Here is a 576,716-nt window from a genome sequence, read left to right as displayed (position 1 = left end):
AAGTACCAGGATAATCCGATCGGATCTGGGAGGCAACCACTTGACCAGAGCTGTGAACAGAGGCACGCCCCAGGGTGGCACCATCTCACCGGTGCCCTCGTTAATAGTGATGGAGAAAATTTTACGTACATTGGACAGCAGCGGGGTGAAGGTGGTGGCAGTCCTGTCCGGTAGATGCTCTCCATGTACTCCTGCATCTCCTCCTCCTAGACCTCCACATTAGATATGTTGCAGCGTGCAGTGCCGTCAGACTAAGTAAGTCCGGATGCTGGGCAGAGAAGTCCTACGGCCACAGCAACATCCTAGATGAAGTACCTCGGGAAATCTGGGTATTTCCCAGGAACTATGCCACACGCAAGCTGATCTTCAAGAGAAACTTTGCTGTGGATCTTCCAACCAGGACAAGGTGGAAGACCGGCGGCGTGTTGCAAGGTTATGACACAGTATTCTATTCGGACGGATCAAAGATGGCCTGTGAAGCCGGCGCGGGGATTTTCGCGAATACACATAGTGTATCTAAGTCGTATGGTCCCCAAGGTTTTGCCAGTGTATTCCAGGCGGAAGTACTGGGGATATTGGAAGTCTGTCGATGGTTGGAGTGAGATTTGAGCCCCAAGCGTAAAACAGCCATTCTGACCGACCGGGGCATGGAAGCCTCACACGTCGTCGTTATCAGATTCATCACTGAATTTACGACGGTGTCAGCTGCGACACCACCACCCCCCGAAGTGCCCCCGCGCGGCCCTACATGCTCCAAGAGCTTCGACGAACTTTCCGATGTTCACCCTCGCGATATTCCACACGCAGGGGGAAAGTCGTGTTGGTGCTCGCCGGCAAGTAGCGTCAAACACTTCGAACGCAATATACTGATGATCACTTGCCGAGAAGTCTTCTAGGACTCGCCACCCGTCCACCGATGATGCCAGAAATTCCGACGCAAAAGTGATGTCAGGAATGCTTCCTTCACAACCTGGGCACCGAAACGTTGGCGTGGATCCGGTGTTTAAAACTACGAGCCCGGTTCTCGCCGCCATTTCCAGAATCCGTTTCCCTCTGGAGTCTGATTGAGGCATGCCCCCATTCAAGAGCCCTGGCATTAAAATCACCGCCAACCAGGATTCGTCCCTCCGTGCTCGAAACGGTGTCCTCCAGAGCATCAAGCCGGCGCTGAAAGTCCGGAATCGACTCATTCGGCGTCAGGTAAACGCTAAAAAACGTTATCCCTAAACACCGGATGCAGACAAATCCGTCCCCCCGGCCTTCGGAAAGAACATGAAGTCGAACGTCGTCCCGAACCCAGATGGCAGCGGTGCCCGATAAGTCGAAATACCATGAGGACGGGTCCTTGTTTCGGTATTGCTCGCTAATCAGCACTAGATCAGCATTTACTTCCGCAGCGAACTGTGCTAGCAACTGGTGAGCGGTTGCACTCCGGAGCATGTTAATTTGCAAAATGCGGATCATGGCGTTCGCACCCTAGCCCTGAAGATGCGACACCGTCCCGAGCCCGCAGTATGTGCGACGCTTTCGCCAGACGCGCCACGATCCCTGCAGAGAACACAACTCTCGCCTTCCTTGCAAGTCTTCGCTTGATGACCCGTTTGGCCGCATCTCCGGCATGCTGTCCTCCTGTCCGGACCCTTGCAAGCTGCTGACGTGTGTCCATAGTCTAGACACCTGTAGCACTTGGTGGGGACTATCCGCATTCGTACCCTGCATACTACCCATCCGATTTTGATTCTCCCGCTGTTAAGGAGTCGGCGAGCTTTTGGCCTCGAGCATTTACAGAGGTAATACCTACCCGGGCATTGGTTACCTCTGGACATTCACGCTTTAGCGCCTCCTCTACTTCGGCCTTTTCTGTAAGGCAGTCAAGATCCCGTATTTCTAAAGAGCACATGGGTTCTAGGCTGGAAAGAAGAGCCTTCTCCCCCAATAGCCCCTTGACCGCTTTGCAGAACGTGCTCTTGTTGGTCGTCTTTGGGCCCAGTTCGACGAGAACTCCACCACTCCTCGTTTTCCGTATCGAAGACACCTCTGCTCCGTTCTCCTCGGGTTTCATCCTGTAGCGGATTTCACTAAGGACTTCCGCAAATGTCTTGCCTTGGGTCGGCTTAATGAGCAGAGCCGATGGTCTAGTCCTTCTTCGTTTCCTCGTTTTTTCCGCTACTGGATTTTGGTTGGCAGCTTCCTTGTTTTTGGACAGACGTGCCTCTGGCGACGGAGTCCGTTGTTTCTTTTTATCCTTTTTCGCCTTCTTTTTTTGGACCTTGGAGACTACTTCGGTAAAGAGTCCTTCAGGCACGTCGTCCTCTTTCCGCTTTTTCCCCAGTTCACTTTGCAGAGGACTATCTGCGGTCCGTTTGACGCAAGCAGCATTCTCAGCGAGGAGTGCGACTGTTTCTGCTCTACAATCGTCTTCCGCTGCTCTTCACGTGCGTGTATAAAAGGAAATGCGGTCCAGTAATTCCTCCAGTTCCATCAGCCCGTTTTTGACGCCTTTGCTGACGTTCCTCTGAAGGAACGTTGCCGACCGCATACGTTTCACCACTGCTGCGCACTTTCTGATGAGCCTTTCCTCTTCGGCTCTAGCGAGTACGGTCGAATGCAATTCCACTCGATTTGTGTCCAAATCCATCTGTTCAGGACTAGCTTTTCTCACTGAGCTTACTTCCAGAACAGGGGCACTGCAAGGTAATGGAGTTGCCAGCTCCGCACGGTCAGTCGCGCCACTTGGTGAGGCTTCCTCTTTAATTGAGCGCCCCGGTGCCTCATCGGGTATGTCAGCCCTAGTTGCCTCTTTCACTGATCGCTGCGGTGAACGACGCATTTTTGTGCTCCGCCCAAACGCACTCAGCTCTTCCTCCTTGTCTGTTGTTTCGTCGACTTTTTTTATAAGTTTATGAATATTCTCCATGAAAGAGGTAACCAACGCATCGTTTGCAAGGGAGCGGGCCGCAATAGTCAGCAACGGGTATACACTCGGGGACACAGCCCCTACCCCAGTTCCCTGAGGCCTGACCTACGCTTAGCTGATCCCGGAATTCACGGACGGATCAGCGCTCGCTCGGGGCAACGCGGTCTGCTAACACCGGTTCAATGCACACTTCCCGACCAGGGCCCCGAAAGGGCTGGCTCCTGATACACGCCGCAACTACCACCTTGGCAGAGCTACGCTCAAATCACCCCGTCGACGCCGACAGAGAGTTGTCGACGGCTCCGGAGACTCCCAGTGTGTCCCGATGTGTACCGGTCATTCGCGGTTCGTTATTTACCGAGAAGCTTTCTCGAGGCTACTACCTAGGACGCAGGTATGCTGCCAGCTAGGGGGCAGAACTACTTACTCGGGCACCTCGGGGACGTCACATCCCGTATCGTAAGCGATCCGTTAAAAGTCGCTAACGACCCCTAAGGGGACTGGTACCTACTTACCTACCCATGAAAGGATATCTTGTATTGAAATTATGGGGGATAGGCTCCCTCCTTCTTCCACGTAGCCTGTAAATATAGGACCCCACATGAATTCTCAATTCCATAAGAATGTTAGTTTGGTGCACATAAATATTACTTGATATTTTATGAGACGCATGTGATGTTTCATAACTGCCCCTATTTATCTGTTCCTCCTTTTCAAGCCAGATACCATGAATTATCTTTAATAACCAAAGTAATCCAGTTGCGTGAGTTTACTGTAGCGAAAGTGCTTTCATTGCGTTTATGTCTGAATACAGGCGCAACACAATACCAAGGATTTATTATGTCTGGCCGATCGTTTTATGGAATCGTAATAGCATTGCACATGCTTGAAACAAAGGTAATTCATACTCGAATGGAGATACCTGTTCGGTCCGATATACAAGGAATTTCACTTGCAGCGATCAGCTTGACCGTAACTGCGCTAAATCTTTACTTGCTTCATTCATATTATGTAATCATACGTAAGACTGGATCGGAATCCGAATAGCCTACATTTATGGAGTTTACAACTCTCACTGTTTCTGAAGAATTTCTCCTCACCTGTTCCATTAACCTCTTCTCAGTCAGATGTGGACAAGTTGTGCGCTTATATCATACCTGTACGGAGTACGAGTACGAGTACTTCTAATATGTGGAAGCATTAGCATGTCGATGGCAAAAAATTTAAGATAAAACATTACAAGATGTAATTTGGTATATATGCATGTATGCATATATAAATGCTTCGCGTTTGTATTGGAGTATCTAGAGACCGCGGCGGATACGGGTGGCAGTTTAGGTTTATTCTACATGGTGTAACTCAGTTTCGTTAGCTGGCGGAGATTCGTCGATCATACAACTTTCAATGTTAGATATTCTGTTTATATTTACATGTCCGATCCCTGGTTAGGCCATGATGGACGGCTTACCAAGGTGCTAGCCAGGTAAACAGGTATTTCGTAAAGCATACAGTGTTCCACTTTGCGAAAATTAATTTATGATAAAAACAATAATACACAAATTTTATGAATCATAACACGCACGGTTTTTTGTGGAAGACTGAATAAAAAATATTGAGTAATATAAAAACTGGAGCAGAGACACTGGATAAGCTTTTGATATGTTACACAATCCATTTAGTAGTAGAAAGGAGTGTCATATAGATATTCAGAATAAAAGATATTCAGAAAGCTTTCAAGAGATCAAAGTTTTCATGTTGATATCACCTGCCTCCTGCATAATAACTAACAGTCATTAAAGCTTTCAATCTCCGAATTCTTTCAGTCAAGACTGATTGACATAATGCACACATTTTTTTTCGAAACTACGCTCTCCAAATTTTCAGAATTTATTGTAGAGGGTTAAATACAGTAGATTCTTAAAGGATTCCACTTACTTTCAATTTATATTAGAAAACCAGGTTTTGTTTTTATTGATTTTTATATAAAAATTCAGGTAATGACATTATTTTGATCATAGCTCCGTTATTATTGCCAAACCCGGGAGGCACTATATAACTTTTGCTTCTTCTCCCATCCTCTACCCCGACTCCAAATGTTATGTCATTCGGTCTTGACTGAAAGAATTCGAAGGTCGCATCTGATTTTCGGGTTTAATGACTGGACTATAAAGACTACGATCGCTCCACTGGGAGGCTGATTGAAAAAAACAGAGGACGTTGTTGGGGTAGTACGCTAGTAATCTTTTGAGGAAATCTGCTGAGAATCTCATCCACCCCGCAACATCTAGCATGTATTCAGAATGGTATTCTTCTTTACGGCTTAAACCAGACTGTGAAGAGTTCCTTTGTTGAGTTTGGGGCACTCACATGCAGCGGGCAAGCAGAACCACGGGTATGTTTCCATTATCAGCTCGTGTTTATATGTAAGCTTTTAACGAGTCAGCTTACATACATCAATATGTCATCAGGTACCTAGAGGGAAGAGCTATCTCAATAAGTCAAAAAGTTGGCGAACTCCTTTAAAAGTTACGATCTCTCACCTGGCATTATAAAAATTTCACGGGTTTATACCAGTGCATGGGGCCGCACCGGATCTTGAAAATAACTGCATAGACATAGGGATTCACGTAAGCCTAATGAATTAAACCAAAACGTGAGCTAAAACCTGAAAAATGAAAATAAAAAACAAAAAAACAACAGCTCGACTGTAAATCTCCGGACCCGAGTGCCGTGATCGAAGGGGGAAGATCCACGACGGATCGCAGTCTCGATCCCTGTTTCTTCTGCCTCATATGCTTATTAAGGATGTCCCTAAAATGTAGTAATTTTGCGGGGTTAAGGAGGAAGAGAGACGAAGGGAGTCCTCAAATAACAAAAAATTAATTAGACTTCGTAACGCAGAAGTATATTTCCATGCAGAAACGATAAACGGGTAAATATGCATATATTATATTATGTGAAAAGTGATATTGACATTCAAAATCTTGAATTTACAAAGAAGTGACAATTTTGACCTATTATGACTTTGTAAGTTATAGTGCGATTTCTACCAAACTTGGTAGGATCATGCTATATATTATTGATTTTTCGGTTAGGTAGTTCCTGCGAATGGGTCCGTTAAAGAAATTATCACTTTCAGCCTTCCGCACTCCACACCTTTTAAAGAAATGTCAAAACTAACTTTCATTTGATACCCTACATGACATCGCTTGACTTTTTGAAAAGTTTGGGTGCAAGCCTTAAGCGAGGGGTCCGCGGACCAGGAAAGAGGGAGTAAGTTGCTCCCCATTTGGTCCGGTCCAGCATTAAGTTGATGTGGACTTAGGACCCCATCATTGTCAAAACGAATATTTTCAGCTCTGGCCAAGCTCTGGTCAATAAGGCGGATTTGCGCTCAATATAATTCGTAGGCATGTCGTGTTCTACGAATTATATAAAGGAGCACTCAACATGTGCGAGCCGCTACGGTCACGCTGCTCTCAGGGCAGAGGTGAGACAGCGTCTGACGATTTGCCTCTGCCCTGGTAAGAAACCGTAAAGCCGTCATCGCTTGACTTTTTATGACTATATATGTTGGAAAAAAATTTGCACACCTCTTTGTATGTATTGGAACCCCCCTCCTCCCCCCTCTGAAAATCAACGTAGAATTTTGCAACTCACTGCATGTGTGAGCGTTCACAATTCCCACCTTTTCACCAAATTTAAAGTCAATCGGTACAACCGTCTCTGAGACAAATTCGTGTGACAGACAGACAGACAAACAAACAGACACACGAACAGAGAGACATTTCAAGTTGGAGGAACTTACGAGTTTGCGGAAAACCAATGACAATAATCAAATGACATCGTTCCGATCGATGCCGAAGGTGTGGGGAGAAAGACCATATTGTCCAAAAGTGCAATAGGGACCCCAAATGCTTATTGTGCGAAGGAAGAGAGGGACGGGATTACTGGCATATTGCCGGAAGTGCTAAATGCTCGGAATTTAGAAAGGTGCCTCAATCATTGCAGGGTCGCTCAGGATTTACTCTAGCAAACCACCTACGAATGCGAGGAGAAAATCGCCATCATTAACAAACCCTATAGAAACTGTCACGGTGGCGTAGGGGTTACAAATTCAACTGGTGGAGCGGCGATATGAGCATGCGGTCGACAAACCATGCAATGTACTGGAAGTCAGACATCCCGCGGTTTTGTGTGGGCGAAAATAAACGGAGTATTTGTGTACAGCTGTTACGCCCGCTAAGTCTGACACTGTCCGAATTCGAGGAAATGCTTGACATTTTTGTTCTCAACGCAAGGGGTTGTAGCCCAAGGGTGGTTGCTGGTTACTCCAATGCTTAGGCCCGTAAGTGAGGTAGCAGGTAGCCAAATGTAAGGGGCCGCAGTCTACTAGACGCTTTTGCTAGTAGGGTAGCATGTGATGCATCCATGCCTAGGAGGTGCTCATTCCCCAGCAGAAGACTAAACTACTGGTGAAATTCTGAAATTGCCAGCCTTTGATCAGCTAGTCACCGAGCCAGAAGAGCGGCTCAGAGAGCGGTAGGCAGAATTGACCCAGTGCACGTATTCTTTTGCTATCTAAGATTTGTGGAAGAAAGGAAGAACCTAGGAGAAACTCTAGGAGAGGTGCTCGTGCCAGAAAATCACCAGAAGAGCACCAAGACGTCAGGAAGACTGTGATGCGATAAACTCCATAGTCGCATCTATCCAAAACAAACTGCGAAAGGCAGAGGAGATTAGAAAAGAGGGGTTACGTACGCCGCGTAGAGACGAAAGGTGACTAAGCTAAAGTAAGCTGACTCCGCTCCGCGATGTAATGCCTTGTGGTGGTTCCTTGTGGTGGTTGCGGGGAGTCGGGGTTATTTTTTAATGGGTAAGAATCCCATACACTGGCGTGTCCAGGTCAGTGTCTTTTGAAGATTTCCACCTCCTCAAAACAAAAAAGGCAGACGGACAGACAGTAAACCGATTTGAATAACGTTATGTTTACGCAAAGCCTTAAAAATGGTCTGGGGTGGAAAATATTGTGAACGTTTTTTATTCCGGCTTCTCGAAAGAATGTCGGGTGTGAGACGATATCCCCTTTTTCTCCCTTTCCCCTCCCCCACCACCCTTATACGGGCCTGCTTAGATGCTTCACCTGTTGTCTTGTTGAAAGACTTCCTGGTTAAAACTATATGCCAAAAAGTTTCCGATATTCTAGCGCTAACGATTGTTGCTTTGAAACTGAAACCGACCAGTTGCATAATCGGATTTTCTAAAAGCAGAATCTATTTTGCATGACTGCCTCATCGGTGATGTTCTGCCAGGTGTTACTTATCGTAGTCCTAGAGCACCACAGTAACCCGCAGGATTTTGGATATGATGCTTTCACGTTAGCTTGGAGCTGATTTCTAGCGAACCTAACGAACGTTATTTGTGAACGTGGATTGTCCACTCACCCTAGCATTCAGCGATAATGTACACTTTCGCTAACTTACCTATAATTATCATGGCTAGATTGTCCGCAAATGCTTGCGCGAAATGCTTTATACCCTTCCGGGACCATAGCAAGGTATCTCTTATGAGGGGCAAGAGAGAGACAGCCCCTCCCTGCGGTTAGTCCCTAAAATATCTCGTCTTCATACACTTCCGCCCGACCATAATGTGAACCTGAAACCTCGTGCTTTTTTTCAGCTTCTTTTTCTTTCCTTTTCGCTGGGTCTTATGCCACCATGAGTTTTTGCTTAGGGTTGACAGCACCACCAAGAGAAGCCTGTGCACGAGTTAAGAGGTAGTAGCCATAATTTTCGTATGAGTACCAGTCACATTACAACGGTGTAACATCCGGTATCTGGTCTAAGCTTGCTTAGTAAAGAACTCTAGATAGATCGGCTAGCTGCTTGAGAGCTTCTTTTATGTACAAAAAGCACACGTTTCATGAGAAAATGTGGGGCGGGGGGTGGAAAGGGGGGATTTCCCCCGGAGTTTTTTCGGGCGCCCGAAAAAGAAATATGAATGGAAAAAAAGGGATAGTAAGGGGGTCGGCAAGATTTTTTTCCAGACAGGAATCATTTTCATCCCGGTCCTAAATTTTCTCTCACTGGCCCTGGTGGTTAGTGTTGATTGAGTGGGCGTTTCCTAGATTTTATACCGTGTGTGTATCGTGTGTACCAATTCACGTTTCGCTCTGGGACCTATACTATTCCTATTCTTCGAATTTCTATTCTATTTAGAATAATAATAAATAATAATAATAAAAATAAATAAAACGTCCAGCGGCGGATACGGACAACTATGTCTAAATTCCGAATGCATCATCCAAAATCTGCCGTGGAGCGGATGAACCTGCCTCGTGACATCGGAAGTAGAGGCGTGGTTGACGTGGCGGCATAACATCATCGCCAAGTCAAGTCGCTGCGTACTTATTTTTACAGCCAAGAGCAGGCGAGTCCCTTGCATGCGGCTGTCTGTAAGGCAGACTGTGGACTGACTCCACTTAACTTGAAGGATCGATCTTTCAATCCTCTGAGTGGGGTAAAGTCGGACCAAGAGCGGATCGATGAATGGAAGTCGAAGGCAATGCACGGTAAACACGTCAATTGCCTTTAGCAGCCATTAGTCGATTTGCATTTGTCGAACAGATGGCTGTGTGCTGGGGAGCTCTTTGCTGAGACGGAGGGGTTAATTTGTGCTGTTCAGGACGGCGTAGTCGCCACCCGAGCTTATAAAAAGCTCATCATGAAAGAACGGATGGAGAACGACCAGTGCAAAATGTGTGGTTCGGCGTTAGAGGCGTTGGACCATCTTACATCTGGCTGTACTATTATGGCACCGGTGCAATACATCACCAGGCATAATGCTGTATGTAAGGTTGTCCATCAAAACCTTGCATACAGGCATGGGCTGATCACGGGAACATGTCCAGTTTACCGATAAGAGCCGCAAGCTGTACTTGATAGTTCTGCTTACAGCATGTATTGGGACCGGCAAGTTCCGACTGATCGCCATACTCCACACAACATGCCTGACGTACTGTTAGTTGACAAGACAGGTCGTTCCGTGTATATTATTAATGTTGCTATCCCCCATAGTAGCAACATTGAACGGAATTACTTGGAGAAGAAGGTGAACTATGAGCCATTGGCTCGGGAAATCAAAGAAATTTGGCGTCTCGAGCGGGTGGTTGTAGTTCCCATAATATTGTCAGCTACAGGTATTGTACCTAAATCCCTCACGGCTTCCCTTGATGTCCTGGGACTTTCGCACAGTCTGGTTCAAACCATGCAGAAGTACACCATTGCGATGCTGCGGGGAGTTTTCGACGGATTCTCCCATTAACCAACCACCGGCCACCACCACCATCGCCCCTTTAGTTTTTAAGTAGGTAGGATCGTCCGAGCCTAAATGCTTGGCACTTAGTGCTAGTATTGGGTAAAATCCGGCATCTACCGAGATTGTGATATCTGGGGGTTGAATGGGTGATATACAAAGTAAAGCTCCTGGACGCCTTTAGCTTGACAAAAGCCAGTGATGATCCTTTCCCATGTTTGGATCAAGTCGACTCACACCTCCCTGGTAGACCTGGGTAATCAATCATTAGTCAACCGTCATGTGGTGAACAAACTCTGCGACATCCCGAGTGCACTCTAATACAGAGGCCGCTGAACCTGGTAAGGAATATAAATTGCACCCATCCGTATGCAATGTAATAAAACAAAGCAATATATGCTTCAGTTGGCAGACCAGTTGTACTAGAAAATCCACCCTCTCAGGATTCTTAGATGGACTTTTATTGCATTTGATCGACTCTTTTAGTAGAAGTTCGAGGGATACAAGATCACCACTGTCGATCAAAAACATAACCCAAATAATAAGAAAAATACCACTAACACCAAGAAACTATTAATGTAGCGAAAACACTTCAGGAAGTGGAAAATGAGGAACTGCGCGAGAAGCTCAAGGTAGAGAAATTTACATTACAGCTTAGCCGGCAAATTAAAGAACTACGGCAGGAAAACGAAGTCTTTAAGAGAACATCTCAGGCTAGTACACTCCCAGCGAAGTGTCGCAGCCCTGTGTGTGTGTGTGTGTATGGTAGGGGAGAAGCTACATCTTCTGAGCACTCAGGCCGTGTTGGCCTCCCCCGTCTAACGGAATATTTCGGATTCGTTAACCTATCGCAGGATTTCCGTTAGTGGATGTGATGCTACCCGTCTCAATTGGAGAACATCGGCACCAAAGATCTGATGCCTGATGCGTCCATAGGCGGGGCATTCACATAGGAAATGCTCCGTGGATTCCGCTTCCTCATTACAGGAGGGACACGTATCCTCTTCGGTAATTCCTATTCTGACCATATGCTCAGCTAGTGAATTATCGCCTGTCAGAATGCCCACAATACACCTGCAAGTCCTCCTGCTTTTCGACAGGATAAACTTTGCGGTACGTATTTTCGGTTTTGGCAGGAAAAGTTTGGTGTGTCGAGCAGCATTCAGGCTCTGCCACCTGTCATTATGGGAAACTTGTTCCCAGTTTTTGAAAACAGATTTAGCCAATGCTACTGATACCCCAATTGCTGGCTCCGGTCCCGGCATAGGGGAGATTGCCCCTCTTTCGCTAAGCGTCCGAGATTTCATTTCCCTCTATGCCACAGTGACCAGGTACCCAGAGTAGTTCCACCGTATTGAATCTAGACATAGAGTTCAAACGGTTCCTGCATTCCTGAACGATTTTCGAGGTGATCAAAGGACTGCTCAATGCCCTCAGTGCAGCTTGACTGTCACTGCAGATTGCGATGTGCCTGCCCTTCAACCGCTCGTCAATCACCCAGTTTGCCACCCTTAGGATCGCATAAACTTCGGCTTGAAAAACCGTTGCATATTGTCCCAAAGGAAAAGCCCACTTCTCGTTTTTATTTGAGAGGTAGACTCCGGCTCCAGAACCCTCTTCTGTTTTTGAGCCATCGGTGTAGAAGACTTCCGTATATCCCGCCACGCATTCCTCTGGGTCTTCCCAGTCCTCTCTACGCTTGAGGGTAACTACATATCTTCTACCAAACAGATGTATGGGAACACGAGAATCGGAAGGCATTGTAAGAACTGGATTCAGTCCTCCCAGTAACTCTTCCAATGCTCTGTGCCCCCCACATCCGTTGTTTTCCCATTGATCTAATCGAATTAGCCTATGAGCTGCTCTCATTGCAGTGCTTTGAATAAATATATCCAGGAGCTGCAAATTGAGTAGTGCATTCAGAGCTGCGCCGGATGTCGTGCTCATGGCACCAGTGATACCCAGACAAACAGTTCTTTGCAGTGCATCTAGTTTACGGTGAAAAACTTTTTGTCTCACCTTAACCCACCACACTACGGATGCATATACGAGCATCGGCCTAATGATGGCAACGTATATCCACATTACCACATCAGGCCTGAGTCCCCATGTCGAGGCAAAGGTCCGTCTGCACAGCCCATAAGCTGTGAGAGCTCGTTTCATTTTTACCTCTACATGTTTGTTCCAAAGAAGTTTTTTATCTAGAGTGACCCCCAGATATTTCACTTCTTCGGAGAGTTGAAGGGTAGTACCCCTCATCTCAGGGAGACAAAGTCCATCCAGTTTTCTCCTTTTTGTGAATAAAACCATTGTGGTTTTATTTGGATTAACTGACAAACCATGTCTAAGGCACCAGCTGTCTATCAAATCAACGGCACTTTGTATATTCCTGCACACCGTTCCAAGATCCCGATCAACAGCAAGTACAGCCACGTCATTAGCATAAGCTTGAGCGTGTATTGGCAAATTTTGCAGTTCGCAAAGCAGTGAGTCGATCAGCATACTCCACAGAAGCGGCGAAAGCACACCTCCTCGGGGGCAGCCCTTCGTTGCTTCCGTAATCAGGTAGCGATCGACCCTTACCTCAGCGTACAGCAATTTTTGCATGAGCATAGCATGGATCCACTTAATTAAAGAATCATCAACACCATGCGCTCTGGCGGCATTACAAAGTTTTTGAAAAGGCGCACAGTCAAAAGCCCCTTCAATGTCCACGAACACCTCCATCGCGTACTCACCATTCAAAGTTGCATCCTCTATCTTTGTGACCAAAGAATGAAGAGAAGACTCACAGGACTTTCCACGTTGGTAAGCATGTTGGCTTTCACTAAGTGGGTGTGACCTAAGTGCGTTTCCACGAATGTGACGCTCCACCAGTCTCTCCAAATCTTTCAGCAAGAATGAAGTCAAGCTGATCTGTCTGAAGTTCTTTGGATTAGAATAGTCATCTTTCCCAGGTTTCGGTATGAAAACTACCTTAACCTATTGCCAAGAAGAAGGCACGTAGCCCAGAGCAAGACATCCTCGAAAAATATTTCTTAGAGGTCGCTCTAAATGTTCCATACCCTCCTTTAGCATTGCCGGATCGATGCCATCCATGCCAGGTGCTTTGAAATGTTCAAAGGACAGTATGGCAGCTCTCACCTTTTCATGGGTAACAACCGCTTTCGCAGTGTTCCAGTTCCCCTTGCAACGCTTGCGTGTTGAAGGGGTTGCAAGAACTGTCAACTGAAGAAGAATTGGGCAGAGAAACTGACTGGATTTTGCAAACACGAAGAACGTCTAAGAAAAGAATGGCAGACTTTTCATCGAAAATCATTAAACAAAGAAGACCACAAGGTCCTCTGGCAGTAAACGCGAAACACAAATATGCGGATGGATGGGGTAACCTCAGTCGTAGTTCCGCTCTCGGAGGGAGCGTGAACCCTGAGGTTAGTATTTTGAAGATTTCCATTTCTTAAAGAAAAATCTTTCTGACATGTGTAGTGAAAACCGTTTCATTGAAACTCACCGTACGAAATCATCTTGCATAATTAAATGTGCAAGTAACGCTCGTGCAAACGCGATTTTGTTTTAATTTCTTCACTCATAACCGGAAGACTACTCCCCAACTATATTTACTTGTTTCGTTATCCTACAAAAAATAGGTTCGCTAATAAACACTTGGCCATCTTTTATAACATCACATATTCATAAAAGTTGTAAGTTTCACAAAGTGATCATACCACCGAAATGAAACCAGCTTTCTTCTCATTACGTGGAATGGCTATTTCAATCCGGAAATATATTCCATTCAGTCGTATGTACACTTTCCTATCTGTGCCTATGTATCTTCACAAAGTACGCAAGTACGCTTGAATGTATTTTCCATCACCAGATACGATCATTATTCGATTTTTTCCAAAGGAATATTTCACGTTGATATGTTGATATATAAACAACAATGGAAATAATTTAGTAATTTATAGCCAGGTTTTTGTTGCAAGTCGTACGATAAATGTTTTAATTGCAATAAAAACTTTACGAATATCTTTTTGGCACTTTTGATTTCTAAGATTTATGAGATTTGTAAGATACTTACGACTACGATGGAATCTATTCACGGGAATTAGCAGGCCGGAAATAATAATGTGCAATAAAGTTAATTGGCTGGGCTTGTTGGTGGAAACATTTAGTTCACCACTAATGTAATTTTTAATTTCTAATTGGGCACTCATGAATTAATAAGTGCCGACAGAACAGACATCTGTGGGAGTACTATTGCTAGTTGGGACGGGGAGGAGGAGGAATTAAAAAAACGCGTCTATATATAAAGAAAGCTTGTCATGTTTGGGTGTCCTTCGGGGCGTGGAAATTCCGCAGGTCGTTATTTTACAGGTTCATCACTAAATTTACGACAGTGTCAGATGTAACGCCACTACCCGCCGAAGTGCCCTCCACCGCTACTCTTTCTCTTCTAACAGTTTCGCTGAATCGCACGATATTCACATTTCCACGCGTAGAGGGAGCACTGGGGTATTGCACGCCGATAAATAGCGCCAACTATTTCGAACGTGATGTATTGAGAATTTTTCTAGAATTCGCTACCCGTCCACCGACGGCTTCAATGATTCCGTTCCAAAGGTTACTTCAGGGATGCTTCCTTCGCGGCTTGGGCGTCGCGACGTTTGCATAAATGCGATGTTTAAAATCACAAGCCCGGTTCTTGCCGCCATATCTAGGATCCACTCCTGTTTCGAATCTGTGTTGAGGGATGCCCCATTCTTTAAGCGCTATTACTTGAAAGTTCGGTATAGTCTCATTCCGTGTTAGAAAAAAGGCTATACTTTATCCCCAAATACGGGGTCAAGCAGTGTACTGCAGGATAGACTGATGCGGAACATAGCTCCCTGAGGCCAACCTATCTTTCTCTAAGGATGAGTTGTCTCTCCTCTGGGACGGTGTGTGCCTTTTCAGGGGCCAAGCCTCTCGTCTACCAAGAGCGTTAGTGAGTGGTGATAGCCACACCCTGTACGAGGTGACCCTACTATTAACAAAACGCTACGGATCTAGACTGGGGAGTCGAAAAACACCTCCCCCAATCCAGGGTGTCATGCGAACCGTGCCCATTGGATAGTTTGCAGTCGGGGGTAACTGACTGTATTCGAACGGAGCGTCACTGATACCTGGTCGCCACAGTGAGTAAGTTAGATCTTACCGTGCTACGGGGGCTATGGCACGGCGGACCTCTTAACCCCCATACTCGTGGGAATCAAATGAGTACAAAACTGGAAAAAAACAAAAACCAAAAAAGCGGGGCCCCGTACCGCACCAAAACTGGTTAATCAGGCGGAGGCACGTCTCCGAATTACTGAAAGCCAGGTGACTACACCCAAGAAGGGAGAAGTTGGGACGTCAAGCAGTGGATCCAAGGTGAGCATTGGTATACTGCATGGAGTACAGCCAACGAACACCACTGCTCAAAGAGCAGGGACCAGCAAAAGCACGTCTGAGATAAATATAACAGACGTCAGGAAGGAGACAGGTCTCAGTGGCGCCGGGGTTAAATGGTACCTGCGCTATCTGAAGGAAGGCCTGAAACCAGAAGAGGCCCTTAAGAAGGCTCAGGACAGACCTAAGCCATCTCTACCGGAGCCGAGAAAGCGGGGAGCAGCAGAAATCAGCCCGCATGAAGGGAATGCTCCCAAAAAACCCAGACCTGAACCCACGGGAGGAGAAAACCCGGGCAGGTCAGGAGTGAAGGCAGGACCCAGGAAGCCCGGCATTAGCTATGCTAGTGCGGTTATGGGCATTCGACTGGCCATACTGCCAAAAAGGTTTCCCGAGCAAATACTCACTCGGGAGGAACAGGAAATCATTGAAGAACTTGTCGTCAAGCAGATGATCAAGGGTTGGACGTCGAAACTGGTGTTCACCGGGATACGCTTTCGACCAGGCCTTATACTGGTGGACTGCGCGACGGATGGTACCGCAGAATGGGTCAGAACCATAATTCCTAGATTGCCAGGCTGGGAAGGGGTGGAACTGTCAACATGTGCTGGAGATGATATACCAGGAGCCCACATGGTGACAATTTTTCTCCCAAAGGCCGCGGCAATAGTAACAGAAGACCTCATGAGACTCCTAATTGCTCAGAACGAAGATCTCCATACTCGACTATGGAGAGTCTTCAGAAGCAAGGTGGAGGGAAAGAGTAAACTCCTCACGATCGGGGTAGATGACCGATCCCTAGAGGCAATTAAACGTCGGAGTTGTCATATCAACTACCGATTTGGCAACATACCCGTGCATGTGCACAAGGAAAAGCCAAGGAAAGAGACCTCGGAGGAGGCATCGGGTGGAAAACTTACCGAGGTCCCTGAAGAAGTCGCGGAAGCCATAGAGGCGGAAAGAACTGGATCAACCAGGGAAATAGACCTGCTGCCCAGTGAAGAGCAGAAGCTGGACGACCTAGACCTAGGACTGCTAGGGATCGGGGTGGACAGCGACGAGCAGGAAAGCGCCATGTCGGAGGAGGAGGGTGACACTCCGACAGTGGAGAAGAGCTCCAAACAATAACGGAGCCAATGGCCAGCACTAGGATAGCCCAGATAAACCTCCACCATGCGAGAGCTGCATCTGAAGTGATTGTAAGGGCAAATTCCAAGGAGAACATTGGAATAGTGCTGGCTCAGGAGCCCTGGGTGTACCGGGGGCAGATTCGCGGTCTGCAAGGAGGAGACATGCAGGTAATTTGGGACTCCTCTTGTGAAAAACCAAGAGCTTGCATAATTCTCAAACGTAATCTAAAATACATATGTCTTTCAGAGTTCTTAACCGGGGACCTTGTGGCTATCCAAGTCTCATTGGAAGCCGGGAGGAGCACTCGAAAGGTAGTGGTAGCATCGGGATACTTCCCAGCGGACGAGAGCCGGGCTCCACCGGAACAAGTCGCAAAGCTGACGGAGTATTGCGAGGAGAGGGCGTTACCACTTCTTCTCGGCTGCGATGCCAACGCCCACCACGAAGTGTGGGGAAGCAGTGACACTAATCGTAGAGGGTAGTACCTTCTCGAATTTATTCTTAGTAATAAGTTAGAAATATACAACGTAGGGAACACTCCAACATTTGTGACTAGCACCAGACAAGAGGTACTAGATATAACTCTAGGAAATACCCTAATGAACGGGATGGTCAGGAATTGGAGGGTGTCGGATGAACCCTCAATGTCTGATCACAGGATAATCAGATTCGACATTGAGGGTAACTCCGAAATAAAAAGAATAATAAGGAATCCCAAGAGAACGGATTGGGAATCCTACACAATGCACCTGAGCAACAACATTGCCCACCTTCAAGGGAGCGGTGACATCAGGAGCGAATTAGAATTAGAAACGGTGGTGGAAGACCTCAACACAATCGTCATTGACGCATACGAGGCCAGCTGTCCGGCCAAGACAGTCAAGTCATCAAGGGATGTACCATGGTGGAACAGAAACTTAGCCAGAATGAGAACGGAGGTACGAAAACTCTTTAACCGGGCAAAACGCACCGGGGACTGGCGGAGGTATAAAAATGCACTGACTGCGTATAGCAACGCCATCAGGGAAGCGAAACGGAACAGCTTTAGGGAATTCTGTGAAGGGATTGAACAGATCACAGAAGCAACCAGGCTGTACAAGGCTGTAGCCAAAGACGGGAGAATATCCTCTGTCTGCTTGAAAAAGGAAGATGGGACATTCACCGAGAATGAGGAGGACAGGGTACACCTGCTTCTCAGAACTCATTTCCCGGGGTCCTACCCCTCGGCGGCAGGCGACAATAATCTGGCTGACACCCCAACAACGAATAAAAGGGGAAGGAAAGAGAGCTGGAAACTAGCAAAAGAGGTATGCTCAGAAGCTAGGCTAAGATGGGCAGTGGGAACCTTTCAACCAATGAAATCTCCCGGAGCAGATGGCATTTTTCCAGCACTTATCCAGAGAGGCCTAGGAATTATCTTAGAGTCTCTTCTGAGGGTGGTAAGGGGGAGCATAGCACTGGGTTACATACCAAGGGCATGGAGACGGGCAAAAGTGGTCTTTAGTCCGAAGGCGGGTAAAAAGGATCCTTTTCACCCTTAATCTTTCAGACCAATCTGCCTAACATCGTTCGTACTCAAAACGGTGGAGAAGGTCATAGACAACTATATTAGAACTAACGTTCTAAAGCGTAATCCCTTACATCACTGTCAATACGCCTACCGGGCAGGAAGGTCAACTGAAACTGCTCTGTATCAGCTGACAGAGGTACTACGGGACGCCATAGAAACAAAAGAAATTGCACTGTGCGCGTTTTTGGATATCGAAGGAGCATTCGACAACACATCGCACACAGAGATACAGGATGCCCTGAGCCGCAAAGGAGTGGGAAACACACTGGCACTCTGGATGGGCAAAATGCTAGAAAGCAGACAAATAGAGGTACAAACAGGTACAAATTCTATTATCATGAACACCACTCAAGGCTGTCCACAGGGCGGAGTACTATCGCCGCTGATGTGGAGTATGGTAGTGGATGAACTCCTGGACGTGTTAACTAATACTGGAATACAAGTCCAGGGCTACGCGGACGACATTGTTCTAATCTGTAGGGGCAAATATGAAGATACCCTATGTGATAGAATCCAAACTGGATTAAGGGTTACTAATGCCTGGTGTAGGAAGGTGGGACTGCGGATCAACCCAACCAAAACCACCATAGTACCATTCACTAGGAGGCGTAAGCTGGATCACCTGAAAGCCATAACATTACATGATATGGAGGTGAAACGAGAAACAGAGGTCAAATACTTGGGAATCACGCTAGACCAAAAATTACTCTGGAAGACACATGTCGGAAACACTTGTCGAAAAGCCACGAGGGCTCTGATGACTTGCAGATCCATAGCAGGAAAAAAAATGAGGTTGTAGCCCGAAGATACTACTTTGGATATATACTGCAATAGTAAGACCAATGATTACCTATGGAGCGGTAATCTGGGCAGAAAGAACCCAACTCAGCACACAAGCCAGGGAATTACATAAGCTCCAAAGGCTGGCTTGCGTGTGTATCAATGGGGCAATGAGGACATGCCCAACGGCATCCCTGGAGATCCTTCTGGGATTAACTCCTCTCCATCTGCACATACAGATGCAGGCAAGGAGATCAACATTCAGGATGGCCGGTAGTATGAGTAAAGGCGGGGAGCTGCCTAAATCGAAGGAAGATTGATATCCTTTCTAGGCGGTATCCCGAATTACTGATACCGAGGGACAACATGACAACGAGGTTTCACTTCGATAAGAAGTTTGAAACACGTTGGAGTAACAAGGCAAACTGGGAGAGCGTGGCTGCGACATATGGCTTAAACCAGCAACTGATTACTTGGTACACTGACGGATCCCTCACAGCAGAGGGAGCGGGTGCTGGTGTCATTGGTCCAAGGAAAATGTACTTTGAGCCAATGGGCAGGTACACTCGCATATTCCAGGCGGAAATTTACGCCATAGACAAATGTGCCTCCTTTAATCTGCAAAGGAACTACAGGGGCCAGAACATAGCAATTCTCACCGATAGCCAAGCAGCGATCAAGGCACTTAGGTCCAACCAGGTGAATTCTAAACTGGTATGGGAATGCCTTGAGAGACTGAATACACTCGGCTCGTCCAACAAGGTCTGGATACTTTGGGTTCCAGGCCATGTTGGGTTAGAAGGCAATGAGGCAGCGGATTAACTAGCCAAGAAAGGAGCAGGGATGCCTTTATACGGGCCAGAACCCTTCTGTGGAATCGGAAACGGTTTCATGGCTATGAATCTAAGAAACGAAGAAAAACGGTTGAGGGAACTATATTGGGCGGGCCTACCAGGGATGGAGCAGTCCAGGGTGCTTATTGGGGGATACGAACCCATGCGCACAAAGGATTGCTTAAACCTCACCAAAAAGAACCTCCGAATCATAGTGGGAATTCTCACTGGTCATTGTCGGCTGAACTACCACCTAGGGAAGCTAGGGATATCTACGGACACTGCCTGCAGGTTCTGTGAGGAGGAGGACGAAACCTCTATGCACGTCCTGGGACAGTGTCCAGCACTTGTGCAAAGTAGGTCGATACATCTGGGAGAACACTTAATACCAGATGCAAAGCTGAAACTTCTGGAAGTGGGGAACATACTAAAGTTCCTAACGGTTACTGGCCTGCTTGAGATACTATGATCAACAGGTACACTATAACCAGTAAAAGGAGCACAATAGTTCTTCAAGGACGCGGTGCGACTTTCCCTTAACAGAATAATAATAATCACCAAATACCGAATATAGACAAAGCCATTCCTTCGGCCTTGAGCAAGAATCCGTAGTTGGGTGCGATATCCGATAAGTTGAGATGCCATGAAGCTGAAGACTGGACATCACCACGAGCCTGCAGCGTGTACAATGCTCTTACCAGACTTGCCAGGATCCCCCCAGAGAACGCAATTGTCCTTGTCGTTACGCATCTACGGCATAGTGTCTTACTATTAGATCCCAAGCAGGTTGTAGACGTGTAGAGATTTACGCCTGGTAACCTTCTCCGCCTCGATCTTTTCTATGCGGCAGCCAACATCTTGGATTCCAAGAGAGCAAGTAGACTCCAGACTAGAAACTATGCTCAACACTCTTTCCATCGTTTCTGAAGACATGTTGGAAACCCACAATAATATGCCGTCAAACTACCAACTAAACACCTCGCTGTTATGCAAGAGCTAGCCTGGAACCATGTGAAATGTTACTTCGGCCTAGCTCTCCCACTCTCCCGGCTTAGGGAGCCTTCACGTCGGGGAATTTTTTTCATTCATGAGTGGTTGTTACTTCAGGGAACCCCTTTCCACCCGGTCCTTTCACTGGTCGAGCTCCATTTTCTTCACAACAAGAAGAGCCCGAACATAATGCGCAATGCGACTCCATGTGCTAGCGCTCCTCAGTACCTCTCTGGCAATGTGGCCTGGATAGAGTTCTCCTGTGTCTGAATAAAGCTGCTGACGAAAGCTGTGTTCTTTTCACAAGAGAAAAACGTGCGTCCATTACAGAGCATACAATCAGGAGATCGTGCCTTCTCGAGCGGGTAAGACTCAGAACCTTCATGCCTACTTAGAAGTTGGGTAAAGAAGTAATCAATCTCACCCTGCTCTGGCCCTCTAGTCTCATAGAGCAGGAAGCGGTCTTTCAGATAATCCCTCAATATCCGCAAGAGATAGCTCGGGATGCGGAATGAATTTTCTAATGTGCCTAGTATATCTGCCCACCTTAATTGAAGGTGTTTCTGACATCAAGGAGCACTATCCGTCGAGATCGGCGGCGGAGTCTCCTTTTTGCTGTTCCATTCGTATATACTGTCTTGATGGTTCATGTCTTTTCGCGGGCATGTAAACGTTGTTCCAAACCTCACTCCTTCTGTAGGTCGGCAATTTCTGCCGTCCATCCCTCTGACTCATGGAAGCCTTACATGCTGTCGCTATCAGGTTCATCACTGAATATACAACAATGTCGGTTGCAATACTATCACTCCCCGAAGCGCCCTCCAGCGCGACTCTGCTTGTTCCAAGGACTTCGACGAACTTCCCAATATTCACCCTCGCGACGTTCCTTCTTGCGTGTGGAACGTCGCGAGGGTGAATATCGACGTTCCACACGCAGGAAGAACGTCGGGTTGGTGCACGCCCGCAAGTTGCGTCAATAACTTCGAAGGCGAGAAGTCTTCTAGGACTCGTCACCAGTCCACCGCCGGTGCCAAAGATTCCGATGCAAAAGTTAGATCAGGGATGCTTCCTTCGAAGCCTGTAGGCCGGAACGTTGGCGTAGATTTGCTGTTTAAAATTAGGAGCCTGCTTCTCGCCGCCATTTCCGGGATCCGTTTCCCTTTCGAGTCTGGTTGAGGCATGCGCCATTCAAGCGCCCTAACATTAAAATAAACTCCTACCAGGATTTGCCCTAAAGGTTAGTCACCGCCTCGAACCCCCAGTTTGTGCAACGCATTGACTAGACCTATCACGATCCCCTTCATTGCAGGTCTTCGCTTGGTGACCTGCCTGGCCGAATCTGCGTGAACACAGTCCATACACTTGTAGCACTTGGCATTCGTACCCTGCATACTACCAATCCAATTTTGATTTTGCCGCTATTAAGGAGTTTCCTCGCATATTGGTCGGGGACTTCCACCAAAGCGAGTTTTTTTGTCTCGCGCATTCACAGAAGTCATACCTACATACATAGGCTCTACTAGAAACAGGAGCCTTTGAGCGTCTTGCAGAATTACTTTTTTTAGGGGTTTTCGGGCTTTCGCTACCTTCCGTTTTCCGTAAGGAATACACTTCTGCTCCATTGCCTTCCGGTTTTATCTTGTAGCGAATTTCACTGTAGACTTCTGCAAATGTCTTGTCTTCCGTCGGTTTAACGAGCAGAGCCTACCGTCTAGTCCTTCTTAGCTTCTTTATCTTTTCTGTTATTATTTTTCGGTGTGCAGCCCCCTTGTCTTTGGACAGACGGGTCTCAGGTGGCGTAGTGAGTTCTTTTCTTTTGTTCTTCTTTGCTTTCTTTTTTCGGGCCCTGGAAACTACTTGGATAAAGTCTTCAGGCACGTCTTCCTTGGCGCCACTAAGCAATAAGTCATGTTTACCTCCTCCGATTGCTCTCACACGCTAGTGCTTCCTCTCGAATTGGTGTCGCATGTAATAGTGTAGAGCGAACCGGTGCGGCTGAACCATATCCAGCTGCACTTTTATGGCTAATGGTTTCGTTAGCGTAAACTTCAACTTCCTCAGGTTGTTTCGCGACGACAACCACGATTAGATTATCTGGCCTCCTTTGGCACGGGAAGGACAAGGATCCCATTGTACACAACTTCCACAAGAGAGGATCCAACACTGAGCTCCATGGAACTCCTGCTGTGACGGTGTACTGCTTGGATCCCTCATCCATATCATACCCAAGTTTCCTTTCCGAGAGGTAACTTCCAAGGAGCTTAGTTAAATAATTAAGGACATCCGTTTTAGCCAATGAGCTTTGTATCTACTACCAGCTGGCTGACTTGACTGCTTTTTTGAAATCCAACGTCACCACGGGGCAGCATTTATTAGACGAGTCTCGAGCAAGCTTGAAAATTACGTCTACGGTGTCGATCGTTGAGTGGGCTTGTCGAGATCCAAATTGTCGCTCCGATAGCCCACCCTTTTATTCTATGATAAGGAGAAGTCTACTGTAGGTACCCTTTCGTGCATCTTTCCTACCGGGTGGATAAGACAAATCGGGCGTATTGGGGTTCGAGAACAAAACTAGTTTTTGCTTTTTCCACAGAGCGGGGAAAACTCCTTCTATCATGCATGTTTCAAATATGCTGATAAATCAGTTAAGTCTGGCCCTAACAGTGAGCTTTTATTGGCAACAGTATCCAAACCGGGATTAGCTCGTGTGAATTCGTCTTCTGGCCTATTGCTAGTATTTTCGATCGTTCGGTTTCCGCAAGTCCAGATTGCCGCTTCTGACTGATACAAAGACACCACTGTGGGAGTCTGTCCATCTGTCCGCCTGTAAGTTTGCCCGCACAGATGGACAGTGCGTCTGTCCGTCTTTTTCTTGGAAGGTGGAAATTTCAAAGAGTAGCGTAGGTTCCTGCCAGACAGTTAAGTGGGAACTCTACTCACCAAAACCACTTTCTTCTCCTTTCACTCTCTCCGCGGGACTGCCGTGTATTACGTCGCGGGACTGTATCAGAATTTATACTGCACTTGTGTTCGCACTCGTGCTCGTCGTTCGTTCCTTCTTCTGGCTGATTTCTTCCTGCTTAAGCTCCTGTAGGTAGCTTCGATCATTTTTTTGACCACAATCCATATCTCCATTGATTTCAACATATGATTCAACGGGTTTCTCGGAGTGCTTCTAATGCGGATCTTTTAACCGTGAACCTCGGGGATTCAAATAATAGTTGTTTTACGTCCTCTGCGCTGTCTGGGCACATTGGATAATATGGCGACTCTTCATGCCAAATTGATAGAGGTATGCACGATAACCTCCGTGTCGGCACAAAATTTGTCTTAGGTCGTACTTCACCGTGGAGTGGCTCGATCTACCTCTGAATATCCCATATGATTCTCCGTGTCCATCAGCCTTTCTCTGTCTAGTCTACTTCGTTGGATATTGTTCGATAGGCTCAGCTTGTTTGGAGTGTAGCAGTTAAGCGATATAGATCGTCTGTCCGTCTGTCTGACTGGTGCACGCATTTTTTTCTGAAACGGTTATACCAATTGACACCAAATTTGGTGGGAAGGTGTGAACTGTGAACGCGCACGCATACAGTGAGTTACATCGTTCAACATTGTTAAGGGTATCTATACATGGCTCCCCCTCGGACACCACCTTGTCGTGGTGGGGGAGCCTGTAGTAGTTTACTACTACACTAAGGGTGTCCAAAAATATGAATATGAAAACTCCCCAAGTGGTAAGAAGTCACAGACTTCGAATCGCGGCGCGGATTTTGGAGGCCTCACCACATTCATACTCGCCTACAGATCAATCTGCAGAAGGCATGCTTTCCGACTCAGTGGAAAGTTTGCACTTGGTGCCTACGGCGAAGTTAGCCAGAAAGGAAAGTACGGAAACTCTCAAATTGAGAGAAACTGGAAATCCGACTACGGCCGGCTCCTCCGCGGTACTACAACCCAAATCTACCCGCAAGCGGAAGAGGAAGGCCCGGCGCAAGGGAACTTCGGCCACTAAGGAGGGGGGACTACAGGCTGAATCCTGCCTGTCAGAACCTTCTCCTTCATCCTTACCGGGAAGAGCGGAAGAAGCGGTCCGGACACCGTCAACCTGGAAAGGTCCTAAGCTGACGGCAGAAGAGAGCACTGCGAAGGAAGATGAAGCACCTTGGGAATGAGGGCATGGACGTGACTGTATCACTAGGCGCGGTAACGCCCAGAGAAATCGGACGCAAGAAAGCGGAATCTCCGGCGGAAGGTGGGGATAAACTGGAAACCCCGGTAAGATCCACACTGGACGCACCAGACTCTTCTGTCAGCGGTAATGCGCGCAAGAAGCGTAAGACCAACACATCTGCTGTGCCAACGCTTTATTGTGCTCCGCACCAGGGCTTATATCCACTCGTCTCGCGGGGATTAGGACCGGTGTGCCTCCCGTATGGGGGCTCGCTCTCGGGAAGGGACTACAGGGTGAATCCTATCTGCTAGTAACTGCTCCTACACCTTCCAAGGAACAGGCGGAAATAAGGGAAACCAGAAACGTGAACGGAACTGACTTGATGCCAGTTCGAGTGATCGAATCTATGCAACCCGGACACCGCAAACCAATTAAGGTGCTAAGTGGAAAACAGACGAATGCTCTGCGGGATGAGATGAGATCTTTCGTGGATGAGAACATGAGAATTGCGGTACTTCCAAGTACGGCTTTTCTCAGAGAAATCAATCACGAGGGGATCGAGTCTCTGGCGGTATGGTGTGGGGGAAACCCCGTCATACGCGGACTGCCGCATACGCTTCTAACTGTTTTCCATAAGACAATAGACTAAGTTTATGTCGAAAAACATAAAAATTGGTCAAATCAACCTGCAGCTCGCTCCTACCTGTTGGCAGCGAGAATGACAAAGCTACAGGATTTCCCCTATATGTTTCTGGTGCAAGAACCGTGGGTTCGATTTAACAGAATCTGTGGCATTGGATCAGTAAAGGGGGCTAGGATCTTCTACGACGAAAGATCCATAAGACCGAGAGCTTGCGTCCTGATGTCAAGACGGTTAGAGGCAACCATGCTGAGACAATATTGTTCCCAGGACTTAGCTACGGTCATCATACAATGCCAGATAAATGGCGAGAGGAAAAACATCATAGTTGCCTCCGCTTATTTACCCTATGATTCTTGGTACCCTCCACCGACGCAAGAACTTAGTGATCTGGTGGCGTATGCAGAATCAAGTGGTCTCGAACTCTTAATAGGTTGCGATGCGAATGCTCAACATATTTGTTGGGGCAGTAGCAAATGCAATCCAAGAGGAGAGATCACTTCAACTGGTCTTATGACTGCAAACGTAGGGTGCGCCCCTACGTTCGTGGGGCCGAGAAGAAGCGAAGTAATTGACCTAACAATCTGTACCCCAAAATTGTTAGAGCTGATTACACACTGGCGAGTGTTAGACGAGGTCTCACTGTCAGATCACCGATATCTAGAATTCAATCTGACTATTGCGGGCGAACAGTCTGCAGTACAAAGACGGAACCCTAGGAAAACGGATTGGGCAAAGTTCAATGAACTTCTTGACAATAAAGTACAGTTCCCTAGGCGACTAAGGACTCTTTTGGTGCTGGAAGATGAATTGAAAACTCTGAACTGCACACTTTTAGAGTGCTATGAACAGGCTTGTCATATTTCCCGAGGCCAAAGCGGTAAAACGGTTCCTTGATGGAACCGAGAACTGCGAAAACTCAGGAAATCAACCAGGCGACTTCTAAATCGTGCTTGCAAAAGTAACAAGGACGAAGACTGGTTAAATTTAAGGAACTCACAACGTGAATATAAGAGGCTCGTGAGGTGCTCGAAACGAGACTCCTTTAGAGCGTACTGTGAGGAACTGGAAGGCGAAAGGGAGACTTCAAGGCTGTGCAGAGTCCTCAAAAGGGATGAGTCGGCCAAGTTGGATTCTCTTAGAAAACTCGACGGTACTTTCACGAGCTCCAGACTGGATTCAGTACAGACCCTCCTGGAAGTACACCACCCAGGAGAACGGGTGAGAGAAATGGTAAGGGAAGAGTTGACGGTTCTTGCCACCCCTTCAACACGCAAGCGTTGCAAGGGGAACTGGAACACTGCGAAAGCGGTTGTTACCCATGAAAAGGTGACAGCTGTCATAGCTGGCATCTATCCGGCAATGCTAAAGGAGGGTATGGAGCATTTAGAGCGACCCCTAAGAAATATTTTTCGAGGATGTCTTGCTCTGGGCTAGGTACCTTCTTCTTGGCAACAGGTTAAGGTAGTTTTCATACCGAAACCTGGGAAAGATGACTATTCTAATCCAAAGAACTTCAGACAGATCAGCTTGACTTCATTCTTGCTGGATGATTTGGAGAGACTGGTGGAGCGTCACATTCGTGGAAACGCACTTAGGTCACACCCACTTAGTGGAAATCAACATGCTTACCACCGTGGAAAGTCCTGTGAGTCTGCTCTTCATTCTTTGATCACAAAGATAGAGGATGCAACTTTGAATGGTAAGTATGCGATGGGGGTGTTCGTGAACATTGAAGGGACTTTTGACTGTGCGCCTTTTCAAAAACTTTGTGATGCCGCCAGAGCGCATGGTGTTGATGATGCTTTAATTAAGTGGATCCATGCTATGCTAACGCAAAGATTGTTGTGCGTTGAGGTAGGGGTCGATCGCTACCTGATTACGGAAGCGACGAAGGGCTGCCCCCAAGGAGGCGTGCTTTCGCCGCTTCTGTGGAGTATGCTGATCGACTCACTACTATGCGAACTGCAAAATTTGCCAATACACGCTCAAGCTTATGCTGATGACGGGATGCGGATGCGGGATCTTGGAACGGTGTGTAGGAATATACAGCGTGCCGTTGATTTGATAGACAGCTGGTGCCTTAGACATGGTTTGTCAGTTAATCCAAATAAAACCGCAATGGTTTTATTCACAAAAAGGAGAAAACTGGATGGACTTCGTCTCCCTGAGATGAGGGGTACTACCCTTCAACTCTCCGAAGAAGTGAAATACCTTGGGGTTACTCTAGATAAAAAACTTCTTTGGAACAAACATGTAGAGGTAAAGATGAAACGAGCTCTCACAGCTTATGGGCTGTGCAGACGGACCTTTGCCTCGACATGGGGACTCAGGCCTCATGTGGTAATGTGGTTATAAGTTGCCACCATTAGGCCGATGTTCGTATATGCATCCGTAGTGTGGTGGGTTAAGGTGAGACAAAAAGGTTTTCACCGTAAACTAGCCGCACTGCAAAGAACTGTTTGTCTGGCTATCACTGGTGCCATGAGCACGACATCCGGCGCAGCTCTGAATGCACTACTCAATTTGCAGCCCCTGGATATATTTATTCAAAGCACTGCAATGAGAGCAGCTCATAGGCTAATTCGATTAGATCTATGGGAAAACAACGGATGTGCGGAGCACAGAGCATTGGAAGAGTTACTGGGAGGACTGAATCCAGTTCTTACAATGCCTTCCGATTCTCGTGTCCCCATACATCTGTTTGGTAGAAGATATGTAGCTACCCTGAAGCGTAGAGAGGACTAGGAAGACCCTGAGGAATGCGTGGCGGGATATACGGAAGTCTTCTACACCGATGGCTCGAAAACAGAAGAGGGTTCTGGAGCCGGAGTCTACCTCTCGAATAAAAACGAGAATTGGGCTTCTCCTTTGGGACAATATGCAACGGTTTTTCAAGCCGAAGTTTATGCGATCCTAAGGGTGGCAAACTGGGTGATTGACGAGCGGTTGAAGGGCAAGCGCATCGCAATCTGCAGTGACAGTCAGGCTGCATTGAGGGCATTGAGCAGTCCTTTGATCACCTCGAAAATCGTTCAGGAATGCAGAAACCGTTTGAACTCTATTTCTAGATTCAATACGGTGGAACTCCTCTGGGTACCTGGTCACTGTGGCGTAGAGGGAAATGAAATCTCGGACGCTTTAGCGAAAGAGGGGTCAATCTCCCCTATGCCGGGACCGGAGCTAGCAATTGGGGTATCCGTGGCATTGGCTAAATCTGTTTTCAAAAACTGGGAACAAGTTTCCCATAATGACAGGTGGCAGAGCCTAAATGCTGCTCGACACACCAAACTTTTCCCGCCAGAACCCAACATACGTACCGCAAAGTTTATCCTGTCGAAAAGCAGGAGGACTTGCAGGTATACGGTGGGCATTCTGACAGGCCATAATTCACTAGCTGGGCATATGTTCAGAATAGGAATTACCGAAGATGATACGTGTCCCTCCTGTAATGAGGAAGCGGAATCCACGGAGCATTTCCTATGTGAATGCCCCGCCTATGGACGCATCAGGCATCAGATCTTTGGTGCAGATGTCCTCCAATTGCGACGGGTAGTATCACATCCACTAACGGAAATCCTGCGATACGTTAACGAATCCGGAATATTCCGTTAGACGGGGGAGGCAAGTACAATGGGCCAACACGGCCTGAGTGCTCAGAAGCTGTAGCTTCTCCCCCACCATACACACACACACACATCTATACATGGAAAAGGGGAATGTAAAATCTTTTTTCACCGAACATAGTGGTGTATCAAATGAAAGATCTCGATTAGTACTTTTCAATGCTGGTCTCAGCTCTGACATCTAATACACTAGGGTTGAGGTCGAGAGTTATAATAGGTCCTTGAGGGAGGCTCACACTATTTCAACCTCGACGTCTGAGGTATTCCCAAGAGGGTCTCCATGGTTCGACTTAAAGCTTTCATTTTCTTCTTCCCGGAAGAAAAGCTAGGAAGAAGGGTGAGCAACGCGTTCATTTTGACTAACAGTAGTCAAGCTGAGTAACCCAGGCGTCTGGTTCCTCACTTGAATTGGTTTCAGTTTGGGAAGTAGTGCTGTGCCAGATCGAGCAACTTGCAAAATTAGGGGACCCTTTTCCTTGAAAGAAGGCTGGAAAAATGAAGACAGTTTATGAATTAAAAATACAAAAAGTAACGTTTTTTACAACAGCACAAAGTAAGTATCCCAACCCTGGCCAAGTCAGTTACATTGCTTACAGATACTTATCGGTTACGTATTAATTCACGTGATTGGCAGTCCGACTAGTTCTTCAATGAGCTAAATTGTATGTGCATTGCAGCTATGTGCGTAGATACTTCCCAACTTATTATAGTAGCATGGAGACGTCTATGTACAAATCGACTCAAGGATCAGTTTCGCCATGTTTTGAGGGTGTTTACAGAAGAATTCACTGAGCGAATCGAAAGAGGCATTACTTGGAGGCAATACTGTATCAATGTGCTTGCGATCCATGAAGCAAACTCACTGATATGTTCATAGTATATCGCTTGGTTACAATCCGTCTGTTACTGCCATTCGCTTTATGCATCATTTCACAGATACAAATTTAGCCAAAATGCAAAGAGAGAAAACTGCTACTTGGCTTTGTCTTTCCAGCTGTACCGATCAGGCAACCAGTCAGGTGGAGAAAAAGCCAAGTCACCTGTTGCCTGCTATGCAGGTATGCGGCAGAAATACCGACATACATTCCGACAATTTGCAAAAAAGAGAGTTATAGCAGCGGCGATCTAAAAGCGAACCTGTTTCGATCTATCTTCAAAGTTAGTAACTGTTTGCAACCTAAATAAAAATTTGTGTTTGCTAATGCTCTTTTGGAAAAGTGCTGTGGTATCAAAATGGAAGCACGGAGCTGCTGATATTTTTGGCGAGGCAGCCTACGTGGGATGAGTGTATGGTTCATGCTCGATTCCCAGCGCGAAATCGGAATGCTCGCGTACTCTCACTTTCGGTGGTGGAGCGTATGAAAGCAAAATCTAGGCTGGTGGGTCTCCGATAGAACAGCTCCGTTTGAAACCTCTGATATAAACTAAATTGCTGAATTTTATCTTTTCCTACGTACATAGCAGTGGTTTCGAACAGATACTGGAGGAGCAGCGCCTAGCCAGTGACTTGGTTAGTTCGGAATTGGCGTGCACGGAGAACGTAGTAAGCGGGTTTTGCGGTCCGTAACCGCGTATTATAAACAATCTTAGTTAATTTGCCCGCAGTGTGCATTTTTTGGTAACGTGGTCATAACTTCCATAAGAAACATGCTACTTTCTTTATTTTTGTTGAAACTTCTTCTGTTCGTGTGAGGTCCTAGTGCATTCCTGCAACGTTCAGCGCATTTTATGCAGATAATGTGAGTGAATATGTGCTTTTGAAATTGAGTGTGGTACCTCAATTCGGAGTATCAGAGTACAATAATCAATGATTCGTTTGAAAACACAGTGAATTTTCGTTTACAAAATAGATAAACCATCTCCAGGGAAATAATTACGAGCCTTTGAAAAAAAAAATTAGAAAGTTTTCTAAGAGACATGCGCTTGGTTTCTAGTAGGCTTTGGATTAAATTCGAACAAGATCGTTAAGATTGGAGGTAATTCAGCTTTTCATAGGTGTACATATGCAACTTGTTAAATTTTCAGATACAAAGTAAGAGTAGTTAGCGATATTGGACGAAATTAGTCAAGAATGACGGTGTATCTTCTTGGAACATAAATTTAGTATAGACTTTTTCGATGTTGATGATGATGAATTGATGCATTACATTTCTATCTTTTTGTTCAGCTGGTTTGTGGCCGAAAAATCCTTCCAAAGAAAAATTTGGTAGTCCGGGCGCGAAATTATTATTTTCTAATTCCCCTCATCCAAATTAGAAAGCCGTATCTAAAATTGTTTTCCATAGATATTCGCTAGAAGTTCGTGGTTAGAAATTATTTCTTTCAGTGCGGTGTGCCTACATACATATATATTTCATAATGCCTAAATCCTTGCTTCCGTATAAACTGGATTGATGCATTTCTACTTACCTAAATTTTGATGCTGATTGTGCAACAAAACAGTTGCTTGAACCCATTTTCTCGATATTAGCTTTGAGTGAAGCCTATTGTAGATACTCAATTCTTCTTAATTATAGTTTTATACATTTGATTGGTTACTTTTTAAGGTTTTGTGTAAACACAAAACCTTATTAAAATCGGTTTACTGTCTGTCTGTCTGTCTGTCCGTCTGTCTGTCTGTCTGTCTGTCTGTCTGTCTGTCCGTCACACGCATTTTTCTCGGAGACGGTTATAGCGATTCACACCAAATTTGGTACAAAGGTGGGAACTGTGAACGCTCACGCATACAGTGAATTACATCCTTTTACGTCGAATTTAAGGGGGGGGTCCCCATACATGCAAAAGGGGGGTGTAAAATTTTTTTTCATCAAATATAGCCATGTGGGGTATTAAATTAAAGGTCTCGATTAGTACTTTTCAAAGCCGATCATAGTTTTGACATTCGTTGGAAGGGTGGGGAGCGCGGGGGGTTGAAAGTGATCACTTCTTTAAGGGGGCCATTCTCAGAAACTACCAAACCGAAAAATCTGAAAAAATCAGGAGGCTCCCACTACATGGTGCCTGGGCTCCGAAATACCTTCCATGCTGATATCTGTTTAAATAAAGTTAATAATAGTATATTACTACAATTTTTTGTAATTGGTTAGAAACCCGCCTTAAGTTCATCCTTGTACCATGAAATTTAGCAGTGATATAGGCTATAATATAGAGCATGATCCTACCAAGTTTGGTGGAAATCGCACTATTACTAACAAAGTTATAATACCTCAAAATTGTTGCTTCTTGGAAAATTGAAGACTATGAATGTCAATATCACCCGAAAGTGGATACTCTCACATAATATATGAATATATTGCGTGCTACGTACTAAGAAATACACAAAACCTTTCGTACCTGAAGCGTCCAGCTTCCGGTTTCCCGACTTGTTGTAATTGTTGGAGAAAATGCTGGCCAGAAACCAGTCAACTGGGCTAATAAAATCTTCTATAGATTGCTGATTAGAAAAGTGGAAAATGATTAAATAGTAATTTAAGTGTTGAGCAGAAATTCGTTTCGTTCGTTCGTTTAATGTGAAGATAATTGACAAACAAGTCGGAATACCGGAAGCTCGCGTTTCGGGTATAAAGGTTTTGTGTTCACCTTATCTAAGAAATTTCAACGCACATTTTTCTATCCGTATATGGCTACAAATCCAACATACTCCTTCATATTTTTCCAAACTGCGAGACATACGTACATATTGCAGCCATAGATATTACGCTCACCCTAAACGAACAAACTCCCTATTTCCGAATACTGTACACATATATGCACGTATATAAATTGATGAGGGGAGGTCTTAACACAAGATGGAAGCTGGTTTCGCAAATCAAGGAAGAATTCTGGAAACGGTGGTCCCAAGAATACTTAAGCGAACTTCAGCACCGGAACAAATGGAAAACAACGTCACGAAATATTGAAGAAGAGACAGTAGTTATCATCAAAGAAGACAACTCTCCCGTCATGGAATGGCCACTTGGGAGAATCATCAAGGTCTATTATGGCGAAGATGGTTTAGCGAGAGTAGCCGACGTACACACAAAGTCTGGCATCCTAAAACGTCCGATTCACAAGTTAGCACCCCTAATTAAGCCGCCAACACAGAATATCGAGGAAGCAACGGAATTTCGTGAGGAAGCTAAGCATGGCAAAAAACCTAATCATAATGAAGGCGAATCGGCACAAGGAGCCTCTGAATGTGAGCTCACAAAGACACCATCTCGACAAAGGATGAGGCGAACGGTGGGGAATGTATTTATGGCAGTTCTGTTGACGTCCCTGTTAGTCCCACTCGTCAAGGGCACTCAACCAGGACTTCACTTCGAAAACCAAGGAAAATTAAACTTGATATCCGATTACTGGAAGTTGGTAGTTTATTTCAATCTGCAGCCATACAAGTCCGAATTACGAGCCTTAAAAAAGAGCACAGTAACTTTACAACAGCTTTGCCAGCAGCTCCTCTTCAACGGCCCATGAGAACAAGTGGTTCATCAAATTCGACACCGCTGCTTACACCTCACGGAAGAAAACGAGCTACTTGCTACGAAACAAACGCCCGGGAGAATGAAACGAGGCGCCTTCAACATTATAGGAACAGTCGCCAACTCGTTATTTGGAGTTCTGGATTCGAATTACGCCACAGAAATGTCGGAAAAAATTAGTGATATTCACCAAAACGAAAACTGGTTCATGTCACTGCTCAAAAACCACACTTCTATCTTGGACGCGACGAGCAATATCATGAAAGAGAACCAGGAAACAATTGACCAACGATACAAGACCCTAGAAGAAAAACTGGAGAAGTGGTAAATCAAGGGAATAATGTCACTGATGCCCTCCATCAATTCCAGCTTCAACAACTATTTCTTTCCTGGTCTATCTACAGCATGGTCCTTATGGGTAGTATAGAAAGGACCCAAACAGCGATACTAGACATGATGTCGGAAACTTACCAAGGACAAATAGGTTACCTCGTACTATCGCCGCACCAATTCAACCAGGAGGCAACAAAAATAAGGACTCATCTCCCGGCTGGTCTTTATCTGCCTGTGGAACCAGAAGATACCCTTCAGTTATATAGGCTCAAGTCGGTGGAAGGCCGCCTGCCCGTCAAGCACGCTATTTTCCAAATTAAAATACCATTAATCGGCTTGGAGGAGTTCGCATTATTTAGAGTATTCCCGATTTGGACGTGCTATAACAAAACACTCATAAAGGTTCGGCAATCATGCAACTACCTTGCCGTTACCGCTCATCTCGATCGATATTACCCGGTGGCCGATTTCAAACTATCGAATTGCGTAATGGTACACAATTTATCTTGTTTATGTACCCAGTCGCATTCCATTTATTATCACGGAGCAAGTGAGAACAGGTGCGAGATCGACCTCTTAAACAACATCTCGATGCCAGAATCCTGTCAACTGGAACCAATTATGACAACCGCCGCCTGGATAGAAATTTCGAAAACGAATAAATGGATTTATGCTGTTACTGAGGAATCATCTTTAAGCATAGTCTGTCCTCATTCTACTAGTATCCAGCACATTGAAGGATCAGTCTGTGTCACAAAGCAAAACCACATAATTCTGCAGGCACATCAGACTCACTCCAGCGATTTGACCACCTCCCACCCAGTTGTCCAAAATCAAATTGAACATAAGTGGGGCCAATCCGCATGCAAACGAAATACAACAGTTAGCGAAGGAAATCAGACAGCAGCAACTTGAACTTCCCAGCAAAATACATCGCCATCAACTTCACAACATTGTTCTGAGTTAATTCGGGCTTGGCCTAGCAGTTCTCATCACCCTCAGCTTAGCGGTTGGATAGGTTCTGGGAACGAGACCTGTTACACTTTTTGATGGTCATATTTTGCGCCCTCACTCCCCTATGTTTCACCCAATATCAAATATTGAACCAGTTTCGAAAAGAACTAATTGAGACCTTTCGTTTGATACCCCACATGGCTACATTCTGTGAAAAAAAATTTTGCAGCCTCCTTTCACTTGTATGGGGAGCCCCCTTAAACTTAACACAAAATGACGCCAGTTGCTGCATGTAAAGGGAACACTAGATTACATACTCTTACCAATTTTCGTGACAATCGGTCCAGCCGTTTCCGAATAAATCGGGTGTGACAGACAGACAGACGGACAGACAGACAGACCGACAGACAGACAGACAAACAGACATCGAATCGATTCTAATAAGGTTTTGTTTCACACAAAACCTTAAAAAGCATGAGAGGGTTCTACTATTTTGAAAAGAAAAACAAGTCGGGAAACCGGAAACTGAACGCTTCAGGTATGAAATTTTTTTTGTGTAGATTTGAGTGTGCATTTGTCCCATTAGCAATATGCATTTATTATGCGAAAATTTCCACTTTCAAGTGATATTGACATTCAAAGTCTTGAATTTGCAGAGAAGCGACAGTTTTGACCTAGTATAACTTTGTTAGTAATAGTGCGATTTTCACCAAATTTGGCAGGATTATGCTTTATGTTGTAGTTTACATTGCTTTTTTTTGTGATTCTAGGGTGAACTTAAGGGAGGTTTTCCTATCAATTACTAAAAATTATAGTAATGTATTAACAATTATTAACTTTATTTGAAAAGGTATCAGTATGGAAAATATTTCGGAGCCTAGGCACCATATAGTGGCAGCCCCCTGATTTTTTTCAGATTTTTCGGTTGGGGAGTTTCTGAGAATGGGTTCGTTAACGAAATGATCACTTTCAACCCCCCGCACTCCCCACTTTTCCGGCAAATGTCAAAACTAAGATCGGCTTCGAAAAATACTAACCGATAACTATAATTTGACACCCCACATGACACATTTGATGGAAAAAAATTTACACCCATCTTTTGCATGTATGGGAACCCCCCTTAAATTTGATGTAAAAGGATGTATCATTATTCTGTTAAGGGAAAGTGGCACCGCGTTCTTGAAGAACTGTTGTGCCGCTTTTACTGGTTATAGTGTACCTATTGATCATAGTATCTCAAGCAGGCCTATAACCGTTAGGAACTTTAGTATGTTCCCTACTTCGAGATCTTTCAGCTTTGCATCTGGTATTAAGTTTCTCCCAGATGCCTCAACCTACTTTGCACAAGTGCCGGACACTGTCCCAGGACGTGAATAGAGGTTTTGTCCTCCTCCTTACAAAACCTACAGGCAGTGTCAAAGTAAAAGGATGTAACTCACTACATGCGTGAGCGTTCACAGTTCCCACTTTTCTACCAAATTTGGTGCCAATCGCTAAAACCGTCTCCGAGAAAAAGCGTGTGACGGACAGGCAGACAGCCAGACAGACAGACAGACGAACAGACAGACAGTAAACCGATTTTAATAAGGTTTTATGTTTACACAAAACCTTAAAAAGGGCGACAGTTTCATGCAGGGCCGAGGCAACTTATCAGACGCTACCTCACCTCTGTCCTAAGAGCAGCGTGACCGAAAGTAGTAACAGGTGGAAAACGCTCCTTTGCATAATCGTAAAAACACGACAAGGGTGAGAATTATATGCAAGTTTAAATCGTCGATAGCTTGAGCCTAAATTAGGTCAAAGCTAGATTTTTTGTTTCAGATATGAGGGATCCGAAGCCCACATCTACTTGATTTTCAACCGGACCAAATGGAGAGCAACTTACTCTCACGTTTCATGGTGCACGGACCCTTCGTTTCTTTTATGTTTCATTTACCTTTCCTTTTTTGGTCAGGGAAGTTGAGTATATCTAACCCAAGGGACTACCAAATAAACACTTCCCCCTTATCAGAGAACTAGTCTGGAACGGTTTCACGCATTACTTTCGGCAAGCCCTCTTACTCTTCCGCCTTAGGGAGCCTTCAAGTCAGGGAATTCCTTCCACTAAAGGGAAGGGAGAGGAGGAGGAAGTATAAAGTTGCTACCACATCTAACACCACTTTCCACAAGAAAAAAAGATGTTATCGGTGTCGTCCGTCACTCCCTTGTAGGGTCGGGAAATTGTGCCTTCTCATCTTGTAAAGGTAACCCGGCAAATCTCCGTGCCTGCTTAGTAGCTATATAAGGAAATAATTCATATCACCATGCTTTCGGATTTGCCACGGATCTAAGTTGCTGATGACCCGTGCTCTCCATCTGCCTCTTGACCTGTTTTTCGAAGCGAGTTCACACTCATTCAGTATATGTTGCTGCCATGGGTTCTGCGCTTGTGAATGGTTTTGTGTTCCTTAGCAAGAAGTAAAAGGGCGATCACTTTCGTAAAGGCCACCAGTACAGTTGCCCATCTCTGTGGTTACCCAAGGTGCTTGCGATACACCTTCTTGCCAAGGGCATCAGCTCAAACCCATACGAACACATTTTCTTCCAGAGGGAGAAACTCCTAAGGTTTGCCAGTAGCTGACTTAAGGCCGAAACTGCAGCTATGATTTTGTCTGCTTCAGCTTTGAAAAAGCTAGAAAAAGCTGATGATTAAGTTGAGCGTCGATCCATGCTATTTAACAGTCGGTTTTAGCGATCGTAACGATAATGGCGGGAGGTTCGTGGATTTCTGCAACTTCCACCCCCTCGTCATTGGTGGCACATTATGCGAGCACAGAACCTGCCGTAAGGTCAGTGACAGTCATCGAGCGGTAGATCTACTGTGCAACGCATCTGAGAATAACGGTGAGCATTGGGCCGCTATCAAAAATGTTCTTTTCCCGTGTGCTACATAGGTCGTCGGCCACGTCCCGAAGGGCGTCATTAAATCTGTCTCACTGCGGAGTCGTAGAAGCGAATTGGTGAACGCAAGGGGTTGGGGGCTCAACCGACTGCTGCATTTGATGGCGGACGTGACGCGCTCCAACTCCAATATCGAGCGAAATCTCGATAAGTTCAGCGTAGTGCACGCCGTAACAAGAGAGAATTTGCTATAGTACAGGTCAGGGTGCCATCCCCATGTATTCGAGGAGGGCAATCAGAGTGGAGTCTGGAAGGGACTCATCTGAAGTAGCTCTTGCCACGAAGCCTCAGCCATGGGAAACGGGATGGCTCTCTGAGAGGATAGGCTCGAGAAGAATTCCGAGTGCACATTCTCTAGGCCCGGTTATTTGCGGTTGGTCACCTTGCGGAAGTTTCATGGTGGTTGTGGTTAAGCCTACATCGCTGTGCAACTTGGGCGGCGTATCCCTAAGTTGTGGCAGAGGTGTTAGATAGGCCTCGCATCCAGTGGTATGAATGCTGAGCCTGATTGTGATCTCCGAATCGATCCTTGCCCGAAGAGGACCGTGGGATTATGCCTATAGAGGAGGAACTCACGTTAAACCTCCAGGACCTTCATTGCGCTGGTCAAGGAAACGGAAGATGCCGTAGATCCTAATGATTTCAGAAGTTTATACCACTCTACGAAAAAGTTTGCATGTGGTCGCAAATCTTTCGATAGTTCTGTGAAGGACGCCAACAACTGAAGTGGGGGAAATAACACTTCACTATCGTTCTTAACCGTATTACATCCGGTAAGGTTCCTCCTTTCGGTAGCAGATTAAGGAAGGGGATAATTGCATTGCGAGCTACGCCATGCAGTGCAATTCACTTTCCCAAGATAACCGACGAATGAGTCGCCCCAGGGACACTTGGCGTAGAGCAGTAGAGGACGAGTGCAAGCGTCTCAGAAAGTCGTGGCGGGAACTGAAGCGCATTTCAGGTAACTGCGAGCGATGGCGCTTAGGTGTGGGTAACGTGCCATACCCCACCAAGGGAAGGGTAACCATATTTGATTCTATAATCGATTCACTGATCAACATGGGACGTAAGATCGGGGTTCCCTTTTTTAGTCAAGATTATTACTTTGGTTCTTTTCAAGGCAAAGCTATATGAGCAACTATCGGCTTTCCTGTCGTATCAATATGCCAAGTCTGATCTATAATATTTAACAGTGCGTACAGAAAAATTGTCCCAATATCATTTGCTTAATCAACCAGACGCGACTCTTCTGGCATGTTGAATCTTAGCAGGTTATCTTTAGATACGTTTTAGACGGGCCCCTAGGATGGGCTCTTGTGTAACCCCGGACGTGATCACTATCCATCTCTGGTCTTCCAGCGTCTTATACGGTAAAGAGGAGCTCTTAGTCAATCTCTTAATATCCGCAAGAGGTAATTCAAACATTCGAGTGTGTCTAGCATATTCGGAATCTTATGGAATTGAAGGTATTTCTGACATTAAGCATTACAAGAGGCCTCACTCGTCCAGATGGGTGCCCCACTTCGATGAGCAGCTTTCAATGGATGCGGATGCGGATTTCCCTTCTCTCAAACCAAATTGGTTTGCGACAAGAAAAATTGCCCCCTTCAGGTAAGCGTTGAATGCACCGCCCAGTATGTAGATCGAGCAAATGGCGAAACACTAGTTTGTATATAAACTTCGTTCAAGATACTTCGGGTTTTTGCGTGTTCTTATTTTTCATAGAAAGGACTGTCTCTTCCAAGTCTTACATACGTGTTACAAAAATGGACAATCCTCGGTCCCATCTACGTTGGGAATACCTTCCGTACAATTCGGTTTATCGATTCTATTCACCTCGGGGATTGGCTTCTGCCAGCAGCGAGCTACTGCCCTGTCCCAATATAAGGCTGATGTAACAGTGTTGCAAGAGTTGCTTTTGGCAGGAAGGAAGTGCAGGTTTTATCAACAAGTCAGCAGGATGAAGCCTTATCCACCTCGAGACCATTTAACCTCAAAAACGATCTAAGGCAAGAGGATGTGCGATGCCGATTTGCATGCAAATGTGCATCCCCGTTTGCTTGTCTAGGGGCCCCTCTTTAAACTCAACATAAAGCCATATTCCTCACTGCATCCGAGGCGATTGGCATGTCCCGCCTTTCCACTACACTTCGTATCAGTAGGAGCCATTTCAGAAAAAAAAATGTGTGACAGGCAGATGGACTGATGGATAGACAGGCAGGCGTTTTATTTCACACAAACTTCAGGAATGAAAGGTTTTGTGAATTTCTTATAGACGTAGCTGGTAACATATATGCATTCAATATTCGGTTATAGTTTTCGGTTGCAATAAATTTGCATAGAAGGGACAACTTTGACCCACTATAACCTTGTCAGTAATAGTAGGATTTTCACCAAACTTGGCGAAATCTTTATTTATGACTCTAGGATAAAATTAGGGGGAATTTTCTCTCAATTTTCCAAAAAGCTAAATTTAAGTTAAGTTAGTAATACTTCATTTCTGTAGATATCAGTATGGGAGTATTCTAAGGTCTAGACAATGTATAAGAGCAGATTTTTAAGGATTTGTGTAAAATAAAACTTATTATAATCGATTCAATGTCTGTCTATCTGAACGTCTGTTTGTCCGTCTATCATATTCGATTTACTCGGAAACGGGTAAACCGATTGTCAAGAAATTTGGTGAGAGCGTGTGGACTGTGAATCCTTTGCATACAATGGGTTTGCGCTGGGTTTAAGGTGAGGTGGCTGTAAATTTTCTTTTCAACAATATGGTCATGTGGGGTATCAAAAGAAGGCGCTCGGCTAGTGCTTCTTGGAACTGTTCCTATTTTTGATGCTGGGTGAAACATAGGGAAGTGGGAGTTCAAAATGTGTGACCCAAACAGTATAACAGGTATATCGAAAACCCTCTTAAGTTCATCCTTGAAACACAAAATTCTTTTCATCTTGTTTGAAATTGTTATAAGCAATAATATAATTCACACTTTTGGAAAGTTTGGAAGTTTGAAAAAAAATCCGACTATTATTAACAAAGTTATAGAATGCGAATTGCCACTCTTTAGCATGTACGACATGTATGAACTCATATGAACGATGGAGTTGTTATATAAAGAAATATTTTCAATTTTTAGGTATGTACGAATTGGAAAAATGTGCCTAGGAAATTTCTTACACAAAATGAATCCAAAATTCTTATACCTGGAGCGTCCAGTTGCAGGTATTCTGACTTGCTTTTTCAGATTCTCGTTTCGGAGAATGAGTCTGTGTAAAAATGATACTTTTTAGCGTCCGCCCTGTCCCCTTTTAAGGTAGTAGTATAGTGTGACAATTTCAAAAAATCAATTTGTTTTTCTTTACATATTGCGGGAGAATAACATGTTGAAAATTTACAGCCAAAGTCTCAGATCAAAATCCAAAAGAATGGAGCGCCCCGCAAGGAGCACCCCAACGGGGGGCTGTAGACCTCCGATAGGATAAAGCCGGGTTGGATTTCTTCTACCCGCAGGAATTTGACTTCGTAAACGTGAAGCCTAAAAGCAAGATGGCTAGGAAGCCTCCGCCCGCTTCTTCTAAAGCCCTTTATTCCAAAAAAGTTCATTTTTCGCTTCGAAATTATGAAAAACGTCCTCTTGCTTTCACAGATGAAATCCTCAGGAATGCTCTCTTTGACGTAAAGCGTCACGCCTAGACAGGAGGTATTCTGTGAACGCAAAAGAATACATACCTTCCACCACCGGGAAACTAGCTTTGGACGGAACTGAGCTTCCGGAACACATTGCTTTCGGGTACTCCCGGATCTTCGGGGAATATTTCATCCCAAAGCCCATGCAGTTTTGTAAGTGTTGGCGTTCGGAACACACCATAAAAATCTGGAAGTCTGGTACAGCTAGCGGTTATTCAAAACAACACTATAGAGGCCAGTGAAGCTTTCTCCAACTCTTTTAAGGGCTTTAACCTGGATCCTTGGGCCCGCTGATCCGAAACATTTGAAGAACTTACAAGCTGATCCCCACCAAAGTTTGCGAGAAACAAACGCCTTTGCCCAAGTCGAACCGATGAAATTACCCAAACAAAAGCAACAGCCCATCCTAGGCTACAGAATCTATTTCTATCTTCAACAACCCCTTCGTTGCGTGCTCTCTTATGATCTGGGTGCCGGTTTCGGACATGATCTTGTTTGCGAGAGTCCAGCCGAGGTTGGAGCATCTGAATTTCGCAGTGCTATAAATCAACGGACTTCCTGTATGGAGGAGGAGGAAGGTTTCTATGAGCAAGTGAGTGCAATTTGGACTGGCTTACTAAAGGCAAAATTGTGATGGGTGATCTGAATTTCCAAGACAGGCTCTGACGACAACTATAGAAGTTTCCGCAAAATCAGTTGGATTTCAATTAATCGGTAACGGTCAAGCATATCGCGATCATTAGGAATTATCTTCTAGATGTGCCCTCGACAGTGGAAGAATTATATTTCTGGGAATATTGATGATCTTTTGAAGGCAATTAAAAGTACATTTTCTCAGGAGCCACTCACATCGTCGGCCTCGTTTCAATCTTTTTCGCAAGATTTGGCTGACTGACCCTATGATGGACATAGGGTATTGAAGGTTCTCCTGATTACATTGAGCTCGGAAGCGGTGAAAAATTTCGGGAAATTCGATGTAGCCCTTTCCAGTGAAGTGAAGGCTGCCGCAAGAAACCGTCCAAATCTAGCTGGATCTAACGTATGACTAGAAGTAGTGGCGAATCTGATGCAGATAAGCCGGGTCATATGAAAATGTAATCAAAAAGGCTTTCTATACAACGTCCAAATTATAATCCACTCTTTTCCGCATTAGCTACGGAGATGAAAATTTTAAACCTGTTCACAACAAAATTTTAGTAAAGTAACAGCAATATTTTGATGTATTTAGTAAAAGCATTATCAACAACGTAAATTTTTTGATTGATTGAAAAATTCAGAATTTTATCTGGGTGCAGTAGTGCAACTTATACGTAAGAAGGGACATTTACGAGAATCTTTGCTCAACATTTTCAAAAGATGGCGGGACTAATTGGATAGCATGCATTGGAATATAGTCTTTGTTGAATATATTAATTAATTCAACGCGTTATCATATTTCCTTGCAATAATTTCAACAGCTAAATAATTGCTATGTTGCGTATTTATAGTGATTGCGTGTATGCCAATTTACGGGTTATTATCTGGTCTCATCAGAATAAAATGTTGCTATCTAGCAGAAGGTGAATTATAATGAAAGGAGAATGATTTCAGTTTTGAACGAGAATAATCAGTTCTGATGTAAGTTTCAACAAAAAGGGGGGAAAACAGAGAACAAAGCAATAAAATGAATATATTGTCTTAATATTTAAGGAAGAAGAAACAGACGGTAAATACTGATGAGTTACTAATGGTCAAAATCATATCTAGCCAGAGAGGGTGGGTTAATGCTGCCTCTTTCAAAATTATACCACAGATCGTTGGGTGATCTTCATCAATTCTAGTTTGGAAGTTAATAAAGAACCTAGTTTGGTCCATTATTGGCACACTCACGCTGAGATACTCTGGTCATAATGGTCTTTTCGGATTCCGCAATGTACACTCTTTTGTGCGAGTCACACCAAACCTTTCGCTAAAGGCATTTAGTCTTTGACAGTAGTGTGAGTATCATAGGTCATTTTTCCTCTTTAATATTTTCGTACCCGGACCCATTCTGTGCAGTAACATAACCCAAACACTTAAACTGCCAAGTGGACCGGTTGCCAATCCATTCCCGGAAGGAATTAATTTTTGCAGTTTTGCAAAGAATCGCTTTCCACTTCGGGAGGATGATTGAGTTTCCAGTTTATGCTAAAACATAGTGTTTTGTCTTGTCTTGGAGTATGACGTTAAGGAACTCTCTTTGCGGCATTTGTTCAGATGGCTTAATGCTCATCCCAGTGTTATGTGGGAGGCTGTTTCTTCCCTCTCGTTAAAAAGTCTGCCAATAGTCTTCATTATGGATTTCCATCGTGTGCATTTTCGCAGAGAGCAGTGCTAAGTTATTAAACCGATCAGTATCAATCATCATGTTTTTGGCAATTTAGATGTGGTGATGCGGAGATTTTAATGTTTGCTGGCAGTTTGCAAGATTATCAACTTTAACACGTTGAAGATTCTTCTGGAGATTTTCCTGACACACATTGGTTTATCGCATATACATTTGGCTGAAAAACTGTGGTATTTTCGGATCACTGCATGTATCCCAGTCGTAGTGCCGCCTTCCTTTTTAGATCCATCTGTGTACTACATAATGTTACCCCTCAGCTGGTTACCAAAGGATCCCCACATTTAAAATTTCACACATATTTCACACAAACCCGAACAGGGAATTATGTTTCTATTAAGGGGAAGTCGCACCGCGTCCTTAAAAAACTATTGTGTCCCTTTTACTGGGTATAGTGTACTTATTAATCATAATATCTCAAGCAAGCCCATCACTGTTACGTATTTTCCCTACTTCCAGGTCTTTCAACTTTGCATCTGGTATTAAGTATTCTCCTAGATGCCTTGGCCTACTTTGTACAAGTGCCGGACATTGTCATAGAACATGTATAGAGATTTCATCACACTCCGCACAGAACTTGCAGGCAGTCTCTATAAATATCCCTAACTTCCCTAGGTGATAGTTTAGCCAGCAGTGACCAATGAGAATTCCCACTATGATTCGGAGGTTCTTTTTGGTAAGAGTTAAGCAATCCTTTGTGTGCTTGGGTTCGTATCCCCCAATAAGTACCCTGGGCTGCTTTATTCCTGGTAGGCCCGTCCAGTATAGTTCCCTCAACTGTTCTTCTTCATTTTTAAAGTCACAGCCATGAACCCGTTTCCGATTCCACAGAAGGGTTCTAGCTCGTGTAAAGGGGTCTTTGCTTCTTTCTTGGCTAGTTCGTCCGCTGCCTTATTGCCTTCCAACCCAACATGGCCCGGAAATCAGAGTATCCAGACCTTGTTGAACGAGCCGAGCGCATTCAGTCTCTCAATCATACCAGTTTAAAGTTTACCTGTTTAGACCTAAGTGCCTTGATCGTTGCTTGGCTGTCGGTGAGAATAGCAATGTTTTGTCCCCAATAATTCCTTTGAAGATTAAAGGAGGCAGATCGGTCTATGGAGTATATTTCCGCCTGGAATATGCTAGTGTGCTAATCCATTAGATCTAAGTACTCTTTCCTTGGACCAATGACTCCGGCAACCGCTCCCCCTGCTGTGAGGGATCCGTCAGTGTACCAAGTAATCAGTTGTTGATTTAATTCGAATGTCATAGCCATGTTCTCCTAGTTTGCCTTGTTACTCCAACGCGTTTCAAACTTCTTATCGAAGTGAAACGACGTTGTCATGTTATCTCTTGGTATCAATATGGCGGGGTACCGCCTAGAAAGAATATCAGTCTTCTTTCGATTTAGACAGCTTCCCGTCTCACTAATACTCCCCACAATTCCGAATATTGCCCTACTGGCGTGCATCTGTATGTGCAGATGGAGAGGCGTTAATCCCCGAAGAACCTCCAGGGATGCCGTTGGGCATGTCCTCATTGCCCCACTGATACACACGTAAGCCACTCTTTGGAGTTCGCGTAACGTCCTGGTTTGTGTGCTGAGTTCATTTCTTTTCGCCTGCCGGCGTGGGAGTGATATCACTGCCCCCTTGAAGGCCAGGTGTGTTGCATAGGAATCACATCCGTTTTTCTGGGATTCCTTACTATCCTTTTTATTTCGGAGTTGCCCTCAATGTCGAATCTGATTATTCTGTGATCAGATATTGAAGGCTCATCCGACACCCTCAGTCCGTTCATCAGAGTATTCTCTAGAGTTATGTCTAGTACCTCTTGTTTAGTGGTAGTCGCAAATGTTGGAGTGCTCGCTATGTCATATATTTCTAACTTAATGTTAAGAATAAATTCAAGAAGGCACTCACCTCTTCGATTGGGGTCACTGTTTCCCCAGACTTCGTGATGGGTGTTGGCATTGCGGGCGAGGAGAAGTGGTAACGCCCTCTTCTCACAGTACTTTACCAGTTTAGCGACTTACTCCGGTGGAACCCGGATGTCGTCTCCTGGGAAGTAGTCCGACGCCACGACTCCCTCTCGAGTGCTCCTCCCGGCTTCCAGTGAGACTTGGATAACCACAAGGTCGTCGGTTAAGAACTCTGAAAGACATATATATTTTAAATAACGTTTAAGAATTATACAAGCTCTTGGTTTTTTACAAGAGGAGTCCCAAATTACCTGCATGCTTCCTTCTCGCAGACCACGAATCTGCCCGCGATACACCCAGGGCCCCTGAGCCAGCACTATTCCAATGTTCTCCTTGGAACTTGCCCTTGCAATTACCGTAAATGCAGCTTTCGCATGGTGGAGGTTTATTTGGGCTATCTTATTGCTGACCATTGGCTCCGTTATTGTTTGGAGGTCTTCTCCACTATCGGAATGTCGCTTTCCTTCTCGAACATGGTGCTTTTGTGCGTGTCACTGTCCACCCTAAACCCTAGAAGCTCTAGGTCAAGATCGTTTAGCTTCTGCTCTTAACTGGTCTATTTCCCTAGCTGATCCAGTCCTTTTTGCCTCTATGGCTTTCGAGAGTTCTTCGGGAACCTCGGTATGACTTTCACCCGGTGTCTCCTCCGAGGTGTCTTTCCTCGGCTTTTCCTTGTGCATGTGCACAGGAATCTTGTCAAATCGATAGTTGATATGGCAACTCCGACGTATCATTGCTCCAAGGATCGGTTATCTACTCTGATCGTGAGGCGTCTGCCCTTGCCGTCAACTTTTCTTCTGAAGACTTTTCATAATCGTGTATGGAGATCCTCATTTTCAGAGATTAGGAGGTCCATGAGATCTTCCGTCTCTATTGTCGTGGCTTTTGGGAGAAAAACTGTCACCATGTGCGCTCCTGGTATATGATTCCTAGCACCTGTTGACAGTTCTGCTCCTTTCCAGTCAGCCAGTTGAATAACCTTAACCGCATAGCTAATGGCGGGCTCCTGATTCCTGTGTTTACCCCTAACCTGCCTGGATATTCTCCCCTCTTGCGTTCAGGTTTGAATTTTTTGGAAGCATTTCCTTCATGAGGTCTAATTTCCGCTACTCCCCGCTTTCTTGGTTCCGATAAAGATGGCTTTGGTTTCTCCTGAGCCTTCGTAAGGTTCTCTTCTGGTTTCAGGCCCACCTTCCGACAACGTAGGTACCATTTAGCATCTGCGCCGCTGAGACCTGTCTCCTTCCTAACTGATATATTTGTCTCAGTCAGTTACCCCCGATTGTAAACTATCCAATGGGCACGGTTCGGATAATACTTTGTATTGGGGGAGGTGTTTTTCGGCTCTCCAGTCTAGATCCGTAGTGTTTTGTTAATAGTAGGGTCACCTCGTACAGGGTGTGTATATCACCACTCACTAACGGTCTTGGTAGACGACGGGCTTAGGCCCTGGAAAGCCACACGTCACCCTTGAGGAGAGACAGTTCACCCTCAAAGAGAGATAGGTTGACCCCAGCAGCTATATTCCGCGTCAGTCTATCCTACTGTGCACCGCTTGAATCCGCACAGGGAATCATAATACTCGTAAATTTCCAAGCGATATTCCCTATCGGGTCGTCACTCGACTTTTACTACTAATAACGGTGATGTTTGCTTATGTGCTATCGGCATGGACATTACAAACCATTGTTTATTACAGGAGTAATATCATCATCAGCTCGTGATGCAGTGATGTTAAGTAATGTAGTGATGTGAAGTGATGTTGTAATTTGTGGATCGCTTTTGTGATGTGGGATGATGGGATATTACACTTGAAAGTTCTATAACTTTTGTGAAATATTAATTACATATCATTTTCGAGGTCAGCAATTGAACAATCTTTGTCGATCACAACAGCCGCGATCCTCATAAACGCTGGTTCGCCGTACAAAAAAATAATTTGCTTGTCGTTCAACAACCATTGAAAATATCCTTATTAACCTTAAATCAGTCAATACATGTAGAGACAGATCAATGAGCCTGAAAGGACCCAGACTGGAATAACTGCTTCAATGAATAGTTTTGAACTTCAAAGCTTTAGGAAAATTGTAAAACTATAGTGTTGCCTTGGCGAGTAGAAGTTGTTAGTGCTGAACTCGTAGGACTCAGACATATGGTTCCGCTTTCGTCCTTAGATGATGTAAGGAGTAGATGGAAACAGCAGGTTTGTAATTTTCTCATATAAGAAGTTGCCGAACCTGCGGCCTCCTTGCTTATGGGTGGACCCTCGTCCAGTTTCCTGAATGTGCGCAGGCATCTGATGTTGGATTATTATTTCAAAGCAGACTCTCTTCATCTGGGAGCCGGTTTCTGGCGGAGTTCTGATTACAAAATTCCGCTCCAGATTACAGAGCGTCAAAATGCAAATGGAAATTTTAGAAGTAATTAAAAAGGATGTACATTGTGATAGCAATGGGTGATCTAAATGCCAAGGTGGGCTTTGAGAGGTATGGTCTTGGTGACCGTAATGACAACAATGATGTGCTTGAAGACTTCTGCACCGTCGCCTCCCAAATTCACCCCAAATTCATTGACTTAATAATGCAACGAAGTTGGGGTTTAATCCTTGGAAGCAAAGAAATAACTGGGAACGTTTCAGATTAGATAGAAGCACTGTGTTCAACATGCAGGTTTTCAGTGGTTGATTACACTGCTCTGTAAGAGTTCTGAATTTGGTGGGGTGCCCTACTAACATCATAAGGACACATTAAATCCTCTTTATCAAACAATTGGTATAGTGGTCACAGGAATAAATATAGTCTTGTGGTATGTCAATATTATATGATAAAATACAATGAAACAATCAATCGTACCTCTTTCCAGATTGAACATTTATTAAGGTGAGGCACATACTCGTATTAAGAGTAGGCTACACATAGGTAAATACAGATGTATGCCTATAGATACTACGTAGGTGGTTGAAGGTGTTAAACTAGCAAAGTTCAATGTGAACCATACAAACTGCTTATGAATCAAGTTGTTCGTCGTTTGAATGCTCAAAGTGCAGTCATCACGTAGAAGGTTCACATGAACCGTCCATGAAATGTATGCTGCAACCATCTCATGATGGAGAATTGATGAAATAGTAATCCACAAACAATACCCCAGATCGCAAGACGTGATGAAGTGATTGATGCAACTTTCAATGATTATGTTTGAATGGGAATGGTAGATTCAAACGATCAAGTTTGATGACCTGTAGGCAGTGCTATAGGCATGCATTGACTGATATACATTTAATACACATATATATTGACACACAGGTAACCTGTTCAAATATGATGAATTAGACAATGAGGTAGCGCAGATAAGTATTTTACAAGATACTCTGTAACATTCATAATACTATGTCTTTCTACAATTCTGCTTAATTAGTTATTCAAAATTAACTCCTTTTCAAGCACATATGCACGAGTATGTGAATGTTCCAATGGTACACTATGTTTTATATATGGGGTTGGGGAAAAAGAAATGTCGTATTTGTCATCGAAATTTGACGCTTTATATAACATACTTAGAATTATCCGATTTAAGTCAAATATGCGCCGTTTTGTTCGCAAAATTGTTGCCATTTAGAAGGCAACTTCATTATCCCCCCGTTATAAAACCTTCCCTCCTTATTTGCAAAAAACTCAGACAGCCAGTTTTTGCAACCCTCTTTTGAGGCCAACTTAGTAGCACCAAGAGCGTTTTGCATGGACCGGAATAGATAGTAATCATTTGGTGCCAGCTCCGGACTATACGGTGCGATAGGACATCCCATCCGAGCTCCCGTAGCTTCTGGCCGGTGATCAAAGATGTGTGAAGCCGAGCGTTGTCCTGGTGGAACATAACACCATTCCTATTGACCAATTCTGGCCGCTTCTGGTCAATCGCTTGCTTCAAGCGGTTGAGTTGCTCACAATAGAGGACTGAATTGAGGGTTTGGCCATAGTTCAGCAGCTCATAGTTGATGGTTCCCTTCCAATCCCACGAAACACACAGCAAAACCTTCCTGGCCATCAATCCGGGCTTGGTGATGGTTTGGGCCGGCTCGCCGCGCTTCGACCATGATCTTTTTCGCTTGAGGTTGTCCTACGTGATCCACTTCACCAGTCATCATCAGCTTCGAAAATGGGTCGAATTCGTTCCGTTTCAGCAGTGCATCGCAAGCGTTGATTTGGTCCAAGAGATTTTTTCCGTCAATTCGTGTGAGGCCGAAACATCCAGCTTTTTTTGGAATGCAATCTTTTGCAAATGGTTCCAAACGGTTTTGTGGTACCCAGTTCCTGGTCAATCGAGCCGGTCTACTTGGACGATGTCGACGATTTTATCGGCTTCTACGATGATTGGCCTACCAGTACGGGGTGCATCTTCGACATTCACTACACCAGAACGAAATCAATCAAACCAATGCTGTGCTGTGCGAATCGTTACAGTATCAGTACCCATAAACTTCACAAATTTGTTCGGCCGCCTTCGTTGCATTTTACCTCTCAGGTAGTAAAAATGTAAAATATGACGAATTCCTTGCTTGGTGGACTCCTTTGGCCCGCTATAATTTGAGGCTGACACATATGATCACAACACTGTCAAAGAGACACTTGTAGCACAGATTGTCGTCTTCAAATCCCCGTATAGTATGACGTTTTTTGTTTTTTTTTTTTTGCATGTATTTACGCACACAGTGTTGGACTCCCGATTCGGTACGTCGTCGGACTACCAACTAAACACCTCCCCATCGTCAGAGAGCTAGCTTGGAACCGTTTGTCACATTACTTCGGGCCAGCCCCCGAACTCTCCCGCCTTGCGGAGCCTTCAAATCAGGGAATTCCTTTCACCAACGGGAGGGGAGAGGAGGAAGGGAATTGTCAGTTCAAGGAGCCCCCTGCCATCCGGCTCCTCCAATCTTGTGCAGGTAAGACTGAAAACTTTCATGCCCACTTAAAAATTGGGTAAAGAAATAGTCAGTCTCACCATGCTTCCGATTCAGCCACGAACCTAAGTTGCCGATGAGCCGATGAGTCCATCTGCCTCTAGTTTCATTTTGCCAAGAGAGCTGCCACTCGTCTAGAGTGTGCTGCCGTTCTTCGCGAGCAACCACCTCCCTTGGCTCATCTCCCTTGCGCTTGTATATGGCCTGACGCTCCCTAGCAAGAAGGGCAACGGGGATAACTCCCGCGATCACTATCACGGCCGGTTCAGATACTGTGCGGTACGCAGACGCCACCCGTAAAGCTTCCCGTCTCTGTACTTGCGCGAGGCGTCTACGATATACCTCCTTGTTAAGAGCGCCAGCCCATACCTCTGCGCCGTAGAGCAGGGCAGACTGCGTTGAGCTCATCAAGAGACGTCGCCTACTAGACGTAGGACCTCCAATGTTTGCCATTAGCCTACTTAACGCCGAAACTCCAGCCGCAGCCTTGTTCGCTGCTGCTTGGATTTACTCAGAAAAGCTCATCTTTGAGTCAAGAGTCAACCCGAGGTACTTTACCGCTGATTTTGACTCGATTATCGGCTCGCCGAACGATATGGGACGCAGGGTCGGAATTCTCTTTTTAGTCAGGATGACGACTTCGGTTTTTTCCAGTGCAAGGTTGAAACCATGAGTAGTCATCCATCCGCTTACCCGTCGCATCAATATGCCGAGTCTGCTTTGCGCCTGTTCGACAGTGCGTCCAGCAACAAGCGCTGCGACATCATCTGCGTAGCCGACCAGGCGCGACTCTTCTGGCATGTCGAGTTTAACCAGACTGTCATAGGTAGCGTTCCAGAGGTCCGGCCCTAGGATGGATCCCTGTGCTATCCCCGACGTGACCTCCATCCACCTTTGACCCTCTAGTGTTTCATAGGGCAGGGAGCGGTTCCTCAGATAGTCCCTCGAAATCCGTAAGAGATAGTTCGGCACGTTGAAGGTATTGTCTAGTGTGCCTAGAATGTCTTTCCATCTTACGGAATTGAAGGCGTTTCTGCCGTCAAGCGTTACGAGGAGCACCACCCGTCGAGTTCGGCGGCTATGTGCCTCTGGTCGTCGAACGGCGTCCACGACCTGCATGACAGCATAAATTGTCGATCTCCCTGCCCTAAAACCAAACTGCCGGGGACGTATGACGTATGACCCGATGCGATAAATACAACACAAGATATATTTAAATGTTGCCATCTATTAACAAAATAGGACATTTCTTTCTCACCAACCCAATATGTTTAGTACCTTCAAAACGAGGTAATAGCATATGATTTAATTAAGGAATTAAGGAATGTCGTTCTTCTTCTAATCCATGGATTTATGTATGGGTGTATATGCAAAAACAAATGGCTGATTTCAGAGTCAGTATGTAGAGTGCTATCCGTGCCAACTATCTCTGAATCATCTACGCTATTCGTCCAAGTTCGAGCTGTCCGTATTGAGAATAGTAAAATTTATTTTACAACCAAGGGTTAACAATAGTTCGGTCCAGTAGATATTGGAATTTGTGAACACTTCACGACGACCATATCGAGGTTCCCCAGAATGCCCGCTGGCTTTAACTTCACCGAGACTTTCAGCGATACAGGCTAGAGATAGTGGGGTTAAGCGGGGTAAGATCACCTGTCCTACCCTTGTGGCTATGCGTTTTTGTATTCTAAAAGCTCGCGGCCCTTGGACACCATTTTGTATTGGTGGGAGAGCTTATGGTACTACTACACTAAGGGTGTCCAAAAAGACATGAAGATGGAAATAAAGGATTGTAACTCTCTAAGTGGTAAGAAGTCACAGACATCGACTCCACCTGCGAGTTTGAGAAATCAGGTCGTGGTCGAGGCACGGATTTCGAAGGCCTCATGTTCCCTCATGGATAAATCTGATAAATCTGTGGAAAACAGGCTCTCCACTTCTGAGGAAAACCTACATCCGGTGGGATAGTACAGCAGCTCCCTTAATGAGAGGAACTGGAAACCTAACTACGACCGGCCTGGCGATGACATTGTTGCCTAAATCTGCCAAAATACGGGAGGGGAAGGCTCGATAGAATGAAACTTTAGCTACAAAGGAGAAAGGACTACAGGGTTGCCTGTCAGAAACTTTTTCTCCGCCTGTACCAGGAAAAACGGAAGAAAAGTAAGCTGGTGATGTGGACGCAACTGGTCTAAAACCGGTATGTAGAAACAGAGCCATGCAGCCCGGACACCGTGAACTCGAGATGACTCCCAGCCGACGACAACAGAAGGCACTGCGAAAGAAGGCTAAGTTTCTTGGGGAATGAGGACATGGGCGTTACTATACCACCAAGTGTGGCAATATCCAGAGAAATCAGACGCAAGGAACATTCGGCGGAAGGTGAGGACAAACTGATAATCCTGGTAAGTTAGCTGCCGTTTTCATATTAGGCTGCACTTACGGCAACAAACATAAGAGTTAGTCAAATTAACCTGCAGCATGCCAAAGCTGCTCCATATTTACTGGCGACAAAATTGGCAAGGCTGCAGGACTGTCCTTATATATTTCTGGTGTAAGAGCCATGGGTTTGTTTTAACAGAATCTGTGGTATTGGATCAGTGAAGGGGACTAGGATCTTTTTCGATGAAAAATCCTCGAGACCGAGGGCCTGCGTTCTGATATCAAAATTATTAGAGCTGACACAATTCTGTTCAAATCACCGTTAAATAGAATTTAATCTGACTACTGCAAGAGAACAGCCTGTAATTCAAAGACGGAATCCTAGGAAAACTTCTTGGAGACTAGGTTGAGCTCCCTAGACTACTTCGGACTCCTTTGGCGATGGAAGATCAATTGGAAACTCTGTATCGCATAATTTTAGAGTGCTTTGAAGAGGCTTGACCTATTTTCCAGGGAATCGACCTAAATTCTAACTCGTGCTTGCAAAAGCAATAAAAATGAAGACTTATTAAACTTCCCGAGCTCACAGCGTGCATATAATAGGCTCGTAAAACATTCGAAACGGGACTCTTTTAGAGCATACTGTGAGGAACTGGAAAATGAAAGGGAGACTGGTGGTGCAGAGTACTTAATAAGGATGAGTCAGCCAAGTTGGACTCTCTAAGAAAACCGGATGGTTTGGGGGGTTTGTTTGTGGATATTGAAGGAGCTTTTGACTGTGCGCCTTTCCAAAAGCTCTGTGATACCGCGAGAGAGCATGGTGTTGATGAAACGTTAATAAAGTGGATCTATGCTATCCTAACGCAGAGATTGCTGTGTCCTAAAGTGGGTGGTGATCACTACAGCGAAAGCGACGAAAGGCTGCCTTCAAGAAGGTGTGCTCCAACTGCAGCAGGTAACATCACAGTCACTAACGGAAATCGTGCGATACATAAACGAATCCGAGATATTGCGTTAGACGGGGGAATCGTGTATAATGGATCACTAAGGACTCAGTGCTCAGAGGCCAATCCTATGTCAGATGAATGCGTACTGCATCCGATAAACATGGTCTAGTATAAGGAATATCTCAACAGTGTAGTGCTATGAAGCAGTTGGATGATGAAAAAGACGGCATCAAGCTACTACCATTTTTATGACTACAGAGACTTCTGGGGCCTCTGGACACGGTCAGCGCATGCTAAAATGGCAGAGACAGTCGGTGCTTTGCGTTCGACAGCTAGATTACTTTCACCTGGCAAAAAGAGTGATTGGGTAGTAGGTCGTCAAGATCCTCCACAAGTATCGGAGCATGCTGGTATCCCCATAGGTTCGTCGAAAAGGCTACAAAATCTACTAGCCCCTGCACTTTCTTCGCAATGTACTAAATTTGCCGGGAGTTCGGGCGACGGCTAGCCGGAATACAGAACCACGTCGCCTGACAATCTACAACCCCTTGAGCCGGCGGCGTTACTTTCTCGACACGAGCACTGAAGCTTTGGTTCTTTCCACCGCCCAGAGTCATAAATTAACACCGCCATCGCTATAACTCAGCAGCAAATTCTTCGCCAATATGCACGTATGTTACATGCAGGTAGACATTAGCAGTTTTTTGGCAGTCCATTAACGCGGATATCACACATTTTAAGCGTAGATTTCCTGTGGGTGATCTACATAATAGACCCTGCACTGACCCTACAACCTCCCTTGAGCCATCGGTTCCGAAGGCGTTATATTCGGGCATTTCTTCAAAATCAACCGCAACATCACTGCCGGACGTAGTTTTTTTGAGCCTATTAAGCCTGATCTTTCGCACCATATCAGCAATACTGGTTCTCCTATCTTTTCTAAGGTGCATCTATTACTATTACAGAAGCTCGCAGTTGCGTAGAAAACTTTCGAAGAACCTCTTAAGCAGGGAATTCGGGAATTTGCAGAGCAGTTGTTGGTCTTCACCACTTCACATGTTTCCTACACGCAATGGCGAATGGAGACCTTGTGGCGACTACAGACGTCTAAATGACCTGGCAATTCCAAACCGATACTCCATTCATTCATCGACGATTTTGCGCACTGTATCGCAAACTGCCTTATTTTCTTGACCTTGGATTTAGTCAAGGAATATTATTAAATTCTTGTAGCACTCGTAAACACTCCGAAAACGGCAATATGCAGACTTTTGTGCTACGCAATGCCCGCAAACCTTTCAGAGGTTCATCTACTCTGTGCTACGAAACCTTCATTTTTAAGGTTTTGTTTGTAAAGCAAAACCTTATTAAAATCGGTTCAATGTCTGCCTGTCTGTCCGTCTGTCTGTCTGTCTGTCTGTCCGTCTGTCTGTCTGTCTGTCACAGGTACTTTTCGCAGAAACGGCTATATCGATATCGATTGACACGAAATTTGGTGAGAAGGTGGGAACTGTGGACCTCCAGACATGCAGTGAGTGATATCCTCCTAGGTTGAGATTTAGGGGGGGGGGGGGGGGTCCCCATACATGCAAAAGGGGGGTGTAACAATTTTTTTCACCAAATATAGTCATGTGGGGTTTCAAATGAAAGGTCTCGATTAGTACTTTTCGAAGCCGGTCTTAGTTTTGAGATTTGTTAAAAAGGCGGGGAGTGGGAGGGGTGGAAAGTGATGATTTCTTTAACGTAGCCATTCTCAGAAGCTACCCAACCGAAAAATCTGAAAACAAATCATGAAGCTGCCTCTATACGGTACCCAGGCCTCAAAATACTCTCCATATCGATATCTGTTCAAATTAAGTTAATAATAGTATATTACCATATTTTTGGGAAAATTGAGTATAACCCCCTTAAGTTTATGTCAGAGTTATAAAAGTTTGTAGTAGTATAGAATGTAATATGAAGCATATTATATCCAAGTTTGATCAAAATCATACTATTAGCAACAAAGTTACAGTAGCTCAAAGTTGCCTTACCGTGTAGATTTACAACCCGAAGTACTAAATCTGATATGCTAAATGCATATTCTTAACGGGCTACGTACAAACGGGATAGTTCTACACTCAAATATATTCACACAAGAAGCAAACAAAACCTTTCATACCTGAAGCGCCCAGCTTCCGGTTTCCCGACTTATTGTTTATTTGCATGGTTTTCTGGTCGCTTCTGCGAGTAAATATTTAGAACAGCTCAAATGTATTTTTCAATGTCTGCTTGAGACCGGTCTATACTCAACGTTGAGAACTGTTAATTCTTACAACCGCAGAGAGATTTCTCGGCGACCTGATTACCCCTAAAGGCGTGCTCTGAAAACAGTTAAGGATCTAAGAAGGTTCAACGGCATGATATATTTTTATCGTCATTTCTTGCCCTAAACCTCCCAACATCAATCCATCCTTAACGCTTATCTGTCTGCACCAAAACCAGAGCTTGATTGAATGGTTCCCAGAGGATGTCCGGGCGTTTGAGAGCACGAAGCAACAGCTAATGGAAGCTACACTTCTGACATTCATTTAGTATCAAGCTTCGTCTTAGGTGCTGCCTTTCACCAAAAGGTGAACAAAATCTGGCAATCGTTGAGTTTCTTTTCCAAGCCGCTGAACTCCGCTCAACGGAACGGTGTTCCCTTGATGTGTTTGCTATTAAACAGAAGCCCGACAAAGGTCCCCTTGCCAATTGTGATACCTGAGCTCAAACAGCTAGTTCACTTGTGAAATTTAACACGTGTCTGAAAAAGGTAACGTAGTTGCTGGCGTTCTGGTGATTTTCCGGTAATAAGAGAGGCATAGAAGGAGGACGCAGTTCCTCAGAGCCTCAGAACAAATTCTAAATACACATTTAGGGAGAAGAGAGAAATCCGTTCCAAGTTCAAACCTAGATCAGGCCGACGTGATTTTTTTTGTTGAGGATGCTGGGAGTCCTGAGTCCACATCCACTTGATGACGGACCAGATCACTTGAGAAGCAACATACTTCCTCTCTGGTGGCCCACGGACTCCTCTTCTTAGGTTAAACACCAAGTTTACGTCCAGGGCAGAAGCAACTCCTCAGATGCTGCCTCATTCATGTCGTGTTTGCGATTATATAATATTATATATAAAAGGAGCGATTACCACCTGCCGCCATTTTCGGTCACGTTGCTCCCAGGGCAAAGGTGACGCAGCGTTTGATGAATTGCCTCTGCCCGGGACGAAACCTTCAGACAAGATTTTTCCTTCTTCTTTTTGAGCTTGAGTGTTTAACCTAAAAGGGGGAGTTTGTGAACCACAAAAAAAAAAGTAGGCTACTTCTCAAGTGGTCCTGCCAATCATCAAGTGGATGCGGACTCAGGACTTCGCTTCTATTGCATTCATTGTATTTTATAATCAGCTAAGACTCAGAACCATAGAGGGTGACAGAGTGGATGGATCCTAGTTGCGCTGGTGCGTGAAGATATTTGATAAAGCAGTTGACCATTGGCTGATAGTATTGATCTGAGATATTTAAGTCTCTCTCAGTTCTGGGTAACTCATTGGCATTAATAGTAAGGGTGACTGTTTCATTGGGATCGGTCGACAAAAATTCTGTTTTATTTACATTTAGTCTGAGACCGATCATGGAATTTTCGAACAAGTTCCTCGAGATCAGCTTTGCTTTGAGACGTTAGCAAAATATCATCTGTATAAAGTAGTGTATAGAGCGTTGGATTTTGAGTGACCCGTGTGACAGTGCCCAAAGCCAGAACAAAGTGGCGAGAGGGCACTTTCTTGGTGCACACGACGCGGTTTTGATATACCTGTCACAATGCCTTTACTTTTGCTTACTTACCTTTCCAATCGTGGTAGAGCAATTTAACCCAGTCCACCAATTTTGTGTTTGTGTGATATTCAGTCAAACGCCTGTATATTGTATTAGCTTGGCTGCTCTGCAGTTATTCGAAAGATGTCACGAATATTGTTGTCAAGCATACCTTAAAAAACCTTCATGGGATGGGAGAGCATCTGGGTCAGACGGTAATTTGAAGAATTTGGTGGACTGTATTTCTTTTTTCATATGTGGTGTGTGGTGTTTTTTTGCTCGTTAGATTGTGTTCTACCTTCTTCTTCAATTACCCGAAAGAACCACTGGGTTGGTCCCAGCTCTTCGTTTTCCAGAGCTCAGACGTGATGTCGTAAGGTCCTGTTGCTTTTCCCGATTTCATTCATTGTGTTACTTCGACTGCAGTGACGTTACGTCACCGTCTTTTACGTGGTGGTCCTCTTCCAACACGGATTGATTTTGTGACCACAATCAGAGCCCTGCCGCAACAAGCTACGACGGGGCCAATCTCTACCGAGTGCATGGCTCAGCATTCATACTGGCGGATGCAAGACCTACCTAAATCTTTTTTGAAATAATAAAAACTTGTTGTTTCTTTTTCGTTGGTATGAATATTTATTCTTGCAAATACCGATATTTCGGGAACCATTTGTTCCCTTCATCAGTGCTAACAAGTTTGCTCATCTGTAGGTATTAAGGTTATATTTATACTAGTCTAAATCTATACTATATACTCTGATATTATAATTATTTACGACGTTTAATTGTCATCATATGTCACCATGTGGGCTCCTGGTATATCATCCCCAGCACATGTTAACAGTTTATTTATTTATTTATTTATTTATTTGTTTAATGAGGACAATACACAGAAAGTAAATTTCTTATTACATATTGTCCTCAGAGGGAGGAGCAAGTAAATGGCATATTTTGCGCTTAAAGCTAGAGAGAGACATAGAGTCAAAGGAACCAAGCTGTAGGGCATTGTAGGACCGGCAAAACCTCGGGATCGGAGAGTGAAAGTAAATCTCGAGCTCGGCGAAGGGTACATCAAAAATCTCCGCATTACGTGTGTCATGAGACGAGGCGATACGGAGAGTAATATCCGAGTTGGCGGAGCAGTCCATCAGACCATTGCAGAGTTTGAAAAGAGTACACATATCAAGGAAGATACGGCGTTGCTGTAGGGAGGGGAGATTGAGGGTGCGGAGTTGTGACGGATAATCAACCCGTGGAAGGTTCTTTTTGTAAAAGAGGGTCCGGGTGAATTTGCGTTGTACAGCTTCAAGAGCGCGGCCGTCACGGATGCGGTAGGGGGACCAGACTACACAGCAATATTCAAGGATGTTTTTGACAAGGGAATTGAAGAGTGTTAAGGAGGGCTGGATTGAGGTAAACTCGGACGAGGAACGTAGGATAAAACCAGACATTTTGGAAGCTCTATTGATGATGTCAACGAAGTGGGAATTGAAACGAAGTTTATCGTCGAATATTACACCCAGGTCTTTGAAGGAGGTCAGTAGTGAAAGGGGTTGACCACTGAGAGAATAGGAAAAGGATGATGGGGAGGGTTTCAGGGAATAGCGCATCCAGTGACATTTGTTGACATTCAGTGCTAGCTTGTTGACCGAACACCAACGGGCTAAATTATCAAGGTTGGACTGTAAGAGAGCATAGTTCAATGGAGACGAAACAGAGGCAAACAATTTAAGGTCGTCTGCGTAAAGCAAATACGGACAGGTGAGGATGGAGGCGAGGTCATTGATAAAAAACAGGAAGAGTAGGGGGCCAAGTGTAGAGCCTTGGGGAACACCAGAGGAAGGAGAGAAGGAACGAGATGAGTGACCATGAAAAGAAACTTTGCAGGAACGGTATGAGAGATAGGAGGAAAGCCAGGAGATGACTGAGGGAGGGAAGTCTAGCGAAGAAAGTTTAGAGAGGAGAATGTTATGGTCAACGGTGTCAAAGGCTTTGGAGAAATCAGTATAAACAGCATGTACCTCCTGTCGTGAATTCAAGCGTTTAGCAACAAAGTTGGTAAAGACCAGAAGATTTGAAGCCGTTGATCTATGTTTCACGAAACCATGCTGCTCTTTGACAATGAGGTGACCGAAGTGCACGGTCAACCAGTCGTTAAAGGATTTTGGAGCAAGAGGAGAGAAAGAAAATGGGGCGGTAGTTCACAGCAAGGGAAGGGTCTCCGCTCTTGAGGATGGGAATGATAAGGGCCTCTTTCCAGAGACGGGGAAAGGAGCATTCGTCTAGACTTTTGTTGTAGATTATACACAGGGGGAGGGAAATGTGTTTTCTACAGTTAAGGAGGAAGAGATTTGGAAGCCCATCGGGGCCAGGTCCGACATTGGGGTCAAGGTTACCAATGAGGAACTCAACCAAGGAAGGCGTAAGGAGAGGAATGGCTAGTGATTCGGAGGAGTCTGTGGTTATGAAAGGTGTAGAGGGTGAAGGGCTCGAGGGAGAAAACACTGAAGAGAAGTAGGTGCAGAGAAGGTCGTAGGATTGTTGTGGGGAGTTGGCAGTGGAGTCAGCGAAGCTGATAGAAGAAGGGACAGATTGAGTTGGATTACGAGAGTTGCGAGCGTGAGACCAAAAGGGTTTTAAGTTACCGCGGGCAAGGGCGGCTTCGACGCTAAATAGGTATCTTTTACGCGCTTTTCTGACCATTGACTTCACAGTAGATCGTATAGCTTTAAAGTGAGCAAGGTCGGCGTCATTTTTAGAAGCCCGAAACTTCTTCCTCAGTGTATGTTTCAAGCGAATGTTAATATGAAGTTCCGTTGTGAACCAAGTTGGGTAAGAACGTAGGCAGGGAGGGGAAGAAGGGACATAACAGGAGAGGAGATCAGAGAGGATATTGTAGAAGGTGTTAAGAGCTTGATCACACGATGAATTACTTAATATATGTACCCAGTTGAAAGACGCTAAAGCTGAGTTCAGACCGTCAAAATTGGCTTTGCGGAAGTTGAACTTAGTGGATTTACGCTTGGTTTTGGGTTTTGAACGAGGGAGCTCCGCTTCAAATTCAACCGCGGGATGGTGAGCGTCGGTCTTTACATACGGGGATGTGTCAGGAAATAAAGAGAGGTGGCGCTCGGGGAGGTTGGAAAGGAAGAGATCGAGAGTGCGGCCCAAGGAGTTTATGGTGGTATTGAAATTCAGGGCAGAGCAAGTATACATAAAGGAAGAAAGTGGGAGGGAAGAATGGGAGAGGTTGTTGGAAGGAATTGGAAGACTAGGATGATTAGGCCAGTAGAGCATGGGGAGGTTGAAATCTCCACAAAGGAAGAAAGGGAGGGAGGGGAATCTGACGGTAAGAAGTTCAGACAAACTGTCAAACAATTCTTCATACAGGTGAGAAGGGCTAGCACAGGGGACATATACACAAGAAACAATGAACGGGAGGAAGTTGGGCGGGGAGACACGAAGAGCAACACAATCAAAAGGAAAGCCAGAGGAGGAGAAGACGAGTTCAGCGGGGAGTGAATCTTTTATAGCAATTAGGACTCCACCGCCAGTGGACTTACGGGAAGCATCCCCGGAAAGTGGAGTACCCTTCGGGGAGCTCGGAGTATAATATGGCATCGTCTAGCTAGGTTTCAGAGATACAGATGGCATGGTGTTGCTGAGCCAGCGCGGATAAATCGAAGGCCCCCAGCTTGGTTCTTAAACCCCTGACGTTCTGATAAAACAGACGGACAGTGAACATGGATCCAGTTATATAGCTCGGCGAGGCAGGCGGGTTGCCCTGAAATTTACCCGCGAATTGGGGCGCTTATACGGCTTTATGAATACACCTTCAGGCCAGAAAGAAGGGTTGCCGAGGACATCAACTTCGTGCGGATAAGTAACCGTGAAAGATGCAATGACCCGGTCGGTGTTGTCGTCTTTTGTGAGTTTAATGCGGGACAGAGGAGAGAGTAAACCAACTTCCCAGCCTGGCAATCTAGGGACTATGGTTCTAACCCATTCTGCGGTGTTTTCCGTCGCGCAGTCCACCAGTATAAGGCCTGGTCGAAAGCGTATCCCGGTGAACAACAGTTTCGAAATCCAACCCTTGATCATCTGCTTGACGACAAGGTTCTCAATAATTTCCTGCTCCTCACGAGTGAGTATTTGCTCGGGAAACATTTTTGGCAGTGTAGCCAGTACAATGCCCTTGACCGCACTAGCATAGCTAATGGCGGGCCTCCTGGGTCCTGCCTTCACTCCTGATCTGCCCGGGTTTTCTCCCCCCTTGGGTTCAGGTTTGGATTTTTTGGGAGCATTCCCTTCATGCGGGCTGATCTCTGCTGCTCCCTGCTTCCTCGGCTCCGGTAGAAATGGCTTAGGTCTGTCCTGAACCTTGTTAAGGGCCTCTTCTGGTTTCAGACCTTCCTTCAGATAGCGCAGGTACCATTTAACACCGGCGCCACTGAGACCTCTCCTTCCTGATGTCTGTTATATTTATCTCAGACGTGCTTTTGCTAGTCCCTGCTCGTGGAGCAGTGGTGTTCGTTGGTTGTTGTCCACGCAGTATACCAATGTTAACCTTGGGTCCACTGCTTCACGTCCCAACTTCTCCCTTCTTGGGTGTAATCACCTGGCTTTCAGTAATTCGGAGACGTGCCTCCGCTTGATTAACCAGTTTTTGTACGGTACGGGGCCCCGCTTGTTTGGTTTTCATTTTCTTTTCTTTTTTTGTACTCATTTGATTCCCACGAGTATGGGGGTTAAGAGGTCCGCCGTGCCATAGCCCCCCGTAGCACGGTAAGGTCTAATTTACTCACTGAGGCGACCAGGTATCAGTGAGGCTCCGTTCGAATACAGTCAGTTACCCCCGACTGCAAACTATCCAATGGACACGGTTCGCATAATATCCTGGATTGGAGGAGGTGTTTTATCGACTCTCCAGTCTAGATCCGTAGTGTTTTGTTAATAGCAGGGTCACCTCGCACAGGGTGTGGCTATCACCACTCACTAACGGTCTTGGTAGACGAGAGGCTTGGCCCCTGAAAAGCCACGCACCGTCCCAGAGGAGAGAGAGCTCATCCTCAGAGAGAGATAGGTTGGCGTCAGGGAGCTATCTTCCGCGTCAGTCTATCCTGTAGTGCACTGCTTCACCCTTCAATACTGATGGAGTATAACTTCAAGGCAACTGCTGTAATATAAAGTTAAAGAAGACCGGCAAGATATCTCATGAAAGTTATCCGATTTGTGACCTCATCTCTACACTGTAAAATGCCTGAACATTTGTATATATCTCTGAAAGATAACCCTCATTATTTCAACTTCCATGTAAGATAGTTAGGAGAAAATAGAATATATGGCCGTGCTTTTACTGAATCCACTATCTTGTAAGATTAATTTCTGAAAAAATGCGGATTCAACTATTCATGGAATGAAGAGGTCCAGATGATACTTGCTGTCAAACTTATATATATTCCTTGTTTAAATTCTGCAGCATTTTCGAAAAAATAAATTTATAGAAAGTTTAAATTCACAAAAACAACATGATAATGAAATAAGTTTTGTGTCTGCGACAGATGCAATCTGAAACTTTTTGAAGTAGGTTAGTGCTTTTTCTATTCCGTGTCAGCCATTTCGTTAAAGTCGCCTTGCTCTGATTGATGATCATGGAATATCCACAGAATGTCAGGAGCACATCATGATGCTCTTGGGTAAATGTATATGAAACTGTCTTGCCAGGAAAATGTAGTTATTCTACCATAATTGGCCACTTAATCTGATAACATAATCAATCAAATATGATGGTTTATTAAAAATGTGCATTGGCTTTCCTTGTATCTTATATCCGCATAAAGTAGTACCGTCTACGCTGATATAAATTCTTCAGAGGTTATGCTATTGTTCAGAATTTAACTTTGCCATTGAAGATAACGTAGTTAAGAGGCTGGATTACGCCCTCCCTTAATTTGTTGTTGGTTTCGCTTCACTTTAGGCCATGTAATTTTGAAAACTGGTCCATATAAAGTGAAAAAAAGTTTGTTAATGAGTCTCAATGTCTGGCGGGAATAAAGGCCTCTGCTGCGAAAAGCTGTAGGTAATTAGCGGCATTGAGAGCTTCCCGATGGTAGGAACAGGTGCAGGTTGGTGGCAGTCTGTTTCTTTCTTCAAAACCTGAAAAAATTATCGGCTTTCTACGGCAGCCAAATGCAGAGTGATTAAGATTTTAACTATGGGCTATGAAATCCATCCATTCCAGATAAAACTCAAAAGAGGGACGAAGGCGGCTACACCTCTGCCCTGGGAGCAGCGTGACCGAAGCTGCTGGCAGATGTCGCAAATCACGACAAGGGTGCGAATTATATTCAACGTAAATCCACCCACAGTTTGGACCAAAGCTTACTAGAGCTAGATCATTTTTGTTTAGGGAGAGAGAAGTCCGCATACACTTGATGTCGGACGGGACCAAATTGAGAGTAACTTACTCCCACTCTTTATCTATTTATGGTCCACAGGCTCCTTTTTTAAGGTTTTGTTTGTAAAACAAAACCTTATTAAAATCGGTTTACTGTCTGTTTTTTTTTTTTTTTTTTCATCGTTGGAAGGTGGAAAGGTTCAAAACCTACTGCTGGCTCCTGCCAAACAATTATGTGAGACTTCTACTCACTAAAACCACCTCCTTCTTCTTCCACTCTCCCCACGGGACTGCTATAAGCATTGCATCGTGGGGCTGGATCAGTTCTTAACTGCGGCGGATTATTGTTCGCTCCCTCTCTTGCTTTCTTCGCAGTTCTGCATGCCTTAGCTGTTCATGAATCATTTTCAGCTTAATTATCACTTGATTCCAAGCCTCCGTTGATTCCAACATAAACTCCACTATATTTTCAGGTGTTAAGCGCCTGTCTGCGATCGCCTCCAGCCTAGTTCGGTGTGCTGTAAACCTTCGGCACTCAAACACAACATGCTCCGCATTCTCAGCCACGTTACCACATCTTAGGCACCATGGTGACTCGTCGTGTCCAAATCGATAAAGATAAGCCCGATAACCTCCATGTCCACTTAAAAACTGTGTTAGCTCGTAGCTTAGTTCCCCGTGATTCCTTTCCATCCATCTTCGAATGTGTGGAATGATGCGGTAGGTCCAACGGCCAGTTTGTGCCTCGTTCCATCTCTTTTGCCATTTTGCGATGGATTCTCGCCGTGCTAGTTGCCGTCGAAGTACAATAGACTCACCGATTGCGTACATATTGTCGTAGAGACGCCGACCTTCATCCGCCAAGATGTCTATGGGGATTGTCCCTGCCAGTACATATGCTGCTTCTCCTGATGTCGTTCGATAAGCACTGCATACCCGGAGTGCACTTAGTCGATACGCCATTCCTAGTTTTCCGCAGTTTGATTTGTTTTCCAGAACGGTTTCCCAAACTGGAGCTGCGTAGAGTAGCACGGAACTAACTACCCTTGACATAAGACGACGCCGACTTTGTCTTGGTCCACCAATGTTCAGTAGTATCCTCGAGATCGTTACAGAGATGGAAGATGCTTTAGTGGCAGCGCACTCAATGTGTTTTTTAAAGTTGAGTCTTTTGTCAATCATTACTCCAAAATATTTAAGCGACTCTTGGGAGTAAATTGTTTTTTCACCAACTTTAATTTTCACGGTCGTGTCTTTCCTTCTTTTGCTGATTAGCACTAGTTCCGTTTTATGTTCAGCAAGTGATAGACCGGACTTTTTCAACCAGGAATTGATCTCCCATATCGCTTCGTTTGCATAGATTTCGATCTCGTCTAAGCGTTTTGCCACTATTGTTACCCCGATATCGTCCGCAAAGCCAATAGTTGTCACGTCGTTAGGAAGGCGTAGCGTCAGCACTCCGTTGTACATAATTAACCACAGTAAGGGACCTAAGACAGACCCCTGTGGTATGCCGCACGTCATTGGGAATAATTTCTCTCCATCGTCCGAGTCGCAATATAATCTTCTTCCAAGAAGAAATGCAACAACGATGCGTACAATGTACTTTGGAACCTTTAGTTTGGTTAGAGCCTCTACGATTTTCGTCCACTTTGCAGTGTTAAAAGCATTTTTTACATCGAGGGTCACCACTGCGCAGCATTTGCCATCTTGTATTGCAGCGCAAGCCAGGCCAGCCACCATGCTGATTGCATCGATGGTTGATCTCCCCTTACGAAACCCGAATTGCTTGTCGGATAGGCCTCCTTCCTTTTCCGCAACAGCGAGCAGCCTGTTGTATAATACTCGTTCAAATAGTTTACCAATGGTATTGACCAAACATATCGGTCGATATGAGGAGGGGTCTCCCAATGGTTTACCTGGCTTCGGAATAAGTATCAACTTTTGCAGCTTCCATTGCTCGGGGAATTCTCCTTCTCTAAGGCATGCCGTAAAAACTTTGGCAAACATACCTGGTGCTGACCTGGCTGCCACTTTCAGGGCGATATTCGGGATTCCATCTGGCCCTGGGGTCTTATTTTCAGCGAATTTACTTGCTGCATCAAAAATTTCCTCTTCTACCACTTCAGGAATTTCGTCGGGGTTTACATGCACTTTAGGCAGATTTGTGTAGTTCACATCCTCTGGGAAGAGAGTGTCCACTATGTTTTCTAATAATTTTGGGCAGGTAATCGGTGGGGAGCGCTTGCTTTTCAGTGATGACATTACAGACCTGTAGGCGCCACCCCATGGATCAGAATCAGCTTCGGTACACATCCGCTTGAAATGTTCGGATTTGCTCTTCGTGATAGCTACTTGCAATTTTTTCCTCGCGTTCTTGTATTGCATGTGCAGCTCAACGAATTCAGGTTGATTTCTTCTGCGCTGGGAGCATCTCCTAGCTCTGAGGCAGTTTTTCGGACATTCCTCAATTTCTGAATTCCACCAGAACTTGGGATTTCGTTTTCGGAAAGCGCTACGCCGTGGCATAGAGGCATCGCATGCCCGCTGCAATTTTTCCGCGGCCTGTAAAGCTTTTTCTTGTGCGCTTCCCGATACTAATGTGTCATCTAGAAATACCTCCTTAAAAATTTCTTCATCGAATTTGTTAGTTACCCAACTCATCGTTATTCTTTTTGGTGGCTTCATATAATTCCTACGCGAGGTTTGGAAGACAATAGCCTGATGATCGCTGTGTGTGTACTCTTCGCTAACATGCCACTGCAAGTCTTTGATAAGGGTGTCACTGACGAAAGTGAGGTCTACTACCGATTGTAATTCTCCCGTCCGGTATGTGTTGGCTCCCCCAGAGTTCGCAAGTACGACATTTAGACGCGAGAATGTCTCTAGCAGTATTTGCCCCCTTGCATTTGTTTTTCTGCTTCCCCATTCTTCTGCCCATGAGTTGAAATCACCGGCAATTATTTCGGGATTATAGCGTCTGGCATCAAAGGATAGTTTATCAAGCAACAAGGTGAATTCTTCCAGCGTGAGACTCGGGGCTGCGTAACAACTATAGATGTATATACCTCCTATTTTGGCACGTGTAAATCCGTTCTCTGGATGTTTTTTTACATCTTCTATAGCACGACTTCCGCAGCTCCATATCGCGGCTTTGCTGTTTTTGTCAGCTACCCATGCTCCGCTATGAAGATTTTCATATTGTTCGCATACAATAGCTACGTCGATATTATTTTCAAACACGCTCTGGGAGAGCAGGTCTTGGGCCGCTCGACAGTGGTTCAAATTTAGTTGCATAAACTTCATTTGTGCTTATTTATGAACGCCTTTCTGAATACTGGGTAATTACTGCTTCCTGCAATGTGGGCGCTGTCGCTATTTTTCATTTCGACACAGAACACGCATTTGGGCTTCCCGTTGCAATCCTTCGCAAAATGGCCTTGCTCTCCGCACTTGCGACACAGACTAGATCTGTCTTGTGAGCTGGTACAGGCTTTCGCAATGTGGCCGAACTGCCAGCACTTAAAACATTTATGCACCTGACTTTGCTCTCGTATCCGGCAAACCACCCATCCAATACGAACTTTGCCTGCTGCTATCGCCTTTTTTGCTGCTTCGACAGGAAGACTTATCGACGCTATCTGTATATCCCCGTACGCCTTCCTAAGTCGTAGCACGTTGGCCTCGCTCAGTGACTGTAGTCCTAATTGAGATTGCAAGGCTTCACAGATCTCCGACTTCGTGGCGATTTCATCCAAGTCCTTACATTATATCACCACTGAATCTCTGCTCATTTTAATTGCTGCAGCCTCACCTAGTGCCACTTCGATTTTTTTTCGTAGGTTTTCGCCTACATCTTCACCCGCTTTAAGCTCCAGCAACAGATCACCTTTCTGCGTACGTCTGATACGCGTAACATTACTTAGTTCAGTCAGGGAGGTATCTGCTTTTACTTTACGCAAAATCTCCGCCTACGTCAGCTCGCTAGTTTTTGTTATGATTAGCGCGTCTGGCCTGGCTTTCCTTTGCAACCGTTTCTTACCTTCTACTTACAGACAGACTTACTGTCTGTCTATCTGTCCGTCTGTCTGTCTGTCTGTCCGTCACACGCATTTTTCTCGGAGACGGTTGTAGCGATTGACACCAAATTTGGTAAAAAGGTGGGAACTGTGAACCCTCACGCATATAGTGAGTTACATCCTCTTACGACGAATTTAAGGTGGGGTCCCCATACATGCAAAAGGGGAGTGTCAATTTTTTTTTTCATCAAATATAGTCATGTAGGGTATCAAATTAAAGGTCTCGGTTAGTACTTTTCGAAGCCAGTATTAGTTTTGACTTTTGCTGAAAAGGTGGGGAGTGCGGGGGGTTGAAAGTGGTCATTTTTTTAACGAACCCATTCTCAGGAAATACTCAACCGAAAAATCTGGAAAAAATCTGGAAAATCAAAAGAGGGACGGAGACGGCTACGGTTTCGTACCAGGGCAACGGGGTAACCGTCTTCGTCCCTCTTTTGATTTTTAAACTTTGGGAGTTAAATCCAAGAAGAGGAGTCCGTGAACCATAAAGAGTGGGGGTAAGCTGCTCTCCATTTGGTCCGGGCTTAGGACTCCTCAATCCCTAAACAAACAAAAGAAAGAGATAAAACGTTAACAACTAGATCAAAAAAGCGAAAAAATTAACGTCTAAATCCTCATTTGATATGCGAGGGAGAAATTAAGCATCATTTGGCTTTATCACAGCAAGTTCCGTGTAGGTTAGTGGGATAGTTTGCTAAGTTCTGTTAAGAAATTTCATCAAAATAGGTTGGTAGGTGAAATCATTTCAAAATTAAAGCCACCGCCAATATACACACCTGGAGCAAAAACCTTGGGTGAATATGTTGATAATCTCACAAGATTAATTGGTAAAAGCACCTGCCACATCGCCCAGCTCGTCAAAGGCTCTGTACATGAAACTGAGTTGCGAATATACCGCGAAAGCAATTATAAAACGTTATAGCCCTCTTTGAAATCGAAGGTAAAAAGTACTACACATACCAATTGAAAAGCGCCGAAAGCATTACCATAGTGAATTTTTTTGTTGAGGATGTTGGCAGTCCTGAGTCTGCGCCCACTTGATGGCGGACCGGACAACTTGGGAAGTAATTTGCTTCCCCTCTGGTGGTCCAAGGATTTCTCTTTTTTGGGCTAAACACGGAAGTATTTTGGGGCAGAGGCAGCGTCTGATGAGTTGCCTCCACTCTGGACGAAACCGTCTGTCAAGTTTATTACAAATAGTACTGAAAGAGGTCGAACAGGGGATGAATGAAAAACTCCTGGTGAGGTCGATATAGAATATTATAAACCGCGGTAGAATTCCGCAGTCGCTTTATCGAGTGGAACTCGAACCTGATGGAATAAAGTTTAAGAAAGGTGAAGCGCATCCAATATATAACCTACGCTATCCTGTTTCATTGAAGAATCGTCCTGGAAGAGCCACGTAAAAGATCTAACCCGATGCAGTGCCAGAGCTGTTAAGAATTTGACTAGACAAAGACATGCTGTAATCTACCTAGTGTTTGTGTCATTTGTGGAGGTCTGCACCCAACAGCTAATTCCAAGGAAAATAAGGAAAATGATAATGCTAAAAACTGTATCAATTGTGGTGAACTACACACGGCTAACTGCAAAAGTTGTCCACTTTATTCAGCAATAAATCAAAAATTCCAATTGAACCAACGAGAAGCCGAGACCAATACCAGTCCCGCCAGCATATTTTCGGTTGAAGGCTCTAACGACATTGCTTGACAAGGCGCGAGCTATTCTAGTATTTTGAAATCCGGACCTCAAAGTCAAGAAAATACAAGTGCTCCATCCTACAATCTAGAAGGGCTGATCCTTTCTCTGACTCAAAAGATAAACCCGTTTATGGTTTCAATACAAGAAATGATGCGTACTCAGACCTGTAAGGTCCCTTTCAGAAACAAATGAACCAGCTCAGAATATGTCATTGCGTCAGTCAGCATAAACTGGTAAGGCGACAATTCCTGTTTTCCTCCACTAATTTTGAAATTAATGGATATTGCTTCTATGACACTATTGCTAATAATAATATTTATCAAATCCCGCATTAAGCATTACCTTCGAGAAGATTACTGCAAAGACTAACCCTGAGTGGACTAGCGAGGTAACCACGACTGCAATCTACCGTCCTCCAAAGTTTAAACTGACTTCTCAAGTATTCGAAGAGTTTTTTTTTAACATACTGGGGAACAGATTTCTTGCTATTGGAGACTTTACTGCTAAGCAGACTTATTGGGGATTCGGAATAATCAATCCTAAAGGAAGACAGTTGTGGGGCGAGCTAGTCCGAGACATTAGACTTGCTGGCCTATAAGTGAGGCAGCCCACTTATAGACTAGCAGATCGACGAAAAATCCCGGGCCTGGTTGACTTAGGCGTTACTAAAAACGTGAGGCGTTAGCTAATAACCAGCGGACCGTGCTATATCCTGTTTTCAGACCACTTGCTTATCATTGCGACACTTGCGAGCATACCTCCTTTAACAAACAATGCAAGTAGGAAATTATCAACTAAATCAACGAACTAGTTGAATTTCCGTAAGCATATAGGCGCTCATCTGTAAATTAACACTCCTTTGAAAACCAGAGGTGGAGGAGACAATCCTTGTCGACATTCGAAGAAGTAATGACCGTGGCTGTACAACTACCCCACGCCCATGTATCGCCAATCTTCAAAAAGATAATACACCACATAGCTTACTACAGCCGGTCCAAGTAAAGTGCAAATTGAGAAGATGATGGTAGGCTCACAGATCTCCAGACCCTAAAAAACAATTATCCAGAACAAGTCGATCACTTCATGATGCTCTTAAGGATCAACGGGAACACGAATTAAAAAGGTACTTACGAGTTGTATCGGCCACTTCAACAACAGACGTTTCCCTGAAGTTCAAGAGATGTAATGACAATAATGCAACTGCGGTGGTCAAACGACCGTCATGAGTGGCCGGAGACGACCTAGAGGGAAAAGATATCTCAAAAATGAAAAAAAAAACCAAATTTCGCGAAATTGACCGTGAAAGTCTACCCGCAAATCGTGAAGCTTCATCGAAGTATTTCGTAGACAGGCGCTTGCTCGCCTCCACGCTAGGCAGGCTCGCGAATGTTGTGGGGGGGTTCTTCGAACACTTCGATCCCTTATGTGTCATTCTACAAAAATTCACGTGTCATTGCCAGTATGTGGGCAAGGTGTGAAAGCGACAAACTATTACTTTAAAAAATTTCATCGCACCTAGTGGAAAACAAAGTGATTCATCAGAATCAGTTTGACTTTTGAGACAAGTATGGTAGAATCGAGCAAGTCCACATCAACAACTCTGTCAAACTGCGTCTGTCTAAATGCGATGAGAAAGGAAAGGCGCTCCAATCCTCGAAAACAGAGTACTGTGGCCAAAATGGTGGCAACTTGATGGAGGTTATGCTTTGCACCTCGATTTCGCAGAAGTCTGGCTCGATGCTTCTTGCGCGTCCTCGAAGTTTCGATCAATTCTTTTTTGTTAACGGAGTCACCAATTTTCGGGGAGTAAAATGGATTAAAGGAAAACACTGGTTGTAAAATATGACTACCCTTTATTCAGTCTTCTTCTTCTCTATGCCATTTTCTTCGCTTTGCAAAATACGGTCTCAATCAATGATGTAGAGATCCCTGACCAGAATGGGGTAGAGTACCTTGGTTTACACCTGGGTAGACTTTGGCGTCGATTCAACTTGCAGTTTCAAAATCGCCGACAATTCTGCCCCCGCAAGCTGCTGCTTTATCGAGCACCAGCGTAGTCTCAGCTCCTGAGATGCCGCTGACTGGCTCTGCTTATACCTCACCGGCGACTGCAGCCAACAAAACTGGCACCATACCTAAGTCGCCCCGGTCGACTAATTCTAATTCTCTGCCTCTATCTGCCTCGCTCTATTCCAGTATGTCCACAAAAGATGGTATCAACCCGATGACGTCCGCTAGCCTACTGAAAAATCCTCCATCCGAGGGACAAGTTCCCTACGCAACATCGGATGCGCTACGAAGTTCTGACGTTTATACTACAGTCGCTACATTAGCACCACCGCACGCTTCCTCCTGTGTATCATCGACGCCCGCCACCGCTGAACCGCAGGTCCTTCCGACCCCATGTCGTCCGAGCGGCCCCCAATTGAACGCCGCCTCGCCACCGAAACAGCTGTTCGTGTCAAGGCTAGCGTACTCCACTACGCTCGACGAAATTCTGGCCTATATCAGAAGCAAAAGCAACTCAACTTTCTTACCTCTTTCCTGTGTGAAGCTGACGAAGGATGGCTCTCCTGACCGAGTAATAGCTTCCTTCAAAGTGACATATCCCCATGGCTTCGATGCTATCGTCCAATCCTCCTTTTGGCCACAGGGGGTCTTCGTTAAGCCTTATCAGAGGTCTAAAATTCGTGAAAATTTCCGGCCCGCCCGCCTGCCTCGCCGAACTTGAATGATTCCAATAACTATACGCTGTTTTATCAAAATGTAAGGGGTCTAAGGACCAAGCTGTCGGATTTCAAACTGTCTGCCTTAGCATTCCAACATCATGTCATCTGCATTTCTGAAACCTGGCTGGATGACAGGATTTTAGATTCTGAGCTCCTCGAAGGTTACTCTGTCTTTCGTTGTGACAGAGACTGCGTTGCGCTTGGCAAGACAATTGGCGGAGGTGCCCTAATAGCTGTTAAGTCCCCTCTCCGTGCCGAAATCATCTTTTCCTCCTCCTTCTACGATTCTGTTACCATACGTGTCCTTCCGCCAAACGTATGTCCCTTTATCATATCGTGTGTATATTTTCCCTGCCTAAGCCCGTCTTCTCTGTACGAGGATTTCTTCGACAGATTATCAGAGGCCCTAACCGTTTTGTTTCCCTCACTTCCTTTCATCTTCTGTGGTGACTTTAATCTTTCTATGCTTTCCTGGCCCGTTACTCCTGATCGCACTCTTGACCTTGTCCTCTCTAACCTTCCTGTACGTTATCTTTCCCAATCCCTTCATGCTCCGTCTTACGTTGCCCCTGACGCCCATCATCATGCTCTCGAGTTCGATGTTCAGATATCCCGACTCCACTCTCCTGTCGCTCGCAAACCTACCAAGTTCAACTTTCGTAAGGCGAACTTCGAAGGTCTGAACTAAGCCCTGGCGTCAATCAACTGGGTCCCCTGCTCTCTCCATTTACATGTGACCAAGCACTAAACACTTTCGATACCATTTTATCTGATCTTCTTCCTTGTTACGTTCCGTCCTCTCCTAAGTGCTTACGCTCTTACCCCGTCTGGTTCACCACTGAAATTCACAAAAAACTACGTCAAAAACAGACTGCGAGAAAGAAGTTCCTGTCTTCTAGAAACGTTGCTGACTTAGTTTTTTTCAAATCCCTTCGTTCCTCGGTCAAATCTTGAATACGTAAGTCCAGACACGAATATTTGTCCAGGGTGGAAGACTCATTAAAGCGCGGAAATCTGAAACCTCTCTGGTCCCACATTCGCAACTCCCGCTGCCCTGCCCAGTTATCCCCTCCGTCCATTAAATTCTCTGGCTTCTCAGCTAACTGCCCCCAATGATCTTGTGATTTACTCTGCCGCTACTTTTCGTCAGTCTATGTTTCTCCCCCTTCCTTCGAATTCCTCCCGATAGTAGATGTAGCCTGCCCCGCATCGCCTACCATTCCCCTTCTTACCCCTATCCTTGTCGAATACCTCATTGGCGAACTTGATGCCAAGGTCGGACCTGGCTACGATGGTCTTCCAAACCTCTTTTTGCTCAAAACTGGTAAGTCCATCTCCCTTCCCCTATCTCTTATTTTCAACAAAAGCCTTGAAGAGAATCATTTTCCCAGCTTGTGGAAAGAGGCTCTCATTATCCCCATTCACAAAAGTGGCGATCGTTCGCTTGCCGAGAATTACCGTCCCATTTCCCTCCTCTCCTCCTGTTCCAAAATCCTGGAAAGATATGTCAGCGACTGGTTGTCCGCCCACTTTGGCCATCACATAGTGAAAGAACAATACGGCTTCATTAAACGTAGGTCCACTGCCTCCAACCTGCTTGACTTTACCAACTTTGTCGCCAAATGTCTAAATTCACGGCAAGAAGTGCATACCATTTACACTGACTTCGCGAAAGCCTTCGACACTGTAAATCACAAGATACTTCTATCCAAACTCTCGTCCGTAATTGTTCCCATACCACTTGTTTTATGGCTTGCCTCTTACCTTTCCAACCGATCCTGCCGTGTCTCTTTTGACGGCTGTACTTCCCGCTCCTTCTCCCCCTCTTCTGGCGTCCCACAGGGGTCTATTCTGGGTCCTTTGCTATTTTTATTTTTTATTAACGACCTTCCTCCCCTCCTTACTTGTCCCCGTTTGCTCTATGCAGACGACCTTAAGCTGTTTTCCGCTATATCGTCGCCTATGGACTGTGTTTCCCTTCAGAATAGCCTGGACACTCTGATTCGTTGGTGCTCGACTAATGGTTTAGCGCTAAACGCCAGAAAGTGTCACTCTATGTGCTACTCCCTAAAATCCTCACCCACTTCTTTCTCCTACTCGCTTGACGGACATTCCTTATCCTGCTTAAATTCCACTCAAGACCTCGAAGTCACTTTCGACAATAAGCTCCGCTTTGACACCCATTGCCTCGATGTCATCAATCGAGCAGAAAAATTGTCAGGCTTTATTCTTCGCTCCTCCTCTGATTTTGACTCCATCCAACCCTCCTTAGCTCTCTTCAATTCCCTCGTGAGGAATACCCTAGAGTACTGCTCCGTGATCTGGTCACCCTTCCGTAACTGTGATTGTCTTGCCCTTGAAAATGTGCAACGTAAATTCCCTCTTGCCTCTTCTTTAAGAAAAGCTTCCCTCGTGTGGACTACCCCTCTCGCCTCCGCTTTCTGAACCTTCCCTTCCTACAACAGCGTAGATCCTATCTGGATCTATGTACATTCTTTAAACTTTCCTCGGGTCTGATGGACTGCTCCGCCGCTGACGAGATCACCTGCCGTCCTGCGTCTTATAATACACGTAACGTAACGTAACAGATATTTTCAACGTGCCCTTCGCGGAGCTCGAAATCTATTTTCATTCCCTGATTCCCAGGATTTGCCGAAATTATAATGTAAAACAGCTTGGTCCTTTTAACTTCCCTACTTTAAGTAGTTTTAAACGTAGGATAAGTTTTTTGCTTTCTCCTCCTCCTCCTGAGGACAATAATTAATTGGAATTCTCTCTGTTCGTTGTCCGTTAATTAAATAAATAAATAAAGAACATACATCGAGACGAAGGCATTGCAAATGGAGCTGAGAACAAAAAATATTTATTGGCACCTAAATAAAATCTCTAAGCTGGGACTCGAGTGCAAACGCCTGCTCTACAAAGCTGTCATAATGCCATACGGAATTCAGTTGTGAGATTCAGCGTCAAATCTAATATCCAGTAGCTACAGAGGTCTCAGTCCAGGATACTATGGATGATCACCAGTGCATCTTGGTATATGAAAAATGAAAATATTCAGGGAACCCTAAAAGTGGGACAGAAAGAGAGGAGATCTCATTTCAGGTGGCGATTGAAAGTTAGCTTTCTATCCTAACCCTTTAGCCAGGAGGCTGCTACAACAGCCTAGTGTCAGTTGATTAAGAAAAATAAACATTATAGAATGTAGATAACACACGAACGGAACGTTGCGTATGCAGATACAATTTAATCTTACTTTTTAAAATTTTGTGTAAAACAAAACCTTATTAAAATCGGTTTACTGTTTGTCTGTCTTTTTTGAGGAGGTGGAAATCTTCAAAAGACACTGGCCTGGACACGTCACCATGTGGGATTCTTACCTACTAAAACCACCGCCAACTTTCCCCAAGCCACGTGGGGCCACCATACATCGAGGGGCGGAGTCAACTCATTTTAGCTTGGTCCCATTTTCGTCTCTACGCGCTTTTCTAGCCTCCCCTGCTTTTCGCAGTTTGCTCTGGAAAGATGCTACCCTGGATTTGATCGCATCCCAGTCTCCCCAACATGCTAACATTCTTCGCACGAAATTTGTTGGTACGAGTACCTCCACTAGAGCCTCCTCTAGGTTCTTTCTTTCTTCCACAAACCTTGGACAGTGGAAGAATACATACTCCGGGGCCTCTGGGACTCCATTGCAGTTTGGACAGTCGGGTGAGGTATCTAGCTTAAACTCGAACAGGTACTGGTAATATCCTCCATGCCCTGTGAGAAACTGGGTAAGATTATCATCTCACCGTGCCGTCTCTCCAACCACTCCTTGATGGCAAGGATGAGCTTGTGTGTCCACCAACTCTTTCACAAGCGTTCCCAAGGATCTTGTCATCTATTTAAGGACTCTCTTTTTCGGCGTTCTTCGTCTGCGATAAAGGAAAGATAGACTTCACATTGTATGTATTCGTCATATCATCTGCCAAGATGTCAATGGGCATCATTCCAGGGATGAGGAATGCTGCATCATCTGAGACAGCCCTGAATGCCGAGCACACCTTGAGGGTTGCTTTTATGTAGACTGAACTCAGTTTGTTGCTGTTAAATGTAATCTGCAATACCTTTCCCCAAACTGGAGCTGCCTAGAGCAGGATTGAACTCCCTACTTCAGCTATAAGCAATCTGGAAGCATGCGATGACTCTACCGCGTTCGGTATCATCCTTGACAGGGCCATACTTGCGGTGGATGCTTTGTCATAAGCATACTGCACGTGTTGCTTATAGCTGAGCTTCCCGTCTATGATCATTTCCCAGTATTTGATGGCAGGCTTAGAAGTGATGATATGATTCCCAATTTGAATATGGGCAAAATTTCTCTAGCCAACACTTAACAGCACTGATCGCTTCGCATGCGTATAACTCAGCATCTTCAAGATGCTTTGCTACTACAACCAGCGCTATATCGTCGGCGTAGCCCACCACCGTGGCTTCCTCCGGAAGAGGAAGATTGAGAACATCGTTGTACATTATGTTCCACAGTAGTGGGCCCAGTACGGAGCCCTGTGGGACACCTGCAGAGAGAGCGTACTTCCGTTATCCGTCATTACTGCCATACTAAAGCCTCCGTTCTTGTAAATAGCTGTTGACAACAGCTGCAAGGAAAGCCGGAATACCAATCTTCGCCAGAGATTCCCGTATTAGGTTCCAATTGGGCGAATTAAATGCATTTCTCACATCCAAGGTCACCCCCAGGCAATATTGCCTGCTAGTACTGCCCTTTCCGTGGATTGCATCTCCGGCCAAGCTAGTGAACATTCTGATGGTATCAACGGTTGGTCTGCTTTACGGGACCCATACTGTAGATCTGAGAGGCCTCCCTGGCTCTCAACAACCGGGAGTAATTTATTGTAGACTACTCGCTCTAGCACTTTGCCCACAGTGTCCAAAAGACAAATAGGTGTGTAGGACATTGGCTCACCTGGAGGGTTACTAGTCTTAGGCAGTAGCACGAACTTCTGTCACTTGCATGGTGCAGGAAATATCCCCACGGTCTTGCACGATTCGAACAACTCAGCGAACATGTCTGGTCAGGATTTCACGGCAAGCTTAAGGGTCTTATTCGGTATGCTATCCAGACCCGGAACCCAGATCTACAGCAGCTCGTCACTGGTGGCTGGTGGTATTGCCGTCATATTCAGAGGTCGCTGGAAGCTGTCTGTGCCCTCCTCTTGCTGGGGAATAACCCATGGATAATATTTAACAAGAATGAAGGGCGCGTTATCTGCGGAGATGGTCGGACTTTGAATCGCCCCATCACGATTCTATAGGCGCTCCCCCACGGGTTTATGTCCGCTTCCGAACAGAGCTCTTTAAAGCATCCCCTCTTGCTTCGTTGGATGGCGAGCTTGAGAGTTTTGTGGGCTTCCTTATAGGCGCACTCTTTTTGCCCTTGGTGAATTCTGCCTACCGCCCTCTGAAACGCTCTTCTCTCGGTGACACGCTTATCGAAGGCTGGTCAGTTCAGTATTCCACCAGTAGTTTGATCTTCTAATGGGCTCCTCCTAGGCATGGACGCATCATACGCTTTGGCGATGCAGTGAGCCACATAGACCGCTATATCCGTAGAGGCGCTTTATTAGGTTGATCTAACCACACTTCCATGAAGGTCTGCTCATTCAGAGCTTTAACAGACCAGCCTGACATTTTTGTCGGTTTTGGGAATGATGGTCTTCTGCCCGGTGACTTCACCCATAGCCCAAAGAAGATTGCCTGGTGATCACTGTGGATGTAGTTCTTGCTGACCCACCAGGATCTATCACGCGCCAGTACAGGGCTACCAATAGACTGCGGCCCCTTGCATTTGTCTCTCTGCTACCCTACTCACGGGCCGAAGTATTGAAGTCACCAGCAATCACAGTTTCATTCAAAAATGAAGGGAAAAGGCCAAAGGGATTGAGTGGATGTCCTATATTCCACTAAGGAGTAAACTGGAAAAACTAAACCCAACAGGAGGAGTCTTCGGACAAAAAAAGTGACAGTAAATTGCTTTCCAATTGGCCAGGTCGGAGATGCGAATTTAAGTCCCCTAATTTTCCAGACAAAAACTTAGCTAGATGTTTGTTCCACTTTAATTGATTCGCAAACATGTTATGGCTGCGAATCACACTGATAATAAAACCGTTCACTCGGACTTAAGCTGGCCGGACCAATATGTCTTTTGTTTGAGGATTGAAGAAGCCTTGAGCTTCCATCTTGATTATGGACCCACCCTTTGGTGCAAAATATACAAATTTTTGAGGAAGTTGATTTTGGGTTCATCAAAGAGTAGACAAAACAATCAGACAGTTCGCTTAGTGCGGGCTATCATCAAGTCAGCGCTCGGAACTCAGGTTATATTTAACAGAACAACAGAAACAGAAAAAAATATAATGCAATGGGAAGAGGGAAGGAATATTACAAGAGGCTTTGCAACCCCAAGATGAATGTTAAAGGGTAGTATAGGTTCCAGGGCGAAATGTGGATTGATACCTACGATGGAGCATAAAACCTGGGAAACGTCTGCTGAAACAACACCACCAGTTTTACTATCAAACCCTATCTAAACCTTCACGTAGTGATCGCCGGGAGTTCTTTCTTACAGACGGAGAATGATGGAGGGGAGTCTCCCGTCCTTGAAAATGGGACAAATTGTACCAACTGGTCGTCCAGGTTGGGAGTTGTGTAGGGCTGAGCAGGGACCAGTTTTCTGGAGAAGAACCACTACACTGTATATTATAGTGGCTATCCAGTAAATCATGTGCTCAGAGTAGATTTCCTAGTCAGCCAAAAATGAAACTCACTGTTATCAATTTTGACAAAATAAATAAAATAAAATAAGTGTTGATTGAACACCGCCACTTTTCAACCAAGATGAATGTCAGAATATATAGGAGGGCCAATATAGCCTCAGATCACTATCTCATTGACGTAATGCTCCAGGCTCGAATTACAACACCTGAAGCCATTCACAATAAAGCCCTCTTTAACACATATTAAAAGGAACTGGATGCCGCAAAAACCGCAGCTAACAGATGTCCTGGAGATGAAGCAACAACAAATGATCTTCACAACCACCTGAAGAACGTTATCATTGATGCGGTCACAAATATATTTGAACCCAATCGCAAAAAAGGCGGAACGGCTGGTTCGACGATGGATGTTAGCTAGTAACTGAACGAAAGAATGTTGCATATCGGGCAATGCTGTGCTCCCAAAGAAAGCGGGCATGGGCAGATAGTCATCACGAACTTCGTCGAGTGGAGAAGCAACCCCACAGACAGAAAAAGGAAGCCTGGGAGAACCAACAAGTCTGTGTACTCGAGAAGTGTTACGAACAAGTCAGCAGGATGAATGCCTTATGCACCACGATACTCATCCTGCCGAGACACAATGGGCATATTGGAGTGTGGGTTGAGTATTTTAATGAACTGCCCAACAACCAAAATATCGGCGACCAACTGAAGAGGAGGTGGATCCACGACCAAGCATGGAAGAAACAATCCGTCAAATTCATCCGCGTGAAAACCGTAAGCCACCAGAAGTCGATGGTATCCTAGCCGAATTAGTTAAATATGGAGGCGATCAACTACACCAAGCGGTTCATCAGCTGATCTCATAATGTGGGACAGCGAATCAATGTCTGACGACTGGCAACGAGGCATTATCTGCCCCATACATAAGAAGGGAGGTATCGCGCAGTGTAGCAATTATAGGTATCATGTTGCTGAGAGTTATCTATAAGATATCCTCCGCTATCTTGTTAGGTCGGATAGCCCCCTACGTCCAAAACATCATCGACCCATACCAAAGAGGCTTCACTCCAGGCAAATCAGCAACAGATCAGATTTTGTCTCTGCAGCAAGCGATGGAAAAACTCTTGCAATGTGGCTATCAGTTGTATCATCTTTTCATCGACTTTAAGGCTGCCTATGAAAGCATAGTCAGGATAAGGACATACGACCATGAGAGAATTCCGTATTCTGACGAAATTGATAAGACTGACCCTGACCAATATGCCAGGGCAGATAAAAGCCGCAGGATCACTCTCTCACAATATCCACAATGGTCTAAGACAAGGGGATGCACTGTCAGGCGCCTTTTTTTTAACCTGGCCTCTGAAAAAATGATTCGCGATGCAGATGTTAATTTAAGAGATACCATCCTCTTCAAGTCCACCCAACTACTGGCCTATGCTGATGATATTGACATTATGGGAAGAACCCGAGGTGTACAGTCTAGCTTCATCCAAATTGAGCAGGCGGTGCGAGATCTTAGGCTGCACATTAATGAAGGCAAGACGAAATACATGGTGGCACACGTTAGCAAAAACCAAAACCAAAAACCAACAATATCGAATCGCACTAGTCAAACGAGAACAATAAAGATAGGAGATTACTATTTTGGGATCATTGATAACTTTTCCTATCTAGGGTCGAAAATGACAACCGATAAGAGCTATAACGATGAAATCCGCGCATGGTTATTGGCTGCCAACAGAGCCTATTTCAGCTTACAAAGACTGTTTCGATTGAAATGTCTTACCACAGAGTCAAAGCTCTTGCTGTACAAAACAATCATTTTGCCAGACTTTATGTATTCCTCGGAGAGGGGGACAACCGCCTAGTTCGGCTCAACAAGTTCCGGTGGGCGGATCACATTTGGGTCCCTATTGCACGCTTTGGCAATATGGCCTTTCTCCCTACACCTTCTACATCGATCGGACCGATCAATGCCGCTGATGCATGCCTTTGCGAAATAACCAAACGCGAGGCATTTGAAGCACCTCTTTAGAGAAAACTGCTCTCTCAGACGGAAAACAACCCATCCGATTCGAAACTTCAGGGCCGCCAATAGTTTATAGGCGCTCCCCCACGGGTTTATGTCCGCTTCCGAACAGAGCTCTTTAAAGCATTCCCTCTTGCTTCGTTGGATGGCGAGCTTGAGTGTGGGCTTCCTTACAGGCGTGCTCTTTTCGGCCTTGGTCGAATCTGCCTACCGCCCTCTGAGCCCTTGATCGGTGGCTTGCTAGTTCAGTATTCCACCAGTAGTTTGGTCTTCTACTGGGGAATGAACGGCTCCTAGGCATGGACGCGTCACACGCTTTGGCGATGCATTGGGCCGCATGAATTGCTATTTCCGTAGAGGCGCTTTATTGGGTTGGTCTAACCGCGCTGTGTCGACTGGAAATCGTAATGAGACTGTTTGAATATTGCCATAGGCTTTTCGCAAACTTACAATGGACTCTTCGGCAGGTTCCTCCAACTTGAACTGTTCAATCAAGGCAGTGCAAATTTCTCCTTTGGATGTCACTTCATCGAGATCCTTGCACTGTATATAGACCTCATGTGTTTGGGTCCATACTGTGACATGTAGGAACAATGATCCCTTTGTGAGCTCTTTCAGGATGCCTGTCTTCCAAGAATATTTCTGATAGTATGTGTCCACCATGATAGGATGAAGATGAGTCTCCCGCGCCTAAAAACGGGACAAATTGTATCAACTGGTCCTCCAGGTTGGGGGTTGGGTAGGGCTGACAACCCTACATGGAAAACAACTTGTTACGAAGCCACAGCAGGAGCCTCGGACTGGACGGATTATACAACGATGAACCCGCAACGACAACAGAATAACGATTTTCGCATTTTCTCATGGAACGTGCACTCCCTGTACAGAGATGAAGCTGATAAGCAGCTAGCCGATACCCTGTTCCAATATAGGGCTGATGTAACAGCGTTGCAGGAGATGCGTTGGACAGGGTCCGGTTTCCCTGAGAAGAGCCCCTACACCATACATTATAGTGGCCATCCAGTAAACCATGTGCTCGGAGTAGGTTTCTTAGTCAGCCAAAAAATAAAACCTGCTGTTATCGGCATAACCAAGCGAACACAAACGAACGGCTATGCACTCTGCGCTTGCGAGGCAAGATTTCTAAACTAAGCCTCATTAACGGTCACGCCCCTACAGAGGAGACTGCAGAGTCGGAGAAGGATACCTTTTACGAGGCAGTAGAACTAACCCTCGAAGCCTGTCCCAGATATGATATGAAAATCATACTTAGGGATTTGAACAGTCAAGTAGGGAAGTAGCCCGTATTCAGGCGATGCGTTGGCTCCCATAGCTTACACGAAAATACAAATGATAACGGACTGCGGATTATTCAATTAGCAGGGTCACACGAAATGGTTGTTGGAAGTACCTGGTTTGCGCGGAAAGCGGTCCACAAACATACGTGGGCCTCTCCAGACGGGACCACTTTCAACCAAATTGACCACGTGTTGATTGAACGCCGCCACCTCTCAGCCTTGATGAATGTAAGAACATATAGGGACGCCAATACAGACTTGGATCACTATCTCGTTGGCATGGTGCTCCGAGCTCGAATAACAATACAACCTATAATCCCCTCTGCCAATCAGGTGCGAGCTAACACTGAAGCCATCCACAACACACACTTATCACGCACTCCGTCGAGCGGAGAAGCGACTTCACAGACGGAAAAAGGAAGCCTGGGAGAACCAACAAGTCTGTGAACTAGAAAAGTACAAGGAGCAACTGTACAAGGCGCGGAAGTTTTACCAACAAGTCAGCAGGATGGAGCCTTATACACCTCGATGCTCATCCTGCCGAGACAAAGAGGGAAATCTGATTTCCGACAGAATGAGCCTATTGGAGCGATGGGTTGAGTACTTTGATGAGCTACTGAACAACCAGAACATCGGTGAGTTGGAGGTCCCACCATCTGAATACTGCCACCACCAAGTTTAGGGGAAACAGTCCGTGCAATTCATCGGCTTAAAAATCATAAGTCGCCTGGGGGACGATGGAATTACAGCCGAATTAGTTAAATATAGAGGCGACAAGTTACACCAAGGGGTTCATCAACTTGTGCTCAAGGTATGGGACAGCGAAGCAATGCCTGACGTTTGGCAACGAGGCATTATCTGTCTCATACATAAAAAGGGAGATATCACACAGTGCAGCAATTATAGAGCTATCACGTTGCTGAGTACCATCTATAAAATATTCTCCACTATCTTGCTAGGCCGGATAGCCCCATACGCCCAGAACATCATTGGCCCATACCAAAGAGGCTTCACTCCAGGCAAATCAGCAACAGATCAGATTTTCTCTCTGCGGCAGGCGATGGAAAAACTGTTGGAATATGGACAACGGTTGCATCATCTATTCATCGACATTAAAGCCGCCTATGATAGCATAGCCAGGGTAAAACTGTACACGGCCATGAGGGAATTCGGTATCCCAACGAAACTAATAAGACTGACTAGGTTGACCCTGACCAATGTGCGAGGCCAGATAAAAGCAGCAGGACCACTCTGAAGACCATTCGACATCAACAAGGGTCTACGACAAGGGGATGCCCTATCATGCGTCCTCTTTAACCTCGCCCTCGAGAAAGTGATCCGTGATGCTGAGGTAAATGCAAGAGGTACGATCCTCTTTAAGTCCACCCAACTACTGGCCTATGCTGATGGTATCGACATCATGGGAAGAACGACCCGAGACGTACAAACTGCCTTCATCCAGATCGAGCAGGCGACGATTGGCGCGAGATCTTGGGCTGCACATCAATGAAGGCAATATATGGTGGCAATGTCAGCACCGAAGACGAACCAACCAACAACATCAAACCGGGCTGGTCAAACAGGAAAAATAAGGATAGGAGAATACAACTTTGAGACCGTTGACAATTCCTCCTATCTAGGGTCGAAAATCACACTCTTGGGTGCGTTCGAGAGAAGAATTTTTGACCCTCTACATGAGGATGGACGATTCCGTAGCCTACATAACGACGAAATCTATGAGCGATACCATGACTGTCCGGTTGTGGATAAAATCCGGCTCAATAGGTTACGGTGGGCGGGTCACTGAATCTGATGGATGAGAATGATCTCATCCGGAAAGTCTATAAGGGCAATATCTACGGTAGAAAAAGAAGACGAGGCAGACCCTGCCTAAGATGGAGCGATGGCGTAGTCCAGGACGCCAGGCAGCTTTTAGGGATATCGAGTTGTTGGACCTCGGCCCAAAACCGGGATGTCTTCTTCTTTTTCTTCAGCCTTTGTCCCGTTCACAAGCGGGGTCAGCTCGTCGTGATCGGCTTCGCCATTTGGCTCTATCGAATGCTTGATCTGGGTGCAATCCGGGATGTCTGGAGTTCCTTATTAAGGCAGGCCTAGACCGGATACCGGTTGTTGCGCCGTCGATGATGATGATGAATTCCACAATGAAATATCTAAATGCAAAAAATAGTAGATACGGATAAGTGGATAGTGCTTGTTGCATTTGTGTACCCAACTGCTTTTTTTATTTCCATATATTTTTGTAAGTTGTAAACATCGTGGGTGTGTTGACATTAGCTTTTGCTACTACACAATTTAAAAAATGTTAATTAAAGAGGTTATTGCTTTTTTTTGTTTAAATGGATTCAGTAAACGATTGAATGTAAGATAGGAAATTAGCATCTTTCCAGGTTCAAGAAAAAAATGCTTTACATACATGTCTTATGAAAGCAACACATAAAGTCACTTTTAAATTTATTGTAGCAACATATTACATTGAAAAGATTGTTATATAAATTTTTTACATTCGCCATTACATATTTTTTATGGCCGCTGCTCAATGGAAACCTGAATCGTGTACCTTCCCGTAGTCGAGTCTTTCTTGTACTAAATGTTATAAAACATTTAATTGCCATCAATTAACTAAATTATTGTAATCTTGTTTGTTTTGATGATTTGAGTAATTCATTTTTCGTTCTTACAGATTAAACTCGTCCCAGCCCAATGATTCCTAACAAAACATATTCCAAAAATGGGATTCTGTGCGGAAGCATTTAGGATATCGTTCAGCAGACTAAATTGAACGTAGTATATTCAAAGGCAATGATAATCACATGATATTAGCAACCAACATAGGAAGTTACTTGCATTGACAGTGTCCAGCCGAATTTTGTAGATTAAGTGTTTTATTGGTGAATGTATCTTAAAAATAATTTATAAATCTGCAAAAATGACATCGTTACCACATCCTTTCATCAACCACCCGGAACTCATTGATATCCCGGCGGAGATGCTTCCGGCAGTGGAAGAAATTTCCAAGTGGTAAGTAACATTTGTTCGAAAAATCCTTTTATATATGAAGTTGACAAAGTGCATAGTTACGTGGATATTTCAGGGGTCGGATTCTCCTTTCCTCAATTCATTCTATACAGTCTTTCAAATTTGTTCCGAATTCCAATGGAGAGGCTTATTAGCTTAAGCCAAACTTAATTTCAATTTGAAAGGACTTTTAAGTTGATCTGATTGTCAGCGTTTTCAGTAGTTATGGACTTCCAAGCGGACTCCATAGTGGATTCCATTTCATTTTTTATTTTCTCGAGGTTTTACCAGGTGTACAAGCTTAAATCCGCTGTTTGCTCTCAAGTGGCGTTAGTGAGCGTATCAAACTGCTATGAGCACGCCATATTTTTTTTTATTACGACATTTGTCAACAATTGTCAGTCCATATCATCAGCAATTTCATGCAAAAACATATTTTTTCTCTTCAATAATCATGTCTCGTTTTGTTCCCGGAAAGAAGCATTTGCGGGAAGCTCTGCTTTTTTGCTTCAATTTGAAGAAATCAGCCTCTGAATCGCATCGAATGCTTGTGGAGGCCTACGGCGACAATATTCAACCGGAAAGAACGTGCCGAGACTGGATGCGTCGGTTCAAAGATAGCGATTTCGATCTGAGCGACAAGGAGCGTGAAAATCGCCCCAGGAAAGTTAAGGACCACGAATTGGAGGCTCTTTTAGATAAGGAAGATACTCAAACGCAGAAAATGTTCGCCAAGCAATTGGGTGTCTCTCAACAAGCCGTTTCCATGTGTCTACGTGCAATGGGTAAGGTTCAAAAGATCGGAAAATGGGTGTCGCATGAATCGAAAGATAGGCGGATGGAGCGGCGTCAAAACACATGCGAAATCTTTTGTGTCTGGCAACAAAAAAAAGATGTTTTTGCATCGGATTATGACTGGCGACAAAAAATGGATTTATTTCGTGAATCCTAAACGAAAAAAAAATCGTGGGTTGATGTAGGCCAACCAGCGACATCTTCTGCAAGACCAGATCGCTTCGGACGGAGGGCGATGCTGTGCGTGTGGTCGGATCAGTGGGGTATTGTCTACTATGAATTGGTGGTGCTCAGAGGTGGCGGTGAGGAAGACGGAGCGGCAACCCTGTCGGCCAAACCAAAACCAAGTGGTTGAGAAGAACCTCCATAGTGGTGACACCGGGAGACGCTGCACTCACTTTGGCTTGCCGGCCGTGATGCAGTAGGCTAGTGCTCCAAAGGCCTAATCAGGGCGATCAGACCCGAGTTTGCACGGGGACTCATCTGAAGTGGGAATTTGGTCACGAAACCTTACCAGCGGTATACTGGTACCATGGGAACCGGGATAGCCCCTTCACGTGAACTCCTGGTGTATGTGCGCTCAGCTCGGTTGTTTGCGGTTGGGCCCCTAGTGGGAACTTCTTGGGGGTTGTGGTTATGCTCAAGCGAGAAGAGACCTTTGGGTCTCGGCGTGGTGTTACGTTTCAACAAGGGTGCCGTACTCTTTAGTTCAGTGGAGATTTAGGTAGGTCTTGCATCCACCAGTATAAATGCTGAGCCATACCCTCGGTAGAGATTGGTACCTTCGTAGCTTGCTGCGGCGGGACTTTGATTGTGGTCACAAAATCAATCCATGTCCTAAGAAGAGCGTGGGATTAAGCCTTCCAGACAGGTGCTCACGTTAAACCCTCAAGAACTTAACTATGAATTGGTAAAACCTGGCGAACTTGTCGATGCACACCGTTATCACCAACAACTCATCAAATTGCGTCGTGCTCAGAACGAAAAACGGCCGGAGTATCAACAAAGACATGAAAAGCTGATTTTCCTTCATGATAATGCTCCGTCGGACACATCGAAAAAAGTTCGAAACTACTTAGAAACGCTCAACTGGGAGATACTACCCAACCCTGCTTATTCACCAGACCTGGCCCCATCCGACTATCATCTGTTTTCATCGACGGGCCATTCGCTTGCTGAGCAACACTCCGATTCTTATGCAGACGTCCGAAAATGGCTTGATGTCGTGGTTTGCCTCAAAAATTTTATTGGCATGGTATCCATAAATTACCCGAGAAATGGAAAAAACGGCAAGGGCCAGTAAAAAATGGGTTTTTCTTGAAAAAAAAAAACAGCGTATTTAAGCTTCTACACCTGGTAGATCTCGCAAGATTGAAGTCAGTTCATTAAGGATCCTTTGACAATTCGAGCCTGCCTCTCTATATACTGAAAAATATCTAGCGTCCAAGGTTTCTCGATGGTTGAAGAGGTCGACTTCCCAATCTCATTCCTCTGGGTCTGAGTTCCAGTCACCATGGTTGTACATGGAATCCAAGTGAATGTTTCAACGGCAAGCGTAATGGTTTCCACTAACCAAATGCGTCAATTTATTTAAGAAATCTGGATTGGGGAGTCATTTTTTGGTGTCTGATCAGAAAAGGTTCTCTGCTACTTATATGTATAAAAGAGGAGGTAATCTTTGTTGTCAAATTTGTTGGGGTATACCCATGTGAAATACGTCCTAAAATATTTTGGCAAAAATTATCAAGATCTGACTGAAATTTTATATTGATGATAACCCCTAGACAACGTAACATGAAGGACCTCAGAATATAGAAAACAAAAACAATCGTTGAAAAAATTTCACTCAGACTGACTTCGTTTTCGACTTCAAATGTCTCTTAGATTTTACCACAATAAAGTGCTGGTGCCAGAAATCTTCTCTAATGATAAAAATACAAAGAAGGGTGTAAATAGCTTCGGGAATACGAATAGAAACTGCGTGGTTATATCACTTTTTCGGGTTGTTACAATCTCAGCGCATGCCGAATTTTACCTCATACTAGCATTAAGTACCAGACAGCTAGGCTCGGACAATCATACCAACCTGAAAAGAACAGAGGACTTTACTGATGGTGGACGGTGGTAGATCATTTGGCAAATTACGTGTTTACCGGGCATTGCCTTTAACTTCAATTCATCGTTCCGCTCCTAGCCTGACTTCACCCCACTCAGAGGATTGAAAGATTGATCCCTCAAGTTAAGTAGAGCCAGCACCACAATCTGCTTCACAAACAGCATTCTAAGGAGTTGCCTAATCCTTGCTGTAAAAGTAAGGCCGTAGTGAGTCACGTTATCGGTCATGTTGTTCCCCAAAGTTAACCAAGTCCTGTCTGATGTCACGAAGAAGGTTCATCCACTCCACGGCAGAATTAGGGAGATGTATTCAAATTTTGTATATAGTAAATCGTATCCGCCATTTGGTGTTCGACCAGAGCAATATTCCGAATGCATATGTCAGTGAAGATTTTTTTTGTTTTTGTTTTGGCAGAGGGAAGGGGAGTTGGAGCGAATAGTGAGGTGAAATACGTTTACACACAGACTGAAACACCCCTTGGAGCGTTCAGGACTCGGAATCGTTTGAAACACTACCTCATACTCCTCAACATCCTTTGGCTCTTCTCCCTTGCGCTTGGATATGGCTTGACTATTACACCCGCGATCATCATCACGGCCAGTTCAGAAATAATGTGGTACGCGGACGCCATCCGCAAAGCTCCCCGTTTCTGTACTTGCGTGAGGCGCTTACCTCCTTGCCAAGGGCGTTAGCACATACCTCTGCACCGTTGAGCAGCACAAACTGCATTGAACTCATCAGCAGACGTCACCTGCTAGACGTAGGACTCCCAATATTTGTCATTAGCCTACTTGATGTCGAAACTCCAGCTACAGTCTTCTTCGATGCTTGTTTGATTTGCTCAAAAAAGCTCATTTTTGAGTCAAGAATCAGCCCAAGGTACTTTACCGCTGGTTTTGACTCGATTATTGACTCGCTGCACGATATAGGACGCAGGATCGGAATTCTGTTTTTAGTCAAGATGACTACTTCGGCTTTTTCCAATGGAAGGTTGAAACCATAGGCAGTAATCCATCGGCTTACCCGTCGCATCAATATACCAGGTCTGCGTTTCGCAACCGCCACGACATCATCTGCATAACCAACCATGCGCGACTCTTTTAACGTGTCGAGTTTAAGTAGACTATCATAGGAAGCGTTCTAGAGGTCCGGCTCTAGGGTGGATCCCTGCGCTAACCCCGATATGGCCTCAATCCTCCTCTGACCCTCTGACGTTTCATAGAGCAGGAGCGGTTCCTCAGATAATCCCTCTATAGATATAGTTCGCCACATGAAAAATATTGTCTAGTGTGCCTAGAATTTCTTTCTATCTTACGGAATTAGAGGCGTTTCTGACGTCAATCATTAGGAGGAGCACCACCCGCCGACCTCGACGCCTACGTGCCTGCGCTCGACGAACGGCTTCCACGACTTGCATGACAGCATCTACTATGGATCTCTCTACTCTAAAACCGAGCTGCCGTGGGGATAAGTCTCCAGTAGCACCTATCGCTTCAGTGAGTTTACTATTGATGAGCTTCCCGAGCACTTTCCCAGCAGTGCCAAGCATACAAATTGGCGGTATGACGACAGCAACTCAAGGTCGCCTTTCCCTTTAGTGATCAGTGCAAGCCTCGCCACTTTCCAGCGAGAAGGGGAAAATGCCCCTCTTTCTGGCAAGCGTTCAATGCGCCGAGCAGTAGATGTGGCCAATGTTGGAACACCAGTTTGTATACTTTTGCTGGGATACCATCGGGCTGGTGCTTTCTTTTTTATCATAGAGAGGACTGCCTATTCCAACTCTTTTACAGGGAAAAATTGGCCATACTCGGCGCTCTCCACGCCGTAGTTATCAGGTTCATAACTGAATTTACGACATTACCAATAGCAGCGCCATCACCATCTCCTCCCTCCACCTGTCCCAAGAGTTTTGACAAACTCCCCGGTATTTACTTGCGCGACGTTCCATGCACAAAAAGAGCGCCGGGGTGGCGCACAGCCAACTACTTTGAATGCAATGTATTGATGGTCGCTTGCCTAGAAATCTTCCAGAATTCGCCAGTTGTCCACCAGCGGCACTAGTGACTCCGACGCGGAGGTTACGTTTGGAATGCTTCTTTTGCAGCCTGGGCGACGGAATGTTGAGGTGGATCCGGTATTTAAAGCTACCAGTCTTGTTCTCACCGCTATTTCGAGAATTCAATTCCATTTTGAGTTTGGATGCGGCATGCCCCATTCAAGTGGCCTGGAGTTGAAGCCACCCACGATCAGAATTCGCCCTTCTGTTCCCAAGATAGCGTCCGTCCTCCAAAGCACCAAGCCTGCGTCGTTCCTTCCCCATTGTGGTTCAATATTAAAGCCATGAAGCTTTTTGGATTCCACAGAACGTTCCGGTCCATATAGTTGCATTTTTGTTGCATTCCATGCATGAATTCTTTTGTGAATTATTCCATTGCCTTAGAAAGTAATATGTCGTGGAATCCAGAGTATTCAGCCTTCATCGCATGAGCCAAGCATATTCAATTTATTAAACTATTCTCATACTAATTCAGAGTTCTCTTATTTGGACCTTGGTGCCTTTTAGTCGCTTGGTTGTAGTTTAGGAACCCAATTTTGTGTCACCTATGCTTCTTTTGATGGAAAAAGTAAGCACCACCCCCTCTCTTTACTGTGAGGTATTACTGACACCTTTACTGATCATTTCAGTATAGACTTCTGCGTGTCATGTGTTGTCGAAAGCACCTTCGTGTTCAAAACAAGGTTAGAAGACAAAGGACAGAGGACAGAGGACAGAGAACAGAGGACAGAGGACAGAGGACAGAGGACAGAGGACAGAGGACAGAGGACAGAGGACAGAGGACAGAGGACAGAGGACAGAGTACAGAGGACAGAGGACAAAGGACAGAGGACAGAGGACAGTGGACAGAGGACAGAGGACAGAGGACAGAGGACAGAGGACAGAGGACAGAGGACAGAGGACAGAGGACAGAGGACAGAGGACAGAGGACAGAGGACAGAGGACAGAGGACAGAGGACAGAGGACAGAGGACAGAGGACAGAGGACAGAGGACAGAGGACAGAGGACAGAGGACAGAGGACAGAGGACAGAGGACAGAGGGCAGAGGACAGAGGACAGAGGACAGAGGATAGAGAGCAGAAGACAGAAGACAGAGGACAGAGGGGAGAGGACAGAGGCCAGGGGCCCTGTGAGGAGTGGCCAGATCTCCCATCAGGCGCGACCCCAGCTGGCGGATTGGGGCATACCTATTGATGTGTAAATATGTGTTCATGCACTTTTCTTTTCTGACTGTGCATGGGCTAGTGTTTGCTCATCTCTGGTGCGTGGACCAAAATGGCTATGGGCAGGACACCCAGAAAATAAAACCAACATGGACGAATTGAGAAGGAGTAAAGTTACAGTGCAGGGGCTCGGAACCCCAGTACCAGCGGCTTTTGGGAGTGAGCAAGCGGGCTTCAGTGGCGGACAACTTGGCCACCGTTGCATCTAATACTACAAGGAGAAGCTCATCAATTTTACGATCTCCTCCAATATCAAAGCCGGCAAAAGAGAAAGCTCATGGGAGCTCAGCAACTGAAAAAGGTGAAGGAGTCAGTAAAAGGAGTAGTCTGGCCAGGACTCACCGAGAACAGAGCCTTGACCCAGAAGAACTACCTTTTATGCAGCTTGGGACTAAAATAGTTGAGCTGTCCTAATTCATCAAGGACAAGCACAACGTGCACCAAGCCATTAAGAACATGGTGAGAGCCATCAGGGTGCTTTATAATAGGTCACAGGAAGAAATAAGAAAGCCTAAGGAAAAGCCGCACATCCCAGCCTCAAAGGCGACCCAAATGACACCGAAGCACAAAGTCGCCGACCTTCGCTCAAGTAAAAGAGTGAGAGACAAGGAGGGGGAAGCTTTGGCGGATCAACAGGCCCCAAAAAGGAAAAAAGGGGTCTTGACTAGTCCAACAAAAGGAACTAAAAGTTCAGAAGGGCCCAAAGTACTAAAAGTAGGAAAGTCGGCTAGCGAACCGAAACTGAAAGAAAATAAGAACGATGGTTGGACTAAGGTCGTGAATAAAAAAAGAAATAAGAAACCAAAGGTGCAAATTCGCCCGGAGGCAATTGCAATCTCCAGCGGAGGACATCTAACATATGCGGAGATACTGAAGAAGGTGAAATCTGACCCCGACCTAAAAGACCTAGGCGGAAATGTTAGCAAAATCCGGAGGAACCAGAAAGGTGATCTCATGTTTGAGCTGAAAAAATCCAGAGTGGGTAAAACTGACGACTTTCGTAACCAAGTTTTAAACTCACTTGGGGAGAATGTCGCGGTTCGTTCCCAAAAACATGAGATCTATATTCAGTGCAAGGATCTCGATGGGGTAACATCAAGAGAAGAGATCTGCACTGCCTTGAAGGAACAATTCAAGTTGGAGGATTTCAGGGAAGAATCCATCGTGAGCCTAAGAAAGGCTTATGGCGGTACTCAAACGGCCACAATGCGACTACCAGTGGAGTCAACGCAGAAGTTGTTGGCCGTGGGGGAAGGATTGGATGGGTTGTTTGCCGACTAAGGGAACAGATCTCCTTAAAAAGTTGCTTCAAATGCCTAATGTTTGGACACTTCACGAAGGCATGCACTAGCGGCATCGATCGGTCCGATCGATGTCGAAGATGTGGGGAAAAAGGACATATTGCCAAGGAGTGCAATAGAGACCCCAAATGCATTTTGTGCGAAGAAAAGGAGGGAAGGGATAACCGGCATATTGCCGGAAGTGGGAAATGCCCAGAATTTAGGAAGGCGTTAACTGCAGTGAAAAAATGAGGTTAATACAAATAAACCTTAATCATTGCAGGGTCGCACAAGATTTGCTTGCGCAGACCACTTACGAATCCGCAATGGAGATTGCTATCATTAGTGAACCGTACAGAATTCTTGACGGTGCTGTATGGGTCACAGATTCGACTGGTGGAGCGGCGATATGGGCGTGCGGTCGTCAAGCCATACAATATAGCATGTGTCAGGTGGCTAGAGGCTTTGTGTGGGCAAAAATAAGCGGTATATTCATATATAGCTGATACGCCCCACCGAGCCTTACACTGCCCGAGTTTGAAGAACTGTTAGACGATCTTGTTCACGATGCAAAGGGACGGAGTACAAAGGTGATAGCCGGTGACTTTAATGCGTGGGCTATCGAGTGGGGCAGCAAAGAGACTAACGCAAGGGGGCGGTGCTTATTAGAAGCATTCGCCCGATTGGATGTGGTTCTGGCCAACGAAGGCGATATAAACACTTATCGGAAAGGGGGAACTGGGTCAATTGTAGATCTGACTTTTATCAGCCCTGCATTAGCACGTGACATGTCCTGGCAAGTTATTGAGGACTTCACGTACAGCGACCACCAGGCAATCACCTTTGAACTAAGGATGGAGCCACAAGGCAGGAGACCCGCACCCCGGAAGCCGAAATCCAGAGGAACACCAGTATGGTCTGCCAAAGCGATGGATGAGCAGACATTCATGGAGGTGTGGCTAGACTTGCCTAGCAAAGCAGGCACCTCCGCGGATAGAGCTCTCCATGTCACACAGAGCATCTCTAAAGCATGTGACGCGTCGATGCCTAGGAGATGTTCATTCCCCACTAGAAGACCCAATTATTGGTGGAATAGTGAACTTGCCAATCTTCGATCGATTTGCCACAGAGCCAGACGAACGGCTCAGAGGGCAATAGGTAGGATCGATCAGGGGCAAAAGGAGCATGCCTATAGGGAAGCTCGCAAGAACCTCAAGCTCGCCATCCAGCGGAGTAAGAGGGAATGTTTTAAGGGGCTCTGTTCGGAAGCGGACATAAATCCGTGGGGTAGCGCCTATAAAATCGTGACAGGACGATTCAGAGGTCGATCGTCTCCGCAGATCACGTGCCCTATGCTCTAGTTGAAAATAATCCAGGGGTTATTTCCCCAGCAAGAGGGGGGTGCTGACACCTTCCAGCGCCCCCTGAATGTGACGCCGATTCCACCAGTCACCAGGGACGAGCTGCTAGAGATCTGCAGTCGAATAGGCGACAGTAAAGCCCCGGGTCTTGACGGCATACCGAATAAGGCTCTCAAACTTGCCGTCAAAAGTAGACCGGATATGTTCGCGGAGCTGTTTGAAACGTGCATGTCGGAGGGTATTTTTCCTGCACCATGGAAGCGGCAGAAGCTGGTACTGTTGCCTAAGGCTGGCAAACCTCCAGTTGAACCGTCCTCCTATAGACCCATATGTCTTCTAGACACTATGGGGAAAATGTTGGAGCGGGCCATTGATAATAGATTACTTCCAGTCGTCGAGAGCCAAGGGGGCCTTTCAGATAGGCAGTATGGGTTCCGTAAAGCCAGATCAACCATTGATGCCATCAAAATGGTTACTGGCTTGGCCGAAAATGCAATTCACGGAAGGGGTTGTACCAGCAAATATTGCGTGGTGGTGACCCTGGATATGAGGAATGCATTTAACTCGGCCAATTGGAACCTTATACGAAAGTCTCTGACGACGATTGGTGTTCCCACCTACCTCGCCGCTATTATCGCCGCTACTTGAAAGAGCGGACACTCTGGTATGATACCGATGACGGATCCAAAGAGTACGTTGTCTCCGCGGGTGTCCCCCAGGGCTCTGTACTGGGCCCACTACTGTGGAACATCATGTATAATGATGTGCTCAACCTTCCGGTTCCAGAGGAGGCTACGGTGGTGGGTTACGCCGACTGGTTGTGGTTGCAAAGCATCTCGAGGATGCTGAGTTGTACTCAAGCGAAGCAATCAGTGTTATTAAGGCTTGGTTAGAGAGTGCTGGACTGGCACTCGCGGAGGAAAAGACGAAAGCGGTCCTCATCACTAAGCGCCGCAAAAGAAATTACGCCTGCATTAGAATCGGGAATCGTATCATCACTTCCAAGCTGGCCATCAAATACTTGGGGGTGTTAAGGACTTAATTTTAAGCAGCACATAGAGCATACTTGTAAACGAGCATCCACCAGGAGTATTTCTCTGGCAAGGATGATGCCGAACGTAGGAGGCCCGCGGCATACTTGCAGGCTGCTCATAGCCAGGGTGGTGAGCTCTATCATGCTGTATGCAGTCCCAGTTTGGGGAAAAGCACTGCAGGTTTTAGGCAATACACATAAACTGAGTGCGGTCTACAGAAGAACATCCCAAAGGGTGTGTTCTGCCTTCAGGACCGTCTCAGACGATGCAGCGTTCGTCATCTCGAGAATGATGCCGATTGACATCCTGGCAACCGAAATGATGAACATTTATAATACCAGGCCCATCTCTCCCATTTCTCAGATGAAAAAAGCCGAAAGGGAGAGATCCATAAGCAGGTGGCAACAGCGATGGGACCAGTCAGAAAAGGGTCGTTGGACTTACAGGTTGATCCCTTCCATCGGGGAGTGGCTGGAGAGAAAGCATGGGGAGATCAATTATAATCTCACCCAGTTTATCACCGGCCATGGAGGATGCCGTCAATACCTGTACAGGTTTAAATTGGACACCTCGCCTAATTGTCCAAACTGTGGGGTCCCAGAGGACCCGGCGCACGTTTTCTTCCAGTGTCCTAGGTTCGTGGAAGAAAGGAGGAACCTGGAGGAAACTCTAGGTGAAGTGCTATCACCGGAAAATTTTGTCCGAAGAATGGTAGCCTGTCAGGAAGACTGGGATGCGATCAATTCCATGATCGCTGTAATCCAGGAAAAACTGCGAAAAACAGAAGAAGTGAGGAAGACGCGGTTACGAACCCCGCGGGTAGACGGAAGGAGACCTAGCTAAAGTAAGCTAACTCCGCCCCGTGATGTAATACCTAAAGGTGGTTCCACGAGGTAGGGGGGTGGTTTTAGTGGGTAAAAATCCCACACTCTGGCGTGCCCAGGCCAGAGTCTTTTGAAGATTTCCACCTCCTCAAAAAAAAAAAAAAAAGAGGCCAGGGGCCAGGGGACAGAGGACAGAGGGCAGAGGACAAAGGACAGAGGACAGAGGATAGAGAGCAGAAGACAGAAGACAGAGGACAAAGGAGAGAGGACAGAGGCCAGGAGACAGAGGACAGAGCACAGAGGACAGAGAACAGAGGACAGAGGATAGAGATCAGAAGACAGAAGACAGAGGAGAGAGGCCAGAGGCCAGGGGACAGCGGACAGAGGGCAGAGGACAGAGAGCAGAAGACAGAAGACAGAGGACAGGGGCTAGGGGACAGAGGACAGAGGACAGGGGCTAGGGGACAGAGAACAGAGGACAGAGGACAGAGGACAATTTAACAAGCTGTTGACAAATGCCGCAAGATCTCACTGCACTGACGGTAACTGATTCCATGGTTACTCTTGGGACTGGAAGATCAAATTAGCGAAGATGTTTTCCTCATTTAGTCTTGATCATCATGAGAAGGTTGATGCTGTAGTTCCGTATTTAATATAAGCAGGTTTTGGTGACTACAAATCAACATTATAAAATCCATCACGCGAAGCACACATCTGTGATGAGGCAAAAGATTAATATTCAATATTCAAATCAATCTTTTCTAGAAGCTTCTTCATTTGAGTTGCTCTCAAGATGCATTCAATTTATGATTCGACATTTGTAAATTACATTCAAATTTCCTTATTTATTATACATTCGCATTGAATATTTGCAAGTTAATGAATTCGCACAGAAACACTTCGGAGTGGAATAAAGGTATGCGTAACCAAAGGTTAATTTTGCAAGTTTCATGGTCGAATTTGACTAATCAAGCCAGAGTGAAAAGATTATGTAATGGAACTAGGACGGTTGCATAATGTTTCTCTGTAGAATATTTTGATATATTTATTTAATAAAAATTTAAAGGTTTAGTAATTCCATATGTTCTTCCTATTCCAGGATTAAATCTCAACCTCGATTTCCAGTTTTTTCAAAAAATCACGCCTATTTGTTTCTGCATGCCTGCCATGGGGACATTCCAAGTGCGAAGAGGGCTCTATTGCGATACATACAAATACGCGCCATAGCGCCTGATATTTTCGATGGCCGAGACATTATGCTGGAGGAGATTCAATTTGTGTTTGACATGACGTAAGAAGTGTACTCAGAAAGTTTTCTTCGCAATGCTTGTCATCACTCACTTCCTTTTTATCCTCTCCTTCTCCAACAGGCATATGGTAGCATTACCTTTTAAGACACCAGAGGGATATAATATCCTTGTATATCGACTTTCCGATTCAGATCCATCTAAAATGCATTTTGGAAACGCTGTTAAAGCATTTTGCATGTTCAATGATGTTCGCATTAGTGAAGACGGTATGCTTGTATCTACTAGTCCTTTTTGCAGCTCTATGCTGATATCTGACATCCGTTAATATTTGGTTTTTTATTTCAGTCATAACCGAAGGATACGTGGTTGTTTTTGATATGAAAGGATTGCGATTTGGGCACTTGGCACGAGTTCAATTTGGTCCGTTGCGAATGTTCATGCAGTATATCCAGGAGGCACATCCTGTGCGACTTAAGCGAATCTACGTTGTGCACACATCGTTCTTTATTAATCAAATCATGACGTTGGTGAAGCCACTCATTCGTCACGAGCTTCTATCGTTACTGAAGTTCACGTCATCTGGACCCGCTGATGTCCTACCTGCAGAACTGTTACCAGTGGTAAGTTTAAATGGGGTAGCCTTTGAAACTCAAAAATTCAAAAAATTCATCAACGACATTTAAGATTGAGTGTGCAACAACCCACAGTCTCCGTGCATGTCAGAGACTGTGGGACTTTTATCCACTGTCTTACCACGCGACGGTAGGTATAATCCAACGGTCCTCTATGGACATGGATTGATTTAGAGGTCACAATCAGAGCGCCGTTGTAACTAGCACCGCAGTACTTGTTCATACTGAGTGTAGGTTCAGCATTCATGCCATGCAACTAAAGGGTACGGCGCCACAAGGAGCCCTGCCGCGATATAGGTACAACAACAAACACCATTAAACTCCCACAAGAGGGCCAAATACAAATAACCAGGCCAAGAACGCATCCTCCAGAAATTCACCTAGAGCATATACTTTTAACTAAAATAGTTCATTTCTTTGCAAACCATAATTTTTAGGTACACCGGAACATAGATAGATGTAATAATTAGAATTTATTAAATTTTAATGAATCAGTAAGAGCAAACGACTATTTACACGTTAGAGGCAGAAGAGAATGATCTCGCTTCATGTGTTTCTTTCTGCCCCTAACTCATGGCACACTTTTCTCGCCAGTCCTCCACTCCCGTGGCGAGCATCTGCAAAGTGGATAGTTCCGCGCCATCTATTTGTTCGCATTCGCAACATTCGAAATAAATTTCGAATGCTGCGAATCTTGCCGCGCCACATTACTCCGCCCCCCCGATGAAACCTAGGGGTTTCGGCGACTGATCCTGGAACTTCGTTCACCGTCAATCCACAAAGCGGACACGACGCTGCTTCGGGGCGGACACGGGTTTCAGCCTGGACAGAGAGACCGCCTTTTTGTGTCCACCGATCTCGTGCTGGAAGAAATGTTCTCCCCGCTCGAGAATGCGGTACGGGCCCTCATATGGAGGCTGCAGCGGCTTCCGGACGGCATCCGTCCTGACCAGAACGTGCGTGCACGTGTCCAGTTCCTTGGGCGAACAGGCAGGTGTGGACGAGTGTCGGGTGGGTGGTGTGGCTTTTATGCGTCGGAGATTGTCCCTCAGCAGACGCACCAACCCCGACTCTGTGAGACCCGAAATCTTGTCGAAGACCGGATCGCTTGGGAATCTCGGGTTCTCCCCGTATACTAGCTCCGCGGGGCTGGCAGCAAATTCCTCTCGGCGGGTTGTACGTAGGCCGAGTAGGACGAGAGGCAAGACTTGGGTCCAGGACGGATCGTCGCGTGCCATAATGGCGGCTTTCAGCGTCCGGTGCCAACGTTCTAGCATCCCATTGGATTGCGGGTGGTATGCAGTAGTCCGCTGGCGTTTAAAACCTGCCTAACTCCGAGAACAGGGTGCATTCAAATTGCATTCCCTGGTCAGTGATGATCACTGCAGGGACACCAAAGCGAGGTATCCACTCTCGACAGAGGGCTTCGGCACATGAGTGCGCCGTAATGTCTTTCAGAGGTATTGCCTCAGGCCACCGCGTGAACCTGTCGATGATTGTGAGACAATACCTATAACCGTGCGAGTCTCGCAAAGGCCCTACTATGTCGAGGTGTATTCTGTGGAACCGCTTTGTAGTGCGTGGGAATGAGCCCACTTGTTTCCTTACATGCCTGGAGACTTTACACTTCTGGCATGCGATGCACTCTCTGGCCCAGGAATTGACCTCCTTATTCATAGAGGGCCAGAAGTATTTCTCGGTGACTAGCCGACTCGTTGTCCTGATACCTGGATGCGCTAAGTCGTGAACTGTGTGGAACACTTCCTTGCGAAAGGTGGCCGGAATATATGGCCGAGTCTTCGCAGCAGAGAGAGAGGTTTGAGCCGAAGATGGGCAACTCCCGAAATTTGTATTTGGGGTTGGATTTGAGGCTCTGAAGTGCTGCGTCATCCTCCTGCGCCGTGGCAATAGCCGAGAAATCGAGTGAGGCGGGAATGTTAACCTCGGAGACACGAGACAAAGCGTCAGCAACTATGTTGTCCTTGTCGGACACGTGCTGGATGTCGGCCAATTGTTGACGGGATTTGTCAAACGCGCGGATAGCCTCTTCAGACCACACGATCTCTCGTGTGTCCTTAGTTTTGGGGCCAGACAAGTACGCGTTCAAAATGGACTGGTAATGGCTGGCCTTGGGCAGGAAACGAAGGTAGAAGTTTCGCATGCCCAAGAACCTCCTCAACTCCCTCACTGTCTTTGGTCGCGGGAAGCTTGTTATTGCTTGCACCTTGTCTGGGTCGGGCTGTATTCCTTCAGGGGAAATGAAATGGCCGAGGAATCTCACCTGTTTTTGAAGAAATTTGCATTTCTCAACGTTTAGGACTAAACCGGCCTCAAGGAGACGTTGAAAAATGCACTCGAGATGGGCTAAGTGTTCAGACTCAGTGGAAGAAGTGACCAAAGCATCATCCAAATATACGAAACAGAAGTCGAGGTTTCGCAGGACTGAGTGAATGAACCTTTGAAAGGTTTGCGCCGCATTGCACAATCCGAAAGTCATTCGGGTGAACTCGAAGAGTCCAAAGGGTGTACATATTGCCGTCTTTGGAATGTCTTGAGGAGCTACTGGGATTTGGTGATAAGCCTTGGTTAAGTCCAAGGTCGAAAAGATGCGGCAATTCGCGGGGTGATGCGCAAAGTCGTGGATGAGTGGAATTGGATATCGGTCAGGAACAGTCTGTGCATTTAGCCTTCTGTAATCCCCACATGGGCGCCATTCGCCGTTCGGCTTAGGGACCATATGCAGCGGGGAAGACCAACAGCTGTTTGAGGGCCTGCAGATACCCTGTTGAACGAGTTGTCCAAACTCTTTCCGTGCAATAGCCAGTTTCTGGGATGGTAGAGGACGCACTTTCGAGAAGATCGGGGAACCAGTAGTGATAATGTGGTGCTGCACATTGTGCTTCACTGGTTTGTAGAGACTACACTCGGTAGTAATCTGGCTGAACTTTTGGAGAAGTGCCCGAACACGAGAGTCGGTAATGTCTTCTAAAAGAACGGAAAGATTATTGCCTGGGTGAGATACCATTTGTCTCGACGAATTAAGGTTGGTCATGGGGTCTATAAGGGACTTATTTTGCAAGTCCATCAGCAATCCATAGTGATACAAGAAGTGTGCGCCTAATCTGCGCTGATATCCGCCAGGATGAAGCGCCACGAAAATGTCCTACGCAAGCCAAGACTCACGTCCACTTGCCTATACCCGTATGTGTTTATGTGGGAGGAATTTGCTGCCGCAAGTTTGAGCGGTTGTGGAAAATGTTGATGTTGCCGGGGTACGGGAAGAACCGAAACCTCCGCACCAGTATCGATGAGGTAGTTGCGCCTGCTGAGAGGGTCGTAAATTGTTAGGCGACGTGGCGCTGCGCTCTGGGTGGCTGTCGCCAGGACCCCTCGCGGACCTAGTTTTTTGCGGCAGGCGTGAATAAATTCGAAATAAATTTCGAATGCTGCGAATCCTGCCGCGCCACCTACTTTCAGATGGCCATCCCGGTTCCTATGGTGCAAAATTGTCCTTTTGCAGGTTCTGGTCTGATCGCCTTCTTCGTGGGAGCCGCTCAGATACATATGTTCTGAGTGTTGGCCGACTATAAAAGACAATGAACGACGTCTTGCGGTAATGGAGACGAAGATGTTACGTTGGACTAGTGACGTGACATGTTTTGATTACATCTGAAACGAGGATATCCGCGATCGTTTTGGGGTTGCACCGATCGTGGAAAAATAGCGAGAGAGGCGTCTTCATTGGTATGGTCACGCAATTCATGCTAACGAGAGTTCACTTGCCAAGATTAGTCTGAACATCGAAGTCGATGGTAAACGACCAAAAGGCAGGCCGAAACAACGGTGGTTTGATACGCTGAAGGGGGATTTAAAAGCCTTGAGATTGCATCCAGATCAGGCATTTGATAGAGCCAAATGACGAAACCGATCACAACGAGCCGGCCCCGCTTGTGAACGGGAAAAAGGCTGAAGAAAAAGAAGAAGAAAGCAGTTGAATTATACTGAGTTCCTTTCCTGGTTTAGGGATCATGTTCACTTTTGTCAGTTTATATTGTCGAGGAACGTATTTTAATCTGAATGCTGTGTATTTGTAACAGCTTGATTAGACCCTTTCCTGCACTGAAATTACCCGGAGTGGATTGTATATTTTCAGCACTGCTCCAGAGTGGCCTAAGGGCGTTGAGAGGCAGCTCACCGTTTCAGACCAATTTGCCTGACATCTTTTATACTGAAAACAATCGAGAAGTTTGGAAAGGTACATTAAAACTAACATTCTCACATGAAAACCCTCCCATTCATTCCAATAAGGTCTCTGAGAAATACGACCATGTCTCCCACGGATGTATTATATTATGTGATGCCAAATATACCAAGAAACCAGCCGCCTTCGACAATATATCGCATGAAGAAAAACAGAATACCTTAATCTAGTTGGGAGCACTTTAGCCTTCTGGATCAATTCCATTGTAATGAAAACAACCCAAGGTTGCCCACAGGATGCGGCACTTTCACCACTTATGAGGAATATAGTAGTTGACGGACTCCTGAGAGAGCTAACAATAACAACATAAATTGGAATAAAGGTCCATGGTTATGGCGACGATAGTACATTAATCTGTACGAGGATATGACGGAATTTACTAGAGATGAAGAATTACTAGTAACTAGTGTAGGAAAGTGGGGCTGCGCATCAATCCAGCCAAGACCATCATAGTACTATTCACTTGGAAACCCAGCTTGATCACTTAAAACCTATTAGACTGAATGGGGTGGATAACTTCAACTTCAATATCTTCAATATCTAATATAGCATTTGGGATTACACTAGACTAGAATGTACTCTGGAAACATATATATTAGTAGGAAAGTTACTAAAGGTTTGAAGCTTTGGTCCATATCAGAGAAGAAATGGGCGTCCGCCCTAAAAATATGGGGCGATAATTTGGACAGACAGAACCAAGCCGAATGCACCAATCCTGAAGTTACGCAGACTTCAAATATTGGCTCAAACGCATCCCTGCAGGCTCTTCATCTTCAGTTGCACACAAGGGGGCCAATCTTCGGAATGTGGTGGGTATCTGGAAAGCGGTAAGCTACGTAAACCAAAAGAAGGTAGGGAATCCCGAACTCTATGGACTTCTAGCGTGAACTTGGGGAGCGTGGCAGTGATCAATATCTTAAACCAGCAACTGTTCATTTGGAGTACTAAAGGGTTCTTCGCCAGCAGAGGGAGCGGACGCGGAGTCATTGGGCAAAGAACTCCTTTTTCAAATCAACAATTAAGTACTCCTATATATTTCAGGGAGAAATATATTCCACAGATGGGTATTTAGGTATCAGTGGCCCAATTTGCGTTGTGATGCACCGTTTGGATGTCATTAACTCCAAGTCCATGACTATTGTGGTAAGAACAACGAGGCGAAGTCTACCCGGCCCAGATCTTCAGAGTCAGCCTGTAAGTTTCACGAAGGAAAGCTGCTCTTCCACCCTATTAACTAGAAATTTCCCGGAGGCCCTCAAAGAATCGTTTAGCTACTGTCCGTAGCCTAGCTTTAACAAGAACTCAGCAATCGCAATGGAAGTGCCTGAGAATTCTTCCCTCTCCTCTGCAGCTTTGGCAATTCGAATTGTAAGATATGGCGAGTTTGGCAACAAGGCCTCCTATAGGCTAGCGCCCTCTACAGACAGCGTACGCGTCTGGTACGGGAGTTTTTCGGATCGGATCTTGTTACAGGCGAGTTAAATCCTCATTGACTTGGTGCATATGGTGATCCTTTGCCATCTGACTCCGCGGCTACTAAGTAGTGACAGTCGCTAGCGGGACACGAACTGTGGTCTTTTAGGGAACTGCCAAGAGTAGAGCCTCCTATGACCGCGAACCCAGAGAAGGGCGACCTTGATCGTGCCGCCAAGACTGTTCAGTGCATTCTTGAAGTGTCCCATCAGCCTATAGGATATCGTTTTTGAGTGCAGTTTGGGGCTCGGATCATGCCTCAGCCATCGACAGTGTTCCAGTATCTACTTGGAGTAAACTTGCGTATTCTGTGAGATCGTACTACTCGGCTGCACTGTGTATATCCGAGAAAACTCCTGCACCGGTCATCCACAGACCATATTTGGCCCGTAGGTGAAGCATAATGTGTCATAACCTCGCAACACATCTCCGGTCTTCTATTCAGCCCTGGTTGGAAAGTACACAGAAAATTTCCTCGTGAAGTTTGGCTTCCGTATGGTGTAGTCTGTAGGGAATGCCAGGAGTTCTCGAGGTACTTCCTCTAGGAAGTTACTGTGGCTGTTGGACTTCACTGTCTAACATCCGGACTGTCATGGTCTGTTAGCACTGAACGCTACAACATACTTAATATGGACGTGTAGGAGGAGAGGTCGGGCAGCGCCTGCCATCACATAGAACCGTACGTTAGGGTGGGACGAACCACGGCTGTCTACATTCAGAGAATCATCCTCGGGCGGAGACCCCATTGGCTCGCAAAGGTCCTCTTGCAGGCGTAGAAGGCTATACAGGTCCTCTTAACCTTCAGTTCTATGTTCGATTTCGTATTTAACTTAGGTCCCCGAAACACACCCAGAAACTTTACATTGGAGGGAAAACCAATCTTTGTTCATTTGGCCATGCGAAGTGGAACTCGATTACCCTTTTTTTGGTGGTGAATTGCATCAGCTTTGTTTTGGTCGGATATAAGTCGATTCTGCATCTTGCGGCCAACAAGCATACTTTGCTCAACTCTCCTTAAGTTAATGTTCAGGACGCACTCTAGGGCAGCAAGGTGGAAGTGCGGAAGATTCCATCCAGACACCTTCCGACTAGAAAGGATGGACTCTTATATTCTTACTTAGCCTCGCAGATTCGCTGGTGCTTTCAGTGTTCTGACAATAGTCCAACCGGAGTCGCCTCTAGGAAATCTTCATTATCGACTTGTACTTCTTCAGGGAGTCCATGTATGGTTGCCAATATTTGTACCTGTAGCAGATGTTGGAAACATCCCTGATAGGGTTGGAAAGCTTTGCAGTGAGATCTGGACTGAAAAGTATCCAACTGTGATCTGAGGAGGATCTCTAGTCAGACCTCTCCAGTTCTCCGCCCTGGAAGCCCAATTGTTGGGTAGTAGGGTGCTATCAAATACTTCTTCCAAACCGTCGGAGTTCACCTGGCTAAAGAAATGGAAGGTTGGTGTTCTCCGATAAATTTGTGTTAATAATAAAATTAAAGAGAGGTTTACCTCTTTTAAGAAATAACACCGTTTCCGCCGTTTAAAGTTTTCAGCATATATCGATATTTCGGGAACAGCTAGTGTATATACACTCGGCACTGAAGAAATTCCATCTAGCGACGGAGACGGTCTTGAGTTTTCATTTCATAAATCTTTTTGTTAGAATTACCGCGAACGCGCATTGATTGCCAACTGCTCGTTGGCGGCGCCGACTGGATCCAGGTCGTTGTTAGGTCTTGCGAAATCGGACACTTTCACTTTTGCGTTCCTGACTCCGAACTGCACTTTATAGTCCGCCTTTTCCAATGTCTCCAGGCACCCTCCATTTGCGCGTCGTCCATGGGAATCCTGGGACTTTGAAGCAGAGGCAAGCAACCTGTCTCCTGGGAACCTCGTCGTATGAGGCCCTGAGCCTTACCACCTTCCAGGCGCCGCTGATCTTAACGATGCACGAATGGAAAAAGTCCCTGGAGAATTGATCATTGCGCGCTAGGACATGGAACCACTTGAGGGTAATTAAAGCAGCGGAAGAATCCCCCCTGTTCCCCTTCGCCGTCCAAGAGTTGCTCGATGACTACTGTCTGATGTCAACATTGGTCCACAACTCTGTCACTGGTGGAATTATTATCCGCCAGTGCGATACGTTGGTGACTACCGGTCAGGCTGTTAAAAGGTTTCGCAGTTCATGGTTGTTCAGTACCAATTCTCTTATACTCTGGTTCGGTTCGGTTCGGCTTTATTCATGATCTTAACCTTCTATACAATAGCAGAACTTATGGCTGTAGATACCAGACTCATCTTTACTCTACAAAATTAAAATTTGCATCGCAAATAAATAAATTCGTTCTATGGTATGAATTACCCAAGGAAAAGTGCAAAAAACCTTGTTCAAAATTACTAAATCTACTTAACCTACTTAACTTAACTTGAACTAACTTAACCTAGAATTTATGACGAGCATAGGATATTTATTAGAGGGTTGCCAACAGTTCTACAGTTGTTCATAAATCTGACGGAGTTCGATAAGCATAAATCTTCAACATATTTGACTTTTGCCTCATTGTGCAGTTTTTCAGTTGAAAAGTCAAACGATTTGTTTAAAATTACTTTGAGGATTTTATTTTGCGCACGCTGAACTTTAAGTTTATGTGTTCTTGCACATTGAGACCAAACCGGAGCACAGTATGAAATAATTGGTTGGATAACCATTCTAAACATAATCAATTTATTGTCTACCGATAGTTTAGAATTTCTGTGTAGCAGCGAGTAAAGCGAGCAAAATGATTTAGATATCTTCGAACAAATTGAATCAGTATGATCTTTAAATGTAAGTTTTTTTATCCAAGACGACTCCTAAATATGTTAAGCTATTACACCACTTAATACTCTCCCCAAGAAAATTTATGTCTCTGCTTGGCAGCTTAGCTTTGCATCTCTTTTTCGTAAAGAACACAGCTTGTGTTTTAGAAGGGTTCACTTTAATCTTCCACCTAAAATAAAATTGATACAGAGAATCCAGCTGGTTCTCAAGAGATGACATAATTGTTGAAGGATCGTTAGAGGAAGAAATAATGCCAACATCATCGGCAACTGCAGCTAGTTTACACGCTGGGGCAGTTGGAATGTCCGAGGTGTAGATATTAAACAGTATAGGGCTTAGTGGAGAACCTTGAGGAACCCCCGCTGGAATCGATCGATCTGAAGATTGTTTGCTACCTGCTTTTACTGTAAACCTTCTTCCAGTTAAAAATGATAGTAAAAGCTTGACCAGATATATTGGAAACCTGAACAGTAATAGCTTGTATACCAACCCATAGTGCCAAACAGAGTCGAACGCTTTGTGAATATCTAAAGTAAGAAATCCTAAGGACTCTTTATCTTTGAAAATTTTTTGGATTTCGCTGGTCACCCGAAACACTTGATGTGAAGTTGAATGTTTAGGTCTGAAGCCAAACTGAAAATCAGGTAGTAAATTCGTTTGATTTAGAATCTTATTAACACGAGCTAGAATAACTCTCTCAAAAATTTTGCTGAGACTAGAAATTAAACTAACAGGCCTGTAACTGTCAGCCAGTTTTGGGTCTTTACCTGGTTTAACGATGGGTACTACCGTAGCCTCCTTCCAAACTTTTGGAAAATAAGAGAGCTTTAAGCAGCTGTTCACGATGAAATTATAGTATACAATCGCCTTTCTAGGAAAATTCTTAACCATTGAGTTCGTTACCCGATCTGGACCTGGAGCCTTTTTTACCTTTAAGTGCTTTATGATTGCCTTGATTTCTCTAGGGGAACAAAGTTCACGAGCATCGAAATCACAGAGAGAAGTACGCAGTTTTTCCACCCTCTCCTGAACGGTTTTGTTGAACAAAACCGATCCTAAGTGGTCTGACGCAAAATGGGCTTTTTGGAACTGATTTGCTAGAAGTTCCGCTTTAGACTCATCATCGTAAATAATATCACTGGCGTTCCGCATGGGCGGAATAATTTTCTTCTTCTTTAATAATTTATTTAATTTCCATAATTTATCACCGTTTTTAGGAATTTCTTGAAGCATTCTACCCCATCGCTTATTTTTAGCACCGAAGATTCGACTTTGAATGGCTTTAGTAAGCTTATTAACCACGGTTTTTGTGCTTCTGCGTCGAGTTTTCTGCCATTGACGCCGTAGGTAGGTTTCTTGAAGAAATTAGGAATTTGGTTCCCTCATCAATGACTTGGTTTGGAAATAAATCGGCTTGCTCAGGATAGGATGCGAATTTTATGGCACTATTAATATGGCAATAAAAGGTACTAATTAGAGAGTCAATTTGGTCGGTAGAGCTGATCTTTGCTAAATTTAAATTTTTAAGCTGTATAATATCATTCAAGTATTTCTTAAATTTCAACCAGTTTATTCTAATTCTATCCACTGATTCGTCTGAATTTGATAGTGAAGTCTCAGAAGTTAGTTGAAAGGCTACTGGTAAATGAGGCGAAGATAGTTTGTCCCCTGTTACAGGTTGGTCGATGCTGATTCGACCGTTTGAAATTACAAGATCTAATGTAGAGTCGTATCCCCTAGGGTTCAAAAAGGTGGGTCTTGTGGGAGTGTGAATAAAAAGGTTTCGTTCACAAACAAGATCAAAGATCAAGTATTTTGCCAGCCTTATTCGCTTTTACACAGTTCCAATGACGGTGTCGTGCATTTAAGTCACCACAAAGGAGTAATTTTTCATTTTTACTAATCAGTAATTTAAGGTCGTTTTCAAACGCTTTTAGTTTCTGCACATTAAGATTCGTGCCTGGAAAGTAAGCAACGACAATATTCAAATCCAACTCCTCTAGTCTTAAAGCAATAGTCTCAAGAATTTCAGTTTTGAACGCGGGTAGTATTTTATGCTTGATGTTATTTCTTAAACTTATGGTTATTTCTTAAACTTATGTGATAAGCTCGGCTGACAGTTCTATCATTTGCTCTGGAGAAAACAGGTTACTCGCATTATTAATTGTATTTCTACTATTGGTCGTAGGCAGTCCGTTCCTGACTGCATGACTAAACGATGTTCGTGAGGGTTCAAAGTTCGACTTCGAAGCACTCTGCTGCAAATTCGAATTACCATGTAACTTTAAAGGAGGAAAGCTTTCATTGTTGAAATGATTGACGGCTGCGGTTTTGGTCGGCTGACGGTAACTTGAATGATTTCGTCTAGATGCGGCTCCCCTGACAGCATTTAAATACTCTTGACGCTTTGGGCAAGTAGGATCACTTGCTAAATGCTGAAGATTATAGTTAGCACACTTTAGAAATGATCTAATTAGATCAGGTTGGAGTTTTGCATACTGGCAATCAGTTGTTTTGTGCGAAATGCTGCAAATTTGGCATTTAGTAGGCAGATTATAGTTAGAGCTACCGTAGCCGTACAGCTGGCAGTTGTGACATTGAGTGGGGCCTCTTCGTGCATTACTATAATAACTCCAAGTGATAATTGTACGCTGAATTGATTTTATTCGACGCAGATCCGCTAGCTTGATCGTACCTTTTTCAAAATATAAAATGTAAAACGTTTGCTCGGTGTAGCGGGATTTCGATGGTTCGAACTTTTTTACATCTAGACAGGTAATGCCATGTTCGGTTTTAAGCAGCTCAGCCAGTTTGTTATTATCCATGCTGTGCAGGCCCGATAACAAAATTTTGATCGGCCTTTTGTCTGGTCGACAATAAGTAAAGAATTCAGTCTTATTTACTTTGAAGTGGTTAATAACTCGGTCAAAGTCTTCGATAGTGTCAGTGAAAAGTTTCCGTCCGATGCCTGAATATTTGACATAGTATACAGTAACATTGAGTTTTTCCATCGCCTCGTCAATTTCAGCTTTCTGTAGTTTCGGAAAGACAATAGGTGGAATTTTTACCTTCTTTTGAGTGGCGGTGACCACATTAACTGTATCGCTATCCACTGCCATTTCATTTTCATCTACTTGTAAAATGCTAAACCGGTTGGATGCGTCCGCCATTTCAGATGGTAATGGTGGTGGTCTTCGCAGAACTCTCAGTTTACTTCGAAGATTATCATCCGGGGATTCATTCCCCCTTGTTCGCTTTTTGCCACTTTCAGACAACTTTACTATTTGAGCACAAAACTAATTAGGTATATTAGCAAAACCAATACTAGTTATAAAATTTATAAAGTTAAAAAATTCGTCTAAAACCTTGAAAACTTTAAACACTTCAGAGTAGGTCTGTACTGCTTGCACAGTCTCTCGATTTTCATACTCTGGTTCTGTTCTGCACTTGAAAAATGGCAAGTTGAATCCAGCTGCGAATGATAGGACCTACACAATTAGGAAGGAGGACTAGTCGCGATTTCCGAGCCAGAGTTAGGGCACATATTTAGTTGGGAATTTAAAGCGCACCGATTAGGTGTATTTAGCGTGTTATCCGACACTAAGGGATCTACAGAAATGAAAGGTAGCTCCAAGTTAAAGCAAACACATATGAAATGGAGAAGCAAATATCTATCTTTGCATATATTGTTGTCGTAAAGTCCTTATTTTGTATTCATGCATAATTTGTGCTCTTGGATATAAAGCGAAATCGAACGTTTTTGGGTAGAAAATTAATGACACCTAATAGTGCCTCCCTCAGTGTTGACTGCACGGGACAAAATTAATTATAACCATAAAGACGAGTCCTCATAAAAACGTGACTACTCCTTATTGTGTTTATTATGATAATTGCGTTTTGCTCCCAGTGTCTGTCCTTATGGTATTTCATCATGCCTTAGAAATTGTTATAACTTAAAGATTCAAAGGATACTGTCGCAGTGAACACAAGAATGTAGACTACTTGTAACTAGTGTTCACACATGAAGTGGATAAATCATTTGGAATCACCAAAAAGCATGTAACGTTTATGAAACACGCCCTGGCCCATTGAAAGAAAAGAAAAGACATTAAGTGGAGGAATGTGAAGTGGGCGCGCTGGGCTCTTCATTAGGAGACACACATATGCTGCTCAGCTGAAACTTACAAGGACACTTTTTCCGTACCGCTGCTGCACAAGCTGCAGTCAGAGCTTCTCTGCTGGCGGTGCATTCCTCTTTTTCCTTGTTCCCTGTCATACAATCCTTCTGCGGACCAGAGCGGTAAAATGAAAAACCATTGACCTCCTTTCCCACAGTCCCTTTTCGTCCTTTTCAACTATTTCACAGTTGTCGGGCCGTTCTCGAGTTGGGCACGAATGTGAACGGAATGCTGCCTCTATCGTGGCTATTGCCGTCAGCTCTGCGTGACAATATCACTGAATTCTTTGGCTCTGGAATAAGTGTCACATGATATTCCTCCAGGAAATAAAACTGACAATTAGTAGTTCGTTCTGAAGATGTTATCACATAATATACGAAGGTCACCACCCTCTGCACCGTCTGTTCAAGTTTCCTCTGGAGGACTGTTTTCTTTTCAGTTTATTCCATGGCAAACATAGGTTGGCATTTAATCGAATAGGATTTGTTGTGGACACCAGGGATAGTGATTCATAGGGAATTCCATATGACTTCCATGAGGCATTGAAATACACAAACGTATCTTGTAAAATATGTGGGATACTTTTGTAAGATTTGTAACCAGTTCTTTTTTAAAATCGGTTTACTGTCTGTCTGTCTGTCTTTTTTTTATGGATGGGGGTGGAAATCTTACAAAGACACTGCCGCACCAGGTTGCAGCAGCGTATGTGATTCTCACCCACTAAAACTGCCCCAATTTTCTCCTTTTTCCTTCCCCGCGGGACCGTCGCAAAGCATTACTTCGCGGAGTGGACTGCGCTTTAAGCGACCAAGCCTTCCGCTCTTCCAAGTTCCTCTTGTATTCTTTTGATTGCGGAGTTCACCGCACACCAGTTTCCCTCCGACTTAAACATTTCCTCGACAATGTTCTGCGGGCTTAGATTGGTTTTCAGGGAGTCTTCCAGACTCCTCCTTTCTGAGAAAAATCGTGGACAGTGGAACATAACATGCTCCGAGTCTTCAGGTGTGCAACCGCATTCAGGACACAGGCACTTCCTGTAACCATCATGTCCTGGCAGGAATTGCGTCAGATGGTAGTTAATCTCACCGTGTCGTCGCTGGATCCACTCCTCAATACGGGGAATCGGGGAATCAAAGTGTGGGTCCAGCGACCCCTCTGCGAGTCGTCCCACCGTTTCTGCCACTTCTCCAGCGACTCTCGCCTTGCCGCCTTTCGGTATTCTGCATCCTTTCCAGGAGGATTCATTTTCCTTGCCTCGTACAGGCAGCGTGTCTCACTTGCCAGAATGTCTATCGGGATCATTTCCGCAATAACACACGCTGCCTCGGCTGATATTGTTCTAAAGGCGCTGCACACCCTTAGCGCTACTAAGCGGTAAGTCATATTTACCCTCTGACGATTACTCTCACACGCTAGTGCTTCCTTCGAAACTTCGTGCCGCGTATAATAGTGTGGAGCGCACCACTCCGGCCACAAGTGATCTGCGACTGTATCTTGGGCCTCCAATGTTAGGCATCATCCGCGCTAATGATACGCTGGTATTTGCCGCTTTCTCACAGGCATAGTCCAGATGTCCCTTGAAATTGATTTTAGCGTCAATCATCACCCCTGGCATTTGATAATCGGTTTCAAAGTGATGTCAGGACCACCAAAACGAATATTAACCGTATTCCTCTTCCTACGATTGGTAATCAAGACCGCCTCCGTCTTTTGTTCCGCAAGGTCAAGCAGAACCATCTCCAGCCACGCTTTTACGGCGCTACTAGTTTCGTTAGCGTACATTTCAGCGTCTTCAGGTTGTTTCGCGACGACAAACACAGCTAGATCATCTGCGAAACCGATTATCGTGGCCTCCTTTGGCACGGGAAGGACAAGGAGCCCATTGTACATGACGTTCCCGTGGAGAGGACCCAACACTGAGCCCTGTAGCACTCCTGCGGTGAGGGTGTACTGCTTGGATCCCTCATCCGTGTCGTACCAAAGTGTCCTCTCCGAAAGGTAACTGCTGCAGAGTTTTGTCAAATAACTAGTCACACCCGCTTTAGCCAGTGAGCTTTTTATCCGGAATTTAATACATTTTAGATGTCCAACGTTACCTCGCCATAGCTTTTTTTGGACGACATCGCATCTCGAGCCAGCTTCAAAACAACCTCCACGGCGTCGATCGTTGAGTGGGCTTGACGAAATCCAAATTGTCACTTCGATCCTTATATTCGATGATAGGGACCAGTCTGTTGTAGATGACCCTTTCGAGCATCTTTCCTGCCATGTCGATAAGGCAAATCGGTCGGTATGATGATGGGTGTCCTGGGCGCTTATTCGGCTTCGGGAGCAAAACTAGTATTTGCTTCTTTCACCGGTCGGGGAGAACTCCTTCTATCATGCATGTTTCAAACACACTGATAAACCAGTCGGGTCTGGTCTTAACAGCGAGTTTAAGGGCTCTATTGGAAACAGCATCCAGACCGGGTGCTTTGTTATCACCAATTCTCCGGCAAATTTGCGTAAGTTCCTCCTCAGTTACCGCAGGTATGGTGTAGACATCCAATGCTTGCTTGCGTTGTTTGCGCTCCTCTTTATCCGGGGGGAAAAGCGCCGTCACGATATCGAGCAGAAGATGCGGGCAGGTCAGTTTTGTGGTGTTCGCCCTCTCATCTTCTTCATAACTATCCTGTATGCTGTCCCCCAGGGGCTTTGGTCTGCCTCTGCGCAAAGTTCCTTGAAGCATTCTCGCTTGCTGGTCCGTATAGCCTGCTTAAACCTACCTCGAAGGTTCACATATACTAGCCGTTTCTCGTCAAAGTTCGGTTTTCCTCTAGATCGTTGGTAGATCCTTTTAGCACGAAAACATGCATCCAGTAAAACCGCGATCTATTCATTCCACCAATAGTTTGAGCGCCTTTTTGCGAGTTATTCGTCCCATCATTTGCTCTACCTTTTCCGTAGCCGCAGGAATTTTGGCCTCCCAATAGCATCTCTATGAATGCATCTTCCTCAAGCCCTTTCACGGACCAGTCTCGATTTCCAGTCCCACGGGAACGCACATTGACGCATGGCCCATGTTCGATCTGGAGGAAAATCGCCTGGTGGTCGCTGTGAGTATAATGCTCACTGACAAGCCATGTCCATGAGGATGGACGATTCCGTAGCCTACACAATGACGAAATCTATGAGCGATACCATGACCGTCCGGTTGTGGATAAAATCCGGCTCAATAGGTTACGGTGGGCGGGTCACTTAATCCGTATGGATGAAGATGATCCCACCCGGAAAGTCTATAACTGCAATATCTATGGTAGGAAAAGAAGACGAGGCAGACCCTGCCTAAGATGGAGCGATGGCGTGGGCCAGGACGCCAGACAGCTTTTAGGGATATCGAATTGGTGGACCTCGGCGCAAAACCGGGATGTCTGGAGTTCCTTATTAAGGCAGGCCTAGACCGGATACCGGTTGTTGCGCCGTTGATGATGATGATGATGAAGCCATGTCATTCTCCTCGCCATTGCGGTACTCACATATGTCAGATCGACTATTGAGCCCGACCCTGTCCCACGAAAAGTGGAAACGTTTCCCGTGTTGGCAAGCACCAAGTCTAGCTCCGCGAAAGCCTCGAGCAGGATACAGCTCCTGGTGTTCGTAATACGACTGCCCCAATCCACGGCCCACGCGTTGAAATCACCAGCTATGATTTTTGGGTTTCGACTTCTTTCATTCGAGACTAGCATATCTAGCATTCCTTCGAATTCTGTTATCATCGCGCTTGGTGGAGCATAGCAACTACATACATAGATACCAGCTATTTTTGCCCTGACGAATCCAACTTCTGGAAACTCCATCACTTCTTGGATGGCTTGATTTCCACACACCCATATTGCCGGCTTGCCAGTTACATCTGCAGTCCAGGCACCGCTCTTATTGTTGCGATAAGGCTCACTGATTATGGCAGCTTCGATTCCCTTGTCATAGATGGTCTGCGAGAGAAGTGCTTGCTGGTTGAGGTTGATTTGTATCGACCTCATTTCTTTACTGCATTCAAGGCTCTCCTAAAGACTGGGCATCTGCTGCTGCCTGCAACGTGCCGACAGTCGACGCTCTTTTTTTCCTTGCAAAGCATGTATTCAGGCTCAGCCTTGCCTTCTCCACCACATTTTCTGCAATTTTTTTACCTGTCACAGTCACCGGTGCATTTCGCCGCTATGTGGCCAAATTCCAGGCATCTAAAGCAGCGCTTAAGGGATACCTGTCTGTCTGTTTGTCTGTCCGTCACACTCATTTTTCTCGGAGACGGTTGTAGCGATTAACACCAAATTTGGTAACAAGTTGGGAATTGTGAACGCTCACGCATATAGTGAGTTACATCATTTTACGTCGAATTTAAGGGGGGGGGGGGGGGGTCGCCATAGATGCAAAAGAGGCGTGTACATTTTTTTTTCATCAAATATAGTCATGTGGGGTATCAAATAAAAGGTCTCGATTAGTACTTTTCGAAGCCGGTGTTAGTTTTGACATTTGTTAAAAAGGTGGGGGGTGCGGAGGGTTGAAAGTGATCATTTCTTTAAGGGGGCCATTCTCAGAAACTACCCAACCAAAAAATGTGAAAAAAATTAGGAAGCTGCCACTATATGGTGCCTGGGCTCCGAAATACCTTTCATACCGATATCTCTTCAAATAAAGTTAATAATAGCGTATTACTATAATTTTCCTTATTCGAGATAATTTTTCTAATTAATATCCTTGCATTCTCCATTTCTAGGATTATGGTGGTCCCTTGGAGCGACTTGAGAAGATGCACAAGAAGCAACGTCGCATGCTCGAAACCAAATATCGTCAGTGGTTGATAGATTCCGCTCGTCTGAAGGAAATCCCCAAGGAAGAAAGGGGGAAGACAGCTACTACGACTAAAGTGAGTAACACAATTGGTGCATCGAACAAACTCGAATTCGACTGACTGACCTTGCATCAATGTGTGTAAAATTAAATAGTGACATGTTATAAGTGCAATTGTTAGAAGTTGTATGCAAATTCAATTTTATTTAAATGGAGCGGTTCAACTAGTAAATAAAATTTAAATTTTTTACACGAAGCATGAATTTTTATAATTTTTTAACCAATACTTTAAGGGGTTAGCCTCACTTGTTGCTCAAAAAATTGGTCATTTTCACGAAATTTTGCCAAGAAAGCTGCAAGCATTATAGCATCTTAAAGTGGATACATTGAACATTTTTTTATTGAAAAATATATGAAAAATAATAAATAATAATAAAAATAATGACCCCGGCCCCCGCTCCCTCTGCTATAAGGGATGCGTCAGTGTACCAAGTAATCAGTTGCTGGTTTAACCCATATGTCATAGCCATGCTCTCCCAGTTTGCCTTGCTACTCCAAAGTGTTTCAAACTTCTTATCGAAAACCTCGTTGTCATATTATGGTATGAATCGTTCAGTCAAAGGGTAGTATAGGTCCCAGGGCGAAAAGTGGATTGGTTCCCTTGATGGAGCATAAAACCTGCGAAACGCCTGATGAACCAACACCAATAGCTATCTCCACCTCTATGTGGTAATCGCTGGGAGTTTTTTCTTAATGAAAACCTGCAGACGGAGAGGGATGAAGGCGAGTCACCCGCTCCTAAAAACAGGACAAATTGTCTCAACTGGTCCTGCAGGTTGGGGATCGAGTGGTCCTGGCAACCCTACACGGAAAACCTACATTATGAAGTCGAAAAAGGAGCTTCGGACAGGATGTAATTTACAACGACAACGATATAACGATTTGTGCACCGAATGCTGCCCAGAAGCTAGAGGATACCCTGCCCTAATATAAGGCTGATGTAACAGCGTTGCAAAAGATACGGCAGACAGGTACCGCTCTCCTGGAGAAGAACTACTACACCATATATTATAGTGCCCCTCCAGTAAACCATGTGCTCGCGGTAGGTTTCTTAGTCAGCAAAAAAATGAAACTTACTGCTTTGAAAACATAAGCGCGTTTGCATTGCAAATTTAGAAATATAAGCCTCATTCACGCCCCCACAGAGGAGACTGCAAAGTCGGAGAAGGATACCTTCTACGAGGCAGTTGAGTCTGCCCCAAGTTTGATATAAAAATCATACTTTGAGATTTTAACAGTCAAGAAGGGACAGGCAAGGTAAATTTAGAAGTATAAGCCTCATAAACGTCTACAGGGGACTACAGACTCGGAGAAGGATACTTTCTACGAGGCAGTAGAACGAACGCTCAAAGCCTGTTCCAGATATTATATCAAAATCATACTTGGGGATTTTAACAGCCAAGTAGGGATGGAGCCCGTATTCAGGCGATACGTTGGCTCCGATAGCTTATATCAAAATACAATGTCACACGAAATGGTTGTTGCAAGTACCTGGTATGCGCGGAAAGCGGTCCACAAATAAACATGGGCCTCTCCATATGGAAGTTATCGGAGTTTTGGGGTAGGGTAGATGAATGCATTTACGCACACAGTGTTGGACTTCCGATTCGGTACGTCATCGGACTACCAACTAAACACCTCCCCATCGTCAGAGAGCTAGCCTGGAACCGTTTGTCACATTACTTCGGGCCAGCCCCCGAACTCTCCCGCCTTGCGGAGCCTTCAAATCAGGGAATTCCTTTCACCAACGGGAGAGGAGAGGAGGAAGGGAACTGTCAGTTCAAGGAACCCCCTGCCATCCGGCTCCTCCACCGGTCGAGTTCTATCTTCTTAGCAACGAGAAGGGCCCGAACGTAATGGGTAACACGGTTCCAGCTATCAGCAGTCCTCAGCATCTCTTCCACAATGCTGTCTGGAGAGAGACCCCCTGTGTTTAAATAGAGCTACTGACGAACCCCATCCCACCTTCCACAAGAAAAAAAAGTGTGGTGGTCATCGTCCACAACTCCATTGCTAAACACACAATCCGGAGAACGCGCCTTTCCAATCTTGTGCAGGTAAGACTGAAAATTTCCATGCCCACTTAAAAATTGGGTAAGGAAATAGTCAGTTAGTTGCCGATGAACCGCGCAGTCCATCTGCCTCTAGTTTCATTTTGCCACGAGAGCTGCCACTCCTTTGAGTCTAGAGTGTGTTGCCGTTCTTCGCGAGCAACCACCTCTCTTGGCTCATCTCCCTTGCGCTTGTATATGGCCTGACGCTCCCTAGCAAGAAGGGCAACGGGGATAACTCTCGCGATCACAATCACGGCCGGTTCAGAGACTGTGCGGTACGCAGACGCCACCCGTAAAGCTCCCCGTCTCTGTACTTGGGCGAGGCGTCTACGATATACCTCCTTGTTAAGAGCACCAGCCCATACCTCTGCGCCGTAGAGCAGGGCAGACTGCGTTGAGCTCATCAGGAGACGTCGCCTACTAGACGTAGGACCCCCAATGTTTGCCATTAGCCTACTTAACGCCGAAACTCCAGCTGCAGCCTTGTTCGCTGCTGCTTGGATTTGCTCAGAAAAGCTCATCTTTGAGTCAAGAGTCAACCCGAGGTACTTTACCGCCGATTTTGACTCGATTATCGACTCGCCGAACGATATGGGACGCAGGGTCGGAATTCTCTTCTTAGTCAGGATGACTACTTCGGTTTTTTCCAGTGCAAGGTTGAAACCATGAGTAGTCATCCATCCGCTTACCCGTCGCATCAATATGCCGAGTCTGCTTTGCACCTGTTCGACAGTGCGTCCAGCAACAAGCGCTGCGACATCATCTGCGTAGCCGACCAGGCGCGACTCTTCTGGCATGTCGAGTTTAAGCAGACTGTCATAGGTAGCGTTCCAGAGGTCCGGCCCTAGGATGGATCCCTGTGCTACCCCCGATGTGACCTCCATCCACCTTTGACCCTCTAGTGTTTCATAGAGCAGGGAGCGGTTCCTCAGATAGTCCCTCAAAATCCGTAAGAGATAGTTCGGCACGTTGAAGGTGTTGTCTAGTGTGCCTAGAATGTCTTTCCATCTTACGGAATTGAAGGCGTTTCTGACGTCAAGCGTTACGAGGAGCACCACCCGTCGAGTTCGGCGGCTATGTGCCTCTGCTTGTCGAACGGCGTCCACGACCTGCATGACAGCATCAATTGTCGATCTCCCTGCTCTAAAACCAAACTGCCGGGGAGATAAATCTCCGGCAGCGCGTATCGCTTCAGCGAATCTACTTCTGATGAGCTTTTCGAGCACTTTCCCAGCAGTATCAAGCATACATAGTGGGCGGTATGAAGACGGCAGTTCGGGATCGCCTTTCCCTTTAGGGATCAGCGCAAGCCTCGCAACTTTCCAACGAGCAGGGAAAATGCCCTCTTTCAGGCAAGCGTTGAATGCGCCGAGCAGTAGGTCTGGCCGGTGTTGGAATACCAGTTTGTACACCTCTGCTGGAATACCTTCGGGTCCTGGCGCCTTCGTGTTTTTCATAGAGAGGACTGCCTGTTCCAACTCTTTTACAGAGAAAAGTGGACAGCCCTCTGCGCTCTCCGCGCCGACGTCACCATCCCATACGGGGTGTGCAGGGAAGAGTGCCCTCACAATGCGGTCCATCTGTTCGGCCTTAAGATAACAGGGTTTCCGCAGAGCCCCGATTTTTCGGGTTACAAGTTTGTAACCGAGTCCCCACGGATCCCCATTCACCTCGTCGATCAGATCTTGCCAGCAGCGAGCTTTGCTCTTGTTTATTGCGCTGCGGAGTCTCCTTTTGGCTAATTTGTACTCCATCATTATGGTACATGCCTCCTCCCGGTCGCCTAGACGTTGTGTTAAGCGGCGGAGCCTGTGACATTCCTTCCGGAGCTCTGCGATTTCCACTGTCCACCAATACATGGAAGGTTTGCCGCGCCTCGATGTCTTCCTGGGCATGGAGGCTCCGCAGACCGTCGTTATCAGGTTCATAACTGAATTTACGACAGTGTCAGCAGCGGCGCCACCGCCCCCAGGAGTACCCATCAGCGTGGCCCCACCTGCTCCCAGAGTTTCGACAAACTTCCCGGTGTTCACTTTCGCGACGTTCCATACACAGAAAGATCGCTGGGGTGGCGCACACCGAGAGTTTGTGTCCACCACTTCGAAAGCAATGTATTGGTGGTCAATTGCCGAAAAGTCTTCCAGAACTCGCCACCCGCCCACCAGCGACACCAGTGATTCCGATGCGAAGGTTACGTCTGGAATGCTTCCTTCGCAGCCCGGGCGCCGGAACGTTGGGGTGGATCCGGTGTTTAGAGCTACCAGTCCTGTTCTCGCCGCCATTTCAAGAATTCGTTTCCCTCTGGAATCTGTGTCAGGCATGCCCCATTCCAGTGCCCTAGCATTGAAGTCACCTCCGACCAGGATCCGCCCATCCGTGCTTAAGATAGCGTCCTCCAAAGCCTCAAGCCTCCGACGAAAGTCCGGATCGTCTCATTCGGCGTAAGATAGACACAAAAAAACGTTATCCCTGAACACCGAATCCAGACAAAGCCGTCCCCTCGGCCTTGGGCAAGAACCCCCAGGAGGGTGCCGTCCCGAACCCAGATGGCAGCGGTACCTGATATGTCTGGGTGTCATGAAACTGGGCCCTTGTTTCGGTACTGCTCACTGATGAGTACTAAATCTACTAGTTCGAGTACTAGTTCGACTAAGACTCCACCACCCTTCGTTTTACGTATGGAAGACACCTCTGCTCCGTTGTTTTCGGGTTTGATTTTGTAACGGACTTCGCTGAGGACTTCCGCAAAAGTCTTGCCTTCAGTCGGCTTAATAAGCAAAGCTGGCGGTCTAGTCCTCCCTCGGCTCCCCACCTTTTCTTTTGGCACTCCATCCTTCTTGTCCGCCTTAGTTTTATTTTAGGCAGAGGTTTTTCTGATAGCGCGACGTGTTGTTGTCTTTTGATCCTCTTCGCCTTCTTCTTTTCAGCCTTGGAGAGTACCTGAGTGAAGTCTCCTTCAGACGTCCCTTCCTCCTTTCGTTTTTTACCAAGTTCGCTCTGCAATGGGCTGTCAGCGATCCGTTTGGGACTCGTGGTGTTCTCCTCGGGAAGCGCGGTTGTTTCTGCTTCCTGCGGATTTTGTCTTACTTTCCATGTTCGCCTATAGTATGAAATCCTGTCCAGGAGCTCTTCCAGTTCCATTAGCCCGTTTTTCACCCCCTTACCGACGTTTTTCTGAAGGAACGTCGAAGATCGCATATGCTTCACAACTGCCGTGCATTTTTTAAGTCTTTCCTCTTCCGCTTGCGCCAGAGTAATCGACAGTCCTCCCACTCGATTTATATTCGAAACCATTTTATTAGTTTCAGCAGTTTCGACTGTGCCTCTTTCCCCAATTACAGCACTGTGCTGTGTGGTCTGGGTTCCTATCTGTGTTGCAGGTGCTGCATCACTTTCCGAGTCTTTCTCTCCGTCTGCGTGTCCCGATGACTCGTCGGGTATTTCAGCCCTTGTTGCGTCTTTCGCTGGGCGCTGGGGCGAACGGCGCATTTTCGTGCTGTGAATAAACGCAGCCAGCTCACTCTCCATTTCCACTATCTCCTCGTTTCGTCGTTTCCACGTTTCGCCTTGATGAATATTAGAACATATAGGGAGGCCAACATAAACTCACTATCTCGTTGGTATAGTGCTGTGGGATCGAGTAATAACACCACCTAGAATCCCGTCTGACAATCAGGTGAGAGTTAACGCTGAAGCCATCTACAGCACACCCTTCCATAACACCACCAAGGAAGTCTGGGAGAACCAATAGATCTGTGAACTCGAAACGGACAGGGAGCAACCGCACCAGGTGCGCAGGTTTTACCAACAAATCAGCAGAATGAAGCCTTATACACCTCGATGCTCATCCTGCCGAGACAGAGAGGAAAATTTGATTTCCGCCGGAATGGGAATATTTGGACGACGAACAAATACTGCCACCATCAAGTTTAGGAGAAACAGTCCGTGCAATTCATCGGCTAAAAAAACATAAGTCGCCAGGAGCTGATGGAATTACAGCCGAATTGGTGAAATATGGGGGTGATCAATTACACCAAGTGGTTCATCAACTTGTGCTCAAGGTGTGGGACAGCGAATCACAGGTCTGGGCCTGCCTTAAAAAGGAACTCCAAACATCCCGTGCCCTCGTCTTCCTTTTCTTCCATAACTGCCCTTATAAAATTTTCGAGTCGGATCATCCTCATACGGAAGTGTTTCGCCCAGCGCAACCTATTGAGCCGGATTTTATCCACAACATCATGGTCATGGTATCGCTCATAGATTTCGTCGTTATGTAGGCTTCTCGTTTGACCAGTGCGGCTTTATGTTGTCGGTTGGTTGGTTTTTGGTGCTGACATTGCCACCATATATTCTGTCTTGCTTTCATTGATGTGCAGCCCAACATCTCGCGCCGCCTGGTCGATCTGGATGGAGGCAGTTTGTACGTCTCGGGTCGTTCTTCCTATGATGTCGATATCGTCAGCATAGGCCAGTAGTTGGGTGGACTTAAAGAGTGTCGTACCCCTTGCATTTACCTCAAAATCACGGATCACTTTCTCTAGGGCCAGGTTAAAGATTACTCATGATAGGGTATCCCCATGTCGTAGACCGTTGTTGATGTCGAATGGTCTTGAGAGTGATCCTGCTGCTTTTATCTGGCCTCGCACATTTGTCAGGGTCAGTCTAGTCAGTCTTATCAATTTCATCCGGATACCGAATTCTTCCATGGTCGTCAGTTTTACCCTGGCTATGCTATCATAGGTGGCTTTAAAGTCGATGAATAGATGGTGGAACTGTTGTCTATATTCCAACAGTTTTTCTATCGCTTGCCGCAGAGAGAAAATCTGATTTGTTGCTGATTTGCCTGGAGTGAAGCCTCTTTGGTATGGGCCAATGATGTTCTAGGCGTATGGGGCTATCCGGCCTAGCAAGATAGTGGAGAATATCTTATAGATGGTACTCAGCAACGTGATACCTCTATAATTGCTGCACTGCGTGATATCTCCCTTTTTATGTATGGGACGGATAATGCCTCTTTACCATACGTTGCCATAAGTTATAAGTTGATGAACCGGTTTGATGTAATTAGTCGCTTCCATATTTAACCAATTTGGCTGTAATTCCATCGACCCCTGGTGACTTATGATTTTTAACCGCCTTCGGGCAAACCACCTTCGGGCAAACCGCCTCCGGGCAAACCGCCTTCGGGCAAACCGCCTCCGGGCAACGCACAACCAAAGAGCTGTGCCAAGGTTGAGGGAAAAGGAGCGTTCGGGGCACCTGCGGCTAAGGGGAAACCGAAGCGGCAGCGGTCCTCGGACGATCCTAACCCTTCGACGCAAGGCAGGCAGTACTGCTCCTCCCTTAACGATGTGTGGGAGGGTGCGCGATTAACCTTGAAAAGGGTCTCTGAGCTTCCATTGATCAAAAAGTGCTTTCTCTGGCTTCCAGAGGAAGAGCGAAATGGTGTCGGGGTTCTGGAACAACTTGGTGTACAGAACAACCTTAACACTTCTACCTGGTTGCTGCTAGGCAGCAAAACAGGAGAGAGAACCGATAGGCCGGGAACTTTTCTCACTATCGGCGTTCCCGAACCTGATGTTAAGAAAGTTCGGGAAAAATCGGGTTGCCGGCTCTACTATGGGCTGGGGACCGTCACGTTACAAGTGTCGGCTCCTAAAACCATTGAAGGGGACATGCAGCCCTCGGCATCTACATCTGAAACGTAAATGAGGTGCCACATTTCCCAAGTAAATTTGCAGCATTGTAAAGCGTGTAAACTAACTAATGGAGGTATGTAAGGCTTCATTCGGCTGATTTGGGGAGATGATCCAGCCCGAAAAGTCTATAAGGGCAATATCTATGGTAGGTCAGGACGTCAGACAGCTTTTAGTTACACCGAATTGGAAAACGTCGGCGCAAAACCAGGATGTCTGGATACCAGTTGTTGCGCCGTTGATAACTATGTTGATATTTCGGGATACCGCCTAGAAAGAGTATCAATCTTCCCTCGATTTAGGCATTCCCCTGCCTCACTGGTACTCCCGGCAATTATGAATATCGTTCTCCCTGCCTTCATCTGTATATGAAGATGGAGAGGGGTTAATGCCGTTGTTTATATCTTTATCGCCCACTGATATGTGTTGAGTTCAGTTTTTTTCTAGCCAGATTACTGCCCCATAGGCCCAGTTTAGTAAAATATTTGGAGGACAACCCCATTTTTTCTTGCCATGAAGCTGCAAGTCATCAGAGCCCTCACAGCTTTCCTGCAAGTGTTTCTGACATGCATCCTCTAGAGTCACTTTTGGTCAAGTGTAATTCTCAACTAGTTCACCCCTGAGTCTCGTTTCACCTTCATGCCATATAGCCTTATGTCTCTCAGGTGATCAAAGCTCACGCTACCTAGTGAATGGTACTATGGGCGTTTTGGCTAGATTGACACGCAGCCCCGTCTTTCAATACCAGGCACTAGTAAATCTTATTCCAGTTTGGATTTAATCAGATAGAGTATCCCCATATTTGCCCCTACAGATTAAAGCCTCAGGAATGCTGGGTCTGCTGGTAAACTCAGGAATGCTGGGTTTCTCCAAACAGGTGCAATCACTGCCAGCGGCGGTGACCTGCCCAGAACTGACAGATTTAAATATCTCGGGTCAATGCTATGAGCCAATGGAGAGCTGCGTTATGAAAATGGGCCATCCATAAAGTGGCGGATGAAGTGGCGTTCCACAGTTAATGTCCTTTTTGATAGACGTATCAACGAAAGTCTAAAATCTAAAATTTTCGGCATCGGTGTCCGCCATGTCACCTTCTATGGTTCTGAGTATTGGCCGACTATAAAAGGCAATGAACAACGTCTTGCGGTAATGAAGACGAAGATGTTGCGTTGGACTAATGACATAACGCCTTGATCACATCTGAATTGAGGATGTCTGTGATCGATATTTGGTTGACAACAGTGGCTGGATACGCTGGATGGTGATTTGAAAGCCTCGCGACTGCATCGAGATCAGGCTTTTGATAAAACAAAATGACGCAACCGATTACCGAGAAGAGAAGAAGACTTGACAATTATTTGAAGCTTCCAAAATTTGGTTGGAATCAGATAGTAAATGTTTATTAAAAATATCTTTCGAGATTATGTATATCCTATGAAGATTTTGAGGCCCGCCACCACTACAGCTTTCTATTATAACTCCATTAAATTTAATTACATATTTTCTCGAAGCAAGTAGTGTTAGGAACTTTAAACAAGTCGGCAAACTGGAAGCTGGGCGCTTCAGGTATGAAAGGTTTTGTTTGCTTCTTGTGTGAGTATATTTGAGTGTACAACTATCCCATTTGTACGTAGCCCGTTAAGAATATGCATTTAGCATGTCAGATTTAGTACTTCGGGTTGTAAATTTACACGGTAAAGGCAACTTTGAGCTACTGTAACTTTGTTAATAATAGTATGATTTTGATCAAACTTGGAGATAATAGCTTCATATTATGTTTTATACTACTACCAACTTTTATAACTCTGAGGTAAACCTAAGGGGGGTTTTACATTTGCAAGTTTCGTCGTTTTCAAACATCCTGATGGAGGAATCGCAACTATATCTCCTTGCAAGCAAGCGAAAGGAGTTGGGGGATGAGTTCCAGCGCCTTGTTACAAACTATCGGAAGGACCCATCCATCCGGAAAACTCCCGACTACCTGAAGGCCAAACTCGAGAAGTTGGAGCAGTTGTGGACAACCTTCAACACCAACAACACAGAGCTGGAACTTCATGCCAGGACGTATTCGCATCACCCGTACTTAGAAAAACAGTATTTCGCCAAAGTCAGTGTGCAATACATAAAGGTGAAAAGGAACATCCAGCAACTTCTGCATAATTTGGAGGCATCGTCACCATCCGGATCAGCCGTATCAACAGAGGCGAAGGATGACGTTCAGCACTTCAAAACCTCAAATGCACCACTGGAGGAAATGGATTCCCTTACAACTAAACGCATCAAAAATCTCATCAGGCGGCAAAGTGTTATTATACAATCCATAGTACACCTCATCAATGGGATTGACAGCATAGAAGTCGGACAACCGAGTCAATTTTACGAGGTAAAATTGTCCACTCTCCATCGATTCTGGGACGATGCTCGGGGGCTGCATCAAGACATCTGTGAAAGTGCCGACGACGTGACAGCACTTGGCTACACGCCAAGTACATATCTCGATACTGAAGATGCAATTCAAAAGGCGATCATCTTTCTCAACCAGTGCCTAGACCAGAGGCCAGTCACAGTCGCGCACACTACACAGGCTGCAGTTAGCTTACTAAAGATCACCTTACCCAAATTCGATGGTGATTATTTGAAGTGGAAGCAGTTTCACGACTTGTTCAAACAAATGATCCACGATCAACCACTGGGCGATACTCAGAAGATGTGGTATCTAAAGAACAACGTTACTGGTGAAGCTGAACGCCTGATTCGTCATCTCCATCTCTCTGATGGCAACTACACAATTGCATGGGAAACCCTACAGTGATTGTTAATGAATCCGCCTTATCCACAAAGGGATTTCATGACACAACCAAAGAGTGCCTGCTAGGTCTAGCGAATTTGGAAATCCCAACAGAAGAGGATCTCTCCATCTCTTGCTCAAAAAACTCGACAGAGCAACACATACTTTGTACGAGCAATCACTCCGGCATCCACGCGAGGTATAGACTATCGATGCGTTTCTCACATTCATGGAAACAAGGTTTCAGTCATTGGAGGCATTAGGCAAGGAGAAGCACCCAAAGGCTAAGTCGGCATCTTAAGTGTCATCTACTTCTGGCGAGTGCTGCAGAGTATGCAAGGGGAACCACAAGGTCTTCTACTGCGAGCAACTTCTCCAACTAACACCATACGAACGCTTCACCACAATCAAAGGGCTCAAACTGTGCATCAATTGTTTGAAGGCCTGGCACGCTGTAAGCAACTATACATCGAGAAGCTGCTCCAAATGTCAAGATAGGCACAATACCTTGCTGCACCAGGAAAGGGTAGATACCAAGTCGAAGAGACCAGCGGTGCCCAACAATAACTTCCCGTCCATCAAACCCAGCGACACTGCGCTGGCAGCCCACACCAAGAGGCCATTTGGCAGTAACTACGTTTTGTTGGGAACTGCCCTCAGTAAATATTACCAATCATCTATGATCTCTCGAAACATGTACAGCCATTCTCGATTCCGGATCTCAGCTCAACTTCATCAGCGGTCGAATGCTCAAGAAGTTGAAACTATCCGGGCTAAATTCAAATACCAACCTTTGTAGAAAAGGAGCGACAGAAACACGCACTTGGAAAGGAGTGAGCATCACCGTTTCTTCAAGGCATTCCGGTTACTCGATTCGAGTGGAAGCATATGTTATACCAACAATTGCTTCTATCCACTCACTATCATTCATTGAGGTATCCTCGTGGCCAATTCCGCAGAATATTCATCTTGCTCGAGGTTTAATACTCCAAAGCCAATCGACCTACTATTGGGAGCAGAGTTTTATTGTGAGCTTCTGTCCATTGGCCAGATAAAGTTAGGCCCAAATCTTCCAACTTTACAGAATACCGTTTTCAGATGGGTTGTGCTAGGGCGCGTATCGACAAACGAATCAACTGAGGGTTTTTGTGGAGTGGGCATGATCGAACTTGACCGACACATGGAGAGGTTCTGGTCTATTGAAGAAGTACCATTGACAGTGAACTCCAACGCAGTAGAACCGGCAATTAATCTTCGCCGTAACGAAGAGGGACGATTTGAAGTACGTGGATTCAAGTCATTTAGCAATTAGGCGCCTCCTTGCTCTTGAAAGAAAGCTTCAAACATAACCAGACCTCAAGAAGCAGTACGCAGAATTCATCAGACAATACGCTTCTCTGGGTTACATGGAAGAAATCAAGTCTCCAATTCCAGAGGTTAACTTTTTTCTTCCCCACCATTGTGTCTTCAAGCCATCTAGCAGAGCACCAAACTCAGAGTTGTGTTCGATGCTTCAGCAAAGACATCTAATAGCATTTCACTCAACAACATCATGTTCAAGGGTCCTACAACACAAGATGACCTATTTTCAATCCTTCTACGATTCAGTAAACATAAGTTCGTCTTCTCATCAGATATTGAGAAGATGTACCGCCAGGTAAATGTCAGCACGGAGGACAGTTATCTACAACTCATTGTTTGGAGGGGCAACCCTAATGAAGACCTGAGGTACTATCGCTTGAAGACAGTCACTTATGGTACAACGTCCGCACCTTATCTAGCAACACCATGTTTGGTAGAATTGGCAAACACATCAAAGGAGTCACATCCACTTGCATCGGGCGCAATCAAGGATTTCTACGTGGATGACGTCATGACAGGAAGCAACAGCCTCAAAGAAGCTGTAAAAATTCAGGATGAGTTAAAAACACTGTTGCAGTCAGCTGGGTTCAACCTTCGTAAGTGGTGCGCAGACCATGAACGACTGCTTTCATCAATACCGAGCAAAGACAGAAAAGTGGAGCTTTTTGTCGACGACTCAACAGATGAAGGCGTGAAAAGGTTAGGGTTAACCTGGAACCCCAAGTTAGATCATTTTCGCATAACCACCATTTGGAACGAGCCAACCAAGGTAACAAAACGGAGGGTTTTGAGTGATACATCACGATTATTCGACCCATTAGGATTTGTCAATCCAGCAATTACACTGGCCCAAATATTTCTACAGGAATTGTGGTCACTAAAACTTGATTGGGATGAAGCCATACCACTGGGACTTCACACTCGGTGGCTTCAATTCCGCCAGGAACTTGCAGATCTTAACAGTATTCGAATACCCAGATATTTGGAAACAAAAAATGCCACAGTCAGTCTACACGCCTTCTCCGATGCTACTGAAAGGGCGTACGGTGTGGTAATATATTTACGCAGTGTAAATAACCATGAAGATATAAAGGTGACACTTCTCTGTTGCAAGTCCAGAGTGGCTCCAGTGAAAGCACTTTACCAAGGCTGGAATTATGTGCAGCAGCCCTTATGGCTGGTCTAACAGATCGCACGTATTCTTCCAATATCCTAGGTTCGTGGAAGAGAGAAGGAATGTAGAGGAAACTCTAGGTGAAGTGCTATCATCGGAAAATTTTGTCCGGAGAATGGTAGCTTGCCAGGAAGACTGGGTTGCGATCAATTCCATGATCGCAGTAATCCAGCAGAAACTGCGAAAAGCAGAAGAAGTGAGGAAGGTGCGTTTACGAACCCCGCGGGTAGACGGAAGTAGACCTAGCTAAGGTAAGCTAACTCCGCCCCGTCATATAATATCTAAAGGTACTTCCACGGGGGTGGGGGGTGAGGGGGAGTCTTTTGAAGATTTCCACCTCCTCAACAAAAGAAAAAGACAGACAGACAGACGGACAGACAGAAATTGAACCGATTTTTGTTTTGCAAACAAAACCTTAAAAACGATCTGCAGCTTTTTCATTGTTGGGTGGGATATCATTATTGTTGAGAATATATAGTACATTCTATGCGCTTAATCAAGATATTTAACTTATATTGACTGAAAGTGCAGGCAATAGTCTGGAACACCATTAAAAATAGCAATAACAGTTCGATTGCTCTCACTTTAATATGAGTTGCATTAACTTGAACTTTCATAGCATTCACTTCACTTGGCATTCGAACTGAAATCTGTCCTGCCCCTTTGAACTCTGGTACACTTGGGTCCTTAACGACTATTCCCTCATTTGCATTTACATTAGTTTCAGTCCCACCATTCTCGCATTGCTCATCTGGTAACTACCTTAGTACGAGTTTCCCATAACATTACAGAAGCAACAACTCATTAAGTTGGAAGTAATTACCAATTACGAACTAATAATCGACAAGAAAATGAGTTAATGCGAATATTCCGCTGCTTTTGCCGTAAAAGATGAAAGTTCAACAGAGAACAGAGTTTTTTATTAATCTGGTGGAAGCATGCGGTAGGAAGCGGAGAATTTCATTATCTGAATGTGCTATTCTGAAAGAGCTGGCTCCAGTCGTCAAAGTCCGGATTTCCGCTCAAACGATAGGTGATAAAACCGAACTTTTATTTTCTTTTTCCACTTTTCAACCCCTAAAAATAATCTAGTCTACCCAATAAACGGTTCGCCATATAAACTGGGGTGAAAAATTGCCAAATGACCCTTTAAACTGAGTTCAATTCTGGTTGTCGCCACGCTGCATTACAACTTCAAGGGCTCCTTTCCGGTATCTGTCGCTATGGCAGACATGCTATGCATCCTTCCATGGAACGTTTTATTGGAGATGTTTCTGCGTTCAAGCCATACAACACATTACCCTGGCGGCTGGTGCGGGAGTTCGCTATTGGCTGACTTCATCCCTTGTCAAGTGGGAATGGGTTGCCTCCACCTGCGAAAATGAAATATTATCGAACTCATGAATGTACTCTGACGTCATGTTTACGACATTAAAACCTCCGCAAATAGATTGCATGGTTTGCTCTCCACTTCGCAACCACCTCCAGCAACTTCCGCTGCTATCGTATTCCGCGGAGCATCCATTCTGTCTTAGTAAACGGATGGGGTGAAGAGGGGACATGCAACAAAAGTGAGGGGCCATCTTTCCTTTTTTGGAGTTTGGAGTTTGTCATGGGAAGATTCAGCTTTTCCGCTGCGCACAGACACATGGAGCGACCCCATTGTATAGGTATATAGATAGCGATATGTCCTCGTGGGCATAAAGCGTGTTTGGTCCAGGATTTAAAGATTTTGAACTAACTTGCGTTTGTAGTAGAGCAAACCAGATATTAGGATTTGGGGCGAACATTGATTTTCCTCAGTTCTCACAGTTCTCAACAGCCAGCAAATGTCTCATCCTTAGATGGTCCTTAGTTAACTTAAATTCACTTAGCTATCACCGCTGAGGTAATCCGGGCGGTAGCAGTCGTTTACGGGGACTGGAGCGTGACAACATTTAATCGTTTATGCAACAGGTAATTGGGGTTATAATGCAATTATGATGCAGAACCCATTAAATTACTTCTACCCTCCCGTTCGTTACAAATTCCTTGGCTATCATGCAGCAGGATGGAGTCTGCAGAGGAGGAACTGCTCTAAATAAAGAACTGCAGTGTTGATATTGCTCTCATCTGGCTTTCATTGTTCATGTGCTGAGTCTATAGAACTGCTATATGTAAAGATACTATTATATGTGATAGATATTATATGCATATGATGGTATATATTATGAACTACCAATATACATACATCCGTGGGCATATATATTTTTCAGCTGAGTGTTTCTAGGCCTATTCAGATACATATTTGTTTTGGTAGGCGATGATAACTAGAATCATCATCAAGAACAATGCTGCGAAACGGTGGCAAATTCAATCTATCTTTTATCAAGTGGTTATTTTGTAGTGTTTATTGAAGTAATTGACTAATAATTCTGGGGTATAAGCTTCGTTTGATAAGCGTTATCGGTTTGCATCTTCCTGATTCTGTTTTGATGAATGTGAGAAATTGTGTTCTTCTTCTTTTTCTTCAGCCTTTGTCCCGTTCACAAGCGGGGTCGGCTCGTCGTGATCGGTTTCGCCATTTGGCTCATTTGGCTCTATCGAATGCCTGATCTGGGTGCAATCTCGAGGCTTTCAAATACCCATCCAGCGTATCAAGCCACCGGTGTTTCGGCCTGCCTTTTGGTCGTTTACCATCGACTTCGATGTTCAGACGAATCATGGCAAGTGAATTGTCATTAGCACGAATTGCGTGACCATACCATTGAAGACGCCTCTCTCACAACTTTTCGGTGCAACTCCATAACGATCGCGGATATCCTCATTTCGGATGTGATCTAAACGTGTGACGCCACTAATCCAACGTAACATCTTCGTCTCCATTACCGCAAGACGCCGTTCATTGTCTTTTATAGTCGGCCAACACTCAGAACCATAGAGAGCGACAGCACGGATGACATTGCGGTAAATTTGAAATTTGAGACGTTCGTTGATACGTTGATCGCAAAGAACACCAGTTGTGAAACGCTACTTCATCCAGGTTGCGTTAATGCGTGAAGCAATTTCATAACGCAGTTCTCCATTGGCTGATAGCATTGACCCGAGATATTTAAATCGCTCAGTTCTGGACAGATCACTGCCGCTGACAGTGATTGTGCCTGTTTCATGGGGATTGGCCGTCAAAAACTTAGTTTTGTTTAAATTCAATCTGAGACCGTGTTGCATGAGGTGATCATTCCATTTTTGAACAAGTTGCTCGAGATCATTTTTGCTATCTGGATGCTAGGAAAACATCATCTGCATAAAGCAGTATGTAGGGCGCTGGACGTTGGATATCCCGTGTGACGGTGTCCATAACAAGGACAAAGAGGAGTGGTGAGAGGGCGCTTCCTTGATGAACACCAACAGAGACACGAAGCGGTTTTGATACACCCGCCATACTTCGAACTTTACTTTTCCGATCGTGGTAGAGCAATTGAACCCAGCGCAGGAGTTCTTCTGGCACGAAGTGTTGTCGTAAAGCATACCAGATGAGTTCGTGTGGTACACGGTCAAACGCTTTCTCTAGATCCAGAAAGGCAATGTAAAGAGGGCGATGCTTCTCACGGTGTTTCTCCATGAGTCACCGCGCAGCGTGTATTGTGTCAGTAGTTCCGCAGTTCTTGACAAATCCGGCTTGATTCACGGTTATTTCAACGATTTCGCGAATACGGTTGTCAAGAATGCGTTCAAAAATCTTCATGGTATGGGAAAGTAACCGGATCGGACGGTAATTTGAACATTCTGTTGGACTACTTTTCTTTTTCCATATTAGAACAGTGGTACTTTCTTGCGTCAGATGGTGTTCTACCTTCCTGAATAACCCGGTTATAAGCCACAGTGTTGGGTCCCAGCTCATCGCTTCCCAGAACTCAGACGTGATGTCGGCAGGTCCTGTGTCCCCGATTTCATTCGTTTTATTGCCACCTCGACTTCGGTTGCGCCGACATGAAAGTCCTGGGGTGGTTTAACGTGAGTACCTGCCGTAAGGGCATAATCCCACGGTCCTCTTCGGACACGGATTGATTTTGGGACCACAATCAGAGCCCTGCCATGCAAGCACAGCGGTCCTAGTTTATACTGAGTGCAGGCTCAGCATTCATACCAGTGGATGCGAGGCCTATCTAACACCTTTGCCTCAACTAAGGAGTACGGCACCCGAGTTGTACAGCGCAACTCCACGCTTGAGCTCCGAGGAGCTCTGCCCGCGATGTATGCGTAACCACAACCACCATGAAACTCCCACTAAGGGGCCAACCGAAAATAACCGGGCCAAGAACACATCCTTCAGGAATTCTCCTGGAGTATATGCTCTCAGAGGGCCATCCCGGTTCCCATGGTACCAGATAACCTCCGGTGAGGCTTCGTGGTAGAGCCACTTCAGATGAATCCCTTGCAGATTCGGGTCTGATCTCCTTCTTCGAGTGCGTGGGGACGGAAATCCCCAACGGGTTAACTGGCGGTTGCGCTGACAGTTAAGCCCTTTGGTGTTTAACGTAGGTACCGGTCGTGGAGACTTAATCCTACGGGCCTTTTTAGACACGGATTGATTTTGTGACCACAATCAGAGCCCCGCTGAGACAAGCCACCAGTCTACCAGTACCAGTCTATACCAAGTGTACGGCCTAGCATTCATACTGGTGGATGCAAAAATTACCTAAATCTCTATCGAACTAAGGAGTACGGCACCCGTGTAGAAACGCAACTCCACGGCGAGGCCCGAAGGTCTCTTCTCATTTGAGCATAACCAACAACCCCCATGAAACTCCTACTAGGGGGGCCAACCGCAAACAACCGAGCTGTACTCACATACAACGGGAGTTCACCCGAATTATGAGAGTCCAGGGGCTATCCTGGTTCCCATGGTACCAGTATACCCCTGGTAAGGTTTCGTGACCAATTTGCCACTTCAGATGTGTCCCCGTGCAGACTCGGGTCTGATCGCCCTAATTAGGTCTTTGGAGCATTCTCCTACTGAATCACGGCCGGCAGACCAAAGTGATTACAGCGTCTCCCGGTGCCACCACTATGGAGGTTCTCCTCGGCCACTTGGTTTTGCTTTGGCCGACAGGGTTGCCGCCCCATCTTCCGCCACCTCTGAGCACCAGTTGCGCTGACAGGTGGAACAGGTCCAAATGTCGGCAATGGTTGTGGAAGCAGAGGATGAGCAAATTCTTCAGTTGAAATCTGCTCGAAGTATTCTCGCTATCTATCCGTTGTGGCTCGGCAGTTGGTAAGCAAAGTTGGTAAGCATTTCAACATCATCATTCCAAAAGCCAAGTATCTGGGTTGATGTACCGCTTATCCGGCTTGGTGACCCCGAGGGTTGCAGAGGCCGCTTTGTGGATCGTGTCTTTAATTTGGTTCTACGATTCTTCCACATTCGGCAATCGTATGAGTGAGATCGTTTCTTCCACGCCACCATTTAATGCGCTGCGGGCCAGTGCGGGAACGGCTTTGCAATCAGTGGCAGTGGTAAAATGTTGGCGTCTTATGAGAATATAGTCGATTTGCGTTTTACTGTTCCCACTATAAAATGTAGGAAGATCAGACAATCGTTTGATGAACCATGTATTCATAAGTACAAGGTCATGAGTGTCCGCAAAATCGATTATACGCTCGCCACCGTCATTGCGCGCTCCGAACCCCTTCCCCCATGGCACCTGTTACCGTCTGCCTTTTCACCCACATGACCATTAAGGTCGCCGGCAATGATTATACCGTCTTAAGCAGGCACGTGATAAGTCTTTCCATCAAGAAGTTGCGAGAAGACATCTTTCTCGGCATCAGGTAGACCTGTCTGTGGTGCATACGCGGTGAAGAAGTGAATGGTGCGATTAGTTGATGTAATGGTAAGCTTCATCAGCCGATCATCAAATCGTTCGACTTCTTTAATGGCATCACGAAAACCCTCTGAGATGGCAATGCCAACACCATATTGATTGTGTGGGTTACCAAAATAGAGAAGTTTATAGCCATTTTTACCGCGTTCGCGTTCAATGTCGCAGCTTTTGGCACCAGACCATCGGGTTTCTAGCAGAGCGCAGATATCGATGCGCCTCTTCCGAAGGGCTCTTGCGAGTTCCTCGGTCTTTCCAGTTAGGGTAGTAACATTTAGCGTGCAGACACGTATTTGTTTTGTTCGTTGCATTTGGACTAACTTGCTTACGTCCTGACACCGTCTATGCGTCAAGAACCCTTGCCCATTTTTCGACAGGACCGGGGCCCGTCCTGCCGCGTCGACTGAGGTGGACGCCCTAGCATTTCTCCGAGACTTGTGACTCAATCCGATCATCATGTTTGTAACGACATTCTATGCATTTTCTTGGTCGACCTGTCGTGGGGCCTGTCACCAAGAGAGATCAAGTAGGATTTAGCATAGGAGAATAACTCCAACTATACTCTATTTATCTCTTTCCCTGATCTCAGCATTTTTTTTTTGTTTTACTGAGGATAGTACAGAGTACGTTGCCTCAAACCCTCCTCCTTTACCTGGGTTTGGGACCAGCATACTATGTTAATAGCATGGCGGAGTTAATGTGAGTAATTGTTGATTGGATTATTATAGAAATCAGTATTGATTCGGAAACTAGTTATTATTTAGTCGATTCGCATTTCTTCTCACGATTCAAGCTTGCAGATCCAGGAGCAGCAGGGGAAGCAAAACAGAAATTTTATAATATGGTAATTTTTTTTTTTAATACAAGGACGATCTTAGAAAGACACATCCATTTCAGTTCTCCCATGCGACGTGAAAGCTGGCGTGGATGTGGTGCGGGATTCGCACCCACTTAAAAAGCATCCCACCTCTCTCCTGCCTTTGACCCACGGGACCACCATTTAGACATTACTTCGCGGGGCGGGCTTGCTTTCCGTAGGCCTTCAAGTTTCCAACTCTGCAGTCATCTACTTCTTTGCTTCCTTCAGCAGCTCCAGTCTGTCTTTAGGGTACAGCCTCTCCATTTCTTCGCGCTCTTCTTACATGTGCTTCTCTCAGGAGTTGGGTTTGTGTTCGCACAATTGTGTGGATGATCGAAGTCCAGTTTGCCCCCTACCTGAGCATTTCCCGGATTAAGTTTTGGGGACTCACGCCGATTTCCAGGGCTTCACTCAAGCTTCTTCTCTCCTCCCGGTATCTCGGGCACTCAAACAGCAGATGTTCCGGGTCCTCTGGGATCCCACGATATCTGTAACAGTTCGGAGAATCAGCCACACCGATACGATGCAGTAGTAGCAACCACTGCGCCCAGTGAGAAACTGCGTGAGGTGATAGCTCACCTCCCCATGTCGTCGGTCAAGTCATTCTTTAATATCAGGAATAAGCTTGTATGCCCACCGACCCTTCGACGACTCGTCCCACCGTCGTTGCCAGAGTCTATGCGACTCCTCTCTTGCCGTTCGCCGGTGATCTGCTCCCGTTCCTAATGGACCCACTTGCCCCCGCCCGTACAGGCATCGCATCTCTCTCGCTAACAGGTCAATAGGGACCATCCCTGCGATTATGAACACCGCAACACCCGAACTAGTTCCAAATGCGCTGCATACCCTCAGCGCGATCAGACGATAGGCAGAATTTATCTTCCTCTAGTCCTGCACCTTGTCCAAAGCCTCCGCACACACAGGCGACGCGTACAGCAATATGGACTACACGACCCCAGCTATCAGCAGCCTGCTACACTGCTTGGCCCACTTACATTCGGCATCATCCTGGCAAGGGCCGTGGTGGCCATTGCAGCTTTTTCAGAGGCGTTCGATGTATGCCCTTTGAAACTCCGCCTGGCATCAAGAGTCACGCCAAGGTATTTAATGGTCGGCTTTGAGCTTCCAACCCGCAAACTGATTGTATTTCTTTTCCAGCGATTTGTCATGAGGATTGCCTCCGTCTTTTCCCATGCCAGGCTCAGTCCGGTCCTCCAAGCCAGTACCTTACAGACATGACCGTCTCGGTGGCGTAAACCTCCATATCCTCCGGTAGTTTTGCAACGATCACTATGGCCAGGAAATCTGTAAAACCGACCAATGTGTCCTCCTCTGCTACGGGAAGCAAGAGCACCCCGTTATAGATCACGTTCCAGATTGGTGTTCCTTGATGCATTCCAGGATTATTTTAGCTATTATCTTTTCAACGGAAGGGAGTACGGAGATACCTTAACTGCCGCACTTGAAACGGGTGCCTTTATTTGGAATCTTAACGATTATTCCACACTCTGGGAAAGTTCTCGGATTCCCAGGACTTCTTGCGACAGATTTGCAGAAACTTACTATACTTTACTTTGTTTGAGCGTTTTGATAGCCGAAATGATTTCTCTTTGGTTTGGAGGAAGAGTTCATATCGGCTGTTACGGCGACTAACCAGTTCATCATAAGAACCGGGATTTCACCGCGACTGACCCTGAAGAGGGTTTCCAATCTACCATCGTTTAAAAAGTGATTTTTCTGGCTTCCAGAAGAGAGGCGTAATGGCGCTGAGGTCCTGGAACCACTTGGAGTCCAGAATAAGATTAACACCCCCAAGTGAATGCTACTAGGTAGCAAAGCAGGGGGAAGGGCCGATAGGCCGGGAACTTTCCTCATAATCGGCGTTCCTGAACCGGATATTAAGAAGTTTCGAAAATAAACGAGCTACCGGCTTTACTACGGGCTTGGGATCGTTACATTACAAGTGTCGGCTCCTAAAACTTGTGAGGAGGACGTGCAGCCCACGGCATCTTCATGTCAACCGTAGATGAGATGCTATATCGCACAAATAATTTTGCAGCATTGTAAAACCGCGACTGCACTTATAAGTCATCATATCAATAGCTGTAAGATATGCATATTCCTCATACAAGAACCAAGGGTTGTTAGTGGGGAAACTAGGGGCTTAAACTTCCGACATGTTGGCTTGCTGTATGTCAATTGAAGTAGTAGATCCCACTCCTGTATGGTGGTTTCAAAAGACCTCCAAGCTATCTTAGTTAACGACCCATGTAATAAAAAGCCAACAGGAGATAAGGAGATCCTCGGTACTCTGCTTATTTTCCTTATGACGTAGACGAAGTGGAACATTCATCACAGCTAATCAATATGCCAAAAGAATGGGAACAATAGCATGATGTGATGTTAACGCCCACCATATATGCTGGAGAAGTTCCAACATCAACGCAAGAGGATCAAGACTACTAGAGTATCTGAAACTGAAACTGAATTGCAGATCCTCAATTCGGGTAATGAACCCACTTTCTTCAACGTGATCAGGTAAGATTTCATCGACATCACGGTGGCATCCCCTGGCATTGCGGCTCTTGTCGGAGAGTGGAGAGTATCAAACAATATCACGCGCTCGGGTCACAGGCGCATTGATTTCGTAATGCATGGATCCACCTCCACCTACTCCGTTTCGGAACCCACGTAAGACAGATTGGGCGACGTATAAAACACAAGTGAGCGCCCGAGTTACGATCCCTGGGAGATGCATTAAATCCATTGCCGGAATTGAGAAAACAACCTAGATGATCACTACCAGCACGAGAGAAGCTTTCGATGAGAGCTGTCCAGTCATGAAGCTAAAGAAGGGTAAAGTCTAATGGTGGAACTCGAATTTGGCGAAACAGAGGAGAACGATAAGGATGCTCCTCAACCGGCCTAATTCAGTCTCTTGCTGGATTTGGTACAAAGAATTTTAAAGAGCATAAGGTCGACCAAACGGTCATCATCTCAAAGCTAAAGCGGATCCTTGTCGAAGAACGAAGCCAGCAGTTTTTTTTTCTACGTTTACAGAGCGGGAGGTACACAGAAAGCAATGAGGAAACAACAAACCACTTGCTGGAAGTACTTTTTCCAGGCAGCATCCGAAATCTTGTCTCGGGGCCGACAGACACATACATGCCTCAACCGGAAGATTGGACTCTGAGATGCAAAGTAGTTTCACGGGAGCGAGAGAAATGGGCATTTAACTCGTTCCATAGATACAAGTCTGCAGGTCCAGATGGCACCTATTTCTGCTCTAGTAATATAGGGAATGGATGCCCTGGACCTACACATTCGTAATATGTACCGTGCATTCTTAGCATACGCTTATATTCCAACCACCTGGCGCGTTGTGACGGCAGTATTTATTGCCAAACCAGGGAAACCCACCTACACAAATGCAAAAAGGTTCCGATCGATCAGCCTGACTTCTTTTCTGCTAAAAGGACTGGAAAAACTAATAGATGGCTACTAGAGAGGCAAATCCCCGGAGACAGCACTCCATGAACTAACGACAAAAATTGAGAAGGCGAAGTTCGATAAAGAGGACATCGAAGGCACCTTCAATTATGCCTTATTCGAAGCGATTTGTAACGCTGCAAGACAGCATGGAATCGATCACATGCGAGAGTGGAGAAAGATCCATATATTGGTCAAACAGAAGTTATTAACGCAGGGTGTCTTAGGGGTTACCCACAGGGAGGGTCCTCTCTCCTCTCCTATGGCTCTTGGTAAGATGTCCAACCTTACTATGGCTCCCGGATGGCATAAAGGCCTTAACACAAGCATTTGGGGACGATCTAGCCGCAATAATTATCGGCAAGTTTGCGGACATATCCCCTATCCATTTGGAGGTAAAACGGAAAGCAGGTAATGACGCATATAGACTTGATACCATTGGCGCGTGGAATGGCGGCCCATTATACGGTCATGTGTCCATCTGGAAATTTCTTGGCAAACGTCAGGCGGCTCTGATGCCCGCCGGTCATATGGTTTCCAGATTCGTATTCAAAAAGACATATTCCGTTCTAATCACCAAAAGAGAAGAATGGCCGATAAATGGCCACGAGTCTTTTGGGACTGCGGACTTAATAATCCTCACCTACGGGTCAGTCATGGAAAACCGATCGGGAAATCCGATTATGGAACTGGCTTGGCCTCTCGGGAAAATGACGACCATATTCCAGGCGGAAATATATACCACTTTATTGGTAGCAGAAGAATGTTTGCGCCATAAATGGAGGGATCGCATCATTTGAATCTGTTCCGACAGCCGGGCATTATTATCAGCACTAAACAGTAACGACCTATCACCGGTGGAGGAGCCGGGTGGCAGGGGGTTCTTTGAACTGACAGTTCCCTTCCTCCTGTTCCCTCCCGTTGGTGAAAGGAATTCCCTGATTTGAAGGTACAGTTCGGGCATTAACCCAATGTAATGAGACAAATGATTCCAGGCTAGCTCTCTGACGATGGGGAGGTGTTTAGTTGGTAATTCCACGACATACCGAACGGCGACTCCAACACTGTGCGCGTAAATGTATTCACCTACCCTACTCCAAAAAAAAACAGTATCCAGCTGTTGTGGAGTTGTCATCAGATGGCGACCGAACGAAACATTTCCGATGTGGGTGCCTGGGCACTTAAATATCGCTGGTAATGAGGAAGCCGACAGACTGGTTCGTCAAGGTTCCGAATCTACAAGGGGGGGGGGGGGCAGAACCAGGTCTACTCTGAAGAGGGAAATGGGAAGGATTCACACAGTCGAATGGAGAAATTTGAACTTCTGCCGGCAGGTGAAAATCTTTGTGAAGGAACCCGAGATCGCTAGAGTGACATTTTGGTTGTCCACTAAGAAGTGGGATATGAAACCCCTAGTAGGGCTTTTAACAAGACGCTGCTCCATAAACTACCAAATGCAAAAAATCGGAGTGGTGGTTTCGGCATATGCAGCCAATGCTCCCTGCTCTATGAGACGCTAGAGGGCCAAAGGACGAGAGAAATCACGCCGGAAGTAGCACAGGGATCCATCCTAGGACCTAGACCTCTGGAACGCTTCCTTTCGATATGCCCGAAGAATCGCGCCTAGTCGATTATGCAGACGACGTTGCAGCACTTATTGCCGGACGCACTGTTGAACAGGTGCAAAGCAGACTTGCCATATTAATCGGAAGGGTATGCGGATAGATGACTTGTCACGGTTTCAGCCTTGCGCTGGAAAAAACCGAAGTAGTCATCTTGACCAGAAGGAGAATCCCGACCTTGCGCCCCATATCAATCGGCGAGTTGACTATAGAGTCAAAACCAGCGGTTAAATACCTTGGTTTAATGCTTGACTCGAAGATGAGCTTCTTCAAGCAAATCAGAGCAGGAACGGACAAGGCTGCAGCTGGAGTCGCGGCCTCGAGTCGGCTAATGGCGAATGTCGGGAGACCTATATCTACTAGGAGACGTCTCCTTATGGGAGCAACGCAGTCGGTTCTGTTCTATGACGCGGAGGTATGGGCTAATGCAATTGACAAGGAGGTGCATCGTAAGTGCCTTGCTCAAGTGCAGAGGTGAGGAACTTTGCGAGTGGCGTCTGCTTATCACACCGTCTCCGAACCGGCTGTGATGGTGATCGCGGGAGAGATCTCCGTTGCCCTCCTTGCCAGCGAGTGGCAACTTTCTTGGCAAAATGAGTCAAGGGGCGGATATACTGCGCGGCTCATCAACAATTTAGACTCTTGGGTGAACCGAACGCATGGTGAGATTGGTTATTTCCTTACCCAACTTCCAAACGGGCATGGAGGTTTTCAGTCTTACCTGTACAGGATTGGGAAGGCGCGATCTCTTGATTGTGTGTCCTGCAACGGAGTGAAGGATGACGCTGAACACACCTTTTTCTCTTGCGAGAGGTGGGACGGCTTTCGTCAGCAGCTTTATGCAGACACAGAGAAGATCTCCCCAGACAACATTGTCAGAGAGATGCTGAAGAGCGCTGGCAGCTGGAATCGTATTACGCATTATGTTCGGGCTCTTTTTATTGCGAACAAGATTGAACTCGACCGGCGGAGGGATCGGACGATAAGGGGTTCCCTGAACTGACAACTCCTTTCCTTCCCCCCCGTTGGTGAAACAAATTCCCTGACTTGAAGGTTCGAAGATACGGCCCGGCACTTTGTATGTAGCTGTTCTGCCTCCTCAGACCTCAGACGTAAGGTAAGGTTTTATTCAGCGAAGAGTCTGCGCATTCTCTATCTCTGAAGAATATTCTCAGATATGTGAAAGCCGATCTCCGGGGGTAGTATGTACAATGGGCATAGCAAAGGTCTGAGTGCTTGGAGCTGCGGCTCTTATATCGTTGACAATTTCCCTCGAGTGGGAGATAGCGAGTATTTTGGGGACCCTCGATCCCTTTGTCGAGGAGGGTGATGGTGAGATCAATCCCTATCCGAGGTGATGGTGACGTTTGGGTAGCAGTATAGTTTCGAAACCTATCGTGTGGGCAGGAAATTCTTAGAGATTATTCTTAAGCTCCAGTTCACAGCGCTCAAATTAATTTTCTTATTAATAGTAACAATTCCACAAAACTTTCCAATATCGTCCTGTATAATGTGGCCAATATGTACTACTTTTTTTCATTTAGGATAAACTAATAAAAGTACTAATATGCAATTATCATTTTAAGTCGAAATTGGGATGAGGGTCTAAATATTATACAAAGGCATTATCATGATTTGTAGCTTTGTGGGTTGGATAGTTTCTGGAAATAGATCCCATATTTAAGTCGGTATTTTTGGACTCTTCGCTGTTCTGATTCGTAACCAATGCCAAACATCCTCCAGTGAAATTGTTCGTGTTATTGTATTATCAACTTCTTTTACGTCAGCCTCTCCCTCAATAGTTCCCAAACTTCAACACGAGTTGTGTTTCGAAGTGCTTCCTACGGGGTTTCATCAACAACATCAGCAAAGATAATAAATTACCAGTCGACCTCCCCAGAAGCTATCATACGAGTATATCAATTTGTCTTGCTGTGCTAAGTATGAATGGTAATATATGAAAGTTGATATCATATATGTGCAAGTGCATGAATTAAATTTTAGTTTTCCCACCCTCCAGTGGTAGTTGAGGGTAACATTTGTTAGTTCTGATGTGTTAGTTCTAGCCGCCCACCTACCAAGCCAGGGATTTCAAGGGAAAGATGCACATATGTATTCGTATACTCGTGCTATCATCAAGTGGTGAAATTAACCTGCTATAAAGTCTCTGTAAATTTTGGTCCGTTCCCTCCCCATGAGGGGATGAAGCTCGGAGGAAGTAACCAAAGGAAAGTGCCATTAGAGTGAGGTGTAACTACCTGTTGGTGTCGTCCATCAAAACCATGACTGCTGTTGAAGCGAGTTGCTCGCATGTGTAGGCTACATGATGGTAACTTTGGGAGAAACACACAAAGCAGGTACTGCGTCGAAGATGGAGTTTTGTGACAGACGGAAAATTGGAATTGCATTCATCTGAAGCCATACCCCGTTCCCATTTCAGGCTTTTTATTGGGTTTACTTGGTCCTGTGGAGGATGCAGGATGCTATCAAATGTGATAACGAGATGTTGTTGAAGAGTTGAAATGAATAGCGTAGCCACTGAAGACCGTAAAATAGCTTGTTTGTGCTATTAAAAATTAATTTCAAATGTGAAAACGAGTTATTGAGGAGTTGAAATGAATACAGGAGTCACTGAAGACTATAAAGTTGTTTGGTTGCTGTAGGGAAATTGATTAATGCAATTTTTTTAGAGAAATCATTTGTATCCTGCATCGTTTCGAGAATGGTTTGTGAAGCACAATAGGTGCTGGGATATTAGAACTAAAACCGAGCTATATGCCCAACAAAAGATAAAGAATTCTCTGGAATGTGACATTATTTATTAATTTATAATTTCTATAAGATTCAATTAAGGTTCTTAGGATTCAATGGTTATTCGTTAATGCTTTCCACCACATTTAATTTTATTAGGATGGGATTGTCCACTTCATTGAGACGTCAAGGCTAGTGTAAGCTTCAAACTGATATATAGAGGGTGGTTGTGGTCGCCGATGGTAGGTTAGTGGGAGAACCCGTCGAGAACTCCCCGCAACATCGAGCACGTATGCAGAATGGTTATTTCTGTATGGTTAGAACCAGACTGTGTGAGAATCCCGGGACATCAATGGAAGCCGTGAGGGATTTAGGTACCATACATGTAGGTGACAATATTGTGGAAACTACAAACACTTTGCCGAGACGCTAAATTTCCCGAATCAGTGGCCCATAATTCACCTTATTTTCCACGTATTTTCGTACAATGTTGCTATTATGAGGGATAGCAACATCAATAATATACACGGAGCGACCCGTCTTGTCAACTAGATAAAAGCACGTCAGGCCTGTTGTGTGGAATGTGCCGATCAGTTAGAACTTGTCGGTCCCAATACATGCTGTAAGAAGAACTATCAAGTACTGTCGTCGATTCGTATCGGTAAATCGGACATGGCTCCGCGATGATGCAAGGTTTTGATGAGTCACGTTACATGCAGCATTATGCCTATTCATGTATTGCACCACTGTCATTACAGTGCAGTCAGAAATGAGATGGTCCAACGTCTCTAACGCCGAACCACACATTCTGCACTGGTCGTTCTCCACCTGCTCTTTCATTATGAGCTTTTTATAAGCACGGTTGGCGACCACGCCGTCCTGAATGGCACAAATGAATCCCTCGGTCTCAGCAAAAAGCTCCCCAGCACACAGCCATCTGTTCGACAAATGGCTGCCAAAGACAATTCACGTGTTTAACGTGCATTGCCTTCAACTTCCATTCATCGATCCGCTGTTTGTCTGACTTGACCTCACTCAGAGGATTGAATGATCGATCCTTCAAATTAAATAGAATCAGCCCATAATCTACTTTACAAACAGCCACACGCAAGAGACTCGTCTGCTCTTTACTTTAAAAATAAGCGTGCAGCGACTCGACTTGGCGATAATGTTGTCCCGCCACGTCAACCACGCCCTCCTCCGAGTTCAGGAGGCAGTTTCATTTGCTCTACGGTATAGTTTGGATGATACATACGCATTTTGGACATAGTAGTTCGTATACGCCGCTGGACGTTTTCCAGATCGATCTTCATGCACAGCAATATTCCGAGTGCATAAGCCAGTGAAGGGATAGCGAATATGTTTAGTGCGCCTATTTTATACTTCCCCAAGAGATGCGATTTCAGTACCAGCTCTACACGTCACAGGAATTCAAACAACAGAGCATCTTTCAGATCACCAACTCGAGCATGGATTCCTTGCAGAATTCCCAGATACATGAAGAGGTCTGTCTCGGTCATAGTTTGGATGTGGAAGTCACCAATGCTATGTCCGGTATTCGGCTCGTGATGATCTTTGCGGATGGCTTGGATTCGACATTTGTATAATTTGTCAACACATGTTGCAATTACTCATGGAGAATCGCCGTGAGATACATCGGCCTCTTTACATTGGATTTCTGAAGCTGGAGAATGTCCCACGAACTGGTCTGGTAGACTCTGCGACAACGCTTAGTGTCAAAAGAACTCGTGCACTGGGTTCATTTGCTCTATCACAATCCAAAAAGTAAATTTCGAAGTTTGGCGGGTGTATCAGGTCTACACAGATTGTGGGAAAAGAATGCCGCACACCGAGTAATGTTGTATTCTCAAAGGTCGCGGGCACGAGCAAACCACGAACTACGTTGAGCGGAGAAGTGACTTCAAAGACGGAAAAGGAGTATCTGGGAGAACCAACAAGTCTAAGAACTCGAAAAGTATAGGGAGGAAGTTTTACCAATAAGTCAGCAGGATGAAGCCTTATATACCTCGATCCTCATCGTACCGAGACAAAGAGGAAAAGAACTGGAAACTGAAAAGAACATCGGTGAATTGGAAATGACGCCAACTGAAGACGACGGATAAATATTCTTTACTATTTTGCTATATCGGATAACCTCGTACGCCCAGAACATCATTGGTCCATACCAAAGAGGCTTCACTCCAGGCAAATCAGCAACAGATCAGATTTTCTCCCTGCGGCCTCTGCTGCAACCGATGAAAAAACTGTTGGAATATGGACATAAGCCGGACCATCTTTTCATCGACTTTAAAGCCGCGTAGTAAGGGTACAACTGTACACGGCCATGATAGAATTGAGTATCCCAACGAAATTGATAAGACTGACTAGGCTGACCCTGACCAATGTGCGAAACCGGATAAAAGCATCAGGATTACGATAAAATTTATGAACGATACCATGACCGTCAGGTTGTGGATAAAATCCGGCTCAACAGGTTGCGGTGGGTGGTCATTCAATCCGTATGGATGGGGATGATACAGCTCGAAAAGTCTATAAGGCAATATCTATGGCAGAAAAAGAAGGTAGATGAACGATGGCGTAGGCGAGGACGGCAAACAGCTTGTAGGGATATTGAATTGGTGAACCTCGGCGCAAAACCGGGATGTCTGGAGTTTCTTACTAAGTCAGGCCTAGACGGGATACCGGTTGTTGCGCTGTTGATGATGATAATGAAACATCATATTGAACTTTCCATTTTGACGCCTTTCCTTTCGGGGATTGCACTTGCCAGAATTTGTTATATAGCCGAAACGTAAAGGTAAAGTAAATTCGGAGACCATCCAGTAGTACCGCTGTGATTGCAGACCTAGCGTAGTGTCGGACTATTTCTGCAAACGGTATCTCCGCGACAATTGATGCCGAAAGGGTGCTACCGTTCGACGCCGCTGACCCCTTCGTCCTTTGGGCCGATCTTGACGCCTGCTGCCTTGAGACCTTAACACTGCGTTCTGCAGGACATTCACGGTACGAAACTGGATGCCGTCCACTTCAGCAGTTGACACACAAGGTTTTCTCCTTGCCCTCTGCTTCTGCCAGCGGACATTCGGATGCGGCATGGCCTTTCCCGCACTTTACACATCACAAGGTCATTTGACAGTTGACTGCCGAGTGACCATAGCGCAGGTATCTTCGGCACTGGGGCTATTTCGCCCCTCAGGAAGCACTCAAAACGAATTGTTTCGTAATTAAACGACCTAATGCCGATCAGATCGCTTCCCCTGCATAAGGAAGTGCGGCAGAATTCGTTTTTTTCAAAACGGGCCTCCACGCACTAAAACGCGACACCGAGAGAAAGTTGACATCAATTCTCCACTTCCGGAGCATTTTGAGCACCGCATCGGGCTCTTCCTCCTCATCCAAGCTTTTCAGAAGGAAGGTTTGCACCTTCTCTTCCTTTGGGGTGTACAGTGAGCGCAATTTCTATATACGCAGTTACATTTTTCCTCTTTTTCTTAGAAAATGCATAGAATGCGAAAATTGTGTGAAACAATTGGAGGTAATATAAGTTCCTTGGTTTCCTGAAAGTTCGTTATGACAGCGACATTTAGATTAGCTGAAAAATGTTGTATGATATTTTGTTTCTGGTCGAAAGCAATCATTTGCAAGTGCGCAATTTCTGTAAACGCAGGTGGCTAAAACTTCTATAAAATTACTTTTGAAACATTTTTTTTTTAATTAAAAGGTGTGACGTGAAATTTTGTTGTGTTCTACGTGCTCAACTTTAACTTTTTTAGCTTAGATTATAGCAATGCCTCGTGGAAAAGTGTTAACTGAAGAAGAAAAAGGCCAACTTGCCATAATGGAAGATTCGGGCTGCATAATGAGAGGGATGTTGAGGGAAATCAGTAGATCCAACGGAGTTTTGCGGTTTTTTTTTAGATTAAAGGGAAAATACGGTACAAAAAAGCTTCCGCATGGAAATAAAAAAAATCGGGAAAAGAGAAAATGCCCTGATTAAGGAGGAAGCTACTAGAAATAAATTGTGGTTCGTTCCAGATCATGTCGAAATTACTTTTTCCTATTAAAAAGAGACGAGGGCAACAGATTTTTCATACTGATAACAGCATTAAATATAAAAAGCTTGCTAAAGCATCTCATTTAACACCGACACATAATAAGGCTCGTCTGAAATTTGCTAGATCCTGGATGAAATGGGAAGAAGAATGGAAGGCAGTAATTTTTTCGGATGAGAAGAAATTCAACATTTACAGCCCAGCTGAATTTAGCCCATTTTGGAACGATCTAAAAACAAGTCGGAATACCGGAAGCTCGCGCTTCGGGTATAAAGGTTTTGTGTTCATTTTATGTAAGAAACTTCAATGCACATTTTTCTATTCCTATATAGCTACAAATCCAACATATTCCTTCATTCATTCTCTTCCAAACTACACGTTATACGCACATATTACAACCATAGATATTATCCTCACCCTAAACAAACAAACTGCCTATTTCCGAATACTGTACATATATATGCACGTATATAAATTGATCATATCCACATTTTCGATTTACTTCTTGTACAAAAGCATACATATGTATGCATGTATTTTTTTTTTTTTGTTTTTATGGATGGAGGTGGAAATCTTAGAAAGATTTGTGTGGGATTCGCACCCACTAAAACCACCCCCACTCTTCCGCCCCTCCCCGCGGGACCACCGTGAAGTATTACTTCGCGGGGGAGGCTCTGGTTCGCTATACCAGCTCGTCCATGTCATCATTCCTGCGATGACACACACTGCCTCCGTTGACGCCGTCCTAAATGCGCTGCACACCCTTAGCGCAATTGGCCGGTATGCCGAACATATCTTATTCCGGTTGACAGCGTGGTTCAACGCTCCCGCTCAGACAGGGGCCGCGTATAGCAGGATCGACCTCACCACTCCCGCGATGAGTAGCCTGCAACTATACTTCGGCCCTCCCACGTTAGGCATCATCCTTGCAGGCATTTGCTGCCTTCTCTCGCGCATAATCCAAGTGTCCCTTGAAACTCAGCTTGGCATCGATCATCACCCCCAGGTATTTGACAATCGATTTTGAGACAGTTGGTAATGAGGACTGCCTCCGTCTTTTCACCCGCCAGGTCCAGCTTGGCCATTCGTAACCATGACTTGATGGTATGAATGGCTTCATTTGCATAAAGCTCTACGTCCTCGGGATGCTTTGCAATTGCAACTACCGCCAGGTCATCCGCAAAACCAACCAGCGTTGTCTCCTCCGGCACGCGAAGGCCAAGCACTCCGTCGTACATTATGTTCCACAGCAGCGGTACCAATACAGAACCTTGAGGCACACCTGCTGTCACAATGTACTCCTTCGGCCCGTCGTCCGTCTCGTACCAGAGAAGTCTGTCCGAAAAGTAACTCTCGATGAGCCGAACCAAGTAGCTAGGAACGCCCATTTTGGCCAAAGCGCCATTAATCCAGCCCTAGTTGGCTGGGTTAAAAGCATTTTTGACGTCCAGCGTCACCAGAGCACAGCATTTGCCCATGGCCATTGCATTTCGAGCCAATTCCACGACCTTTGCTGCTGCATCGACCGTAGAACGGGCTCGCCGAAACCCATATTACCGCTCTGAAAGACCACCCGCAAGCTCGATGAACGGGAGCAGCCTATTGTATATCACCTTCTCCAACATCTTCCCCATGGTGTCTAAGAGACAAATAGGGCGACATGAAGAGGGTACGCCGGATGGTTTTCGGGGCTTCGGTAGCAAGACCAGCTTCTGCCTCTTCCACTGGGCGGGAAACACTCCTTCCGCCATGCACGATTCGAATGTGCTTGCGAACCACCTTGGTCTGGCCTTGACCGCCACCTTCAGAGCCCTGTTCGGAATTCCGTCCAATCCCGGAGCCTTGCTGTCCCCAATACGTATGCAGATTTCCCAAAGATCCTCTTCGGTAACATCAGGGATCGAGAAGACGTGCTGTTGAGCTGCCAGTTGGGGTTCTCTTTCGTCCTGCTCCTGGTGCGGGAAAAGAGTTGTAATTATTTGCAACAAGAGCTGTGGGCATGTCACTTGAGGTGATTTTCGCCCGCGGATCTTCTTCATTACAACTTGGTAGGCTGTATCCCACGGATTCGTATTAGCCTCCATGCAGAGCTTCTGGTAGCATTCCCGCTTGCTTCTCCGAATGGCCTTCTTAAGGTTGCTTCGCAGACCCCTGTATTCCTCCTTACGCTCCTGGTGCTCCGGCCTTCCGCTTGTCCTGTGGGAAAGTCTCCTCGCTCGGAGACAAGAGGATCTCAAGGCAGCGATATCCGTGTTCGACCAGTAGTTTGGCCTCTTGCCGTGGTGCAAACGTCGTCGTGGCATCGTAGCGTCGCATGCTTCGGTTACACGCTGAGACAGCTGTGTGACCCTTTCCACCGTTGTTCCATCCGGATCATGAGCTCCCTCCAATGCGGCCAGGAATGTTTCCTCGTCGAAAGCTCCGATAGACCAGCCAACCGCCTTAGCCTTTCCACCTCCAGAGCGTCGTTGACTGGTTCCCCGGTTCTCAATGCGGAGGAAGATGGCCTGATGGTCACTGTGGGTGTAGTGCTCACTCATTTGCCAAGCCATCTCCCTCACCAGTGACGTGCTAACAAATGTCAGGTCAACGATCGAACCCGACCCTCTTCCTCGGAAGGTGGGCACGCATCCAACGTTGGCCAACACGATGTCCAGCTCCGCAAATGACTCCAACAGAATTTGACCTCTGGTGTTCGTCGATCGGCTTCCCCACTCCAAGGCCCACGCATTGAAATCGCCCGCAATGATTTTAGGGCTGCGGTCTCTAGCGTCCAACACCAGACTGTCTAACATCTCCTCATATTGTGCTAAGGTTGCACTAGGAGGAGCGTAGCAGCTGTAAATATGGATACCGTTGACCTTCGCCCTTATAAAACCAGCTGCGGGGGGGGGGGGGCATGACTTCCTGAATGGCCTGTCTTCCGCACGCCCAGATTGCGGCGTTGCCAGACGCATCTACCGCCCAAGTCGCACCGCCGTGGTTTCTGTACGGCTCGCAAATAACCGCGACATCCACATTCGACTCTCGAATGGTTTGCGAGAGCAGGTCCTGAGCTGCCCCACAGTGCCTCATTTGCCTGTGCGGTTCAGCTCCCTCCTATATACCGGACATCTGCTGCTTCCCGCAACATGCCGGTCGTCCACGCTCTCTTTCCCATTACATAGCATACACCGTGGATCTCCGGTGCAATCTTTGATGAGGTGGCCCTCTTCCTCACACTTCCTGCAACTCCTCGACCTATCATGCTGACTAGTGCATGCTGCCGCAAAATGGCCGAAATCGAGGCATCTGAAGCATTTCTTTAGAGATATTTGCTCCCTGAGCCTGCACACAACCCAACCTACTCTTACCTTGCCCGCGGTAATTAACTTAATAGCTGATTCCGCCGTCAAACAAATAATAGCATCTGTTTGGAGTAATTGATGTTCATATATAAATGACTAAAAAACTAAAACAAAATAATTCTTTGCGACCCCATTCATACTAACTCATTTCGTTATGCTATTGATGAATTAAAATGTGATGATGACGTCATACAGGTTTTACAAAAAATCGTAAAGTTTCACCCCCTATAACTTTGTTGGATTTTCTTCAAACTTGACCAACTTGTGGTGTGATTTCGAAAAGCGGAGATATCGCGGAGAATCGGAGGTCCCTCAGGGCTGAAGAAAATCCAAGAAAATTCAAAATTTCCATGACCCCCGGGCCGTAAAAATGACAAAAAAATGCCAAGTCCTCGGATTTCCACCAGCCATGCTTCATTTGAAAGGGGATAAACCCTAGATTCAGAAAATCCAAGAATGTTCACACTATGACTTCCAAGACGCGAGATGTCGCGGAAAATCGGGTACCCTTCCGCCCTGAAGAAAATCCAAGAAAATTGAAAATTTCCACGACGCCCGAGCCGTAAAAATGACAACAAATGCAAAGTCGTCGGATTTCGGCGGTTGATGCCTCATTTGAAAAGGGATAGGCCCCAGATTCAGAAAATTAAAGAATTTTCATGCTGTGACTTTGAAAACGCGAGATATCGCGGAAAATCGGGCGTCCCTCTGGCCTGAAGAAAATCCAAGAAAATTGAAAATTTCCACGATCCCCGGGTCGTAAAGATGACGAAAAATGCCAAGTCCTCCCTAGGCCTTATGGTGGCGGGGCCGATCTAGCCCGCCACCCGTCGGCGGCTTGCCGCTCATTCCCATCAACAACACACAATTCAAAAAACGAATTTTTTAACAAAATTTTTCGCGCAAAAAGTAACTTAATTAACAAATCAAAAGTAAGCCAGTTTAAATTAAGTTCTAAATTATGTATTTTGTGTTAATTAAGTAAAGGTGTTACTAATAATTAGTAGTGATAACCGTTGTCGCAACAATCCAATTGGACCAGGGCATTGAAGTGTGTTAGAGCACTCCTTTGGGCAATCTTCCCCCACTCGTAGTATTTCATTTCATCTTAAAACCATTTCCATGTTATCAAGGTTCTAGCTCTACGGGAAATTTTTAATTGAAGAAACTAATTTTATTTTTTTGCTAGCTGACCCGGCAGACTTCGTACTGCCTCAATTGATTTGTCAACTCGAATGATAATATTATATTATGGCTATCAGATGGCATCCGATCCAATGCTATTTTAAACATGTATACTAAATTGTTATTCTGATGAAGAAACATTTGTAATTCATGGACAATGGTTCTCTTCACTGTTGGATTGTGAGCACAACGATTATCAACTTCCGCATCTGAATTGCCCATAAAATAAATTTGTAAAAATTGATAATCTGCATCAGGTACTGGTAACAGTGTCCCCAATAAGTGATAAATTTGTCCTTGTCTCTGTAATTTTTAAAAATTTGTCGATTAATTATTTCCGATACATACATTTTAGTACATATTGAATATTATAAAGAAATATTATATACCAGAACCTTGAAAGTGGGCATGAAATTGTCCTGTATAATATGTGTAGCGCCAAATGATATCATCTGGAAACAGCTGTTATATTTCTGAATGTTGGCCAAGAAGTGCTCAGAATCATTTCCAATCCCAGAAACTAAAGATCGTAAAGGATCTGGTGGTGGGAGCAATTGTGGCAATTTTACTTTGCCTCCAGCACAACATAATCCAGTAGATTCATGTATGTGTGTATTTTAACGCCTTACAATATTTACAAATTATTTTCATTTCCCTAATTGTTACCGATTTGTCGGCACTATAATCAATTGCCAGATCATAGTCGAATGCAGCTCGCTCGAGAATCACAGGAGCATTCCGTCTGCAGATTCGATCAATTTCATTATGTCGTGATTGCTGTTGTTGTGTTTGATGTGCACGAACTCGTTGCATTCTAAGCCTATCTACTTCATTATCACTCACTAAATAACGCAATTCTGACATAGCAATACGACTATTTTCTTGATCTGTCTCTCTCTGGTCATCAGTGCGGTAAGCACGTGAGGTAGCTCTTCGCACATTTGATTGACTGCGAAGTCAGGTCGTCTTCTCCTCGGCATCGTAAATTGTAAATAATCAAAGTGAGGAAATTTTTCGCTCACTTAGCAGTAAAGTGTCACAATCGCAAAATATCAAAAACAAGTCGGAATACCGAAAGCTCGCGCTTCGGGTATAAAGGTTTTGTGTTCATCTTATGTAAGAAAGTTCAACTAACATTTTTCTATCCGTATACAGCTACAAAAATACGAGACATACGTACATATTACAGCCGTAAATGTTACGTTCACCCTAAACAAACAGTCTATTTTCGAATACTGTACACATATAGGCACGTATATAAATTGATCGTACCCATATTTCCGATTTACTTCTTATATCTATTATATTTGAATTAGGCTCTACCCGCAAAGTTCATTAGCACGCATATACTATATACCTACATACACACATGTCCCGTTGGAATAATTAATATTCGTATACAAATGATTAAAAAACTAAAACAAAATAATTCTTTTCCATCCAATTCATACGAACTTACTTCGTTGTGGTGTTGACGAATTGATATGTGATGATGACGTCATGCAGGTTGTAGAGTGCACGAAATTCACAAAAAAATTGTAAAGTTTTACCCCTTATAACTTTATTAATAATAGTTTGATTTTCTTCAAACTTCACCAAATTGTGCATTATGTTTTTCTTTATACGCGTGCCAAATTTTGTACTTCTGGGATGAACATAAGGAGGGTGCCGGGTAAATTTCTAAAATGTGGAAATACACTATTATTAACTTTATTTGAGCAGATATCGGAACCGGATATATTTTGAGGCCTAGATTTCGTAGAGATGCACTACTGCGATTTTTTTAGATTTTTCGGTTGGATAGGTTCTGAGAACGAGACCTGTTACACTTTTTGATAGACATATTTTTAGCCCTCACTCCCCTATGTTTCACCCAATATCAAATATTGATCCAGTTTCGAAAAGTACTAATTGAGACCTTTCATTTGATACTCCACATGGCTCCATTCTGTGAAAAAAAATGTTGCACCGGTTCAGCCGTTTCCGAATAAATCGGCTGTGACAGACAGACAGACAGATACACAGACAGACGGACAGACAGATCTTACCGACTTGGTAGACCTTACCGAGAACACCAGTAGCAAGAACAACCAAGGATGAACTGAAGATGGATCGTTGGACGACAAAAACTGTAACAACACCCACCGCATATGTTCAAGATGCGCGACAGCAAGAGGTGCCCCAGGAACAAGATAAGGATCCATTCAAAAGAAGCTCATCAACTTTGAGATCTCCACCAATGCTAAAGGCGATGAAGGATAAAGTACAGGCAAGATCAATAACTGGCAAAAGTGAAACATCGTATAAAAGGAGTAACCCTGTCGGGGCTTATAAGGAGCGGAGTCCCGATCCGGAGGAATTACCATTTATCCAGCTTGGGGCAAAAATAGTTGAGCTGTCCGAATTCATCAAGTATAAGCACAACGTGCACCAAGCCATAAAGAATATGGTGAGGGCCATTAGAGTCCTCTATAATAGATCGCAGATGGAGGAAAAGAATACTAAGGATACGCCGAACCCCGCTGCACCAACAGTATCACAAGCGACCCAAGTGACACCTAACCGTACTACCATCGAATTCCAGCGAAATAAGCGAGTACGTGAAAAAGAGGGGGATCCTTCAAATAATCAGCAGGCACCTAAGAGAAAAAAAGGCGGACAGGAAACTCTGAAAACCAGCACTAATAGCTCTGAAGGAGGAAAGCGTACAGCGAATGTAGAAAAGTCAACCAGCGTTGCGAAGCCCAAGACGAACGGAAACGATGGATGGACTAAGGTTACGAGCAAAAAAGCGAAAGGAAAAGCAAAATTGCGAACCCGTCCAGATGCGATTGTTATCTCCAGTAGGGGCAATCTGTCCTACGCGGAGATACTCAGAAAGGTCAAAGCTGATCCCGACCTAAAAGATCTGAGCGGAAATGTGAACAGAATCCGAAGAACCCAGAAAGGGGATCTCATGTTCGAGCTGAAAAGATCCAGCGTGGGCAAGGCTGATGACTTTCGCACTCGGGTGAAGGACTCACTTGGGGAGAATGCCGCAGTGCGTGCCCAAAAACATGAGATCTACATAGAATGTAAGGATCTCGATGAAATAACATCAAAAGCAGATATTTGTACTGCGCTGAAGGAGCAATTCAAGTTGGAAGAACTTACAGAGGAGTCTGTTGTAAGTTTACGAAAAGCCTATGGCGGTACTCAAACGGCCAAAATACGAGTACCAGCGGAGGCAGCGCAGATGTTGTTGGCTGCCGGAAAAGTTCGGATTGGATGGGTTGTCTGCCGTTTAAGAGAACAGACTTCACTAAAGAGGTGCTTTAAATGCCTCATGTTTGGGCACTTGGCCAAGGTATGCACCAGCAGCATTGATCGATCGGATCGATGCAGAAGGTGTGGGGAAAAAGGCCATATTGCCAGGGAGTGCAATAAGGACCCCAAATGCCTATTGTGCGAGGTGAAAGAGGGACAAGATAACCGGCATATTGCCGGAAGTAGTAAATGTCTTGAATTTAGGAAGAAAATGAGGTTTATTCAGATAAACCTCAATCATTGCAGGGTCGCTCAGGATTTACTTGAGCAGACCACGTGCGAATCAGAGATGGAAATCGCCATCATAAGTGAGCCGTACAGAAGCCGTCACGATGGCGTATGGGTCACAGATTCGACTGGTGGAGCGGCGATATAGGCTTGTGGTCGACAGGCCATACAATGTACTGCAAGTCAGGCAGCCAGTGGCTTTGTGTGGGCGAAAATAAGTGGTGTATATGTATACAGCTGCTACGCCCCACCAAGTTTGGCACTGTCTGAATTCGAGCAAATGCTTGATAATCTTGTGCTCGCCACAAGGGGACGAAGTCCAAAGGTGATTGCTGGTGATTTCAATGTTTGGGCCCTAGAGTGGGGTAGCAGAGAATCAAATGCTAGGGGGCGCAGTTTAATTGAAGCTTTCGCGCAGATGGACATGGTTTTGGCTAACGAAGGTGCCGTAAACACCTTCCAGAAAGGGGGGTCAGGCTCAGTTGTAGACCTAACCTTTGTCAGCCCTTGTCCTGGCGCGTCAGCGAACGCTACACCCACAGCGATCATCAGGCAGTTTTCTTTGAGACATGTGTCGAACCTCAGGGCGAAGAGCTATCATGTCCGAAACCGAAAAAGGTTTCACGATGGTCTGCAAAATCTTTGGATGAGCAGAGCTTCTTAGAGATGTGGTTAGATCAACCTGATATAGCAGGCGCCTCTACGGGAAGAGCCGTCCATCTGGCTCAATGCATCGCCAAAGCATGTGACGCGTCCATGCCTAGGAGGTGCGCATTCCCCCGTAGAAGACCAAACTACTGGTGGAATGATGAACTGACCGGCCTTCGATCAACCTGCCACCGAGCCAGAAGAGCGGCTCAGAGGGCGGTAGGTAGAGTCGATCAAGGGCAGAAAAAGTGCGTCTACAAGGCAGCCCGCAAAACCCTCAAGCTCGCCATCCAGCGAAGCAAGAGGTAATGCTTTAAGGAGCTCTGCTCGGAAGCGGACGTAAATCCGCGGGGGAGAGCTTATGGAATCGTGATGGGACGATTTAGAGGCCGTTCGTCTCCGCAGATCACGTGCCCCACCCTCTTGTTGAAAATCATCCAGGGGTTATTCCCCCAGCAAGAGGAGAACACCGACACATTCCAACCACCTCTGAATGTGACGGCAATCCCGCCAGTCACCAGAGACGAGCTCCTGGAGATCTGCGGCAGAATAGGAGACAATTAAGCACCGGGTCTGGACGGAGTACCGAATAAGGCCCTTAAGCTTGCCGTAAAATCCAGACCGGACATGTCGCTGAGTTGTTCGAAGCGTGCATGTCCGAGGGAATATTTCCAGCGGTATGGAAGCGGCAGAAGTTGGTGCTTCTGCCTAAGCCTGGTAAACCTCCAGGTGAACCATTCTCATACCGACCCATATGTCTTTTGGACACGGTGGGGAAAATGCTAGAGCGGGTAATCTATAATAGATTACTCCCAGTAGTTGAGAGCCAAGGCGGCCTTTCAGATCGGCAGTATGGGTTCCGTAAAGCCAGATCAACCATTGATGCCATCAAATTGGTTACTGGCTTGGCCGAAGATGCAATTCACGGAAAGGGTAGTACCAGCAAATATTGCGTGGTAGTAACCCTGGACGTGAAAAATGCATTCAATTCGGCCAATTGGAATCTAATCCGGAAATCTCTAGCGAAGGTTGGTATTCCCGCCTATCTCGCCGACACTGATGATGGACCGCAGGAGTACGTCGTTTCCGCGGGTGTCCCGAAGGGCTCCGTATTGGATCCACTACTGTGGAACATCATGTACAACGATGTACTTAATCTTCCCCTTCCGGAGGAAGCCACAGTGGTGGGTTACGCTGACGACATTGCACTGGTTGTTGTCGCAAAGCATCTCGAAGATGCTGAGTTATACTCAAGCGAGGCAATCAGTGCTGTCAAATGCTGGTTAGAGAGCTCTGGTCTGACGCTTGCAGAGAAAAGAACGGAAATGGTCCTCATCACGAAGCGTCGGAAGAGAAATTACGCCTGTGTTAGAGTCGGGAATCATATCATCACTTCCAAGCCGACCATCAAATACTTGGGGGTGGTGATAGACAGGAAGCTCAGCTATAAGCAACACGTACAGTATGTTTGTGATAAATCATCCACTGCTAGTATGGCCCTGGCCAGGATGACGCCGAACGTGGGAGGGCCACGGCATACCTCTAGGTTGCTTATAGCCAGGGTGGTGACCTCAATCATGCTCTATGCGATTAATTATAATCTCACCCAGTTTCTCACGGGACATGGAGGATATCTCCAATACCTTCACAGGTTTAAATTGGAGACCTCACCCGATTGTCCAAATTGCGATGGAGTCCCAGAGGACCCAGAGCATGTATTCTTCCATTGTCCGAGATTTGTGGAAGAAAGGAGGAACCTAGAGGAGACTCTAGGAGAGGTGCTGGTACCAGAAAATCTGGTGCCGAAGATGCTAGCACATCAAGAGAATTGGGATGCGGTCAACTCTATGATCGCATCAATTCAAGATAAATTGCGAAAGGAGAAAAACGCGGTCACGTGCGCGTATAGAAGAAATTGGATTAAGCTAGAGTGAGCTGACTCCGCCCCGTGATGTAATACCTTATGGTGGTTCCGCGGGGCAGGGAGGGAGTCGGGGGTGGTTTTAGTGGGTAAAAATCCCATACGCTGGTGTGTGCAGACCAGTGTCTTTTGAAGATTTCCACCTCCTCAAAAAAAAAACAAGTCGGGAAACCGGAAGCTGGACGCTTCAGGTACGAAAGGTTTTGTGTATTTCTTAGTACGCAGCACGTAATATATGCATATATTATGTGGGAATATCCACTTTCGGATGATATTGACATTTATAGTCTTGAATTTGCGAAGAAGCGACAACTTTGACGTATTATAACTTTATTAGTAATAGTGCGATTTCCACCAAACTTGGTAAGGTCATGTTCTATATTATACCCTATATTGTTGCGAAATTTCGTGGTCCTAGCATGAATTTAAGGGGGGTTCTGCAGCGAATTACTAAAAATTATAGTAATATAATTTGTGTAAACACAAAACCTTATTAAAATCGGTTTACTGTCTGTCTGTCTGTCTGTCTGTCTGTCCGTCTGTCTGTCTGTCTGTCTGTCTGTCTGTCTGTCTGTCTCTCTGTCTGTCCGTCACACGCATTTTTCTCGGAGACGGTTATAGCGATTGACACTAAATTTGGTAGAAAGGTGGGAACTGTGAACGCTCACGCATACAGTGAATTACATCCTTTTACGTCGAATTTAAGGGGGGGTCCCCATACATGCAAAAGGGGGGTGTAAAATTTTTTTTCATCAAATAGAGTCATGTGGGGTATCAAATTAAAGGTCTCGATTAGTACTTTTCAAAGCCGATCTTAGTTTTGACATTCGTTGGAAGGGTGGGGAGCGTGGGGAGTTGAAAGTTATCACTTCTTTAAGGGGGCCATTCTCAGAAACTACCAAACCGAAAAATCTGAAAAAAATCAGGAGGCTGCCACTATATGGTGCCTGGGCTCCGAAATACCTTCCATGCCGATATCTGTTTAAATAAAGTTAATAATAGTATATTACTACAATTTTTTGTAATTGGTTGGAAACCCCCCTTAAGTTCATCCTAGTACCATGAAATTTTGCAGTGATATAGGCTATAATATAGAGCATGATCTTACCAAGATTGGTGGAAATCGCACTATTACTAACAAAGTTATAATACCTAAAATTTGTTGCTTCTTTGAAAATTGAAGACTTTAATGTCAATATCACCCGAAAGTGGATACTCTCACATAATATATGGATATATTACGTGCTACGTACTAAGAATTACACAAAACCTTTCGTACCTGAAGCGTCCAGCTTCCGGTTTCCCGACTTGTTACATCTTCTATAGCACGACTTCCGCAGCTCCATATCGCGACTTTGCTGTTTTTGTCAGCTACCCATACTCCGCTATGAAGATTTTCATATTGTTCGCATACAATAGCTACGTCGATATTATTTTCAAACACGCTCTGGGAGAGCAGGTCTTGGGCCGCTCGACAGTGGTTCAAATTTAGTTGCATAAACTTCATTTGTGCTTATTTATGAACGCCTTTCTGAATACTGGGCAATTACTGCTTCCTGCAATGTGGGCGCTGTCGCTATTTTTCATTTCGACACAGAACACGCATTTGGGCTTTCCGTTGCAATCCTTCGCAAAATGGCCTTGCTCTCCGCACTTACGACACAGACTAGATCTGTCTTGTGAGCTGGTACAGGCTTTCGCAATGTGGCCGAACTGCCAGCACTTAAAACATTTATGCACCTGACTTTGCTCTCGTATCCGGCAAACCACCCATCCAATACGAACTTTGCCTGCTGCTATCGCCTTTTTTGCTGCTTCGACAGGAAGACTTATCGACGCTATCTGTGTATCCCCGTACGCCTTCCTAAGTCGTAGCACGTTGGCCTCGCTCAGTGACTGTAGTCCTAATTGAGATTGCAAGGCTTCACAGATCTCCGACTTCGTGGCGATTTCATCCAAGTCCTTACATTCTATCACCACTGAATCTCTGCTCATTTTGATTGCTGCAGCCTCACCTAGTGCCACTTCGATTTTTTTTCGTAGGTTTTCGCCTACATCTTCACCCGCTTTAAGCTCCAGCAACAGATCACCTTTCTGCGTACGTCTGATACGCGTAACATTACCACTTAGTTCAGTCAGGGAGGTATCTGCTTTTACTTTACGCAAAATCTCCGCGTACGTCAGCTCGCTAGTTTTTGTTATGATCAGCGCGTCTGGCCTGGCTCTCCTTTGCAACCGTTTCTTACCTTCTACTTTAGTCCAGGTAGGTTCTTCGGCGCGGTTAGTGGCCTTTTCCGGGTGGGCCGATAAGCTTCCGTCTCCTGTCTTCGTAGGTTGCGCCGGAATTGGTTTCTCCTTTTTGCGTTTCGCTGTCCGTTGGGGTGATTGTACCTCATCGTTGGGGTCTCTTTGTCGCTTATTGCGCATTGCTGGGATGTCTCTTTCACCTTGGATACCTTCTTTGTCAAAAAGCCTCTTAGGAAGAGATGTTTTCACCATAGTTTGTGTTGCTACAGTAACCATCACTTTCTGTTGGCTGTTCGGCAGTATACCTTCTTCGCGTGCTTTTACATCCTCTTTAGCCTTAAAGTACGTCGCCCTAATAGAACGCACTTGGTCTTTGATAGCGTGATGGACGTTATTTCGCTCACCAACGTACTCCATCAGATTTTGGATCATTCCTCCCAGCTGTGTGAACGCGTCAGCCTCATTTAAAGAATTGACTCCACCGCTGCTGCTCCTTTGATCCGACATCTGTTTCTCACTCGATTTCGCTGGAGGCGATCGCACTAATTTACCGCTCCGCCTAAAAGGATCATTAAGGCTTAAAACCATCAAAGGCGACTCCCCACTAGCCGTTTTGCTAGTGGGAAGCCCCCCGAAATTCTCGGCTTCCTCCACTGTTTGCAGTGAAATAATTTACAAACAAATTTGTCTGTTGATTCCTAAACGCTCTTGCTTTGGTTGCAGATCGAACTGAGGGCTATCCACCCGCAAATGGTTCTAAACTGGGGTTTGTTTATTAATGCTTAATGTTTCAAGAAAAAAAGGATCGTCCCGCGCTGCAGCCCGGGATTGAACCTCGATCCTGAGAAGCAGGGGCCAAACGTGCTCCCTCTAGGCTGCGCACTACTTGATCGGGCTTATCTTTATCGATTTGGACACGACGAGTCACCATGGTGCCCAAGATGTGGTAACGTCGCTGAGAATGCGGAGCATGTTGTGTTTGAGTGCCCAAGGTTCACAGCACACCGAACTAGGCTGGAGGCGATCGCAGACAGGCGCTTAACACCTGGAAATATAGTGGAGTTTATGTTGGAATCAACGGAGGCTTGGAATCAAGTGGTAATTGAGCTGAAAATGATTCATGAACAGCTAAGGCATGAAGAACTGCGAAGAAAGCAAGAAAGGGAGCGAACAATAATGCGCCGCAGTTAAGAACTGATCCAGCCCCACGATGCAATGCTTATAGCAGTCCCGTGGGGAGAGTGGAAGAGGAAGGAGGTGGTTTTAGTGAGTAGAAGTCTCACATAACTGTTTGGCAGGAGCCAGCAGTAGGTTTTGAACCTTTCCACCTTCCAACGATGAAAAAAAAAAAAAAAACGGACAGACAGACAGACAGACGAACAGACAGACATCGAATCGATTCTAATAAGGTTTTGTTTTACACAAATCCTTAAAAACGAGCACATTTCCTGGAATGTCACTATCACAAAGGATCGCCAAAGTAAAGAAAGTTCTCGCGCACTTATAAATATCGTAATACTTCTTTCCGTGTTCTAAAGTGCAACAGAATGGATTGACATATTAGTTGGTTGTCAAATCTAATGTCAAATATTATCGTTGCGTTCGGAAATTTAATTTGTAACAAAACTTAATATCTAGTCTAGATCTAGGTAGTCTAGTTTGGTCTTGAAATATTTATGGAAATTCATAGAAGGTTTAAACGGTGAGAAACAAAAATACTAAAAACAGAAATTCTATTTTCCAATACAACATGTTCTGAGCTGTGAAAGATTTGATGTCTTCTGTCTTTTTAGAAATAAAAGATTGTCACTTGGTTGTAATATGGGTCCGATGAACACAGTGAGTGATTGAACTCTGTTGAATATCAATAAAGTTCAAATTGACTCTAAATTTTATTTAAAAAGAAACGTTTATATGGGAAGAAGAAAAGTGCTGTTTTTAGAGTTTCACCGGCAATTATTCGAATTTTTCTCACCGTTAAACCTTTCCTAGACCTCCACGGACATTTTAAAATCAAGGTAAGATAAATCCGTTCAGCCGTTCTCGAGTTTTAGCGAGACTAACGAATAGCAATTGATTTTTATATATAAAATTGCATAAAATTTGTAAATTAAGGGAAAATGCTGGCCAAGTATCATAGTTACTGGCAAGAGTTACTTTGCAACCAAAAAGTTAGATTGCACTCGCCAACCCCAGATAGCTGCTAATCAGATCTTGGATTCCCCTAACTTTTTATGTAAGATTGATAAGAAATGGCTCCAAGTCACACATTGTTCCACACCTGCGTCGTATTGTTTCCTTTCCCGAGACGTTCTGTCAGAATGGAAGCTTTGAGCACCCCCTTCGAGTAGCCAGGCGAAGGAAGCATATGAGGGACCATGGCCGGAGCATGCGTCCTCCAATGCCACTGGAATCATTGAGTAACTTCTGTAGGCCAGTGAATAGAATGTGTGGAACCAAAGCGAGTGAGTGGTAGTCGCGGCAGATAATGGAAGCCGAAACTGGCAAGTTCGCCGGAGCACCCCACCTGCGTCCGTGTGGTGGTGCTGGGTACTAACTGAAAGTCACCCCAAAATCGATGTGCTTTCCAACAATCGTTGCTGGCTGTTGTCGTCCTCGTCGCCATCTCGTCATATAGTATTCCGTAACGGCAGCGGATAGTGACCCATTTTTGGGGCGGGCGGGCCGTTCTTGTGTCGTTTAGCTTTTTTCTATTAGCAAGTATAAAAATGAAGGATATTCGCAGTTTGCGATAAGTTTTCCGTTTTGTCGTTCCGCTGCGCGTTGCACGGGGTCGACCGCTTAGCTCGCTCGAAAATTCCTTGAAAGTCGAAAAACTTGGCAGACGGGGTGGCAATCTTGTGGATTTTCTCAAAAAACACAGCAGATTCCCAGTGTTTTCGGATCTCGTATATTGCGTGAGTTTGGAGTTACAGGACATTGCCTGGTTAGTTTTAGTCCGAGTGAAAAGCGCAGTGGCTACGGAAAGTATCTAATTGAATGGTTCGGGAGCGCGTCCTAGTTCCTCTGGGTTCCCATTGATCGGCAGAATTGATTTGTCGACGGAAAGGACGAGTGAAAAGCAGTTTGGCTCATTAGACTTTTTTCGTCCCATTCACTGCAACAAGCAATTAATCATTTTATCGAGTAAAAAAGCTGGAGCAAAATCGTCGGAAGTCCGTCTTGAAAAAGCTCCCCCGACACGTACGACTCAACTCGGGGAGCCTCTGGGCGGACAAGTGTGTGTGAAGTAGTCGCTCGTTGCTTCGCCCGAGCCCTGTCCGTCGCGTAAAAGTGCTCCCTATTCCGCGACTAGTGCAATCCTGGCCTCGAAAGACGGCGATTTTCAACGCTTCAATTTATGCAGGATCTCTCGGTTTCCTTGACTGCTGTGCGGGCGTTTGTGGTGCGAATCGACGGATTTTCAAGTGTCACGCAAAGAGGGTCAACAAGTTATGAGCAGGGCCTTCATCGGTCGCCCGGAGGTGGTGCGGAGCAAGTGAAAGCCTAGACGGAGCGCTACGAGCCGTAACAGCCCACTCTGGACCAAGGACGATTGGCGATAAGGACTGGCCGACGATAGAGTATGAAGTCCTGAATCGCGGTGGCGGCCATTAAAAGGATGCTGTGAGCTGACTCCTAAAATTTAACCAGTTTTTGAGGTTTGTTCAGGCAATACTAACCAATACGAATGCTTCAAGCTTTCACGTACACTAACACATACGTGCTGCTCGTTACTATAAGTATCTTTTTGTAAACTGTGCCTACGCTTCAGTATGCCTTGTAGCGAATTTTAGTTGAGATATCGGGAAACGAGGAACGAGTGCTGCCAGATGAAGGCGCCAGCCGTGCCAATTGTATAGGACGATGTTGCATGATTGTGTGCACCCACCTCTGCTTCCATGAATGTAAATGTATTAATGTAGCCCATTGGAATCCCATAATTCTGTATATACGGATATGTACGTGGTATTGATTTCAAGTGTTGGTTTGCACGCGATAAGTGCTTTCATCTATGGTTTCTAGTAAAATGTGTAAATTGTGCGTGAATTCCCAACAGTTCCTTTTCCGAAATGACTATCCTCGTTGACGTTCGCACGTGTGCCAGGAGCTGGCTCACTGTCCGCTTACAGTAGACCATTCCAGCGATAACTTGGCTGACTGGTACCCCTCGTCTAGTGTGTACTAACTTTGTATGCTTAAGCTAATGTGATTGTGTGTTTTGCCTTGCTTTGATGTTGTCCGATAGCATTTGACAAATGAAAGGATTCGAAAGTTGCCTGCGAGCCGAAGGGGGCAGTGAGTAGTGCTCCTACTGGAACGAAATCGAAGGAATATTGGTCAAGGAGACAATGGCGCCGCGAGAGGCACCCGTGGAGGAAGTGGAGAAGAGCGCAGTCTACCCCCAAGTGCGGGATGTTCCATTGAATTTCGTCTCAATGGGTTCCAAAGACAATATGATCGCTTTCTACTGCCGAGCATCCAAGTGAATGGAAAGGAAACCTGCGGCCTCTGTTCAGTGATTTTCCGATTTCCTCGGTGCGCCTCCTCCGTCGCGTTGATTCGCTGTAATAATGAATTGTCTTTGTTACACTGCGTTCACGCCGTAAAACTTACCAGGATAACAATGACATGACCCCTTTTGCAATCTACTATTTCCGCATGAAATTTTAATGTATTTTCTTTTCCTCCCAATGGGAATTGTGGTTGGAATTTAGTTCGATCTGCAAAAATGCCAGTAAATCAGTTCAACAGCGTAGTTGGTCACGTAGAATTGATGTAGATGTGCATGGACTGTACTTGTGCTTTTGGTACTGCAAGGACACTTTCTGCCTGACAGTTGGCTGTCTCACGAACTAGATTACCAAACAGTCAGGATATTTCCAAAGGTGAGTTCATTCAGCCAGCACTTTATTGACTTTTTGTTTTTCTGTTGTTGAATGAAAGCAAATATTGTGTATAAGCAAACAAGCATATTTCTGTACAATCCTAGCGAATGGTAGCAAGGTGATTCGGTAAATGCTGACACCTACGGGCATGCATGGTGGATGACGTCCGAGACTTGTTGTTGAATCCAGTGATATTTAGAGAGAATGTCGTGAAATCAGTGGGCCGAGAGTTATTGCACAAAATATCGCGCACAATACGTGAAACATTTGAATAATAGAAAATTTCCAGATTGGTAGCCCCTGGGGACATCAAAGTTCGTTCACAACCCAGACTCATTTTAGACGAGGGTGCAAAATATCTTCACGGTTTTTTTCCCAGAACACAGAACTTTATGATTTTTTTTTTACTTTCGGAGCCTGGAAAATATCTTCTATCGATGTCATGTCTGTCTATCGGATTGTTGGTTTGACGTAATTTACGGACGACTTAAATATGAGCTTTCAGTAATACCGCCTTAGGCCCTTCTTTCGTATAAAATTGGGTGTGAAGGAAAGTCCGACAAGTACTTTATGAGGTTAGTGTTAATTTCAACATTGGTTGAATACACGCGCAGCTGGTTATAGCAGATGTCACTGTCAGGAGCTATTCAACTGGTAATTAGAGTGCTCACATGGTCAACTACTCTTTTTCTTTATCAACATATTTGTTATGTTTGGACCCGACTTTTTAGTTGCTAAGAATCGAACCAAAAGTCTGTAAGGGTAATATCTATGGTAGAAAAAACAGACAAGGCAGAGCCTGCCTGAGATGTAGCGATGGCGTAGGTCAGGACGGCAGACAGCTTTTAGGAATATCGAATTGGTGGAACTCGTCGCAAAACCGGGGTGTCCGGAGTTCCTTACAAAGGCAGGCCTAGACCGGATACCGGTAGTTGCGCCGTTGATGTTTAGTTTAGTTTAGTTAAATGGGGGGAGCCGCAGCTCCGAGCACTCAGGCCATTATTAGGCCCATTGTACTATCCCCGTAAGTTGCCTATTCAATGGCTTCCCGCCTACGGTGTTCGCAGGCTTTAGCGAATCTGAGAACATTCTCAAGAGGCAGAGAGTGTGCAGATTCCTCTTTGAAGAAAACTTTGCCAAGGTGTCTTCGTCTGAGATCTGAGGATGCCGGGCAGCTGCATAAAATGTGCAGGGCTATCTCCTCCTCCTCCTCACATTGGCTACACACAGCCGAAACCATTACCCCAATCTTTTCCATATGGTAGTTTAAGGGGCAGTGTCCCGTCAAAAGCCCTACTAGGGTTTTCATGTCCCACTTCTTAAGGGACAACAAAAATGCCGCTCTAGTGGCCCTAGGCTCCTTCACAAGGATTTTCGCTTGCCGGCAAGAGTCCAAATTTCTCCACTCGGTTGCGTGAATCCTTGCAATTTCACCCTTCAGAGTAGACTTGACAGTAGATGGTCGGCGAGCCAGTCTATCAGCCCCCTCATTACCGGCGATGTTAGAATGCCCCGGCACCCACATCAGAAATGTTTCGTTCAGTCGGCCAAGTTTCAGCAGCACCTGATGACAACTCCATACCAACTGGCTTGATATGTTGTTGCCAATCTGTCGGAACAGATTCGAATGGTGCGACCCCTCCATTTTTGTCGCAGACATTCTTCTGCTGCCAGTGAAATGGCATATATCTCCGCCTGGAATATGGTCGTCATTTTTCCGAGGGGTCGGGCCAGTTCTATAATCGGATTCGCCGAGAACACATCTGCACCCGATCCATCCTCCGTGACTGTCCCGTCGGTGAAGATTATTAGGTCTGTAATCTGAAAAGACTCATGGCCACTTGTCGACCATTCTTCTCTTTCGGTGATTACGACAGTGTATGTCTTTTCAAAGACGAATCTGGAAACCATATGATCGGTCGGCATCAGGGCTACCGGATGTTTTCCAAGGAATTTCCAGATAGACGCATGCCCGTTGGATTGGCCGCCTTTCCACGCCCCAATGGTATCGAGCCTATATGCGTCGTTGGCTGCTTTCCGTTTCACCTCCAAGTGAATGGGGGGTAAATTTAGGATAGCTTCAAGTGCCGCAGTCGGCGTAGTACTCATTGCTCCAGTAATACTTAGACAACCAAGTCTCTGAATCTGCGTTAGCAGCTTCCTGCTGTTAGCAAAGTTCAGTCTTGGCCACCAGACGATGCATGCATACATCAAAATGGGTTTTATTATGGATGTATACATCCAATATATCCATTTAGGTGAAAGTCCCCAGGTCTTACCTATCGCATTCCTATAGCACCAGAGCAATCTGCAGGATTTCTGGTATTGTTCCCGGATATGATGCTTCCACGTTAACTTGGAGTCAAAATGTACTCCTAAGTACTTGACTGTTTGTGCCAGCTGGATTTCCGCCCCTGCTAAGGTGGGTAGCGTATAGCTGCCCCACCTGACGTTCCTAGTGAACATAACTAGTCCAGTCTTCCTAGCGTTAACCGTGAGTCCATTGCGGAGGCACCAGCTGTGGATTACATGCAGAGTTGCATTCAAGCGGTCACATACTGTGTTCGCAAACTTGCCGGTAATTATTACTGCTAGGTCGTCCGCAAATGCTTGCGCGAAGACTTTTTTGTCCTCCAGGAGCCACAGCAGGGTATCCATCACCAAGAGCCATAACAGTGGAGAGAGAACCCCTCCCTGTGGGCAGCCCCTGAGACATCCTGCTTCAATAGACTTCTGGCCGACCGATATGTGGATTTTTCTCCAGTCTAGCATGTGAAGGATCCAACTGATTAGCAGCGGTTCGATTCCATGCTGTCTTGCCGCATCACAAATTGCCGCAAATGAGGCATAATTGAAGGCACCTTCGATGTCCATGAACGCGCCTAAGGTGTATTCTTTATCGGACATCGCCTTTTCAATTTTTGCCGTAAGTTCATGGAGTGCTGTCTCCGTGGATTTGCCTTTCTGGTAGGCGTGTTGCCTATGGTGAAGTGGCCATTTAGGAATGTGTGTATCCTTTATGAACTGATCTACTAATCTTTCTAGTCCCTTTAGCAGAAAGGACGTTAGGCTGATTGGTCGAAAGCTCTTTGCGTCTGTGTAGGTGGGTTTTCCTGGTTTGGGAATGAACAAGACCTTCACATCCCGCCATTTAATTGGAATATAACCGTGTGCTAAGCATGCACGATATATATTCCGAATGTGTAGACCCAGGGCATCCATTCCTTCTATTACTAGCGCAGGAATGATGCCATCCGGACCTGCAGACTTGTATCTATGGAACGAGTTAAATGCCCATTTCACTCGCTCCAGTGATACTACTTTGCATGCCAGATTCCAGTCTCTCGGTTGAGGGCTGTATGTACCTGTTGGCCCCGAGATTAGATTTTGGATGCTGCCTGGGAAGTGTACTTCAAGCAAATGATTTGCCGTTTCTTCATCGCTTTCTGTGTACTTCCCATTCTGTAAACGTAAATAACCCAGTTTCTGGCTACGTTCTTTGACCAGAATCCGCTTCAGCTTTGAGGTTGTCTCAAGAGAGTTAATCTATTCTCAAAAGCGTCTCCAAGATGATCGTTTAGCCGATCTAATGCTCTTCTTTAGAGCCTTCTGTGCCTCTTTATAGCGATTCCAGCTAGTGCTTGATTCACCCTTCAGAGCACGATTAAGGAGCATCCTTGTCGTTCTCCTCTGTTTTGCCAAATCCGAGTTCCACCATGGTGTTTTACTCTTCTTTGGCATCTTGAGTGGACAGCTTTCTTCGAAAGCTTCTCTCATGCTAGTTGTGATCATCTGGGTTGTCTTCTCAATTCCAGCAATGGATTTGATGCGCCTCCCAGGGATCGTGACTCGGGCGCTCAATTCTGTTTGATACATTATCCAATCTGTTTTCCTCGGATTCCGAAATGGAGTGGGTGGAGGTAGATCCATGCCCATAACGAAGTCAATGCGTCTGTGATCCGAGAGTGTGATATCGTTTGATACTCTCCACTCTCCGATCAGAGCCGCGATGTCAGGAGATGCCACCGTGTTGTCGATGACCTCTCGCCTGACCACGTTGAAGAAAGTGGGTTCATTACCTAAATGTGGGTAATGAACCCACTTTCTTCAATCGCAAATCGGTTCCTACTAAATATTCCAGTAGTCTCGATCCTCTTGCATTGATGTTCGAACTTCCCCAGCATATGTGGTGAGCGTTGACATCACATCCTGCTATTACCCCCATGCCTCTACTTTTGGCATATTGGATAGCTCTGATGAATGTTTCACTGGGAACGTCTTCTGCGTCGTAGGGGAAATATGCAGAGCACCATAGTATCTCTTTATCTCCCTGTTAACTTTTTATGGTTAGCTTAGCCGTTGTGGTGTCGCCATCACATAGGTCGTTAACCAGGTTAGCTTGGAAGTCTTTGGAGACTACCATGCAGGTGCGGGGTCGATCACTTCCATTGGCACACAATAGGTCAGCATGTTGGAAGTTTAGGCCCCTGATTGCCCCACCAACAACCCACGGTTCTTGTATGAGGTATATAAATGTCTTGCAGCTATTGATCCGACGACTGATAAGTGCAGTCGCCGCTTTACAATGCTGCAAATTTACTTGGGAAATGTGGCACCTCATTTACGTTTCAGATGTAGATGCCGGGGGTTGCATGTCCCCTTCAATGGTTTTAGGAGCCGATACTTGTAACGTGACGGTCCCAGCCCATAGTAGAGCCGGCAACCCGATTTTTCCCGAACTTTCTTAACATCAGGTTCGGGAACGCCGATAGTGAGAAAAGTTCCCGGCCTATCGGCCTAGCAGCTACCAGGTAGAAGTGTTAAAGTTGTTCTGTACACCAAGTTGTTCCAGAACCCCGACACCGTTTCGCTCTTCTTCTGGAAGCCAGAGAAAGCACTTTTTGATCGATGGAAGCTCAGAGACCCTTTTCAAGGTTAGTCGCGCACCGTCCCACACATCGTTAAGGGAGGAGCAGTACTGCCTGAGCCACTCGTTCGTGTCTTCGTAAGCAAAGTTCAGCCGTAACATTTTACGGTATACACCTACCGACTCAAAGCAAAACTTAATGCCTTGCGTGGACGCAGTCCTTACAGCTAGGAGGAGTTTCCTCCTAAGCTGTTCGCACTGCTCAGTATCGTAGCCGGATGGATTAGAGTCGTCATACAGGACCCATCCATCGGCTTCGATAGCTTTGACTGCAAATGAAGGCCTAGCCGTTGCCGGCCGAGCCCTATTTGCCGCCTTTTGTGTCGAAGAGTTAGGATCGTCCGAGGACCGCTGCCGCTTCGGTTTCCCCTTAGCCGCAGATACCCCGAACTCTCCTTTCCCCTCAACCTTGGCACAGATCTTTGGTTGTGCGTTGCCCGGAGGCGGTTTGCCCGAAGACGGTTTGCCCGGAGGCGGTTTGCCCGAAGGCGGTTTGCCCGGAGGCGGTTTGCCCGAAGGCGGTTTGCCCGGAGGCTGTTTGCCCGAAGGCGGTTTGCTGTCCGTGGACAGGTGCTTACCCATGGGCAACTCTTTAGCCTCAGCAGGTGGCGCCGATTGGAGCCTGGGGTCAGGAGTACTGACAGAAGGGGCCTGCTTCGGCTCGTCCGTTAAGGACTGGGTCCCAATTGAATTGGTTCCCACTTGAATAAGTGGGGAATCTGAGTCTAGACTCAGGTTCTCCATCGATGAGCTCAGGGTTGCCCCTTCACCCGAGGTTGGATCGTCACGATCGAAGTTCAATTGTGTTTGCTTAGTAGGTTTATGTTTTTGTTTTTTTTTTTGTTTTTTCATAGTTGGCTGCCATGGCCTCAATTTTTCCGGAGAAAGTAAGTCGATCTCGGCAGAGCCCCTTTTTGCCGAGACAAGGCTAGTTGAAACTGGGGGTCGCCTGGTACCCAGAGTTCACCGTTTACGGCCACATCTTAACCCCTGTGACCATTCAGCCCTCGGCACGGTAGTCACACCTTGGCTTGGGGTTTTGATTACCGCTTGGCTTCAGGTGTCACCTCCCGTTTCTTGGAGGATCTTCCTTACTGAGCTCCCTCACCACGTCAAGGTAGGTAATCGTCGAGGGAGGCCGTTGATGTTAGGAAGAATCGAATCGATTCATTGAATGTGTTGCTTTTGTCTTATATGGTTTTTATGTTGCATCTTCGTAGTCCTCAAGTGTTCCAGACACTCCAATGATGCTTCTATTAATGTTCAGACTCAACGCAAAACTAATAAAAAGCAAAGCCCTAGCTCTTCCTTATAGTATCCATCTATCACAAAATGCACAAAGAATTTTCCTTATTTCGTGGGACTGCTCCGTGGTCGTCTGGCAAGTGCATTTTCGTCATCTTTCTGGTCTTCTCCCACGCACAGCATTTTTCCGATTTGCTCCATACTAAACCCTTTCCACCCTAGATGTTTTTAAAATTTATTTTTAACCCGGTTACTAACAACCGGGTACCCGGGTACCCACCGCGGTGTATTTGCATGGATACTCAAAGAAAATTCGATATTTTATTTTGAGTTCTCGAATCGTCGGTTTTTAACGTAAAAGAAAGCTAGTTGTGAGTGCATTTAATTTATTATTTTTTAAAAAAAGAGCTTAAACTTCAGCCATCGCCTCATTAGCAAAGGGGTACTTGGATAACCACAGTAGAAAGCATAGAAAATAAATTGAAGATGTTTTCTATAAATGGATGCAGCTAAATTTCATTAAAAAAACAAGTTGGGAAGCCGGAAGCTGGACGCTTCAGGTATGAAAGGTTTTGTGTATTTCTTGTATAAAAATATTTGAGTGGAAATTTGTCCCATTAGAACCTAGCACGAAATGTATGCATATGTTACCCACTTTCGCGTAATACTAACATTCAATGTGCACAGAAGCGAAAACTTTGACCTATTATAACTTTGTTAGTGATAGGGCAATTATGCGCCATCTTATAGTGTATATTTTTGCAAAATGGTGATTCTAGAATGAACTTAAGGGGGGTTTTGCAGCCAATTACTGAAACTTATAGTGTGTGTGTGTGAGTGTTTGAGGTGGGGGAGGAGGAAAGCCTCTGAGCACTCAGAACTTAGTTGTCCATGGTACTCGATTCTCCCGTCAAACGGAATATCCCGGATCCGTTTATGTATCGCAGGATTTCCGTTAGTGGATGTGATGCTACCCACTGTAGTTGGATCACATCAGCACCAAAACTGTGATGTCTGATGCGTCCTTAGGCGGGGCACTCACATAGAAAATGTTCCGTGGATTCCGCTTCCTCGTTACAGGATGGACACGTATCATCTTGGATAATTTCCATTCTGAACATATGCCCAGTTAGTGAATTATGGCGAGTCAGAATGCCCAAACTACTTCTACAAGTCTTCCTGCTTTTCGACAGGATAAACTTTGCAGTACGTTCATTTGGTTCTGACAGGAAGAGTTTGGTCTATCTAGCAGTTTTAAGGCTTCACCACCTGTCATTATGGGGAGTTTGTTCCCGGTTTTTGATAGAAGCATCAGCCAATGCTACCGACATCCCAATCGCTGATTTGGGTCCGGGCATGGGGAAAGTTAAAGTCTCTTTTGCTAAGGCATCTGAGATTTCATTTCTCTCTACACCACAACGACCAGGCACCCAGAGTAAATCCACCGTATTGAATCTATAATAGAAACAGAATTCAATCGGTTTCTACACTCCTGCACGATCTTTGAAGTGGTCAAAATACTACTTAACGCCCTCAATGCAGCCTCACTATCGCTACAGATTCCGATGCGCGTGCCCTTCAACCACTTGTCAACCATCCAGGTTGTCGCCCTTAGGATCGCATACAGCTCAGCCTGAAAGACCTGTATTGTCCCAAAGGAAAAACCCACTTCTCGTTTTTATTCGAGGGGTAGACTCCCGCTCCAGAAACATTTTCTGTCTTTGAGCCATCGGTCTAGAAGATGTCAGTATATCCTGACACGCATTCTTCTGGTTCGTCCCGATTTTCTCTCCGGTTCACGATAACATCATATCTTCTACCAAACAGATGTATGGAGATCTGAGAATCGGAAGGCATTGTGAAAACTAGATTCAGTTCTCCCAATAACTCTTCCAGTGCTTTGTCTAGTATAATCCCCAGATATTTCACTTCATCGGAAAATTGAAGGGTTGTACCCCTCATCTCTGGAAGGTAAAGACCATTCAGTGTCCTCCTTTTTGTAAATAATACCATTGTGGTTTCATTTGGATTTACTGAAAGTCCATGCCTGAGACACCAACTGTCAATCAAATCAACGGCGCGTTGTGTATTTCTACACACCATTCCGAGATCTCGACCAACAGCTAGCACAGCCACATCATCCGTATAAGCTTGCACGTGTATTGTCAGATTTTGTAGTTCGCATAGTAGTGAGTTCATCAGCATACTCCACAGAAGTGGCAATAGCACATCTCCTTGAGGGCAGTCTTTTAAGTAGCGATCAACACTCACTTCAGCACACAACAAACTCGGCGTTAGCATAGCGTAGATCCACTTTATTAGAGTTTCGTCAACACCATGCTCTCTGACGGCATCACAGAGCTTTTGGAAGGGCACATAGTCAAAAGCCCCTTTATTGTCCACGAATACCCACATCACGTACTCACCCTTCAGAGTTGGATTCTCTATCTTTGAAACCAAAGAATGAAGAGCAGACTCACAGGACTCTCCACGTTGGTAAGCATGTGGGTTTTCATTTAGGAGCTGCCACTTTAGCGTGTTCTCACGAATGTGACGGTTAACCTGTCTCTCTAGACATTTCAGCGAAAATGATGTTAGACTGGTTTACCTGAAGTTCCTTGGATTAGAATAGAAGACTACCTTCACCTTCTGTCAAGAGGAAGGCACGTAGTTTAGAGCAAGACATCCTCGAAAAATATTTCTTGAAAGTTGCTCTAAGTGCTCTATACCTTCCTATACAACCGCTCTGGCTCAGTGTCCTAATTCTCCTTGCAAAACCTTCGTCTTGAAGAATTCTCAAAAACCGCCAATTCAATTCCTCCCACTTCTGAGACCTGTTCTCCCGGGTAGTGTATTTCCAAGAGAGTCTGTGTAGACTCAACCCTGGAGTTCGTGAAAGTACCATTCGGTTTCGCCAACTAAAAACGACGGACAAATACTGTCACCACCAAGTATAGAAGAAATAGTCCGCGCAATTCATTGGCTTAAAAATCATAAGTCGCCAGGAACCGATGGAATTACAGCCGAATTGGTTAAATATGGAGGCGACCAATTACACCAAGGGGTTCATCAACTTGTGCTCAAGGTGTGGGACAGCGAATCAATGCCTGACGACTGGCAACGAGGCATTATCTGTCTCATACATAAAAAGGGAAATATCATGCAGTGGAGCAATTAAAGAGGTATCACGTTGCTGAGTACCATCTATAAAATATACGCCGCTGTCTTGCTAGGCCGGATAGCCCCATACGCCCAGAACATCATTGACCCATACGAAAGAGGCTTCACTCCAAGCAAATCAGCAACAGCAACGGCAAGCGATGGAAAAACTGTTGGAATATGGACATCAGTCGCACCATCTTTTCATCTTTTAAAGCCGCCTACGACAGTATAGCGAGGGTTAAACTGCACACAGCCATGAGAGAATTCGGAATCCCGACGAAATTAATAAGATTGACTAGGCTGACCCTGACCAATGTGCGAGGCTAGATAAAAGCAGCAGGATCACTCTCAAGACCATTCGACATCAACGACGGTCTACGACAAGGGGATGTCCTATCATGCGTCCTCTTTAACTTGGCCCTCGAGGAAGTGATCCGTGATGCTGAGGTAAATGCAAGAGGTATGATCCTCTTTAAGTCCACCCAACTACTGGCCTATGCTGACGGTATCGACATCATAGGAAGAACCACCCGAAACGTACAAACTGTCTTCATCCAGATCGAGCAGGCAGCGCGAGATCTTGGGCTGCACATCAATAAAGGCAAGACAAAGTATATGGTGGCAACGTCAGCACTGAAAACCAACTAACCAGCACTGGCGAAACAGGGAGAATAAAGATAGGGGACAACAACTTTGAGACCGTTGATAATTTCTCCTATCTAGGGTCGAAAATCACAACCGATAACAGCTACGATGATGAAATCCGCGCATGGTTGTTGGCAACCAACAAAGCCTGTTTCAGCTTACAAAGACTGTTCCGCTCGAAACGTCTCACCATAGGATCAAAACTCTTACTGTACAAGACAATGACCTTGCAGTCCTCATGTATTCCTCGGAAACCTGGATTCTTAGCAAGAAAAATTACGAACTCTTGGCCGTGTTCGAGAGAAGAATCCTCCGAAGAATTTTCGACCCCCTGCATGAAGATGGACGATTCCGTGGCCTACATAACAACGAAATCTATGAGCGATACCATGACCGTCAGGTTGTGGATAAAATCCGGCTCAATAGGTTACGGTGGGCGTTTCATTTAATCCGTATGGATAAGGATGATCCAGCCCGGAAAGTCTATAATGGCAATATCTCTGGTAGAAAAAGACGAGGCGGACCCTGTCTAAGATGGAGCGATGGCGTAGGTCAGGACGCCAGACAGCTTTTAGGAATATCGGATTGGTGAACCTCGGCGCAAAACCGGGATGTCTGAAGTTCCTTATTAAGGCAGGCCTAGACCGGATACCGGTTGTTGCGCCATTGATAATGATGAAACCGATTTAGATGAGAAAATTCTTGATTATTCAAGAATTAAATTTCTTTAATTAATATAGACGTATAGGGCCTACAAATAAGTTCTGTCGGTTTTTTCTTTAAATTTGAAGCTTTATTGTGAAAAATTGGTTATACATTCATTGTTCAAAGTATTGCCCATCGCTAGCCACAACTTTCTTCCATCTTTCAGACAATTCATAGATACCATCGCGCCAAATATTGGCCTGCTTGGCCGCTATCCACTCATCGAGCCATTTTTTGAGTTCGTCGTAATTGGAGAAGTGCTGGTCAGCCAAGCCATGCTGCATCGATCGGAACAAATGGTAATCAGAAGGAGCAATGTCTGGAGAGTACAGGGGGTGGGGTAGGACTTCCCATTTCAACGTTTCTATAATAGATATGTTTTAACAGGCTGTGCGACATGTGGACGAGCATTGTCATGTTGCAAAATAATTTTATCATGCCTTTGCTGGTATTGCGGCCGTTTTTTCTTGAGTTCGCGGCTCAAACGCATCATTTGAGGTCGGTAGAGTTTGCCCGTGACCATTTCGTTCGGTTTTAGCAGCTCATAGTATACCACACCCAGCTGGTCCCACCATATACACGGCATGATCTTCTCACCATGAATATTCGCTTTGGCCGTCGATGATGAGGCATGGCCGGGGTATCCCCACGTTGCCCGACGCTTGGGATTATCGTAATGGATCCACTTTTCATCGCCAGTAACTATTCGATGCAGAAAACCCTCCTTTCTTGTCGTTGGAGCAGATGTTCGCACGTGAAAAAACGGCGTTCGACGTCTCTTGGCTTCAGTTCATACGGAACCCAATTTCCGACCTTTCGGATCATTCCCGTTGCTTTTAAACGGTTGGAAATGGCTTGCTGAGTGACTCCAAGTGTTTTTCCAAGCTCTTCTTCCGTTTGCGATGGATCTTGGTCGAGCAATGCCTCTAATTCTTCATCTTCAAAAATTGTTGGCCGTCCGGCGCGCTCTTCGTCTTCCAAGTCAAAATTGCCACTTTTAAACCGTCCAAACCACCTCTGACACGTTCGTTCAGATAGAGCATGGTCACCATAAACTTCCACCAAAATGCGATGACTTTCGGTTGCTTTTTTCTTCATATTGAAATAATGAAGTAGAACTCTCCGCAAAAATACATTATTTGGTACAAAATTGGCCATTTTCGTTGATGAAAAAAATATTGTTGTTTACACTTCAATTAAATAATTTATACTGACGTTTGTGCCTATTGACAGTAGCTTTCTGATGAATGTTTGGAAATGTGGATCAATGGAATAAAAAACAAGATACGCCATCTATTGTGAAAACCGACAGATCTTATTTGTAGGCCTAATACTTTTTCCTTCTCGGTACCTAAATGCCAACTAAATATATTTTCCTAATTAGTCTCATTTCGAAAGACCCTTAACTGATTTTTAATAAATTTTTCTCGCTCGGTTTTTCCTGTAAATAATTTCCACAGTAGCGACAAAGTTTTGCTTGAACACATTTTGTCTTTGGCTTATGTGCTTCATAAATTGAAGAATAATACGGAAAATGAGAAAAAGGAACTGTAGAATAACGACCAGAATTGCAAATCAACCCCGAAAATAATATTATTCAGACATTTCCATTAGCTACTTTCTCCTTAAACTTTGGCACGCACTTTTACCGTCGCAATGGCCTCTGACCAAATATGAATAATTTTCACCTTCAAGATATTCTCTCTGTAAATAGAAATTTCAAATCTAAAGTGATTTCGAAAAAGTGTTCTAGAATTCTATAGGAACTGCCATGTGGTCTGCTGATTTGCTTGGACAGGTTCGGGTGTAGTGGGGGTAGAACAGCGCCGGTGCTTTTACGTCACTATATTGAAACAGACGGTTGATATATGTATCTGTGTTTAGGAACTAACTTCGAACGGTCATGCTGGAATTAGGTTGTGACCAAAGATTGATTACGGATAAGTTTTGGTGGCAATCAAAAAGAAATTACTCGCCATACCGTGGACATTTTGCTTTTGAGTGGAAGAGAAGTTTGGGCCAATGATTTAACTGGAAAAGTTTATGTTTTTTCTCATTTATTCACCCAAATACTCTATTTGCCCTTGTAAAACTTTGACCAGTAATGGTGGTGGTTTATAGACAGGCCTGGCGAGAGAGGATGCGAAGGAGGCGATTCCCTCAAGCCAGGAGTTTTTACGGGGGTCAGAATAGAGACTTTGAGGGATATCAGGGATAATTTTCCACAATTTATAAAAGGAAAACGGATTTATATTTTTTAGTGTTGTTTATATATATATCCTTGACTATAAATATTAGGCACTGTTTGGGAGAGGTAACCAATGCTGATCCAGCCCGTGAAACTCCAAGCTTCACGCCCTGAAATGGTGGATCCGCGTTGTTTTCCTGAGCTTCTCTTTCGAAGCTCTTGAATCTCCCTGGTTGCCGCTGCTGAAAGGGAATATGTGTGAATCGCTCGTCCATCTCGTTCTACGTTTAAGCTGCGACGACCCGTTCATTAAGCAGTATGATGGGCGGTCAGTCTCAGTTGGTTGCTTGGTGGACCAGGGAAGCCAGAGCAGTTATATAACTGAGTATCTGGTTCAGAAATTAAGGCTACCCAAAAAGAAAGCGAGTGTTGAAGTTTCAGGCATAGGAGGAATTTCTGCTTGTAAAGTATCTTCCGTTGTAGTTCTGACTCTGCATTTGGAGAACGGGTCGAAAGTAGAAACGAAGGCACTGTGTGTGAGACGAGTGACCAAAGGGGGCCTCCCCCGCTTACCACAAAAAATTAATAGTTTGTTCGCCGGTAAGAGGTTTTTTTTTTTTGGCGTAGGGTAGGTGAATGCATTTACGCAAACAGTGTTGGACTCCCGATTCGGTACGTCGTCGGACTACCAACTAAACACCTCCCCATCGTCAGAGAGCTAGCCTGGAACCGTTTGCCACGTTATTTCGGGCCAGCCCCCGAACTCCCCCGCCTTGCGGAGCCTTCAAATCAGGGAATTCCTTTCACCAACGCTAGGGGAGAGCAGGAATGGAACTGTCAGTTCAAGGAGCCCCCTGCCATCCGGCTCCTCCACCGGTCGAGTTCTATCTTCCTAGCAACGAGAAGGGCCCGAACATAATGGGCAACACGGTTCCACTTGCCAGCAGTCCTCAGCATCTCTTCCACAATTTTGTCTGGAGAGAGATCCCCTGTGTTTAAATAGAGCTGCTGACGAACCCCATCCCACCTTCCACAAGAAAGAAAAGTGTAGTGGGCATCGTCCACAACTCCATTGCAAAACACACAATCCGGAGAACGCGCCTTTCCAATCTTGTGCAGGTAAGACTGAAAACTTCCATGCCGACTTAAAAATTGGGTAAGGAAATAGTCAGTCTCACCATGCTTTCGATTCAGCCACACACCTAAGTTGCCGATGAGCCGCGCAGTCCATCTGCCTCTAGTTTCATTTTGCCAAGAGAGCTGCCACTCGTCTAGAGTGTGTTGCCGTTCTTCGCGAGCAACCACCTCCCTTGGCTCATCTCCCTTGCGCTTGTATATGGCCCGACGCTCCCTAGCAAGAAGGACAACGGGGATAACTCCCGCGATCACCATCACGGCCGGTTTAGAGACAGTGCGGTACGCAGACGCCACCCGTAAAGCTCACCGTCTCTGTATTTGCGCGAGGCGTCTACGATATACCTCCTTGTTAAGAGCGCCAGCCCATACCTCTGCGCCGTAGAGCAGGACAGACTGCGTTGAGCTCATTAGGAGACGTCGCCTACTAGACGTAGGACCCCCAATGTTTGCCATTAGCCTACTTAACGTCGAAACTCCAGCCGCAGCCTTGTTCGCTGCTGGTTGGATTTGCTCAGAAAAGCTCATCTTTGAGTCAAGAGTCAACCCGAGGTACTTTACCGCTGATTTTGACTCGATTATCGACTCGCCGAACGATATGGGACGCAGGGTCGGAATTCTCTTCTTAGTCAGGATGACTACTTCGGTTTTTTCCAGTGCAAGGTTGGAACCATGAGTAGTCATCCATCCGCTTACCCGTCGCATCAATATGCCGAATCTGCTTTACGCCTGTTCGACAGTGCGTCCAGCAACAAGCGCTGCGACATCATCTGCGTAGCCAACCAGGCGCGACTCTTCTGGTATGTCGAGTTTAAGCAGACTGTCATAGGTAGCGTTCCAGAGGTCCGGCCCTAGGATGGATCCCTGTGCTACCCTCGACGTGACCTTCATCCACCTTTGACCCTCTAGTGTTTCATAGAGCAGGGAGCGGTTCCTCAGATAGTCCCTCAAAATCCGTAAGAGATAGTTCGGCACGTTGAAGGTATTGTCTAGTGTGCCTAGAATGTCTTTCCATCTTACGGAATTGAAGGCGTTTCCGAAGTCAAGCGTTACGAGGAGCACCACCCGTCGATTTCGGCGGCTATGTGCCTCTGCTCGTCGAACGACGTCCACGACCTGCATGGCAGCATCAATTGTCGACCTCCCTGCCCTAAGACCAAACTGCCGGGGAGATAAATCTCCAGCAGCGCGTATCGCTTCAGCGAGTCTACTTCTGATGAGCTTTTCGAGCACTTTCCCAGCAGTATCAAGCATACATAGTGGGCGTTATGAAGACGGCAATTCGGGATCGCCTTTCCCTTTAGGGATCAGCGCAAGCCTCGCAACTTTCCAACGAGCCTCTTTCAGGCAAGCGTTGAATGCGCCGAGCAGTAGGTCTGGCCGGTGTTGGAATACCAGTTTGTATACCTCTGCTGGAATACCATCGGGTCCAGGCGCTCCGCAGACCGTCGTTATCAGGTTCATAACTGAATTTACGACAGTATCAGCCGCGGCGCCACCGCCCCCAGGAGTACCCTCCAGCGTTGGTCCACCTGTTCCCAGAGTTTCGACAAACTTCGCGGTGTTCACTTTCGCGACGTTCCATACACAGAAAGATCGCTGGGGTGGCGCACACCGAGAGTTTGTGTCCACCACTTCGAAAGCAATGTATTGGTGGTCACTTGCCGAAAAGTCTTCCAGAACTCGCCACCCGTCCACCAGCGAACTGCGCTAGCAACTCGTGAGCGGTTGCACTCCGGTGCATATTGATTTGTAGGATGCGAATCATGTTGACCGTATCCTAGCTCTTTCCAGTTCTGCTCTGAAAACTGGACACCGCCCCGATCCCGCAGTGTGCGCAATGCTCTCATCAGTCGCGCCACGGTCCTTGCATAGGACGCAGCTTTCCTTTTCATTGCAACTGCTCGCTTTATGGCCTGCCTGACCGCATTTACGGCATATTGCCCTTCTGTCAGGTCCCCGACAGTTTGCAGATGTGTGCCCATAATCCAAACATCTGTAACATTTGGTTGGGGCGGCCCGAATTCGTATCCCACACACTACCCAACCAATTCTTATTTTCCCGCTGTTTAGAAGCTTCCTCGCGATTGCTCGGCAACTGCCACCACAGCGAGTTTTTGGCCTCGGGAATTTGCGGGGGTGATACCAATCCGGACATTGGTTACCTCCGGGCATTCGCGTTTGACGGCCTCTTCTACCTCGTTCTTTTCCGTGAGACAGTCAAGGTCTCGGATTTCTAAAGCACACGCGGGTTCCAGGCTAGAAACCAAAGCTTTTTCGCCTAGAAGCCCCTTGACTACTTCACAGAACGTGACTTTATTTATAGTCTTCGGGGGTAGTTCGACTAAGACTCCACCACCCTTCGTTTTACATATGGAAGACATTTCCGCTCCGTTGTCTTCAGGTTTGAAGCCGGTAAGAGGTTGGCTGACTCGGTTACGGACTATGCCGCTCATGTTCCAGTGCTTCTGGGAACAAACATCCTCCCACAGTTGTTCTTGGAGGGAGTGGAAGTCGCTAACGGGCTCCTAGCTCAAAACACGCGTCTCGGTTGGGTGATTTCCGGTTCGGAAGAGATTTGTGGTTCCAAGATCACCACTACTCATGTGTCTATGGAGGAGTTTGAGCAAAGTTTAAGGAACTTTTGGGACATGCCCTTAGATAAGGGTGGAGAGAACAACCTGGCGAAGGAAATGTGCGAGCACCTGTTTCAAACTGAGCACTACCGGGAGGCCGATGGGCGATATGTAGTACCCACCCCTTGGCGACAAGAAGATATTAAGCTAGGAGATTCAAGAGCTTCGAAAGAGAAGCTCAGGAAAACAACGCGGATCCACCACTTCAGGGCGTGAAGCTTGGCGAGATTTTCTAACGCAAATCAGGAGTTTCACGGGCCGGATCAGCATTGGTTACTTCTCCCAAACAGGCACCCTATATTTTATGTCTTTTTCTTTTTTAGCGTAAAAAATGAAACTCTTTTAGTGATTTAATCGATTGCGTTGTATAATTCACACAATATCATTAACATTTTGCCAAAGATAGCATTTATTGCAGCAGCTGTCATTTACCTTATACTCCTAAATTAGCTTCACAAATTGCTGAGCGCAAGTGGCGTTCCATTCGCTGATTAGAACGTCTTTGAACACTGTTTTGATGTAATGCTATGTTCCCTCACTTTGTGCTTTATGGTGTCCCAATGATGTTCGATTGGGTTCACATCTGGACTGGCCCGGCCAAATCTAAAAAGACAATGCTATTCTCTCTAGACCAACCCCTTTCGGTAGCTGACTTGTAAATAGGCGAGTTAACTTGTTAGAATTTAACACCATTCAAGTCGGTATTACTGAAAATGTGCGTTTATGAAGGCATCAAGTCAGTTTCTTAAACGTTTATATATAGTTTTCACTATTTAGCCAACCTTCACCCGATGCCACTAACACCCATACATTTTAACACCATAAAACTGTTTCCTCTGTGCATAACAGTGACCCTCTCACAATCCAGATAATATGTTATTCTTCACCGAAACAACGTCTCAACGTTTTTTATGCCTCCGAAAAAAACAAAAATCTCCTATTTCGGAATTTGGTGAACCTTTTCCCAATTGCAGTTAAAACCGCAGTAGATCTACAATAGGCAGTACCCGTACTAAAATGACCTCACTTGCGAATGTGCTTGCAGAAGCTTATCTGTACACATCAGAGACGCTAAACAAGGAAAAGGCATAATCTTCGTCAAATCGTATTAGTAAGAGAGAGATCGGTGAGCTTTTGCTATTCTGATACTACGGCGTGCTCACCCATATAGCAAAAAGTTGTTTCACGTATTCACTTCTTTTTCTTCTTTTTCTTCAGCCTTTGTCCCGTTCACAAGCAGGGCCGGCTCATCGTGTTCGGCTTCGCCATTTGGCTCTATCGAATGCCTGATCTGGGTGCAATCTCGAGGCTTTCAAATCACCATCTAGCGTATCAAGCCACTCGATGTTCAGACCAATCTTAGCAAGTGAATTCTCGTTTGCACGAATTGCGTGACCATACCATCGAAGAGGCCTCTCTCGCATCTTTTCCACGATCGGTGCAACCCCATAACGATCGCGGATATCCTCATTTCGGATGAGATCTAAACGTGTGACGCCACTAATCCAACGTAGCATCTTCGTCTCCATTACCGCAAGACGCCGTTCATTATCTTTTATGGTCGGCCAACACTCAGAACCATAGAGAGCGACTGGACGGACAACATTGCGGTAAATTTTAAATTTGAGACGTTCGTTGATACGTCGATCACAAAGGACACCAATTGTGCAACGCCACTTCATCCAGGTTGCGTTAATGCGTGAAGCAATTTCATAACCCAGTTCTCCATTGGCTGATAACGTTGACCCGAGGTATTTAAATCGCTCAGTTCTGGGCAGATCACTGCCGCCGACAGTGATTGTGCCTGTTTCATGGGGATCGGTCGTCAAAAATTCAGTTTTGTTTAAATTCAATCTGAGACCGTGTTGCATGAGGCGATCATTCCATTTTTGAACAAGTTGCTCGAGATCATTTTTGCTATCAGATGCTAGGAAAACATCATCTGCATAAAGCAGTGTGTAGGGCGCTGGACGTTGGATATCCCGTGTGACGGTGTCCATAACAAGGACAAAGAGGAGTGGTGAGAGGGCACTTCCTTGATGAAATCCAACAGAGACACGAAGCAGTTTTGATACACCCGCCATACTTCGAACTTTACTTTTCGGATCGTGGTAGAGCAATTGAACCCAGCGCACGAGTTCTTCTGGCACCAAGTGTTGTCGTAAAGCATACCAGATGAGTTCGTGTGGTACACGGTCAAACGCTTTCTCTAGATCCAGAAATGCAATGTAAAGAGGGCGATGTTTCTCACGGTGTTTCTCCATGAGTAACCGTGCAGCGTGTATTCCGTCAGTAGTTCCGTAGTTTTTGACAAATCCGGCTTGATTCACGGTTATTTCAACGATTTCGCGAATACGGTTGTCAAGAATTCGTTCAAAAATCTTCATGGTATGGGAAAGTAACTGGATAGGACGATAATTTGAACATTCTGCTGGGCTACCTTTCTTTTTCCATATTGGAACAGTGGTACTTTCTTGCCAGTCAGATGGTGTTCTTCCTTCCTGAATAACCCGATTAAAGAATTCACTGAACCACAGTGTTGGGTCCCAGCTCTTCGCTTTCCAGAGCTCAGATGCTATGCCATCAGGTCCTGTAGTTTTCCCCGATTTCATTATTTTTATTGCCTCCTCGACTTCAGTTGCGCCGACAGTTAAGCCCGTGGTGTTTAACGTAGGTACCTGTCGTGGAGACTTAATCCTACGGTCCTCTTCAGACACGGATTGATTTTGTGACCACAATCAGAGCCCCGTTGAGACAAGCAACAACGGTACCAGTCTATACCAAGTGCATGGTTTAGCATTCATACTGATAGATGCAAGAATTACCTAAATCTCTACCGAACTAAGGAGTACGTCACCCGTGTTGAAACGCAACACCACGCCGAGGCGCGAAGGACTCTTCTCGCTTGAGCACAACCACAACCACCATGAAATTCCCACTAGGAGGCCAACCGCGTTCACCCGAAGTATGAGAGTCCAGGGGCTATCCCGGTTTCCATAGTACCAGTATACCCCTGGTAAGGTTTCGTGACCAATTTGCCACTTCAGATGAGTCCCCGTGCAGACTCGGGTCTCATCGCCCTAATTAGGCCTTTGGAGCATTCGCCTACTGCATCACGGCCGGCAAACCAAAGTGAGTACACCGTCTCCCGGTGCCACCACTATGGAAGTTCTCCTCGGCCACTTGGTTTTGGTTTGGCCGACAGGGTTGCCGCCCCGTCTTTCTCACCGCCACCTCTGAGCACCAGCTGCGCTGAAAAGTGCAGGATTAGCATTTGCGTTTTACTGATCCCACTATAAAATGTAGGAAGCTGAGACAATCGTTTGATGAACCATGTATTCATAAGTACAAGGTCATGGGTGTCCGCAAAACCGATTATACCCTCGCCATCTTCATTGCGCGCTCCGAACCCCTTTCCCCCATGGCACCTGTTACCGTCTGCCATTTCACCCAGATGACCATTAAGGTCACCGGCAATGATTATATAATCGTCAGGAGGCACGTGACAAGCCTTTTCATGGAGAAGTTGCCAGAAGGCATCTTTCTCGGCATCAGGTCGACCTGTCTGTGGTACGTACGCCGTGAAGAAGTGAATAGTGCGATCAGCTGATATAATGGTGAGCTTCATCAGCCGATCATCAGATCGTTCGACTTCTTTAATGGCATCACGGAAAGCCTCTGAGATGGCAATGCCAACACCATATTGAGTGTGTGGGTTACCAAAATAGAAAAGTTTGTAGCCATTTTCACCGCGTTCGCGTTCAATGTCGCAGCTTTTGGCACCAGACTATCGGGTTTCTTGCAGAGCGCAGATGTCAATGCACCTTTTGCGAAGGGCTCTTGCGAGTTCCTCCGTCTTTCCAGTTAGAGTACCAACATTTAGCGTGCAGACACGTATTTGTTTTGTTCGTTGTGTGCGGACTAACTTGCTTACGTCCTGACGCCGTCCATGCGTCAAGAACCCTTGCCCATTTCTCGACAGGACCGGGGTCCGTCCTGCCGCGTCGACTGAGGTGGACGTCCTAGCATTTCTCCGAGGCTTGTGACTCATTCTCCTCTCCAATGTTGTACTAATTAAAAGAATAGTCTCATGTTGTTTTTTAGATGTGACGGTATAGGCCTAGGTTGCATTCAAAGCGTTTGTGAAAGTCATTTGTACTTTTTAATGTATCAACATTTTCTAGGGGTGTCTAAAATTTTTGGCCAAGGTCGTATGTATATTAACATAAGGCTTATGAGATAAGAGAAAATTATTTGTAAATTCTTTTAAAACATAATTGCGGCGCAATAGCTGACAAAAAGAAGCTCTTCTCCTCCTTTGAATGGCCACCATGGGCGAACATCTGAAATTCGTAATTTTTCATCTAGAACAGAAAAACAAAAATCTAAAATAGATATAAAAATCAAAAATTTTTTTAAATATTGGTATTCAACTAAATGGTGTCAATTTGAACCAAAAAGTTGGTTTTTTTACGAAAAATAGTCTAATATTCGTAGTTTCCACGACTTTACGACTTGTGCAGCATTTCGTTGTCCGATGACAAAGTGAGAAGAGAATGCATTTACTAATATGAACCCTTGCTCGTTTTTCTCACTTGTTAGCATTTTTTAACTTCTCCAATGCATTCCGTCTAATTTCCGAATTGCCATCCAGATATGCATGCAAATGATGAATTTAATTCTCCTTTTCATAATTTTGTTTACCTTTCCCCAAAATTTATCTTTATAAATTTGCTTGTAAAACCGTATCACCTTTCGCTAAAACTCAATTTCAATATACTTAGCTTCTTCTTCTTCTTCAATAGTGCGACGGGCCAAATAAGCACTTGGCATCCAAGATCCTTTGACCGTGTTTTCCAGTTGAAAAATTTCAGCAGCTTCTTACTGGCTTCGTCCACCGATTCCTTCCACCATTTGCGTGGCTTTCCCACTTGGTGACGTCCTTCGGATGTGCCTTTGAATACCATGTTAGGTATTTGCTTGTCGTTCATCACTGCAATTTTCGTAGCTTTACCAACACCGATGGTGTTGGGTCGTCATAGAGCTGGTACAACTCATGGTTGGATCTAATTCGCCAGTCGGCGCAATTTTTAACCGATTCAAGAATTTGACCTAGAACTTCGCAGCCGTACAGTATTACAGGTCGTCTTTTTCCTGCGCACCCTTTTGCTTTTTATTATCCGTAGGACAGTGTAGTATGATTTGCTGCTGAGTGTTGGCCGACTATAAAAGACAATGAACGACGTCTTGCGGTAATGGAAACAAAGATGTTGCATTGGACTAGTGGCGTGATACGTTTTGATCACATCCTATATGAGGATATCCGCGACGAGACGATGGAATGGTCACGTAATTCACGCTAACGAGAATTCACTTGTCAAGATTGGTCTGAACATCGAAGTCGATGGTAAACGACCAAAAGGCTGGGCGTAACAACGGTGACTTGATACGTTGTATGAGGATTTGAAAGCCTTGACATTGCACCCAGATCAGGCATTTGATAGAGCCAAATGGTGAAACCGATCACGACGAGCTGACCCCGCTTTTGAGTGGGACAAAGGCTGAAGAAAAAGAAGAAGAGTAGTATAATTTGTTAGCCATCATTATTCGTCCTTTCCAACAGCATCCTTCAATATGTTTACTCCCAAGCACACAAAGGTGTGCATGTTTTAAAAATTAAATTCGCACATTGTCAGGTTTTGTCGCATTGGCTCCTGTCTTCTTGATTGGGTTATAAATTTTGTCTTCTTTTCATTAATTCTTAGGCCGACTTCTTGCGATGCTTTATTGAGTTGTAAGAATACTTCCTTGGTATCTGGAATTGAACGTGCCACGATGTTTATCTCGTCAGCGAATCCTACTATTTGCGAAGACGTGTAGAGCAATGTTCCTGTGGTACCTAACTCCAGTTTGTGGATAACATATTCAAGGGCTAGCGTAAATTCATATTTTGTTTTCGTTGCAAAGTTCGTCGTTGTGTTCTCAAACCAGTCCGACGCTCCTTTCGTGGCCCTGTAACTTTGGTTTCCTGTGTAGGGTTGTCAGCCCTACCTAAGCCCCAACCTGGAGGACCAGTTGGTGCAATTTGTCCGGTTTTTTAGGAGCGGGAAACTCGCCTATATCCTTCTGCGTCTATAGTTTTTCATTAAGAAGGAACTACCAGCGATCATCACGGTGAAATGAAGATAGGTTTTGGCAGTAGAGCTGTCGGTTGGTGTTGGTTCAACAGGCGTTTCGAAGGTTTTATGCTCCATCATGTGTACCAATCCACTTTTCGCCCTGGGACCCATACTACCCTTTGACCTCCCGGTAAGCTGTCAGCTTGCTTAATCTATTCCTCTTTTAACAGCTGGTGGTCGAATTCCGCTTCTAGTAATACATCACTTCTTTGTGGGCGATTGAAATCAGGGTCCATGATATTCAATAACTTCTTTCGCTGCATGAATAAAATAAGAGACGTGTCTGTGTGTGTGGTGGAGGAGAAGCTATAGTTTTTGAGCACTCAGGCCGTGGTGGCCCATTGTACTCAACATCCCATCTAACGGAATATCTCGATTTCGTTATCGTATCGCAGGATTTTTGTTAGTGAATATGATGCTACCCGTCGTAACTGGAGAACATCAGCACCGAAGATCGGATGCCTGATGCGTCCATAGGCGGGGCATTCACATAGGAAACGTTTCGTGGTTTTCGCCTCCTCATTACAGGAGGGGCAAGTATCATCTTGAATAATTCCTATTCTGAAAATATGTCCAGCTAGTGAATTATGGCCTGTCAGAAATCTTACAATACCTCTGCAAGTCCTCCCCCTTTTCGACAGCAAAACCTTCTCGGTATGCATATTCGGTTCTGACAGCAAAATTTGGTGTGTCCAGCAGCATTTGGACCCTGCCATCTGTCATTTTGGGAAGCTAGTTCCCAGTTTTTGAAGATAGCTTTAACCAATGCTACTGGTACTCCAATCGGTGGTTCCGACCCCGGCATGGGGGAAAATTGAAGCCGCTTTTGCTAGGGCATCCGAGATTTCATTTCCCTCTACGCTACAGTGACCAGGTACCCAGAGTAGTTCCACCATATTGAATCGAAAGATAGAATGCGCTTGCCCGTCAACTGCTCGTCAATCACCCAGTTTGCCGTCCTTAGGATGACATATACTTCGGATTGAAAAGTCCACTTTTCGTTTTTATTCAAGCGGTAGACTCCAGCTCTCGAGCCCTGTTCTGTTTTTGAGCCATCGGTGTAGAAAACTTCCGTATATCCCGCCACGCATTCCTCTGGGATTTCCCAGTTTCCCTACGTTTCAGGATAACGTCATATCTTCTACGAAACAGATGTATGTCAACGCGAAAATCAGAAGGCCTTGAAAGAACTGGATTCAGTACTCCCAGTAACTCTTCCAATGCTCTGTGCCTCGTACATCCGTCGTTTACCTAAAGCTTAAGTCCCCATATCGAGGCAAAGGTCCGTCTGCATAGCGCATAAGCTATAAGAGCTCATTTCAACTTTACCTCTACATGTTTGTTCCAAAAAAGCTTTTTGTCTTGAGCGACTCCCAGATATTTCACTTCTTCGCAGAGTTGAAGGCCCCTTCATCTTTGCGAGGCTAAGTGCATCCAGTTTTCTGCTTTTTGTGAATAATACCATCGTAGTTTCATTTGGATTAACTGGAACACCATGCCTGAGGCATCAACTGTCTATCAGATCAACGGCACGTTGTATATCTCGACACACCGTTCCAAGATCCCGGTTAACAGCAAGCATAGCCACGTCATCCGCATAAGCTTGAGCGTGTTTTGGGAAATTCTGCAGTTCGCATAGTAGTGAGTCGATTAGCATACAACACAGAAGTAGCGACAGTACAAAGTTTTTGAAAACACGTACAGTCAAACACCCCTTCAATGTCCATCGCGTATTCACCCATCAGAGCTGTATCCTCTATCTTTGAAACCAAACAATGAAGACCAGACTCACGGGACTTTCCAAGCTGGTAATCATGTTGTTTTTCGTTAAGTGAGTGTGACCTAAGTGTTTTCCTACGAATGTGACGCTCAACGAATCTTTCCAAACCATTCAGTAGTAATGAAGTCAAGCTGATTCGTCTGAAGTTCTTTGGATGAGAATAGTCATCTTTCCCAGGTTTTGGTATGAAGACTACCTTAATCTTTTGCCAAGGGGAAGACACGTAGCCCAGAGCAAGACAGCTTCGAAAAATATTTCTTGGAGGTTGCTCTAAGTGCTCCATACCCTTCTTCAGCATTGGTGGATATATGCCATCCATGCCAGGTGCTTTGAAATGTTCAAAGGGAGTATGGCAGCACTTGCGTTTTGAAGGGGTTGCAAGAACCTTCAACTCTCCCCCTATCACTTCTCTCACTCTCTCGTTCTGCCAGATGGTGTACTTGCAGGAGGGTCTGTACTGATTCCAGTCTAAAGCAGTGAAAGTACTATCGACTTTTCTAAAAGAGTCCAACTTATCCGACTCGTCGCCTCGAGCACCTAACGAGCTTCCAATATTCATGCTATGAGTTCCGAAAGTTTAACCAGTCTTCGTTCTTTCTGCTTTTGCAAGCACGGTTCAGAAGTCACCTGGTTGATATCCTGAGTTTTTGTAGTTCCCGGTTCCACCAAGAAACCGTTTTAGCGCTTTGGCCTCGAGAAAGAGGACTAGCCTCTTCATGGCACTCTTAGAATGTGCAGTTCAGAATTCCCAATTCATCTTCAAGTGCCAAAGGAACCCTTGGTCGGCTAGAAAGCTGTACTTTATTGCCAGGAAGTTCATTGAACTTTGTCCAAACCATTTTCCTAGGATTCCGTCTTTGTATTACTGACTGTTTTCCCGGAAAAGTCAGATTGAATTCTAGGTACTGCTGATCTGACAATAAGACTTCGTCTAGCGCCCGCCAGTGTGTAATCAACTCTAACACATTTGAGGTACAGATTGTTAGGACGATTACTTCGCTTCTTTTCTGTCCAAGAATGTTGGGGCGCATCCTACACTTATGGTGATGAGACCAGCTGGAATGATCAAAGCAAATAGCTGAGCGCTGAGCATTCATCTATTTTCCACTTAACAGCTTGACTGGTCTGCGGTGTCCAGTTTGAATAGATTCGATCACTTGAACTGGCATCAAATCAGTTCCGTTTACGTCTCTGGCTTCCTTTTCTTCCCCCTGTTCCGTAAAAGGTGTAGGAGAAATTACTAGCAGGTAGAATTAACTCTGTGGTCCTATCACCAGTGCCAGTTCCGCCATGTTTGTAGATTTGTCCTTGCGGGCATTCATGAACTTTACCTTCCTATGTCTGAAGTCGATGCCTGGGTTCTGCTCACCCAGCAATCGGATGATGTCTTTTGCCATCCTTCGGGGGCACGGTAACTAACATCCGTTGACAATAGTGAACTTGGGTCGACCGCCAGAACTCAAAGCCGGGATTTCGTGATGGAGCCACTTTAAGGCAGCATCAGCGCACTCCAAATGGAGAAACCGATCGCGAAAACCTTCATTGTTAAATCTTGGCTTCGTTCGAGGCTTCTACATTTTTTCCGCTGGCATTCCCGGAGAATGGTAAATTGTCACTTTGACATTTTGCCATCCTTGGAGGAAACTCCCACGGCAGCGGTCAGAACTAAGGCGTCTTCTTTCCCGCTTTGGGGTCCGTATTCCTATGGGAGGGACCAGTTTGATTGAGATATCTCTCGCTGATTTGATCAACTCCCGGCACACCGGTGCTAATCCACACGGAACACATGGAAGTAAGCCCTGGTGCGAAGCACAATAATGCGTAAGTCACCACAGATGTGTTGGTCTTACGCTTCTTGCGCGCATTTTCGCTGACAGAAGAGTCAGGTGTATTTCACCGAGGTTACCAGTTTATCCATACTTTCCGCCGAAGATTCTACTTCCTTGCTTCCGATTTCTCTGTACATTACCCTACCGAGTCCGAGGAGAAGTGGCTTGCGGTTGGCTCCGCAATCATCCAAATGCAGGAGGAGTTGCTGAAGGAACAAAGAAGGAGGAAAGCTGCAAATAGGAGAAGGATGAGTGCCTAAGAGCAAACCTACCCCGCGAAGTAATACCTCAATGGTGGTCCCGCGGGGCTGCGGCTGGAGAGACCGGGGGTAGTTTTTAGTGGGTGTGAATCCCACACGCGCCCGCTGTAGTTCCGCCGTTCGGGCGGCGGAGCTGCGGCGGAGGTGTCTTTCTAAGATTTTCCACCTCCGCGTACGCACAAAAAAAAAAAAAAACAAACAAAAACATTACCGTACCTAGTGATACAGACATGTCCATGACCTAATTCCCAAGGTGCTTCATCTTCCTTCGCAGTGCCTCCTTCTGCCTCAGACTGGGTTAGTTCCTCGCTAGCCTTTTTTTGACCGACTGATTAAGGTGATTTCGGCACTTATTGGCGAAAAAACACCTGCAACCTGTTTTGTTTAAAAAAAGGAGATGACTATGGTTTTGTCTAGGACGGAAACGCTGCCTCGCCTCTACCCTGAAAGCAGCATCACTCCAACGTTAAATCTGGGCTTCGCTACAGGCTTCTCACACGCCTTAGGGAGCCTTCAAGTCAGGGAAATATTTTCACCAACGGGAGTAGAGAGGAGGAAGGGAATTGCTGGTTTAAGGGACCCTCTGCTATCTAGCCTTTCAGCGGCTGAGCTCTCTCTCCCTCCCTTCCTTGAATCAACGGGAAGACGAACGTTATGCCCAACACGCCTCCACCTGTCAGCACTCCTTAGTATCTCCCCGACAATGTCATCTAGAGGGAGCTGCACTTTGTTAAAATAAACTTGTTGACGAATTCCATCGCATCTTTAAACAGAAATTATGTAAATATAGTAAATTTACGCGGAAAAGACAAGAAGGCAGCTGTACTTAGAACTCCGCCAGTTTTTGAACTCATTTAGATGAAATTGAAAAAGGAAGATATTTGTCAAGCTCCTCGGTTCCAACTAGGATTGTAGTCATTCCAGAACTGGGAAATTATACAGCTAAGACATGCAAGTACGATGGCGCGCAAATTACTGCGATAAGTTTAATATTTTAAACTTGAAATATTACCAAGCGGCCCAGGACTTTCTAAGGTGTATTCCCGTACAGAGATCAACACAGTGGGCCTGGCTTACGAATAATAATAATAATCGTTGGCGCAACAATCCATGTTGGATCAGGGTCTTGAAGTGTGTTAGAGCACTTCATTCAAGACCGTAACGGTACACTAGGAGGCAAAGTGGTCAGCATTGCGCTCGCCCGAGATTATTACCCTGATTTGACTCAGGTACTCATTCACAGCTGAGTCGACTGGTATCCGAATGAGCGCGTAAAATCTGTAAAAATCGAAAAGCGGCGAAAGTTACCGGTGTAGATTTGCCAGTGCCTAAAGGACTCCCCTTCATTCCCCAATGGAGCTGCACTTGGGTTCTAATGGATCTGCATAGTCAACTTTCGCCAATTTTCAGATTTTTCGGATAGCTCCAACCTCATGATTGACCATTGTTAAGCCTGAGGCTGTGAACAGAGGCACGCCCCAGGGTGGTGCCATCTCACCGGTGCTCTGGTTAATAGTAATGGACAAAATTTTACGTACATTGGCCGGCAGCGGGGTGAAGGTGGTGGCATATGCCGACGACTTGGTAATATTAGTATCAGGGATGTTTCTGTCCATTATGAGCGACATCATGGAAGGAGCGTTGCGAAAGATGTGCCTGTGGGCCGTAAGATGCGGACTCAGCATAAACACAACCAAAACGCGACTGATGCTATTCACCACCAAGACAAGGATACCTGAATTCCATCTACCACGGCTGAATGAACAAAGATTGGTTCTTTCCTCTAATGTAAAGTATCTGGGTGTAATCCTGGATCCTAAGCTAAATTGGAGGTTGAGCATAGAACTGAGTGTTAAGAATGCCTGTATAGCCTTCTATGCCTGTAAGAGAACCTTTGTAAAGAAATGGGGTCTCCGGCCGAGGATGGTTCTCTGGATGTACACCGCTGTAGTGCATCCGATCCTGACGTACGGCTCTATTGTATGGTGGCAGGCTTTGAAGAAGAAATACAATAGAACGAAGCTTAATAGGATTCAAAGAACCGCGTGTGCAGGTGCTACGGAGGCTCTGCAGTCCTGCCCGGCAGATGCTCTCAATGTACTCCTGCATCTCCTCCCCTTAGACCTCCACATCAAATATGTTGCAGCGTGCAGTGCCGTCAGACTACGGCCACAGCAACATTCTAGATGAAATACCTCGAGAAATCTGGGCATCCCCCACGGACTATGTCACACGCAAGCTGAACTTCACGAGAAACTTTGCTGTGGACCTTCCAACCAGGGCAAAGTGGAAGACCGGCGGCGTGTTGCAAGACTATGACATAGTATTCTTTACGGACGGATCTAAGATGGCCTATGGAGTCGGCGCGGGGGTTTTCTCGAATACACACGGTGTATCCAAGTCGTATGGTCTCCCAGGTTTCGCCAGTGTATTCCAGGCGGAAGTACTGGCGATATTGGAAGTCTGTCGATGGCTGGAGCGTGATTCGAGTCCCAAGCGTAACATAGCCATTCTTACCGACAGCCAAGCGGCCATCAAGGCCTTGTACTCAACCACGAAATCTTCCCGGTTGGTGGGGCAGTGCAGAGACACGCTCAACCATCTGGGCGGCACGCTCAAGATCACTCTCCTCTGGGTTCCCGGGCATAGGAACATAGAAGGGAATGAGCGGGCTGACGGATTGGCCAGGCAAGGCTCTGCTCTTGGCAGTCCCTCGGGGAACACAGTCGGTGTTCCGCTGGCGGCTGTCGGCGGCCGAGTCTACTCGCACTACCTTGCAGCCGCGGGCCTGAGATGGCGAAGGCTTACAAGCTGTGCCAAATCAAGGAGAATTTGGCCCGCTTATAACATAGCCCGATCACGAGAGCTCCTGTGCCAGACGCGTGCAAATGCATTCAAGATTACGGCGGTCTGCACGGGGCACTGGCCCATAGGGGACCATGCCGCTAGGCTCGGCTTGCCCTACAACTCGCATTGCCGAAGCTGCGGAGAAGGAAGGGAAACCCTCATGCACTTTCTCTGCGATTGCCCAGCTCTGGCTCGAGTCAGGCTACGGACACTGGGTAAACCATTCTTTGGGGACCTCAGCGAGATTTCTATCTGCAGGGTCGGAGAGCTGCTTTCCTTCGTGAATGCTACGGGCTGGCTCTGAAGATCCGAGCCGGCTGGACTCTGCTTCCCTGTTCCTATAACAACAGTCACGGTCTTAGGAGTTTGTGGCATCAAAACGGCGCACCAAAGCGCTAATTGGGCTCCTCGGAGCGGCCACTGATACCTACCTACCTACCTACCCTTCCCCACTTGTCGTAAGAGCCGTCTAAAAGGGATTGAGATTTATGAGTTGACATCCTGCAAATTTGTCATCGAAACGTCAACAACGGCTCGGATAGGGACTGACCTCATGATGAAGACCTTTGGGTGTCCAAAACCAACTATGATTGGTTTCCCGGAATTCTCGCTTTCTCCATTCTTGGCCTAAGTGAACTAGGATGGTAGGACCCTGCAGCGTACTCTTCCCCCCTTTGCGCCACAGCGCTTTTGTACTCTGGAAAATGAATAAGTGACAGACGCGAATCCGGTGTCAAATTGCTTCTAAATCTGGCTTCCTTCCAGGTCAACATTTTTTTTCGCAGGTATTCCCGGAGAATGGTAAATTGACCCTTTGACATTTTGCCATCCTTAGAGGAAACTCCCACGGCAGAGTCTGGTGTGTCCTGTGTGGATCTCACCGGAGTTACCAGTTTATCCCCACCTTCCGCCGAAGATTCCACTTCCTTAATTCCGATTTGTCTGTACATTACTGCACCTAATGATGCAGACACGTTCATATCCTCATTCTCAAGGTGCTTCATCTTCCTTCGCAATGCCTTCTTCTGCCGCCAACTGGGGCAGTTCCTCGCCCGCCTTTTTCACCGACTGATTAAGGTGATTTCAGCACTTATTGGCGGAAAAACATCTGGAACCTGGTTTGTTTAAAAAAAGCAGACGACTATGGTTTTGTCCAGGACAGAAACGCTGCCTCCCTTCTACCCTGAAAGCAACACGACCGAAGCGACTCAAGGGTGTTATTTGAATTATATCCAACTTAAAAACCGCATAGAGGATCAGGCTATTAACATAGTATGCTGGTCCCAAGTAAAAGAGGAGGGTTTGAGGCAACGTACTCTGTACTATCCTCAGTAAAACAAAAATAAAATGCTGAGATCAGGGAAAGAGATAAATAGAGTATAGTTGGAGTTATTTTACTATGCTAGATCCTACCTGATCTCTCTTGGTGGTAGGCCCCGCGACATGCCGACCAAGAAAATACATAGAATGTTGTTACAAACATGATGATCGGATTGAGTCACAAGCCTCGGAGAAATGCTAGGGCGTCCACCTCAGTCGACGCGGCAGGACGGGTCCCGGTCCTGTCGAGAAATGGGCAAGGATTCTTGACGCATGGACGGCGTCAGGACGTAAGCAAATTAGTCCGCACACAACGAACAAAACAAATACGTGTCTGCACGCTAAATGTTGGTACTCTAACTGGAAAGACGGAGGAACTCGCAAGAGCCCTTCGGAAAAGGTGTATTGATATCTGCGCTCTGCAAGAAACCCGATGGTCTGGTGCCAAAAGCTGCGACATTGAACGCGAACGCGGTAAACATGGCTACAAACTTCTCTATTTTGGTAACCCACACACTCAATATGGTGTTGACATTGCCATCTCAGAGGGTTTCCGTGATGCCATTAAAGAAGTCGAACGATTTGATGATCGGTTGATGAAGCTCACCATTATATCAGCTGATCGCACTATTCACTTCTTCACCGCGTATGCACCACAGGCAGGTTGACCTGATACCGAGAAAGATGCGTTCTGGCAACTTCTCGATGAAAAGACTTGTCACGTGCCTGCTGACGATTACATAATCATTGCCGGCGACCTTAATGGTCATATGGGTGAAAAGGCAGACGGTGCCATGGGGGAAAGGGGTTCGGAGCGCGCAATGAAGGTGGCGAGCGTATAATCGATTTTGCGGACACCCATGACCTTGTAGTGATGAATACATGGTTCATTAAACGATTGTCTCATTTTCCCACATTTTATAGTGGGAACAATAAAACGCAAATAGACTATATTCTCATAAGACGCAAACTTTTTCCACTGTCACTAATTGCAAAGTCGTTCCCTATGAGACCATCGCACCTTAGCATCGGCCGTTGATTGCCGTCCTGCGAATTAAGCCACCGATAAAACAGCGTGAGGAACGCACTGGCCCGCCGCGCATTAAATGGTGGCGATTTGGTGAGAAGAAAGAAGAAACGGTCTCACTCATACGATTGCCAACCATTACGAATGTGGAAGAATCATGGAACCAAATGAAAGACACGATCCACAAAGCGGCCCCTGCAACCCTCGGGGTCACCAAGCCGGGTAAGCGGTACATCAACCGAGATACTTCGCTTTGGAATGAAGATGTTGAAATGAAGGTCCGTGAAAAGAAACGCCTCTACCACAAATTTCTCGACGATAAAACGCCTGCTAATTGGCAAATTTATAAGAATGCCAACCGGGAAGCAAAGAAAGCGGTCGCTGTCACCCGAGCGAACCATTTCAAAAATCTTTACGATAAACTGGACACTCGGGATGGCGAGAGAGATCTGTATCGACTTGCTAAAAGCCGTGATGAACGCACACAGGATATCGAACACTTCTGTTGTGTTAATGACAAGAACGGTACTTTGCTTACCAACCGTCGAGCCGCAACGGATAGATGGCGAGAGTACTTCGAGCAGATTTCAACTGAAAAATTTGCTCATCCTCCACTTCCACAATCATTGCCGACATTTGGAGCAGTTCCACCAGTCAGCGCAACTGAAGTCGAGGAGGCAATAAAACAAATGAGATCGGGGAAAGCAACAGGACCTGACGACATCGCATCTGAGCTCTGGAAAGCGAAGAGCTGGGACCCAACACTGTGGCTCAGTGAATTCTTTAACCGGGTTATTCAGGAAGGAAGAACACCATCTGACTGGCAAGAAAGTACCACTGTTCCAATATGGAAAAAGAAAGGTAGTCCAGCAGAATGTTCAAATTACCGTCCGATCCGGTTACTTTCCCATACCATGAAGATTTTTGAACGCATTCTTGACAACCGTACTCGCGAAATCGTTGAAATAACCGTGAATCAAGCCGGATTTGTCAAGAACTGCGGAACTACTGACGCAATACACGCTGCGCGGTTACTCATGGAGAAATACCGTGAGAAGCATCGCCCTCTTTACATTGCCTTTCTGGATCTAGAGAAAGCGTTTGACCGTGTACCACACGAACTCATCTGGTATGCTTTACGACAACACTTCGTGCCAGAAGAACTCGTGCGCTGGGTTCAATTGCTCTACCACGATCCGAAAAGTAAAGTTCGAAGTATGGCGGGTGTATCAAACCGCTTCGTGTCTCTGTTGGAGTTCATCAAGGAAGTGCCCTCTAACCACTCCTCTTTGTCCTTGTTATGGACACCGTCACACGGGATATCCAACGTCCAGCGCCCTACACACTGCTTTATGCAGATGATGTTTTCCTAGCATCTGATCTCGAGCAACTTGTTCAAAAATAGAATGATCGCCTCATGCAACACGGTCTCAGATTGAATTTAAACAAAACTGAATTTTTGACGACCGATCCCCATGAAATAGGCACAATCACTGCCAGCGGCAGTGATCTGCCCAGAACTGAGCGATTTAAATACCTCGGGTCAACGTTATCAGCCAATGGAGAACTGCGTTATGAAATTGCTTCACGCATTAACGCAACCTGGATGAAGTGCCGTTCCACAACTGGTGTCCTTTGTGATCGACATATCAACGAACGTCTCAAATCTAAAATTTACCGCAATGTCGTCCGTCCAGTCGCTCTCTATGGTTCTTAGTGTTAGCCGACCATAAAAGACAATGAACGGCGTCTTGCGGTAATGGAGACGAAGATGCTACGTTGGACTAGTGGCGTCACACGTTTAGATCATATCCGAAATGAGGATATCCGCGATCGTTATGGGGTTGCACCGATCGTAGAAAAGTTGCGAGAGAGGCGTCTTCGATGGTATGGTCACGCAATTCGTGCAAACGAGAATTCACTTGCCAAGATTGGTCTGAACATCGTCGTCGATGGTAAACGACCAAAAGGCAGACCTAAGCAACGGTGGGTTGATACGCTAGATGGGGATTTGAAAGCCTCGAGATTGCACCCAGATCAGGCATTCGATAGAGCCAAATGGCGAAGCCGATCACGACGAGCCGACCCCGCTTGTGAACGGGACAAAGGCTGAAGAAAAAGAAGAAGATAGAGGATCAGGCCTAAGCCGCCCAAAGCTGAGCTAGTTATTCGTTTTAGAAATTGAGAGAGTCCTAGAGCCAATTCTACCAATTTGGGAGAAACTTTCTCCCTCTTTTCTGATACATGTGGTTTTTTCAACTTTGAGTGTTTGCCCATATAGTTAAAGGGGCCAGAAAAGGGGGAGAAAGTTACTCTCCAATTGGTTAGGACCCCATGTAATGATATTAGTAAATTTATACCAAAATGGAATAATGACCATTAGGTAAAGTACGTATGGACAAAATGAACGCATCTACAGTTGTACAAACAACTTTACACTTTGAATCTTGAAAGTAGGGCTGAGTGGATGAGGTAAACTCGTTACAAATGATATCTTCTTGCTACATAATATGAACCATATTTCGCCAATCACGGTTGATGATGTAACAATCAGCGAAAGCACTGTGCCGGAAAGAACCCAGCGAGCTTATTTATTTTCGGGGAGGTACGTAGCCTTCTGAACCTGCGATAACGAATATTTCTTGCGCTGACAGTAATACGTACCCTGCAGTAGACGTACTTACTAAGAGTTCGATTTTGTTTATTTATAGAAGTCAATAATTCCTAGAACTCTAAACACATTATTGCATGGAGGTGGAGCTGTTGGGGTGGTACGAGTTCGAGGGACGGTATTGTGTTCATTCCAATCCATCTAAATCGATATAAAAGAAACGAAGGCCTAACTTAACTAAAATATCTCCGGTTGTCAAGGACTATGATGAGTATTTCCTATGCCTGGTTTCCATATACGAAGAGCTCCCTCCACTCCATATCGTATCCTGCATTGGTCGTATGAGACTTTTGCAATAAATCGATATGACGGATACATATCTACATGTCTGCATGCTTGTGTACATATGAACATATAGTATTTTTGCTTTTGATATAATCGAGAAAATGGAGAACAGTTATCAGACTCTTTTATCGCATTATGGGGGGAGGGGGTAGAAGTTTAAGTTCCCATTATTTGATGTCGGAAATTATCACGAAAATATTCTATTTTCCCTTGCATTTGTATGTATGTGTGGTATTTATCAGGCTCGTTGATTTGGTAATATAGGGATGTATGTCGTATTGAGAATACTAATTAAGTGGTTTCCTGACTTAATGGGTGTATTAAATGTCGCCATTAAAATGGTTTATTTCACTGGAATATTCTTTTAATAGTATGAAGTGCTTAGTGTGGCAATTTATTCTTTTATTCTAGCAATTCTTATGTTAGTAAGAATTAAAAGGAACTGCAGGAGGCAGGCAAGTGATGCGACTCTGGACCACAATTTGGACTTATCTAGCTTCTTAGATTTACTCCATTAAAACCCGGGATTTCCTGATTCGGTGTCATTAGGCATATTTCCAAACACATAGATTCTTACGCATAGAGCGCTCTATAATCTTGGATTCGTCTCATAAAAATTCATTGTAGACCTATCATGCAACTGACATGACATCTCATTAAATGACATCAGCGTGTTTATAATCCGATGTGTATCACTTCGTTCCAGATACTAAACTAAACCTGGGGCCAGACCCTGATCCCTTTTAGCGCATGTAGTGCATACTAAAAGGAGGGAATGGCCAAAATGTCCATCCGGGTTGACCGAGTCAACCACGGCGGCAGAGCTATGCCAAAAACGAAAGCCATAATCCTCCAGGAGGATCAGTGGCTTCACTCCGTTAGAGTGCCGAAATGAAGGCCGAAATGATTTCTCATCAGTTTGGAGGAATAGTTCGTCTGCGTATGTTATGGTGACTAGCCATTTCATCCACAAGAGGCGGAACTTCCTCGGGTGTGATATAGTTAAGAACCGTGTTGAAGTATTCCTTCCATCTCTGCACCTGCTCGTCATCGCGAATGAGGAGTCAATCGTTAAAGCCTTTCACAGGACCGTCAAAAGATTTGCTACCACATGCAAGTTTTCTCGTGGTGCGAACACTTGCCTTCTGCTGCATCTTCTGTTTCCTTGACCATGCTGAACTTGACTTGAGTATCGACGCTGAGGCACGTCACACCGGCCATTATTTGCGGCGGTCAATAGAACTACCAATAATTCCATTCATAAATCCACATTAACGATTCAGAAGCCAGCCAGATCTTATGACGTCCCTTCGGCTACCTATGTAGCACCTGAGAACAGAGCAATTTTAATGGCGGTCAATGCTCATCCATATTGTCACGACGGTTACTCAGTGACAGCTGGATCATACAAGCGATCGGTGGGGGTCGCAGCGCTCCCACCCTGCGAGAAGTGGCGGACGCAACAAGTGGATGCAAGCTTCCATCAGATGGTAATCCATTTCGAGGCCGATGTCAGTGCCTCTTATGCTACGCACATCCAGGAGATAACTCCTAAATCTAGTGTTGATCGCGAAGTGCTCAAATTAGTTGCGCATATAGTATCAGTCAGATGAAACCCAATTGACTTTATGACAGGTTCTGTGCACGAACAATGTACCATTAATGATAAGGCAATGGTAACTACAGAAATTGGCAAAATCTATATTACCACCATTACCGTTACGATATCTAAGACCGTGGATCCCATAACATGTCCGAGCAAAGTGTTATCAGAGGCCACCTTGACATTCAGACCCCGCATCATAATTACGATATCACCTGCATGAAACCTCTTCTGAATTGCGTATTCTGATCCCAGATCAAGACACCTCCTCTTGTGATACCCTTTAGAAGCAATTTGACACCGGATTCGCGTCTGTCACTACTTCATTTTCCAGAGTACAAAAGCGCTGTGGCGCAAAGGGGGGAAGAGTACGCTGCAGGGTCCTACCATCCTAGTTCACTTAGGCCAAGAATGGAGAAAGCGAGAATTCCGGGAAACCAATCATAGTTGGTTTTGGACACCCAAAGGTCTTCATCATGAGGTCAGTCCCTATCCGAGCCGTTGTTGACGTTTCGGTGACAAATTTGCAGGATGTCAACTCACAAATTTCAATCCCTTTTAGACGGTTCTTATGACAAGTGGGGAAGACTCTCAGTGTATTCGTAAGCCACAATTTGAAGGAATAACCTAGGTAAAAAGTAAATGCAACTTGACATTGCGGTGAGGATGCCTCATTAGGGACGACCGGACTCAGCACCTATTCATTCTGTTCTTCCATTCAAAGAAAAAAGATGAAGACAAAAGTACGAATAACTCGTTCCAACCTGATCTTCACTGTTTGCAGTCAGACAGTTGATCAAAGGCCAAGTATTGGAAGTAGCCTACCTACCCTCGTTTCCGAAATTCCGAAAAACGAATGAAATTAACATAAATGGCAGGAAAAATAGTTGATGAGAGAACCTTTAGTCTCTCAAGGCTCCGAAAGGCACCTATTGCGAACACTTATGGAAAGCATTAACGAAACTAAAGGCAATACAATTTCCAGTACGTGGATGCATCTCGATAGGCATCTAGGATACTTTTTCCGAAAGTGCATGCTCGCACCCCTTACAAACATAAATATACTTGCAAGAATGACCAGATTTTTATGGTATGTTACACAGGATGATGAGGAGACCCTACCCTACAAGGTCCGATGGGAAGGGAGCAAAGGAACACCTACTTAAAAGTGAAAAAACGTTTACCAAAGGTTGAAGATAAGGTCAAAGTCTCGTGCCCTGCTAAGTACAGCAAAAAGACCTTGCCACCGTGGTGGAACGAAGATCTCTCTAGTCTCAGGAAGTTGACCAGAGAAATCTTCAACATCTGCTACAGGCAAAAATACTGGCAGCCATACAAGGACTGCCTAAAGAAGTACAAGTCGGCCATCAGGACCGCCAAGAGGCGGTCTTGGCTAGACTATTGTCAGAACATTGAAAGCACTAGTGAATCCGCGAGGCTCAATAAGATTCTGTCCAAGGAACATAAGAGTCCATCCTTCCTTAAAAAGTCGGAAGGCTCCTGGACGGAATCTTCTAGTGAAACCTTGGAGCTGCTGGTGTAAACGCATTTTCCCTCCAGCGAGGAGGACTGTGAGTCAGAATCTCGCTTGGAGGGTTTGCGGCAACCCCAGCTGTGCGAGACTATCAAATCGGTAATTACCGGGGATAGGATCGGCTGGGCTATAAACAGCTTCTCCGCATACAAATCTCCGGGCCCAGATGGCATAATGCCAGTCATGCTACAGAAGCAGCAGGAAAGGGTTGTGCCGTGGCTTGTTGAGATTTACCGGAGCTGCATCACTTTAGGATACGTACCGCAGTCCTGGAGGCGCGCACGGGTGGTTTTCATACCGAAAGCGGGCAGGCGCGGTCATGAGTCCGCGAAGGACTTTCGACCAATCAGCCTGACCTCATTCGTGCTGAAGACCCTAGAACGCGTCCTGGACATTCACTTAAGGACGATTATGGAGAGAACGCCTTTCTCTAAGTCCCAGCATGCCTACCTCAAAGGAAAATCCACAGAAACCGCCCTCCACGAGGTAATTGGCACGGTTGAGCGGTCGCTGCAGTACAAGCAGTATACCCTTGCTGCCTTCTTGGATATAGAAGGAGCCTTCAACAACGTCAGTACCAACGCCATCAAGGAAGCCTTGACCGGTATTGGATTGGAGGGGTATCTCACGCATTGGATTATATCCATGCTGAGTACCAGGATAATCCAATCCGATCTGGGAGGCAACCACTTGACCAGAGCTGTGAACAGAGGCACGCCCCAGGGTGGTGCTATCTCACCGGTGCTCTGGTTAATAGTAATGGACAAAATTTTACGTACATTAGACAGCAGCGGGGTGAAGGTGGTGGCGTATGCCGACGACTTGGTGATACTAGTATCTGGGATGTTTCTGTCCATTATGAGCGACATTATGGAAGGAGCGTTGCGAAAGGTGTGCCTGTGGGCCGCAAGATGCGGACTCAGCATAAACCCAACCAAAACGCAACTGATGCTATTCACCACCAAGACAAGGATACCTGAATTCCATCTACCACGGCTGAATGAACAAAGATTGGTTCTTTCCTCTAATGTGAAGTATTTGGGTGTAATCCTGGATCCTAAGCTAAATTGGAGGTTGAACATAGAACTGAGGGTTAAGAAGGCCTGTATAGCCTTCTATGCCTGTAAGAGAACCTTTGCCAGGAAATGGGGTCTCCAGCCGAGGATGGTTCTCTGGATGTACACCGCTGTAGTGCGTCCGATCCTGACGTACGGATCTATTGTATGGTGGCAGGCTTTGAAGAAGAAATACAATAGAACGAAGCTTAATAGGATTCAAAGAACCGCGTGTGCAGGTGCTACGGGGGCTCTGCAGTCTTGCCCGGCAGATGCTCTCAATGTACTCCTGCATCTCCTCCCCCTTGACCTCCACATCAAATATGTTGCAGCGTGCAGTGCCGTAAGACTGCGTGAGTCCGGATGCTGGGCAGCGAAGTCCTATGGCCACAGCAACATTCTAGATGAAATACCTCGAGAAATCTGGGCATCCCCCACGGACTATGTCACACGCAAGCTGAACTTCACGAGAAACTTTGCTGTGGACCTTCCAACCAGGGCAAAGTGGAAGCCCGGCGGCGTGTTGCAAGACTATGACACGGTATTCTTTACGGACGGATCAAAGATGGCCTATGGAGTCGGCGCGGGGGTTTTCTCGAATACACACGGTGTATCCAAGTCGTATGGTCTCCCAGGTTTCGCCAGTGTATTCCAGGCGGAAGTACTGGCGATATTGGAAGTCTGTCGATGGCTGGAGCGTGATTCGAGTCCCAAGCGTAACATAGCCATTCTTACCGACAGCCAAGCGGCCATCAAGGCCTTGTACTCAACCACGAAATCTTCCCGGTTGGTGGGGCAGTGCAGAGACACGCTCAACCATCTGGGCGGCACGCTCAAGATCACTCTCCTCTGGGTTCCCGGGCATAGGAACATAGAAGGGAATGAGCGGGCTGACGGATTGGCCAGGCAAGGCTCTGCTCTTGGCAGTCCCTCGGGGAACACAGTCGGTGTTCCGCTGGCGGCTGTCGGCGGCCGAGTCTACTCGCACTACCTTGCAGCCGCGGGCCTGAGATGGCGAAGGCTTACAAGCTGTGCCAAATCAAGGAGAATTTGGCCCGCTTATAACATAGCCCGATCACGAGAGCTCCTGTGCCAGACGCGTGCAAATGCATTCAAGATTACGGCGGTCTGCACGGGGCACTGGCCCATAGGGGACCATGCCGCTAGGCTCGGCTTACCCTACAACTCGCATTGCCGAAGCTGCGGAGAAGGAAGGGAAACCCTCATGCACTTTCTGTGCGATTGCCCGGCTCTGGCTCGAGTCAGGCTGCGGACACTGGGTAAACCATTCTTTGGGGACCTCAGTGAGATTTCTAGTTACAGGGTCGGAGAGCTGCTTTCCTTCGTGAATGCTACGGGCTGGCTCTGAGGATCCGAGCCAGCTGGACTCCGCTTCCCTGTTCCTATAACAACAGTCACGGTCTTAGGAGTTTGTGGCATCAAAACGGCGCACCAAAGCGCTAATTGGGCTCCTCGGAGCGGCCACTGATACCTACCTACCTACCTACATGTAAAGTCTGGCTGGCATCCAAATTTAAAGATCTCCATATGCGGCCAACCAGGAATCCAGTTTGGCTCCGAAATACGCTATACTTCACAGTTCAGCTTACTTGAACTGAACGGGTGAAGAAGCCTCGTTTGGCACTATTTGTAATAACTCTGAAATTTAGGGTGAACTGTATGGCTTAACAATGGTCAATCCTGAGGTTGGAGCTATCCCAAAAATCTGAAAATTGGCGATAGTTGACTATGCAGTTCCATTAGAACCCAAGTGCAGCTCCATTGGGAATGAAGAGGAGTCCTTTAGGAACTGGCAGATCTACACCGATAACGCTTTTCGATTTTTACAGATTTTACGCGCTCATTCGTAAGCCAGGCCCACTGTGTTGATCTCTGTACGGGAATACACCATGGAAAGTCCTGGGCCGCTTGGTAATAGTTCAAATTTAAAACATTAAACTTATCGCAGTAATTTGCGTGCCATCGTACTTTGCGTGACTTAGCTGTATAATTTCCGAGTTCTGCAATGACTACAATCCTATTTGGGACCATGAAGCTTGACAAATATCTTTGTTTTTCAATTTCATCTAAGTGCCTACAACAACCGCTCGATTTCTGCGAAATCGTACTGTTGTAGATTTCTGTTTGTCTCTTCCGCGTAAATTTATTATATATCATAATATTTACATAGCTTCTGTTACCATGTATTCTTTGAGTATGACAGGAGCGGCGTAGATGTCATGTGGTAAAATCTGTAAGTTCTGCCTTCTTTTCCTGATAGGACTGGTAGGACTTCCAACTGTGTCTCCAACTCAAAAGTGTGTCTGGTTTACCTTGGGTTGATGTTGGGGATGTTGAAGTTGCATTGGTCGTTGGCTAAAAATCCGGGGTGTTTTTTTTAAGGTTTTGTGTGAAACAAAACCTTATTAGAATCGATTCGATGTCTGTCTGTCTGTCTGTCCGTCTGTCTTTTTTTTTTTTTTTTTTTTTGAGGAGGTGGAAATCTTCAAAAGACACTGGTCTGGACACACCAGCGTGTGGGATTTTTACCCACTAAAACCACCCCCGACTCCCTCCCTGCCCCACGGAACCACCATAAGGTATTACATCACGGGGCGGAGTCACCTCACTCTAGCTTAATCCCATTTCTTCTATACGCGGCGCACGTGACCGCGTCTTTCTCCTTTCCTCTGCCTTTCGCTATTTATCTTGAATTGATGCGATCATGGAGTTGACCGCATCCCAATTCCTTTGATATGCTAGCATTTTCGGCACCAGATTTTCTGGTACCAGCACCTCTCCTAGAGTCTCCTCTAGGTTCCTCCTTTCTTCCACAAATCTCGGACAGTGGAAGAATACATGCTCTGGGTCCTCTGGGACTCCATCGCAATTTGGACAGTCGCGACAGTCGGGTGAGGTCTCCAATTTAAACCTGTGAAGGTATTGGAGATATCCTCCATGTCCCGTGAGAAACTGGGTGACATTATAATTAACCTCACCGTGTCGTCTCTCCAACCACTCCTTGATGGCAGGAATGAGCCTGTGAGTCTACCGACCCTTTCCCGAGCGTTCCCACTGCTCTTGCCATCTATTTATGGATCTCTCCCTCTCAGCCTTCTTCGTCTGCAATAAGGGAGAGATTGGCTTCGCATGGTATATATTCGCCATCTCATCTGCCAAGATGTCAATGGGCATCATTCCAGAGATGACGAATGCTGCATCATCTGAGACAGTCCTGAAGGCAGAGCATACCCTCAGAGCTGTCCTCCTGTAGACTGCATTCAGTTTGGTAGTGTAAACTGACATCCGCAACGCCTCGCTCCAAACTGGTGTCGCATAGAGCATGATTGAGGTCACCACCCTGGCTATAAGCAACCTAGAGGTATGCCGTGGCCCTCCCACGTTTGGCATCATCCTGGCCAGGGCCATACTGGCAGTGGATGATTTATCACAAACATACTGTAAGTGTTGCTTATAGCTGAGCTTCCTGTCTATCACCACCCCCAAGTATTTGATGGCCGGCTTGGAAGTGATGATATGATTCCCGACTCTAACACAGGCGTAATTTCTCTTCCGGCGCTTCGTGATGAGGACCGCTTCCGTTTTTTCCTCCGCAAGCGTCAGACCAGAGCTCTCCAACCAGCATTTGACAGCACTGATTGCCTCGCTTGAGTATAACTCAGCATCTTCGAGATGCTTTGCGACAACAACCAGTGCAATGTCGTCAGCGTAACCCACCACTGTGGCTTCCTCCGGAAGGAGAAGATTAAGTACATCGTTGTACATGATGTTCCACGGTAGTGGGCCCAATACGGAGCCCTGCGGGACACCCGCGGAAACGACGTACTCCTGCGGTCCGTCATCAGTGTCGTACCAGAGCCTCCTTTCAGTTAAATAACTATCGACAATTGCGGCGAGGTAGGCGGGAATACTAACCTTCGCTAGGGATTTCCGGATTAGATTCCAATTGGCCGAATTGAATGCATTTTTCACGTCCAGGGTTACAACCACGCAATATTTGCTGGTACTACCCTTTCCGTGGATTGCATCTTCGGCCAAGCCAGTAACCAATTTGATAGCATCAATGGTTGATCTGGCTTTACGGAATCCGTACTGCCGATCTGAAAGGCCGCCTTGGCTCTCAACTACTGGGAGTAATCTATTATAGATTACCCGCTCTAGCATTTTCCCCACCGTATCCAAAAGACATATGGGTCGGTATGGGGATGGTTCACCTGGAGGTTTACCAGGCTTAGGCAGAAGCACCAACTTCTGCCGCTTCCATACCGCTGGAAATATTCCCTCGGACATGCACGCTTCGAACAACTCAGCAAACATGTCCGGCCTGGATTTCACGGCAAGCTTAAGGGCCTTATTCGGTACTCCGTCCAGACCCGGTGCTTTATTGTCTCCTATTCTGCCGCAGATCTCCAGGAGCTCGTCTCTGGTGACTGGCGGGATTGCCGTCACATTCAGAGGTGGTTGGAATGTGTCGGTGTTCTCCTCTTGCTGGGGGAATAACCCCTGGATGATTTTCAACAAGAGGGCGGGGCACGTGATCTGCGGAGACGAACGGCCTCTAAATCGTCCCATCACGATTCCATAAGCTCTCCCCCACGGATTTACGTCCGCTTCTGAGCAGAGCTCCCTAAAGCATTTCCTCTTGCTTCGCTGGATGGCGAGCTTGAGGGTTTTGCGGGCTGCCTTGTAGGCGCACTCTTTCTGCCCTTGATCGACTCTCTGTCTGTCTGTCTGTCTGTCTGTCACAGCCGATTTATTCGGAAACGGCTGAACTGATTGTCACGAAAATTGGAAGGAGTATGTGATCTGTCGTTCCCTTTACATGCAGCAACTGACGCCATTTTGTGTTAAGTTGAAGGGGGAGCTCCCCATACATGTGAAAGGAGGGTGCAAAATTTTTTTTCATAAAATGTGGCCATGTGGGGTATCAAATGAAAGGTCTCAATTAGTACTTTTCGAAACTGGTTCAATATTTGATATTGGGTGAAACATAGGGGAGTGAGGGCTCAAAATATGACCCGCAAAAAGTGTAACAGGTCTCGTTCTCAGAACCTATCCAACCGAAAAATCTGAAGAAAATCTGAGTAGTGCATCTCTACGAAATCTAGGCCTCAAATTAATCAGTTAATAATAGTATATTTCCACATTTTAGAAATTTACCCGGCACCCCCCTTATGTTCATGCCAGAAGTACAAAATTTGGCATACGTATAACGAAAAACATAATGCACAATTTGGTCAAGTTTAAAGAAAATCCAACTATTATTAACAAAGTTATAGGGGGTAAAACTTCACCATTTTTTGTGAATGTCGTGGACTCTACAACCTGCATGACGTCATCATCACAATCAATTTGTCAATTCCACAACGAAATGGGTTCTTATGAATGGGGTCTCAAAGAATTATTTTGTTTTAGTTCTTTAATCATTTGTATATGAATATCAATTATTCCAACGAGACATGTGTGTGTGTAGGTATATAGTATATGCGTGCTAATGAACTTTGCGGGTAGAGCCTAATTCAGATAGATATAAGAAGTAAATCGGAAATATGGGTATGATCAATTTACATACGTGCCTATATGTGTACAGTATTCGAAAGTAGGCAGTTTGTTTGTTTAGGGTGAGCGTAACATCTACGGCTGTAATATGTACGTATGTCTCGTAATTTTGTAGCTGTATACGGATAGAAAAATGTGCGTTGAAATTTCTTAGATAAGATGAACACAAAACCTTTATACCCGAAGCACAAGCTTCCGGTATTCCGACTTGTTTTTAAAGTAAGGAGGTGAAATGCATTTATGCAAAAAGAGCCAGACTCCTGTCTCAGACAGACTAACACCCCGCTGAAGCGTCCAGAGCTATGACCCGGAACCGTTTGACACAATACCTCAGGGCAAGCCTGTTCAGTATAGGAGTAAAACCCCGTGGATTCAGTGTGTGGGTCTGACGTGTCACTCGGCTCCACGTGTCTTCGCTCTGCGGCATGGCCTCAATTATGGGGTCCGGGAACCCAAGACACACTTTCATCAAAAAGTGATAGCGGTGGTGCTCCCACCTTCTGCAGAAGAAACAGGTGTGGCAGGCATCACCCACCACAACATTGCACTAAATGCAGTCGGGCGACCGTTAATTCCTGATTGCATGCAGGTAAGATTGAAAATACCGGTGTCTGTTGAGCAGCTGGGTTAGGTAATAGTCAACCTACCGTTCGTTCGATTGAATCACGGCCGCAAGTCTTTTATAAGATGCACGATCCATCTACCTATTGATTTTCTTTTCCAAGATTGCTGCCATATGCAGAGAGTACGGGCTCTCTCTTCGCAAGCTACAGGTTTCTTATTTCCCTCGCCTTTTCTGAGGGATATAAGCCTTCATTCGGCAGCATGGAGACCGATCGGAATAACTCCCGCTATCACCATTATAGCTGGTGAGACTGTGCGATAGTTGGACGTAACTCACAGATTCCCTCGTCTTTGTACGGACTGAACCGCGCTCATCAGCAAGCAATACCCGCTGGATAAGGGACCTCCGACTTTGGACATCAACCGGCAAACCGCCAACATTCTAGCCGCAGCCTTATCTGCGGTGTTGCGAATCTGCTCGAAGAAGTTCATCTACGTGTCATGATGCTCAGATATTTCACCGCCGGGTTCGGCAAGACCATGGTCTCACCAACCTAAATAGGGAGGACTGTAGGGACCCTCTCCTTGGTTACGACAAATCCGGGATTGAAGTTAAAACCTCTAAGTGAATCGGAGCTAGACGGTTCAAATTCACAGATTCCTCTTTCTTGTTAATGTCGTACGCATTTGTTGCTAGGACGAGCGATGATGCAATAACCAACGTGTGGATGCTTTGATGAAGGTTTTTTTGAAAATGAAAGGGCGCTTTTGCCGTGGCGAGCTGTAGGGGTATACTGAATTGTGTGCTTTCTCTTCCGGTGTTTATTGGGGAAGGTAATCGAATCCGGAGTTTAGTAACCCTCGAAAATAATTCTCCAGGTACACGGAGAGTTGTTCAGCTGCGGAAGCTTCGACGTCATCCTTCAGTGCGGTTCATAATCTGAAACGTTCGTCTCGTTATACATAAGAAAACCGTGCCAACACTCAGCCATTTCATTTGCGCCATGTGTTAAGCTGTTATACGTGTCTGCTTAGAGCCGATGAGTTTGGCAAGCGAGACTGGAAATTGATACTCTCGAACTGTGAACCACAATTATGCGCCAAAGGCTGAAATCCATGTCGCCATGCAAGCGCCATAAATAGTACCTGCATCAATTCTTTAAAGACGAGTGGCTTCGGCTAGAAAGTGGAACGGTTAATGCAGGTAAGCAGATAAAAATATCCGCGCAACTTAGTAAGCGCTCCGACTATGTCGATGTGCGAATAGTTAAAACAAGAATCTGGAACATCAAAATTTCCTACTGGAAATGCCACGGTAACAAAGCTAGTAAGTTCGTTTTAGCCTGATGACGGTGTCCTGAGCTACATTCGGTTCGATTGGGATGATTGCAACTAGGACCTCATGATCTGTTTTGGTCATGAAGCTATTCAGAGACGGCTCCCATGGCGTAGTCCGAGGTATCAGTGCGAATGGTGACCTCTGCATTTTCCAAATGGATGTCTTAGGAGTGCTGCATTGCCGAATTGCTGCTTCGAAGCTACAAACACCTTCATTACTTCCGGTGTCGAGGGAACTGGTCGTTTGCCTCTTTTTTGGCTCTGAATATGCAAGTGGCGCTTGAATCTCGGCTGTTTTAGGGCAAGTGAGGCCTGAGGAGGAGGAAAATCTTAAACAGCATTGACTCGTTCCTCAAGAGGTTCGATCCCTTCTGGAATGACATGGTGTCCAAAACAGTCGATTTCACTATTTCAGGAACGACTAGGATGCACTACGCCGCGTTGATAGAAAGTCCGAAATTACATAAACGCTGAAATACAATTCTAAGGTGCTGTTTATTGGTTTCAAGTGTTCTCCAAAATATCAAGACCCCATCGATTAATTTGAAAACAAAGTCAAGTCCTCACAAGCATGTGTCAATGTAAAGCTAGAAGGTTATAAGAGCAGTGTTTCAAAGTCCAGACGTCATTCCCTTCAATTCGTAAAGCCCAGAGGGTGTGATTATTGCAGTTTTTGGAACGTCCTCCGGTGCAATTTGAATTTGGTGGAATGCACGATACAAGACAATCTTCGAAAAGCTACGAATCCTCGTGGTGAGGCTGAAAAATCCTGGAGTCATGGGCCATTGTAGTCTGTAAGGATCGAGACTGTATTGAGATCTCGGTAGTCACCAAATGATTGAAATTTTCCCTCACTCTAAGAAGCTAAGTGTAATACACTGGACCGAGGACTGCACGAAGGTTAGAGTAAACCGTTGGCAATGTAGTGCTGGAAGAATGTCCGAGATATCTTCAGCTTGTAAATATAGTAAAAAGCGACGGGTTGTGTGGCCTACTTTAAAACCTAGCCGGTATGATCAAGAGACGAGAATTTAGGTGAACTACTAGAATTGGAAATCCCTGTCAGTTTGCCGGTGCCCTTCCTTTCCTCTAGATAAAGAGGGGTGGGAAAGTGTAAAGGCGGAACCAGTCATACTTGTTTGAGCGTAGTGCTTCAATAAAACAGTAACCTCGTCACCAAAGTTACCTTAAAATAGCAGTCCTGTAATTGAGTCCTTGAAGTTCAAGCAATTCCGAAGTAGTATCTTCGGGGTGCAACCCCATTTTTTTCCTGCTATGGATCTGCAAGTCATCAGAGCCCTCGTTGCTTTCCGACATGTGTCTTCCAGGGTAATTTTTGATCTATCGTAATTCCCAAATATTTGACCTCGGTTTCTCGTTTCACCTTCATGTCATATACCCTTGTGGCTCTCATGTGATCAAGCTTACGTCTTAGTGAATGGTACTATGGTAGTTTTGGCTGGATTGATCCTTCCTGCACCAGGCGCTAGTAAGCCTCAGTCTAGTTTGTATTCTATCACATATGGTATCTTCATATTTGCCTCTACAGATTGAAACAATGTCGTCCGCGTAACCCTGGACTTGTATTCCAGTATTTGTTAGCACGTCCAGGAGTTCGTCCACTATTATACTCGACATAAGCGGCGATAGTACCCCGCCCTGTGGACAACTTTGAGTAGTATTCAATAGAATTTATACCTGTTGGTACTTCTACCTGCCAGCTTTTTCGCATTTTGCCCATCCAGAATGCCAGGGTGTTTCCCACTCCCTTGCGGCTCAGGGCATCTTGTATCTCTGTATGCGATGTGTAGTCGAATGCCTCTTCGATATCCAAAAACGCACAAAGTGCTATTTCTTTTGTTTCTATGGCATCCCGTATCCGTCAGCTGATACAGAGCAGTTTCAGTTGACTGTCCAGCCCGCTAAACGTGTTCACACTGATGTAGGGGATTACGCTTTAGAACGTTAGTTCTAATATAATTGTCTATGACCTTTTCCATCGTTTTGAGTATGAACGATGTTAGGCAAACTAGTCTGAAAGATTTAGGGTGAAAAGGATCCTTTTTACCCACTTTCGGAATAAAGACCACTTTTGCTGCGTAAATGACATCTAGTCCGGGTGATTTCAGTGGTTTAAAAGTTCCCACTTCTGAGCATACCTCTTTTGCTAGTTTCCAGTTCTCCTTTCTTCCTCTTTTATTCGTGGTTGGGGTGTCTGGCAGAATGTTGTCGCCTGCCACCGTGGGGTAGGACCCCGGAAAATGAGTTTTGATAAGCTGGTGTGCCCTGTCCTCCTCATTCTCGGTAAATGTCCCATCTTCCTCCTTCGAACAGACAGAGAATATTGCCCCGTCTTTGGCTACAGCCTTGTAAAGCCTGGTTGCTTCTGTGATCTGTTCGATTCCTTCACAGAATTCCCTGAAGCTGGTCCGTTTTGCTTCCCTAATCGCGTTGCTATATGAAGTCAGTGCATTTTTATACCTCTGCCAGTTCCCGGTTTGTTTTGCCTTGTGGAAGAGTTTTCGCTCATCTGTTCTCCAGATTCCTGTTCCATCATGGTACATCCCTTGATGACTTAACTTTCTTAGCCGGACAGCTGGCCTCATAAGCGTCAATATCGACTGTATTGAGGTTTTCCATCACCATTTCTAGTTCCAGTTCGCTCCTGATGCCACCGCCCCCTTAAACGTGGGTAATGTTGTTGCTTAAGTCCGTTGCATTGGATTCCTAATCCGTTCTACTTTGATTTCTTATTATTCTTTTTATTTCGGAGTTACCCTCAATATAAAATCTGATTATTCTGTGATCAGACATAGAGAGCTCATCCGACACCCTCCAATTTCTGACCACCTCGTTCATTAGAGTATTTCCTAGAGTTATGTCTAGGACCTCCTGTCTAATGCTGGTCACAAATGTCGGAGTGTTCCCTAAGTCATGTATTTCTAACTTATTGCTAAGAATAAATACAAGAAGATACTCACCTCTTCGATTAGTGTCGCTGTTTCCCCAGATTTCGTGATGGACGTTAGCATCGCAGCCGAGGAGAAGTGGTAACGCCTTCTTCTCACAGTACTTCAGCAGTTTAGCGACTTGTTCCGGTGGAGCTCGGATTTCGTCTCCTAGGAAGTATCCCGATGCCACGACTGCCTCTTGAGCGCTCCTCCTGGCTTCCAATGAGACTTGGATAGCCACAAGGTCCCCGGTCAGGAACTCTGAAAGACATATGTATTTTAAATTACGTTTAAGAATTATGTAAGCTCTTGGTTTTTCACAAGAGGAGTCCCAAATTAGCTGCATGCTTCCTCCTTGCAGACCGCGAATCTGACCCCGGTACACTCAGGGCTTCTGAGCTAGCACTATTCCAATGTTCTCTTTGGAACTTGCCCTTGCAATTACTGCAGATGCAGCTTTCGCATTGTGGAGGTTTATCTGGGCTATCTTAGTGCTGGCCATTGGCTCCGTTATTGTTTGGAGCTCTTCTCCACTGTCGGAGTATCGTCCTCCTCCTCCGACATTCACTTTCTTGCGCGTGGTTGTCCACCCTGAGCCCTAAAAGTCCTAGATCTAGGCCGTCCAGCTCCTACTTTTTCCTGGGCAGCAGGTCTACTTCCTTGGTTGATCCAGCCCATTCCGCCTCTATGGCTTGCGAGACTTCTTCGGGGCATCGATATGCTTTTCACCCGGTGTCTCCTCCGAGGTGTCTTTCCTCGGCTTTTCTCTGTGCACATGCACGGGTATGTTGCCAAATCAATAGTTGATATGACAGCTCCGACGTTTAATTTCCTCGAGGGTTCGCTCACCTAGCCCGATCATGAGGCGTTTACCCTTTCTCTCCACCTTGCTTCTAAAGACTCTCCATAATCGCGTATGGAGATCCTCATTCTCAGCGATTAGAAGACCCAGCAGCTCTTCCGTCTCTATTTTCGCGGCTTTTGTGAGAAAAAGTATTACCATGTGTGCTCCTGGTATATCATCCCCAGCACATGCTGACAGTTCTACCCCTTCTTAGCCTGTCAATTTAGGAACTACGCAGTGGAGATAATGCATTGAGTGTGTGCTCTTTCAGCATTCTTTATTTATCTCTAGTGGATTGTGAATGAGGTCCCTGCCCAGAGAGACAGATCGATTTCTACAATGCCAACACGCACCGGCATTGACACCTCTCGAAATCGAGGTTGTGGAATCTTTCCTGCCCGCCTGTGGATCCATGTTAGTTCAAGCGAACGCCCTTTTGCATGTCTGCTCACAATAGTTTCGTGCGTGTTGAAACGCACGAAATTCTAAATGGCGGCTAATGCACGTGACAACTGGTCCGCACTTCCGTTCGAAATGGATTATCTGGGTCACCAACTATCGCGGTACTTGTTGGGATGAAGTTCTAAGCATCCAATTTGCGATATAAATTTATTAAATAAAATGCCGGATGGCACTTATTTATTAAAGTGTTCTGGGTACCAGAGCTAAACAAGAAATCAGATTTTCACAATTTTTCTAACAGAGGCGCCGTAGACGCTGTGGGGGTAAATGGGTAAATTTGAATGCCATGGTCGCTACGCTTCCTTCGGAGAAGCGGAAACAACAACGGAAATAGGGAAAATTCGAAAAGGAATTTGTTTTGAGGAGGTCGGGATTGGATTTTGGATCGACGAAGAAGGAAGCATGGACATGGGAGCGCTCATGATTGTCAAGGGAGTATTTTAGTACGGAAGACAACTCAATTTAACAAAGAAGGAAATAGTAGTGAAAAAAAAATAAAATAGATAAAAAGAGTAATAAATAGTCAAGGAAAATTCTGTAGAAGCAAACCGACAGAATTGTCGAGAGAGAATCGACTAAGGGATTTTACCTGGATTTTATCGAGGTCTAGACGGTGCTGTAAGTTTCGTTTCCTCTGCAATAGTGGCACCTTCAGCGAGTCCTCAAGTTTAATTCACAATATCAGTATCATTGCAGATATCACCTCTAATCAAGCATAATCTCCTGAAGCTAAAAATAACATAAAACCAATAGCAATACGCGTTCGCTTCGTGTTCCACAAAGACAACGTTGTCCAAATGAATTTCTTATTCGTGACCTCAATCTGCCTTTAACTGATATTCCCAGATGTAAAGAATAGTGAACCCATTTCCAGCAGAAACTAAAGAGCAAACTCTCAAATTCTTCTCGTTAAATAGGTCAAACAAAAATAAACCAAGTACTTCATGCTTTGAAGGGTCATCACCGACCTGACTATTTTCTTTCCTCCACTAAAAGTGCTAGCATTACATTACATTACGTAAAGGTTTTATGGAAGGGAAGAAATTTGGAGCACAATGTCTTTATCCTTGAATGAGATTCGATGGAATTGGATGAAAAAGGGGTTGTGGAAGTTATTATTGGCGGACTTTAAAATACTTTGTATGCACACTAGTTGGACGAATTTCCTATTGTCCAAACACTTTAGACCTATTTTGACTTTTCTTGGGCAGACCTCAGTGTGTAATTTATGAACCATCCATTCATTTGCTTGATTTTGCTACAATTTATTTATACGACTCACTTTAGGGCCCATGCACTATGTATGATATAATGGCTCTCTTAAGCAGATGTCAGTGAAAAGCGTCAGGCAATTTACCGGAAAATTACCTACTTGAACTACAATTGGCTTACAAGCTGAACTTGTAGGAAGGAGCGCAAAAACGGAGAAGGAAAGGAGAAAAAAAGAGCAATCTTGACGGAATTTAGGTCTTGTAATTATCAAGCCTACATTTGAGCAATTATATGAAGTTACCTGGAATAGTTTCAAACACTTATCCCACAGCTAATTTTTGTCAAAGAATGTACAAAGGTAAAGCATATAATATCTTTGGTTAGACGAATATTGATTTTATTAATAACGTAAGATGTGGGAGTCTAGTCACTATCTAGTCCTATAATGGCAATAGCAAGTGTCGATATGGAGTCACGCGCTGTTACTGGTTTCTTCCCAACCCATAAGGAGCAGGATTGTAAAGTGAACTTCGTATCCCCTAGGAAGTACATTGAACGGTTACTTCCATTATAAAACGTTTGGGTTGGAATACCCGACATTCTGTACTTTGTAAACCCTCCCGCAACAGCACGCTGGCGGAGTACCAACTAAACACCTCTCTGTCATCAGAGAACTAGCCTGGAACCGTTTGACACATTACTTCGGGCCAGCCCTCCCGCTCTCCCGGCTTTGGGAACCGTCCAGTCAGGGAATTCCTTTCACGAACGGGAGGGGAGGGGAGGAAGGGAGTTGTTGTTAGTTCTGGGAACCCCTTACCGTCCGATCCCTTCGCCGGTCGAGTTCAATCTTCTTCGTAATAAGGTGAGCCCGAACATAATCCACAATACGATTCCAGCTGCAGCGCTCTTCTGCATGTCTCTGACAATGTTGTCTGGAGAGAGCTCCCTTGCGTCTGCATAAAGCTGCTGGCGGAGGCCGTCCCACCTCTCGCAAGAGAAAAAGGTGTGTTCAGCGTCGTCCGGCACTCTATTACAGAACACACAATCAGGAGATCGCGCCTTCCCAATCCTGTGCAAGTAAGACTGAAAACTTCCATGCCCACTTAGAAGTTGGGTAAGCAAGTAACCAATCTCATCGTGCGTTCTGTTCAACCATGGGTCTAATTTGTCGATGAGCCGGACAGTCCACTTGCCCCTTAGCTCTTTTTGCCAAGAAAGTTGCCACTCGCTAAGGGTGCGTTGACGTTCTTCACGGGCAATCACTTCTCTTAAGTTTTCGCCCTTATGGCGATAGATAGCTTTGCGCTCTTTGGCAAGGAGGGCAACGAGGATCACTCCCGCGATCACCATCCCAGCCGGTTCGGAGACGGTGCGATAAGCAGATGCCACTCACAAAGCTCCTCGCCTCTGCATTTGAGCAAGGCGTTTACGATGCACCTCCTTGTCAAGGGCATCAGCCCAAACCTCCGCGCCATAGAACAGAACCGACTGCGTTGCTTCCATGAGGAGACGTCTGCTAGTTGATATAGGGCCCACAACATTCGCCATTAGCGGACTCAAGGCCGCGACTCCAGCTGCAGCCCTGTCCGCTACAGCTTTAATTTGCTCGAAGAAGCTCATCTTCGAGTTGAGCATTAAACCAAGGTATTTAATCGCTGATTTAATCGCGGTCAACTCGCCGATCGATATGGGGCGCAGGGTCGGGATTCTCCTTCTGGTCAAGATGACTACTTCGGTTTTTTCCAGCGCAAGGTTGAAACCATGAGGAGTCATCCATCCACTTACCCGTCGCATCAATATGCCAAGTCTGCTTTGCGCCTGTTCAACAATGCGTCCGGCAACAAGTGTCGCAACGTTATCTGCATAACCGGCCAGGCGCGACTCTTCAGGCATATCGAGTCTCAGCAGACTATCATAGGAAGCAGTTCAGAGATCCGGCCCTATGATGGATCCCTGTGTTACTCCCGACGTGATTTCCATCCTCCTCTGGCTCTCTAGCGTCTCATAGAACAGGGAGCGGTCTTTCAGATAATCCCTCAATATCCGCAAGAGATACCTTGGCACGTGAAAGGAGTTCTCCAGTGTGCCTAGCATATCTGTCCATCTTACGGAATTGAAGGCATTTCTGACATCAAGCGTTATGAGGAGCACTATCCGTCGAGATCGGCGGCTGTGTGCCCCGGCTCGATTAACCGCATATACAACCTCCATAACAGCATCCACTGTAGATTTCCCTGTTCTAAACCCGAACTGTCTTGCGAATAAGTCCCCGGCAGCACGGATCGCTTCAGCGAGTCTACCTCTCGAGGTTTTCGAGCACTTTTCCGGCGGTGTCAAGCATACACAGCGGTCGGTATGCAGACAGGAGCTCCGGGTCTCCTTTACCCTTACTGATCAACGCGAGTCTGGCCACTTCCCAGCGACAAGGAAAAATGCCCTCCTTCAAGCACACGTTGAACACTTCAAGCAGCAATTCTGGCCGTTGGCGGAACACCAGTTTGTAAACTTCCGCCGGGATGCCATCAGGACCTGGCGCCTTCCTGTTGTTCATAGTGAGAACCGCTTCTTCGAGCTCTCTCATTGTGAAAAGGGGACAATCCACGACGCTTTCTGCGCTATTTACATCAACCCGTACAGGGTGTCTGGGGAACAATGCCCGCACAATGCGGTCCATCTGGTCGATGCTCAATACGCAGGGCTTCCCCAGAGCCCCGATTTTCCGGGTTACAAGCTTATAGCCAAGTCCCCACGGGTCGTCATTCACCTCAGTAACAAGATTTTGCCAGCCGCGAGCTTTGCTTTTATTTACAGCGCTGCGGACTCTCCTTTTTGCTGATCTATATTGTGCATTTATGGCACATGCCTCCTCGTTCGCGTGCAAACGTTGCGCCAAACGGCGGAGCTTATGACAATCCTTCCGTAGGTCAGCAATTTCTGCCGCTTGTCGCGCCTGGGGCCACTCCGGGGCATGGAAGCCTCACACGCCGTCGTTATCAGGTTCATCACTGAATTTACAACGGTGTCAGCTGCGATAGAGATTCCAGAGATTCTGACGCAAAAGTGATGTCAGAGATGCTTCCTTCACAACCTGGGCGCCGAAACGTTGGCGTGGATCCGGTGTTTGAAACTACGACCCCAGTTCTCGCCGCCATTTCCAGAATCCGTTTCCCTCTGGAGTCTGACTGAGGCATGCCCCTTTCAAGAGCAAACCTTAGAGCCCCAATACATGACCATTCTTGTATCAGTTGTGTGTGTGTTTGGGGTGGGGGGAGGCAAAACCTCTGAGCACTCAGACCTCAGAGGCCCATTGTACTCGATTCCCCTGTCTAACGAAATAGCCCAGATTCGTTCATGTATCGGAGGATTCCCGTTAGTGGATAGGCAGTTGGAGAACATCAGCACGAAAAATCGAATGTCTGATACGTCCATAAGTGGGGTATTCACATTGAAAATGTTTTGTGGATTCCGATTTCTCATTCCAGGATGGACATGTATCATATTGAAGAAATCCAATTCTGAACATATGTCCAGCTAGTGGCCTATCAGAATGCCCACAATACTTCTGCAAGTCCTGCTGCTTTTCAAGCTTCAAATCACTAACTCGAGCATGGGTTCCTTGCAGAATTTATAGGTACTTGTAGAAGTCTGTCTCGGTCATAGTTTCGATGTGGAGGTCACCAATTCTATGTCCGGAATGCGGCTCGTGATGACCTTTGCGGGCGGCTTGGATTCGACACTTGTCTAATCCAAACTCCATCCGGATATCACTTTATTAGTTTCGGATCAATGCGATACAGATGTAGGATATCGATTAGCTAAGTATGCGGAACGCTATCAAAAGCCTTGGCATAATCGATATAGCAACTAATGAAGTTTCTTTGGCCTCTAGTTGCTTGTCCTACAACTACCGAGTCAATAATGGGTTGCTCTTTGCAACCCTTTGACCCAACTCGGCAGCCCTTCTGCTCCTCGGACAGAATGTTGTTGATCTCAAGGTGCGCATTGATCCTTCCACTAATAATGGACGTGATGAATTTGTTGAGGCTTGATAAGCAAGCACAGAAGGCTCTAAAGAAGAGCATAAGATCGGCTAAACGATCATCTTGGAGACGCTTTTGCGAAGAGACTAACTCTCTTGAGGCAACCTCAAAGCTGAAGCGGATTCTGGTCAAAGAACGTAGCCAGAAACTGGGTTACTTACGTTTACAGAATGGGAAGTACACAGAAAGCGATGAAGAAACGGCAAATCATTTGCTTGAAGTACACTTCCCAGGCAGCATCCAAAATCTAATCTCGGGGCCAACAGGTGCATACAGCCCTCAACCGAGAGATTGGAATCTGGCATGCAAAGTAGTATCACTGGAGCGGGTGAAATGGGCATTTAACTCGTTCCACAGATATAAGTCTGCAGGTCCGGATGGCATCATTCCTGCGCTAGTAATAGAAGGAATGGATGCCCTGGGTCGACACATTCGGAATATATATCGGGCATGCCTAGCACATGCTTATATTCCAATTATATGGCGGGATCTGAAGGTGTTGTTCATTCCCAAACCAGGAAAACCCACCTACACAGACGCAAAAAGCTTTCGACCGATCAGCCTAACGTCCTTTCTGCTAAAAGGACTAGAAAGATTAGTAGATCGGTTCATAAGGGATACACACATTCCTAAATGGCCACTTCACCATAGGCAACACGCCTACCAGAAAGGCAAATTAACGGAGATAGCACTCCATGAACTTACGGCAAAAATTGAAAAGGCGATGTCCGATAAAGAATACGCTTTAGGCGCATTCATGGACATCGAAGGTGCCTTCAATTATGCCTCATTCGTGGCAATTTGTGATGCGGCAAGACAGCATGGAATCGAACCGCTGCTAATCAGTTGGATCCTTCACATGCTACAGTGGAGAAAAATCCACATATCGGTCGGCCAGAAGTCTATTGAAGCGGGATGTCTCAGGGGCTGCCCACAGGGAGGGGTTCTCTCTCCACTGTTATGGCTCTTGGTGATGGATACCCTGCTGTGGCTCCTGGAGGACAAAAAAGTCTTCGCGCAAGCATTTGCGGACGACCTAGCCGTAACAATTACCGGCAAGCTTGCGGACACAGTATGTGACCGCTTGAATGCAACTCTGCATGAAATTCACAGCTGGTGCCTCCGCAATGGACTCACGGTTAACGCTAGGAAGACTGGACTAGTTATGTTCACTAGGAACGTCAGGTGGGGCAGCTAAACGCTACCCATCTTAGCAGGGGTGGAAATCCAGCTGGCACAAACAGTCAAGTACTTAGGAATACATTTCGACTCCAAGTTAACGTGGAAGCATCATATCCAGGAACAATACCAGAAATCCTGCAGATTGCTCTGGTGCTGTAGGAATGCGATAGGTAAGACCTGGGGACTTTCATCTAAACGGATATATTGGATGTATACATCCATAATAAAACCCATTTTGATGTATGCATGCATCGTCTGGTGGCCAAGACTGAACTTTGCTAACAGCAGGAAGCTGCTAACGCAGATTCAGAGACTTGGTTGTCTAAGTATTACTGGAGCAATGAGTACTACGCCGACTGCGGCACTTGAAGCTATCCTAAATTTACCCCCCATCCACTTGGAGGTGAAACGGAAAGCAGCCAACGACGCATATAGGCTCGATACGATTGGGGCGTGGAAAGGCGGCCAATCCAACGGGCATGCGTCTATATGGGAATTCCTTGAAAAACATCCGGTAGCCCTGATGCCGACCGATCATATGGTTTCCAGATTCGTCTTTGAAAAGACATACACTGTCGTAATCACCGAAAGAGAAGAATGGTCGACAAGTGGCCATGAGTCTTTTCAGATTACAGACCTAATAATCTTCACCGACGGGTCAGTCACGGAGGATGGATCGGGTGCAGGCGTGTTCTCGGAGAATCCGATTATAGAACTGGCCCGACCCCTCGGAAAAATGACGACCATATTCCAGGCGGAGATATATGCCACATCATTGGCAGCAGAAGAATGTCTGCGACAAAAATGGAGGGGTCGCACCATTCGAATCTGTTCCGACAGTCGGGCGGCATTATCAGCACTAAATGGCAACAACATATCAAGCCAGTTGGTGTGGAGTTGTCATCAGGTGCTGATGAAACTTGGCCGACTGAACGAAACATTTCTGATGTGGGTGCCGAGGCACTCTAACATCGCCGGTAATGAGGGGGTTGATAGACTGGCTCGCCGAGGGTCTGGATCCACAATGGTGGGCCCAGAACCAGCTCTTGGAATCCGACCATCTACTGTCAAGTCTACTCTGAAGGGTGAAATTGCAAGGATTCACGCAACCGAGTGGAGAAATTTGGACTCTTGCCGGCAAGCGAAAATCCTTGTGAAGGAGCCTAGGGCCACCAGAGCGGCATTTTTGTTGTCCCTTAAGAAGGGGGACATGAAAACCCTAGTAGGGCTTTTGACGGGACACTGCCCCTTAAACTACCATATGGAAAAGATTGGGGTAGTGGTTTCGGCTGTGTGCAGCCAATGTGAGAAGGAGGAGGAAACTGCCCTGCACTTTTTATGCAGCTGCCCGGCATCCTCAGACCTCAGACGAAGACACCTTGGCAAGGTTTTCTTCAATGAAGAATCTGCACACACTCTGCCTCTTGAGAATGTTCTCAGATTCGCTAAAGCCTGCGAACACCGTAGGCGGGAAGCCATTGAATAGGCAACTTACGGGGATAGTACAATGGGCCTAATAATGGCCTGAGTGCTCGCAGCTGCGACTCCCCCCATTTAACTAAACTAACTAACTGATAAGCAAGTAATCGGTCTTGTGTCTGCGGGGTCCTGCACCGTGCCCTTCTTAGGGATAAGGTAGGTAATCCCCGCAGTGGGGAAAGGTGGAAATTCCTCCGGCCGACTCATGACCTTATTTATAATGTGAGCCAACCGACTGTGTACGCAGGTAAATTTCTTATACCAGAAATTCTGCACCCGATCTAGACCTGGGCCCCTCCAGTTCTTCGAGCCGTTTATGGCTCATCGAACTTCCTCTTCGATAACATCCGCAAAATTCATGCCAGGCGTATTGGTATGGCGGGTGCCTTCGGTGGTGGTCCACTCAGCACGCTGGGTGGGTAACCACCAAAATCCACCCCAATACTCTTTCGCTTCCGTCACCGAAAACTGTACTGTCTGGACGCTCTGTTGGGATTCGTTGAGAGATCTGAAAAAGCTTTCCTGGTTCCTCGCGTATGTTGTATTCTGGACACGTCTGGAATGACTTTCGCCATACCGTCTTAACCGACTACATATGGCAGAACGTTTCTGCTTTAATGTGTCCAGAATTTTAATGATGGGTGTTTCATTGGGGATGGCGTAGTTCCGGTAAACGCTCTGCACTTTATTGTTTACTCGTCTGTTGGCATTGCCAGAGCTGATCTGAATCAGCAATGTCCTGCCTTAGTGACTGCCGCCGACGTTCCAGACGAATTTTTCATGGTGGATCTCTTTGGTCACTCACACCAATAACACGAAAGCGGATCTTTTGTCTGTGCAATCTGAAAGCTGTAACTGCACCACAATACACAAGTGATTGTAGTTGTAGCAGCGACATATCAGCGCACAGTCGAGATGCAATCTTATCATTGATTTGAGATAGAATTCCCGGAGTCGCTGGAGATGCATGGAGCCTGGGAATACCTGGTCTATGCAAAGGATTCATATCCGAGTATTCTATATACGCTCTTTGAAACTCGTCCTGAACCTCAGCCGAAAACTCAGCTGGACGGTGGAGAAGAGTCCTTCGGCGAGTACTGAAACTGTTGCCTGCAGTGCGGCGTGGTGTTGTTAATGCCGCCACCTCTGCCCCCATCGACTCTCGGTTCCCCGATGACCTCGGGATTGTGTCGCTGCGAATAATAAAGTGGTACTGGTCTGCGACTCGCTGCACAGTCACGTGCGCGAATTGCGGGAAACGCTCGACGAATCTCTCTGGTGCAACAAGGAGCGGTAAGATGTTGTACCCGCCCCCCCCCCGTTATTTCGTAGTAGGAGCGGATGATGAAGAGGTTCATTTCTTCAGTCCATTTCATCCGCTGCCTACGCGAACCTGCTGAAGTGGTAGCCACAGATTATGGCGAAACAGCTGCTGCAGGCGGAACTATGCTCCTGGTCGTCGTGGCGCCTAAACGTCGAACCGCCCCGCGACTAGCGGTTTCGACGCCGTGCTGTCCATTACGAGAGCCCGACCCAGTCACCAAGTCAGAAGACTCCCGCCTCTTCTCATTTTTGGTGGTGCATTTTATCCCTAGCTGCCAGGTGTTGGGATAGCGTCCTTAGTGAGTAATCTGCAAGACTCGACAACTCGACAACTCCCTGTCGACGTCGATGGGGTGATGCGAGCCTAGCTCTGCCAAGGTGGTAGTTGTGGCGTGTATCAGGAGCCAGCTCCTTCGGGACCCTGGTCGGGTAGTGTGCATTGAACCGCTGTTAGTAGACCGCGTTGCCCCGAGCGAGCGCTGATCCGTCCGTGAATTCCGGGATCAGCTAAGCGTAGGTCAGGCCTCAGGGAACTGGGGTAGGGGGTGTGTCCCCGAGGGTATACCCGTTCCTGACTATTGCGGCCCGCTCCCTTGCACACGATGAGCTGGCAAACAACTCAAATGGAGAAAAAAAACGAACGAAACGAGGAGATAGTGGAAATGGAGAGTGAGCTGGCTGCGTTTATTCGCAGCACGATAATGCGCCGTTCGCCCCAGCGCCCAGCGAAGGACGCAACAAGGGCTGAAATACCCGACGAGACATCGGGACGCGCAGATGGAGAGAAAGACTCGGAAAGTGATGTAGCACCTGCAACACAGATAGGAACCCAGACCATACAGCACAGTGCTGTAATTGGAGAAAGAGGCACAGTGGAAACTGCCGAAACTAATAAAATGGTTTCGAATACAAACCGAGTGGGAGGACTGTCGATTACTCTGGCGCAAGCGGAAGAGGAAAGACTTATTAAAAAATGCACGGCAGTTGTGAAGCACGTGCGATCTTCGACGTTCCTTCAGAAAAACGTCGGTAAGGGGGTGAAAACCGGGCTAATGGAACTGGAAGAGCTCCTGGACAGGATTTCATACTATAGGCGAACATGGAAAGTAAGACAAAATCCGCAGGAAGCAGAAACAACCGCGCTTCCCGAGGAGAACACCACGAGTACCAAACGCATCGCTGACAGCACATTGCAGAGCGAGCTTGGTAAAAAACGAAAGGAGGAAGGGACATCTCAAGGAGACTTCACTCAGGTACTCTCCAGGGCTGAAAAAAAGAAGGCGAAGAGGATCAAAAGACAACAACACGTCGCGCTATCAGAAAAACCTCTGCCTAAAACTAAGGCGGACACGAAGGACGGAGTGCCAAAAGAAAAGGTGGGGAGACGAAGGAGGACTAGACCGCCAGCTTTGCTTATTAAGCCGACGGAAGGCAAGACTTTTGCGGAAGTCCTCAGCGAAATCCGTTACAAAATCAAACCCGAAGACAACGGAGCGGAGGTGTCTTCCATACGTAAAATGAAGGGTGGTGGAGTCTTAGTCGAACTAGGCCCGAAGACTATAAATAAAGTCACGTTCTGTGAAGCAGTCAAGGGGCTTCTAGGAGAAAAAGCTTTGGTTTCTAGCCTGGAACCCATGTGTGCTTTAGAAATCCGAGACCTTGACTGTCTCACGAAAAAGAACGAGGTAGAAGAGGCCATCAAACGCGAATGCCCGGAGGTAACCAATGTCCGGATTGGCGTCACCTCCGCAAACTACCGAGGCCAAAAACTCGCTGTGGTGGAAGTTGCCGAGCAATACGCGAGGAAGCTTCTAAACAGCGGGAAAATAAGAATTGGTTAGGTAGTGTGTAGGATACGAATTCGGGCCGCCCCAACTAAATGTTACAGATGTTTGGACTATGGGCACACATCTGCAAACTGTCGGGGACCTGACAGAAGGGCAACATGCCGTAAATGCGGTCAGGCTGGCCATAAAGCGAACAGCTGCAATGAAAAGGAAAGCTGCGTCCTATGCAGGGACCGTGGCGCGACTGATGAGAGCATTGCGCACACTGCGGGACCGGGGCGGTGTCCAGTTTTCAGAGCAGAACTGGAAAGAGCTAGGATACGGTCAACATGATTCGCATCCTACAAATCAATATGCACCGGAGGGCAACCGCTCACGAGTTGCTAGCGCAGTTCGCTGCGGAGACCAAAGCTGATTTAGTACTCATCAGTGAGCAGTACCGAAACAAGGGCCCAGTTTCATGGCACCCAGACATATCAGGTACCGCTGCCATCTGGGATCACGACGGCACCCTCCTTCTTGCCTAAGACCGAGGGGACGGCTTTGTCTGGATTCAGTGTTCAGGGATAACGTTTTTTAGTGTCTATCTTACGCCGAATGAGACGATGCCGGACTTTCGTCGGAGGCTTGAGGCTTTGGAGGACGCTATCTTAAGCACGGATGGGCGGATCCTGGTCGGAGGTGACTTCAATGCTAGGGCACTTGAATGAGGCATGCCTCACACAGACTCCAGAGGGAAACGAATTCTGGAAATGGCGGCGAGAACAGGACTGGTAGTTCTAAACACTGGATCCACACCAACGTTCCGGCGCCCGGGCTGCGAAGGAAGCATTCCAGACGTAACCTTCGCATCGGAATCACTGGTGTCGCTGGTGGACGGGTGGCGAGTTCTGGAAGACTTTTCGGCAAGTGACCACCAATACATTGCTTCCGAAGTGGTGGACACAAACTCTCGGTGTGCGCCACCCCAGCGATCTTTCTGTGTATAGAACGTCGCGAAAGTGAACACCGGGAAGTTTGTCGAAACTCTGGGAACAGGCGGGGCCACGCTGAAGGGTACCCCTGGGGGCGGTGGCGCCGCTGCTGACACTGTCGTAAATTCAGTTTTGAACCTGATAACGACGGTCTGCGGAGCCTCCATGCCCAGGAAGACATCGAGGCGCGGCAAACCTTCCATGTATTGGTGGACAGTGGAAATCGCAGAGCTCCGGAAGGAATGTCACAGGCTCCGCCGCTTAACACAACGTTTAGGCGACCGGGAGGAGGCATGTACCATAATGATGGAGTACAAATCAGCCAAAAGGAGAGTCCGCAGCGTAATAAACAAGAGCAAAGCTCGCTGCTAGCAAGATACGATCGACGAGGTGAACGGGGATCCGTGGGGACTCGGTTACAAACTTGTAACCCGAAAAATCGGGGCTCTGCGGAAACCCTGTTCACTTAAGGCCGAACAGATGGACCGCATTGTGAGGGCACTCTTCCCTGCACACCCCGTATGGGATGGTGACGTCGGCGCGGAGAGCGCAAAGGACTGTCCACTTTTCTCTGTAAAAGAGTTGGAACAGGCAGTTCTCTCTATGAAAAACAAGAAGGCGCCAGGACCCGATGGTATTCCAGCAGAGGTGTACAAACTGGTATTCCAACACCGGCCAGACCTACTGCTCGGCGCATTCAACGCTTGCCTGAAAGAGCTCCCTGCTCGTTGGAAAGTTTCGAGGCTTGCGCTGATCCCTAAAGGGAAAGGCGATCCCGAACTGCCGTCTTCATACCGCTTACTATGTATGCTTGACACCGCTGGGAAAGTGCCAAGCTCATGAGAAGTAGACTCGCTGAAGCGATACGCGCTGCTGTAAATTTATCTCCCCGGCAGTTTGGTTTTGGAGCAGGGAGATCGACAGTTGATGCTGTCATGCAGGTCGTGGACGCCGTTCGACGAGCAGAGGCACATAGTCGCCGAACTCGACGGGTGGTGCTCCTCGTAACGCTTGACGTCAGAAACGCCTTCAATTCCGTAAGATGGAAAGACATTCTAGGCACACTAGACAATACCTTCAACGTACCGAACTATCTCTTACAGATTTTGAGGGACTATCTGAGGAACCGCTCCCTGCTCTATGGAACACTAGAGGGTCAAAGGTGGATGGAGGTCACATCGGGGGTAGCACAGGGATCCATCCTAGGGCCGGACCTCTGGAACGCTACCTATGACAGTCTGCTTAAACTCGACATGCCAGAAGAGTCGCGCCTGGTCGGCTACGCAGATGATGTCGCAGCGCTTGTTGCTGGATGCACTGTCGAACAGGCGCAAAGCAGACTCGGCATATTGATGCGACGGGTAAGCGGATGGATGACTACTCATGGTTTCAACCTTGCACTGGAAAAAACCGAAGTAGTCATCCTGACTAAGAAGAGAATTCCGACCCTGCGTCCCATATCGTTCGGCGAGTCGATAATCGAGTCAAAATCAGTGGTAAAGTACCTCGGGTTGACTCTTGACTTAAAGATGAGCTTTTCTGAGCAAATCCAAGCAGCAGCGAACAAGGCTGCGACTGGAGTTTCGGCGTTAAGTAGGCTAATGGCAAACATTGGGGGTCCTACGTCTAGTAGGCGACGTCTCCTGATGAGCTCAACGCAGTCTGCCCTGCTCTACGGCGCAGAGGTATAGGCTGGCGCTCTTAACAAGGAGGCATATCGTAGACGCCTCGCGCAAGTACAGAGACGGGGAGCTTTACGGGTGGCGTCTGCCTACCGCACAGTCTCTGAACCGGCGTGATGGCGATCGCGGGAGTTATCCCCGTTGCCCTTCTTGCTAGGGAGCGTCAGGTCATATACAAGCGCAAGGGAGATGAGCCAAGGGACGTGGTTGCTCGCGAAGAACGGCAACACACTCTAGACAAGTGGCAGCTCTCTTGGCAAAATGAAACTAGAGGCAGATGGACTGCGCGGCTCATCGGAAACCTAGGTGCGTGGCTGAATCGGAAGCATGGTGAGACTGACTATTTCCTTACCCAATTTTTAAGTAGGCATGGAAATTTTCAGTCTTACCTGCACAAGATTGGAGAGGCGCGTTCTCCGGATTGTGTGTTTTGCAATGGAGTTGTGGACGATGCCCACCACACTTTTCTTTCTTGTGGAAGGTAGGATGGGGTTCGTCAGCAGCTCTATTTAAACACAGGGGATCTCTCTCCAGACAACATTGTGGAAGAGATGCTGAGGACTGCTGATAGCTGGAACCGTGTTGCCCATTACGTTCGGGCCCTTCTCGTTGCTAGGAAGATAGAATTCGACCGGTGGAGGAGCCGGATGGCAGGGGGTTACTTGAACTGACAGTTCCCTTCCTCCTCACCCCTCCCGTTGGTGAAAGGAATTCCCTGATTTGAAGGCTCCGCAAGGCGGGAGAGTTCGGGGGCTGGCCCGAAGTAATCTGACAAACGGTTCCAGGCTAGCTCTCTGACGATGGGGAGGTGTTTAGTTGGTAGTCCGACGACGTACCGAATCGGGAGTCCAACACTGTGTGCGTAAATGCATTCACCTACCCTACCCCAAAAAAAAAAAAATCTGCAAGACTGCAAAGTTCTAGCACCTTCGTCACCCACCCCCTGAGACGCTGCGGTGGCGTACAGCCTTTCAGAGTGAAGCTATCCATCCGTCCTCCTCCTTTCACAACATGGCTAGGGACCGGCTACGGCGGAATTTTATTATTATTAGTATTACATTATATTTATAAGTAGAAAAAGTTCCTTTTTGACGGAAAAGTATTATATTTTCAAGAACATTTGTTCTCTAGGTGAATGCAAAACCATCTCTTCTCTGTTACCCGTTCAAGGGAACAAATGGTCCCCGCAATACTACAGTATATGCGGTAATAAAATAAAAAAAATTTCAGCCAAAAAAGAAAACTTCGTACTTCGAACACTTTCTATTTGTGGAACTCCACACAATATCCTATGTTCAGGAAAATGGAAAAATCTCCTGAAGCAAGAAAAAAAACGAATGCAATGGGAAATATCAAGATTGCATCCTCGTCTATCTTATGAGAAATCTGCTAATTCATGAGCTGTATTTTTAGATAGCCTACTTCGAGTTCAGCCAATCCATGTGCAGTTCACTTCCGATAAAGGATATTGTGCATTAGTCGGTCGAGAGAAATTACAAAATCCCATCATATCTAAGAGGTTTTCTTCCAGGACATGTTTATTGGCTATTATTAGATGTCTTCAGACGTATCTGATTGGAACCCAACTATCTTACCCCATAATAACGCAGGAAATAATAAACCCTTTTATGGGAAGCTTTCAGGATAATAAAGTTCTCGATAATAAATTACACATTTCCGTTATTTATGCGTCTGCAGTGAATTCCACTCACTAGCGGTCTTTGTTCTACGACTCGATTACAGCAGCCACTAGAAGCCATCCCTTATATAAAGGGACATACCTATATAATATTTGCCTCAATTCATTTATCCTTTTTCCAGCGAGGCATCTTGAACCGAATCCAAGTTTTAGCTCAGCCAAGAACGAAGGATTCTATCTTGCAATGTGAACATGGAATCGGTTTAACGAAAAGTCTATCAGGAATTTGGTTGCATTCAATCTGGCAGACCAGAATCTCTCTTTTGCCCGATATCGATTTGCTCCTTTTAGTGTAAGAAAAACTGTGATAGATACGAGTACATAGTTACACAAATAATACTTTTAGGTCTATTCACAGTTTTGAAAAGAAGATGAAAAACTGGGGATTTATTCTAGAATAATAAACTTTGATTATATTGAGGGGATATATTGAAGCAATGTTGGAAAGGAAGGGTATGGAAAATACGCCGAGTTGGCACTGATAACAATCGAGTTGAAAACTTACATTATGGTGGTCAGGGCTGGAAACTGGAAGTTAGAAAATAAGATTAGAACATGTTCTGAAACACAAGAAGACTGAAAATCTATAAAAAGAATTTAAAAGTTTGCTTTAATGGATGAGTAGAAGAATAATCGTGAAAGCTAGCTAGTAACCAAGTGCAGTTTCTACAGAATGTGGCAATGTTGGAAGCGAGAGCCGCTATATTCATTGATAAAACGGATAGAACTCTATCCATTAATGCCTCACAGGCATTTCTCTTTCATCTGTATCGGCATCTTTATAAATTGAAACCGTCTGCAGACGTATGAAAATGATGCACATACGGACGAATAGCATGGAAGATAATGGGATGAGCAGTATTCTAATTGAAAGTTTTCGAATTTCACTGAGTAGAATGATCCACTACGGTCTCAATGCCTAGAGACTGTACCTCTCCCCTACCCTAAACACTCCCCTCCCTACTGTTAATTCATAGGAATCATGCCTGTTGTATTGGAATTCGAATGACCGCAAGATAGGTATAGTCATTCTTGGTCTGTTGAAAACCGACTGACCAATTACAGAACTACTATGTGACACGTAAGGAGTACGAAAGTTTAAACATCTCTCTCCTCTCAGTTTCATGGAACAGAATACTCCTATGTTGTTATATCTATGGTGCTATCATTAGATATTCACTGCCATATCGAGCTGTTGGAAATTTATGATTTGATTAGTAACAGTGCGGAGGAAATCAATAGGTTAACCCAACCTAATTTTGGGTCTTATGTGGGCCATAACTTAGAGCTAGATAGTAGTTAGAGGCGCCGGGAATTAACCTCAGTAGAGAATCCTTAAAATACGGAAAGCGGTCCTTTTAACAAATGTCGAACACACTGTAGTGGAGGTCACTCTCAGAACGTCAATTAATTCGTCCGGTTACAATTCCTAAATGAGAACTACCATCATTGCATTATCAAGCAAGAAGACAGAGAGAAGTTTGAAGGTAGATCTATTTCTGCTTGATATCCAAACGGAGAAGAACAGGAAACAAGGAATTTTCCTCGTCTCTTCAAAAGCACTCAACTTACTTTCTCCCCAGCCAGGCTTTTATTTCCATCAAACCTGGGTGGCTACAATAATTAAGAATGTAATTGGAAAAAGAGAGCCGGAATTGAACGAGGCTTTCCCGAACTTATTAACAAATCGGAAGAAGAGATGAGCTTAAATCCTAGTAGAACTTATCAATTTCTAGCAATCCATGGATATTTGGTTTGTAGCTTTGAGTCCGCACTTATCAATAGCCAACTTTTAAAGGCGTTCTGAGTTTGTCAGTCTCCTAATTTACAGCGAATCGTGGAATTTTTACGTATTTTTAAAGAGTTTGCAATGTTGTCCATGCACCCGAAATTTGTCTGGCCGTATCTTTTATTTTTGGAAAATGGAAAAATTCAAAGGTTCCTGCTATATGGCTATGTAAAAATTTTACACGTTCAAACCATCTCCTTGCCTAAAACGGATCGTTTGGGACACCACAGAATATTCAAAATGCGTTTGGTCCATTAGTGAATTGGAATCATAATATACGCAAAGTATTATATATATATATATATTTTTTTTTTTGTGCGTAAACGGAGGTGGAAAATCTTAGAAAGACACGTCCGCCACAGCTCCGCCGCCCGAACGGCGGAACTACAGCGGGCGCGTGTGGGATTCACACCCACTAAACACCACCCCTGGTCTCTCCAGCCCCAGCCCCGCGGGACCACCATTGAGGTATTACTTCGCGGGGTAGGTTTCCTCTTAGGCACTCATCCTTCTCCTATTTGCAGCTTTCCTCCTTCTTTGTTCCTTCAGCAACTCCTCCTGCATTTGGATGATTGCGGAGCCAACCGCAAGCCACTTCTCCTCGGACTCCAGCATCTCAGTAACCAAGCTCTCCGGGGTCCCGCTCCTGCCTAGCACCTGGTTTAAGCTCCTTCTCTCCATCGCAAATCGTGGGCAGTGAAACATCACATGCTCTGGATCCTCCGGTATGCCATCGCATCTAGGACAATTCGGAAAATCATCCAACCCAAAGCGGTGCAGATACTGCCTATAGCAACCACCGTGTCCCGTGAGAAACTGGGTAATGTGGTAGTTGGTCTCCCCATGTTTTCGCTCAAGCCACACCCTAATGTTGGGAAGGAGCCTGTGCGTCCACCGACCTTTCGCAGACTCGTCCCATCTGCGTTGCCAGAAATCAAGCGACACTGACCTTGCCGCATTTCTACGCTGTGCATGCCTCTCCATATGTCTTGCATTGTACAGGACACTCATTTCTTTGGCCAGAATGTCAACCGGGATCATGCCTGCCACCACCAATACTGCCTCATCTGATGTGGTTCTAAAAGCACTGCAAACCCTCAAAGCCATCCGCCGGTAAACCGAGTTCACCTGCTTCCGTCTCTGAGAGTTTGCAAGCGCCTCTGCCCACACAGGCGACGAGTAGAGCAGGATGGAGCGCACCACTCCGGCTAGCACCAACCTCCGGCAATGTTTTGGCCCACCAATATTTGGCAACATTTTTGCAACTGCCGTGGTGGCACTGGCTGCCTTTTGGCATGCATACTCTAGGTGTTCCCTAAAACTCAATTTGGTGTCAATTATTACCCCCAGGTATTTGATAGCCGGCTTTGATACCACCGTATGTCCACCGACCTCCACTTTTACAGTGTTATTTTTCCTGCGTTTCGTTATTAAGACCGCTTCCGTTTTCGCGTCTGCCAAGGTCAGCCCGGCCTTTTCTAGCCAGGACTTTACCGCTCTCACTGTTTCTGTTGCGTAAACCTCCACATCTTCTGGGTGTTTTGCTGCAACAACCACAGCTAGGTCATCAGCAAAGCCGACAATCGTAATCCCCTCTGGGACGGGAAGAGCAAGCACCCCATTATACATGATATTCCACAACAGGGGACCAAGTACCGATCCCTGTAGTACCCCGGCTGTGATAATGTACTCTTTGGGGCCCTCATTCGTCCCGTACCAGAGAGTTCTCTCTGAGAGGTAGTTTTCCACCAAATTCGCTAAGTATCCGGGGACACCTATGTCAGCCAACGCCCCTCTAATTCTATTCCAGTTGGCCGAGTTGAATGCGTTTTTGACATCCAACGCCACCACGGCACAGCAGCCGCCAGAAATCAGTGCACCTTTTGCCAGGTTTACCACGATGCCAATTGCGTCCACCGTAGAGTGGGCGCGTCGGAAACTAAACTGGCGTTCCGACAAACCATTGCTGGCTTCGACGATGGGCAGGAGTCTGTTGTAGATGACTCTCTCCATCATCTTTCCCATTGTATCCAACAGGCAGTTAGGACGGTACGACGCTGGGTTTCCAGGTGGCTTGCCAGGCTTCGGAAGCAACACCAACTTTTGCTTTTTCCACTGGGCAGGGAATATTCCTTCTTTTAGGCACGCCTCGAAGGTGTTAGCGAAAAGGTCGGGCCTAGTCTTCACTGCCAGTTTCAAAGCTCGGTTGGGGATGCCATCCAACCCTGGGGCCTTGTTGTCACCGAACCTACCACATATTTCCCGCAGCTCCTCCACAGTTACAGGCGGTATTATGCCGTCATTTAGCTGGACAAAAATTTGCCTTCCCCTATTTTCCTGGTGAGGGAACAGAGTGGTAACAATCTGTTTCAGGAGGCGCGGACAGGTCACCTGGGGTGATTTCCGCAGCCTTTTCATCACCACTCTGTAAGCCTCGCCCCAAGGGTTTATGTCGGCATGGTCGCACAGCTGTTTGAAGCAGTTCTTTTTGCTCCTCCGAAGGGCTTCCTTTAGGCGGCCACGCAATTGCTTGTGTGCCTCCTCTCGACCGTCGCCACCGGGTTTTCCCCTGAGCCTCTGGCAAAGCCTCCTTGCCCGAAAACATGCGGCTCGCAAACTTGCGATTTCGTTGTTCCACCAGTAGTTGGGTTGCCTACTGGGGAGCAATCGCCTTCTGGGCATAGTAGCATCGCATGCTTCCGTCACCCATCGAGTGATATGTCGGATTTGAGCACCACGGAAAACGTGTCCCCCTCGAAAGCTTTCACTGTCCAGCGAAGCATACCACCCGGCATTCTGCGAAAACTCTTTTTCGAGCTCGATCCGCTCTTGATCTCTATGCAGATTGCCTGGTGGTCGCTGTGAGTATAGTCCTCACTGATATGCCAAGCGTTTCTACTGGCTAAAGTGGCACTCACGTATGTCAGGTCCACTATAGACCCCAGGCCCCTTCCCCGGAAAGTGTACGAAGACCCAACATTCGCCAGTACCACATCCAGCTCCGCGAATGCTTCGAGGAGAACACGTCCTTTGACATTAGTTACCCGGCTGGCCCATTCAAGAGCCCACGCATTGAAATCGCCTCCTATTATGATCGGCCAACGTCCTCTTGCATCCAAAACAAGAGCAGCAAGCATCCGCTCATACTCGACGAGTGTAGCGCTGGGTGGAGCATAGCAGCTGTAGATGTGGATGCCCTTCACCTTAGCTCTGATGAAGCCCTCCTCCGGATGCTCCATTATTTCCTGGAAGGCTTGTTCTCCACAAGTCCACAGCGCTGCTTGGCCTGTTTGGTCTTTGACCCAAACGCTACCACCGCGGTTTCGGTATGGTTCAGTTAGTATGGCCACATCGATGTTTTTCTCGCGGATGGTTTGCGCGAGTAGATCCTGCGCCGCCTCGCAGTGGTTGAGATTTATTTGTATTAACCTCATCTGCGATTTGTGCTAAGGGCTCTCCTGTATTCCGGGCACCTGCTGCTGCCCGCAATGTGCCGATGGTCCACACCCTCCTTTCCTTTGCACAGTAGACAATTTGGGTCAGCTCCGCAGTCCTTGCTGATGTGGCCTTCCACTTCGCATCTCCTGCATTGCTTTGCCCTGTCATTTGGGTTAGTGCGTGACTTCGCAATGTGACCAAAGCCAAGGCATCTAAAGCACCGTTTTAACGCCACCTGTTCCCTAAGGCGACACATAACCCAGCCTATTCTCACTCCACCTGCTGCTAACAGTTTGAGTGCGTTCTTCACTGGTAGGCTGATGATGGCGGTTTGTGATTCCCCATAGGCTTTCCTTAGCGTTTTCACCACTGACTCTTGTAGTCCGGCAAGATCTGTTTCTCCAACGCTTCGCGAACCTCCTCCTTCGTCGTGATTTCATCTATATCTTTGCAGATTATGGTGATCTCCGGCCTGCTAGCTCTTATGTCGGCTTCCTGCCCTAAAGTCTTCCCGATTTGGCTTAAGAATTTGTCCGCGGTTACATCCTTGGATTTCTTAAGTTCCAACATAAGATCTCCCTTCTACGACCGTCTTATACGGCTGACGTTGTCTCCCAAATTGGTGAGTTCGGGGTCTGCCTTCACTTTCCTGAGAATGTCGGCGTATGACCCTTCGCCTCGTTTGGAAATGAAAATCACCTCCGGTCTAATCTTCCTCCGATAATTTCTTTTCCGCGTTTCTACCTTCCTCCAAGCTTCCGCATCCGCCTTTGAAGGTTCGATCCCTTTTCTCGAGGTAGCCACTGCAGTATTTTCACTGGTAGCTTCAGACATACTTTTCATGAACTCCGCCTTTTTGGGAGTTGAGTCCTTTCTTCTTTTCGGGGTTTGCTGGCCTGTTGAGTCATTCAGCTTCTCGCGCTGCCTCTTTCCCGGTTTCTCCCCTTTTGTGTTTTGAACCGGTGTTACTTGAGTTGCCTGGTTCACTTTTTCAATCGGCGACTTCCCTACTCGTTCATCCTGGGCCTTGCCGTACGTCAAACGGATGCCTCTTATCATGGCTCTTATATTTTGGTGAATGTTCCTGCGCTCCTTTATAAACTCACACAGCTCCATGATCTTTTTACCGAGGGCAGTAAAGGCAGCTCCAGACTGATCATTGCCCAAAACATCGCTCAGGTGAATCGGCGTCAGCGATTCTTCCTCATCGAACACTCCCGCTATACGCTTCCCACTGGGGGTGGTGATCGTGGGGGCTTGTGCCCGTGTGGGAGGGGATCTGCGTAAAATCGAGCTCCTTCTGAACGGATCCACCACTGGAGCCAGTTCAAGTTCCTCCCGTATGCTTGTAACATTAGATGCCACAGTAGCCAAGGTTCCCACTACTGAGGCACTGTTTTCGTTGGATATCGACGGCCGGGAGCCCGCTTGCTCACTCCCAAAAACCGCCGGCACTGGCTTTCCGAAGCCCTGCACCGTAACTTCATTCTTCTTCTGCTCCTCCATGTTTGGTTTTATTTCTGGGTATCCTTCCCATAGCCAATTTTTATCCACGGGTGGGCGTTTACTTCCCACCTACCCGGCCTGCGCATAAACATGCCCATACACGCACATCTCCGGATGCGTGCATGTGCATGGCCATGACACATTCGCCGAGCATTCCCTTATCCGCACGAAGAGACGCGCCTGATGGGAGATTTGGCAACTCCACTCAGGCCTATATATATATACAAAGTCTTTGAAGCCTCGACTGTTCAACCTTCCCATAAAAGTTATATGCCTCAATTCCAGCGCTTTACATATACATAGTAGACGCGGGTAGGTGATCCATGTAATGTTACAAAAGTGATATTACCTTAAAGTGTGATATCACATTGCCATCACCGAGCGCGATCTAAATATTATAATATCACCTAACATTACCTCATTACTAAAGCCGCGTTCCATTTAGTGGAACGCCCATAAGAGACGACTTCACATAGTTCGCAACGACCTAACAGTTCTCTTGAGAGTGAAATAAAAATGTTGAATAAAAATTGAGCGCTATACGGTTCTAGAAAAGACAGAATCATAGAATCAATTCTAATGTAAAAGAATCAGTTCAAAATTTCTTGTTGAAATTAATTGAGTGCCCTAAAAACGTTTGAATATGCCATGACAAATCAGGCCGCAGTGATATTTCGAATCAAAAAGCTCGAAATCAAATGTCTTCCATTTGATTATCGCAATCGCGGGGATGGACGCCACGAACCCCAAATGGTATGTAGTTTAAGCCTCACCGCATCATCTCACATTACCAGGCATCACCGCATTACCGCATTACAAAAGCGATACTGTACTATGACATCACATTTTAAAACAACCCCCACATTACCCCTTTGCGTAGCACAAGTCGCGGCGGCAGTTGTCAAGTTCGACACCGAGTATCGGGCAGGCATTAAACTGGCTAGCTTTTGGGCTGGCTTTGGCTTAGGAAATGATTCCAGGCTCATGTGAATGTGGGAAACAACGAACATTACGTTCGCATGTGAAAATATTGTGCGAAGGTTAATATTTGATTTTGATGACATAACATCATCTGTACGTATGAGTATTGAAAAGTGATGTTTCTGATGTTTACTTTGTAATATCATCATCATCATCAATCGCGGCACAACCGGTATCCAGTCTAGAGTTGCCTTAGTAAAGAACTCCAGACATCCCGGTCTTACGTATAGGTCCACTAATTTTATATGCCTAAAATCTGCCTGGCGTCCTGACCTATGCCATCGCCCCATCTGAGGCAGGGTCTGCCACCCAGACGGTCATGGTATCGCTCATAGATTTCATCGTTATGTAGGCTACGGAATTGTCCACCCTCATATAGGGAGCCAAAAATTCTTCGGATGATTTTTGGCTCGAACGCAGCCAAGAGTTCGCGATTTTTCTTGCTAAGAACCCAAGTCTCCGAGGAAGACTATAATAGTAGAACAAACACAAGCATTCACGACGAACTCCGGGCAACCAGATCTCTAACACCCCACTCATCGCGCAGGCAGTTCCCCTCTTACTGTAACAATTAGCAGCACAGTCTAATCGACTCCTTTTCTTTCACTTTAGTCCAGGTGGAATTTCTGCAGAACGCTATATGCGCCTACCTTGCCCTTTTTCCGAATCCTTGTATTAATGACGATCATCGCTAAACAATTTTCCTTCAAATTTATTGTCGTTCTGATAATATTGATACATGTAAGTCGAAAGAAAAGCTCTATTCATACTTACCAGCAGGTAGCGTTACGTATCCAGCGCGGAGCTTGCCAGACACAGCACAGATGAAAGTATTCATACTACCCATTATGTAGCGTGTCCAGCACAGAATGTGTCAGTTACAAAAGTATTGTTCCACATATTCACTAATATTCATATTTACCAGCAGCAGGCGCCCCATACCGATATATTATAGAAACTGTGTGAATACTTTAATCAGCGCTTTGTCTGGTGGACTAATTTGCTGGTTACTACCTACTGCTTTAATTACCGCACTACATGGGATTGGATTCTAGAATGTACGCATGATTCTGGGCATACCGAGACCGACCGGCAATTTCAGACAGGACATTTTAAGTTAAAGAAAATCAGAATCTTGGGACTCTGAGAGGCACTCTTCCCCCTCTTCTCATATTCTATTAATGTACTTCAGAAAGCTTGCCGAAAGAAAACGTGAATCCGGTGCCTGGATCTACAAGGTCACCTTCATAGCCTGGCCCGTTATCAGACAGAATATTGACTGTGAACCAACTGAAGCAACCAAGGCAAACGGGAAGGAAGTTTTCTATGAGTAATTCGAAAGGGAGAGGGTTCCTTCTGCAATCGTGATGAGTGGTCTGAACATCAAGGTGGATGCCGATAATCCTTTGCTGAGATATATAATGGGGAAACACGATTTTACGGACCGTAGCGATATTATTGAGAGGTTGTGGCTTCTTTGGGCCTTTACCGGGTTATCGTTGATGTTCGGATTTTTTTTCTCTCTCTCATCTTTTCTACTGTATATTTCACTCGCCTAACATCTTTCATGACCCTTCATTAATTTCACCAATGACCCTGTAGATGAATCCCAGATTATTTCCTTCAATTTCTCTAATGACAATTAAATTCACCAGGACAAACTTCGCCAGAATTTAGCTAATAGGCATTTGGCTAAATTCAGGAATCGTACGATATGGTTTTCGGCCATGCCTCAAATTTTCTTACTACCAAACTAAACCAGGATAGCAGCCTAACTTTGGCATTGCTAAACTTTTCACACTACAACCAGGTTTCTTTGACATTCCTTATTTTTCCTTCCTGACGCGATTTCAATCAGCGGATGAGACCTATATTCGCCTTTTGGCATACTTAACTGAATTTTCGTCGGAAATTAGCGATAATTGCGAGTTACATCGATATCACCAGCTTCCCTTTCTTCCGCTTTTCCTGGTACACGCGGAGGAGAAGGTTCTGACAGGCAAGTTGTAATGAATTATATGGATTGGATGAACAGATCGATCATCCTAAGTAGCCGATAACGACCTAGATGGCAGAGCTATCCCAGAAACCTAAACAAATTGGCTAAGTTGACCGTGAAGGTCCGCACGCAAAGATTGAAGCTCCATCAAAGTGGCCGGTCGACACGTTCTTGCACGCCTCTGTGCTAGCCATAGAAAATAGAAAATAGAAAAAAAAACAGCTCGACCGCGCGCGTGAATCAAAGCGCTCAAAGGACCTCCCCACATTCCCGAGCCTGGCTAGCACAGAGGCGTGCAAGAACGCACTTTGATGGAGCTTCATTCTTTGCAGGCGGACATTCACGGTCAACTTAGCCAATTTGTTTAGGTTTCTGGGATAGCTCTGCCCTCTAGGTCGTTATCGGCCACTTAGGATGATCGCCCTGATTATCCTCTCCACGTAATTTCATTACAAAGTCTGTAGTCCCTTCTCCTTTGCGGCTGAAGTTTCCTTCTGGCGAGCCTTCCTCTCTCGTATTTTAGAAGAGTTGGGCAACAGTATCATCGACAGGCCAAATGTAGTCAGGTTTCCAGTTCCTCGCATTAAGGGAGTTGTGGTACTATCCTTTCTGGTTGACCGTGCCGTAGACAGCGGGTATAGGTTTTCCACTGAAGTGGAGAACCTGTCTTCCACAGATTTTTCAGTGGGGGAACATGAATCCTCGGCCACGACCTGATTTCTCAAAGTCGCGTGTGGATTCCAAGTCTGTCACTTCTTACCACTTAGAGAGTTACAATCCTTTGTGTCCATCTGCATGTGTTTTTGGACATCCTTAGTGTAGTAGTAAATTACCACAGGCTCCCCCACCACGGCAAGCTGGTGTCCAAGGGAAAGTGGTATCAAGTGTAGGCAGCTTTGGCATACCTGAACTTTCCAAACCACAACCTGGTTTGGACTTTGGCATGCCTTATATTTCCTTCCTCACAATATTTTAACTAGGGGATGAGACCTAAATACGTCTTTAGACATACCTAACTGAATTTTTAGCCGGGAATAACCGATAATTACAGCAACCACCTCGGATTGTATTATACCATAGTTATGAATTTACTTACAACGTAACTGAGGTTAAGGGAAGGAGTTCGGAAGTGCTGGGATATGAATGAAACTCTACGAAGGCTTCATGAACAGGGTTTACTCCAAGTCCCTTAAACAGTTTAAGGTATAAAACATGAGTTTGTTTTCCGCTTCAGATTGTGAGTTTGGTCAACTGTGAACAAAGTCTACTTAAACGATAACCAAAGTTCAGTCATTATTATGTCTGAAATCTAATGGCAGGTACCATACTAACAGCTTTCATAATAGGCCAGTTGACTTTTCAAATATTAATCCCTCCCATCCCAATGATATTTCCGACAACATGAATTGATAGGTCTAACATTCCCTGAGATATTTCAGAGACAACATGTTCCATTTTAAGTACAATCCTCTAGAATCCTGGCAACTGTTCAAATTTCCAAGTAGATCTGATTGGCGATTTTTAGATACATACATCTACACCTTTTTCACAGGCCATCCGCCTAGAGCAATATGTCATTGAAACGGAAAACGGAAAATGCCTTTTCCTCAGGAAAAAAGACTTCCCTACTTCTCATTTGATTAGCATTTCAGCTATGATATAAGAGTTTGTATGGTATGAAGATGCGAGAAAAAGATATTTTAATTTGAAAAATTTCCCTTAGTTTTCATCCAGCACCCACGGAACTTTATTTCATATGTACATGGTATGTGGGCGCCTTTAGAATAAATTATAGTGAGAATCTATATTTAGTACGTATTTTTCTAATTTTTATTTTATTTTTCTGGCTTTGTCTTTTTTATGTTTCCTGGAAATCCTGGAAATTAAAGAAACCGGAAGCCAGACGCTTCAGGTATGAATCTTTTTTATGCAGGAACTTTGGATGCTTATCAGTTTATGGTCAACTAAACAAATGGACTTGATTTTGGTTTTATGGCTTACATACATATAAATAGTACTAGCTTAATTTTCTGTATTTCACTGGATGCCTTATACAATTGTTTGGTCTTTGAGACCTTCTCTGTATTTTACTTTGTATTTATCTTCTCTTAGTGGCGGAGAAGTCAAAATTGGAAACACTGTTTTGTGTGACAGTTGATTTGACAGTTGCTTGTTTTGAATTCAGCGTGGCTTGGCCATTGATCACGAAGAGACTCACGCCGAAGCAACATTTGCAAATTGTTCAAATTTATTTTGAAAAACAGCGTCAAAAGCGAGCGCCACAGGGACATGCTTATTAAGAGTTCAATGCGCCTGTGGCGCAGCAGGATTAACAACATTCGAAATTGATTTCACATACGCATTCCCGCGTAGTGAAGTTGAAAACATGTGATATGAAATGAATTTGCGAATGAGTCGCCTCTGCGTAATGAGTCAGAAAACTATTGAATAATTTTAATTAATTTGTTGCAGTTTTCTAGAGAAACTAGTTTGATAAGGATTTTCGTAATTGAAAGTAATTGCACTATTGTAATAATTGTATTCATGCTTAATCTTGATATGGACAAACAATTTTAAAAGAAAGAATTTACCCAGAAAAGAAATTTCCATTAAATTTACCCCGAAAAAGGGATTTACTTTACCCCCATTAATTTATTGAATGAAATATTTAACAAATTATTAATTCCAGGAAATGGACTGGCCATTAACTGACCACTTTGTTCTTTTGATTTGACCCCTTTCGAATATTTTCTCTAATGATATGTAAAATCTCATTCTCACGCTAATAGACCAAAAGTAATTGAGTACTTGGAAGCCAATATTCAACGCTGCCAAAATATAGCCCGACTAACTTCGAAAAGTATCTGAAAATTTAACCTTTAAATTACGCCGTGTTTTTATTATTACTCGTCAACAACTTACCAATTAGGAAAATTTCATCTCCATTTCAATCGCAAGAGGAATCATAATTAATTTCATAAATCTAACCTTGTCTTTCAATGGAACATGTGTGAGGTGGAAAGCCACGACACTCCTCCAACCTGAGCGAATGCAAATACTTCTATATCTACGATGCCCCGCAGGTAGTAATTCAATTCCCGGGTCTTCACTAAACCCATTTGTCAATAGATGGTATCAGTCTATGGGACAAGCTACCCTCCCCCCCCCCCCTATCATCACCATCTCTTATTTAGTTCCTTTCTTGTAGCCGTTCGGGAGTCTAGTAGATGTGAAGTGCTCAATCGCTAGATGATCACACCGTGACGAGAAACCCTATCTTACCTGCTATAGTCCAATATGTACTGTGTACCTTTAACACGATTGGCGAGTACGCTGAATTCACCCACTCTCTGTTCGCAGCGTTCTCCAATCCTTCCATCAAGACAGGAGCCGTATATAGCAGAATGGATTTAACAACCTCTACAATAAAGAGCCGTCGACTATATATTTATCCTGCTATGTTCGGTATTATCCTCGATAGAGGTAAACTAGCTTCTCCTTCCCTCTTGATCATTAGTAGTAACAGTATTGATTTCCTTGACATTGTCTCTAATTGGTCAAATTAAAGGAATTCCTGGCGTCTAGCTTCACCGCCGCACAGACTCGCGAAATAGATTCACAGCCATTGCCAGCACATATGCCGTAGAAGGGCCCCGTCTAAATCTATACTGTCATTCTAATAAACCGGAGCTGCTTATTTTAGATCATACTGTCTAATATCTTTCCCATGGTGTGTAAAACGAAAGCACACCACTACAGCACAAACCTTGCCTTGCCTGTAGACTACGCGTACCTGACCATAGAAGCCAGTTTGTCAGTTTTATTTGGAATTCCTTCCAATCCTGGATCTTTTTTATATCCAATACGTCCGCAAATCTTCCGTAGTTTCTCATTCATCTTATCGACAAGATCCTGTTGGGCTGTTAGATGGGGTCCGCTCTTCTTTTGCAGCATGGAAAGGGTTGTAATTATTTTCAACAAGAGCTGGTAGGTACCTTGTTCATTACAACCATGTAGGCAACGCCCCTCAGTTTCGTATTAGCATTGAAGTACAGATTCCTGAAGCAATCTCGTATGCTTTACGGCATTGCTAGGGTTACTTCTGAAAACCCGGCAATCTTCCTCCAGCTCCCAATGTCCCGGTTTTCCTCTTGCAACAAGGACGATGATCTCCTGGTTCCACCAATAGTTCGATTTTCTATTGCGATGCAAAAGACTTCAAGGCATTCAAGGCTTCAGTTATACGCTGATGACGCCATGACGTTCCTCTAAAGCCGCAAAATATATCTCTTCCTCGAAAGTTCCAGTAAACCAGGCAACCATCCCTTTTTATTTACTTCCTTTAGCTCCAGTGCACCTTCGGTTGTCTTTTCCTCTCTTTCCAAATGTTGAAAAAAGTGAAAAGTGCTCAATCAGCCGCCAAAACATCCTTTTCAGCATTGAAGAACAGGAGGAAGATCAGGTCGACGCTTAGGCCAATGCTTTACTCGGAAGGTCGGCGTAGATCCAACGTAGACTAACACGATGTTCAACCCGATAAAGGTTCCTATAAGGATTTGACCCCTTGCAATTATTTTAAGGCTATGATTTTTAACATCCAAAAACAAAGTGTCTAACATCTTCTCGAACTGTGCTGTTGTGACAATAGAAGAAGCATAGGATCTATAGAAATGGATGCCCATGACTTTTGACTCAACAAAAATGTCTCCCCACATTCCTTATTCCTCATTGTTCCTTCCTTCCTTGAACAACATTCATCGTAGGCCCCCATCGAAATCCTTGATGAAGCGATCCAATTTTCTGCATTTTTGACATCATTTTGACAGATTATTAGCTGAGTGGTTAGAGCACAAGGCTGTCGTACGGAAGGTCGCGGTTCGAATCTCACTGGTGGCAGTGAGATTTGTATCATGATTTAACGTCGGATACCAGTCGACTCAGCTGTGAATGAGTACCTGAGTCAAATCAGGGTAATAATCTCGGGCGAGCGCAATGCTGACCACATTGTCTCCTACAGTGTACTGTAGTGTACCGTTACGGTCTTGAATGAAGTGCTCTAACACCCTTCAAGGCCCTGATCCAATATGGATTGTTGCGCCAACGATTATTATTATTAACTGGTGGCTGAGTGTGATTGAAATTAAGATACATATCTGAAGCATCTCTTTAGAGACACCTGCTTCCTGAGCTTCCATATGACTCAACCTACCTTTACTTTGCCCGCTGTTATCAATTTAACAGCTGCCATCACCGGTAACTAATAATAACAGTATGCCGTCTCTACAGGCCATCCCGATACTTTGGCATCCTGTCCTTGATTTAATACAGCTTTTGCATTCAATGTTGATCTCCTGCTGAATCTGACGACAGGATATCCACGTGGAACCCATCTCCCTTCTTGGAAGTAATTACTATTCCGAGGCGTATTTTCCACCTGCTTTTTTCCTCCTTTTCCTACTAATACTTGCCCATTCTTCGGACTGGCGAGTATCGGTTTTCTTCGTTACTGCAGCCACTGAGATCGCAGCTTAAAAACTACCTACTTCCGCGGATATTTTCTTTGGACTTTGCTGGGATCCACTGAGAGTCCCTACTTCGTTTGCTAATTTTTTCGTCTGCTTTATCGTGGGAAAGTGACCTAATATAAGACATGTAAATGTCCCTTATCATACCCCAAATATTTTGGTAAATATTCCACCACCCTTTAATGAACTCATAAAGGTTTCTTATACATTTTCCAAGTGGAAAGAAGCTGTTTCGGTATCGTTCCAATGTACCTAGCATATCTCTCCATCTTGCGGAATTAAATGCATTTCTAACATCAAGCGTTACGAGGAGAACTACTGCAGCTCGATAAACCGCATTCACGACCTCCAGATTAGCATCCACCGTGGACCTTCCTGCTCTAAAACTGCACTGCCTTTGGGGATAAGTCCTTGGCAGCACGTATAGCTTTAGCGAGCTTTCTTCTGATTAGCTTTTCGAGCAGTTTTCAGCAATGTCAAGCAGACACAGTGGTCGATATGCAGACGGTAGCTCATGATCTTCTTTCCCTTTGCTGATCAACGCGAGCTTCACTTCCTTCCAGCAGCAAGAAAAACAGACCTTATATCAGGCAAGTATTCAACGTGCGGAGCAGTATATTTGGCAGATGGTGGAACCCCAGTGTAAATACTCCGGTCGCCATGCCATCAGAACTTGGCATCTTCTTATTTTTCATATTGAGAACTGCTTCTTTGAGCTATTTCATGTTGAAAAGCGAATAATTCTCGCTGCTCCCTCAATATTGCCATCAACCCGTGAGTGATGTTTAGGAAATAAAGCCTGTAAAATGACGTCCGTTTGGTTGGTATTAAGTATGCAAGGTTTTAACAGAGCCCTGATTTTCTGAGTGACAAGTTTATAACCGACCATGAATTCTCATTTAGCTCCTCTACTAGGTCCTGCCACCAACAGGGTTTGTTTTTGTTTATTTCGCCGCAGTGCCTCTACTTTTTGAGCGATTGCGGGGTCCTAGGTCCACATCCACTTAATATAGAACCGGACCAAATAGGGAGCAACTTACTCCCTCTTTTTTTGGTCTACGGAACCCTCGGTTAGGGTTGAGCAGCAAAACTTCAAAAATATTAGGCGAAGACGGCTTTACGATTTCTTACCAAGGCAGAGACAAATCGTCAGACCCTGCCCTTGGAGCAGCGTGACCGAAACGGCTCGCAGATGTTAAATGCTCCTTTATATAATTCGCAGAACACGACATAACTGCGAATTATATTGAGCATAAATCCCATACTTTGGGCTTAAGCTTGGCCAGAGCTGAACATATTTTTTTAAGGATTGCGGGGTCCTAGTCCCCTATCCACTTGATGTCGGATTGGACCAAATGGGGAGTAATTTACTCTTTTTGGTCCACGGACTCCCCGTTTAGGGCTGAGCGCCCAAACTTCAAAAATATTAGGCGAAGACAACTTTAGGGTTTCTTACCAGGGCAGAGGCAGATCGTCTGACGCTGCCTCACCTCTGCCAGATGCGCAGATATTAAGTGCTCTTTTAAATAAATCGTAGAACACGACATGACTGCGAATTATATTGAGCGCCCATACTTTTTATTTTTTTAAGCATCGCGGGGTCCTAAATCTGCATCCACTTGATGTCGGATCGGACCAAATGGCGAGCAACTTACTTCCTCTCCTTTTAACTGATCTGTACTTTGTCATCGTTGTGCAAAGCTCTTTCTGGCGCATGAAAGCTCCATAGGTTGTCATTATTAAGTTCACTACTGAATTTACGGCAGTGTCCGCTGCAATGGGGAAAACATCCTTAAACAATGATTCCAGAGAAATCTATCCCTTTGGCCGTGAAAGAGGACCTGCCACTCAGGTGGCACTTGTGAACAATAACAAACTGGGTCCTTAGTTCGATACGGTTCTTTGATTAGCGCTACATTAGATTTTACCACCGCACTGCGATAGCGGCTCGTGAAGGGTTGCACTCCGGTGCGTGATAATTTGCAGCCATTTCGCCCCGAAGGCTGGACACCGCTCTGAACCCGCAATGAGCGAAATGCTCTCCCCAGAGACGTCATGATCCCTGCAGAAAACGCAATTATTTTTTTCGTTTCACCAACCTTCAGATAAGATGTGTCAAAATTTGATGTAATTCGAAACATAACCAAGAAAGCTATAGTGGTTAAACTGACGCTACCTTTGCAATCGTGAAAAAATGGACCAAAACGAGTTTCGTGTGTTGATAAAACATTGTTTTCTAATGGGGAAAAAACACTGTTCAAGCTCAGCAATGGCTTGAAAAACGTTATTCGGACTCTACTCCGTCGAAAACAACCATTTGTCGGTGGTTTCCACGTGAAACGCGGTCGTGCTGATACAAATGATGCGGAACGTTCGGGTCAGCCAAATGAGGGAGTAACTCCCGAAAACACCAAGCAAGTATTGAAAATCGTTATGGGTCACCGCAAAATGACAGTGCGCGAGATAGCTAAGATGGTGAACATATCAACTGGTAGTGCATTTACTATTTTGCACCAAAAATTGGCTATGAAAAAGGTTTTTTCCAAATGGCTGCCGCGTTTGCTCACAATGTAACAAAAGCAACAACGTATCAATGATTCGGAGAGCTGTTTGGCACTGTTTACTCGCAATAAACAGGATTTTTTGCGTCGATATGTGACAGTAGACGAAACATGAATTCACCATTTCACTCCGGAGTCAAGTCGGCAGTCAGCTGAATGGCGTACGACCGGTAAAAGCTATCCGAAGCGTCCAAAAACACAACAGTCGGTCGGCAAAGTGATGGCGTCCGTATTCTGGGATGCGAATGATATAATTTTCATTGACTACCTCGAAAAAGGAAAAACCATCAATAGCGACTCCTACATACATGGTGTTATTGGATCGTTTGAAGGCCGAAATAGCGAAAAAAACGCCCACACATGAAGAAGAAGAAAGTCATCTTTCATCATGACAACGCACCGTGCCACAAGTCAATCAAAACGATGACCAAATTCAACGAATTAGGCTTCCAACTGCTTCCTCGTCCTCCGTTTTCGCCGGATCTGGCCCCCAGCGACTGCTGGCTCTTTGCGGATCTCAAAAAGATGCTCCAGGGAAAAAGATTTGGCTCAAATGAGGAGGTGATCTCTGGTACTGAGACTCATTTTGAGTCAAAAGACAAATCGTTCTACAAACATGGCATTGAAAAGTTAGAGAAGCGTTGGAATGATTGTATAACCCTCGAAGGAGATTATGTTGATGAATAATAAAGAATTTTGCCGATAAAATGTTGTCTTCATAGTTAGTCCCGGGACTTATTGAACGATGTGTTACTAACCATCCAATTTTGATTTCCTCGCCGTTAAGAAGTTTCTTCGCTTGTTGCTAGGAAGCAATAGCGAGTTTTTTCACCTCGAAAATTCGCAGAGATGATACTTGTCCGAGCATTAAAATTATCTTTCTTTGCCTTCTTTGAATCCTGGAGATTACTTGGATGAAGTCTCTTTCAGACATGTCTTCCTCCTCCTGCTGTCTTTCAGTTCATTATACAGAGGGCTGCCTGCGATCCGTTTAGTGATTACAGTGTACTCAGCGGGAAGCGCTGTTGCTTCTGTTTTTTACATGTCTTCCACTGCTGTCCATATTCGCCTGTAAAAGTTATTGCGGTATAGTACTTCCAATTCCATCAGCCCGTTTTTCATGACAATTGTGACGTTTTTCTAGAGGACATCAGACAGTGTGCATTGAAAGATATGTAAAACGAAATTATTCATAAACAATGTCAGGAATTTGGTAAAGGTTGTATTTTCCACCCCATTTCCTGAAAGTGTGGAAATTTCTGCGGAGAGAAACATGAGGTGTCCCTTTTCAAACTCAATGAAAACTCGTGGCGGACACCTCCCTTTAAAAAGTTGTGGCCTTTAAGTACTTTTTTTAAATCATGGTAAATTTTTAAGTTTTGTCTCTACCCCATGACGGGAAGGGATGGGGAGGACGTTAGAAGAAAGACGAATGGCGATCACCCCCTCCCACCTCTTAAAGAGCTACTTCAAAACGGTAGGGTTTAATTTTGACCTCCAACCGCCCAGACTGAAAGGAGGATATAATGGCAGAAGTGGGAGGTCCTCTCTCTCAAACCCTGTTGCAAATTGCAGCAATCAAATCAATGCCCCAACCTTAAAAAGTTATGGCACCCTAAATGGTAACGATAGGTTTGCCAACCACACCCCGAAGGGTAAAGAGGGTATGCAGATGAAAGAAGAGGGTCCCGTCTTTCTGTTCTCGCTAAAAGAGCCATAATGATCACTACTCTTACTTTAAAAGAGACTGTGTCCCGAAAAGGAGCTGGCCTGTCTTCGGGGCGCCATAACTTTTCAAAGGAAGATGAACACCAGAATTGGTCACCCCTTCCTTCTCACACTAGCTCCCCGACCTAACTCATTTGACATCCAAGTATCATCCACTATTCAATCTACTTTGTCTAATTCCGCCGCCCTGACGGCAAAATAACACACATCCTGCAACTTTATCTGAAAGCATCGAACTCGTACTGATGCAGCTTATTCAGAGCATGAATCCACTCACGATGCCTATGCAGAATATGGTCTAAGAAATCGCACGAAATCAGACCCTTATACCCCGAACTTTGCCTTCTAAAATATGCATTAAGATCCGAGTCATCTTATGAAAATGCAACAAGTTTCCTGCAAATAATTTCCTTTTTGGAAGATCTAGTCTGGCAGAGGTGTTTTAGGTTTTGATTGGTTTCATACCGTCGACGTCAATTATAATCCATTTGTGTAAATCATAGTTGTCATTTTGGATTGAAATCCGTCGTTTTGTATTCCAACATTGGGTACAGTCTACAAAACGGGAAGTAATTTCAAAATTCACAGAAAAATTCACAGCATCCGTGAAGACAACTGAAACATTCTCTAACGTCTGTGAACCATGAAATCCGAATGGGCCTTGTCCTAATTTTACAGCAAATTCATGTAGATACCAATTTTGTCAACTCACTACAACTAAGATTTTACTGTGCATGTTTCTTTGAGCAGCTCCATATTTTCAGCGGGCCCTGCTCGCAGTTCGGTTCCCGGGACCACCTGCTCGGCGTAGGAAAATACCTCCGAAAAAAGGACATGCTTTCTATTTTCGTGCTCGACGTCACACGATGGAGCTTAGTTGGAATTTCGTTTTTAGTTTATCGATTGGTACCAGTGCCAAGTGACTGCTGGAACTGAATGACGCCAAGTTTGCCAGCTTCTTTGGTCGTCGTCACCCATATTGTGGGGGGTTGAATATTGAAAGCTTTGCGGTCGGAAATTAAGGCCAGTTTAGCCGTGGAGTTTGTTGGCTCGTGATTTCTATGTTAATGCGAATGGAAATATATTCGTGCTTATTCATATGCACATCGGAGACGGAATCTAGGGAGTACCGACGTTTTTCAGTTCCCATGCCTCATTCGTTTCCGTCCTTTAGCGCTTGCTTGCTCGCCAGAACTAATGAGAAGCTTAACCCAACCATATGAGTGTGGAATTAGCTCATGACTGAATATTTAATATGTGATTAAGACTTGTAAGGTCTTCACTTGCTGATTTCATTTACTGAGTTATTTCTGTTAGTTCGGTTTGCTTGAGTTGCTTTGAAATGGACTCTGATCAGGATAATCGAAAATGACGAAAGCTCGATAAATTGAGATAATACATCTCGGAATGAATTGAAATAACTGAACTGGTTTGCAAAACATTCTTTCTAGAAACGTCCACAAAGCTCTTCTCGTATATCTAACCATTCTTAAGGTGTAAACAAAACTTTATTAAAATCGGTTTATTTTTTGTCTGTCCATCTGTCTGTCTGTCACATTCATTCGCTCAGAAACGGTTTCACCTATTGATATGAAATTTGCTAGAAAGGTGGGAACTATGAATCTCGTTGCATGCAGTGAGTACCATTGTTCTATGTTAAGTATAAGAGAGGGGGGTGGCGGTGCGATCCCCATATATCTAAAAGAGGGGGATGGTGTGAAATATTTTTCACCCAATATAGTCATATGTGGTATCAAATGAAAGCTCTCAATAAGTAGGGAGGAGTGCGGGGGTTTGAAAGAGGTCAGTTACTTCAAGGAGCCGTTCTCAGAAACTATTCAACAGAACAACCGGAACAAAGTTATGGTTGTCCAGGTATACGGTATCTAGCCCTCAATATACCCCACGCTATGATATCTATTCAAACAAAGTTAATTGTTTTCATAAATTGACTTCAAACTAACCCTGGAATAATCAAGCTTTGCAGTAAGCCTACATTACTGCATTATACTACCAAGTTTGGTGGAAATCGTGCTATTACCAACCAAGTTATAATAACTCGAAATTGTTGCTTTTGCGCAAATTTACTGCAATCTAAGATTTTGAATGTCAGTATCACACTACAGTGAATAGTCTGGCATACTAAATGTCCACAAACCCTAGCGACTAGCTTCAAATATTGTGAAAGTTACTTTGAAATTACTTTTCCTCAATGTATAACTCCTCTTCTCCTTTTTCCTTTTTTCCCCGACTTAATTCAGCCTGCACGGCATTTTCTTGCAAAACCTCTCCTTATCCCTTCTTTAGTTGGATACCTTATTGATAACTTTGGCGACAATATTAGTCCCAGTTCTGGCAACCTTTCTAAATTCTATTCCTGTTTCCCTACTCTCCTCCTGCTCTAAAATCCTTGAGAAATAAGACAACGTCTGGATAACTTCGCACTTTGACCAGCCTATTGCAGGCCTGTTGGTTTAGTTATTCATCTGACCACACTCCACAACACTCCACCCATAGCTGAAACTAAAATGGGGGGTTCAGCGAGAAACCAAACTCACGGCTAAATCAACTCCGTTGTCGCAAGTCAAAATGAACTCGTCGCGCGTCTCTCCTCCTGATTGCACTTCCTTCCTGGAAAAAGGGCTTTAGTCAAGCCAAGGACCCTCTTGACCCGACGTTTAGACTATAATGGTGTGGGCACGAGGTCCCCCCGTAGAGCAGCGGTTTTCGAGGGGCGTCCGTTCTAGTTAGAACATACGTGCAGGATTCAAGATCCCTGGACAGCAGCCATGTGATTGGCGAGTGGTTGCGACTTCAGCTTCGGCATTGCGTTCCGGAGCAGACGCAACGCCCGGGGAGTGTTGAGTTCCGACCTGATGTCGAGTACCGCGTCGCTGTAGAGTTTCAGTTTCCTTCCGTACACTAGCTCCGCGGGACTTGCAGCAAATTTTTGCCCGATTGGCTGTCCGGAGGTCAAGTAGAACGAGTTTCAAGACCTACGATCAAGATGAGTCATCTTGGTCCATTATAGCGGCTTCCAGCGTCTTGCGCCACCTTTCAAGCATCCCATTGGACTGCCGGTGGAGTTTGTTCAACTCTGAGAAAAGGGCGGAGTAAAACTGCACTCCCTGGTCTTTGAAAGCGTGGCATCCAATCTCGATAGAGGGCCTCAACACAGGATTCCGCAATAATGTCTTTCAGAGGTACTGCCTCAGGCCACCGCGTGAACCTATCGATGATTGTGAGGCAATACCTAAAACCGTGCACGTCTCGCAAAGGACCAATTAAGTCGGGGTGGATTGTGTGAAAATGCTTGGTCGACGAAGGAGAACACACCTGCCTCTTTTCTGACATATTTTGTAGTCTTGCACTTCTCACATGCGATGCACTATTTGGCCTAAGAATCAATGCCCTTATTCATGGACGGTCAGAAATGCTTTGTAGCGACTAACTGATTCGTTGTCTGAGTGCTTGGTTGCACTAGTGCGAAAATCAGTATAGGGCCTTGATCGCCTGTCTGAAGTCCCGCAATGTATACTGCATGTTGGGCCGAAGGTAGGAAGCCCCTTAAGTGTGTATTTGGAGTTGATCCTCAGGCTCAGGAGAATTGTGTTGTCCCTCTACGTCTTCGCGATCGCCGGAAAATTGACGCTGCCGGGGATCTTGACCTCTGCAACTCCTTACAAAGCGTCAACAATTACGTTATCTTTTCCAGACACGGCTGATGAAGCTTAAGTTCCGAAGTTGTCGAGGGACGGTTTTAAGAGAGCACCGAATGCATTTAATTGTGAAGTACGCGGCAAATAACTCACGATCATTGGTGCTGCAATTCCGATGAGTGGGATTGAGCTATTTGGAGAAGAAGCTCAATGGCTGTCAGATTTGGTTCACTTTCTGATGAAAAGCAGGACAATGTATGGCAGCGGCAATGTCTAAGGCAGCGAGGAATGCGGCTAAAGGTGCATCTTGCTGACGAAATGCCAGAAGTGTAGCATCCACCAGTTGTTGCTTGAAGGTCTCAAACACCTGAACTGTCTCTGGGGACCACAAAATCAGACGGGAGTTTTTGGTTTTCGACCCAGACATGTAGGCGTTAAAAATCGATTGATAATGAGCGGCCTAGAAATTTACCATGCCCGAGAACCTTCTTAGATCCCTAACAATTTTCGAAACCGGGAAGCTCGAAATCGCTTGCACCTTGACTAGGTCCGGTTGGACGCCTTCAAGGGTAATCAGGTGGCCGAGGAATCTCATCTACGATTCCAAGAATTTGCATTACTCAACGTTGAGTACTAGTGCGCCTCAAGCAAATGTTGAAAAATGTACTCGAGGTGCTCCAAATGTTCAGCCTTGGAACGCGACTAGAACAGCATCAAATATATGAAACAGAACGGGGGAGGGGGGCTTCGCAGCACAGAGTGGCTGAATCTTTGAAAAGTTTGCGCCGCGTGACACTCCAAAAGTCATCCTAGTGAACTCGAAGAGTCCGAAAGATATGCACATTGTCGTTTTTGGGATGTTTTCAGGAGCTACAGGACATACCATACGCCTTGACAAAGTCCAAGGTCGAGAAAATACGGCAGTTTGCGATAGAATGCACAAAGGCGTGGATGAGTGGTATAGGATAACGATCTGGAATGATCTGAGCATTCAGTAGTCGCCACAAGGTCCCCATTCCCCGTTGGGTTTAGGGACCCTGTGAATTGGCGAAGACCAGCAACTGTGTGAAGGTCTGCAAATATCCTGCTTAAGAAGTTCGTTGAACTCTTTCCACGCAATTGTAAGCTTTTCCGGTGGTAATAGACGTACCTTAGAAAAGATCGAGGAACCAGTAGTGTCGATGTGGTTCTGAACATATGCTTAACGGGCTCAGAGGAACTATGCTCGGTAGTGATGTTGCAGTATTTTTAAAGAAGTGCGCGAATACGTGCATCGGCAAAGTGTGCCAAAACGACAGAGAAAGTGCTGGGTAAGCAGGATGAGATTTTTCTTGATGACCTAAGGGGGGGGGGGGGGTCAATAACTGGCCATAGTGGCAAAGAAAATTTGCGCCTAAGATGGGAATGTAATGTCCGGGATAATGAAGCGTCAAGAAAACGCTCGTTGATGTCCTAAACCCAAGTCTACCTGCCTGTAGCCATACGTGCGGATCGACAAAGAATTTGCTGCCGTGAGTTTCAAAGATTGCGATATTAAATTATAATGCAAAGAACCGAGACTTCAGCGCCTGCATCAACCAGGTTGTAGGGGTAAGGAATCGAACAGTGTGAGGCAACTGGTGGTATTGCATTTCGGGTATCTGTCGCCAGAACTCTCGGCAAGTCTAGTTTCTTCAGTGATAAATTGCAGGGGCTGGTACATTTCTTAGTCTTTTCGGTGATCCTAAGTTGGTACTAGTATGCCCCGGTACTTGCCGAAGGTCGCGATAGCATACTGTCCGATCACCCATTTCGGTAGGCGGATCTTCCTAACCCCCTGAATGCAAAGTACCGACGGCCTCTGCCAACTCAGAGACGGTTGCTGTTAATACTACCACCATCTGCTGTAGCTGAGCCACCTGGCTTGAGTTGTCGTGAGACACCCTGCCAACCATAGGTCGCACGTGGACCTCATGAATTTTATCGGCGATGACGGCTAACTTGTCCAGAGACCCCGAATGTTTGCCTTCCGGGAGCTTCTGCGGCCACAACGACTGTAGCAGCTCAGTGCCGACTTTGTCACTATCCAACCGCTTTATTTCACCCAGCAGTTGGCTTGGAGCACGGTCAATTAGCGTTAGCTCTGTCGGTAAGTGATTATGTTCAACCGTCTCACTTACTGATAGCCGCTTTATGAGCTGCTGCTTTAGTTTTTTGTAAGAGCAGTCCCCGAGAACGTCAGAGACAAGTTCAATTGCTTCTACATCTAGCCCGATCATCGGGATCATCAAACGGACCGAGTGCAGAAAAGAACAGAACAAAAAAGCGAAGAAACGGTCCAGCGCCGCCTCTTGCGGCGTTCCTTTTCTTACACTTATGTCTTTGCGGAAGAAAAAGAGATAGTGCCGACTCTTTCGGCCTGATGTATATTACTTTAATATCTGAGCACAATTACGTGGTATTTCTAGCCATTAAATTATTTGAAATAATTAAAACTTGCTTTTTCTATCCGCTAATGTTCTTTATTGGTCTTGCAAATACCGATATTTCGGGAACCACTTGTGCCCTTCATCAGTGCTAACAAGTCTTGTTTTAATTATTTCAAATACTTTAATAATACAACAGTAACAGGAAAGGAAAATTAAATTTGAACTGTAACCATGTTGAAACTGATTCCACATATTTTGTTTCTTTTTTCTGAGAATGGTCGCCTGATCCTGGTAGTCGTTGACGGAGCTGTCGCCCACCCTAGCAGATAGGGTTCGAGAAAGGCTACTGTATTCCTGGCGACACGCAGTATCGTCGGCTTTTCTTTGGGGACTCCGCTGACTTGGGGAATTATATCAGGTTTCCGCTATGTATCTGCGGGCCGGGAAGGACGGAGCCCTCGCAATCGGCTTCTGTTTGCTGGGTTGGGACTCGAATGAGAATTTGGCTTCACTTCAAAAACGACAACATGCACACACCCAAAATCAGCGTCTTCGCTCGGTTGCGAAAAACTCGACTGGACTGAGGACTTTCCTTAATATGTATAATCCTCAATCATAATCAGTCCCTTTTATTTATTTTCGGTTCTTCATCGGGGTCACCACTTCTGGGTTGAATTATTCACCTAACCAAAGTATCTTATTATAAATGCTTATTAAAACAATACATGTTGCTCAAAGACAAAAAGAACGATATATTAAACCAACAGATAAATTCAAACTTTTTATAACCTTTTATAGACTCCCCTCTCTATCCTGACTCATTCCTGACTGACACCGAAAAAACTTTTCTGTCAAAAATTGTTTTTCGATATCATGGCCACGCGATTCGCATTTACGTGCGAAAATCCGTATGGATAAGAATGATCCAGCTCGAAAAGTCTGTGATGGCAATATCTATGGTAGAAAAAGAAGACGAGGCAGACCCTGCCTGAGATGGAGCGATGGCATAGGTCAGGACGCCAGACAGCTTTTAGGGATATCGAATTGGAATTGGTAGACCTCTGATATCTGGAGTTCTTCATTAAAGCACGCCTAGACCGGATACCGGTTGTTGCGCCGTTGATAACGATGAAATTGACCACGTCCTCATTGGTAAAAATGGGCGTTCAGTATATTGGATGTCGAGAGATCAAGGAGCAAACTGCGATTCAGACCATCATTTGGTGAAGACAACATATTGGTGCAGAATCTCATCAGTGCACCAAAATTTTTGCGGCTGATAAACTCTTGAACGATGCTGCGACGCAGGCTTATACAACCGCCCTGCATTATCAAGGAAGTCGCAGAGAAGGTCGTGGGATACAAATCCCGGCGAACGCAAATTGAGTGGTTTGATGGTGAATGCAGAATATTACTTGTCGCAAAATACGAAGCCTACAGACAATATATCCAACGTGCAACCAGAGCCAAAAAAGACAAGTATGAAGAGCTACGGTGAATTTGGAATAGAATAATTAGACGTAAAAGACGTGTTCGACACAGAAGTTGCTCGCTCCGCCACAGACCCATCGCTACGAATCTACTAGGCTTCACCAAATTCGTGGCCGAATGTCTAAATTCTGGCAGTGCACATTATCTACGTTTTTAAGGTCTTTGACCCTGTCAACGGTGCTCATGTCCAAACTCGCCTCTATTAACATTCCCCTGTCACTCTTTACATTACCTCTCTAGCTTTCTACTTTTGGATGCTTGCACATTCCGTTCCTTTTCTTCCTGGTCTGATGTACCGCAAGATTCCATTTTGAGTCCGCCTCCATTTCTATTTTGCATCAACCCTCCTCCTTCTCCGCTTACGGCCCCATAGGTGGTTCAAATCGATGACCTCAGTCTTTTTTTTCGTCTGTAGCTTTTCCTGTAGATTACGTGTCCGTTCAGTCGAGCTACGACACCCTGGCTCACTAGTGCTCTACAAATAAGCTAATACCCTACTTTAGCAACGCACTCCATGTGCTGTGCCAGAAAGGCTGTCTGAAAGTTAGATTCAGCCCGTGGAACTTCGTCGTGAAATGCTCGAGTCGAAAGATGCCACATATAGAGTGAATGCCCTAATAAGGAAGATTCGGACACAACTTGGCAAAGCAGAGTGCGCAAGGAGGGGAAGGCTGCGCAGTTCTCCTCCCGACACAATGTAACAGATGCCATGGGGGAAAAAGATTTGAAGCGCCCAATGAGGGTGGCGAGCGTATAATCGATTTTGCGGACCCATGACCTTGTACTTATGAGTACATGGTTCAAATGATTGTCTCATCTTCCTACACTTTATAGTGGGAACAGTAAAACGCGACTATATTCTCATAAGACACCGACATTACACCACCGTCACTGATTGTAAAGTTGTTCCCTATGAGAACATCGCACCTTAACATCAGCCGTTGATTGCCGTCCTGCGAATTAAGCCACCGATAAAACAGCGTGAGGAACGCACTGGCCCGCCGCGTATTAAATGGTGCCGATTTGGTGAGAAGAAAGAAGAAATGATCTCACTTACGCGATTACTAACCATTACGAATGTGGAAGAATCGTGGAACCAAATTAAAGATACGATTCGCAAAGCGGCCTCTGCAATCCTCGGTAAACCGTGCATTATGTTAACTAACATACTTGGCTTTGGAATGACCATATTGAAATGAAGTTCTGTGAAAAGAAACGTGTGTACCACAAGCTTCTCGACGATAAACCGTTGGCCAATTGGTAAATTTATAAGAATGCCCACCGGGAAACAAAGAAAGTGATCGCTGTAACCCGAGCGCTTCATTACAAAAATCTTTACGATAAACTGGACATTCGGGATGGCGAGAGAGATCTGTATCGACAACAAATTTTTATAAACAAATATCTCTTAAATTAAAATTTATCTTAGCCAATTTTACGCGAAACTAGTTCAATCATTTCACATTCCTCTAACTGAGAAAAAAATTTATTTCTACTTTCAGACGATGTCATACGACGCCCTGGGAGTGTCTGACGCCATGTTAGACTCTCTTAGTTTACAACTTCGTGAGGCTGAAGCGCGTCGCGCTGAAGCCGAACGTGCTCACCAAGTAAGTAAAAAACACAATCACTAATACTCGTCCTTCAACAAAATTGACAACAAACTCTGAAAAAAAAAAATAATTTCGAAACAAACAAAACTAAAATATTTTTTAACTTTAGTTTTCTTTATTCGATGCTAAAAGTTTTAAGTCTTCAAGGTAGATTCTGTGATTGTAGGCTTTATAGATGTGTAGCCAAATAGATCTATCGCTAGCAAATTGAAAACATTTTAGAAACCGTCAATGCGTGAAAACAACTGTCAACATAATACTTCCTATCGCATGTTTTTTTTTGTCAATTTCAAAATAACCCGAAGACCTTTCACCGCTCTAAATTCAAGAGGTTATAAGTGGCGCCTGCCGCATTAACCCCAACAGCGGCAAATCTTCACTCTTCCGCAACTATTTTATACCATGCACTTCTTGGTTGACCCATTCACCAACTCCTGTTTGAAAAAACTGGCGTCAGCGTGGAGTGTGTGACCTATCCACGGCCACTTCCGCTAAACAACAAATCCTTAAGTAGCTTGTAAACAGTAACCTTATGACGAGTTCCAGTCAAGTGTTCTTAAAAGTTTGAAACTCTCGATCGAGGGTCAGTTATTTAGGCAAACCGCAACTAGATAAGGTTGTGTTACTGAAGAAGCAACTAAACTTGCAGATACTAGACGAAACAAAAGTTTCAACGATGGTTATTTAGATGTTCTAACGGAGAGACAAAATAAATTCAATTGTGGACTCCGTTACGGCCGCTAATAATCTTGTTATTTCTCAAACATTTGCACTTCGGGAACAACCTGCTCCCTCTCTCTGTGTAAAGTGTCTTTACAGACTTTGCACAATTTCTTCCCGAAATACTAGTAGTTGCGAAATAAAAACTTTACTTGCGACGGAAACAGAGCAATTGTCTTGAAAGCCGTTGTTGGACATTTTTGGGGGCGGGCGACTAAATTTACACTTGGTGCTGGATAAGAAGGTGAAATACATTTACACACAAAGTGGTATATCCCTATCTCATGCACATTACTTTCTAAAACAGCAATCGCCAGCCTGGTCAGTTCGTTAGCCCGCTCATTGGCCTCTATGCTCCTATGAGCAGGAACTCACAAGAGGGTGGCCTTGAGCCTGCCGCCCAGATGGTTCAGCGCATTCCTGTGCAGTCCCACCAGCCTGGCGGATGTCACCACTGAACACAAAGGCTTAACGGCTGCTTTGCTGTCAGTCAGAATGGCTATTTAAGATTGGGGCTAGGACCATGCTCCAACCATACTGCGTCATAACCTTGCAACAAGTCACTGGTCTTCCACCCTGGCCCGATTACAAAATCCACAGCAAAGTTCCTAGTAAAATTTGACCTGCATGTGGTGTATTCCGTATATGAGGCCTAAAATTCCCGAGGTACTTCATCCGAGATGATACTATTGCCGGATAGTTTCGCTGTCCAACATAAACACTCATGAAGTCTGACAAAACTGCACGCTACAGCGTATTTCATCTGGTCTAGGGAAAGGAGTTGTAAGAGTATATTGAGCGCACCTACCGGACAGGGCTGCGGAGCCCTGGTTGAGCCTGCATATGTGGTCCTTCGAGTCCTATTAAGCTTCATACTTTTTGCTCAGTGCCTGCCACCTCACAATAGAAGCGTGCGTTAACATGGGACGCATCATGGGTGTGTACCTCCAGACAACCACCCTCGACCGGAGACACCATTTCGTTGCAAAGGGCTTTTGTTGGGATAGTAGGCTATAAAGGACTTCTTAACCTTCAGTTCTATGTTTAGCCTTTAATTTAACTTAAGATCCAGGATTACACTCAGATACTTTACATTAGAGGAAAGAATTAATCTTTATAGATTTAACCGCGAGAGGAAGAATTCAGGTACCCATGTCTTGGGTGTGAATAGCACCAGCTGCGTGGATTATTGGCAACCAGACCATTGAGCTCCTCTTTCCATTATTTCATTTATAACAGAGGGAAACATCCCAGACACAAATATCACCAAGACGCCCGCAAATGCCACCACCTTCACCCCGCATCTGTCTAAAGCCAATAGTCTGCAGTTGACCGGTGACGGTAACGTGGATGGGAGGCTCTGGCCTGTCAGTTTGGACACTTCAAACGGCCGATGATGGAATGAAAAATGATTCCACCAACCGCCAAGACATGTTTGTCTAGGCTGTGAGCGAGGATTTCTTGTTTGTTTAGGATGTGAACTAGAATTCTATGGGCATTTTTATCACTGAGGACATTTTTGATACATGCTGGCACGGAAAAAAATATCTCAAATTCTCGTTTCAAATCTTTCCACATCCTGAATTAAACAAATGATGTTGTGGCTTGCGGGTACGTGGATGATGCATTCAGTTGAACTGGTGATCGGGTGCATTGTGGGCTCTTCTGGCGTAACCGACAGAAAGAACTGAATGTGGATGGCGGGCTTAATATGCGTTGAATTTCGTTCATCACTTATCAATCAGAGCACCAATGAAACGGCGCCACCCTTGGGAGTACCTCTGCTCTGATCAAGTGCCTACTCCCCAAACTAAACGGGATTACCCTAAATCGCGCTCTAGGCCTTTAACACGAAAAAAGCACGATTGATTGTTCAAGAGTTCTTCGCGGCTGTCCACTTTCGGTGCGAAAACCATGAGTATGGTACGTGCGCTCCAGTAAATTTCGACAAGTCATGGCACAACTCTTTCTTGCTGCTTCTGTAGCATGAGTGGCGTTATGCCGTCTGGGCCTGGAGATTTATATGCGAAGATGCTGTTTATAGTCCAGCCAAGTTTATCGTCGGTTATTAGCAGCCCCAGCGTTTCACTACAAGATTCAATTCAGAGAAAAATTTTCATGAAGGAACCCTGGTAGGGCTTTTAAGGGGACACTGCTCCTTAAACTAACACAGGGAAAAAATCAGAGGGGTGGGTTCGGCCAGATGCAGCTAGAGTAAGGAGGAAGAAGAGATGGCCACTTCGTATTCAGCTACCCGGCCTCTATACACCTCAGACGAAGATACCTTGGTAAGGTCTAAGGGTTTTTTTTTCAACGAGAAGTCAGCGCATTCTCCGTCTGTAGAGAATGTTCTCAGATTCGCGAAAGCCTACGAAACGATGAATAGGCGTTCTTCAGGGATAGTACAATGGGTTTAACAAAGATCTGAGTGTTTGGAGCTGCGACTCCCCCCACAAAACTAAACTACTACCACTACTGAGTCGCGCAGATTCGCTGGCGCTTTCAGTGTTATGGCAATAGGTACTTGTTCAGGCAGTCCTTGTACGGCCGCCAATATTTATGTTTGCAGCAGATGTTTATTACCTCTCTGGTCAGCATCTTGAGGGACAGATTTTCTTTCCATCATGGTGGGAACGTCTTCTTGGTGTATTTAGCAGAGCATGAGGCTTTAAAGGAGGTTTCGAGTGCCGTTTCCAGAGCTTCGATCTTTGACAGCAGTTCGTCTGACGTATCAATGTTACCAATTTACGCACCGGAGTATTTGTTCTTGATATGCAAACTCCCTCCTCTAGTCAATCCTCCCGAGGTCTCTAAAAAAGTTGAACTTCTCTACAGTGAGATCTAGACTGAAAAGTATTCAACTGCGGTCTGAGAAGGATCTCTGTTTAGGGGGTGTCACATCACAATCACACAATATCACAATTTTCCCAGCTGAGAAATAGAATTTTGGTATATTGCCCGTGCTTCACACCGATTAATTAGGGTTAATAATTAAATCAAAGAGAGACTCACCTCTTATCGTTGATTTCCGGGCTGCCCAAAGCGCATATCTTGCACTGGAATCGCAGCCTATGAACAGATTGACCTTCTTTGCTGCAATGGTGGACATCAAATGTTGTAGTTCTTCTGACGGAGCTAGTCGGTTGTGAGCCCTCCTGCTCCAGTTTGATCGTTCAGGTCCGAACACCGAAAACTTGTGCTGTGGAGTCAAATGTAATATTTGCTTTGGAACCCTTTGATTAGTCGGCCTTCTCCGTTGCAGGGCTCCTCTATTGTGCGGCATCGAAGTGTTCCTCTACGAAGGACGCCAGCAGGATAGCTTAGTACAGCATGATCTGCTTACGTCGGGGGTTTGTCAATCAGGATGGATGATTGTTCCTCACATTTAGGTCAGGGAGCACCAGGTTCAATTAGAAAATATTTCATGAAGCTAAATGTGTTGTAAATAAATAGTATAGATGGCGACCGTTATTATTGCCATTGGTATTTAGCCAGGAGGTGTGTACGGTATTTAAATAACCCCCAAAAATCAGGGACTGAGTGTGGTTGGTTCGAGGGTGGTAAAAAAATTATTTATGAATAAAAAGCTGTTTAATTTAAAAGATATTTCTGCAATCCCTATATATGCAATGATAAAATATGTTGTTGGAAAAATTTGGTATGAACTGATTCCTTTCCTCTCGGTATGAAGTGCACTCATTGAAAACATGTTCAACATTTAATCAGTATGAAGACAATATGTCTTCGATACAATAAAGTACGTAATTAAAGGGGAGTACAGTGTAGAAGGGTCTAAATGCGGTCTATTTTCGGAAGTAAATCAAGGCTAAAATTGGTCAATTTTTGAAAAAAGCCTTCCCAGCCCCTCCACGTTACGAAACCGTTTCGCGGGTAAAAAAACGGCCTACATTGGCTGTTATTTCCTGGAAACGGCATTAAATTATCTTTATTTTTACGCCGTGAGAAGCGTCCACCAGTCCGTATAATACTCCATCCTCTTCGATGGCCTCCTCCTGGGCTCCCTCCTGGCTTCTCTAAGGGAGATCCTCCCTTCTTTGGCTGCAGCTACTGCTTGGGCTTCTGACTTTCGAATCCATTCCGCATTTTTGCTGTAATCACACCTAACTCTTCCATAAGAGTGAAGTGCCCTTCATTGAACAGGCAGGTAGCAATATTGCAAGCAGTTTCAACTACTACTTTCCCATTGAACAGTATCTTTGGTGAAATCTGCCAAATCATGCTGTTGAAACTTTGATTTGCATTTTGGTTAGAGACTCCTACACATCTTGTCAGTAAGTCTGCCCTTGTTAGGTGGATTGGTTATATTGCAACTATAACTTCATACGGAAGGACATTCTGATATTTGTATTCTTCATTTTTTGCTATAATCCGCTCTCAGCCACACCATGAAGTTTTACCTTGCAGGCAATAAAAGTTCTGAGGATCATTGTCAGTTGAGGCACTGTGGTAATAGGTGGCCTTACTCATTTCTTCTATTGCAAAAGGGTTGCTTCTAATTGCATTCCCATAATATTTGGACAACTTGTCTATCTACGCTCCAGTCAATTTACCTTTCCCTTTCAAAAATAGGTGAAGCTTTACTAAGTTCCTAAGTCTCGAGCCCATTCCTTTGCTAAGATGGTTAACACATTCTTTTTTTTTAACAGGATGCTCTTCTTCATGTGGTTTAACCTCAGAGATTGCTTTATGATTTTCTGTGCCCCCATCACCTGTGTAGTAGCAAATGGCTCTCAAGTCCAATGACCTGCATTCCTCCACTGCTTCATAGCTAGCATTGCACTCTAGCCCAAGGGTATCGATGAAGTCCTTATATTGTTCAGTGCCAAATTTCACAAGCTTCGCAAAATATGCTGCTCACTGCAAAGTCTATCACTTTTGCAGTCAGCACTCCTATAGCAGCTACAACACCAGATAAAAAAAAATTCTCTTCATCCAGGATCTACCAATTGGAATTTCAATGTCTCCTAACTTATAACCTGGCCTGAGTACAGTTCGCTCCTTTTCCTCTGTTGCAGTTTTGTCATACAATTATCTGCAATCACACTAGAAGCTTCTCATATCTTCTTAGTTAGCTCATAGATGCAACTTTTGGCGACTGACATGTGCATGTCCATAATTCCACAAAATAAAGTAATGCCAGCATGACCTATTCCAAGCAAATTCATAGCAACACACAGTCTTAGGTTTACCTTATAACCATTTTTTACAAAGGGACAAGATGGTATCTCAACAGATTTGCACTTTCCTGAACTGCACTGAACGTTTTTTTTAAATCCTAGTCCACGATCTTGAGAGGTCACCAGCTGCACTTTTTCATGACACTTCCCACAACTAACTGTTTCCGAAAGAACACTAAATACCCAGGAGAACTCGAAAGTGACATACACAAAGTTTTGTGATGTGGAAGGAACGAATCCCTTGCTTGTACGAAGTTTTCTTGAAAACTTTGAAGTTTGAGCTTGGTTAGTTTCGTCCTCATCGTCCTTGGAATGTTGGTTCCCCTCCAATTTTCATTTTTGGAGCGTCTAGGGCATTGGTTGCTTGTTTTAGTTCCTTTCCGATCGATCAAACGAACTTCGGACATTTCTATTATTCACAGAATAATAAAAAATTGCCAGAACGAAGCTACTTTACAAACGTAAACAACCTATCCAAACAGTTGTCAATAAACAATAACAGCATTCTTTTAATAAATAGCACGAACACCTGGTTCGGTTAATTTTGCTTTATAAAAGGCGTAGAATCCCTACCATGCAGGAAAGTTCCCGGCCTTGGCTCCCCTGTTAAAGGGAAGCGGACCAGCTGACAAGCAGAAAGATCAAAGCAGATGACGCGCGCTTGTAAAGAAACTACTGTAACGGCGGGAATTTTTTTAAATTGAGCACTGGGAGTGCCTGCGTGTTGTTAGATTTTTTTGACCCTCTACACTGTACTCCCCCCTTAATATTCATATCCAATGTCTACGCAAAGAAGTAATAAGAAGCTACTTGTAAAAACATCAAATTAGTGTATATGGACAGTTGAAAAACGCGCAAGGATTCTAAAATGTTTTCATCAAAATGAATTCGGAAAATTCTGAACTTAGTAGATCAGTTTTTGTTGGTACTTGTTCCTGTGAGACTTAGCATTTATCTACATATCCATCATTCATCCTTTGCAATTACCAAAACGTAATAATTATCGAATAATGCGTAACCCACACTGAATCGATAAACTTTCATTATAATATTTCGTATCTCGTCTTACGGACATTACCCTAACAAACCTTGACCAGGCGTGTACACAAGAGCATAGAAAACACCAAAAGTTATCTAAATAATCACCACCAAAAGTTATCTAAATAAGAAATTAATATAAGACAAATCCAATGAGGAAGAAAGCGAGATGAAAATAAAGGGCTGGCATGGTGTGTTTTTCAGGAAGCTCTCGCCCAGCTTAGAGGAATGTCATCGGGTATTGGACGGGGCTGTAGTGAACCTATTGAGACCCTACAGTCGAGGGCGCGAGAATTGGAGAAAAAGGTGTGTTACCCGAGTGAATTAGTGTTTGACTTGAATTTCAAAATAACAATTTTTAATGTTTCATGTTTTCAACTTTCACTTTTATTCAACCAAATATTTATTGTGATAAGTGTATTTCCTTTTGTGATGGTGAGAGTCTGTTGTTTTCACCTGGTGTTATTTGTTAATCTAACTCTCCAGTTTTCACCTTGTTTGAATCGTTTGGTTTGTATTTTTTGCTGTTTTGATATGTTTTGCGAAGATGTGGCAAGCTTAGTGGATTGATTTATTTTAAGCATTTTTTTTTACCGAAAGGACCAATGTACCTACACTGAATTTGTAATCTCTGTGCTCAACATGGAATCCGTTTCGAGTTTTATTTTTTTGCTTTAACCTATTTGCGTTTGCGAAACTGATTAGAATTGTCACAACTCAAAAAAGGATACCGAGTGGTGCCGAATAGGAAAATCTACTCATTTAAAAAAATCCATTTCATGATATAACTAATTGGCGCTGGATTTTGAACACTGGTTAAGACAAGCAAGGCCTTACATGCACTTGGACCAACAAAACACAGGCTTTTTTATACTTTCAAATAACTTTTTCGTCAAGTTTTCTTTCAACCTAGGACAATAAGGTCCAGAATACCACAAGAAGTGAGAGAGGAGTAAACTTTGTATTTCTATATGACACGAGCCTAACTGAGACGTATTATATACCAAGCCGACATCAAATTTAACTAAGCAAAGCAACTGCTCACTTATATTTACTCAGATACACACATCCTTTCCGAAACCTACATATTTAGATACTTTCTATACATTTTCATCACACCAGAGTAGTGTTTTGGTTTTTTTTCAACAAATGTTCTTAGTCCATGAATTGTTCTTTTCAGCTTTGCCGAAGAAGATGCACGACAATTAGAACTGATTTTATCCTCACAAAATTGATTACCCTTGGGTAACAAATTAATAACGTTTATTTTATTTCACACGTAAATGTAACAGCGAGTTCTTACGCTACGTGATAGTCGAGCGACCGCTTCATTCATAGGTTAGGTTGCGACTCTCGTAGCTTCTTTCCGTTGCCTTGAGCGCCTCTGGGGGATAACTCTGCAACGATGATTCTGAAAATCGCGACGCTGCCTGCGAGAAGGGGGATACCCCCGCAAGTTAGGCGAAGGTGTGAATCTGGCAGTTGAACTAGACGGTCTGACGTAATAGGTGGCTGATCAGGAGGAGTGGTTGGTAACAAACCCGGAACTTGAGCTGACGACGGCCTGGAACGAGAAGGCGGTGATAACACGTGATTTTGACATAACCTAGCGGGCTGCCTCGCGCGGATATGACTGAAAGGGTGTCGTATAAGGGCGGAAGCTCCTCGGCCGGAAGGAACGCGGGTTTCAGCCTTTCAGTCGACACATTCACACGTCTGCCGTTAATTTCGCCTGTATACACTGTAGAAGTTAGCCTTTGGATGACGCGGTGCGAACCGGTATACAGCTGAGTCGAAGACTTCTTCACAGCATCAACTCGATAAAACACGTGCGAGCAAGAAGCCAAGTCCTTATGTACAAATGGCGTCCTCCTGCTGCAATGAACAATTGGGCGTGGACGCATCTTTCGCATGTATTCCTGCAAATTGTTGCTTGTTGCTAGCGACTTGAACAAGGCGGATTCAAACTATGCGCCCCAACCCATGGTAACGATGCTTGGTGCACCATAGCGTGATATCCAGATTGAGTAGAATGCTTCGGCCACTGACTCCGTCGACTGGTCCTTCAAATGGCAGACCTCGGGCCAACGCGATAACCTGTCGAGCATGGTGGGCAATATCGGAACCGCTAGTTGGGTACCGGAAACGGTTGGATGACGTTTTGCGCCAGCGCGACTACTGCCGAATGTCGCTACACATCCTAGGCCAAACGAATTTCTTCAATACTGCCCACAGGGTGGACCGAATTACGATGAAAGAAGTCAAAAACTCATAACTCGCATAATCCTAGGGACGACAGGCCGGGGCGCTGAAAGGGAAACATCGCGCCAAATAATTGAACCTTGGATAGTAAAAGCTGTCAGTTCCAACGATGTGTCACCGCTACTCATCAACTGTTGCAACTCCTTTGAGGTCGAAATCCGCGCCTAAGACATTTCTTCCACGCGAGATAAAACGTCATCACCCTATATACTCAATCTACAGAGACTAGCGGCTTGTGGTCTGTTTTTATTATAAACCGAGCTCCCTCCAGTAAGGGTTGGAATTGCTAGATGCTTGTGGATGCGAGGAACTTAGGTCGTACGTACTGTAATTCCGTTCGGCCTTCGATCTCTTCCCTTGAAAATATGCGAGCGGTAACCAACGGTCGCCCTGCTTCTACTAGAGGACAGCTCCGACCGCCACTTCAGACGCGTGGGTAACAAAGACCAACGACTTGTTTGGTTCGTAATAAACTAGTAATAGCGGGAACCATGCTTTCCTGACACTCGCCGAATGCTCTAATGGCGGAGTTAGTCCAATTGATCACCACATTGTCATTGCAGACACAGCATGTCATTGAACGGAGCTTGAAGATTCGCTGTATTAGGAATGAAACGGCGATAGTAGTTCGGCGCTCCTAGAAACTTTCGGAGCCCCTTGAATGTGACCATCCGAGAAAAGTTACACAATGCTTTAACTCGCGATGCCGGTGACACAATTTCGTCCTGGTTAATGGTATGGGCAAAAAACTTTACTTCGCGGACGCCGAATATGCACTTGGAGGCGTTAATCACAACGTCATAGCTGATGAGTCGTTCCAAAAATATGCGCAGGTGTTGCTTGTACTGCTCAGGGCTCACTGACGATGACCAAAATGTCGTCGAAGTACGAAACGCAAAAATTGAGTCCCCTTAATATGTCGTCCATGAAACGTTGGAAAGACTGGACGACGTTTTAAAGCCCAAACGTGATCACTTGGAATTCATACAAACCGAACGAGGTGATGACCGCCGCTTTGGGTATGTCGCTCTCCGCAATGGCAATTTGGTGAAAAGCCCCTAACAGGTCAATTTTGCTAAAAATCCCAAAACGCCTTCGATGTGTTTCATGGGATATCGGTGGTGTCGTATGATTGCATTAAGGCGACGATAATCGGCGCAGGGCCGCCAAGGACCATCCTTTTTGGGAGCAAGGTGCAGCGGGCCCGCCCACGGGTTGTTCGACTCCCGGAAGTGACCCATCTTCAACCAGTACTCGGATTCTAACTTTTGCTGCGGTCAATTTCTCGGGAGTAAGCCGGCGAGCTTTTTCCGCTACTGGTGGGCCGGATTTTATGATGTGATGTTCCACCGATGGCGGTGGGGTTGAAACCCTGGGACCAACGCAGCCCAATACCCGGAAATTGCCCCAGGATTTGATGGTATCACGTCTGTCCAACGACCGTAGCGACTACTGGCGTGCCACTAGCCACACATAACCTCTTTGCTAACTCACCAGTTAACGAATTGACATGTGTTGTTTTCGGATATCTACCACTGCTGCTGGTACGGTACGCTTGAAATTTTTCGAACGTCTTCGGGCAATCGACGTGACCAAAACGATTTCAAGAACGTTTCCGAAACCCTCTGGGTACTTTTCAGTTGCAATGCGCGCAAAAGCTACGAAGGACGTGAAAAGGAAAAATCCGGGCTTTACCCAACAGTGCCCAATGTTTTCGAAACAACCACTCCTGTTTTTGAGAACCCTCTATATGCGGTGATTTCGAAGTACCAGAGGGAAATCAACAAAATATTGCTAATGCTGAATGAAACTGTTATAAGACTTGATGATCAGGAACTTAAAGGGAAAAGTTGCTGATATAGAGAAGACACTAAATCAGATCAACTTAAAAAGCGATCACCTAATCTCTCGCTGTAGCGTTGGTGAAAAAACTGTAATATAACGTTCAAAGCCTTAGGGCTTATTAATCAAGCATAGAGTATTAAGCTAATAGCAACACACTTTGATATCCCCGCCGCAAGAAACCTACACTATTAACCATTTTCCCCTCTCTAAATTCATCTCTGGATTTATCCTTATTGCTAAGTTTAGGGAGGACAGCTATGGTGGTGTCATTTTGGGTTTCTGTAACCCATTCGCTTCTGCCAAGTCAGCTATGTTTTTGTCTATGATAACGTCCCACTCCTCACTTTTTGTGTTCTCATCACGGGTATCTGAAGCCCAGGTGTCTAATGGCTGCGGTCATCAATTCCTCATTTATCTTCCTTAATAATGGTATGCCCACTTTTTACAACTCAAAGTCAATGTTAAATTAATTGGGCTCGGTTCTCGACATTGCACTTCCTGATTCTGCCAGTCAATGTTGGCAGTGGAACCCCATTACGGACAAAATATCTAATAGTCACCACACTCCCATCTGCATCCCCACGCAGGTGCTCAATGTTTCTACTAAATTCAAGATTGATTCGATTAGGTTAAAAGCACAGGTCAGCAACTCAGCGCCACAAGAGGATATTCCTACTCAAATGGATCTTTTGAAAAGGGAAATTGCGGATGCAACTAGACTTTACACTAATCACACTGGCCGTCCAAAGATATGGTGGGCCCCAGAGCTTAAGTTTTACTTTAAAAGGAAACAAATGGCGTATAGGCATTTTGGTATTATATCCAACACTACAAATTTTCTCCATTTTGACGAGGTCAAACGGCTGTGAAGGATGGTGGTTGCGAACGCTAAGCGAAATCGTCGGCGTGAAATTTGATCTGATTTATCTGAGACAAAAGATATTATGTCCTTCCTTCTTCGTAGCTATCTTAGTGACAGGCCCCCAACTTGGAATCATAAGAAGAATGTGGAATATCTCGACTATCTAATTGGGCAGTACACCCCCCCCCCCCTCTCTTCCTGAGGTCCTCAGATATCCCACAGTGTCTCTGCCTTTCTCTTCAGAAGAGCTCACTGGCGTTTTGTTCAGGCACAAGCGTGCCTTTGCCCCTGGCGCTGACAACATCACTTATAAATATATACTCTGGTTCGCGCCTGAAGCCCTCTCGCCTTTACTACAGGGACTTAACCTCAGCTGGTGCAATTTGATCCCACCGGAGGGTTTGTCGATTATTCGGGTAGTATCCATCCCTAAAGCTATTAAGGACCCTGAAATTTTGACCAGTTACCGCCCTATCGCTCTCATTAATGTGTTTGCCAAACTAGTAAATTCGATGATCAAGGTTCGTATAAATAATATCATTGGATGAATACAAATGCCCTCCCGGCCAACTGTTACATCTACTCTGCAGGCAAATCTACGTCTACTTGCATTAATGACGGACTTCTCAATAACTAAAGGGAGGGGCAGCAGATTCGGGCTGTGGTGCTGGATGTGAAGAATGCCTTTTAGAAGATGGGTCTTGCAACTCTGTGTGACACAATACCACGTTTCCGTTTTCCTGCGGAAATTTTTTTATGGGTGTCAAGGATAATGTCCCATCGATCCCCTCAACTAGGGCTGGACAATGTTCAAGTAGGAAACGGCATCCCCCAAGGATGCGTCTTAAGTCCAATGTTGTTCAGCCTCTATGCAGCATCCCTGCATAATAAATGTTCTTACAGTATTGAAATTTTCCACTATGCAAACGATTTCCTTATTTTAGCAACCGGTGACAATTGGAGCTCGAACTCCAAATGTCTGTAAAGATAGGTTAATTTCTTTGTTGATGAATCCTGCAGACTGGGCCTACCAATCAACACAATCAAATTCCAAGTGAACAATCACACGCTTGCTCATGTTAAGTGCATCACCTTACTTATTCGGCAGAGATCATTTGAACTCTATTATCCCAGAAACCTTCAAAGCCGGCAGGCTGATTAATTTTGCACCTGGATACTCTTGCGGCCTCTCATCCCAGAAGGCCATCAATCTCTATAGATCGGCGATAAGGCCTATCTTAGCGTATGTAGCTGTTTCAAGTCACTGGAATTTCTCTGGCGGCCGGCTCATGCGAGGCATCCATTAAATGAATTTGCTCATGTAGAGGCCTGTAAGTCTCCGGGTTCGTATCCCATGAGATTGGTCGAGCCGTCCAGAAACACGCATACAAGGACTGGGAGGAGGACTTTTTGGCAACGTCACCGGTGAAAGGACATTTTTTCGCCAGCATTCATCCCACTTTATCTATAATTAAACCGGAGCCTAGGCGTATACTTACAGCTTCTGAGGATGTGCGTTCTGAGAAGGAGATGTGCCCTGTCCTCCTGTTCTTCCTTTTCCAAATAGACAAAAAATATCGCCTTGTTATTGGCTATAGTTTTGTATATTCTGGATTTGTTGTTGTTTGTTTGGTCCCTTCGTAAAATTCCCTAAAACTGTTTCGTTTTGCTTCAATGATAGCGCCACACAACTAGCCTCATATGTGTCAAAGGCGGCCCTGTTGAGTTCTTCCACCACTTTTTCTGGCTCTATTTTCCTGCCCACTTTTAGATGAGCCATTTTGTCATTCAAATGCCTTGTACAGAAGTCCTAGTGTGATCTCCTGGGATCCGTTTTGCTTCCCTGATTGTCGTCAGTGCCTTTTTTTAACTCTGTCTGTCTCCGGTTTGTTTCACCTGGTTGAAGAGTTTTCACGCTCCTTTCTTATTCCAGCAGGTAAGTCCTTTGATAACTTGACTGTCTTAGCCGGATAACTGGCTTCATAATGTTTTCAGAGGTTTTCGGTGAGGCAGTTTTTGACAGTACCTCAGTCCTATCTAAGGAGAACTAACGCCCCGATACCAATTTGTGCCCCATTGGGGCTGAATTTGTGAAGCACTTGCGGTTTACATCGCTTTGGTGCTCCTTCATATGTTGTTGTATAGACTTACGAGCCTCCCCTATGTACACAGAGGAGGAAAGTGTTCTGTATACACCTGATGTGTGAAGTAGCGGCTTTTTTGCGCTTCGACAATTTGCCCTTTTTGCCCTTTGTATAAAGTAATGCCGCGACTTATAATTTATTTAAATGGGAAACGCATAGGTCACAGGCTTAGACACACAGACGCTGAGTATCAGTCTCAGATCTACCATGGGGGAGGGGTGAGGAGGGGGTTTCTCGTTACCCATGGAAGTGCTCTCCATGAGCGGCCTTGTTTACTCCTCCTAGCTGGCACTCAATAATAATAATAATATCACCGATTTTCTGCTTACCTTCAAACCGGGATTCCTCCTTTTAAACTGGGGGTCACCACTTTGGGGTTTACCAGGTGAGATTGATAGCAGGAATTCAATGAAGGCCATATTTATTTACTCCATTTTTTTAGTTAAATCCAATATCGATTCTGCTTCTCATTGTGACAGCTGTGAGTACTCTGACCCTTCTACTCTCAACTTTTGGGGAGTGGATCACTTAGGTAGAAAAGAAAGATAATTAAAAGTTCTAATTCCAGGGAAGCATCTGGAAGTAATTTGCAACGCCACATATATATCAAGGAATGTTTTGAAGTTTTAGGTACGTACGAATGGGAAAACGTGCATAGGAAGTTTCGCGTACAAGATGAATACAAAACCTTTTCATGATGATTTTTATTAAGGTTTTGTGTAAAACAAAACCTTATTAAAATCGATTCAATGTCTGTCTGTCTGTCTTTTTTTTTTTTTTTTTTTCCCGATGGAAGGTGGAAAGCTTCAAAAGCTACCGCAGGCTCCTGCCACACGGTTATGTGGGACTCTTACCCACTAAAACCACCTCCTTCTCCTTCCACTCTCCCCGCGGGACTCCCATTTGGTATTACGTCGCGGGGCTGGATCCGAATTAATTCTGCGCTCATGTCAACATTCGTGTTCCTCTCGCGTTCATTCTTTCGGATGACTTCCTCCTGCCTAAGCTTCTTTCCGATGGCTGTAATCACGTTTTCAACTTCGGTCCATATCCCCTTGGCTTTCACCATAAGCTCCATGATATTTTTGGGTGTAAAGTGCTCCCCGGTTGTAGCTTCTAATGTAGCCCTTTGAGTTTCGAATCTGGGGCAGTGAAAAAAGACGTGTTCTGCGTCCTCTGGAATGTTTACACACTGTGGGCAATATGGCGAATCATCGCGCCCAAATCGGTACAGATATGCTCGATAGCCTCCGTGTCCGCTCAAGAATTGAGTTAGGTCGAAACCTACTTCGCCGTGAAGTCGCTCGATCCATTTCCGGATATCCCATATGATTTTGTGAGTCCAACGGCCTTTTTCTGACTCGTCCCACTTCTCTTGCCATTCCGCAACAGTTTCAGCTCGTGCGAACTGTCGCCGACGGGCAGGAGATTCTCCGGTGAGGTACGTTCGATCGTAAAGTCGTTGTATTTCTTTCGCCAGAATCTCAATCGGGATCATTCCTGCTATCACGCAAGCTGCTTCATTAGAAATTGTTCTGTAAGCGCAACATGTTCGGAGTACACTTATGCGATACGCAGCTCCAATCTTTTTTTTATTTATTATATTTTCCAGTACATCTGCCCATACTGGGGCTGCATACAGTAGGATCGAACTGACCACCCTTGAAATAAGGAGTCGACGGTTCGGCCTTGGGCCACCTATATTTGGTAGCATTCTCGCAACCAGCGCTCCGATGTTGTATGCCTTGGTTGCTGCACCCTCCACATGCAATTTGAAATTCAACCTCTGGTCAATCATTACACCTAAGTACTTAAGTGCAGGCTTGGAATAAATTGTTTGCATTCCAACTTTGATCTTCATGGAAGTGCACTTTCTCCGCTTGGTAATAAGTACTACTTCCGTCTTATGCTCTGCGAGCTGTAGACCAGCATTCTCTAACCAGGATTTAATCTCATAGACTGCTTCATTTGCATAGAGCTCGGCTTCCTCGAGAAGGCGTGCAACAACCGTCACACCAATATCGTCCGCGAAACCAATGGAGGCCACACCAGTAGGAAGGTCTAGGGTCAGTACCCCGTTATACATAATAATCCACAAGAGTGGCCCTAGGACAGACCCTTGCGGAACTCCGCATGTCGTTTGGTAGGATTTCATTCCTTCATCTGATTCGCAGCACAGAGTCCCATCGATTAGGAAGTCGGCAACAATGCGCACCAGGTACTTCGTCACGCCTAAGTTAATTAGGGGCTCAAGTATCTTGCTCCATCTAGCGGAATTGAAGGCATTCTTCACATCAAGTGTAATCACTGCACCACATTTGCCCTCGTCAAGTGCGGTCTTAGTTGTGTTTGCTACTAGGACAAGTGCATCCGTTGTAGACCTCCCCTTTCGAAAACCGAACTGATTTTCGGAGAGACCGCCATCCTTTTCGGCAATTCGAATTAATCTGTCATAGATTACTCGTTCGAATAGTTTGCCAGTATTATTTGGGGACTAGAATTAATTTCTGCTTCTTCCATTGTGTAGGAAATACTCCTTCTTTAAGGCATGTGGTGAACGCCTCGGCAAACATATTTGGAGCTATTTTTACTGCTGCCTTCAGAGATTTATTGGGGATGCTATCTGTCTGTCTGTCTGTCTGTCCGTCTGTCTGTCACACCCATTTTCCTCCAAAACGGCTAAACCGATTCGAACGAAATTTGGTGGACAGATGGGAGCTATGAAATCCCACGCATACAGCGAGTGGCATAAATTTAGGTGGAGTTTAAAGGGGGGCTCCCCATACATCCAAAGGGGGGATTGAAAAAAATTTTTCACCGGATTCAGTCGTGTAGGGTATCAAATGAAAGGTCTCGACTTGTACTTTTCGAAACTGATATTAGTGTTGGCGTTAATTACAAAGTGCGTGAGTAATGAGTCAAAATGTACGCACTTGAAGTGAGACAGGACTTATTTTCGGAAACTACCCAACCTAAAAATCCAAAAAAAATCAGAGTGGTGCGCTTAGATGAAATCTAGGTCTCAAAATATGCCCCATTCCGGTATCTGCTCAAATAAACTTACTAATAGTATATTACAGTTCAAACTTATCAATTTCGTGATAATTAACAGCATCCTAAGCCATACAAATAAGATGCTGACGTCATAATTAACGAGAATAATTGAAATTCGAGTGAAATATTAAAATTCCATTCAAGAAGAATCTAATTCTCCCTAGCCCTTTTTTATATTTGATGTTGGTTAAATTGCTGGCATTTGCTAATAATATTAACCTGAGGGCGTGAAGCGTATGAGGTTGATTATTTCAATACAGGACATTCCATCAAATGATTTATTTAAATTAAATTTAACTATGTGACATGGAACTGTCAGGCTCACCGCTCCTCACATCTTCTTCTTTTTTTTCAGCCTTCAGTTCACAAGCGGGGTCGGCTCGTCGTGATCGGTTTCATCATTTTATTTTATCAAATGCCTGATCAGGATGTAATCGCGAGACCTTCAAATCCCCATCCAGTGTATCATGCGACCATTGTTTTCGCTGGCTTTTTGGTTGCTTACCATTGACTTCGATGTTCTGACCAATACTGGTTGTTGAATTCTCGTTAGCGTGAATTACGTGACCACACCATCGAAAACGCCTCTCTTGCAGTTTTTCCACGATCGGTGCTAACCCATATCGATCGCGGATATTCTCATTTCAGACGTGATCAAAACTTGTCACTCCACCAGTGCAATGCAACATCTTCGTCCCCATTACCGCAAGACGCCGTTCATTGTCCTTTATAGTCAACACTCAAACTATAGAGAGCGACAGATGGACGACATTGCAGTAAATTTTAGATTTGGGACGTGTGCTGATACGTCGATCACAAAGAACACCAGTTGCGGAATGCCACTTCATCCAGGTGGCGTTAATGTTTGAAACATTTCATTACGCAGTTCTCCATTGGCTGGTAGCATTGACTCGAGGTATTTAAATCGCTCAGTTCTTTCAATGGCAGTAATCTGCCCCTCCAGATATTGAAATCGCTGAGTTCTGGCAATGGTGGTAACCTGCCCAGAACTGAGCGATTCAAATATCTCGGGTCAATGCTATAAGCTAATGGAGAACTACGTTATGCTCCTTACATAGGGAAACACAAAACCTTTTATACCTGAAGCGTCTAGCTTCCGGTTTCCCGACTTGTTTAGTTATGGAATGGAGCGCACACTACACCTGTCAAAGAAAAATCAGATGTTTTCGATTCTATCATTCGAAAAGGACCTTCATTCATGAGAGTCCTTTATTTGCCCATTATTTTTCCACGAAAATTGTCAGTTATGATGAACTTACTTGGAAAATTCTCTCAACCTTTGACTAATGAGAGCCAGTGACTCAGATTTAGCGTGAAAATGACTCCTGACCCATCCAGCCATTCACATATTTTTCCGAAAATCGAACCACAATGACAAAATCGTACGAACCGCCTTCCAGTTGACCTTTTAACTCAAAATTACTAAATATAAGTACTTGAAAAGGCGCCTTCAATTAACATAACAGGGAAAACCCTTTATTTCATGTGTTTCTTGGAAAAGGCCTTCAATGCATTGTCAATGTGCATATTGCATGATAAAAGCACTTAACACTTTAATGCTGAACAGCTTTTCATTTTGTTTTCCTGCTTCCCTACGCAGTGAATGTATGTTTGTGTCGTGCCCATATGTATGTTGATGTGTGGTATTGTTTTGCGTCGTTGATGTGATTCATAATCATAGAGTAGTTTGTCATACCCCCCAAAAAACCGGGAAAATTACCTGCAATACTGCAAATATGTATATTTTACTGTCGTGGCATCGGCTTGCATGCTATGCAGCCTGCAAAATGATTATCCTAATGAATGTGTAGGTAAATGTATGCGTATGAACCATATGTGCACTTTCTTATAATTTTTAATCCAAACGAGAATTTGTATGTTTGTGTGATGAATAACAATCGCCACATTGTAGAAAAACTCATTTCCCTCATTCAAGAAACATGCTTATGTGAGCTTCATTCAAATTTCCTTTTTTCTAAAAACTATAAAATGTTGTATAATAATAAAAAAAATTAAAAAAAAAACAAAAAATTAAAGGAAATCACTCAAAACCATTTTTTATTTTTAACATGACACAGTTCAAAATTCTGGTATGCATTAGAGGAAAATCAGTATAAGTTAGCCTTTAAGTTTAAGAAGGTTCATAGTTTGAAACATTCGCTGCGTAAGTTATTCAATTTCAAAGATTATTTCCTCCTCAAATTAACTCCTCCCAAGATTTCAACACTTGCACAATAAATACAATAAACACCACCAGGAAGACTCGGCTAAAAACCTTTAACTCTGTGATTCAAATTAATTACAGGCAACTATTCGTCGCTATTATACGTTCTCTTGCTATAAGTTCTGTCCCTCTTATCAATAAGTCTAATTTAGAGAAATACTAGTTGAACCCGGCAGTCCTTGCATTCCGTCCCCACATACTCGAGGAGGGCGATCAGATCCAAGTCTGCAATGAGGCTTATCTGAAGTGGCTCTCTCCACGAAACCTACCGAAGGTTATCTGGTACCATCAAAACCGGGATGACTGTCTGACGCATATGCTTCAGATGAATTCTTGGGGGCTGTCTTCCCGGCCCGATTATTTGCGGTTGGCCCCTCTATAGTAGTTTCAAGGTGGTTGTGCCCATGTCGAGAACAGAGCTCCTAGTGTGGAGTTACGGTGTATACCTCGGGCCCATATCCCTTAATTGCGACAAAGGTATTAGACAGGCCTCTCATCTACTCAGTATAAATCTTGGCGAGACTCTGATTTTAGTGTCCAAATCTGTCCATGGGACCTAGACGTTCAAGTCCTTGCAATTCGAATGTGGGTATGAAATTACCATATTTTGCCAACTTCAACGCTCCAAATGGTGCCATCTGAAAGCATGTATTGCATTTCCGAATATGCTATAAATACTGTTTGGATTCCTAAGCAACGCCTGCAATATGAGTTGGAACTGGATCTGGAGGGTAAGTCAGTGGTGGCAAATTGACCATATTTGCCAGGCATTTCTCACTGAAACTTAAAACCTTGACGATGTTATATAGCTTTTAGATCAATGAGGACATTTTAATGGATTTTGTACTCGTAGTCTTGTAATTGAATACTGCTTTACTGGGTTCGATTCTCAATCTCGTTCGAGCCTATCGTGAGCGTTCAGCTTCACGTCGTATGCATACCATATTGTTGAGATGATTCGAAAGCCCTTTAAGGGGAAGCTCAAACTCGCAAGCTTTTCAAATTATGCATCTCGTTTCTACGATGTTTCAGCACAACTCGAAGTAGAAGCTCTAACCGGGTCGTATTTTCGGCCTGAATCTTATTCTTCAGCAACTTTTAAAGTAGAAGCTCTGATTCTTTCTATTTCCAGCCGTCAGTCTCGTTCTTCTGTTATTTCAGAAGCTCTACCCACTTTTTCGTTGGAATTTTCCATAATTTTAAGAATTTAATGTCTTACCAATCAACAGTAACAACTGATAGAAAGTTGTAAATTGATTCACTGTAGCATCATTTGGAGGCAATTTACAAAAGCAGAAACAAACATATTTGCCATTAAAAACCAGAGTTGAAGTTGATTTGTAGCACTATTTAGCGGTGAACTGCAACAACGGCAGTGACCAGCAAATGAAGCGGCTGCCAACTGTATTATAAATGGTGCACATTTCAGCCAAATTTTTTGACATGTTCGCTCCTTGTCTCAACTATTCAATGATTCGCATGCACCCAAAAAAACATCAAAACAACAACAACGCTGTATGTTTATGTTCAAATAAAAAATCGGCAAAAACTAATTGATGATGTAGAGCTGAAAATTTAAAAAAGATAAATATATTTATAAACCAAATGTCTTTTTGTTCAATAAAGAACAAAACAAAATCAATTGCGTGCCTTGCCGATTACATCCGTTCACAATACGAGTTCGATGGAAAAGAACTTTAATGTGATCACTCACTGACAGCTGTCTGTCAATGTGTATTTGATAGTGTGCATGCATGTATGTGTTACACGGTGTATTTGCCGTGTGTATGACATCAGCACACAGTATGCGTACAGCAGGGGCTCACAGGCGTCCACGTATTTGTTCGTTGTTTTTGCTTCCCATATACATTTTATACGGAGAAATCCGATGCTGACATAGAAAGGTATAACTCACGGACGCGTAGACAGATTTCCTCCACATTTCCTCCACATCTCCTAAACTATAGGAACATACTCTTAAATTTTGGTGACAATGAGTTCGCACGTTCTTGAGTTATATAATTACAACGCACTTCCAACAATATTTTATATACATGGACTTAAGAAATGTAATAAGACCTGCACGATTTATTCTCTACTCCACGATTTGTCCTTACACATTGTTTTAAACATTCGGACCACCCGTTTATCTCCGTACGCCCTACGTCTAGTGGTGTTGAAGCTGCTGTCTTCAGCAAAACGGCTTTTCAGCCTTCAATATTTCGGTGGTTCAGACCAGGTCCTCTCTTCTAAAATCTTCCACAGTCACTAATCTAAAGGTTTCAGATCAGGACTACCTAAAGGCCAATCTTCAACAGGAATAAAATCTCCTTATCTAGTGGCGCTTTCGAAGAGGGTGTTATTTGATGGTTTTACTGCTCTTTCATCACTTTGGTAGTTAGAAGCTTGAATATTGTCCCCTTCTTGGCAAAAAAGCGTGAGCCGTTCGTACGACACTTCCTACCAAATCACCCCAGAAACCGGTTGATGCCCTCGTGCTACTTTGGGATTTTGTTCTCTAGCTTCCTTGGAGTTACACCCTATAATCTTGACAATTAAATTCCTTTCCTATGCTATAAATTGATTAAAACATTTAAAAATCGATTTCAACTTTACTGTAGATTTTATCTTCTGTATAATGCCTATTTAATGGCTGACGTTTATTACCTGGAATAGGCTAGCAAAGATGCACAATTACCCATATCGGTAATCAGCAACCTGGTGTTAGCATGCTTGAATATTTCCAATCTTTCCGCGGCATCTGTATGTGTGTGTGTTTGTGGTTGAGGAGACGCATAACCTCTGAGCACTCACACCGGGGTGACCCATTATACTGGACTCCCCGTTTAAAGGAATATCCCGGATTTGTTTATGTATCGCAGGACTTCCGTTAGTAGATGCCATGCTATCTGTTGCAAGAGGAGCACATCAGCACCAAAGATCTGATATCTGATGCGTTCATAGGCGGGGCGTTCACATACAAAATGTTCCGGGGATTCTGTTTCCTCATAACGAGAAGGACACGTGCCATTTTATACACTTCTTATTCTGAACACATGTCCAGCTAGTGAATTATGCCCTGTCAGAATGCCTACAATACTTCTGCAAGTCATCCTACTTTTCGACAATATAAACTTTCCAATATGCACATTAGGTCCTGGCATGGCAAGTTTTATGTGTCTAGAATCATTTAGGCTCTGCCACCTGTCATTAGCAGCAGATCGCCCACTTCGCAATCAACAGTTGATTTAGAAGTTGTCTTGTCAGTTGTCTCAAGAGAGGCACTGACATAGACCTCGAAAAAGATCACCATTCGATGCTCGCTTAAGTTCACTTGCGTGTTGCGTACGCTATTTTCTGCCTGGTTAGAAAGCTGCGACCCCCTAAGTTCAATATCGACTGCTTGTATGACCCAGCTGTCGCCCAACAATAAGATCCGATTGCTGATCGAACGGCAGATATACTGAGTAACACGCCTGAAAATATTAATGACCACTGCGAGTGATGGCGGACGTAACGCTGTGGAACTCCGATAACGAACTAAACCCCGAAAGGTTCAGGGTAGTGCAAGCTGTAGCAAGAGAGAATTTGCTATTGCGCTTGTCAGGAAAGCAGAAGATGTCGTAGATCCCGATGATTTCAGGAATGTATACCGCATCATGAAAGAACAAATCTTTCGATAGTCCTTTGAAGGACGTCAACGGTCGACTTCTCATCCACGATGATGAACAATTGAAGGAGTAGAAAGAACACTTCACCATGGTTCTTAACCGTATTACATCCGGTGAAGGTCCTCCTCTTGCGGATGAAATGGCTAGTCGCCGTAACATGCAGATACGGACTGTTCCTCCAAGCAGAAGAGAAATCATTTCGACCATCAATGCACTCAAACGGAGTAAAGCCGTTGGGTTTGACCGTCTTCCCACAAAGTTATATATCGCTACACCTGCAACTATTGCTGATCTGCTGCTTCCACTCGTACAGAAATCAGAAACAGAATCCGAGACTTTTCCCAGGGAGTGGTAGAAGGGGATGATCGTCACCCATTTTGAGTATGACAATTGCGGGGGTATCTGTGTGCTCCGTACCGTTGCAAAGATAATAGCTAAAATAATTCTGGAACGCATCAAAGAACATATTGGAAGGTTGATCGACGGAAGGCAGAGTGATTTTCGCTCGGGATCCTCCTGTATTGATCACATCAACACCCTACAAATCATTTTGCAGCAGTACGCACAGTTTTGATATTCGCTGCACCACGTCACCAAGGTAAAATCGCTGATGATTTTTTAAGTGCAAATCATCATGTCATCCATATTATTTCTCTTGTTGAGGCGACGTTCTTCATGCTGCCTTGTCTGGAGGACGTAGAGGAGTTGAATGGATGATGAGATCTTTCCTCAAACACCTCGACTAAGCTGATAGCATCTGCTTGCTCTCTTAACAAGCCATGTACCTTGATCAAACGACGCTGGATTTGGAAAAAGAGATAAGAAGGGTTAGACTGAAGATAAAGACCAACAAAAGCAAGGTTTTCAATCTGACGGCTCATCGCTATCTCCCTATCTGCATTAATGCACTGAGTATTGACGCCATCGATCAATTTGTATATCTAAGAAGCGTGGTTTCTGCAGACGGTGGCACCGAACTGGATGTTGCTAGACACATTAACAGCACTAGATTCGCTGTCTTAAATCTGGAAATGTAGTTATCTCAACACCAAGATCAAATTGAGACTTTTCTGTGCTAGTGTTCTTTCAATGTTGTTTTATGGGAGTAGTACTTGGAGACCTACTGCTACTCAGAAGCTCTAAGCTTCGTCAACATCTGTGTGCCTCGTATCATCGGAATGCGCTGGTCTGACTCTATATCAAACGAAGAATTTGGCCAACGTGCAGGCCTGGCGGTCACACACACTGCTATCGGAATACGCAAGCGGCATTGGATAGGCTACAAATTAAAGAGGAGCGACAAATGCATTGCGGACTATACATCTTCTCAAGATCGCCTCAAGGGCATTTGGTGCAGAACAGTAAAGGAGGAGTGTGAGCGTATGGGAGAGTCCTGGCGCAGCTGAAGCGCTTTTCAAATAACCAAGGAGTGAATGGCAACCATATATATACCAGCCATTATGGGAAGCTTGTTTGCAGTAATACTCCAATTGCTGGCTTCAGTCCCGGTTGGGGGAGAACCCTCTTTTGCTAAGACATCCGCGATGTCATTTCTCTCTACACCACAGTGACCAGGTACCCAAAGTAATTCCACCGTATCGAATCCAGAATTAGAGTTCAAACAGTCTCTGCATTTCTGAACGATGTTCGAAGTAATTAAAGGACTACTCAATGCATTTAGTGTAGCCTACCTGCCCTTCAACCGCTCATCAATCATCTAAGTTACCGCCCTTAGGATCGCATATACTTCAGCTAAAAAACCGTTGCATATTGTCCCAAACAAAAAGACTACCTCTCGTTTATATTCAAGCGGTAGACTCCTGCATCGTAACACACATTCCTCTTGGATTTCCTAGCTCTCTCTACGTTTTAGGAAGACTTCATACCTTGTACCAAACAGATGTATAGGAACCCGAGAGCAAGAAAGCATTGTAAGAACTGGATTGCATTGTTTTCCCATAGATCTAATCGAACTAGTCTCTGAGTTGCTCTCCTACAGTGATTTGAATCAATATTTCCAGGATCATGGCCCCGATAGTACCCAGACATACAGTTCTTTGTAGTGCGGCTAGTTTACAGTGAAAACCTTTTTGTCTCACATCGACCTAACGGTAGCAGCTATATGCACTTCACCACATGCGGCCTGATTCCCCATGTCGAGGTGAAGGTGAACAGGCTGAGAGAACTCGTTTCAACTTTACCTTTACATGTTTGTTCCAGAGAAGCTTTTTATCTTAGTTTGGTAATTTAATTTAATGAGGAGAGTTGCAGTTCCATGCCCACCTTTGTTAGGCCCATTGTACTATCCCCGGAGATTGCCTATTCAACGGCCGTTTGTCTATGCGTTCGCAGGCTTCCGAGAACATACTCCAGAGGAAGAGAATGCTCAACCTAATCGTTAAAGAATACCTTACCAAGGTATCTTCATCTGAGGTCTGAGGAGGCCGGGCAGCTCCATATAAAATACAAGGACGTCACTTCCTCCTCCTCATATTAACTGCATAGAACCGAGACCACCACTCCAATTCCATGAGCTTTTTTTCTAGAGAGACTCCAAGATATTTCACTTCTTCGGAGAGTGAAGGGTTATACCCCTCATCTCTAGGAGACAAAATCGATTGACCGACCGCAATTGAATAGTATGGAGTCGATCAGCATACTCCGCAGAGGCAATCTTTGTGAAAGCAAAACCAAAATCCATCAATTAAAGTATCATCGACACCATTTTTTTTTTTTTTTTTTTTTGTGGTAGGGTAGGTGAATGCATTTACGCACACAGTGTTGGACTCCCGATTCGATACGTCGTCGGAGTACCAACTAAACACCTCCCCATCGTCAGAGAGCTAGCCTGGAACCGTGTGTCACATTACTTCGGGCCAGCCCCCGAACTCTCCCGCCTTGCGGGGAATTCCTTTCACCAACGGGAGGGGAGAGGAGGAAGGGAACTGTCAGTTCAAGGAACGCCCTGCCATCCGGCTCCTCCACCGGTCGAGTTCTATCTTCTTAGCAACGAGAAGGGCCCGAACGTAATGGACAACACGGTTCCAGCTGTCAGCAGTCCTCAGCATCTCTTCCACAATGTTGTCTGGAGAGAGATCCCCTGTGTTTAAATAGAGCTGCTGACGAACCCCATCCCATCTTCCACAAGAAAAAAAAGTGTGGTGGGCATCGTCCACAACTCCATTGCAAAACACACAATCCGGAGAACGCGCCTTTCCAATCTTGTGCAGGTAAGACTGAAAACTTCCATGCCCACTTAAAAATTGGGTAAAGAAATGGTCAGTCTCACCATGCTTCCGATTCAGCCACGCACCTAAGTTGCCGATGAGCCGCACAGTCCATCTGCCTCTAGTTTCATTTTGCCAAGAGAGCTGCCACTCGTCTAGAGTGTGTTGTCATCGACACCATGTCCTCTAGAAGGGCGTATAGTCAAACGCCCCCTCAGTGTCAATGAACACCTCCATTGCGTACCTTTCAGATTTGCATTCTGTATCGTTGAAACCCAAGAGTAAAGAATAGACTGCTTGTATGATCACATGATCTAAGGGCCCAATCTCTCATCCCAGAAGAAAAGACCTGGAAATGTCTTATCCAGTAATTGAATTGTTTCACGGGCTGTATTGCATGTGGCACAATCTTGTTGAAACCACACATTGACACATTGGCCACATCAATATCATCCAATTTCGGGACAAAGAGCTGTGTTAACGTGCCGCGATGACGAATACCAGTAACAGTCACTGCTTGATCGGCCTCATTTTCGAAAAAGTGTAGTCCAATGATGTTCAAAATCCACATTAAATAATGACACGTTGTGGACGCATTTATTTTTCAAGAATCATATGTGGGTTTTCGGAACCCAAATGAAAATGAAAATGTGTTTCATCACTAAGGATAATTTTGCTCGAAAAATCAGCGTCCATTTGTTGATTTTCAATAATGCATTCAGAGAGCTGTGTTCGCTGTGCATAGTCATTATAGTTGTAAGAAGAAGTCCTAGATCTTTAGGGAATAAACACTGTAGAGAGCTTGTTGAAATTTGCAATTCTTCCTGAATTTTCAACATCACTCTGACGCACTGCTTCGATATTCGCATTTGAACTGGTTGTTTTCATGATTTTTTCAATTAATCTCTTCACGGTTGATGAAGCTAAAACATAATTCTCAAATTTTCATTATTTTTGAGATAATGTTCAATAATAAAGGCACATTGTTCTGTCGTGTAAGGTGCCATTTTATACTAACCCTAACTTTTAAATGTCAAATTGTTTTGGGGTTGCCAACACTATACTACACAAATGAGAGGATTAAATGGTGGACTTTGCCGTGAAATTCCATTCTTCGAAAAATTTTACAATTTTAGTATACTTTACCATGAATCATATATTAATTAAAAAAATTATTTTAAAGCTTTAATACATCTACACATATGCATGAAAAATATCAATTGTTTTCACTCATTCCACGATTAATCATCCAGACACCTCCAAATTATTATTTTTATTGAGTCACCAATCAACAATTGCTTTTTCATGGCGCTTTCTAGTTCTACCAGTGTTCAAAGAGATATCGCAGCCACAAAGATAAACAGAAATAATTACAATGAAAATCTACTTTAGGAGGAAGGAATCAGTTTGCCTAAGTTTACTTTGACTAATCCATAAGGATAGCTGTGCATACCAAAATTTTAACATCTGCTTCACTTTTGTTATCTATTATCTACGATCAACCTTTAAATAAATAAATATAAGAATAAAACTAAAACCAGTCTGAGATGAAATTATAAAAACGCTTGACGAGATCCTTAAAATTACAACTAGGCTGCACTGGAAACAGTTAGATGTGAGGAATTGCAATTGGAACTTTCGGCGGCTATAAAATCGAGAAATACGCGGCCGACAACAACGACATCTTCCGGAGTTAGTTCGACCGTGACGTGGGCACCTATGACAACCCAAGGATCCGAAATTGATAAGATTATGGCGAAGATTGAACAGGCACGTTTATCCATTGCTAACGTATGTGTATTAGATTCACTAGAGTTAATGTTGTTGAAATTCAGTAAAGTTCAAGTTACTTTTATTGAAAGTTATTCAGATTTAATGTACAATATTTCTTTCACTAGATCATAATTGTTTAATTTTTTTCATTTTTAAAATTAGTGAATTTCGTATTAGAATGATGGTTGAACTAGTTCCAATTGAATTTAGGGGAAAGCTAGCGAAATGGGCAAAGAGTATGACTTTTCATTGCAAACAGGCGACTTTATAATAATATTCAATATAGAGTTTGGGAAGACATCTGAAAATTTCGTCCTTAAAGACCTTCTTAAACAGTAAGGCCACAAAAAGGACATAGCTTTATATCATACATATCAAGTAAAATACTAATTTTTTTTTTTAATATCATTTCAAAGTTTCAAACTAGGTGCCTCCCACAACAGAATCATTAAACCGAAACCCACGCGTGCAAAATCCAACACGATAAGACGTAGATGAGGCAAATCACATCCTTATCGATTTTCCGTCTCTTCCTTATGAACCTCCCACATAAGCTTAAAGGTTGATGATATTTTGATATCATGAACTTCTTTACCATGTGCTTCCTGAATTTAATGCCTCCCATTTAATATCGTTTTTCAATGCTGACTCTTTGAATTGAATATCGATTTAATATGACATCGGAAAATGGACAGTTAATGACTTCATAATTGACTTAAAGTGTGGTTGGTTTTGGGGCTGATGATGTAATACAGCTTGAAAAGTGAAGCATTAAGCAAACCACTAAATTTTCAAGCCATTATATTATATTGATCTCTTCAAAAAAAATCTGATAATACCAACTTCCTGATAATACTAATTGCATCAAGCGAAGTTTTTCACAAAAGGACTGGGTTATTCAGAACAAATGGGGGAATGATCCAACCTGTAACCACCATGTCCTGCCAGGAACTGTGCCAAGCAGTAGTTAATTTTGTCGTGTCGTCGCTAAATTCACTGCTCTATACGTGCATCTGTATGTAGACCCAGTAATCCTTAAGAAACCTTTTCAATGTTCTTATGACACATGTCAGGGATTCTTGCCTGTTCTGATGTTTTGGTTTCCTTTATCTTTTTCGGGTAATTCATTCTGCTTTTTCCACTTGCTTCGTGACATCTGCCGTGGTCAGACGCATTTCGTGTTTGTATCGACAGTGCGTTTTTAGTTTGAAGCTAATTTTCTTTTTGCCTATCCGCGTGGGTGTAATAAACCGTGTTTCCTTCTGTTTTGATAGTTTTGGCGGTGAATCGGTTCCTGCTTAAGGAAAAAGGTAAGTGCCTTAGTTTTATTTCTGCTTCTTCACCCAATCAATCTTGTAAGTAGAAATCTGCCCCTGTATCCTTTGGTGGTTTTTCCCCTGTATACAGGCATTCTGGCATCTGTCAAGATAGGCCATGGAGGTTAGGGAGTGTGAACCCCCGGACAAGGGGAAAATAAATTTCGACCGGTCTGTTTCCCAAATGCCAACATCTCCTCAGGCAGCTGTAGGGCCACAGTTCAAAAGCCCAACTGAAATCGGTGGCTATGTCCTAACCAGGAAAGAGCGAAGGGCTTCGAGGAGCCTGTCAAGATCCCCAATCCAGTCTCCCACGATTAAACAACAAAAGGTTTCTGGATTTCTACCAGCCACGACTCAACTCAAAGCTTTCCCTGAGGTCACCCAGTCTCAGGACCAAAGCAAGACCCTTTCACCAATGGAAAAACAAAAAATAGTTCCGATGGAGCAAACAGCCCCAGTGTACAGATACAGCGAGAACGCTCAATGCAAAGCGTACACAGTATGTGTGGAGAGAAGCAACCCCATGACATACATAGATAAGGTTAACGGACAGGAAAGAATTGAGGGTTTCAAACCCCTCAATTTCCATAAACTTACGAGGCGTCTCAACCTCAAAGACCAGGTAGTTACGGTCAAGGAAGATGGGCCTACGAGGGTAAAAGTTTTTTGCAAATCAGCGTCCTGCGCGAACAATTTGGCATCCGACAATCGCTTGGTCACATTAGGGCTAAAAGCATTTATTTCCTTGAGAGATACCCATAGATTTGGGATTATTAAAGGCATCCCCACAGATTTCACAGAAGATGAAATACTTCAGGACATTAACTCCCCGATAAAAGTGGCGAAAGTTCAAAGGTTGAACTTCAGATCTAAGGAAAACAAAGATGTCTTCCTTCCATCTCGAACAGTCAAATTAACCTTCGTTGGCTCTGACATCCCCAAACATATTTCAATCGGTAGCGTGAGGGTTGAGGTTGATCATTATTTAAACAGACCGAGGCAATGTTTTGCTTGCGGCAGATTGGGCCACATTGCCACTAACTGCAAAGCGAAAGTGAGTAGATGCTTAAATTGCAGTGGTCCAAAAGATCAGTGCGATGGCAACACATGCGGGAAAAAATGTGCTTTATGTGGTAAGACTGACCATGACGCCAGAGACAGGAAGTGCACCATCTGGGTCGAACACCTGGCGATTATCAAGACGGCAGCAATAAAAAATATCTCCATGAGGGAAGCCACTAAAGAAGTGAAAAATTATTACGACTCACTGGACTGCGATGTTGACTGTGACGTTGCCTTCCCTCCGCTGGAAAAAAGAGAAAGTCAGAACAACTGGACAAGGAATCCTCAAGATGAGTTCAACAGAATCATCAGAGGGAGCAAAAAATTCAGTTCTGCTGTCAAATCAAATCTACGCCAGAACACCAGAACACCCTTTCCCAAAGGTGACTATCAAGAACCACTTACGCCAAATCAAACTGTTTTCGAACACCCAACGTACACGGTTGTATCTGAGTACCAGAAAATACTGTCGCAAATCATCAAACTCATGAACAACATCTCTTCAAAGATACAAGATCCATCTTTGGCAGAAGACATGCAAAAAATCAAAAAACAGACTGATAAACTCAACATCACAAGCGACTTGACGTTCGTAGAAATTGCAAATGGTAAACATCCTACAATATAACATTCAAAGTCTAGCTAACAATAAGTCTGAAATTGAATACTTTGCTAATACTCACGGCTATGACATACTATCCCCACAAGAAATCTTCACTTTTAACTCGTCCCATCATTCTCGGTACCTAAAAGGTTTCAACCTTATGTACAAATTCAGAGAGGATGGCTATGGTGGAGTTGCCCTTGCATTTCGCAAAGGCATAAATGCCAGGCCAATAACCTATGAGTCCAACATGGACATCATTATTGCTAAGACCATGAACCTTACTCCAAACATCACCATTGCCTCCATATACATGCCCCCGCATACAACTACGACCACTTTCAAAGTAGAACTGGACAAGCTACTTCAATTTCTGAGCAATACCCCAAACACAATAATAACGGGCGACCTAAATGCCAGGTCATTCATACTTGGGGACTCCATTGAGAATAGTAAAGGGAGGCATCTCTCAAACGCACTATGCAGATCTGACTTTAGACTACTCAACAACGGTTCACTAACCTTTGTGGACCAGGTAACAAACGGCAAAACAAGAGCATCTGCACCAGATGTCACCCTCACTAATTCCATTACTATATCCTGGTCCTGGAACGCGCTGGCACAACCGATCTCTAAAAGCAAGCATAAACCAATAGCCATCCACAGTAACACCATTGTAATTCAACAGAAATACAAAATAGGCCTCCTACATCTAAAAACTGCCTTGCAGTCCATCCCTCCCACGGAGAATTTGAACGGTCTGACAGCAGAAATCCAAAGCAAAATTAAAGAGTCGACATTCAAAATCCGCAAGGGTTCCTCCCATAAACCATGATGGAACAGTGGTCTGAAGACACTATTTGTAGAGAAAAGGCAAGCTCTGAGAGCCTACCACAGGGATGCCAACCACACCAACTTCATGTCTTTCTCGGTTGCAAACAAAAATTGGTTACAAGCGGTAAAAGCGGCTAAGAAAAAAACCTGGGACGAGATTTGGGAAGAACTGAGTGTCGAAAAAGACACTAAGGTATTCTGGAAAAGCATAAAAAACTTTAAAAATTTTCAAGAGGAAGAAACCAGCCACCGGATTTGGGATTCTGAAAATGACCAGAAATACCTAGACTTTCTAAGCTCAAGCTACAACAAGCCAACTCCAAATTATATTACATCCCATTTACCGCCACCATCGCTGCAACAAAATTTTACTCCTGAGGAATTCGCTCTGGTCCTCAACAAACGGAAAAAGAACTCCGCACCGGGTAATGACCAAATTACGTACACCTACATTCAGTGGCTTAGCCCTCCGGTCAAATCTGCTCTGCTTACCTCCATTAATGAAACCTGGCAAAATTTAAACCCTCCACAGGAGTGGTCTGCTATTAAGATAGTTCCCATACCCAAAATAAATAAAGATCTGTCAGATATTAAAAATTTCAGACCCATATCTCTAATTAATGTTTTCGCCAAATCCTCAACACACTTGTCAAAAACAAACTAAACCATTTCATTCTAGAGCACAAAATTCTCCCTCCCAACAGTCATGCCTATCAGAGCGGATTATCCACTGTGACATGTCTAAATGACATCCTTCTCGCAATCTCCATAGCCAAAGCAAACAAACTGCAGGCGCAAGCGGTAGTTCTTGATGTATCCAAAGCATATGAAAGTGTAGATCTAAAAACCCTTGAATCTAAAATGATCTTTCATAAAATACCAGCCGAAATCATTATCTGGACCTCACGGTTCCTGGCCAACAGGAATCTAATCCTAGGTGATGCGAAGGTGGGAATTTGCAATGGTATACCCCAAGGATGTGTCTTGAGCCCCACGCTATTCAATATTTACACGGCCTCACTTCATAAACCAGTCGACCCCAACATAGAAATCTATCAATATGCTGATGATTTTTTCATATTAGCCACTGGCAAAACAATTATGGAAACTGAAGTCTCCATTAAAGCCCAAACAGTAGCCCTCATTGACGAATGCAAAAGCCTAAATCTTCACATAAATCCGGACAAATCAAAATTCATTACCCTTAAAAGAAATAGTAGTACACTACACCCCTTGAATCTTGGCAATATCAGCATACAGCAATTCAAAAAGATAACCTTCCTTGGCAAGACAATTAACTCATCTTTAATATTAAAAGACCAAACAATTGACACCATCTCTAAGGCTAAAAAAGCTGCTAGAGTCATCAATTTCTCTACTGGGCATTCTTGGGGCCTTCCTCCCGAAAATAGCATCAAATTGTTCAGAGTGCTAATACGACCCATCCTAGATTACGCCGCTGCCACATCTGTGTTAGCACCCAAATACCTGAATAACAAAATCACCTCAATAGCGGCCACAATCCTAAAAAGATGCCTAGGGCTTACCAAAACTGCTCCCCACCTGTCCACCTTTGCTCTGGCAAATGAACCGCCGCCCCATCTCAGAATAACATTTTTAGCAACTAAGGAGCTAATAAGGCTCCATGCAAATCGACCTCATGTCTTTCGGAATGTCCAAGAGAGTGCAGATGCTAAAAATGGCCTCTCTGCTACTTACAAACGTTTCTCTCACCTCTTTGACCTCCTGAGAGCTGACATAAAATCAAGCCCTCCACATTCCTTACAAGTGGTTATAACTCAGGCGTCAGGCAGAAACATTCCAAAAACGGCTTTAGCAAATGAGATCAATGCCTCCATATGCAACTACAAATCCAGGAATTTCGAAATATTTGCCACAGATGCCTCTGTCAGAGGAGGTGATGTAAGCATTGCAGTGGTCGATGATCATGCTGAAACGGTGGGGCAGCACAGGCTAAATCAAATCACAATATTATCAGCAGAACTCCAAGCGGTGTGGCTAGCCACTAAATACGCATTGGATAAAGGTCATAAGAAAGTGGTCATAATTACGGACTCCCTACATGCGTGCCGGATCTTGGGCAAAGAGTCTACCACTCACTACACGGTAAACGAAATCCACAACAGCATCAAATGCATGAACGGTGAAGAAGTAGTCATAATGTGGTGCCCGGCAAGGAGTGGCATCAAATTAAATGAAAGTGCACATCTGGCAGCTGCCGAAGGCCAGAACAGCGCCACACTGATGAACTGTCACATAGCACCCATTGATTTAAACCTTCTGGTTGCCAACCAAATAGCAGAGGAGTGGGACTCAAGCTATCAAAATGACATTCGCTCCAAAGGGAAATTCTTTGCAAAAATATTCCCCCATGAACCCATAAAACCTCCGAAAGACCTTTCCAAACAAAAGGTGTCGCGGATAAAAACTGCCAACAGAATCATGTCAGGTCACTCCTATAATAAACCATGGCTCAAAAAGATGAAAATCATAAGAAATGACAGTTGCAATACATGCAATGCGCAGGAAACCTTAGACCACATCCTCTTCAAATGTACTAAGTATAATATATCCAAATCAGAAATAATTTTAACTGGGATAGATCCATCAACTCTGTAGAGCACCTGCTTACAGAGGACCTAACTAAACACCTAATAGAAATTATCACCTTTCTTGAACAAGCAGAAGTAAAACTTTAGCACTTAAATAATGCCTAGGTAAAAGCCCAAATTTTTACGGTTATAAGTCAAAAATAAGCAAAATGTATCTTACTTCTTACTACTCAATCACGTTAACAAATTGAAAATTTACAAAGCAATATAAGGCCCAGTAGCCCATATTTTTCGTAGTCATGCTGGCAACATAGACAACAGTCTAGCCAACCGTGTCACGGAGTCATCGTAGGTGGTATCTGGTGGTATACATCGTTAGCCTGCCGGGACAACCTTAAATACGGTGAGGTATGGGTTTCTACTAGGAACATCATTTAAACCGGGAGTGTTCTAGTCCCTGATCATCCTACAAATCCATACAAAATTCTCTCTAGCTACTTCAGGTATTTCGAAGACTTCCAATGCTGGTTTAAATTTTTTGCGGCTTTCATTATGCTGGAGAAGAATACAATGTCTATATTAAGAAGAAGATGCGAACAAATTCACTTTAGTATAGTAGTTCCCACAAATTTTCGTAATAAACCTTCACGCTGTTCCAGAGGAATTCAGATCGTCATCATCACCAACGGCGCAACTACCGGTATTCGGTCTAGGCCTGCCTTAATAAGGAACTCCAGACATCCCGGTTTTGCGCCGAGGTCCACCATTCCGATATCGCCAAAAGCTGTCTGGTGTCCTGAGCTACGCCAACGCTCCATCTCAGCCAGGGTCTGCCTCATCTTCCTTTTCTACCATAGAAATTGCCCTTATAGACTTTTTTGTTGGCTGACAACAACCGCGCGCGGATTTCATTATCGTAGCTGTTATCGGTTGTCATATTCAACCCCAGATAGGAGAAATTCAAGAATTCAGTTCAACCTCTGCGCAAAATTCGTTGTAGCAGTTTCCTACGTTGGTAGATATGGCCTATTCAGGGCTTCTGCAAAGATTCGCGCAGACTTCCAATTGCTGACGTGGTCTTCCCCTGGCTCGCTGATAGAACTTTCCTGTTGATAACAAACAACCTACAATTCCGCAATTTTGCCATTACACCAAAATTTTCGCCGCCTATTGTTGAGGACTCCCAGCTCGGCATGAAAACGTCAAATACTTTCATTCTGCGTCTACATAGTTGTTGGTTATACCTCACCTTCGAAACCATGGCCTCGCAACAACATCTCTAAAACATATCCTCGTCAAATTTCACCGACCAATCCGGATTTCTCGTTTCCCATTCACAAGAATAACGCACTGGCGCATGGCTTAATTTTCCAAATTGCCTAAGCATGAACCAAATCCGGCCCCGAGCAGAACATGGCCCGTGATTGTAATTCCACTGTCCCAATCCGCAGGTGCTCAGACGTGGCGGTGAGGAAAACGAGGCGGTAACCCTGTCGGCCAAACCAAAACCAAGTGACTGAGGAGCGCCTCCATAGTGGTGGCACCGGGAGACACTGTACTCACTTTGGTTTGCCGGCCGTGATGCAGTAGGCGAATGCTCCAAAGGCCTAATTAGGGCGATCAGACCCGAGTCTGCACGGGGACTCATCTGAAGTGTTAATTGGCCATGAAACCTTACCAGGGATATACTGGTGCCATAGGAACCGGGATAGCTCCTGGATTCTCATACTTCGGGTGAACTCCCGTTGTATGTGAGTACAGCTTGGTTATTTGTGGTAGGCCTCCTAGTAGGAGTTTCATGGGGGTTGTGGTTATACTCAAGCGAGAAGAGACCTTCGGGCCTCGGTGTGGTGTTGCGTTTCAACACGGGTGCCGTACTCCTTAGTTCGGTAGAGATTTAGGTATGTCTTGCATCCGCCAATATGAATGCTTAGCCATGCACTTGGTATAGACTGGAACCGTTGTTGCTTGTCTCAGCAGGGCGCTGACTGTGGTCATCAAGAAGAAGGATTAAATCTCCACGACAGGTACCTACGTAAAACACTCAATGACTTAACTGTCCCAATCCACAGAGTAAAAGTTGGAACCATCTCTTTCATTCGAAGCCAACAACCCAACGTTTCTCCACATTGTTCTTCGCCACGCTTAGGGCAGCATGATTTCTGCAAATTTATACGCCAGTGATTTTTGCCCTGTTGGGTTGCATGATTTCCACACGCCTATATTGCCTCGTTATCATTTACATCTTTGGCACAGATCCTGCCGCTGTTGTTATGAAAATACTGTTTATGGCCACCTCAGGAGGAGGTTGGCTCGTACAAAAATCCCTTCCTTCATTATGTACAAGGTCCTCCTAAACACGATGCAATCCGCAATCCCTTTGGCATGCCAACACTAGGCCTCCTCCTTCAACTCAACTCGAAATATGTAGCCTTCTCCTCCACATTTTCTGCACTTTTTTGCTTTGTCATATTCACCAGTGAATACTTTCGCTATATTTGACCTTTCAAGGCATCTGAAACAGGGCACCTACTCTTTGAGCCGGTAAACCATCCAGCCTATTTTGACTTCAACGACTGCAGCATGAGCGTCGTTCTTGCTGATGCTTACCATGTGCGTGCTTCCATATCCCTTCATGGGTCCCTTTGATTGGGGACTCATGCAATTCGAGCTATCCAAATTGTTTTTCTAAAGTCTCACGGATATCCTCCCTCGTCCGAGTTTATTTGGGCTTATAGGCCAGTCTAAGGACCTACTTCTGTTGCAGAGGAAATTTTTCTCCGTCTTTCCCGGGGATTTTTTCAGCCTTCCTTTGGAGAATGTATTATTTCTATTATAACTTTTCTCCAAGATTTATCACCTCGAAAGCGAATCTGACCTTTTAGAAAGTATCGGCAAATGCCATATCACCTTATCGTAGATGTTAGACAATCCATTCGTACCATATTCTCTTTCAACGTATCGTCTTTTCCTTTTCACCAACCTTGGTCTGCGCCATCGTTGTTCATGTTTGGGGCTTTGCCCTATACATGCGGATGTAATATTTTTTTCATATTCCAATAGTTTTTCCATCGCTTCCCGCGGGGAGAGGACCTAATATGTTGCTGATTTGCCTGGAGTGAACCCTGTTTGGTATGGACCAATGATGTTCTGGACGTATGCAGCTATCCGACCTAGCACGATAGCGAAGAATATCTTATAGATGGTACTCAGCAACGTGATACCTCTATAATTGTTGCACTGTGTGAAATCTCCCTTTTTATATATGGAACAGATAATGCCTCGTGGCCAGTCGCCAGGCATTGATTCATCATCATCACCAACGGCGCAACTACCGGTATCCGGTCTAGGCCTGCCTTAATAAGGAAATCCAGACATCCCGGCTTTGCGTCTATGTCCACCAATTCGATATCCCTAAAAGCTGTCTGGTGTCCTGGCCTACGCCATCGCTCCATCTTAGGCAGGGTCTGCCTCGTCTTCTTTCTCTACCATAGATATTGCCCTTATAGACTTTCCGGGCTGGATCATCCTCATCCATACCGATTAGGTGACCCGCCCACCGTAACCTATTGAGCCGGATTTTATCCACAACCGGACGGTCATGGTATCGCTCATAGATTTCGTTATTGTGTAGGCTACGGAATCGTCCATCTTCATGTAGGGGGCCAAAAATTCTTCGGAGGATTCTTCTCTCGAACGCGGCCAAGAGTTCGCAATTTTTCTTGCTAAGAACCCAAGTTTCCGAGGAATACATGAGGACTGGCAAGATCATTGCCTTGTACAGCAAGAGCTTTGACCATATGGTGAGAAGTTTCGAGTGAAACATTTTTTTTATGCTGAAATAGATACTGTTGGCTACCACCAACCGTGTGCGGATTTCATCATCATAGCTGTTATAGGTTGCGATTTTTGAACCTTGGTAGGAGAAATTATCAACGGTCTCAAAGTTGTGGTCGCCTAACTTTATTCTTCTCGTTTGACCAGTGCGGTTTGACGTTGTTGATTGGTTTTTGGTGCTAACGTTGTCACCATAAATGTTGTATTGCCTTCATTCAGTGCAGCCCAAGATCTCGCGCCGCCTACTCGGTCTGAATAAAGGCGGTTAGTACGTCTCGGATTGTTCTTCCAGGATGTCGATATCGATAGCTTAGGCCAGTAGTTATGTGGGCTTAAAGAGGATCGTATCTCTTGCATTTACCTCAGCATCACGGATCAGAGAACGCATGATTGGGCATCCCCTTGTCTTATACCGTTGTTAACGTTGAATGGTTATGAGAGTGATCTTGCTACATTCGTCAAGACCTGCCTAGTCAGCCTTATAAATTTCGTCAGAATACCGAATTCTCTCATGGCCGCGTACAATTTTACCCTGCCCATGCTCTCGTAGGCGACCTTAAAGTCGATAAGAAGGTGGTGCAGCTGATATTCCAGCAGTTTTTCCATCCCTTGCCGCAGAGGGAAGATCTGATCTGTTGCTGATTTGCCTGCAGTGAAACCTCTTTGGTATGGGCGAATGATATTCTGGGTATATGGGGATATCTGGCCTAGCAGGATAGAGGAGAATATCTTATAGGTGGTACTCAGCAACGTGATACCTCTATAATTGCTGCACTCTGTGCTATCTCCCTTTTTATGTATGAGAGAACCGCTTGATGTAATTGCCACCTTTTGGTTCTCCCAGGCTTCCTTTCTACGTCTGTGAAGTCGCTTCTCCGCTCGCCAGATTTCGTGATAAGTCTCCACGCGTGCTCGCGTCCTTTGAGAATGCAGCATTACTCGGTATGCATTACTTTTCCGTTCCGTTGCTAGTTTACATTGACCATCGAATCAGCGTTCCGACTCTTTTTGCGGCTACGGCCAAGTATGTTTGTAGTCATATTTATTATAACGGTGATTGTGAAGATCATTTGTTGATGTTTCATCTGCAGGATATCCAGGCGTTGTTATTCGAGCTCAGAGCAGCATGCCAACGAGATAGTGATCCGGGTCTATATTAATAATAATAATCGTTGGAACAACAATTCATATTGGATCAGGGCCTTGAAATATGTTAGACCACTTCATTCAAGACCTTAACGGTACTCTACAGTACACTGTAGGAGGCAATGTGGTCAGCATTGCGTTCGCCCGAGATTATTACCCTGATTTAACTCAGGTACTCATTCACAGCTGAGTCGACTGGTATCCGACGTCAAATCACGATACGAATCCCACTGCCACCAGTGAGCTTTGAACCGCGACCTTTCGTACGACAGCCTTGTGCGATATTGGCCCCCCCCTATAAATGCTGATATTTATCATGGCTGAGAGGTGGCGGTGTTCGATCACCACGTCGTCAATTTACAGTATGTAGTCGCTCTTCTCCAGGAAACCGGTCCCTGTCCAACGCATTTCCTGCAACGCTGTTAAATCAGCCCTATATTGGGACAGGGTGTCAGTTAGCTACCTGGCAACTCTATCTTTGTACAGAGAGTACACGCTCCATGAAAAAATTCGCAAATCGTTATACCGTTGTCGTTGCCGGGTTCGTCGTTGTAAAGTCCATCCTGCCCGAGGCTCCTTCTGTGGCTTCATAACATCGGTTTTCTGTGTAGGGTTGTCAGCCCTACCCAACCCCCAACACCCAACCTGGAGCACCAGTTGGTACAATTTGTCCCGTTTTTAGGCGCGGGCGACTCGCCTTCATCCTTTTCCGTCTGCAGCTTTTCGATAAGAAAGAGCTCCCAGCGGTCACCACGTGGAGGTGGAGATAGGGTGTGCTAGTGGAGCTGTTGGTATTGGTTCAGTGGGTGTTTCCCAGGTTTTATGCTCCATCGTGTGTATTAATCCACGTTTCGCCCTGGGACCTATACTACCCTTTGACCACCAACGAACTATTGATAGGTTGGGATAGGACGCCGGGATGGTTGAGGTTGAGCTTCAGTTTCTCAATCTCGTTGCTCAGGGCTTGAATCCCAGTCGTCATAGCCATCTATGTTGATCTTATGTTTCTTGCGTTGCTGTGGGCTTATCACTTGAACAACGTTAAGTGTGATAATAATGAAACTAAAGCACAGTCTGACTGTCTGGCTGCCCTATACTCCACTTTGAAGTGAACAGGTAACACGAAAAGAAGGTACCTCCAAAAGTCGCCGACTGAAATTTGCTCGGACCCTTCTTTTGACAAACGCCTTCAAATTCACAAGTTTTTGAGTAGCGCAAGCAAAAAACTAGCCGCACACATAGATTGCTCAATGGTTAAACTTCGAATCGAAGTTGAAATCAAAAACGATGAAGCAGTGCCAGAACTTGTTCAAAAAAACCTATGCAAGCAACAAGGAGAGCGAACCCTTAATCTTCTAAGTTGGCAAAGTAGAAATAGCCAATACAAAGCGTCAGAAATAGTGGCAAATGGAAGCAATCCTTGGGCAGAATAGACCAAATGGGGTTATTTGTTTGTAAAGTGGACTTTTTTTCGGAACTGATTTGCAACAATAATGAATTTAGATTCTTTCTTTACGACCTTAGTATTATGCCGTCTACTATTCTGAAACATTAGGATCAAAAAGAATGAAAAAGTTGACTGACGGTTTCGTCCAGGGAAGAGGCAACTCATCAGACGCTGCCTCACCACTGCCCTGGGAGCTGTTCGTGCTTTTTTGAAAACTTGGGTATTTAACCCAAAAAAGAGAAGTCCGTGGACTACAAAAAAGGAAGTCAGTTGCTTCCCAAGTGGTCCGGTCCGTCACCAAGTGGGTGCGGACTCAGGACTACCAGAATCCTCAACAAACTGTCAAACTTTCCCATATAGTCCCAATGTCTCTGGGCATCCAATATATAAAAAGTGGCTGCCTAATTTTCCTCCCCACAAATAATTAACTGGCATCCAAGATATTTACTTTCAGTTCAGATAGAAAGATTACTCGCTACAGTTTCAGTTAAGATGAAATTACATTTAGAACCTTTGAAAGCTGACAATTTATTGTTGTAAATGTATATTTAATGAATCTGAATAGAATGCAAAGCAATAAATAATCGAGTCCAGTCAATGTTGCAAAGAAAAGTCATATTCTCAACCATACAATGTTTTGCTTAATAAAAGATTTTTTCATACAATCTTAGCATGTTAGCGACGTTTACCAATAAATTGAATAGGATGCTTGATGAACGAACGAATCTAGCGCCAATATGCAACGAAACGATTTCAATAAAATATTTCTAGGATAATCGAATTTTAGCTGAATTAGAACATCCCCGAACGACAGGCTCCACGCTCCCATCAAGTTCAATAATAACATCAGGTATATCGGGTATGGTCTCATCAACAATAGGTGGGATGCCGTCGAGCATAATGACATCAATGGCGGGCGCAGGAGCACTTAGCGGACTAACTGGAACAACAGGACTAACAGGGACGAGTGGATTGGCAGGCACGACAGGCTTAGTGGGGTTGACGGGTATACCAGGCGTGACTTCGGTGACTGGACTCACTGGTACAGGATGCGTCCCCGGTGGAATCGGTAATATTAGTAATATTACTGGCACTGGAACCGCTGGCACTGTGACAGGCATACCTGGAATAGGTGCGAATTCAATGGGGATAACATCCAGCATAAGCAGTCACGCAATCACATCAATCGATACGTCGGCATTTGGTGGAGCTGGAACAACAACAACCACAGATAAAGTACTCAGCGGAACGACCGGCGTACACGTTTCCCCCTTGCCGGGGAGGGCACATCCTATGACAACCATGCCACCCCTAAGTCAGGTGTGATATAAATATTTGTATAATGAACATTCATTTTTTTTTGTTTCCGATCTCTTCTTGTTGGTACACTTTTTCATTTCATCATTTCCAGCCTTTTAATTTCATTTCTTGAGTTATTGGTCCAACAATATTATCATCACATTTGGAATACAATGGAGTGAATAATCGTAAATAAATTCTAGCAATTAAACCGAAAGGCGATTCAAATTCTAATTAAAAAGCATGCATCCACAGAAAATTCTGGCCATAAAATAGCAAAAGTCACTCAGCAATTAAATGAGAGTATTTTAGTCAATCGTCTCTTCACTTAGCAGCTCCGAACCCCCCCCACCATAGATAATGCATTCGCACCAAACTGCTTCCTTAGTGTAGACCAAGTTTTGCAGCCATAAGCCAGCGCAGTTTGAATTAGCGTAACGAGTTTAACTTTTGACCGCATTATTTTCATTTTCACTAAGCTTTCTGCGTTGCACCATAATTTTTTTAAGTCTTCCAAATAAAACGAATAACCAACAATCCAGACGTAATACAAGAGATAAGATAAATCCAAAATATGAACTACGAAGTTCGGCACGAAACTATAAGAGGCAAATTGCCAGTGACCTATATTTTCGATGCAGCCAATGAAGGACCTCTGCAAAAGCAATAATCAGTCGTCCCCTTACTGATTTTTTCATAATCTAAAACTAAAAATAATTGATCAATTAAAGAGGCCAGCAAAAAGGCGCTTATCACCAAAAACTAATAATCTCATAATAACAGATCACTAAAAGATACCAAATTATTTATTTTATTTATTTATTTATTTAATATAAACTTGTTTCTAGAACTGCAAAAATACAAAAAAAAATCTAGATAAAACGACATAAAATCTTATTTCCCTTAACAACAATAAACATGGTCCTAGATGGATTTTATTTACTCAAATCCATGCCGAAATCCTATAAAATATAAACCATTTCTGTACAAGAAATCTCCCTTATGTAAGTACACAATTTGCTTTGAAAATAATAATTAAATATGTATTTGGATTACACAGGACTTGCTTGAACAAAGAAGAATAATTGCGTTCTATTCCAAACCAACCCCCCCCCCCCTTTGTAAATGAATTCATTATCCAATAGAGGGTTGCGTGTTTCTCAGCCATAGTATGATGTATGTATTCAGTTGTCCCTTCATATACTTAAAATATTTAGCTTGAAAGTCACATCAAAGCACGTTCACTAAATTTATAGTCGGTTTTTTTTTGGGCCACCCTCAAACAAAAGAACTAAATTAAATTATTGAATCTTTTATACTTCTGAAAATATTTAGATTATTTTATTCCGTCGATTTTGAGCAGAAATTCACCAAACTTCGGGACGACAGCCATTTTGACGTTTCCGAGTAAATCGGATGTAATAGACAGACAAACAGGCGAACATTAAATCGATTTTAATAGCATTTTGTTTTTTGTTTTTCTCGTAACATCTGATATGGACGGACGCACTTCGAGTTTGGATTGACAGTGCTGCATTGTTTCAGGTTATGTCTCTTTTTGTCTAACCGCATGGGATTCTTACCCACTAAAACCACCCCCGACTCCCCCAAGCCCCATGGAAACACCATTAGGTATTGCATCACGGGGCGGAATCAGCTCACTTTAGCTTAGTCACCTTTCGTCTCTACACGTCCCAGTCTTCCTGACATGCTAGCATTTTTCGCACCAGATTTTCTGGTACGAGCACCTCTCCTAGGGCTCCTCTAGGCTCTTCCTTTCTTCCACAAATCAACAGTGGAAGAACATGTGCTCTGGGTCCTCTGGGTCTCCATTGCAGTTTGGACAATCGGGTGAGATGAGCAATGAGCACCATTCCCGAGATGACGAATGCTGCATCATCTGAGATAGTGCTAAATGCAGAGCACACCCTTACGGCTGCTCTTCTGTAGACTATACTCACTTGGTTAGCGTTAAATGTGACCTGCAATGCCTTTCTCGAAACTGGAGCTGCATAAAACAGGATTGAACTCACTACGCTAGCTATAGTAACCTGGGAGCATCCTTGCCAGGGTCACACTTCAGCATACTGTACGTGTTGCTTATAGCTGAGCTTCCCGTCTATCATCACATCCAAGTATTTGATGGCAGGCTTAGAAGTGATGATATGATTCCCAATTTGAATACGGGCATAATTTCTTTTACGGCCCTTGGTGATGAGGACCCCTTCCATTTTTCTCTCCGCAATTGACAGACCAGAACTCTCTAGCCAACCTTCAACAGCACTGATCGCTTCGCATGAGTATATCTCAGCATCTTCGAGATCATTTGCGACTACAACCAGCGCCATATCGTCGGCGTAACCCACCACCGTGGCTTCCTCCGGAAAATTAGGTATATCGTTGTACATGATGATATGGAGCCATGTGGGACATCCGCAGTGACAACGTACTCCTGGAGTCCGTTATTACTTTCATACCACAGCCTCCATTCTTATACTTAGCTGTTGACAATACTGCAAAATACGCAGGAATATCTATCTTCGCCAGAGATTCCCGTGTTAAGTTCCAATTGGCAGAATTGAATGCATTTCTCACAACCAGGGTTGCCCCCATGCAGTATTTGCTAGTACTACCCTTTCCGTGGATTGCATCTTCGGCTAAGCCAGCAGCCATTTTGAGGGCTTCAATGATTGATCTGCCTGTTGACCTGACAGGCCTCCCTGCTCTTAACAATCAGGAGTAATCTATTGTGGATTATTTGCTCTAGCATTTTCCCCATAGTGTCCAAAATACAGATAGGTCTGTAGGAGGTTGGCTCACCTGAAAGTTTACCAGCCTGGAAAAATCGCCTCGAACATACACGTTTCGAATAACTCAGCGAACATGACCGGTCTGGATTTCACGGCAAGCTTAAGTATGCTATTCGGTACGCCATCCAGACCCGGAGCTCTATTATCGCCTATTCCAGCGCAGATCTCCAACAGCTCGTCACTGGTGGCTGGCGGTATTACCGTCACATTCAGAGGTCGCCGGAAAACTGTCATTGCCCTCCTCTTGCTGAGTGAGTAACCCCTAGATAATTTTTCACAAGAGTGAAGGGCATGTGATCTGCAGAGATGAACGGCCTCTGAATTGCCGCATCACGATTCTATAGGCGCTCACCCACGGGTTTACGTCCGTTTCCGAACAGAACTCCTTAAAGCTCCGTTGGATGGCGAGCTTCAGGGTCTTACGGGTTTCCTTATAGGCGCGTTCTTTTTTACCTTTATGGACTTTGTTGGCTGGCTCGGTGATAGGCTGATCGAAAGTTGGCCAGTTCAGTATTCCATCAGTAGTTTGGTCTTCTACTGAGGAATTATCACCTCCTAGGCATGGACGCGTCACGCGCTTTGACAATGCATTGGGCCAGATGGACAGCCCTTTCCGTGGAGGTGTCTGCTTTATTAGGTTGGCCTAGCCACGCCTCCATGAAGGTATTTTCATCCAGAGCCTTTGCAGACCAGCCTGACATCTTTCTCGGTTTCTGGTATGACGATCTTCTGCCTGGTGACTCCACCCATAGCCCAAAGAATATTGCCAGGTGATCGCTGTGGGTATAGTCCTTGCTGACACACCAGAACATACCACGTACCAGTGCAGGGCTGAAAAAAGTTAGGTCTACAATTGAGGTAGATCCTCCTTTTCGAAAGGTTCAAGGGCCCAAGGATTAAAGTCACCAGCAATTACCCTTGGACTACGATCACTTGCGTCAAAAACAAGAATGTCAAATATTTCCTTGAGTTCGGACAGTGTCAGACTTGACGGGGCGTAACGGCTGTTCACATATACCCCGTTTATTTTCGCCCACACAAAGCCACTGGATGTCTGACTCCCTGCACGTTGTATGGCTCGCCGAGCACAAGCCCATATCGCCGCTCCACCAGGCGAATCTGTAACCCATACGCCACCGTGACGGTTTCTCTAGGGTTCGCTAATGATGGCAATTTCCGAATAAATCCTAAGTGACCCTGAAATGATTGAAGTTTATTTGAATAAACCTCATTTTTTCATTGAAGCCAGTGCCTTCCTAAATTCCGAACATTTAGCACTTCCAGTGATATGCCGCCCCTCCGTTCCTTCGCACAATAAGCATTTGGGGTTCCTATTGCACTCTTTAGTAATATGAAGGTGTGGGGACACACCTTCTCCATCGATCGAACCGATCAAAACCGCTGGTGGATCCCTTCACGAAACGACCAAAAAGAGAGAAATCTACTCTCTCAGACGGCAAACAACCCATCCGATTCGAACTTTCCCGGCCGTTCCACAGGTAATCGCAATGTGGCCGTTTGAATATTACTATAGGCTTTCCGCAAACTCACAAGTCAACTCGGAAGTCATCAGTTTTTCCAAAGCTGGATGTTTTTTCAGCTCAACCATGAGGTCACCCTTCTGTGTCCTCCGAATCTTGCTGACATTTCCGCGTAGACCTTTTAGATCGGGGTCAGCTTTGACCTCTTACAGTATCTCCGCGCAGGACCAATTACCCTTCCTTTGCCCATAATTGCTTCTGGGTGAATTCGCACTCTTGCCTTTTTCTTCGCCTTTTTGTGAACTACCTTAGTTCATCCATCGTTTTCATTCCCCTTGAATTTTGCCGATTCAATTGCCGGAGCTCGCACTTGGGAAACCTGGATATAGCGAAATCCTTACCGCTACGTTGTAGTATCGGTAAGGTACAAACGACTTTCAACAAAATGGGCCTAAAACGAAAGAAGCCTCCAATAAAATCAATCATCATCATCGTGGTACTACCGCCCGAAGTCGGTCCTTAACGGCCGGGTTCGTTGTCCTTCAATTATCTCGCCCAAGACTGTGGCAAGCACATAAGCACGAATATCACGATTGGGACGAATTGTGAGAACGGCAGAGTAGTAAAGACGATGGTTGCGCAATATTCGCCGCCAATACTGACTTAGGCGACTCGTCACCTCCGCTACTCCGAATATCCCTTCTCTGGCCGCTTGATCCTACGTCCTTAGAACAAAAAGCGTTGGTGTCCTTTAATTTATCGGTGGTGGGATCAAATCCCTTTGTCATATCTCGAATATCTGACCATTTGGACACGATAACTTTCGGAGGTACTGTGAAAGACCTTGTCGCAATGCAGGAACACTAGGATGACTAGGGCTGTGTTCTGAAACTCGACACTTCGGACTCAAGGGCTTAAGTGTGTTTGGAAGACAACGTTACGGATAGGGGCTGACCTCACGGCAACGACCTTTGCCTATCGAAAATGGAAATTGATTAGTTTCTGAAATGTGCGCAAGGTCCTCGACAATGGTAGCGAAAGTCCTCAGAATGCTCGTTCTCTCCAACTTGATCAGGTAAACCAGCGATATAAACTCGACATTCTAGACCAAAGCGAAATTGGATGGTGGGACTCTGGAGAGTACTCCTCTCCATCTTGCGGCAATCTGCTTTTGTACTCTGGAATGCCAAGTGGTATCAGAAGCGAATCTGGTGTCGGGTTGCTTCTTATTTCAACCGCAAAGCGCGCTCTCTTGATCTGGCAGCCGGTTTCTGACAGACTCCTAACTGCAAGATTCCGGTCAGGGTTAAGGAGCATCGCAATTGTACAATGCTGTGAACCAAAGGAGACCTCCGATATAGTGGAGAAGGATGCATTCTACGAGCAATTAAACGCAGTTCAGGGGAGGCTTCTTAAAAGTGACATTGTACAATGAGGCTTCTAAGGCGGGATCTGCCAACATTTTTCTCAGACATGTAATGGGGAAACACGATCTTGGCAACCGCAACGGTAATGGTGGGAAGTTCTCGGATTTCGGCAGGTCATTGGTGGCACATTGTTCAATCACAGAGTCTGCCATAAGGGTTTCAACTGACCAACACCGTACGAGCAGCCAGATCAACCACTTGGCGATCAGCGGTAGATTTAGGAGTTGTCTTCTGGATGTACGTAATAAGAAAGGTGTTGACATCGGCCTCGAAAGGGATCACTATCTGATGGTGGCGTACGTTAACTTGCATGTTGCACTCACCACTTCTTGCAGGGTTGAAGAACTGCGATCCCCTAAGTTCAACAGTTTGCAAGACTCAGCTGTCACTTGACTTCAATCTTGTTAATCGAATGGTAAATATGCTAAATATCGATGAGCATTGGGACGCCATCGAAAGTGTTTCTTTCTCGGATGCTGCACAGATTACCGAAGATTCTGCAGATCGCAATGATTTCAGAACTACATACCGCATCACGAAAGAGCTTGCATGTGGTCGCAAACCTTTCGATGATCCTGTGAAGGGCGTCAAAGGTCGACTTCTCATCCGCGATGTTGAACAACTGAAGAGGTGAAAAGAATACTTCACCACGGTTCTTAACCATATCATATCCGGTGGAGTTCCTCTCCTGTGGATGGAATGGTTAGTCAAGCAGAAAAGAAATAATCAATCAATCAATCATCAATGCATTCAAACGGAGTAAAGCTGCTAGACTTGATAGTCTCCCCGCAGAGTTATTTATCGCTGTAAGTGCAGCTACTTCAGATCTGCTGTTTCCACTTGTACGGAAATCTTGGGAATCTTAGACCTTTCCCAGAGAGTGGAAGAAGGGGATGATCGTTAAGATTCCAAAAAAGGCACACTTTTTAAGTGTGACGATTGCAAGGGTATCTGCGTGTTCCTTACCGTCGCAAAGAAGAAGAAGAACCTTCCTTCACGCACCCGAAGACGCTCCATTTGAGCTGAGGATACGTCACACCATGTGACGAATCCGTACGTGATTAAGGGACGGATTAGCTGCTTATAGCAGTAGAGTTTTACTTTGGGGAGGATAGCGGAGTCTTTCTTAAGGATGGGCCATAGGGTTTTTAGGCCTGTTAGCGTCTTTGAAAGGATGGAGTTTACCTGGGGCACGGGTGACAGGCGAGAGTTCATGGTTATTCCCAGGTACTTAGTGGATTGGACGGAGGGAATGGTGGATGTTCCGATTTTGATCGTGAGGTTGCGGGTGTCGGCTAGCATCTTGCGGGTAAAGGTGGCTCTACCGCGGAAGACAATGGCTTCGCATTTGCTGGGGTTGAGAAGGAGTTTCCAGGATTGGAGGAATTTGTTGAGGGTTAAGATTGTGGTATTGATGCGGTTTTAGGCGGATTGTATGTTTCGGAACGAGGTGTAAAGGATCAAGTCGTCCGCGTACTGGATGGTTTTGACCGTTTGTGGAGAGTTGGTGGGGTGTTGGAGCGGTATATCGGCGGTGTATATGGAGAATAGGGTTGCTGACAGAACTGAGCCTTGGGGGATGCCTGCAGGAGGACTGTACAGGTCGGATAGGGTATCGTGAATACGGACTAGGGATTGGCGGTCGGATAGGTAATTTAGGACAAGTTTGCATATCTGAGGGTGGAATTTGAAGGTATGGGAGAGTTTGAAGGTGAGGCCTTCGTGCCAGACCGCATCGAAGGCTTTCTGGATGTCGAGGAGGCAAGCGGTGGTGTCTTGAGGACTAGGAGAGCATGTGAGGTGCCGTGGCCACGTTTGTTTGCAAACTGGAATGTGGGGATAATGGCGTGATCAGTGATGTGCTGGAGCATGATATCGTGGATGACGTGCTCGAAAATTTTCGATGTCACGTTGAGGAGGGAGATGGAGCGGTAGCTGCCCGGGGAAGCTGAAGGTTGGTCCTTTTTTAGGATTGGGACGATGTGGGATTCTTTCCATGGAGTGGGGAAGTGTGCAGATAGGAGGCATAGATTGAAGAATTGAGCGAGGAAAGGGCTTACGATTTTGGCGCATTTTTTTAGGATGATGATTGGGATGTGATCAGGGCCGGTTAATTTTTTATTATTTCGGGAGAGGATGATGGATTCAACCGTTTGGGATGTGATGGCTTGTATTGGCAAGCAGTGAGGTGTTCTAGGTTCGGGTGGTGGGATCGGGAATTGGGCATAGGTAGATGGCGTGGTGGTGAGATTGTGGATGTGTTGGCGCACAGTGGTTTCTGTGGGGGGATCAGACAATTGTCGGGTGGTGTGGTGGGCGGGCAGGAAGCTGTTAGCAATCAGGTCAGCATGGGCTTTGGGTGAAGTGTTGTGCGGGAGGACGCTGGCTGTGCTGGGTTTGGCTAGTCGAGGACAAGTACCACGGAGTTTATTGCATGTTTGCTGATTAAGCGAGATGTTCGCATGCTTCACAGCGTAGTGGTAAGCGTATAGCGTTTGGATATGGGATTGGATAAGGTGTGAAAGGAAGTAGATACGTGATTTGAGGAAGTTAAACTGGGGAGCGTATCTGTGTCGATGGAGTTGGCGTCTTAAGGTGGCTTTTTGTTTGATGAGGTCAAGGACATGGGGAGGCAGGGTGATTAGGCCCTGGTAGTTTAGTGGTCTGAGAGGAATGGTTTCGCTACAGGCTTTTTGTGTGAATTCCGTGAACTTTTCCACGGCTGAGTCGATTTCGGTAGGAGACGGATTGGGTGGGAGGCAGATAGTTGACAGTTTGTCGGCTAGGTTATAGTTCAGGCGCTTCCAGTTGGTTGCAGCGTAGTTGGGAAGGAATTTATGTTGGGATTTGAGGAGGCGATCAGTGATATTGAAGTGGAGAACCACTCCGTCATGATCACTCAAGCCTGGAATGGTGGGAAGGTCTTGGGGGGAGGTAGGCGTGCTGGGGAGGACGAGCAGGTGGTTGCTTATCAGGAAGAAGTCGATGAAGGAGTGTGTATTTCGCCTGTGGTAGGTGGGTTGATTGGTGGGGAGGAGGGTGAGCTGTAGAGGGTGGGAGTGTTGTGCGTACCAGTTGGCTAACCTATTGCCATTGGCGTTTGTAGTTGTGTTGTGCCAGGTGTTATGTTTGGTATTTAGGTCGCCCCCTAATACAAGGGAGAAACGTTTGTTTCGGCTAGCTGGGAGGGCTTTGAGGTGTTGTGTTAGGTTGGAGATGTCAGCGGGATTAAGGGTTTGGTCGGGACAGTAGAGGCTACCTAGGAATGTGATGGAGGAGGGTGTGGCAATGGACACGACATTTAGCTCTATGGATGGGGTAATAGTGTTTGGGATGTAGACCCGTTGGGCGTCTAGGGGATTCGCCACTAGTATGGCTGTGCCTCCGCCTTGGCGGTCAATGCGGTCGGATCGGAAGGTGGTATAGTTGTGGATGTGTAGTCTGTGTCTTGGGTGGAGTTTGGATTCGGTAAGAAGGAGTAGATTAGGTTTGTGGACGGACAGGAAGTTGGTCAGATCGTGCCGCTTTTGTCGACTGACAACTGAATTTATGTTCAGTAATACCACTTTAGTGGCCATTACTGGGGGACACTTGGCAGAGGAAGGAGAGGAGTGCGAGTCTCTTCTCCATTGGTGAGGACAGGGAGTTGTATGTGGGGAGGAATGAGGTGAGTTGAGAGGCTAGTTGGTTGGTGAAGGTATTGAAGAGCGAGTGGATCTCGGAGTCGAGGTCAAATGTAGGTGTTGGGTGCGAGGCGCTCCTAGCCATTGCGGCGTATGAGAACGGTGGGGAAGTAAGGTTATGTGGAGTGGGGATCTGAGCGGGTTTTGGTTGGGGACCGGGTTTGATTGGTGGAATGGGATTCTGTTTTGTGGGGCGGGATTGTTGTGTCTGACGGGCGCGAGCTTGCACGAACATCGGGCAGTTGCGATAACTAGCCGGATGCGTGTTGGCTCCGCAGTTGATGCAGGATGAATTTTCTTCCTGCTTCTTTGGGCATTGTCGTGGCCCGTAGGGGGTGTTGCATTTAACGCAACGGTAAGCCAGATTACAATTGGACGCTGCATGCCCAATGCGCTGGCAGTTGCGGCATTGGGTGATTTCGTGTAGCTGGACCGCCTCGAACTTGACGATGTAGTGAAACATCGCCCTGGCTTTCGTAAGGGATGATTGCTGGAATTTTGGGGCAAAGGTTACAAGGAAGAGGTGGAGGGGTTTCGCGTTTCGTCGGGAGGAGCGAGTTTCGTATTGACGAACGCTGATGGCTTCGGAGATGCCGAGGCAGTGTAGCTCCTTGAGGATTTCTTCGGGGGAGTAAGTAAAATCTAGTCCTCGGAGGACTAGGTTGACGGGTTTCATGTGGGATGGGGTGTATGTGAAGAAGGGGTGGTTACCTTCTTTCAGTATATTTTTGGCAGATTCGTAATCTGCCTGGGAAGTGGCGAGGACGTAGGTGGAGTGAATTGATGTCTTTTTTAGGGCTATGTTGCTAGGGATCGTGGAGACGATTTTGGTGGTAATGTTCTTTGTAGTTGTGGGGTCAGCGCGTATGATTAAAGGCGGAAATTGTTCCTGACTTACCTTTTGTGTCTTAGGTTTGGCTGCTTGAACGGCTCGTGGTGTGGTTGAGGTGGTTGTTATCGGTGTGTGGGTGGATGGCTGTTGTAGTTGTCGGGCTGGACCTTCGGCGACATTGATTGGTGTGGTAGTTGGATGAGGGGTGATTGTAGTTTCTATTGCTGCGGCTGGAATCTGTTGTATCGTCGGATTTTTCACTTCTGCCATGGACCGTTCTCCTCGGTTCTCATGGCAAGATGTGGTTGGCGTGATCGTTTGGTGAGTTGGGTTGGTGAGGGCTATGGTGCTTTAGAGCGGCAACTTCGTCCTCGTCGTCGTCCGACGTTTCGCGAGCCATGTCCGACTCGTGAGCCATGTCCGACTCGCGAGCCACGTCCGACTCGATATTGTCTGGGGCGGATTCCCGACTGCCTTCGGGACTTGATGGGGCTTCGCCTTCGCTATCTTCATTGGGGTGAACCCTTTTGGGTTCAGGATCCATCCCCTGGGGCGACAGTGACCTGTCGACCACCTGGCGCTTGGACATTGCGGAACACAATAACACTTCGTTCACTAACTGGTTTACTCGCGGAGCACTTTAATGAACACGTCCGATCCGCTCGGACGCTTGACACCGAATCTATGAGTGGAGAGCGTCCTGCCCACAGTACATCTAATAAGCAGTACCCACACTCAATAGACCGGACTTGCAAATGTATTGGCGAAACTTATCCGTACACATCATAGGCACTAAACCACATGGAGATACTGCCAGATGTTTAGGGCCTATAATGTGTACGGATAAGCTCCGCCAATATATTTGCAAGTCCGTCGGTTAAGTATTCAGGTAATCCCCGACACCTTAAACTTGTCGACATTCGCGATAAATGGGATAGTGATGAATGATCCACAGGTGTATCGATGCAGGACGAGACTATTTTGAAGAATCTTAACCATCTCAAATGAATAAATCTATTTTTCCCAATAAATGTGCATTAGTTTTTTTGAATTTATTTGATAGACAGACCTTTGGGACTTAATTATTTAATTAAACTAAAATAATTCTTCCAACAAATCTAAATAAAAAGAAATCATAAATAATGCAAACAAGCGCATATATCTAACCCTATACAAATGAAAAAAGGATTTAATTGAAAAACCATGTAAAGCAAGCAGAGTTAAGTTTTAATATTGACAGATGACTGATAAATTTCATTGTAATTAAATATCTTCCCCTGCGAATTTAATGGAAACACATCATATCCATTCCAATTTACGTTTAACAGACACTAACCCCATTTCCAATTTCTGCACTAGTCCGCCTACAAATTCACCACAGAATCTAATGCAATTCCAAAAGGTCCTTCAACATAGTAGTCGGCTCCCATCCAACAATGCCATTAGGAGTTTACAGAGCTTTTGGAAATCAGATTTATCTATTAAATTGTGGTATTCGGCACTCAACTGGTATTCGTTAATCCTCCCTCTGACATTTTCTATGCTTTCATCATCAAATTAGTTTCCCATCCTTAAATTGCTTCGGAACTCATACTAATTGGCTCAATTTGCAACTCTAGGGCAGAGAATCGATGTTACTCAAATTAAGTAAATATCTTTTCTAGTAGACCTGGCGAATGTGAGCATTTTTTTTCTATTTAGATTAAGGAATATATAAGAAAGTAGGAGAAGTTTCCGTAGTTATATCCGAATAATTATTAAAATGCTCAAATGTAATAAAAATGACAAAAAATGAAGGAAAACCAACTACAAAATAAGACTTGACCTTTTCCATATCTTTTTGTTTTTTTTAAATTTTAAATTTCTCATGGAGCTTCACACTAAGAGATTAGATTTTTGTCCGGTTTTTGTAGTCTAACCTAAAATTGATAGATAAGGCTAGCTTCTTCCACACTACAATTTTTAAAATGAAAGATGGCCACAAAAGATATTTTTCTTTTTTATTGGTTAAAAGTATCTAATTTATACAAATACCTATTTCCGGGACCAACCGTCGCCTTCTTCAGTGTTTTATCTTCTGAAAAAATTGTATAGCGGTTCCTGTGATTATAATATCTTAATTAGGCTTCTATTCTTCTCCTAGTCCTTCCTAAATTGGAAATTGTTACCCATGTCCCTGCTTAGCCTACACTTGTTCGAGCAATGGATCACGACACACGAAAACTCATCCGAATGGAGGAAGAAGGCTAAACTGTATAAGAAACTGGCCTTCACGTGCATGAGTGAATCCTATTTCACATTCAGGCATACAGTTTATAAAATAACCTCGAGGGCAGCAAAGGGCAACCCCCCTCACCGCTGCTAGGCGAGAACCTGGAGAATGAACTCGAAGAAACTGAGGCACTCCCGAGAGCACGAACAATCCTATAGAAACTCAACCGGGCACACCGGAACATTGATTTCACCATGTGGATAAAAAAGAACGGGGAGAAACCGTTCCTAGACTTAAAAATAATTCAGAAAAGGAAGGATTTTGAATTCGACATTTACAGGAAACCGACCCAGACACAACGAAACATCACATACACCTCAAACCACGACTTCCACCATAAGATGGCAGCATACAACTTTATGATTCACAGGATGATCACAAACCCGCTCAATGGGGAGAGAAGAAATAAAGAAATGAGCTACATCCTGAAAACAGCCAAGAAAAACGGATACAACAAGAATCTCATCGAAAATCGGATCAAAAAGAAACTACGCCAGGCCTCAATGCAGCAACTTTGGACACTATTCCAGGTGGTGAACACAGAACCTAGGCAATGGATAACGTTAACCTACTCAGGTCGGACACAGAACACCAAAAGGCGACTACATAAACGTGGATTCCGGGTCACCTCGACCAGCAGACGATACCTACTTAGGACCCGGTTACAGCGAAGGACAAAATAAGAGTACGGAAAAAAGCGGCATTTATAAGATGTTCTGTCCAGATTGCGTCAAGATATATACATATATCTAATACCATTTTATCTGATCTTCTTCCTTGTTACGTTCCCTCTTCTCCAAAGTGCCTACGCTCTTACCCCGTCTAGTTCACCACTGAAGTCCACAAACAACTATGTCAAAAACAGACTGCGAGGAAGAAATTCCTGTCTTCTCAAAACGCAATACTGACTTAGTTTTTTTTTTCAAATCTTTACGTTCCTCGGTCAAATCCTTAATACGTAAGTCCAGAAATGACTATTTGGCTAATGTTGAGGATTCACTAAAGCGCGGAAGCCTCAAACCTTTCTCCCACTGTTCTGCCCAGTTATCCTCTGCTAATTCCCCCCAACTATCTTGTGATTTACTCTGCCGCTACTTTTCATCAGTCTATATTCCCCTTCCTTCCTCCGAATCCCTCCCGATAGTAAATGTAGCCTGTCCCGCATCGCCTACCATTCCCCTTCTTACCCCTATCCTTGTCGAGTACCTCATTAGCCAATGTCAAACCTGGCTACGATGGTCTTCCAAACTTCCTTTTGCTCAAAACTGGTAAGTCCATATATCTTCCCCTATCTCTTATTTTCCACAAAAGCCTCAAAGGGAATCATTTTTCCGGCTTGTAAAAAGAGGCTCTCATGATCACCATACACAAATGTGGCGATCGTACGCTTTCCGAGAATTACCGTCCCATTTCCCTCCTCTCCTCCTGTTCCAAAATCCTGGTTGTCCGCCCACGTTGGTCACCACATAGTGGAAGAGGAACTCGGCTTCATTAAGCGTAAGTCCACTACCTCCAACCTGCTTGATTTTACCAACTTTGTCGCCAAATGTCTAAATTCACGACAATAAGTACATACCATTTACACTGATTTCGCTAAAGCCTTCGACACTGTAAATCACAAGATACTTCTATCCAAACTCTCGTCTCTAAGCGTTCCCCTTCCGCTTGTTTACCTTTCCAACCGATCCTGCCGCGTCTTTTTTGACGGCTGCACTTCCCGCTCCTTCTCCGTCTCCTCTGGCGTCCCACAAGGATCTATTCTGCGCCCTTTGTTATTTTAATTTTTATTAACGACCTTCCCCCCTCCTTACTTATCTCTGTTTGCTCTATGCAAACGACCTTAAGCTGTTTTCCACTATATCGTCGCCTATGGACTGTGTTTTCCCCCAATCTAACCTAGACACTCTGGTTCGTTGGGGCTGGACTAATAGTTTAGCGCTGAACGTCAGAAAGTGTCTACTCCCTAAAATCCTCACCCACTTCTTTCTCCTACTCTCTTAACGCACATTCCTTATCCTGCTTAACTTCCACTCAAGACCCCGAAGTCACTTTCGACAATAAGCTCTACTTTGAAACCCATTGCCTCAAAGTCACCAATCGAGCAACAAAATTGTCACGCTTTATGTTCCGCTCCTCCTCTGATTTTGACTCCATCCAAGCCTCCTTAGCTCTCTGCAGTTCCCTCGTGAGGAATACCCTCGAATACTGCTCCGCAATCTGGTCACACTCCCGTAACTGTGATTGTCTTTCCCTTAAAAATGTGCAACGTAAATTCACCCGTTCCCTCTTCTTTAAGAAAAGCTTCCCTCGCATGGACTACCTCTCCCGCCTCCGTTTTCTAAACCTTCCCCTCCTACAACAGCGTAGATCCTATCTGGATCTATGCACATTTTTAAACTTTCCTCGGGTCTGATAGACTGCTCCGCCACTAACGACATCACCTGCCGTCCTGCGTCTCATAGCACACGTAACGCAGACATTTTCAGCATGCCCTTCGCAGAGCTCGAAGTCTACTTTCATTCCTAGACTTTGCCGAAATTACAACGCACAAGAGCTTGGTCCTTTTAACTCCTCTACTTTAAGTAGTTTTAAGCATAGGATAAGACTATTGCTTTCTCCTCCTCCTAAGGGCAATAAGTAATTGGTGTTTACTCTGTTTGTTGTCCGTTAAAATTAAATAAATAAATAAATCAAGATTTACGTAGGGCAAGCAAAACGGCTAGTCCACACCAGGGTGTTAGAACACTTAAGGGAGGCCGAATCCGCTAAAAATAAGAATAACCCACACATAAGGTCCGCGATTACCAGACATATAATAAAACATGGACACCTTTTGTCGCTGGACAAGGCCAATATCTTGAAGGAGGTAAACAATATTAGGAGACTAGATTCCTAGGAGAGTCTCCACATCTCGAAAATTCCACCCGAAAAAGGCTAAACACGGACATGGACAACAAGGAAGCGCCCTCTCACCGGTCCTCTTTGTTCTTGTTATGGACACTGTCACACGGGACAATGTAAACATATATTTCGGGAGCAGTTTACACCCTTCATCAGTACAAAGCTACTTGCTACTAGCTTTGTACTGATGAAGGAGTAGGTTGTTCCCTAAATATACAGGGCCCGACAAAAAAAGGTTCGCACTGCAAGTGGGAAAGAAAATCCAAATTCAAAAGGGGTTTTTCGGGTTTATCATAAAACTGGAGAACAAAGTTGTGCTTCATGTGATTGCATGTGAAGTTCTTATTTTTTGCACCAGCAGAAGTTCTATTCAAAGAATAGAGAAGAGGTTCGTCGAAACGATTTTTTTAATGAAAGTAGATAAATGAAGATATCTATAAACGTCAAATTAAAAGAAATTAATTTTCCCTTTTTTTTTATTTTCGGTCTTTAGTATTTCTAATGACCGCTTTTCGCCCTAATCACCTCTCCAACTCGTGCGGGCATCGATTGGGATTAAGTTTTCAATAAAATCATCCGGAATTTCATTAAACCATATTTTTTCTAAAGTTTCTTCTAGATTCCTTTGCTTTGTTCCTTATCGATCTCTTTTGCAGTCGCCGCTTCATGAACACCCATAAGTTCTCGATGGGGTTCCACTCTGGACTGTTTCCTCGCCATGACAGCAACTGTATGCCAAGCTCCTCTTTTCAAGATGTTACCTGTGAACAAGAACCGTATTGAGGATTAAGCAGATAAAATTTTGACATGGGATAAATTTCGTTTACTTATTGTACGAGCTCTCTGACACGGAGCGCAATCGTCCTGAAACATTACTTCACCAAAGTGCTCATGCAGTGCATCTACCGCCTGAACAACACAATCTTCGATAACTTTTTTGTAGTTTTCTGTGTTGACAGCACCGTTCAGAAACGAGAAACTAAAACGAATATTTTTTTGAGAATGATGGGGTCCTAAGTCCTCATCAACTTAATGCTGGACCGGACCAAATGGGGAGCAACTTACTCCCTCTTTCCTGGTCCACAACAAATGTTACTCAGCGGCACCAAAAAGTATTCAACATGTGACCACAATTGCAAATATCCTACAAAATATTAAAAACTAAAATCCACCAAAGGATTGCACCAAATTTTTGTCGTTTCTGCGTCGATTTTCAGCCACTCTTCCTTCAGGATCTCCTTCATCTGGTTAACATTAGTGAAGTGGCGGTCTCTTAGCCTTTCCTCCAAAGTGCTCCATACATACTCAATTGGGTTGAGGTCGGGGCTTTGGGCTGGTGTTTTAATGACATTTAAGCAATTGTAAAGAAGCCAAAGTTTTTTGTTGTGAGCTGTGTGCGTTGGGTCGTTATCCTGATAAAGCTTATAAATTCGTTCGATTCCGAGTTTCATCGCACTGGCACGCAAATTTTCTTTTAAAATATTAATATAGTATCGGTGGTCGTTAGTCCCGCCATATACCCCCAAACCATCGAACCACCTCCGTCATGCTTCACAGTGGAAACCATATTTCCTTCTTCCAACTCAGTGTTTGGCTTTCTGTACAGAATCACTCTTCCACCACATCCAAAGAGGTTGTATTTGCCTTCGCCTGCAAAAATAAAATCAAACCAAACCCCTGCGGGTCTTCTTACGTATTCCCGAGCAAATTGAATCCTTTCCTTGAGGTTCTTTTCAGATATATCAGGCTTTTTTCGAGCCAATTTTGCGGCATTCGTCTTTGGTCTCTTTTTAATTTCCCTTTCAAGCCAATGCTCTGCAGCCTCAGTCAATTTTTTTGGTCGACCAGATCTGGGCTTCTTGCCAACTGAATTTCCTTCTTTAAACTTTTTAATTATAAAATGCACAGTTGTTCTGGGTCTATTCACTATTTCCGATATTTTGATCTCAGACAGACCACGCTTATAAGGACTCATAATTAAATTTTTCACTTCTACGGGCAACTGTTGCTCTTTGCGACCCATTTCGCTCAAAATCAAAACCAAACTAGGATTAATGCATTTAAAAAAACTCAACACCTCTTGCCTTCAAAATGTGTGATTCTACCTAACGGTACTTTGTGTTTTTGCGTTCCAAAATTCTAACAACTTAGCGATGTCGAATACCTTTTTGCTCGCTAATCTGTGCATATGCAAATAATAACGGTTCCTTTGCTGTGGTATTTTGTTTTTATAATTACAAACACTATTAGAGGAGAAGGTAAGCCATGGCTTGTGACAAATCGACAAGCATTTTTAAGGTTTTGTTTGCAAAACAATCAATCTAAACGAGCAACTACCGCGTTGCGTGGCGTTAATCACAGTAGCTACCCTTCTATGTCTCCGCTGTACTTCTGGTACCTTTTGCTGTTGGTAGATCCGTTTCAACATTGCAACTACCGCGTCCCATGCAGTATTTGATTGCACCATGTACCTTATCAGATTTTTCACCGTTATACGGATATTTAGCTCTGTTTCAAGCCTTTTCCGTGAGCTTTTAAATCTTGGACTGGTGAAGAAAACGTATTCTGCATTTTCACACATAGGACAATCGGGCGATTCATCCAGACCGAACCTATAGAGGTAACTCCTGTATCCACCGTGTCCGGTTAAGAACTGAGTCAAATCGTAACTCGTCTCACCGTGGTTCCGCGTAGTCCACATGGGATAAGCCTATGTATCGGCCCTTCTCCGCCTGTTCCCATGCTGTTTGCTATGCAGTCAATGACTGCATACGCTCACTATGCTTGTTTAGGCTCGCTTCCTGATATTCGTACAGACGACTTGCCTCATCGGTTGATGTTATTCGGTAGGCGCAACATGTTCGGAGAGCGGTTAACCGATCTGCAGCTTGAAGCTGTCTGCGATTTTCTCCGATTTTTATCGCCAACGCCCACACTGGTGGCGCGTATAAACGTACAGAGCTGACAACGCACGATAAGAGTAATCATCGACTGTGCTTCGGGCCGCCTACATTTGGAAGCATCCTTGCCAGTGTTGAGCTGATAGTCGCCGCTTTCTGGACAAGCTTTAAGTGAGGTTTAAAGCTCTGCTTGGAGTCGAATGTTCCTCCCTAGTATTTGAGCGATGGCTGAGAGCTAATAACATGCGCATGTTTCCGCCGCTTTGTAATGACCACCAACTCCGTTTTGTGTTCGGCAAGCTCCAGCCCGTGGTCTTTAAGCCAAAATTGGATCGTCTGTATAGTCTCGTTCGCATATATATGTATTTCGTCGGTGTGATTGTTATGACCGCTCCAACGTCATCTGCGAATCCGACGACAACGGCTTATTTAGCTACTGGAAGCCGTAAAACGCCGTTATACATTAAGTTCCATAACAGAGGGCTCAAAACAGACCCCTGCGGAACTCCTACCGTTATAACATACATCTTCGACCTTTCGTCCGTATCATAAAGTAGTTTCCGCTTCCGGAAGTAATCGAAGATTATATTTAATATATATTTTGGTGTTTGTGCCGCGATGAACGATGATATGGTTCCATCTGGCAGCATTGAACGCGTTCTTGATGTCAAGAGTCACCAATGCGCAGTATTTCCCTTCGTCGTAGGCTTTTCTGGCTAGTTCAAAAACCACTTTGGTATCATCAACCGCTGACCGAGCCTTCCGGAAGCCAAACTGCCTATTCGATAAATATCCGCCACTACCAATTAATGGATATAGCTGGTTGTAGATTACCCGCTCGAGAACCTTGCTTACCTGTTTTCGGGATCAATACAAGCTTTTGTACATATTTTCCACTCTGCGGGGAAGGACGCTTCTTTTAGGCAGTCTGTAAATACCTGTACAAACATGCTTGGTGCCATTTTCATTGCCAATTTCAGCACCTTGACCTTGATTTGATCAATGCCGGGGGCTGCGGCATGCCGGACCCTTTTCACTGCGCCCAAGACTTCGTCTGTGGTTACTGGAGGTAACACTCATTGGTATTATTGGGAAGATTGTTTCCGGATCTAACATCTGTCTGTCTGTCACATTTACTCTCCTCAGAAACGGCTATACCGATTGACACGAAATTTGGTGAGAAGGTGCGAACTATGAACACCCAGAAATGCAGTGACATCTTTCAACGTTGAGATTACAGGGACGGGGGGAAGAAGGTTTCCAATACAAAATTTCTTTTCACCAAATATAGCCATGTTGGGTATCAAATGAAAGGTCTTGATTAGTACTTAGTTTTGACATTCGTTGAAAAGGCGGCGGAGTGGAAGGGGTCGAAAATGATGTTTTCTTTAACGGACCTTTCATACCTGAAGCGCCGAGCTTCCAGTTTCCCGACTTTTTTTATGCTGATACTTTAAAGGATATTTGCAAACACAATACCTGTACAACCCCACATCATTACTGAGGGAGAATGGCACGCAGTTCGTACAACACACCGGGGGTCAAATCCTTCTCCTTTTCTTCTTCGCACTGGGGACGGACTGTCAAAACCCAGCAAATTGAATTTCGACTCATCACAGAATACAACTCGCCTCCAATCGCCCACAGTCCAGTCACGTGTCGTTCCAATGCCCCAATTCTTTTGCTTTTTTCGAGCATAGTCTTCGTCAAAATCGGCTTTTTTACTGGTCTTCGAGCTCTAAGTCTTAATTTATTCAACAATCGCTGCACCGTTCTCACACTAACTGACACATTTTCCCCTTCCGGCAATTCAGTACGTAATCGAGGAGCAGTTGCAAATCTATCTTGCAAGGATGCTTGCTCTAATGACCGCCTAACTCGGAGAGTAATCACCTGCTTCCTCCCGTTTCCTTGTTTTCGTCCCAGACTGCCATCTCTGGCGTACTTTTTTTTAAAAAAAAATCTAATACTTGCCTCAGGACAATTGATTTTTCTCTCTATTTCCGGGTTACTATCACTCCGTTCCCGCAAAACCAGAATACGTCCCTTTTGGTCAACAGTTAACTTTTCCCTTGTGCACGTTTTTTTCACACAAAATTAGGGGTTTCGCTCTCAATCCTTACAAATCTCCAAGCAAACTGGTACTGAACCAAATCTGAATATGACACACAACACGAATATTTAACTTTAAATCCCAAAACAGACATCATTAGGCGAAGCTAAATGTTCTCTAAACGTAATCAAAAAGGTGGAATCATAAAAGTACGTTTGGAGGAATCTACCCTTGCCTATCAGCTTCAGACTGCCTTAAGGGGGTCATCCCGAGTGTCGGATCGGCGAAATCGACTTTTTTTTTTAATGACATTCGAATGACTTCACTAAGAGGACAAGAATTGAAGCCAAGGCTGTACATGTGTATCTTCAAGAAAGCTAAGGTTTATGATCAGTTAAGATTTTACGATTAAACATCACATTCTACTTTTTAAATGCATTTTTCTCGAAACTGCATATTGGAAATCTACTGCCACCATAGCCCAAAATCTATCCAATAAATATAAAATAAAACCTTATTAGGATCGATTCACTGTCTGTCTGTCACACGCACTTTTCTCCAAAACCGCTAAAACGATCCGAACGAAATTTGGTGGACAGATGGGAACTATGAAATCCCACGCATACAACGAGTGGTATAAATTTCAGTGGAGTTTAAAAGGGGGGGGATTCAAAAATTTGTTTTACCGGATATAGTCGTGTTGGGTATCAAATGAAAGGTCCCGCTTAATATTAGGTTGTTGCATATGAAATGACCGTTTTGGCAATCAAGTGAAGTTAGTTGCGATTTTGGTGTATCAAACCAGCACCAGTTGGCGCTGTTGGTGTTGAATATTGAAGTATAAATACTACATTTAATCAAAGAGTCATTTCAGTTTTGACCATCGTTTGGATAACAGGGAACAGAAAGGAAAAAAAGGATCGAAAAGAGCCAAGAACGTATACTTTTTCTGTATGAGTTCAAACTCGGTCATATTAACAGCGCATTTGGAGCTGATACGGTAACCGAACGAACCACACGGCGGTGGTACGAAAAATTCCAGTCAGGCGACGTAAACCTTCAAAGTGAGCCACGTGGACATCCAGGACAATCGATTGACAACGAGGAGCTGCGTTTGCTAGTCGAATCCGACACACGTCAGTCTGTGAGGGACATTGCAGAGAAACTGGTCGTACACTATTCGACAGTTTCCCGGCACTTGCAACAACTTGGAAAGGTGAAAAAGCTCGACAAATGGGTTCCGCATGCTCTTACGGAGCAAAACATGGCGCTTCAAATGGAAATTTGCAGTTCTTTACTCACCTGCAACAGAACCGATCCCTTTTTGCATAGAATAGTGACATGTGATAAAAGGTGGATATTATACGGCAATCGCCGCCAATCAGCACAATGGCTAGATGCTGATGAGCCACCGAAGCATAGGCCGAAACCGAGCCTCCATCCGAAGAAGGCATTGGTGACTGTTGGGTGGTTTACAGCTGGAGTTATCCACTGTTCTTTTTTGGCACCTGGAGAAACGTTAAATGCACAGAAATACTGTGCCCAACTCGAGGAAATGCACCAAAAATTGAGTATTCAACGGCCGAGATTGGTCAAAAGAGATGATGTGATACTCCTTCACGACAATGCACGACCTCATGTTTCCAGAACAACGGTTCAAAAATTGAACGCATTGCAGTATGAGACTCTGCCTCATCCACTATATTCACCGGACCTTTCGCCAACCGACTACCACTTTAATAAGCAAAGTGTCCAATTTAAACCTGTGAAGGTATTGGAGATATCCTCCATGTCCTGTGAGAAACTGGGTGAGATGATAATTAATCTCACCGTGTCGTCTCTCCAACCACTCCTTGATGGCAGGAATGAGCCTTTCCCAAGCGTTCCCACCGCTCTTACCATCTATTTATGGATCTCTCCCTCTCGGCGTTCTTCCTCTGCAATAAGGGAGAAATTGGCTTCGCATGGTATATATTCGCTATCTCATCTGCCAAGATGTCTTTTTTTTTTTTTTTTGAGGAGGTGGAAATCTTCAAAAGACTCTGGCCTGGGGGGCCCCGCGGGGTTCGTACCGCGTCTTCCTCACTTCTTCTGTTTTTCGCAGTTTTTCCTGGATTACAGCGATCATGGAATTGATCGCATCCTAGTCTTCCTGGCAGGCTACCATTCTTCCGACAAAATTTTCCGGTGATAGCACTTCACCTAGAGTTTCCTGGAAGAAAACGTGCGCCGGGTCCTCTGGGACCCCGCAGTTTGGACAATTAGGCGAGGTGTCCAATTTAAACCTGTACAGGTATTGACGGTATCCTCCATGGCCGGTGAGAAACTGGGTGAGATTATAATTGATCTCCCCATGCTTTCTCTCCAGCCACTCCCCGATGGAAGGGATCAAGCTGTAAGTCCAACGACCCTTTTCTAACTGGTCCCATCGCTGTTGCCACCTGCTTATGGATCTCTCCCTTTCGGCTTTTTTCACCTGAGATAAGGGAGAGATGGACCTGGTGTTATAAATGTTCATCATTTCGGTTGCCAGGATGTCAATCGGCATCATTCCCGAGATGACGAACGCTGCATCGTCTGAGACGGTCCTGAAGGCAGAACACACCCTTAGGGATGTTCTTCTGTAGACCGCACTCAGTTTATGTGTATTGCCTAAAACCTGCAGTGCTTTTCCCCAAACTGGGACTGCATACAGCATGATAGAGCTCACCACCCTGGCTATGAGCAGCCTGCAAGTATGCCGCGGGCCTCCTACGTTCGGCATCACCCTTGCCAGACAAATACTCGTGGTGGATACTCGTTTACAAGGATGCTCTATGTGCTGGTTAAAATTAAGTCCTCCGTCTATCATCACCTCCAAGTATTTGATGGCCGGCTTGGAAGTGATGATACGATTCCCGATTCTAATGCAGGCGTAATTTCTTTTGCGGTGCTTAGTGATGAGGACCGCTTCCGTCTTTTCCTCCGCGAGTGCTAGTCCAGCACTCTCTAACCAAGCCTTAATAACACTGATTGCTTCGCTTGAGTACAACTCAGCATCCTCGAGATGCTTTGCGACCACAACCAGTGCTATATCATCGGCGTAACCCACCACCTCCTCCGGAACCGGAAGGTTGAGCACATCATTATACATGATGTTCCACAGTAGTGGGCCCAGTACAGAGCCCTGAGGGACACCCGCGGAGACAACGTACTCTTTGGATCCGTCATAGGTATCATACCAGAGTGTCCGCTCTTTCAAGTAGCTATCGATAATAGCGGCGAGGTAGGTGGGAACACCAATCGTCGCCAGAGACTTTCGTATAAGGTTCCAATTGGCCGAGTTAAATGCATTCCTCACATCTAGGGTCACCACCACGCAATATTTGCTGGTACAACCCCTTCCGTGCATTGCATTTTCGGCCAAGCCAGTAACCATTTTGATGGCATCGATGGTTGATCTGGCTTTCCGGAACCCATACTGCCTATCTGAAAGGCCCCCTTGGCTCTCGACGACTGGAAGTAATCTATTATAAATGGCCCGCTCCAACATTTTCCCCATAGTGTCTAGAAGACATATGGGTCTATAGAAGGACGGTTCATCTGGAGGTTTGCCAGCCTTAGGCAATAGTACCAGCTTCTGCCGCTTCCATGGTGCAGGAAAAATACCCTCCGACATGCACGTTTCAAACAGCTCCGCGAACATATCCGGTCTACTTTTGACAGCAAGTTTGAGAGCTTTATTCGGTATGCCGTCAAGACCCGGGGCTTTACTGTCGCCTATTCGACTGCAGATCTCTAGCAGCTCGTCTCTGGTGACTGGTGGAATCGGCGTCACATTTAGGGGGCGCTGGAAGGTGTCAGCACCCCTCTCTTGCTGGGGATATAACCCCTGGATTATTTTCAACAAGAGCATAGGGAACGTGATCTGCGGAGACGATCGGCCTCTGAATCGTCCTGTCACGATTTTATAGGCGCTACCCCACGGATTTATGTCCGCTTCCGAACAGAGCCCCTTAAAACATTCCCTCTTACTCCGCTGGATGGCGAGCTTGAGGTTCTTGCGAGCTTCCCTATAGGCATGCTCCTTTTGCCCCTGATCGATCCTACCTATTGCCCTCTGAGCCGTTCGTCTGGCCCTGTGGCAAATCGATCGAAGATTGGCAAGTTCACTATTCCACCAATAATTGGGCCTTCTAGTGTGGAATGAACATCTCCTAGGCATCGACGCTTCACATGCTTTAGAGATGCTCTGTGTGACATGGAGAGCTCTATCCGTGAAGGTGCCTGCTTTGCTAGGCAAGTCTAGCCACACCTCCATGAATGTCTGCTCATCCATCGCTTTGGCAGACCATCCTGGTGTTCCTCTGGATTTCGGCTTCCGGGGTGCGGGTCTCCTGCCTTGTGGCTCCATCCTTAGTTCAAAGGTGATTGCCTGGTGGTTGCTGTACGTGAAGTCCTCAATAACTTGCCAGGACATGTCACGTGCTAACGCAGGGCTGATAAAAATCAGATCTACAATTGACCCAGTTCCCCCTTTCCGATAAGTGTTTATATCGCCTTCGTTGGCCAGAACCACATCCAACTGGGCGAATGCTTCTAATAAGCGCCGCCCCCTTGCGTTAGTCTCTTTGCTGCCCCACTCGATAGCCTACGCATTAAAGTCACCGGCTATCACCTTTGGACTCCGTCCCTTTGCATCGTGAACAAGATCGTCTAACAGCTCTTCAAACTCGAGCAGTGTGAGGCTCGGTGGGGCGTAATAGGTATATATGAATATACCGCTTATTTTTGCCCACACAAAGCCTCTAGCCGCCTGACCCATGCTATATTGTATGGCTTGACGACCGCACGCCCATATCGCCGCTCCACCAGTCGAATCTGTGACCCATACAGCACCGTCAAGATTTCTATACGGTTCACTAATGATAGCAATCTCCATTGCGGATTCGTAAGTGGTATGCGCAAGCAAATCTTGTGCGACCCTGCAATGATTAAGGTTTATTTGTATTAACCTCATTTTTTCACTGCAGTTAACACCTTCCTAAATTCTGGGCATTTCCCACTTCCGGCAATATGCCGGTTATCCCTTCCCTCCTTTTCTTCGCACAAAATGCATTTGGGGTCTCCATTGCACTCCTTGGCAATATGTCCTTTTTCCCCACATCTTCGACATCGATCGGACCGATCGATGCCGCTAGTGCATGCCTTCGCGAAGTGTCCAAACATTAGGCATTTGAAGCACCTTTTTAAGGAGATCTGTTCCCTTAGTCGGCAAACAACCCATCCAATCCGAACCTTCCCCACGGCCAACAACTTCTGCGCTGACTCCACTGGCAGTCGCATTGTGGCCGTTTGAGTACCGCCATAAGCCTTTCTTAGACTCACGATGGATTCTTCCCTGAAATCCTTCAACTTGAATTGTTCCTTCAAGGCAGTGCAGATCTCTTCTCTGGATGTTACCTCATCGAGATCCTTGCACTGAATATAGATCTCATGTTTTTGGGAACGAACCGCGACATTCTCCCCAAGTGAGTTTAAAACTTGGTTACGAAAGTCGTCAGTTTTACCTACCCCGGGTTTTTTTCAGCTCAAACATGAGATCACCTTTCTGGGTCCTCCGGATATTGCTAACATTTCCGCCTAGGTCTTTTAGGTCGGGGTCAGATTTCACCTTCTTCAGTATCTCCGCATATGTTAGATGTCCTCTGCTGGAGATTACAATTGCCTCCGGGCGAATTCGCACCTTTGGTTTCTTATTTCTTTTTTTATTCACGACCTTAGTCCAACCATCGTTCCTATTTTCTTTCAGTTTCGGTTCGCTAGCCGACTTTCCTACTTTTGGTACTTTGGGCCCTTCTGAACTTTTAGTTCCCTTTGTTGGACTGGTCAAGACCCCTTTTTTCCTTTTTGGGGCCTGTTGATTCGCCAAAGCTTCCCCCTCCTTGTCTCTCACTCTTTTACTTGAGCGAAGGTCGGCGACTTTGTGCTTGGGTGTCACTTGAGTCGCCTGTGACACTGTTGAGGCTGGGATGTCCGGCTTTTCCTTAGGCTTTCTTATTTCTTCCTGTGACCTATTATAAAGCACCCTGATGGCTCTCACCATGTTCTTAATGGCTTGGTGTACGTTGTGCTTGTCCTTGATGAATTCGGACAGCTCAACTATTTTAGTCCCAAGCTGCATAAAAGGTAGTTCTTCTGGGTCAGGGCCAAGATGTCTGTCCGTCTGTCTGTCTGTCTGTCTGTCTGTCTGTCCGTCCGTCTGTCTGTCTGTCTGTCGCAGGCACTTTTCTCAGAAAGGGCTATACCGATTGACACGAAAGTTAGTGAGAAGGTGGGACCTGTGGACCCCCAGACATGCAGTGATTGGTATCCTTCTACGTTGAGATTTAGGGGGGTCCCCATACATGTAAAAGGGGGATGTAAAATTTTTTTTCACCAAACATAGTCATGTGGGGTATCAAATGAAAGGTCTCGATTAGTACTTTTCGAAGCCGGTCTTAGTTTTGAGACTTGTTGCTCATTAAAGAAATTTAATTCTAGTTTGCGGACTGTAGTTAAGTCCGCACGTTAAAATACCGTTTAATTTTTTTCTTTAAGATGATCCCAGCGCCCTCTAGCGTGGCAGCAGGAAAGCACCTCGTTTTGGAGATGGGTGTATAAATTGCTCTGTATTGCAATAATGAATTATGCTATCGGGCTGAAAAAATTACTACGCATGCTCAAGATATTAATGAACATATAGTGAAAAACTCGTATTTGTATCTTTATCCAGTTCTTCACAAAATTTTTTTTAAAAAAGCGGAAAACAGACGGGATGACCCCCTTAAAATAACTTTCATTCTGGAAATCCTATCGATAACAGAAATAACTATAATTAAAATTAACAACTTAATCGATATACGCCTTAAGTCAGCGGTAGTTGCCTTAACTATCACTACTCATTAGTGTCAATTAATAACCCAAGGACCCAAGGAGGTCAAAATCAAATCAAATTTGAAAAAAATTACATCCTCGCGATAATCTACAAATAAAACTTTTTCCTGATTTTATCTGGGAAAATATTTTTCTTAATATGAGGACCATTCATTTCATTTATCCATCATCTGTGATTTTATGGTATTCACCCAAAGAAGAAGAAAATTGATATGAAAATTGCGTCTGCCGGAATTGTGAAGATGCTCAGCGACACAAAAATCACCCTCATGGATATCTGTATATAAATTCATCAACTCCAGTCATTTGAAATCTTCAATTTTTCAGTATGAAAGTGACATAGTGAGAAATATGATAAAAGCTTGTAGTGTTAATTTATTGGTCCGTAATTCTAGTAATATTTACGTAAAAATTGAATTTGCATAAAAGAATTTCTTTTGTGATGTTTAGAATTCGAGAGGAGATTGACTTAGTCCAACTGGTTCCACGTTCTCGTGTCTTAGCACTGTAGCATGCTTCCCCTACTTGAAGTAACAATGTAGAGTCACTCTATTAGATTGTATCTAAATTGAATTAGCATTACCACCTTTCTCATGAAACTACACCACGAGTAAATTGATTTTATCGTTAGTTGGACACTTTAAGCACATCCCACGAAACACTTGAAAATGACCAGCCCCACCCAGTCATATTTGATTATTCTTTTGCTTTGGAAATTTTAGAATGATATTGAACAGATATACATCTCATATACCTAAATACAACACTCACACACATTTAAAACGCCAACTAAACAAATTTCAGAGCACAACAATGCCCGTCCTGTCACTTCACAATTCATATAATCTACCATCGGGATCAGCCAGTTACTCTTTAGGTCTAAGCGGAGCCCCCGTCGTGCCCTCCTATACGCACCCCTCTATAAGCGGAGTGGTGGGGAGTGGAGTGGGGACAGTTCTCGGGACCGGTCTAGCAGGAACATCAACAGCTGCAACATCAATGTTTCCTCCCATGGGAACGCTTCCCTCAAGTGTGTTGACAAGTGCTCTGCCTCCCAGTTTCGGAGTTGGAGGGTCCACCTCGTATACGACCTACTCAAATCCAATTCTGACATCGAAGCTGAAACCGTTGGACGAAATCGATTTGGGAGTCGGGCGTTTTGGTAACCGGGCGAGTTCACCCTGCTCGCCAATTCCACCACCAAGTAACTGGGGCCTGGATGGCTTCAGTGATTCTGTGAATCCCAGCTATATGCCACGATCACTTGGACTAGGAGGACTGGACTTAGAAAGTGAGTATCCAAACTAAACAATTCTACTTTGCATGCAGCTGCACATTTTAGAGCCTATATTTTAATAGCCTATACAAATTCAGGAATATAACTCGAAAAGGATATTAGACTGCCTTCAGTGCATAGGCTTTTGAAATATTATTTTGTTTTTCGCAAAGCACACCGGAAAATTTTATTTAATTATGATTAAATTTGAACAAAGGAAGACTGCGACGGAGTTAGTGGATTTTCTACCTTCCTCTACGCCCATTTTGTCCTTATAACAATATATGACGGATTTTTTCAAATGTTTTGCTTCAGTTTATAAAATTTAATTAATTTCAATCCATTTACAAATGGGGCTACGTTCCACTTCAACTAATTACGCTGTCGGACTTCTAAATAAACACCTCCCTGTCATCAGAGGAATCGTTTGACACATTACTTCGGACTAGCCTTCCCGCTCTCCCGGCTTTGGAAGCCTTCAATTCCGGGAGTTCCTTTAACCAACGGGAGGGAGGGGAATTCAAGAAACCCCTTGCCATCCGGACTCTCCGCCGGTCGAATCCTATCTTCTTCGACTAAGAAGAGCAAAACTCTTCAGCATCTCTCTGAAAATGTTGTCTGGAGAGTGCTCCCCTGTGTCTGCATAAAGCTGCTACACGAAACCCGTCCCAACTTTCATAAAAGAAAAAGGTCAGTTCAGCGTCGTCCGCCACTCCATTGTAGAACACACAATCAGGAGATCGCGCCTTCCCAATCCTGTGCAGGTAATACTGAACACCTCTGTAATGAAACTAATAAAAATATGATAATCAAACGACCATTTTTAATGGCCGAGGACGAGCTAGAGAGAAAAGCTATCCCAAAAACCTAAAAAGTTGGCGAAATTGACGGTGAAGGTTCGCCCGCAGATACTGAAACTCCATCAAAGTGCTCAGTTGACACGTTCTTGCACGCCTCTATGGTAGCCACTAATCATCTGAAGCAAGATCGAGACTGTGGTCCGCCGTGGATCTCCCCTCTCGATTGCGACTCTAGGGGCCGGAGGCTTATAGTTCCACGGGCGCAGTCGAGGTTTAGCTCGCGTTCTGGTTTATTTCGTTAGGCCGTCGCGAATTCCCTTGTTCGTTGCGTTATTTTTAGATCCGGTGTGGACCCACGCAGATACGTCAATTTTGAACATATGACACGTGGGGGATCAGATCGCTCAAAGGACCGCCTCCCCTGCACCTGGCTAACACAAAAGCATGCAAGAATGTGTTAACCGAGCAGTTTCATGGAGCTTCAGCATTTGCGGGCGGACCTTAATTCGCCAACTTTTTAGGTTTTTCGGATAGCTCTTCCCACTAGGTCGTCTTCGGCCACTCAGGATGGTCGTTTGACCATCATTTTTCCATTAGTTTTATTACAAATGGCGCCCAACGTGGGCCCCAACATTTCCTGGATCAGGCCTAATATTTCTCCTTTACAGTTATTACAGTAATTTGATTCAGTGGAAGATAGCCTATTCCGGTTCACAACTTCGTTTGGTGGTGTCACGTACACTTGTCTTGACATTTCTAGTTTTAAGGTTTCACGCCTTTCCCCCGGGAGCAAGTGTTCCTAAGCCTCAATGTCATTCCCCACCCTTGTAACGGAGAGTTTCCTGCCCTATCCTTGGTAGAATACCACAAGGGCTAGCCGTTTGCTGTGTTTGTCTTTGAGACTAAACTTCTCGTAGGTGATTGCCTTTCAGAAATCTCTAGATCTACGGACCTTTCTGGCTAAATGCTGAAAGGTATTGCAGTCCGAGCTTCTGAGGAATGTCTTTCCCTACCTTTATGTGAAACGGCTATTTCTTCGTTTTAGAATTTGAAAAACTAAACATTCTTTCTTCTTCGTAGGGATCAAGTGGCGAGTAAGATGAATTCTTGATGGATTACGGAGGTAGTCAGTTACAAGTTGTGCCATTTCGTCCACAATGATTCATCTCTGCTCTCTGATTCCAAACGAAGAAGATTGCATTTTCGCGATCCCTTTTGCTTATTTTATTATCTAGTTCTCTGGGAAGGGGAACAACTCGACTGTTGTTTCTTCCTTAATATGCTCTGTGGGCGGAGGCTTTTTTGCACACATGTACAACAAAAATGCTGAGGTTGAGATGACATTTTGGTCATCTCAAAGTAAGCTGGGTTAGGAAGTAATCAATCTCACCGTGCGTTTGGTTCAGCCACGGGTCTAAATTGTCGATGACCTGCGCAGTTCATCTACCTCTTGGCTCATTCCACAAAGAGCCTTGCCACTCGGTAAGGGTGCGTTGACGTTCTTTACGGGCACCCATCTCCCTTAAGATTTCACCTTTATGGCGGCATGGCAACGGAAATCACCCCCGCGACCACCATCACGGCCGGTTCTGAGACTATTTGATAAGCAGGCGCCACTCGCAAAGCTCCTCATCTCTGCACTTAAGGATATAGATATAGGATCCCCAAAATTCGCCATTAGCCTGCTCAAGGCCGAGACTCCAGTTGCAGCCCTGTTCGCGACTGCTTTGATTTGCTCAAAGAAGCGCATCTTCGAGTTGAGCATTAAACCAAGGTATTTAACCGATGATTTTAATTCTATAGTCAACTCGAAGATCGATATGGGACGCAGGGTCGGGATTTTCTTTCTTGTCAAGATGACTACTTTTCCAGCGTAAGGCTGAAACCATGAACAGTCATCCATCCATCCTCTAACGTCTCATATAGCAGTGAACGGGCTTTCAGATAATCCCTCAATATCCGCAAGAGATAGCTTAGCACGTGGAATGAGTTTTCTAATGAGCCTAGCATATCTGTCTATCTTAGGGAATTGAATGCATGAGGAGCACTATACGTCGAGATTTACTCTTGATGAGCTTTTCGATCACCCTTCCGGCTGTGTCAGGCAAACACAGCGAACGGTATACGGATCGCAACTCCGGGTCTCCTTTTCCCTTGCTGGTCAGCGCGAGTCTGGCCACCTTCCTGCGACAAGGAAAAATATCCTCCTTCAAGCAAGCGTTGAACGTTCCAAGCAGTAAGTCTGGCCGTTGACATAACACCAGTTTGTAAACTTCAGCTGGGTTACCATTAGGACCTGGCACCTTCTTGTTTTTCATGATTAGAACCGCCTCTTTGAGCTCTCTCACTGTGGAAAGGGGCAATCCTCGACGCTTTGCCCGTTGCTGACATCAACACGTACACTGAATTTACGACAGTGCCAACTGCGACACTACCACCCCCCGGAGCGCTCTCCAAACTGTTCTGCCTGCTCGAAGAGCTGCGACGAACTTCCCGATGTTCACCCTCACCACATTTCTCAGGCAGGGGGAGCGTCGAAACGTTGATTTGGATCCGGTGTTTAAAACTACGAGCCCGGTTCTCGCCACCATTTCCAAAATCCGTTTTCCTCTGGAGTCTGGCTGAGGCATGCAGCATTCAAGAGTTCTAGCATTAAAATCACCGCCTTGCCGATTTTCGCCTTCGTACCCGAAACGACGTCTTCCAGAACATCAAGGCGGCGTCGAAAGTCCGGCATCATCTGATTAGGCGTCAGGTAAACCCTAAAAAACGTTATCCCTAAACACCGAATCCAGACGAACCCAATCCCTCAGCCTTGGGTAAATGGTGAATAGTTGCACTCGAGTGCATGTTTATTTATAAAATGCGCCCTTTCCAATTCTGCCCTAAAGATTGGACACCGTCCCGAGTCCGCAGTGTGTGCGCCACGATCCCTGCAGAGAACACAACTTTCGCTTTTATTGCAGAGCTTCGCTTGGTGGCCTACCTCGCCTCCGATATGCTCCGGTCCCTTGCAAGTTGCTGACGAGTGTCCATACTCCATACTCCTGTACCACTTGGTGGGGCTATTCGCATTCCTACCCTGCATACTACCCCTCCAATTTTGATTATCCGGCTGCTAAAGGATTTCCTCGGATATTGCTCGGCGACTTCCACCACGGAAAGAATTTTGGCCTCGAGCATTTACAGAGGTGATACCTATCCGGGCATTGGTTACCTCTGGACATTTGGCTTAATGCAGAGTCCGACGGTCTAGTCCTTCTTCGTTTCCTCGTGTTCTTTTGCTACTGGGTTTTGATTTGTAGCCGCTTTGCAGTGATGAGTGTATTTGGACTTGCGGAATTCAGCTATTTGCAACATCAAATAATTCCAACTAACTAAGTCGAAAAACCTTTGAATAATAACAAATTCACCTTGGCTCATAGAAAACAGTAGCTCACATCGAGATCTAAATACTCCTCCTAATGAAATATTACAAACTTTAGGGAGGATTTTTTCTTTCTTTAGTCAGGTGCGCCCTTTTGATGCCACAAACTTTTAAGACAACGACAGCTGTGGTAAAAACAAGGAGGTAAAGTTCAGCCCTTAACATCCAGGAAAAATAGCAACTCTCCCACCCTGCAGTCAGACATCTCCTTAAAGTCCTCAAAAAATGGTTTAGTTATGTCCCTAGCCTGGCCTTAGCTAGAGATGAGCAATCATCAAAAGTGCCTGAGAGTTTCTTCCTCCTTTCCGCAGCTTCGGCAATTCGTATCGTAGAGTGTGCCAAGACAGGGGACATGGTCCCCTATAGGCCAGTACCCCATGCAGACTGCCATAATCTTGTACGTATTCGCACGCGTCTGGTACAAGAGCTCAATTTTTGTTATAGACGTGCCAAACCTTCCTTGACTGGACGCACCTGGTGAGCATTCGTCATCTTGGGCCTGCGGCTGCTAAGTAGTGCGAGTAGATTCCACACATAACAGTCGTCCGCAGGACACAGATTCTGCCCCCAAAGGACTGCCAAGAGCCAACCCCGGCTTGGTCAGTCCGTCAACCCGTTCATTCCCCAATATGTTTCTATAATCGAAAAGCCAAACAAGAGTCACTTCGACCGTACTGCCGAGACTGTTTCTCCACTACAACACCAGCATAGAAACTGTCACCATTGAGTACAAGATATGTCGCCGGTCTTCTCTGCCTTGATTGGAAGGTCCACAGCAGAGTTCCTCGTGAAGTTCGACTTGTGAGGCGTTGTCCATAAAGAATGCCAAGAGTTCCCAAAGTACTTCGGTTCGGATTCACGTAGTCTGATAGCATTACACCCTAAAAGTACCTAATCTGGAGGTGTAAGAGTACATTGAGAGCTTCTCTCAGGGAAGACTGCAGATCCCTAGTATTAGCTGCACACGAGATCCTTTGAATTAAACTTTGTTCTGTTATACTTTTTGCACAGCGTCTGTCACCATACAATAGAATGGTCTTTTAGGATGAGATGAAGTACGGCTGTGTGCATCCAGACAACCATCCTTGGCCGGAGACCCCATTGCCGTACAAAAGTTCTTTTACTGGAGTAGAAGGCTCACACAAACCCTGTTAACCATCAGTTCGCAAATATTTTACTTTGGGGGGAGAGGGGAGAATTTCAATACTCTTGGCTTGGTGGTAATAACACCAGCTTCGTTTTGGTTGGATTCAGCCGGAGTGCGCATCTTGCGGTTCACCGGCATATCGTTCCCAATGCTTCTTCCATGATTTCACTCAGAACGGAGGGAAACGTGGAATTGATGCCGTCGGGCGGCAAATCCTCAAATAAATCTTAAGCCAAGTGGAGAAAGTTGCATTTCGAAAGCCACGACCCATTCGTGCCAATGGGCTTTATGGTCCGAATGGCACTTAGCAGAAGACCATTTGTGAAGGTCGCTTTTTAGCGGATATAGGTCGACAAAGAATGTATCGATCGAGTTCTAAACACTAGTGGCAGTGTCTCCCTTGTGAAAGCACATAAATGATTCCCCCTTCCTTTTGCATCAAAAATAAAGACACTTGGTACTCTCCCAAGTATTGTTAAGCCTATTCAAGCCCCTCCTTTTCTCTATTTAAAAGTGGGTAGTGAAATTAAAGCTACACTTCCCAAAATGACGCACAGATAGTTCGAGCTGTCAAAATGCCGAAGGTTGACTTGCTTCAGCTGTTGGGGTCATTTATCGATCTGACAGATACTTTTGTGTTGAGAAAGATTTTGCTTCAACAAAAGGGTTTGCACGCACTATTCAAGACAATATTGAGATGCCTGGCAAAGATTCTGAGGTTCCGCAGTAGAGGCTTTGATATTGATGTTTCTTCTCTTCTCTCTTCTCTTCTCTCCTTATTGGGCCATAGTCCTCCAACACGGGCTCTCCTTTCTCGCTATTATTTTTCCCTTTTCATTTTCAATGACACCTCGCAAACAAGTATTGACGAAAGGCTGAAGCTTTTGAGTAACAGTGGTGATCACTTTCCCATACAGCAACACAATAAGAACATTAGCACGGAGAAATCTCAACTTGATCTAGATGAGAAAAAAAGAAAGGCTGACGGTTTCGTCCAGGGAAGAGGCAATTCATCAGGCACTGCCTCACGTCTTCCCTGAGAGTAGCGTGACCGAACGTGGCAACAGGTAGAAAACGTTCCTTTCTATAATCGCAAAAACACGACGTTCCCAGTTTAAATCGCCAATAGTTTGAGCTTAAGCTAGGCTAAAGCTAGATTTTGAGGGGGGGAGAGGTAATATGAGGGATCCTAAGTCCACATCCACTTGATGTTGAACCAGACCAAATGGAGAGCAACTTACCCCCATTTCTCAAATCTCAACTTGATTTTGGTGTTGAAATAATTGTATTTCCAAATTTTAGACAAGGTAGCGAAGGTGTTTCTAAAGCTGTTGACGTGTCGAGTGACATCAAATCTGGTTCTACCGTCGGCAGAAACAACACTTGGTAAATACACAAATCGATTAACACTTTCGATACTCTGTCCCTTAATACAGATAGGAAGAGTGCGTTGACCCATGAGACGTTGGTGTTCATCTTCAGTCCGACTCTACTTGCCCCTCTTTCCAAACCCAGAGAATGCAGCCAGTTAGGTATGACCGACTTGATCAGATGGTGGAAGTAGCAATGGATAGGTCACAAGGAGGGGCCAAACATTTCGTTGTTGACTACGCAATGCAACGGAACCCAGTGCCCGAAGATAGCCAACCATTAGTTCGCCTCAGAATCACTTGCCGCAGACCACTGTTCTCTGGAGGTCCTGGGAAAGTTGAAGTACACATCAGCGATCTGTGAACGATGGCATGGTTGACACACAATGCCAATCAACTGGTGGATTGGCAACTATATATTCAGTGAGGCTATGTTGCAATTTCATTATCTTCACATTTGATACGTTCCAAAACCTATACCAGGAAGGTGGAGGCAAATGCAAAGATGAATACAAAAATCCGTGACATAACCAGGATTCAAACCTAAGGCAACGAGGTCTTGCTTAAGCACCTGAAGAAACTTTATATTTGTAAAAATTGATTTGAGTCGTTGAGAAAGTAAATTGTTTTTTGGTGAAATGAAGGACAATTTACTTATAGTGTATAAATCTTCTTCATCTTCCTCTTTAGTCTTCTCTCGTTCAGTAGTGTCGGCTTTGCTTGATCAATTCCACCATTTTGTTCTGTTCAACGCCTGATGTAGATGTAGCCGCGGGGCTTTCAAATCACCATCCAGCGTATAAAGTCACGGTTTCTTCAGCCGGCCTCTTGGTCTTTTTCCATCGACTTCGATGTTCAGATCAATCTTGGTTAGTAAATTTTCATAGGAGCGAGGTAGACAACTATACCACGCAGAACGCCTATCCTGCAATTTTCCACGATCAGTGCAAACCCATATTGATCGCGCTTTCTTCATTTTGAATGTGAACTTTGTGTGTTACGCCACTAGTCCATCATAACACCTTCATCGCAATTAGTGCGAGGCGTGGTTCATTAGTATTATAGTCGGCCAGCAGCAGCAGCGTTCATTGATACGGCGACCGCAAAGTGTATAAATATTTTATTATATATTCCCTATTTCAGTTCACTATCTGCTGCCATATACCTAGTATTGGCATGATCCCAGGCTCATAAAATTGGCGATTCTTGCTGGGGAAAAAAACTAATCCAAATCCTTGTCACTACCCTAAAGACAAGTTCGAATGCTAAAGTTTTTGTTGCTTAACTATCTTTCGTATCTTCTCAATAAGATCGGAGAAATGTAAAATTTGTCAAAAATGTTGCCTTCGAGATTCTAGATTTTATAGCGCATTTTGACAGAAAAGCCGTGCTGTCAAAATATATACACATGTATGTCATGACATCATCATCAACGCGCAACAACCGGTATCCGGTCTAGACCTGCGTTAATAAGGAACTCCAGACAGCCCGGTTTTGCGCCAAGGTCCACCAATCTGATATCCCTAAAAGCTGTTTGGGGTCCTGGCCTACGCCATCGCTGCATCTTAGGCAGGGTCTGCTTCGTCTTCTTTTTCTAACATAGATATTGCCCTTATAGACTTTCCGGGCTGAATCATCCTCATCCATATGGGTTAAGTGACCCGCTCACCGTAACCTATTGAGCTGGATTTTATCCACAACCTGACGATCATGGTGTTGTTCATAGATTTCGTCATTATGTAGGCTAAGGAATGGTCCATCTTCATGTAGGAGGCCAAAAATTCTTCGGAGGACTCTTCTCTCGAACGCGGCTAAGAGTTCGCAATTCTTCTTGATAAGAACCCAAGTCTCCGATCCTGCTCGATCTGGATGAAGGCAGTTTGTACGTCTCGGGTGGTTCTTCCCTTGATGTCGATATCGTAAGAATAAGCCAGTAGTTGGGTGGATTTAAAGAGGATCGTACCTCTTGCATTTACCTCAGCATCACGGATCACTTTCTCAAGGGCCAGGTTAAAGAAGACGAATGATACGGCATTCCCTCGTCTTAGGCGATTGTTGATGTTGAATGGTCTTGAGAGTGATCCTGCTGCTTTTATCTGGCCTCGCACATTGGTCAGGGTCAGCCTAGTCAGTCTTATTAATTTCGTCGGGATACCGAATTCTCTCATGGCCGTGTACTGTTTTACCCTGGCTATGCTATCATAGGCAGCTTTAAAGTCGATGAATAGATGGTGCAACTGTTGTCCATATTCCAACAATTTTTCCATCGCTTGCCACACAGAGAAAATCTAATCTGCTGCTGATTTGCCTGGAGTGAAACCTCTTTGGTATAGGCCAATGATGTTCTGGGCGTATGGGGCTATCCATCCTAACAAGATAGCGGAGAATATCTTATAGATGGTACTCAGCAACTTGATACCTCTATAATTGCTGCACTGGGTGATATCTCCCTTTTTATGTATGAGACAAATAATACCTCGTTGCCAATCGTCAGGCATTGATCTGGTGTCCCATACCTTGGGCAGTTGATGAACCACTTGGTGTAACTGGTCGCCTCCATATGTCATGACAACAAAGATGAAATTGACTTTGACTATGACTTTCCAAATAACCAAATATTATTGAAAAATTGTCAGCCAATACCTATTACTAAATCCATTTCCATCTTATCTGGATTTCTTAGTCAGCCTAGGTGTCCCAGTAAGCCAAAAAATGAAACCTGGTGCTATCAACCTTTAAAACATAAGGAAACGGCTATGCACCCTGCGCATGCGAGTAAGATTTCGAAACATTTCACGCCCCTACAGAGGAAACTGCAGAGCCTTAGGAGGATACCTTCTAGGAGCCAGCGAAAAAGACTCATTGGGACATAACAAAATTCTTCATAACACCTACAGGGGATAAGTGTCGCAACAACTGCAGTTAACAGAAGTCCTGGAAATTAAACATTGGCAATGGATTTTTTGTCCGGACAGCTGAGTGGTTAGAGCGCAAGACAGTCGAATAGAAGATCGCGGTTCAAATCTCACTGCTGGCAGTGGGATTTGTGTCGTGATTTGACGTCGGATACCAGTCGACTCTGCTGCGAATGGGTACCTGAGTCAAATCAGGGTAATAATCTCGGGCGAGCGCAATGCTGACCACATTGCCTACAACAGTGTACTATTGTAGTGTACCGTTGTGGTCTTGAATGAAGTGCTCTAATATACTTCAAGACCCTGATGCAATATGGATTGTTGCGCCAACAATTATTATTATTATTAATTGATCTTCCCAACCACATGAAGAACGGTATCAGTGATACGGCCAGGAAAGTCGGAACGACTAATTCGTCGGTGAATATAAGCTAGCGACCGAAGGGATGAATGTCACACACCGCCCAATGATGCACTCTCAAGGGATGCGGGTTCGCACAGGGGCCTATCACGAACTCCGTCGAGTGGAGAAATGACTTGGCAGACAGAAAAAGGAAGCTTCGGAGAACCAACAAGTCTGTGAACTCGAGGAATACAGAAAGCTATCGCACCAGGGGCGGAACTTTTATGAATAAGTCAGCAAGATGAAGCCTTATACATCTCGATGTTCATCCTGCCGAGACAAAGAGGGAAATCTGATTTCCGACCGTGTAGCCATATTGGAGCAATGGGTTGAATACTTTGATGGACTGCTCAACAATCAAAACATCGGCGGCACAAAAGAAGACGACGCGCATATGCTGCCACCACCAATCATGGAAGAAACAGTCCATGCAATTCTTCAACTTAAGAACCATAAACGGTCAAGTGCCAATTGAAGCCGAACTAGTTAAATATAAAGGCTCCTCCATATTGCTAGGCCGGATAGCGCCGTACATACCAAAGAGACCTCACTTTAGGCAAACCAACAAGAGATTAAATTTTCCCTGAGCGGCAAGCAATGAGAAAACTATTGGAATATGGTCATGAGTTTCACCATATTTTCATCGACTTCAAGGCTGCCTATGATAGCATAGCCTCCATGGTAAAACTGTACACGGCAATAAGAGAATTCCATATCCGTATATCCCGGCTAAATAGATAAGACTGACTAGGCTGACCCTAATCATCTTGCACGACCAGGTAAAAACAGCAGGACCACTCTCGAAACCATTCAACACTAGCAACAGTGTAAACCAAGGGGATGACCTATCGTACATCCTGGGAAAAGTTATCCGTGATGCAAATCCAACCAACTACTGGCCTATGCTGACAACAGCAAGAAAAATTCCGAACTTTTAGCCGCGTGCGAAAGAGATATCCTCCGAAGAATTTTGGCCCCCTTGAAATTCCGTAATCAACAAAACGACGAAATGAATGAGCCGTACCACCGTCCCGTTGTGAATAAAATTCGCCTTAATAGATTGCGGGTGGGCTGGTCACTTAATACGTTGGGGTGAAGATGATCCAGCCCCGAAAAATCTATGATGGTAATATACATAGTAAGAAAAGAAGACGTGGCAGACACTGCTTCAGAGAAAGTACTGGAGTAGGCCAAGGATATCGAATTGGTGAATCTGGCACAAACCCGGGATATCTGGAATTCCTTACTAAGGCAGGCCTAGACCGGATACCAATTGATGCGCCATTAATGATAAAGTGGCGAATCTGATCCCGAGGCGGTCCTGCTAGCGAACTGGACAAAGACTAAAGGAGAAAAACTGAATGTTTAAACTTTAATATAATATATAGATAGCCAGATAACCAGAAATTCTGCCGCCGATCTTACATTATACTTGCAGCTGGTTTATACCATACCAAAGGGTAATTACAAGATCAAAAAACCGAAGCCTAAAACCGGTTAAAACTTTTAGAGCTTTCCTACCTCCTTCAGTTTTCTTGGCCCGTTTACCTCGTTCACAAGCGGGAATGGCTTTTTATGGTCGGTTACGCAATTTTCTTCTGTAAAAGGCCTAATCTGAATGAGACATTCAAATTACCACCCAGCGTATCAAGTCATCGTTGTTTCGCTACCATCGACTACTCAATATTCAGACTAATCTTGACACGAGTTGCCTGACCATAATAACGAAGATCAAAGATTATGGGTGCAACCCCATATCTATCGCGGATATCCTCACTTCGGATCTGTTGAAAGCGTATTTGTCCGCTAGTGCAGCGCAACATCCATTATTGCGAAGCGTCGTTCATTGTCTTTTATAGTAAGCCTAAGCACTCAGAACCATAGAGGGCGACAGGGCGGACTTCACTGCGGCCAGTTTTAGATTTTCCTTCGCTGACGTTTTCGTTTGACAGCGCGATGGTTGAGGGGGTAGAACGTCAGCCTCCCAATCTCGCTGCTCTGGGTTCGAATCTCAGCCGTCATGGGTAGCTGTGTTCGGCTTGTATTTGTCTCGCTCGTTAGTACAGCGTTAAGTGTGATGAAAATAAAACTCAAGCGCAATCTGACTTCAATCAGATTGCGTTAACGCGTGAAGTAATTTCATAACGCAGTTTTCCATTGGCTGATTGACGCGAGATATTTAAATTGGTCAATTCTGGGCAGGTCACTACCACTGATAGTGACAGTGGCTGCTCCATGTTTCGGGTTTGGGTCAGGTATGACCGGCAACCAATTATGAAGATATCGGACACCTGAAGGTCAAGCCTGTAGCAATACTTTTGTACACGTGTTGAAATAATAATTGTGATTGCAGAAACTAATAATCTTTCAAAACGTCCCTAAAGTACCCTCGAAGGTCTAAAGTTGAACCTAGATACGTCGATTCCACAGAAGATACTTTTCGGTTCTTAGTCCCTCTCATCTACGGTACTCGTGTGAAGACCAAACAGACCAGCATGTTTTTAATTAGCAGAGAATATTATTAACGTTATAAACATCCCTAAACGACCTTCCCTACATGTGGAAAGACCACAGTCTAAGGAACAACTGCCAAACTTGCTAGTAGGGCATGAGTAGATCATTTCATCCCTTGTGGCGTCTCATTTTTCGTTTCAATTACACATAAGTAGAATACGGTCATCCTCCATGCTTTTCACCTTATGGAAGGATGAACCCCACCTACAGTAGAAACAGGGCTAGCAACCGCACTAGATAAAACCACATATGTATGTAAATAGACATTATGAAAAACAACACACGATTCCCATCCCTGACGCTAAACCGGAACTAATGTATCTTATATCTATATTTCATAGCGCGCACACATGGCTTTCCCTTGAATGGAACCGGCGAACCACAAGTTGATATGCTTGACATACCTGGCAAAGGACGATGTTGTGTATTCATAGCTCGATTCTCCTACGATCCACCAGAGTATGAACTTTTCCAATTTTCTAGCTAAAACTAATAAATTGGCTTCATTTCACCGACAGTTATTTTGTATCATGATCAAAAAGGCAAAATCAAAATTTCAAAATTATTTTTCAGAGAATCTGAAGGCGAATTGTCTTTATGCGCCGGAGATTACTTGTTAGTTTGGGGCAACGGTGAGCCCCAAGGTGGATACTACGATGCCGAATTGTTAGATGGACGAAGGGGGTTGGTTCCAGCTTCATTTGTTCAAAGACTTATCGGTAGATCATCTTGCTTTACTGCAGTTCATTTTTGATTCACATTAAATTGCATTATCATTTCATTTTTCCATTTCCCAGGCGATGATTTATTAGAATTCCATCAGGCTGTGTTATCAACCTTACGTGATGCCGACGATTTGCCTTTAGACCCTGCACCCCTGCCACCGTTGCCGCCTAACAACCCTCTACTGACTCACACGTCCGAGGACATGGCGCGGTTGAGTGAAACACAAACGGATTTGGGACCAGATCAGACCGAGGATGACGCTGATACTGGTGAGTCAATGCGATGGTACAATTTTGTTATTATCAATGTGAATGTTTGCCAGTAACCGAAGGAAACTTCAATAAGATGTTGTGCTTCTGTGGATATGTGTCACCAAGAAAATGTTAGAATACTATTCTGTTTTATTATTGTGGAGAGACATGTCAGGATTTCTTTTCATTTTCCTCATTTTCAACCATGAATGTAATCATTAATCCGAACGCCAGCAAGATATCCGCGAATAAGTAAGATTACCTTTAGATTTCAGAGGAAAAGATAGAAACTTTTACAGTGGAGCAAATTAGCCTACAAAGAACCTATTTCGAAGAGAGGCAATTGCCAACCGGGGGTGCAAAACAGTTCGTGTGATGAGATAATAAGTAATACTAGAAAGGTGTCATCCAAAAATCATTGGCAGCGACCGTTAAGAAGCCCTAAAGTGAATAGATACAATCTTATGGTACCTGGCTATAACTGACTATTATCTATGTGAAAATGCCAGATAAGCAGCAGAGGCTTATGATGTGTGATGCGAAAAATACACTATTGGAGCAACAACCTTCGTATCCCAACAAAAACACGAAAAAAACCGAAAGCTGCAATTCAAAACATTCATATTTTTCGAACCTCCGAGATATATACAAGATACAATCAATATGCTCATCCTAAAGAAAGAAATGTTGTCCATTGTCACGTACATGACATCTAAATCGTAACCATCCGAACATTTCAGCTTTATTTCGCACATAAAAGGCAGCAGACTCTCCCATACATATGTAGAGTTTGCAAGTCTAATTCAGAATCTTTCAAACCAAATTCATAATTTTCCAAACTAATTTCAGACTTTCCCACATCAAGTTCACTGTATCTTTCAATCAGCTTGGAAAATAGCTCATGTCCAGTCTATACCGAAACAAGTCGGGAAACCGGAAGCTGGACGCTTCAGGTATAAAAGGTTTTATGTATTTCTTTTATAGAGAAAAAGAAACCATCACTTTCGACCCCCGTACCCCTCGCCTTTCCAACAACTGTCAAAACTAAGACCGGGCTCGAAAAGTACTAATCGAGACCTTCCATTTGATACTCCACATGACAATATTTGATGAAAAGAAAATTGACATCCCCCTTTGCCAATATGGGGATCCCCCCCCCCCTTAAATTCGATGTAGAATGATGTAACTCACTGTACGAGTGCCCGTTCACAGTTCCCCCCCTTCCACCAAATTTGGTGTGAATTGCTACAACCGTCTCCGGGAAAAATGCGTGTAACGAACAGACAGACAGACAGACGGACAAACAGAGGGATAAGAGGGAATGTGGAGCTCTGTTTCGAAACGGACATAAACCCGTGAGATAGTGCCTATAAAATCGTGACAAGGCGATTCAGAGGCCAATCATCTCCGCAAATCACGTGCCTTATGCTCTTGTTGAAAATAATCCAGGGGTTGCTTCCCCGGCAAGAGGGGGGTACTGACACCTACCAGCACCCCCTGAACGTGACGCCGATTCCACCAGTCACCAGGGACGAGCGATTGAAGATCGGCAGTCGAGTAGGTGACAACAAAGTCCCGGTCTTGACGGCATACCGAATTAGGCCCTCAAACGTGCCGTCAAATATACATCGGATATGTTCGCGGAGCTGCATCATGGAAGCGACAGAATCTGGTGCTACTGCATAAGGCTGGTAAACCTCCAGGCAAACAATCCTGCTATAGACCCATATGACTTCTAGACACTATGGTGAAAATGTTGTAGCGGGTTATTTATAATAGATTACTCCCAGTCGTCCAAGTCGGCCATCAAATACTTGGGAGTGATGGTAGACGGAAAACTCAATTTTAAGCAGCACATAGAACATACTTGCGAAAGAGCATCCACCACGAGTATGACTCTGGCAAGAATGATGCCGAACCTAGGAGCCCCGCGGCATACTTGCAGGCTGCTCATAGCCATGGTGGTGAGTTCTATCTTGTTGTATGCAGTCCCAGTTTGGGGAAAAGCGCTGCATGTTTTAGGCAATGCACAAAAACTGAGTACGGTTTACGGAAGGACAGCCTTAAGGGTGTGCTCTGCCTTCAGGACCGTCTCGGATGATGTAGCGTTCGTCATCTCGGGAATAATGCAGATTGATATCCTGGCAACCGAAATGGTGAACATTTATAACACCAGGTCCATCTCTCCCTTATCGCAGAAGTCGAAAGGGGGAGATCCATAAGCAGATGTCGACAGCGATGGGACCAGTCAGAAAAGGGTCGTTGGACTTACAGGTTGATCCCTTTCATCGGGGAGTAGCCAGAGGAAAAGCATGGGGATATCAATTATAATCTCACCCAGTTTCTCGCCGCCCATGGAGGATACTGTCAATACCTGTACAGGTATAAATTGGATTGGATATAATTGGATACCTTCCAATATCCTAGGTTCGTGGAAGAAAGGAGGAACCTAGAGGAAACTGTAGGTGAAGTGCTATCACCAGAAAATTTTATCTGGAGAATGGTAGCTTGCCAGAAGGACTGGAATCCGATCAATTCCATGATCGCAGTAATCTAGTATAAACTGCGAAAAGCAGAAGAAGTGAAGAAGGTACGATTACGAACTCCGCGGGTAGATTGAAGGAGACCTAGCTAGAATAAGCTAACTCCGCCCCGTGATGTAATACCTAAAGGTGGTTCCATGGGTAGGGCGGGGTCGTAGGCGGTTTTATTGGGTAAAAATCCCACACAACAGATTTCCACCTCCTCAAAAAGAAAAAAAATCAGACAGATAGACAGTAAACCGATTTCAATAAGGTTTTGTTTTACACAAAAATGGAATCGTTTTCTTCATAATCATGGCAAGGCCAAAGTTGTTTTCCTTGAAATTTCAAAGGCTTTTGACAGGATATGGCACCCTGCTCTCCTAGCCAAACTTCGCGCATTTCGTCTTGATGACAAACTCGTCAAATGGATTGAAAGCTTCCTCAATCGCCGTTCCATTCGGGTTGTATTGGATGGTGTTGAATCAGAACTTCATCCCCAAAATGCCGGGGTACCTCAAGGTGCTGTTCTGCCACCCTCCCCCTTTCTCATCTTCATTAATGACTTCTTATGTGGCACTTTCAATCCAATCAGGAAAGCTGTGGCTAATGACGGCACCCTTACTTCGCGTATTCGTTCGATTCGCTGGCTGACTCTCTTCGTGGTACATTGCGTGTCAACCGGAAAAGCATGTTTGAGTCATTTCTTATTGCTTGGGGCAAAGCAAATCGTGTTCAGTTCAATGCTTCAAAAATCCAATGCTGTCTCCTTTCGGATAAACTATGTGCTCTCCGCTCCTCACAATCTATTCTTGTCGATGGTGGGAATATTCCCGACTCACTCTCACTCAACATACTGGGTATCAACATCTCTAGTAAGCACAGGAGCTCACAACATGAATATAAGAGGCTCGTTAGGTGTTCGAAACGAGACTCCTTTAGAGCGTACTGTGAGGAACTAGGGAGAGAGAGACTTCAAGGCTGAGCAGAGTCCTTAAAAGGGATGAGTCGGACAAGTTGAATTCTCTTAGAAAACCCGACGGTACTTTTACGAACTCCAGACTGGAATCAGTACAGACCATCCTTGAAGTACACCACCCGGGAGAACGGGTGAGAGAAGTGGTAGGGGGAGAGTTGGCGGTTCTTGCAACACCTTCAACACGCATTGCAAAAGCGATTGTTACCTATGTTACCTGGTGAGAGCTGCCATACTGTCCTTTGAACATTTCGATGCACCTGGCATGGATGGCATCTATCCAGCAATGCTAAAGGAGGTTATGGAGCACTTAAAGCAACCTCTAAGAAATATTTTTCTCGCTCTGGGCTACGTGCCTTCCTCTTGGCAAAAGTTAAGGTAGTCTTCATACCAAAACCTGTGAAAGATGACTACTCTAATCCAAAGAACTTCAGACGGATCAGTTTGACTTCATTCTTACTGAAGGGTTTGAAGAGACTGATGGAGCGTCACATTCGTGGAAACACACTTAGGTCGCACCCACTTAATAAAAATCAACATGCTTACCAGCGTGGAAAGTACTGTGAGTCTGCTCTCCATTCTTTGGTTACAAAGATAGAGGATGCAACTTTGAATGGTGAATGGCGATGGAGGTGTTCGCGGACATTGAATGGGCTTTTGACTGTGCGCCTTTTCAAAAACTTTGCATGGTTTTGATGATTCTTTTATTAAGTGGATCCATGCTATGCTAACGCAGAGATTGTTGTGCGCTGAGGTGGGTGTCGATCGCTATCTAACAGCAGAAGCAACGAAAGGCTGCTCCTGAGGAAGTGTGCTTTCGTCACTTCTGCGGAGTATGCTGATCGACTCACTACTATGCGAACTGAAAAATTCGCCGATACACGCTCAAGCTTATGCTGATGATGGGGCTGTGTTGGCTGTTGATCGGGATCTTGGAACGAAGTGTAGAAATATACCACATGCCGTTTATTTGATAGACAGTTGGTACCTCAAACATGGTCTTTCAGTTAATCCAAATAAAACCACAATGATATTATTCGTAAAGAGGAAAAAACTGGATGGACTTTACCTCCCTGAGATGAGGGACTTCAACTCTCTGAAGAAGTGTAACATCTGGGAGCCACTCTAGATAAAAAACTTCTTTGGAACAAACATGCAGAGGTAGAGATGAAACGGGGTCTCACAGCATATGGGCTGTGAAGACGGACCTTTGCTTCGACATGGGGTCTTAGGCATCATGTCGTAATGTGGATATACGTTGCTATCATTAGGCCGATGTTCGTTTATGTATCCGTAGTGTGGTGCGTTAAGGTAAGACAAAATGGTATTCACCATAAACTAGCCGCACTGCAAAGAACTGTGTGTCTGGGTATCGCTGGTGCGATGAGCACGACATCCGGCGCAGCTCTAAATGCATTACTCAATTTGCAGCACTTGGATATATCTATTCAAAGCTCTGTAATGACAGCACCTTGTAGACTAATTCGATTAGATCTATGGAAAAACAACGGAGGTGGGTTACACAGAGCATTGGAAGAGTTACTGGGAGTACTGAATCCAGTTCTTGCAATGCCTGCCAATGAAGTTATCCTGAAGCGTAGAGAGAACTGGGAAGTCCCAGAGGAATGTGTGGCGGGATATACGGAAGTCTTCTACAAAGATTGCTCAAAAAAAGAAGAGGGTTCTGGAACCGGAGTCTACCTCTCCAATAAAAATGAGAAGTCGGCTTTTCCTTTGGGACAATATAAAACGGTTTTTCAAGCCGAAGTTTATGCGATCCTAAGGGTGGCAAACTGGGTGATTGACGAGCGGTTGAAGGGCAGGCGCATCGCAATCTGCAGTGACAGTCAAGCTGCACTGAGGGCATTGAGCAGTCCTTTGATCACCTCGAAAATCGTCCAGGAATACAGAAACCGTTTGAACTCTATCTCTAGATTCAATATGGTGGAACTACTCTGGGTACCTGGTCACTGTGGCGTAGAGGGGAAATGAAATCTCGGATGCTTTAGCGAAAGAGGTTTCAATCTCTCCCATGGCTGGACCGAAACCAGCAATAGGAGTATCAGAAGCACTGGCTAAGTCTTTTCAAAACCTGGGAACAAGCTACCTACAATGACAAGTAGCAGAACCTAAATGCTGCTCGACACATCAAATCTTTCCTGGCGGAACCGAATATGCATACCGCAATGTTTATCCTGTCGAAAGGCAGGACGACTTTCAGGAGGATTGTGGGCATTCTGACAGGCCATAATTCACTAGGGCATATGCTCAGAATAGAAATTATTCAAGATGATACGTGTCCCTCCTGTAATAAGGAAGCGGAATCGACGGAGCATTTCCTATGTGAATGCCCCGCGTATGAACGCATCACGGATCAGATCTTTGGTTCTCCAGTTGTAACCATTCGACCTAGCGCAGATTTACAAGACTCATGTTAGACCTAGACTCGAATACAACTCTGCGGGTGCAGGTACAACTGCACTGTCTACTCTTAAGAAAGTTCCACGAAGAGTTTTTAAACTCATCGGTGATGTGAGCAATACGACACAAATTGAGCCCCTTGAGCACAGACGACATGTTAGATGTCTTTCTCTCCCCTAGCGTTATTATAACGGTCACTCCTCGCACAAAATATCAGGTCATATCCCTTATAGAGCCTCTCCTAAACGCAACAGCGGCTACTTAGGCGGAGCCGCTCCCACCCCCATACTCTAAGGGTCAGTGCTATTCGCACCATGAAGCACCACGAATCTTTCTTATCTCGAACTATACGAATGTGGAACAGACTACCATCTTCTGTCTTCCCGTTTGACTACAACATACAGATGTTTAGACAACGAGTGCATCGCCACTTCCTTCACACTCAACCACTTCCCCATTCCAACCCCTAACTTCCGTCCTTATCGCCAAGGCTGTGCTGCAGCTTTATGGCATCAAAGGGCATACCCTGAGCTCTGACATTATCATAAAACAAAAAAAAAAATCAATTTCAGAATTTTCCATTCCAAAATCAAAATTTTCCATTTCAAATTCAGAATTATATGATATTTTACCAGATAATTTTTTTTTTTTAAATCTGAGCGACTTATCAATTTTATATTATTATTTGTTATACTGGGCAATGTCGGTCTGCAAAAAAAAAATGTAGTCCCCTCAATTTTTGGTGTTTATTTTTTATGACCTCTAGATGTAAAATCGTGTACTTGTGCCCCCGGTACCGTTTCATGTAGAACTTCTTTAATGTCCACTGACAATCGAGACGACTTCGCAAATATTAAGAATTTTAAATTGTTGTGTTGGCATGTACCCAAAGCAAACTAGAGGTCGGAAGCCGCGTTAATTGCGTTCATTACTTTATTTTCTACCGAATTTGTCTTTCGCCCAAAAATTGCTGAATTGCTTAATTATGATTGACGTAGGCTCAGGGAGGCGACCGCAATTCCAGGATTGATTTCCAAGGAGCGAAAACATTCTGAATTTCAAATGGAAAATTCTGATTTTGGAATGGAAAAGTCTGAATTTGAACTGGAAAATTCTGAAATTGGTTTAGAAAAGTCTGAGGCTAATTTGAAAATGACTGAAATTGATTTGGAAAATTCTGAATCAGACTTGCAAAATCTGTGTATATACAGTAGAACCCGCTTTATACGATCACGCTTAATACCATTGCTCCCATAATACGTCATTTTACGCCAGTCCCTGCAACACGTATTCGTCATCCCCTTTGATACGCTACGCCTAGCTATACGTATTATCTCGGTTCGAACGAACGTAAGTCCCCCAGATCACCCCCTGTGACATATGATGGATAATTTCGAGCTTGGATGACCGGCATTGGTTTCATCGACTGGTTAAAAACTGTAGATGATCACTTTCAGATTAAATGTAGGCGCATAATTCTATTCATTGGCAATTGTCCCACTCACCCTTAAGGTGTTGAACTAAAGAATACCAAGCTTGTTTACTTGTCAATTGCAACAAGCAAATTGGAAAGGTCCTTAAACAAGGTTACAGAACAAGACTAATTCATCGCTACCTTCAAGAAATGGAAGACCCTAATAGCAAACGACCCTTGACGATGCGATTCTAAACATGATAAGCAATTAAGCCTGAAACCATTCAAAATAGTTTCAAGAAAGCAGGTTTTTTTAAACAACAGAGTTGTGTCGTCGTGTCGGACGAAGAAGAAGAACCTGTAATACTGCAGGGCTTTCCTAGATATTTTTCCATTGATGACAATGTGGAACCCGAAATTCAGTCAATTGAAGATCTCATTGAGAATGTGAATAACACACAAAAAGAGACCGTGAGTGATAATGATGAGGTCGATTTTGTCAAACGCCCAGGTATTGTCAACTATTAATGATTTAAGACACTATGTTGCTTCTTTGAATCAAAGTGAAGACGCCCTGCAAAAATTAAATCATGTTGAAAATCTCGTAATTGCTAATGCATCAAAATCTTTTGTCAACCCCCCCCCCCCCGCAAATCCCGCACAATGCGCTTTCTCGCTTAAGACGCGTTTTCGGTTGGGTCCCTATCAAATCATCTTAAACGAGTTTTACTGTATTCATTATATATAGGGCACTCCAATAAGAGGTTAATTTTTAAGTTGATAGTTAAGACGAAAATGCAGGCTTCTCTTTCCAAGCGGTTTTTTTTTATTTGAGAGTACTATGCTTCCGGTTAATGATGGAATACAATATCATTTATATGCTCGCCATGACTGAAGTTGACATAGCCGATTCTGTCAACCCAGTTTTCCAGTAAATTTTCCAAAGTATCCAGCATTATCACACCAATGACTGCTCGAATATTGGCCTTCAAGTGCTCAATCGTCGCCGGTGTATCCGCATATCCTTTCAAAGTAATCCAGCGGAATTAAATCGCAACCACCCGCTGGCTAAGTTACATCACCAAAACGGCTGCACCACTTCGTCCTTACACGCTGCAATTCATAGTGGTGTACGGAATTTGCAACTCTTACGAACGATGTCGAATTGAAGTTCCCCCCCCCCCTTTCACGGTCACTTTCAGCAACAGCAGTGATATTTTTCAATAAACGTGCCGGACGAAGACGTATTTATCGTTTTCGGTACACTAGTAAGCCAGTCTCACACACTTTTTTCAAAAACTTTGCAAAACCAGGTGGAGACAATACATTATTTCGGCCGTACTTAGTTCGCAATTTTCTCACATTGGAAGTAAATTTTGAGCGCTTCCCAAAGTTGTTCAAGCATATATCGATATCACCGGAAACTCTCTGCTAAATTTCTGTCAAAACAGTTTTGCGAATCGTGAAATGAGCCCTGGTTCAAAAATTAACCGACAGATGGATCACTCTATATAATAAATGCCTTAAGTCTACACACTACATACAGGATTGCTTGTATTTGAATGGTAAAAGAAAAGCATCGCGCATGTACGCCATACTTTAATTGCATACAGAAGCGGGCGCCCTCGAAACACCTACCTACCAACCAGGCTGCCAATAGCTAGCCTAATCCGCATATACGCAATCACATTCAGTGCCTCCTGAAAACTCGATTTGCTAGAAAAATTGAAACAGATATACAAGCACAGTTTAGACAATTAGGTGAGGTGTCCAATTTAAACCCATACAGATATTGACGGTATCGTCCATGCGCGGTGAGAAACTGGGCAAATTATAATTGATCTCCCGATGGAAGGGATCAACCTATAAGTCCAACAACCCTTTTCTGACTGGTCCCATTGCTGTTGCCATCTGCTTGTGGATCTCTCCCTTTCGAATTTATTCACTTATGATGAGGGAGAGATAGACATGGTATTATAAATGTTCATCAACTCGGTTGCCAGGATGTCAATCAGCATCATTCGGCATCATCTGAGACGGTGTTGAAGGCAAAACACACCCTTAAGGCTGTTCTTCTCTAGACCGAACTCAGTTTATGTGCATTACCTAAAACATGCAGGGCTTTTCCCCAAACTGGGACTGCATAAAAGAAGATAGATCTTACCACACTGGCTATGAGCAGCCTGCAAATATGCCGCGGTCCTCCTACGTTCGGCGTCATCCTTCCCAGAGCCAAGTGTATGGCTCTGGGAAGTATGCTTTATGTGCTGCTTAAAATTGATTTTTCCGTCTATCATCAGCCTCAAGTGTTTGCTGGCCGGCTTGGAAGTTATGATACGATTGCCGTAATTTCTCTTGCGACGCTTAGTGATGATAGCCGCTTCCGCCTTTCCTCCGCAAATGCCAGTCCAGCACTCTCTAACCAAGCCTTAACAACACTGATGGATTGTCTTGAGTAAAACTCAGCATCCTCGAGACATTTTGCGAACACAACCAGCGCTATATCGCCGGTGTAATCTACCACCGTGGTCTCCAACCGGAAGGTTAAGTACATCATTATACATGATATTCCACAGTAGTGGGTTCAGTACAGAGCCTCGTGGGACACCCGTGGAGACAATGTACACCTTGGGTCCATTATCTATATTACACCAGAACGCCCGCTCTTGCAAGTAGCTATCGACAATAGCGGCAAGGTAGGTGGGAACACCAATTGTCGCCAGAGACTTTCTTTTAAGTTTCCAATTGGCCGAGTTTAATGCATTTCTCACATCCAAGGTCACCACCACACAATATTTGCTGATACAACCTCCTTCCATGAATTGCATTTTCGGCCAAGCCAGTAACCATTTTAATGGAACCTATCCTGCCTATCTGAAAGGCCCAATTTTCTCTCGACGACTGGGATTAATTCCAAAATTTGTCCCATAGGGTCTAGAAGATATATGGGTCTATAGGAAGACGGTTCCCCTGGAGGTTTACCAACCTTAAGGACCACCACCAGCTTCTGCCGTTTCCATGGTGCAGGTAAGATACTCTCGGACCTGCACGTTTCAAACAGCTCCGCGACCATATCTGGTCTACATTTGACAGCAAGTTTGAGGGCCTTATTCGGTATGACTGGTACAATCGGCGTCAAATTCAGGGAGTGCTGATGGGTATCAGTACCCCCCTCTCGTTGGAAAAATAACCTCGTTTCTCCAAGAGCATAGGGCACGTGATCTGCGAAAATGATCGGCCTCTGACTAGAGACTACCCCACGGATTTATGCCCGCTTCCGAACAGAACTCCTTAAAACATTCTCTCTTACTCCACTGGATGGCGAGCTTCTCTACAGACATGCTCTTTTGGCCCTTAATCAATCCTACCTGTTGCCCTCTGAGCCGTTCATCTGGCTCTGTGGCAAATTGATCGAAAGCTGGCAAGTTCACTATGAGCATCTGCTAGGCACTTGTGTGACACGGAGAGCTCTATTCGTGAAGGTACCTGCTTTGCTATGCAAGTCAAACCACACCTGTTTGCCCATCCATCGCTTTTGCAGCCCGTCCTGGTGTTCTTTTGAATTTCGGCTTCCGGGGTGCGAGTCTTCTGCCTTGTTGCTCCGTCCTTAATTCAAACGTGATTGCCTGCTGGTCGCTGTGCGTGGAGTCCTCGCTAACTTGCCAGAACATATCGCGTGTAGCGTAGGGCTAACAAAAGTCAAACCTACAATTAAACCAGCGCCACATCCCTCTCCCCGATAAGTGTTTACATCACCTTCGATGGCCAGAACTACATAAAACTGGGCGAATGCTTCTAATAAGCACCTTCGCCTTGCGTTAGTCTCTTTGCTGCCCCATTAATTAGACATTTCATCAACAAGAGGAGACTCTCACCGAATGTGGTACGGTTAAGAACCGCTCATCATCGAGGATGAAAAGTCGACCGTATTATTTCATATTTAAAGCAGGGGGAATATGTCTGATGCTTCTCCTCGGTCGCCCTAAGCATCGGTAAAATATCTTATTTGACCCGGATAGAGTTGACATACAACCTACTCTGCTGACTATAACATGAGTTACCTCTGCCCTGGACCTGGGTATTTATCCCAAAAAGAGGAGTCCGTGGACCACAAGACAGGAAGTAAATTGCTTCTCAAGTGGCTCGATCCGTCATCAAGTGAATGCGGACTCAAGACTCCCAGCATCCTTAACAAAAAATATGATATAATCTCTTGACTTCTTTAGATACCTTCGTGCATTTTTCATCCTTGAAACCTCATTATAGCTTAAGCATATCATATCCTAGCGCCATTCTCCGACATAACTAGGGCTTGTAGCTAAAAGAACCTACGTAGTGTAGCTCATCAAAAAAGGAAAGTTGGTAGAGTTCTTCCCGCAACTTACGAGTTGTCACTTTCACCACTCAAGGCAGCTTTGTGCTGAATGCAGGATTTCTTATAAACCACATTTGCTGCCTCTAGATAATCGACCCCGTTTGGTAGAGCCCTTCTAGCTTGAAGAGTTCTTCTCCGAGATTAGAAGTAACATAGCTTATCATCACTAAGTAATACCGTTGAGGTAAACAGCGTCCACAGCCTGTACGATATGCTATTAACGTCAGATTCTGTAAATATATGAAGTTACGCCTCCACTGTATCACCCGTTTTGCGGATATCACTCTTCTTTGGTCAGCTGTTGAGTGTTTGAAACTGAGAAAGTTGGTGATTCAGTACGTGAAGTACCTCTCCTGAAAAGGATAAGCGGAAGAAAGGCTAATATTGATGCAACTGGTCTAATACAGGTATGTGCAAACATATCTATGCAGCCCGATCTCCGTGAACCTGGGAAGCCGTCGACAACTGAAGGTACTGCGAAGGCACTGGGAATGTGGGAGTTTCTACATCAAGTGTGGCGATATCCATAGAAATCGGACGCAAAAAAGCGGTACTTTCGGCGGATGATGAGGACAAGCTGGTAACCCCAGTTTGATCCACACTGAATGCAGTAGACTTTTCAGTTAGCGCTGGTTTTCATATTAGACTACACTTATATCTACAAACGTAAGAGTTAGTCAAATTAACTTGAAGCATGCCAAAGCCTCTTCTTATCTGAAGCCTCTTCTTATTTGAACAAGGGTGGCAAAATGGCATGACTGTCCTCTGTGGTATTGAATTAGTGAAGTGGACTAGGATCTTCTTTGATAAGACATCATCGAGACCGAGGGCCTACATCTCGACGTCAAACTTGCTAGAGGCAACCATGCTGGGACAATTCTGCTCCCACGACCTAGTTGTCAACCTAGAATATCAGGTTTATAGCATGAGGAGGAACGTCATAATTTCCTCCGCTTACTAGCACTATAAATCTTTTACCCTCCGTCGACGCAAGAACTAAGGGATCTGGTAGTGTATGCAAAATCAGGTCGTCTTAGACTCTCAAGAGGTTGTGATGCGAACGCTCAGCATATTTGTGATTGCAATTGCAAATCTAATCCTAGAGGATAAAAGCTGTCTGGTTTTATCACTTCACCTGGTTTAATAACCGCGCCCCTGCTTTCCTGGGGCCAAGAAGAAACGAATTAACCTAGCAATCTGCACTATAAAGGTGTAATAGTCGATTAAAGACTGCCGAGTGCTAGCTGGACTCTCATTCCCAGATCAGGCAGCAAAGTGCAGCTCCCTGGCCGACTAAGGACTTGCTTGGAGATAGAAGATCAATTGAAAACTCCGAATCGCACAATTTTAGAGTGCTATGAACAGGCTTAGTGTATTTCCCGAGACGAAGAACTGCAAAGCCTCAGGAAATCTAAATCGTGCTTGTAAAAGCAATAAGAATGGAAACTACCTAAACTTCCAGAACTAACATAGTGAATACTAGAGGCTCGTACATCGTTCAAAACGAGACTTCTTTAAAACATACTAGGGGAACTAGAAGAAGAAAGACTTCCGGGCTGTGCAGAGTCCTTAAAAAAGATAAGTTAGTCAGGTTAGACTCTCTTAGCAATTCGCATGGAACGAACTTCTGATTTGCGTCTACCCAAACTCTGTTGGAAATACACCACCCAGGAGTGCAGGTGTCAGAATTGGAGGGAGAGAATTGGCGGTTCTTGCAAAAATGTCAACACGAAAGTGTTGCAAAGAGAATTGGGACACTGCGAGAACAGTTGTTACCAATGAAAAGGTGAGAGTTGCTATACTATACTTTGAATACATAAAAGCGCCCGGCATGGATGGCATCTATCGAGCGATGAGCAAATGTGGTAGGAGCACTTAGAGCAACTTCTAAGAAATAGGGCAAAACATTGCTACTCTGACTGACAGCCAAGCGGCGATCAAGGTACTTAGGTCACACCAGGTGAACTGGTATGGGAATGCCTTGAGATACTGAACTGAATTACGCTCCCCCGATGGGAGCAGGGACGCTTTACACAGGCCGGAACCTTTCTGTAGAATCGGAAACGGGTTTAAAAAATGAAGAGGAATGGCTGAGGAAACTATAGTAAGCGAGCTTACTAGGAATGGAGCATTCAACTCTCCAAAGAAGCTCAATATCTGGGAGTTATTCTAGACAAGAAACTTCTTTGGAACAAACATTTAGAGGTGAAGATGAAACGATCTCTTACAACTTATGGGCTATGTAGGCGCACCTTTGCCTCGGCATGGGGATTTAGGCCTCAGGTAGTAATGTGGATATATGTCGCTCTCATTAGGCCAATGTTGGCTTATGCATGCAAAATGTGATGGGTTGAGGTGAAACAAAATAGTTTTCGCTGTAAACTAGCACACTGTAAAGAAGTATGCGTCCGGGTATTACCGGTGCCATAAGCATGACATCCGGCGCAACTCTAAACGCATTACTCAATTTGCAACCCTTGGACTCGTTTATTCAGAGCACTAATAAGAATAGCTCATATACTAATCCAATTTTCCCGATGCCTTCTGCTAGACGATATCAAGTTATCTGAAAACTGGAAAGAAGCGTCCAATAATAGCGAGTAGCAGAGACTTAATGCTTCTAAACACATCAAACTTTTCTTGTCAGAACCCTGCAAGGTTTATCCTATCGAAGAGCAAGACGACTTGCAGCAGTATTGTGGGCTTTCTCATCATCATCATCATCATCATCAACGGCGCAACAACCGGTATCCGGTCTAGGCCTGCCTTAATAAGGAACTCCAGACATCCCGGTTTTGCGCCGAGGTCCACCAATTCGATATCCCTAAAAGCTGTCTGGCGTCCTGACCAACGCCATCGCTCCATCTTAGGCAGGGTCTGCCTCGTCTTTTTTTCCTACCATAGATATGCCCTTATAGACTTTCCGGGTGGGATCATCTTCATCCATACGGATTAAGTGACCCGCCCACCGTAACCTATTGAGCCGGATTTTATCCACAACCGGACGGTCATGGTATCGCTCATAGATTTCGTCATTGTGTAGGCTACGGAATCGTCCATCCTCATGTAGGGGGCTAAAAATTCTTCGGAGGATTCTTCTCTCGAACGCGGCCAAGAGTTCGCAATTTTTCTTGCTAAAAACCCAAGTTTCCGAGGAATACATGAGGACTGGCAAGATCATAGTCTTGTACAGTAAGAGCTTTGACCCTATGGTGAAACGTTTTGAGTGGAACAGTCTTTGTAAACTGAAATAGGCTCTGTTGGCTGACAACAACCGTGCGCGGATTTCATCATCGTAGTTGTTATCGGTTGTGATTTTCGACCCTAGATAGGAGAAATTGTCAACGGTCTCAAAGTTGTATTCTCCTATCCTTATTCTTGTTCGTGTTTGTGTTTGACCAGTGCGGTTTGATGTTGTTGGTTGATTGGTCTTCGGTGCTGACGTTGCCACCATATATTTTGTCTTGCCTTCATTGATGTGCAGCCCAAGATCTCGCGCCGCCTGCTCGATCTGGATGAAGGCAGTTTGCACGTCTCGGGTGGTTCTTCCCATGATGTCGATATCGTCAGCATAGACCAGTAGTTGGGTGGACTTGAAGAGGATCGTACCTCTTGCATTCACCTCAGCATCACGGATCACTTTCTCTAGGGCCAGGTTAAAGAGGACGCATGATAGCGCATCCCCTTGTCGTAGACCGTTGTTGATGTCGAATGGTCTTGAGAGTGATCCTGCTGCTTTTATCTGGCCTCGCACATTGGTCAGGGTCAGCCTAGTCAGTCTTATTAATTTCGTTGGGATACCGAATTCTCTCATGGCCGTGTACAGTTTTACCCTGGCTATGCTATCATAGGCGGCTTTAAAGTCGATGAACAGATGGTGCAACTGTTGTCCATATTCCAACAGTTTTTCCATCGCTTGCCGCACAGAGAAAATCTGATCTGTTGCTGATTTGCCTGGAGTGAAGCCTCTTTGGTATGGGCCAATGATGTTCTGGGCATATGGGGCTATCCGCCCTAGCAAGATAGAGGAGAATATCTTATAGATGGTACTCAGCAACGTGATACCTCTATAATTGCTGCACTGTGTGATATCTCCCTTTTTATGTATGAGATAGATTATGCCTCGTTGCCAATCGTCAGGCATTGATTCGCTGTCCCATACCTTGAGCACAAGTTGATGAACCACTTGGTGTAACTGGTCGCCTCCATATTTAACCAATTCGGCTGTAATTCCATCGGCTCCTGGCGACTTATGATTTTTTAGCCGATGAATTGCACGGACTGTTTCTCCTAAACTTGGTGGTGGCAGTATTTGTCCGTCGTCTTCAGTTGGCGGGACCTTCAACTCGCCGATGTTCTGGTTGTTCAGTAGCTCATCAAAGTAGTCAACCCATCGCTCTAATATGCCCATTCTGTCTCTTCTCCAGGAAACCGGTCCCTGTCCATTGCATCTCTTGCAACGCTGTTACATCAGCCCTATATTGGGACAGGGTATCGGCTAGCTGCTTATCAGCTTCATCTCTGTACAGGGAGCGCATGTTCCATGAGAAAATGCGCAAATCGTTGTTCCTTTTTCGTTGCCGGGTCCGTCGTTTTAAAATCCGTCCTATCCGAGGCTCCTGTTGGGGCTTCGTAACAAGTTGTTTTCCGTGTAGGGTTGTCAGCCCTACCCAACCCCCAACCCGGAGGACCAGTTGGTACAATTTGTCCCGTTTTTAGGCGCGGGAGACTCGCCTTCATCCTTCTCCGTCTGCAGCTTTTCGTCAAGAAAGAGCTCCCAGCGGTCACCACGTGGAGGTGGAGATAGGGTTTGGTAGTAAAGCTGTTGGTGTTGGTTCAGCAGGCATTTCCCAGGTTTTATGCTCCATCGTGGGTACCAATCCACGTTTCGCGCCGGGACCTATACTACCCTTTGACCACCAAAGGGGGCTTTCTGACTGGCCAAAATTCACCACCGAGACATATGTTCATAATACGTATTCTTCAAGCTGATGCGTGTTCATCCTGTAATAAGGAAACGGGAACCGCGGAACATCTTTTATGTGATGCTAATGTGCTCCAACTGCAGCAGGTAACTTGACATCCACAAACGGAATTCCTGCGATAAATTCTGTTAGGCGGGGAGAATTTGACTGCTCAGAAGTTTTGCCTATCATCCACATCATACATATACACACACACGTCTTTTGAAGTTAGATCATCTCACAAAATGCAATGCAATCACGTTGGGATCGTCAAAACTGTGGTGGAAGGGTGTGATACTCGGAGACACCAAAAGATATGCTACTGTCAAAACAACTTCTTTCCCTCCACTTTTGCCTCCACTACTTCTTTTTATCCATCTCAAAACACTACACACAAGCGGAGCAAATCGAGTTTCTAGAGGAGGCGAAATGTAATTGTGTATTCGCGAAGCAAGTACAAGGGTAACTAACTGGCTCGCAACCACATGGCCGCGTATCATTGCACTGCATCACATACACGTCACTAACCCCAGAGTAAATGCATGAAATTTTTCACACGCAAACATCGAAGAGCGTCGAATTTGTGCAATGCTTTTCTTCCACCACACAAATTTAAGCAGGAAGACCGGGAGGCGAATCTCCTATGTGTAGTCTTTTGAACACTTTTAAACAATGAGAGAGTCAGGCGAAGAGCTTGAGAGAAAATATTTCAACATCAATTTAGATAGTTTTGACAATGTCCTGGAGGAGTACGCTACATAAAAGGTATAATGTAGTCAACTATCGAACACCACAATTTGTAAACTAACGGATTTTTAAACATGTCATTTCTTTAAACTTTAGACAGTAATAGGATAGTAATCCTTATGTACAGACATACATATACTTGTTATTAATTTAAAAAAATACAATTGTAGATATCGAAAAAGATGTGTAGATTACCTGAGATATTTTGGTTGATCTCTTGGCATATTAGTTGCTCTACATAAGGGCATGCATGAGTTCGTTTGTACCTCCTATTAACCTAAATGTATTTAACAGACTTTAAGGTCTCCTTTTGAATATCTTACGTAATACCTTTAACACTATGACTGAATATACATATATGGATATGATGTATGTATCGTTGTGTGACACATGTACTCATTAGCCAAACTTGCAAACATAAATTATAATCCGCCCCACAGTTGACCTAATGTTCTCCGTGTTAGTTCCTGCTCCAAAACACTTAACCCTGGAACGACAATTGAATAAAAGCGTACTGATCGGCTGGACGCCGGCGGAACCACCCGGTTTCAACAATATTGAGAGCTATCACGTATACGTGGACGGTGTTCTCAAGGTGACTGTGAAAGCTAACGAAAGGACGAGAGCATTAGTAGAAGGAGTTGATTCAAATCGAGTAAGTATTTACTTATAATAATATTCTAGTAAAATTTCATTTACAGTTTATTGCTCAAATAAATATTACACCCAAAAATAATTTAAATCTCGCCTCACCAATGATCCCAGATTCGATGAATCATAACAGCAACTACGTTCTACTTCTTCTTTAGCCTTTGTCCCGTTCAGCAAAGAAGTCGGCTTGTCTAGATGTCGGTTATGGGCTTTTTCCGGATAGATTTCAAAGGCTCTCAAATCTCCACTTAGCGAATCCAACCAGCTTTGTTTCGATCGGTCATTTGTTCATTTCCCATCGACTTCACAGTTCGTCCCAATCTTAGCTTGTGAGTTCTCATCGACACGAATTACGTGACCACACCATCAAATCCCCTCTCGCAATTTCTCCACGATGAGTGTGACCTCATATCGATCACCGATGTCCCTGTTTCGTAAGTAATCACAGCATATTACGCCACTAGTCCAATGCAAATTCTTTGTATCAATTACCGCGAGGCGCCGTTTATTGTCTATTATGGTGAGCAAGCACACAGAGCCACAGAGTGCGACAGGGCGGAATAATATGTGGAGCGATTTAATAGCGAAGTTTCTCAGCAGATTGTTACCATTGGATATGATACTCTTTCAATCTGTCCATAATTTCGCGCTTCTACTACAGAAAACATTATCAGATGATTACATTCCCGATCCATTCCCTGCCAATTGAGATTTTTCGTTTCGAATTAAAGCACCTAGACAATTGGCAAGACAAATAAAATTATCAAATGGGCAACTCAGCATCATAGTACCTTTTCTGAAGGCGGCAATCACGTTGGACGCATTCTAAGAACCTACTAAGATAATTTCCACGAGAATGCGGACTATTCCGCCGTCTGTACTGATTGCCTGGCTCAGCATTCATAGTTCAAGACCTACCTATAAAAACGCAAGTCAACGCTTTAGGCGGAGAGGTTTCTGTCAGCGATATGGACGTAAACACAACATTGACGAAACCCCCCACTAGGAGGCCAAACGCAAATTACCGGCCTTAGAACGCATGCCTCAGGAATTTTCCTAAGAGATACAAACGAAGAGGGCTGCCTCGGGCCCCATGGTACCAGATAACTTATAGTGAGACTTCATGACCAAAACTACTTGATATGAGTCCCCGGTTTCCATGGTGCCAGATAACCTCTGGTGAGGTTTCGTGATCAAAACCAATTGATATGAGTTCCCGTACAGGCTTGGATCTGATCGTTCAATGCCTTGAAGCATTCGCCTACTGCATCATGATCAGCAAGTCAAAGTGAATACAGCGCTAGCACATGAAAGTTCTCCTCGACAATTTGTCTGCCTCCTCGCTACCTCAGAGCAGTGAATTATTAGTTACATAGTTCTGAACTGCCATACGAAGGGATCCGGGATTTACACCTCACCCTCCCTTCGAAATCTCCTGCGACACCTGGCCGAGAAGGCCCACCGCGCTTAAGTCATGTAGCAAAGCGCATCGTGCTCGAGTAATTACCGAATCCGACTCGGGAACGCAACTTATAACTAAATTTCAAATCACTTGAAAATCGCTCCTTGTAATACCACTTTAACCCCAAATCGGTTTATCCATGACTATTAAATCAGATTGTCACAAACGAGCAATCGCGCAACGATGGGTAGCAAAAGAGTCGAGTTCGAGACGCCGACCGATATAGACCACAATATGTTCCGTGTTTAAAAACGTGAAATAAACAATTCTTGTAAATCAGTTAAAGACTTTGCTTTCTGTCTCGGCCCCTGTGACATATCAGAAGTGGGATCTTCCTTTTCGGTTTCGGTGAATGCAAAATGCCGCGACAAAAATTCCCAATCGCAGATTTAACGTGCCCGGTATTACGGAAGTTGCTGCGCGACCGGGAGTTGATATCGGCCGGGCGAAAACCGGATTTAGTGAAGCGGTTGATCGACAGTGAAGGTAGCGATGAAATCGAATTGTCCGACAACGAAATCGAGGACAATGATGACGACCTTCGACAGACGCTTTGGTGGAAAATGTGGCGTCAATAATGGCGGCCATTAAAAATGGCCAAGTCGGTGTACCACCCGTACCACCTGTTCCACCCGTTCCATCAGCTGTCCTAACCCAGGACGACGATGCTATTGCCGAAGCCCATCATCAACGCACACCATTCAATATTACCGCACCGACTCATTCAACGGCTTTCAGCGATATCGAGCCGACACTACGACGGCGCAACGAGACGATGACGTCAACTCGTCAACCGACGGCGGAATACGTATTTCAACCACGAGATGTTATCGGGATTCTACCAACATTTGACCCGCTCGACGATGTGTCCCCATCAGACGAACAATTCATCGACCGAATTGAAAAATTGGCTCAGGTATATCACTGGGAGGAATACCTCGTTCTGTTTGCCGCTCAGGCTAAGTTGAAAGGCCCGGCGAAACGATGGATTGACGGATTGCAAACGACGTTTGCAACGTGGGAAGAATTCTCCAAAGCGCTAATTGCAGATTTCCCCAGTCGATTTACGACAGAAGATATGCGACAGCGGCTCGATAGCAGCCGTGGCGCACACAACGAAACAACCGAAGAATATTTTTTCCGCGTCTGCGCAATGGGACGACGGGCGAAGCTTGACGACGAAACGATCGTATATTACATACGACGAGGGCTTTGTATGAAACCATTACAAACTGCCATAGCCACGATGCATTTCAACACGCCGAGCGAAATGCTAGTGGCCATACGACGATTTGTAGCGAACGATCCGGGAACGAACGATAGTTCCAATAGCGTTCGGGGTGAACGAACGAATATACTCCGTTCGCCGCCGCTGCTGAATGCTGCAAATCAAAACTCAAGGCTATGTTTCAATTGTTTCGAAAGAGGGCATTTGTCGTTGAACTGTCCGAAGCCGCAACGAAGACCACGATGCGTGAAATGCAATAGAACTGGCCATGCGCAGAATGACTGCCCGACAGCCGCGCGAACAGAAGCCAACCGCCGAGAGACAATAAATCGTATAGCACAACACACAGACAACAAATTGCTAACGAAGACAGTGGAAATAGGCGACGATGAATTTGAGTGTATTGTGGACTCAGCAAGTAGCTGTTCTTTGATCAGACAGCCTGAGGCTCAACGAATTGGACAGATTAAACAATTCGAGCCAGCACAACAACTTAAAGGGTTCGGTGGAGCTGTATACCTTTGCAATAAGAAAATAATTGCAACAATCAGAATTGACGACGTGATACTGGAGGGAGTTTTGTATATCGTGGACGACGAGCAGATGGATAAGCCGATACTCATTGGAACCGATATTCTACTGCAAGAAGGTAGGTGCTGCACAATTCGTGGTCGTGAATTTAAAATGAAATCGGAATTCGAGAACATACGAACCGGACCAATATCATCAATCGATAAAGAACAACTGTCTGGAAAAGTATTGGAAAAATGGCATAAGTGTTTTTCTACTAATTTATCAACGATCGGTCGTTCAAATTCCACCGAAATGGAAATCCGTGTTACAACCAGCAAACCAGTCAGTCGACAGCCTTACAAGGCTCCGTTCCCGAGGCGATTGAAAGTGGAAGAAATGATCGACGAGCTACTGAAAGCTGGAATAATTCGACCGAGCGAGTCGGAATATTCATCTCCAGTCATACTGGTCGCGAAATCAGATGGTACAGACCGGCTTTGTATCGATTATCGAGCATTAAACGCGATTACAGTGAAGGAACCATTCCCAGTTCCCAGTGTGGAAGAGCAAGTGGCACAATTGGCCGGAAATTCCTTCTTTACTACGCTGGATTTCATTTCAGGATATTACCAAATCCCGATTGCCGAATCATCAAAAAAGTATACGGCTTTCGCCACTCATATAGGCCAATATGAATTCAACGTAGCTCCATTTGGATTGACCAACGCTCCATTCAAATTCCAAAGAGAAATCCGAAAAATCACATCGAGAATGGAACGACGAGTAGTATCTTATGTTGACGAAATCATCATACCGAGCAAAAATATCAAAGAAGGCTTGGAAGCGTTGGATGAGTTCTTAGGAATATTAGCGCAAATCGGTATGACATTAAATATAAAGAAATGTACATTTTTAGCGACCGAAGTATCCTTTTTGGGACATCGAATCACTAAGGAAGGTCTTCTACCCGGTGAAGTGAAAACCGATGCAATCCAGAAATTCCCAACACCTAGTAATCGAACCGAGGTTCGACGGTTTCTTGGACTAACTAGTTTCTTTCGACGATTCGTTCAAGGATATGCTCAGATAGCTTTACCGTTAACTCGATTGCTGAAAACGAAGGATGCGGAACCATTTACATGGACATTTCTTGAACAGGAAGCATTCGATACCTTACGAAGAGCTCTTTATCATCCACCGATTTTAGAGATCTACGACGTCAAGCGACAGTACGAAGTCCACACGGACGCGAGTTCGAATGGAATTGCTGGAGTGTTACTTCAAGAGAGCGACAACGGGTTAAAACCTGTCATGTACTTCAATCGGAAGTGCTCGGAGACCGAAGCGAAATATCACAGTCATGAGCTAGAGGTTCTAGCCATAGTCGACAGCCTGGAACGGTTCAGAATGTTTTTGATCGGAAAGAGGTTTCGTGTCATTACTGATTGTGCTGCAATAACATCTACGAAAACTGAAACGCCGTTACATCCTCACATTGCTAGATGGTGGCTACGTCTTCAGGAATTCGATTGTGAATACATCCATCGAAGTGCTGACCGCATGCGACATGTAGACGCTCTGAGCAGAGCACCCGTAGAGCCTCCAAACCCAACCAAGACAGTCGCCGACCTCGTCCTTAAGGTGGAACTCGATGAACACGATTTCTTGACGACCATCCAGCTGCAGGATATGAAGTTAGCAAATATTGTCAATGTTCTTCAAGGAATGAGCTCTGAACAAGCGACACAGATTCGACGCGAATACGTTTACAAAAATAACCGTTTGTACCGCAAAGTTGACGATCAATTGAGATTCGTTGTACCGACGGCAATGCAATGGAGAGTAGTGCGTACGTACCACGATGACATGGGACACTTTGCTGCGGAGAAAACTTTAAATCGATTGAGGAAAGATTTTTGGTTCCCGAAAATGAGAAAATATGTCAAATCATATATATCAGCATGCATGGAATGCGTGTACAATAAGACGGTGACAGGGAAGGCCGAAGGGCAGCTATACATCGACACTGTGAAACCTATTCCCTTCATGCGATTGCACCTGGATCATGTAGGACCACTGCCGAAGACGTCACGAGGAAATCAATATATCCTGGGAATCACCGATCCTTTTACTAAATTTACGGTCTTAAAAGCCGTCCGTAGCGTAAACACCCAGCCAGTAATACGAGCGTTGAATGAATTGACTTCGTATTTTGGGCTACCAGCTATTGTCATCACCGATCGAGGCACGGCTTTCACTTCTCACAACTTTGCCGAATACTCTAAATTAAACGGCATCCAACACATTCAAACAGCTGTTCGAACACCTCGTGCCAACGGCTCAATTGAAAGAATTAATCAAACGGTTTGCAAATGTCTTCGAGCCAGCTGTGCAAGCGATTCAGATTGGGACACAGCTATCCGCGACATCCAGTGGACTTTGAACAGCAATACAAATGCAACGACCAAATATAGTCCGAATGATCTCATATTCGATTTTCGATTGCGGGACGTTGTTCATAACCGTCTCGTACAAGCCATCCACGATGAAGCGAACGATTCACAAGAAAGTATCGATATCCGACGGGAAAGGGCAACTAAAGCGATTGAAGCCGAGCAGGCAAAATGGAAGCAGCGATTCGATAGGCAGCGCAAGAAGCCTTCTCAATATCAGTAGGGTGATCTGGTCGTGATTACCAACGTTGTTCCTTCGACGGGGTTTTCTCGAAAGCTGAAGCCGCGATATCGAGGGCCCTATGTAATTTCGAAAGTCTTAAGGTTCGACCGATACGTCGTTGAAGATATCGAAGGTCTCCAACGTCGACAAAGGCGCTTTAATTCGGTGTTCCACGCCGAACATCTTAAACCGTGGTGCACAGCTGCACCTTCCCTCGACAACGATACCGATGGGAGCGACAACGAAGAAGACCCGGGGAACGTGCCCGGCCAGGAGTCCGATTTGTCAGGAGTGGCCGAACTGTCACAAACGAGCAATCGCGACAACGATGGGTAGCAAAAGAGTCGAGTTCGAGACGCCGACCGATATGGACCACAATATGTTCCGTGTTTAAAAACGTGAAATAAACAATTCTTGTAAATCAGTTAAAGACTTTGCTTTCTGTCTCGGCCTCTGTGACAAGATGAAACCGCCTTATATGGCAATAGGGTGCACTACATCAAGGCAGCGACGAGAACTCCGCAACAATAGTTTCGATGTTAGGGTTCATTCTACGCTGAACACTGAATTCCGCACGTAGTGTATTGAAGCTGGGTTTAACATCGGTCACAACCCCTATGAAAGTACCAATGTTCTAGCGTTCTTGGTAAAATGAGGGGGGAAGGTTTGGAAAAGACTTTTGGGTACTTCTAATGCTAAAGCAAACTCTTCTTGAGTTTGACATGGATTCTCATTCAACAATACTTCCAATTCAGCGTCTTCGAAGGGTGTTGGCTTTCCGTCATGTAGATATATCGAAACGACCGTTTCTGAGAGGACGGAGCCAACCACGACAGGTTTTTCGCCTAGTCAAGCTTTCGGAGTTCTTGAAGCACTCTTGCTGGAGCCATCTACTGATAATCAGCGGTAACGCACCTACCCTAGGAGTTTGTTGAAAATATAAATTGAAACCTTGGTGTACAAAAACACATAAATCACGCCAGTGTGTGGGGTTTCTTGCATCGAGTAAACTTACCCCCACTCTCCTTCGATTTCCCGTGAAATAACGATAAGATATCGCATCAAGGAGTGAATTTAGTTCACCCTTTTCAGGTCTCCTTTCTTCCACTGCACTGGCAGTACTCGTAATCGTACATTGGATAGACCTGATCATTCATTTACTCATATCCCAATTCTCCTGGCATGCGAGCCTTATCCCCACCTAATGTTCTCATATCAAGAAGAATTTTAGGACTGTAGGCCAAACGACCCTGTTTCAGCGTTTCCGTTACTGTTGCCATATATTTATGGACCTCTCCTTCGACGACTACTTCATCTGTATTATTGACAAGTTTTGACTTTCTGTCATACAAACATATTCGCATTATTTCGTCTCCCGATAGGCATCATTTCCCTTGTGATGACTGTTGCATCTTTCAAGATGGTCTTAAATCATCTGAGATGGTCTTAAAGGCAAAGCTGATCCTTCCAGCCAATGCACTTCCTCAAACTGGCGATTCATTTAGCGAGAAGAAGCTAACAATTCAACAACCAACAAGTATACCACGAACTTTCTATTATATATTCGGCACTAACCTGAGAACTTCAGTCAGGTTTGTCCTTTACACACACTTCATTCGGAAACGTTTGTACAAATTGACAAAGCAATTTGTGGCGATAAATCAGTTGCAACGTTATTTGAGTAAGGTTAGGTTGAGGAAATGCAAGAACCATAGTTACAAGCACAATGCACAGTAAGTCTATTCAGACAGGTTCTACCTGCCGCGCTCGGTTATTTTTGGGTACCTATGCAACAACTATCATCACATTTAACGCTATGTAAGTGATAAGCTCACAGCAGCAAGATAAACACAAGGCGAACAGAAAAACCCATGAAAACTGGTTTTCGAACCCAGAGCAGCGAGATTGGGAGACTAACACTCTACCCCCTCAACCATAGCGCGGTCAGTTTCACTGTGTGGATGCCTTATACTCCACCAAGGAGTGAACAGGAAACACTAATGCAAGAACCATTCCATGGAGACTATATACAGGAGGAGGGCAAATCTGGCGGCAAAGGGGCACGAAATCTCATTGTGCACCATTCGGGTAGGGACGAGGTGGTTAAGTGGCTCGTGACATATGTGGTTGATTTCGCCTAGATGGTTTCCTTATGTATGTTTCCCCATTCTATTCCAACAAAAAGCGGATGCATCCAAAAAAATGATCTTGGATGGATCTACTTATTTGCTCCTTACTTCTCAGAGAGCAAACATGGATCAATTTCCGAGAATGTTGTGATGGCTTGCTTCTACCAAGCTTTCTACAGAGGAATTTTGAAGCATCATTCACTCAGTGATTCCATTAAGATCTAACTCACAGCAGCTCGCACACCAATGCGCTGCATCCGTGTATGTCACTAACACCAGTCTTTATGCGCGGAATTTTTTGCCGCGCAATTTCCCTCGCGGTCGATGATGTGCAACGCTTTTCCCTCACCATAAAATTTCAATCAGCACTTCTCGTTTTGTTCCCTTTTCGTCCCTTTCGGAGGATGTAAAGTTTTAAAACTTTCAAACAAAAAGCTATTAATTTCAACGGAAAAAACTTCAAATATATTACGTTATGATATACAAAATCCACTCCTTCATTAATTATTTGATTTTTACAGCCACATAGGATAAGTGTTAGAAGTGTAACTCAAAATCGTAGGACTTCCCGCGACGCGGCATGCACAATGATAATTGGACGTGACACGGCACATCTAGGACCATCCGCTGTTAGGGCGACAAATATAACGTGTTCATCTGCTGTAATATCATGGCTTCCAGCCAATTCCAATCATCAGCACGTAGTTTGTGTAAATAATGTAGAAGTTCGTACTGTTAAGCCGGGCGTATATCGTCATACAATCACCGGATTAGCACCTAGCACACAATATCGGGTAACAGTCAGAGCGAAACATCTGCGTGCACCCGGCCAAGCACCACCACCCGGGCCACCACCTGAAGAAGCGCCTGGAGCATACACCGATTTCCGTACATTAGCTAAAGGACTGCCAGATCCACCGCAAGTAAGATATGCTAAAATACTATTTTTCACATATTTAAAAAGATATTACTCTTGTCATCCCCACAGGACATCCAAGTTGAGGCTGGACCTCAAGATGGCACGCTACTTGTAACGTGGCAACCTGTAAATAGACCTCCGTCATCTGGGCCCGTTACTGGCTACGCTGTTTACGCTGACGGTAAAAAAGTAACAGACGTGGATTCACCGACTGGCGATCATGCCCTCATAGATATAGGTAAATTAGTTGGGCTCAATCCAAGAGCTGTGACTGTTAGGACGAAATCTCGTGATTCGCAATCAAGTGATAGTGCGCCAACACCTATACCAAGTAATTATCAAATCCATCTAGATATTTACCTGTCTATTTCTATTACCTACTTTCATTAACGTGGTGAGAGCACTAGATATCAAATAGAGTCCTAAAAACATCAAAGAATTTCTAAGGGTTTGGCAATCTCCTGAAACAGTGCCCACCAGGTTGATGAATTTAAATGTCCTGCTTGTTCTGATATTTACAGATCAAATTCCTCCATTCAGAATGTACGGATGTCGAATTTTGTACTATATCAAGCAAATTTTTATTTAAACCCGTTCATTCTTTATGCAGGAATTTGATCCCCATTCTGTATTAAATTTCATTGAACGTATTTTAATTTTATTCATTGATGTCATTTTAACTTTCTTAAAACTATCAGTTATGAATGCAGCTTCTTCTGACTCTTTCCAAACTTTCCTGCATCATGTGAAGGCTATTTTTCTACCTTCATTCTGTACAGAAGACTGATGTGAGCAAAGTTCTTTTATTCTAAGGTTTAAATGAGTTGTAGCTCTCCCCAAATTCAGCAAAATCCATGCTCAGATACTCGTATCTATTACCCCTACTTCAGGACTAAGATACGATGGCTAAGTCACAACCAGTAAAATTTTACAGGTACAAAAAGGAATGTAACACACAGATTTCGACCACTTTTAAAGGACCCCCATCTCCAAAATTGTTCTCAAACTAAATCCTTTATCCTTTATCTTTATGTTATCCTCTAAAAAACTGGAGCATGCCGTCATAGGCTTTAATTGCTACTCACTCACTCAACAATTAAGTAACGATTTGCTGTCTGCATGGCTAATATCGTAATAAGGCTCTTGTTACTTGCCAGTGGACGATTGTCATGGATGTCCTCGAAGCGCTCATTTGAATATCCTCGTGTCCGGTATTCATTTGACATTGACAGCCCATAGTAGGTTCTATGATTCAATTTCACCAGCTCGTCTTTGTATTGAATTTACTTCTTGCATCTATCCATCCATCCATTAATCCATCCTTCCATCATCTTTTTTTATGCGTGCAAATATTTTCCATAATATATGCATCCACGCCTGGTGACAATAGGAGGGAGGAGGGCGATTTCCCTTGGACATGAAGTTTTCACGGAGGCTCGCAATGAAGATTTTAACAAAGTTAGACAGATATTTTGTTGATATAGATTGACTCCCTATCCATCCTGGGTCCGGATTCTCTCTCTAAAATCCCACTCGTGTATGATTACTACGAGAAGGGATGATGAAGAAGTTGTGAGAATTAAGAGCATATTAGTACTGAGTGTCACCAGCCTCAAATCCATGTTGTGCGGAGGAAAGATAACTCTTAGTAATTGCTTCTAACGCCAAATGCCCAGAACTGCAATAGATGTTAACTGGGACGATAAACTAAAATTAATGTTACCTCATCCTTTAAAGGGTCGCTGAGGATTTTCATTTGCAGACCATTTTGCAAGTGAACCCTACAAGAATCTTTGGAATGATATATGGATCACGAATTAGACTAGCTAACCTGGAACCATTTATCACATTACTTCGGGCTAGTCCCCAAACTCTCCCGCCTTGCGGAGCCTTCAAATCAGGGAATTCCTTTCACCAACATGAGGCGAGAGGAGCAAGGGAACTATCAGTTCAAGGAACCCCCTGCCATCCGGCTCCTTCACCGATCGAGTTCTATCTTCTTAGCAACGAGAAGGGCCCGAACGTAATGGACAACACGGCTCCACCTGTCAGCAGTCCTCAGCATCTCTTCGACAATGTTGTCTGGGGAGAGATCCCCTGTGTTTAAATAGACGACGTACTGACGAACCCCATCCCACCTTCCATAAGAAAAAAAAGTGTGGTGGGCGTCGTCCAGAACTCCATTGCTAAACACACAATCCGGAGATCGCGCCTTTCCAATCTTGTGCAGGTAAGATTGAAAACTTCCATGCCCACTTAAAAATTGGGTTAGGAAATAGTCAGTCTCACCATGCTTCCGATTCAGCCACGCACCTAAGTTGCCGATGAGCCGCGCAGTCCATCTGCCTCTAGTTTCATTTCGCCACGAGAGCTGCCACTTGTCTAGAGTGCGTTGCCGTTCTTCGCGAGCAACCACCTCCCTTGGCTCATCTCCGTTGCGCTTGTATATGGCTTGACGTTCCTTAGCGAGAAGGGCGACGCAAAGCTCCCCGTCTTTGTAGTTGCGCGAGGCATTTACGATATACCTCCTTGTTAAGAGCACCAGCCCATACCTCTGTGCCGTAGAGCAGGACAAACTGCGTTGAACTCATCAGGAGATGTCGCCTGCTAGACGTAGGACCCCCAATGTTTTCCATTAGCCTACTTAACACCGAAACTCCAGCTGAAGCCTTGTTTGCTGCTGCTTTGACTTGCTCGAAAAAGCTCATCTTTGAGTCGATATTCAACCCGAGGCACTTCATCGCTGATTTTGACTCGATTATCGACTCGCCGAACGATATGAGATGCAGGGTCGGAATTCTCTTTTTAGTCAGGATGACTACTTTGGTTTTTTCCAGTGCAAGGTTGAAACTATGAGTAGTCATCCATCCGCTTACCCGTCGTATCAATATGCCGAATCTGCTTTACGCCTGTTCGACATTGCGTCCAGCAACAAGCGCTGCGACATCATCTCCATAGCCGAACAGGCGCGACTCTTCTGGCATGTCGAATTTAAGTAGACTGTCATAGGTAGTGTTCTAAAGGTCCGGCCCTAGGATGGATCCCTGTGCTACCCCCGACGTGACATCCATCCTTTGACCCTCTAGTGTTTCATAGAGCAGGGAGTGGTTCATCAGATAGTCCCTCGTAAGAGATTGTTCGGCACGTTCGACCGCTATGTGCCTCTGCTCGTCGAACGGCGTACACGACTTGCCTGACAGCGTCAATTGTGGATCTCCCTGCTCTAAAACCAAACTGCCGGGGAGATAAATCTCCGGCAGCGCGTATCGCTTCAGCGAGTCTACTTCTGATGAGCTTTTCGAGCATTTTCCCAGCGGTATCAAGCATACATAGTAAGCGGTATGAAGACGGCAATTCGGGGTCGCCTTTCCCTTTATGGATCAGCGCAAGCCTCGAAACCTTCCAACGACCAGGGAAAATGCCCTCTTTCAAGCAAGCTTTGAATGCGCCGAGCAGTAGGTCTGGCCGGTGTTGGAATACCAGTTTATATACCTCTGTTGGAATACCATTGGGTCCAAATCTTTTATAGAGAAAAGTGGACAGTCCTCTGCGCTCTCCGCGCCGACGTCATCATCCCATACGGGGTGCGCAGGGAAGAGTGCCCTTATAATGCGGTCCATCTGCTCGGCCTTAAGCGAACAGGGATTCCGCAGAGCCCCGATTTTTCGGGTTACCAGTTTGTAACCGAGTCCCCACGGATCCCCATTCACCTCGTCGACCAGATCTTGCCAGCAGCGAGCTTTGCACTTGTTTATTGCGCTGCGGAGTCTCCTTTTGGCTGATTTGTACTCCGTCATGATGGTACATACCTCCTCCCGGTCGCCTAGACTTTATGTTAAGCGGCGGAGCCTGTGATACTCCTTCCGGAGCTCTGCGATTTCCACTGTCCACCAATACATGGAAGGTTTGCCGCGCCTCGATGTTTTCCTGGGCATGGAGGCTCCGCAGACCGTCGTTATCAGGTTCATAACTGAATTTACGACAGTGTCAGCTGCGGCGCAACCGCCCCCAGGAGTACCATCCAGCGTGGCCTCACTTGTTCCCAGAGTTTCGACAAACTTCCCGGTATTCACTTTCACGACGTTCCATGCAAAGAAAGATCGCCAGGGTGGCGCACACCGAGATTTTGTATCCACGACTTCGAAAGCAATGTATTGGTGGTCACTTGCCGAGAAGTCTTCCAGGACTCGTCACCCATCGACCAGCGACACCAGTGATTCCAATACGAAGGTTACGTCTGGAATGCTTCCCTTGCAGTCCGGGCGCCGGAACGTTGGTATGGATCCGGTGTTTAGAACTACCAGTCCTGTTCTCGCCGCCATTTCCAGAATTCGTTACCCTCTGGAGTCTGTGTGAGGCATGCCCCATTCAAGTGGCCTGGCATTGAAGTCACCTCCGACCAGGATCCTCCCATCCGTGCCTAAGATAGCGTCCTCCAAAGCATCAAGCCCCCGACGAAAGTCCGGCATCGTCTCATTCGGCGTAAGATAGACACTAAAAAACGTTATCCCTGAACACCGAATCCAGACAAAGCCGTCCCCTCGGCCTTGGGCAAGAACCCCCAGGAGGGTGCCGTCCCGAACCCAGATGGCAGCGGTACTTGATATGTCTGGGTGCCATGAAACTGGGCCCTTGTTTCGGTACTGCTCACTGATGAGTACTAAATCAGCTTTGGTCTCCACAGCGAACTGCACGAGCAACTCGTGAGCAGTTGCATTCCGGTGCATATTGATTTGTAGGATGCGAATCATGTTGATCGTGTCCTAGCTCTTTCCAGTTCTGCTCTGAAAACTGGACACAGCCCCGATCCCGCAGTTTGCGCAACTCTCTCATCAGGACGCAGCTTTCCTTTTCATTGCAGGTGTTCGCTTTATGGCCTGCCTGACCACATTTACGGCATGTTGCCCCTCTGTCAGGTCCTCGACAGTTTGCAGATGTGTGTCCATAATCCAAACATATTTAACATTTGGTTGGAGCGGCCCGGATTTGTATCCTACACACTACCCAACCAATTCTTATTTTCCCGCTGTTTTCCTCGCGGATTGCTCGGCAACTTTCACCACAGCGCGTTTTTGGCCTCGAGAGTTCGCAGCGGTGATACCAATCCGGACATTGGTTACCTCCGGACATTCGCGTTTGATGGCCTCTTCTACCTCGTTCCTTTCCGTGAGACAGTCAAGGTCTCGGATTTCCAAAGAACTCTCCATGTCCGCCTATAGTATTAAATCCTGTCCAGGAGCTCCTCCAGTTCCATTCCATTTCATCTATGATAGGTGGCATATTAAGGTACACCTGCTACGCTCCTCCAAGTCAAATTTATATAGAATTCAAAAATATGTTTCGGCAGTCTGCTCTCTTACGTCCGTAATTCCTGATGACCAGCCAAAACTCAAGGACACACAATTCACTGGTCAACGGAAATGATATGAATAAGTACCAAAAATACGGGTGTGATTCTGTTACGAGATTGGGTTTTATTAGTTCTGCATCGAGGTATGAGAGACCTTACCCTAAGCACTTTAATGCGGATTATCTCAGCAGAGTCCACCACGCAATTATATTGGTGGCACCCAAGGTCGAAATGAGGGGATCGTAAAGTTGGACAGCGAAAACGGTGAACGAGCAAAGATGCGATCAGGTACCTGCACAAAGAGAACCTTCTACAAAACACGATACAGCTCGATGTTGAAATAATGCACATTCTCCAGCAGAAGACCTGGAGGATCAATTAACTGCAATTGTCCAGAGGGCGGCAGGAAAAATTTATTAAGAAGCAAACGACAAGCATATAAAAAAAAACCTTCTAGTCGGCTGGCGATGTAAGGGATACTCTGCTCGGAGATAAACGTCAGTTTTTGGTAGGTCTTTGGGGAGTTGCGATAAGACCTTTCAACCGCTATGTGAGGAATCCTGTGCGACTATGTATTTTACCATCATTCTATCTATCTAGACTACTCCTTCAGAATAGGAAAGATCGTAACTGCCATATGCGACTTGGGAGATAATAGTAGTAAACGCAATAATCAGAACAAAACTTCTGGAAAAATAAAACTTTGACCCCAAAAGGCATACCTAAAGTGACGCGCCCACAGGGACGACACGACAGTTCTCTTAACACCCACTGGGAGCGACACGGCACGACACAACAAATTGGCAAACACCCACCGGGAGCGACACGGCACGACACAACAGATTGGCAAACACCCACCACTGGGAGCAAAGCTACACGACAAAATATTACCTAGTGTATACCTTGCATATCCACATTGAAAACACTATTACTAACATATGTATGTCTGGCGTAGCAAATGTTCCTAGCTGCCTCAGGCAACAGACAGACAAATGTCTGTGCATGTTTCTGATATCAAACGGACAAATCTCCTTGTCAGCGGCAAACAAATGTCTGTCCCGTATATATATATATGACTGATGCAAACAAACCTCTGTGTCAGATAAACATCTGCGCTTGTGTCAGGCAAATGTCTATATTTGATTCAGCCATGAGGCAAACAAATATCTGTTTCAGACAAAATATTTTTGTGCATCAGACAAATGTCTGTATCTGTCTCACACATCAGGCAGACATTAGTCAAACAGATGTGTGAGGCGGCGTCAATGAGGTTGGTGATAGCCAATGCCATGTCGTGTCGTTCCCAGTGGTGTTAGCTAATCTGTCTTGTTGTGTCGTTCCCTGTGGGCGCGCTCCTTAATGAAGCCTTCATCACCATCATCAACGATGTACCAATTGGTATGCGGTCTAAGCCTGCCTTAATAAGGTGCTCCAGGCACCCCGGTTTTGCCCCGAGGTCCACCAATTCGATATCCCTAAAGGATGTCTGACGTCCTGACCTACGACACCGCCCCATTTCAGGCAGGTTCTGCCTCGTCTTCTTTTTCTACCATAGATATGGCCCTTAAAATCTTTCCGGACTGGATCATCCTCATCCATACGGATTTGGTGACCCGCCCACCGTGACCAAAAATTCTTCGGAGGATTCTTCCCTCGAACGCGACGAAGAGTTCGCAATTTTTCTCCTTAAGAACCCAACTCTCCGAGAAATACATAAGAACTGGCAAGATCATAGCCTTGTGCAGTAAAAGCTTTGACCCTATGGTGAACACTTTGAGCGAAATAGTTTTTGTAAGTTGAAATAGACTCTTTTGGCAGACAACAAGCGCGCGCGGATTTCATTATCATAGTAATTGGTTGTGATTTTCGACCCCAGATTGGAAAAATTTTCAACGATCTCAAAGTTGTTGTGGCCTGTCTTTATTCTTCCAGTTTGACCAGTACGCTTCAATGTTGTTTGTCCTTAATTTTTTAGCGGTGAGCTTCGAGGTGTATAAGGCTTCATCCTGGTGACTTGTTGGTAAAACTTCCGCACCTGGTGCGGTTGCTCTCTGTACTTTTCGAGTTCACAGAATTGTTGGTTCTCCCAGGCTTCCTTTTTCCATCTGTGAAGTCGCTTCTCCGCTCGACGGAGTTCGTAATAAGTCTCTGCGCATGCCCCCGTTCTTTGAGAATGCAACATTACTCGTTCCGTTCCTAGCTTACATTCATCGTCGAACCAGCTGGAGTGGGGCCAAATACGTTTGTGGCCGTATCAATGATAACGCTCTTCACGTGGTTGTGAAGATCACTTGTTGAAGCTGAAGCTGAAGCATCTGTTAGATGCGGTTATAGGTGTTACGTAGGGCTATGTTGTGAATGGCTTCACTTGGTTGACAGAGGGTATTCTAGGCGGTGTCTATATTGGCCCCCCTATATGCTCTGACATTCATCAAGGCTGAGAGGTGGTGGAGTTCAATCTGCACTTGGTCAATTTGGTTGAAAGTGGCTCTGTCTTGAGAGGCCCACGTATGTTGTGGACCGCTTTCCACAAAAACCAGATATTGCCAACAACCATTTCATGTGTTACTGCTAACTGAATAATCCGCAGTCCGTTATCATGTAAGCTATGAGAGCCAACGTATCGCCTGAATATGGGCTCCGTCCCTACCTGACTGTTAAAATCTCCAAGTGTGATTTTGATATCATACTTGGGACAGGGTCTGCTCAACTGCCTCGCAGAAAGTGTCCTTCTCCAACCTCGCAGTCTCTTTTGAAGGGGTGTGAGGCTTTTACTTCTAAATTTGCCTCGCAAACACAGAGTATATAACCTTTCATTTACATTTTCAAAGCCGATAAAAGCATGTTTCATTTTTTGGCTGGCTAAGAGTACATGGTTTATTGGATGGCCGTTATAATATATGGTATAGTGACTCTTCTGGATCCTGTTCAACGCATCTCCTGCAATGCTATTACATCAGCCCCATATTGAGACAGGTTATCGGCTAGCTGCTTGACAGCTCCATCTCTGTACAGGGAGTGTACGTTCCATGAGAAAATGCGCAATTCGTTATTCCTTTCTCCTTGCCGGCTTCGTCGTTGTAAAATCCATCCAGTCCGTGGCTCCTGTTGTGGCTTCGTAACAATTTGTTTTCCGTGTGGGATTGTCACCCCTACCCAACCCACAACCTGGAGGACCAATTGATACAATTTGGCCTGTTTTTAGGCGCGGGAGACTCGCCTTCATCCTTCTCCGTCTGCAGCTTTTCGTTAAGAAAGAGCTCTCAGCGGTCATCACGTGAAGGTGAAGATAGGATTTGGTAGCAGGGCTGTTGGTGTTGGTTCAGCAGGTGTTTCCCAGGTTTTATGCTCCGTCGTAGGTACCAATCCACGTTTCGCCCTATACTACCTATACTACCCTTTGACCACCATCTTTTAATCACTGTGAGAAAAGTGCTGAAGTGACTCATAGCTGCTATGGGTAATTGATATCAAGATCAGGACATAAAACCAGCTATCAGAAAACTACCAAAAGTCAGATCCACAACCGAACTGAAACCCCCTTTCCGCCAAGTATTAACCCGACCGTCCTTTGTCAATATAGTACGTAACGGTTCGAAAGAGACAACGCCGTCTTTCATTCGTTAGTGAACTTCCCCTTTTGTTTTTCGTCCTTTTGCGGCCAAGACCAATCTGTCCAACATTTTTTTGTGGAATTCAGCCAAAGCCAGACTTGGAGGAGCATAGCAACTGTGGACGTATATGCCGTCTATTTTTTAAAGCTTGAATTGCTCCGCTAAGGCCGTTCAGATTTCCGCCTTAGAAGTGACCTCATCTAGGTCCTTTCCCTGTATAGCGATCTCATGATTTTGAGCGCGCACGGCAGCACTTCCTCCTAGTATTTCTGATTTGGCTGCGAAAACCTTCGGTTTTATTCTCTTCGGACATTGTTGGTTCCAGGATGAGATCTTTGGCCCCTCCGGATCCTGCTTACATTTTCCCCCACGTCCTTGAGATAAGGGTCACCGTTCAATCTTCTTAGTATGTCTGCATAAGACATACCATCCGTGCTTGAAATAGTGATCGCCTCGGGTCGGATCCTCATTCTCTTTTCCTTCTTTTCTGGCTTTTTTGGTCCAATTCCAGTCCGTCCGTCGTGTACCTTTTGAGACATCGGTTCCCTTGGTGGCGGTAGGGTTTTCGGCACTATTTTCCCGCCTACTGAGGTTTAAGACCCCTTCTTCAAAGCGGGTGAAACGCCTTTTTGTTTTTTGGGAACCTGCCGATTTCCTAAATGTTCGTCTTCCTTTTCCCAAACCCTCTTTTTTCTCTACCCATCCACGAGTATACGGTTAGGTGTCACCTGCGTTGACTGCGTCACTGTCAAAGGAGTAATTTTAGGGCTCTCCTTCGAATCTTTCACATTTTCCCGCGATTTGTTATATAGAACTCTGATGACCCTCTATATATGCTTGATTGCTTTGTGCATGGTATTTTTACCTTTGTTGAATTCGGACAAATCAACAATATTCGCTCCAAAATGAAGGTTGATTGTTCTATGTCCGACGTGGGTTCCAAAGCCTCCATTCTTCTTTCCGCACATGTTCTGGAATTAGGCGGTTCCTTTGGCCCAGCTCCTTTTCCGCCTTAGATACTGGAGGAAATCTCATAATCGTTGAACTTCTCTTAAACAGATCCGGCCCTCGATCCTGAGGAGCTTCCCCTAACTCTTCACACTTGGATACGGTGGGAGCCACTGCGGCTTTTGACGACCACGGTTTTGCCTTGGGCACATCCTTCTGCGCTTTTATTATGGATGTTCTAGACAGCGACTCGCTCCGTTTAAACACTTCCTTATCATCTTATATCATTAGATGCCACGATGAACAAGCTGTCCACTACCGAGGCACTACAGTCGAGAGGTATCGACGACCGGGAGCCTACTTGCCGTCGGTACTGGGGTTCTGACCCCCGTACCTTAAGTTTATACACTTTCTCTTCATCCCTATTGGCTTATTATTCTGGTAGAAGTTTCCATAGCCATTTTTATCCACGGGTGGGCATTTTTCTCTAACCTACCCGACCTGCGCATAAACATGCCCATGCAGGCACACCTCCGAATACATGGAAGTACATATTCTTACGCATCCGCCGAGCATTCCCTTATCCGCACGAAGGAGCGCGTCTGATGGGAGATCTGGCTCACAGGACTGTTTGTTTGTCTATCTGTCTGTCTGTCTGTTACACGGATTTCTCTCGGAACCGGTTATAGCGATTGACACCAAATTTAGTAAAAACTGGAAACTGTGAAGGCTTACGCATGCAGTGAGTTACATCATTCAACGTCGAATTTAAGGGGGCGTAAATTTTTTTCATCATTCATCAAATATAGTCATGTGGGGTATCAAATGAAAGGTCTTGGTTAGTACTTTCCGAAGCCGGCTTTATTTTTGGCATTTATTGGAAACGAGGGGAGTGCGGAGAGTGGAAATCGATCTTTTCTTTCACAGACCCATTCTCAGAAACTTCCCAACTATGGTGCCTAGGCTCCCAAATACCCCGATTTCTATTGAAATAAAGTCAATGATAGTATATCACTAAAATTTTAAGTAATTGACTGCTTTAGTTTCTTTATTATCACAATTGATGCGCAAATGATAAACCTATATCAGCGCAAGAGGCACATAGATGAACACAGAGATCCATGACACAGCCGAGATTCGAACCTGGGGTACTAGATAACCAACTTGGTTCACACCGTTCGTTTCAGTAGGACTTTCCCGTTGGAGGAAACTCGTGGATTGGGTCCCCGCCCTACTTCGGGTGTTTCAATCCAAATATTGAAAGCTGCAACTCTCTTCAAACACTCTCGAAGCTTATTGCCTGCTTTTCGATGTTTTTACTCTTAGTGTTTAGCTTTCTTGTATGTTTCTTTCCTATACTTTCTACATGTTTGCTTGGATATTCGAATGAAACTTCAACTCCTCAAAATGGTATGTAATTTCAATGTGAGACTGGATGTCGTGAAATATTTATCCTCGACTCTAAGAAGTTTTGAATAAAATCCGCAAACGCTGCAAATCGAATTAACTGGATTTTTCTTTTTTCATTTTCACCATTTTCCTTTATTTTCATTTCTCAAAATTATTACTTATTTGAATCGAAATAAAAATTCAAACCAATTGGCATTGGATATCCTGAACGTAATATTGAAAATGAATTACCTTATACACAACAAGATGTCGTCCGAAATGCGGCTAGAAATCGGCACAACGTTGCGCATAGTAGTATACCGCCACATATGCGAAGTCAGCAGCGAACACAAATGGCCCCTATGCAAATGCAGGGTGGCCCAATGCAAAACCAAGGACAAGGACCTATGTCCGGCCAGATGCAAGGTCAACAGCAACAGATGCCTGGCCAAATGCAGGGTCAGATGTCAGGCCAGATGCAGGGCCAAATGCAGGGTCAAATACCAGGTCAGATGCAGGGTCAAATGCAAGGGCAGTTACAGGGTCAGATGCAAGGTCAGATGCCCCTCAATGCACAGCAGCAACCACAGCAAATCATCGAGCACGAGGAGAACCTCAGCGACAAGGAAGTGTTCCCGAACCAAATGCATCAGCAACAAATGGTGAGTACTACCACATTTCATCTTGCTTTTCTGTAGAGTTTAAGGAGATGAAACTATAAATAACTTAAGACGCGTTGTCGAGAAGCTATAAATGTCCATCTTTTACAAAACTACCGGCAAACTTGCCTCAAATGCACAGAGAGTTTGAAGAAATACCGAACTTAGTTTGCCAATAAGTCCTAATGTCTGCACACAATCGTAATTATTCTAAGCAAAAACCTAATTGAAAAACTCTTGGAATAATCTTCAAAACATCAATGTACAACAACAGGTTAGCAATCAGCCACGTAACGGCAGTGTTGGAAGTATTCCTGCAATCGAAATAACAAAAGATGGAGGCGGTCCGCCTGAAGATTGTCAATTTGTTAGTGACGAACTCGAGTATGCCAATATGAATCGTCGTCGCAATGCACCTGCAAACTCGTCGCAACATCAGCAAACTCATCACCAACAACAACAACAACAACAACAGGTCAGAGTGCAAGATCTGTATCTGCATTAAAGCGACAAATGTCTATACTTTTCTATCCACCCTGTGTATTCATCAAAGTGATATGGCAAACCAAATGTGTTAAATGTGTCTTGCTCTCAACTACTTTTACTCACTTTACTGACCGTTTCCTTTCATTCCGTACCTAACATCTAAATCTTTTAAGCGCAACTTTTTCCACTTTACGCACACTTATTCTATCGTCCTTAATCTATTTCTTTCGTACAGGGTGGATCAAAATGATGTTATGGCTCAAAATGTGAACAAATCTAACCAAGATCTGATATCTTTTTCAACACATTTTCCCTTACCAGTCCTGCATGACATGCTTTGATATACCCTGTACAATCACACTTTTGTTTTCTCACAGGAATACATATCTGGAGGCATAATACATGGCATAGGCTCCTTGACCCTTAATTTCTTAATTAATATCCCGAATGTATGATAATACCAATTTTTACCTTTGCATTGAACTTTGTCATCAATTTTGACTACTGTTGGCGTACATCTTCCTTTTCTGTTTCACACATCCCCCGACTTGTACATCCTTCCAGACTTTCCAAAAAGCACGCATATGCCTACTTCACCAGGACTAACTACTGCCGAAAAAATTCTAAATTTCCTTTAATATTTTGGTCTGATCGTAACTTGCCAGAATTCTACTAATTATAACACGATTTGAGCCAAACTTTTCACAAGAGTTGCTTATGATTCGATGATGAACTAGTTATTATTATTATTCTGTTAAGGGAAAGTCGCACCACGTCCTTGAAGAACTATTGTGCCCCTTTCGCTGGCCTGCTCAAGCAGGCCTATAACCGTTAGGAACTTTAGTATGTTCCTTACTTTCAGTTCTTTCAGCTTTGCATCTGATATTAAGTGTTCTCCCCGATGCCTCGACCTACTTTGCACAAGTGCCGGACACTCTCCCAGGACGTGTATAGAGGCTTCGTCATCCTCCTCACAAAACCTGTAGGCAGTGTCTGTAGATATCCCTAGCTTCCCTAGGTAGTAGTTCAGCCGACAATGATCAGTGAGAATTCGGAGGCTCTTTTTAGAGAGGTTTAAGCAATCCTTTGTGCGCATGGGTTCATGGGAGATGTGCCTCCCCCAATAAGCACCCTGAACGGCTCCATCCCTGCTAGGCCCGCCAAGTATAGTTCCCTCAACCGTTCCTCTTCATTTCTTAGATTCATAGCCATGAAACCGTTTCCGATTCCACAGAAGGTAAAGGCATCCCTGCTCCCTTCTTGGCTAGTTCGTCCGCTGCCTCGTTGCCTTCCAACCCAGCATGGCCTGGAACCCAAAGTATCAACACATTGTTGGACGAGCCGAGTGTATTCAGTCTCTCAAGGCATTCCCATACCAGTTTAGAGTTCACCTGGTTAGACTTAACTGCCTTAATCGCTGCTTGGCTATCGGTGAGAATAGCTATGTTCTGCCTCCTATAGTTCCTTTACAGATTAAAGGAAGCACATTTGTCTATGGCATATATTTCCGCCCGGAAAATGCTAGTGTACCTGCCCATTGGCTCAAAGTACATTTTCCTTGGACCAATGACACCGGCACCCTCTGCTGTGAGGGATCCGTCAGTGTACCAAGTAATCAGTTGCTGGTTTAAACCGTATGTCGCAGCCACGCTCTCTCAGTTTGCCTTGTTACTCCAACGTGTTTCAAACTTCTTATTGAAGTGAAACCTCGTTCTCATGTTATCCCTTGGTATCAGTAATTCGGGATACCGCTTAGAAAGAATATCAATCTTCCTTCGATTTAGGCAGCTCCCCGCCTTTACTCATACTACCGGCCATCCTGAATATTGCCTTCCTTGGCTGCATCTGTATGTGCAGATGGAGAGGGGTTTATCCCAGAAGGACCTCCAGGGATGCCGTTGGCCATGTCCTCATTGCCCCACTGATACACATGCAGGCCCGCCTTTGGAGCTTATGTAATTCCCTGGCATGTGTGCTGAGTTCAGTTCTTTCTGCCCAGATTACCGCTCCATAGGTAATCATTGGCTTTACTATTGCAGTACATATCCAAAGTAGTATCTTCAGGCTGCAATCCCATTTTTTTCCTACTATGGATCTGCAAGTCATCAGAGCCCTCGAGGCTTTCCGGCAAGAGTTTCCGAGATGTGTCTTCCAGTGTAATTTTTGGTCTAGCGTAATTCCCAAATATTCAGGTGATCAATCTTACGCCTCCTAGTGAATGGTACTATGGTGGTTTTGGCTGGGTTGATCGGCAGTCCCACCTTCCTGCACCAGGCACTAGTAACCCTTAGTCCAGTTTGGATTCTATCACATAGGGTATCTTCTTATTTGCCCCTACAGATTAAAACAATGTCATTCGCGTATCCCTGGACTTGTATTCCAGTATTTGTTAACACGTCCAGGAGTTCATCCACTACCATACTCCACATCAGCGGCGATAGAACCCCACCCTGTGGACAGCCTTGAGTGGTGTTCATGACAATAGAATTTATACCTGTCGGTACTTCTAGCATTTTGCTCATCCAGAATGCCAGGGTGTATCCCACTCCTTTACGGCTCACGTTTCATTGCCTCCAGGGATCGGTCATCTACCCCGATCGTGAGGAGTTTACCCTTTCCCTCCACCTTGCTTCTAAAGACTCTCCATAGTCGGTTATGGAGATCTTCATTCTGAGAGATTAGGAGACCCATTAGGTCTTCCATTTTTATTGCCGCGGCTTTTGGCAGAAAAACTGTCACCATATGGGCTCCTGGTATATCATCCCAAGCACATGTTGACAATTCCACCCCTTCCCAGCCTGGCAATCTAGAAACTATGGTTCTAATTCATTCTGCAGTGTCTTCCGTCGCGTAGTCCACCAGTATAAGGCCTGGTCGAAAGCGTATCCCGGTGAACACCAGTTTCGAAGTCCAACCCTTAATCATCTGCCTGACGACAAGGTCCTCAATGATTTGCTGCTCTTCACGAATGAGTGTTTGCTCGGGAAACATTTTGGCAGTATGGTTAGTCGCATGTTCTTGACCGCATTAGCATAGCTAGCGGGCTTCCTGGGTCCTGCCTTCACTCTTGACCTGCCCGGGTTTTCTCCCCCTTGGGTTCAGGTTTGGATTTTTTGGGAGCATTCCCTTTATGCGGGCTGATCTCTGTTGCTCCCCGCTTTCTCGGCTCCGGTAGAGATAGCTTAGGTCTATCCTGAGCCTACTTAAGGGCCTCTTCTGGTTTCAGGCCTTCCTTCAGATAGCGCAGGTACCATTTAACACCGGCGCCACTGAGACCTGTCTCCTTCCTGACGTCTGTTATATTTATCTCAGATGCGCTTTTGCTGATCCCTGCTCGTGGAGCAGTGGTGTTCGTTGGCTATTGTTCACGCAGTATACCAATGTTAACCTTGGATCCACTGCTTGACGTCCCAACTTCTCCCTTCTTGCGTGTAATCACCTGGCTCTCAGTAATTCGAAGATGTGCCTCCGCCTGATTAGCCAGTTTTTGTGCGGTACGGGTTTGTTTGTTTGGTTTTCATTTTCTTTTCTTTTTTTGTACTCATTGGATATACTCCCATACTCGTAGGGGTTAGGAGGTCCACCGTGCCATAGCCCCCCGTAGCACGGTAAGGTCTAATGTACTCACTAAGGCGGCCAGGTATCAGTGAGGCTCCGTTCGAATACAGTCGGTTACCCCCGACTGCAAACTATCTAATGGGCACGGTTCGCATAACACCCTGGATTGGGGGAGGTGTTTTTCGACTCCCCAGTCTAGATCCGTAGCGTTTTGTTAATAGTAGGGTCACCACGTACAGGGTGTGACTATCACATAACTGTCTTGGTAGAAGAGAGGCTTGGCCCCTGAAAAGCCACGCACCGTCCCAGAGCAGAGACAGCTCATCCTCAGAGAGAGGTAGGTTGGCCTCAGGGAGCTATGTTCCGCGTCAGTCTATCCTGCAGGGCACTGCTTGACCCCGATGAACTAGTTAAACTAAAAAGTGTTTCTTCAAATGATACATACTAATGAAAAGGAGGGACTAAGAGATGAATTTAGTTGAAAAGAGTAATTCTATTGCCCTTTGACTCAGTATACATTCAATAATTCTTCTTTACAAGCTGACCCCTTGAAGACGCTGACGTTGTTGGTGGGTCAGGGTGCACATTTATGTCAAACGAGAGCCGCGCGACTGAAATTGTCATTTATGAACAAATTTATTATATACTTACCTTTAAACCTACTAGAGTGGGTACCCTTTTCTACCCCATCATCACAGTACCTCAAAAGTGTTGTCAAATAATCGGACCTTGCCGTTTCAAAACGTTGTGCAAAATACCATATAAACCTGGAATCCCATTATCGGTACATACTCGTACTTCTCACAATTTTTCCTAGAGAAACAGATGTATCACGCTATTGTTGAATTGGACCACCATTTGCTCTTCGCTCTTTTTGTTGTAACGAAACAGAGTGGCAACAACTTCTTTAAGAATCGTGCACAGATCACCTGTGATGATCTTTGTCCTCACAACTTATCATTACCACCTCATTGAGTCATACCTCAATTATTCATGTTATTTTCTGGGGACTTGCTTTTTCTGCTTCGTCCTCTTTGAAGCTGCTTCTGATAAAGTCACCTGCGATGCCCGAAAAAAATTGAATCCTCTACAGGGAAGCAGTCGCCTTTTGTGCATCGTGCTATCGCCTGTCTCATTAGGTAATCTGGATAATCCTTTCTACGACCATTTCGTTGTTATATCGGTATACTCGACCGCCGCCTAAAGCATGTCCTCCTCAAATTTTTCATCCATCGTTTCAATCCACCCGCTCTTTTTGGTGCTCGATTCCCTTTTGATCCCCATATATATTTTCTTTGTAGCATTTCGTTGTTTCTTCCATTTTTTGAAACTTGCTTCCTTTCTTCCTCCTATTACATGATTATTTCCTGATTCTGTTACCGACATTTTGTCTCAATTTCAACGGTTCGAAATTTTTTACTACCATTTTCCAGGTTTCCAGATCCTCCGTTGCTTTTGAACCTATCGAATAGAATCTTTCTGTCTTCCTGCGACTCCTTGTACCACTCTCCTCTTTAGTTTCGTTATTACTATCAGTCGTTGTATAACCTCCCGGGTGATCTCTTTCTGTGATAGTGCTCATTCTGGACTGGCCTTCTCTAATCAGTCTGCTGCTTTGCGGATGTTTCCCTTCGGCCCTACCATTTTGCAGTTTACTCTTGTTTCTCCAGAGCTTTCTCTACAGTTCCCCACCCATTTTCTACTTTATTCTTGGTATTCTACTACTTCTTGAAGATTTTCATGGTAATCTCTTCTCGAAATTCCTCTTTTGTTTTTTGGTCACCTCTTCTCGTTTCACAAATTTCAAATGCCCCCAAGCGACTCCTTGAAAGCTTCCTCCTGTTCTTCCACAATTTTCTCCATCTCTTCCGTTTGTCATAGCAGAGGTTTGCGAAGTCTCTTCTGTGATTCTCCTTCGTCATATGAAGCACCATTCAGAGCAGGGAGTTGTGAGTTGCTTCTGATCTAAATTTTTGGACCGTTTCCAATTAATTTCGGCTGTGCAATACCACGATTGTCAACAATTGTACGTGGATTCCGCGGCTTCCGTATTCGAAATGGTTGTCATTTAGTATAACCCTCAGGTTTCAAAGGCCCCTTTTAGGTAACCCCCGAGACTACCATAATTGGAATCCTTACACGTAATTCTAAACGCTCGTACGAATTGGACACGATTCTTCTTCTTCTCTGGCCTTTGTTCCATTCACAAGCGGGGTTCGCTTGTATTGATCGATTGTGCCATTTTACTCTGTCATCTTCCTGATCTGGATGCAGTTGCGAAGCTTTCAAATCACCATCTAGCGTATTAAGCCATCGTCTTTTCAGCCAACCTTTTGGTCGCTTACCATCGACTTCCATGTTCAGACCAACCTTTGTGAATGAATTTTCGTTTGAGAGAATGACATGACCATTTTCAACGATCGGTGCAACCCCATAGCGATCGCGGAGATCCTCATTTCGGATGTGATCAAGGCGAATCACGCTACTTGTCCAAAGCAATAGTTTCATCCCTATTCCTGCAAGATGCGTTTCATTATATTTTATGGTCGACCAACCGTCAAAACCATAGAGGTCTACAGTGCGGACTACACTACGGTGTATGTAGAGGTTCGTTGATACGTCCATCAAAAAGAACGCCAATGTAAAGCGCCACTTCATCCAGGTTGTGTTAATGTATGAAGGAATTTCATAACACAGTAGCACCATTAGCTGATAGCATTGACCCGAGATATTTAAATCGATCAGTTCTGGGCGGGTCACTGCCATTGACAGTGATGGTGCCGATTTCATGGAAATCACTCGTCAAAAATTGAGTTTTACTTAGATTCAATCTGAGACGACGCGATGGTTGAGGGAGTGAAGCGTCATCCTCCAAATCTCTCTGCTCTAGGTTCGAACCACAGTCGTCATGGGTGTTTGTGTTCGTCTTGTGTTTATCTCGTTGCTGTGAGTGTATCACTTGCATTGCATCAAATGTGATGATAGTGAAACTGAAGCAGAATCTGAGACCGTTTTGCATGAGGCGATCATTCCATTTTTGGACAAGTTCCTCAAGAGTATTTTTGCTATGAGACACTAGGAGAACATCATTTCTATAAAGCAATGTATAGGGGCCTGGACATCGGATGGTGAGTGGTTTTGATATTAACGCCGCATTTCGAACTTTACTTTTTAGATCGTGGTAGAGCAATTTAACCCAACGCACGAGTTCCTCTGGCACTAGGTGTTGTCGTAGAGCATATCAGATGAGTTCGTGTGGAGCACGGTCAAACACTTTCCCCAGATATAGAAATGCAATGTAAAGAGGGTGATGCTTCTCACAGTGTTTCTCCATGAGGAACTGCGTAGCGTGTATTTCGTCAATAGCTCCGTAGTTCTTGACAAACCTGAGCCACAATGTTGGGTCCCAGCTCTTCACTTTCCAGTCCGTCAGGTCTTGTTGCTTTACCCGATTTCATTCGTTTTATTGCTTTCTCGATTTCAATCGCGTTGACAGTTACGTCTCTGTGGTTTAACATGAGTACCTGTCTCGTGGACTTATTCCCACGGGCTTTGTAACGCACGGATTGATTTTGCGGCCACAATGAGGGCCCGGCTGAGACATACACCCGGTACCAGGTACCAGTCTATACTGAGTGCATGGCTCAGTTTATTCATACTGGTGGATACAAGATCCACCAAAATCTCTACCAAACTATAGCGGAGGAAACCCGTGTTTAAATCCAACATCACGTTTAAGGCCCGAATATCTCTATTCGCTTGAATATAACCGCAGCCCTCATGAAACTCCCATTAGGGACCAACCGCAGGAGCTGAACGCACATGAAACAGGAATTGTCGCAAAACATCTGAGTTCTAGAGCTATCCCGGTTCCCATGGTACCAATATACCCGTAGTAAGCTTACGTGACCTACTGCCACTTTAGATGAATCCCTGTATAGACTCGGGTCTGACCGCCTTATAAGGGTTTCGGAACATTCGCCTACTGCATCGAGGCCAGTAAACCAAAGTGAATACAACGTTTCCCTGCCACTTGGTTCTGGTTTGGCCGATTAGGTTGCTGCCTCAGTGGCGTTACCAGGTGGACTTCCTCCAAATGTCGACAGCACTTGTGAAAGTGGAGAATGAACAAATTCTTCAGTTGAAATCAGCTCGAAATATTTTTTGGCCAACTATCCATCGCGGCTCGGTAGGTAAGTAAAACACCGTTCTTGTTATTAACGCAGCAGAAGGGTTCGATATCCTGTGTGCGACTTTTGACAAGTCGATACAGATCTCTCTCGCCATCCCGATTGTCACTTTTTCGTAAAGATCTTTGTAATGGATTGCTCGAGTGTGAACGTGCAATCGCTTTCTTTGCTTCCCGGTTGGCTTTCTTGCAAATATGCTAATCGGCCATTGTTTATCGTCGAGAAATTTCTTTTCACAGAACTTCACTTCAACATCTTCATTCCAAAGCCAGCTTGCCTGACTTGGTTTCTTATAAAACGGCTTTGTAGTCAGAAGCAGTGGTGGCATCTTATGAGAATATAGACGATTTGCGTTTTACTGTTCCTACTATAAAATGTAGGAAGATGAGACAATCGCTTGATGAACCATGTATTCACAAGTACAAGGTCATTGGTGTCCGTAAAATCGACCACGCTCATTGCGTGCTCTAGACCCTTTTCCCCCATGGCACCTGCTGCCATCTGCCTTTTCATCCATATGACCACTAAGTTCGCCAGCAGTGACGATATAGTCATGAGCAGGCACGTTACAGGTTTTTGGATCGAGAAGTCGCCAGAAGGCATCTTTCTCGGTCTCGAATCGACTTTTTTTGGAGCATATGCGGTGAATCGTGCCATTCAACGGCCTCTGGCCTAAGGTTGTTCGTATCGAATCTCAGAGCATTTTCCAGAGGCAGAGAATGCGGAGACTCTTCGTTGAAAAAACCTTAGCGTAGAAGTCTTAGGAAGCGGGCAGCTGCATACAAAGTACAGGGCCGTCTCCTCACATTGCCCGTATATGGCCAAGACCACCACTCCGATTTTTTCCATGTGGTAATTTAAGAAGCAGTGTCCCGTTAAAAGCCCTACTAGGGTTTTCATATTCCACTTCCTAAGGGACAACAAAAATGCCACTCCAGCGTCCTCGGATTCCTTTACAAAGATTTTCGCCTGCCGGCATTGTTCAAATCTCTCCATTCGGCTGCATGAATCCTTGCAATTTCCCCAGAGAAAGTAGACTTGACAGTGGATGACCTGACGCCAAGAGCTGATTCTGGCTTCACCATTGTGGGTAGGCCATTTCTCATCGCTTCCTGTGTACCTCCCACTCCGTAAGCATAGATAATCTAACCGCTGACTATGTTCTTTGATGAGGTTCCGCTTCACCTTTGAGTTTGCCTCAAGGGAGTTGGTCTCTTCAACAAAGCATCTCCTTTATGATCATTTGGCGGAATTTATGCTCCGTAATAGAACCGGTAGCCCATATGTTCCCGAACCTTCTTAATATCCGGTCCAGGGACGTCATTAGTGAGAAAAGCTCTCGGCCTATCGGCTTTTCCTCCTGCTTTGCTGCCTAATAACATCCAGGTGAAGGTGTTAAGATTATTCTCCAGGACCCCTGCACTATTATGTTCCTCTTCTAGGAACCATTAAAAGCACTTTTTAAGCGATAGTAGCTCGGAAACCCTCTTCAGCGTCAGTCGTGCACCTTCCCACACATCGTTAAAGGAGGAGCTTTGCGTTGCTTGCGTCGACAAAGTTTATCCGTAACAGTTTACGGTATACACCTAGCGACTCAAAGGGTAGTATAACCCCTTGTGATGATCCAGTCCTTACAGCTAGGAAGAGTTTCCTTCTAAACTGCTCGCACTGCTCTGTGGCGTAACCGGATGAATTGATGTCGTCATACAAGACCCATCCATCGGCTTCGATAGCCTTGACTGCCGTTGCTGTCCGAACCTTCTTTGCAGCCATTTGAGTCGAAGAATTGCGACTGTCAAAAGATGTCTGCCGCTTTGGTTTGCCCTTAGCAGCAGGTGACTGAGACGATCCTTTACTTTCAACATTAGCACAGCCTGGGGGTTGCGTTTTGCCCGGAGGCGATTTGGCTAAAGGCTTTTTCCCGTAGGCATTGTCCGGGAGGAGTCCGGGGTCAGGAGTGCTGACAGAAGGGGACTGCTTTGGCTCGTCCGGACTAAATCCCAATAGGGTTGGTTCCCGCAGAATAAGTGGAGAATCTAAGTCTAAATTCAGTTGATAGTTGACTGCCTTTGTCTATATTTTAGCAGAAAAAGTAAGTCTATCTCGGGAGAGTCTCTTTTTGCCGAGACAAAGCTAGTTGAAGCTGAGCGTCGCCTAGTACCCAGAATTCACCATTTATGACCAGATCTTAACCCCTGTGATCATTCAGCCCTCGGCACGGTAGTCACACCTTGGTTTGGGGTTTTGATTACCGCTTAGCTTCAGGTGTCATCTCTGATTACTCGGAGGATCCTCTTTACTGAGCTCCCTTACCACGACAAGGTAGGTAATCGTCTAGGGAAGAATTATTCCTAAAGGTAAGGTTACTAAACGTATGAGTGAAAAGAAATTTTATCGAATTCAAATTCGGATTAAGTTAGGCTAGAGCAAAGTAATGAAGAGAGCTGCAATTCAGATCTCCAGTATTCGGTTCATTACTATGTCCTTGAATCATCTGTTTACATGGCTCTCCTGTCCTCCTTCTCCTGTTCTATCAGCGACACTTAAAAGAATGTCTCCTAACCAAACAACTGAAAATGACTCCTCCGAGGTATCTTCATCTTATATCTAAGCTATCAAATCAGAAGGGGGGTTGAATATTTTAATTTCTCCAAAGGCCATCGTACGGGAACCGCATCTTAAAAAGTGTTAACCCCTCAAGGTGTTTTTTTTTATATCGCGGTAAATTTTCAATTCTCAATTATACCTGAGACGATACGGAGGATACATTGAAGAAAGAGACCGGTCCCTACTTTCTGATCACGTGAAAGAATTGCGCTGGTTAAGCCCCTTAAAAAGCCATGGCTCCTTAAGGTGGGGCTATTTTCATGTAAAAACGGAGTAAAGGGACGTATGAAAAGAGAAGATAGAGGTCGTCTCTTTCAAAACTCGTTGAAAAATCGTGGCGATCACCCACCCCCACTCCTCAAAAAGTTACGGCGCTTCAACAGAGGAGTATTTTGATATTATCGTGATTTTGGGGTAAGTTGTAGTGCGCATATAGTAGGAAGAAATATATCCTGCTTTTCTTCTCCTACGAAAATCCTTAAGCAAAGAAGGGAATGTTTTCGTACTATTAATAAGCTTACTGGTTGAGCAGTCATCATCGCGATGTACAAAGGGTAACAGAAGGGCCGCCCCCATGCCCCTCTTACATCCGTGCGGGAGGAGGGGATGAAGATGCCCAGACAGTAAGGATATTAATGATATGAAAATAGCAGTAAACGTTCAACGAGAGATGACCGCCACGATTGTTCAACTCTGATAAAAGCCTTTTTCTTCCCTCCCACCCCGGGGGTGAGACTGACACATCAAAATTTACCATGATCATATCAAAATACCCCCATATCCACTATAACTTTTTAAGGGGCAGATTTTCTGGTACCAGCACCTCTCCTAGAGTCTCCTCTAGATTCCTCCTTTCTTCCACAAATCTCGGACAGTGGAAGTGAATCACAATTTGGACAGTCGGATAAGGTCTCCAATTTAAACCTGTGAAGGTATTGGGTATTCCTTCATGTCCCGTGAGAAATTGGGTGAGATTATAATTAATCTCACCGTGTCGTCTCCCCAACCACTCCTTGATGGCAGAAATGAGCCTGTGAGTCCACCGGCCCTTTCCTGAGCGTTCCCACGCTCTTGCCATCCATTTATGGATCTCTCCCTCTCAGTCTTCTTCGTCCGCGATGAAGAAGAAGTTGGCTTCGCATTGTATATGTTCGCCATCTCATCTGCCAAGATATCAATCGGCATGATTCCAGAGATGATGAATGCTGCATCATCTGAGACAGTCCTGAAGGCAGAGCATACCCTCAGGGCTGTCTTCCTGTAGACTGAACTCAGTTTGGTAGCGTTGCCTAACATTCTCAACGCCTCCCTCCAAACTGGGATTTCATAGAGCATGATCGACGTCACCACCGTGGCTATAAGCAACCTAGAGGTATGCCGTGGCCCTCCCACGTCGGCATCATCCTCGCCAGGGCCATACTAGCAGTGGATGATTTATCGCAAATATACTGCACGTGTTGCTTATAGCTGAGCTTCCTGTCTATCACCACCCCCAAGTATTTGATGGTCGGCTTGGAAGTGATAATATGATTCCCGTTTCTAACGCAGGCGTAGTTTCTCTTCCGGCGCTTAGTGATGAGGACCGCTTCTGTTTTTTCCTCCGCAAGTGTCAAACCAGAGCTCTTTAGCCAACTTTTAACAGTCCTGATTATCTCGCTTGAGTGTAACTCAGTATCTTCGAGATGCTTTGCAACAACAACCAGCGCTATGTCGTCAGGGTAACCCACCACTGTGGCTTCCCTCCGATTCCAATTAGCCAAATTGAATGCATTTTTCACAGCCAGGGTTACTACCACGCAATATTTGCTGGCACTACCCTTTCCCAGAATTGGATCTTCGGCCAAGCCAGTAACCAATTTGATTTCATCAATGGTTGATCTGGCTTTACGGAACCCATACTGCCGATCTGAAAGGCCGCCTTGGATCTCAACAACCGGGAGTAATCTATTATAGATTACCCGCTCTAACATTTTCCCGACAGTATCCAAAAGAAATATAGATCGGTATGAGGATGGTTCACCTGGAGGTTTACCAGGTTTAGGCAGAAGTACCAACTTCTGCCGCTTCCATGCTGCTGGAAATATCGCCGCGGACATGCACGCTTCGAACAACTCAGCGAACATGACCGGTCTGGATTTCACGGCAAGCTGAAGGGTCTTATTCGGTACTCCGTCCAGTCCCGGCACTTCATTGTCTCCTATTCTTCTCCAGATATCCAGCAGCTCATCTCTGGTGACTGGCGGAATTGCCGTCACATTCAGAGATAGTTGGAATATGCCGGTACTCTCCTCTTGCTGGGGGAATAACCCTTGGATGATTTCAGCACGAGGAAGGACACGTAATTTGCGGAGATGAACGGCCTCTGAACCGTCTCATCACGATTCTGTAGGCACCCTCCACGGGTTTACGTCCGCTTCAGAGCAGAGCTCCTTAAAGCATTTCCTCTTGCTTCGCTGGATGGCGAGCTTGAGGATTTTGCCCCTGATCGACTCTACTTACCGCCCGCTGAGCCGCTCTTCTGGCTCGGCGGCAGGCTGATCGAAGTTTGGCCAGTTCGCCATTCCACCAGTAGTTTGGTCTCCTTCTCGGGAATTAGCACCTCCTAGGCATGGACGCGTCACATGCTTTGGCGATGCATTGGGCCACATGGACGGCTCTTTCCATAGAGGTTGATCTAACCACACCTCTATGAAGGTCTGTTCATCCAAAGTTTTTGCAGACCACCCAGAAATCTTTCTCGGTTTCGGGCATGATTGGTATTTGCCCTGTGGCTGGATACATGTCTCAAAGAAGATCGCCTGGTGATCGCTGTGGGTGTAGCGGACATACCACGCGCCAGCGCAGGGCGGACAAAGGTCAGGTCTACAACCGAACCTGACCCACTTTTCTGAAAGGTGTTTACAGCACCTTCGTTAGCCAAAACTATGTCCATCTGCTCAAAAGCTTCTAATAAACTGCGCCCCCTGGCATTTGACTCTCTGCTACCTCACTCAAGGGCCCAAGCGTTGAAATCACCAGCAATCACCTTTCGACTTCATCCCCTTGCGTCGAGAACACGATTATCAAGCATTTGCTCGAATTCAGACAGTGTCAGAATTGGTGGGGCGTTGCAGCTGCATACATATACTCCACTTATTTTTGCCCACACAAAGCCGTTGGCTGCCTGACTTGCAGTACATTGTATGGCCTGTCGACCGCAAGCCCATATCGCCGCGCCACCAGTCGAATCTGTCGCTCATACGCCACCGTGACGGTTTCTGTACGGCGGAATTAGAAAGGGGAAAACCTTATTCTTTCTTTTACATGTCCTCCCTATTCTCACCCCCTCACAGGATATTGTTGAAAATTCAAATTTTTTTAACTTTTCCTCCTCCATAAACTCCTTGGGGATGGGGTTGAAAATTTAACATCTACCAAATTTTATTCTTTCCACAATACAATTTCAACCCACTTGACGTATGTGAGCCGACTAAGTATCATAAAAGGGCGATTGATTTAGTTTTCCATGTATAATAGCTACCTCCAGATATGTTATCTGTTCACCACCTCCTCCGATGTTACTTCTGTATTCACCTCCAAATGCTCATATTGCTACCATGTACACTAATTACACACATAGACCACGGAATTTTGTCATTTTGAAAATATCCCGTCGAGTAATTTACTCGTAAAATATTTGCTCCTACTACCCTAATAATTATCCTGCTGTCCTGAGAACCACCCCCTTCCTGTGCCACATTTCACTGCACTCATTTCTAGCAAACACACCCCAACAGAACTAGCATATTTGAATAATCTGCACGTTGGCACAATGCAAGAGGAGTCTGCTGCCAGTGGGTTGTACAAATTTGCCCGGTTTCGTTACACAATTCATTGTATATGTACAAAAGCCTATATGCATATCTGTGTCCTCCATTAATGAGTTGCGCCACCGACGTTATGAATAAAACTGAAAGGGCCAGGAAATCGTTTCAAAAACTGATAATATGCATAACGTAAACTTCTTCCTGGTGGAACCTGTGATAATGGCAGCGTTTATTAAAACTCTCTCCGATGCATATGTAATGCTTGCCTGCCTCCAGATATTGTGTCCTACTTTATCCTTTCATCTCGTACCTATATTTGTAATTGTTTAAATTTATGTGGAAATTGTGGAAACTGCAATGTGTTCTTATTGGAGTATTCCTTCTGTCTTTCCTTTACAAAGTTCTACAACTTTCCGAGATGTTAGTTGTGGGAAATGTTTCTAAGATTTTTCTTTTCAAAACTTATCTTTCGTTTTAAATGTTGTGTAAGCCTTCATTTGGTTAAAAATCATATCTTCTCGGAAATTTATTTAAAATATGCACTTACTTCACTTAAATTGCATTTGTTGAATATTTTTTGGTTCCTATTTTTCAGACATTTTTAACATTTTGACACCGAGAAATTTCCTCTTAAACTAAACGGCAACTAAAAAATAATCGCGTTCTTTAAATAAATGATTCTATTATTTATTTATTCAATCAAAGTCTCGCCGGAATGATCTACCCGTCAGGTACTGACTCACCTCATATTACTTAGTGCAGCAGAATAATAATATTGTCAAGGAACGCCGCACTGCGCCCTCAAAGATAGTATACCTATACTATGTAGTCTATGTCTATAGCCGACAGGAACTTCATTTTGTTCCCTACTTCCAAGTGTTTCCACTTGCCATCTTATATTAAGTGTTCTTCCAGATATCTAAACCTACTTTGCGCCAGTCTCGGACACTGTGGGCTCCTTATTCTATCCCTCAAACCTCTTTATGACGATGAGGTCCTAAATTATTTCTTGCTCCTCATGGGTAAACATTTGCTGTGAACACTTTTCACCGCATTTCTACAGCTAACGGCAAGCCTTCTGGCTCTTTCAGGCTTGGGTTTGAGATTTTTAAGAGCAGTCCTTTCTTGCGGGCTGATCTCCACTGCCTCCCGCTTTTTTGGCTCTGATGCCAAAACTTAGGTATGCCCTCTGCATTCTTAAGGGCCTCTTCTGGTTTCAGACCTCTCTTCAGATAGCGCAGATACATTTAGCACCCGCGCCACTGAGTCCTATATATTTTATGACATCAGATATGCTGACCATTGGCGTATTCTTGCTCGTCCCCGGGTTTTTAGCTGGAGCCTTCGTTGATTGAAATCTTCATAGTAGGTTGAGGTTGACCTTGGCTCCACTGCTTGACTTCCTAACGTCTAACTTCTCGGGTGTACCACCTGACTCTGGTGTTGCGGACATATGTCTCCGCCCGATGGGATAGTCTGTATGCGGTACTGGGTCCCCTTGTTTGTTATTTGGCGCTCTGACTTTTTTAACTATAGTACTCATATAGTATTCATTCTATCCCTGACAGGACAGTGATGTTCACTAACTTTTGGTAAAACCACCTAATGCACGTAACGAAATGCATATGAATATCCAAATCTTAACTCATCTTTGTCTTCAGTACGCGTTCTTGAAGAACAAAGCTTCCTGGAGTTCGCTTCCTTCAGTTCTGAAGGAACCCTTCTGTGGACTTGCTTGACCTTTTTTTGAACATTGACCATACGCTCGGCGTGGTCAAAGCATTGAAGTTTTTAAAGTTTCATAGTCCCCCGAAACATCAAACTCACCCAATATTGTTTACACGTTTCGGTTTTGCTTGACGTATCCATGTTCCCCATCCACAACACAACACAAATTTTACAACCGACTTGGAGCTTGGTACTCCTTTGTATGCGCCTACGCTTCAAACAATAAGTGCCACAGCAAATTGACCAACTGTTCCCGGCAATGCGTTTTAGCATTGCTAAAACGTTCTGAGAAACTTCAGCATCATCAACGGCGCAACAACCGGTATCCGGTCTAGACCTGCCTTAATAAGGAACTCCAGACATCCCGATTATGCGCCAATTCGATATCCTAAAATGCTTTCTGGCGTCCTGACCTATGCCATCGCTCCATCTCAGGCAGGGCCTGCCTCGTCTTTTTCTACCATAGATATTGTCCTTATAGTCTTTCCGGGCTAGATCATTCTTATCCATACGTATTAAGTGACCCGCCCACCGCCATGGTATCGTTCATAGATTTCATCGTTATGTAGGCTACGGAATCGTCCATCCTCATGTAAAGGGCCAAAAATACTTCGGAGGATTCTTCTCTCGAACGCGGCCAAGATTTCGGAATTTTTCTGCCTAAAAACCCAAATCTCCGAGGAATACATGAGGACTGGCAAGATCATTATCTTCTACAGTTAGAAATTTGACCCTATGGAGGGACGTTTCGAGCGAAACACTTTTTGTAAGCTGAAATAGGCTCTGTTGGCTGCCAACAACCGTACGTGGATTTCATCGCTGTAGCTGTTATCGGTTGTGATTTTCGACCCCACATGGAGAAATTATCAACATTCTCAAAGTTGTAGTCTTCTACCTTTATTCTTCTCGTTTGACCAGTGCGGTTTGACGTTGTGAGTTAGTTGGTTTTCGGTGCTGACGTTGCCACCATATATTTTGTCTTGCCTTCATTGATGTGCAGCCCAAGATCTCGTGCCGCCTGCTCGATCTGGATGAAGGCAGTTTGTACGTCTCGGGTTGCTCTTCCCATGATGTTGCTATCGTCAGCATAGGCCAGTTGAGTGGACTTAAAGAAAATCGTACCCCTCGCATTTACCTCAGCATCACGAATCACTTTCTCCAGGGCCAGGTTAAAGAGGACACTTGATAGGGCATCCCCTTGTCTTAGACCATTATTGATGTCGAATAGTCTTGAGAGTGATCCTGCTGCTTTTATCTGGCCTCGCACATTGATCAGGGTCAGCCTAGTCAGTCTTATCAATTTCGTCGGGATACCAAATTCTCTCATGCCCGTGTACAGTTTTACCCTGGCTATGCTATCATAAGCGGCTTTAAAGTCGATGAAAAGATGGTGCAACGGTTGCTGATTTGCCTGGAGTGAAGCCTCTGATGTTAGGGGCGTATGCGGCTATCCGGCCTTACAGCAGGATAGTGGAGAATATTTTATAGGTGGTACTCAGCAACGTGATACCTCTATAATTGCTACAGTGTGTGATATCTCCCTTTTTATGTATGAGACAGATAATGCCTCTTTGTCAGTCGTCAAGTATTGATTCGCTATCCCACACCTTGAGCACAAGTTGATGAATCACTTGGTGTAATTTATCCCCTCCATATTTAATCCATCGGCTCCTGGTTACTTATGATTTTTAAGCCGATCAATTGCACGGACTATTTCTTCTATACTTGGTGGTGGCAGTGTTTGTCCATCGCCTTCAGTTGGCGGGACCTCCAAATCGCCGATCTTCTGGTTATTCAGTAGTTCATCAAAGTACTCAACCAACCAACGCTGCAATATGCCCATTCTTCCGGAAATCAGATTTCCCTCTTTGTCTTTGCAGGATTAGCATCGAGATGTGTAAGGCTTCATCCTGCTGACTTGTTGGTAAAACTTGCGCGCCTGGTGCGGTTGCTCCCTGTACTCTTCGAGTTCACAGACCTGTTGGTTCTACCCGACCTGCTTTTTCTATCTATGAAGTCGCTTCTCCGCCCGCCGGAGTTCGTGATAAGTCTCTGCGTGTACCCGCGTTCTTTGAGAATGCAGCATTACTCGGTATGCGGCATTCTTCCGTTCCCTTGCTAACTTACATTCATCGTCAAACCAGCCGTTCCGACTCCTTTTGCGGCTGGGGCCAAGTATGTTTCTGGCCGTATCCATGATAACGTTCTTCAGGTGATTGTGAAGATCATTTGTTGATGCTTCATCTCCAGGTCCTCTGTTGACTGCGGTTATTGCGGCATCCATTTCCCTCTTATAGGTGTCGCAATGTCGTCCGTCCAGTCGCTCTCTATGGTTCGGGGTGTTGGCCGACCATAAAAGACAATGAACGGCGTTTTGCGGTAATGGAGACGAAGATGCTACGTTGGACTAGTGGCGTCACATGTTTAGATCACATCCGAAATGAGGATATCCGCGAGAGAGGCGTCTTCGATGGTATGGTCACGCAATTCGTGCAAACGAGAATTCATTTGCCAAGATTGGTCTGAACATCGAAGTCGATGGTAAACGACCAAAAGGCAGACCTAAGCAACGGTGGCTTGATACACTGGATGGGGATTTGAAAGCCTCGAGATTGCACCCAGATCAGGCATGCGATAGAGCCAAATGGCGAAGCCGATCACGACGAACCGACCCCGCTTGTGAACGGGACAAAGGCTGAAGAAAAAGAAGAAGAAGAAGAAGAAAGAGATGTCGCGGAGGGTTGTGTTGGGGACGGTTTCAGTGTTAACTTTCATCTGATTGTCAGATGGGATTCTGGGTGGTGTTGTTATTCGAGCTCGGAAGACCATGCCAACGAGATAGTGATCCGAGTCTATATTGGCCCCCCTATATGTTCTGACATTCATCAAGACTGAGAAGTGGCGGCGTTCGATCAACACGTGGTCAATTTTGTTGAAAGTGGTCCCGTCTGGAGAGGCCCATGTATGTTTGTGGACCGCTTTCCGCACAAACCAGGTACTTCCAACAACCATTTCGTGTGACCCTGCTAGTTGAATAATATGCAGTCCGTTATCATTTGCATTTTCGTGTAAGCTATGGAAGCCAGCGTATCGCCTGAATACGGGTTGCTTCCCTACGTGACTGCTAAAATCCCCAAGTATGATTTTGATATCATATCTGGGACAGGCTTCGAGGGTTCGTTCTACTGCCTCGTAGAAGGTATCCTTCTCCGACTCTGCAGTCTCCTCTGTAGGGGCGTAAACGTTTATGAGGCTTATATTTCTAAACTTACCTCGCAAGCGCAGAGTGCATAGCCATTCGCTTATGCTTTCAAAGCCGATAACAGCAGGTTTCATTTTTTGGCTGACTTAGAAACCTACTCCGAGCACATGGTTTACTGGATGACCGCTATAATATATGATGTAGTGGCTCTTCTCCAGGAAACCGGTCCCTCTCCATCGCATCTCTTACAACGCTGTTATATCAGCCCTATATTGGGACAGGGTATCGGCTAGCTGCTCATCAGCTTCAACTCTGTACAGGGAGCGCACGTTCCATGAGAGAATGCGCAAGTCGTTATTCCGTTGTCGTTGCCGGGTCCGTCGTTTTAAAATCCGTCCTATCCGAGGCTCCTGTTGTGGCTTCGTAGCAAGTTGTTTTCCGTGTAGGGTTGTCAGCCCTACCCAACCCCCAACCTGGAGGACCAGTTGGTACAATTTGTCCCGTTTTTAGGCGCGGGAGACTCGCCTTCATCTTTCTCCGTCTGCAGCTTTTCGTTAAGAAAGAGCTCCCAGCGGTCACCACGTGGAGGTGGAGATAGGGTTTGATAGTAGAGCTGTTGGTGTTGGTCCAGTAGGCATTTCCCAGGTTTTATGCTCCATCGTGGGTACCAATCCACGTTTCGCCCTGGGACCTATACTACCCTTTGACCACCTCACCATTCCTTATCCTGCTTAAATTCCACTCAAGACCTCGGAGTCACTTTCGACAATAAGCTCCGCTTTGACACCCATTGCCTCGATGTCATCAATCGAGCAACAAAATTGTCAAGCTTTATACTTCGCTCCTCCTCTGATTTCGATTCCAGCCAACATTCCTTAGATCTCTGCAATTCCCTCGTGAGGAATACCCTCAGGTATTGCTCTTTGATCTGGTCTGCCTCCAGTAACTGTGATTGTCTTGCCCTTGAAAATTTGCAACGTAAATTCACCCGTTCCCTCTTCTTTAAGAAAAGTTTCCCTCGTTTGGACTACCCCTCTCGCCTCCGCTTTCTGAACCTTCCCTTCCTACAACAGTGTAGATCCTATCTGGATCTATGCACATTTTTTAAATTTGCCTCAGGTTTGATGGACTGCTCCGCCGCTGACGACATCACCTGCCGTCCTGTGTCTTATAACACACGTAGCGCAAACATTTTCAACGTGCCCTTCGCAGAGCTCGAAGTCTCGTTTCATTCCCCGATTCCTAGGCTTTGCCGAAATTACAACGCAGAACAGCTTGGTCCATTGAACTTCTCTACTTTAAGTAGTTTTAAATGTAGGATAAGTTTTTTGCTTTCTCCTCCTCCTGAGGACAATAATTAATTGGAGTTTTCTCTGTTTGTTGTCCGTTAAATTAAATAAATTAAATAAATAAATTAAATAATTAGCACAGTTAATGGCAGGTCTCCTGCCTCCTACCTTCATCCCGGATCTTCCCGGGAATTCCCCTTTCTTAGGCTCAGGTTTTGTGTTTCTTAGGGGCATTCCCTTTCTTGGCTCTGATGCTAAAAACTTAGGTCTGTCCTGAGCCTTCTTAAGGACCTCTTTTGATTTCTTGCCTTTCTTCAGATAACGCAAATACCATTTAGCGCCTGCGCCTCTGAGTCCTGCCTTCTTTCTAACATCTGATACGCTGACCTCTAACGCATCCTTGATCGGCCATGGTTTTTAGCAGGAGCCTTTGTTATGTGAGATCTTCACAGTAGGCTAAGGTTGACCTTGGTTCCTCTGCTTGACGTTCCAACTTCTACCTTCTTGTTTGTAGCCACCTACTTCTGATGTTGCGGAAATATGTGGCCGCCTAATGGTATAGATTGTGTGCGGTACAGGATCCCACTTGTTTGTTTTTTGACTTCCTGATTTTTATGTTTTACTGTAGTACTCATATAAATTAGTGAGGTTCACTAGCTTTTGTTAAACGTACCTAAAACACGTAATGAAGTGCATATAAATATCGAAACCTTAACTAATCTTAGTCCTCAGTGCCCTCTTTTGAAGAATGGAGCTTCCTGGAATTCATTTTCCTCAGTTCTGAGGTAACCCTTCTGTGGGCTTGCCACTTGCACAGCATTGAAAGTAAGGATAATGAAACTGAAGCGCTGTCTCATTGATAACGAAATGGTGGAAAAAATAAAGACAAAAAGGAAGAGACTGTGCAATGTCCGACATTTCACAAAGGAGGGAACAGAACGCATACTTCGATTGAATTTACCCAATTTTTTCTACGCTCCGCCACTAGACCTTTTTGAACATTGACCATACATTGGGCACGGTCAAGCCATTGTAATTTTTTGATAGTCCCGGAGACATAAAACTAGTCCAATATTGTGTACGCCTAGCTCCTTTCTTTGCCATCGATCTTCATTACTCTTCACTTCGATGATTTTTTTCAGGATTCTGCCAACAAAGGACGCCAGTCCATACTCCCCATCAATAGCGTAACACAAGTTTTACAACTGATTTATAAATACGGAGCTTGGTACTCTATTGTACGCGCCAAATCGGCCAACCATTCCCGGCAATGTGTTTTAGCTTTCTCTAAGATGTTCTGAAAAACTTGCATAACTCAAATCTTCTATCCTGAATAGTTCTAAAGCCTACGGTCACTCGCAGAGAAACGTTGTAAAAACATCTTTTCCCCTACATTGCCTTTCTTAATCGAGAATTTATCTAGTATACAAGTGACAACGTTTGGTGCCAGAGGAACTTCTCTGCTGAATTAAATTACGGTTCCTCATTCTAAAAAGGGGAATTCGAAGCTCGGCAAGTACATCAAATACTTTCACGAGGAACGAAAGCAAAACGGTCCCGGCTTCCCCTCCTACTCCATGGAATCACCTATACATATTACATCACCGAGCAGAGTAAGTTCACTAGCAAGGTCTCCTTTCTTCTATGACCACGATTCTTAACCACACCTTTCTGATCTGTTTCGTTTTTCTTAGTTTACCCTGGATCGGTGCGATCATGGAGTTAATCGTCTCCTAACCATAATGGCATACTAGCATTCTCTGGACGAAATCTGCCCGTGATGGCATTTCACTTAGAGCTTTCTCTAAGTTCTTCTTTTTTAACCCGAAATTCAGGCATTGAATGCATACATGCGCTGGGTCCTCCGAGACCCCATCGCAGTCTGGACAATCAGGCGAGTTGTCCACTTTGGGCCTATACTGGTATGGACATTATCCTCCGTGGCCCGTGAGAAGATTATAATTGATGATGATAAAGATCAACCTGCGTGTCGAACGACCCTTTTTTGAGCTCTTGCCACCTACTTATAAGTTTCCCCGTTTTAGCTGTTTTCACCTGCGATAGAGAGAGAGTTGCTGTTATATATGTTCACCATATAATCTTCCAAATTGTCAATCGGTAACATTCCCGAGATAACGAACGCCGTATTATTTGTTACAGTCCTGGAGGCAGAACATACCCTTGCAACGCTGTTCCCGAAACTGAAACTGCAGATAGCAAATAGCACTCACCACCCTGACTAAAAGCAGCCTGCAAGGATACCAAGGCCCTCCTACATTCGGCATCATTCTTGCTAAAGCCATACTCGCATTAGATGCTTTTTCGCGATTACACTTTATGTGCTGCATAAAATCGAGTTTTGCATCCATTATCAGTTCCAATTATTTAATGGCCCACTTGGAAGTGATGATATAACTCCCAACTCTAATGAGAGCTTAATTTCTCTTCCGGCACTTGATATTGAGGATATTGAGGCTTCCATTTTATTTTTCGCAAGTGCCAGTCCAACCCTCTCCAACCAGCCCATAATAGTACTGATTGCTTCGCATTAAAACATGGCATCTTCAACCAGTGCTTCATCACAACCAGTGCTATATCTTCGACGTAAGCCATCAACCCAGATCAGAAAGGTTAAGTACATCATTGCACATAATGTTCTGCAGTAGTGGACCCTGCATGAAACTCTGTGGAAAACTCGCGTGGTCCATCATCGGTGTCATATCAGAGTCTCCGTCCTAGCAAATAGTTATCAATAATAACAGCGAAATAGGTGGAAACACCAATCGTTACCACGGTCTTCTGTATAAGGCCCCAACGCATTCTTCAGATCCAGGGTCACTACCATGCATGCATGCTTGTTGACGCTGCCCTTTCCGTGAATTGCATTTTCGATCAAGCCAATAACTAATCTGATGACATGAGGAGTTGATTAGACTTTACGAAACCCAGACTTCCGATCTAAATTACCCCCTTGGCTCTCAACAACCGGAAGCAATCTATTATCGAATACCCGCTTTCTCATTTCCCCCATAGTGTTTAGAAGACATAGGACGATGGCTCATCTGGAGGTTTTAGTGCCTTTTGGCAGTGTAGGGTGATCTGTGCAAATTTTTGTGGACTTCCTTGTTTGCACGCTCTTTTTGCGCGAAAAAAAGCTCTCCATGTGACACAATGCATCGCCATAGCTTGTGACGCACCCATGTCTAGGAAATGCACATTCCCCAGTAGAAGACCCAACTACTGGGGGAATTGAGAACTGACCAGCGTGCGATCAGTCTACCACCGACTCAGACGTTGGACCGCCAGCCTTAGTACGTTGGTCTAGCCACACCTCTATGAAGATTTGTTCCAATAATGTCTTCGTACATCAGCCTGATGTCTTATTCAACTTTAGGTATGTGATTTGTGAAATTTTTTGCAGAATTCCTTGTATACATGCTCTTTTTGCACTTGATCAATCCTTATTACCTTAACCGTTCGTCTGGGTCGGTAGGCTGACTGAAGGCTCGCCAGTTCTCTATTCCACCAGTAGTTGGTTCTTTTACTGGGGAATGTACATCTCCTAGTCATAGATGCGTCACATGCTATGGCGATGCAATATGTCATACGGAGAACTTTCTCCGTGGGTTCAGCAGCCTCGAAAGCTTGGTCTAGCCACACTTCCATGAAGTTTGCCTGCCACTTGGCTCGCCACATAGTTCGAAGATAATTGCCTGGTGGCTCTCTTTCTGCTCCCTCGTTAAAGAATCCATGCATTAAAATCACTGGCAGTCACCTTTGAACTTCGTCCCCTTGCATCGTGAACAAGATTGTCTGAGACGTAGCTGCTCTACATGCAAATATCGCTTATTTTCACCCAAAAGAAGATATTGACCGACTGACTAATGATGCATTGTATAGCTTGCCAACCAGACGCCAATGTCACCTATCCACCGGTCGAACCTATCACTCGTTCTCCACCTTTACAGTTTCTGTGTAGTTCGCCTACTCGTATGATGGGAATTCCATCTCAGATTAATAGGTGATCTCTAAATCTCGAGCGACCATGCAATGATTTTTTTTCATTGGAGTCAACGCCTTCCTAAATTCCGGACATTTACCACTTGAGGTACCTCTTTAATGAAATCTGCTCGCTCAGATGGCAGATAAACCACCCGATTGGAATTTTCCCGGTCGACAACATTGTCCTCGTTGCATCAACTGCAGTCACATTTGGCTGCTTAAGTATCGCAATAGACTTTTCTCAAATCCGCAATGGATTTTTCTCCCAGGCACTCCAACTTAAAGTGCTCTTTCAGAAAGGTGCAAATTCCTCCTCTGGATGTTACTTCGTCAAGATACTATTATTGTATATAGATCTCATACTTCTGGGCCCGTTAGTTAGTTTAGTTAAATGGGGGGAGCCGCAGCTCCGAACACTCAGGCCATTATTAGGCCCATTGTACTATCCCCGTAAATTGCCTATGCAATGGCTTCCCGCCTACGGTGTTCGCAGCCTTTAGCGAATCTGAGAACATTCTCAAGAGGCAGAGAGTGTGCAGATTCTTCATTGAAGAGAACCTTGCCAAGGTGTCTTCGTCTGAGATCTGAGGATGCCGGGCAGCTGCATAAAAAGTGCAGGGCTGTCTCGTCCTCCTCCTCACATTGGCTGCACATAGCCGAAACCCCTACCCCAATCTTTTCCATATGGTAGTTTAAGGGGCAGTGTCCCGTCAAAAGCCCTACTAGGGTTTTCATGTCCCTCTTCTTAAGGGACAACAAAAATGCCGCTCTAGTGGCCCTAGGCTCCTTCACAAGGATTTTCGCTTGCCGGCAAGAGCCCAAATTTCTCCACTCGGTTGCGTGAATCCTTGCAATTTCACCCTTCAGAGTAGACTTGACAGTAGATGGTCGGATTCCAAGAGCTGGTTCTGGGCCCACCATTGTGGATCCAGACCCTCGGCGAGCCAGTCTATCAGCCCCCTCATTACCGGCGATGTAAGAGTGCCCCGGCACCCACATCAGGAATGTTTCGTTCAGTCGGCCAAGTTTCAGCAGCACCTGATGACAACTCCACACCAACTGGCTTGATATGTTGTTGCCATTTAGTGCTGATAATGCCGCCCGACTGTCGGAACAGATTCGAATGGTGCGACCCCTCCATTTTTGTCGCAGACATTCTTCTGCTGCCAATAAAAAGGCATATATCTCCGCCTGGAATATGGTCGTCATTTTTCCGAGGGGTCGGTCCAGTTCTATCATCGGATTCTCCGAGAACACGCCTGCACCCGATCCATCCTCCGTGACTGACCCGTCGGTGAAGATTATTAGGTCTGTAATCTGAAAAGACTCATGGCCACTTGTCGACCATTCTTCTCTTTCGGTGATTACGACAGTGTATGTCTTTTCAAAGACGAATCTGGCAACCATATGATCGGCCGGCATCAGGGCTACCGGATGTTTTTCAAGGAATTTCCATATAGACGCATGCCCGTTGGATTGGCCGCCTTTCCACGCCCCAATGGTATCGAGCCTATATGCGTCGTTGGCTGCTTTCCGTTTCACCTCCAAGTGGATGGGGGGTAAATTTAGGATGGCTTCAAGTGCCGCAGTCGGCGTAGTACTCATTGCTCCAGTAATACTTAGGCAACCAAGTCTCTGAATCTGCGTTAGCAGCTTCCTGCTGTTAGCAAAGTTCAGTCTTGGCCACCAGACGATGCATGCATACATTAAAATGGGTTTTATTATGGATGTATACATCCAATATATCCGTTTAGGTGAAAGTCCCCAGGTCTTACCTATCGCATTCCTACAGCACCAGAGCAATCTGCAGGATTTCTGGTATTGTTCCTGGATATGATGCTTCCACGTTAACTTGGAGTCGAAATGTACTCCTAAGTACTTGACTGTTTGTGCCAGCTGGATTTCCGCCCCTGCTAAGGTGGGTAGCATATAACTGCCCCACCTGACGTTCCTAGTGAACATAACTTGTCCAGTCTTTCTAGCGTTCACCGTGAGTCCATTGCGGAGGCACCAGCTGTGGATTACATGCAGAGTTGCATTCAAGCGGTCACATACTGTGTCCGCAAACTTGCCGGTAATTATTACGGCTAGGTGGTCCGCAAATGCTTGCGCGAAGACTTTTTTGTCCTCCAGGAGCCACAGCAGGGTATCCATCACCAAGAGCCATAACAGTGGAGAGAGAACCCCTCCCTGTGGGCAGCCCCTGAGACATCCTGCTTCAATAGACTTCTGGCCGACCGATATGTGGATTTTTCTCCACTCTAGCATGCGAAGGATCCAACTGATTAGCAGCGGTTCGATTCCATGCTGTCTTGCGCATCACAAATTGCCGCAAATGAGGCATAATTGAAGGCACCGAAATCAATGCGTCTGTGATCCGAGAGTGTGATATCGTTTGATACTCTCCACTCTCCGATCAGAGCCGCGATGTCGGGAGATGCCACCGTGATGTCGATGACCTCTCGCCTCACCACGTTGAAGAAAGTGGGTTCATTACCCACATTTAGGATCTGCAAATCGGTTCCTATTAGATACTCCAGTAGTCTCGATCCTCTTGCATTGATCTTCGAACTTCCCCAGCATATGTGGTGAGCGTTGACATCACATCCTACCCCCATGCCTCTACTTTTGGCATATTGGATAGCTCTGATGAATGTTCCCCTGGGAACGTCTTCTGCGTCGTAGGGGAAGTATGCAGAGCACCATAGTATCTCTTTATCTCCCTGTTGCTAGCCGATGGTTAGCTTAGCCGATGTGGTGTCGCCATCACATCGTTAACCAGGTTAGCCTGGAAGTCTTTGGAGACTACCATGCAGGTGCGGGGTCGATCGCTTCCATTGGCATACCATAGGTCAGCATGTTGGGAGTTTAGGCCCCTGACTGCCCCACCAACAACCCACGGTTCTTGTATGAGGTATATAAATGTCTTGCAACTATTGATCCGACGACTGATAAGTGCAGTCGCCACTTTACAATGCTGCAAATTTACTTGGGAAATGTGGCACCTCATTTATGTTTCAGATGTAGATGCCGGATGCTGCATGTCGCCTTCAATGGTTATAGGAGCCGACACTTGTAACGTGACGGTCCCCAGCCCATAGTAGAGCCGGCAACCCGATTTTGCCCGAGCTTTCTTAACATCAGGTTCGGGAACGCCGATAGTGAGAAAAGTTCCCGGCCTATCGGTTCTCTCTCCTGTTTTGCTGCCTAGCAGCAACCAGGTGGAAGTGTTAAGGTTGTTCTGTACACCAAGTTGTTCCAGAACCCCGACACCATTTCGCTCTTCTTCTGGAAGCCAGAGAAAGCACTTTTTGATCGATGGCAGCTCAGAGACCCTTTTCAAGGTTAGTCGCGCACCCTCCCACACATCGTTAAGGGAGGAGCAGTACTGCCTGAGCCATTCGTTCGTGTCTTCGTCGGCAAAATTCAGCCGTAACATTTTACGGTATACACCTACCGACTCAAAGCAAAGCTTAATGCCTTGCGCGGACGCAGTCCTTACAGCTAGGAGGAGTTTCCTCCTAAGCTGTTCGCACTGCTCAGTATCGTAGCCGGATGGATTAGAGTCGTCATACAGGACCCATCCATCGGCTTCGATGGCTTTGACTGCAAATGAAGGCCTAGCCGTTGCCGGCCAAGCCCTCTTTGCCGCCTTTTGTGTCGAAGAGTTAGGATCGTCCGAGGACCGCTGTCGCTTCGGTTTCCCTTTAGCCGCAGGTGCCCCGAACGCTCCTTTCCCCTCGACCTTGTCACAGCTCTTTGGTTGTGCGTTGCCCGGAGGCGGTTTGCCCGAAGGCGGTTTGCCCGGAGGCTGTTTGCCCGAAGGCGGTTTGCCCGAAGGCAGTTTGCTGTCCGTGGACAGGTGCTTACCAATGGGCAAGACTTTAGCCTCAGCAGGTGGCGCCGATTGGAGCCTGGGGTCAGGAGTACTGACAGAAGGGCCCGCTTCGGCTCGTCCGTTAAGGACTGGGTCCCAATTAAATTGGTTCCCACTTGAATAAGTGGGGAATCTGAGTCTAGACTCAGGTTCTCCATCGATGAGCTCAGGGTTGCCCCTTCACTCGGGGTTGGATCGTCACGATCGAAGTTTAATTGTGTTTGCTTAGTAGGTTTATGTTTTTGTTTTTTTTATTTTTTCATAGTTGGCTGCCATGGCCTCAATTTTTCCGGGGAAAGTAAGTCGATCTCGGCAGAGCCCCTTTTTGCCGAGGCAAGGCTAGTTGAAACTGGGGGTCGCCTGATACCCAGAGTTCACCGTTTACGGCCACATCTTAACCCCTGTGACCATTCAGCCCTCGGCACGGTAGTCACACCTTGGCTTGGGGTTTTGATTACCGCTTGGCTTCAGGTGTCTCCTCCCGTTTCCAGGAGGATCTTCCTTACTGAGCTCCCTCACCACGTCAAGGTAGGTAATCGTCGAGGGGGGCCCGTACTGCTGCCTACATGAAGTCTTAACTTGATTACGAAAACCTTCAGTTTTGCCGAAAAAAGAACTTTTCAACTCAAACATGAAATCGCCTTTCTGGATCCTTCGGATTTTTTTGACTTGCTAGTGTGCCCTTTTTTCCTTTTAGGCTTGGATCCTCTTTCCTCGTCCTTCGATCTGTTAGAAGACTCTAATGACTCTGAACATGTTTTCGATAATTTGGTAGCCATTGTGCTTTTCCTTGATAAACTCAACTATTTCTGCTCCAACCTATATGAAAGGTAGATCTACGTGTCAGAGATCTGTTCTCAACACGTCTTGACCAGATTATTCCTTTTAAACACTCTTTCACCCTTAGCATTTCATTTTTTTCAACATCGTTCACCCTTCGTCCACTTGTGCCCGCTATAATTCCGAATTATGGGTATCCACTACAGTCAGTGAACGCCGCCTCGCGATAATAAAGAAGAAGATGTTCCGTTGAATTATTAGCATAACTCGCTATGATTGCGTCCGAAATGGGGGCATTCACGACCAATAGGAAACTGGGAAACTGCTGAAAAGACGTCTTCCAAGTGACAGCCAGGTTATCCATCCCAATTAAAACTTGCAAGTTAAGATTGGTCTCGACATTTCGATGAGAAATGTTCCGAAAGCCATCCAAATCGGCGATAGCTTGACACCCTAGACGATTTTTCGAGGACCTCCCAATGACACTCGGACCAAACCAAGGGAGTTCTGAATGGGATCAAAACGAGCTGGTCTAATTATGAAACGGGACAAGGGCTAAGGAAGAATCAGAAGAACCACATTCGCTACTGGATGGTATTAAGAAAGTTGCACTTCCAGATTTTAGATGAAACAGCGGCCACGAATCTAATGCGATTTCGTCAAGTATAACCACCAGAACAGTCTGATGAAGAACGTTAATAATACAGTAACGAGCACCTTAAGGCACAGAACATTTCACCGTGATTATCAATCATAAAATATCTGCAGAAATTCCCCCTCTCGTATCATATCCATGGGATCTTTTCTTCCAAACTGAATTGGAATTGTCTGTCCCATAAATACGCTTAAGGAAAGTAAAGTCTTTCCCCCAGGAATTGTCTTTTGCAACCACTGCTGTTTCTTTAGATCTGATATCCTTCCCAGGAAGTGCAAGAAAGCGATGATAATTATGATCCCGAAGAAGAACACGTACCATGAGTGCGATTTATGGGCATATAAAAAGCACCTGGAAAGTCTGATCGGCCAAGATCAAGCAGTTTTCCATCGTAGATCGTCCTGTATTGGCCTCAGTAATACCCTACGGGCCATCATAAAGCAACAGGTATGCACCTATGTTGATTTCGAGCAGGCTTTCAATAGTCAAATCTGGAAAAAGTAATAACTAGCATTACAGCGAAAATGTAACGTGCTATACTGAATTAAAGCAATTACAAATTGTACATGCTGCCTTGGCCTGTAAATATACGGGTACTATCCACCGCTTGATGGAGTATGACGCGTCAATCGCACTTACGCACCATCGTACCCGGTCCACTGAGATGGACTTCAACTCTTTCCAGGACTCAATGAGACGTCTGCACTCCTCCTCTACTGTTCTGCCCCAAATGCTCTTAATATGTGACCTATCTACTGCCAGTTCTGCCTTCCGATTACATCATCCACGGTTAATTGGCCTATGCTCCTTGGCCTGGAAATGCAGAATTCAAACTAAGGCTAAATACCAAAAAATCAAAGTGCGCTGGCAAACAATTCCTCGAACAAAGAACCTTGACCAGTTCCTAAATTTATTTAGCATTGTTTGTGTCAACAACCACAATGTTGCTGCTTGTATGTTCCTTACCGGTCAGCTGAAACCAAACTGGTCCAGTACGAGCGGGCCTTCTACTCGAACAACGTGTCCTTAATGACGAGCCGGAGAAAGTGATGCAAGTCTATGTAACTCACTCTCACTGGCGTCGTTTATTCCGGTGTGTTCGAAGAAGATGTTGATATGGTGCAACCTCGAAAGACTGTCAAATGCGCTGTTGGTATTAATAGTCACTTGCCATTTGTAAGCAACTTTCAGATTCCACTGACCATTTCATCAGAAATGAGAAGTTTGTAATACAGTAATCTCCTTATGATCAGGGAGACAAGAGTCGTTGCAATCAAGAATGTTACGTTTTCCTGGGAACGGTGAACATATAGTTATTTTAGCGTTTAAGGTTGATGACGACAAAAAATGTCTCGTCACTAGTAATAATGTGGTACTGCCAATATATCTTTGAAATACGAAATATATGAAGATACAGAAATTGCTTAGTAGACAATGCTAAATTGCTCTTTACCTTCATTGAGAAATTTAATGCCCGTGAATTATCCTCTGGCTTAAGGATCTCCCAATAAAGTCCCCTGGAATGACCCCTGCCATCAGCTCACTCCTCCACCCTTCCCCAGGGAATCTTGGGTAATGACATGAAGATCCTGGGGGTTTTACCTGAATACCCGCCTTGTTGGCATAATCCCATGGATCTCTCCAAATCAGAGTTCCGCCATGACTAACACATCAGTTCGGTAAGTGCAGGCTCAGATTCATACCAGTTGATGCGAGACCTATCTAACACCTCTGTCGCAACTAAGCGATGCGGCGTCTGAGTTGTACAGCACAACTCCACGCTTGAGTCACCGAGGAGCTCTGCTCGCGATATGGGCACAACCAGCATAAAACTCCCACAAGGGACCGACCGCAAAAAACCAGACCGAGTTCATATCCACCAGGTATTCTCTTGGGGCATACATATGCCCTCAGAGTTTCACCCGGGCTCCGGTGAGCCTACGTGGAAAGAACCAATTTGGATGGGTCACCCGCAGGCTCCGGTTGATCACCCTCCTCAAATACGTGGGAACAGCAACCCCCAATAGGTTGCGTAATACGGCATGTAGGGTAGGTAGGTAGGTATCAGTGGCCGCTCCGAGGAGCCCAATTAGCACTTTGGTGCGCCGTTTTGATGCCACAAACTCCTAAGACCGTGACTGTTGTTATAGGAACAGGGAAGCGGAGTCCAGCTGGATCGAATCTTCAGAGCCAGCCCGTAGCATTCACGAAGGAAAGCAGCTCTCCGACCCTGCAACCAGAAATCTCACTGAGGTCCCCAAAGAATGGTTTACCCAGTGTCAGCAGCCTGACTCGAGCCAGAGCCGGGCAATCGCAGAGAAAGTGCATGAGGGTTTCCCTTCCTTCTCCGCAGCTTCGGCAATGCGAGTTGTAGGGTAAGCCGAGCCTAGCGGCATGGTCCCCTATGAGCCAGTGCCCCGTGCAGACCGCCGTAATCTTGAATGCCTTTGCACGCGTCTGGCACAGGAGCTCTCGTGATCGGGCTATGTTATAAGCGGGCCAAATTCTCCTTGATTTGGCACAGCTTGTAAGCCTTCGCCATCTCAGGCCCGCGGCTGCTAGGTAGTGCGAGTAGACTCGGCCCCCGACAGCCGCCAGCGGAACACCGACTGTGTTCCCCGAGGGACTGCCAAGAGCAGAGCCTTGCCTGGCCAATCCGTCAGCCCGCTCATTTCCCTCTATGTTCCTATGCCCGGGAACCCAGAGGAGAGTTATCATGAGCGTGCCGCCCAGATGGTTGAGCGTGTCTCTGCACTGCCCCACCAACCGGGAAGATGTCGTCGTTGAGTACAAGACCTTGATGGCCGCTTGGCTGTCGGTCAGAATGGCTATGTTACGCTTGGGGCTCGAATCACGCTCCAGCCATCGACAGACTTCCAATATTGCCAGTACTTCCGCCTGGAATACATTGGTGAAACCTGGGAGACCATACGACTTGGACACACCATGTGTATTCGAGAAAACCCCCGCGCCGACTCCATAGGCCATCTTTGATCCGTCCGTAAAGAATACCGTGTCGTAGTCTTGCAACACGCCGCCGGTCTTCCACTTTGCCCTGGTTGGAAGGTCCACAGCAAAGTTTCTCGTGAAGTTCAGCTTGCGTGCGACATAGTCCGGGGGAGATGCCCAGATTTCTCGAGGTATTTCATCTAGAATGTTGCTGTGGCCGTAGGACTTCGCTGCCCAGCATCCGGACTCACGTAGTCTGACGGCACTGCACGCTGCAACATATTTGATGTGGAGGTCAAGGGGGAGGAGATGCAGGAGTACATTGAGAGCATCTGCCGGGCAAGACTGCAGAGCCCCCGTAGCACCTGGACACGCGGTTCTTTGAATCCTATTAAGCTTCGTTCTATTGTATTTCTTCTTCAAAGCCTGCCACCATACAATGGATCCGTACGTCAGGATCGGACGCACTACAGCGGTGTACATCCAGAGAACCATCCTCGGCCGGAGACCCCATTTCTTGGCAAAGGTTCTCTTACAGGCATAGAAGGCTATGCAGGCCTTCTTAACCCTCAGTTCTATGTTCAACCTCCAATTTAGCTTAGGATCCAGGATTACACCCAGATACTTCACATTAGAGGAAAGAACCAATCTTTGTTCATTCAGCCGTGGTAGATGGAATTCAGGTATCCTTGTCTTGGTGGTGAATAGCATCAGTTGCGTTTTGGTTGGGTTTATGCTGAGTCCGCATCTTGCGGCCCACAGGCACACCTTTCGCAACGTTCCTTCCATGATGTCGCTCATAATGGAAGGAAACATCCCAGATACTAGTATCACCAAGTCGTCGGCATACGCTACCACCTTCACCCCGCTGCTGTCTAATGTATGTAAAATTTTGTCCATTACTATTAACCAGAGCACCGGTGAGATAGCACCACCCTGGGGCGTGCCTCTGTTCACAGCTCTGGTCAAGTGGTTGCCTCCCAGATCGGATTGGATTATCCTGGTACTCAGCATGAATATAATCCAATGCGTGAGATACCCCTCCAATCCAACACCGGTCAAGGCTTCCTTGATGGCGTTGGTACTGACGTTGTTGAAGGCTCCTTCTATATCCAAGAAGGCAGCAAGGGTATACTGCTTGTACTGCAGCGACCGCTCAACCGTGCCAATTACCTCGTGGAGGTCGGTTTCTGTGGATTTTCCTTTGAGGTAGGCATGCTGGGACTTAGAGAAAGGCGTTCTCTCCATAATAGTCCTTAAGTGAATGTCCAGGACGCGTTCTAGGGTCTTCAGCACGAATGAGGTCAGGCTGATTGGCCGAAAGTCCTTCGCGGACTCATGACCGCGCCTGCCAGCTTTCGGTATGAAAATCACCCGTGCGCGCCTTCAGGACTGCGGTACGTATCCTAAAGTGATGCAGCTCCGGTAAATCTCAACAAGCCACGGCACAACCCTTTCCTGCTGCTTCTGTAGCATGACTGGCATTATGCCATCTGGGCCAGGAGATTTGTATGCGGAGAAGCTGTTTATAGCCCAGCCGATCCTATCCCCGGTAATTACCGATTTGATAGTCTTGCACAGCTGGGGTTGCCGCAAACCCTCCAAGCGAGGTTCTGACTCACAGTCCTCCTCGCTGGAGGGAAAGTGCGTTTGCACCAGCAGCTCCAAGGTTTCACTAGAAGATTCCGTCCAGGAGCCTTCCGACTTTTTAAGGAAGGATGGACTCTTATGTTCCTTGGACAGAATCTTATTGAGCCTCGCGGATTCACTAGTGCTTTCAATGTTCTGACAATAGTCTAGCCAAGACCGCCTCTTGGCGGTCCTGATGGCCGACTTGTACTTCTTTAGGCAGTCCTTGTATTTTTTTATTTTTATTGCCAGTATTTTTGCCTGTAGCAGATGTTGAAGATTTCTCTGGTCAGCTTCCTGAGACTAGAGAGATCTTCGTTCCACCACGGTGGCAGGGTCTTTTTGCTGTGCTTAGCAGGGCACGAGACTTTGAAGGCGGTATCAAAAGCCTTCTCCAGAGCCCCGACCTTTGACTCCAGTTCGTCTGTCGTGCCAATCCTACCAATTTGCGCACCGGAAAGTTTGTTCTTAATTACCTGACCAAACTTTCTCCAGTCGATCCTCCTGGGGTCTCTAAAGGGCTTGGAGACCTCTGCGGCGAGATCTAGACTGAAGAGTATCCAACTGTGGTCAGAGAAGGATCTCTGATCAGACACTCTCCAGTCCTCCACCCTAAGAACCCCGTTGTCGGTTATTAGGGTGATATCAAGGACCTCCTCCCAACCGTCAGAGTTCTCCGAGCAGGGGAAATGAAAGGTTGGTGTACTGCCCCTGTTACACACCGATAGATTTGAAGTAATAATAAAATCAAAGAATGACTCACCCCTTTCGTTGATTTCAGAGCTGCCCCAAAGCGTATGCCTTGCATTTGCGTCGCAGCCTATCAGCAGGTTGGCTTTCTTTGGTGTTATGGTGTTCGTCAGATGTTGTAGTTCTTGTGGCGGAGCTGATCGGTCGTGAGCCATGTACGCCGAGGAAATATACACGTTCTCTGCCCCCACCTGCTCCAGCTTGACCACAACTAGGTCACTGGAACTCAGGTCCGGGCACAAAAAAGCTCTAGGTTTAGCCTGATCAGCGTCTCCTGTGCTGTGGAATAAATTAAAATATTTGCTTTGGACCCCTTTGATGGTTCGGTCGCTTCCGACCCAGGGCTCCTGTATTAATGCGATGTCGATGTCTTGCTCTAAGAGGAAGACGAGCAGATTAGCCGAGGCACACTTCGAGTGCTGCAGATTTATCTGCGTTACCCTCAGCATGATCTGCTCGCGTGGAGGGTTCGTCAGCCCCCGTTGGACCGTCGATCGTCATCTCCTCCAACAGCTCGTTGGCGGCGTCGATTGGGTCAAGGTCGTCGTCCGGTTTTGCAGAGCGGAACACTTTTACTTTGGCATTCCTGACTCCGAACCACACTTTGTAATCGGCCTTTTTCAGTGCCTCCAGGCACTCCTCGTTTATGCGGAGTAGTACGGGCTGGCTGTTTATCTGAGGTTCCTCCTCCTTTATAATAACCCAGTCGTCCATGGGAATCCCGGAGTTGTGAAGGCGCAGGAAATGGACAAGCTTGTCCTTCTCCATGCGGATCTTCGGCAACCAAATGCGAGCGACCGGTCTCCTGGGAATCTCGTCGTAAGGGATAGTCTTGAGCTTAACGCCCTCCCAAGCGTCGCTGATCTTAGCGACGCACGAGCCGAGAAAGTCCTTAGAGAACTGGTCCATGCAAGCTATTACGTGGAACCCACGGACCACATGAGATGAATCAAAGTGGGGAGTGAGTCCCGGGTGTTTGCCTCCGGTTTCCACGAGATGTTCATAGACCATGCCCGACAACCTAGCCTCAACACTGGTCCACACCTCCAGCGTTAGTTTGCCGCTAGCAGAATTGCCATCCGCCAGCGCCACCCATAAGTGACTCCTGGCCATATCGCTGAAGGTCTTCGCAGTACGTGGCCCGCCGGCTGACGGCTGCTGTACAATTTCCTTCGTATGTTGCTTGGCGTCTGCGCTCTTGCCCACTCTACTCCGCTTTTTATCTTGTTCGACCAGTCTTGAGATCGGTTGCGTTTTAGGGCGATGGGCTTCGCCTTCTGCTCGTCAGCCCGGCGTTTGCTGTTGTATTCATCAACAATCGCCTGGTATTTAGCGAGGTCTTTTTCATCCCGCTCGTCGACAGTACCGGCCTCCTTATTCTTGGCAATCTTGCCGAGTATATTCATGGCCTTCTTGTACTGACTTTTGAGCAGGATACCCGTGGACCTTCGCTTCTTAGCCGGTTTCCGGCGATTCTTGTTGGTTTTCGCTTTCGAGGGATCCCCCGACGCTGAGGGCTTCGGGTCAGGAGTACTATGTCTGGTACTCGCTACACACAGCCTGATGGCAGTGGGTTCCAGGCTAGAAGCCACTAGTCCGTCTGACGCCTCGCTCCGGGAGGTCCCTGCGGTTGGTTTCAGCATAACGGCTGGCACCGAGTGTATTGCTCTCGACGGCCACTGTCTCCTGGCTGGAGGCCAGCAGCTCGTCCTCCGATGATGCGCCTGGCATCATCGCCTCCTCTTCTATCGTCGTTTTGGTTTTTTTATTAATTGAGTCCATGTCTTGGTCCCACAAGTAGTCCGGGAAGAATGTCCACCCTGGCAGGCCCGGCCACCAGGGTAAGGGTCTTATTTGAAACTGAAGGTGCCCAAGGTATTCAGAGTTCGCATACTAAAGACCAAGCTCCCCATTGGCCACGCAGCCCTCGGCGTATGCTGTTCCACCTTGGCTTGGGGTCCTATTAGCACCTTCTCCGGTGCAGGGAGGACGATCCCCGGGCTGTTGCTTCAGTCCATCCCCCCGCCAGATCTACTTGCCCCTAACACATGACCAGCAGACAAGCTGATCCTCGTCAGTTGGATGAGCCTACTCCCAGCCCGGCCCTACACACTCTTGGCCCGCCCGAAGACGGTTTCCAGCGGCCACCACGCGGAGGTCGTGTGAGGACTTGCCTAATTATGCAACTTTAACCTGAAGCATAATCAGACCAGACCGCCCAACATATGAGTCGCTTGAGTCACCGAGGAGCTCTGCTCGCGATATGGGCACAACCAGCATAAAACTCCCACAAGGGACCGACCGCAAAAAACCAGACCGAGTTCATATCCACCAGGTATTCTCTTGGGGCATACATATGCCCTCAGAGTTTCACCCGGGCTCCGGTGAGCCTACGTGGAAAGAACCAATTTGGATGTGTCACCCGCAGGCTCCGGTTGATCACCCTCCTCAAATACGTGGGAACAGCAACCCCCAATAGGTTGCGTAATACGGCATGTACTTTCCAGAACTTCGACGCATTGTAGACAATATGGAAAAGCCTGTTGGAATTAAATGGTAGTTCGTCTCACCATATCGTCTTTTTCTCCATCAATTAAAAAATAAGCTCATATGGCCGACCCTGCATCAAGTGGATGCGGACTTAGGATTCTCAAATTTCTAAAAAAAGTGTCTAACTCTGGCGAAGCTTTGTGCTGAACTCTGGGCGGATTTACGTTGAATATAATTCGCACTCCTGTCGTGTTTTGCGAATCATAAAAAGGAGCGTATAACTTCTGCGAGCCGCTTCGGTCACGCTGCTCCCAGGGCAGAGGTGAGGCAGCATCTGATGAGTTGCCTCTGCTCTGATACGAAACCGTAGCCGTCTTCACCCCTCTTTTATTTTTTGAACCTCGGGTGTTAAACTCAAAAAGAGGAGTCCGTGGACCATCAAGATTGGGAGCAAGTTGCTCTCCATTTAGTCCGGTCCGGCATCAAGTGGATGCGGACTTAGGACTCCCAAATTCCTAAAAATAAAAAAAATCGTATGTCCGCATATCCTTTCGTAACTTCTTCTAACATTGTTATCACTTCCATTGGTACTTTTCAATATTCTTCCGTTCGAGCTGGTTGTATCTTCTGGTCTCATGTCAGCTCGTAGTCGAAAAAATCAATTTGGATCATACTTCCTACAGGAAAGTGTTCGCACTCTAACGTGGTTCTGAAGGCATAGCAATGCCTCCACTCAAACCGGCGCTAGATATAGCAGAATGAAACCTACTACCGCGGCTATGATCACCTTGAGACTGTTCTTTGGTCCACCTATGTTGGACGCCGTTCTTGCCAGCGATTTGGGAAAATTTCTTGGTTTGCCGTAGCCCACGAAAGGTGTGCTTTCAAGTTCAGTTTCTCATCGATAACATCAATTAATTGTGCTACCAAAAGGGGTGTTGTTTTTGTTCCTGCTCTTAGGTTTAGTTATCATCTTTTATCTGAGCAGTTCTAGCTTCACTCCGCGCTTTGATTCACATCGTAAACGCCAATGAGTTCAATCAAAGCTTGATGACCTCGTGAGGTATCACGTTGTTACAGGAAAATCTGACAACCCATTGACCAAATGGAGTAAGGGGACCAAGGAGGAATAGTATCGCTCAGTAAACTCAGATACGCTCCCTGCAACTCTTCCGAAAACCATCTGAAAAGTAACAGAGCTAGAGATCCAAGTTATCCGAATTATTTCCATGTTCAGCAATTTTTGTGATTTCAAGGAGCACGCAATCCGCACATCCAATTGTTGCACTTGCAGTGATCGCTCTGCTCAGAAAATCCTCCACTTCAACCACTGCCAAATTAATCGTTCAATTTGAAGCTTCAGCTTTATTAGGTAACTTTAGATTTACACAAATTAACAAATCAATCGAATAATCGTCGTCACCGAAATATGTCTTAAGACCACTATCTCAGAACAAGGTCATAATATGCTTTAATTAACTTGCGCTACCGTATTTTAGGGGTACCAACCAAATGCTGCACCTAGGAGTATTAATGACCGAAGTCGTCAAGCAAATCCCGCGAATCCCAATCAACCGTATTATGGTCCTGGTGGCCCACAACAACAGGTTAGGAATCCAAATCAAAGAGGTCAAATGCAACAAAGAGGTCCTCTGACACAACAACAACAGCAGCAGAAAAAGCCTCGATACTTCGTAGCAATGTTTGACTATGATCCCAGCACCATGAGCCCTAATCCTGATGGATGTGAAGAAGAACTACCTTTCCAGGAAGGTGACACTATCAAGGTAAAATTGCGAAGTAGTTTTTTGCGTTTGAATTGAAGCAATACTCTTCCATTTAGGTATACGGCGACAAAGATCCTGATGGTTTCTACTGGGGCGAACTGCGCGGTAGAAGGGGCTACGTGCCGCATAATATGGTGACAGAAATTGACGAAACAGGTGCTCAAGGTGGTCCGAGTGGTACAACAACACAGAGTGTGCGCGGTCTGAGTCGAGATCGGTGGGGTGATATCTATGCCAACATGCCTGTGAAGCGTATGATTGCTCTATACGACTACGATCCCCAGGAGTTAAGCCCGAACGTCGATGCCGAGGTAATGGATCTCTCCGACATAACCATTTTGTTTATTTTCACGAATTGAAAAGCAATGACTCCTCTAAATCTACTAACCAATGTTTCACAATCCTTAGAGTCTCCTTTTTATCTCAAGAGTTCAATGCCGTTACTAATTACTTTTCCAAATGATTAAATAGCAAGTGGAGTTAAGCTTCAAAACGGGCGAAGTGATCCTTGTATACGGTGATATGGACGAAGATGGTTTCTACATGGGTGAATTGGATGGCGTACGAGGACTGGTACCTTCCAATTTCTTGGCCGAAGCTCCGGAACAGTATAATAATCAAATGGGACCAGGTGGACCGCAAGCGGCCCAACGCAATCTAAACAATCGAACCAGACCGCAGGGCCCAGGAGCTCGAGGACCGGCTCCACCCTCTACTTCGAATATGATGCCCGGAGCGATGAATCAGCGTGGACAACCTCGGAAAGGTAAGTCCAACTCCTGATCAACTTTTTTATTATATTTTTGGTCTTTGGTTGCGTTATATTTTCAAAAATGGTATTTCGTACATTTGATGTGTGTCTGCAGATATTGAATTCAAAATTTTTATTTGGTTTTGTTTTCTAATTGTACTGTAACTGTATATTAGTACTATTCCTTTGAAAAGGCAACCAATTGGATATCATTACTTTACAAAATGTGTAAAATTAGGCAAAAACTCGTATTAAACAAGAATCGAAATGTCTGCAGAACAAACATGTAAATATAAATTATTTTGATGCAGAAAAATAAATCAGAGGGCGATAAGTACAAGTAAATATAGATATTTGAAAAAGATACAAAAATGGTAAAAAATTAGCCAATTGAATAAAGGACAGGATCACTAGAAAAGAACGAGTTGGCTATACAGCTAAAACTCACTTCGGGAAGGCTACTACGAATCGTCGTCTGCAATGATTTTATTTTTATACAATAATAATATCCCACAGAGTGCACGTAGGAAGTCGGCTGAACCTGGCCCATGGCTTCACATTTCTCTCTTCAACATATTCTTGAGTCATCCACTCGGTCGGCTTTTGGTTTACCTGGTTCTTATCACATCCAGAGACCACTCTCAGTGTTATACCGTCCTAGGTATCAGCACTAGTTAAAAGACTTCGCTGGGCCAGCTTTGTTCAGGCTTCTTTTCCGGCCGCCAATCTCGGGTAGAGAAACACCAAAACACTAGATCGTCTGGTATGCTACCGTATCCAGGACTACTTCATTAAATCCAGAGCGACGCAAATACTATTTGTGGGAACCACCGTGTTCCGTGGGGAAATGAGTAATAGAGCAATTAATCTCCTCGTCTCACCGTTGCGGTAATTCCCTAATGTTGAAAAAGAATTCATGCAAGGTCTCGGTCCACCTGCATTACCGTTAATCACGCAACTCCGACCATACCAAATACCTGCGTCCAACGGGCATGCCCACAACAACATACATACTATATTGTCTAGTCCACCAAACACATTTTTCATGCAAGAACATCTTTTAGAATATTGCCTCCCCCACCACCACCAGCAATGTCTCATCTGGTCTGACTCTAAAAACGCTCCTCGGAATCACCAACCAACCCCTTTCGCCTTTCGCAGTTTACAAAGGCTTTCTGGTACGCACCGACGTATCAACAGAATGTGAATGTGTTTGACCGTCCTGTGAAGCTCATCCTTACCCAACTAGGCTTTCTTTTTTTTTTTTTGCATATCTCGTTAATATTTGACGATATCCTTGCGCACGGCGCATATTCTTCATATCCCCAAAAGCGTAGTAACACATCGATCAATAATTTGACAAGCTCTTTCAGTAGAACGCTTTTTTTTTCAAAATTCGACTTTATTCATCAACCTAGTCTCCTTCAAAAGAAGCGCAATCATTACAACGCTTTTCCAACTTTTAACGATTTATTTTTTCCGCCAAAATACGTTTCAGCTTCATTAATTTTCTGTGAATAGATATGTTTAGCCATATCTCGCAATTCCAAGTTTTCGATTAGCAAAAATTATTTTGTGCACTTTTTTGACGGTTTCCTGTGTGACCACCTTATTTAGGCGACCAGAGCGCTCCGCATCATCTTACGACCTCTCTTAAAGTTGCAAAGCCACTTTTCAGTTATTGATCTTCACGGAACAGAGTTTAGATGTATCCTTTTTCCGATCAATTAGCAATCATCATCATCATCATCAACGGCGCAACAACCGGTATCCGGTCTAGGCCTGCCTTAATAAGGAACTCCAGACATCCCGGTTTTGCGCCGAGGTCCACCAATTCGATATCCCTAAAAGCTGTCTGGCGTCCTGGCCCACGCCATCGCTCCATCTTAGGCAGGGTCTGCCTCGTCTTCTTTTCCTACCATAGATATTGCCCTTATAGACTTTCCGGGTGGGATCATCTTCATCCATACGGATTAAGTGACCCGCCCACCGTAACCTATTGAGCCGGATTTTATCCACAACCGGCCGGTCATGGTATCGCTCATAGATTTCGTCATTGTGTAGGCTACGGAATCGTCCATCCTCATGTAGGGGGCCAAAAATTCTTCGGAGGATTCTTCTCTCGAACGCGGCCAAGAGTTCGCAATTTTTCTTGCTAAGAACCCAAGTTTCCGAGGAATACATGAGGACTGGCAAGATCATAGTCTACTGTACAAGTAAGAGCTTTGACCCTATGGTGAGACGTTTCGAGCGGAACAGTCTTTGTAAGCTGAAGTAGGCTCTGTTGGCTGACAACAACCGTGCGCGGATTTCATCATCGTAGTTGTTATCGGTTGTGATTTTCGACCCTAGATAGGAGAAATTGTCAACGGTCTCAAAGTTGTATTCCCCTATCCTTATTCTTGTTCATGCTTGTGTTTGACCAGTGCGGTTTGATGTTGTTGGTTGATTCGTCTTCGGTGCTGACGTTGCCACCATGTATTTTTTCTTGCCTTCATTGATGTGCAGCCCAAGATCTCGCGCCGCCTGTTCGATCTGAATGAAGGCAGTTTGAACGTCTCGGGTGGTTCTTCCCATGATGTCGATATCGTCAGCATAGGCCAGTAGTTGGGTGGACTTGAAGAGGATCGTACCTCTTGCATTCACCTCAGCATCACGGATCACTTTCTCGAGGGCCAGGTTAAAGAGGACGCATGATAGCGCATCCCCTTGTCGTAGACCGTTGTTGATGTCGAATGGTCTTGAGAGTGATCCTGCTGCTTTTATCTGGCCTCGCACATTGGTCAGGGTCAGCCTAGTCAGTCTTATTAATTTCGTCGGGATACCGAATTCTCTCATGGCCGTGTACAGTTTTACCCTGGCTATGCTATCATAGGCGGCTTTAAAGTCGATGAACAGATGGTGCAACTGTTGTCCATATTCCAACAGTTTTTCCATCGCCTGCCGCAGAGAGAAAATCTGATCTGCTGCTGATTTGCTTGGAGTGAAGCCTCTTCGGTATGGGCCAATGATGTTCTGGGCGTATGGGGCTATCCGGCCTAGCAAGATAGTGGAGAATATCTTATAGATGGTACTCAGCAACGTGATACCTCTATAATTGCTGCACTGTGTGATATCTCCCTTTTTATGTATGAGACAGATTATGCCTCGTTGCCAATCGTCAGGCATTGATTCGCTGTCCCATACCTTGAGCACAAGTTGATGAACCACTTGGTGTAACTGGTCACCTCCATATTTAACCATTTCGGCTGTAATTCCATCGGCTCCTGGCGACTTATGATTTTTTAGCCGATGAATTGCACGGACTGTTTCTCCTAAACTTGGTGGTGGCAGTATTTGTCCGTCGTCTTCAGTTGGCGGGACCTCCAACTCGCCGATGTTCTAGTTGTTCAGTAGCTCATCAAAGTACTCAACCCATCGCTCTAATATGCCCATTCTGTCGGAAATCAGATTTCCCTCTTTGTCTCGGCAGGATGAGCATCGAGGTGTATAAGGCTTCATCCTACTGACTTGTTGGTAAAACTTCCGCGCCTGGTGCGGTTGCTCCCTGTACTTTTCTAGTTCACAGACTTGTTGGTTCTCCCAGGCTTCCTTTTTCCGTCTGTGAAGTCGCTTCTCCGCTCGACGGAGTTCGTGATAAGTCTCTGCGCGTGCCCGCGTTCTTTGAGAATGCAACATTACTCGGTATGCAGCATTCTTCCGTTCCGTTGCTAGCTTACATTCATCGTCAAACCAGCCGTTCCGAATCCTTTTGCGGCTGGGGCCAAGTATATTTGTGGCCGTATCCATGATAACGTTCTTCAGGTGGTTGTGAAGATCATTAGTTGATGCTTCATCTCCAGGTCCTCTATTGACTGCGGTTATTGCGGCTTCGAGGGTTCTTTCTACTGCCTCGTAGAAGGTATCCTTCTCCGACTCTGCAGTCTCCTCTGTAGGGGCGTGAACGTTTATGAGGCTTATATTTCTAAACTTGCCTCGCAAGCGCAGAGTGCATAGCCGTTCGCTTATACTTTCAAAGCCGATAACAGCAGGTTTCATTTTTTGGCTGACTAAGAAACCTACTCCGAGCACATGGTTTACTGGATGGCCGCTATAATATATGGTGTAGTGGCTCTTCTCCAGGAAACCAGTCCCTATCCATCGCATCTCTTGCAACGCTGTTACATCAGCCCTATATTGGGACAGGGTATCGGCTAGCTGCTTATCAGCTTCATCTCTGTGCAGGGAGCGCACGTTCCATGAGAAAATGCGCAAATCGTTGTTCCTTTGTCGTTGCCGGGTCCGTCGTTTTAAAATCCGTCCTATCCGAGGCTCCTGTTGTGGCTTCGTAACAGGTTGTTTTCCGTGTAGGGTTGTCAGCCCTACCCAACCCCCAACCTGGAGGACCAGTTGGTACAATTTGTCCCGTTTTTAGGCGCGGGAGACTCGCCTTCATCCTTCTCCGTCTGCAGCTTTTCGTCAAGAAAGAGCTCCCAGCGGTCACCACGTCGAGGTGGAGATAGGGTTTGGTAGTAGAGCTGTTGGTGTTGGTTCAGCAGGCATTTCCCAGGTTTTATGCTCCATCGTGGGTACCAATCCACGTTTCGCCCCGGGACCTATACTACCCTTTGACCACCCCCAATTTTCTGTGAATAGATATGTTTAGCCATATCTCGCAACTCCAAGTTTTCGATTAGCAAAAATTATTTTGTGCACTTTTTTGACGGTTTCCTGTGTGACCACCTTATTTAGGCGACCAGAGCGCTCCGCATCATCTTACGACCTCTCTTAAAGTTGCAAAGCCACTTTTCAGTCATTAATCTTCACGGAACAGAGTTTAGATGTATCCTTTTTCCGATCAATTAGCAATGATAAATCAAAACACGAAATTACTTCGAATCCATCCGTCCGTCCATATCAGTAAACAGATAACGACAGTAGTGTTACAAAAACAATTCCCAGTCAAGCACTTGAGGATGAAATAACGGGATATTTTGACAGGAATCATTTGAAAGTTGACACTTCTCGAGAATAGATGAAATGCGATATTTTATACTATAGCCGCGCCATCTATGTGTTAGCTTGCGGGCTTATTGACCGATGTATTTTAAAACGAACTAAGTATTTGATAAGCAGCTTGGACAGGAGTTCATTTTGATAACGTTTTTTACATCTCGTGATCATAACGCCTCCGTTTTCTCTTGAGCCAGGCCCAGTCCTTTCTAGATAAACTTCACCCCCTCATTACCTTCATCGCGTAGACCTGTATAGCTCTATACGTATAGATTCTTAACGATAACAACCATGGGCAAGCAATCCACAAACCTGGGAATCGTAGTCTCTTCTAAAACAGGAAGTACTCCGTATTCCGTATCAAAAGATTCTCTCCAAATAGCCCGTTTAAACTCGCTAAGTATTTAATACCTATTTCAACGCATTGGCCTACCATCAGTTCAATTATCAACTAAGATGCAGCTACGTATACCTACTTTTTTGAGATAGTTGCATAGTATTAACTATTGGGTAATGTGGGCAAACTTTTCTGTAACCGTACCGTTCAGGAATAAACCGACCTCGATCACCGCGGAGGGTGTCTCCTCCAATGTGCATGCTACCTCCACTGGGGGCTAATAACAGCAGTCTGTAGGTTTCTTGTAGGTTTTTTTACCGCTGATTCCAGAATCCAATAAGGTCAGATTTGTTCGAACCTCCTGTTCTTTGCTGATTTCAGCTGTATCCTTGAATTCTGTAATGGTTCCAGGTTATGAATCATTATATCTGCCTCATGGCCTAAGAGCTTTTTAATTTGTTTCAAAATTTTATCCAATTTCTTAAGTTTCAACATAACGTTTCTATACTGGGAACGTCTGATGTGGCTAAAATTTTCCCCCAAATTAGTATGTTTTGAATCTGCCTTGGCGTTTTTAATAATATCCACGCATGGGCTTCACCTGCATCCTCCTACCCCTTGGGACCGCCTCCTATGCCCTAGGTGACATCTTTCTCCAGCCTTTGGTATTTTCTTCTTATAGCCCTCTTCTTTTATCTTCTCCTCGTCTCTGTATCACTGTGCTTTTAGCCAACAATTTCAACTGCTCTTCTTACCTCCTTTTTGGAAATTGAGCCCATTCATTTATTAGAGGTTTGTTATCTTGTTGATTCGCTTAACTGTCCACGTAGCCTCTAATGCTCAGTATTTTCAATATACATCACTTATTTCGCCTAGCTCATTTTCTCGCTTGGCGAGCTATACCTGAGACTCGTTTCAGATCCCTGACAGTGCCAAGCAATGGTTGTGCCTGACAGACACGGTGACAACCAAGGAAGGGAGCGAACGGCCATCAGGTGGAAGCGGGATTCGGCCCATTCCGTTGTCTGGTCACCAATAAGGTTGCAGTACATGAACTTCCACACTTATCACTTCCGCTATGTTTGATTGTATTTCTTAGTATCCTTTCCATAGCCAATTTTCCCCCAGCCTAACCATAAGCATACCTAAGAATCTATATTTTCGAGAATAAAAATTCCTTCCAAAGCTCAACTTTGAAGTTTCCGCAGAGCTGCTACTTCCACTCACTCCTAAATCCTGCGAATCTTAAATCTATCCCAGTGGAAGGAGAGAACTATTCTCAAGACGCCGTCTTGAGTGTCACAACCGGAGCGCTATTTGAGTGTCTCTTGCTATCACGAAGATATTAACTAAAACCAGCCAGAAACACATCAAAGAATAGCTCGGGAACTGATCAATAAAGAGGACACTGGTTTCCCCTCTGAACCCTACCCTATCGACCACATTGTTGCACAGCGAATTATTGTGGACCATTATGCACCAATATGCAATATCTCCACTTCACCTGTTCTTCATCGATTTCGAGAAGGCTTTCGACAGCTTTAATAAGCAGTGTATCTGGAATACACTACTCAGAAGGTACATTCCGGAGAAAATAATGATGGTCACCAAAAGAACATACGACAGCGCCAAATGATACGTGCTGTATTACGGTAAAGTTTTAGGGAAATTTCAAGTCCAAAATGAAGTCTGCTGATGTTCTGGAAGGATTCAATGGACTATATTGTCTTACCTCAGGCAGCTAGACTACACAGATGACATCAGCCTGTTTTCTCATCGAGTCATGGACCCTGGCAAAATTACTCTGGAATTGGAGAAAGAGTAGGTTGGAGTCGGGCTGAAGGTTCCATCTTTGCCTTTGGATCATCTCTTGACTCGATGCAGCACTCTCACAAAACTTGTCAGAATCACTGCTACTTTACTACGTGCAGTAGCAGTAGTCTTCAAACGGACATCAGACTCCAAACTCAGCATCTCGGCTCTCACTCCAGCGGATTTGCAAGCGGCTCTCACCCACTGGATTCGTACTACACAACAAGGATACTTCTCATCAGAAATTTGCATCCTTTCCCAAGGCAAGCCTCTCCCCAAGTCTCATGCACAATCACGTCTGACAGCTCGCATTGATCAAACTGGACTCTTACGAGTCGGTGGTCGACTTCAGAACTCTCAGCTTGATGAAGATAGAAAACATCCGCCTATACTTCCGAAAGACTGCGTACTGTCACATCTCATCATCGCCAACGCTCATTCTCGCACTCTACATGGAGGAACACAGCTCACTCTGAACTACATTCGTAGATACTGCTGGATCATCGGAGACAGAGCTCTGATAAAATCATTTATTCAAAAGTGCATCACCTGCACACGTATACGAGGAATACGTGCTCAGCAGTTAATGGGCCAACTACCTGTGAAACGAGTACAGCCCTCATTGGTGTTCGAGCATACAGGAGTTGACTACGCGGGACCAGTGTCTCTCAAATATTATCAAGGACGCGGAGCTCGAACCTATCATACAAGGCCTGGATGGTCGTCTTCATATGTCTCTCAACATCTGCTGTCCACCTCGAGGCTGTCACGGATTACAGCACCGAAGGATTTCTCAAAGCATTTCGTCGCTTCACTAGTCGCCGTGGGATTTGCAAATCACTCACTAGCGATTGCGGTACTAATTTCAAGGGTGCTGACGTCACTCTTCAGCAACTTCTCAACAGCAGTGCACAAAAATCGCAGCATTTGCGCCAAATTCTCGCAAATGACGGGACCCAATGGAAATTCAATCCACCTGGAGCACCACATATGGGTGGCAAGTGGGAAGCAGCGGTAAAATCCGCAAAATACCATCTGCAACGAACGATCGCCGGCACGCTTCTCACCTACGAAGATTTCTCGACGTTCCGTTGAAGCCGTTCTCAACTCACGACCACTGAGTGCTCTCACTGAGGATCCAGATGATCTCTCTGCCCTTACGCCTGGACACTTCATTAGAGGTGCTCCCGTCAACACCATTCCTGAGCCTACACTCACCGATGTGCCAACTTCTCGACTCTCTCATTTCCAACGGATCCAGGAACGTTTACAATATTTCTGGGAACGCTGCGCTGGTCAGCGGAATATCTGCAGTCTCATCAGTCCATTTCTAAATGAAAAACATCACACCATGACATCAAAGAAGGATCATTGGTTCTCATCTCTGACGAGCGGTATCCTCCATCAAAGTGGCCGCTCGCCAGAGTTATTCAAACGCATCCCGGCAAAGATGGTCTCACTCGAGTGGTAACTCTTAAAACTGCAACCTCCACATATACGCGACCAATATCAAAATTGGTACTATTGCCAGTCTCAACCACCGAGGGAGATTCTCATCCACGATCATCAAGTTAAACTTCTCCAACGGGTGGAGAAGGTGGGGAGATTTGAACAGTAAACACCAACTGGTCATCTGACTTGTATTAATGTAAAGAACATGGAAAGCGTCGAGCAGTTTGTGAATCTAAGAAGTAGTGTTTCTCCTGACGGTGGCACCGAACCTGACGTCTCCAGACGTATTAGCGGCGCTAAATCCGCTTTCGTTTTTTCTCCAGAAACATCAAGCTAACACCACTTGTTGTGTTCTTCCTGTGTTATTATGTAGAACTAATATATGGCAAGTGACCGCCACTATTGACGAACCGATCGCTCCGAAATTACGTCGGAGGAGTTTATGCCAACCATACGTACTATTTCTAGCGTGCAGCCCAAATTCTTACTTGCAATGGTTATGAACATGCTTAACACTTTAATATAATAATCGTTGGCACAACAATCCATATTGGATCAGGGCCTTGAAGTGTGTTAGAGCACTTCATTCAAGACCGTAACGGTACACTACAGTAGACTGTAGGAGGCAATGTGGTCAGCATTGCGCTCGCCCGAGATTATTACCCTGATTCGACTCAGGTACTCATTCACAGCTGAGTCGACTGGTATCCGACATCAAATCACGATACAAATCCCACTGCCGCCAGCGAGATTTGAACCGCGACCTTCCGTACGACAGCCTTGTGCTCTAACCACTCAGCTATCCGGACACTTTAATGGTTTTCTAATATATATTCCTGACATGGGTCTTCCAAAGAAACTTTTGGTCTAAGGTGCAAATACACAGCCTCTGTTTTATTCTTTAGAGCCATACCTTGTAGTACCCGTATAATAGCCTTTACTTGTTTCAGCTTTAGTTTCCCATTGAAAGGCATTGTAATGATCGTCTCTGAATTGATGATCGGTCCCGTTCTTCTAGCCATTGACTGATAATCCTTAGTCCCAATGAATTCTGGGATATAGCTCTCATTAGTACTTCCTTTACCCCACTTTTTAACATCTGGACCATCTAAATGTAGTTTGTTGTCGCGTCTTCAGAACAAGGGATGTCAAATAAATTGATTGAGCCACACCAGGTAATTTCAGTGGTTTAAATGCTCTCAGTACCCGTATTATCCCATTTTTCAAATACACCTCTGTTTCTGCTTTCCATTTTCCTTTGCTCTCGCATTGCTTCTCTAATCACATTGATGTACATTATCAGCGGATTTTGTACCTTACCCATACGTGTTTAGCTTGGCAAAGATTGTATTTCACCAGAGTATATCCTTCGATAAGGTAGGCATTTTCATTGTATGTGTGCTATGAATTTGCCGTCCCATCTCTCTTCTCTCCTGTTTCGTCAAAATCCTCGAGAGATACGTCAACAACTGGCTGACCGCGCAACTCGTTCACCTCATAGTGAAAGAGCAGCATAGTTTCATTAAATTTCAACTTACTGCTTAAACCCTCTGGTCCTTACACTACTGTCGTGCTTCCAAAATGTCTGATTTTATCCTACGCTCCTCCTCCGACTTTACCTCAATCCAGTCCTCCTTCACATTTTTCAACTTACTTGTTAGAAACATCCTTGAATATTGCTGTGTAGTCTGGTCCCCCTTCCGCAACCATTACTGTCGCGCTCTTGGAACTGTACATCGTAAATTCACCCGAACCCCCTTTTTCAAAAAGAAGTTTCACCGTGTGGATTATATTTCCAGGCGTCGCACCCTCAACCTCTCTTCCCCACGAGAACACCGATATTCTTGATGTGCGGACATTTTTGAAGGCAAGCGCTTGCAAACAAACCAAACCAAACACTCTGTCCATACCACGAAGATTCTGGTAGGGCTGACTCTTGATTGGTGCACTGGACGCCCATCTTTTACCAATGTTGACGTTGTCAATTTGGTTGACGGTATATGTGTCTAGTGATTTCCGGGTCTGTTTGTAAATGCGCCGGGCCGGGAAGCATGTGGAGCTTGTGACTAGATTTCTACCGCTGGCGAAGTCAATTAATCGTTAGCCGCATTCCTCGTGGAGGCTGTGTCCTCCAATAGTTCCCCAATGTCAAATTTCCATTCCGATTTTCGCATTAAAATCCCCCAACAGTCTAAAATTGAAATAATTATAATATAATAATCGTTTGCGCAACAATCCATATTGAATCAGGGCCTTGAAGTGTGTTAGAGCACTTCATTCAAGACCGTAACGGTACACTACAGTACACTATAGGAGGCCCGCATTGCGCTCGCCCGAGATAATTATCCTGATTTGAATCAGGCACTCATTCACAGCTGAGTCGACTGGCATCCCACGTCAAATCACGACACAATCCCATTGCCACCAGTGAGATATTAACCGCGACCTTCCGTACGACAGCCTTGTGCTCTAAACAATCAGCTATCCGGACATTAATAATTAAAATAATTAAAACTTGATTTTTAAGGTTTTGTGTAAAAAAAAAACCTTATTAAAATCGGTTTACTGTCTGTCCGTCCGTCTGTCTGCGCGTCACACGCATTTTTCTCGAAGACCGTTGTAGAAATTCACACCAAATGGTGGAAAGGTGGAAACTGTGAACGTTCGCGCATACAGTGAGTTACATAATTCTACATCGAATTTAAGGGGGGTCTCCATACATGCAAAAGGGGGGTGTGCTTTATTTTTTCATCAAATATAGTCATGTGGGGTATCAAATGAAAGGAGCATTCTTTCCGAAACTGGTCCTAATTTTGACATTTGTTGGAAATGTGGGGAGTCCGGAAGTTCGAAAATGATCATTTCTTTAATGGACCCATACTCAGAAACTACCCTACCGAAAAATCTGAAGAAAATCAGGAAGCTGCCACTATATGGTGCCTAGGCTCCGAAATACCCTCCATACCGATATTTATTCAAATATTACTATAATTTTTAGTAATTGGCTGGGGAACCCCCTTAAAGTTCATCCTAGCACCAGGAAATTGCTAGGATGAACAATGTAGACTCTAACATAGAGCATGATCCTTCCAAGTTTGATAGAAATCGCACTATTACTAACAAAGTTATAGTAGGTCAAAGTTGTCGCTTCTTTACAAATTCAAGACTGAATATGGTTCTTCTCACATAATATATCCATATATTAGGTGCTACGTACTAATGGGACAAATACACACTCAAATGATATATTATTATAAAAGAAATACACAAAACCTTTCATACCTGAAGCGTCCAGCTTCCGGTTTCCCGACTTGTTATACTTGTAATACCGATATTTCGGGAACCACTTGTTCCTTTCATCAGTGCTAAGAAGTCTTGTTGTTTCCCGAAATTTTGGTTTTTGGAATAGAAATAAAGCAAGTCCTAATTATTTCAAACCCCCAACAGTATTCTGACATCATTTGTTGGGAATGCGTGAAGCAGTGTCTCCAGCCGTGCATAACACTCGTCTTCCTCAACTTCAATCTGAGCGTCCAAGTTGATTAGCCAGAGGTTGAAGAAACGAGTCCTGATGTGAATCGCACACAATCTTTCATGAATAGATTTGAAGTCTATGACGTGGGGTTTGCTCAATATAAATGCAACTCCAAACTCCTTATGACCCGATGGTTTGCCGCTTTTGAAAATTGTGTGGGAATTCATATCGCTTATTTCGTTATCATGCTCAATTTGTAGATCTCGACCTGTCCAAGGAGTCCTTGACCCTTCTGGTTTGTTCAGGGAGAGTACATTCCAGGATCCGAAAGAATAGTCCGTTATACGTTTGCTTGGTCGTCGTCATTTATCCGTCCAATCCGAGGCAAATTTTCCTGGTTTCCTAAATGGAGTAGTTTTTACATGGATAGATCATCGGCCTGTCGCAAAACCCTATCCATGGAAGGCTTTGATAATACCTGCTTCAGGTGGTTCGAAATAGTCCACAGTTCGTAATTCGTGACACCCCATTCACTTGGGACGCTTAGGTGTAAATCAGCCATTCAGGCTACAGCTATCCGTTCTTCCTCCATTCACAACCATGGCTTGGGGCAGGCTACGGAGAAGTTCTTAATAGTATCAAAAACTAAATTTAATGAAAACCAAAGATGTCGAAGGTCAGTGCTAGGCACCGCCAAAGGAGCATTGGCGGTGCCATATATTAGACAAAACCGTCAGTTTTGCAGTTTTGGCTGATTTTAGCTAAAACACATACACGTTTTCGTTTATGTTGTCAAAATAGAATCATTGGCCACATCTTCGGCTTCCCTCCCTAGCCCCTCGACGTCACAAAACCCTTTGGGGTTAAAAAACGGCGTCCTTTGGCGGACACGATGGTTCTGACAGGCAAGCCTGCAGTCCCTTTTTCTTTGCCTGCCTCCCCCATATTTTAAAAGAGTTAGGCAACAGTGTCACCGGCAGGCCGGCCGTAGTCAGACTTTCAGTTCATCTCATTAAGGGAGTTGCTGTATTATCATTTCAGGCTGACCTCACCGTAGACACCGCACCGAATGTAGGTTTTCCAATGAAGAGGAAAGCCCGTCTTCCATAGATTTCTCCGAGGGAGAACATGCATTTGGTGAGGCCTCCAAAATCCGTGCCACGAATTGATTTCTCAAAGTCGCGGGTGGATTCGAAGTCTGTGACTTGGAGAGTTACAACCCTTTATTTCCATCTTCATGTGTTTTTGGACGCCCTTAGTGTAGTAGTAAACTGCCACAAGCTCCCCCACCACGAAAAGGTGATGTCCGAGAGGGAGCAAAACGAAGCTACTTTACAAATCTAAATAACCTAACTCAACAGTTGTCAATAAACAACAACAGTTCGGTTAGTTTTGCTTTATACCAGGTGTACTCCTAATTAATTTCCGGTTTTTTTTTTTGTGAATAAAACACATAATTCCAAGGGAACCGTAATAGTTATTTTATACGAAATATTTTCTATCGCTTTCTACATCTTTTCCCATCTTTCTGGTAATTTCTGAATACCATCCCAGTAGAATTGACTGTCTTTGGAGGTGAACCACTTAGTGAGCCATTTCCGCAAATTTTCATAGGAGTCGAAGCGCTTCTCAGATAGTGCGTGACCAAACGAGGTAAAGAGATAGTAATCCGGTGGGGCCAGGTCTGGTGAGTAAGCTGCATGGTTAAGCACCTCCTACTTGAGTTTTTCCAGCGTGTCGCGAACGACTTTCGACTTATGCGATGGTGCATTGTCGTGGAGCAAAATCACCTTCTGTTTTTCGTGATATTCTGGTCGGTTCTTCGCAATCGCTCGGCTTAAATTTTTCATTTGTTGTTTGAAGCGAACGGCGTTCACAGTTTCACTAGGTTTCAGCAGTTCAAAGAAAATCACGCCGTTCTGGTCCCACCACACACACAGCATGACCTTCCGACCGTAACGATTTGGTCGTGACGTCGATTTCGATGCTCCACCTGGACTCACCCACGATTTGCTACGTTTAGGGTTCTCCAAGACAATCCACTTTTCGTCGCCCGTAACAATACGATGGAGAAAAGACTTTCTTTTGTGCTGCTGAGCAGCATTTCAGACGTTACTTTTCGGTTCTCCATTTGTCTCTCAGTCAGTTCATGCGGCACCCACTTTCCTCACTTCTGAATTTTTCCCATGACTCGCAAATGTTGAACTCCCAATGTATCTGCAAGCTGTCATTGCGTTTGCATGTTGTCTTCATCCAATAATGCTTGCAATTAGGGGTCAGCAAACAATTTTCGCTTGCCGGAGCGTGCGGCGTCGTTCAGGTAGAAATCTCCATTTTTGAATTGTCGAAGCCACATTTCACATGCCCGAAGTGCTAACGCACGATCGCCATAAACTTCCACAAGTGCACAGTTGCTCTCGGACACTTTTTTCCTTGATTGAACATGAAAAGCAATGCATGGCGCATCTGTTCGAAATTCGATACGAACGCCGATATTTTTCCTGGAGGAAGTTTTTGGGGAAACGTCAACGCAGTTTAGACACTCGACATAAACTAAAAAAAATGACAGGTATGTGTGACCAACAGCGACACAAAGCATAGAATGCCATCCATCGAAAAAAAACCGGAAATTAATTAGGAGTACACCTGGTGCAAGGCGTAGAACCCCCACCATGCAGGAAGATCCCGTCCTTGACTCCCCTACTCAACAGAAGCGAGTGCGCACCAGGCAATCTGCAGCGGACCAGCTGATAAACAGAAAGATCAAAACAAACGACGCGCGCTTACAAACAAACGGCTGTAGCGGCGGGAATTTTTTGAATTCAGCGCTCGGAGTGCTCGCGTTTTGTTCGGGAAGAAATGAAGATTTTTTTAAGACCAACAAAAATCGATTTTTTTGATCCTCTACACTGTACTTCCCCCTTAAGAAAAAAATGAATGAAGTCAATAAAGTCGTTCTCATGTTATAAAGTGACCAAAGCAAATAGGGTTTCATTTTTACATGAGAAAATTACGAGTACAGCCAGCCAGTCATGACATCATGACAAGTGAAATTATGTCCATTTTGACCTCAAATTTAAAATGTTTTCTAACATTCTTCAGATATTTATACGATTTATATTGCTACGAATTTGCTATTCGTACTCGTCACTAGTTCGTTACTTGCTTTGCGTAGGCTCGTATCACTGGATTGCGTAGCGCTAAACCAAAAACCCGTTCTATAACTTTAGTACATTAGTAGTAATTGCTTGCATCAGTGTCCAACACGAACTTCTGTCCCGGAATAGGGTATGCCAAAATCGGTGCACTGCAAAGTCTTTCTTTCAGTTGCAAGATTGATTCCTCTTTTCTCCTTACCCCACGAGTATTTACAACCCTTTCTCGTAAGCTGATGTAAACTGGTAGCAACATCTGCAAAGCCGGGTACAAATCGGCGATAGTAAGTACACAAACCAAGAGCACTTCGCAGCTCGTGTAAGTTATTGGGTCTCGGCCAGCTTTCACTACTGCAATCTTGTCTTCATCGGTACCTACTCCCTCTCTTCTTTGCATTTAATGTGAGTCCGGCATCTTGAATTCGTTGCGGGAGCCAGCTCATGCCCCTTTAAACTGACTCCTATTAGTTTGTCGACGACTTGCCTTGGCTTTTGTCTATCAATTTCTTTTTACTTCCTCCCTCATGCGGTTCGGACGAACTGGATCTTTTCCGGGTCTTTCGGCAATCACGAGCCATATGTCCTACATTATCGCAATTAAAACATTTGCCTTTAAACCCTTGAGGTGCTGGTAATTCCAAAGTCTTCATTACACGGCGAACTTTCATTTCTAATTCGTCATCTTCACACTCCAGATTCCGCACCTTGTAGGCTGGTCGGCATGCTGCAGAGGCAGCTTCCGACGCTAATGCATTCGAAAGAGTCTCCATGAAAGTTTGTTTTGGCGAAATGATAGCCATTCGCTTCGTTTCAGGATTGCGAATGCCGTCTACAAATGTTTCAATTTTGCATCGCTCGATGTAGTCTGCCGAGCAATCTGCATAAGCCATATGTGCCAATCTTTCGACTTCTGCTGCAAAATCTTGCAGTGCTTCACCAACTCTTTGGGACCTATTCTTCAACTCCATTCGGAAGACTTGTTTTCTATGTTCACTTTCATATTACCGTTGAAGCGCTGCCATGACCGCTGTATAGTTATTTCGCTCGTTCTCCGGAACCGTCTGTAATACTTCTGCTGCCCCACCTTTGACTGCTACTACTAACGCAGCAGCAGAATCGGCATCATTCCAGTGATTTTGGCCGGCCGCAGTTTCAAACTGCAGTTTGAAAATAGAGAATGGCGTGGTTCCATCATAGGGAGGAGCCTTGAACTTTATTACCGAGTTGTCCTTGGATACAACCGAACATCCACCCAGTTTAATTTTTTGTAGCTCTTGCTCCAACTTCACTATTTTTCCTGAATCACATTCCAGGCTTACTTGTAGATCCTTAAATGTAATGTTCAAATCCTCGACTTTTGAATCGAGTTTTCCGGTGATCTCATCATACTTGGTATCAAGGCTTCCCATATGCTGTTTGATCTCTTCGAAGTCTTCTTTCTGTTTGCAAATAATTGGATGGATTCGTTCATTTTGCTCATGCTTTCTTTTTGTTCCTTTCTAGATTCTTCTTGTTGACTTGTCATCTCTTTCATAAATTTTGCCAGCCTTTCGTCTTGTCGTGCTTCCTTCCCCTCTTGTCGTGCTTCCTTCTCCTCTTGCCGTCTTGCAAATTCTTCTAGTTGCTTTCTAGACTTTTCTTGTTGCTTTCTAGATTCTTCTTGTTACTTCCGAAATTCTTCTTGTATTAGAGCTACTATGTCGTTGTTGTGCATCGCGGTCGTTCCAGCTGCTTCCTCATGACTCTCAACAGACGGTGTAGGCTCACACTGGAAAAAACGCTCCTCGACATTAATACCTCACGACTCCAAAGCTTCGCAAAGTCTCTTCTGCAGTTCTGCTTTAGTTCCCGTCGTAGGGAGCTCTAGCGCTAGCAGCTCCCTTTTCAGCTGCTCCACTTTCAAGCTCTCAAATTTAACCATCCTGGCTTACGAAATCCCACCGCTGTCACCAATTGTTACGAATTTGCTATTCGTACTCGTCACTAGTTCATTACTTGCTTTGCGTAGGCTCGTATCACTGGATTGCGTAGTGCTAAACCAAAAACCCGTTCTATAACTTTAGTACAAGCGTTTATTAAACACTAAATTATTCAAACGTACTGCACAATTAATTATAGAACACTTTCTTTAATTAGTAAAAATCGGGGTGTATTTATAACCGACGCGTTTAGATCTCCTTCTGAAACTTGACTGACTCTGTGGGCGGATTTCCGGCCCTTTTATACTACGCGGAACATTCCAGAAAGGCATGTAAACACTGTACTAGAAAACTACTTTGCGACAGGATCTTTCTACCAACATTAGAGTCATCTGTTAACAATTATCTTAGCTAAATATTCGCCCTACTGTTATACAATTTTGGTGTCTTGGCTAATTGTCATAACTACGATTCACATTGACGTTACACATAATTTTCCAAAGTGGTTTTTCGTAACAATATATTGTTCTGATAGTCTTTCATTATGCAAAGTATTTTTATAATACGTTAGTAGATATTTACTTGTACTTTCAAACTCTTTATTAAATAAAATTAAACACAATATTTTTTACTTTATTCTACTAAAATATAAGAATAAACGATTTTATCGAACACCACAACAAACTTCTTCGAACAATATAAATTTACTTAACAATATATGCTGACAAATGATCAAAAAAAAGCACAAGAAAATAAACCCGGAAAAGCTGGAAAAGTTTTTATTTGCTTCGAAGTGTATTAAATCAAAATTTATCATGTATTCCATCTACTCATCATATTTCTTACCACATAAATTTCACTCAAAATTGAGTCAAAGGTCTATAGGCAATACAACATTAAGAAAGCAACTTGAAAGCAAAAAAATCGTTTCAAGCGCAAGCAACTTTTATATTCAATTTATAGTTTATTAGTTTTGTTTTTTTTTTTTTTGGTTACAATCAAGCGAAAATGCATAGCTTTCAAAACCAAAATGCATCTCTTGTGCACTATATATCATCAAACATATACAATTACTTTTAAGGAGGACAACAAGTGAAGAAACCAAGTTTACATTTAAGACAAATTCAGCTTGAACCATCTAACGTTGCCGCAAAAGGCAATTGAAATCCATTGTACAAGCAATTAAAGATAAGAAATCAAAAAAAAATGTTGCATAAGACATTTTCTTTCCATTGTGAAGCAAATGGAAAAGTTTCCCCTTTTCTCGATTTACTTTCACATTTTCAGTTGAGTGCGTTTTTTTCAATTGGTATCTTCATTATTTAACGTTTTCTTGGTACTGTTTATTTCGTAAAATTGTTTTGAATGAAGTATAAAATGAAAATTTATTATCCACTTTAATTATTCTTATGTATAAAATATAAAATTATCTTAAATTAAATTTTAAATAAAGTAAATATGAAAGCCGGACGCTTTGAGTGTTAAGTGTGCGCACCACTGAAACAGCTCTTTCTATCTTGTCTTTTGTATACTCACTTTTAACGTAAAATAAGGAAGCAGGCGTGACCGCAAACCGGACCCTAGCCCCAGAGCCACCAGGTTGCGTGTACCTTGTCCGTAACCTCTACATTCAGATCACATAGAATGGACATTGATTTCCCAGTCCGAAGCGAAAATTCAGAGAAAATCCTTTAAGGGTTGGTGCTATTGTCCTTGCCCATTTTGCGAAACGCCTGTTTTCGTTTTTACGTAATTTGCTCTGCTGTGGTAAATGTCAAGTCTTCATGTTATTTGTTGCTAGATGCTCGCCCTACTTCCCCTACACTGTTAGACAACACGGGCCACCCTGCCCCCGATCACCAAACGCAGGTAACTAACTTAACTATCGAAACATTATCGCATTTCAACGAAAGATTTGTTTTAAATTGTTCACATCAAAAACATTACGAGTCCAAACTAGATATCGTGACATTTCTATTTAAATGTTAACGACAATTTTTGAAATTATGAAAGTAACAGAAAAGCTTAAGATCGAATCGCGTCATTACATTGTGTTGAAGATTTTCAATGGATTTACAAAGTAACAAGATAAAAGCTATTTAATTTTGAAACGAATAAACACACCCACCTGCCCACTTTTATGTTAGTTTATTATGTCGAATACAAGAACAAATATACATCCCCCAAGACAATTGTATCTTATAATGAAACGAAAACATTACCAAGATCAAATAGTTACGACGAAACCATGTAAATCTCGAGTTTTGTTACAAACATGTTTGATTTGTTCGTTATCCTTTCAGTTTGTTCCTTAGAATTGTTCAATTTGATTCAGTCATGGATTTTTTCGTTTTGCATTCAATTCAGTTCAAGTTGTTCCCCCGCCACCTTCAAGGAGATTTTTTTCACAGTTTGAAAGTTCCTTAGAAAAAGTAGTGATTCCATAAACAAGTTCCACCTAACGTTAATTTTCCATGTTAAAAAGTTGTAATTTCTCCAAGCACCGTGTGCCTAACGAAATGGCATCATGTTCAGATTCGCAAAGGAATTCAAGTAGAATCGGAAAGTTTGATAAACGCCAAGAATTTTCCGCAGCAGAAAGTCCCTCAGAACATGCGTCGGAGACATCCTTGACTATCAGAAGCATCTTTCCATTAAAATGCAACCTTTTCAATTCAAATTTAAGACACTTATCTAGAATGCATCGCTTCAGGTTTTTAGCTGCTTTTTAAATTTAGAACGTTACTAAGTTGTTTATTTGGCTTTAAATCGTAGATCACCATGAAATTTTTCCAGAGTTATTTTTACGATAGTTATTGCTACTCAGCGAATCTAAAGACAATGCACACTTACATACGTGGGAATAACAAAAAATTGTAATCCTTGAACAAACATTTAAGGCACACGAATCCCTGCACTCAACACTGTTTAATACACGGCATTAGGCACATCAATAAAAGTATCTACAAAGGAAAATCTTTCTTAGCTCGCAGCCAGATTTTATATGCATTTAGATACTTATATAGACTTAGATACATTTGTAGTCAAATCAGGATGATATTTATAGGGTCTCATTCTCATTGATCTTTCTTGTTTGCATCTCACCTTCCTGAAATTATCTATGTACATCCTCAATCGTAAAACTCAATGGATCAGATATAGTTTAAGCCAAATTTGAATAGTCAGTTGGTGATTAAAAGTGATTGTTTAATATCGCCAAAAACAAATACAAGTCGAAAACCGGAAACTCGGCGCTTCAGATATGAAATGTTTTCTAGAATTCTTATGAAAGAATCTTTGGGTACTCGATGGTTTCAAGGAAAACTATTAAAAGGAAAAGTTTCCCGTTTAACTATAGAATTTTATTTATTTAAAGGTAGCAAACGCGTGTTTCGGACACAACATGTATCCTTCTTCAGTGCTGGTTTTGCAATAATTTATTTTACTTAACGGGGTCATCCCGTAATAATGTCTTGAGCATGCGTAGTAAGTTTTTCAGACCGAGAGTATCTCCAGCGACCCATCTCCAAAAAAAGGTGTTTTTCGGCTGCCACGCTAGAGGCGCTGTGATCATCTTAAAGAAAAAATGTAAACGGCTTTTAACGTGCGAACTTAATCACAGTCTGCAAATTAGGATTGTTAAAAAAATATTGAAAGTTAAATTTTTTGTGCCTTATTAAACATTTTTTTGTGAATTTTGGTGGTTTTTCAAGGCTTCTTTATTGAATAAAAAAAACTACTGAATGAATCACAATTATCCTAGTTTGCGGACCGTAGAAATATGTTCTGAATAAGTCGTGAAAATTTCAAAGAATTTCGTTGGACCTCTGCAATGAGATCTAGACTGGAAGGTACCCAACTGTGATCTGAGAAGAATCTCTGGTCAGACACTTTTCAGTTCTCCACCCTAAGAATCCCCCATTGTCGGTTAGTAGGGTGATATCGAGAACCTCCCCCCAAACACCACAGTTCTCCGAGCTAGAGAAATGAAAGGTGTAGTGCTCCTGTTACAAATAGATAATTTGTGTTAATAATAAAATCAAAGAATCACTCGATTTTTTTTTGTTGATTTCCGAATTGCTCCAAAGCGTGTACCTTACGTTGGCGTCGCCGCCTTCTTTTTTTTTGTTATGGTGGACGTCAAATGTTGCACTACTTCTGGCAAAGCAGATCGGCGGTGAGTCATGTATGCCGAGGAAATATACACGTTCTTCCCTCCCGCCTGCTTCAGTTCGGTCACGATTAGGCCGCTGGAACTCAGATCCAGGCACAGAAAAGCGTGCAGGATCTTCCTCGTGAGGATACCTAGGTACTCTAGGTACTCTCACCATCATCATCATCAACGGCGCAACAACCGCTATGCTTGCCTTAGTAAGGAATTCCATACACCCCGGTTTTGCCCCGAGGTCCATCAGTTCGATATCCCTAAAAACTGTCTGACGTCCTATGCCATCGCTCCATCTCAGGCAGAGTCTACCTCGTCCTCTTTTTTTGTCTCTTGTGCTGTGGAGTAAATCATAATATTTGCTTTGGAGCCCTTTGATGATCCGGTCGCCTCCGATCCAAGGCTCCTGCACTAGTGCGACGTCGATGTCTTTCTCTAGGGGGAACACCAGCAGATTAGCTAAGGTGCATTTCAAGTGCTGCAGATTTATCTGCGCTACCTTCAGCATGATCTCCTTGCGACGAGGGGTTCATCAGTCCACGTTGGATCGTCGATCTTCATCTTCTCCAACAGCTCGTTTGCGGCATCGACTTGCACTCTTCGTTTATACGAAGCAGACGAGGTTGACTGTTTTGCTGGCGTTCCTCCTCCTTGATGACCCCTCAGTCGTCCATAGGAATCCTGGGGATCTGAAGACACAGAAATGGTACGAGTTTGCCTTTATACATGCGGATCTTTATCAACCAGATGCAAGCGAGGGTTCCCCTGAGATCTCGTCGTACGGGATGACTTAGTAGCGTATGAACCGAGAAAGTCCCTGGAGAATTGATCCTCGCGTGCTATAACGTGGAACCCACGAACCACTTGAGAGAAATCGAAGCAAGGGATGATTCCTGTGTGTTCGGCTTTGCCGTTCAGAAGGACATTGGTCCACAACTCCGACGCTAGTTTGCTGCTAGCGGAATTGCCACTCTCAGCACCACATGTAAGTGACTACTGACCACATCGTTGAAGGGTTTCGTAGTTCGTGGTTCGTCGGCTCGCTTTTGCTGCTTATCTGTTTGCAGAGGTTACTTAGCGCCTGAGCCCTTGCACACTCTGCTCCGGTTATGTTTTTGAGATAGATTGCATTTGAATGCGGTGGACTCCGCTTTTTGCTCCTCTGCGAGACGTTTACTGTCACATTTTTCAAAAATCACCTGGTATTTAATGAGGTCATTTTCATTTCGCCCGCCTCCTTATTTTTCACAATCTTACTAAAAATATGTATGGCTTTCTGGTACTGGCCCCTGAGCAGGACTGCAGTGGATCTCCGCTTTTTAACCGATTTCCGGTGACCGACAAGACAAGAAATGTCAACCCTTGCTTTTGAGGGGGCCGCCGACGTAGACTGTTTCAGGTTAAGAGTTCTATGGCTACTACTCGCTACACCCACCTCAACGGCAGTGGATTCTAAGCACAGCCGCCTCCCCTCGGAAAGTGCATGCGGTTGGATTCAGCACAGCGGTGCTACGGCTGACATCGACTGTACTGCCGGTCGTGCGAGGACTTGCCGAATTATACAACCTTAACCTTAACAAAATCAGACCAGGTCGCCAAAAGATCTGGTGGCGGCAAAAGAAACGTAACGTATTTCCTTCACGACTTAAACGCGAATAAAATCTAGCGTGTCATCAAACTATATTTTTGAATAGGAAGGCAACTGGTGATGGAAAAGATGGATGCGGTGCTTATCACCCACCTCTAGATGTTGTTAATAGTTGACAATTGATTATCACGAGTTCAACGTCTGTCTGTCTCTTTTCCGTCTATCTTATTTTTTTGATGAGGTGGAAATCTTCAAAAGACACTGGCCTGGGATTTTCATCCACCAAAATCAACCCCCTGCCCCGGGGAATCAGCATAAGATATCACTAACAACTTTGCCACCTTTCTTCTCTACGCGGTGTACGTATGTAATCGCGCTTTTCTCCTCCCCTCTGCCTTTCGCAGTTTTTTCAGGATAGATGCAATCATGGAGTTGATCTCATCCCAATCCTCTTGATGTGCTACCATTCTCGGCACTAGATTTTATCCTAAAGTCTACTCTAGCTTCCCCCTTTCCTCCATAAATCTTGGGCAGGGAGTGCTCTAAGTCCTCTTTCCCTTTCCTGCGTGTTCACACCGCTCTTGTCATCTATTTACGAACATCTCCTCAAAGCCTTCTTCGTCTGCGACAAAGGAGAGATTGACATCGCATTGTATATGTTCGCCATTTCATCTACCAAGATGTCATTCGGCAACATTCCCGAGATAACGAACGCTGCATCATCTGAGACAGTCCTGAAGACAGAGCATACCTTCAGGGCTGTTCTCCTATAGGTTACACTCAGTTTGTTAGCGTTAACTGACATCCGCAAAAAAAATCGATTCCTCGGATCCGACACACGGGATGACCCCCTTAACTCTAAGCCCTATATACCCCTCCCTATTAGACCAATTAGCGTGGTAACTAACATTTAATTATTTTTTCTGAAATTGCAATACCCCCTTAATTACTTACCCTAATTACCTAGCATAAGCTAGATGAACAGTTGTCCATATCGGTGTTCAACAACCTGGTCTTACTTTGTTTAAATATTTCCAGATTTTCTGCGACGTCTAGTTAGTGGGCTTTATTTTTTTGTATAATATCCACGTTGTCCCATGAAACGTTATGACCGCTGTCCACTATGTGTTTTGCGAGTGGAGACTAAACATGTCGGTTTTTTGTCGCTAGTTCCGCTTCTTTGGTATGTTCCTCCAGTCGCTTAGTCTGTCCTATATATATACTGTCAGGAACATGTAATTTTATAGATCCCGCACTCTTCCTCCTTGGATTGCGGATCCTGTCTGTTTGTTGGGACAGCCTCTATTTTAAATCCTTTAAGCGCATTACTAATCTTAGGCCACAGCGAAGTGTATGTAAACCACGATCTCACTGTTGTCTTATCATTGATGCCTGGCAGCGACTTCAGTTGTTTCTTGTTAATGACACCCTGTTTCTTCCTTATTATAGCGTCTAAAATGTCGCCTGCTGAACCGACACCAACAGCTCTACTACCAAACCCTATCTCCACCTCCACGTGGTGATCGCTTGGAGTTCTTTCTTCATGAAAAACTGCAGACCGAGAATGATGAAGGCGCATTTTCTCATCGAACGTGCGCTCCCTGTACAGACCGAATGCTACTGAGCAGCTAGCCGATACCCTGTCCCAATATAAGGCTGACGTAACAGCGTTGCAAGAGATGCGGTGGACAGGGACCGGTTTCCTGGAGAAGAGCTACTACACCATATATTATAGCGGCTATCCAGTAAACCATGTGCTCGGAGTAGATTTCTTAGTCAGCCGAAAAATGAAACCTGCTGTTATCGGCTTTGAAAATATAAACGAAAGGCTATGCACTCTGCGTTTGTAAGGCAAGTTTGGGGACCACTTTCAACCAATTTGACCACGTGTTGATAGAATGCAGCCACCTCGCTCGCCAGAGTAGTCGACAGCGAAATCATTTGGTTAGTTTCGGCAATTTCCACTGTGGCTCTTTTCGCGACAATAGCACTGCGTGGAACTGTCTGGGTTCCCGTTTCCGTTGCAGGTGCCGTATCTCTTGTGAGTCTTCTTTTCTATTCGCGCATCCCGATGTCTCGTCGGGGCGAGCGGCAAACTCACTTTCTATTCCCACTATCTCTTCGTTCCTTTTGTTTGTGTTCACCATTTAAATGTTTTCCCGGCGGATCGTGTGCAAGGGAGCGGGCCGAAAATAGTCAGGAAAAGGTATACCCTCGGGGACAAAGCCTCTACCCCATTTCCCTAAGGCCTGACCTATGATTAGCTGATCCCAGAATTCATAGACGGATCAGCGCTCGCTCGGGGAATCGCGATCTACCAATAACAATTCAATACACACTACCCGACCAGCCATGGAACAACTACCACCTTAGCAGAGCTAGGCTCACATTACCCCATCGACGTCGACAAGGAGTTGTCGACAGTTCCAGGGATTCCCAGTGTGTCCCGGCGTGTATCGGTCATTAGCAGTTCGCTCTTCACCGAGAAAATTTCTCGAGGCTACTACCTAGGACGCATGTATTATGCGTTAGGGGGTCAGAAATACTTGCTCGGGCACCTCGGGAACGCCACTCCGTAAGCCACCCGTTAAGGATCGTTGACAACCCCTGAGAATTCTCAGGGGAGGGACCTTAATTCAGCGGAGAAGTTCATGTTTACAGAGATCTCATATTGTACAGGCTAATTTGGGTTAATCTAGACTAGATAAAATTTAATGAAAAGATGATCTACACCTGCGCGGGGATTGACCGCCGGAGCGTTGGCCCGACACGATTAGCCTCTGTGAAAGTCCGGGGAAGAGCTTTGATAAAAGTAGAGGATAAAAGAGGGAGGGGAGGCATGATGGTTGAGAAAATAGTTACTGTCCGAGAGGACGGCCAGCTTTGACACGTAGTACCTCTACTCGCTCAACGAGGCGCTACGCGTAGCAAGATTATTTATCAGTGGGTGAGGGTGGGACAGCCGCTTCTCCAATCTAACGTGCGACAGTTTGATCATCAAACCCGGTAGTGGACTTACAGGAGAGAATTTTTATCGAATTTTGGATTTGAAGCGTTAGAGGGCTTCTGCTACGTTGGGTGATATCGTAGCCCATGCTGGGAAACCATAGGTTACCAAATAAAGCGGGGTCCGAAACAGAGATTCAATTATTTATAGATCGTAATAGCCAAGGTGAAGGCTTACTACCCATGTCTCGCTCCGAATTGCCAATCAATCAATATTTAACCAAGAATGCATCATGAAATGGAGCGTAAAATATGCGGTGGTGAGATTGCCTAGTTTCAATTTTGCAATTTGAATTATCCAAAGTTTGATTGGTAACTGATCAGTTTGATATCAACCGAATTTCATATGTTACACATTCATTAGAAATATGCGTGAAGTTCAATTAGGTTGTTGCATATGAAATGGCCGATTTGCCGATCTGCCGATGTATCAAACTATCACCAGTTGGCACTGTTGGTGTCGAGTAATGAAGTATAAATACTTCTACATTTAATCAAGGAGTCATTTCAGTTTTTATCGTCGTTGTGATAACAGTGAATAAAAAGGAAAACAAGGATGGAAAAGAGCCAAGAACGTATATTTTTTCTTTATGAGTTCAAACTCGGTCATAAAGCAGCGCAAGCAACTAGGAATATTAACAGCGCATTTGGAATTGATACGGTAAGCGAACGAACCACACGGCGGTGGTTCGAAAAATCCAGGATCATCGATTGACAACGACGAGCTGCGTTTGCTAGTCGAATCCAACACACGTCAGTCTGTGAGACACATTGCAAAGAAACTGGGCGTACACTATTCAACAGTTTCCCGGAACTTGGAAAGGTGAAAAAGCTCGACGAATGCGTTCCGTATGCCCTTACGGAGGAAAACATTGCGCTTCCAATGGAAATTTGCAGTTCTTTACTCTCCCGCAACTGAAGCGATCCTTTTTTGCACAGAATAATGACATGTGATGAAAAGCGGATAGTATACGGCAATCGTCGCCAATCAGCACACAGGCTAGATGCTGAAGCATACGCCGAAACCGAGCCTCCATCCGAAGAAGGTAATGGTGACTGTTGGGTGGTCTACAGCTGGAGTTATCCACTATTTTTTTTTGGCACCTGGAGAAACGATAAATGCACAGAAATACTGCGCCCAACTCGAGGAAATGCACCAAAAATTGAGTATTCAACGGCCGAGGTTGGTCAATAGAGATGGTGTAATATTCTTCGACGACAATGCACGACCTCATGTATCCAGAACAACGGTCCGAAAGTTGAACAAATTACAGTATGAGACTCTGCCTCATCCACCATATTCACCGGACCTTTCGCCAACCGACTACCACTTTTTTAAACATTTGGATCATTTTTTGGCGGAAAAACAATTTAGAAACGAAGAGCCTGTCAAAATTGCCTTCGACGAATTTATCAACACCCGGCTGTTGGACTTCTACAAAACTGGCATACATGCTCTTGAATCTCGCTGGGAGAAATGTTTTGAATCGACTGGCACCTATTTTGATAAAATAAATAAATGTTTGTAAGCTTTACAGCCATTTCAAATTTTAGTACCAAAACGGCCTGACCCATGTTCACCATTGTAAGGGGTGAAGGACAAAACATGCCCGATGTTGGACACCTGGCCCTTGATGAAAGGCAGGGAACATCATTTGCATACTGGGCGAAAAGAACCCATTGATGTTGAACACTGCAGAGTAAAGTTCATGAATGCCTGGAAGGACAAATCCACAAACACGGAGGGTCTCAGTTTGGTGTTCACACCAGGCCAGAAGAGTCTGGAGGTACTCGGAGACAGTCACCATATGGTGCTTCAATTAGACTAATTGGATCATCTTCAGTGCGCTTGTCCACAATAGAACTGCGATCAGAGGATAGTGCATACAATGGCGAAGTTCTCGTATTGGAGCTGACACTGGCGAAAGGACTATGGAGTAAATGCTACCTATTAGTAACTTATCGTACACTTTTAACGGAATAAGTGGATGAAACATAAGCTAGAGATGTAAGCGGAACTGACTTGATGCCAGATTGTGAGATCGCGTATACGCAAACCCAACACCGCAGACCAGAGAAGTTGTTAAGCGGAGAACAAAAAAACGCTCTGCGTGAAGAGATGAGACTCTTTATGTATGGAGCCTTTCGAACTGCCACACCTCCGAATTCGGAAATTCTCAGAGAAGTCAATCATGAGGCGATCAAGTCTTTAACGGTCCGGTGTGAGAGAAACCTGGCTATACCCCAACTGAACTATTTTCTATTTTATATTTGACTTAGCTTATGTCGGAAAATATTAAGGTTGATCAAATTAACCAAGAGCAGGCCAAGCCTCCTTCTATCCGCTGACAGATTAGCGGGACTGCCCTTATGTTTTCCTGGGGCAAGAACCATGATTTCGATTGAATAAAACCTGAAGCACTGAATCAGTTAAAGGAGCTAAAACCTTTTGCGATGAAAGATCCACAAGACTGAAACCTTGTGTCCTGACGTCAACACGGTTAGAGTCAACTATGCTGAGACAGTTCTGTTCCCAGTACCTATTTTCCGTCATGTTACAATACCAGATTAGTGGTGAGAGAGAAAGGAAAAAGGTGAAGTGTTTGCGGTTTCTGCAGTACATTCAACACGAAATTGTTACAAAGGGGAGGGTTACCAATGAAAAGTGAAAGCTATACTGTCCTTCGAAAACTTCGAAGTACCTGGAATAATTGACATCTATACAGTCATGTTAGAGGAAGGTGTAGAGCACATGAAATGTAGAGCCGTCGCATCTTCCTCACACTGGCTACATGTAGCCGACCTGGAATAATGTTTTCATGTCCCCCATATCAAGAGGCAATAAAATTGATGTCCTTTAATCCTCTAATCCTATTTTATGGATTTTCGCCGGTCGACTGGAATTTGAATTTTTAGTGACCTGACAACAAAAGAGTCGCAACTTTACTCAAATCTGGTTTGATATGGTCCTGTTATTTAGTACTGATAACGCAGCCTGATTGAAGGAACAGATTCAAATGATGCAAATCCTCCATACTTTTCAGAATCATGCAGCTGTTGCCAATAGAGTAACATATATTTCCGCCCGAAACATAGTTGTCTTTTTATCGAGAAGTTAGGCCAGTTTTATGATCAAATGTTTGCAAAAACATCCATGAGCCGATCCGTCCTTCATAAGTGACCAGGCTGTAAAAATTGTTAAGTCTGTAATTCCAAATTACTCGTGATCATTTGCCGAATATTCTTCTCTTTTACTAATTACCGCTGAGTATGCTTTCTCAAAGGCAAATTTGGAGACCTGAATGGTTTGCCCAGTAATTTTTGTATGGGCGGCTGTATAATGGTGGACCCACCCATAGTCTGTTTTGGTTACCAATGTTATGTTCAATATCCGGCTCGTGATAGCCTTTACGGATGGCTTGGATTCGAAACTTCTCTAAATTAAACAGTTGAACATGTCAACTATACGCTACAGACTTCTAAGATAGTAATCAGTACCAGGATACAATCTGATGTCATCTGATATAGTACATCATCATCATCATCAACGGCGCAACAACCGGTATCCGGTCGGTCTAGGCCTACCTTAATAAGGACCTCCAGACATCCCGGTTTTGCACCGAGGTCCACCAATTCGATATCCCCAAAAGCTGTCTGGCGTCCTGGCCTACGCCATCGCTCCATCTTAGGCAGGGTCTGCTTTTTCTTCTTTTTCTACCATAGATATTGCCCTTATAGACTTTCCGGGTGGGATCATCCTCATCCATACGTATTAAGTGACCCGCCCACGGCAACCTGTTGAGCCGAATTTTACCCACAACTAGACAGTCGTGGTATCGCTCATAGATTTCATCGTTATGTAGACTGCTAATCGTCGAATCGTCTGTCAGAATCTTCTCCTTCATCCTTACTAGAAAGAGCTGAAGAAAAGGAAGTTGATGAAGTAAACGCTACTTGTCTAGCGCTGGTATATGAAAATAAAGCCAAGCGGCCCAGGCACCGTAAACCTGCGAAGGCTCCCAACCGATAGCAGAGGAAGACTCCACGTAAAAAGATTGAAGCTTCTTAGGAAAGCAAACATAGACGTGGCTGTACAACCAGGTGCTGTAATGTTTAGAGAAATCGGAGACAAGGAAGTGAAAAGTGTGGACAAACTGGAAACCCAGGAAAAACCTACACTTTATGCGGCATATTTTTCGGTCAGCGGTAATGCACGCAAGAAGCGTAAGACAAACACATATGTGGTGGGGAAGGCTTCCCATGCTAGGGTCTACATCCGCGCTTCGCGCAGGGATCTCAGCGAAGTTGGTCTCTCAGAGTTATATGGATACGAAGGAGAGAAACAAAAGGACATATGCGCAACCTATAGTCGTGCGAGCTTGTCTATGCAGTACCAGATTGAGGAAAGGTATTGTGGAGCTTATGTCTTCTTTTTCTATTCTTTGTCAATTCAATTGGGCCATTGGTTCATCTGTTTCGGGTTCATCCTCCTCCCAGTGGTAAACTTGGTCTCGATGGAGAAGAGGCGTTATCAAATCATTATCAGCGCGTCAATACATTACTATTCTGGTCAATTTTTGTTAATGAGTTTTCATTAGCCCAGAGGATATGACCGTCAAATTGAAGGCGCTTTCTTCGTTGTTTCTGCTGACCGCAGCACCGCATTTAATGTCGTTCGGATCAATAACGATGAAAAATCGGCTTCCTTTGTTCGTGACAATGTTCTCTGTCTCTGCTCTTTTACAGGAGTACGCCATGGAGTATGGCCACCACTGTTACTCTGAAGCTCCAAGCGTTCATGGACTAATGTTTTCGTTGTGTCATTAAGGTGTTCCGGTCTGCTGGCGTGTGTGCCAGCTGTCCGTAGACGTATTGATCAGAACGCGGAAGTGGTTACAACTCCAGTGTGAATTATACCACTATTCCAGTATGACCGATGAGTTGGTGTCCCTAGAAGTACAAAGAAACAAAGCCCTTCAAACTATTGATCGGAGTGGCTTATTTATAATTTTGGATTAGAAGTACATGGAACATTCTCCTATTAGATTGCGGAAACTTATTACCAAAAACCATGCCATGTAAGCATGAAGTAAAACTACTACAGTAAAGGTATCAACAACATGAATACGGAATCTTTCTATTTGAGCTCTTCAAGTGGTCAGAAGTCACATATTTTGAATCCACCCCCGACTACGGGCATCCAGGTTGCAACCGAGGTGCGAATTTTGGAGACCTCACCAAATGCATGTCCCCTACGGAGAAATCTGTGGAAGGTATGCTCAGTGAAAAGCTGATATGTAATGCCTACGGCAGAGCCTATCAAAACGGAAAGTGTGCCAATTTTCACTTTGAGAAAAATTGGAAATCCGAGTATGGCCGGCTCGTCTGCGGTACCACTGTCTAAATCTACCCATAAGCGGAAGAGGAAGGCTCGGCAGAAGGAGACTTCAGCCGCTAAAGAGAGGAGGACCACATGCTGGATTGTGCTTCTCCGAAACTCTCCTTCACCCTTACTAGGAAGAGCGGAAGGAAGAAAAGCTAGTGAAGTAGATGCAGCTGGTATACGACAAGTCAGCGAAGCGTCCGGACATCGGAAACCTGGGATGGCTCCCACCCGATGCCAGAGGAAAAAATTACCTGTGTCACTTGGTGCAGTAATATCCAAAGGTCTCGGGCGCAAAGGAGCGCAATCTTCGGTGAAAGGGCAGTAGATTCTTCTGTCGGCGGTAATGCGGGCAAAAAGTGTAAGACCAACATATATACAATGAGCAACGCTGTATTTTGCCTCACACTAGCTCTAGCATCCACATTTCCCGTGGGGACTAGGACCGGTGCGATGGGAAATTATCAAATCAGCCAGAGAAATCTCAGCGAAGCTAGTTCCTCCCTTAAGAATACGGATGCGAAGGCGAGTAGCTACAGCCACACTTCTGACCACTGCCCTGGGAGTTTCCTCCAAAGATGGTAAAATGTCAGAAAGTCAATTTACATTCTCCGGGAGTGCCCATTTAAAAATAAATGTTGGAGCCTAGGCGAAGCTAAAATAGAGTGGTTCCGGTAGGTAATCCCAGCCTTGGGTTCTGGCGATCAGAGGCACGCTGGGTGAACCGAATCTGGGCGTTTACTTCAAACACTGGAGGGTAAAGCTCATAAATGCCAGGAGGGACAAATTTATAAATGTGGAGAGTTTAAACTTGACCTTCGAACTAGTCTGAAGTACTTAGGGACAAATTGCAGCACATTTGGTGCGCTTCCCCACGATGGGTCTGGGCACGGGAGATAGTGTATTTAGTGGTCAACCCTCATATGAGGTCTCGTACTGGCGAAGGGACTACACACTAGGTTGAATACCTGTTGGTCACTTACCTACTACACATCTACACCTTTTACGGAACAAGCGGAGGAAGAAAAGTGTAGGACGTCAACAATCTGGAAGCCAGATTATGGGATCGGATCTACGCAAACTGGGCACTGCATACCAGAGAAGCTGGAAAATAGAAGAATGCTCGGCGTGCAGAGATAAGGTCTTCCTATGGATGAGGACATGGACACCGCTGCACCTCCAACTTTACGGTGAAATATTCATAAGACCGACAGCTTGTGTCCTGATGTCAAAACTGTTAGACACGGTTGTGCTGAGACAGTTTTTTCTAGGACCTCGTTACTGTCATCTTACAATACCAGATTAACGGAGAGAGGCAAAACGTCATAGTTGCCCTACTTACCCAATCGCCCATTCTCATGTAAGGGGCCAAGAATACTTCTTAGGATTCTTCTCTCGAACGCGGCTAAGAGTTTGCAATTCTTCTTGCTAAGAACCCAAGTCTCCGAGGAATACATGAGGACTGGCAAGATCATTGTCTTGTACAGTAAGAGCTTTGACCCTATGGTGAGACGTTTCGAGCGGAACAGTTTTTGTAAGCTGAAATAGGCTCTGTTGGCTGACAACAACCGTGCGCGGATTTCCTCATCGTAGCTGTTATCGATTCTGATTTTCGACCCTAGATAGGAGAAATTGTCAACGGTCTCAAAGTTGTATTCTCCTATCCTTATTCTTCCTGTTTGACCAGTGCGGTTTGATGTTGTTGACTGGTTTGTTTTCGGTGCTGACGTTGCCACCATATATTTTGTCTTGCCTTCATTGATGTGCAGCTCAAGATTTCGCCCCTCTTGCCGCCTGCTCGATCTGGATGAAGGCAGTTTGTACGCCTCGGGTGGTTCTTCCCATGATGTCGATATCGTCAGCATAGGCGAGTAGTTGGGTAGACTTAAAGAGGATCGTACCTCTTGGATTTACCGCATCACGGATCACTTTCTCGAGGGCCAGGTTAAAGAGGACGTATGATGGGGTATCCCCTTGTCGTAGACCGTTGTTGATGTCGAATGGTTTTCAGAGTGATCCTGCTGCTTTTATCTGGCCTTGCACATTGTTCACGGTCAGCCTAGTCAGTCTTATTAATTCCGTCGGGATACCGAATTCTCTCATGGTCGTGTACTCTGTCGTGTGTTCTACCCTGGCTATGCTATCATAGGCGGCTTTAAAGTCGATGAATAGATGATGCAACTGTTGTCCATATTCCAACAGTTTTTCCATCGCTTGCCGCAGAGAGAAAATCTGATCTGTTGCTGATTTGCCTGGACTGAAACCTCTTTGGTATGGTTTGGATATAGTACATCAATTGTGTCAATTCGCACTTTGCAAGTAGGTCGTATTTTAATGCATAACCATGCCCGTTAGTTTCATTAGGTGGAATATAAGAACTGTTGAACAGGCGCAGAAAAAATTTGGTATATTGATGCAACAGGTAAGCGGATGGATACCTGCTGATGGTTTCAGCCTTGCTCTGGAGAAACTCGGAGTAATCATCTTGACCTGAAAAAGAATCCCAACTCTGCATACCATATTGAGCGACGAGTTGACTATAGAGTTCAAATCAACGATTTAGCGCTAAACTCGAAGATGACCTTCTCCGAAGGAATTAAAACAACAGCAGCCAAGGCTGCGGCTAGAGTTTGAGCCTTAACTCGACTAATGGCAAATGTTGACGGCCGTATATCTACCATGTTATGAATGCAGCGCAGTGATTCTTGCTCTATGGTGCGGAGGTATGGGCTGATGCCCTTGGATGAATTTAAAGTCCCTTGCCCAAGTGGAGAGATGGGGAGCTTTGCGAGTAGTGGCGTTCGCCCATCGCACTGTGTTAAACCCGGCTGCGCGGGTAATCGTGAGAATAACCCCTTGGCTTGCTAGCACTGATGAAAGCTCACCCAGCGCTCTCTCCATCGTTTTTGAAGATGTTGCCGACGCACGTGTTCGAACACTTCTTCAAAAATACCACAACTTAACTACCGATCGTAGTCTCTCTGAGCCTGTTAGATATGATATTAAGCACCACGCCAACAGTTCTAGCTTCCAATTTTGCTCTAACGTGCGTCCATTTCCACCGCAAAAGCTCACAATTGCACGCAAAGAGTTCGAAGAAGAAAGTTTTTGCAGACCTGCAGACAGTCGTAGGTCTCCGCAACTTCCATTGGTCCCTAAATCCAATGGTGAAGTTTAATTTGGAGATTTTGTGGCGACTGCAGATATATAAATGCTCAGACAATTCCAGACCGATATCCCATCGCACTCAACCACGATTTTGCCCACTCTATCGCAAACTGCCGTATGTTCTCGACATTGGACTTAGTCAAAGCATACCATCCAATCCCTGTAGCTCCCGAAGATACTCTCAAGACAGCAATATGCACACCTTTCGGGCACTTCGAGTTCACTAGGACTGTGCAACGCGGCGCAAACCTTTCAGAGATTCATCCACACTGTGCTTCGAAACCTCCACTTCTGTTTCGTATATTTGGGTGACGTTCTAGTCGCTTATTTCTCTGAGTCCGAGAATTTAGAACATCTCGAGTGTATTTTTCAACGACTCCTTCAGGTCGGTCTAATTTTCAACGTTGAAAAGTGAGATTCCTCGACAACCTGATTACCTCTGAAGGCATCCCACCGGACCCAGCCAAGGTGCAAGCGATTTTGAGCTTCCTGCTTCCAAAAACTGTTAAGGTTCTGAGAAGGTTCTTGAGCATGTTAAACTTCTATCGCGATTCCTTGCCCAAGGCCGCCCAAAATCCGTCGATTCTTAACGCCTACATGTCTGGGCAGAAAACGAAAGACTCTTGTCTGATTGTCTGGTTACCAGGGACTGTCCAAGCGTTTGAGATCACCAAGCAACAACTGGTGGATATTACATTTCTAGCATTCCCTCAGCAAAACGCACTTCTAGCAGTATTCGTCGATGCCTCAAATGAACCAAATCTGGCAACCGTTGAGCTTCTTCTCTAAACAGCTGAATCCCACTCAACTGAACTACGTACCTATGGTCATGAGTTATTGGCGACGTACCTAGGACACGCATATTATCCACGGACCATAAGCCTCTTACTTTTACTTTAAAAAAAGCCCGACAAACCGTCTCCTCGCCTATTTTGGCACTTAAGCTTCATCAGCCAGTTCACTTCCGACAGGAAAAGATACCGCGGTTGCTGACGCTTTGTCATGTGTTGATAAAGTCAAGGTCCCCGCCACCGTCAATTTTCCAGCGATAGCCGAGGCGCTGAAGGACGATGCTGTTCTTCAGAGCTTGAAGATCAACTCTAAATACACATTAAAGGAGTTTCCTATCTTCGGCTCAACATCTAATTTATACTGCGAGACCTCAGACAAAGGACCAAGGCATATATTCCGGCCGATTTCCGAAAGGAGATATTTCGCGGCGTCCACGATCTGGGGTAGCCAGTCATTCGAACAACGAATCGGTTAGCTACCGTAAAGTATTTCTGGCCGCATGCATCGCATGCCAAAAGTGCAAGACTACAAAGCATGTGAGAAAATATGTATATGTTTTCCCTGGATCCACCAAGCATTTCCACATAATTCACTTCGACATTATTGGCCTTTTGCGAGACTCGCATGGTTTCAGGTATTACCTCACAGTCATCGACAGGTTCACACGGTGGCCTGAAGCGATACCTCTACCTCTCTCACCAAGTTTTGGTGTGCCAATAATTATTATCTCCGACTCCGAATGTAGTTTGAGTCCTCCCTTTTCTCGGAGTTGGGCAAACTTCTCGGTTTCAAATGCCACCATCCAATCGGATGCTCAAAAGGTGGCGCAGGACCCTGAAGCCCGCTAGAATGGCTCAAGACGACCCTTTTTGATCGCAGGTCAGTCCTACTTGACCTCCGGACAGCCAGCCAAGAAGAATTTGCTGTAAGTCCCGAAGAGCTGGTATTCAGGCAAAACCTGAGACTCCCCAGCGACCCTGTTCTCGACATCAGCTCGGGACTCATCGCTATTGGTCTGTTACGTCTGCTCACCGCACGAAAACCGTGGCTAAGAAGCCCGGGATCTCGAATCCTGTACGCATGTCCTAATTAGGACGGACGTCCCTCGAAGGCCGCTACAACCATCTTACAGAAGCCCTTCGAAGTACTCGAGCGAGGCCTAGCTCGAATAAGTAGGAACAAAATTGAGCAAATCGAAGATGTAATTGTACAACCAATTAATGGGACGGACACCCCTCGGAGGCCGCTGAAGCCACCTTATGAGGACCCCAACACCATTATTACCTCAATGTCGAGGGCACGGTCAAACAGATCCCCTTGGTGCGACTAAAGCCCTTCGTCCAACAATAAAGCGCAATCAGGAGGAGATGCCTGCACGCCCATTTTGACTTGCAGCAGCCAAGTTGAGGGAGCCATACGTCTCGTTCCTGATCGAAACCCCCTTTGATTTCAGGTGGGGGTAGAGTGTTGTGGTGGAGCGAGCAACTTTCGTGTCGGACGCACGCAAGTGTGAATCGTGGTGGCCATAATATCAAAAAACAATGTTTTGACAGCGGTGTCAGTGCTAGAAAGGAGTCGGGACTGAGCGGAGAGTTGTCCTGCTATTTATTGTTTTAATTGTATTTAACTCAAAATATAGTTTATTAATTAAAAGATGTCAATTTCATTTCAAGCATTGCTGATATAACAATTACGTTACCAAATATGAAATAAAGCGCTGATTAGCCAAACAACCTTTTATCCATACTTCTTACATAAGATATATACAAAACATTTCCTACCTGAAGCACCAAGATTCCATCTTGTTTAATATTTTTCGTCAATAAATTGTCAAAAAACAGATATCCATTTGCCCATGCTGTGGTGATTTGGTTTACATTCATTACAAAACTCTCCAAACACACTTGTTTCTTTCACCGACCACCAACACGGCAACCACAGATCTGCAAGTTTTAACACTATATCGTAAATGGATCCCATTATATTATGCGCGTTTACTACGTATTTCTGAAATAATTGGAAAAGTCACCTTCTCTTCCTCAACTATTATAATATTTGAATGCAGTTTCTACAAATTCGTCAAGTATATTTGGAACTAGGCCCAAGCCGTTTTGATAACGTAAGGAAAGGAACTTGGAAATATACATGCACATATATAAAGTCCTACATATTTCTCATAACATATAGCGCAAACCCTATCCCCAGGAAAGATTTGTGCATTTGTTTTTTTTTTTGAAGATCTTTTCTCAAATTATTCTACATTGTTGCTAGTCTCCGAAACTTTATCTGAAAATACATTAGAAATATTACACGATATGTACTTTAATTAAATCAATTATCAATATTTGTCATTATTTGAATTTTTCTTCAATTCACCTTTATACAGCTCACGATACACGATGCATCACATTTATCTTTTAATAAATACTCGTACTTTAGTTTTCAACTCATAATTCACAAAACATTTATTTTTGGAAAAGATCGTAATCATGAAACCTCAGAGCTATATTACGAAATTAAAAAAATTAAAAAAAAGTTAAATTAGATTTTGGGCAGGGATGTAGTTCATTGCATCAAAAATTCAGAAAATTTTCAAGCAAAGTATGGCTAATTTTCCTGAATGATTCAGTATATTTTTGAATCAAGATATTTTTGAAATAATTTGGGATTATGTATTAAATCTTCTGAATAAAATAAAATAAATAAAATTGACCATAATTTGCTTAAAATCAGACAGACTCTCCGAAAGTAGTTTCATGTAGTTAACCTATTGCATCTTGTAGTTTGACCCCGAAATTGTAAAATATGACTCAGCTTGAAAAGCATTACTAACCACAGTTGCTTTTTAGAAGGCAAAATAAACCAAACCTTCGACGAAAAAAGTACTAATTGATAGACAACTGCAACTATAACTGCAACTGCTCCATCGGAATTGAGTTTTGCATGCCTTTGAATGGGTCTCTCTGTTTATTTCTATACACTCTTGTCTGTATTGTAAAAACAAACTTAAACAGCATTCTATTTTCCCTTCTAACCATAATTAGTATTTTTTCATTTAGTTCTCTCCTTCCTTATCTTTTTCTATGAACAATAGTTAGTGTAGCTACCGAAAGTGTTTTGTATAGTAAACTGAATGGTTGAAAAGTTGAAGAGAGAGCTTTGAGTTCAATGAATTTGTGAGAAAATTAGTAAAAAAAAATTATTAAATTAAATAAAAAATAAATTAAATAAAATAAGTAAATTATTAATTATCCTAACATTATTCGAAAAAATTGGAAATAATTGTAGAATTAATATAAAATCCTTGCATTTTCACTGAATTCGAAAGCATAGCCTAATGTATAGTAGTAAAAAAAACACTTATTGGCTTGGCTCAAAGTTGCATAAAATTAAACAGAAAATACAATTCAGACTGACTCCAACAACAAATCGCAAACGAATCAGCAAAACGCTTAGGTTCAAATCATTCAATCTACGAATGTTATTGAACTCGACGTCATCATTACTTTGTTACACCCTTCCCCTAAACCGTGATACTGAATTTATTACATTCAAAAACACACAGCTGTTGAATTTTAGGTAAAACATAATAACCGCTTATTATTTTCCTTTCTTATCCTTTAAAATTCCTCATTTTTTTTATATTTTTTCTGTTTTGAATACAGTTCAGTCGGTTAGTTTTAATGATAATTCATTTCTCATTAATTAGACTAAAACTAGATATAAGAATGAATATGCTATAGCTCAACTAAGTAAGATAAAATTGAGCGAATCACAGATGCAATTGTACAACCAATTAATGGATTATTATAATTTCAATGAAATTATTTTTCAAAATCCAATCAATTGTTGTGTAGGGAAATCTTGTAAGGACTTTGAAATGAATTGATTGTTTAAAATAATTCCCTTTTTTTTCTTGACTTAAATGCGCAACTAAAATAATTCCTTCTAAAAAGGAACCGCCCTGAATGAAAATAAAATGGTTTTTTAATTCTATTAAATTTAATTTTGGAATATTGACTAATAAATTACTCTTCAATATAACTCGAAGAGCTTTGTTATAAATTGCTATCCATCCAAACCATGACTTTTATTTCATATACAAGAATAAGCCTCATATTTATTAATTCTATAAAAATATTATTCGAGACCAATATTTACTCATATCTCAGGATAGTAATTTTATTAAATAACAACTTCCTTGGAATTATCACCAGAATAAATAGATAAAAATTATTATTATTCATGATAATAAGTGTATACATTAGCAATATCAATTATATCCGATTGCTTTATATTATAAAAAATATGATAATTTGGTAACTAATTCTCTTCCAAAAATAAAATAAATAAAAACAATTGGTATGGATTCGAATAAAATATCAATTTCAATCATGATTTCCAAAATTTTTTCTAAGACAAATCTATCCAAAATAAAAACTTATTTCCACCTTCTAAGTGACAACCAGGTTTTTCAAAAGCACTTGTGGAATTACATCCGCAACCTGTCAAATGAGTGCCTCTTTGTTATTTAAAAAAACGTTTAGTTCGTCAGTTCATGATTTGGATGCACCTCAACAACAACAGAAACAGATCTTTATCGCTTAGACCCAACCACCACCTCTCAAGTTCAAAGTCAAAATTATGTGTTTAAACACTTAAGGCAGGGGTCATTCCCATATGATCAAGACCCTTTGTTGCGGCCCACGAGGTGGTCTATTTGGATATATGAAAATTGGACTGTGTCTGGCGTTAGTCGGAATGACAAAATTATGGCAAACTGATCATCTAGTGTATTTTCATGGCAATGACTGATGGACTGATGGAAATTTAAATTTTTAAATAAAATCTGTCAGACTGGCTGGACTGATGATAACTTGAGTGTAGTGCAGTTGTCATTGTGTTGTTAATAGAAACATGACTTCCGAGTGGTTCGTATCTTTAAATGCACGCAATAAAAATGGTTTTTTATTGTCTTGTCAGCCCGTCAGTCTATCAGTCATTTCATTAGTCCATTTTTGATGGATTGACTTATGGCAGACTGATGAAATACTGATCCTGTAAAGTCAGCCTATAAGGGCATCTTGAGTTAAGCCATTCAACCTTGCTACCTCCTTTCTTTGTGAAATAAACTTATGGCCCAAAAATAGATACTAGTAGTCCTGTGACATTATTTTATTATTCCAAATGCATATTTAGAGAAGAGGATTGATGGTGCAGTGAGACTAGTATAATATTTTCTTAAAGTTTCGCCAGATGTCTACACGTTTTAAGGCTCTCGGGGTATTTGAGTTATTGATAATATATGTGATAATTTTCCAACAGAGAATAGGGTAGTTAACTAGCGCTCTGACCTCCCTGATATGTAGGACCGCAAAGGGAAAATCCAGGCCCCTAGTGAAAATTATACGGAATAACTCGGGGTAAAAAATTGTGCTGGCCATCTTATTATCCTTTTGTTCATTCAAATTTTTATTCTGCGCTCCCGAGAAAACTACGAGCCGGCCGAAATCGGACCCTTTCTACTCGGCTCTCATTCTTCTTTTTCTTCAGCCTTTGTCCTATTCACAAGCGGGGTTGGCTCATCGTGATAGGTTTCACCATTTGGCTCTATCAAATGCCTGATCTGGATGCAATATCAAGGCTTTTAAATCCCCATCCAGCGTATCAAACCACCGTTGTTTCGGCTCTCAATAGGCCTGATAAGCGAAAAAAAGTTGGTCAGCGAAGAAAGAGTTACCAAAATGCCTCTTCAAAGTACTATTCCTATGCTGTAATTGATGGTGATGAGCTTGGCCTGGGTTATAAGTTAATGTTCCATTTTATAAAAAATACTGAGGAAATCAAAGGATGGAAGATTATAGACGATTCGTTAGTGACCATAATGATAATCCCTGAAGAAAGATATCCCAGCGAGGCAGAAGTCTAGACATTGGTGGCATAATGGTGAATGGAGATTCGTGCTAAAATGGCGTGATAGTTTTTATATTCTGCTAAAAGAGTTACGCCTACAGGAACTTCTGGTAATAGAAGAATTTTCACCTGCATAGTGCTGTCAGGTTGAAGGCAGCATGGTGGGGATTAGGCCTCGAACGTTATCTTTCTAGGATGACTTGACTGACAAGATATGCAAAGCCTTCTGACGACCGAACCCAGCTAGACATGTTAACTTGAATGAATATCTCTTCTCAAGAAACCTTGCTTTCCGTTAGAGTTGGATTTTATGTGATACTCACAGCGGTTCACTGATTGTGGTTCCCAAATAAATCCGTTCCCGAAAAAAAACCTTGGGTTTATGCTCATATTAAACCTACCGAACCTTAATTCCACCTATGCGTTATTACGGATGGACGACCTCAATATATTATGATATCTTTCCTCAAATACCTCATCTACGCTGGTCACATTTACTTGGTCCCTCACCGAGTCAAGGGGTTTGGGCAAATTACTCTCGATTTGGAGAATTAGATAAGCCGAGTCGGATTTCCTACAAATTCCAAAAGAAAACCAAGGTTCTGAGTCCAATGGATCATCGCACCCTTCCTATTTGCATTAATGAAACATATTTCACCAAACCGACAACCATGACATTCATGCATGGTTGACATACTGTGGACCATTTAAAGGATATTATCAAGGTTATTATTTATCCTGATTAATGAACTGTAAAGGGTTTTGATCCAAACAAAAGAAAGTAAGTTTTCTGTATTCGAATTTCTGAGTTCCTGCTTCATATATTCTCATTCACAAATGTATTAATTAATCAAAGGAACAGTTGCCGTAAATTTTAATTAATTGGAACAAATATTGGCATATTTTTTATAAATTGAAAAATAACCTTGAAATCACATACTGCGCTCCGCAGCTCAGGTTTACATTTTCAATACCAATCATATCTGGTTTCCAGTAAGATATTTATATCATTGATCTGTGATCCGAAACGTTTCCTTATACTCAGAACAAACTACAGTGGAATCCCGATAATTCGTACATCGATTATTCGTATTTTCATCTAATTTGTACAAATTTGCCAGTCCCAAGGGTTAATTTTCTTTGTTTTGGACTCCCGAATTGGTAATCCCGATATTTCGTATCAAATCGTCAGTCCCTTAACCATTATTATTATTCTGTTAAGGGAAAGTCGCACCGCGTCCTTGAAGAACTATTGTGCCCCTTTTATTGGTTATAGTGTACCTGTTGATCATAGTATCTCAAGCAGGCCTGTAACCGTTAGGAACTTTAGTATGTTCCCCACTTCCACTTTCCGTTCCCTACTTGCAGTTCTTTCAGCTTTGCATCTGGTATTAAGTGTTCTCCCAGATGCATCGACCTACTTTGCACAAGTGCCGGACACTGTCCCAGGACATGCATAGAGGTTTCGTCCTCCTCCTCACAAAACCTGCAGGCAGTGTCCGTAGATATCCCTAGCTTCTCTAGGTGATAGTTCAGCCGACAATGACCAGTGAGAATTCCCACTATGATTCGGAGCTTTTTTTGGTGAGGTTTAAGCAATCGTTTGTACGCATGGGTTCGTATCCCCCAATAAGCACCCTTGACTGCTCCATCCCTGGTAGGCCCGCCCAATATAGTTCCCTCAACTGTTTCTCTTCGTTTCTTAGATTCATAGCCATGAAACCGTTTCCGATTCCACAGAAGGGCTCTGACCCGTGTTAAGGCATCCCTGCTCCCTTCTTGGCAAGTTCATCCGCTGCCTCATTGCCTTCCAACCCAGCATGGCCTGGAACCCAAAGTATCCAGACCTTGTTGGGCGAGCCGAGTGTATTCAGTCTCTCAACGCATTCCCATACCAGTTTAGAATTCACCTGGTTGAACCTAAGTGCCTTGATCGCTGCTTGACTATCGGTGAGAATAGTTAGCCCTTAACCATACAAATTATCGGCATTCTACTGTATTATATATATATTCATAGGAAAATTTTAAAAAAAAACAAACTTTTTTATTTTTCTAAGAGAAGCATGGTATCTGGATATAATTCATATGTATACACTTTGAAATTTTTTTCATTGAAAATCATATTGCACCATAAGAGTTAATTGAAAATAATTCGAAAGACCCATTTTAGGCATCTGTGATATCAAAGAGCATCTTCATTTTTATACAAAAATAAGTAAACCTTGAGTGGGTTGGTGGGTTATTCAGACTAACAAATCGCTGTGCGAATTTTTAGGGGATGCAGGGGAAAGGCGGGATGATCGGTCGCGGGATCGGGATAGGTGGTAACATGGGAATGCAACAACAGCAGCATTCACAGCAAGGAATGATGCAACAAGGACCAATGCAACAAGGAATGATGCAACAAGGGATGAATCAACAAGGAATGATGCAACAAGGAATGATGCAACAAGGAATGCAACAGCAACAACAACAGCAACAACATTTACAACAACAAAGCCAACAACCACCCCCGACAACTACTCAACAATCTTCCGGTGGCCTTCTATCCGGTGCAACTAGTCTTTTTTCAGGTGCAACACAAGCCGCTTCTAGTGGATTATTTGGAAGCAAACAACCACAGAAAGGTGTGCCTCAAGTTGTCCCTCAACCAGGATTACAACCAATGAATCAACAACAGCAACAACCAATGATGGGTGGTGGTATTTTTGGCGGTGGGCAACAGCAACAACAACAGCAACAACAGCAACAACAACCAGGACAAGGACCTAATTTAATGCAGAAAATCAATGAAATCACAGCTCCCGGTGGTGATATTCTATCGAAAGGCAAAGAATTAATTTTTATGAAATTCGGCCTAGGTGGCAAATAACCCTGGCCACGTAGCCCACCAATAAATTTATTATTACTTAATCTTAAAATCAACAATAAAACTATCAGCAAATCGTTTAAAGTAATTTGTTATTACGAATTCCATAATGCTAATGAAACAATAATAGTAAGATAATTTTTAAATCAACAGATAATAAATATTGTAAATGATATCGTTAATTTATTTTTGTTACGCACATGTTTTCTGCTGTTGGCGTTGCCCAATTCTAATATTAAATAAAGTAAATTTTCCTCGTACTTATATTAAAAAGATATGATAAATGAAGAAAAATATACACGTATCTCTAGCACAAGGAACCACTCCCTCGTTCAAATAAAGTTAATAAATAATAAAAACAACAGTCAAAACGTGCGAATGATAGCTAAAACTCTTTAAAAATGCCACTAAGCATCTTAAAACTGATCATTTCAAAAGCGATTGATACACCTAAACTTAAACTAAACCAAAAAAAAAGGAAAAATACATATATAAATGTTTAAATAAACAACAAACAAACAACAGTGGAAAATTATCATTACCAAATTGTTAATAGTTACCATATGAACAAAAATGAAACAATAATATTATAAACTATAGAAATACGACAAAAAACAATCCGATCAAGAAAACCGTACTGTAATCGTAACCAAAATTGAACAAATACAAAACAAGTACGATGTATCTATGTAGTTAAATTAATAAAAAAAAAATCAACTCAAACAATAACAAATACATGAAACGGTAAAAAATAAACACATAATCAAAAATCCAATAACAACAAAAACAACAAAGACAAATTGAAATTATACAAATGTTTAAATAAATATTGTCAATGATAATAATCATTAATAATACATGTTGTATGTATATTCCCTTCTTTCTATTTTACTAATGTTTATTTATATATAAAACAGTTAAAACTACAAACTTGAACTGCTACAAATAACTTTTCATAAGTTATTCAACAAAGAATTTAATCTCTATACACTCTATTGCAAAAACATACATTCATTCACACCTACAATGCGAAAACATACACTTACATATATACACAAATTAATTAAGATTTTCAATAATCATAGAAGGAAAAAAAAAGATTAATAGTAATAAAATAAAAGCTGAAAAAAATGCATACACACTGTTGTAAATATCTATGTAGGTTACAACCAATTGTTAAAATTAAACAAAAAATAATAATAATAAATTGAATAAATGCATTGAAATAAATGAAATGATTTAACGGGAAATCGTTAGTGGGAAAATCCTCTGTATAAAAAAAACGATATCTATGCAATAATATTTAAGACAAAACAGAAATTAACAAAATTCCTCATCCATCTTTCTATTCATGACATCAATATTTTTATATTTTAAGTTCACTTCTGAATTCACATTGGCATGATTTCTATAGTTCAATTCTGACTGTTTGAATTAAGGATATTATATTTATGAAATAAACGGGGAATTGAAATTTTGAAAGTTTCTTTATAATAATGTAACGGTTACACTACGAATATTTTTTGTTGTATCTTTACCATATCTGTCTCAAAAATTGCTTTATATTGAAGTGAATATTGTTATAAATATTGCCAATGGACGAGGTAATACTATTTAAAGTATTATTTAAAAACACCAGATGGATTACATCATGGGATTACATAAATCAATACCTTTATAGGAGTTTGTGAAACATCGTGGAATTCAGGATCTGGAAGTATGAAAATTTATTTCTCTCAATTATTAGAAGATTTTTCCAATTTAAGCCCAAGTTTGGGTTTTACACAAATGAAGTCATTATTAATAACCAAATGAATTAATTCTAAAATTATATTTTACATTATAATCCTATACTTCTATTTATTATAATTAATTTTAAATTTATGTTATTATTAATGAATCTCGTTCTGCGTCCGGTAGCTGTAATTACCAAGAACGATATATTACTTTAACTTTTTATCTATAATATTTCCAAGAAACAGGCAACAAGCGACAACGTTTAACGAGGATATTTAATATTTTATTTATTTAACTTTTTTATTTAATATTATTTAATAGCAAGGTCTAAAAAAACAAATGGGTTTTTAAATTAGGGACGAAACCGGAATATTTTTGTAGCTATCGATATTTCGTGAGTCAGTTGTTCTCTTCATTAATGCTTAATCTAAATTGTAAGAACTAAGGAAGGGAACAAATGGCTCCCGAAATATTGAGACTTGGAAAAATATACTGTCAGAGTGAAATTATGCGGTGTTTCCAACGATTAAATGATTGAAGTAACAAGTTGTTAACACTGATGAAGGGAACAAGTGGTTCCCGAAACACAAGTTGTTAGCACTGATGAAGGGAACAAGTGGTTCCCGAAATATCGGTATTTGCAAGAATAAATACCCACACCAACGAAAAAGAAACAACAAGTTTTTATTACTTCAATTAAAATATACTGGTTTTGTAACTAATTTAAAAAAAAAAACATCATCGAAACCCACAAGCTCAACACTAAAATAATAAATCAAATACCAATTTGATCAAGAACCAATTTGACCAATGCAAACTAAAGGAAACTTCAACCAAAAATAGCAAAGAAGTAAAGTGTTTTGGTCTGTTAAAGTTCCCTCTCTTTGCATATTCAGTCCATCTATTAAGCTTTAAATATTTCTAATAGATTAACGTTATTATTCTCCAAATGCTACTTCCGGGATTGAATAGAGGAGAAGGTCTAAATGTGGCCCCCCCTTTTGTTTTTCGAGCATGAAAAGAAAAATTAAGATCGGCATGTCAAGTTTCATGTGCTATGCATTTCAATATTCTCCTGGTCATTGATTCGTAAGGAAAAAACATGATAAAATTCCATATATTTTTAACAAAATCGTATATTTCGACGTATCCAAAATTTTGGTTTTGATGTAAAGTGTGGGTAATATGTCACCCAGGGGGCCATATTGGAAGTATGAAAAATTCTTTAAAAAATATTCTCCAAAACTTAACAATTAAGTAAAAAATAAACAATAAATTACCTTCTTTTCTTAAAATTAAGTAAATCCATTAATAAAAAAATAATAATGAACATAATAAAAACGAAATCAAGATAAAATACATATAAAATAAAGTTATCGGCAAAAATCGCAAATATAACAATCTCCTTCGTTTCCCGCACAAACGCAATGAGCCCATAAATTGCATCCCTGGCATTGAATCCACTCCTCCCCTTGTTGGTCATTTGAATACCTTGCATCACAAAATAAGCATTCTGCATCTAAGCTCGTTGGTATTTTATCATTTGAAGGTCCTTCGTCGAAGCTGTCGGATTGTGTGTCTAAATGATTTTCATCTGAGACAGTGGTTTTCCCTCCACGGCTACGACTTTGGATATTGTCAGGATTCTGATTTCCATCTGAAGCACTTGATGTACCTGCCAGGTGTGTTCTATATGCAGAAGAAGTGAGTACTTTTGGTGTGGTACGTTTTCGCCCTCGATTCGAAGTTTTATTTTTAGGTTTTGGTATTGGTTGAATAATTTCTGGTGAAACTATGATGTTTAACTGATGATGCAACAACTCATCTCTTTGCGATGCAGTCAAATTTTCCTGTGTGTTGCTCCCTGGGCGGTTTTCGGAAGTGTTTTCATCGTTATAAACTTGAGCTTCTGCTGAAAAATCTGCGTCAGAAAAAATCTGCGGATTAAAGGGGTAGATTCCGGTGACGCGAAATCCATTTGCAGCGATTTCTCCTGTTGAGCTTCGTAGATAGGCTCGACCAAACAATTCGGCGATATCGTAGGGTTTAAGCAACCGATCGGAATGCAACAAGAAATTTCGGATTTCTTCACTATAATAGGTTTTTAGTGCCCCCATAAAGGTTTTATCCAGGGGCTGCAATTTATGCGTGGTGTGAGGTGGAAGAGTAACTATTGTTACATAGTTCTCATGAGCTAACTCCAGAAGTTCAATGTTACGAGTCTGGCTGTAATGCCCGTCGAGTATTAACAGTACAGGCGACTCCTTAGTTGGATTTGTTTTAGAAAGAAAATGACGAAACCAATCGGTGAATAAATTCGTTTGAATCCAGCCGGATGGGTGGACTTTGCCGATAGCACCATGCGGAGCTCCTTTCATAAGTATATCGAAATAATTTTTTCTGGGGAAAATCATCATGGGTGGTATAAAAAACCCGGAAACATTCATACAGCAAACCACGGTCATCAATGATCCTCGTTCCGCAGCAGTTAAAGCACCTATTTGTTTTTTGCCTTTCTTCCCAATTATTTGAGGAACTTTAGATTGAACGATTGTCAGCCCGGTCTCGTCGACGTTGAAAATGCGATCAGGAGGGTATCGAATTTTTTCCATTTTCGCCTTCAAAATCTCAAAAAATTCCTTTACTGCCTCACGGTTAAAGCCTTGAACACGGGCAAAAGATGTTCCTAATGGTTTCCTTAAAGAAAGTTCGTGTTTGTGTCTTCGTAGAAAAAGGTCTAACCACGAACGCCCTGCTATTTCCTTTGTAAAATTGTTGGGTATGTTATTTTTCAAAGCTAACTGATAGGCCATTCGCCGAACATCTATTCGTGTTAGACCATAGTATTTCGCTTCCATTAGAAGAATATACTCCACGAGTTTCTTTTCTATATTAGGTGGAAGTACAGTTTTCCTACCTAGCGGTTTTTCAACAATTTTTTCAGACTCTCCTAGATCGTGCACCAACCTTCTTAATGTAGTCCTCGGTACGCCAAACATTTTTACGGCTTTTTTGTAACCCATCGTCTTACTCCTGACTGCATCTATAGCTTTTTTCATTTGTTCCGGGTCCCATGTTTTCCTCTTTTTGGCTACGGTTAACATAATGCTGTTCCGGGGCATCTATAGGAAACAATACAGCAATCTTTAATACTTTTGTGTTTCAAACATCGATTATGGCCCCCGGAGGCCATAATCGAAACCGAACGGGGGGCCATATTAGACTTATGCAATCACAGAAAAAAAAAGCAAAAAATAAAACGAAAAGTAAGCCGTGCTTCAGCATTACCTTGATATGTAATACTGCTGAACCTGTAAAAACTTTTTAGCACAAAACACCATTTAAACATGCCACATTTACAGGAATACCGACAACAAATATCTTCTTGGAAGAAAGTTAGAAGAACACAAAGAACAGAAACTAGAATTTATCTCTACCATTTGTCATTTAAATGACATATGGATACATGAAAAAAACAGCTGTTAAGATTGTGGTTGTTGCACAGTGGCGTTTTTATCTGTGGCTGTTTTGTGTCGCGTAGAATCGTAGGGGGCCAAAATACCAGCAGGGGCCAAATTTAGACCTTCTCCTCTATAATATAACCTCGTTTTTCATAATGCTTAGGAAGATTGTTTGTCTATCTGTTTTTTTTAGAAAAATTGGTTGAATTGCCAATAAATTTAATATTTTTTTCTCTCTTTTGGAAATATTTTTCTTTTTAAATATAATATAATAATTTAGGTGTTTACATCATTTAAAGCGCCTTCCTTATTCTACGTGCGCTAAAATATTTTAAAGAAATGACCAATTGAAAGGACTAATTTTCGCCCTTTTCTCTATGGAACTGAACTTGGTAAGAATATTTTAAAATAATTTAAAATTATTATAATAAATAAAGTTAGATGCAGAGTGCAGTAATTACAAACTTCAAACAGAATCCTTAAAACTTGAAGGAAATTTTTAGAAAGGAAAGACCAACCGTTTGTGGACCTTATTTGGTGCGAAACTTTCACCAATGTTAATAATTCTTTCTATCTAAATTACTATACTGTAAACATATAACCATCTAAAACAGCAATGGCTGTGAAAAACGTATGAACTCTTCATCCCTTTAAGTCATTGGGGAGCGATTTTTATAGGACCTTCACTCTATTTCAAGAAATCTGCGATCTGATCCTTCCTGGTGACATTAGCCGTTCTTCCAAATGGCGTCAGCATCTCATTAAAGTTTTTTAATGCTTTGTACCCCAACAATCGATAAATTGTCCAAAATTCTATGCAGGCAAGAAAATATTAGGACGTGTGATCTTTGTTAACGACGTGAGTATCCCAACGTACAAAACTATATCGAAGCTTTCTGCTGTTGGGCACTTGCCCTATGTGAAAGCATTCATCCTTCGACAACTTATTCCCACGGTCCAATGGAGCCACTATGCGATTACAATCGTTCATCCCGAACCATAAAAGCAACTCCTCGATGGGTCCTCTTTAATGTATGACAACATAACCATTGCCCACAATTACTGCAATTCCGTGGATCTATGTACTTCGCCTGTCCCAGGTCATTCAATTCCTCCGTTTGTTCCAATGAGAGATAAACAAGGATCCGTGGCAGCCAGATATACAATTGCTTTGTCAAACTACCTTACATTCTTCCTAAAAGTTCACATCAAAGTTCATCAGCAATCTATAATACTTGATTCCATACTATCAACTTGTGAAAAGGCATCTAGAAAATGGACACCAAATTCCTGGTAGGATCCGTAAGCCACCACTCCTTCACCGTCACTGCTTTATCGATCAATCTTGACCAGGAGAATCTCTTATTCGCCTGCTTCATCTACCTCTGCAATGGAAGGAACATTCGGCTGATTCAGTTTACCGGGTCTTCCCCTTTTATCTGTCCTCAAGCTCGCTGGTATACCGTAAATCCGTTTCTACGAAAATGGGATTCCTTCAGATTGGAAACCAAAAAACTGCTTATCGCGAGTGTCACACTCTTATTCAAACGTGCTGACCGATGTCCGCGTAAGCCTACGAAATTCCCTCCGAAATAATCGACATCAGATTATTCGCGCATGCCACTTACCTTGGAGTAGTCCAAAAGGTCCGTAATGGTTAGATTCACATTGAAAAGTGCCAAGAAAGATTTTCTGTAGTTTTCAGAGAAATGATACTTTTCCTAGAACTTGACCCCTTTCCAGTATTCCTCGACCAAACTTCGCATATCAATTTCTGCAAACAACTTAGAGTCTCCACGAAGGTGTGATGTCGCGTTACTCTCGAACGACCATTTCTATACAGCAAAAGTCAATTGACACCCCCCCCCCTCCTAGACAACAGACCCTTCCCATCGGAATTTCACCGATTGGTTTTCTTTTCCCCGCCTTTGCATTGTGGCTGTACTTCCTGCACATAAAGCAAAGAATCTATGATCTCATCTACTTATCGCTCCCGCTAATAGTTTTAGAGACCTTCCGGCCCTTCTTCCTTTGACCGGACAACAAGCTGTACAGCATCACTACGAGTATGGAGTTGATTTGAATGTGCATATCGCATAATTTTTCCTTCTTGTCAAGGAAACTGTTGAAATCATCACACATCACATCACATCACATCACATCATTATCGTCCACCATCTTATGAAGTTATCGCATTTTCAATGGCGTCTTTTTCTGCGCCTAACTCTGAAGTGATAAATCTTGCTTGATTTCGCTAATTTTTATTTGCTTCGCTAAGCGTTTTTGAACAAGTTATCTGCGATCATATTTTTGTCCTAAGCTTTCCGATTCCGATTTTTTTGTGCATATTATTAATAGTTGCCAAAACGGAGGTTGCATCTTGACATTTGACCACGGCAAGAACATCATACAAATGTCTTACCCAGAATAAAGGGATTATTTCCGACTTTTCCATCTTCTTTTTCATTTTTTTCCCTCGCTAAATAGGGGAGAAAAGAGGTTATTCATTGCAACTTCCGAGGGTATCTTGTAGAAACTACCCCTAAAAGTAAATAGGCTTCGCTCATACACAGGGAGACCAATTTTATGTATTGACGCACCTGTTTCTTCCACTCAACTACTCTCATCAGGAGTTCTTCTTCTAGTGAGCCCAGCGCATCTTTTACAGGGATGCTGAGAAACATTGCTTTTACACTGAATCATACTAGCACCTCGCCGTTTGCTATTTCCTTCAAATTCTCTCAAATCGTTCGATGCGCTCTTCGATGTCTTTCACCACGTATGTCCTTTTAAGCCCCAAACACTTAGTTTTAATACCAGCCATTTCTGGGATGGTGAATTTGTTGGGCGATTATCTCCCCCATTTCATTCCCAGGTTTATGAATTTATGATGCTTGGAAGGGTTGGGTTGGACATTCATACCGTTGATAAGTTTTCAACGCCTTCGGATTCCTCGATTGTGTTTTCCATCCATTTTATCGACTCTGGCAGGGGGTCTTTCCTCAATTCATGGAAGTTTCGCATTTCCCTTGTCTGTCGGTTTTCCCCTGAAGCGTTTGGCGATGGAAGCTTCTTTATTCCTTTCTTTGGTTCTTTTGTCCTTTGCATCGTCTAATACAATTTTGGCTAGACCTTTTCTTAAGGTTTCCTTTTCGTATATTGGGCGGTATTGAACGGCCGGTTCTATGTTAATGATTATGTCCTGTAATGGAACTCTCCCTTCCTTTAGCGCATTGTTCGCTCATTCGTCATCTGGGAAATTTCCTTGACACCTGGTTATTACGAAGTTGTTTGTGTTTCCCTTCTAAGTTTTGCCCACGTTAGTAAGCTGTTGGGCTTTTAGTTTCTTCATGAATATGGTTCGTTTCCTTTTCTTCTCGCATTGGAAGCTTTTGTGGGGCTTGCCTGTAATTTCCTCAACAGTGCCTTTTCTTCCTTCTATAAGGCAAACTAACTTCAGGTGTTAAGGGTATGCCCGATGACTTATATTCTCTAATTTGCTGTAAACAGAGTTGATGATGTTGCTAATCATCATCTCTTCTGAACTGTCTTATGCATGCCATCTTGGCGTTGTGGCAAAAGGCCAAATAATTCTGTGTCCAAAAAGTAAGATCAATTTTTTTTATGTCAAAATGTATTTATTTATTCGTTTATACCTATTTCATCCCCTCCAGACACAATACACTTACCTCAACGTTGTTGACGGTTTAACTAGATGGAAGGAATTCTGAATGGAAAACACCACGATAATCGAAGAAAGCTTCCAACATGACCTTAATTTTCCATCAACTTTGGCACGATCTTGTCCGTTTGGTTCCACCTTTTGCACTATGTTCACTGGTTTCCAGGTGGTAAACATAAATAAATCCCAGCCCCATCTCCAGTAATAATCAGTTTCATCATCATTGATAGTCAAAAAGCATCTCTTCTGAGGTCTTAATCCGACGCTCTTTTTCAAAGAAACTAAGCTGTTTTGGCACCCGACCAGACTTACAACGTTTTAGGCTCAAAATATCTTTCAGCATAGTATTAACAGATCCTTTCGAAACACCAATAGCATCAGAAACGTCTCTAGCAGTCATTCAACGATTGATAAGCACAAGTTCTTAGATTTTCTTGACGTGTTCTTCATCGGTAGAAGTTGATGGTTGTCCGGAATGCTCTTCGTCTTCAAGACTTTCACAGGCTTCTTTGAACTGTTTATACCACTTATAAATATTGCTTTACGACAAAGCATGATCCCCGAATGTTTCTGCACCCGAAATTTCATTCCACAGACAAAATTTAATGCGACTTCTTTGCTCAACACGATTAGACATTGCCAAACTTGCACTTTTAGTATCGTGAAAAACCAAGAGTAAAACAAAAAGTAATGAATGCTTTGACATGAACTTTGTCACAGATGTCCGTCACAATGCTGCCAACTTTACTCAAGCGATTTAACTTAAAAATTGGACACAGAACTAAATCCTTATGGCATAGATGGCTGGAATAAGTTACCTTCATGAGAATTGTCACTATTCTGTGATGGGCCCCATTCGTTACTCAAAGTTATTTATCCATCTTTGCGAGTTAAATCTGGTCTTTGCAAGTTCATCTTTTCCAATAATCGGGACTAGATATTTTTTAAAGATGGCGAGTTCATCCTTAACATTGGTGCATTCATAGTTTTCTTCTTTTATAAAGTCAGACTCAGGAATCGGTCCTTTCTGGTCACGCTTGGAACTACACTGTCTTTATTATTTGAACCTGCCCGAAACTTTCTTTCCTCACTAATCTTTATCCTTCGGTTTTCTTTCCGAATTCCCTGTTTAGATATTCAAGGTTGATCTAATATTTTGTAAAACTTGTGATTGGGAGCGATTTGCTACCAATTGTAAGCGTGCCCACTTCAGACATTATCGTGTTCAGCAGTTTCTCGGATGCTTATATAAATTCACATCCGAAGCAAAAGACAGGTTTGACCTCCTTTTCACTACTCCTATACGTAAATATCCTAAATCTTTGGTACCTTGATGCTGCTTTCCTTTTAGTGCAAAGGATTTTGGTGTGATGCTGGATTCAAACGCAGAACGCCTATATGGCATTTCCTGGTACCAGATTAAATTAAATGTTTTAATGTGTAATTCCAAAACATTGAAAAAAATTAGCTGAATTCAATCATTTCATCATTTAATTTTCAAGGCCTCAAACTTGTTTTTCCTGGACTTGAGTCAACAGCAGCTATCTGTCTGGCCAGGCATCATGACGCTGTCTGAGCCAGACTCAGCCATTTGTCTGACTGATACCTCTCTGATATGTGAAACAGATACAGACATTTGTCTGATGTAGAAAAAGATCGCATGTGAAGCAAACATATATCTGATGCAGACATTTGTCTGTCTGATGTCTGACGCTGGCTCAGACATTTGTCTGACTGATGTGTGAGGCAATCTGCGGCAAAAAAAGATTTTTCATGAAACAGACATTTGTCTGTCTGATCTTCTTCTTTTTCTTCAGCCTTTGTCCCGTTCACAAGCGGGGTCGGCTCGTCGTGATCGACTTCGCCATTTGGCTCTATCGAATGCCTGATCTGGGTGCAATCTCGAGGCTTTCAAATCGCCATCCAGCGTATCAAGCCACCGTTGCTTAGGTCTGCCTTTTGGTCGTTTACCATCGACTTCGATGTTCAGACCAATCTTGGCAAGTGAATTCTCATTTGCACGAACTGCGTGACCATACCATCGAAGAAGCCTCTCTTGCAACTTTTCCACGATCGGTGCAACCCCATAACGATCGCGGATATCCTCATTTCGGATGCGATCTAAACGTGTGACGCCACTAGTCCAACGTAGCATCTTCATCTCCATTACCGCAAGACGCCGTTTATTGTCTTTTATGGTCGGCCAACACTCAGAACCATAGAGAGCGACTGGACGGACGACATTGCGGTAAATTTTAGATTTGAGACGTTCGTTGATACGTCGATCACAAAGGACACCAGTTGTGGAACGCCACTTCATCCAGGTTGCGTTAATGCGTGAAGCAATTTCATAACGCAGTTCTCCATTGGCTGATAGCGTTGACCCGAGGTATTTAAATCGCTCAGTTCTGGGCAGATCACTGCCGCTGACAGTGATTGTGCCTGTTTCATGGGGATCGGTCGTCAAAAATTCAGTTTTATTCTTTCAGTTTTTCTTCTTTAGTTATCTTACTCCATTTTTGAACAAGTTGCTCGAGATCATTTTTGCTTGGGACCAGCATACTATGTTAATAGCATGGCGGAGTTAGACATTTGTCTGTCTGATATCTGAAGCATACAGAGACATTTGGCTTTCCGTTGCGTGAGGCAACCGAAGGCATTTTCCTACGCCAAAATAAGTTAATAATAGTGTCTTCAATATGTTTACCTTGCAAATACACTAGGCAATATTTTGTCGTGCCGTGTCGGTCCCAGTGGGTGTTAACAACTCTGTCAGGTCATTCCCAATAGACGTTAGCAAAACTGTCATGTCAGTCCCAGTGGGTGTGCTTCCTTAGTCGCTGTTTTGCACTGAGTAAAGCGCGTATTCCATTTTTGAATTGGATAAGCAGGTGAAAACCAAAAAGTAGGGTATTTATTTCTAATTTCGTTGATGCTTTTTTTCCACATTTAAAATAATATTTAATGACCGCTCTCTGTTCTCTTTGCCGCTCTCGCTTAGCTACCAGCTACAACAGGAAACAAATAGAGTGAGTTGAAAAATGAGAACTAGGTTTTCTTCCTTATCCTGTAAATATTTTTATTTTTTTCCTCGCATACGATCGTTTCGGAGACCACCACGGAGACCTAATTAGGTACTAGCACTGAAGAAGGAGGCACGTGGTCTCCGAAACGATCGTATGCGGGGGAAAAAATAAATATATTTACAGGATAAGGAAAAAAACCATTTTTCAACTTATATACCAACTGTAAAAAAAAAAACATGGACACTAATTTCAATTTAAATAGAGTGAATTAACTAACCTTTATTTTGCATATTTTCCTGTTCATCCAAAAGATAGCGTCACTTGTTGGTTTTATCTATCAAAGGATGTCCGATAAGTCAGTGTCCTTATTTTACTTGTTTTTTTTTCTCAAAATGCCGGTTTTTCCTTTTCCAAATAATTAGGGTAGGTGGGGGTAAGAACTTGCCCTTTTTTCTTTGGCAATTTATCGGGCGCAGTGGAAAAATAGCGGCGCAGTAAAGTTTAAATCAGTTAGATGGGGATGCCAGGTATGCTTGCCAGACGTTTTTGCTCCACTGAGTGGGGCTTCTGTCCAAATTGGAACTGCTGTTGTGAACTGAGTAATCGTTGAATTCTCATTTATTCCGAGGGCGTATTACAATACCGAGAGTTCTTCGTGCTCTACGCAAACAACCGTTTCTTAACATTAGCCATCTTAGTAAGTTTTCCTATTTCATTTTCCATGTTTCCGTTTTCTTTCTCACCAATCAATCGTGCTCGATGTGGTGTGGAAGTGAGGAGGACTGGTTTCAAACCTCTCCCTGATCTTTTTCGTCGAATTTGCATCTTAGGGAGAGGAATAATGGTCCCTGGTGTTGTTGGTTCATCAGTTGCAGAGGGAGTAATTGAATCAGCAATTGCAAGATGTAAAACTAGTTCATTAGACTCACTGGCATCACCTCCGATTTCCAGCGTGATCGTGTTGCCTGGATTTGTTTGCATTCTCTTCCTTTAGCACACCAGCCTTTTCATCCGGGATAAAAGTTATGAATTATCGCTCGCATGACTCTAACTGCTCTTCGTTTCCTTCATCATCTGCACTTGGATTCCTGAAGGTAGGAAGGCAACCTCAGTGAACTTGTGGTAACCCAGAGGAAATTTTCCAGTAGTCCTAAAACCGTTTACTGCTTTGTCCACCGTGGTTGCTTTCAGTTGTGAAAGCACCAGCTACTTCAGAAATGCTTAGGATTTGACCAGCATGGCAAACACGCCAGTCATTCGTTGCAGAACCATAAAATGCTTTTAATTGTCTGAAAAATTTCTATCCAGGGGCTGCTTTTCACGGCTGCTGTGTGGTGGAAGACTCAACATATTAATGTTGTTATCCTTACCAAATGAAATAGCTTGAAGGCTGTTATGGGATGTGTGGTGATCAGTTATTAACAGTACAGGTCTTTCTGGAGAAGGGTTTAAACTTTTTTGAAGTGCTCCAACCATCTGAGGAACGTAGGAGTCTTGTCAGTAACTCCGATTTCCCTACCTGGAGATCCATCTTTTATGAGCAGGGGATTCTTATGTTTCCCGACAAAAATAAAGAATGGTGGAATATAATGACCTGTAGCACTCACTGTGGTCCCCAATCAGCAGCCACTATTTTCCCGACCTCTCGTTTACCAGTGGGTGGAACATATTTTGGCAACTTATTTGTGGCTGACTAAATCCCCGACTCATCCATTTTTTTGGATGTGGCCAGGAGTAAACCCATACTTAACCATAACTGCTTCAAGATTTTCAAAATAGGTGTTCAGTTGGGTTCGATAAAACCCCCCAGAGACTTAAAAGTGAGACCAAAAAATCTCTTATCTAATTCAAATGCAGTGTCTCATCAAACTCTTCCTGTTCTTTGTTGAAAATTGTCCGAAATCGCCCATGTTTTTTTCGATCCTTCTCCTTTTTTTAGACAAGTTCGAAGAGATTAGATAATTAGACGACGAGCCTATTCAAGGAGTCATGGGCTGATATTCTTGAAATTGATTTTTTTCTGTAAATTCTGGAAAACAAGAAAGAGAAATGGCCTTAGACAGCAAAAAATCCTTTTTGTTGCAATAAGGCTCCTGCTTTTCTCTTTTTATATGGCAAATCATGTTTTGCGAAAAGGTACCTTAAAAGGGTAGAAACCCTCATTCTGACGTAGTGCGAGATTTTGTACCATAAGCTCTGCGAGCTTTTTCCCCGAATGATAGACTACGACCGAAACGTGAGTCACATCCCTGAGACGCAGTTTCCTAAAAAAGGAAGGCCATGAATTAACGAGCCATTTGTCCCTTCTACGACGGGAGAAACAATTCCACCGATATCTTAATTCATTGATTCACAATATCCAACCGAAATGATGAAAATATTACATCAAAACACGCAAACCACAATAAAGTTACCTCATTTTTATTGCGTGGGATTCATCCACACTGGTAGGATTTCAACAGGTTACTGATAACACGATGGCTGAAACGCAGCCTTTTGAACTTTTTTAAAATTACATTTGAGAAGAAAACTATGGCCATATAAATCGTAAAACAGTAAAAGCTTTGACCCTATAGTGAGACATTTCGAGCGGAACAGTTTTTGTAAGCTGAAATAGGCCCTGTTGGCTGCCAACAACCGTGCGCGGATTTCATCATCGTAGCTGTTATCGGTTGTGATTTTCGACCTTAGATAGGTGTAACTGTCTCAAAGTTTTTGTATTTTGTCTTGCGTTCATTGATGCGCAGCCCAAGATCTCGCCCCGATTGCCGCCTGCTCGATCTAGATGAAGGCAGCTTGTACGTCTCGGGTTGCTCTTCCCATGATGTCGATATCATCAGCATAGGCCAGTAGTTGGGTGGACTTAAAGAGGATCGTACCCCTCTTATTTACCTCAGCATCACGGATCACTTTCTCGAGGGCTAGGTTCAAGAAGACGCATGATAGGGCATCCCCATGTCGTAGACCCTTGTTGATGTTGAATGGTCTTCAGAGTGATCCTGCTGCTTTTATCTGGCCTCGCACATTGGTCAGGGTCAACCTAGTCAGCCTTATCAATTTCGTCGAGATACCGAATTCTCTTATGGCCGTGTACAGTTTTACCCTGGTTATGCCATCATAGGCGGCTTTAAAGCTATTCCAACAGTTTTTCCATCGCTTGCCGCACAGAGAAAATCTGATCTGTTGCTGATTTGCCTGGAGTGAAGCCTCTTTGATATGGGCCAATGATGTTCTAGGCATATGGGGCTATCCGGCCTAGCAAGATAGCGGAGAATATCTTATAGATGATGCTCAGCAACGTGATACCTCTATAATTGCTGCGCTGTGTGATATCTCCCTTTGAATGTATAAGACAGCTAATGCCTCGTTGGCAATCGTCAGGCATTGATTCGCTGTCCCATACCTTGAGCATAAGTTGATGAACCACTTGGTGTAAATGGTCGCCTCCATATTTAACTAATTCGGCTGTAATTCCATCGGATCCTGGCGACTTATGATTTTTAAGCCGATGAATTGCACAGACTGTTTCTTCTATACTTGGTGGTGGCACTATTTGTCCGTCGTCTTTAGTTGACGGAACCTCCAACTCACCGATGCTCGGGTTGTTCAGTAATTCATCAAAGTACTCAACCCATCGCTTCAATATGCCCATTCTGTCTTCATCAGATTTCCCTCTTTGTCTCGGTAGGCTGAGTATCGAGGTGTGTAAGACTTGATCCTGCTGACTAACAGAATTTGTTATTTCGAAACATATTTCACACATTGTCATTTTCCAAAAATTTATATAGCCCCTCAACAGCTACTCAAAATTCAAGGATGAAGAAAAGAAGATGTTTCATTTCTCGAAATTTTTTTGTCCTTTTTCTTGTGTAAATAGGCTGTAAAACCCTACACTAAATAAGGGACCACCTAAATGCCAAAATTATGTTCTCTGCGAGGAAAAAAGGTAATACCACGAAACAAACAATTTCTACTTTATAAAAGCTATGAAAATTGGCTACCAAAATCTAATCTGTTCGTCAACTATGATGCACAACAACAACAACATAGACAGACCTTTACATCGGACTTCGATACAATTAATCTTATTGGCAAAAAGATAACATACCTTCCGATGCCGACAATTTGTTTGCAATATTAAGTACAATATTCACTCTCCATGAAAAATCGAATATCAATGCTTTTTAAATAGAAATTGAGACTATCTTGCTATATCCCAAGATACCAAATATATTTATTTTAAAAAATTCAAAAGGTATTGATCAAGCCACCCCGTTAAATTCTAATAAAATATTCTTAGTATGACAGCGCGGATCATCCTATCAATTATTCCTTTAAGACCACAAACTTTTAACATCAACTCTCATTTGAAACTATAACACGTTCGTCCTTATCCTTCCTAAGCGCAATCCTCACAAATTACAATCTATTTGACCAATATATTGCTGGAAATAGTGACAAAAACATTAATATATAAATTCGTTGGGAAGTTATAGGTACAGAAGAGATATATGAAGAGAATATTAAAAGAAATATTAAAATAGCATTTAGCCAACTCTGTGAAAAAAAAAAAATAATTGGTTAATTCATAAACATAATAGTAATGGCATATGTAAATTATTTATATACAGACATAGTGAATTCCAAGAAGTGGCTATGATATAGAAAATGCGTAAGAAAAGAAAAGCAACTTAGAAAGATATAACAAATTGGTATATATATATATATTGAAATATATATTTAAAGGATGTACTATTATTTACGAAGTGAATGAAGCGCGGACATATCAGATTTACCCCGCGTTTAGATGTTATTTCAAATTTATTTGTCATTTGTAAATGATTTTATTGAAATGAGATAATATAGTTAAAAATTTATATGATACAAAAACAAAACAAGTCTATCAGATGAAAATAAAAGAAAATTTACTGCTACTGCAACGTTATTATATGAAAGCAAAGAGATTTACGATGCAAAATACAAACGAATAAATAATTGTTCACTCTGAAGGAAAATATGCAAGAGGCGCTTTTTCTCCTTAGCTTATTCCTATATAATATCTGCGCAAAGAAAGCTTTAAATAAACATAATTTAAATGAACATTAAACATTAAAAATGCAACCAACATGCAAGAAACTATGAGTAAATTAAGGTCCTAACCAACTTTCTGAGAAACCTTATTTACATATTATTAGAGTAAATTGTTCACTCCATTTGTCCACACTTTCACCATGATATGTAAACTTCAAACTATTTACATTCGTTTACCCTCCTTCATTCTAATTCAATTCTTAAACTTATGCTTTTAATCTTAAAAACAAAGCGAATCGTTCGGAACAATTGTGAAAAGAACTCTACGCAGGTGATCCCGAAACCAATATCAACAAATTTAATCATGCAAATTTTTTATAAAGATAAGATAATCAAGTTAGTTAACTAACAAAGTAACTGGTTAGAATTGAAATGAAATCAAAGAAGCGGCAAACATGGCGTTAAATTATGATTAAACTCTCATTCTAAAGTAAATACCCTCTATTCGGTGTATGATAGCGACTTCAAATGCTTGTTAAGTTACTCTCCAGAAAAAAGTCTGATTAAAAACGTTTCATATAACATTGGTCAAACGAAAATAGTGAAACATAGTAAATGTATACAGTAAATGCATATATGAGCATTTTGTTACTTATATTACTCCGAAGGAACATGGTCATTTAAGAAAATCCAAGGGCGAAATATAAAAATGGCAAAAAAACTACTTCTTAAATCGCATTCACCTCTGCAACCCAATCCGGAAGCCCTCGACTATCACGAATTACCAACCAAAGAAGAAACCTACAAAACCAATCAATCGAACGCCTCTTCTTCTCTCATCACATACCACCAATTTAAATGTAATTGTTTAGAAAAGAATATAATTCATAAACTCAGTTATTATTGATTTAATTAAAAAAAAAAACAGAAACAAACCAGGCTTTCAAGAAAAATCCCATAAATTAACTTCCAATTGTTGTTTATACAATATTTGAACGAATATTACTGTATTTATTATGATAATTATAATCAAATTAAAAATATTTAAAATATAAGTTTGGCAATTGCCACTCAGCAATATCCATTCTTTCTTTTTCTTACAATATATTATAAACGATGAAAGAAAGGAACATTTTTACCACTATTATTTGTTAAAAAAAAAAAGATAAATCTTCTTGGAAAGAATGCGATTCAGGAAATTGTGTGATCGGTATTTAATGTACAGCACTAAAACAGCAAAAAAAGACAAAAGAAAAAAACAAATAAAAAGAAAAGGTAAATAGGAAAATTATGGCTATTGATAATTACCAAAGTGAAGACATACAATATGTACATTATAAATAAAAAAATATTTCTCTCTCAAAAAAAGTTTAGTTATTCGCAACAAGGACATCATTACTGGTTCACTGGAATAAGCTTCACTGCTCCTTTAGCTATGTCGAGAAACCTAGTAGCCTTTATTGGGATTCCACTGCTTGAGATAGACAACATTAGTGCTCCCGACCTGTGTACTGTCTACTGACACTTTTGCCAACTTCAACCAATGGTATCTGCCCCGTACATCAACACAGTATACCATTCGAGATTGTGTAATTTCAAAATATTACAATTGTGTTTCCTAGATTAGTTTTGACGAAAGATTTAAGGGAGTACCCAGTCTGACGGTTGGCTCTCTCATATTTGAGTCCGCTGCGAACATCCTACCGGATCGAACGTGTTTTAAAAGTGCTCCAGCTGTTTTCATATTGTGAAGTGAAAGTATTGACCTAAGTGAAATCAAGTGGAATAACAAACAAAAAAACAGGATCCGACATGGGTCGCAAAACCACCGACGATGAAAACGAAGTTGCCACCCTGCAGAGACAGGTCCAGGAACTCACGGCCACCTTGAAGAACGTAACGAGCTGGTACGATCGGCTCACTGTTCTTCTCGGCGCATCTATCACACCACCAACCAACGCCCCCTCAACTACGGTTCACAATACAACGTGCCCATTACATCACACCACGAAAAACGGGCCCGCCAGCATATGATAATATCCGACTCCGGAATACGTCAAGGCAAATCAACCGCAACTCTAGCTACCACTCCGTCCCCACCTAATGCAGCGAAAGTTCCATCCAACCTCAAGCCCATCAACCTAGTCCTACGAAAGCTAGACCTTACCTACTCCCCCGAAATGCTCAATGAAATTTATAGCCTCGATATTCTCAAAGCCACAAGCGTAGGTCAATATCAAACCAGCTCGTCCCGATGGAACTCAATCTCCTCCACCTATTCCTTGTCACATTCACCCCCAAGTTCCAACAATCCTCCCTTACGAAAGCCAGAATGATATTCCACTGCATGGTAAAATATGAGGCAGTCCAACTCCAGGAAATAACCCAGTGCCAAAACTGGCTGTGCATTGAACACGCGGCTTGTAACTGCAACCTACCTTACTGTCGCGTTAAATGCAACCTGCCCGAAGAAGCAGGAAGAAAATCCATCCTGTATCAATTGCGGAGCCAACACATATCCGGCGAGTTACCCCAACTGCCCAATGTTTGGGCAAGCCCGCGCCCGCTAGACACAGAACCGTCCCTCCACACCAAGCCTAATCCTATCTCTCCCACCAAATCCGGTCCCCAGCCAAAACCCCCTTAAATTCCCCCTTCCAATACCACTTAATCTACACCATTCTCATATGCGGTAATGACTATTACTCCGCGATCCTCTCACTGTTCAACACCTCCACCGCCCAACTAGCCTCTCAACTGACGACCCTCATCCCCACATACAACTTTCTTTCCTCATCAATGGGAAAGAGACTCGCTCTCCTCTCCTTCCTCTGCCAAGTGTCCCCCAGTAATGTCCACTAAAGTGGTATTACTAAACGTGAACTTAATTGTCAGTTAACAAAAACGCCATGAACTGTTCAACTTCCTTACCGTCCACAAATCTTACTCCTTCTAACCAAATCCAAACTTAACCCAAGACATAAGTCTTACATCCCTAACTATACCACCTTTCGCTCCGACCGTGCTGACCGCCAAGGCGAGCCATATTGATTGCAAATCCTCTGGACGCCCAGCGAATCTGCATTCCAGCCTCATCCAATGAGCCAACCGTCGCCTCCGTCCCTCGATCAAACCCTTAATCCTGCTGACATCTTCAACATAGCGCAACACCTCAAATCCCTACCAATTAGCCACCATAAGCGTTTCTCCCTCGTACTAGGGAGCGACCTAAATACCAAACACAATACGTGAAACAACACCGGCATAAACGTCGATGGCAATAGGTTAGCCAACTAGTACGCGTGGCACTCCCACTCTCTCCAGCTCGCCCTCCTCCCCACCAACCAATCCACCTCCCGCAGAGGCAAAACATCCACTCCTTCATCAACTTATTCTGCTCTACCCCGCCCCAAGACCTGCCAAGCATTCAAGGCCTGACCGACTATAACGGAGTTGTTCCCAACTCCAAGATCACGATAGCCATAAACTGCAACGCTTCAACCACAATACAATCTGCTTTCCGTCCAATCCGTCTCCTTCAGAAATTAACTCCGCCATGCAAAAGTTCACGGAAATTACACAAAGAGTCTGCAACGAAACCATCCTTCTCAGAACACTAGACTATCAGGGCCTAATCATCCTCCCACGTCCTTGACCTCATCTAACAAAAAATCACCCTACGACGCCAACTTCCCCGACGAAGATACGCTCCTCAGTTCAATTTCCTCAAAGCGCGAATTTATTGCCTAACACACCTCATCCAATCCCATATCCAAATAGTATACGCTGACCACTATACACTGAGGCATGAGAGTATCTCGCTCAATAAGCAAACGACTCCGTGGAACTTATCCTCGTTTAACGAAACTCCACACAGCCAGTGTCCTCCCCCACAATACTTCGTCCAAAGCTCATGCCGACCTCATTGTAATAGCTTTCTTGCCGCTCGTCACACTACCCGACATATGTCCGACCCACAACACATCCACAACCTTACCTCCTCCCCATCCATTTACTGCCAATTCCCAATCTCATCACCTCAACCTACAACGAACAGTAAAAAATTCACTGGCCTCGACCACATTATCCCGAAAAACTAGACGAAAACCCTCACCCCTTTCCTGTCCCAACTCTTCAACCTATGCCTCTTATCACCACATTTTTCCACACCATGAAAGGAATCCCACACGTTCCGATCGTAAAAAAGCAACAGCCATCGGCCTCTCCGGGCAGCTACCGCCCTATCTCCCTCCTCAACTCCACCCCGAAAATGCTCGAACACGTCATCCTGCTCCAGCACATTTCCGACCACGCCATTATTCCCCCATTCCAGTTTGGCATCAGGTGCGGCCGTCGCACCCCCCACGCCCTGCTAGTTCTAAGAACTGATATCCTCTCCCAACTAAACAACAACATCACCACCATCGCCTGCCTTCTTGACATCCAAAAAAGACTTTGACGCTGTCTGGCACGAAGAACTCTGTCATCAACCCTATCTTCTTTATACACCGCCGACATCCCACTTCAACACTCTCGTCCAAGCTGTCAAAACTATTCAATATGCTGACGACTTGATCCTCTACAAATCTTCCCGCAACATACAGGCTGTCCAAAGCCGCATCAATACCACGATCCTAACCCTCAACAAATTCCTCCACTCTTGGAAACTCCTCCTCAACCCCAACAAATATGAAGCCATCGTCTTCCGCGGTAGAGCCACTTTCACCCACAAGCTGGTAACCGACACGCTCAACCTCGAGATTAAAATCGGGACATCCCCCATTCCCTCCATCCTATCCACTATAGATCTCAGAATAATACTCAATACCCATTTCAAAAGTCTTCCGGCTATTTTCATATTGTGTAGTGAAAGTATTGACCTAAGTGAAGTCAAGTGGAATAGCAAACAAAAAAAATTTGTGCGGCATCATGCCGAAACACCAGGCCGACGACAGGTCAATGTCGCGACAAGGGATGAATCATGATCCCAAAAGAATCCACTCCAATGGGGAGAGCTAGAGCGAAGTTCCATCGAGCCCCGGAAGCAATCGAAAAACTGCCCCTGAGGAAAGTGAATCCGAAGTGGGTCGCGAAACCACTGACGATGAAGACGAAGTTACCGTCCCGCAGAAACAGGTCCAAGGACTCACGGCCGCGCGAATTGCGTGACCATACCATCGAAGAAGCCTCTCCCGCAGTTTTTCCACAATCGGTGCAATCCCATAACGATCATGGATATCCTTATTTCGGATGTGAACAAAACGTGTCACCACTAGTCCAACGCAACATTTTGGTCTCCTTTACCGCAAGACGCCGTTCATTGCTTTTTATAGTTGACCAACACTCAGAACCATCGAGAGCGACTGGACGGACGACATTCCGGTAAATTTTAAATTTGAGACTTTCGTTGATACGTCGATCACAAAGAACACCAATTGTGGAACGCCACTTCATCCAGGTTGCGTTAATACGTGAAGCAATTTCATAATGCAGTTCTCCATTGGCTGATAGCGTTGACCAGAGGTATTTAAATCGCTTAGTTCTCGGCAAGTCACTGCCGCCGACAGTGATTGCGCCTGTTTCATGAGGTTCGGTCGTCAAAAATTCAGTTTTATTCAGATTCAATCTGATGGTGTTCTACCTTCCTCAATAATCCGATTGAAGCATTCATTGAGCTACAGTGTCGTGTCCCAGCTCGTCGCTTTCCAAAGCTCAGATGCGATATCGTCAGGTCCAGTGGCTTTCCCCAATTTCATTCGTTTTATTGCTTGCCCGACGTCAGTTGTGCTGAGGGTTTTACGTGAGCACCTGTCTAGACGACTTAATCCCACGGTCTTCTGAAGACACGGATTGATTTTGTGACCACAATCAGAGCCCCGCTGAGACAAGCAACAACGGTACCAGTCTATACCAAGTACATGGCTTAGCATTCATACTGGTGGATGCAAGACATACCTAAAACTCTACCGAACTAAGGAGTATGGGACCCGTGTTGAAACGCAACACTACGCTGAGCATAACCAACAACTTCCATGAAGCTCCCACTAGGAGGCCAACCGCGAATAACCGAGCTGTACTCACATACAACGGGAGTTCACCCGAAGTATGAGAGTCCAGGGGCTACCTCGGTTCCCATGGTACCAGTGTACCCCTAGTGAGGTTTCGTGACCAATTTGCCACTTCAGATGAGTCCCCGTGCAAACTCGGGTCTGATCGCCCTGATTAGGCATTTGGAGCATTCGCCTACTACATCACGGCCGGCAAGCCAAAGTGAGTACAGCGTCTCCCGGTGCCACCACTATGGAGGTTCTCCGCGGCCACTTGGTTTTGGTTTGGCCGACAGGGTGGCCGCCCCGTCTTCCTCACCGCTACCTCTGAGCACCAGGTCCGGTATACAGCTTATCGTTTAGACTGACCCGGGTCTTTGTTACTGCAGAGGCGTTGAATACTGGCTGAACCTGGTGGTGGGGAAGATAGTACGAGCCGCGATCTTGCTCAGAAAACGGCATCACCTTGCGTGATGTATTCCTACAATTCTTTATGGTAAGAATGTTGAAGATCCAGATCCCTATCAAATCGGCTTTCCAATTGCTTAAAGCAAGCGAACGCATGGTTTTTGGTTTTCGCGGTTTTTGTTGAGGTGCGATTTCTATGTCGTTCTTGAAAGGTAGCATTACAACATATCTACCATCTGCATCGCGGACTGCCGAACTCTGCAAAATGACTTCGAATTCATCTACTCAGGACACGTTCTCAATTGTATCGTCAGAGAGAGTCGAAGAAGCTTTGAAACGCCTTTTAGAAATTTGTTGATGTTAGATACGGCTGTGATGATTCCCGTTTTGCGAAACCACAGTTTTGGAGACAGGACCCAGCCTAGTTTCGTTTCCTAAACTAACCGCGGTCTGTCCTTCCTCAAACCTCGTCCAATTATTTCTTCGAAGACCTTCACTCCTAGGATCAAGACGATTCCTGCTTTGGCATTGGAGTCGGGATCCGCCAACTGCAAGCTGGAAGTCCACTTCGGCTTAAGGATGATCGATCCTACGTTTGCAAGCAATTTCGTCAATGAGTCCATTACGTTGGCCTCCACAACTAGATTATAATTGGGTTGAAAGATCGATGAAATGCTTACGGATACAATCTGCCGAATGGTTGCTGTATGTTCACCATCAATTCCGCTAATTGAAGTAAACGTCTTATTTTCTCTCAGGCCCTACTTGTTAACAGCTTTCAACGAAATAAAGGACTTTTGAGATCCATGATCAACTGGAGCGTATGGAACCGGGGATCTTCCATTACCGCCGGATATTTTTTCGAGAACTGTAGCCAACTTGATGATCCTTAGCCATGTTCTCACTCAAGGGGACGGAGTCTGCTATTACATTTTCTGTTATTGGCATGTGTTAGACAATTTCGGTACAATTTGTCCTGTTTGGCGCATCGGCATGTTTCCTCAATTGCAAGCAGGCTTTCGTGGTAGGTTTTGTTAATAAAACAAACGATGTGCGCTTAGGAGGCTAGGTGCTTGCAAGCTAGGAGTTGATTACTACCAGTAGCTGGTGCCTTTTTAGAAGGAATCCGCAGTCACCTTTGGAAAGTTCGTTTTATCCTTTATGGATTCTTCGAAAATGTGTACTATCTCACTGTCGAATTTTCACATAACGATGCGGAACACTATGGAACTCCAATCTCCAAGATAGTTAGTACCACCTGGTAGTTTGCGCTGCTCAAATGAAGGTTGGGTTGTCCTTCTTCGCGGCGTCTTGTAAGTATCCTAACTAGTAATGTAGTTTTTGGAAATTGTCCAAACAGCAATTATTATGAACCAAGGCTTTGAGTAATTCCTATTTTGTCAGGTAAAAGTGGGAATCTAAATCGGTGGCAGTCTTGGTAATTCCTGACAGGCCAAGACTGGCATGCCTCCGACATTTTCATTCTGGGATGTAACGATTAAGGTTCCGCGCCAATATCTTCCCTGTGCTGCTACCATAGAGCTCTAAGTCATAATTTTTGTGTCTCCCATGTTGCGTTTTGGCCAAGTGCTCATAGACGTGTTTATTATAATAGAAAATGGCAGTGGCAGTGAATAGATCTCACATTAAAAGGACGTTAAAACTTGCTGGCAATGGCATAGAATGAAATTCGCTGTTCCGAAGGGACCGACGAATGGGTGGTCCTAAAAATACGTGGGGCTGAATAAAAGAGGTAAGTTCTGGGGTAATATATATCTTGTATGAAGCAAAAAAATACACCGACTCCCGCATGGGAGCCTTTAGTATCCACAATTACAAGACAATTCTGTTATCAGGATTTCATATGCTATCTTACTTATGCATCTACATTTACGCATCCGAGCTACATATATATGTTTCGAACTATTTTCCGAACAACTTTTTCTAGGATTGAAGGGAAGTAATTTCCGCTTTCCAGCAACATCCTTCGTAGTCCTTATCTCAAAGAAGCAGTGGTAGATAATATGATTGGAAACTAATTTACTGTGAAATGAAATGTACATATCCCGCGCATGAGTACAGCATCCTTACCATTGCAAATTCTTGACGAAAAAGGAAATTTGCTCACAGTTTGTGGAAGACCGCATACCCTTCAGTATCCACCATGGACCAGCAGAAAATAATAGAATCGCTGAACAATGAGTTTGAGGATTTCTTGAAGTTTTGCAAAGGCAACTCCATTTCGGAAAAGGACATCAATAGGATTTGCTCTTCCTTGAATTACCAACTGGACCTGCGGCAGTGGAAGAAAGTTGGATTACTAGCGGGGCTGAGCTTTTTGTGCATATGGCTTTGCCTCAACGTGGATTTCTTGGAGTGGAGTATTTCGGCAGTTGGACGAATTCTGATGATAAAACTTCTCCCCATCTATGACTGGACGAATCTCTACAATGCCAACTGCTTAGTTTCTTACCAGACGGAAGATTTGCAACAGGTGGGGGCATCTAGCAATGAGGATTCGGAGGAGATAAATAAGAGGAATTGTGCTTTGTGCGAAAATCTAGGTAAATTGTTTGATTTTTGAATTTCATTTCAACGTAATAAACGTATTTGCGGTAAAACTCTTGGATAATTAGGACTGTAAATATCTAGTTTGATCTAGAAGTGTCAATACTTGTTTCGATATCTAAATGCAACTTCTTTTAATTATTTAAATTTTTGCATGAGTGGGTTATAAACGTTACCCGTATTTCTATTGCTTAGTTTCCCTGTGATAAAAAATAGTAAACTTTTTGAATAAACGGTTTATTTTTCCAAATTAATTTCGTCGCCCTCAAAGTAATCCCCTCCGGGTGCAAGGCACTTATGCCAAAGTTTTTCCCGCCCTCGAAACAGTGGTTAAAATCGATTTCCTGAAACGCCTTTAGGACCTTCTTCGATGTGGGTTGAATCTTCCCAATCGAGTCAAAACGATGTCCACGAAGTGGCAATTTCTGTTTAGGGAACAGCCAAAAGTTAGACGGAGCTAAATCAGGCGAATAGGGTGGGTGTGGTATGATATGCTTTGAGTTTTTAATGAAAAAGTCACGGAGAACCAACACTACATGCGAAGGTGCATTATCGTGGTGAAGAAACCGAGAGTTATTGGTCCTTCAAAAGCGATTGAATTGAGCCTAATGATACGTTGGTGATGACAACAAGGTCTATAACGATTTTTCAGCACTCAATCCTAGACATTCATCGCCCTCAATGCGTTTTCTGCCTTCTGTGAACAATTTGTACCATCTAGAAACGCTGACTCTCCACAAAACATTATCACCAAATACTTTTTTCAACATATCCAATATTTGGATAGCCGAAAAACCATTTTTAAAACAAAAATTGAAAAGTGTTATTTTGTTGTTGACTGAAAACACGTGCACCCCATTAGCCACTGACGCTATGCGCTAAACTCCCCGAGTGCACACGTTTTATCGCAGAGACCCCGGCCTTCGTTCGCTTGGATGTCTACGGGGAGCGTCCCTGAAAATGCACATGAAGCTTCTCCTAATGTCGTTTGGTAAACACGATACGCCATTCCTAGTTTCCTGCAAATTAGGTTATTTTCCAGTACAGTTGCCAATACTGGAGCTGCGTAGAATAGCACAGAACTAACTACCCTTAAAATAGGAAGACGTTGACTTTGTCTAGGCCCACGAATGTTCGGTAGTACATCTTCTCGAGACCGTTACAGACGCTAAGCCAAACTAATCCTTCTGTCGATCATTATTCCCATTTTACTACTATGTTGGTCACGTTGTTAGGAAAACGTTCGTATCAGTACTCCATCATGCGTAACCAACCATAGCAATGGACCTACGAGAGAACCCTGTGCCACACCGCCAGTCGTCGGGAATATTTTCAATCCATCATCCGAGTCGCAATACAGCTTTCTCCTCAACAGAGTTTGACTATTTTATACAGTTGAACGCATTCTTCACATCTAGGATTACCACTGTGCAGTGCAGCATTCCCTTCTTCTATTGCAGCCTGTGCCAAACCAGTTACCATATTGATTATGGCGACAGTTGATCTCGCCTTACATAATTCGAACTCCTCCAATTAAGAGTAGCCTATTGTACAGTATATCCCTTGTTCAAATAGTTAATCAGTTGTATTGATCGAACATATTGACCTATATGAGAAGGGGTCACCCAATGAATGAACTCGGAAATAAGTACCAGATTTGGTAACATCCCTTGCTCGGGGGCAAGGCATGCCGCACGAACTTGGGCAAACAAACTTATTGTTGTTCTGGCTGCCACTTTCAAGACGATATTCGGGATTTAATCCGACCGTGCGGTCTCATTTTCAACAAGTTTCTTTGCTGCTATCAGAACTTCCTCATCGACCACTACAGAAACTTCGTCGGGGTTAACATGCACTGGCCGAAGTCTCCTATATTACACATCAGAGTATTCACTATATTCTGCAGCCGCGTCGGCCAACCGCCGTACGGGCGAGAATTTAAGATAGGTGGTTGCCCGTGAAGCACGTCAACACACCCTTACCGAGTGGCAACTCTCTTGGCAAAATGAGACAAGAGGCAGATGGACTGCGTGGCTCATCGACAATTTAGACCCATGGTTGAACCGAACGCACGGTGATCTGCAATGGAGTGGCGAACGACGCTGAACACGCCTTTTTCTCTGGCGAGAGGTGGGACGGCTTTCGTGAGCAGCTTTATGCAGACACAGGGGAGCTCTTTCTAGACAACATTGTGAGAGGGATGCTGAAGAGCGCTCACAGCTGGAATCATGTTGCGCATTATGTTTGGGCTCTTCTTATTGTGAATAAGATTGAACTCGACCGGCGGAGGGATCGGATGGTAAGGGGAACTGACAACTCCCTTCGTTCCCTTCTCTATCGTTGGTGAAAGGGATGCCCAGACTTGAAGGCTCCCAAAGCCGGGAGAGCCCGAAGTAATGTGTCAAACGGCTCCAGGCTAGTTCTCTGATGACAGGAGGTGTTTAGTTGGTAATCCGACAGCGTACTATTGCGAAAGTTCAACACTCTGTGCATAACCGCATTCACCTACCCTATTCCCAAAAAAAAAAAAAAAAACGTCGGCCAAATAATCGATGAGAACCGCTTCCCTTCTAGTGATGACATCACCAACCTGTATGTGGCACTTAAAGGATCCGAGTCAGCTTCTGTATACATCCTTTTATAGTGTTCGGTTTTACTGTTGATAGCTACTTGCAATTTCTTTCAAAAAGACACGATTTATCCTCGGAAGGCAACAAAGTACATTTTTCTCTACAACTCCGCCATTTTAATATTTAGTAAAGTCAAGCTATAATCATGGGTTGGACCCATCCACCTTTTTCGATGGATCTCATTTGACCGCCAAAAAAAGCATATACAAACTATTATCAAATTCGTTGATTTAAAATGTTGTATAAAAAAGACCCCAATAATAATGCATAAAAAATTGGAAAAATTACATTTCTACATCTTTTTTTTTTTTTTTTGTGCGTATACAGAGGTGGAAAATCTTAGAAAGACACACCCGCCGCAGCTCCGCCGCCCGAACGGCGGAACTACAGCGGGCGCGTGTGGGATTCACACCCACTAAAAACCACCCCGGTCTCTCCAGCCCCAGCCCCGCGGGACCACCATTGAGGTATTACTTCGCGGGGTAGGTTTGCTCTTAGGCACTCATCCTTCTCCTATTTGCAGCTTTCCTCCTTCTTTGTTCCTTCAGCAACTCCTCCTGCATTTGGATGATTGCGGAGCCAACCGCAAGCCACTTCTCGGACTCCAGCATCTCAGTAACCAAGCTCCCCGGTGTACCGCTCCTGCCCAGCACCTGGTTTAAGCTCCTTCTCTCCATCGTAAATCGTGGGCAGTGAAACATCACATGCTCTGGACCCTTCGGTATGCCATCGCATCTGGGACAGTTCGGAGAATCATCCAACCCAAAGCGGTGCAGATACTGCCTGTAGCAACCACCGTGTCCCGTGAGGAACTGGGTAATGTGGTAGTTGGTCTCCCCATGTTTTCGCTCAAGCCACACCCTAATGTTGGGAATGAGCCTGTGCGTCCACCGACCTTTCGTAGACTCGTCCCATCTGCGTTGCCAGATATCAAGCGACTCTGACCTTGCCGCATTTTTACGCTGTGCATGCCCCTCCATATGTCTTGCATTGTACAAGACACTCATTTCTTTGGCCAGAATGTCAACCGGGATCATGCCTGCCACCACCAATACTGCCTCATCTGATGTGGTTCTAAAAGCACTGCAAACCCTCAAAGCCATCCGCCTGTAAACCGAGTTCACCTGCTTCCGTCTCTGAGAGTTTGCAAGCGCCTCTGCCCACACAGGCGACGAGTAGAGCAGGATGGAGCGCACGACTCCGGCAATGTTTCGGTCCACCAATATTTGGCAACATTTTTGCAAGCGCTGTGGTGGCACTGGCTGCCTTTTGGCATGCATACTCTAGGTGTTCCCTAAAACTCAATTTGGTATCAATTATTACCCCCAGGTATTTGATAGCCGGCTTTGATACGACCGTATGTCCACCAACCTCCACTTTTACAGTGTTATTTTTCCTGCGTTTCGTTATTACGACCGCTTCCGTTTTCGCGTCCGCCAAAGTCAGCCCGGCCTTTTCTAGCCAGAACTTTACCGCTCTCACTGTTTCCGTTACGTAAACCTCCACATCTTCTGGGTGTCTTGCTGCAACAACCACAGCGAGGTCATCAGCAAAGCCGACAATCGTAGTCCCCTCTGGAACGGGATGAGCAAGCACCCCATTATACATGATATTCCACAACAGGGGACCAAGTACCGATCCCTGTGGTACCCCGGCTGTGACAATGTACTCTTTGGGGCCCTCATCCGTCCCGTACCAGAGAGTCCTCTTTGAGAGGTAGTTTTCCACCAAATTCGCTAAGTATCCGGGAACACCTATGTCAGCCAACGCCCCTTTAATTCTATTCCAGTTGGCCGAGTTGAATGCGTTTTTGACATCCAACGTCATCACGGCACAGCAGCCGCCAGAAATCAGTGCACCTTTTGCCAAGTTTACCACCATGCCAATTGCGTCCACCGTAGAGTGGGCGCGTCGGAAACCAAAATGGCGTTCCGACAAACCATTGCTGGCTTTGACGATGGGCAGGAGTCTGTTGTAGATGACTCTCTCCATCATCTTCCGCATTGTATAAAACAGGCAGATAGGACGATACGACGCTGGGTTTCCAGGTGGCTTGCCAGGCTTCGGAAGCAACACCAACTTTTGCCTTTTCCACTGGGCAGGGAATATTCCTTCTTTTAGGCACGCCCCGAAGGTGTTGGCAAAAACGTCGGGCCTAGTCTTCACTGCCAGTTTCAATGCTCGGTTGGGGATGCCATCCAAACCTGGGGCCTTGTTGTCACCGAACCTTCCACATATTTCCCGCAGCTCCTCCACAATTACAGGCGGTATTATGCCGTCATTTAGCTGGACAAAAATTTGCCTTCCCCTATTTTCGTGGTGAGGGAACAGAGTGGTAACAATCTATTTCAGGAGGCGCGGACAGGTCACCTGGGGTGATTTCCGCAGCCTTTCATCACCACTCTGTAAGCCTCGCCCCAAGGGTTTACGTCGGCATGGTCGCACAGCTGTTTGAAGCAGTTCCTTTTGCTATTCCGAATGGCTTCCTTTAGGCGGCCACGCAATTGCTTGTGTGCCTCCTCTCGACCGTCGCCACCGGGTTTTCCCCTGAGCCTCTGGCAAAGCCTCCTTGCCCGAAAACATGCGGCTCGCAAACTTGCGATTTCGTTGTTCCACCAGTAGTTAGGTTGCCTACTGGGGAGCAATCGCTTTCTGGGCATAGTAGCATCGCATGCTTCCGTCACCCATCGAGTGATCTGGGTGGCTTTCTCTCCAGACGTACCATTCAGGGATATGTCGGATTTGAGCCCCGCGGAAAACGTATCCCCCTCGAAAGCTTTCACTGTCCAGCCAAGCATACCACCCGGCATTCTGCGACAACTCTTTTTCGAGCTCGATCCGCCCTTGGTCTCTATGCAGATTGCCTGGTGGTCGCTGTGGATATAGTCCTCACTGACATGCCAAGCGATTCTACTGGCTAAAGTGGCACTCACGTATATCAGGTCCACTATAGACCCCAGGCCCCTTCCCCGGAAAGTGTACGAAGACCCAACATTCGCCAGTACCACGTCCAACTCCGCGAATGCTTCGAGAAGAACACGTCCCCTCACATTAGTTATCCGGCTGCCCCATTCAAGAGCCCATCGCCTCCTATTATGATCGGCCAACATTTCTACATCTAAGGTACACCTTGATGATGTCACTGAAGAACAGGAATTCAAATTTTCGACTTCCAGTGATGCATAATATTAAAGATGTGTTTTTGTAACATTAACTGCATTCCTGATCTTTGTCGTGTTCACATGTTTGCAAATAACGCTCAGGTACGGTACGTAATAATCTTCCCTTCAGTATCACCTCGAAGCACAGTAGGGACTACCCTCATATGACCCTAATCCCTATAATCTGCCTAAACTTATCCTATTTCCTTTTGAGCTCGGTGTTCCTTAGCCAGCGCTTCACTTGACCGGAAAAATACTGAACTGCCCTGCTAAGAAATTTCGTAACTGAACATTCCTACCGCCATGGGGTGGGTACAAAACATCGCTCGTCCTCAACACGATAATGTTTTGATTGATTGATTCGCATAGTTCTTGATCAAATTCGGTACTGCCATTTTTGCAAACGGACAAAGCCTAAAGGACCTTAGATTCTGATCAAGTTCCTGTGAAGAGACACATGTGGCCACTACTTTAGATGCGGGTATTTCCGCAGAGCTCGAAACCACCTTACCAGGCCGCGTGTTCTGGGCAAGAAGTCATTCCCTTTCCCTCCATCCAAGAACACTGGGGGTAACTCATTGGAACTTGAAAGATACTGGTCATGTGAAACCTGATCTATGAACTTGAACGAAGCTGCTAACCTCCCCAGCCAAAAGCAGTTCAGTAGGAGCTAGATCTAGCCGTGGTATATTTGGGAAACTCTTAAACACCCACAATCGAAGCATAAACTCTATTGTCATCGTAAAGTTGACTATTGTTTGCCGAATTCCCTGGTATGCAAGCCATCAATTAGCAACTACGGTTCAATCCCTCCAGGACTTCCCTAAAATTCAACCTGTGCTTCTATTCATAAAACTCACTCTTCTTTTGTAGATTACGTTGATGACATTCCTGATGCAACCTTCCATTACGTTGAAGAGCAATATTTGGAAAAAGGACATCCTGTCATCATAACAGACTCACACAGCCCAATTGCGTTTGAGGCACTCATTCATAAAATTACATCGGACGAAAGCTACATCGAAACTGATCCATGTGATGTGGAATCTAGTTTCATGCTTAAACGATTCGCAAATTTGGATGACTTCCTTCGAAAGGCTCGATCAGCGAACAGAAACGAGTCTTGGTTCTTCCATCTTCGAAACTGCCAATTTGAAGGGGTCAAGTCGTCCAGAAAATTCATTCCCAAGCCACAATACTACGCAACACATCTGGCCCCGTTCTATTCAAGCTGGCTGCTGATGTCATTTGGAATTGAGGCTTCAGAGAAAACACTTTTTATGGAAGGACTTGTCGCTGTTATGCAAATGTGTGGAGAACTGGAGATTGTTCTGACTGCCAAAAACCCGTGCCTGGATATGTGTGGACAGCATCGAATTATTCTCAATGAAGGAGAAGCACTTGTATATTTGACCGACCTTTGGAAGTTCTCCTACATTTTAAATAATCGTGATCACTCTTCAACTGTTATAACGGAAACTAAATGGGACTAAGAGAACCTAAATGTCAGTTATTGTATAATCCAACTTATCCAAAGTTTAAAGGTGTTACCAATAAATATTTATTTTGCTTGTGTGTTGTCAAGAATGCATTTGGTAAGGAATAACGATTCGTCCTGGTGGGGTAAGTATAGTTTTAAACTATGTGAGTTGATCACCGTCGAGAAGTTCCAAAAAAGAAAGTTCATCGTTGAGGATGCAGGGAGTCCTGAGTCCGCATCCATTTGATGACGGTCCAGACCACTTGGGAAGCAAGTTGCTTCCTCTCCTGTAGTCCATGGACCCCTCTTTTTTGGATTAGACCCAAGTTTTCCAGAAAAGTTGGCTGACGGTTTCGCCCAAGGCCAAACCCATAAAAGAGAGGAAAGAGGGGTCTACGGACCACTAGAGAGGAAGTAGATTGCTTCCCAAGCGGTACGGACTCAGGACTCCCGCATTCTCAACAATAAATTCACTTCGGCATAGTTTAGGTCTGAACATGCGACAGTTCTCACTTGAAAATAATTCGCACTCGCGCTTATGTTTTTGCACGTACAACTTATGATGTTTCTATCCTTCAAGTAATGAAGATTTTCAAATCTATTCCGAATATTTAAATTTTAATTTACTAATGAAGGCGATACAAAACAGAACAAAGATCGGTATTGCAATTACTGTGTTCGCCGCCGCGGTTGGAAACCGAAGAGACCGGCTTATTTCCATGCGGTCCTTACTGTCCCAACCAACGGCATTTTTCCACCGCTAATTCTCCACTCCCTTAGTGCGTTCTAAAATGCGTGAGTCCGCATCCGCAACATTCGAAATAAATTTCGAATGCTGCAGATCCTGCCGCGCCACATCACTCCGCCCCCAGACGAAACCTAGGGGGTTTCGGCGACGGATCCCGGAACTTCGTTCCCCGTTAATCCACAAAGCGGACACGACGCTGCTTCGGGGCGCACACGGGTTTCAGCCTGGACAAAGAGACCGCCTTTTTGTGTCCACCGATCTCGAGCTGGAAGAAATGTTCTCCCCTCTCGAGAACGCGGTACGGGCCCTCATATGGAGGCTGCAGCGGCTTCCGGACGGCATCCGTCCTGACCAGAACGTGCGTGCATGTGTCCAGTTCCTTGGGCGAACAGGCAGGTGTGGGCGAGTGTCGAGTGGGTGGTGGCGCTTTGATGCGTCGGAGATTGTCCCTCAGCAGTCGCACCAACCCCGACTCCGTGAGACCCGATCTCTTGTCGAAGACCGGATCGCTTGGGAGTCTTGGGTTCTCCCCGTAAACCAGCTCCGCGGGACTGGCAGCAAATTCCTCTCGGCGGGTTGTACGTAGGCCGAGTAGGACGAGAGGCAAGTTTTGAGTCCAGGACGGGTCGTCGCGTGCCATAATGGCGGCTTTCAGCGTCCGGTGCCAACGTTCTAGCATCCCATTGGATTGCGGGTGGTATGCAGTAGTCCGCTGGCGTTTAAAACCCAGGAGTTTGCTTAACTCCGAGGAAAGGGTGGATTCAAATTGCATTCCCTGGTCAGTGATGACCACTGCAGGGACGCCAAAGTGTGGTATCCACTCTCGGCAGAGAGCTTCGGCACAAGATTGCGCCGTAATGTCTTTCAGAGGTATTGCTTTAGGCCACCGCGTGAACCTGTCGATGATTGTGAGGCAATACTTGTAGCCGTGCGAGTCTCGCAAAGGCCCTATTATGTCGAGGTGTATCGTGTGGAAACGCTTGGTAGTGCGGGGGAATGAGCCCACTTCTTTCCTTACATGCTTGGAGACTTTACACTTTTGGCATGCGATGCACTCTCTGGCCCAGGAATTGATATCCTTGTTCATGGAGGGCCAGAAGTATTTGCCGGTGACTAACCGGTTTGTTGTACTGATGCCGGGGTGCGCCATGTCGTGAACTGCGTGGAACGTATGGCCGAGGTCCCTTTTCCGAGTCTTCGCAGCAGAGCGAGAGGTTTGAGCCGAAGATGGGCAACTCCCGAAATTTGTATTTGGGGTTGGACTTGAGGCTCTGAAATGCTGCGTCATCCTCCTGCGCCTTGGCAATAGCCGAGAAATCGAGTGAGGCGGGGATATTAACCTCGGAGACACGAGACAAAGCGTCAGCAACTATGTTGTCCTTGCCGGACACGTGCTGGATGTCTGACGTAAACTGGCTTATGAAGCTCAGGTGTCGAAGCTGACGAGGGGACGCTTTGTCGGGCTTTTGTTTCAAAGCATACGTGAGAGGCTTATGGTCCGTGAACACTGTGAACGGCCTGCCTTCTAGGGAGAATCGGAAGTATTTGATGGACAAGTACGCGGCGAGCAATTCGCGATCGTAGGTGCTGTAGTTCCGTTGAGCGGGACCACAAATGGAAAGTTAAAGATGTTAATGGGAGACCTGGAGCTTTCGTATCGGCGGCAGTCTTGTCTGTTTTCACTTAGGACATTTTAACCATTTTGGACGATCATATAGCCCTCCTGTGTAGATCACTCCAGATACAGTAGTTGTTTATACTCTCGCCTTTTCAAAGCCAATCGAGTGGAAGTATTATAGAAGTAGATCTTCCATAATGATCTGGAAACAGTTGATATGACCAGCGCCGGAGATTTCAGAGTGGAAACCAAATTGTTCTCTGCCAATTAAGTTTTCGATGTGTTCCAGAATTATTATCCCCCTCCAATTAACCCACTTAAGACAGGCGCCCTTTTTTGGAATCTCAATGGTCGTCCTCTTCTTCCACTCATTGGAAAAGATTTCGGAATCACAGGATTTAGAGATAAGTGCACAAACTCCAGGAGTTGCAAGGAACAGTTCCGCGGAGAGGCCGGCAAGCCCACCAACTTTGCCCCCTTAAGTTTGTTAATGGCAGAGATACTTTAATTTTTATTTGGAGCAACAATTCCTATCCGCATCTTATGATGTATAGCGATTTCAACGACAAGCGATCAAAGCTCACCAGATGTTATACGGTTGAGTTCCTTCACGGGACCATCGAAAGAATTGCGATGCAGTAGACTTCACTGTAGTCGTTATTATTTACGACAGTTTCAGGGCTCTCTGACTAGCGCAACGATAAAATCCCTTTTGTCACGCCGCACGCTACGCAGCACTTCAAGATATTTGCCACGCCCGCAATGGCACTAAAATCCTTCAGTTCCTTGCGCATGTCGATCCACGCTACATATGAGCAGCTAGCCAGAATTTATGAAGCCCCTTTGGGACATGATTGTCAATTTTATTTGCGCCAGAGAAAAGGACAATTTTGATGGTGTTTCAATGCTGATATATAAATTTTCTGGCTAGCTGTTCAATATATCGTCCCATCAGAAAGATAGTTCTTCCAGTGCCGAGCCACACCCGAATCACATTAGCGGAACGTATTGAGCATGGAGAGTCGAAGCCCTGCACCCTTCAAGCCAAGGCAAGCAACCATCAAGTTATAATCTCGCTCGAAGCCTATGTCAGCGCCTATCTTATTTCGCGTAAAATCGGTGTGAATGCGTCTTAAAGTACAATAAATTCGCGTAAAATACCAAAAATTGACCTTCCATAACTTTATTAGTACCTTCAAACTTTTCAGAATTATGTCCTATATTATCACTTATATTGACGTCAACTTAAGGGGGGTTCGGGTAAATATTCTCAGGTGACAGACGTACAGCCCGACATTGAATCGATTTTAATCTCGGGTGGCAGACGGACAGAGGCGGACAGGCAGACATTGAATCGATTTTAATAAGGTTTTGTTTCACACATTGTACGTTTTCTTCCATTTTTAATGGATTTCATGCATAATGATAATAATCGTTGGCGCTATAATCCCATTGGATCTAGTCCCTGAAGCGTGTTAATGTGGTCCGTCAATGTAGTCAACATTACGCTCACCCGTGATTATTATACACTGATTTGACCCAAGTGCTCATTCACAACGGAATAAACTAGCTAAGCAACATCCAATCATGATGCAAATCTGGCCAATCATCATCATCATCAACGGCGCAACAACCGGTACCCGGTCTAGGCCTGCCTTAATAAGGAACTCCAGACACCCCGGTTTTGCGCCGAGGTCCACCAATTCGATATCCCTAAAAGCTGTCTGGCGTCCTGGCCTACGCCATCGCTCCATCTTAGGCAGGGTCTGCCTCGTCTTCTTTTTCTACCACAAATATTGCCCTTATAGACTTTTCGGGTGGGATCATTTTCATCCGTACGGATTAAGTGACCCGCCCACCATAACCTATTGAGCCGGATTTTATCCACAACGGGACGGTCATGGTATCGCTCATAGATTTCGTCATTGTGTAGACTAAGGAATCGTCTACCCTCATGTAGGGGGCCAAAAATTCTTCGGAGGATTCTTCTCTCGAACACGGCCAAGAGTTCGCAATTCTTCTTGCTAAGAACCCAAGTTTCCAGGAATACATGGCAAGATCATAATCTTGTACTGTAAGAGCTTTGACCCTATGGTGAGACGTTTCGAGCGGAACACTTTTTGTAAGCTGAAATAGACTCTGTTGGCTGACAACAACCGTCCGCGGATTTCATCATCGTAGCTGTTATCGGTTTTGATTTTCGACCCTAGATAGGAGAAATTGTCAACGGTCCCAAAGTTGTATTCTCCTATCCTTATTCTTCCTGTTTGACCAGTGCGGTTTGATGTTGTTGGTTGGTTGGTCTTCGGTGCTGACGTTGCCACCATATATTTTGTCCTGCCTTCATTCATGTGTAGCCCAAGATCTCGCGCCGCCTGCTCGATCTGGATGAAGGCAGTTTGTACGTCTCGGGTGGTTCTTCCCATGATGTCGATATCGTCAGCATAGGCTAGTAGTTGGTGGACTTAAAGAGAATCGTACCTCTTACATTTACCTCAGCATAACGGATCACTTTTTCAAGGGCCAGGTTAAAGAGGACGCATGATAGCACATCCCCTTGTCGTAGACCGTTGTTGATGTCGAATGGTCTTGAGAGTAGTCCTGCTGCTTTTATCTGGCCTCGCACATTGGTCAGGGTCAGCCTAGTCAGTCTTATTAATTTCGACGGGATACCGAATTCTCTCATGGCCGTGTACAGTTTTACCCTGCCTATGCATAGGCGGCTTTAAAGTCGATGAATAGATGGTGCAACTGTTGTCCATATTCCAAGAGTTTTTCCATCGTTTGCCGCAGAGTGAAAATCTGATCTGTTGCTGATTTGCCTGGAGTGAATCCTCTTTGGTATGGGCCAATGATGTTCTGGGCGTATAGGGCTGTCCGGCCAATACACTGTTAAAATATAATAACAAAAATGTTATTAATTTTATAATGTCATAAAGTAATTATAACGTACTAAACATTTTCTCCAACAAAAAGAAAAGACATGAACACAGGGTACGCAAAAAGTTCTGATAATTTTTCATTTTCTTATTTTTGGCATTAAATCAAACTATTAGTGTCAAAATTATCGCAGTTGAAACTTATCAATTTCCGGCTAATTTACCTCATCCTAAGCCATACAAATAAGATGCTGACGTTATAATTAACGAGAATTATTGACATTGAAGCGTATGAAGTTGACTATTATCAATACAGGGCTTTCCATCAAATGATTTATTTAAATCGCTTTCTAAAAACTAAAGGTCAATGGAATTTTTAACTATGTGACACGGAGCTGTCATGCCCTTGTTGTTCCTCACATCTTCTTCTTTTTCTTTAGCCTTTGTCCCGTTGACAAGCGGGGTGGGCTCGTCGTGATCGGTTTCGCCATTTTATTTTATCAGATGCTTGATCTGGATTCAATTTCGAAGCTTTCAAATGCCATCCAGCGTATCAAGCCACCGTTGTTTCGGTCCGCCTTTTGGTCGCTTACAATTGACTTCGATGTTCATAGCAATCTTGATAAGTGAATTCTCGTTAACGTGAATTACGTGACCATACCATCGAAGACGCCTTCCTCGGAGTTTTTCCACGATCGGTGCAACCCCATATCGATCGCGGATATTCTCATTTCAGACGTAATCAAAACGTATCATGCCACCAGTCCAATACAGCATCTTCGTCTCCATTACTGCAAGACGCCGTTCATTGTCTTTTATAGTCGGCCAACACTCAGAACTATAGAAAGTGGTAGACGGACGACATTTTAGATTTGAGACGTTCGCTGATAAGTCGATCACAAAGAAAACCAGTTGTGGAATGCCACTTCATCCAGGTCGCATTAATGTGTAAAACAATTTCATTACACAGCCCTCCATTGGCTGATAGCATTGACCCGAGATATTTAAATCGCTCAGTTCTGGACAGGTTGCTGCTATTGCCAGAACTGAGCCACTTAAATATCGCGAGTCAATGCTATCAGCCAATGGAGAACTGCGTTATGCTGCTCACATAGGGAAATACAAAACTTTTCATAGCTGAAGCGTGAAGCTTCTGGTTTCCGGACTTTTTTATAAACTCTACATAGCGCAGATTTGGTGAGACCAAAAACACTCCAACTTCTCATAAAGTGTTACCATCCTCGATTATCACTTATCATTAATTCTTTTATTTCATTTGAAAGTATTTTAATACGAGGTATCTTTTAAAAACTGGAATATCCAACGTTAAAAAAAAGTTTTCAAAGTTTTGACCGGTTAAAAGTTTTACCAATTCAATTTTTGTAGAATTTTTTTGTTTTTTTTTTTAAATTTAAATTCATAGCAAAAAAAGATACAGAAAGCTTCCACACAAAAAAAAATTTTGAAATACATCAAAAATAAAAATTTTACAAGCATTTGAAGCTTTTCACACAAAAGTTTCCAAAGTTTTGACCACTGCTGTATATACATGAGTTAGAAACTGGCTTGATGCCTCCATTAACGCACATTTTTGGTAACACCGACTTGAATGGTGTTAAATTCTAACAAGTTAAGGGGGTCATCCCGTGTGAAGGCCATTTTTGTCGCTTTTTTTTAGAAATTTTTTGTGAAGAACTGGATAAAGATACAAATACGAATTTCACCCTAGATTTATTAATATCTTGAGCGTGCATAGTAATTTTTCCAGCCCGATCGCATAGTTGGTTATTGAAATACAGAGCAATCTATACACCCATCTCCAAAAAAAAGTGTTTTTCGCTAGAGAGCGCTGCGATCATCTTAAAGAAAAAAAAGTAAACGGCATTTTAACGTACAGACTTAACTATAGTCCGCAAACTAGGATTATTAAAAAATATTAAAAGCTAAATTTTTGGTGCCGCGTTAAACTTTTTTTTTGCGAATTTTTGGTGTTTTTTCACGGCTCCTTCAATGAATAAATAGTTTGCGCACCGTAGAAATATGTTCTAAAAAGTTCGTGAAAATTTGAAAGAATTTGGTGGGATAGATTTTGGGCTATGGTGGCAGCCGATTTTCAACATGCATTTTCGAGAAAAACGCATTTAAAAAGTAGAATGCGATTTTTAGTCATAAAACTTGAACTGATCATTAATCTGCTATCCTTAGTCCATAAACCTTAGGTTTCTTCAAGAAACACATCTACAGCCTTGGCTTCAATTCTTGTCATTTTAGCGAAGTCATTCGAACGTCATTCGTACCAATAAATACGAGCTTTATTACGGCGATCGACATAAATTTGGTATGTGACTTATTACGTGTTTAACACTATAATTACTGAACGACTTCGAATATCAAAATATCACTTTGCCCATATATTCTACACTATATCTAGATACAATTGATGTCAAAAAAAACATCGATTCCGCGGATCCGAGACACAGGATGACCCCCTTACTTCACCCTATTACAAATCAGTTACCGCGATGAGTTGCTCTAGAGAGATTACCATTGTCTTGTTAGATTGGCCAGCCCAGTCCTCAAATGTGAACCCCATCGAACATCTTTGTAGCACCCTAAAACACAAAGCAAGGGAGCATAGCATTACATCCAAAACAGTGCTCGAAGATGTTTTAATCCACGAATGGAACAGCACAAGTGCTCAACAATTTGCGAAGCTAATATAGGAGCCTAAGGTAAATGATAGCTAATAAAGGCCAAGGGTGGACCAACAAAATATTAATAATATTGTATGAATTATACAACGCAATCGAATAAATCACTAAAAGTATTTCATTTTTAAGGTTTTGTGTAAACAAAAACCTTATTAAAATCGCTTTACTGTCTGTCTGTCTGTCTGTCTTTTTTTTTTTGTATACATTGGAAGGTGGAAGGGTTCAAAACCTACCGCTGACTCCTGCCATACGGTTATGTGAGACTTTTACTCACTAAAACCACCTCCTTCTCCTTCGCTTACCCCGCGGGACTGCCATTTCGGTATTACATCGCGAGGCAGGATCAGTTATGAACTGCGGCTTCTGTCGTTATTTGTCACTTTCCTCCGAAGCTCCTCCCTCCTCAGCAGATTGTGGATCGTCTTCATTAATTTTTCCACCGCCCTCCAAGATGTTTCAGAGGCTAGCATGTAGTCCACGATATTCTCGGGTGTCAACCGTGCCTCGGTGTCAATTTCCGCCTCCGCTCTGTGTGCAGCGAACCGCGGACAGTTAAAAACAGCATGCTCCGCATCTTCCGGAATCATCACGCATGTTGGGCAATACGGGGAGTCATCACGCCCGAAGCGATAAAGGTATGGACGGTACCTTCCGTGTCCGCTTAGGAATTGAGTTAGGTGGTAACTAACCTCAACATGTCTTCGCTTGATCCATTTAGAGACATCTGGAATAATTCTGTGTGTCCAGCGTCCTTTAGGTGAATCATCCCACCTTTTCTGCCATTCCAAAATAGAATCACTTCGTGCCAATTGCCGACGATTGGTATAAGACTCACCGATTGCATATGATGGGTCATAGAGGCGTCGACCCTCATTCGCCAAGATGTCGATAGGGATCATGCCGACTATCACACAAGCTGCTTCATCTGAAGTTGTACGGTAAGCGCATGACGTACGTAATGCCCTCAATCGGTATGGGGCTGCGATTTTTCTTCTGTTTGCTTCCAAAGATGATGCCCAGACTGGAGCTGCATAAAGCAAGATGGAGCTAACAACTCTCGAGATCAGGAGCCGACGGCTTTGCCTAGGACCACCTATATTTGGCAACATTCTTGCCAACAATGTAGCCACTCCGGAAGCCTGGGTTGCTAAATTTTCAAGATGAGACTTGCATTTCAGTCTTTGGTCAACCATGACTCCTAGGTACTTAAGCGATGGCTGCGACTGTATTATGTGTTCTCCAATCCTGATCTTTATCGACGTCTGCTTCCTTCGCGTTGTAATCAAAACTACCTCGGTTTTATGCTCCGCGAGTGTCAGACCAGCTTCCTCTAGCCAAGATCTGATTTCAAAAATTGCCTCGTTTGTGAGTACCTCGATCTCATCAATGTCTTGTGCGACGATAGTTACTCCGATATCGTCTGCGAAGCCAATGATTGTCACTCCTTTGGGTAGTTGCAACTTTAGAATTCCGTCATACATTATTATCCACAAGAGAGGACCGAGGACTGATCCTTGTGGAACCCCGCAGGTTGTTGTATACGTTTTAAGTCCATCGTCCGAATCGTAACACAATATCCTCTCCCGGAGAAATTCCATGACTATGTGCACCAGATATTTAGGAGCGCTCAATTTGGTTAAAGCCGCAATTATTTTGTTCCATTTTGCCGTATTAAAGGCATTCTTCACATCGAGAGTAACTACCGCGCAATGGCCTCCATTTCTTTTTCCGCAATTTCCCTCACCGTGCTGATGGCATTGACAGTAGATCTTGCCTTTCGGAATCTGAACTGCCTGTCTGAGAGACTACCCTCCCTTTCTGTGATTGGTACAAGCCTATTGAAGATGACCCATTCGAAAAGTTTGCCGATGTCGTTTAGCAGGGATCACCCAAAGGTTTATTTGGCTTCGGGATTAGCACAAGCTTCTGTTTCCGCCACTCTTCCGGGAAAATCCCATCTTTGAGGCACGTGGTAAATGTTTCCGAGAACCACCTTGGAACCTTGGTCTTGACGGCCGCTGTCAGTGCTTTGTTCGGAATTCCGTCTAAACCTGGGGCTTTATTTTCGGCAATCTTCTTCGCAGCTTCCATGAATTCTTTCGTGGCTACCTCGGGAATTTCACCGGGATCTACCTGGACAGTGGGTAGGTTGGACTCACTTGAAACATATGGGAAGAGAGTGCTAATGATTTCCCGCAGCAAATCAGAGTTGGTGATCGGCGGTGAGCACTTTCCCTTGGTTGTTGCTATAACTGTCTTGTATGCACCTCCCCATGGATCGAAGTCCACTTCCTTGCATAATCTCTTGAAGTGTTCAGTTTTACTTCTAGAGATGGCTGCTTGCAATGCTTTCTTCGCCTTTTTATATTGATTGTGCAACTCTTCACACTCAGACCGGTTTCTGCTACGTTGGCTGTGTCTTCTGGCTTTAAGGCAAACTTTACGAAGTTCTTCGAATTCGGCATTCCACCAGAAGTTGGGCATTCGTTTTTTGAGAATCGTGCGGCGAGGCATTGAAGCGTCACAAGCTTTTTGTAACTTTTCAAGGACCTGCGCCACCTTTTCTCGTGCATTTCCCACCGGCATCGCTTCCTGCAGAAGTATTTTCTCGAACATTTGTTCATCTAGTTTTTTTGAAGGTCCAACCCGATATTGCAGTGTTCTTGATTCGCTTTGCTCCTGTCGTACGCTCCATCTGGAAGATGATAGCCTGATGGTCACTGTGTGTATATTCCTCGCTCACATGCCATTGTCTGTCTGTCTGTCCGTCACACGCATTTTTCTCGGAGACGGTTATAGCGATTGACACCAAATTTGATAGAAAGGTGGGAACTGTGAACGCTCACGCATACAGTGAATTACATCCTTTTACGTCGAATTTAAGGGGGCCCCATACATGCAAAAGGGGGGTGTAAAATTTTTTTTCATCAAATATAGTCATATTGGATATCAAATTAAAGGTCTCGATCAGTACTTTTCAAAGCTGATATTAGTTTTGTCATTCGTTGGAAGGGAGGGGAGCGCGGGGGGTTGAAAGTGATCACTTCTTTAAAGGGGCCATTCTCAGAAACCACCAAACCGAAAAATCTGAAAAAAATCAGGAGGCTGCCACTATATGGTGCCTGGGCTCCGAAATACCTTCCACGCCGACATCTGTTTAAATAAAGTTAATAATAGTATATTACTACAATTTTTTGTAATTGGTTAGAAACCCCCCTTAAGTTCATCCTAGTACCATGAAATTTTGCAGCGATATAGGCTATAATATAGAGCATGATCTTACCAAGTTTGATGGAAATCGCACTATTACTAACAAAGTTATAATACCTCAAATTTGTTGCTTCTTTGAAAATTGAAGACTATGAATGTCAATGTCACCCGAAAGTGGATACTCTCACATAATATATGGATATATAATGTGCTACGTACTAAGAAATACACAAAACCTTTCGTACCTGAAGCGTCCAGCTTCCGATTTCCCGGCTTGTTTACCCTAAACAAGGAAGAGACATAAAATATACGGTGCCTAGTATTTATGGGCAAGACAATAGTCTATTTACACTAGACTTTTACTCCAATTCAATCAACCCGTTGTGGATTTTCTAAACCTTCATCTAGACGACAACTCCAATCGTATCGGGCTCTGAAATGCTTCCTTCTACTGTGCCCACCCCTACGCAGTACACGTTTGCCAACACCAGCTCGAAAAATTATTCAATTTGAACGACGTCTAACCGCCCTGCCATCTATATTCAATCACCCGTACTTTGACACTCGCTCATTTCGGCTAGTCAATCGAGCCAAGAAGAAGATATCAGAAACTCTCGTGTGTTGAACAGACACGATTGTTTTTATTCCGATATTTCACTAGGAAGTGATCGTTATTTAAAGTTGTGACTCGCGACTAGACCTCAAGTGAGTAGCGCACTATCAATTAGGTGAAACAACTCCGCGACTAGATCTCAGCGAGAGGCGCAGGAAAGGAAAAACGCGAGCGTGTCCTCGATTCCTTTGTGTCGTTGTTTTGACAAGGGAAGATATCCAGCGGGCAATTTCGCTGCGAAGTTATCAAAAAAGAAAGTTAGCGAGGAGGCAAAGGAAAGTGCTGCATTCGGCGCGAACCGCATACAGGCGACCTTCGTACACGAATTAAAAAGTTTTGTTTTGCGGAAACCCCGGAGGTGTGCGTTTTCGACGGGGCAAGTGCACGGTTCGGGAAAGTGAAATTTTCGAAAACATCACCACTACACGCACACGTCCGTTTTCGCGCTACGCAACCCAATGCAGCGCTTATCATAGCCGTGTCGCGACGAACAGCCAGAAAACACGAAACGAAAGCATCGAGCAACTCGTCGCTGTCGTGTTGACATTTCTCGGTAAGACGTCAGAAAGCGCAGACGTCATCCGCCGTCTTTTGGAGTTCAGTTTACTCACGCCCGCCGCACGACAGGACATCTAGCCCTTGCAGAGCCGAGCCGCACTAATCGTTCGCCCGCTAGCTACGAGCAGACAATTATCAAAAACCGCCGCAGAATTCTACCCGGAGCCCCGTGGTCCGTCCCATTGTGTTCGTGAAACCAGTTCAGTGCGAGTCCTAGAACGGAAAGTGTTGACAGAACGTGTTGTTGGCGACAGCTTCAATTAGTGGAAAATCCGTCAAAATTCCGGTCCCGACAGCACCGTACAGGGGAGGCTCCAGCACGCCGAGTCCCTTGACCGCGTATTCTCAAGCGACGACAGTCCCCAATTATTTGGCTGACATGAGCACCAAGAGGAAAAACCGCCCCGCCGCCACGAGGGGGTAAGTATCCTTTGCATTCCGCTGGCAAACATATGTAACGGGCAGTGCAGAAGCGTCATCCATTTTCCATACCAATCGCTTCCGTACAAGTCAGTGACTTTCTTCCCCCGGCCGCCATTATCTCCATGGCTATCTGTCAAACAGCGAATTCTGGCTCTCGCCCTCGCGAAGCGACTCTTTTCGCTTTGCCCCCAGTCTGCATTGCATAGACGCATTTTGGTTCGATTCGTGTCGCCAGAAATCCCTTTGGATGTGCTGTGGCGCGGATCATGTGAAATCCTTTCCGGTTTCATTCAACAATCCCTGCCCTTTGCGGGAATAATTCATTTTACATAACATGAACGTGGAATGCTCGACATCGACCTGTCAAACGACGGATGCCATCCAATTTCGAAACTGCCGTCAGCTTATCTGCTCGGCGTCCACTTTCACTGCAATTTCGGGCAGTTTCGCGCACTGCATTGTGACATTTTCGCCGTTCGCCACTGGAAAATTCGGCAGAGAAAATTAATTGCAGAGGATCTGTGGGAGCGAGTTTGCAATATCTGTTGACGGATTGATTAATTTGAACCACCGAAAACAGAAAGTAATGGTTTTTTGTATATTTTACTGAGCAGCAAACGGTATTTCAGTTGCGTGGAAATGACAAGGTTTGTTTCTCAGACGCAGGTCACGAGGGTTGTCATCTTGGTATATTATCAGTTTTTGATCTACCCCAAAATGTTATCTCATAAAAAATTAACGTAAAGTTTACATTTATAAAGTCGGAGTCTCACCAAATGCATCAATTAATAAACTTATCGCACAATCCTTTGATTACAATAAAGCTACAAAAATACCAGCTTTTTTATATGAACAAGCAGAACCAGTTCGCATATCAACCGAGTTAGATGACTTGACGGAAAGCATGAATCACTAAAACCACCACCTGAGGAATCAGTTCATTCTTTTGTTGTATCTGAATGGATTTCAGATAAGAAAGCGAAAGCATTCCAACTCGCATTTTTGGAATATTCAAAAATATTAGTATTTTTTTCTTTATTTTAAATTTAGTAATTTTTGATGATCGAGCAGAAAAAGGAATCTACAAGTATCTCAACATGAAGGTCATATAATAACCACACTCAGTGAAAGTGTGCATAGATCGCATAAGTTTACTAATAAAAACATCAGAGCAATCACTTTATTCATGCAGTATCAGATCCTGTCGTAGCCAATTCCTTGCCAGCTTGGGTTAATACCACTAAATAAAAAATTGGCATCTGAGTTCAAAAATTCATTTAAAAAAATCAAAAAATTGGCAGTTGTTTTTTCTTCAGCCTTTGCCCTGTTTGGTAGCAACTTCGGCACTTCTGTTTTGGGTTTAACCACTTCTCTCTGTCGTAAGCCTAGTTCGAGTGGAGTCGCGTATCAAGCGCTAGCCGTTCTGGCCGGCCGATGATTCTCGCGGATAATGTCACTTTTTCCCCAAATCTTTTAGTTCGATGCATTTAGTTCAACCAGTTTCTATTTTTTTTTATTACTTCAAAATAATAGATTAAGACTCAAAATAAAGGCTTGTTTCAGAGGTTATCTCTTCATTTTGCCCGAAACTCTTACCACTCAGGAATTTCTTCAGGTATGAAAACAAGAAATAGTCGGAGGGTGCTACACTTGTAGAGAAGGTTAGACGACGTAGCGATTCATAGCCTCTCGCGTTGTCTACATACAAATGCACCCGTGCATTGCCATGATGAAGGTCTTGAGTGCATAATTGCACGGTCCTACTCGGACAAAGATGGTTTGATTGGAATCAGCTTAGTACGGAAAACTGCAATGAAACCTTTCCGTCAGTCAGCTACCGCTCTACGTACAATACAAAACACAACACGTCACAAGCCAGCACTGACACAAAGCTGACCATCCCCACATATACTGGAGACAAAGTAACATCGAGGAACTCTCTCCGTCGCCGGAAGGCAACACGCGCGTATGCATTAGCGGATCGAAGGGTATTATCGCTAGCAATGCACTGCCGAAAATTGAAGATACCGCTCACTATGTCAACGCTCATATCATATAAATTGCGGATGTCACAGTATACTGAACAGACACGGAAAACATGAAACGAATCCTCTAAGCCTGCACCACAAAGAACACAACTCTAACTGAAGGCAAGGTTACGCAAGAAGAAAAACTCTTTCATGCTACCATGTCCCGTCAGAAGAAGCCCCTCTCAAATCCAAATCTACGACAGAACTTCCTCTGGCAAACACAATTCTAATGTTCTCATATGTGACCCGACCTTTCCGACATTCGTTCTATCTAAGCTGCCACTTAGATGTGACAATCTCGTCTAACCACCCGACGATCCTAACTCCTCCACCTGATCTGCACTAACTAAATCAGTTTGCGGCAAACCTCCAGATAGAAGGAAAATCCATTAAAACCTGCATGGCGTCGGTCCAATACTCAGGGAGACCCGGTAAAACGCCAATCTCTGACAAGAGTAGAGTAGTTGCTGTCCTGCACCATCATCGAAAACTCATACAACGAGGGGATCTATATATAGAACGTGCAAGGAAGAGTTCCACATATATGGATCTAACAGCTCTCCCGCTAAGATCCCCTTCACACCTCACTATACCTATCAATCTAGTTAAATGCGTACTGAGTTCGATAAATTGCGGTCATAGCAAAGATTGGTCTGAACATCGAAGTCGATGGTAAACGACCAAAGGGCAGACCTAAGCAACAGTGGCTTGATACGCTGGATGGGGATTTGAAAGCCTCGAGATTGCACCCAGATCAGGCATTCGATAGAGCCAAATGGCGAAGCCGATCACGAAGAGCCGACCCCACTTGTGAACGGGACAAAGGCTGAAGAAAAAGAAGAAAATAGCCGCATGCGTTCCGTGAATTCCAAGTATGTCACTTTCTGCCACTTCCAAATTCACTCCGTTTGACGTTCCCGGAGGGAAAGAACGTCGTTTGCCTTTCAGTAACACCGCGGCGGGTTTCTCCATTGAGGCAACTAATTTTTGGTAACCACACGCACAAAGTTGTGATACCTTTGAAATCTACGAAGATTCCAGGGGCCTGACACCAGATGGGATGCCCTCGCCTGGACCATAATCCTCTCCAAGACCTTGCCAAGCTCTGAGAGAAGAGTCCAATATAAGAAAGGATTACTCTCATCCTTCTCTGGCGACTTCAAGAGCACAACAACCTTGGCCGTCTTCCAGAAAGCGGGGAAATAGCTCTCGCGTAAGCAACAATCATACAGACGTTTTACCGCCAGACAGCTTTGGATATCTCACCAGTCATCCCATCTCTGTCAAGTGACTTCCGAGATCTGTGCCTCGCCATGCTCTTCTCGATTTCACAACACCGCGATCGTCAAAAGACACCAAAGGCTCAAATTTGGAAATAGTTCACTCAACAAGGCGCAAACATTATCACGCCATGTTAGCATAAGCTCTCCATACACCTGCATTGTCTTGATGGAACTATATTTTCTGAAATTGATAGACCAGTAGCTTACTACAAACTACAATTTTATTTTATAGTGTATATATATATATTTCGGGAGCAACTTACCCCCTTCATCAGTACAAAGGTAGCTGCACTCAAGCAAATACATCTTTCGTCAGCTCATCAAAGAACAAAGCGAATAAAATGGTGTGCCTGCTGTGAAACCACGAACACTAGAGATCTCCACATTGTCTAACATATGTTGGCGTAATTTCACTACCCATTCAGTGCAGACTATATGTCGAACTCGGGTTCGAATTTAGGCTATGTTCCTTCCTTTGAAAAAGGCACGCCGAGCTCACTCGCCTCTGATTCACAGAGCTATCCAATGTCCGATCTAGACAGGGACCAATATATACAGCAGAAATCGGTTACAACGAGAACTAGCAGGCATTGTTGGTTGTAACCGATACCTCGTTATATGCGGTTAGAACTAATAATTCATTGACGCCCAATGGTTCTAAAGGGGTTGGAAACTCGTAGACAAGGATTGCTTGCCCAGCACGGTTTTTTTAGTAAGAAAAAAATACATTATTTATTAATTATTTAAACAGGAAAAAACACATAAGCAAACCCACTCAAAAGCAATTAGCAATTTCAATTGGCATTATACTTCGTCAAGCTTAATCCAGCATAATGATGGCATCCAAAATTGCTGTGTTATATATTCATGTTTTCTTTAATCATCTTAAAAACCTACTGTTTTCTGTAGTGAGCTTGCAGATTCCATATAACAGCCTGGTCTATCGGTTGAAGTACAACAGTTGTATGGGGAGGTAAAAATGCAAGTTTGATGAATCTAATTTCCAATGAATGAGTTTTCTATCAAGAACATCTTTCATCTTCAACAAAATTATGGAAAGTTTTTTGAAAAATCGAAACTTTTGCGTTATTTTCGTATAAAACAAGAAGTGATGTAGTAGCTCCTTTAAAGTATGGCAGGCATTTAGATTTCTCAATAACAAGGAGTTTTATTTGTCGCAGTCATGTTAACCGCCGCAAGAACCGTAATCCTTTCGTTAGATCAACTTAAAAAAAAGTCCTGACTGATCATCGTTCTAAATTTCATCGTCGGAGAAATCTGCTCGGAGTGTGTTTATTGGGGCATTAGATAGAAATGTGTTAACTTGTTAGACTTGAAAAATTAGAAAGAATGACTAACGGTTTCGTCCAGGGCAGAGGCAGCTCGTCAGACGCTGCCTCACCTCTGCCCTGGGAGCAGCGTAATCGAAAATGACAACAGGTGGAAATCGCTCCGTTTTATATAATCACAAACACAACAAGGGTGCGAATTATATCCAATTATAAACAGTGCGTCCTGGACATCCACTTAAGGACAATCCTCCAAGTCCCAGCACGCCTAGCTCAAATCCGAATCAGCAAAAACCGCTCTGTACAAGGTAATAGTTCAGTAGTCAGTACAGTAGATGCATTGTACTCTAACTGCCCTCCTGGATAGAGAGGGAGCGTTCAACAACGTTAGTACCAACGCCACCATGAAGGGCATCTTAGGCATTGATAATATCCATGCTAACAACTAGGATAATCTAATTCGATTTGGGGAGTAGACACTTGACCAGAGCTGTGAGAAGGGTGCCGCAAATTCACCAGTGCGCTGGTTGATAGTAATGGTCGAAATTATACGCATATTATATATAGAAACGGAGCGTAGATGGTGGCGTATGCCAACGACTTGGTGATATTAGGGTCAGGGATGTTTCCCTCAGTTATAAGTAAAATAATGGAAGGAGACAAAGGTGTGCATGTTGGCCTCAAGATGCTGACTCGACACAAATGTAACCAAAACGGAGTTAATAGCATCAGCTCCTCCAAGGCAAGTGTATCCGAATACCTCCCGCTGTTAAATAAACAAAGATTGATTTCTCCTCTAATGTAAAGTACATAGAACTGAAGGATTAGAAGGTCTATATAAACTTTTATACCTACAAAAGCCCTTTACAACGAAATGGTGTCTCCGGCCGAGGGTGGTTGTCTAGATGTACACACCTGTGATCCGTCCCATGTTAACGTACGATTCTATTGTGTGGTAGCAGGTGCTGGAACAAATGTACGAAGCTTAGTAGGTCCGGATAGCTGAGTGGTTAGAGCGCAAGGCTGTCGTACGGAAGGTCGCGGTTCAAATCTCACTGGTGGCAGTGGAATTGGTATCGTGATTTGTCGTCGGATGCCAGTCGACTCAGCTGTGAATGAGTACCTGAGTCAAATCAGGGTAATAATCTCGGGCGAGCGCAATGCTGACCACATTGCCTCCTAGTGTACCGTTACGGTCTTGAATGAAGTTCTCTAACAAACTTCAAGGCCCTGATCCAACATGGATTGTTGCGCAACGATTATTATTATTAGTAGGATTCGAAGGACCACATGTTCAGGTGTTACCGGGGCTCTGCAGTCCTCCCCAGCAGATGCTGTCAATATACTCTTACACCTCCTTCCCCTACACCACATTAAATACGCTGTAGCGTGCAGTTTTATCAGACTTCGAGAGTGCGGACGTTGGACAGCGAAACTATCCAGCCATAGTAACATCCCGGACGAAGTACCTCGGGAACTTTAGGCCTCACGTACGTACTACGCCACACGCAAGCCGAACGTCACTAGGAACTTTGCAGTAGACTTTGTAACCAAGGCAGAATGCAAGATTTTGAAACAGTATTTTTCACCGGCGGATTAGAGATGGGTTGTGGAGTCAGTGCTGCTTTCCAATACACAGAGCGTAACCGAGTCATACGGGCTGCCGCGATTCGCCACTATATTCCAAGGGGAACTACTGATGAAATTAGAAGCCTCTCGATGGCTGGAGCATTGACCGAGCCCCAAGTTTAAAATAGCCTTTCTGACCGACTGTGGAGCACCCATTAAGCCCTTGTACTCAGTGGCGACATCTTACAGGCTGGCGGGGCTTCACAAGAACGCGCTGATCAGCTTGAGCGGCAGGCTCCAGGTCACCGTCCTCTGAGTTCCCACTGAGCGGGCTAACGGACTGACCAGGAGAGGTCTTGCTTTTGGCAGTCCCTCGAAAGGCAAAATTTGTGCAACTTCAATTTATTAATGAAACAGATCAAAAGCAAATAGTTGACCGGGTTTGAAAAAAATCCATTTATAATACTTGACAAACATTTTTTATCTATCAGTTTCCCTTGCCTACATTATTTAACTATTGTCTTCCATGCGAACTGGAAATGTTCTCAAATCACAATCATCCTTGTGAAATATAATACGAATTCTCGAGCGGATCATAAAAAAACAACACTATTGCAGAATTCTTCTTAGTTTCATCTCTAACGATATCTATATTACCACCAAATGGGTTCGGACAGATAGCACAAGGTTGCTGGATGACAACCATTCGATTCACATCTCCCAGTTGGAAGCTCTCTCGACTCCAATCACGACAATGACTCGGCATGTCATGGGCTTATGATGTGGCAATTGATTCAGAATAGGTTGCACAGGAGATGACAACAACTATAAAGCCGCTAGTATTTTAAGCCCAAGGCTAAATTCTTGTTTAGGATATGAGGAATCCATGTGGGACCAGACAAGGTAGGGAGTAACTTGCTCTCACTTTTTTGATCCACGGAACCCTTGTTTTAGGCATAGCACCCAATGGTTTCGTCCAGGGCAGAGGTCACTCATCAGACGCTGCATCACGCCGTTCCGCTATGATAGCATATTTTTCATTCAGTGCATGTAGAGACATAGGCATGTTCTTAACAAATATCGAGCCAAATTAGTTGGATCAGTTGTTGTTTGATGGTTTCATAAAGACTGAACTGATTTTATTGAAATTGTTTTATATAAAACCTTGGGAAATACATTTGAAGAATTACAACCCATCTCGGTAACTGTTGCCTCATTATCAGAATGCCATAGTACACCTACCATGGCAACTCCACCCACAGTTCAGGTGGAGTGACATATCTTGACTTAGCTCCACTCGCCCGAAAAGTTCCCCAAGCGTTTCGCTTGCCGAAAGTCAATTCGCCACGGCCACCGAAGTGCAATATTTCGCCGCTCGCTTTGTCACAATTTTGACGTACAGAAAAAGAAAAAACAAAATGCAGGCGGCCATCGCGCGACTGCTGTGAAGAAGTGCAGCTTCGCACCAGCGCTCGTTCCGTAGTTAATTTGTTTACAAGTGTCGCCGTTCACAATTTGCAATAATTACCCGAGAGTTCTTTGTTTGGCGATAAATCGCCTTGTCACGAGCCAGACTCGGGCGGAACGGATCGAAGTGAGTGGCGGCCGGGTCTGAGTGCGAACGAGCGAAAAACCGTGAGGATCCGCGAACGATTCGAGTCAGGAAAAAGTACATTTGCTAAGCCGAAAAGGAGTGAATTCTACGATTTGCACGCACCCATTGCGGCGACCGACAGGAGAGTAAGTGCCACAGTTTTCCTTAGGTAGTGCCTGTCGACATTCAAGCTGGTTGCAAATTGCCCCTAAGCCCGTGCCTTGTCCGATTGTAGAGTGCAATCTTTGCCCAGCACTCAATTAAACGCCCGCCGTGAAATTCGCATTGCAGTGATTTAATTTCCGTAGTGGGCTGACTGCCTGGCTGGCTGGCTGGCCGATGCACACGACAATTGCATCAGATATTCTTGGAACGGCCGCTCGTGGCTCTTCCGCAACACAAGAACAGAATACCCTGGCGGCCTCGCTATCGATTTTGTTTTGCGTTTTTAGGTCAACCGTCATCATCCTTGTCAGTTTTCCACTTTACAATGCGATTGTTCGGTTTGTCAAATAGGCAAAGTGTACCGCAAAAGCTACGGTCGAAACGTCTCCGAAATCCCTTCGAGTATTTTTAGACGCCTTCTAAAAATACGCGCAGACCGAATTAGGGGGGGAAGGTGTGATGACTCTAAATTATTAATCGAAATTCATTGACACGGCTCGGCTTTGTGTCGAGTCGGGTTGGAATTGATGCAGGTCATATTGCGGCTTTAAAGCGCAGCACCTTAAATTGGATTACGCTCCACACAATTGAATTACTCCGCATGCAAGTTTTCAGAGGAGCTTCGCGCCGTGTTTCTGTGCAAAGTAGGCATGTAGTGATTCTGTTTATTTTTGCCCGAGTTTTGCATTTCAAACGACACACTTCGTCGGGTGAATGCCTGGTCCTTAGCTGACCTTTTTATATTAGCCATTTGCGGTTATTTAAGTTGGTGTGTTGTTGCTCACTCCTCCCTTGGACCTTCAAGCCATAAACATTGCATTTGGTCCTTTTCATGAAGCATATGCTTGTTTTGTAAACTATCGACCTCCGCTAAGGATACAAGGTCTAGTTCAAACCTAATAAATGAAACAGAAACGATTAAGATTTGATGAAAATGCCGAACGTTGCACGATAAACTTAAACGTAAACCTAATCAGTGATAATGTTTGTGGTCTACAAAGCAAATCAATAGGGAGTTCCTCGATTTCTATACTCAGCAGAAGATAAACTGGGAAAAATCTTGCTGCTAATTATGTGAATCCTCATTGTTTGTGAATCGTGTTCCTACATCGATCTCTTGGAAGAGTGACTTCGGAAATCGGCGCATTCATGCATAATTTTCAGTAATTTATGCACACGCAATCAGTTCGACATTTCTTCGATTAGGTACTGTCGCATTTAAATTTTTACCATATGAACATGAATATATTGGGGTGGAGAGCAGCAAACACGATTGAAATGAAAATATTCAATAAAGCGAAAGAAAATCAATTAAATAAGTTTAAATACGCATCTTCAACCAACTAAGGACGTCTTTAATTCGCATCCGTTTCATGTTTACGGATCAATGTATCATCATCAACGGCGCAACAACCGGTATCCGGTCCAGGCCTGCCTTAATAAGGAACTCCAGACATCCCGGTTTTGCCCCGAGGTCCACCAATTCGATATACCTAAAAGCTGTCCGGCGTCCTGGCCTACGCCATCGCTCCATCTTAGGCAGGGTCTGCCTCGTCTTCTTTTTCTACCATAGATATTGCCCTTATAGACTTTCCGGATGGGATCATCCTCATCCATACGGATTAAGTGACCCGCCCACCGTAACTTATTGAGCCGGATTTTATCCACGACCGGACGGTCATGGTATCGCTCAAAGATTTCGTCATTGTGTAGGCTACGGAATCGTTCATCCTCATGTAAGGGGCCAAAAATTCTTCAGAGGATTCTTCTCTCGAACGCGACCAAAAGTTCACAATTTTTCTTGCTAAGAACCCAAGTTTCCGAGGAATATATGAGGACTGGGGCAAGATCATTGTCTTCTACAGTAAAAGCTTTGACCCTATGGTGAGACGTTTCGAGCGGAACAGTCTTTGTAAGCTGAAATAGGCTCTGTTGGCTGACAACAACCATGCGCGGATTTCATCATCGTAGCTGTTATCGGTTGTGATTTTCAACCCTTGATAGGAGAAATTATCAACGGTTTCAAAGTTGTATTCTCCTATCCTTATTCTTCCTGTTTGACCAGTGCGGTTGATGTTGTTGGCTGGTTCGTTTTCGGTGCTGACGTTGCCACCATATATCTCGCGCCGATTACCGCCTGCTCGATCTGGATGAAGGCAGTTTGTACGTCTCGGGTGGTTCTTCCCATGATGTCGATATCGTCAGCATAGGCCAGTAGTTGTGTGGACTTAAAGAGAATCGTACCTCTTGCATTTACCTCGGCATCACAGATCACTTTTTCAAGGGCCAAGTTAAAGAGGACGCATGATAGGGCATCCCCTTGTCGTAGACCGTTGTTAATGTCGAATGGTCTTGAGAGTGATCCTGCTGCTTTTATCTGGCCTCGCACATTGGTCAGGGTCAGCCTAATCAGTGTTACTAATTTCGTCGTTATACCAAATTCTCTCATGGCCGTGTACAGTTTTATCCTGGCTATGCTATCATAGGCGGCTTTAAAGTCGATGTATAGATGGTGCTACTGTTGTCTATATTCCAACAGTTTTTCCATCGCTTGCCGCACAAAACCAATCTGATCTGTTGCTGATTTGTCATGATTGAAGCCTCTTTGGTATGGGCCAATGATGTTCTGGGCGTATGGGGCTATCCGGCCTAGTAAGATAGTGGAGAATATCTTATAGATGGTACTCAGCAACGTGATACCTCTATAATTGCTGCACTGTGTGATATCTCCCTTTTTATATATGAGACAGATAATGCCTCGTTGCCAATCGTCAGGCATTGATTGACTGTCCCATCGCTTGAGCACAAGTTGATGAACCACTTGGTGTAACTGGTCGCCTCCATATTTAACCAATTCGGCTGTAATTCCATCGGATCCTGGCGACTTATGATTTTTTAGCCGATGAATTGCACGGACTGTTTCTCCTAAACTTGGTGGTGGCAGTATTTGTCCGTCATCTTCAGTTGGCGAGACCTCCAACTCGCCAATGTTCTGGTTGTTCAGTAGCTCATCAAAGTACTCAACCCATAGTTCCAATATTTCCATTCTGTCGGAAATCAGATTTCCCTCTTTGTCTCGGCAGGATGAGCATCGAGGTGTATAAGGCTTCATTCTACTGACTTTTTGGTAAAACTTCCGCGCCTGGTGCGGTTGCTCCCTGTACTTTTCTAGTTCACAGACTTGTTGGTTCTTCCAGGCTTCATTTTTCCGTCTGTGAAGTTGCTTCTCCGCTCGACGGAGTTCGTGATAGGTCTCTGCGCGTGCCCGTATTCTTTGAGAATGCAACATTACTCGGTATGCGGCATTCTTCCGTTTCGTTGTTAGCTTACATTCATGGTCAAACCAGCCGTTCCGATTTCTTTTGCGGCTGGGGCCAACTATGTTTGTAGCCGTATCAATGATAACGTTTTGTAGTTATGAAGATCATTTGTTGATGCTTCATCTCCAGGTCCTCTGTTGACTGCGATTATTACGGCATCCATTTCCCTCTTTATAGGTGTCGCGGAGGGTTATGTTGTGGACGGCTTCAGTGTTAACTCTCACCTGATTGTCAGATGAGATTCTGGGTGGTGTTGTTATTCGAGCTCGGAACACCATGCCAACGAGATAGTGATCCGAGTCTATATTGGCCCCCCTATATGTTCTGACTTTCATCAAGGCTGAGAGGTGGCGGCGTTCAATCAACACGTGGTCAATTTGGTTGAAAGTGGTCCCGTCTGGAGAGGCCCACGTATGTTTGTGGACCGCTTTCCGCGCAAACCAGGTACTTCCAACAACCATTTCGTGTGACCCTGCTAATTGAATAATCCGCAGGCCGTTATCATTTGTATTCTCGTGTAAACTATGGGAGCCAACGTATCGCCTGAGTACGCGCTCCTTCCCTACTTGGCTGTTAAAATCCCCAAGTATGATTTTGATATCATATCTGCATAGTCGTTCGCTTATGTTTTCAAAGCCGATAACAGCAGGTTTCATTTTTTGGCTGACTAAGAAACCTACTCCAAGCACATGGTTTACTGGATGGCCACTATAATATATGATGTAGCGACTCTTCTCCAGCAAACCGGTCCCTGTCCAACGCATCTCCTGTAACGCTGTTACATCAGCCCTATATTGGGACAGTGTATCGGCTAGCTGCAGCTTTTCGTTAAGAAAGAGCTCCCAGCGGTCACCACGTAGAGGTGGAGATAGGATTTGGTAGTAGTGCTGTTGGTGTTGGTTCAGCAGGTATTTCCCAGTTTTTATGCTCCATCGTGAGTATCAATCCACGTTTCGCCCTGGGACCTATACTACCCTTTGACCACCAACAAATCAATGTATGGCAGCGACAAACATTTGGCGACCATTTTCAGCCACGCTACGACAATTTCTTTCCAATTGTTTCGGTCAGTTATCAAGTGGATACGGATTGAGGGCTCCATCAGCCCCAAAGGAAACCCTTCTTAAGGGGATACAGTTTGGATAATTCAGAGCTCATGATGACCAACTCTAATAAAAAAGGCACTGCCACTGTTATCGACGGCGATCTGCCGAAAACGGAGCGACTTAATTATCTCGATTCAATATTTCCGACGCATCAACGAATCTCTTAGATCCAAAGTCCACCGCAGGGTCGTGCGCCCATCACCCTCTGTGGTTCTGACTTCATAGAACCCTCCTTAACTCACTCTCTTCAATTTCCTCGTGAGAAGTACCCTCGAGTATTGTTCCGTGATCGGATAACAGTAACAGTGATTGTCTTACCCTTGGAAAAGTGCAACGTTAATTCACCCGTTCTCTCTTCTTTAAAAGAAAACTACCCTTGTCCACACGAGGAAAGTTTTCTTCCTCTCCGCTTTCTGAACCTCCACTTCCTACAACAGCTTATAATTTATCTAGACTTAAGCACATTTTTAATCGGTTTAAAATCTGTTTACTGTCTGCCTGTCCGTCTTTTTTGAGGAGGTGGAAATCTTCAAAAGAAACTGGTCTGGACATACCAGCGTGTGGGATTTTTACCCACTAAAACCACCCCCGATTCCCTCACTGCCCCACGGAACCACCATAAGATATTACATCACGGGGCGAAGTCAACTCTCTCTAGCTTAATCACTGTTCTTCTATACGCGGCGCAGGTGACGGCCTTTTTCTCCTCTGCTCTGCATTTCGTAGTTTGGTTTGGATAGATACAATCATGGAGTTGACCGCATCCCAATTCTCTTGACGTGCTACCATTTTCGGCACCAGATTTTCTGGTACCAGCACCTCTCCTAGAGTCTCCTCTAGATTCCTCCTTTCTTCCACAAATCTCGGACAGTGGAAGAATACATGCTCTGTGTCCTCTGGGACTCCATCGGAATTTGGACAGTCGGGTGAGGTATTGGTGATATCCTCCGTGCCCCGTGAGAAACTGGGTCAGAATATAATTAATCTCACCGTGTTGTCTCCATTCCTTGATGGCAGGAATGAGCCTGTGAGTCCACCGATCCTTTCCAGAGCAATCCCACCGCTTTTGCCATCTATTGATGGATCTCTCCCTCTCAGCCATCTTCGTCTGCGATGAGGGAGAGATTGGCTTCGCATTGTATATGTTCGCTATCTCATCTGCCAAGATGTTAATCGACATCATTCCAGAGATGAAGAATGCTCCATCATCTGAGACAGTCCTGAAGGCAGAGCATACCCTCAGGGCTGTCCTCCTCTAGACTGCACTCAGTTTGATTGTGTTAACTGACATTCGCAACGCCTCCCTCCAATCTGGGAGTGCATAGAGCATGATTAAAAAAACCACCCTGGCTATAAGTAGCCTAGAGGTATACCAGGGCCATACTTGCAGTTGATGATTTGTCGCACTGCGGGTGTTGCTTATAGCTGAGCTTCCCGCCTACCACCACCATTCAATGGTCGGCTTTGGAAATGATGATATGATTGCCAATTCTAATACATGCGTCATTTCTCTTCCGGCGCTTAATGATGAGGACCGCTTGTGTTTTTTCCTCCGCAAGTGTCAGACCAAAGCTCTCTAGCCAACTTTTAACAGCACCGATTGCCTCGCTTGAGGCAGTGTGTGCATCATCGGTGTCATACCAGAGCCTCCTTTCGGTTAAGTAACTATCGACGATAGCAGCGAGATAGACAAGAATACCAACCTTCGCTAGGGATTTGCGTATTAAATTCCAATTGGCCGAATTGAATGCATTTTTCACATCCAAGGTTACTACCACGCAATATTTTCTGGTACTACCCTTTTCATGAATTGCATCTTCGGCCAAACCAGTAACCAATTTAATGGTATCAATGGTTGATCTGGCTTTACGGAACCCATACTGCCAATCTGAAAGCCCGCCTTGGGTCTCAACAACCGGGAGTAATCTATTATAAATTATCCGTTCTAACATTTTCCCCACAGTGCCCAAAAGACGTATGGGTGTGTATGAGGATGGTTTACCAGATTTAGGCAGAAGTTCCAACTTCTGCCGCTTCCATGCCGCTGGAAATATCCCCTCGGACATGCACGCTTCGATCAACTCAATAATCATGTCCGGTCTGGATTTCACGGCAAGTTGAAGGGCCTTATTTAGTTCTCCGTCCAGGCCCAGCATTTTATTGCCTCCTATTCTACCGCAAATATCCAACAGCTCGTCTCTAGTGACTGGCGGAATTTCCGTCACATTCAGAGGTAGTTGGAATGTATCGGTGCCCTTCTCTTGCTAGAGGAATGACCCCTGGATGATTTTCAGCAAGAGGGTGATCTGCGAAGATGAACGGCCTCTGAATCGTCCCATCACTATTCTGTAAGCACTTCCCCACGGGTTTATGTCCGCTTCTGAACAGGGCTCCTTAAAGCATTTCCTCTTGCTTCGCTGGATGGCGCGCCTGAGGATTTTGCGGGCTGCGTTATAGGCGCGCTCTTTTTGTCCCTGATCGACTCTACCCAAAGCCCTCTGAGCTGCTCTTCTGGCTCGGTGGGAGGATGATCGAAGGCCAGCCAGTTCACCATTCCACCAGTAGTTTAGTCTTCTACTGGGGACCGTCTATCTGTCTGTCCGCCACACGCATTTTTCTCGGAGAAATCGAGTATATTCTCACAATTGTTATGATGCGAGCGTGTACGAAAAGATGTTAGAAGATTTAGTCGAGCCATTGAGTGAATCTCTATTCGCTGGAAAGCCGGGGTTCTTCCAGCAGGGCTCGTTAATTCAGCAGTGATTAGGTCGAGCCGCCATCATCATTCATATGAGCGACAAAATTGGAGTTTGTTAATACATATGTATATAAAGGAATGTTTTAAATTGGAGGTATACGTGACTAGAAAATTTCTCACACAAGAGGAACACGAAACCTTTGTACCCGAGTTGTCCAGCTTCCGATATTCCGACTTGTTTTATATGTCTTGGATTCAATTTCTCTCTCTACGTCATCAAACATATATTTTGCCATTTAAACGCATTCTATTGAATTTTTGTTCAATCATCCATTTTTTGTAGCAGTTAGCAACATTTAATCGCTCTCATTTATTCCTTTCGCTTGTTCTTGCAATTCTTTCCTCCAAACCAAACTCGTTAAGGTGCAATTGAATTGTGCTACCACACTCAACTCAAGGTCTACTTTCTCCTTACATGCTACATATTACATATTTACCCATAATCCGTCTCGTACTATACAAACAAAGTGACCCATAGCAGGCATTCTCTGGAAAACCCGAACCCTCATTTAAACTTCGGTACATCACGTATAACTCGTAAGCAACAAATTTTTCTACCTGATTACTGTAACATAAAAAACCCCAAATTACCTCCCAATAACTGCTTACTGAGGATTGTAATTTGCTCAAAAATTTTCGCTCAGTGGATACCTGTTATTGGTCATCACATGAGTGCAGGTTTGTCTTATAGCATGGTGTACTTCGTTGAATGCCCAGTTACTTGACAGCCCAAATATTCTACGTGAACTCACATCCTCTGCCTGTTCTTCAATTAACTAGAAGAACAACAGAGTAAATGAGTTTTAAGCCCAGGATATCATCCCTATTTAACCTTCTCCCTCGCTCTCTCTTCCCCCAACCATCGACATATGTGACATCCACATATCTTTCTTCTCTTCTATTCCAACTCGACTACACCCTAATCAAAAACTGAATAGAAAGAACCCCACACACCACAAATCCAGGCTTGTTTTGCTCTCAGAGCACCCCTAGCCTCACGTTAAACACCAACGCGTTGCTGTAATAGCAACCACTCTTACCAGAAAATAACAGAATATCAGCCATCGAATGCGGCCATTAGATAAAGCCCGATACAGATCAAGCAAAATCGCCCCAAACATTTTTTTGCTTTTTATTTTTTTACTTAAATTAAGGGGCCATTCTCAGAAATTCCCAGAAAAATATGAAATAATCATCATAACGCCCCCATATGGAATCAAGCCTTCGAAATACCCTCCATGCCGATATCTGCTAAAATAAAGTTTATAATAGTGTATTATATTGACTGAAGGAGATCGGATGGTTCAACAGACGATGTCATTCTCCCTCAAAAAACTTGGGTACGCTGATCTCTTTCTCTCTTACCGAGTCATTGGTCTTGATCAAGTGGCTGTGGATACGGAAAAGACTGCGAAGATCGGTCTGGCAAACGTGATTTATTTGAAAATGGAATGTATGTTGAGATTAAGGGGAGGTCCTCATACTTGCCAAACAAAAAATATAATTGGTTTCCCCAAGTACAATTATGTTGACGGTATCAAATGAAAAGTGACGATTAGTACTTATGATGCAAGTCGAAATTTTGTAATTGGTTCTAAAGGAAGGTGCGTATGTGTGGGAGGGAAGATTTAGAAAATGCCTCTGTAAATCAAGGGCCCATTCCCAGAAACTACCCAATCGGAAAGGCTGAAAATAAAATAGAAAGGGTTTCAGCCAAATATATCCCTCATTTTTTCATAGACGAGCAAAGGGAGCGCCGACTTCAAAAGTATTTTGCGCTTCAAAACCAGCTTAAAGTGGTCCCTGAATTGTTTTCCAAGATCACCAAGGTTGAATTGTGGGGCTATGAATCGACTCCGAAACAAAGCAGCAATCAAGCCAGCGGAAAATAGTTGGCTCGTCCCAAATAAGCTCGCCAAATCAACCACCGAGACAATGCTCATCTGCTTCTTTGATTGTAGAGGTATTGTGCACGCAGAGATCTTTCCCCCGGGCTAACTATCAAACAAGAAATTTTGAGGAGATTAAGCCAAAAGTATCCGGAAGATAAGTGCAGTTTTTTGCCGCACAAGCGACTGTTTCTTCGACGATGACAACGCGTCGGCCCACAACGCCCTCTACGTGAAGCAGTTCTTGGTCAAAAATTGCATGCTGCCAAGTACATTTGGATGTGTATCCTTTTTGTGCAATTACAACCGAACATCATCGTTGTATAGTTTTCCGCATATGTCCTTCGGGATCTGCTTTCACTCCTGCTCGATGGCGGCCCAAAATTGGTATTGGTATTGATGATTTTAGTGCCATAACTCGCCGTGTAATTAATAAATTTATTATTGGATTTAAAACTCGGAATTTGTGCAGCCTAGTCCATGGTTAATATGGTCTCATCCTCGAAACCTTGCTGTACAAATCCCAACTTATGATATGGTACGTTGTCTTGCTGGAAACTTGCCTTTGGATAAACTGCCAACGGGAGTTCTTCCAGGTATGGTAGAAGCTGCTCTGACGGCAAATTTCGGTAGGCTAAACCATTAAGTTTCCCCTTATCCTTGACACTAAGCCCAACTCCATATTTTCGGAAACAACAAACTACCGCCCTACAACTCAACGTCGAAAGATGTAACTCGCCGCAAATGTGGGCGTTCAGAGTTCTCACTTTCTTACGAAATTTCGTGTCAATCGCTATAGCCGTTTCTGAGAAAAGTGCGTATGATAGACAGACAGGCATTGAATTGATTTAATAATAAGGTTTTGTTCTTCAAAAAAAAACCTTTAAAATGGCTGGAGAAAAGTAGATTCTTAATGAATGGAATTTTAATATTTCTCTCGAATGTCAACTATTCTCGTTAATTATGACGTCAGGATCTTATGCTTGGCTTAAGATGCAGTTAATTCGCGCAAAATTGATAAGTGCTATAACTTTGACACTAATAATTGGATTTCTATGAAACTAGGCATGCGTAGTCACGATACTCCCCTCTATGCTGGTGTGTTCAAATCAATTAATATTCCTAGGATTAACTTAAGGGGAATCTTCCAGTTTTCTGTAGCAATGTTAGGAGGGTACGGCGGGTGAGATAGAACTTTCCATTTCAGGGTTTCCCAGTACGTTTTCATCGTTCACGCCACACTTCGAACTGAAGCCGTTTTCCTTCAGTGCCCGTTTCAAATGCATTAGTAAAGGTACGATCCCATTTACGCTACGCGACGCGACGCGCCCACTTACACTGCCTGTCAAAATATCTTTATATGGTTCTGGAGGCAGTAGTACACACTTGAGCGACACTGCAACGCGGCTGAGTTGCCTGGCAGAGAATATTTTGCATTGTCGCCTCTCATTTCCATATATAATTGACCCAGTTGGCTGCTACGATTTTTCAGTTTTGGTTTGTATCCACCTGTTAAGATGTTTGGAGTTGACTGCCGCGCTAGCTCAATTTAAGCATGCCGCGTTGCGGCAGTTGTGCTGATTGTAGTTTCGCTGCGCGTAATGTAAATGGGGTCGCACTGCCTGTAATGGCTTCACTCAGTTTTACCAGCTCGTAGTAAATTACAGGCAGCTGGTCCCACCAAATGCAAAGCATAACCTTGGAGCCGCAAACATTGCGTCTGACTATCGATGTGGAAGCACGGCCTAATCACAACACGGTGCAGACATCCCTTCCGTAGTTGATTTTGAAACGCCTTTCAACGTCCCTCAGCTTCAATTCGTACGGTAGCCAATTTCCTTGCTTCTGAACCATTCCCAGGGTTTTGAGGCCCCTTGGACATGACAGGCTGAGTCACATAGAATGATTCCGCCAACTCTTCTTAGGTTTAGCAAGAGTCTTCATCGAGTAACACGTCATCTTCAAACAGCTTTTCCCTTCCACCGCCATGCTGGTCTTCGTTGTTGAAATCACCATTCTTGAAGCGTTGAAACCATTCACAACACACTCTTTCACTAATGGGTGCCTTGCCATACGTATCTGAGAGTATTCAATCAGCCTTTCTCGCAGATTTCTTCAAATTGAATACGTAAAGTAAAACTTCCTCGAGAGTTTGGTTCGCGAGCGAGTAGAAAATCACTTATGTTTGGAAGTGATGCTTTCAACAGATATATAAAGTTGCCAAATGATCCTTTAGACCCGACAGTTCTATTCTCCACCTATCTCTAAAGCCAGCTACCGAAAAACAGCGGAAACAAAGTTATAAAGCGCAAAACATTTTGGTTATTTCAAGGAGTCATTATTCTAGGCTCGATTACAGCCTTTTCTCTAGCTTGCATAGTGAAATATTAGGCCTACAAATAAATTCATTGCTCGACCAAGATCCATCGCAAACGCAAAAAGAACTTGGAAAAACACTTGGAGTCACTCAACAAGCCATTTCCCACCGTTTAAAAGCAATGGGAATGATCGGAAAGGTCGGAAATCGGGTTCCGTATGAACTGAAGCCAAGAGACGTCGAACGCCGTTTTTTCACGTGCCAACAACTCCTTCAACGACAAGAAAGGAAGTGTTTTCTGCATCGAATAGTTACTGGCGATGAAAAGTGGATCCATTACGATAATCCCAAGCGTCGGGCAACGTGGGGATACCCCGGCCATGCTTCATCATCGACGGCCAAAGCGAATATTCATTGTGAGAAGATCATGCTGTGTATATGGTGGGACCAGCTGGGTGTGGTATACTATGAGCTGTTAAAATCGAACGAAACGGTCACGGGCAAACTCTACCGACGTCAAATGATGCGTTTAAGCCGCGAACTCAAGAAAAAACGGCTGCAATACCAGCAAAGGCATGATAAAGTTATTTTGCAACATGACAGTGCTCGTCCACATGTTGCACAGCCCGTTAAAACATATCTAGAAACGTTGAAACGAGAAGTCCTACCCCACCCGCCGTACTCTCCCGACATTGCTCCTTCTGATTACTATTTGTTCCGGTCGATGCAGCATGGCCTGGCTGACTAGCACTTCTTCAATTACGACGAACTCAAAAAATGGCTCGATGAGTGGATAGCGGCCAAGCCGGCCAATTTTTGGCGCGATGGTACCTATGAATTGCCTGAAAGATGGAAGAAAGTTGTGGCTAGCGATGGGCAATACTTTGAACAATGAATGTATAACCAATTTTTCACAATAAAGCTTCAAATTTAAACAAAAAACCAACAGAACTTATTTGTAGGCCTTATAATATCACAATAGAGTTTAAGCCGGGAAGCCAAGTTATCCATAAAACTAAACTCTACCAGAATTATTCGATATAATTTTAAAGTACGCATTTGCCCAGTTACTGTGTATATTTATAAGCAAATTGGTTGGAACGTCATTAATTAATCCTAAATCAATCGAAAGATATATACATGACAGGTCACAAAGAGGACGAACTACCCAAGGAATATACAATAATTCACTTTTCATGCACGCAGCCACTTCAATTGTTGGTAATTTGGCACAGGTACAAACACATTCTGGTAGTGTCTACGAAGGAATATTTAGGACGTTTTCTCCAAATTTTGATGTAAGTATTGTGAAATTGGATCGTGAACCAACTTCTTACAATCACTGTTGTTACAGGTTGCAGTAGAGTATGCACAATGTGTAAAAAATAATCAAAATCAGAATTCTGATGCATCTTCGATAGCAGAGTGCATGATATTTCCGCCCGTTCACCTTGTGAGTATTACCGCGAAGAATGTTGATCTAGATTTCGCTACCAGCGGAAACTTTCAAACAGACAGCGCTATATCAGCTCGATGTAATGGTAAGTTGACTATAATCACGAGGGGTAAGACAATGCATTGATCATTTCCACACGTCCAATAGGTTCGCGATCTGAAGAGAGGGAATTAGAACCTTGGGATCCAACCGGTAGTGCTATCAATGGCGAACTCGATCTTGAATTAGATGGCAATGCAAATGGATGGGATGCAAATGAAATGTTCAATAAAAACGAAAAATTATATGGGGTACAATCGACTTTTGATCAATCATTAACTGGATACACTGTTCAGATAGAGAAGAAAGACACGCAGGACTACAAAGAGGCCGAAGAGCAGGCTGAGAAAATAGCAAAAGAGATAGAGAACCAAGCGAATTATCAAGAACGAATTGAATTAGAAAACGGAGACGAAGAGTCCCGATTCGCTGCCGTTGAGCGACCATCTGATCAGAGTCCAGATATATCACGCGAAAATACAAATATAAATCCAAGTAATACAAATATGTCAAAAGGATCGAGTAATGACAAGCACATGGTTCCCTCGAAACGCAAGAGTTTGCAGAGTGGTAAGATCCGCAGCACGCCACCACCAAACAACAACAACGGGCCTATCCCGCAACATAACGCCCATAATTCCAATAAAAATAATAATTATCAGTCAATGCAGATGCAGCAAGGTCCTACACAGTACATGATCAGCCCAAATTATCCACATAATATGCATGGGTATGTGAGGTGTGAATATCATTTTTAGTATGCACTCATAAAGGCTTTACTTTCAATTTTCCAGCCATCCAACGAATATGTCACAAGCAAAAATGAACGGTGAAGGAAATTTAAATAATACTAGTAGCAAATCAATGCCTCAACGAGGAATTAGACAATATCCTTCTCAAGCGTCCACGCCTAATAGCTATTCAGATAATCAATCGATGAGCGGGCAGGTAAATTATTTTGTTCAAACTGAGTATACCATTCGTTTCATGTTGTTCATTTGCAGATGTCCATGGGTAAGCAACCAATGCACATGTCACAAAATCATGGCCACATACAAAGTCAACACATGGCTGGTGGCTTACAAGAGACTCAACAACCCCCTCCGACCAGTCATATGACCGTACATTCGAATATGGTGAACGCTCCTCCAAATACGGTAGGGAATGTTATGCCTGCACCCCAAAACCAGCCACCTCCACAGCCACAACGTCCACCCCGAGATCCAAGGAGAGAAGAACAAATACAAGAACTGAGAAAATTCCAACAAGATTTCAATTTGTCCACGACAAATCAACAACAGCATCCGCCACCCATGAACCAGGTGAAAACTCCAAGCGTCTCGCCACATCCACCACAGCCTTCCTTGACGCCACCCCAGCAAGTGCAGCAGCAGCAGTTATCACCAATGCAACCACCTCCTCCACCACTCCAGCAGCAGCATTCACAACAACAGCAACACCATTCACAACCCCCGCCACAGCATCCTCCTCCTCAACCACAGCAGCATCAATCTCAGTCACACTCGCATCAGCAGCAGCAGCAACAGCAACCACAACAGCAGCAAACAGAGCCTATAGCGGTGGCGTCAACTCCGAAGGCGGCACCACAGCAAATGCAGCACCAGGAACAACAAACATACACAAGCCAACCGCCACCGCCTCAGCCACAGCTCCAGCAACAACCACAACAGCAACAGCCTCCAACCATTATCCAACCGGCAAATACTGGTATTTCTTCGATACCTTCATCAACAACGCCTCCACAGCAGCAGCAACAACAGACACCACCACAACAACAGATTCTTAACAATAGCAACAGTAGTAGCGATCCATCTCCAACGGCAGCCGAGAAGCCGGCCGTGAAGCCAAAGCACGTACTGAATCCATCGGCTAAACCGTTCACGCCACGTAGTCCAAGCACGCCGAATCCGTCGCGACCACACACTCCACAAACGCCGGGACCAGCAATGACCCCCAACGTTTATGCAGGGCCGCACATGTCCGCAACAGGAGGAGGTCAAATAACATATGTTATGCCGCAAGGATCGTTCCAAACTCCTCCTCATGGACACGGCGGGCAAGGGCGACTTCGAAGAGGTAAGTGGCAGAGTTTGAGCTTATTGAGGTATGATTTACATTGGTTTTCTTTATAGGACCGGTGCTGGGTGCGTCACAGCTTCAGGTCACTGCTGCGACCGGCCAACCACTGCTCACAGCTGCTGGACCGATGCCTACGCCATTTCTACAATATCAACAAGCACCACATCCATCACATTATCCTTCGCAGCCTTATCAGCAAATGGTGAGTCAAACTTTTATCAACTTTACGAGTTTACTGAATGTTATTTATGTGATGTATCTTGTATTTGCCTTTTTTCCAGGTAAGAATGTACCCGGAGCCGCCACCGCAGCAAATCCAATTTCTGGCTCAAACACCGCCATCGACTACACCGTCGCCTGGTCAGCCACATCAACAATTTCATCCCGGACAGCAGCCCTCGCCCGCTGGCGGCGGACCGCCTGCATTCGGAGCCGCCCATCAACCGCATTTCCCTGTGATGTGTCTAGCGACAGCTCCGCCACAACTCGTCCCCAACTACTATCAGGGTGCACAAACACCACATCACGGTCAACAATTTCAACTGATAATGCAGCCTTCGCATCCGACGCAGTAGAAATAAAAATCCGCGCATCTCATCCCCAATTGAATCCCTTTGAAACGAAAACAACAGCAACATTTAAAAAACAAACAAACCTTATTGCAGTATGCGTATAGAGAGAGAGAGAAAGAGAAAAAGACGGATTAAAGCGAACGAGGAAGGAGGAGAGAGGGAGAAAAGATAAAGGGAAGTGTGTGTCTGTGTGATAGTCTCTAGGACAGATAATAACAAATCCAACAAAAAGAGAAAAAATGTTGTTCAAAACAGCAGCGAAGTGGTATCATTTCTAGTTTATTTTCAACGGGACACTCCAACAAAACCACTCCATTCGAAAGCCCACACTAAAAATTGATCCGTCACTAAATAATGTCCCATACATTTTCAGAAGTGTTTTCATTTAACGGATATTTTTTGCTGTAACTAGGAAGCTTCATTTTCGTTGGTGGCTGCGATAATTATCCGCACGTACTATCAAACTGGCTTTGACAAACCAATAATTTACTCCAACCTAATCAGATGAATGTACTTGAAGCCGCCAGAGAAGCATCTGTTCGTATTAAGCTGAAATTTTTGCAGTCTCTACCGTTCCCTATGCCGGGAATCAAAGTTTGCAAACATGCATTTTTGTGAGGTCGTCTTAAACTCGCCGTGCCAAATAAAACTTTGCTCAGATAGGCCTTGAAACACAATTGATAATGAGATGGGCCGGCATTCGCGTTATTCAAACTTAAAAGAAACCGGTTTGGGAAAATAAGTACCGCATCCCTGCCGGGGGGCTGCTTTTGACAAGGCCAGCAGTCCTCGATGTTTTTTATATCGCGGATTACACAGAAACTAGCATTTGAAATATTTTATAACAAATTCACAAAGACCAGTACGACAAATGCATAACCTTCACATCATGAAAAATAGCTGAGATTAGCAGGAACTAATCGAACGCGGACCCAAACAAATTTTGAATCTGGCTGCCCAACATTTTTATTACGAACGTAACACTAAACCTTAGAGTAATAAACCATAAGAGCAACCGACGTCGATCGATCATTGAGGGCTCGGCGATCAACTAACGAATATCGAACGTGTCTTGCACAACTGAAACTTGGCGTCGAGCGTGAATGTATCTTTGTAGCTTTGATTCCCACTGAGGTCGAGTATTATTTCTAGAGGCTTTTCGAAACATTGTATTTATTTACCCTAACCTTTAGCGCTTTTTTTTCTGTACAGCAAATTATATTCGTTTCAAGAAATACACACTGTCTACACACAGTAAACAATACGCAAATTTATTTTTTTTTTCGACATGCAAATGAAGTACCAAATTCCTTAGGACTTGGGAGGGAGCAATAAACGCGAAATTATGTATACATGTTGTTCTAGCATCATTGACTGGATTTATGCGTATAGATGTGCATTTTATACCATATTTTCTCTCAATTCAATTCATTTGTTACAGCTCTGTTTTGTTACTTGATATGAAATTTCCTAAGGTTTGTTTGTGCACTCTACAAAATACGAATAATAAAGAATCGGTGCTTTGTAGTAAAAACGAATAGTGACCGGAACACTTTGTCTTTTAATGTTCTACTTATAAGTGAGACTTCTTCAATGGTTAATCTATACTCATTTCTATTTACTACAATGCGCTCAATTCCTGTAAACGCACCAGAAAATTTTATCTCAAAACGCTCTGGTTTCTTCTTCTTTTTCTTTAGCCTTTGTCCCGTTCACAAGCGGGGTCGGCTCGTCGTGATCGGTTGCACCATTTTGTTCTATCCAAGCCCTGAATTGAATGCACCTGCGAGGCTTTCAAATCCCCATGCAACATATCAAGCTGTTTCCATCGGTCTTTTCGTCACTTCCATGTTCAGACCAATCTTGGCAAGTGAATTTTCGTTAGCGCGAATTCCGGTACATGGAGTCTGTGTCTACTGCACGGTGCCATTAGAGTGCCTGAGCCGTACCCCCTTCCTTTCGGGATGGCTTGTTTTCTGACTTTACCAGATGGTAGATTTCTTGCCAAGATGCGTCCTTACAAGTCCCTCACCGGGGGATGCGACTCTAGCTTGTCGACTGGTTTAACACCACAACCGCCTCGAGTCCAACGCCAATGTTGAGCTTCGCGCAAAGTTGCGAATGGGCCACATTCAACCCCGACAGCCTAAGGGGCTTATCTTGTAGATTGAGAAACGCATCTCCGAGCTCTACATGGGCTCATTGCCGCCAACTTTGCTGTTCTGTCAACAGCCGAGCCTTTGGCAATGCTCGTTTCGCGTCGCTGACTTTATCAGCGAGCTATCCGAGTCTTCTTGCCTCCCTTTTCCCATTCTATTTTCTTATCCCCTATTTCATTTCCCTTTAGCCCTATTTTTCTTCCGCTAAGCATTTGTGCTCAGCTGCTAATAAAATTGTCCCAGACTAAGAAGTTTAAAACATCCAAATTCCCAGTCTCAGGGCCGAATATTGTAATCACACGGGAAATCCTTTGCTTACGATGTCCTCAGAGTCGAGCTTTGGATAACTATGACATCCCTTTTTATTTACTCATGCCCTTTTGAGCACTTTGGACGTTTGAGATGCCCTAGCCCTCCAATGTTTCCCTATGTGCTTTCGTCGCGCTCGGGGCTCACTGCACCGGAAGCTTTTTTGGTTTTCAGCAGCTCCCTGCAAAAATTTTCAAATGCAGAAAAAAGCTCCTGCCCAACAAGGACCTCCGGTTGCACTGGCCATGTTCCAAGTTCAGCCATGCCCGCATTTACCAGCCTCTGTCTTGCTTCATCGTAAACCGGACATTGATATGGCACGTGAAGTGCCGTTTCCTGTGCTCCGCAGTCGCAGTGACTACTTGTGCTGAGCTGGAATTGCCTTAACTTTCACTTGAAGTCATAAAAATTGGCTTGTGTAATGATTGGTTATCATCCAATTCAATTTCAGCCTCCTTCTCTGGGAAGGACAACCTTGTAATTTGCCCCCTTTCACTGTTGTCCCATTCTCTTTGCCATTGTCTAGTGATGACTGCCCTCAGCTTGGTTTTCATGCTTATGATGTGGTCTCCATTGAAAACTTCGTCGTCCACCAAAAATCTGATCCCCTTCCTCAGCTTGTACAAATACTGCTTCTCCATTACTACCAACCTTATCGGCAGCTGCCCCGTTAGTACGCAAAGGGCGTCAGTCGAAGTAGTCCGATATGCTCCTGTAACTGCCAGAAGCGCCATTCGTTGCGCTGACCTGATGAGCCCTATGTATGCCTCGCTCGTATGTCGTACCCATCCTATCGCTCCATAGGTTAAGATCGGCAGCGATAACCCTCCACTCAGAATTTGCAAGGCCGGCAAGCTGGCTGAATATTTTTTTTGCTTTGCTAGCCATGTGTCAGTAATGTCTCTGTAACCATTTGAATAGTCCTGCCCTGCACTTTCAGCTATGGCCTCCTGTACAATTTCCCTTTCAGGAGGATTGCGGATTTTCCTCGCTGATAGTGTAAGCTTGACATCGCTGCACCACGAGGTAATATTGTCTGTGGCGTTCCGGGCAAGGTCTTCAATTTCACTCCGACTTCTGCCCTCGATGAGGATGAGAATGTCACCTGCGTAAGCAACCGGAGTAATTTATTCCAATATACTAGACAGCTTGATGACTAGTTGATCAAAGACAAGATTCCACAAACTCGGCCCGAGTACGGAACCCTGCGGGCAGCCGTTGCTAACTCTTTTCTCTTCCCTCTCGAATTTGTCTTCCATAGCTATCCTTCGGTCCCGTAGATAGCTGAAGATGAGCCCATAGAGCGCAGGTGCGCACTCCCTTCTTTCCAGCTCTTTAAGTACCGCTGGCCACCAAAGATGGTCGAAGGCTCCTTCAATATCAATGCCGATTGCAACCACGTAGGACTTCTGGCTGTTTCTGACAACACTTTCCACTGCTAATCATTCCGGTACAACTCCATAGCAATCATGGATATCCTCATTTCGCATGTGGTCATGTTGTGTTAGGCAAAATGCCGTTCATTGTCTTTTATATTCGGCCAAGACTCGGAACTATAAAGGGCGACAGGGCGGATGACACTGTGGTCAATTGTAGATTTGAGACGTTCGTTGATACCTCAGTAACAAAGTACACATGTTGTGGAACACCGCTTCATCCAGGTTGTGCTAATGCGTGACGCAATTTCATAACGAAGTTCTCTATTGGCTGATACCATTCTTCTTCTTTTTCTTCAGTCTTTGTCCCATTCACAAGCGGGGTCGGCTCGTCGTCATCGACATCGCCATTTGGCTCTATCAAATACTTGATCTGGATGTAATCGCGAGGCTTTTAAACCCCCATCCAGCGTATCAACCCATCGTTGTTTCGGCCTGCCTTTTGGTCATTTACCATCGACTTCGATGTTCATGGAGTCTTAGCAAGTGAATTCTCGTTAGCGCGAGTTACATAATCATTCCGGTACAACTCCGTATCAATCACGGATATCCTCATTTCGCATATGATCATGTTGTGTTAGGCAGGACGCTGTATATTGCCTTTTGTAGGGTGAACGACACTACGACTTTATTTTCGTCGGAATCAATTTCATTGTCAATAAATTATTTTAAAAGAAAAAGCGTTTTTATGCGATCAATCGAGGGAAATTCCACAATTATGGAAAAAAACACTTTTTTAAACAATTTTTTACAAGATACAGGCAATGCATATTAAATGAAAATTTAACAGTATTATGGAATAACATGTTAAAAATATTTGGCAACAAATCTCGCGAGACGTCTCCCAGAAAGGTCGTTTTGTGGTGACGGCTGTAACTGACTCAATCATCTGGAGAAAAAAGCTAGTTCTGAAAAGTAGGACTTGAAGGATGATTTAATCTTTCCACTCCGTTCTGAAGTTAACTTCCACCAACCAAAGGGAAAAATGAAGGGGACCAAGTTAAAGGTTAGATAGTGAAGTGGCAAATAATGGCCGCCTATTGTACTAGCTAATTTTCCCTAACATAATTTAACAAACATTAACGTATCTTAACCGGTTGCCTTTAAGACCCGCTGGAGGATGGGCCGTGAGCATAAATGTAAACGTCCGGTTTTGTGATTCTTTGATTTGTGCGCATGTATGCAGGATGGTGGGGTGGGGGATAGGCAAAGCCTAGCGTTCATGAGCGACCCACTCTTCGCTTATATTCGAAAGCTAATTTTCTCTTGCAGAACGTTGTTCTGTTTTCAAGCAATCGGTCGTGAAGACCTCAGTATGTACATCCCACCACGCATTTTTCTAGTTCGTTTCAGTTTTCTCTACATTTGAAGAGAACTTCATATTTTGCGGATTCAATTGACCCAATAGCCCTTTCCAATACTCTGTGCCCCCGTCAATTGTTTCGTGGTTTTTGCAATTTTTAATAAGGCCTGAAACCAAGAGACAATCGCAGCAGTAGCTTCACGTCCACCGAAAAATTCCAAACCACAATTTTAGACAAAAAAAACACGAATAGCTGGCTTAGTGGAACCCCGCAATGGGGCAAGATAATACTATGAGATCCTAAAAAATTTAAAATAAAACAAATTCCAGATCCTACACACCCAACGCCACGAAGAATTTCTGGACTCGTTTGGGTGATACGTTTCAGCCCCCCTCCCCCCCTACATCCTCCTCATTTACCATCTATTCACTTCCCTGAAGGTGAACATGGATGTACAAAATGTTCAGCGAACGAATAAGGAGTGAAGGAGCTGGCAGAGGACTTTTCGTAGGGAGCATCAAGAAATTGGTCCTCCGCCTCACCACGTGCATCGAAATGTTGGCGGCCATGCTAAAAAGTAACATAAATATGTGCAAATGTAACTGTGTGTTTGTTTTTAGTATTTTGTAGTATTTTTTCTTTATTGAAGTCTAGACAAATTAGATACACTTACTTTTAGGACTCCCGGGGTTAAAAATTGAATGATGTATACAAACCTACGTTGGATGTCGTGCTGACGACACCGGTAATACCCAGATTAGAGTTCTTTGGAGTTAGACTTACAATGAAAACTAATGTTTCACTTTAATCCACCACAATACGAATGCATAAGCGAAGATAGGCTTGATAATTTTCTTTTGTCCCGTTCACAAGCGGGGTAGGTTCGTTCAACAATGAGCCTTATCACCGCATCTTATAACGCATCGGTTCCCAGAAGGATTCCCGTGCATTGGTGGATGGCTGAAATTGCAAACCTTCGAAGAACTGGATTAGACTTCGGTGGATTGCTCAGTACGCAAGAAGTCAAGATGAGGTAACGCTTAGATCCGCAGAGTATAAGAGTGGGAAAAATGAACTTCGCCATGAAATCAAAAAGCAGAAAGCACGCTGCTGGCAGGAGCTAATCAACAATGTAAATAGAGCCATGACGCCTTGGGTATAAGCTGGTTTCCAAAAAACTCGGTGCTCATCGATCGTCCACCCCATCCGAACTGACGATGCCGATAAGGGAGTTCTGAGGAATGCCCACTTTTCACTACAAAGGAACTAGAAGAGGCGGCCCTGTCCATGAAACAAAAAAAGCACTAGGATCGGATGGTATTCCCAGCGAAGTGTTGAAACTCGTATGTAAATACAAGCCAAACTTGTTACTCGACGTATTAATCGCATGTTTGAATTGTGCTAATAAGCAAGGGCAAAAGCGACCCCGAGACGCCGTCAATGCATCGTCCGCTCAGTATGTTGGAGACAGCGCAAAAGCTGTTTGAAAAGCTCATCAAGCCAGGACTGACTGATGCAATAAGTACTACGGGAGACTACTCATCAACACAACAGGGTTTTAGAACGGGGCGATTCACAATTGATGCAATTAAGGAGGTGGTGCAACATGCTTAAAGTACTGGAAAATCGTTTCCATACTCTAAGCTACCTATTTCGGATGTTCATGGACTATTTAAAGGACCATGCCCTACTCTATGAGACCCGGAAAGCAGATGGACGGCTCAGCATGGATTCTCCCTGGCTTTGGAGAAAACCGAAGTCGTTGTGCTGACCAAGAAGAGGGTTCACACAATCCTCCCTATTCAGATGGGTGAAACCATGTCAAAGCAGGCGGTGAAATACCTCTTCAGCAGATTCACACTACCGCAGATAAGGCTGCGGTTAGAATTATTGTGATTTGCCGGCTGATGTGCAATGTCGGAAATCCCTTATCCAGCAGGAGTCGCTTGTTGATAAGTGCAGTTTAGTCTGTCCTCTTTTACGATTCCGAAGTATGGCCCAACTCCCTCTAAAAGGTAATGTACCGTAAGCGCCTAGCGCAAGTACAAAAACTGCAAGATGTGTCCGCCTATCGTACATCTCGAAGCCAGCTGTAATGGTGATCGCGGGAGTTATTTCGACCGCTTTACATGCTGCCGAGCGGAGAGTTATATACATCAGAAAAGTCGATGAAAATAAGGAAACTCTTGATTGTGAAAAGAAAGCCCGTACTCTTTGCACATGGCAGCAATCTGGGGAAATAGAATCGAGGGGTAGATGGACCGCGTATCTCATAAAAGACGTGCGACCCAGTTGATCAGCAGGCACGGGCATTTTCAATCTTACCTGCACACAATCGTAAAATCACGATCCCCCGAGTGAATTTATTGCAAGGAAGTTGTGGATGATGCCTGTCATACCTTTTTCTTGTACAGAAGGTGGAAGCGCCATCGACATCACCGATTGAAGGGTACCTTACTTCCCCGGACACCATAATTGAGGCAATGCTGCAAAGCGAGTACACGTGGAGCCGAGTGACACGTTACACTCAAGGCATTCTTAAGGCGAAAAAGAGGAAGATGGATAGTAGAGATGCCAGGGTAGCTGAGACTCCCTGAATTCACGGGTCTTTGCTCCCATACTGAATAGTCTTGGTCTGAGGTAATGTGTCGAACGGTTCCGGGTTTAGAGTCCTAGACGCTCCAGAAGGGTGTTTTAGCCGGTAATCTGTCTGAGAAAGAAGTCCGGCACTTTGTGCGTAAATGCATTTCACATCCCTATCCAAAAAAAAATTCTATATTTCGGGAGCCAGTTGCTCCCTTCCTCAGTGCTTACAATCTTGATTGATTGTAAGCGCTGAGGAAAGGAGCTAGTCATGCCAGAATACAAACGCCGAGTAGAACAGTAGGAAAAGAAGTGTTGTCCTAAATTCCAGCGTGTCCAGCCGATATCGCTGAAGTTCTCGCTCCAGTTGGAAATGGTGAGCATCTTTATCGGGGAGCATGGCATATTCCAGGAAAAAACCTTTGCCCTTAATCGATAGTCCAAGGTCGCTGCCAAGAACACCGTACTGATCCAAAGTCTGAATAATCTTTCATTAACAAGCAAATATTTCCAACTCCTATCCCTTTTCGTAACCTCGCATGGGGTCAACGTTGAACGGAGCATTACACTAAATTTGAATAGCCTCTGCAGACATGTGCTACAACCTACGCGTGTATACTCGTAGATATCCAATTCCCACATGCGTGGAAAATCGATACGGTTTCCACACGAGGAATTCCATTGAAAGGTAAATAGTAATTTGAAGTTCACTCAGTTTCAAAAAGAAGATGGAACCATTAACACTGTTGGGCGAAGTTCAGATATTAGCAGTAGCCAATTTCTCAAATTATCCTTTCTACGCTAGCATGTGGGTAAAGTGTTGGCCTCACAGAATGCAGTGACATTGAATATTATTAGAAAAAAGTGTGAACATGTCCTAGTTCGTGTAGAAACGTGCTTTGATCGTTGGTTTCAATTCATTAAGTTAATAAATTTCTAAACAATCTTGTTATGTAAATTGTTTGCATGTTAATGTGTTGTGTAACAAGGGAACGATTGCGAATATGACCAATAGCAGTTGTAATGAAACAGTAGCAGATTGGGAGTACGCCAAACAGGGCATCGTCATGTGGCTGAATAATAATCCTGAAAGGGCGGAGGAACACTTCAAAAGGAAGCTGGATAGGACAATAGTGTACTCAAGTTATACATTTACAACTGTGATGGTAAGTATCGAATAATAAATTCAAAAAAATCACAATCGAGTGATGTATATAACATCCTTTGGACCTCACTCACTTATTACTGGGAATTTTGGTTCAGAGAGCAAAATATATGACTCTGTGGTGTTGTCCCAAAAATGAAAACAACCAATGTAACTATTCCTAAAATATCCGAAACCATTACTGGATTCGAATCGATCGAATAAAGTCCACATTGCATAGAAGGGCGACACTACCCTAAATCCATGTTGTGTGAAGAAAAGAAGGGTTCACACAATAGCCGCACATTATTGCGAGTGCCAAATACCCAGCACTGAGTTAGGTGTCAACTTGAACGGAAAAGTAAAGTTAATTCGACCCCAACTTTGAACTCAAGGTTTGCATTCCCGGACCACTTTCAAAGTAAACCCTGCAGCAATAAAATTCGCTTGATGCTGGATTGGATCAATTGAGGAGAAACTTCCTTTCACTACTTCTTCTTTCACGACTTGCGATTTAATCCAGGGAAGAAGCACTCATCAGACTCTGTCTCACTCACCTCATGGCGCCCTCAATCCCAAACAACAAGCTTACGGGTTGAACTTACTAGGCGGTTTTAACCTGAATATAATTCATCCTCACATCGAGTTTAAGAGGGCTTGTAATGCCTGGGAACCACTCTGGTCACCCTTTTTCCAAGGCAAAGGTGAGGCAGCATCTGATGAGATGTCTTTTCCCTTGTCGAAAGCGCAACGCGTTTGTTTCCTACCAGAATTTTTGCCCCAAGTTAGAGTAGTAGAGCCGCAACATGAACGTTCCGCGGTATTACATGAAGCTGCTTTGTGCTAATGCTGATATGATGATGATATATGGTTGTAGCTGGCCCTTGAAATATAGCCAGTCAACCACACCTACAGGCCATGGTTCGCGGTTCACTGAAATGTGCTTTCGCTCCTCCAGGACCTCCCGAGATGTTCGCACTCCTCCCCTACTTTTTTGCACCAAATCCCCTTGGTGCGACTCACTTATCGGCCATCTTAGGAGAGAGTCCACTGTATGGCGTTGCACACAATGTAATTGACACCTCTTCTTACTACGTGGCCTATCCACTGCCACTTCCATCTTGCGATCACATCGCGTACGAGTGACAAGCCTGTGCGCTGAACAAATTCTTCGTTTGAAATATCATAGTATCATGTCAGCCTACCCCCATAATATGTTGCAGCCAGGTGTCTACTAAGTATTGAAGAGAAACCATGCCAAGAGGCAGAAACCATGTTTCCTAGACTCAGAATCTAGAATTGATCAACCTTTCCATGCTCTACCCATTAATGCAGATAAGGAGAGTGCGATGACCCATCAGACTGAGAACCTTGGCTTCTTGTTGAAATAATAAAAAAACTTGTTTTTTTTTCCTTTTTCGCTGGTGTAGATATATCTATTTTTGCAAATACCGATATTTCGGGAACCACTTGTTTCCTTCATCAGTGCTAACAAGCGCTTGTTACTAGATTCTGAGTCTAGGAAACCAACACTGCCCCATGAGAACTTGGTAATGTGGTAGATGGTCTCCCCATGGTTCCGCTCAAGCCACACGCTAATGCTAAGAATGAGACTGGGCGTCCAGCGACTTTTCATAGACTAGTCCCATCTGCGTTGCCAGAGATCATTCCTTCGTAGCTATTCCCTAAAGCTCAGTTTGGCTTCAATCTTCACACCCAGGTATTTAGTAGCCGGCTTTGAAACAGCCGTGTATCCACCGACTTCCAATTTCCCTGTGTACTTTTTTTCTGCAGTTCCTTATTAAGACCGCAATCGTTTTCTCGTCTACCAAGATCAGTCCGGCCCTTTCTACCCAAGACTTTACCATCCTCACTATTTCCGTCGCATAGACCTCCACAGCGTCTGGGTGTTTTGTTGGGCAAAAATCATAGCCTTTTCTGGAACGGAAGAGCGATCATCCCATTATACATCGCATTCCACAGCAGGGAACTCAACATCGAACTGTGTAGTACTCCCGCTATGACGATATGCTCTTTAGGACCCTCATCCGCCCCGTAGCAGAGAGTCCTTTCTGAGGGGTAATTTTCGACCAGACTCACTAAATATCCAGGAACACCTATGCCAGCCAACGCCCCTTTACTTCGATTCCAGTTGAATTAAGTTGAATGCGTTTTTGACATCCAATGCCAACATGCCACAGCACCCGCCAGAAACCAGCGCGTCTTTTGCAAAATTCATCACAATCCTCCACCATTGCATCCACCGTAGAGTGACGTCCCGACAAAACATTACTGCTTTCAAGAATGGGATGCAGTCTGTTATACATGAATCTCTTCATCATCTTTCCCATCGTATCCAACAGGCAGATCGCCTGCTGCTCGATCTCCAGATGACTTGTTAGGTTTGGGAAGCAATACCAAATTTTGCTTTTTCCACTGAGAACGGAATATTCTTTCTTTTAGCCGCGCCTCGAAGATATAAGCGAAAATGTCGGGCCTGGGTAGACCTGGGATGTTATTTAAATCTGGAGCCTTGTTGTCGCCGATCCTACTATATATTTTCCGCAACCCCTCCACAATTACTGGCGATATTACAACTGACTGAACAGGATCGCCATTTGGGATCCGCTGTTTCCGTGGTGAGAAAACAGAATGGTAACAATTTTTTTCAGGAAGCGCGAGCAGGTCACCTGGGGCAATTTTTGCAGCCTTTTCTTTACCATCCTGTATACCCCACCCTAAGCATTTATATCAGAATGGCACTACTGTTTGAAGCAGTTTTTTTTTCTCCCCCACGCAGCTGCTGGTGTGTTACCTCTTGACCGTTGCATCAACTTGGCGCCAAGGCTGTCAACCAATGAAACTCCCCTAACAGGTTTGCCAGTCGTGAACACCGACTGTGCGAGATAATATATGGAACCCAACGGCACGACCTGGAGCTAACCCGAATGCTAGCAGTTCGACGAGATGAGGAGCGGGGTTCCTGGTTTTCAAATACTGGCTCCAGGACACAGAGATTTTACTCACGTGCCTAGACTCAATAGTCACAAAAACTTAACCCACCGGAGGTAGGCTACCCTAATTTTCTCGAGGCGGGTTGGTACCACCGAAAATTTCTTCACCAAGGAGCTAAACTGCCAAACGGCCTGATTAGGGAGGGAAGAAATTCACAAAAAACTAACGCGCGCGGGATAGACGGGAGCCGATTCTAGCACCTACGAGACGAGTGGCCCCCGTCTTCCTTTCTTCTTCATGTGGGGGCTAGATGACATGCTAACCCTCGGCGACCCACACCAACCGAAATCTTTGCCTCCTGCCACTTCTAACATAGGGTGAAGGGGACTCTAAATATACGGAAGGACTGACGCTTTCTGGGAGAGGTTAGACCAAGAACAACTTCGATTTAAGGCATGATTATTATTTATATAAATATAAGACTCATATTCCTTTCTTACTTTTTTTTTCTTAATTGATATCGAAAATAACGCCCGCTAATTTGTAATATATAATGACTTCCTTATTTGTTTACTTATTTTTGTTTATGTTGCCTGCACCCAAAATCCGAATATGTATTTTCTTGACTGTTATTCAATTACAAATGGTGATTTATTCAAACGGTCTGACTAATTTCGTCAATGGGTATGGTGCAATCTAACAAAACTCTCAAAGACCTTTTTTGAAAAAACACTCAAACTCAATTTCAACAAAATCCAAATAGACTGAAAAGCCCGTGCCATGTTGTGTGACCTCACAACTCGAGCCAAGAAACTTCAGTAGACCGGCGACTGGCAGTTACTCATAAAAATGTAGAACTGTCAAAAATAATTTCCCACGTGAAATGCCAAGGAGCACTGATGAAATATTGTTTCGTGCCTTGTTGCATAAATAATTCCGTAAAAAAGCCGTAGAAAGCTTTCTAGCTGTCCTAAAAGGAAACATTTGCAAGTGGATGATCATCATCCGACTAAATTCAGTTTTTTTGGAGTCAGGTTTATATTTTGAAGATTATTTCAATGTGAGTTAACATTTTTTAACTTGAACTCCAAGCTTAGTTGAAAATATACTATATAATAGTTAAAAGAACCCACGGACCCTCTTCCCGCCCAACCAGACCGAGGGGCGACCAACCTAAGGATGGGCTGAAGGCAACATCCAAAGGCCCGCATCACAGCGATGATGCGTTTTAACGCAAAGTGTGTGCGACTATGCGAAAATGTATTACTACATCCCGATTGTCGCAAACACTTCAGCCAATGACGCGGTGGTTCTACACTACAGAGACATGGATCTTGTATCGAAGACAGTGCGGATGAAGACCGAAACCCATTAAGTCAGATTGTTACCGGACAGGACTCTTTGGACTATAGCACAGGTTGCAAGGATAATCGCTTTTTGCATCTCTATGTATAGTCCAGCCCTAAGATCGAGCGTTTTCAGCGCTTTATGTAAGTTCTGCGGGACTAAACCCGTCGCTGAAATTACCACTGGGACTACTTCGATCTTGTGTAGTCTCCAAGTCTGCTTCATATCGTCTGCCAAGGGGCCGTAGGATTTTTCGTGCTGTTTTTCAACAGTTTTCCGGTCCAACGGTACGGCTACATCGATTATAAAGCACGCTCGTTCTTCCTTCAGAAGCAGAACTAGATCGGGTCTGTTATGATTAGCACTGTGGTCGGTGGCAATAGTGTGATCCCACAGTAGCTTATCCCGATCATTTTCCAAGATTTTCTGCGGAGTATACTTATAGTAAGGATGGTAGGTTACCACTAAGTTATACTTCAAAGCAAGGTTTTGATGGAGAATCCTGCAGACGGAGTTATGACGATTGGTGTACTCGGTACTGCTCAACATCCTGCACACAGATGTTATGTGCTGGATGGTCTCCTCTTCACAGTTGCATAACCTACAACTGGAGTTGGTGATTGAGGAGTCGTGAAGAATGTACCGTTTATAATTTTTTGTTAGGAGCGAAGCATTTTGAATCGAAGTTAGGAATGCTTCGGTCTCATAGAAAAGTACACCATTAGTCAACCATTTGTTGGAGGCTTCGATGTCAATGCCTGACAACAACAAATTTTTGATATGACCTCCGTGAATGGGTTTCCCTTTCCACATGTCGATCTTCTGTTGGATTGAAGTAACATTCGACATGGGATCCCATTCTCTGCTTCTCAAGTTCAAAGGAGATAATTTATTATCTGCCATGACGGTAGCCTGATGTATTTGGCTAGAGGATTGTTTCTCATAGAAAAACTCACGAAGAGAATGCACTTGATTGTAGTGCAACGTTTTTAAATCAAGTACCCCCCTTCCCCCCTGATGACGTGGGATAGTGATGCTCAATTTTTCGGCAGCTCTATTGTGCATGTTGTTGTTTGCAAGAACTACCCTTACCCGTCTATTGACAGATTGTAAATGCGTATTACTCCACTGTATCACACCGAAAGTGTATACAAGGACGGGAATGGCGAAGGTGTTGACTGCCATGGTTTTATTTTTCCCGTACAGCTCAGTTTTAAGGACAAGATCCAGACGCCGTTCAAATTGTCCCAGCAACTTAGATTTCAAAATTGCAATATGCCGAGGTATTTGTACACGTCGTCCGAATCCATACCCTCAATTCGGATGTTATTTTGGCCGTATCCTTCGTTGTCGGTGTGTTTTCCCCGAACAATTGTTTTTATGCGACATTTCTCCAAACCCAACTGCATGCCGATATCCCTGCTGAACTGGATGGTGGTGCAGCAAAGACGAAATTGGTTCTCGTCTTTGGCATACAATTTGATGTCGTCAATGTACATTAAATAGCTTAATGTACATTTCGGCAATATGCCATGCTTGACTTGGAACCCGTATTTGTTTTCATGCAAAAGATGGGAGAGCGGATCCAAAGCCAAACAAAACCACAGTGGGCTTAGAGAGTCGCCTTGGAAAATGCCACGCCTGATTGGTATCTCTCCTGATGTTTGTGAGGATACCGATAGCTTCGTGCTCCAATTCTTCATTACTATTCTCAGTAGAAGAACGACATTCGGGTTGATTTTATACAAGCGTAACACTTGTAGTAACCACGAATGTGATATGAAGTCAAAGGCTAATTTATAATCGATGTAGGCTGTCGAGATATTTCGTTTATAGCTACCGTATCGATTATAAGCTGTTCTTTGCAGCCTCGGGAGCCTTTTGCGCATCCTTTTTGCTCCTCAGCTATCAATTTATGAACATCAAGATGTTTTGAGATGTTCGCGCACAGAACTGAAGTGAAGACCTTGTAAATAGTAGGAAGACAAGTAATTGGTCGACATTTTGAAAGGCAAGAGGCACCCTGTTCCTTGGAGATGAGGAAAGTTGTCCCCTTGGTGAAAAATGGTGGAACTAAATCAGGATCGGCAATCATCTGATTAAATTGATTTGCCAATATCCTGTGAGTGCTCTTGAACCGCTTCAGCCAGAAGTTGTGAATCTTGTCAACTCCTGGCGCCTTCCAGTTACCTGCCTTGTCAAGGGCTACTTCAACTTCGACTTCAGTTACGTCAGGCATGGTCATTTCGGGGAGGGCCTTGATGAACGCATAAGGTGTGGGAGCCACGCTGCTTCTAAATTGCAACGGCTGGATTCGCTCCAAACACTTCTCCAGAAGTCTTCTGCCTGATCCAGATCGAGGTTACTTTCCTTATCTGAGTTGGTGAGATTTTTGTAGAATCCCCGCTGGTTCTGGAAGAACAAGAAACACCCAGAACGGTAAACGCCTTCTGCGCATACCTCTGTTATTCGCTCTAAGATGTTGATTTTGGAGACGAATAACCGTGGCAGCTGCAACATAGATCAGGCTGTGAACCTATGTAGCAGTAATCTCGCTAGCCAAACGATCAGCCAAAATTCTGTCAACGGCAGCAATGATGTTAGTAGTTGCCGAAGTAAACTTCAGTTTTGGGATCTTTGGCCTAGCATCTGGGAGAATCTCAGCATACTCTGTGAATGCGACCTGGAATGCGGTCAAAGCCTCATTATAAATTGGATCGACATCCCCAGTTACTAAGCTTCTCCTGACTACTGGATTCATGGAGTGCCTTACAGATGGAGTACTTGTGTTACTCTTTTGACTAGTCCGGTAATTTGATGACTCCAGCCCGAGCTCAAGTGAAACCTCTTGGAAGATTTGTTGCCTAGTTGGTAAGGCAACTCGGTTGTTATTCACGATCACTCGGTACTGGTTGACGACGTTCTGTTCCGGAACATGACTTAGCTCCGGGTATCGGGTTATGAACATGTAGTCGATGTCTGTACCCTGATGGATTCCGTTCCAAATCCGTGACACGGTAATAGGCGCGGACGATAAATTCGTTGAGTTGGTTCGTCCAAACCGTACGACGTCTACGTCTCCCATCCCTGGTGGTTGACGGCATAACCGCCGAAGATCCAAGGGCGAAGAGCCGCTCTGATGTTGTTGAACGACCCTTAACCGTGTTGGGTACTGTCTTCGTGTCCCATGGTTACCTCCAAAGGTAGGGAAGGTATTTGGAGGGGAGCCGCTGAAATACAGTGTAACGTCACTGCAGTTCATCCGATAGGCGCGTCGATCCCTTCACCCCGGATTACGGATTTGTTAAGGAGGTTTACTCCCCCTGAACGGGAAGAATCGGTAAGGGAGGACGAACACAAAAGGAAACGTTCTGCTTGTTCGCGGCTACTTATTTACAAGATTAACTTGCGATATTCGTAGCTGACCCGGTGGGTCATGTCATTATCCGCAACCCATGACACGCGCCTGGTCGCATGCAGCTCTGCGTTTGCAACTCAGGTGAGGATAAACCTGGTACGCCTGGAATATATATATATATATAAATTACGATTTCGTTGTTCCACCAGTAGTTTGGGTTGCATACTAGGAAGCAGTCACCTTCTGGGCATAGTAGCAGCACATGCTTTCATCATCCATAGGGTGATTTAGGTAACTTTTTCTCTAGCCGTATCATCCAGGGGCCACTCTAGGAAAGTCCACAATGAAGTTGATAGTTCCGTGGTTGCTCTGAGTCTCAGGGTTTGCGCCTACTCATCCTCGTTAGCATAATGTGTGATAAAATGAACAACTTGCACACATGAACTTGTACTTAAAAATACACATCCATATATAGTCATGTAAGAAATCACATGAATTTCTCATATAACATAGTAATCATTAAAGCAATCCCAAGGACTCAACGATATTATATTTTCCCCAGAATGCGGTCATTTCTTATGAAATGGAGAAAATTGAAATTGCTCAGGATATGCTCCGGGACCTAGAAAAACGATGCACTCCTACAACAGGATGGATTCAAACATTACGAACGAGAATTTTCGGACAAGATTCGACCTTGAAACCCACTGGTGACATGCTAGAAGAAAAAATAATCATTGCAGACGCTCTCATGTGCTCTGCAATATTGACTCTTCTTACACAGGACATAGGCGGGTAAGAGACGATATGGTTGACGACATAATTATAGGCCTTTATGTAAGCTACGGCAAAAGCCCCATTGGCCCGTATTTACATACTTTTTCTGTTTCATTCAGTTTCATGAAAGGAAGCTGGCTGCTGCGGAGAGCTTGGAAAATTTATGAGCAACTGTACGGGCAAATATATAGTCTTTACAAGTCTATATCGCAGAGGAACCGTAAGCATAGTAATTGTGGTGTGTAGAGTCCACATTCATATAAATATCCTTCTTTCAGAGGAAGCAACAGAAAATACATCAGAACCAATTACTCCTTCAGACGTCAGCCTAAACACGTAAGTTGAAGAGTTGTACCCAATCTGAAAGCGATGTCTCGTTATTTTTATGTGTATGTAAATTGTCTATTGATTTAGTTAGAATACGAATATTACGAGAGTTTTCTCAAGCTTGTATGATACGATTATTGCGTTTAGGTGCACTTGTTGGTGACCCTCGCTTCGATGTTCAATGCAATCATGCAGTTTCCTATAAGTGGCTGCTGAACCATTGGATGGGCCACAACTACATATTAACAATTGATTCTAGAAAATGTATTTATGTAGGATCTAAATACGATGAATGGACGAGTAAAGTACACAAAGAACACATCAAGAAATTATGTACTCAGAATCTCAAAGGACCTACCTCAAATAAGAAGGCAACTGTATTTCCTGCAGCAAAATCTGTCGAGCCCTAATCTGTCTCGCCTTTTGCTCATTGAAGCCTTATTGTACTGACGCCAACAATCATCAAAGTTATCTTGTTCCTAGCAATAAAATCTTCTAAGGAAAGATCCCCTCTATGCGAAATTCTTCCCAAACTGGCATAACTAGCATAAGTTCATAGAAATTACAACCAGTGACTTGGCTTCCTCGTATTGGCTACATATACTCAAACCACCACCGTGATTTTCTCCTATATCCCATATAAAAAACCTTTCGCTCTGTCGGTCACGTTTCAGCAACAATTGGTAGTAGCGCCATATCAACTAGCTTGATATGATTTTGCAACTGGGTATCGATAACCTTGCTTGACTGTCAGAACAGATTCGAATGGTATGATTCTGCCATTTTTGTCGCAAACATTTTTCTGATATTAATAAAATGACTATATCGCCGTCTGAAATATCATCAATGGCGCAACAACCGGTATTCGGTCTATGAGTGTCTTAGTAAGGAACTTCAGACATCCCAGTTTTGTGCCAAAGTCCACCAATTCGACGGCTCTAAAAGCCGTTTGGCATCCTGACCTACCCCTACATCTGTGGAAATGTCTCCCATGGCAGCACCTCACCCATATGGATTAAGTGACCTGTCCTGCTATATGGACACTATTTTTTCGAGGGGTCAAGCCAGTTCCATGATTAGGTTTTCTGGAGATTGGCATGCCTATAATCCTAAAAAACTGCTACCCATTTGTCCATTTTTCTGTTCTTGTAATTACAAAGGAAAACATACGATCAGCGGACCTGATGTTTGTTAAATAATTTGTAAAAGAAAATATGCCAATTCAAGCCTACGATAATAGTTGCTTTCCGTTTCACTTCAAAATAAATGGGAATAGATTTAGGATAACTACAAGTGAGCCTTTGGATCTATGGGAACAGGTCTGTGTTGTTGTTTAGGATCTGCGGGATCCTAAGTCCCCATCCACTTGATGGTGGACCGGACTAAATGAGGAGCAACTTACTCCCTCGTTTTTTAGTCCATGGATCCCTAGTTTGGAGCGTAGCACCCCAAGCATTAAGAATCGAAAAAATCAAAAATTTGGGGCAGAGGGCAGAGGTGAGGCAGCGTCTGATGAGTTGCCTCTGTCCTGGACGAAACCGTCAGTCAAATTTTTGATTTTTTCGAGGTCTGTGTTGTTAGTAAAGTTCAGCCCCAGAAACCAGACAATGCATGCATACATCAAAATGTTACAAATATCTACATCCAATGAACCCGTTGTGATGATAGTCCAAAGCCGTTCCTATTGTATGTAGTGCTAAAAGCACCAGAGTAATCTGCAGGATTCTGATATTGTTTCTTGATATGATGCTTCCAAGTTAATTTCCATTCGAAAGGCAGTCCTAACAACTTTACTGTTAATACTAACTGCATCTTCACCCCTATAAAGTGGATAGCGTGTAACTGTCCCACCTAACCTTCCTAGTAACGAAACGTGGATTATTTGCAAAGCTGCGTCTAGGCGATCAAATTATACTGTGGCATTTGTTTCCTCCAGGGATAATAGAATAGTGTTTATAACCAGAAGCGCTCCTTTGAGATAGTCTCTAAGACATCTTGCCTCAATAGAATTTCATTCCACTTTAACATGAGAAAACTCCACAAATTGCTAGTGACGCCATTATAGTAGGTATGCAACGTGTAGTGAAGCGGCCACTTTGGAATATACTTCCTTATGAACCAATTAACTAGTTTTTCTAGTCCTTTCAGAAAGTTACTGTAACAGTGTGAACTAACCATTAAATGTAATACATAGTGTGAATTAACAATTAAGTTTACTACAACTGTATTTAATATACATTCAACTGTCAAATATTTTTTCAAATAAATATGATTCCAGAACATACTGGCGACGAGGACGGTCGTGTTTTTCGTTTTTCCGAGCGCGAGTTAAATATGGACGCCACACAGTTTGCCGAATTTTTACGTGTGCAGGCGGAGCAACAGACCGCCATCCTAAAAATTCTTGAAAATTTCGCTACCGTGACGGTTGGTAGAGAAAACATCTCTACAGAGGTAAAAAAACAAAACATCCTAAAAAACTTTAAATGTGAGAAATATGATGGCGTTACAACGGCTAGTGTTTTCGTAGATTATTTTGAAGCCCAGTGCCACATGTGGGGAATCGCGGATGATATAAGTTCGAAAAGAGAATTATTCGTATCATGTCTAAAGCCGGAAACCTATCGTAAACTAAAAATTGCATTTGCGGACGCAAAGAAAAAATTTGAAAACCTGACTTACACGGAAATCGCGGAAAAATTCGTGAAGCTTTTTGAACGAAAAACCACGCGCTCTAACGAACTTTTGGAATTGTGTGAGGAAAAAAGATGAGTCATTCGAATCTTACGCGAACAGGCTAAAAGACATAAGTCGCGATTGTGGCTACGACGGCGACATGCTAGAACGTCAATTACGTGATCGGTTTGCAACGGGTCTCAACCATCCCCGACTTGAAGTGGAATTGAAACAAAGGTGGCCAGAGCTAAAAACATTCGATGATATTGAAGGCATAGAAAACGAAGTGTCGTTCGCGGAAGTTTTCAAAATAGCGCTATCAAGAGAGTTGGCGGAAAAAGACATTGTAGAAAGTGAATGCGCGGAAGTGAAAAAGATAGTAAAACGTCGTGCGAAAATCGGTAAGCGGATCCGAATTTTGTCGGAAGAACAATGTTTAAGATGTGGTGCGCGTGAAAGACATTCAAAAGACAACTGCAAGGCGGCGAATCACAATTGTGAAGCGTGTGGCAAACGTGGACATTACGGGTCGTGCTGTATAAGAAAAGGCAGAGCTAAATTGATCGCGAGAGACAAAAAGAAACAACAGCGTATTTACAACGTAAAAAATAGTGATACATCTATTTCGAGTTGTGAGTAAGTTTTTAAAGTAATGAGTGCCATTGCTAAGAAAAGAAACATTGACGTTAAGATAAACGGTGTCACATGTACGATGGACTGGGATCCGGGCGCGTCAGTTTCCATTATAAGTACAGATTTTTGGAAACAGATCGGATCACCAACGCTTAAAGGGAAGCCAAAACTACGGGCTTATGGCAATTTCGATTTACCTTGCCAAGGGGAAGCTACAGTGACAGTGACGCTGAACAAGCGAACGCGATCTTTGAAAGTAGTCGTGGTGGACAACGCGAATCCAATGTTATTTGGCTTAGAGTGGAATGAAGCCTTCAATTTGCCACTGCCCGAACCAGTGTACAACGTAGATCGTGTCAACAACCACGTGCAGCCGACAACGAAACCACTGCATCAGAAGTTAAATGACATATTGGAAGAGAACAAGCAGCTATTCGAAGAAGGACTGGGAAAAATAAATAACTACCAAGTTAAAATTCACGTAAAAGAAACAGCAACACCAATACATATTCCAGCCAGGCCAGTCCGATTCGGAATTCAAAAAAGCGTGGAATTCGAACTTGAAAGGTTACAGCAGCTTGGAATTATCTCACCTGTTGACCCCAACGAAACACCGATCGAATGGGCAACACCCACTGTCAACGTCGTTAAACGAAACGGAAATATACGTATTTGTGTTGATTTTCGTGTTACACTGAATCCAGCACTAGTAACAATACGACATCCAGTACCAACATTCGAAAACATCCGTCAGCAGCTTGCCAAGGGTGAGAAGTACACGAAATTAGATCTACGCGATGCCTATCTACAATTCGAGATTAGTCCAGAGTCAAGAAAATACCTAATCATATCCACACACAAAGGTTATTTTCAGTATAACCGTATGACTCCTGGTATATCGAGTGCACCCGGAACATTTCAAAATTATATGGAAAATCTACTTGCTGGCATACCCAACGTTGCAATCTATTTCGACGACATAGGCATTACAGGTCCAGATGAAGATAGCCATCTAAGATCATTAAGAGAAGTTTTTAAACGTCTGCGTGAAGCTGGTTTTCGTAACGAAAAGAACAAATGTAGCTTTTTTCAAGACAGTATCGACTATTTGGGCCATCAATTCAACCGAAAAGGGATCTATCCAGTGGAAGACAAGCTGATAGCAATCAAAAATGCTGCAATACCCGCTAACAAGAAGGAGTTACGATCTTTTCTGGGATTGGTCAATTTTTACGAGAAATTCATACCCAACTTACATGGAGCATGTTCCGAACTACACGCATTAACTGGTACAAAGTCGCAATGGCGATGGTCAATAAAGGAACAGAAACAATTTGATAATGTTAGACATATGATAGCTAGCGCCCGTCATCTAACTCCTTACGATCACACAAAACCGCTTTATTTGGCAACAGACGCATCCGATGTAGGCCTTGGTGCTGTTTTATATCATCAGGACGAGGCTAACAACGAGTTACCTATCGCCTACGCGTCACGAAAATTGAACGAAGCAGAACAAAAATACGCTACCATTGACAAGGAGCCATTAGCAATATTTTTCGCCGTGAAGAAATTTGATCCATATTTACGTGGGACAAAGTTTACATTAATTACGGATCACAAGCCGCTTCAACACCTGTTGGGAGACAAACGAAATTTGCAAAAAATCGTAAACAACCGTCTGACGAGATGGGCACTAATTGTAATTGTAATTGTAATTGTATGCACCTAACATTAGGTGCATACAATTACGATATACAGTATCGTCAAGGCAAATACAATATTCTAGCTGATTGCTTATCACGCTTACCAAACGCACATGAAGCAATTTCGGAGGAAGCGCAGAAGATCCATAAAATTTATGCGGTAATTCAAACACGGAAACTTGATGATATTGTACTAACAGAACAGGAACTTAGGAAGCAGACGAAACATAACCTAATATTACGACGAGTAATTGAGTTAATTGAGCGTCACTGACCAGACACGAAGTGTATCAACAACGAGCTGAAACCATACTACGACAAACGGGAGGAACTATCATACGAAAACGGTATTTTGATGTGGCAAGGACAAATTATCGTGCCCGATAATCTTCAAGAAGTAACATTGAGGCATCTTCATAGAGGGCATCCAGGCATTGGCTCTATGCGTGCGTTAGCGAGGTACTATGTATGGTGGCCGAACATCGACAAGGACGTGGAACATACAGTGAAATCATGCATGGCATGTCAACGGCAACGCCCAAAACAATCTGAACTGCCAATCTACTTTTGGTCCCTGCCAGAGCATTGTTGGCAACGACTGCATGTGGACTTTGCAGGTCCCTTCGAAGGAAAAATGTGGATTGTGCTTGTTGATGCTTTATCAAAGTGGGTAGAAGCAGATGTACTTTATGCTGCCACCACAAGAACTTTGTGCGAATTCCTAGAGGAGAAGTTTATAACATTTGGTTATCCGGAAATTATCGTGTCGAATAATGGCATTCAATTTACGTCAGAAGAGTTTCGAAATTATTGTCAAAGTCATGGAATAAAACATGTAACGTCTTCACCGTACCATCCGAAAACCAACGGACTAGCCGAACGATTCGTACGAACATTCAAGGAGCGCATGAAAGCCAGTGAATATGATGAAAATAGTGATGGTTTATCACAACGTCAGCGCTTGCGCACATTTCTATTTACATATCGAAACACACCACACTCCTTTACAGGGAAGGCACCATCTGAATTTTTGCTAGGTCGACGCCTGCGAACTTTATTTGACAATCTGAAGCCTAATGTACGGCGAGAGATGCATTTTAAACATGTAAAATAAAATTTTCAAGCAGAGCAGTCTAAGAGAGAGTTCCAACCAGCACAACCAGTATTCGTAAAGACAGACATCGAGAAAATGTGGGAACCAGCCAACATAGTCGAAAGAACAAAGCGATATTCCTACCGTGTTCGAACAAAGGACGGTGTAGAAAGAAGACGACATGCAGATCATATCCGAGAACGGAGGGTAATACCACCATCAATCGACTTCCGGGATGTTTCAGATTTTAAGCGAAACAGTTTCCATTACCAATCTGCAAGCCCGACAGCAAATGATGAACAGGAACATCAGCAGTCTACGCAGCCCGCTATACCGTCGCATGAAAACGGAAACATGAGTGAACAAGGACAACACACCGAAGCACAACAAATTGAACATCCAGTACGGCGAAGCCAACGGCTAAGAAATCGACCCAAGAGACTAGTCGAAGAGATGTAAAATTACTGAAGGAAGGAGAAATGTAACAGTGTGAACTAACCATTAAATGTAATACATAGTGTGAATTAACAATTAAGTTTACTACAACTGTATTAAATATACATTCAACTGTCAAATATTTTTTTCAAATAAAAATGATTCCACAACAATGGTGAGAAAGGTAATATACGTCCCTATCCTCTTCAATGAAAGGGATTGCTTGCTCCTTATGCCCTAACTCAATATAGTCGCTGATGGCCTTGTGATATTCCTCGTGTAGCTGACCATCCCTGTCTATGCGTCTCTTCAGTTGCTTAAAGCAAGCAAACGCCCTGTTTCCGAACTTTCCTAGTGGGGCGGCGATCTTCCGTCAGCTTGTCAGATCACAGAACTTTGGTACATTATTTCGCACTCGTTGTTTGCTGATACGTCCTCCGGGGGACTGTCTGAGCCAAAAAATTGTTGCAGAGCGCGGTTGAATTCGATGGTCGATATGTTTGATAACACAATCTTCACTTGATTCTCTTTCGCAGGCACTTTGCCTGATAGTATCCAACCTAGCTTTGTTTCTTGCACCATTAGCGGATTCCCTTTTTGTCATGCGACTTCCGATGATCTCTTCAAATGCATCGGCGGCTAGTATCAAATCAATGCCAGCTTTTGGGTTAAATGCGGAATCAGCGAGTCGCAGGTTATTCGTCCATTCAGGCTTGTCGACCATAGAATTTTTATTTGGCGGAAGAGTTGCTAGGGAATCCAGCGCATATGCTTCTACGCTCAACTGAAATGTGGAAGTTTGAGGCAATCCTTAATCTGACTGCCTTGCGGATGGATGCCGCATGTACACCACCGATTCCCGTTATCAACGCGAACGTTTTACACTTAACCAGTCTCAACTTGCTTGCTGCTTTTGGTGATTTAAATGAGGCTTGTGATCCTGCATCGATCAAAGCCCGAAGCGTAACCCTTTCTCCATCCGGGTCGGTGACCCTCACTAGTGCTGTTGCCAATATAACGCCTCCGATATGTTTCTTTTTCGCTGTATTGGCCTGTACTTTCTTCTTATAGTTAAGCAAGGTATGGTGGAATTTATTGCACTCCAAGCAACGGGTTTTCCTGGTGCATTTTTTTGAACCGACGTGTGACAGACAATTTCGACATAGTTTCTGCTGTTTTATCAATCAACATCTTTCATCGACCAAAAGTTTCTTGAAAGTGTCACACGCAAATATAGAATATTCCCCTTTACAGCAAGAACAACCCTTTTTCGAAAGCATCGTAAATGATTTTTCCTTCGCAATTTGTTGTGCTGTCGGCTGTTTTTTATGGCTTCGAGAAGCTGATGTCTCTTTAACAGAAAAGCGCTGAGCTTGTCCACTGAGGGAAAAGCTTTGAGATTCCCCATATTCTCCTCAAAGATGCCAAGTGTTTCGTTATCAAATTTCCGAACCGCTATTCTTATAATTATCGGATCCTACTCCATTGTCGGGTATCCCAGATTGCGGAGATCAGCCAGACGATTCCGAATTATGGTATGGTAGCCATGTGGCTACAGTATCGATTGCGGAACTGTAGTCCAGCTTCTTCATGTTGAGGATGGAGTCCATGTATTCCGTTGCCGCTTGCCGGGTATTCGCGAACCGTTCTTCTAGGATAGCTAGCGCAGCTTCATAATTGCTGCTGGTTAACTGCAGCTGTGACACCGCCTCCTTTGTGGCGCCTTGCAAGTACCCGAGTAAGTACTGCATTTTTTGTATATTCCCTAGTGCACGGTTCAAATGAATGGCCGCTTTAAAAATTTTCATAAACTGGCTCCATTCCTTGCTGAGCCCTGTAAATACCGGAACCTGTATGGGTGGCAACCTTGGCAGCTCCTGAGGTATGTACACCTGTGAATTGTCACTGTGTTCGCCTAGCCATACCGCTTGTTTTGATGCCTGTCGGCCCCGCTGTTTCCACGATGGTGCAACCAGGGGTGTTTTGCTGATCCTTCTAGAATAAGGCTTTTACCGCTGCTAATTTTTCCGCCGATTTTAGGTGGATAGTAAAATAGGGGTACTTTGCTTCCAGCAATCGGGTCAGCTTTTGATAGATGACGTAATATTCATTCGTCAGTTCCTGCAATCTTCCGATCTTCCTTTCGAAATATTCGGGTGTCTTATATCCTATACCGTCCTTTCGGTAATTCTTTTCCAACGTCTCCACCTCCATAATGATGTCTGCCTGCTTCTCTAGCAGTGTCTCGGCCATGATAGGTTTTTGTCTTCGAATATTTTCCTTTTTAGGCAATTCTAGGACTTAGAACAGTCTGATTCCGTGAAGCGACTAGGAATGTTGGAGACTTGGGTAGATGAGGAAGTGGAAAAGGATTGTTGATTTTGAGGGTTCTACGGACCTAATGGTGGCAGTATTTGTTCGTCATCTTCAGTTGGCGTGACCACCAACTCGCCGATGTTCTGGTTGTTCAGTAGTTCATCAAAGTATTCAACCCATCGTTTCAATATGCCCATTCTGTCGGAAATCAGATTTCCCTCTTTGTCTCGGCAGGATGAGTATCGAGGTGTATAAGGCTTCATCCTGCTGACTTGTTGATAAAACTTGCACGCCTGGTGCGGTTGCTCCCTGTACTTTTCTAGTTCACAGACTTGTTGGTTCTCCCAGGCTTCCTTTTTCCATCTGTGAAGTCGCTTCTCCGCTCAACGGAGTTCGTGATAAGTCTCTGCGCGTGCCCGCGTTCTTTAAGAATGCAATATTGCTTGGTATGCGGCATTCTTCCGTTCCGTTGCTAGCTTACATTCATCGTCAAACCAGCCGTTCCGACTCCTTTTGCGGCTGAAGCCAAATATGTTTGTGGCCGTATCAATGATAACGTTCTTCACGTGGTTGGGAAGATCATTTGTTGACGCTTCATCTCCAGGTTCTCTGTTGACTGCGGTTATAGCGGCATCCATTTCCCTCTTATAGGTGTCGCGGAGGGGTGTGTTGTGGATGGCTTCAGTGATAACTCCCACCTGATTGTCAGAAGGGATTCTAGGTGGTGTTGTTATTCGAGCTCGGAGCACCATGCCAACGAGATAGTGATCCGAGTCTATATTGGCCCCCCTATATTTTCTGACATTCATCAAGGCTGAGAGGTGGCGGCGTTCGATCAACACGTGATCAATTTGGTTGAAAGTGGTCCCGTCTGGAGAAGCCCAAATATGTTTGTGGACCAAACCAGGTACTTCCAACAACCATTTCGTGTGACCCTGCTAATTGAATAATCCGCAGGCCGTTATCATTTGTATTCTCGTGTAAACTATGGGAGCCAACGTATCGCCTGAGTACGCGCTCCTTCCCTACTTGGCTGTTAAAATTAAGTATGATTTTGATATCATATCTGCATAGCCGTTCGCTTATGTTTTAAAAGCCGATAACAGCAGGTTTCAATTTTTGACTGACTAAGAAACCTACTCCGAGCACATGGTTTACTGGATGGCCACTATAATATGTGGTGTAGTTGCTCTTCTCCAGGAAACCGGTCCTATCAGCCCTATATTGAGACAGGGTATAGCTGCTCATCAGCTTCATCTCTGTACAGGGAGCGCACGTTCCATGAGAAAATGCGCAAATCGTTATTCCGTTGTCGTTGCCGAGTTCGTCGTTATGTAATCCGTCCAGTCCGAGGCTCCTGTTGTGGCTTCGTAACAAGTTGTTTTCCGTGTAGGGTTGTCAGTCCTACCCAACCCCTAACCTGGAGGATCAGTTGGTACAATTTGTCCCGTTTTTAGGCGCAGGAGACTCGCCTTCATCCTCCTCCCTCTGCAGCTTTTCGTTAAGAAGGAGCTCCCAGCGGGCACCACGTGGAGGTGGAGATAGGGTTTGGTAGTAGAGCTGTTGGTGTTGGTTCAGCAGGCATTTCCCAGGTTTTATGCTCCATCGTGCGTACCAATCCACGCTTCGCCCTGGGACCTATACTACCCTTTGACCACTCTTCTTGTTTGCAACATCCAATCAGTTTCTCTGGCCAATTCTTCTTCATCTGTATAATATCCTTTTGGTTCATTTACACTAAGGCTGCGGCACTTGGCTGGAAGAGAACTAGCTTGAGTTGTTTTCTCGAGGATTTCGTTTTCCTGCTGTAGTTCTTGCGAACTCTGCTATAATGTAAACTTCTCTAGCTTGTTGAGCTTTTCGCACAGTTCGCCATTTTCAATTTCCTGAGGTTTTTTGCTACATAACTAGTTGGTTTTATAGTTTTAGGTTTTCCTTGCTTTTGTGTTAGCGATCATTTTTTTGGTAGTTGGGGTACGTTTCTGATCGATGGTGGTGATCCTGTAATCTTCGAACTCCTACAAAAAGGTTGATAAAATGCAATAAAAGGTCCTCCCCAGAATCCGTAGGACCGACCCGCTGAGAGAGTGGATTTTCCAGTACAACTGGTCTGCCACCTGGGGTATATACTCCATTTTTCAGTTCCATTGCATATCGGTGGGTGCAATTCATAGCTCTTGCCAGGTTCAGCGATTCCTGTATTAGAGTGTGCACTGGGACGGCGCTCAAGTTTATTCATCACACGACGGTTGTCTATTTGTTCTATCACTGGGAGGTGTGCGTCGACTTGATCCACACATTGACAAGAACCATCACTGGCCTTTGCCGAGATAAAGTCGATCAGGAACTTTACTTTGTGTAACTGAATCCATTCACCCCTTAACCACTGGGAAGATAAAATAAAAAACATCACACTGTCAAGAGCAGACTACTGTCCTTTAGGAAGTCAATAGCACATTCTATTGGATAACATTTACCTATACAAGAGATAATTTTCACCGAATACCACAAATCACTGGGTTTGATTTTTCAGAAATATTTCGACGATTCCTCATAGCCAATCACATCACTCCAATTTTACCTCATCAAAGAAATGTACAATTCGGACACATCGTAATACAGGCAATATTTCACGAACCTCCAATCGACAGCATTCGGTTTCAACAATATTCCCTGCAGAAAAGCTTAGATCTCCCGTTTCCAAGCCCTTTAGTAATGAGCTCTCTTTACAAGGAAGCTGTAATAGTAGAAAATCATCTGATCAGCCGTCCAGAGATAATCTCCATTTGAAATTACAATCGAATCAGAGCAATGGGTTTCTTCACCAAGTGCCATTATCTTGCCCAGAACCGATTCCAAGTCCAATGACAATGGAGCCACCTTTTCAAACAAGGTATGTCCCAACTTTTCATATCTTGATGAATGACGAATTATTCAATGATGGACTTTTGCAGTGATATAGACTTAAGAACTACAAAACGTTTGATGGGAGCCGTGAGTTTTGGCTTTGGAATTTTTCAACTAAGTGTATCCTTATTACCACCTAATCTACTGAAGTTGATTAACTTCCTAGGATTTGAAGGCAATCGAGCGATGGGCATAGCTTGTTTGAACTATGCAAGAAGTACGGAAGATATGCGGGCGCCACTTGCAACGTAATATATCGATTTCAAATAAAACAGTTAAATGAAATCCTAAATTTTAGACTCGCACTCTTATGGTACTACACGATCGGTGCCCAGCTATTCCATGCCAATGAAACCCAGTTATCGAACGAAATAGAAGCCGCGCGCCAATTGCTGAGGGATTCACGTCCTGAATATGCAACGTCTGCCATATTCTTGTTTTTCAATGCAAGGTTGAAGAGATTGCAGGTAAATAGCATGCGATGAAATACTATCCTGAAGAGTTTTCAAAAAAACAATGCTTTTCAGGGTAAGACAGATGTAGCGGTTGATCTGTATGATGCTGCCTACCGAATGTCCGTTCAGAGAGAACTGAAAATGCTGTGCTTGCACGAAGTCGGTTGGTGCCGGCTGATCCACCTTGATTTCGGAAATGCAATGCTTCATTTTCATGAATTAAAATTGGCAAGCAGTTTCTCCAAAAGTTTTTACACTTATATGACGACAATATGTCAAGGTGCCTTTGGTCGATTCGAAAATTTAACAAAGCTAAAATCTGAAATTATGATCATGATAAGCAGAAATAACAAGGTAAGTATTATAATATAACAGACGATTGAAAGAAAAATGCAAGTATCTAAATGACTGTCTTCAATACAGGAAACCCAAATTAACAAATTCATCTTGAGGCGAATCGATAAGTTACCATCCTCGGATAGTGACCGAAACATGTTCGACGTGCAGTATTGGAAGTTCTTTGTTTATGAAATGCTTTTTCTGTGGAATACCTTGCATAATTGTCCGAAGGAAGTTATTACTGCAATCATTTCGGGTAAGACAGATGATCTCTACATGGTGAAAAGATCATACAAATTTATACAAGATGTCCAAAAATCAATAATAATATTTAAAAGGCGGATAGAGCCACTCACAAGGATCCAGAAAAACATTAAATCATCTTAGTAAAAAGTTGATGGTTTTCGAGATATTGGCAATTCAATGGTATTCGTTCAAATCGTTCTCTTCAATTAGATTTTTAAGTGGCATTCACAAAAAAAACCACATTCTCAGATTCCGATTTCAGATTTTCTATACTAATTAGCCATTTCATTGATCAAATAGCAACATTTGATTGAAAATTCAAAATTTTTAATAACAATCAACAAGTGTGACAAAATTTCAATTTTGTCGCTTCTATTCACGCTTTCTAAAAGATGACAGTTCTGAGTGAAGAGACCCGGTTCCTTCGCTTATCTTATATATAAAAATCGTTCGTTAGTCTCGCTAAAACTCGAGAGCGGCTGAACGGATTTATCTTATCTTGGTTTTAAGATGTCCGTGGCGGTCTAGGGAAGGTTTAAAAGGTGAGAAAAATTCGAATAATTGCCGGTAAAACCCTAAAAACAGCACTTTTCTTCTTCCCATATAAACGTTTTTTTTTAATAAAATTTAGAGTCAATTTAAACTTTATTGATATTCAATAAAGTTCAATCACTCACTGTGCTCATCGGACCTCATATTACAGCTATGAAACGGACAAATTTTTTAACACAACTAGAAATATTTGACAACCAAGTGACAGTCTTTTATTTCTAAAAAGACAAAAGACATCAAATGTTTCACAGCTCAGAACTTGTTGTATTGGAAAATAGAATTTCTGTTTTTAGTAGTTTTGTTTCTCACCGTTTAAACCTTCTCTGAATTTCCATAAATATTTCAAGACCAAACTAAACTGCCTAGACCTAGACTAGATATTAAGTTTTGTTACAAATTAAATTTCTAAACGCAACGATAATATTTGACATTAGATTTGACAACCAACTAATATGTCAATCCATCCTGTTGCACTTTAGAACACGGAAAGAAGTATTACGATATTGCGTTACGATATCTATGATTGCGCGAGAACTTTCCTTACTTTGGCGATCCTTTGCGATAGTGACATTCCAGGTAATGTGCTCTTTTTTTGATATTTTGTGATTGTAGCACTTTACTGCTAAGTGAGCGAAAAATTTTCTCACTTTGATTATTTACAATTTACGATGCCGAGGAAAAGACGACCTGACTTAGGTCGTCGCAGTCAATCAAATGTGCGAAGAGCTACCTCACGTGCTAACCGGACTGATGACCAGAGAGAGACAGATCAAGAAAATAGTCGTATTGCTGTGTCAGAATTGCGTTATTATTATTGAGTGATAATAAAGTAGGTAGGCTTAGAATGCAACAGTTCGTGCACATCAAACACAACAACAGGGATCACGACATAATGGAATTGATCGAATCCGCAGACGGAATGCTTCACAATATGCTTTTTTATTAAATACGGATTCGTGTTGTTTCTTTTAAAGTTATTTTATACAAAAGTTTAGGTCTTTTATTTATCGATTGAGGCAGTACGAAGTCTGTCGGGTCAGCTAGTGTTTGAGATAAAAAATCACCCAAATCACATCGGGTGAATGTACAATTAGGGTCACTAAACTTGAAAAAGCAGGAATCTTCGATAATCAGGTTTTTAATTAAAAATTCGATCGATTGATGGCATACAGTTCCCATTTAAAACTCGCGGAAATCGAGCGAAGAAAAGGGGATTTTACAAAATACAGAGAGCTTTCCAAATCGAAAAGGCGCGGAAGAGAGTAATCTTAGGAAAAAAAGCTAAACCATTTGATACAAACGTCGAGCGAAAAGGTTAATCTGAAATCTGAATAAAACAGCGATACTTACGGACTTCGTAATGAAAAAATCCAAACAAATCTTGAATAAGGACCAAGAGAAACTTTTAAACAAGGGCTTCAACTTTGCACTCCAGCATTCAAATCTGCCGTAGGAACAGATCGTCATCGATATTGAGGCAGGCATTCAATTTGAAAGTAACCAATTAAAAGAAACAACACGTAAAAATGCAATAATAAACCTACCCTCAAGAAACTACGAATAGTGCGAAGACAAAGAAAAATCTTGAAGGAACTAAGAGAAAAGCCTGTCTTTTATTTAAAAGCGGACAAGGGAAATGCGGTCGTATTAGTGGAGAAGACGGACTACGACACGGCTAGTTCGAAAAACTTCAGACGGGAGGTACTTTGAACTGAGGAAAGTCCGGATAGCTGAGTGGTTAGAGCACAAGGCTGTCGTACGGAGGGTCGCGGTCCAAATCTTGCTGGCGGCAGTGGGATTTGTATCGTGATTTGACGTCGGATACTAGTCGACTCAGCTGTGAATGAGTACCTGAGTCAAATCAGGATAATAATCTCGAGCGACCGTAATGCTGACCACATTGCCTCCTACAGTGTTCTGTAGTGTACCGTTACGGTCTTGAATGAAGTGCTCTAACACACTTCAAGGCCCTGATCCAATATGGATTGTTGTGCCAACGATTATTATTATTATAAAGACCCTTTGGTGGAATCCATTAAACGGGTCAAAAAAGTATTAAAGGAATGTCGTCACATTATTAAGAATTCAGTCAAATTTCAGATGACCAACCCCGTATTGCCAAGAATAAAGGGTCTACCAAAGATCCACAAACCTGGGGACGAATTCCGGGAAATTATAACCGCCACAAACTCGCCCACACAAAATATCGCCAAGTGGCTATTGAATAGGTTTCAGGAACTAGGGGCACCTTCCGCTAGAAAAGCCATCAGGAGTCTTGGAACTGTGATGAGTCTGGAGCTGGTGTTCGACACCTTTGCTCCCCTTTTCGCTGTGGACATTGTTGTCCATCTTTACTCTGGTTGGTTATCGTTCCTCTTTTTTTTTTTTTTCAACAACGTTATAAAACTTATATCTTATACTAGTTATAAATTACTTACAATAATAATAATTTTATCTTAACTAACTTTAACTTAACTAATTTTATCTTAACTAACTTTAACTTAACTAATTTTATCTTAACTAATAATATTAACAATATTACTTTATAATACTAATTACCTTAAAATACCATACATTCTTATAATACTAATGCCCTTAAGCTAGGATAAGTTTCTTTTTTCTGTTTTTCTGTTTTTAAGATCTTTAAAGTTTTATTCTTGTGTGAATCAATTTTTTGGAATAATTTCAGGGCTTTATCTTTAATGTACTTATCTATGGTTTCTAATCTTAGATCGCTATGTATATCTAGGTTTCTTATATAATGCGGGACATTGAAAATTTTTCTTACAGCTATATTCTGACATATTTGCAGTTGTTTTTTATATGTCTTACATGTTTGGTAAAAAATGCTGCTCCCGTATAGCAGAGATGGGCGAATTAATTGTTTGTAAATTAAAAGACGATTCTTAATGGTTAGTTTCTTAGATCTAATTAAAGGGTAAAGGGATTTCAGCGTACCTGTGCATGCATCTCTTTTCAGCTTTATGTGTTTTCTCCAATTTAGTCTGCTGTCGAAAGTCAGTCCTAAATATTTCGCGGTTGGTTTCCAATCGATGGGCTGATTTTCGATTTGGATTTTCCCCGGTTTCTGTTCTCTCTTTCTTGTGATGAAGATTGCCTGGGTCTTCTCCGGGTTTATTTTTATCTTCCACTTTTTGAAGTATTCCAACATTGTGTTGGTTGCCTTCTGAAGATTACTTGTGATGAGGCGTGCCTGTTTCGATGTGTGGAAGAGGCATGTGTCGTCCGCGAATAAGGAGATCCCTGTGAAGCGGTTAAATTTTCTTGGAATGTCCGCCGTGAATACTGTGTATAACAGCGGGGAAAGCGGCGATCCTTGGGGTACTCCTGCCTCTATTCTTTTTTCCGTTGATTGGTGCCCCTCCAGTGCCACCCTAAAACTTCGATCTGCAATAAAGGATTGGATCAGTCTTATCATAGAATCAGATATTTTAAATTTCTTTAGTTTGGCTACGAGCCCTGCGTGCCAGACTTTATCGAAAGCTTTCGATATATCGAACATTATTAGTCCGGTCGATTTCCGCTTGTTCAAACCACTGCGAATGTGCTGGACTACTCTGGCCAGTTGAAGCTCGCATGAATGATCTCGTTGGAATCCGTATTGTTCCTCTGGGATGATGTTGAGCTCGTTGAGTTGATCCTGCAGTCTGCTCCGTATTACCCTTTCAGCAATTTTTCCAATTGTTGGAAGTAGGCTGATGGGTCTCCAGTTCTGTGGAAAGGTTGGGTTCTTTCCCGGCTTCGGCAGAAGGATGATGATGGATTTTTTCCATGCTTTTGGATATGTTCTGAGACGGAGTACTGCGTTTATTACTGCTTCCATCAGGAGTAGAGATGACCTCAACTAAAAGATGTGGAATTTACCACACCGGATGAACGACTAGTGTCATTCGATGTGTGTGTGTGTGTGGAAAAGAGAAACAGAGATGTTCATGAAACTTGCGGAAGTATGCATGTCGGAAAGCTACCTGACATTCAGAAGGCAGTTCTACAAGGGAATCAGAGGTGTGGCCATGGGGAACCCCCTTTCACCCTTTTGAGTGGCGCATTCATGGACAAGATTGAGAATGATCTACATTGCAAAGACCTGCTTCCAAAGATCTGGTCAACGTACGTAAATGACATTTTCAACATTGTCCATGAAGACAAAGTGGAAAAAATGTTGGAGGTGCTAAATAAGATACATCGAAACCTTAAGATTTACAATGGAGATAGAGATCAATGGAGAACTTCCTTGATTTAACGATCTTTAGAGGGGAAAAAGGGACCTCTTTTGAAATCTATAGGAAGCCTACACATACACAACGAACGATACCAGATAATTCAAACCACTCCCATTCACATAAAATGGCCCCTTTCCATGCCATGATCCATAAACTTCATTAAATGAGCAAATTTTTCAAGTCACTGGTCAAGTTAGCTCAGTAGTTTTATTACAGTACAAGGGTTCAAACTTTTGGGGATGAAAAATACTTCAGTTTAAACTATATTTGTTATTAAAAGTTTTGAATTGTTAATCAAATGTTGCTATTTGATTAATGAAATGGCTATAGTATAGATAATCTGAATCTAAGAATATGATTTTTTTAGGAGTAACAATTGAACATTTGATCTAAGATAACGATTGTACCGAATTCCATTGAAATGCCTATATCTCAGAAACCGTCAACTGGTTTAAGGTTTTTCTAGACCCTTGCGAGTTGCTCTATTTTGGACAGCCTGTATATAAAGGACATATTTTCTTTCTTAGATTGCACCACGGCTCCCGGCGCTACCAATGAACCATCCATAGGTCTAGCAAATCTAATACTAGGCGCTTGCAAGATGCATTTACATCAATTAGACGGTGCTATGCAAGACTTCAGGGAGTGTATTCGAAAGCGAGTGAATGTTACAGAAGATATATATATTTCAGCCTACGCAAATTACGAGTTAGCCGTGATCCTGTTAAAACAGCGCAATGAAAGAGCCAAGCAAGAAGCAAAAAATTTACTGTTAAATGTTCAAACTTTATATAAAAATTATGACTTTGAAAGCAGATTAAGTGCTCGAGTGTATGCAATGCTCAAACATCTGTAGTTAATGATAAAATACAATATTCTAATATTTCTTATGATTCTATTTTAAGAAACAGATCTTATAATCTTCCAGATGCAATGTTATTTTCATATACGACCAAAATCAGCGCAACGAAATCAATAAAAGAAAAGCAATAGATACGTATGTCAAACTATTTTGTCAGTAAATAAAATGCCTTTTAAGAATATACTGTATTCTCGCTTGTATCATTCGGACGTGCTATTCTTAATATTCTCGACCACATTTTTTTTCTAATTAAAAAAACCAAAAAATTACTGACGGTTTCGTCCAGGACAGAGGCAACTCATCAGACGCTGCCTCACCTCTGCGCTAGAAGCAGCGTGACCGAAAGTGCCAACAGGTGGAAAAACGCTCTCTTTTATCATAGCAAAAACACGACAAGGTTGCGAATTATATTGGACTAAAACGCCAGTTGTTTTAGTCTAAGCTAGACTAAAGCTGGGTAGTTATTTAGGATATGCGGAATCCACATCCACATGATGGTGGACCGGACCAAATGAGGAGCAACTTACTCCAACGTTTTATAGTCCATGGATCCCTAGTTGGGGGCATAGTACCCCAAGCATTAAAAATTAAACAAAAAGGAGCGTTTGTCCACCTGTTGGCACTTTCGATCACGCTACTCCCATGGCAGAGGTGAGGCAGCGTCTGGTGAGTTGCCTTTGCCCTGGACGAAACCGCCAGTGTGGTTATCAAAATCACATATAAAAAGCAATGGAAGTCCCTCCATACACATCTCTATCTCAAGGATATTGTCGTTCCGGTATTCTAATGTACCTCTTCTTCTATTTCTTCAGCCTTTGTCCTGTTCACAAGCGGGGTCGGCTCGCCAATTTGGCTCTATCGAATGACTGATCTGGGTGCAATTTCGAAGCTTTTAAATCCTCATCCAGCGTATCAAGCCACCGTTGTTTCGGTCTGCCTTTTAGTCGTTTACCATCGACTTCGATGTTCAGACCAATCTTGACAAGTGAATTCTCGTTAGAACGAATTGCGTGACCATACCATCGAAGACGCCTCTCTCGCAATTTTTCCATGATCGATGCAACTCCATAACGATCGCCGATATCCTCATCGGATGTGGTTCCTGGGGGTTTTACGTGAGTACCTGTCTCGTTGACTTAATCTCACGGTCTTCTTAAGACACAGATTGATTTTGTGACCACAATCAGAGCCCCGCTTTGACAAGCAATAACGGTACCAGTCTATACCAAGTGCATGGCTCAGCATTCATACTGGTGAATGCAAGACTTACCTAAATCTCTACCGAACTAGGAGTACGGCACCCGTGTTAAAACGCAACGCCACGCTGAGACCCGAAGGTTTCTGTTCGCTTGAATGCAACCACAACTCCCATGAATCTCCCACGCACATACAACAGGAATTCTCCTGAAGTATGTGAGTCCAGGGGCTATCCCGGTTCCCATAATACTAGTATACCCCTGGTAAGGTTTCGTGACTATTGCCACTTCAGATGAGTTCCGTGCAGACTCGGGTCTGATCGTCCTAATTAGGCTTTGGAGCATTTGCCTACTGCATCACGGACGGCAAGCCAATGCGATACAGCGTCTCCCGGTGCCACCACTATGGAGATTCTCCTCGGCCACTTGGTTTTGGTTCAGCCGACAGGGTTTGCGCCCCGTCTTCCTCCCCGCCACCTCTGAGCACCTCATTTCGGATGTGATCAAAAAGTGTCACGCCACTCGTCCAACGCAACATCATCGTCTCCATTACCGCAAGACGCCGTTCATTGTCTTTTATAGTCGGCCAACACTCAGAACCATAGAGAACGGCAGGACGGACGACATTGCGGTAAATTCTACATTTAAGACGTTCGTTGATACGTTGATCACAAAGAACACCAGTGGTGGAACGCCACTTCATCCAAGTTGCGTTAATGCATGAAGCAATTTCATAACGCAGTTCTCCATTGGCTGATAGTGTTTATCCGAGGTATTTAAAACGCTCAATTCTGAACAGATCACTGCTGCTGACATTCCAAAAGAAAAGTCTTCATACCAGAGTTTTTGGATCACATTCTTCAATTATAGAAGTTTGCTTTTTCTTCTGCAGTTTCCCTAGACGTTCTCAATCGGGTTGATGCTGACCTTCTGCACAGATCAGACGCTTTTCGCGGACCCGGTTAGGGATTCTGCCCTCAGAGTTTCTTTAAAAGTCACCACTTGTGAACAGAGAAATAATGCGGATTGGATGCGATGAAAAACGATATTATCGACCTTTGCACTTAACGCTATAATGGTGGTGACCAAACCATCTCGCAGATTTTCCTTATATTTGAACCATGCAACATCAGAATTTTCCGACTTTCGTGTCCTGTTATGCATCCCCAACCAATGCATATAGACAATGTTTTACGACAGATATTGTACATTTATCATATCCCATACCGCTCTCCCTTTCTCCTACAACAACGGTTAGATCATTCAGTTAAAATAAATCAAATTTCAACTCATCG

General features: G+C 44.5%; 7 protein-coding genes and 2 long non-coding RNA genes across 25 annotated transcripts; 7 read left to right on the top strand and 2 right to left on the bottom strand.

Moving 5' to 3' along the window:
- Nucleotides 1–30,766: 30,766 nt before the first annotated feature.
- Nucleotides 30,767–116,652, top strand: LOC119660183. Of its 2 annotated transcripts, XM_038068593.1 has the most exons (7): nucleotides 30,767–31,141; nucleotides 31,253–31,378; nucleotides 85,935–86,272; nucleotides 98,058–98,249; nucleotides 98,329–98,474; nucleotides 98,554–98,828; nucleotides 116,322–116,652. In XM_038068593.1, exons 3-7 carry the CDS (start codon nucleotides 86,181–86,183, stop codon nucleotides 116,514–116,516), a joined length of 900 nt encoding a protein of 299 aa, XP_037924521.1. In that variant the 5' UTR covers nucleotides 30,767–31,141; nucleotides 31,253–31,378; nucleotides 85,935–86,180; the 3' UTR covers nucleotides 116,517–116,652. The 2 variants fall into 2 exon arrangements, with proteins under 2 accessions (XP_037924521.1, XP_037924522.1); XM_038068594.1 differs by lacking the exon at nucleotides 31,253–31,378.
- LOC119659108 lies at nucleotides 33,945–35,110 on the top strand. Its single transcript, XM_038067031.1, has 2 exons — nucleotides 33,945–34,186; nucleotides 34,267–35,110. The coding sequence occupies exons 1-2, from the start codon at nucleotides 33,945–33,947 to the stop codon at nucleotides 35,108–35,110; spliced, it is 1,086 nt and encodes a 361-aa protein (XP_037922959.1).
- Nucleotides 116,653–128,545: 11,893 nt separating the features above from the next.
- LOC119659107 lies at nucleotides 128,546–129,541 on the top strand. The gene has a single exon (XM_038067030.1). The coding sequence runs from the start codon at nucleotides 128,546–128,548 to the stop codon at nucleotides 129,539–129,541; it is 996 nt and encodes a 331-aa protein (XP_037922958.1).
- Nucleotides 129,542–163,684: 34,143 nt separating this feature from the next.
- Nucleotides 163,685–470,919, top strand: LOC119658882 (RIMS-binding protein 2). 10 transcript variants are annotated; one of them, XM_038066659.1, is made up of 20 exons: nucleotides 163,685–163,984; nucleotides 165,785–165,955; nucleotides 260,692–260,799; nucleotides 267,963–268,064; nucleotides 288,662–288,859; nucleotides 302,435–302,983; nucleotides 331,041–331,527; nucleotides 344,430–344,547; nucleotides 344,662–344,807; nucleotides 344,886–345,083; nucleotides 362,949–363,139; nucleotides 371,665–372,066; nucleotides 372,132–372,393; nucleotides 383,631–384,025; nucleotides 384,297–384,497; nucleotides 423,520–423,807; nucleotides 423,864–424,118; nucleotides 424,279–424,573; nucleotides 443,502–443,569; nucleotides 467,991–470,919. In XM_038066659.1, exons 3-20 carry the CDS (start codon nucleotides 260,695–260,697, stop codon nucleotides 468,585–468,587), a joined length of 4,857 nt encoding a protein of 1,618 aa, XP_037922587.1. In that variant the 5' UTR covers nucleotides 163,685–163,984; nucleotides 165,785–165,955; nucleotides 260,692–260,694; the 3' UTR covers nucleotides 468,588–470,919. The 10 variants fall into 10 exon arrangements, with proteins under 10 accessions (XP_037922587.1, XP_037922586.1, XP_037922589.1 ...); XM_038066658.1 differs by having other exon boundaries at nucleotides 163,685–164,728; XM_038066661.1 differs by lacking the exon at nucleotides 165,785–165,955 and having other exon boundaries at nucleotides 163,685–164,728; nucleotides 288,662–288,838.
- Nucleotides 461,425–462,721, bottom strand: LOC119658883. Of its 3 annotated transcripts, none has more exons than XR_005250297.1 (3): nucleotides 462,636–462,721; nucleotides 462,179–462,305; nucleotides 461,425–462,088 (listed from the first exon to the last, which is right to left on the bottom strand). It is a non-coding gene; the product is annotated as an uncharacterized LOC119658883 (long non-coding RNA). The 3 variants fall into 3 exon arrangements; XR_005250296.1 differs by having other exon boundaries at nucleotides 461,440–462,088; nucleotides 462,570–462,668; XR_005250295.1 differs by lacking the exon at nucleotides 462,636–462,721 and adding an exon at nucleotides 462,542–462,622 and having other exon boundaries at nucleotides 461,440–462,088.
- A 23,198-nt stretch (nucleotides 470,920–494,117) lies between the features above and the next one.
- Nucleotides 494,118–501,898, top strand: LOC119659837. The gene is made up of 2 exons (XM_038068134.1): nucleotides 494,118–494,540; nucleotides 501,209–501,898. Exons 1-2 carry the CDS (start codon nucleotides 494,141–494,143, stop codon nucleotides 501,826–501,828), a joined length of 1,020 nt encoding a protein of 339 aa, XP_037924062.1. The 5' UTR covers nucleotides 494,118–494,140; the 3' UTR covers nucleotides 501,829–501,898.
- An 11,677-nt stretch (nucleotides 501,899–513,575) lies between these two features.
- On the top strand, nucleotides 513,576–539,612 carry LOC119658568 (ataxin-2 homolog). 4 transcript variants are annotated; one of them, XM_038066016.1, is made up of 8 exons: nucleotides 513,576–514,572; nucleotides 535,102–535,193; nucleotides 535,250–535,436; nucleotides 535,499–536,120; nucleotides 536,185–536,338; nucleotides 536,395–537,487; nucleotides 537,544–537,692; nucleotides 537,772–539,612. In XM_038066016.1, exons 3-8 carry the CDS (start codon nucleotides 535,325–535,327, stop codon nucleotides 538,063–538,065), a joined length of 2,424 nt encoding a protein of 807 aa, XP_037921944.1. In that variant the 5' UTR covers nucleotides 513,576–514,572; nucleotides 535,102–535,193; nucleotides 535,250–535,324; the 3' UTR covers nucleotides 538,066–539,612. The 4 variants fall into 4 exon arrangements, with proteins under 4 accessions (XP_037921944.1, XP_037921941.1, XP_037921943.1 ...); XM_038066013.1 differs by having other exon boundaries at nucleotides 535,028–535,193; XM_038066015.1 differs by lacking the exon at nucleotides 513,576–514,572 and adding an exon at nucleotides 522,122–522,486.
- A 6,952-nt stretch (nucleotides 539,613–546,564) lies between these two features.
- Nucleotides 546,565–574,402, top strand: LOC119660247 (tetratricopeptide repeat protein 39C-like). 2 transcript variants are annotated; one of them, XM_038068701.1, is made up of 10 exons: nucleotides 546,565–547,019; nucleotides 555,220–555,452; nucleotides 555,554–555,654; nucleotides 555,713–555,770; nucleotides 567,154–567,513; nucleotides 567,575–567,775; nucleotides 567,826–567,994; nucleotides 568,055–568,336; nucleotides 568,406–568,577; nucleotides 573,891–574,402. In XM_038068701.1, exons 1-10 carry the CDS (start codon nucleotides 546,858–546,860, stop codon nucleotides 574,217–574,219), a joined length of 2,067 nt encoding a protein of 688 aa, XP_037924629.1. In that variant the 5' UTR covers nucleotides 546,565–546,857; the 3' UTR covers nucleotides 574,220–574,402. The 2 variants fall into 2 exon arrangements, with proteins under 2 accessions (XP_037924629.1, XP_037924631.1); XM_038068703.1 differs by lacking the exon at nucleotides 546,565–547,019 and having other exon boundaries at nucleotides 555,321–555,494.
- LOC119660248 lies at nucleotides 568,374–569,087 on the bottom strand. Its single transcript, XR_005250415.1, has 2 exons — nucleotides 568,678–569,087; nucleotides 568,374–568,593 (listed from the first exon to the last, which is right to left on the bottom strand). It is a non-coding gene; the product is annotated as an uncharacterized LOC119660248 (long non-coding RNA).
- Nucleotides 574,403–576,716: the final 2,314 nt, after the last annotated feature.

This window comes from Hermetia illucens, chromosome 6 (genome assembly GCF_905115235.1).
Source record: "Hermetia illucens chromosome 6, iHerIll2.2.curated.20191125, whole genome shotgun sequence".
NCBI lineage: Eukaryota > Metazoa > Arthropoda > Insecta > Diptera > Stratiomyidae > Hermetia > Hermetia illucens.
The sequence above is the reverse complement of the archived record's forward strand: the minus strand, read 5'-3'. Positions and strand labels throughout refer to the sequence as shown.

Coding starts and splice junctions, on each gene's coding strand:
- LOC119659108 (XM_038067031.1), top strand. CDS start 33,945: ATGAAACGAGGCGCCTTCAACATTATAGGAACAGTCGCCAACTCGTTA. Junction 34,187..34,266: donor GAAGAAAAACTGGAGAAGTG/GTAAATCAAGGG, acceptor GTCTATCTACAG/CATGGTCCTTATGGGTAGTA.
- LOC119660183 (XM_038068594.1), top strand. CDS start 86,181: ATGACATCGTTACCACATCCTTTCATCAACCACCCGGAACTCATTGAT. Junction 86,273..98,057: donor GTGGAAGAAATTTCCAAGTG/GTAAGTAACATT, acceptor TTCCTATTCCAG/GATTAAATCTCAACCTCGAT. Junction 98,829..116,321: donor CTGCAGAACTGTTACCAGTG/GTAAGTTTAAAT, acceptor CTCCATTTCTAG/GATTATGGTGGTCCCTTGGA.
- LOC119659107 (XM_038067030.1), top strand. CDS start 128,546: ATGTTCAAGGGTCCTACAACACAAGATGACCTATTTTCAATCCTTCTA.
- LOC119658882 (XM_038066659.1), top strand. CDS start 260,695: ATGTCATACGACGCCCTGGGAGTGTCTGACGCCATGTTAGACTCTCTT. Junction 302,984..331,040: donor CCATGCCACCCCTAAGTCAG/GTGTGATATAAA, acceptor AACAAATTTCAG/AGCACAACAATGCCCGTCCT. Junction 423,808..423,863: donor AGGAAGGTGACACTATCAAG/GTAAAATTGCGA, acceptor TCTTCCATTTAG/GTATACGGCGACAAAGATCC.
- LOC119659837 (XM_038068134.1), top strand. CDS start 494,141: ATGGACCAGCAGAAAATAATAGAATCGCTGAACAATGAGTTTGAGGAT. Junction 494,541..501,208: donor TGCTTTGTGCGAAAATCTAG/GTAAATTGTTTG, acceptor CTTCTTTTGTAG/ATTACGTTGATGACATTCCT.
- LOC119658568 (XM_038066013.1), top strand. CDS start 514,532: ATGAGCACCAAGAGGAAAAACCGCCCCGCCGCCACGAGGGG. Junction 535,194..535,249: donor CGTTTTCTCCAAATTTTGAT/GTAAGTATTGTG, acceptor CTGTTGTTACAG/GTTGCAGTAGAGTATGCACA. Junction 535,437..535,498: donor TATATCAGCTCGATGTAATG/GTAAGTTGACTA, acceptor CACGTCCAATAG/GTTCGCGATCTGAAGAGAGG.
- LOC119660247 (XM_038068701.1), top strand. CDS start 546,858: ATGACCAATAGCAGTTGTAATGAAACAGTAGCAGATTGGGAGTACGCC. Junction 567,514..567,574: donor GAGCCACCTTTTCAAACAAG/GTATGTCCCAAC, acceptor GGACTTTTGCAG/TGATATAGACTTAAGAACTA. Junction 568,578..573,890: donor TATTACTGCAATCATTTCGG/GTAAGACAGATG, acceptor TTTCTTTCTTAG/ATTGCACCACGGCTCCCGGC.